This window comes from Anabas testudineus, chromosome 9, assembly GCF_900324465.2.
Source record: "Anabas testudineus chromosome 9, fAnaTes1.2, whole genome shotgun sequence".
Classification (NCBI taxonomy): domain Eukaryota; kingdom Metazoa; phylum Chordata; class Actinopteri; order Anabantiformes; family Anabantidae; genus Anabas; species Anabas testudineus.
Window position 1 is genome coordinate 12,308,206 of NC_046618.1, and position 451,761 is coordinate 12,759,966.

The window sequence follows — 451,761 nt, forward strand, 5'->3', positions numbered from 1 at the left end:
TCCAATGTGAGAAAGACTTTACATTCATGTCAGGAGTCAACATGTGTCAGCATGTTGCCACTGACTTTCACTCACTTCCAGGTTATCGAATGGAACATCTCACATGACAAAAATCAAAACATGGCCGACCTTTCTCATCTCCCACTGAGATACTGTTGACTGTGTTAGTTCCTTGTGTCAGTCAGCTGATTATCACGTCATGTTTATTGATCAGCTATGTGATTTATTATCTGCCCGCTAGCCACCTTCCCACGGGACAAATCAGTGACTCTCAATGGGATCGACGATGGAATCTCCCTCGCTTGACACATTTAAGAAAAGGCGTGTGTTTTGTTTTTTCTGCAATGCAGTTATAATTTCTAACCTTACAGTTCCTTTCTGGAATAGTTCATATTGATTCGACACAGGAATAGCACAATCAATAAGTGTAGTTGCACTGCACTCTGTTTGACCTTTAAACCAATAAACACTTGCTTCCTACTCTGCAGGCAGCTTTTGGCAACGAAAGTTACAATTACATAAGTTTGAGCATTTTTAACATGTTACATCAATGTGACCTAAAGACATTCATGAACATTTTGGAAGCATCTTTAGCTTCTATTGGAAAGAAACAACTTCTCTACAACCACCAAACGTGCACAGCTCATTAACTCAACTTAAGCATATTATGATCTTATAGTGAAATTAAAAACACCACTTTCCTCTGACAGTGAGGGAGAATTGTGACTGCAGTTCTTCACCATCACCTCAGTGTTTCCACCTCAAGGGTTAAGACACAGAGTACAGAACAATAAAATGCTGCTCCAACTCCTAGATTGTGTTATGAATGGTTTTAAAGTGACATTATCATTGCAAAGTCGCACAAATCATAAACACCTGCTGCTTCTGCTAAGGACGGTCTTCTTATGACTGTATGCTCACTAATACCAACTGTTCCACTATCCTCTCTTCATTCAGTGTGACATGATGACTCCAGATATATAGACATCGAGTGGCTTCCTGTGATGATTATAAATAGCACTTCAGTCAGGCTGTACCCACACAAACATAGTTTCACTTGTCACCAAGTCAGTAAACAAGTAGCCATCTGCAGCACTACATACTACATACCGGAGGTCATACATCACTGTCAGTCATATGGTGCTGACACACACTTATTTTCTGTCAAACTGTGCGGTCCAGGGCTTTATCATTTGTCGTAACTTTATTAGCACAAATAACAACATCCTGATCAAATGACTGTATTTACAGCTCAGAAGAACGTAGACTGAATATTTTTGCACATTAACCTATAGTTGCACTATGCAGCACTGTGAAACCTTATTAGGTCGATGTAGTACACAAGAGTGTAAAAGAAAGAAAGTTGTGAGCTGTCTGTTATTCATAAAGTCAAAAAAAGGCAGCAGATGAGGCTGAATTTCTTGAGGAGGCAGTCCTCATCTCTTAGGTGATGACATTAATAATTCAACAGTCTCACTAAAAACTAGTCAAAAAATAGATGTTGCATTATTTAAAGGAAGCACTGAATTAATTAGAAATATGAATTAATGATGAGGTTATCCTAAGTGTTTAATTTATCTCTGGCAGTGGCACTGTAGCAATCAACAGACAAATCACTTGTTACTATAGGTTTTCTCTCTCTCACACACACACACACACATATATATATATCAAAACTTCAGCTTCAAGGACTGTGAGGTTGTGAAATCAACTGTGCTCTGCAATTGCTATTCAGGAAGCATCTCAATGACGTTGTTGCAGCTTTGGGTATGTCAGTATTTTCCTGGGGTAGCCTGTACAGTATTACTGGAGATACACAACTTTTAAACTTTAAAAAATAATGATTATTTCTCTGAGTTTCATTTGATCCTTTTGCCTCTGCTGCCTGTCATATCTCATTACAAACATTGAGGCTGACACAGTTTGTGATGTTTTTACCTCTAGTCTAGTTTACTCGACTGTGCTGTCAGTGTCATCCACAGTTCTTAAGCTTCACCCCAGTTATTCCTAAGAAAATACATGCTTATATTTTTTCATAGTTTTTTTTTGTCAGGTGATTTTAAACTTCTTGCTTGGCTGTAAACATCTATATTCAGTAAAGATGTGTTTGTTATATTAAAGGTTCTAATTTCACATTCCTGTCGTCTGTTGACGGGTATTCAGGTTAATAACTGTTAAAAGAGCACAAGTGTGAACTAGGGAAAAACAGCAGAGATTTATAAATGACTACGACACATACTTTCAAGAGGTTGTGTTGCACTTTCTCATGTGGGCCAAAGTTTCTGAAAGCGTCACCTCGTCTCTTATGTCTGTGCTGATGGTTATCTTGTGTTATAAATGTCTGCAGTGAGATGAGTGAGAACAAAGACTGAGAAGAGTTGTAGAGATTGGTATTAGTTTGTGTGTGTGTGTGTGTGAGAGAGAGAGAGAGAGAGAGGGATACAGCTGAGGATTCATTAAGCGGATGCCCTCAAGAAATGTTACAGCTTAAATTACAGACTGCTGTGAGTCTCACTGTTCAGTAAATGAGTTGAACATGCTTAGGTTCCCACGCTTTGAGGAATTTGTCTGAGTGTGTTTGGTGTTACTGGATAAAATCCAGTGTTAAACTACTTCCTGAATTTCCCCAGGGGATAGCAAGTACTAATAAACTGCTTCCAATACCAGTTCAAATACAGCTGACCTAAGATAGGCACACTCACTGACATTTTAAAATAAACATTTTAAAATTAAGTCACCTTCTCTCTAAGTGAAGCTGAGCAATACTGTAACTGTTACAAAACGCTGCAGCAACACTAACCCTGCCTGAGAAAAAATAATGAGGTTAGAAAATTCTGATTATGTTTTGTGAAGACTACTCGTGATTATATTTCTGGAGCCAAAGCCAAGTTATTGATTTTAACTCCAGATCTTTACAGAGGATTTTCTTTCTGTGCTCACTGAAGTATTTGTTTTTGAATGTTGTGTAGCAAAAACCCATTCTGGTAATTGGGGTTTGTGTCTCTCCAGGAAATTGCAGGTTGTCCAATTGTTTAGCCACGCACCACCTCTCTACCAATAATTATACATCGCTGAAAAACTTTCAAACACACACACACACACACACACACACACACACACACACACACACACACACACACACACACACACACGACCAATCTGAAGCCAGTGCACACAACATGGTGTTTGGTGTCCAGTAACCAACATTTAATTTGTTACAATCAATTGTTAAATTAGATTTTGCTGTCTGACAAAACTTTGTACTTATTGTTCGCAATTGTGCCACGATCATCCATCAATTCACTTCATGGTGCAATTCGTCGCTGTTACATCCTCCTTTAGTTTTCTCTTCTCCTGCCACTAACATGAATGGGTTAAAATAAGTTTATTTCTGTGTTTCTTTCTCAGTGTCAAGACCATAGAGCTGACTTATACTCAGTTCTTTTAGACACCTGCACAGGTGTTGAATGGACTGGCTGCATCGCTCAAATTTAGCACAGAGTTGATTTTTAATTTGATGGTCTTTAGTCATTTCTTTCTCCAGGACTCAAATTGAGAGAGTGGAGCTGAGCTTGAGTTCAACCTTTATTAACTCTTCGAAGTGCAGCTCAGAGAATCTCTTTTCACAACAAATGTTACAATTTATAAATGGAGAAAAGAAAATTACATTTTAGTTTAGTTGCAATGTGACTATACCAATAATCTTAATGACATACCCATATTATGGGAATCCCCAGAAATGGGGTAGATAAGATTATTGGCATAGGCCCTATACTATAGGGGAATGGGGAAGATACTGGTTCCTTTCATGTCTTTGTTTCTCTCTCTCTCTCTTTTTTCCAATATATGTGTTAGGGGAAGTGACTGACAAAGCTGTGAGAGGGACATCAGACACAAAGCTCCTTTTCACAGCACCAACTGTCTGAATGAAAGATATACAGTGACTTATTTGGAGGTCTAAGGGGAATTTTGTGTTGGTTTCAACTTTAGTGATATTTTGGACTGACTGAGATTTTGAGATTCTGTGTAATGATTTTGCTTTTCAACTAGCCATGCTTCTCTGCAGAAAGTAGTTGAGTGGTGATTGACTCCTGTGCTCGGGTAAAAGGCTAATTAGAAACCTGGTTGCATGTTTACATGTCTATATATATATATATATATATATATATATATATATATATATATATATATATATGGCATATTAGCCATCCTTTGATAGCTTGTAGAGAGGCAGACAGGAAACATTGTGGTCACATGACATTTACCGATTAAGACACCACTGTGAACCAAATATTTATACTTTTACAATAATACTATATAAAAAAAATCAACAGGACACAGTGTTCACATTGCCATCCTAGAGGCTTCAGTTAACCCCCAAAGGATTAACGTTGCTTATACCTTGACTTTAGATGCTGCATCACTTGAAGCATGCTTGATTTGTAAAGACCCATGCAGACCAGCTATCTGCATGATCCTATAACAGGCCCTGTGGTGTGTGAGGTTCAGCAGTAGCAGATGATGCTTATGTTCAGAGTGAGCAGAGACACTGAGAAATTGGTATGAGGTTACAAGCTTACAGTTGATATACACATCATGTTAATCTTATTCCTCCAGTACTAGTATACTGGATTACTGACAAAGATCACTTGAGCAGTGCAGTGGGTAAGGTAGCATTTTTTACTGTAACACCTTCCAAACTAGGGCACTATCAGCATCAGAGAAAAACAAAAAACAAGACAGGCTGAACTAGAACACTGGTTTACAAAGGCTGGTGTCTAATACACTAGTACAATAACATCTATCCTCTTTCAAAATACAATGACATTCTTCATAGGAAGTTTCTTTGAGTGAATAGAAACACGACAGCTTTTTTTTTTTCTCCATGATGCACAAAGGAAGACATCGTTCTGATCTGCAAGGTCCATGCATCTGAAAAAACATACAGATCATTTTGTTTGTTTGTACCTTCAAATAAATTACATAAATAAGAATCAGACTTTGCTTTTGATTTGTTATTAAACTGAATATTTTAAGTAATGAAACAAACAAAAATGGCCTGTACAAATGTATTGGTGTCCCTAGAAAAATAAAAAAAAATATTAATATTACACAAATACATATTAATTTGGATTATAGCAATAATTCTAACTGTACACTACAGTTGCAAATATTATTAAGAAGTTTGAGTTTAAGGTCCATGGGGCTGTAAAGACCTAGATGTCTTTACAATAAAAAATCCCCTGCAGATTAATCAGAATGATAGCAAAATATTATGTTATGGGTTCCGTCACTTTAATTTCTGATATTTTCATTTGTTGCATTATTTTTGCATAGTTTTGTTGATTAAAGAACAATGGCAAAGTCTATTTTTTTCTTGTACTACTTTTGTTAGTTTCAAGTTATTTTAGAGAAAACGGTGTGTTCTACTTTTTTCACATAGGGGTCAATTTGGGGACACTGGGTAAAACTGGATTATTTGCCAGAAAGTGATATGAACACATGTCCCTGAAAAGAAAACCACCTCTCTGTAAGTGTATAATAGTAGTTCATGTTTGGGACTTGTGGCTTTATTACCAGCTGGAGGTGAACTCCATTTAGGGACAGACTTGTTATGTATGCACATCCCCAACAGTCTGAAAGAAAGCTCCAGAAAATCCTCATTAAACAAAGGCAACTGTGCAGCAGGGGCACACTGTAGCATCCGAGCCTCGAAAGCTCTTATCTGCATATGAATAGTTGGCAAGATACTCATTAGCATTTTAATGGGTTGAAATAGGAAACATAAATAAACAAATATGCTTCTTCAGATATACTGGACAAATCCTGTATGCATTAAATATAAAGTCTGCCATGTTAAATCTCTGAATAAATGCTGAAAATGCGTGGGAATCCAACCAGCCATGGAAATTCAAACCTTTGAACTTTAGTTTTTTATGCTGGCTACACAACCGCGCTATAGGTTACTGCAACCACACACTACCCAGCGGTATCAGTTGTGCCTGAAGATGGCACAGCTAAATGCTCATCAGACTAACCTAAAAAAAAAGCACAGCTATAATGAGGACTGCAGGTGCAGTGAAGAAGTCTATCTCTGCAAAGAGAGCACATGCTTCATGCAAGTCAGCAACCACAAGGAAACAAAGTAAACTGAACACGTATAAGAGAAGTGAAATCTCAGTACACTGGTGTTAACTGAAACCAGCTTCGCCTACGGCATCTGATCGAAGCCTCAGATGATTGGTTATGTACATTCCACTTCTTAAAAAAGTGACTAACTACTACAGAGGTCACAGGATGACAGGGTTTACAGCTTCAGTTTTTTGTTGTGGTATTTTTTGAAGTACAAACGGTTTAGTACAAATGACACAGTTGATCACCAGCTTCTATTAAACACTGAGGGAACACGTTCGACTGTCTGGATCTGATATTAACTGGTTTGCTTTGTTGAAACCAATAAAATGTATTCAAAACCATTGGACCAATTAATGTTCTCTGATGACACAGAAACAACAGAAACCTCTGACTCATATGTGACTCAGAATGGAGATTTAAGGCTTATGTGGGGTTTGTCACCAATGTGTTTTTTATCTTTTTCTAAAATATTGCCAAGGTATGGCCATTTCACTCTCAACACAGAGAGACTATTGTACTCCTTTTAATTCAGGATACTGAGAACTGGACTATTGGGATACTGAAAACTGCATTACTATTGCAGTAATGCTCCTATCTGGTCTTTCCAGCTTAATCAGTTACAGTCCAAGTTCTGACCAGAATCAGGAGAGAACACGTTACCAATCATTACACTAGTTGCCTGTGAGTCTCTCCCTCTAAATAAAGTTTACATACACATTTACAAATATCTATCATTACAGTGATGATCAGCTGCACCAGTGGATTTCCCACTCAACTGCAAAATTTAATTCTACTTAAAGGTCAGAGAGGATCTGAAACAGCTCCATTATGAGGCTGGTTTAACTCTTTGCCTGGCACAGATGAATGTCTTCACACCCCACAACAAGAGTTAGACAGTGACCCATCTCCCCCTTCACTGCCTATTCAGGCTCACAAACACTTCCCCTCTGCCACTATACCCATTAATTTACTGCCCTTAAGGCTTGACTGTCTATGGCTATTGATCAAACAGACCTCCCGGTGCTAATTTACTGCCCATGATACGTTCTGTCATGAGGGAAGTAGGAAAGGAGTATTGATTAACGGACAGTTCTGCTAAGGGTGCTGCTGCAGTACGACAGGGGTCTAATTAACTTCCAAACCTCTTAGAGCACTGCATTCAGATCTGCTCTCCTTTGCTTCAAGTGTTTCTGCCGCTCCGTGCGTTAACCAAAGAGCCACTAACACCAAGTGATGTGGTTTAGATCCCAGTGAGTTTAAATCATCCATGAAAATACTCACTACACATGATGGGCCTGTTTCAAAACAAACAACCCAATTCCACCCTGATACATATATGTCCTTGCATAATAATACAAAAATCATATAGTACATTATTGAAAAAGTTTTTTTCTATATTAGTAAACACATTAGAAAATCATATTTTACCATCAGTATCAGTCTCGCCAATGCATTTATAAGCAAGGACAATATGGGTAGTGTTGCTCTATCAAATACATTCACAAAGTTGTATTCAGCGCTGTATAGATTCATCTTAGGTGAAGGTTAAGTCCTGATGACAGACTCCCTGACTATCTACTCCCAAGTCTTGGGATCTAACTGCATCCACTTTGCATTCACTGCTGCTGTGCTGCCACCCAGTGAGTCTCTGAGGTAGTAATCCAGATAAGTTATTCACTGACAGCAGAGCAAAAAGAGGGGGCTTTTTTATTTAGCATTGGAGTCTTCTATGTACACAAAAGTCCCACAGGGTTCTGTGCCGATTCTTTTCACTCTATATGATCCCCTTATTGTGTAATATTATTACGAAACAGATGACACCCAGACATATTTATCTATTAAACCAGAAGAAACTAACAAGCATGCCTAAAAGACATAAAGGTCTGTCCTCTAAATTTTTTACTGCTAAATTCAGACAAGTTTATTTTGTTTGGTCCTAAAAACTTCAGAGACATAATGTCTAATCATATTCTTACCCTAACCCTGACCGTTACACATTTAGTAATAAACGTTTTATGTTACATATAGATATGATATAACAAATGTGTGTGTTATTTTTCAATGTGCACCATCACTGATGTTCACAGTCCTAAGTGGGGCTAATTTTGCCTCCAGCGTTATCATGAGGAAGCCTGTTTTAAAGGGACTAGACCCTGTTAGATGTTAGGTTTGCTCTCTGAATTTTTTTGAATATTAAAAGTAATCTATCACTTGAATTTATATTTCTGCCCTGAAATTTATTCAAATGTATGCATTTGTTCCTAAAGTGCACATTTCCACCACTTGTTCTAAGAACAACAATTCCAGGAATGACCTTTTTCACAATTTCCTCTCAAAAGAGAATAGATTATATTAATTAATGAATAAGTTAAAGACATAATTGATTCATCACTACTATATGGGATAATAATTAATTAGAATTTTAACATCTAAAACCTGGTCTCCATGGTTTGGTACCAATGTGTAACCAACTTCCTAAGGACTAGCAGGACTAGCCAAATATTTGCTGTTGCTCATTCACCTTCACTTCAAACTGTTTGCTCCAGACAGATAAATAAAATAGAGGATACAATTCTATGCTCCAGAAAGATGCACATTATTAATGAGCAGAGCAAAAGGAAAGAAGTACGAAAATACAGCAGTGAAATACACAACCTGTGTGACATAGTGGTGAAAAGCAGAAATTGACCAGTGTTTGTTGTGTGAGGTGAAGTAACAACAACTGAGCTACGGTGAACTTTCAGTGAGGATGGGACATTGAATAATTCAGGGAGAGTGTTTTACTGTAGGACCTACACATGACTATTTTCTGTATGTTTCATTGTGTGATGTCCTGATTGTAAGAAAACTGAGCAAAGGCCGTTTCCAATTATCATGTGTATCACACTCAGTTAAATCACTTTACTTCCTGAGCATGCAACAAACGTATCTAAATGTATGTGCAAAATAAATAACACATAATGGACAATATGGTGTATAAATAGTGTATAAAAGACATTCTTCAAAGAAATTACTTAGGCTAGACCATAGGCTGTATAAACTATATTCCAGTACTCAGCACTTTGTCTTTGTGTATGACATTTCTTAATTACAACATATGTCAGAGGACAATAAGCTTCCAAAAAAAGATTACATTAAAAATGGGACCAGCACATAGCATTAATCATGCATAAACGCATACGATTTTCTACCTTGCCCGTAGATTTGACTCTACTGACTCTACTGACTTTAAATATGCATAAATACACAATGCAATGCAATGAGCAACAAGGAGATACCCAAAGAGCTTCCAGCAAATGTCACCAGGGTTCTCAACGCCACTGGTTTTCTCCAGAACCCTGTAACTCAGAAAATTAAGAAGAGATAAAAAAAAAAAAAAAAGTATGACAAAAGTTACAGTTTCAAGTTTTTGTAAAAGAAAAAACATTCAGATCAAAGTTTAGAGCAGTGAAAAGAGTAAAGAAAGAATAAGAAATTCAGATATTTCTCATATGAAATCACCAGTACTTTGGCAAAAATTGTGTGTTTATGTAACCTTTGATTTGGTTTGATTTGACACGGTACAGTATATTTATACAGATTGCAGGTGAATTGCCAGGGAAACCACTGGAACAGTGTTGTCAGGTGTTGTTGCAGGAAGTCCAGGGTAGCATCCCTCTGAATGAGTTGAATAGCTAAGCGTCCAGCTCATGAGCACATTGTAGTGCGTGGAACACACAAACGAGATAACAACAGTCACCAAAGTCCTCCAACAAATGCAAACTATTCAGTGTATGGTTCATGTCTGTGTGTCAGGGTTCAGGTTTATTACGTATGTTTAAGTATGACATTTAAAAAAATCAAATCAATCAAACCAAAAAGGTTAAACTACTGACACTGTATTTTTGTAAGAATGACAGGTTTGTTATAAGCTGAATTACAGTAACAATTTGTCTGTCTGCCACATGTATTGTAATGTTTTTGTATATCACTACAAAAATCATCTTCATTACTAAATAACATCTGATTGTAATAATTTTATTCTATTCTTTTCTAAGGAAAGACCCTAAAACAAATGTTAGTGACATCAGCAACAACCTCCAGAGGGCAGCAATGACAGGATCACAATCTAATGTTCACAGAGGACTTCATGAACAGAAGTACAGAGGCCACTTGTTAGAAAGGCCAATGCCACTTGGACTATTCTGCCACCGATCAGCATACATATTTTACATATTTTGTTTCTGTTATTGATATTATGGCCCATTATTGTCTGCTTGCCTGTTTCTGCTAAATAGGACCAACTAAGGGTAAATGATCATTGGTAGCACCAGCCTGCAAATGTTTGAGACAGCATTTTATATCACTGGGTTCGATACATATTTTCCAAATGTATCTGTATTGTTAAGTTGTGGTTTGTACAACTATTTACAAGAGTGATTTTGTATTGGCTCAGCAGACTTACTAGGAAGAGCATTTTAATAGGGCTCCATCGTGTGGCAGTGTTATGTATAGCGTGGAAATGGTATATTCAGTTATGAAGAATGTTATGCCTGCTGGTTTAGCACAGGTAGGGAAATTTCCAGACATTGCCCATTACCACCGCAGGCAGGATGAAGTCCAGCCGTCCACTCCATGATTTTACCTGCTAGGAGGAGTAACCACCAAACACACCACAACAACAACTGAAAAAGTCTGCAGTGAAAGTCTGGAGAAGCATTACAAAAGAGGAATGCAATAGTTTAGTGTGGTCAATGGCTCCTAGGCTTGATGCAGTTATTGCAAGCACTGGATTTGCAACTAAATATTAAGTCTAAATCACTTCTCATTTTAATCTATTTCAAGTCTACATTTTCCAATACTTTTGTTCATATCTGAGGGTCTCTGAGCTTTTGCACACGTTGTCCTATCCGAGCTCTTTATGCAATGTAAGAGTCTGATGAAAAGTCGATTTCATCAGATTATATATTTTTATACCTATGGTAGCTGTCGGTTTTCAGCTGGGTTTGTATCCATCAGCTACATTAATCAACAGCCATTTCTGATGAATTGAAGGTTTCTAACAATACCTCAGTATTCAACCTTTTTAATTAAGGAATTTTTTCACGTTTTAATTACATTTCACTTTGCTCTGGTCTCTCTAAAGTATTAATAAACATCTATTATATTTAAACTAATAAGACCTTGGTTTAGAAGTTTCCTCAAACGGAGCCAGAATTAACAACACACTTTGTGGGCCGCACGGTCATATAGCAATTGGTTATAGTGTAATACTAATTTCACTCACCACTTTAACTTCTTCGTTTGTAAAAACACCCAACTATTATTGTGTCAGCGTTTTATCTCAGCCTACTTGTGCTTTTAATCTTCCTTCAAATCCACCGTTACTTTCTTCTTCTACTTTTTTTTCTACTTTTTTCTTCTTCTTCTACTTCTTCTTCTTCTTCTTCTCTTCCTCCTCTGCTCATCTACGGTTCCGGAGTGTGGAGCGTCGTGTTTTTTTTTTAAGGCCCTGCTCAACTCCTAAACAAGTCATGTGGACCTGTCATTCACGTTAACTTTAAGAATTTAATGCAAAACACCAAACGTCTTAGGGGAAAGACAAATTACTTTTCTATGGAGGACGCGGAACCAATCAAAGCTTTCTTGTAATATTTTAATTGGAAATTGGCGGAATGCAAATTGGTCAACACCCTCATCTGGGGCCGTGTCAATCAATTGGACTCCATTGAAAGAAATTAAAGATCAACTTCTTTTTACGTTTCATCAAGATGTTTTGAACGAATAACACATCAAACATTACATGCGCTATTGTCTGCGTTTGGCTCCAAACCTACAGTCATTTATCCAAAGCTACCCTTTTGGACTCTTTTTCATTTCTGGTTTTGCTTTACACTGCACTACACAAAATGCCCACGTTTAAAATGTCCTACACTGTGGTAACAGAATAATGAACAGCCTTGAAATACTATCATACTTGTATGTGAGATAATGTCAAATACAACTTGATGAGCACAAGCTTAGCTAAAAATGCAAATCTTTAAAATCACTCAATCCATCACAAAGGCATCAAATAATAACTACACAAGACAAAACTTCAACCAATTTGCTCCATATACATTCGGCGTGTGATGATGGGCAGCACTCATGCACAAGTCCATGGTAGAGGAGGCATTGAAATCCTTTGGCAAAACCTGCTTTAGTTCATGAAGGTGTCTCAACTCATTTACTGTGTGGAAGTACACCGTCGGGACACCGTAGCCACACCTCTTCTTCTCAAGACATGGGACGGCTAAGGTTTTCAGTCTTTCCACTGGACAATCTTGTACTGCACTAACACCTTCACGTTGTATCTCCTGGACCTATGGGTGGAGGAAATCAAAGGGAACAGACAGTGTACGGCAGGGGTCAGCAACCTTTCACACCCAAAGTTTCCCGTTTCCACGGAAAAGAAAACACTGGGAACCGCAAATACTTTTTGACATCTAAAATCAAGATAATACCTAATGTTTTTTCAATCTTTACGCTTTGTATTAACAACTATAGTGTGTTCCTTATAAAATGCATGATGTGCTACAGAGAAAAGGACATTTCATTCATGTATAATAAACACATTTTAAACTCTCAAAAAACAAAAAATGGAAAAAAATAAAATAAAAACACAACTAGTTGAAGGTCTCTACATTTAGTCATTTAGCTTTTATCCAAATCGACGTACAAGGCTACGACAGTGTGAGCACAGGAAGAGGTCTTGCCTAACGACCCAGCTGGGATTCGAACCCTGGTCTCCCACGTGGGAGGTGGTGATCTTACCACTACACTAACTAGCCACAAGCGGTTTGTGTCGAATGAATCACAAGCATTCACTTCAATTATCCATCTGGCAAACACAAGATGCCGGAGGCCGTCATCCTTATATCGCCTTTGGGCTTTCGGGGCTGTGTATCGGAGCCTTAACCTGATTTTCAAAAATAAATTCCAAAGAAAAGCATATGTCACTAAACAACGATAAATAAATATTTGCAAAACTGGTGTAAGGGATCCGAGAACAAAAGTCACATTACACAGTAGGTCTTTTGGTTCCTCTGGAGAGCACAGGCACATGTTTGAGACGCGTGTGGACTCAAAATCAACACGTTAATATCACTACAAGTTGCACAACTCACACGAGACGAACATTTTTAAACGTATCTCTCAATATCCTATTTGAAAAGTGCCAATGTCTTTTAAAACATCATGTACGATGCACAAATAACACAAACTGAATCATCCCATTGTCTATTTGACTGTGACTTGGTGCCATTAGCCTTTAGAGCCTGATAGGAGATGATTATTACAGATTATTACCTGGGGGAGAAATAAAAAAAAAAAAAAAAAAAAAAACCGCTAACTAACTTAAACACAATGGGAGTGAGAAAACATGAAGCGGCGCATGCGGTTTGGATATTGCCCGTTCCTACTCTACCACAGACACTGTCTGTCTCTATATGCTGGGGATCAAGGCCCCACTCATATTCTTCCAGCACATGGTCTGCGGCCCTTTTTTCTTTCTCGACTGCAGTCAGATCGTCGGGCTTCGACATCTGCCACAGGAGGTCTCGAACACGGGATTCAGTATGAACGGGCATCGATCCTACCGCTGCTCTACCCGGCCGCCAATACACACAAATATCATTCTTCTATATAAATCTAGAATTTTCCCATTAGGCTCTTTAACATTGAGCTACACGGGTGTTTACACTCCCTGTACTCTTGGACTTTTTAACACCTTAGTTTAGCGCAAACACACCTCTGGTGCTGCTTCATGAGGAGAAACTACTTCCTTCTGATAATCCACTATTTGACTGGACACATTTTCCAACCCTCTTTCATAAGGTCGCAAAGATCAAATCACTTCAATTACGTTTCACTCAAGTTTACTAGCGGATTAGCTCACAGTGCTAACGTTAGCCGATAAGCTAACAAGCTACGCCAGATAGCTCTTGCTTTTTCACCGTTTTCTCAAACGGAGCCAGAATTAACAACACACTTTGTGGGCCGCACGGTCATATAGCAATTGGTTATAGTGTAATACTAATTTCACTCACCACTTTAACTTCTTCGTTTGTAAAAACACCCAACTATTATTGTGTCAGCGTTTTATCTCAGCCTACTTGTGCTTTTAATCTTCCTTCAAATCCACCGTTACTTTCTTCTTCTACTTTTTTTTCTTCTACTTCTTCTTCTTCTTCTCTTCCTCCTCTGCTCATCTACGGTTCCGGAGTGTGGAGCGTCGTGTGTTTTTTTTTTTTAAGGCCCTGCTCAACTCCTAAACAAGTCATGTGGACCTGTCATTCACGTTAACTTTAAGAATTTAATGCAAAACACCAAACGTCTTAGGGGAAAGACAAATTACTTTTCTATGGAGGACGCGGAACCAATCAAAGCTTTCTTGTAATATTTTAATTGGAAATTGGCGGAATGCAAATTGGTCAACACCCTCATCTGGGGCCGTGTCAATCAATTGGACTCCATTGAAAGAAATTAAAGATCAACTTCTTTTTACGTTTCATCAAGATGTTTTGAACGAATAACACATCAAACATTACATGCGCTGTTTGGCTCCAAACCTACAGTCATTTATCCAAAGCTACCCTTTTGGACTCTTTTTCATTTCTGGTTTTGCTTTACACTGCACTACACAAAATGCCCACGTTTAAAATGTCCTACACTGTGGTAACAGAATAATGAACAGCCTTGAAATACTATCATACTTGTATGTGAGATAATGTCAAATACAACTTGATTAGCACAAGCTTAGCTAAAAATACAAATCTTTAAAATCACTCAATCCATCACAAAGGCATCAAATAATAACTACACAAGACAAAACTTCAACCAATTTGCTCCATATACATTCGGCGTGTGATGATGGGCAGCACTCATGCACAAGTCCACGGTAGAGGAGGCATTGAAATCCTTTGGCAAAACCTGCTTTAGTTCATGAAGGTGTCTCAACTCATTTACTGTGTGGAAGTACACCGTCGGGACACCGTAGCCACACCTCTTCTTCTCAAGACATGGGACGGCTAAGGTTTTCAGTCTTTCCACTGGACAATCTTGTACTGCACTAACACCTTCACGTTGTATCTCCTGGACCTATGGGTGGAGGAAATCAAAGGGAACAGACAGTGTACGGCAGGGGTCAGCAACCTTTCACACCCAAAGTTTCCCGTTTCCACGGAAAAGAAAACACTGGGAACCGCAAATACTTTTTGACATCTAAAATCAAGATAATACCTAATGTTTTTTCAATCTTTACGCTTTGTATTAACAACTATAGTGTGTTCCTTATAAAATGCATGATGTGCTACAGAGAAAAGGAAATTTCATTCATGTATAATAAACACATTTTAAACTCTCAAAAAACAAAAAATGGAAAAAAAAAAATAAAAACACAACTAGTTGAAGGTCTCTACATTTAGTCATTCAGCTTTTATCCAAAGCGACGTACAAGGGTACGACAGTGTGAGCACAGGAAGAGGTCTTGCCTAACGACCCAGCTGGGATTCGAACCCTGGTCTCCCACGTGGGAGGTGGTGATCTTACCACTACACTAACTAGCCACAAGCGGTTTGTGTCGAATGAATCACAAGCATTCACTTCAATCATCCATCTGGCAAACACAAGATGCCGGAGGCCGTCATCCTTATATCGCCTTTGGGCTTTCGGGGCTGTGTATCGGAGCCTTAACCTGATTTTCAAAAATAAATTCCAAAGAAAAGCATATGTCACTAAACAACGATAAATAAATATTTGCAAAACTGGTGTAAGGGATCCGAGAACAAAAGTCACATTACACAGTAGGTCTTTTGGTTCCTCTGGAGAGCACAGGCACATGTTTGAGACGAGTGTGGACTCAAAATCAACACGTTAATATCACTACAAGTTGCACAACTCACACGAGACGAACATTTTTAAACGTATCTCTCAATATCCTATTTGAAAAGTGCCAATGTCTTTTAAAACATCATGTACGATGCACAAATAACACAAACTGAATCATCCCATTGTCTATTTGACTGTGACTTGGTGCCATTAGCCTTTAGAGCCTGATAGGAGATGATTATTACAGATTATTACCTGGGGGAGAAATAAAAAAAAAAAAAAAAAAAAAAAACCGCTAACTAACTTAAACACAATGGGAGTGAGAAAACATGAAGCGGCGCATGCGGTTTGGATATTGCCCGTTCCTACTCTACCACAGACACTGTCTGTCTCTATATGCTGGGGATCAAGGCCCCACTCATATTCTTCCAGCACATGGTCTGCGGCCCTTTTTTCTTTCTCGACTGCAGTCAGATCGTCGGGCTTCGACATCTGCCACAGGAGGTCTCGAACACGGGATTCAGTATGAACGGGCATCGATCCTACCGCTGCTCTACCCGGCCGCCAATACACACAAATATCATTCTTCTATATAAATCTAGAATTTTCCCATTAGGCTCTTTAACATTGAGCTACACGGGTGTTTACACTCCCTGTACTCTTGGACTTTTTAACACCTTAGTTTAGCGCAAACACACCTCTGGTGCTGCTTCATGAGGAGAAACTACTTCCTTCTGATAATCCACTATTTGACTGGACACATTTTCCAACCCTCTTTCATAAGGTCGCAAAGATCAAATCACTTCAATTACGTTTCACTCAAGTTTACTAGCGGATTAGCTCACAGTGCTAACGTTAGCCGATAAGCTAACAAGCTACGCCAGATAGCTCTTGCTTTTTCACCGTTTTCTCAAACGGAGCCAGAATTAACAACACACTTTGTGGGCCGCACGGTCATATAGCAATTGGTTATAGTGTAATACTAATTTCACTCACCACTTTAACTTCTTCGTTTGTAAAAACACCCAACTATTATTGTGTCACCGTTTTATCTCAGCCTACTTGTGCTTTTAATCTTCCTTCAAATCCACCGTTACTTTCTTCTTCTACTTTTTTTTCTACTTTTTTCTTCTTCTTCTACTTCTTCTTCTTCTTCTTCTCTTCCTCCTCTGCTCATCTACGGTTCCGGAGTGTGGAGCGTCGTGTTTTTTTTTTTAAGGCCCTGCTCAACTCCTAAACAAGTCATGTGGACCTGTCATTCACGTTAACATTAAGAATTTAATGCAAAACACCAAACGTCTTAGGGGAAAGACAAATTACTTTTCTATGGAGGACGCGGAACCAATCAAAGCTTTCTTGTAATATTTTAATTGGAAATTGGCGGAATGCAAATTGGTCAACACCCTCATCTGGGGCCGTGTCAATCAATTGGACTCCATTGAAAGAAATTAAAGATCAACTTCTTTTTACGTTTCATCAAGATGTTTTGAACGAATAACACATCAAACATTACATGCGCTATTGTCTGCGTTTGGCTCCAAACCTACAGTCATTTATCCAAAGCTACCCTTTTGGACTCTTTTTCATTTCTGGTTTTGCTTTACACTGCACTACACAAAATGCCCACGTTTAAAATGTCCTACACTGTGGTAACAGAATAATGAACAGCCTTGAAATACTATCATACTTGTATGTGAGATAATGTCAAATACAACTTGATGAGCACAAGCTTAGCTAAAAATACAAATCTTTAAAATCACTCAATCCATCACAAAGGCATCAAATAATAACTACACAAGACAAAACTTCAACCAATTTGCTCCATATACATTCGGCGTGTGATGATGGGCAGCACTCATGCACAAGTCCATGGTAGAGGAGGCATTGAAATCCTTTGGCAAAACCTGCTTTAGTTCATGAAGGTGTCTCAACTCATTTACTGTGTGGAAGTACACCGTCGGGACACCGTAGCCACACCTCTTCTTCTCAAGACATGGGACGGCTAAGGTTTTCAGTCTTTCCACTGGACAATCTTGTACTGCACTAACACCTTCACGTTGTATCTCCTGGACCTATGGGTGGAGGAAATCAAAGGGAACAGACAGTGTACGGCAGGGGTCAGCAACCTTTCACACCCAAAGTTTCCCGTTTCCACGGAAAAGAAAACACTGGGAACCGCAAATACTTTTTGACATCTAAAATCAAGATAATACCTAATGTTTTTTCAATCTTTACGCTTTGTATTAACAACTATAGTGTGTTCCTTATAAAATGCATGATGTGCTACAGAGAAAAGGAAATTTCATTCATGTATAATAAAAACATTTTAAACTCTCAAAAAACAAAAAATGGAAAAAAAAAAATAAAAACACAACTAGTTGAAGGTCTCTACATTTAGTCATTCAGCTTTTATCCAAAGCGACGTACAAGGGTACGACAGTGTGAGCACAGGAAGAGGTCTTGCCTAACGACCCAGCTGGGATTCGAACCCTGGTCTCCCACGTGGGAGGTGGTGATCTTACCACTACACTAACTAGCCACAAGCGGTTTGTGTCGAATGAATCACAAGCATTCACTTCAATCATCCATCTGGCAAACACAAGATGCCGGAGGCCGTCATCCTTATATCGCCTTTGGGCTTTCGGGGCTGTGTATCGGAGCCTTAACCTGATTTTCAAAAATAAATTCCAAAGAAAAGCATATGTCACTAAACAACGATAAATAAATATTTGCAAAACTGGTGTAAGGGATCCGAGAACAAAAGTCACATTACACAGTAGGTCTTTTGGTTCCTCTGGAGAGCACAGGCACATGTTTGAGACGAGTGTGGACTCAAAATCAACACGTTAATATCACTACAAGTTGCACAACTCACACGAGACGAACATTTTTAAACGTATCTCTCAATATCCTATTTGAAAAGTGCCAATGTCTTTTAAAACATCATGTACGATGCACAAATAACACAAACTGAATCATCCCATTGTCTATTTGACTGTGACTTGGTGCCATTAGCCTTTAGAGCCTGATAGGAGATGATTATTACAGATTATTACCTGGGGGAGAAATTAAAAAAAAAAAAAAAAAAAAAAAACCGCTAACTAACTTAAACACAATGGGAGTGAGAAAACATGAAGCGGCGCATGCGGTTTGGATATTGCCCGTTCCTACTCTACCACAGACACTGTCTGTCTCTATATGCTGGGGATCAAGGCCCCACTCATATTCTTCCAGCACATGGTCTGCGGCCCTTTTTTCTTTCTCGACTGCAGTCAGATCGTCGGGCTTCGACATCTGCCACAGGAGGTCTCGAACACGGGATTCAGTATGAACGGGCATCGATCCTACCGCTGCTCTACCCGGCCGCCAATACACACAAATATCATTCTTCTATATAAATCTAGAATTTTCCCATTAGGCTCTTTAACATTGAGCTACACGGGTGTTTACACTCCCTGTACTCTTGGACTTTTTAACACCTTAGTTTAGCGCAAACACACCTCTGGTGCTGCTTCATGAGGAGAAACTACTTCCTTCTGATAATCCACTATTTGACTGGACACATTTTCCAACCCTCTTTCATAAGGTCGCAAAGATCAAATCACTTCAATTACGTTTCACTCAAGTTTACTAGCGGATTAGCTCACAGTGCTAACGTTAGCCGATAAGCTAACAAGCTACGCCAGATAGCTCTTGCTTTTTCACCGTTTTCTCAAACGGAGCCAGAATTAACAACACACTTTGTGGGCCGCACGGTCATATAGCAATTGGTTATAGTGTAATACTAATTTCACTCACCACTTTAACTTCTTCGTTTGTAAAAACACCCAACTATTATTGTGTCAGCGTTTTATCTCAGCCTACTTGTGCTTTTAATCTTCCTTCAAATCCACCGTTACTTTCTTCTTCTACTTTTTTTTCTACTTTTTTCTTCTTCTTCTACTTCTTCTTCTTCTTCTTCTCTTCCTCCTCTGCTCATCTACGGTTCCGGAGTGTGGAGCGTCGTGTTTTTTTTTTAAGGCCCTGCTCAACTCCTAAACAAGTCATGTGGACCTGTCATTCACGTTAACATTAAGAATTTAATGCAAAACACCAAACGTCTTAGGGGAAAGACAAATTACTTTTCTATGGAGGACGCGGAACCAATCAAAGCTTTCTTGTAATATTTTAATTGGAAATTGGCGGAATGCAAATTGGTCAACACCCTCATCTGGGGCCGTGTCAATCAATTGGACTCCATTGAAAGAAATTAAAGATCAACTTCTTTTTACGTTTCATCAAGATGTTTTGAACGAATAACACATCAAACATTACATGCGCTATTGTCCTACACTGTGGTAACAGAATAATGAACAGACTTGAAATACTATCATACTTGTATGTGAGATAATGTCAAATACAACTTGATTAGCACAAGCTTGCCATTTTTTCTTTGAGAATGTTGATGGAAAAGTACAGTTGCTCTGGAAAGAAGAGGCATGAAGGTCAGTCGTAGTAAGACAGAATACATGTGTCTAAACGAGAGGGATCAAGGTAGAAGCGTTAGGTTACATGGGGCTGAGGTGAAGAAGGTGCAGGAGTTAAAGTACTTGGGGTCAACAGTTCAGTGTGATGGGGAGTGTGGAAAAGAAGTGAAGAGGCGAGTGCAGGCAGTTTGGAGTGGATGGAGGAAAGTGTCAGGAGTGTTGTGTGACAGAAGAGTGTCAGCAAGACTCAAAGGAAAGGTGTACAATCTGCACTAACACCTTCACGTTGTATCTCCTGGACCTATGGGTGGAGGAATCAAAGGGAACAGACAGTTACGGCAGGGGTCCAGCAACCTTTCACACCCAAAGTTTCCCGTTTCCACGGAAAAGAAAACACTGGGACCGCAAATAACTTTTTGACATCTAAATCAAGATAATACCTAATGTTTTTCAATCTTTACGCTTTGTATTAACAACTATAGTGTGTTCCTTATAAAATGCATGATGTGCTACAGAGAAAAGGAAATTTCATTCATGTATAATAAACACATTTTAAACTCTCAAAAAACAAAAAATGGAAAAAAATAAAATAAAACACAACTAGTTGAAGGTCTCTACATTTAGTCATTTAGCTTTTATCCAAAGCGACGTACAAGGGTACGACAGTGTGGAGCACAGGAAGAGGTCTTGCCTAACGACCCAGCTGGGATTCGAACCCTGGTCTCCCACGTGGGAGGTGGTGATCTTACCACTACGCCAAAGATAGACAATAATATGTTATTTGTTCTTGATGAAGTTGATCTTTAATTTCTTTCAACAGAGTCCAGTTGATTGACACAGCACCAGATGACGGTGTTGACCAATTTGCATTCCTCTAATTTGAAATTGAGAGAAATGTCTTAAATTCTTTATCTTAATTTCAATGACAAATCAATGTCATGTAAGTATTAACCATATATTTAATCTGTAGCTGAATGCACTCATTAAACCACTCTGAATAATAACAATATTTGTGAACTTTATAACGTGTGTCTGTGTGTAGTATTTACTTTAAATAATCCCTTTTTTTTCACCTGTTTCTTTGAGATTAAATAGATTTGAAGTGAACGATGACTCACTGAGGCAGTGAGGGCTTGCGGTCGTTAGGTGGCGCCACAGGTCTTGTTGCTCCGTCCTCAGCCGGACCTCAGTCTCGTCCTGCTTCCAGGTGCTGCTGTTGCGCCCTTCCGCTCTCCGTACAGGAATTTGTAGACGGGATTACGTCAGTTGTCCTGCCTGCGTTAAAAAAAAAAAAAAAGCAATTCTGTCTGCGAGGGGCACGATCCTTATTTCTTTGAGGACTAGAGGGGATTTGCATGCTTTCCTGTCGTATTCAGAGTTTGGAGTTTGGCAGTTCGCGTTGGACAACGAGGAGGAATTTAACTTCTTCAGTATGAAAAGTTTGTAAAAGGACCTGGAAATCGACGACGCTCTCTCAAAGTAGATGGAGGAACAAGAAGGTAAAAAATAGTTTCAGGTTGTAACTTTGAGCTGGGGAGAGGTCACATGGTTTCCGAGCTGCTGGACTCTACTATCTGTATTATCCACTCTCCTTCTACACGGCGACTTAATTCAATGTTGCAATGTTAAACTTGAGTTTGTGCAAGTTCAGTCTAACGACGAAAATACCTGTTGTTTACTCTCATTCGGCTCCTCCGTTATATTTACCTACTATAGCCGGAATTTTCCTCTAAATTAACTCCATTTTAATCCGATACTGTGATTTCTTGCAGGTACAGATAACTGTTATTGTGTGGGCTGTGGAGGCAAAATTCAAGACTCGTTTCACATCAAAGTTCTCCAGGACACCTGGCACAACGCCTGCTTTCAGTAAGTGGTCCACTTCAGGGGTTTTTAAACACGCTTGCAAGTAGCCTCTGTTCTGTAATGAGGTCAGATTTGTCAGCCACAGTCTGATAAGTGAAGGCTTTGTTTTTTGATAAAATGAGGAGGGCAGCAGATTGTATTGACATGTGTACAGTTGTTTTTCTGTTTGGGTGTGCTCACAAACGGCCTTGTGGATAATCCCAGAAGCTTCTGTCCTGTAGCCTAAACATTTTTCACAGTGCACGGTTGTTTGCCAGCCTCTCTGCACAAAGTGCACATGTAGGATGTCATTATTGCCAGGGTCACGGTTGACCGGTCTGTGCAGAAGGACAGCCCAGGTTCCTGAACATACTGTAAATTGTGGAGCGAAACGATCACACTCTCCCACTGAGGAGTTTGCCCTCTGCTCAGAGGTTTAATGATTTCCACACTTGGTGCTGATGTGAGCTCTTTGGTTTCCACAGGTCACTGCCCGCAGTGAGATATCTCTGTGTGCTGCAGTGACCCTGTGCCTGAATGCCAACATGATGTAACTCTAACAGGGGTTTCCTTCATGTTTAACTGTATTTTTAGTTATCTCTGTTTTGAGATAAGATGGCTCAGATTTAAAAACACTTCTTGATCTGACAGACAAAATTGTCGTGTGTGTTTTGAACTGACCTCAGGATCCTTTCTGTACCTTTAGTGCATCCTTTCCTCTAACTATTACTCCACACCAATATGATCAAACACACGTAAGAACTGGTTTAGCTATGGAGCACAGCTTTTCATGAGAGGCTACATGCTCTACAGTATATCCAAACATGTTTTGGTTTTTTATAACTGGAGTCTGTCTCTGGGGGTCTTCTGGCATGTCCAGAAATCAAAGTAAAGAACAAATCTATTGCTGACTGTGTGGTCTGTTTCTGTCAACTGAAATAGCTCTGTAGTAGCTCTGAGCCAGTATCAAGCACTGTGCTTACATAACCTTTCACTTTGTCCAAATGCTGAGTCTTTAATAACACATACAGCTCCTTTTATCATCACACAGGCAAAGTTCCTGATACAGCTGTGTTACTCACCATTGATCACCCAGCCACCCCGCTCCCCCATTCCTCTGTCCTTTTATACTCCCTTACATTTCTTGGCAAACTTCTTCATACTGTAGCAGCATCATTGTATGAAACATCTGCAGTCATATTTGAAGTACTGTCATTTATCTAAATGTCCTGCATTTGTCCTTATGAACCTTTGGGATATTATAGGTAATTTATCACTACTCGCAACCAATTATTTGGTTTAAAGTGTTTAATCTCTGAAGTCTTGAAGGACGTAGTACTGCAAACATAAAGATGTTTGCAGTACTACCCCCCGTGTGGTGTTCATATTGTCTATTGTCCATAAGCTGCCACTCTGCCGTCCATGTACTTTCACCTTGTGCTGCATTCTTACAAGCTGAGGTCACTCTTGTTCCAGTAAACCTGGCACTCTTACTGAGGCCTATAGGTAACGGCACATTCGACTCTGCTGTGTTCTGCATTCCTAGACAGCGATTCAGACGTGTGAGTCTGCTCCCTCAGACGCAGACTAGTCTTTTTTATTTTTTTTAACTTTCAAAGAGAGATATTTCCTATGTTGTACTTTACTGGGAGTGCAACGAGCTGCAGATATTAACACCATACTACGTCATAAAAACAAGTATTATATGTCCTCTTGTTTAAAATACAGGATGAGGATACTTCACTGATCTTGATCTACCCTCGTTTAAATATCTGCAGTAACACATGACAGTGAATTCTATATTAATTAATTAGTTTGAACACACATAGGCAGTGTATGTACACATACATGTTTGTTATATATATTGTTTATTCTAGTTTGGTAGGGGTAAAAGGAATGTACAAATGTACACTCGCAAATAATACTCACCAACATCTACTGAGTCTACCATATAAAAATCACCCTGTGTGGGCCCTTAATTACATAAAGAAAATTATAAATAAGCAAGATAAAAAAAAAAAGAAAATTAAGGATACAACTGAGAACATCATCATATATATGCTTTATAAAACATAAAATTTCCTTTTACTTCTCGGTGACAGATTCAACCAGTGTATTGGAAACCATGCATGCAGAGCTGAAATAATAAGGTTGCAGACAAGTCATAAAGAAATAACAGCAGTTGTGTGATGAACAAAATTATAATTATAAAAAACATGTAGTTACTTTCTGGCAATTAAAAATCAAATATTTAGTCACTGAAATAATAAATATTTGTAGCCCTAATTGTAGTGGAAGAGATCTGTAATATAAATTAATTGAAATTAAGGGTATATTTTGGTATGTCTTCTGAAACTGATTTCCTTAACTATACAGACTGTCCCTGTTATGTGAATGCAGAAAAACTGTCACTCTTCTCTTAGAAAGAATTTATTGTGCAGGGCACTGGAAACCAGCAGTCACACACCCTGTGATAAAGTCTTACTAAAAGTGTAACACTCCCTCCATAGTTGTTCAACGCCCATATTAAAGTTCCCACTCTCTGACTGTCTCTGCTCCAAACTTCAACAAAGGAATACATTCCAGCAAGAATGTGGATTTAAGGAAATGAGTAATGTTTATTTTGTAGTGTTTGTGCAGGCAGGACCGTGGCATTGTTCATTGCAGAACCACCTGAGTTTAGTGCAGACATGACACACACACACGCGCGCGCGCATACACACACACACACACACGCACCGACGGAAGTCAGGTGTTTTGATAAGCAGCCTTACATCACCTTATCTTGATATATTACAGGGGCATAATAGTAAGTATAGTTTATGAGCTGGTTTTGCTTAGAAATGCGTTTTTTGAAGAGCAAGGTAGATCAGGTGAAAGAATTAGTTTTTTCCTCCTACACCTGGAAAAATCTTGAAAGTCCCACATATCGACTGAAGTACTGCACTTCTTTTCTTCCTTGTCCATACTTATCTTTTATCTGATCAGACCATGTCTAGATAGACTGATAGTGATACAGATCCTACCAGCACCAGTAGCTTGGTGGATTTATGAGACTTATAGTCATGCCACTGACTCTTTTAGAGTTCATCTTTTTACTCTAATTAAAAATTGTGACCAATGTTTGTAAGGAATTTGATTTGCAGTTAAAAATAGACTTGTTAGTTCTTTCTGATAGACAGACTGTATAATGATAACACTGTTGGCATTTCTGCAATGTGTATTCTCGTAAAGATTTGATTTACAAGTTATTCTGTAGAATTTTAAAACTGTATTTTCAGCGATTAGAGTCCTCTGAAAATCGTTTCATAAACAGTGACTAGATTCTGCCGTCAGACTGTGGGATATATTTCACATATAAACATTTGATCAAATGTGTGGCCTGTAGTGCAGCTGTGGCCACAGCACCACCATTGCTCATGCAATCATTATCCCAGCAAACTTTCTGCTCTGCTTCCCCTCATTATGCCACAGTGTGACGAATCAGACTCAGTCATTATTACACCGACCTCCTGAGGCAGTGGCTGTCACTTGATGTTAAAGACTGAAACGTCTCCCCTGCCTCAGAACCAGTGTCACCCCACTCTCCACTTCTATCTTCACAAAAGACAAAAACATGTGGTGTTCCCTCTGTACGATAACTGCTTAAGTAAGTCCCTGGAGTCTTTGCCAATATCAGTAAGCCTGGATCAGTTTTATCAGCAGTGCAGAGAGCAACATGATGCATGACGCTCAGATGAAAAGACATTTTTTCTTGCATACTTTTACGTTTGCATGTTTCTTAGATATGATATTCCTGATATTATTAACATGTGAACATACAGAGAGCATTTTCCAAAAGGGCAAAAGCATCAGCAGATCTTTCCCAGCCATGCCGAGTCCTTGAATTAGAAATAGTTGTTAATCAGGAAGTCATTACAGTGTCAGTTGAATGTGTGTTTGTTATTGTAGTCATTCCAGAAAGCAACCTGTGTTTTGTGTCACACCTTCTGGCTTGATCGTGTTTTTAAATCTGAAGTTTTAGGAGAAAATTGTCCTCTCCACTAAATCCACTATCCAAAACATGCCAACACGTGTATTTTGTTGTGATTAATTTGTTTGTTTCAGTAGCCTGTTCTCAAATTACTGAGAAATTGAGTCAAAAACAAGATGATTTTAGAAGCTGTTTAGATACTGTGAGTATTTCAGAAGTTCTAATGGCAACAATAGCAATAAAAAAACATTAAAGAGATTTCAGAAACCCAATCTCAGACAGATTGGTTTATCCTTGATTGTATTGTGGCAGTCAAACCTGCTGCCACCATTTTGCATAACCAGTGCAGCTTGTTCGAGCTCCAAGCCTGCAGGTGCTTCCCAGATTGCTTTCAACTTTAGCATTCCTTTTACTCTGAACATTTTGTCCTGAAGTCACAACCATTATTGTCCCTTTTAATTTATGTCTTCTCAAAGTACATCTTGGATTATTTTTATTATTTTGTATTATGGAAAACAATTAAGCGCAACAAGTTATTAGTATTCACTTTTTAAAATGTTCTATTGCATTTGTATTGTTGAAGCAGTCCACCTTAACTAGACTGCTGACAGAAAAATGTGGGAGAAAGAGGAGAATACCTGGTGAAACCAGGATATAGGTTATGTGGTTTGCATATTGCCATAAATCTAACAGGATTTCTTTTTATTGTTTACATTGACCTTTTTATGTTATATTTAAGTAACTGCAAGAAAAACCTGAACAATGAGCAACCAGATGTTTTTTGTAAAATAACTGGATCCTATTAAGGTGCTGGAAATAAGATTTTGGCAGTATCATTGGTAGTGTGCAGAGGCTATTAACCAAATGTTCCCTCAATCCACCATCTGCGAAGACCTGGCACATTCTCCTTTCTCAAAAGTGTAGCAACTCTTGGTACCGTCTGTTTTTTCTTACATTGTAACACACAGTAACACCACACGTGCAAGACCCAGCACATCTTGTGAGTTAGGTATTTACTGTGCCCTACACTTAGTAAACAAAAAGAAAAGTACATGTTGTTGTCAGGAACATGCCCACAGCTAATGTTTCTGTCCTCTCCAAACCTAGAGCTGAAGTGGTTTCAATGCCATTCCTCTTTTATTATCTAACATTGACTTGATTGTAATGTATGTGAAATGAGAGATGATTTAACACGTTAGGCGATGGTTGGAAGTGTATTCTCCGTTAACTCTTAACAGACTGCAGGTGGCCCTCTGGTTTTTTCTCAGTGCTGAAACAATCTAAATGAATCATTCAAACCGTTAAATAAACTTTCTAACTGTCATTAAAGTGATTATAAACAACAGCTTATGCTTTTGGATCATTAAAGTCAAGTAAAATACTTAACATTTTGTGGTCACAGCTTTCCCCATGTGATAATTTGCTGTTTTTCAGTGATTTATTGCATCGACACTACAATGTAACATACTGTAGGCATTGCTGTTGCACTCTGTCCACTGGTGATGAGATATAAGATGTATTTTTTATAAACTAAAAGATTATATGAAGAATTAAAAACCACAGCTGATACAAAATTTTTAACCAACAATTAACAGTTTTCTTTCCACTATATCATTGCTTTAAAGGCAGATAGATCACCCTAACCTTTACAAGACAGAGAGGCACTCAGTGTTTGACACAGACTGATCACAAGAGTCAGTGATCCATGATCATCGTTAAAACATAATTTTGATATTTTACGTTGTCAAGGCCCTCACCTCTTCAACCTTCCCTTTTTATTGTTTTTGTTTTGTGCAGATATAACCAGGAGTGTTTTTTTTTTTTTTTTTTTTTTGTCCTTGCAGTTGTTCTGTGTGCTGTGACCACCTCACTAACTGGTACTATGAGAAGGATGGTAAGCTGTACTGTCGTAAACACTACTGGGAGAAGTTTGGAGAGCTCTGTCATGGCTGCTCTCTGCTCATGACTGGACCGGCCATGGTAAGTCTGCTCCTCTCAACACATCTGACTGGGGGAAAGAGATGTTTGTGCAGTGTTGGTCTGTCGGTCCAGGACACGAGACAGCTGGATGAATTGTCCTTTAAGATTCAAAGGGGACTCTACTGTTTTAATTAAAATCAAATCTTTAGAGAGTTGTGTTTGTAATAGAAAGCAACAAACTACACAGGGTGGGGCATGTGAAAAATGTGTTTTCCAGGGTGCATATGAAAAAAGGGAATCGTGCATTATGAAAGATTATCAAGGGAAATGTAGGAGCCATGTTTTTTAAAGCCTTAAAATAGCCTAAAAGTCAGGCTGACCTATTCAACTAGCTTCTCATTATGTTTTGTTTTTATATTTAATATTTTGCTGGTGTGAATATATTGTTTCATGTGTACTCTTTTCTTTTGCTTTTCTGTTTGTGTGAGGCTTCAGTCTAACAAATCTAAAAGCATCAGTAAGAAGAAGTTAGACCACTGTTTCTACATGTGAATGCCAGGCTTTCAAAGCCTGCCTTGCCATGAATCATGTAACAACAATTGCCAACAATTTCCCCCTCTACTTAAATAATACCAGAATGCCCACAGAGCGTGTCAGTGCCCTCTGTGTTCCCGATTCTCCCCACTGCTCCAGATTCTTACTAACATGCACTAAAAGGCAGGGGGCTGTTTTTGTGGCGATTACATTACATACTTTATGTTGGCTGCTGCCGATCATAGCAGATTGAACCATAGACCTCACTTGTGAATTAGTTTCACCCCTTGAGGCCCCAGTTTTGTTCCCTCTCTGTACAGCAGTCCTCCACAGTTCACTTCCTCAAGGACACAGAATATTTAGTGGGAAGACGCTAGAACACGAGGTGGTTTTGGAGCCCATCTTGTGGAGTCCTCTGTGGTGAAGTGGCTCTGCAGACATTATCCACAGTCTATCATTCCTGTTATAAGCAATATTATGTAACTTTTCAAAGGAGACATTGCACATTCTTCCTTCTACAAATTTAAAGTTTGATCAGTGAGCAATAAAATACAATTACTGTCAACTGTCAGGAGCAATAGTTACTGGTTATATCATAAGGGCTCTGGAATACTTATCAGGCTGTGTCAAAGTGTGATACATCCTATGTACCTTGATGCAAAACCTACTGCTCATCTATAAGGAAAATCGAAGGCTATTTACTATTCAGATTTTATTGATGAATAATACAGACAATGAATAACATTTTCAAAATGAGCTTCAGTAGATGGCATTTGGTGTGTTACCCCTGAGAAATGGCTGCATGTTGAATTGAATCCATATGTGAGTCAGATTTGATGGAGTTCCCATGATGAAACATGAAATTCAGGTGGCAGTAACAAATACTGATCACAACTGGGGTCACTTGTCACCACCATGGAGCCAGAGTAAATGTTTTTTCTTTTTGCCACCGAGCAACACACATAATGGACTCTTCTATTTAGTATTGGCATCCTGCTTCATCAACCAGTGAAGCCAAGAGTTTTTGGCAGAGCTGAATTGGCTCTGTCGTCTCTCGGCCAGAAAGAGAGTCATTGTGGTCCATCGACAGAGGAGGGTCACGCAGAGCTGCTGCTCCTTTGTTACACATTCAAGTCCAGAACACTATTGTTTTTGTCCTGGGTTTAATTATTTGTTTGTGTTCTACATTATAAGGCTCTGTTCTTGATTATGATTTTATGTAATTCATTTGATTCACAATTCACCTACTCTTGCTCGTCAGTTTGACATTTTCCTCCTCTTCGGAATAACTTTGAACTGTTCTACACGTTGATCTCGTTTTGTTTACAGCTCTGTCGTATAGTCTAAGCCCCTGGGCAGGTTGTGACTGCAGCCAGTGATGGATCTGTTCTTGGCTTCAAGGCAGGGAGTTACAGACAGACTCCTGACATGTCACAATGATTTGGATGACATCACTTTAATCTCTCTGGAGCTGAGGGAAATCCTTTCCCTGCGCTGACTTGTTGACTCAAAGACTTGGTTGAAGAGTTACATACAGAAATAAGCTTAAATAGTGGTTAACTAAACTGTTCCCAAATCTGTTTTTAATATGTTGTGTAATCACATGAAATGTAACTGTATTAAGTAAACTGAAGAGTAACAACAAAAAAAAAACGTTTTTTCAGTGAGCTATTAATGGACGTTATTCACCCATAATGCAATGTACCAAGGAAATTCTCACGGCTGGAGAACAGCTGGTGAAATAGCGTCAGTCAATTTTTTTTATTTTTTTTATTATGTTCTTATTATTATTTACTGTTTTTGCTCTAGTATGTGCTCGGTTACGTTACCTGCTTTCTGAAAACTGGACACAGACAGTAGATATACAAATAAAATGGGAGCCATAAATTTCAGAAAGGAAAATCTGTCAGCGATGTACAACCAATGTTTATGAGAGAGAACGCACGGGACAAATTGTGAGTTGGTTTCAGTGGACTGAACGCAGGAACGTCAGCGAGACGAGCAGCTCAGACCTGCAGGGGGAGGTGATATCATAGCAGATTCCAGACAGACTGAGAGTGAAGCAGGTGTTACTACTGTGTCACTGCTAAAACTGCAGGAGGAGGGCAGAAGGCAGCACGCAGAACAACACGCTCCCCTCTGACGAGAACAGCACAGTAGAGCAGGACGGCAGCCTCGCTGTCAACACGTTACTTCTTTCTTATTCGCGCTGTAGTGATTAGCTGGTTTGTTGGTGGTTCCAGGTGGCTGGAGAACACAAGTATCACCCCGAGTGCTTCGTGTGTCTGAGGTGCAAGGTGGTGATTGAGGACAGGGATACTTATGCCTTAGTCGAGAGATCGAAACTCTACTGGTAAGTGACCTACACAGAACATCTGTGAAGTAATTTGTAATATTGACAGTTTAGTTTAAAGGAGTCCCATGCAGCTGGAAGTTTCTGTATTAGCTCATTTTGCAGCATTTTGAATAATTTTTTTTTAAATGGATTTGAAGAACAGCAAGCATTCATGTCCTCAAGTTAATGTTCAGCCATTAGTCATTATTCGTTACCTGTTATTCTTTAGTTCCTTCAATTTTGCGTCCTTTGAACAGCACAGGGACAACAAGCACATGATCCCACACGCACTATGTTAATCGCTCTTCTTTGCGTTTACAGTGGAAAGTGCTACAAGCAGGCAGTCCTTACACCAATGTTGGAAAAGCGATCACATGACTCAATCCTAGACTCCCTGCCACACACAGTGACACTCATCTCGATGCCATCTGCAGCCAATGGCAAAAGGGGCTTCTCTGTCTCTGTGTTGAGGGACGTCAACGGCTCAGCAAGTGTACAAGTCAAAGAGTGAGTAGCAGCTCTTCATATGTGGGAACAGGTTGAGTAATACTTTATGTAATGCTGATTATAGGGTTGTTAAACAGCAGTGCAATGATGTGTGTTCAAGGGGTGGGTATTGACATGTTCATATCATGTAATAATGTGTCATTCATTCATGTCCTCTCAGTCCCTGTTTACTGGTTCATACCTGGTCAGAACTAATTAGTGTCTCAGTACATTCCTTCTGTCCTGCTAAATACTCACACAGTAGTGTTGGTGCTGTGTTGTTCCAGAGTCAGAGGGATGCTTATTAGTCCCGAGGTACGAAATGCCATCCATGTTGGTGATAGGATCCTGGAGATCAATGGACTTCCAGTGGGGACACTGATGGAGGAAGAGGTAGGTTTGTACCTCTTGTTTGTCTATACAAGAGGTGACATAGGTGCAAAATTTCCAATTTGAAGTGTGTGCTCTAAATAAAGTCCAAAATTCAAGTAGTCCACAAAGAAAACAGTGTACAGTATGCACTACTACAGCAGGTACTAAACGTTAAATGTACTGACAGTGGCTCATCACTAACAATATATTCATCTATTCTAAGGATCTACATCTGAAATGCAGTAAAGGTTCAAGATTTCCACAGAATTGTCTTAGGGTAAACAGGACACTGCAGTAAAGTAACCTACACAACCTTAGAACGGCACTTTACTTGATTATATAATACTTAGTTACCTGAACTTCTTCAAATGCATCTAAGCAATGTCTTTTATAAGAACAAGAACATTCCTTGAGTTTAATTTGCAATGCTATGCTTTCATTATACAACCACTACACGTGTGATTTTCAGCATTCCTCGCATTCCTCCATCATTTATACATACTTCAGGTGGGAGAGGACAGCGTGTGGAATGACTGCAGACTTATTCCCACAACCTCACCCTCACAAAATGTCATGCATTTCAATACAGTCTTTAGTTACTGTTTTCATGTTTTTGTTTCTAACTTCCTACCTCTCCTGTTTTCACTGTAACACATTTCAATATCTCATCTGAGAGGCTGAGTACATTACATCATTTAAATATCATCAATTCATCCATTTTAATTGGGTTTAACTTTTAACTTGATCCACTTTTTTATGCAGTCAAATCCTGCTTACTAATCAAACTCTCCTCAGGCTCTATGTAGTAAAAGGATGTAAGATATAAGAGACTTGAGCCTCTCTTGCAAAAGGGTACCTCATGTTTCTCTTTGAGATTCCACAGGTTGTGACAGAGCATCAGATTGATTCTACAGCTAGTCTGATTTAATTAGAAAAACCTTTGGCTGTTCTTTGTTGGATATCTAGGGAATACCGGGAAGAATCTGAAATATTCCTTGAAAGCTGATTATTTTCAATTCATGGGAAATGTTCTAACTGGAAATCATTGTTTATTTAGGTGGACAACCTTATCCATCACACCAGTCACACGTTACAGCTGCTTATAGAGTACGATCCTGTCAGGCACCGCTTGGATCAGCTCAGACTGGGATCACCCAGGAATCATCTGGGAATACCAGCCACTTCCCGCATGCGTCTGTCCTCACCTTCTGATGCAGTCTTGGAGAGAACGGATGTGGTTGATGACAACACACTAAAGAGGAGGTCTTTAAGGTATGTTCAGGCAAACCAGAACTGCACAGCTTACATGTTGTGGGTCTTTATTTGACAGGAGAGTTTTTTTTGTAATTTTTCATTTTAATAATTTTCTCTCTACTTCAGGCGCAGTAACAGCATATGTAAGTCACCTGGGCCAAATTCTCCCAAAGAGCCGGCTTTTATTACACGAGACATTGGGCGGTCAGAATCTTTGAGATCCTCCAGTAGCTGCTCTCATCGCATTTTCCGACCATGCGACCTAAGCCATGGAGAGATCTTAGGAAAAGGTTTCTTCGGACAAGCCATCAAGGTCAGCCTCCCACTGACAGTTCATTAACACTGCGATGCTTCAGCTAATATATATTTAATATGTTACTTTTGTTCCACCATCAGGTGACTCACAAAGCCACAGGAGAGGTGATGGTGATGAAGGAGCTAATCCGTTGTGATGAGGAGACCCAGAAAACTTTCCTACAGGAGGTTAGTAATCTTCTGCACTTCTTCCCATCAACCTGTGATTTATTATACTCGTAGATGAAAATAAGCCACATCCTCCACCAATTACTTCTGTGTTATTTTGAGTTTTTTGCCTTATTCCTGTGGGAATTGTGTTATATGTAATGCTCATTTATATATATTATAAGTTGTACTGTTAGGAACTTGTTTGTTTGTGTCTAATATTCAGGTTAAAGTAATGAGAAGTCTTGATCACCCCCACGTTTTGAGGTTCATCGGTGTGCTGTACAAGGATAAGAGGCTCAATTTGATAACAGAGTTTATTGAGGGAGGCACCCTGAAGGATTTCATCAGAGACACGGTAAGTTATACAAGTTGATTCACATCACTCTCTGTCTCCTTTCTTCCACCACAGAGCAGAACAAAAATCCTACAGTTGCCACTGAAAGAGACGTTTGCAGCTCAGGCTGCGTGGGAGGTGGCTGTCCTGAAGTAAACTCTGGACTGATAGACGGGCTCTAGGCTCCATATTGGACTGTCCAGCATGCCAGCTAGTCAAGACATGAAATCAGAACAGTTGTAGAAAGTGTTTTTAGGTGATACCTAAAGATCTGTCACTAATTTCTGAGGAGCAGTTCATATATTAGCACATGGCACTAATTTTATTCAGGGATGGGCAATGTTGATTTTTTTTTTTTATAATTTTATTTTCTGCTGTTGTTTATTTGGAGCTGGTGCAAAATCAAATTTTGTTCAGCCCTGTTGTGCAATAAGGTCTCGGGAAGCTTTATTCATTTTCTCTTCTGTGTTTATTTATTTTATTATTTTTTTTCTTTACTCTGGACTAACAGGACCCGTTTCCATGGGAGCAAAGAGTGAGCTTTGCAAAGAGCATCGCTTCTGGCATGGTGAGTTGACCTCTTGCAGCCATTAGTGGAGTTTTTTGCTGCTCTTTTCAGCTACTTAAATGTGTGTTACGAGAATTTGGTCACACATTCTACCTCACAAAGGGAAAGGATTAAAGATGGCTCCAGTCATGTGGATAGTGTTAAATCATACCCACCCTCCTCCTCTTTCCTTATTTTTGCAGGCATACCTTCACTCAATGAGCATCATACACAGAGACCTCAACTCTCACAACTGCCTGGTTAAACTGGTAGGTGCCATAAGTTTTTTTTTTTTTTAAACATTTCATGTGGACTTAAGACAATATTGCATTATATAAGTACATGCTAATAGAGCCCCTAAAAGCATTTCATGTATTAATGCTTCCTCAGCCATGAATAACTAAAACACCCCCCAGCTTTAACCCAATACCTTTTTCCCAGTTCTATTGTATATACAAAACTGTTTTATGCTAAGTTCAGAGTGAACCCTTAAAAGTGCCATTTTTCAACAGGACAACACTGTGGTTGTTGCTGACTTTGGACTTTCACGACTTGTAGTAGAGGAAAAAGTTAAGCCTCCACCTGAAAAACCTTCCACTAAGAAGAGGGTGTTCAGGCGTAGTGATAGAAAGAAGCGGTACACTGTAGTGGGAAACCCTTACTGGATGGCTCCAGAGATGCTCAATGGTGAGCTGCAGACAGAAAAATGAACTTAACTTATAGAAAATAATTATTTTAGTGGGTCAAAGAAAGTATAATATTTATTTATGCGTTGTCATTTCAGGTAAACGTTATGACGAGAATGTGGATATTTTCTCATTTGGAATTGTACTATGTGAGGTAAGAGCATACTTTCAGATCTGATTCTCTGATAACACAGCTTGTGATGGTAATGCTTTTGGTCCATAGGCTATTCCAAAATCCTGGATGTGGAAACGTCTAGTAAAATCTCAACCATAACTTATCTGTATTATCAGCGGAGTGCAAAGCAAGTTTCAAGACTACAGATCAAAAATGTAGTTTTATACTTTTATACTTACACAAAATACAAAGAGGAAACACTGTAAACCACCTTGGGTTCTATGCTTAATTATTCCTCCTGAAATTTCTAAAGAGCTTGTCTCCATCCTTTACTGATTGTCCTCCTCCTCTGTCTTGATCTTGATGATCCAGATCACTGGAAAAGTTTACGCAGACCCTGAGTGCCTCCCCAGGACACTGGACTATGGCCTGAATGTTGGCAAGTTCATAGAGAAATTCCTTCCTGAAGACTGTCCACCAGCCTTCTTTTCACTAGCTGTAGCCTGCTGTGACCTCACACCAGACACCCGGTGAGTACCTGCTGTTATTCTAATGGTTCATCATTTACTCTTTATTGTTTATTGTTTATTTTTGGCACAATTGCAGTGGTAAAATAAATACTGATTATTATGAACTTGAATAAGGCAAAATAAAGAGAGATCACCCCCTTGTGTGGCAGACTGTGTGCTGCTAGTTATTTAAACACGAGTCTGTAGAAGCAGTGGAGGAAAAAATAACCACTTTCAGATGCCGTCTTGACCCGCCTGCTCAGGGACACGCCTCTACTGGCAAATTGCTTCCTCGTGTTTTCTCTGTACCTTGTCAATCTGTTTTTAACCTTAAACCCCTCTCCCTACTAATTTCTCCCCCCTCAGCCCACCTTTCCAGAAACTAGAGGACTGGTTTGAAGCTCTGTCCCTCAACCAGGAGTTGGGGATCCCCCTGCCAGCTGAACTGGATGAACTGCATCACAGTCTTAGTCAACTCCACTGGCCTAAAGATGGCTCACTGGCCCAGAGCACATCAGCTCTTTCATCTCCAACAGCAGCTTCACCAGACTGTTCCAGTGTGACAGACAATGGCACCTAGGAGCTGTGCCTCCCTTTGTTTGGCCCCTCTGAACTGCTGCACTATCACTGTGGGTGAGACAAAGGAAAACCTGGATTGAACCCGAGCCATATTAGAACTGGATATCCTGAGGTAGCTGGATCCATCTCCCCGTGTGGGATCTTAACTCTGAGAGTGCCAGTTAACTGCAATGTGAGAGAAAAGACACATTTCAAAAAGCTGAGTATTAGTTTTTACCTTACTTAGCCTCTTGTCGACACACACAGTGTTGTACTAATGTTTACTGTGTACAAAATGCTACTTCCTGTGGTCCTTTAGCTGAAAGTGGACGAGCATCTTTATAAGGTGGAAAATCTCAATGAGTCCACACATGACAGAAGTTTTGCTTTTCTGGCTTTAAAATTGTTTGTCTTGTGTGGATTGCACATATCAGTCCTTGCCCAGAAGAGGACTCACTTCACTACAGCAGAATATAAATATGCTCAACAGTCTAGCTGACACGTCTAAGTAAACAAAGGGCAGGGCGTCAAGAAAACAGGAGTGATTTAAGGCTGCAGTAAAAGCAAAACAAACACTGAAAAGTTTAATCACTATCTCGCCCTATCTATCTACTCTATATCTTCTCAATCGTGTACACAAAGCAATATTCTTTTTGTTTTTTCATCTGAGCACCACTGATATCATATTTGTCAAGATGGTTATAAATATGGCCTGCTAATAGATTTAAATTCATTTCTTACAAATGGACATGGTTTCGATTTTTTCCCACATATTTTGTTTAAAGTTCTTAAAAACAGGACAGACACTGTTTTTTTTTTTTTAATGCATATCTCCTTCTACACAGTTCTCCTTAGAAAGACAATTCGTTATAATGGGAAACAATGAGATAGGACTCATTCAAATGTACTGGGTGTGACATTGCAATACTTTTGGAGGGGACTGTGGAGACAGATGATCATTCAAACACACGACTAAGGGCAATTCAGAGTCACCATAATCACAGAGTAACATAGTCCCAGTTGAAGCACATTTTTCTCACCTATCCAGATTTTTAACTTTGGTTACTATGGGGTATTATGTTGATAGTGAGAGAACTGACCTCACACAGAGTCTCATGTAAAAATCTTTATTCTTTTCATCTACTTGTCACTTTTTACCAGCCACAAGAACAATGTAACCCCACTACAGTTTCTTCAGAAATTGTGTTTTGTAGTTAATTGTCAAACATTATCATGGAAAAACTTGACCATAACAAGTTGCCTTGTACAGAAGACTTTAATTTTTTACTTAAGCAACGTGTATAAATATGTGCATATTATGCCTCAAATAGAATGTTTTGGTTTTTTTTTTTCTGGTGACAATACTAGATTTGTAGATTTTTATACATTTCGTTACCAATGGACGTTTGCCTTTTTTGCTATCATTATGCAAGGTACTGACGACCAGTTGTAACCACTATTATTTATATGACCATAGCGTTTCTTAAATAAACCTTCTGAAAGTTGGCTTTTTATTGTCTGTCAATTGTGATTGTCAGGAGTGTTGTTAATATTTAGCTGTTCTGTTACAGTTCAGTTTTGTTAGTGTTTTTTCATAACACAATTTTACATTTTAACTTAAAGCAGATCTGTAACTTTACTTTTCACTTATGCACATTTGTCATCTTCACATTTTATAGATTATATAATCGGTTTGATGACAAAATATGTATTTTATATAATTACAGCCTTAAATATTTCAGCACCTAGAAACAGCTGTGTTTTATTAAATAATCAGCCATAGTATCAATCAAAATAATCCAGTGTGTCACTATCAAAACATGTGTCCAACAGAAGTTTGCTTTTACAAGCCTCCTCATATCTCTTTGTTCCCCTTATTTTAACCTGATTGCTGGTATAACTTCAGTGACCTCAATGATGCATTTAAGAATTGCCAACAGAGGGAGCTGGTACAAAAAGTTCCTACTGACCAAACCTTGAAAAACAGGACTAGCCGTAGCAACCTGATTTGTGTTGTGGTTGTACATTGTATACAGACAACATCATATCGTGTTTAATGCTTTATTTCAGTCTCGGCAGTGAAAATCTGCATTCATACAAATACTCAATTTACAATAGTTTGACCACTGTGCTTATATGAAGAAAGAAAATAATAATTACAGGCTGCACACAGACACTGAAAATAATGGAGCAGCAAAAACCAAAGATCACCAGTGATGTGGATCCAGCAGTTCTCACAAAATAAAATAATCAGGAGTGATAGCAAACAAACTGGTAAAACACTGAGAAGTAATTGTGCATCATGTGTAACAAACGCTAATCTTCAGTGAATGATTACTGCTGTTTTCAGGCATGTCTTTTCTAAATGTCTTATTCAATGCGTTTAAAGATGCAAACACAGCAGATAACCATGGACATGCATTCATGTTCTTGAATAAACAACGCTAAACTTTGGACCATCTCTATGCCACTTCGTTTACTGGCTCTACACTAAAGAATCAAAGACACATGTCCAATATCTGACTCTAATCTAGCCTCCAGGTTTCTTTAGCTGAATGCCCACACTGTGCTGCTCTGCAGAGACACGTTCAGGGCCCTCCCTTTGTCTAGTCTCATCTGTTTTGTGTTGTGGCAGTGCTGTTTTGTCCTTAGGACTAACTACTGTCTCCCAGGATTCCTGAGAGCACTCTGTATATTTCCTGTCACTCCTTAACCTGTGGAAGAAAAGGGTAAGTCGCCTGTCATGTCTGCCAGTGACCACTGTCATGCTTCGTAACCACAGTCACATCAGTTGAGTGCAAATAAAAAAATAATAATCCAGGAAAAGCCAAATACATTCGGAAGTATCATGCTAAGGCAATTTCTGACCTGAGGCCTTCCCTTGTCGGCAGTGTTGTACTGCATGCTCCTTCTTCCTGTCTCAGAAGATGACTATTTTTGGACACCCATATGTGTGTCACCAGTGCATCTAAAAGACAAGGTAAGCTGTCTACATCCCACTTGTCCCAGCCATTGGGTCAGTACAACAACCAAATAGTCATCATGTCACCACAACGAAACATACTAAAGTAAAAAGTAAAAGAATGTATCAAATTGGATTATTAAAAAAAAAAACGTCAGTACATAGCTTTACCAACAACAGACTCGCCTTAATGGCTTCTAGTTGTTAGGTATGGTGTCCACTGCGTGTCAGCATGTCTATTTTCTGCTGTAGATTCATAGAAACCAAAGAAAAGGGGACAGAGGACACAGCATTCTGCTCAAGTCTTTGGAGCGAGCACTCTTCCCTTACTCCTTTTAAAACAGAGGTACCCAGGGAGATGGGAGTGTTTTGGTCCACAAAAACAGAACATAGTCCAGTTTGCAGGACTATCGGCCTCACTCAGGCTCCAGGGGTACCAGCTTGCTGGCCCATGAGAGGGTCCTGACCCCCCATGCCTTCCTGGACAGGGGTCGTCTCGTGCTCTGTGGTGATCACGATGGTGTTCTCATCTACCAGCTCACAGGTGGGGTTGGAGAAAGCTGACAGGGGCAGGGTGATCCTCTGCATCTCACGCTCATACACTCGCTGCTCATGCTGTTTCTTTAAGTCCCGAGCCCTAAACACAAACACACAACAGAGATTTGTTATGCTGTTACACAGCTGAAAGGAGCCAAAATAATCTCTAGAGATGAGGGGGACAGCGGAATCAGGTCTCTTCAGGTTCATTAATACAAGCAACTCATATCACACACAAGTAGCTGTAATATAGTGATGAGAGCTACTTTATTTCTGAGATAAAGATTAAAATTAGTAAAAAGTGGAAAGTTTCTTATTTTGCTGTTGCTACAAGTGGTCTTGTAGCCGATAGTATGTGTGGCACTATTTTGGAGGAGGCCACCCAAGCTAAATATTAATGATAAGGCTCTTCAGATAACATACTATAATATAGATAATGGAGCCTGTTATAACAAGAGCTAGTCTGTACCAGAAACAAGGGACAGATGGTGAACAGGAACAGGGAACAAACAATTTGCCAAGAATCTAGAGCAACACAGTGATAAAACGCAGCACGAGTCTGTTTTCTGCTGATCTGAAGCCATAATATACCATTCAAGTCCTGTCTGCTTCAGTGATCCGAAAAACACCTATCGTCCTGACACAAGGGGGAGGTTTATTTTAGTTTAGGCGTATGTGCAGTGTTTTAACACCTTTGCTTTTTTTTTTTTTTTTTTTACATTTTCCAGAGATTTTTTTGCTTTCTTGTTGAAATTAAGTTGAGAATATTAACATCACTATCTTTATGAATGAAAACAGCACAGTCCAAAAGTAACACAATCTAGTTTTCAGCATCTTTAAAGCTCAACAACACTGACAACAACAACTTGCCCTTTACTGATCACGACTACTTCTTGGCAGGGAAAACTTCCTGGAGCTAGCTGCTATGTTAAGCTAACTATCTGCTGTCTACACATTTAACAGAAATGACAGTGGTATTAATCTCCTCATCTAACTCTTGTCAAGTTCATTTAAACAATAATTACAGGCTGTTACGAAGACTTAACTTTATATTGCATGAAATGCTGCTGCATGAGTTGATGAGATGGCAATAAAAAGCAATCGAACCCTTTGGGATAATGGTTTTCTGCATTAACTATTCATAATATGCGATTTGATCTTCTCGGTCAGAAACACAGACAAACAAAATGGGCTGAAGATAATAAGACATAAATAATTGTATGTGTCATTATTGAATACACCCATTAAACAAGCTTGTAAGCGGCTGAATCCTTGGATTTCAGTAAAGCTTCTTCAGCAGCAGTAACACTGTACAATTAGCGACGGTGTAAACCCTCTGACATAATATGCTGCTCCTCCTTATTAATAATCACCTCCTAATAATAGAAAACAAAGACAGGAGCACTGCTAATGAGATCTGACAGCCAAACGCAGATCACTAAGGACATTTTGTGCTGTTCCAAAGCAAACCAGTGTCCCCCCCTTTTCTCAACAATGGGGCCACCACTTTGCATGTTACATAACATAGACTGCAGTTATTTCATCCTGTGCCATGTTTAATTGTGGTTAACAACATCCAAGTGGAACAACACAGCATTGTAGGAGAATGTGAACAACAGCTGATGCACTGAACCCAAGAGACCATTAACATGAACGCTGTTCACCAACCACCAACACGTCTCCTGCACATCTCAAAGCAGCACTATGTGTGCCAGCGAAAACAGGAAGATGCCAGGAGGCTCTGCAGCTTCTGTCTGTAGTTGAATACAATGTGATAGTGACATCTTCTAAAAAATATCTCTAAAGATGGGTCTCTTTCTTTCATCTAATACAAAACCAAACTGGAGACTGGTGCTCCTGCTGTGATTTCATACTGACCTCTTATAGAAGTAGCCTAATGTGATGCCTACTCCAAGCATGATTATAATTGCCATCATGAGGATGCCGAGGACGTAGCCTGAAAAAACAAAGAAGAAAATAATCAGCTAAAAACTTAACATACAAATACATTGAAGACATTTTATGTAGCAGTGCATAACTCACAACTAAGACTAATTCAAACTGCATGCTAACGAGTCCCACCAACATCATATATGTTTTCAAAGTAATAACAACGACATACCAAGCACTCCAAGGTCCTTCTTCTTTTTGGGTCCAGTGTGCACTCGCTGGCTGATTCCCATCACTGGCTGCACGGCAGCAACTTCTCCCTGAGCAGGTCCCGACTTTACAGGCTGGAAGCTCTCTGTGGAGGGAATGGCTGCTGTTGGTTTGACAGATTCGGCCTCGGCTCGCACCATTGACGCTTGGTCTGAAGATACAATAAAAACAAAGCCCGTGTTAAATGGCTTGTGGTTGGAGGTGCTTTCAGTTCTCCTATTTTCTGCCATTTAAATTATAGCAAACACAACATGTGCAAACATGTAATACAGATCACAGTCATATGGTTTCCTTGTTTGATCTTAAACCGTTACCAGAGCCACTTTCATTTTTCATTTCTCAATCTCACACCTAACATATCATTTAAAATGTATTGTTACTTGTTACAGTACTGGAAAAAAACAAAAATATAAAATATACTATAGTTCAGCATAAATGTGTACACCATCAGACATTCCTGTGCCACAGTGTTATACTGTCTGATTTAATGTTGTACATTAAATTGCTTTGACTATCTGGACCATACTGCTGGTTCAGTAACATGACACTGAACCACAGACACAGGCTGAAAGCACTGACTCTGCTCTGTGAAGTTGCTGGAGCATAAATCTAAACTACAGAGCACATGATTTTTTTTGTTTGTTTTCCATATGTGCCAGACATAAACTGGCTTAGCACGTTCAACGCTCTATCAGGAGCGCAGATGTTTCGGCACAGGATATCTACATCTGCTCTACTTTCTTGTTTACAAACTCTGCTGGAGTTAAAGGGCTTCAGGTCATATTTTCAAGCAGCCAATTACTTTCTGTCTCCAAGGCCCGACTGCTCCTCTCTGCCAATGAGCTCAGTTCTGGGGTGGGGCCAAGGCCTTTCTTAAAACTTTCTGACATGTGACTGTGGTCTTTGTTGTTGAGAGACTTGAGTGAGAAGGAAACAAAGGGCAGGGTGCTACACACTTGCCAGATCAGACTTTTACACCCAGTATTTCGGCTGTATTTCTACAGATCTCTTCATTCACCTACCTTTGCATGTGTCAATTGCACAGAATTGTCTCTGGATCGTCCCATCTGGGCCAGCAATGTAGCACCAAGGTCTCCGAGAGGAGTCTGGGTTTCGGCAGTGATTGTGATCTCCAACACCTAAAAACAGCACATTTGTAACTGATTTCTCGTGGAAACACAGGCCTGTCTGTGTCTGTGTGTGTCGGCTGTAACCACTGGATTCATTAATCATTCATTTACACTACTGTATCACACTGCAACAAACAGGCTGCCACGAAAACAAAGAAAGGAAATGGCAGCTGCTGTTTAAAGGGAAGCCATTTGGCACCATCAATACAAAAAATGAGTGGCATAATCTTAAGAGTAACAATCATAAACATGTACATATCATGTGTTTATTGCTCTGCATGTTTGTTTGATTATTTGTATACTGTGTTATTGCACTGTATAAAAATCTGAACAAACATCAACTTATTCGTTTCTCCTGAAACAACAGACACTGTTTCATCTGTCTACATCAGTGGCAGCTCACATCGTCACTGTCTTCCGTGTTCAGCATGACTCTAATTTCATCTTCATTTAATGCCACATTCACTAATCTCTGCATGAAAATATCTACAAGGTGAAGCTGTTTACCTGTCTGTGTATCGGGATGGATGTTAACGTCATAGTCTCTGGTAGTATTGGTCCAGTTTAGGCAGATCAGACCTGAGGATGAGCTGTCTTGTTCTCCTCTGTACTCTGCACCATTGGACGTCACGCAGCCTGAGAATAACAACAAAATGACATGAGCACGAAACGTACACATGAGTAAATGTGCAATCAGTAACACAAGACAAGAAATGCTACAAAAATAAAATGTCTGCATGTAGTTTGAACTGCATTTGGCTACACTGCGGACAGCTTTTACAACAAATGAGACATTAAATATAAAGTAATAGTGCACGATGCATCATTTTACCTTCTTCGTTTCCATTTGATGCGCTGCTCTGCACGAACACCACACTCAGCAAAACCAAGTGCAAAGAAAAGGACATTTTGCAGCGTCGTCGGGTTGGATTACACGACACACACACACACACACAAAAATAAAACACGTTTTAAAGGGTGTAGAGCCTGTGCTGGATGTCTCTCAGACACACTGCTCCTCTTGCTGGAGTCCCAGCCCTTGTTTTTGTCAGAGGAGCTCAGCTTTCTTCATAAACAGCCTTCAGTGGGAGGAGGAGCTGCGCTTTGCAGTACAAACCTCAAGGTCCTAAAGCCTCACCAGCTTCTCACACACACACACACACACACACACACACACACACACAGAGAGAGAGGAAGAGAAGAGCGTTGAAAGAAAAACAGCCTGCTAAGTTATCATGGCATGCAGCCTTGTGAGAATAAGCGCGTCGTCAAAACAGCAATGAAAGGAAGGAAATGGAAACAACAGGAAAACATGCTTACGATTATTCCTATAATTCATTCTCTATCGTCTTTCTTGTCACTTGCCATGCGCATTAGACTTCATGTGCTTATAAGTAAATAGCTGCTCTGCTTCACATCTTCATTTTCAAATCACTGACTCAGTACTTTCCATTTTTAATCATCGTCCAGCTGAACTCTAATCTGGCTCCCAGTGCTTGGTGCATCTGTCCAAATCCAGCCTTCCTGTTTCCCAGGCTTCCTCTCCACCCCATAAGCCCTGTGTTTTTGTGTTTTTGTCCCCGCTGGCCTTGTTCTGAAGTTGACTCTGCAGAGGCTGATGAAGGACAGTTGCCAACAGTGTCTGCCTCAGTCTGCTGGTGAGCAGGGAAGTGCAGTCAAAACAGAGAGCGCCTGTGTTTTGGTGGCCGATTGGTAACGAGAGCAGCCAACACACCTTTCAGACACTTTTCAGATAGCTGCGTACACAGTTTGCAGGCAATTACTAGAGCAAACACACAGCATCTGTCTGGCACTCTCCACCCCACTCTGCACAGTCAGGGTCATTACACAGGGCAGGAGCCTCACCCAGCATGAAACCCTGATGTCAATACATTTGACACTGAAAGCCAGTTTTCACAAAGAGGTTTTCATGGTAGACTTAAAATCCTCATAAGTAGGTCACAGTTATTATAATTATTAAAAATACAAAATTCTTCATAATAGCACAAACCAGCACTACAGCCATCCGTATAAGCAGATCATTAAGAGTACTATTTCAACTGAGCAATGTTTGTAAAGAGTGTGGTACAACGTTTGCAGTGCGACTTACTGGAGATTTCAATCTTTGCAAAGGTTTTGGCGAATGAATCTATGTAGCACTGATCAAAAGAAAAGCAAACATTTCCAGCAACATCCAGAATAACTATAGTTCACTTTATTACACTGAGCAGAAACAGTTTTTTGTTTTTTTACACTTACAAAACTCTTCTTTAAAATGTTTTTATTCATTACATTTATACTGTAATTCCATTTGTAGAATAAAAAAAATCTGATTTTAGGATCCAGCAGTGGAAAAACACTTCTGTATGCACATGCACACATAAAATGGAGTTTGCCTTGTTCCCTGTTGCCATAGTTAATAATTTAATTAGCAGGGCACAAGCTTACTGAGAGTCCACTCAGCACAACCAGTAACTAAGACCAAGTCTTTTATTAAACCAAAGGATTTTACTGTTTCACCATTCTGATTTCCATCTTTGTTCAACTTCCAGAGAAGACCCACTATGCAAGAACATTTTTGTATTCTTGCCAAAATGTCTTCTCTGAGGCTTGTTTTGTTTGTGTCTGGTAACAGTCAGCAGCTTCAATAAATATATGCAGTCATTAAGTGTGGCACAATTCAAACTTTATGATAAAATGATTCAAGACTTGTGCAATAGTTTGGTCCTTTTATTATTTAGCGTTGCCTTGTTTACCCACTGTGTGTCATGTCCTCGACAAAAACTAGCACTGAAGCACAAATTAATCTCAGAGCTCTACACACCAGGCGTGAACTCAGGTGTGGGTTGTAGGTAAATACACTGCGTATGCTTTATGTATTAATACAGTTGGATGTTATACTGTAGTCACTGCATAATCTAGATGTTCTCAAGCATAAACGCACTTTGTAAACTGAAGTAAATTTAGCTAAAACTTCACCTGTATTGGTTTACAGACACATGTTGATTTCTAACAATAAAAACCTCCATGAACATTTCAGTAATAGCCTAATATGGCCATATGTAGCTTATGCAATCACTTTCATGCTAGTGTTTGTCTAATACTGAGAGCCACCCATCTCAAACAAAAGCAGTGGGCTATCTGGTGATGTAAGACTGTTCTAGTGTGCGATTTGTTGCAGAGCAACCGCCAACTCATCTCGCGCTATATCAGATCTAGTCAATCATCTTCAGCCCTCATGTGGTTGGAAAATGGACACTTATCCAGGCAAGGCCTCTAATGGAGCATTAAATCATACAATGTATTTCCCTGCTGGGCACCAAGCGGCTAATATGAACAGATGCTACTGCATTACATCACTGCATCAGTCTGAGCTCTGCTACTGCTGAGATACAGCAAACAACACAGACCAGAAGACAAGAGATGATGTAGGATAGGAGCATGATGGTGACCATAAAGACACATCTAGGGCTATTCTGGTGACAGTGACCTCTGCATAAAAAATGCTTTGTTCTGAAAAAATGAATCAAGCTTCAGAAAAAAGTAATGTTAATAACTCTGTATGCATCGTCTCAAAAACTGCCCTGGAAGTTATGAGGAACAACTGTTTTGGTACACTGACCTCCTCATGTGTACATGGTAATATAATGATGTCTATCAGTAACTACAGCCACTGAGCTCTTGCACAATTTAGAGAGCCTGCCAAGTTCTGGTGTACTGCAGCATCAGCATTTACGATACTTGTTGAAAACTAAACTGCAGGTATACATGTCATCATTGATATCTCCACAGGTAGGAAAAGACATAAAGGTTTTCAGTCTAGCTCCTCTGTTCCATTAAAGTGGCAGCTCTCCAGCCACAGCAGCCGTTAAAGCAGGAGGAAAGTGGACACCATTCTTATGGAGCAAAGTACAAAGTTCCTGTAAATCCACATGCAGGGATGACGGATCACAGAGGTGTCCCACATCTTCCAATGTTTTCAGCAGTTGAAGGAGGAAGGCAGCCCTGGTGAACAGGCCACAGAGAGTGCTGTGGAAACTAGGGGCCATGAGAAGAGCCAGCCAGGTCGGGGTCAATGCTTCAGCTTAAGGGAGAATAAATAATCACAATCAAACACAGAATCTTTGAAATATAACACAGCTCACCACTCAAACACACACTTATGGTCATACTGACTAGCTAATGTGATACCTGGAAAGATTTCTTTGCAGACTGCGATGCCCTGCAGCACCTGTACAGCACTCTGCTCTGCCCAAGCGCTCAGGGTCTGTGCCAAAGCAGAGGATTCAGAGGATTTTTCAACCATCCGTAGCAAATAAGGCAGCACATGTGCAGACATCACAGAGGGCTCTGCAAACACATTGGCCTCATCCTGCTCATAAAGACTGGAACACCTGAATAAGAGAACAATGAAAACAGTTAAGCACTCAATGATTGTTGCTCTATTTTTAATTGTGTATTCAGTCAGATAGCATACCGCATCTCTGCACACGCCTCTCTCAGCACAGATTTGAGGTCAGGCTGAGGCAGATGACATAGCAGCACCTCCAGTGTGCCTGGGATATCCCAGCATTCTTCCAGCAGCAGGTTCAATAGGACCAGCAGAGCCTGGTTGACCTGCATAAAGTAGACCCTGCTCTTTCTTTCACTTCTTCTTGCATGGTGTAGCATGGAAGTAAAACAGGCCGCTCTCATCCTCACCTGCTGGCTTTGGTCCTGCAGCAAGTAAAGGCCTGTGTTGATCAACCTTAAAGAGACAAATCAGTATTTTTCATGTCTATTCATCATAAGCTGTTGCAGATTTGTGAACGTCTGGGTGACATTAGGTTCAGTACATTCGCACCTAGAGAAATAGTCGGTTTAATTTTGGGGGTTCGCTGTGAGGATCATGCAGGGGCAGCGACATGACACAAAAAGTGCACCATGGAAATCAGTTGTGTGTGGTTAACAGTGCATCAGTAGAACAAGTCACACGATTAGGAACAAGGTTCCCGTTACCAGAAGGACAGAAGCGCGATCCAACAACAGAAAGCTGATTTTCAACTCCTACACTTTCTAGTGTTGTCCTGAGTGAACTGGCTGAACTGAGGCATTATGCAGACTTTGTACTAGGGGGGCTCAAAGGACAAAGTCTAGGAAATCTCAGAGCTGAATAACTTGAATATTTGAGTTCTCACATGCAGCTCACCCGGGTAAAGTCCGGTCATGTTCATGTGTGACAGCAGCTATAGTGTATCAGTTAGATAGACAACACTATTTGGCTTCAGTCATACCTGATCGTGATTGCAGACAGGATGCTGTGTTTCCTGTGGCTGTGGCTCATTAGTGGAACTCCAGCCACACACAGAGTTTCAGCACACGCCATTCTGAGCACTTCAGGGGCCTCTGGGGAACGGTGGCACTCCAGGATGCTGCACAAGCGCTGGAACATGGATATCTTTAGCCTGTTTTGCACAAAGTGTGAATAAAGTCAGAGCTGCAGGTAGTGTTGTTCTATTTGGCACTGACTCTTTAATGAAGTGTAAAAGCAAAAGAGCACATAAAAACCTGGAGTCTGGCCACCGGGAAAGTAGCAAACCAGCAGAACACAGAGCCTGGGACAGAAATTCTGGCCCGCCTTGCTGGTCCTCCAAGTTTCCAAGCAACAAACTGAGACACTCAGGCAGAACTGGCTCCTCCACAGGGGCCAACTGAGGAAGATGATGGGATGAACTACAATCAACTCCAGCCATTACTGCTATCATGGCTGTGAGGTAGGTCCTGCGATACTCCACGCTGTGGCTCAACAACGCCTCCATCAGGTTTGACTAAGGATAAAGAACAGCACAGCCATTTACTCTGCAACTTCATATCTGTCATTATTATGGTAAACCTATATCAAAAAACATGCAAACAGGGTGCTCTAGCCCAACTAAATGATGTAATAAGGGTGAACAAATACTTTCAACTATCTTTAAATCTTTAAATTACCTTGTGTCACATCTTATCATGCTTATTTTAAAGAGAGTCCATGAAACAATAAACAGGATATACATGAAAAGGCACAACTGGGTGGTCTAGATAATAAAACATGCTGGAGAGTTTATCTCAATGACCTACATGAACTTAAACACAGCATATAAAAATGGCAGCTACGCTCAGCTCGGCTGTACTTAAGCATCCCTAATTACAGAATATAATAGCTTTTAGGCACACCCTTTCTTCTGCAGAAGGAAAAACGAGATCTCCAAACAGATTTCAGCTTCAGATGGCATTATACTTTAGCCTATCTTTGCTTCCCCAGTTTCCTCACATTGTGGTCTAAGAAGGTCGTTATACTGAAAGCTGTTCGACAGGTTTTTGGAAAGGTTGTTTTGTTCGTACTGTAGTCTAGGGAGCAAATCATATCTCACCTGCAACACCCTCTGGATCACCTCATTTAAGCTGCTCGGCTGTGAACCCTGCCCATCCACCACCCACGTACATAATGTTACTTTAATATCAGAGCTTGCTGCAGGGAAGTTATCCCAGATTTGACATGCCCACTTCAGATCTGCACATAGAAAGTAGATGGCTTGTTGATGGAAGGATGACAGTCCAACCTGTGGAGACGACACAAGTATCCTGGTTAAAAGCCAGATCCCACATGAATGCACACAGAGATTAATAAAAATGGCACTCTAACTCTAATGTCTTATTTTATTGTTGGTTATGTCAGTATGTGTGACACCCACCTGAAGCCCCTGTTGAGGGGACTGGAGGTCATGCATCAAAGTGTTACTAAGCTCTGAAATGTAGGTCTCACTGCAGAATCCTCTCAGTGATTCTGCAACACTGAGGTACGCTGCTCTCACTAGGGGGCAACGTTGAGCTTTAGTCACCAACCAGAGCGAGGCACTGACCCTGTTTAGGACCTCAGACAGGTCTGCTAAAGAAACACTGGAAAAAGAAATGCAGCAGGATATCAAAGCCCTAAAATGTGTGATGAATAAATCAGTAGCTCTTTCAAGTCTCACCTGTCTGTACAAAGAGCTCTCTGCAGAATAGCTTTGATCTGCAGCAGCTGTCCATGAAGCCGGTTGTGACAGCAGCACTCCTTTGGACGGGGAAGTTGGCCTGTGAGTTTGATGAGGATGTTCATGTACTCTGAGGGGGGAGTCATGGCAACCAAAGCCTTAGAGGCCATCACCCTCACACTGTAAATGGGATTGGCGGACAGCAGCAGCAAAGGAGGCAGGAAGTCAGACAAAGTTCTGAAAAGAAGGAAGCCCAGAAAAGACAAATAAAACTCTGTATGGAGATTCATACATTTATAAAACTCTACAATGCTTGGTATCAATACATCATAAAATGCAAACTCATTAAACAAAGCCCCATAACTTTCCAGGGAGACAGGCTAGCTATCTTTCCAGACTAAGTTTGACTCAAATTCTGTGCATTTTAATAGTGCAAACATGAAAGTAGTGTCAATCTTTTTATCTTACTCTTGACAAGAAATTGATGAAAGTGTATTTATGTATATTTAAGTAAACAGTAATCACTCTGAGTCTTGGACTCCAGGCTGGAGCTGGGCTAACAGAGTGAGGATGGGGTAGAGTGAAGGATGGAGGTGTAGCTTGGCCTCGTTAGGTGAACCCAGGTGGTCTTGCGCTGCCCCTCTAAGCTCGCCCAGCAGAAAGGGCTGGAGCGCAGGATAGTGGAAGAAAAAGGCAGCGGGGGACATGCCATGCTGAGTAGGACCACCTTCTTCACTACTGGGCCGCTGGCCAAGCATTCGTGAGCACAGAGAACCTGGAAACGAGATCTGAATTAATACAGTATCAGGATTAGAGCTGAACCAAACGGATTATCACAATCCTTCATATTACAAATACAGCTGAACATAAAACCCTTAATGTGCCCACGTCTTACTGTAAAGTTGCAGAGCAGCATTCCTCATGGCCCAGCAGGGAGAACTGAGAAGAGTAAGTGACAAAATGGCAACAACAGGGGCAAACTGAAGGACAGCTAATCCTAGACCTGAGCCACGCACCAGGGCCTGCAGAGTGTGAACCGCGCACACCTGAGAGGGGAAAGAACAATTATGTGACCAAATCTGTCTTTGTGGTTAAAAAGACTAAGCTCCTCATTCTTGTTAAGCCTACAGACCTGTGGCAGGTCCAGTGTTTGGTCCCAGTTGTCAGATAGACGGGTTTGAGCTGTGTCTAATAAGGTTTGTATGCTGTCTGCTAACAGTGGCCTCGTCTTACTGGTCTCCTCTGCTGACACAACACACAGGATAAGCATAGGCAATCCTGCTGCACGTCTGGTTATAGATGTAGAACTTGGGGATTGCACAACCTGCAATCCCTACAAAGACACATGAGAGGAAATATAAATGTCAGTCGAGCATCTTCATTTTAATAAAATAATACAAGCATGCGTCACAACTCACTTGTTTCAGCATGTGAGCTGGGATATCCCTAAGCTCCGGATTGCTGCTGCTCAACAAAGATGCACAAAACTTAGTGAAGCCTATACAGCATCCTTCTACTGCCCCCTGGTGAAGAGAAACATCTTTTTTAAAAAGGAACACAAGAACAAGGTGCTTCTGACTTAATTTCTCTAAATGGATTAATTGAACTTACCCAGTGACGGCACTTGAGAAGGATATTCTTGAATACTTTCGATGCTCTTTTTAGATCTTCTTTTGATAGAAAACTATTGCTGGGGTTAGACTCAGTGATAATTTTCTCTACTAGCAAACCTAAAAAGATTCCTATCTCCTGAAAAAGAAAAAGGAAATGCCATTAAGGAAAAAACATTTTTTAAACTGAACTGTAAAAATATCCATCTATTTCTGTCTAACCTTGAGGGACACCCAGCAGCAGGTGAGAACAAGGCTGTGCTCTTCGGACAGCAGGACACACTCGTCTCCATCGCCTTGACCTTGTCCAGAAGCTTGAGCTATCAGAGAGCTGATGGCATTGCCCATGTCACAAAAAGAAGGTGGGGCATCTAAGACAGAAGAGTGTAATTTTCTGTGTGGTTTCATAAATAACTATGAGATATGAGTGATGCTTCATATTTGTCTATCTCTGTAGATTTCTCTGTTACCTTTTTCAGTGGCACAAGCATCTCTGTCTCCATACAGAACAGCAAGCAGCAGCAAAGAGATATTCTCCAGCAGTTCCAGCACCTCAGTGATCAGATTGTGGTCAAGTGTGTCATAGACACTGCTGGGTCCCTCAAGCAAACACCGCTGAAGAGCACTTAGAACACCTGGAACATTTTTCACATCAGGATTTAAAGGACAAAAATGTAGGTTGTAGTATTCTCAACATCATTTAAAATAAATCAGCACTGCAGATCTTAAGTTTCACCATGTATAGGCTTGGATCTGGCAGCAAGCATCATATCATCTTTGGCTGTCAAATAGTGCCCCTCCAGCTCCTTCACCAGGAATCTGATCATGCAGGAGGCCTCTGAGTTACTTCCACTGCTGACAATAATGTTACTGTCCACCCTCCAGTCTTCTGGCAGGTGTCGTGATCTACAAAATCAACAAGTGATAAAATCCTTCCCATCTGAAACAGGGATAATTCTGAAGCAGGTTATGTAGAAGGCTTACTTCTGAAGAAGGACCTTCATCATCAGCGCTCCCATCTGAGCCTCCTGCACTCGGGGACTGCACAGAAGCTGTTTGGTTCGTGTGAACAGAACTGCAGAAATATCATCTGGAAAACTGGGTGGGAAAAATTTCAACAATAGCCCCACTGAGAGCTCCCGAATCTGTAGAGAAAACAAAATCTATTTATCTCTTCTCGAAAATATAACATCTTCAACCTGAATCCTTCCCATGAACTGTAAAAAATAAACATGAGGTAAGTTACTGCAGCTCTACCTCATTTGTAGAATCTTCTAAACAGCTGATGAGGACGAGTTGTTTGGTCCTGCAGAAGAAGTCCCACTGTCCTTTTTGCCTGGCATAGTTAATGAGGGGGCCCATATTTGCTGCAAAAATAATTTCATGAAACATATTATAATTCCAAGCTAAGTTATATAAACCTTTTTTTGCATTTGCTTGCTGTCCTAACTGACCTGGAGGTTGCCCCTTCTTTTTGTCTGGGTTCCAGGTGTCCGTGCAAGTCTCCAGAACTGCAGAGAGCAACAACAACGCTGTCTTCTTTCTCTGATAACTGTGTCCTGATGCCAGATAGCCATATGGAAATTGACTCAACCATTCTACAAAACCTACATTATATACAAAAGGACAAAAGAACAATTTACTGACAAAGGTAGGACAAACAAAGCAACAAAGGCATTTAATATTAACGGAGTACAAAATATGATAAAATATCAGTTTGTACAGTAGATAAGCCTTTTGTTGTGAATATAAAAACAGCTGTCAATTGTCTCACCTACTCCCTGCTCCAGAATATCTTGTGTCCTCTCAGAAAGTCCAGCCTCTCCTTTCTTTTTGCCCTTGTTTCCTCTGACATGAGCCAAACAGCTGTCCCTGATACGAACCAGAAACCTCTTCACTCCAGCCTGAAAATGTTGACGAAAAGGTGAGGACTCACAATTTAGGTTCTGAGGTATAAACATCTTCATCATTGAGATTTCCTCAGCGGTTGGAGTGTCTTTGGTCTTTGGGCTGCAGCAGAGAAGGTTGAGAGCAGCTAGACGGACTTTGTCATCAGCAGATCCTAAGGCTAGCTGGAGGGTTTCAAGCGTTGAACTACCCTGCAGAGCCCAAGGAGAGGCTCCTGTTGTGGCCCGATAGGAGCTCATGATGCAGGCCCAGGCATAGAGGTGGCCTTGAGCAGCTGGATCCAATGTGGCCAGAAGCTGCTCCACAGCTTTGGGTAAGACTTTAAAGGTGTAGGGCAGTAAGTAGGTTGAGCTGTTGTTCTGTAAAAGAGTTACATCAGACGTCAGTGCCTCATGAAGGATGGGCCGCCACCGCCTCGCCCAATGATTAGCCAGATCCAAATCAGTATGTGAAGCAGACTTTTGTGAGCCATCACACAGCTCCTGCATCTGCTGCTGGATCAGACACTTATAAAGCTCTGAGCCACATGGTGACATGTGATTGGTTGACAAGCACTTGAGGAGATGATGAGGTAGTTCAGCATACTGATGCAGCACCTGAGTGATTGAAGAAATAAAGTCATCATGGCCACTACAGACTACATAATAACATTATTAACACTGTAAAAAAAACATTGTCCTTACCCTGTCAGTTCCCAAATACGGCAGAAGATCACAAAGGCGATGATATTTAGCTTTGGCTTCCCAGGGCATTTTGCTTATTCGCTCAAGTAATGTACAATAAAGAGTCTTCTTTGTGTCACCAAACTGCTCACAGTCCATCTTATAGATATCCAACAACAGGCAAAAGGCACTGCGCACACATTCTGACACACCTTCAATCTAAGAAAGTAAGAAAGAAGTCCAGGAACAATTCAGTCAGTATTAAGTCTTTAAATCATTTATAAAGCTATTGTGAGATCCATTATGTGACACTGTTTCTTCCAGAACACTTGTATTAGTATCAGATGATGTACAACCAATGAACAACAACTGTATTGTGGTTACTTAGTAATGTTATGTGGTTAAATTAATAATATTAACTGATAATATATCAAAGTTAACTGACTCACTGGGCTTTCTGCGTTGGTCCAGATAATGTGAATGAGCTGTTGCTGCAAGCTGCTGTTGTCAGGCAGGAGACGAATTCCAGTCATGTTCCAGATATCAGGCAGACACACTTTAACCTTTTTTAGCCATAGTGTTAACACTGCAACAACATATGATATTTAAACAGATGGTACTGCCCTTGATCACACAAACGGATAACCTGAACGTTATTTACCTTCAAAGGCGAAGTGAGAATCCAGCTTCTCTTCGCACAAAGAATAGACCAGTGGAAATAAACCCTTCAGCAGTAAACACATCTGAAAGAAGGGTGATTATGGATTTGTTGACAACAGCAAGCAAAAAAAAATTTACATGTATTTTTGATATGAGCTTTAAGTAGATTTACTTCTGTGCAATGTGAGCTGAGCAAGATGCGAGGTCGACAGCAGGTCAGGAGGCCTCTGCTCACAGCCAGCCTGTCCACTCCATCCTTCCCTTTAGGGTGACAGTGTGCCTGGAGAGCACCAACCGTCAGCAGCCAGGGCTCTGAGAAACAACAGGAATTACTATTCTTTTTAAAAATGAAAGGAACATATAACATATAACATACAAAAATTGTTTTTATGTTTTGATGGATATAGTACAACAAAAACTAGCTCTGTTTACATTTAACCCATACCGTACATGTGCTAAACGTCAAACTCTGATTTGCTCATGTTATATGTTGAGCAGTGTAGGTGGTTAGCTACCTAACTGAGACACCTGTAGCAGACTCCAGGCAGCCGCCCCTCCAGCTCTGCTCTCTGATGCAGTGTTGATCAGCATGGCCAAAGCAGTGCCGGCCAAAAGACGAGTGTCCCTGTTCAAGCACTGGAAGACACGACATTCACTGATCAGATGAAATAAAAGTAAATGAACTGATATTTACCTTTTGAATAATTGATTCTTCAATAGTGAATTAATAAGAAACCTGTCCAAGTATTATGTCCATAAGAGCCTGTAGGATCTTCTGCACTGCTGGAGCTGCCTGTTCCTTGTCCCACACTAGAGGAGCCACTTCTTTGGACAACAGCTGAAATATCTGCAAACACACCTGCAGAGATCACAGTCCCCAGGTCAGTAAAAAGAATCACACTACAAATCATATATGCAACGTATTAATTCCTTGACTGTACCTTGACAGCACTGTAACACAGTGGTCCATCTCTCAGGGATTCTTGTTGAAGTATAACCGGGAACAGCTCAGACACTTTATTCAGCCATGACATGTGAGACTCACGCCACACTTCACGACCAACGCTGCTGTCCTCCAGGAACATACAGGCTAAAAATGGTAAAATTAAACAAGCTGACACAAACTTGCCATGGGAAAACAGTAATAAACTGTAATAATACATGATCATTTTACCAACCTCTCTGTAGATCCTCAAAACACAACATCTGAAAGAAGAAGACATGGTCAAAGTTATGTGCAGTGACTCTGTACAGATGTATGACAAACACAAGGGAAGAATGAGCTCTGTACCTGATCAGCACTGACTATAGAGTGCAAACAGCGATGGGTCTCTCTGAAAACCACCTGATGATCCACCTCTGCCAAATGTTGCAACATCTGTCAAGCAAATACAAGACCTTAACAAGATCCTATGTCCCTTAAAGCGTCGTACAGTGAGACAAACTGCAGCACTGACCTGGTCCACTTTACGACAGGCTGTGGAGATGTTGACCATCTGCAGCTGCATGGAGAGCAGAAGTCTGACAAAGAGCAGGAACTGACTCTCCCCTAAACCACGAAGCTGTGCCTCTGAAATTTGCCTCAGCAGCTGGATCGCCTCCTCTAAAAAGCGCTCCTTAGATCTTTTGACGCTACTCCTATTGAATCACAACAAACACATCATTTTAAAGGCGTTTACATCTACTGACGGGGTTGAATTTAAAGTTAAAGTTTGCCCACATGCTGAAGTGAGGTACCAACCTGGAGGATTCAGACAGTTTATCGAAAAAGAGCCTGAGTAGCTGGCTGCCATTTTCAGGGACTTGATCCTCGGAGATCACACAGTCTTGCAGACTTGTCATCAGGTCCTCAAACGACAACATAGTTCTGTTCACACCGCTGTACAGATGTTTCCAAACACATTGGCAGCACGCTGATGGCTGATACAGCTCATCACGTGACACAACTCTACTTCTGCTCTTTTAAACCAGAGCTCATCCACGACCACCAGCTGTATGCTGCCCCCTACAGGTTCGCCTGTTCAGGGAGCAATGTCCTGCAGCATTGTGAGTAAAGGACACGAGTGATTCTTGTTCTTTTCACTTTAACCAATGCCACAGACCGGCCACTGTCAGATAAAAGTCCGTGCATGTAGCCTCAGATAAAACCGCCTTTGAACCCTGTGGCCCTTTGCAGAGGGACCTGACTCCGTGTGTTTCTACCTCCAGGACACAGCAGGTCGCTGTGGTTCGTCTCACTTCATTTTGTTTTCCAGAACAAGACGTTACCAAGACACCGACAGTTTACAAATATGTCCACTACATAATCTGACGTGAACCCAATGGCTAATATCTCGTTTTTACTGTTCACTTCACGCTATTTCGTGTGTGTTTTACTGCTCTTTTCCGTGGCTCAGACTCAAAACACTGTCGGTAAGACTCCGTTGGAAGCTAACGTTACCTTAGCAAACCTAGCTTACTAGTAGAGAAGAGAGCTACATCGTGCTAACACCTATTACATGCTCGTTTTAATTAAGTTATGTATGAAGTGCTGTGAACACAAGTATTTCCATTTTATTCAACAGTTTTCCAGCCGTCATATCTCACCGCGACTGGCCCAACGATATCTGCTCTTTTACTTGGAAACACGTCGGACATCTCTCTGTTTCTGAAGACAGTGTCTCCATCCAATACAACAGGTCAGTGTGACATTTAATAAGACTTATTAAACCTTATAACTGAATAAAATGTCCATTTGTATGTTTTTTTATTTTTAACATAGAAAATATATATTTAGATAATCAGGTTCAAAACTGACCTGCATGTTTCAAACATACATAAACTAAGTATTTATGTATTTGTAAATGACTGTAACTTTACATAAAATGACACACACACTGAGTCAGAGCTGGAAATCCAATATCACACCTGCTCTTAGTTCAGTCATGACAATTTGTTTGACTTAACCCTACAACATTGTGATCAAGAGAGAGGTTTGAGCTGATAGGGACCAGAGCTCACAAGGATACTTGAGATGGGTTCAACACATCTTTGAATCTAAATTGAAACTTAGCTCCCCCAGCCTCCCACAAGGGCTGTGCAGATGAGACGTTGGAGAAGTTCTGGATCTTCTGTAAAAACTATAAAGATGTCCTGGTTGTCTGATTTATTCTGGTTGTATGGGTCATGTTTTTTAGCACATGGTTTTCTTTTACAGGAAGGGTTGGTTCTCCATCATGTTCGACTGAGGTAACACGGTGGGTGCTCACAAGGGAGCAAGTGGAAAAGGTAAGAAGCCAGATTTACAAAGTATGTAATGAACTTATACATATTTTAACACAGACTGCTGCAACACTGCAAAAGTAAGAAGACATTAGACTGAAAACTAAATAAAAAATAAAAATCTTCCACAGTTGAGGTAATAAAGTGGATGTTAATTCTTCTGCATCTTTGTTTCATTTGCTGTGCTAGACTGCTGTTCGAGTTCAGCTGAGACTGGATAAAAGTCTGCGTCTGTGTGGGAAGAATGAGACCGCTACAGACTGCTGTCCTAAACCACTGTGTGTCCTGGAGACCCTTCAGGTGTCTGCTTGTGTGGGAAACACACCTCAGGCATCACTGCTGGTCCAGGTCAAGATAAATGCCCTATTAGTTTCTGCCACTGCTGGATCTGGTAATTCGTTAATCTTGTATTTGTTGTAATGGGCCTTCGTACTGAGAATCAATGCACTTTTTTATTAAATAGATGTGTCCTTTGTGTTTCAGATAATAAAACAGTCATTCCAAACCAAGCATACCAACCACTGGGCTCCTGTCCCTGCGATCTCACATTCAGAGCATGTGATGTTCGCTGCTGCTGTGACAAGGTGAGATGTGAGAAATCTATTTCAGGCTAATGTATTTTGTTTCTGCATTAATCAACAATAACTTATTTGTCTTTCACTTCATCAGGACTGTTCAACTGAAGAGTTGAAGCTCTTTGCCTCCCAGTGTCTCCCAGGGCCCTTTGGTGGACAGGTCTCCCCTGCTCCAGAGTACCAGTGCTCTGTGCAGTCTTCTAAAAACTCCCCAGACTGGTCTCCATTTTTATGTGTCAATTCTCCACCAGATAACAACCCATACCTTGGTCTTTTTTACCAGGGAGACACAATGTGAGAATTTTTTTTTATCAAATATTTTTTATTAATTTGTTAGTTTTTGTGTCATGTTCTAATTTGTTCACAACCTTTAACTTGTGTAGTACAGCTAAACCTGGTCCATCCTTCCAAAGGCCTGTTTTGTCAGCTCCAGTGCCAGTTAATGTTTATATTCAAGGAAGTCCCATTCTGACCCTGAATGACCAGTACTTCACAGTTCCCCAGGTTAGTTGACTTTAATTTGCAATATTTTGTTTTATAAGATGTTTTTTGTTTTTTTATGAATATGATGTTGAATTATATGTGTTGGCAAAGCTAACATAATGCTTTGTATGTTTCTCTTCCACAGAAGGTGCTTGGGCAGTGTGTAAACAGTGCCCCTGTGGCATTTTTGAAAAATTTTAAAGTCACATGTAGAAATTTGCTACGCTTCTGTCCAACTGAATCTCCCTTACATACACTACCAGCCGATTTGAGGGTTAGTGTGAAGAATGGACAAGGAGGTATGTCTTACTTTATCTGGGCTGTAGCAGTGCTTTCATGTGTTGCAAAACTCTTTAAATCTAAATTTAAATGTGTCTTAATATATTTCTGTGTATTACAGATGGTGTTATAGTGGATGTAATAAATGAAGTGGCTGTTGACTTAAGTCCATTCATTTCAAGCACAGATGTTGTTGCTTCTTCAGGTATGAAGATTTCAACATATTATTGCTTAAATAACATAAATTAAACTGAAAGTTAATCCTAATATTGAAATCTTAATATTTCTCTGAAGGTGAAATGCTGGTATGTGAGAATGTGACCTTAGCGCTAGATTACAAATTCTACTGGAAGGGAAACGCCATCACAAATATCACATTGACCCGCACAGTTGGGACCATCACTTCAAATAGTAGTGGTAGGTGCCCAGAACACTTGCCTGTGATTTGGCATGATTTAGCAGAGTTCATTGAGTCGAATTGATCGATGTAATTTGGGCTAATGTTTGTTATTCTGTGTTCTGTCACAGTGCAGTTAACTACAACGTATTCTGCTGTGTTTTTAAATGGAAAATATACGGGTGAGCCCAACTCAGGGAACCCAGGTGAGAGGAATATAAATTACTTTGTCCTTAAAGTGGTTGAGAGAAGGTGTTCTGCAGAATAGTTATATATTATTATATTTACACTGAATAACACACAAACATTTCAAATGGCAGGTTATCAAGTGGGAAAACCTGTTATCAGTGGAATATTACTGGACACTTTTGACAACTATACAGGTTCAATACAGCGAACATCAATCAGTCTTTGGAAACCAGGTAAACCTCTTCAGGATGTAGTACAATAGTTATTGCACACATTTCAGTAAAACAAGTTGGCTAAGAGATCATATTTGGATCTGTCTAATAGTGAGTGATGGACTCTGTTACACTGCTCAGAAGAAACCAATCCTCTTTGGGGAGAATTCAACATCAGGATGTCTGCTACCTATCAGCAGACAGAATCTGACACGGTGTGATCTCCTGAGGTCAGATGCTGAGAACAGGTTCATGTTCAAACTGCGTATCCTTATATTGTCCTTATATTTCTGTGTAAAATTAATTATTGTGGTTCTTTTCCTTCAGAGAGACTGTTACTTCTCTCCAAGCAGCTTTGGTAACAGCTACATATGTGGCGAAGATTGGAAACCCAGATCCTCTAACTATTACAGACTGGGTAAACATAAGCTGTAAGTCAATCATGCAAAAAAAATCATGTTTGTGTAATGTGATCATGCATTTAGTGATAACCATAGATTTGTTTTTTTCTACACTAAAAAAAGCATTCCGTCAAATAATTATTTTTCGTACACACAACATATGAATTCTAGTTGTGACACTAAACTCAAGCACAAGGATGGAGGACACCACAAGTTCATGCTATGGGATCCCATCTCACCAGCATATCCATGTTTGGAGTTTCATCACTGGCATGGTGCAGGGTGTACCTCAAAGGGATGTCCATGCTTTACAAGTCAGGTGTGTATCCAGATGTATAAGCGCTGCAGTATGCAGCGTGAATTATCTTCTTACTTCAGGAGGATCTGTTAGTCATTGCACGTCACCATATATACTAATTCCAAAGCTTTATAAGTGAGTGTAAATTAAGAATCCTGTTTTATTTTGGTTGTGTTTAGCTACAGTCTGACTACCTGGGCATTGGATTGTGGAGGCGGTGCTGCCTCCCCATGTATGGACCCTATGGAGACTCAGTTGTTTCCCATCACCTCCTCAGTCACTTTTATTGACATTCCTGTCAGTACAGGACCACCAAAAACAAGGTACTTCATCAAACAGTGAAACTGTTTTAATATAGAGAGATGTTAACATTGCTGTGTATGAACAAGCTGCCTGAGGGAGCTTAACTAGAGCGTTTTGCTTTGTTTACATTTTTCTTTTCTCAAGATTTCAGATCAACTTCACAGAATATGACTGTAACAGGAATGATGTGTGTTGGCCTGAGCTTGTCTTTCCCATCACCAAGTATTACACAGGTGAGATTTTATTTAGTCCCAGGAAATCTGTCCAGTATTTTAACGTTCGCTTTAGGAGATCATTCAGTAAATTGTAATTGTATCTGTAACTATGTTACCTTTATCATCTCCAGGGGAGCCATACTCTCAGTCACTGGCTAAGGGCCTTATCTTGGTTTTTTTCTTTATCACTGCCTCTATTCTTGGGACTCCATGGAGACAAATCCGACAGGCATGGAGGAGTGCTGCTTTCTAATACTGTGGAAGAAATGTAGAGAAGACGCGAAGATGGCAGCATAAAGAAAGAGTGAAAGACTTAGCAAAACCCAAATCAGTGAAATTTAATTACGCCAACTTTACGTGCTGTTCATAAAAATCTACTGTTTTTACATGTTTGTTATGTTTGTGGAAATGTAAATAGTTGTGTTGGTGCACCAATTTGTAATAAAATATTTTCCTATTACCTCTCTTACTTTTATTCTTTGTTATCTCAAGCCCTCAACATATGTTTAAACACAACCTTGAGTTTGATGTCGGTTCCACCTGACGATTCTTACAGAGTGCCACAGATCTTGATTCTGGGTTTTATTTGTTCCTATAAGTGGTCATCATCATCCACATCCACAGTATTGTTTCGATGTTATGCACCTATCACAAATATAACATAGCTGCTGCTTGTTATGATTCTAAACCTCTTCGTTTGTCCTCAGTGGATGGTTAATCCATCTGAATGAGAGGTTCTAGGTGTTGTTCCAAAAGAACAGGGAAAACAAATGTGACTGCATTTATCTTGCCTTCTTGTTTCTCCATCTCCTCCGCAGCTCGTATTTCCATAACTTGGATCTTTCTATTTTTGCTTTGGGCCATGCTAACAGGTTAATCCAGCCATGATAAGTTATTATTCTCGTAGAGTAAAAGTACTATTTACAGAATAAACATTGCATAGTTGGTGGCAATGTTTCACAGAGACACTGCTCACATGTGAACAGGTATAGATACAGCATAAGGCAGCAGATGTTCTGTTAAACTCAGACAGTCTGCTTCATATTGAGTTTGTCTGTGTGTTAATATAGAAATGAAAATAAAGTGTAGTTGCATGAAATCCCTGGGAAAGTTACATAATATGTTGAGTTTTGAAACAGATGATCAAAAAGATGGTGTGGGCTCCTTTTTTCTCCCGCTTTTTCCTGTGGATCACCTATCTGGTGATAATTTCTCTGTTTTTTATGTTCATGAAATGTAACAGCCAATAATATTTAAAGAAGGCTATTTTAAATACCTGAGAGTGCCTCAGTTTCTAAGTCAGGCCTCTTCTAGCTGTTAGTCCCAGTTTAAGGCAAAATGCAATCAGGATTTTTCCCCTCAACTTTGTAACTCTACTTAAAGACTAGGGGTTGCAGAATCATTTTATAATCATTGTAGCGTCTTAGCTGCAGTTTATAAGTTGTACTTTGTTTTCTTGTTGCCATTACTTTGCATTTGGGACATTTTTTATTACATTTTATTACCTTTTTTATTTGCCCCATTTTTTAGGGGTGATGTGGATTATAATAAAACACGTGTTCTTCTTTTTATTGTTAGTTTCTGTTTCCTTTTTATTTAATCAGAAGTGGTCCCATTGAGATTCCAAATGTAATTTCCAAGAGAGACCTGGTGAACTCGCCTTCAGACAGCGCTGAGGGTCTAAACACAAGTTAACCAGTTAGCGCGCAGTGCGCAGACTCCAAGAGGAAGTTGAAGTGCAGTGACGTGGAGTACTACGGACATGAGCGGTGGACGTCAGCTAAAACTTCGTAAACAATGAGAAGAGTTATGTCAACAACTTTTTAGAATAAACGGCGTTAATATCCATTATCTCACATTTTTAGGTTCAACTTTGTTGAAACAAGTTTTTCCACCCAGGAGACAACACGGCACTCCCCGGATAACAGTTAGCAGTTCACTAGCTAGCTAACAGGAACCGCCTCTGCTGTAACAAAACTAGTTGTACTTACTTGTTACCATCTAACGTTAAAATCCACAGGATGCGTGGAAAACGTTGTATTATCAGCGGTACCAAAACATGAAGAGACTAAGAAGTACATGACTGGCTGCTGTTGAGGTTTAGTCTACAGAAACCGCTCTAACGTGAGTTAGCGTGCTAATATTAGCTCGTCGGTCGAGCAGTGGGAGATAACGAACTGTCAAAATGTGCTCCATGCTCCGAGGTGAAGAGATGTGTCTGGCCCAGCTGTTTCTACAGTCCGGGTCGGCATACGACTGCATCAGTGAACTCGGAGAACTGGGGCTTGTGGAGTTCAGAGACGTAAGTCCCGAAATAGATCAATTTAAACCTCTTGAAACATAGTAGGTGAAGTGCTTACTTTGGATATTGCTGAGTTTGCTAACATTGGACAAGCATCTTAACTCTGGTATTTTATATTTATGTTATATAACGTTACACAAATTGATCTTCAACAACATGTCACGGACCTTAACCATGACTGTATATCGAAAAAGACCATTTGGATATTTGTAACTCACAGACGGAAGTCATTGCTGTTTCATAAGTCACAGCTGTTGTAAAATGCTACTGTAAAGTGGCCTGTACCGATCATTACAGGGTGTTTTTATGATGAGTTTATCTTGAAGATATTTGTAAGAGAAATTTGGCTTGTCAATCATTTAATCTTTGGCTGAATATGTGAATTCTTCCTCGTTTCAGCTCAATCCCAGTGTCAACGCATTCCAGCGAAAACATGTAAATGAGATAAAAAAATGTGAAGAGATGGAGAGGATACTTGGTAAGCATATATGGATCTTGAGTGAACAATTTGGCAATGAAGATCTGTTCATTGTGTTGTAGTTGTACTTGTAGTCAAGTCTTGGGCAGGACATAACATAATTTGACCCTTATCAGGATTAAGTCAAAGATATGATCAGGCTGAAGAAACAAAACAGTGATATGTGACACCACAGAAGAACATCTCACTAAACTGAATTTACTCTCCCTACAGTCACGAGAAACGTCAGCTCGTTGATTCAATGAAATGCCATGCTTGCTTGAATAAACTCTTTATTATTAGATTAAGAGGAGATAAACTGTTGAACTTTGCTTTAATGCTTGTGGTTTTCAAAGGCAGTTTTTTATTGTATTTTTGTGTTTTAGAAAAGGTTGTACTTTATTTTTAACAGGATATCTTCTGAGAGAGATCAAGAAAGCAGACATTTCACTGCCAGAAGGGGATGTGAACCCTGTGGCTCCCTTACCCAAACACATCATGGCTATAATGGTTTGTTACTTGCTTGTGTGTCTTTATCTATTAGTTTTGAATTGAATGTTAATTAGAGTATTCTTTTAAAAAGTATTAGTATAACCTTAAATAAAACTAGTACTGGAGAATTTTTACTATGTTCTTCTTGATGGTAAAATAAATAGCACATTTTTCCAAACACATTAATTATTATTATTAATACTTGCTGTTATGCCTTCTGCTCACTTTCACAGGAGCAGCTGCAGAGACTAGAAGTGGAGTTAGGTGAAGTCAGCAGGAATAAAGACAAGCTGCAGAAGAATCTGCTTGAACTGAAAGAGTACACACACATGCTGCGTATCACTCGCAACTTTGTACAGAGAACTACTGAAGTTAGTCTGTTGCTTCTCTTGAGTCCTTATGTCTACATTTTTCAAGGAAACAATTTTCTTGTAAATTTTTAATCAAATAGAATCAACTGTTCTGTGTGATTATAATTTTCATCTTTATACTCTGGCATTTTGTCTTTACTTTTAGCGAGAGTCCCTACAAGTACAGTATGAGGAGTTTCCTTTCTTGGAAAAAGACCCCAGGATGGACTACAGCAGCCTGCAGAGGCTTGGAGCCAAACTCGGGTGAGGGATTAAATTGTGTTTCATATTAGCACTATGTGTATGTTAATGTTTAGACTTTGAGTTTGACTTATTGTAGAGGTGGCAGTAGGTTCTATGTCTGGCATGGTTCACCAGTTTACCCAATTGTGACATTTTAAAAGTGAAATGGTAATACACCACAGAGAAAAAAGGAAAATGTTGCACAATTGCTATTAATATTTTACCATAAATTTCAAATAGATATACAGGTTTAATTTTTTTCATCAGTTTTGTGTGTCCTCTCTGTCTCCCATTACTCTTCTGTCTTAGTAGACAAACAGTTTATACATTGTTTACACATAACAGACAAGGAAATAACAAGTTATAATAACTGAAATGCAGCTCTGGCTGTGCCAACAAGGTGATGATCACATAAAACCCTATTTTTAGATTTTATACTCCTCAAAACAAGTTGAGCCAGTGTTGTAGGAATACATTGGACTCTCTATGAAGTACATAGATTTAGTTGAATTTTTGTTTGTTTGTTTGCTCTTTGTGGATGTTGAGTAACATCCACAAAGAGCCTCGAGGGAAAGTCAATAGTGTAAGTTTTAACAAATGCATACCCATAGTTTCCCTCATCCCTGTCTTTCTCCTTATTGTCTTGCAGTTTCATCTCTGGGCTTATTCATAGGGTTAAGATTGAGGCCTTTGAGCGGATGCTGTGGAGAGTATGTAAAGGCTACACCATCCTCAGCTATACTGAGGTTGAGGAATACCTTGATGATCCTGACACGGTAGGTTAATCTAAGCAAAAAAACGCCCACAATAAGGTTTCAAAACGTTTATGTCTTCCCAGCGTTACAGCGCGAGATTACAAATTATAAAACAGAGTCTGGAAAAAAATGACCAAATGTTAAGTAATGGAAAAAAATCTAAACAGACACTGATGAAGCTGTTTTGAAGTCTGTTCTCATCCTCCTTCCTTTTTCTGCAGAACACAAGGCCCGTGATCTTATCTGTTCATATTGAGTAACAAGACTAATCCACTTATCCATTTTCCGTGCTTGACCAGAAGGCAGGCATGTAGAGCTGCGACTGATTACTAGTGGAATGTCAGGACATACTTTCCCAGAAAATGTCCAGGCAATGTTAACACGTATTAGTTAATGGCATGAAAAAAGTTTAAGTCTCAAGTTTTCTTTTGGTGAACAGCTTGATTCAAAAACACATGTGTGCATAATTAAAAAATGTAGTTTTCATTCTCTGTGACCCCAGAGACACTATTTTTTGCCTTTATTATTATAATGTTATGTTTGGGATATACACCACTTCTTCTTTTTAATCTGCAGGGTGAACCTACCAAAAGTGTGGTGTTCCTCATTTCTTACTGGGGAGACCAAATTGGGCAGAAAGTGAAGAAAATCTGTGACTGGTAATTATTTTACAATGCTTTATCCTGACTACAGTATAAAAGCTGAAAAACAGCTGATATCTGTCAATGTATTACTATTAGTAGTACTATTATTAATATGTTTGCCTTTTGTGTGAGTTGTGAATAACATACTTTTCTGCTCCATAGCTACCACTGCCACTTGTATCCCTATCCCAGTAGCAATGAGGAGAGGAATGATGTTGTGGAAGGGCTAAGAACTCGCATTCAGGACTTGCACACAGTATGTTTTACATTTTATTAGTATCTAATTACCAGATGTTTTGTTAGTGGCAGACAAGCAGTTATTATTATATATTTATCATTCACAAGGTTTAAGAAAGTGATATGTAAAATATGAGCTCTCCAAGTGTAGTTGTTTTTTTTAAAAGAGGAATAGAACCTCTTATGCTAAGTGAAAACCATTACATCCAGTACAACAATGATCCAAACAACACAGTTAAATGGCTGATTTTTGTCAGTCATTCTCGGTAAAGGTACAGTTAATTTTCTGTCCGGGGCATTGAACAGTTAATCATTGGTAGCTTTAACCCACTGTTACTGAATAATAGAGTTGCTCTCACTTCCTGTAGCACATGATCAACATGAGGCTTCAGCTAAAAGTTGAACAGTTCTCTTATCTTTGTTTTTTTTTTCTCATCCTCTTCTCTTTGCACACTGCTTCTCTCTTCTGCCTTATTTGTTTGTTTCTCTTAATATCAAACACATTTACAAATGCTTGATGTTTAAAGTATAAATGTAATTCTTATGTAATCACAGTCTCAGATGTCAGGTTTTTATACTTTGCCCTTTTTTGAAAGTCTTGAATGTCTTTTAATGTACTGTGTCATACTGTTTGTGTCTTCCTATGTGCAGGTACTTTGTAGGACAGAAGACTACCTGAAACAGGTCTTGATAAAGGCTTCAGAATCTGTCTACACCTGGGTTATCCAGGTCAAGAAGATGAAGGCTATCTACTACATTTTGAACCAGTGTAGTTTTGATGTTACTAACAAGTGTCTGATTGCTGAAGTGTGGTGTCCTGTTAATGACATTCCCACCCTGCGAAGGTCACTAGAAGAAGGATCGGTGAGGAAACTCTTAACTCCAGACTTGCCTGTCTGTCTTTCTCTGTTTATTCAACCAGGGCAGTTGCTTCATGAATAAGGATATTATGTTATCATAAAAGAAGGCGCTTTGTGAGCCATTACTTATTGTAAGAAGCAAATATTTTACATGACTTGGCAAGGGTACTGAAAGGCCATTGTTTACTAGCTGAGAAAGACCGACTGTATTTGAAATTAAAGACAAGAGAGAGTTATTCATCATTTTCCCACAGCTGGTTGTCCAAGGATAGTGTTATGTAGAAACGGCTGAACTACAATGGGACTTTATACCCACTGTCTTTTTTTAGTTGGTTTGCATGTACTTTCTGCTTTTTGCAATGCTTATGAAATTTTAGAGATTATGGTGAAATCAGTTTATGCTAACATGCTGAAATGTTGATTTGAAAACAATATTTCAGAGAAAAAGTGGGGCAACAGTTCCTTCCTTTGTCAATCGTATCCCCACCAACGAAACTCCCCCCACACTCATAAGGACCAACAAATTTACGTCTGGCTTCCAGAATATTGTGGATGCCTATGGAGTGGGCAGTTACAGGGAGATAAACCCTGGTGAGTGACTGATGTATTAATTGTTTTTTATGCTGTATGTATGTGCAAACATGCATCATGGAGTGAGGTTAAAAATAAAATCAACTGAAATTCCAAGTCAGCATTATATGTGTTATATGTCCTTTTACACATATATATTTATAGTTATATTTAATATATTTTTTTTATTTTACTAGTGCAGCAGTGTAGAAAAATTTGACTTTTTATTTCTTCCACTTATTTTTAGCTCCTTTCACAATCATCACTTTCCCGTTCCTGTTTGCTGTGATGTTTGGGGACCTGGGTCATGGAGTTATCATGGCCCTGTTTGCTTTATGGATGGTGCTGTTCGAGAACAACCGCAAACTTAAAAACACCAGGAATGAGGTAGCTTTAAAGCAATTTTTTAAGCCTCTGTCTCATTTGAAAGCTATGTTAAGTAATCTTAGCAGTGCTGGTGTGTGACATGCAGTGTGTCTGAAGTGTAACTGAGTGATTTGATGTGTAGATCTGGAACATATTCTTCGAAGGGCGTTACATCATCCTGTTGATGGGCCTGTTCTCAGTCTACACTGGACTGATATACAACGACTGTTTCTCAAAGTCCCTTAACATCTTTGGTTCTGGATGGAACGTGAAGGCCATGTTCAGTGCGAAAGTGTGGAGGTGAGTACTTCATGACAAGAAACACTCTAACAGCTAAACAGACTTACGTATTTGAAGATGTTTCATGATGAAATTTTTTAAACACACTGTTTATTTGTGTCTAACAGCGCTACAAATATCAGTGAGAACAGATTTCTTTCTCTGGATCCAAATGTTACAGGAGTTTTCAAGGGACCGTATCCCCTGGGAATTGACCCTGTGAGTAGAAAATAAGAGTCCTCGTGGGTGACTTTAGGCATCATGTAATACCTCATACATATATTTTATCATTGTCTTTTTACACAGCCTACATCATACTCACTGTTTGAACTTGGTTTCTATAAATTTATGGAAATGTTCAGAAATACATTCGCCAGACCACATGTTGGTGAAGATTCTCATTCTCTTCTTATCTAATAGAGTTTTAGTGATACTGATTACAGAGTATTTTCTTTTACCAATTACAAATATGGTACAGAGCAGTACACAGTCTTGGCATAACATAAGGATGTGTAACAAAACACAGCTAGCTGTTCTTCATAGGAGTTAAATGAATGAAGTTAAAGTTAAAGTTAACTAACTTTTGTAGAATAAATTATATCTCTTTTTTTTTCTTCTGTAAAGATTTGGAACTTTGCAAACAACCGCCTTACCTTTCTGAACTCCTATAAGATGAAGATGTCTGTGATACTGGGCATCATACACATGAGCTTTGGGGTCATCCTGAGCGCCTATAATCACCTGTAAGTACAAAATTGTTGTTTGTTAAACTTTGAAAAGCCTTTATTCTTAAATGTTATAGTTGAAATAGCTTTTCTTACTTTTGTCAACAAAAACAGGCACTTCAGGAAGAAGTACAACCTGTACCTGGTATTCATCCCTGAGCTCCTGTTCCTGCTGTGTCTGTTTGGCTACCTGGTGTTTATGATTTTATACAAGTGGCTGTCTTTCACTGCTAAGCACTCCAGTGAGGCCCCAAGCATCCTCATCCACTTCATAAACATGTTCCTCATGCAGGGTGATTTAAAGCAGGCCCTCTACCCAGGACAGGTGAGAAGCTGATGTAAATCTTAATTTCTGCAAAACATATGAACAGATTAAATTTAACGTGCATTACAGTTTTTACTGAGACTGGTCATAATAATGTACTGCACTGTTGCTATGCATTTTCCAGGCTGGTCTACAGATTTTTCTGGTGATTGTTGCAGTTCTCTCTGTGCCTGTCTTACTCCTGGGAAAACCTGTCTACCTTTATTGGCTTAAAAATGGAAACCAACGCCTTGGAATGTATAGGGTGAGGTTTGAAATACATGTGTAAACATCGTTTTACAGCAGATCTAAATATGGATGTCTTATTAGTTTCCCTCTGTGTTCTCAGGGATATGAGCGTGTGAGGCGTAACAGTGATGAGGAGCTCTACCTGTTGAGGGCTCATGACATGGAAGAGGGCAGCAGTCACAGCGATTTTTCTACTAGTGGAGAACACGAGACAGAGGAGGTGAGCACAGAAAAACGGATACATGCAGCAACCAACCTAGATAATGTTAAATTTAAATTCTGTTTTGTTGTTTTAATAGTTTGACTTGGCAGATGAGTTCCTGCATCAAGCTATCCACACCATAGAGTATTGTTTGGGTTGCATCTCCAACACAGCCTCCTATCTAAGGCTCTGGGCTTTGAGCCTGGCACATGCCCGTGAGTATGACAGTTTGCAGTACAAATCCCTCTGTCGTGTCAAGTAAAGCCAATTTCATTTGCATAGGACTTTTTATAAATAATGGCAATTTTTGGTGCTTTACATCAGCATAAAACCAAATTTATATTAAAAACAAAACAAAGTAATGATGGTAAACATGACCTTTATGTGACGAAAACGCCCAAAAAAATCCCTTTAACTGGAACAAAATGAAGCAAACATCAGGAATGGTAACAGAGCCTCTTCCAGGACAGAGCCCAATATATACCAGCATTTACAGACCCAGTGTGCAACCAATTGGTTTTTGCACGGTATTTGACGGTTTAACTTTAGATACAATTACATATTAAATAGATTTTAGGAATGACTTCAGAAGGTAAAACGAAGAGGATATTCAATAGCTCTTGTGTAAATAACCTTGGGTGTGTGTGCACTGTAGCTATTCTGTTAAGATGGCTACAGATTCTGATCAGATTAGTGCTGTGACAAATGTCTTTATCAAATCAAATTTGACCCTTAAATAATTAATCAATAATTAATTAATTGTTATTAATCAATAACAATTGAACCAAACCTATTCAAACTGTTATGCAGCCTTGGTCATGACAAAGATGTTGCAGGAGTCTAGGACAGAGCGATAATAAGTGGATCAGTGACATACTAGAGATCAGACTTAATATTAGTAATTGACATACTCCCTTTGTCTGTTCACATGCTTTTTTCCTGTTTTCACAGAGCTATCAGAGGTGCTGTGGACCATGGTGATGCGAGTAGGACTTAGAGTGAACAGTGGCCTTGGAGTTTTATTCCTAGTACCTGTGTTTGGTCTGTTTGCCATTCTCACAGTGTCCATCCTTCTGATAATGGAGGGTTTGTCTGCATTCCTTCATGCCCTCAGGCTACACTGGTAAGATGATAAATAACTTGGAAATTATGTGTTACTGACAAGGCCAAAGTGCAGAGTTATTTCAGTGACTTAGTGACATAGCAACTGTTTGTTTCTTTCACAGGGTGGAGTTTCAGAATAAATTCTACAGTGGGGCTGGAGTCAAGTTTTCCCCCTTTTCCTTCTCTCTTCTTCCCTCCAGCTTATTGGGTGATGGTTTACTGTGAAATGACTATCTACTAAAACTGTTAGGTGGTTAACAGAGTCAAAACAAGCCAGCAAAGTTCTGTGCTTACTGTAGCTTATTGCAGACATGTTATTAGGTGATTTATGTGTTTTTTTTTCCTCCATCTTTTAACATTTTGTCATATAAAGAAATCATACATTGAACTTCAGCTTTAGATTGAAACTGGTTTGCACAGCTGAGCAAAATTTCTTAGTGCAGGTTCATAAAACACTGGATTTTGTACGGGGACCAGTGAGGCTCAAATTTAAGATCTAGCTCATATACATACATTCATCAGCTTTCTTATTAATAACAGTTGTTAAAGACACTTGTATGGAGAACCACACTTACCAATCTTAGGACACATAAGAAAAAAGATACAATATTTTAGTATAATGTGACCGAAAAGGAATAAGGAAATGTTTAGCACCAAGATTTAACTAAACACAAGGTCTAATTAGGGAAAATGTGTTGCTTGTGTTGGTCTTTTTATGGAAGTTGCTGATTAAATAAGGTATTTTTTTTAAATCATTAGTTCATTCATATTTTCTTGTGTATCCAGTTATTTAATACTGCAATTAGTTGAACTTTTTTCACTGAATTCCAGTGTTGGCCGATCTGTTTCCAGACAGTATGTAACGCACCACCTTTCAGTTGCACACGTTTTACTCAACTTGTTATTGCACTGACTGCCTTACAGAATAACAACCAAACGACAGCATGCTGTACTGTATTTCTTCAGTTTTCCCTGTATTCCTACTTTGTGGTACCAAAACACTGCAAAGGGTTTTTGACATTCTGTATTGATAAGTGCTCAGACAGGTGTTTATGATGAAATGTAAATACTTTCAGAGAACTATTTTTTAATTTATTGTATTTTTAAATGTTGTCTTAGAATTAAAAATGAATGTTAATGGGATTTAAATTTTACTTTTATGCATTCACAGTGTTGCCTGTGCATCTGCTGCTTCATGTACAATTTATCATCTGTATTTGGCACAGGTGGAGTAAGCTATATTTGTAAACTGTTAGTATTATGTGCAAGTCAAATAGATTTTTTTTTCTTTACGATTCAATTGTCATAATCATTACTTTATAGAGATCTGCACTTTTTCACTAGCAACACATCATGCTACAGTAACATACTGCCACACAGTTATGAAAGTCAGTTGTTGTGTTTTTATAATTGAACTAGTTTGACCAAGTACTTGCCTTAATTAACATTGAATTGTGATTCATGGGTTGCTTGAAGGACTGTTGTTATTGTTTTCTATTTCAGCCCTAATCGTGCAGCTTGTTTTATTGTTTAAGAACTGTTTTTTTTGTCATTAACAAAAACTCAACACTCCGATTCCTTTGAGAAAACCCTCTGTTCCTCATCATCTTTATAATAAATTGAATTTGTATGGGTTGGGGGTCTTTTCCCTTAGACTCGATAACTACATTTTTTTGTTGTGGGTTTAGACAAGCTTTACCTTTTAAATATTGGGCCATGGGCCCAAAATGATTTAACCCTCTTACAAAGTTCAACATGCAATCCCTTCCAAAGGTAACTTTTGCGCTTTTTTTTTTTTAATTTTATTTTTTAGATTTGTATAAAACATACACGCTCACACTACACATGAAAATGTTGTAGTAGCATAATAAAGAAGACTGGGTAGAAAATATATATTTTGTTATTTTTTATAAAATCTGTTATCTTAAATTAGTTTGTACAGTTCTGTATATTTAAATTTGAGTATCATATTTTGAATATTCTTAAATGAATTACTGAAATAATACAGTAACTGGATTTATTGCCTAAGGTTATTGACATTAGTTTTGTTTTACCAACACTTCCAGCTATAGAAGTAAGCCTATATTTAGTTGGATTATTTTGATTAATGGCTTGAATGTGCATCCACACTTCCTTCATGGCATTTAAAACCATGGATTTAGGATTGATAATGTGTGTTGTAAAATGGTTTTCACCCATTTAATAACGCAGTGCTCTGTAACAAAGGGTAAAGAGGTGCCTGGCAGTGATGCAGTGATGCAGTGATGCAGTGATGCAGTGATGCAGTGAGCAGGCCGCTGCCTTTCAGTCAAAACTATGGGAACAAACTTCCCCCAAGTCTCTCTCCCTGCGCGAGACGTTTGACGTTGCCAAGGCAACTAGAGCGCCTCACAACACATTGCTAGCTGCTAAAGCTAACTACTGACAACACGGCAATATGACAAAGTTTGTCTTGACGGCAAGTTTGTTGAAAAGAAAGTAGTCAAGTCATTCTCTGAATGTTAACTAGTGACCACTGAAAACAAATGGTTCACGACGACTTACGAGTGGAGTGGATCCGACGGGCGGTATGTGCCGGTTTCAATCTGTCACCTTGTCCCAACTGTTTCGACGAACTACTCAGTCGGAGAGATGGAGAGGAAGAGCAGAAAGTTCTCCGTTTTTTAAATGCTGTCTCTGAGGAAGATTCACCATCCTGTCTCCTGTTTTTCAAAACTATTAGAGAGGAAGAAATTGAAGTTGAAATTCCAGTTGGTAAGTTGGCTGAGGAGGAGGATGGGTTAGCATTTGGGTCACAGAATAACGTTAAAGGCAAATCGTGAATATTAAATTTACTTAATATAACAATGTTGTAAGTATTTATAATCACGCATTCATTGATTAAACATGTTTCCATAGCTTGAGTAACTTGCTGTGTTTTGAATTTTGTTAATATCTGGAAATCCATCACCTTTTATAACCTCAGAAGTGAGAGGAGATGGAGACTCCTCCGATCTTGATGACATGTCCTGGCCTAAAAGTGCAACAGAGATCAGCTCACACTCAAGGAAGACCAAGGAGCCAAGTCCCAGCTATGTGAGATCAAAAAAATTATTTAAGCCATCTTGTCTTAATTACTTTGTAATTGTGAGTGTGTTTGAAAATATTCATCAGTGTATAATTGATGGAGGTGATAGAGACATTAAAAATACTTACACCATTTCTGGTTTTCAGAGGACGGAGGTTCAACTGGTCTATCGCACTGAACTTCATGTGGCTGTAAACGAATACCCAGAGAAATTTTTGAAATCCTGTGTCTTCTACTTTCTGAGGAACGCAAAGGGTGAAATTACTCTTACAGTAAAGTATCTTTAGACCCCTACAGCACATTAAAGCCAGAAATAACCAATTATTTTTTTGTGCTACAGATACCATTGTTGAACCACTGGACATAAATGAGGCCAATATCCTGATGCCAAGGCTGTTTGACATTGGCATGCACAGTGGAGACCCTCTTCGTGTGCTGCAGAACAAGCTTGCCAATGTAAAATGTCAAAACAATTGACAAACAAAAGCAATCAGTCAGTCAGAAACATAACTTTACGTAAAAACATCAGTAGAAGCAGCTAAATTATGAACCATCAGCCACGTGTCTTACAACTTTCATTTTTTTAATAAAATATACAGGAGGCATATTTCTGTTGTCTGTCTTGTCAGGTGTATATACCCCTGCTTACTGCCCACCAAATAAATGTAACTGGTGGAGGTTATCGAGGAGAGGATGTTTCTCCCCAGGAGGCAACTAATGAAGAGGGTGAAGAAACGAGTCAAGCAAAGTCAAGTGAGCAATTCATGGTTCGTGATGAGTTGCTCAACATGACTTACAAATTTCTGGGACTAATCAACACAACCCTCCAGCAACTTCAGATTCAAGGTCTGTTCTAAACCTATTTTTAGGCATATTATTTGTATTACTACTACTGCTACTACCACTATTCATATGTTATTGTTGAACCACTGCATGGCAACATACATTAAAAAGGGTTCATTCTTTCTTCAGTTATATGATGAGCAATCAAATTAAAATTAAATTATCAGCTTTCCCTGTTTCTCCTCTCACTTTCAAAGCTGATTCTCCTGCAAGAAGACTTTTCTCACTATAAAATATTATCTCACTATGTGTGAGCATCAGTTCAGTTTATGCTATAAAAACTGGTAAATGAGAAAAAGCTAGTTTAATACAATATTCATTCCGATATTTTTAACTTTATTTTTATAAAGCAGACAGACAAATAGAATATGGGTCACTGATGCTTATTTTAATGCTTATTTCATAGCATTTCTTAATAAACAGTATAATCTAAATGTCACTGTCATCATTGCAGATGAGATTGTGCTGCACATCCCTGAGCTAGATCTGGAGCCAGAGGTGAATGTGCTGCTTTCTAATCCAAAGATAGTGGAGGAGTTGGAGCAATGTCTGATGAACTGGCAGACTCAGATTACTGTTGTTATTGAGGAGCAGCAAAACAAAAAGCCACAGGTTTGCGAGTTTCCTTATAGTCTAATCCCTGTCAACTTAAAAAGGAATTATTAAACAGAACAAAACATACATTTGTACATATCAATGTCAAACATTTACTTTTTTATCTACTTATTTTTCTGCAGGCTCCTGGCCCTATGGCTGAGATAACTTTTTGGCAGGAGCGTGCATCTGTCTTCAATGCTATGGGTGAACAGCTGAAACAACCTGTGGTAAACAAGATCTTGGAGGTGATGACCAAAGCCGATTCAAGCATAGTTCAGACCCTAGAAGGAACAGTTGCTGAACTTTCTAAATATCGTGCAGAGTCAGATGATAATGCGCGTTATCTCAGGACACTAGAAAGATACTTCATGGTGAGCTGCACTTTTAAAAACTGTGTAAATGCCTAATCTTCTTACATTGATTATTAATAATAGTTTTTAATCAAAATAGTACAGAATTGTTCAGCTTATTTTCACTTCTTTTTTCTAATAAGAATCTGGCTACTGGAGCAAATTTTGGTGTGATCCTGGAGACCATACCCCCTCTGATGACCAGTTTGCAAATTATGTGGATTATCTCTTGCCACTATAACACAAATGAGCGTATGGTCCCGCTAATGGAGCGCATTGCTTGGCAGCTCTGTGAACGTGTGTCTCAAGTAATTGATGTCCACGCATTATTTAAGTATGTATGAATACACTGAAATTCTACATTTGAGTTTCAAATTTTAGACACTTTGAAATTAATTTATTAATTAATTTATTAATTAATTTATATTTTGCAATGTCAGTATCATCCAGTAACCATTCAGAATCATTCATTCAAATAGGTTGTTCTGTAATTTCAGTACAACTAAACAATAATTGTGCCTTGGACAGAGATAAGAGGGAAGTGGCGAAATCCAAGGTGCATGATGCCAAGCAGGTTCTGGACCAGTGGAAGTCCAGCTACTTCAAGGTGCGTGCTGAAATTGAAGAATCGGGACGGGAGCCACGCTGGGAATTTGACCGCAAGAGGCTGTTTGAGATGACTGATTACATGGCTTCTGTCTGCCAGGACCTGTACAATGTTTTGCAGGTCAGCGTATACAGTATGTACTTGATAAATACTGCTGTCTCACTCAATATCTAAATACTTGAATACATTTAAAGCTTGTGTATTTGCATCATGCAGATAATGGAGGAGTTCTATAACATCTTTGGTCCAGAGCTAAAAGCTGTGACTGGTGACCCAAAATGCATTGATGAGATACTGTGCAAAGTAGATGGTCTGGTTTTACCTATTGAAGAAGTTCGCTTTAATCCTTTCAACATCTGTAAGATCAGTAGCTGGAAGATGGTCATGCAAAACTTTGACTCTACAGTTCAGGTGAGTTTAAGAGTTTAAGCAGTTAATGTGTAACGGTGTGTGTTCTATACCAACTTAATTTAATCAAGCATAGTAGTATCAATGTACGAGGGTCATTCAATAAATAAGGTGAATTTTTCGGTATAAGTACTTCTAATACAGATAGACGCTTACTTACTGGGAAGCTTACTTTTCTCTTCAAAGTCCTTGCAATGTCATCCACTGTCACCCTTCTGTCAGACTGAATGAGGTCATTGACTGATTTGATCACCTCAGGAGACCACACTTCTGTAGGTCTCCCAGGCCTGCATTCATCCTCAACACTGCTCCGTCCTTCTTTAAACAATTTAGCCCACTTGTAGACATTTTTTTGGCTGAAACATGTGGCACCATACACAGTTGACATTCTCCTATGAATTTCAACGGGTTTGCACCCTTCAGCAACCAAAAACTTGATAACTGGCCGCTGTTCAATCCTGGAGCATGCTTCTTGGTCGCCCATTTTTGTTAATCGCCAAAACTCTCAAGGTTTTTTTTAATCTGCAAAAGAAATTAAATCCATGTGAAAAAGAAGTAAAACAAAATTTTAAAAAAGTAAGCTTCTATCTGTATTAGAAGTCCTTATACCGAAAAATTCACCTTATTTATTGAATGACCCTCATATTTGTCATTTTGCTACAAGATAGTTGCCTAATTTTAAGAACTGTAATTGCACTGAACCTTATCAAAACTATTCATTTTTTATGTTTGTCTTCACAGGCTATTGAAGGAGAGGCCATCAACTTAATTGATCAGTCTTTTAGGACCCTGCGCTCTTCAACTGCTGCATTCAAAATGCTCCTGAAATTCAAACACATCTGCTCCAGAAAAGCTATCAACAACCATTTGATGAGAAAGTTTAATGACATCCTGGTCCAGTTTTGCAAAGAGGTACTGTACTTTGAGATGAAGTATTGAAATCAAGTGCTGGCTGATATTTGACTTTGCAGTTAAATATATTATTATTTTAAACATTTGTTAGATTAATACAAAGCTTAAACTCTGATACATTAAGGTTTAGTTTAACCAGTTAAAATTGATTAGAAAGACATCAAAGAATGCTTTATGTTGTGTTGCTGCCAGTTTATTAAATTTAGAAATTTGAATAAGGTTAGGTTTTTGGAATACTTAAGTCTTGCCTTTTTTATAGGTGGATATTATAAATGACATTTTCGAGGCAAAGAAGGATAAACCACCGCTAAATAAGAATGAGCCTCCTGTGGCGGGATCCATCAGATGGGTTCGCTCTCTTGTTTACCGTATTAAAAACACCATCCTTCCCTTTCTGGATGTGCCAGAGATAATGGATGGTGAACAGTGCAAAGAGGTGAGATATCTCATTGTTGCACAGCTATATGTGTCAGCATAAATATTCTGTAATTTGTGTATATATCAAAATCAGATGATATTTAAAACCTTTACATGACTTTTGCGGCATCCTTTTCAGGCCAAGGACAAGTATGTGGAGATAGCAATACGGATCCGAGAATATGAGATGAAGAAGTATGAGCAATGGTTGACTGAGACAGAACGCAACTTGCCATTGCTAATGAAAAAACCCCTGTTGGTCACTAATGAAAGCCTACTACAGACAGAACTGGTATGTATATTCTGCTGTTTCCTTACTTGTAAGTGTCACTCAATAATCTGCAAAATACATGCACTCCCAAATTAAAAATGTCTTTGTTTTGGTGTTTTCCTTTTAAAGGATGCTTTACCAGCAGAAGGCAGCTTAAAAAAGGGTGTGCGGTACATTGTCAACTTTGCTCCAGAGATAAAAGAAATAATTTCTGAGACAACCAACCTTGTGTCACTGGGCTATTCTGTGTCTTCTTTGGCTCAAAATGCTGCTCTACAGGAGCACACATTCATTAGGTAAAGGTACTCACCAGTCAAGAACCAAGTCTGCTGATTAATATAATATTTGGTTTGACCTGTTTCAACCTTGGTTTTAGGTATGTTGGTGACTTGAACAATCTTGTCAACTGCTACCACTCTGTGTTGGACAGCCTGAGTGAGGCCCAATTCATGATGCTGGATCAAAAGATCAAAGTAGTCAACAAAGAGATTCAGTTTGGATGCAAAAGACTCAACTGGAATTCCTTGGGTATGGTGCATCTGGATGCTAAAATTTCTGTGTAACATGATTTTATACACAACCTGATGAGATTAATATTGTTTGTAAAATTAAATATGAGTAACGAATCTTTGGTTTTAGGTATCCTTGATTTCATCAACCGAGGCACTCAGGTTGTATCTAAGCTTGAAACAACTGTCAATCAGATTCAAAAGAATGAGAGAGATATCGACTCCAGACTGCAATCTATAGCAATGGCCAACTTACTTAAATTTCCAGTCCCAGAAAAACCGAACGACTTACCAGGTAGAATTAATCAAATATAATTTGGACATAGTAATTATGTTCCAGTGGAGGAATTTCCAGCTTAATTGTGGGTGTTTTTTAAGGTGTCAAGGAGTTCTGTGAACACATTGAACGAGAGCGGGCCAAGACTGTGAATTTGCTGAGTAGGAAGTATGCTGACATTGGACCCCTCATCACTAAGACAGAACATTTGATTATGGAAACCAGCAGTGGCAAAGCCAAATGTATGGCAGACTATTACCAGTACTGGGAACACAAGGTGCTAGACTCCCTTATAAAGATGGTGCTTAGGTAATTACAGTACATAATGCATTAATATTGTAGTAATCGACATGAATGAATAGTCATAATCACAGTTGTTACCTTGTTGCTCACTTTCACATTTAGGAGTATTCAGGCCTTCGACATGGCACTAATGGGAAATACTGCACTTTTCCAAATTGATGCCATCCTTTCTGCTCCTAAGATTGTGCTTCAACCCCAAAGCAATGAGATCTATTGGCTGATCATGCAGTGTATCAGAGACTGTGTAGAGAGCACCAAGGTGGGATCATCCTGCTTTTCTTATGTATAACTGTAGTTTTGCTAATATTAATACAGTATTAATGACACCGTAACACAGATGACTTGACTCTGCCCATATTTTTGCATTTCAGCAATTTGTGCGTTGGATGCGTGGGACCTGTATCGAGTGCCCTCCACAACGTGTGAGTGGCGAAGATGAGTTAGTGACATTTAACTTCTGTAGTGATATATGGCAGCATCCTCAGATAAATGAGAGCGCCATGACAATATCGCAGAACATTAAGCAGCTACTTTATTCGGTGGAACGGTACCTTAACCACTGGAAACGATACCGCCCTCTCTGGGAAAGGAACAAAACTATTGTAAATGAAAAGTTTGCTGCAAGAAAGCCATCCTGTGTCATGTATGATGATAAGCTGCAGTTCCTTGCACGTATCCATCAGGAGGTGATGCTGGAACCTCTCGTTAAGAATGACCACATCATTCATCTAAATCTTGCACCTCTGGCTCACACAGTGCAGGACATTGCTGAGTCCTGGATCAGTTCACTGGGTAGCCTGCTCAACAAGCCTGTCAAAGAAGATCTCTTCAACTTAAGAGATGAACTCATGGTACAGAATGATTCTACACTGGTTTATTAATATATATTCTTTGAGTTATATGTGGCATTTATCTTTGTGTTTATTGTATACAACAGCAACTCTCTACAAAGCTGCGACAGAGCCCTGACTCATTTGATAATTTAAAGTCTGTCCTTGGCACAATTTCAAGCATCAGGGACATGTCTCTAGATGTGGAAATAAGATTCACTGATATCAAGGAAAGATACAGAACGCTGGCCATGTACAAAATCAAGGTAGTGTGTTTTTAAAATTCCCTGGAATGCATAGCATACTTCTTTGCCTTAAACTACTCTGTTTTCTATGTGTAGGTTGAAGAAGAGGAAATAGAGCTGGTGGCCAAAATTGACCAGATGTGGAGTGACCTTTTTGTGGAGTCTAGACAAGTAGATCGAAGTCTGACAGACGTAAAAAAATCATTTACTCAGGTAAAACATTAAATTTATAGAATGTTCTTACACAGAAAACAGAAAGTGCAAATTTTGGAATTATACATTTACAATTGTACTCCTGATCTCCTTTCATTACACTCGAAGATTACAGAGGAGAAGATTGAAGAGTTCAAGCAGGAGTTGTCAGTCTTTGCTGAAAGCTTCAATATGCATGGCCCTGGAGCAGTAGGAGATGATTTAGATAAAGGTACACATGACCCCTCTTTTTGTTATTATACAGTATTTAAAACAATAATATCTAATGATAAATATGAATTATTGTTGGAAGAACTAGTCACTTCTTTTTGGCAGGACTCTCCATCATGGGCTCATATGAGTCAGACCTGGCTAAGATAGTTGCAGGACGACAGGAGCTTGCTAATGCTGAGAAGCTGTTGGACCTACCGGTCACCATGTACCCAGAGGTTATCAGAATGCAGAAGGACATGCAGGGCTTGAGACAGATATATGACATATATAAAGCTCAAAAGGTGAGATTTGGTAGCTGTCAGTTAAAAACTTTGATCTCAAACAAATAGACATATAATTCTACTGAACACATTTTATATTTTTGTACTTGTATCTTTCAGGATGCTAAGGCAGAGTGGTCTCAGACCTTGTGGGTGGATTTAAACATTCAGGTGCTACAGGAGGGAGTTGAGGGTTTCATTAAAAGGTTGAGGCAGCTGCCCAAAGATGTAAGGGCATTGCCAGTGGCCTTTTTTCTTGAAGGGCGTATGAAGGAATTCAAAGAGTCTCTGCCTCTTCTGCTGGACTTAAAAAATGAAGCCCTCAGAGACAGGTTAGTCTGTAATTTGACACCAGAACCTAACTAAAAATGTAACACTTTAACACATCAAAATGACACTTAATAAGGAAGTAGAGGGTGTTGAAAAAGTATGTAGACATGATATACTGTGAATACATCAAATGAAGTACTAAATAAAGATGAATGTGTTTTTATATTTTGCAGACACTGGAAGGAACTGATGGATAGGACTAACACTAGCTTTGAGATGAACCCTGATAGCTTCACGTTGGAGAATATGTTTGCTATGGAGTTGCACAAATATGCAAATGTCATTGGTGACATTGTCACCTCAGCTGTAAAGGAGCTCAGTATTGAAAAGGCAAGCTATCTATTGTGAATGATCTCAATCTGGAATCAGTTATTTTATTTTAACATAGTCATAAATCTCATAAAACATGTTTTACCTGTGTATGAATTTGTGTGTGTGTGCTTTTAGGGAGTAAAAGAGGTAGTGGAGACCTGGGAAAATATGAAGTTTATTGTGCAGCCATATTTTAAAGGCACCCAGGAACGTGGTTATGTTCTGGGTGCAGTGGATGAGATCCTGCTGAATGTGGACAACGATGCCATGAACTTGCAGAGCATGGCAGGCAGCCGTTTTGTTGGACCTTTTCTTGCTACTATACAACAATGGGAAAAAGACCTGTCACTTATCAGTGAGACCATAGAGGTTAGTGAGAGCCAGCAAATCTCCCATTACACTTCAGCTGATCCATAAAACCCCTCCTGAATAATATTTCTTGAACAGGTATGGCTACTGGTACAACGAAAATGGATGTATCTCGAGAGCATATTCATTGGAGGAGACATTCGCTCTCAGTTACCCGAGGAAGCCAAAAAATTCGATAATATTGATAAAAAGTTTAAAGAGGTGAGTTAGGCTGTAGCATCTGATGAAAGGGAATTACTCTGTGTCTGGGTTGGCAGGTCAAATTGCTCTTATGTTTTCTGTCACTTGCATGTAACTTTGGTTCAAAGTGTTTCCAAATGATTAAACTTTTTTTGTGTAGATAATTAGTGACACAGTGAAGGGCCCAAACATTAAGCGATGCTGCCTGATTCCTAACCGGCTAACAGACCTGCAGGCCCTGAGTGATGGTTTAGAGAGGTGTCAGAAGAGTCTTAATGACTACCTGGACTCCAAGAGGAATGCTTTTCCTCGTTTCTTCTTCATCTCTGATGATGAACTGCTTAGCATCTTGGGGAGTAGTGATCCTGCCTGTGTCCAGGAGCACATGATCAAGGTAACAAGGAGGAAGGAAAAGACCTAAGGCATTATATTTGAAAGCACAAATGAGGAGGATTACAAATTGTGTGAATCACTTTGCTTGATATGTTTATTGTCTTTCTTCCACAAGATGTATGACAACATTGCATCTCTGAGGTTTGATGTAGAAAGCAATGGGGAGACAGTAGCTGGAGCTATGGTGTCTGCTGAGGGAGAAGTGATGGAGCTAAGGAAGCCCATCCCAGTAGAGGGGAAAGTGGAGGAGTGGATGACAGGAGTATTACTGGAGATGAGGAGCACTAATAGACTCATCACCAAGGAAGCAATCTTCCACTACTGTGAAGACAGGAGCAGGTGTGTAGATATTTCATGTGCATATGTGATTTTACCAATTTCACTTTAAATGTGTCACATTAGATTTATCCTTCCTGTGTCTCCAAGGGTGGACTGGATGTTGCTGTACCAGGGCATGGTGGTACTGGCTGCAAATCAAGTGTGGTGGACCTGGGAGGTAGAGGATGTCTTTAAAAATGTGAAAAAGGGAGAAAAGCATGCACTAAAGAACTATGCTAAGAAAATGCACCAACAGATTGATGAACTGGTGACACGCATTACACAACCTATGAAAAAAAACGACAGGCGAAAGATCAACACTGTGCTTATCATTGATGTCCATGCAAGAGACATTGTTGACAGCTTTGTACTAAACAGGTAAATGTAAACTATGCCAGATTTTTCTTTATCTGACATAACTACCAGAAAATAAACCAAAAAATAAAAATTTCATTCTATTTCCAGTATAATGGATGCACAAGAGTTTGAGTGGGAAAGCCAGTTAAGATTCTACTGGGTTCGGGAACATGACAACCTATTTGTGCGTCAGTGCAGTGCTTCATTCTCATATGGATATGAATACATGGGGTTGAATGGTCGATTGGTTATAACCCCCCTAACAGACCGCATCTACCTCACCCTCACACAGGTTTGCAAATTTATTTCAACAAAATGTAATAATAAAAATCCCAAGCATACACATGCAAATTGTTTTGTCAGCTTGTTTTGAATGCAAGATGTCTGTGTATTTGTGATGCAGGCCCTCTCCATGTACCTTGGTGGAGCTCCTGCTGGACCTGCTGGTACAGGCAAGACAGAGTCCACCAAAGATCTGGCCAAGGCTTTAGGCCTGCTGTGTGTTGTCACTAACTGTGGTGAGGGCATGGACTACATGGTAAGAAAGCTTCAAGTTAACACTGAAGCAGCTCCTGAATTTATAAAAACAAATGTATTTAGAATAAGATTAGTTGGTACATCACAGTGTATGACGTATTAAAAAAATGCATCCTTACCTCTTGAATAATGCGTAATAATGAGTGTCTGAAATCATCAAGAATGTGTGGATTTGGTATGTTCATGCTCTTCTGTGCAGGTGCTGGATAAATAATAATAATACTACACCACTAAAAACACACAAATACTAGCTTTTTACCTTAAGTTCATTTCTTCTTTGTGCACAGGCTGTGGGAAAGATCTTCTCTGGCCTTGCTCAGTGTGGAGCTTGGGGCTGCTTTGACGAGTTTAATCGTATTGACGCTTCAGTGTTGTCAGTAATCTCCTCCCAAATTCAGACTATCCGCAATGCTCTCATTCTGCATGTTAAAAGGTTTCAAGTAAGTATGTTATGGTTATTCTGAATTAAGATGCCTGAATAGTTTTTTTGTTTTGTTTTTATTTCATAAATATATAAGTTCAGATGATGACTTGTCTTTTAACCTAAACATGGCACACATTATTCCCCCTGAACCATCTCTTTCTCACTATGCATATCAGTTTGAAGGGCAAGAGATCAGCCTGGATGACCGCATGGGCATTTTCATCACCATGAACCCAGGTTATGCTGGACGCACAGAGCTGCCAGAATCAGTAAAAGCTCTCTTCAGGCCTGTGGTTGTCATTGTGCCTGATCTGCAGCAGATTTGTGAAATAATGCTTTTCTCTGAGGGCTTCCTAATGGCCAAGGCGAGGATCCACACACAGACTAAATATTACATAGTCACTATTGAGCAGATGCTTTCATATATATATTAGTGAAGTAATGTATTAGTGTTCTCAAACAGGTAGTATTGATAATACATTCATTTGAACATCATTATATGTATGTATGTAATGTTATTAGTATTTATAATTAGACATTTTTTTATACTAAAAATGTGTAACTCTACTGACTACTGTCTGCTTACCTATGCATCCTATACATTAAGTTCTTAATGAGTATTTTTACACTTCTCCCTTGTTTAATTCAGGTGTTGGCAAAGAAGATGACAGTGCTGTATAAATTGGCCCGTGAGCAGCTGTCCAAGCAGTCTCATTATGACTTTGGACTGCGTGCTCTAAAGTCTGTCCTAGTGATGGCAGGAGAGCTGAAGAGGGGCTCACCAGACCTCAATGAGGTAGAGACCAAAGAACATTTATCATGTGTCACTTTAATACAATGTATAGAAAACATTTTGTTTAAGTTAGTATTGAACTTCGCAATAACTGATAATCCCTCAGGTATACACTGAAGTTCAGTTGCTCAACTGTGCTTCCTGTGTTACAGAAAAAAATGTTGGGAATGTGTTTTTTAGATGAGATTTAATAATAGTATTGTTCCTTGTTTTTTCCATCTTTCCTTTTTTCAGGATGTGGTGTTGATGCGTGCGCTCAGGGACATGAATCTGCCAAAGTTTGTGTTTGAGGATGTGCCTCTTTTCCTCGGGCTGATATCTGACTTGTTTCCTGGCCTGGATTGTCCTCGTGTTCGCTATCCCAACTTCAATGATGCTGTGGAACAGATACTGCAAGAGAACAAATATGTCATACTGCCTAACCAGGTGTCTAGTTTAGGTCTATTTTGAAATACAAACTTTTCTACCCAAATTAAACACTGCTGCTTAGAGACAACTGAGTTTCAGTGGAAAATGTTTAGTTTCAGCATGTGAGGGTTTAGGATTTTTATTTCTTTCTTTCTATAATTTCAGGTGGATAAAGTGGTGCAGATGTATGAGACAATGATGACCAGACACACTACTATGATTGTAGGTCCAACTGGTGGAGGAAAATCAGTGGTGATCAGCACATTATGTCAAGCTCAGACCAAGTCAGTGTCAGTTTACATCACATTTACACCACCTTACTGATCTTTTGTGTGAACAACCTTAGCCTTTATTTTATTTCCTCATCAGATTGGGATTATACACCAAGATGTATCCCCTGAATCCTAAGGCCATGAGTGTTATTGAGCTTTATGGTATTCTGGACCCTGACACTCGAGACTGGACTGATGGGATCTTATCCAACATCTTCCGTGACATCAACAAGCCTACTGACAAACAAGAGCGAAGGTCAAAAAACTTAAAGGAGACATATTATTATTCAGTTTAATAACTTTTATGCCAGAAATGTCAATTCATTTTAAATTAACTGTTGAAAGAATATGTCAATACCACATAAAGGTATGTAGTTTGACACACAGGTACATCCTGTTTGATGGGGATGTGGATGCTCTCTGGGTCGAAAATATGAACTCGGTGATGGATGATAATAAACTCCTCACTCTAGCCAATGGAGAACGGATCCGTTTACAGAGTCACTGTGCCCTACTGTTCGAGGTTTGTCTCCATGTGAAGGATTGTAGTCAGCTAAACACATATTGCAACTTTTACTGCATATTCTAATAAAACTTAACTGTCACAGGTTGGAGATCTACAGTATGCCTCCCCTGCTACTGTTTCACGCTGTGGTATGGTTTTCGTTGACCCCAAAAACCTGCGATACACCCCTTACTGGCAGAGATGGGTGAACAATAGACCTGACACGGTAAAAGAAAAAATCCAACTTTTACACAATGTAGTAATTGTATTTGTATATAATTCGATTATATCTCAACACTGCCTCAACACTTATTTTTTAACAGGAACAAAAAGTGCTCAACAAACTGTTTGATAAATATGTGCACAGCTCTATTGACATGATTGTTGAGGGGATTGTTGATGGCAAACAGGGCCAAAAACTTAAAACGGTTGTCCCTCAGACAGATCTGAACATGGTACGTTAACTTTGTTTTGCACACATGTACTCTATTGCCTGTACTGTTGTATTTCTGCATGGAGAAATGAATGAAGATTAGTCTACTCCCATATTCAGACTACTTAATTGTGCATGCGTTTGTCTGTTCAGGTGACTCAGCTGTGTTTGACACTGGATGCACTTCTTGAGAGAGAGATCAGCGGTGCTGATGTCATGGAGTGTTACTTCCTAGAGGCGCTGTACTGTTCACTAGGGGCTACACTGTTGGACAGTGGCAGGATCAAATTTGATGAGTTCATCAAAAGGCTGTCTTGCTTAAACACAGTGCATGATGAGAAAGCCCTGGCAGGACCTGGTGAAATTCCAGGTAACAAGCAAGAATTTGTTATATATTATACCATATATTTTTTCAAAACAGTTTTATAAAGCACAGGATTTTGAGACAAATTGCTTCATTGTGTTACATTGAATAAATCATGATGAAAAGACTATTTATTAGTCTTTTCATCATTTCCTACCTTATTATTGATAACAAAGTTTCTGCATCCATACAGGATACCTCCCAACTCTGTATGATTTCCATTTTGATGGAACTCAAGAAAAATGGGTTCCCTGGAGTTCCCTAGTTACCAAATACATCCACAATCCTGAAATGAAGTTTGCTGATATTCTAGGTAAAGGTTGATTCTGTAAAGCAAAAAAATCAAGCATACATATGTATTGATTAAAATTTTTTTGTCATCCCAGTGTCCCTCTTTGACTTTGATTTCCTCATCCTTTGCTGTAGTACCAACTATTGACACCACAAGAACCAACTGGATCCTGGAACAGATGGTGAAGATTAACAGGCCAGTGCTATTGGTTGGAGAGTCTGGCACTTCCAAAACTGCAACCATTCATAACTTCCTGAAGAGCCTCAATACAGATACAACAGTGAGTTTACCATCTAACCGTATTGTCCAACATTTTGCCATTTTAGCTAAAATAATTTCTTCTCTTCTGTTTCTAGATTACTCTGATCATCAACTTCTCATCCAGAACCACTTCAATGGACCTTCAGAGGAACCTGGAGGCCAGTGTGGAGAAAAGGACCAAAGAGATCTATGGGCCTCCTATGGGAAAGAGGCTACTGGTCTTTATGGATGACATGAACATGCCAAAGGTACCTGATGCAACCTCTGAACCAAGTGTCTTATCTCCTTTACTCTGGAAATGGCAGCTTTTGTATGTTCAACATTATTGTAATATACTGTATACACTTCCAGGTGGATAGTTACGGCACACAACAACCTATTGCACTTCTAAAGCTGTTGTTAGACAGAGGAGGCCTATATGACAGAGCAAAGGAGCTTAACTACAAAAACCTAAAAGATCTTGGCTTTATGGCTGCGATGGGGAAGGCAGGAGGTGGGAGAAATGAGGTGGATCCCCGATTCACTTCACTATTCAGTGTCTTCAGCATCCCCTTCCCTTCACTGGAGTCCCTCCATCTTATCTATGCCTCCATTCTAAAAGGCCACACCAGAGTTAGTATTTATTTGTCACATAAATTGCATACATTTGCAAATGTTAATGATTCATATTGCTCAGAGTTAATAAATATGATGAACTATTTTAGCTATTTGAAGATGCCATACAGAAGATTTGTGATAAAGTCACCTTCTGCACTTTGGGGCTGTACAACACCATCATCAAAGAAATGCCACCCACTCCCTCCAAGTTTCACTATATCTTCAATCTAAGAGATCTGTCGAGAGTCTACAATGGACTGATCCTCACCAAACCTGACAGGTTTGAACCAGCACATTCCCAACATATTTACAAATATGTTGCAGGTAGAAGTGTGTTTTTTAATCTCTTTGTTTTACCTGATGTCTCCCTACCAGGTTTTTGACTGTCACCCAATTTGTGCGTGTCTGGAGAAATGAGTGCCTGAGAATCTTCCATGACAGACTCATTGATGAAACTGACAAAGCCCTGGTAATAATTATTAATAATAATAGTAGAGAGTCACTCTTTATTCTTATGTGTATTGACTACTGGGACAAGTACAACATGATATTGTTTAGTAATTGTGTTCAAATTTACTGTATACCAAATGGTTTTGTGGCGTTTTTGCCGTTTTTAAATGAACCCAATTCGTTTTTTTGCCTTTAGGTCCAAGGCCACATAAGGAACTTGACAGAAGAGCATTTCAAATCAGACATGGAGGCAGTTATGAGGGACCCCATTCTTTTTGGAGACTACAGGACAGCCCTCAGTGAGACTGAACCAAGGGTCTATGAAGACATACAGGATTATGATGCTTCAAAAGCCTTGTTTCAGGTATTGTCAAGTTATTATGTGGGCTTTAAATGATGGCCTCAGTCTAATGCTGTATATGACAAACATATATTCATTTATATTCTGTACTTAAAAATACTGAACTATATTAAGTATATTATTTTGCATTCTGCAGGAGATTTTAGAGGAATATAATGAGAACATGTCGAGGATGAACCTAGTACTGTTTGATGATGCTCTGGAACATCTGACCCGGCTGCACCGCATTATCCGTATTGATCGAGGCCATGCATTGCTTGTTGGGGTGGGAGGCTCCGGCAAGCAGTCGCTCACAAAGCTTGCTGCCTTCACTGCTGACTGTGAGGTTGTAAAAAACACTTGTTCCAAACAAATGCTTTAATTTCTCAGGCTTATGTAAAAAGCTAATATGCAAACAATTATAAACAATTAAATGTGTTATGTCAAGTAGGGGGAAATGTGTACACAAGATGCTACATTTAATACCATTAGGATATCATGTCTTGAATTTGAATATTTTTTTATCAGTACATTAATCTTTTAGTCTGGTAATGGAATGTGTCTTTCCCAGGTATTTGTTGTAACATTAAGCAGAGGTTACAATGAATCAAATTTCCGTGATGACCTAAAAACACTGTATATGAAGCTTGGCATTGAAAATAAGAAGACAGTGTTCCTCTTTACTGATGCCCATGTTGCTGAGGAAGGTTTCTTGGAACTCATTAACAACATGCTCACCTCAGGTTGGAAATCAGGCTGCAAGCTCTGAGCTCACACCACATTTGTCTTTCTAAAAAAGCTACAGAAGTAGTTCTCTGATCATGCTCCCTTTCTTGTAGGTATTGTTCCTGCCTTGTTCCCCGATGATGAGAAGGAGTCCATCCTCAACCAGCTTCGTGATGAGGCTCTTAAAATGGGAGCAGGTCCTTCTAAAGAGAGTGTGTGGCAGTACTTTGTCAACAAGAGTGCCAACAATCTACACATTGTTTTAGGCATGTCTCCAGTGGGAGACACCCTGAGGACACGCTGCAGGAACTTCCCAGGTGAAATACACTGTCAGGCTTTAGTTTTTTTAAGGCTTAAGTTTAATATCATTTTTGATTTTGTTTTGCTAAGTGTTTGTTTTTCTCAGGACTGATGAACAACACTGTGATAGACTGGTTCCTGCCATGGCCTCCACAGGCATTACTTGCAGTGGCTCAGTCTTTCCTTGGTGTGTAATACATTTCATATTCGTTAAGGAGGCATTTGTTTTCAGATAGTTATTTAAGGGTGTTCATTACTTTATTTAGCTGTAATGAAACCAGGAATATTATCTCTACATCTAGCTAATGTTTTAGGAATTGAAAGTTTTGTTTGTTTATTTTTTTCTTCTGAAAGGTGAAAATCCAATGATTCCTGAGGCACACTCTGCTGAAGTAATAGCTCATGTATGCATGGTCCATAGCTCTGTGGATGAATACAGCAAGCTATTCCAACAGAAACTCAGACGTAGTAACTTTGTTACACCAAAGAACTACTTAGACTTCATTAATACCTATTCTAACCTCTTGGAGGAAAAGGACCAATTTATCCTAGGTGAGAACATGTTACAAAACCCAGTGCTTCTACCACACAGCTTCTGTGAATTAACAGGTTTGTAAAAATTTGAGAGTTGACATTACTTTGTTAGTGTGTTGTTTCCTGTTCCAGCTCAGTGTAAACGTCTGGAAGGAGGTTTAGATAAACTGAAGGAAGCCAGTGAACAGCTGGCTGAGCTGAACGTCAAGCTAGCAGAGCAGAAGGTGGTCCTTGCTGAAAAGTCCAAAGCTTGCGAGGCCCTGTTGGATGAGATTGCCACTAACACAACTGTAGGTCAGTATGCATCCACATCTCTTAATTTAGGGTTCAAATAAACAACTACACAAGTGTTCTGTAGGCTTCTTAAAGTCAGCACAGCTGACACAAACTGCATATCACAACCCTTTTCTTTTAGCTGAGGAGAAGAAGGCCCTGGCAGAAGAAAAAGCAAAAGAGATTGAAGAGCAGAACAAAGTGATTGCTGTTGAGAAAAAAGAAGCAGAAAGTTCCTTGGCTGAGGCTCTGCCAGCATTAGAGGCAGCCCGCAATGCCCTGCAAGACCTGGAAAAATCTGATGTCACAGAGATCCGGTAAATCTGACTAACTAGGAGCGTCATTTCATTCTGTTGTTGAAGAAGCTAGCATTCTGTATTCATCAGGATGAATGAAGAGATAGACAATACCATACTAAACAAAGACAGATAGACCAATACTAAATCTCTGTATCGAAAAACGAATGACAACCCAAAAGGTACTCTATAGGATGTTGTTAATATTTTAGAATGTCTACTTTTAAATTATGCAACTGACTCGAGCTTAACCTGTTTATCTAACCTTTTCCTGCCTTTTTTCCTCTGTCTGCCATTGTGCAGATCCTTTGCAAAGCCACCTAAACAGGTGCAGGTGGTTTGTGAGTGCATCTTGGTGCTACGTGGCTACAAGGAGATCAGTTGGCAGTCAGCCAAAGGGATGATGTCTGAGGCCAACTTCCTGCGTTCACTGATGGAGATGGACTGTGATTCCATAAATAACAACCAGGTCAGGACTGTCAGAGGTAAGTCAGCTTGATGATCGGTGGAAATCCATAAAAATAATTATACCCGTGTATCAAATAGTGACATTTACATTTCTCACGTGTGCTTCAGTTGTTTTCTTTTCTCTCCCCTGGCTAGGCTTCCTAAAGAATTTGCAGACAAGCTTTGAAGAGATGCAGGCCATCAGTAAAGCTGGGTCAGGAATGCTCAAGTATGTTGAGGCTATCATGGGTTATTGTGACGTTGCCAGGGAGATAAAACCCAAGAGAGAGAAGGTAATGTAGGGTTTGTGTTCTATGACATGATGGCTCTACAAGAAGAAACCCAGATAAAACTGCCATATTTTTTATTTTAGGTCGCACGTCTAGAGAAGAACTTCTTTCAGAGTAAACGGGAGCTGGAGCGCATTCAGAGTGAGCTTAGTAATATCCAGAGAGAGTTGCAGGCTCTTGGAGAGAAGTACCAATCAGCTATCGAGGAGAAACACCTGCTACAGGAGGAGGCTGAGCTCATGGAGAGGAGACTTATAGCTGCTGACAAACTCATCTCTGGCCTGAGTTCTGAGAATGAGCGGTGAGGCTGTAAGGGTTGGTTGGAGAATACCAACCAAACCTGCTAATATTTTCTTAAATGTTTTTTGTAATCTCATTTTTTATGCTTTTGCGTCTCTACCTATTGCTCTACTATTGCCTCTTTTCAACTCTCCCTACACAGGTGGACACAAGATTTAGAGGAGTTGAAGCAGCGACGGGTGCGTCTCTTGGGTGACTGCCTTATCTCTGCAGCTTTCCTGAGCTATGAAGGGGCCTTCAGCTGGGACTTCAGGAATGTAATGGTATACCAAGTATGGGTTAAGAATGTGCAAGAGAGAGGGATCCCCTTAAGCCACCCTTTCAAAGTGGAAAACCTTCTTACTGATGAAGTAGAAATCAGCAGGTGAGAAGTGTGTGCTCACGGCAAATAACTAATTACTGACTACAAGGATTATTAGGTTAGTTATCTTAGTTAGTGTGTCAAATAAACACTGTGTGATAATACAGGTGGGGCTCAGAAGGCTTGCCTCCAGATGAGCTGTCAGTACAGAATGGAATCCTCACAACCAGAGGGAGCCGATTTCCATTGTGTATTGACCCTCAACAGCAAGCCCTCAACTGGATTAAGAAGAAGGAAGAAAATAATAACCTCAAGGTACAAAGCCTTTCATACTAGAGGTTTATCATTACTACTCACATTTCCCAGACATGACAGATACATCAGACATCTACCCAGCAGCAAATGACATACAGTCTGATCATCTTTTTTTCCCCAGATCTCATCTTTCAATGATCCAGACTTCCTGAAGCAACTAGAGATGGCCATCAAATATGGCTTTCCTTTCCTTTTTCCAAGATGTTGATGAGTACATAGACCCTGTAATTGATAATGTCCTGGAAAAGAATGTAAAAGGAGCGGAGGGCAGACAGGTTATCATGCTGGGTGACAAAGAGGTGGACTATGATCCAAACTTTAAACTATATCTCAATACCAAACTGGCTAATCCAAAATATTCTCCATCTGTTTTTGGAAAAGCCATGGTCATTAACTATACTGGTAAGATACTTTGAACTGGAACTATAGTTTGCATCTGTGACATTTTAACAGCATGTAATAAATAATTTCTCCGTTCCTGTCCATGCATTGTATGTATGTGACATTTAGTGACGCTTAAGGGTCTAGAAGACCAGCTGCTGAGTGTTATCATGGGCTTTGAAAAGAAAGAGTTGGAGGAGCAGCGTGAACATTTGATCCAAGAGACAAGCAACAACAAGAAGCTACTAAAGAACCTTGGGGACTCTCTGCTCAGAGAGCTGGCCACATCTACAGGCAACATGTTGGATAACACAGAGCTGGTTCACACATTGGAGGAAACAAAGTTGAAAGCCAGTGAGGTCAGTTTGCATACAGCAAGTGTCAGTGAACCCATGGAATAGTTTCACTGTAGTAATAAATCCTAGTGTTTTCCTTTTTTCATGTTGTCATCATCAGGTATTTGAGAAACTAAAGTTGGCTGAAAAGACATCTATGGACATTGATAAACTCAGAGATGGCTACCGACCTGCAGCCAAACGAGGTGCTATTCTGTTCTTTGTACTGACAGAAATGGCTCTAGTAAACAGCATGTATCAGTACTCTCTAACCTCCTACCTGGAAGTGTTTGACCTTTCACTGCGCAAATCCCTGCCTGACTCTGTCCTGCACCAAAGACTGAAGAACATCATGAACACTCTGACGTACAGTGTTTATAACTATGGCTGCACAGGTAAAAATTGAATATGTTGAAAACAACTGTATTTATGTTTAGTTTGTTGATTTTAGGGTCTTAACTGATTGTATATCCCCAGGTCTGTTTGAGAGACACAAGCTGCTCTTTTCCTTTAACATGACCATCAAGATTGAGCAGGCAGAAGGGAGGGCGCCTCAGGAAGAGCTGGAGTTCTTCATCAAAGGTGAGATATTCAGAGAAGTTTAACTCCTCTAAAACACTGAAGTATATTAAATGTGTATGGGCACAGTGTTAAAAGCTAATTCTCATGTTCATGTGCAAAGGTAATCTATCTTTGGAAAAAAGCAAGCGTAAAAAACCTGGTGACTGGCTTTCAGACCAGGGCTGGGAGGACATAGTGAAACTTGCAGAACTCTTCCCTGAACCGTTTGGCTCCCTGCCTGATGATGTGGAGAAAAATTCCACTGACTGGAAGTCTGTAAGTGACCTCAGTGACAGGAATTACTGTATGCATATTACTTAATTGATTGAGAGTTTAACCCTCTTTTTTATCAGTGGTATGACTTAGATGAACTGGAACAGGCTCCCTTCCCCATGAAATACAAGGAGAACCTGTCAGCCTTTCAGAAACTGCTGTTGCTGCGCTGCTTCCGTGTTGATAGAGTCTACAGAGCTGTGACTGAATATGTCACTGTCACCATGGGCGAGAAGTGAGATATTCTCTATATGTGCTCTATATAGTGTATGTAAAGTGTTTCTACTGTACAATAGATAGAGAACGAGTTTTTTGGAGTCCTTTTCCTTTCTTTTGAGCACAAAGCTGCTTTAAGAAGCAAAACAAAAAATGAATTTCCTTCTTAATAAAGTTCTTTGAGTAATGCAACTTAAATGTCTAGTCACATGTTTTCTTGTATTTGTACTCAGATATGTACAGCCCCCTGTGATCAGCATAGATGCAATTTATGAGCAGAGCACACCTTCCTCCCCCATTGTCTTCATCCTGAGCCCTGGCTCTGACCCAGCCAGTGACCTCATGAAACTTGCAGAGAAGTCAGGCTTTGGTGGCAAGTTCAAGTTCCTTGCTATGGGCCAAGGACAAGAGAAGGTACTGATTTTCCATATCACAGACATTAAGCTTTAGGTGATATGACTATAGTTAGTATATAGACTAAGTAATTACAAAACAGTGAAGAAGATGAGTGTAATAATATTTGTATTTTTGATAAAGTTGGCACTGCAGTTGCTGGAGATGGCGGTCTCCCGTGGTCAGTGGTTGATGTTACAGAACTGTCACCTGCTGGTGAAGTGGCTAAAGGAGCTGGAGAAGTCCTTAGAGAGAATCACCAAACCCAACCCCAACTTCCGTTTGTGGGTCACCACCAACCCCATTAAGAATTTCCCTATTGGCATCCTGCAAAAGTCTCTAAAGGTGGAACATGTTTCATCTGTAATTTGAGCAGCGTTCTCTTTAAATTGTTTGTAGAGGATAACCTTGTAATTTAGACCATGTCTTATCTTATTGTCATATGGCTTGTTAAAACTTTGTTACTGAAAAACTACAACAATACTTTTAAAAATATCATTGTCATCACGATAATTATTTTGAAGTTGTCATTATGGTTTTATTATTCTGTACAGGTGGTGACTGAACCCCCCAATGGTCTCAAGCTCAACATGAGAGCCACATACTCTAAAATCTCCCATGACACCTTGACTGCTTGTCCACATCCTGCTTTCCGCAGCCTGGTATATGTGCTGGCCTTCTTCCATGCAGTAGTGCAAGAGAGACGCAAATATGGGAAGATAGGTTGGAATGTCCCCTATGACTTCAACGAGTCTGACTTCTTTGTAAGTGGCACAGGAGTAATATCTCTGTGTTAAATCAGTTATATTTTATCTATTTTTCTTTGCTTTAAACTATATAACCAAACTTCACAGGTGTGTATGGAGATCCTGAATACCTACTTGACCAAAGCTCACAAACAGGGAGACAGCAATATTCCCTGGGGAAGTCTCAGATATCTTATTGGGGAGGTTAGGCTAAATTCATAGTGTTTTAATAAACTAAAGTATCTATTCTGTCAACTGACTCTTGTTTAAAATGAATATTTAATGTTTTGCAGGTGATGTATGGTGGTCGAGCCATAGACAGCTTTGACCGCAGGATCCTGACTGTCTACATGGAAGAATACTTTGGAGACTTCCTCTTTTACACCTTTCGGTGCTTCTACTTCTTCAGTAACAAGGATGTAGATTACAAGATTCCTCCTAACGGGCCCAAGAAAATATATGTTGGTCCGTACTTCACAGTGTCTTAATGTAAGAAAAATAAATTATCTGCCATGGCACACTAACTTTACAGTGTTATGTGTTACAGATGAGATTGAGAAAATGCCGCTGGCAAACACACCAGAGGTAATGGGCCTCCATTCTAATGCAGGCATAGGATATTACACACAGGCAGCTAAAGACATGTGGACTCATCTAATAGACCTGCAGCCTCAGACAGGTATGGTTTAGCATTTCCATCTCTTTAAAGATATGAAACCTCACCTTCATATTCACTTCACCTCTAGGAGTAATAACTCTTTTTCAGAAGTAGCCAATACACTGTTAAGTGTTTCCTCTCCTATAGCCTTCACACACACTCTTATGCCTCAGGTGAATCTGGTGGAAGCATCAGTAGGGATGAATACATCAGCCAGGTGGCACAGGACATTCAGAACAAGCTGCCCAAGTTATTCGACATGGATGTGATCCGTAAAAAGTTTGGGATGGACATTTCTCCAACTTCAGTGGTGCTGCTACAAGAGCTAGAACGCTTCAATAAACTAGTGGTCCGTATGCAGCGTTCTCTGGCTGAGCTGCAGAGGGTGAGGAATAGTAGTACACATCAAGGTACTGGGAAAATAAACAGAGAGGTTTAGATTTGTTCTGATTCTATTGTGTCTCTTAGGCCTTGGCTGGTGAAGTCGGTATGAGCAGCGAGTTGGATGAGGTTGCTTGGGCACTTTTCAATGGTCACATTCCTGCCATTTGGAAAAAGTTGGCACCTGACACTCTTAAGTCCCTCGGCAACTGGATGAGTCATTTCAAGAGGCGTTATGAACAGTATAGCTGCTGGGTGAGGACAGACACACAGTATCACAGAATACCACTTTTATGTAGGCTCTTATTTTATTCTGGCATAACACAACTGTTAACAAGCAACCTGAGTACATGTGCTACGTCTTGTGTATCTTGTGTCCAACAGGTGGACGAGGGAGAGCCAAAGGTTATGTGGTTATCAGGTCTCCACATCCCTGAGTCCTACCTCACTGCTCTGGTTCAAGCTGCATGCAGAAAAAATGGTTGGCCCCTGGATCGTTCCACACTGTACACACAGGTGACCCAGTACCACAGTGAAGAAGAAGTCAGTGACAGACCTGGACAGGGTAATGACACGAAACTCCCCTTGTGCAGCATGATTTGTGATGAGTTATAAAGACTCACTGTGTTTTTTTTCTTCAGGCTGCTATGTGTCTGGCCTGTATCTGGAGGGAGCAGACTGGGATGTGGAGAAGGGCTGCCTAGTGAGGAGTAAACCAAAGGTTTTGGTTGTTGAACTGCCCATTCTCAAAGTTATCCCCACTGAAGCACACCGCCTCCGGCTGCAGGTGTGAACCACAGGCACCACAAAAGTTCTGCACCAGACTTTAGGTCACTGTTTTCATTGTTTCTCCTAACTCGTGTGTATTTTTGTGTGTTTGTACCACAGAATACACTGCGGACACCAGTGTACACAACATCCTTGAGAAGAAATGCAATGGGTGTGGGCTTGGTGTTTGAGGCAGATCTGTTCACCACTATGCACTACTCCCACTGGGTGCTCCAGGGGGTCTGTTTATGCCTGAATGCTGACTAAAGACAGCCATCTGCCACACATATATGGTTAGCTCATACAGTCTGTTCCAACGTGTTAATTAATACCTGATGTCTACTTTCTGACTTTTCTTGACTGTCAAATACAAATAAGAAGAAACTGATAGACTCATTGGGTTTTCTTAAATCAATAGTTTTCAATATTTTCTCACTAGATGGCAGCAGTTAACAGTGCTGTGCTTCTCACTCTGGACAGTAGCTCCAAGAATTTCTCTTTGCAGCAGCAGTGTCAGTAGGCTAAAGTGGGTCAGGATCTTTCCAACCTCAAGATCAACTTCTGTTAATTAATAAATAAATGTTTATAATTCAGTCGAGTCATTTTTCTCTTTCTTAAATAAAATATCTCAGTATTCAGTCCGTTCCTGAGACAGTAGAGGCTGAATATATCTGCTGAGTTTGTAAGGGGAACAGCTGCTGGTGGAAAATGTAACAATGACCAAAGGTTGATAAAGTTTTACACTTTACCCAAGTAACTTTTTAGCTTTTCTCAGCAGTATGGGTAGCTGTGCACGCTTTATTTTAACAGTTGAGAAAAGTGGCTGCTGAGGCCACCATGCCAAAGCAGGTGAAGTTTACTCCAAGAATCAGACACCCCGAGGTTCTGGCAGCTGGTGGGGCAGTGAGGTCAGAGAAACAGAATAAAACCACAACAGTTCTGAAGCGAAACACGTGCAGCATTCATCATGTAGCCTCAGTTGTGAAGGTGCAGCTGTAATAAATACAATATTGGATATGTTAGTTAGACTAAAGATGGAATTCATCATAACCCAAACAACCAACAGCATGAAAGTCTGCTACATTAAGTTGGATCTCTCTCCTTAAAAGTCTCTTCCCTCATGTGAGATCATTGTCATGCTACTCATTGTGTTGCCTGCAGTAAAAAGCCCCTTCTGAATGGCTGAGGATAACAGGCTGCCTCTTCTCAGGACATGTTTACGACCAAACACAGGAGGGGAGGTATTTTGTTCCTGTGTTTAACAGAGGGAGAGAATGGTGTGTTGTTTAATGAACCTGCAGTTCATTTGAGTGAGTAGATTCTCAGTAAATGCTCATCCTCACAGACAATAGCTAATACTGCTCATTCTGTTTGCATAGTAAAGAGGAAGGAAATTATGGAAGCAGGAGAGTAACTACTCACAAAATGAGAGATAAGAAAAAAAGGCCTCTCAATAGAACAGAGCCATGTGTCTCTCCTCAGAGGTCAAAATTATTTTCAGCTGTCCGTGACTGGAGGGATTTACAATAACCCTAAATTCCGCCTTTGCGCCACTGCCTCCGTCGAGTGGCCTTGTAAAATGCCAAAGGTGCCCTGAAACAAAAAACTCACATCATTTTATAACACCCATCGCTCTAATTCCAAACTGTTTCCATTTGTTGTGATAAGGAGTATGTGGAGGTCCACTCATCTGTTTGCTGTTTTCTTCCAGGAGTAAGTAGTAGTGGTTAGTGCCAGTCTGAAGTGTGTTAACACCATCTCTCATTAGCTGAGAACACCAGAGCTACAGTTTACTAGCCGGGTGCAGAAGTACTCCTTGCACTCTCTGGCACTTTCTGCAGCTCAGCACATGGGGCTCGAGAGGTGTAGTCACCCCCAACCACAGATACACATCTTGCGCCCCAGTTTTCAGTTGCACTGCCAGGTGTTTAGATTGGAGCAGGACCACAGCTCTGTGGTTACTGACTGCCTGCACTGTAAACCCACATGTCCCACATCCATGAGCACAGGGAGGTAACAGAAACATGGACTGTTCTCCTGTTCTGGATGGATAGATAGATCTAAAATCAGCCTCTAGATTAATGCTGAGCTTTTGTGCCTCTAAATGTTACTCTTTCAATCCATTGGGGCCGCTGCTAAGTAAATATTTCTTTTATATTCACTTGTGTCCATCAAAAAACAATCAGTTACTCCTCACCCTCACAGTTCAAGTGATTACAGAGGAACCTCGGAGGAGCAGCAGCCCCCCCCCCAGTTCATTGAGAACAAACACAATGCGTAACGTAACGCGCCGTCGCCGTGCGCATGCATCGCGCTCTGTGAGAGGAGAGAGGTTGAAACGAGGCTGCGCTTTCAAAAGAGCCGAGGAGAGTATAAAACTGGTTTCATGCCCACAGACAGGAGGTAGGCAGAGCACAGAGAGAGAGAGAGAGAGAGAGAGAGAGAGAGAGGGGGACGACACACAGTTTGAACAACACTCACACACAGGATTCAAGGTTTAATTTCAGTCATAGGTAGAGAAACGACAAGCGGCACTTTTCCTTAACTCACTTGGGATTTTAAGAAAAGGCTGTTGTACAGATCAGAGAGGCCGTTTTCCTAACAGTTGTTTACAGAAGTGCATGTTTGCTTGTTTACTGAGTAGGATGCGCGTCTTCTCCGGCAGAGCCAGAGCCGTTTGACACACTTCTCTCCAGAGCTGGATTCACTGAGCGCTCTGTTTTCTAACCGGGGGGAAACTTGGGCTCATTAAAACTTTTCCTGGCTGCACCTTTTGATGCCAAGGAAATGGGACCGCGCCAACGGGAAAGCGTGTCCGCGCTGTGCAGACAAAGTTTGCTCTGGACTGTGCTGATACTCTGGCTGACCACGTTTGTTGACGGGACCTGGAAGACGGGACTTTACAAAACCTACTCAGCCGGGACGCAGCAGAGCAGAGACCAGGCAGGAGCCTCGCACACCTCGATCTATCAGAAAAGGTAAGAGGAGCATCCACTTTATGTTGTGTGTGTCAGTTGTTGCACACATAACCTTTTTTTGTCTCCACAGTGTCTATTTAAACCTCGCAGTCTCCCTTTTTGGATCATCTTGTCAGTGCATGACTCTGCAGAGTTACTCCCATCTCCATCCATCCATCAGGTCTTATTGTCCTCCTGGCAGCTGGTTTCCTTTTTCCTGTGCTGGCAGCACTCAGTGCTCTGCTGACACCCATCCTCGTTGTTGTTGTCCCCGCTCACCCACCTTCACTGTGTGTCTGTCTGTGTGGCTCCTGTGACCACTTCCACTGTCTCTGCATGTCTGCGCTTCGTTCCTGCAGCACCAGAAACAGCTCCATCATCTGCTCTTTCTCAGCTGTCCACATACAGCCCCACGCTCCAATGTGTCATAGAGGACAGGACGGATCCTCAATGCGTTTAATAGGCAGTGAACGAGGGGCCAATTATTTATAAGACATAGATTCAGCTTGATAGAGTGATAGAAAAGTCACTGAATGGAGAGGTGGGTGTTAGAGGATTTCATGAAATGATTCGTCCTCTGTGAGTTGTTGATGAGGGTGTTTCTCAATCAGACTCACTAGACTAAACATATGTAAGAGTGCTAACCTGCTTCTCTCTGCTCCTGGACGGGGCCAGTGTTTAGCTCGGAGACTCGCCAGTGCTTAATGAGGAGAGAACGTTTCCCATCTTACAAATATTTATGCTGTCAGGTTGTGGGTGCGTGCCGTTTACAGTGTGCGGGCTGAATGTGGCCTGAGGCTCAGACCCCTGTTTTCTCTGAAGAGGTCTTTTCCTCAGGGGCCTGTTCAGGTGGCTTTCAGCTCTCCCTCGGCCTCGCTCCACTGGCTCACCTCTCTGTTCTGCTACCCTGTCACTCATGGCCAGAGGTTTGCAGACATGTTTACTAAACACAAGCAGCTGGGACTTCACTGCATCTGGGCTTGTTTTAGGAAAGGGAGATGAGTTCACAGTCAGTTTACTGTTTGTTTGCAAGTGGCAGTGGAGGAAAGGACAGGATAGACGGAGAGGAAGCTGTTGCTGGTGTGAGTCAGCCGTCGTCTTCAGAGGCGGAGAGGTCAGAGAGTTTGAGGTGACACTAGAGGAGCTGAAATTCTGAGTTCACCTGCTGTCTGGCTTAATCTGTAAAAAAAAAAAAAACAGTTTATGATGTGTCAACACAGACAAACGGTTACAGGGGGACTTGAGAGAGCAGACGTCTCTCTGGTGGGCTCAAGCAACTTGACATTCAGTGATGAAAATGTGTCATAGTGATTCAGGTACTTGAAAAGAAATAAATATTCATTTTAGCGGACTAGAAAAAGATTCTGTCACAGGAAAATCCCACACCAGCCCTGTCTTCACACAGTGATTACCCAAATCAAAGAGGATTAACAGCCACTGAGTAATTTCTTGACTGGTGCGGTCGCTCTGGTGAGAAGCTGATAAAGTGCTTGTTCACCCTCATAGTTCTTAACTGTATAAGCTCGGGACACTGAGGAGTTACAGAGGTAGCTGCTTCTTTATTTCTCATCTTGCCCACTGCTTTATCCTCCCTCGGAGGACTTGTCATGGTCTGACAGGCAGTCTGAGCCCTGTGGCCTCCCTCATTCCTCACCCATCTTAACCATATCCAAGTTTTCTTTAAGCATGGGAATTAAGATGACAGAGATTCCAGGAGGCTGAGCCCTGTCTGGCTTAAAGCAGAGTGGCTTTAGATTGGACCTTTCAAAGAACTTCAAACTATGTATATTTTTCTTGAATATTATAAAGCAGTCACCAATTGTACGAATCTATTAACACCAGTGGCTGATTTATCCAGTGCAGCTGTGCAGTAGCTGCAACAACAGTAGATGAATTTTTTATCTATGAAAAATTCATATGTAGATAATTAATTTTTAATTTTTACTCAAATGTGATGGTTTGGTTTTCTCCAGTGTGGTGATTTGATGATTCTTCTGTGTATTAGAGTATTATAAATGGATTATTAAAGATAAATAATCAGCAGATTCTTTTAATTATAAAAATAATCATTAGTTGCAACATTAATTAAGAAAAACAAAAGCTGAAATAATCTGGACCTAACTTCTGAATGTGCTTATTTCCTTAGTTTTGCACGATTGTAAACATGATTATTAAAACTTTGAACCATGGTTCCATAATCTTTAGCTGAGTGTATGTTTGTAATTTAATTTTTAGGTTTAGCCACAAACACTTAAAGATGCACATATCCGTTACTCACAGACACTCAAAACTCAGGTGTTCAGGCCTGAAAGCTCAAAACAGACAAAGACAAGTGATAGTTTTACTCTCCAAGGCTGCTATACACAGTCACTTAGCTCTGTCCTTCAGGGTCTGTGTGAGTTGCTTTGATGATCTTTATTGTCCTCCAGACATGGACGACACACAGCAGCTGTGAACTTGCAATATGATAGCCCACCAGCCCTAATATTCTCTGGTATCATTTCATTTAATTATTTTTCAGGTGCTGTGCTCCGGTTTATATTTTACGTATCTATTTCTTGTTTTATAATATTCTAGTTCTTTCTGATTTTCTGACTCCAGGAATGCTGTATCCGTCTCTCTCCACTAATTTCACTGGGTCTGTAGTCTCCACTTCTCTCTTTGTCATTTGTTGTGCACCACATTTATCTTACGCCTCTTCTTCGACCCGTGGGGCCAACAGTGCTTCATAATTGTCTTTCCTTCCACTTCCCTGTTCTCATCAGAAGCTCCCTTGTGTGACCCCTATGATGAAATGACCTTTGTGTCCTCTCCTCTCCTCTCCTCTCCTCTCCTCTCCTCTCCTCTCCTCTCCTCTCCTCTCCTCTCCTCTCCTCTCCTCTCCTCTCCTCTCCTCTGGCCATTTGCCACATCTGTCTTTTGTCTTTTGTTCTCTCTAAGTATTTTTCCCACAGACAGAAATCTAGAGAAATTCCTTCAGATTTTTATCCGTGCTGCATTTCAAACATGTTCAGCCCTCCTCCTCCCACAGTATGTGAATGGACGGCTGGATGGAAAGCGAATTACTCAGACTGTTTTCACCAGTCTCACCAGTGTTTTGCCCTCATCAATCCTTTTGTCAGTTCACACGGCTTAACTCCCAGCGTCTTCCTCCCCACACAGTCTGCTGCTCAGAGTGCACTAACTCAGTAGTGTGATCATGAAAGATGCAGACTGCACTGCATACAAGGCAAAATGAGGGCATACACGGTATCAAGAATACACCATAAAAGCTTTTTTGACAAGTTCACAAGCTCTCTCTCAGCATTTGCATTCACTTACGGTTCAGCACGTTGTTTCCCTCCAGTGTTTTACTGTCTTGGCATCTCTAGTGTTGAGGAACAGATGGGCCAAAGCTGTGATTTTCCGTCCCTTTAAAAATTGTGGATTTCTTTCTTAACTGTTGGCTGTGTGTGACTGTGGGAGATCGTTGATGATTTATTTAGCTTGGGTCCTGCAAACAGAGTGTGCCATGTGTGCTTAGAGATTGGATACTCACTGAGGGTCTGCCTGGTGCATTTGCCAGTGAAACAGCACGGTGCTGGTGGGTTTCACACTTCATAACACAAGGTTGACTCCACTAAGAGGAAGGTGTTGACTATGAAGTATTTTAGACTGAGTGCACCAAGCACCTGTGTCTCTTTTATGAATAAAACATGCCAAAATTCAGTGGACCATTGTATGACAGGTCTGATGAAGGGCTTGTAGATTTTTAATCATTTACATTACTTGTGCACATTTAATAGAATTATCTTTGGACAAAGACATTATATTTCTCCACATGCTTTGCAGGGGAAAAAAGGACTTTCTGCCTTGTACATGTTCAGCAATTTTGTGCTGTGTAAACCAGTTTTAGCAGGTTACGCTGGTACTTTATGTTGTGGGAAATTACAAACTCTCCATCTGATTTTATTATTTCATTCACCTTAGCAGCAGAAGTTGGCATTTCCTCTTTGGTAATTGCATAAGTGCAAGACAAAAAGAGAGAGGGAGACCATAAAACCCACCCCACTTCCCTCCTCATACCCCCTGGTGACAATTTCTTAGCTTTTCCCAGGTGAACCCTCCTCTTAGCCTGGGAAACTCAGATGTTTATCTGTTGGGTCTGGAGGATTGCAAGTGCTGGGAAGGAGATGGGGTTGATACCATCCCTCCTTTTACTTCTAGCTCTACCTGACCACAGTTACCTACACCGCCAGAAAAATTCCAGATGATTACAGCGGTTTTTTCTGGACAAGACATAGTAATCACAAGATCATATAGATCCACATTCATTACATAAAAATAAAAACATGTGCAGCAGGTGATTTCTGTATTTGTTTGAATTGAGAAGCTTATGGTTAATTCCAAAACCTTTTAATAGTTCCGTGCATTTATTTTATATTTGTAACTTAATCCGACCTTTTAAAAAATTCAGCTATAAATGTAAATTGCCCTTATTCCACTGGCTAAATAATCTTTATATGATTTGAAAAAACGAAACAACGAATAATACATATGAAAACAATATAGGAGAGACACCAGAGATATTTCAAAGAGAAATGTCTTTGGAGTGCTGAAGTAATACAAAGAGATTTCTCAGAGGTGCTCAGCTCTGTGTGTGCGGCCACCACAACATGTGGGGATTGTTAATGGGAGCTTGTTCAGGGCTGCTTCACATCCTCTGCCTTTGGCAGTTTTTTTTTTTTTTGTGTGTAAACGCTCTCTTGCACATACAAACATATGGTCTCACATATTGACAAACAGACTTTGGTGGGAACACACTCCCACTCTTGTGAACACATTGGCAGCAGAACACACAAAGTGGAGTTTTGTGCTACGAGCCACACAGTGTCCTTTGTGGTTTCTTCATAGAGCCTCTTTCTATACATCTTTTGATAGTGTAAACACTGGCTGTAGTAATTGTTTTCCTTCCAGCTATATCCATATGAATGTAATCAGGCTATTTGTACCTTTCATTGTTAATATTATAATAGTAACATATGGTAGCTCAAACAGACTGAGTGTGTTTTCCATAGATTAAAACCAGCTAATGACCCCTCGGTGTCCTGATTTCATTAGTGGAGAGATGTGATGAAACTCTTTTGTACTCTCATGCTGAACAGGGGCAGTTCTCATTGCCTCTGTGCTGTCAGGACCAGATAACTACTGCCCTTAAGAGGATTGAGCTCTTAATTCTATAATATTAATAACATATAATAATAATATTCCCTTTAAATAGTATCGCAGTGTTGATGAAGGTGGCATCATGGTCTTTAATTGGACCTTTTTACTGAGTCAAAATATTTAATTTTGCTGAGACCCATAAAACAAGTCTTAGGAGAATATAGGTGAGTGCACTTGACTGGCCTTGGACTAATGTCTTCTGAAGCCTTTCTGGAAGTGAAGTGGACTCATGACCCAGCATTAACCCGTGCTGAAAACCTCTGTAAGGGACCCTAGGGATGGTGCCCCAGATGAAAACAGCTGTGTATTGATAGAGGAGAGACTGCAGTGTAAATACAGGCCGCAGTGCACTCCTTCAAATCTCGTGGCTTATTAAACATCATAAAGGATTTTCAAAACAAAAGGGTGGGGGAAGGGGGTGAAGAATTCAAACCTACAGGAAGACAACAGCGTATTGAGTGTGACTACACGGCTAATTTCCTTTTGTGAGCCTTCTACTGTGTGAATGCATTTATTTGAAGGCCTCCAGAAAATATACAATGTTCCACTTCGAATTATTTACTGAATCTGACTCTGTATCTGGAAATAACAAATTGAGGCAATTCTGTTGTTTTATTCTTCTCTCTGCATTTCTATGTTCAGGAACTGGTGTCCTCATACGGTCACAAAGACAGTGACATGCCAGGTGCAGAATGGGACAGTCCTCCAACGGGTCTACCAGACATGCCGTTGGCCACAGGGATGCACAGGAGGCAGGTGAGAAGGTGTAGGGACCTCAGCACAGCTGCTACTACTGTACCAGTAGGACTGTTACCCACTAAAACATCTACTGTGGAAGCACAGACACAAAACAAATAATCTATTTAAAATATAAAGACATTAAAGCACAAAATATATCTGAGAAACGTTTTATACACAAACAGCTACTGTGGGGTGATGGCTTTAGATTGTGTGTGTGTGTGTTTTCCAGCTATAGGACTGTGGTGAGACCTTCCTATAAAGTGGTGTACCGCACAGTGACCTCTCTGGAGTGGAAATGCTGTCCAGGATTCAGCGGCACAGCCTGTGAAGAAGGTAAGTCAAGACAGCAGGAGCATTTTTAGGGACTCACAGATGCTGTGCATATTAGTTATACAGCAGCTAGTAGAAAGGAACGACCGTCATGGCACTTGGAAGGAGATAATGTCGCAATTTAGGGCAGAGGAATCGTTTGAAGACACATGTTCCCTTTCCTTTATCACTTCAAGCGTACTCATTTACAACAGTTTGCATCCTTCTGCCTTCTAATACACGTGTACCAGTATTACTTACTCACTGTAAAACAGGAGTGATTTCCATTAGGCTTACATAAGGCTGCTTCTGTCTTCTAAATGAAGTTTGGAAATAAGATCCCTCAGTCTCTTCAGGGTGAGTCGATGCCTCCACTTTATTAATCAGGTTTAATATGTTGGATCTAAGAGTCGTCGTGCGACGTAATGGTTGAATCTTTTGTGTGGTTTTTTAGTTTTATGCTCTAGCTAAAGTCCTCATGCTCTTAAAGTGTCACACTAGCCCTGCTGTTTTCATTTTTCTGCTACAGTAGCTGTCCACCATACGCACTCACACACACACACACACACACACACACACATACACACACACACTCACCCAGTGTATGTTGACTTCCCCTGGCACTGGCCCCCATGTCTCTGCAGTATGGAGAGAAGGGTGGAACGGCTGTTTATACTAGGACCCAGGGCTTGATTGGGTGTAACATAAATCTTTGGGCTTTGTGACACAAGGACAATAAATGTTTACAGTGGTTTAAGTGCTCGTTTTTTGTGATCCTGATTTTTGTGATTCTTTTATGCTCCCACTCCCAGGTGAATTAAGAGCAACTCTCGGCCTGTAGTCTGCAACAGTGAGGCTACAACACGAGAAATGTCTCCACTGTTTGTGCTTGTTTACTTATGGCACACATCAAAACTGCCTCTACTTGTTTTAGACCTTCAAAGTCAAAAAACACTTTCACGGTCACACAACACAGACTTTACTTAACAAAAGCAGAGGAACACCCAATCCAACAGGGAGGAAATTATCCAATTAAGTTGTAGCTGGAGGAGATTCCCCTCTGGTTGTCATGGCAGTAGGGGGCTGTCGACCCAGCAGGGATGCTGGGATTAACCACTTATCTGAGCGTCGTTCCGGGTGGCTCAGATCACAGGCGGAGCTGAGTGGAAGTGACAGTTCCCATTCACAGGGCCTTTACTCTCCGGCACTATGGATGCAATCCAGGGCCACCGGTGCTTTGTTCTGCTCCTGCCGCGTGAGCAGAACCTCTTGCCAGCACAGAACCCGATATCCCGCTGCTGTCTGCCTCATTCGCCGCTTTAAGGAGAAATAAAAGCTTGCCACACGGGCAAAGCTGGAGACCGGATTTTGTATAAATCTGTTGCCATAACGTTGCCAAGTGAAGTTAAAACTGTACTTGTAATTCAGTCGGTACAAGTTTCGAGTCATGGCTTTTAATACCTGTGTGTGTGTGTGTGTGTGTGTGTGCGCGTACCTCCATCTGCAAATCTCCACACGTCCCTCTGCAGATTTCCAGATGGACTGACCTTGAGTTAGGATGAATTAAATGACTCTGTAAATGATGGAGAACTGTTATATAAAAAACTATTAGACTTTTTGAAATCCAACGTCTAGGGCAGACATTAAAAACATATTCCTTTCTATATCTCATAAATCTCATAAACAGCTAATAGCACGTACATACATCTCTAAAGAGCTCTTTTGGACTTCCGGTGTTGGTTATATCCTTTTGTTCCCATCATCGCTTTCCCTCTTTCTGTCTGCTTTTCACAGACTGTGGAAAATGTTTATGATCCGCTCATTTACTCTTGCTAGCCTGCTCTTACCTCCACTGTTCTCTCACCAGGCCACCCTAAAAGCCCCTGGCCATGTCTGACTCCCAAGGCCAGCCCCGCATTACCGCAGTTCTCAACACTGTTTTAAATGGAGATGAGAGACTTGTTTTCTCTTGTGTCCCTCCGTTCTCACCCCGTCGCTTGCCAACTTACTGGTCGACATACATAAATGAACAGGTCCCGTCTGAGGGAAAGATATGGCGTTTCCATTTAAAACGGGACCACAGCGTGCAGAGTATAGAGATAAATGAGAGAACATTATGGGAAGAGATCACGCCATGCTGTCGTTCGGTCATACACGGGCTTGTGAGATATTTTGGCCTATCACATTTAAACCGAGAGCTCCAAAAGCAAAACATTACATCACGTCCAGGCTGATAAACAAACTTACTCCATCAGAGTCAAAGCACAGTAAGATAACATTGCATCAGACAGGCACCTTTCACATTCACTCTCTTTTTCTTCCTCCCTCACCCCAACCTCAGGACTTGGCTAGAATTCCAGGCCAGTGCTGTAATTACTGGGTCCTAATTGTTTTCTATGAGGTTTGGGAGATATTGTCTTACTTTTGGACCTGGAACACAATGGTCTTTATCTCTGATTGAGCCTGAAAAAAAAAAAGGCTAAGTATTTGCAGATGGAGGCACTTTCATAGCCTGCCAGAAGAAGGGATTTAATGTATGCCTGGTTGACTTTGGCATTCCAAGTAAGTAAATGCTTGTTTTCAGATGGGATTTCCCAACTTATGCTACATCAAACACAAATATCAAAATTATACCTCATTTGGAGGCAATTTTCTGATACAAGAATATCAAATGTAACCCGTAAAAGCAATATTATTGTATTAGAGCTGGCACCTAAAGACTCTACTCCATACATGTTGCCTCAGTGTCAACATACAGTTCAGTGTTGATGCGTGATTGCACATTCAGCAGCAAGGAAGTCATAGACATTTTGGACTTTTGCCCTCTGTTAATTTTGATGGAGTCCTAAAAGTGTGAAGATGACATTTAGAGACTGCATTATGATGTCTATCTATTGATTTGATTTATGCAGAAAAGCACTCAAAAGAAATATGACTGCTGCTTATCATAGGAGGGGGCCACCACGCAGCAAAACATATGGGGGAATGTAGACTTGAATTAGCATGGCTGTCAAAGCTCTACCGCAGGGGTCCCCATCAAGCTGTATCTCACAGCCAAGCGGAGGCTGCGGTTTTTGGGTGGCAATTATGGTGTGGCCGGGAGGCAGAGGCGCGCTGTCTGTAATAAGCCGCAGAAATGTAATCTGTGTTTTCACAGCTCGGCGCGGCTTATCACAGGCCTACACGCTAAACCCTGCGCTTTAAACATCAGTCGGCTGCAGCTTGCCATTAGCGAAGGAAAAGTGGGAGTGAATGCTGGTGTATGTGTCTGACTGCCAGAGTGAATGTGTGGGTGGGAGAATGAGGTGTAGAGGATTTGTACACTAAGGGATGCAGCTGTTCAGTGTGATTAGCTGATTTAATGGCAGCAGGCTTTAGTTGTTGTGAGTGGAGGCTCCCGAGCCTAAGGTCAAAAAGCAGCGAGCGGAACAGGTGACCTCTACTCCCACTCCTCTTAGACCACCCAGAGCAGCTATCATAGTCATTGCACTGACAAAACATTTATTCACCTTTTCATTCAGTCCTCCTCTTCTCTTTCTTTTACATTCTTGGATTCCCTTGTGTTTGCATTAGCAGGTGTAATATATTTTATTCTTTCTTGTCTAGTTCATTCACAAAAAAACGAATTTGATGTTAGATTTAGCAGCATTCAGAGTGTTTATGTATTCATGAGCTTTACTAAGACACATAAATTCAATACATAAAAGGAGGCAGGCTGCAGCCAGCGTGCAGAAAAGGCCGTAGCAGCTGATTTTCATGGTTATGTAAATGGCTAGTGCAGCACAAGTGCTGAGCCCAAATTGGAAGCAGCTGAAGTTAAGGGAACTTGGCTGAGGGCCCCAGATGAGATTAGACATGGGAGCGTCCAGCCCTTTTAGCCCTTGCAGCTCTACTCAGGGGAATTGTCATTATAGTCATTAATTAATAAATAACATTACCAACCGGCCCACCCTGAAATTAATAAAATGAAACAGTGGAGAGAAGTTTTTTTTCTCTACTCCTATCTGCCTCTCTTTCCATTCTTGTATGAACCAGATTTATGAAATATACCAAAATTATACTTTGTAGACGATGTCAGGTTTTTAAAATAGAATGCTATGTTAATAATTTGATATCATTTTAAACCTCCCGTGCAAACTACATGAAGAGCACACACTGCACAGCACAATTAGATGGAGTCATAGGAATTGTAATTATTGTATTACTTTATTTATGTATATTTGTTTGTGTTATTAGAAGCAAAAGATGAAGTGTAGTATGATGTATTTAGACTTATAAGAGATATGATTATAACTCTTATTAATTAACTAATTTATTTAGGTGACATCTATTGATGAAGAACCACATTTGATTTACTGCTTCACGCTCACATTTGTTGTCCCTCTTCTTTAGCCTTAGTCTAAAATAAATGGCAGAGACCATGAAGAAATACAGATGCACAATTCTTTAACCGAAGTTTCAAACATATTTAGCCTTGAATCTAAGTTAAGTTTTATGTATCTGGCTCCTGGACTGGAAATGCCTCTTCTGCTTGCTGATTTATTTATTATTTCCCAAGACTCCCCCCGGGAGTGCATTGAAAACAGTTTTGCCTGCAGTCAGAAAGAAATAAAGTGGGTCAAGTCAGCAGTGCAAAAAAACTTTTAGGGATGAAAATAGATGCACACACACCCTCCCACACACACACACACCCACACGTGCCACAGCAGCTGGACTATTCTTCTGTCCCTAATAAAGCTGAAGCATTTCTCTGCACTTGGTAGTTTAAGTGGACTGGTGTGCTGACTAAGTGACCCATCACGCAATCAGAGCAGAGAGAAGAAAGACACACTCTTCCAGCCAAGTGAACTGATAACAAAGTTTTGTGGTGTAGAAAGATAAAGAAAAGAAAAACCTTTTAAAATCCTCCTCATGAGGGGAGGTGTGGACTCTCTCTTTTCTCTGTTCCCACTCAGAGACTGATGTCATTAAAATTGCATTAACCCCGACTGCTCTCTGCCTGTCAACATATCACCATCTCACAGTTTGCAGGTATAGAGTGGCATGATATAGGTAATGTATAACACAGCGCTGCTTCTGTCTTTAGGTAGCCTCTGAGAAGGTAATGAAGCATATTTGGCATTTTTTTACATCTATCCTGGGACAATGGCGGCATTGAGGATGCTTGGGGTACGTTCCATTAAGCTGTGATGAGTTCAAAGCACCCAATTGCTTGTAATCATTTTCACAATCCTGGACTTATTGCAAATCATTTCTCGACTAAGCTGTCAGAATTCAAGTTACCTCCCCACTTTGATTCTCCCTTCTCGCCTATAATCTTCATTCTCCCTCTTTATTTAGCTCCCAAGTATATATAATGAGTTTTTACCTTCTCATCGCTGTAGTAAGGTATAAAGTTAGAGATTTGTTTTTTATTTGTAGTCTGATAACAGTGTTTGTGATTAACTGATTGGTTGAATGTATTTGAGGATTAATATGACAGAATATTGGGACAGTTAAAGTCTTCAGCATTAAAACACTATAAAGCCTAGAGTCTTAGTTTTATTGTCCTCTAGTGTACGACAAACAACACCACAAAACATAAAACTTTAATGCCAGTTGAGACTCAACATACTTACAGTGGCAGTGTGGCATGTCCTGGTTCTTCCAAGTTCTTTCTGTAATATAAATCACGCTGCAAGTTAGTGAAACACCATCCTATTAAGACGATAAACTCAGATATACGCTGCAATGTACTGTAACATTTGCTTTTAGTTTAAATATTCTCTCTTTCTCTGCACCACACTGTACTTTTGTAAACTCCCAGTAGTCGTGGTGATTTAGCTGCTCATTTGTCATTGTTATGAGTTCATAAATATATACAACACCACATAAGAGAGGCTCAAGTGTTGTGAGTCGGCGGGTGGAGATTTTATGAAGCCGACCTTCAAACCTCCTCCACTCCCTTTGCTGTGGTAAACTGTGGTGACATCATTTATGGCCTGTTGTATCACAGACCTCCCAGACACCCAACTCCCAGTTCAGTCTCAGTTTCCCAACCCCTAAATGCTACACGTTTAGATAAGGTGTAGAGCATTAAAGTCACTGCCCCTGTATGACTTTAGAGCTTTGCATATATTTCCATTTTCTCATATGGTCGATACGGTGCTCAGCCCCACTGAGAAGATGAGAAGAGTGGTGCTGATGGCTGTGATTACTCCTGGACAGAAAACAAGTGCAGAGGAAGTTTGAATGAACTGCACCAGCAGTCAGTCTAATTAGAGATGTGCTTGGCTGGTTTTCAGAACTCATACCCTGACACAGGAGCAGGCATTGCGCTCGAGGAGCCAATCAGCTTGACCAAAGAGACGTTGCCTCGGTTGATTGGTTAGGAGAGGAAAGGGTAGATGAAAATAGATTTTTCCTCTAGAGATCAAATATCTAATATATGAAGACTGAACAGCAAACTGCAGTGGTTTTACAGTCAAAGATGAAAAACTACTACAGAAGTGCACTAGCAAATGTTTTACTTGTATGTTGAGGCAGGATAGTGTTGCCAAGTGCCACAAACCAAAATTGACTCCAGAGTCATCATAACTCACTTTTGCTTTAAGTTTAAATATTATAAATTCAAATCCACTCTTTTGTAATAAGCACATTGCAGATAACCTGTACCAGACAAATGTAGTGAAATCTGTCCAATAGAGTTAACAGAACGTTGTGAGGGGTCAGTGGATATCATATAAGCAGAAATGTTATTAGCTTCTGTAACTCATTGCAGTTCCAGGGTCCATTATATGTGTTTTACAATAAACTTGCCTTGCCACACATTTGTGTGTCATTTATACATGTAGAGTGCTATCTACCGTGCTCCAACATATAAGACATGCGTCATTTAGGAAAGAGCTTGTATCTTTTTTGCTGACGTGCATCTTTGGAGTCGTGTCTCACGAGCTAAATAACCACTTATGTATGGGCCTGTGCATCACTCTACAGCACAGTACAGACCAGTTCAACCTGGCACAGCGCTTCCTTTTACCAGCCTCTAGTTTACGTGGAGACACATCTTGTCGGGATCATCTTAGAGGCACAGAATGATGTGCACGTTGTTCAGGAAGTGTTGTCTGCTCCAGTGCTCTAGCTCTTAGTCTTTGTGGCCAGAGCAAGAGGTTGCGGCAGAGCCGGTGTGGCTGCTGAGGCAGTGTGGGGGGCTCAGAGCCAGAGAGGCCCAGTGGGGTGAGCTCATTAACAACAGGACGTACCCCTGAACCTCTAAACCGAGGCCTGCATTTTGTCCGCTCCGCCGCCCCCTGGGACTCATCCGAGGGGGGCTTTAACAGCCCCGGTGTTTTGGTTGGACCCTCGCCACAGCCAGAGCTGAGCTGTGCATGACGACTCCACCACCTCCCCTCCTCCCGCCTCATTCATTACCATAAATACAGTCCAGAGAGGGTGTCTGTGTGTTCCTGCTTCCTCAGGTGTTTATTGCTCTCTTACTCATTCATGCTGGGCTCACAGTCAGAGCCTGGCAGCAAACAAACATTCACTGTCACACACATGCAGACATGCTTACGGCAATAAAATCACCTGTTCTCACAAACACAGATGCAGATAAATATCGTATCTAAATGTATGGAAAGTCATAGAACTGTTCACCACAAATGACTCAGCTAACACAGAAATGATAAAAAGGCAGCGGGCTGAACTTGCTGAGTTGCTGTAATCGATATACTTGATACGGGACACAGACACACGCTCGCTGTTGCTCTGTTACTGCACGCACACATGCTCTATATCAGTTGCATGTGTGTCTTATGACAGATAGGTTGACGGGGCAGTAAATCACTGCTACTGTGCCAAAGTTAGAACTCTATCTGCTCTGTCTGCCGCTGTTATTGACTGTGTGTTGAGGGACCGAGGATGATGTCATGGCCTTTTTATTTCTGTTGGCTGCCCTCCATGTTGTCCTCCTAAAGGGCTCCATCTTACCTGATGGGGACCACATGTAGCCCCATGAGACAATGTCTGGTCAGCTCTGTGGAGACACCAGGTCTGGCAGCCAGATAGAACAATCATCAAATCAGTCAAAGTATCTAAATACACAACTGCCTAAATGTCTATACGCTGTAAATATCGATTCAGGAATTCCCTATCCGAGGATTTGCAGTTTTTTGTTTTTTTTAGGTGTAAGTTGCCTTTAAACAGTTTCTATTGCTGTGTGATTTTACTCTTTGTAGCAAACAGTAGTTAAACAGTGAACAATAAATTAGGCTTTATAAGTTCAAGCCTTACTGAGGAAGCTAATGCTGAAATGTGCCTCGGTGCCCTCCCAAGTCTGTAAGGTAGTTAAATTTCATTTAAAAATAAAAACATCAATATAAATAGAACAAAAGAGAACGAGGAGGACATGTTTAGATTGAAGATCTATAGAGCATTCAAAGTTGTTATATATTTGTAGTTTTTCTCATTTGTGTATATTTCCTGAATATAACACCAGTATCTGTCTAAACTGAGTTCAGTTCTGATACTGTTATGTCAGAAACCACAGCTGTACAATTCGGAGGATTTGGTACTGAACCACTGTCTGCACACAAATTGGCCTCCCTCAGCCTTTTCAAGATGGTTACGCTCTTTGGACATCCCCCATCATTACATCCTATTTACAAAAGACCAAAAGGATTATTCTCAGTTAATGCGTTTTATATGAACCCTTCACTTTGCCTGTGTAAACCTAGCTACTCGAGTAAACAGAGCCCTATTGAAGCAGAGTTACTAAATCTGTGGCCAGATGGGTTTTCGACCCCGAGACAAAGTGGAGAATTACAGTTTGTCCTGAAAGTCTGAGCTCAGCTCTCGCTCCCTTTCTTCCCTCTGGCCTCCCTTGGAGGGGGAGGGATAATCTATTCTCTCTCTTTTAGATGGAGACAGAAATGGGTGTATGAGACCAAAAAAAAATGGCTGCACTAGTGAAAGGGTGGCACGACTCCAGTGGGACACGTTTCCCAAAGTGCTGCCAGGTTGAAAAAGGCAACAAGAGCGAGAACGGAAGAGAGGATGTGCTTTTTCTTCTTGTTGTCATAAGCTGACACTCACAAAGAAATGAGATGGCATTGTTGTTTTAAGCCAGATAAAGGACAACTATTACGAAAGAGGGGAGGGTGGAAGAATTTTCCAAACTGAAAAGATCTGTTCATGTTACTGTTAAAAGGACAAAGAACAGACTGAAGTAATAACCATGATGAGCATCATTCATACTTTCTCTACGAGCCATAACCACAATGTTCCTTTGAGGTAATTTATCTTTTCATAATGTAACTGAACTTTAGAAGTAAATTAGATTTGAGGCTCCCTTGTCTCTCTATGCTTTGTCTGACCCTCTCACAGTCCTTGCACCACCACCCCCTGGGTGTGGGTAGTCAAAGGGACGCCAGTGGGGTGAAAGGGCAGAGAACTGAGGAGTGAAGCATTTGTGTTTTCCTGCAGAATAATGGCAAGTATTGTTCCTAAAGTGGCAGTACTGTATCAAAACTATCTTCGAAAATTACTCGATTGCATTTATTAGTGTCACTCTTAAATGTCGCTGTGCGTCGTGAGCTGGTCACGCAAACGAGTACAATGTGTCCCCTTTAGCGCCTGATTATCAGTAAATCAAAAGAATGATTAAAGCCAAAGGAAAGTGCCTCAGCTTTTAGGAAGATGACGAAGATATCCTCGAAGAGTGGAGTTTCCTGTGTTTTACTGTCCACTGTGGCAAGTGGATACCTATCAGAGATACAGACCCTTCAGAGGTTATTATGAGTGACACTTAAGTCTCAGCCTCAGATTTGTAATAGCGATTTGCCTCACACACTCCCTGATCCACTGGGAGATGAATTAAAAACACTGCTCGCAATCATTCATCCATCAGAGGAGCTCTTTGCGCCATCCTGGAGTTCCTTTTCCCTGGCTGCACTTGACAGTGCAGAAACCTTAGCCTGAGCTAGCGCCAGTTCACTTTTTGTTCCAAGAGTGCAGCTGAGTTTGCTGGAGCTTTTCAGGAGGTTCTCAGTCAAGACCAAGGCAGGTCCTGTCAGCAGGAAGCAGCCTCCCTCTCTGGAAGTGCCTGAAGAATCAATCTGCAAAGCTGTGCAGGCGGTTGGATGGCTATCATCTTCTTCTGCTACTGTCGTTTGAACGTTTGTGTAGAAATGTTGATGAAAAGTGTGGATGCAAAAAAGGGAATTACATAATGTGGTACAGTTTAATGTGCAGAGGGTATGGAAAGAGGGACATCGGCCAAGGGAGGTGCGGCCAACTTAGAGGACCAGCTTCATGCCGCGGGCTGAATGTTTTTTCTTCCAGATTCCAAGTTGAAAAGTCCCCAGAGACGCTGCTAAATGTTGAGTTCTGAGGAGCACCAGGAAATTATGCTTGACACCTGTTTGAGAAATTGTTGAGCACAAAGTTTGTATTTGTATGTGTCATCTCTTTTGCCAAATGTTTTCATATCCCACAGACGGTTCAGGAATTGTATGCCAGACTTCACTACTTCAAAATTTACCAGCGGTCTACTGTTTCAGTGCAGCAAAATGGGAATTAACCTGATCTCATGGATGGACGGGGCAACACAGCCTGTGACTTTGACATGGGAGACTTTTGTGTACATCTTGTTTTCTAGCAACAGTCAACACGTAACGATGACCGCAATCGTTCCCTGATCTTAGGCTGTGTTTTTTTTTTGTGCAGCTAATTGTAATTGTTTTGGAGGCTCAGAGAAACAGTATTGTCCTGACATCAGTTTAGAAAATGTTCAAATTGTTTCTGTTGGAAGATAAAGACAAATGAACCCTATCTTCAGAACGTCCACCATGTGAGTAGGGCCACAAAACTCTGCAAGACACAAAGGTTTAGAGTCAGTCATCGCACAGATAGAGGAATTATCACTGAACTCTGACACTAAATTAGCCCCGAGGCTCAACGGCTGAGTTACTATAACTCTTTGCAGTCTTTAAATTGTCACCGTCATAACCACACAGACATAGGGAGGAGGACTGAAAGCTGAAAGGTTCTAAAATTACTTTCATTTTCCACTTATGTTGAGCCTTATCTCACCCCCGAGTGATGTCATGTAACTTTTAAGCTTTCATAAAGCTTTAATCTTTTTTTTTATATATAGCGGTCTGGTGTATAGTTTTATATAAATGGGTGTATAATGAGTTTTAAAGACTGGGTTGCCCAAAATTGTCATTTGTGATTTTTACAGCTTTTATAAGTAGTTTAACACTCTGCACTTAAAACTGAAACAGCCCACTAAGTCAGCACAATTAGCCTTTATGTTTCGTGTGTAGATGGTGAAGTCTGTCAGTAGTAGCTTTTATGAATTAATCAAAAACACAATAAATAGCAGCAGATTGAGGACAGAGGGTGAGTAAGAGGATTAAGAGCTCGTAAGAGGTGTCGTTGATGGTTTAGGTCGACTGCTTCATCTTGAAGCAGCCGACGCATGTGCACTTTAGCCTCCGTCTGTGTTCTACTACTGTGAGAATAGGGGATGAGGACAGAGTACTTGTTTTGCTCACACACACTCTCTCCATATCTTGTCCACAGTTAGACAAACCTCAGACATTTAGGGGCTTGGAGTTAGACGGTAGGACACATCCATCCATTTTTACTTCAGCCAAGACCTCCAGGTCTGCTGCAAACTTACACTGTCAGATATCAGTGATGAAGAGGGGAGAATAGAGAAGATACACACATCATGTCCAGACTCCACACACACACGCACACACACGCACACCCTGGATAGACAGACAGTGCAAACATACACACGGGAGACATTATTAAGTTCAGACAGGCCAGATGTTTTAACTCAGTATGTATGTGTCAGAGCGCTCTGCTCCCACTGATTGAGGAGTTTTAATCTCTGGAGCTGGGAGCTCGGCACGTCACCACGTCTGCTGTGAAAAGCACCTCTTTGATAAATTATATCACAAAGGCCATTGATGCGTCTCACCTGTACATGATTAGATGTGAAAACCCACAGAAGATCCTTCACAGAAACAAGACTCGAGTGCAATTTCTGTCTTGTGACTCTTGAAACTGTATCTCTACCACACTGACTGTCTCAATATGATCACTCCTCCCTAAATGAATTATATAATGGTGTAATGATCATATAATTACTGAACTAATAAAATATGATGATTAATATTGTGCTGCTGTTTACTTTATATGATTAAAATGTCAAACAGTATAAAATTAAATTAATCATAATCAAATTAATAACTTTATTCACTCTAGTTGAGTCATGCCTTCAACATCTAAACATCCTTTTAGCTCTACTCTGTTTTTTAGGTGCGTCACTACATGAAACTGAGCTGGTTTATGACAGTGTAATTTTGGATTTGTGACCTGCATATGCTCACTCAGATCCCAAAATAGCTATAAGACACATTTCAAATCTACAACAACCACTATCCTACATATGCATCATTTTGCTTGTGCTCAATTAAAACATTCTTAGAAGCACTTCCTGTTATGGGCCCATATGTTTTTCTTGTAAACTACTCCAACAAGCAATTTTAATTTGATTACATATTTAACTGGAAGAGGAAAACATTTCAGTCTCTGGTTACAGCTTTTAAATGTGAGGATTTACTGCTTTTCTTTCTTTTGATAAACCAAATATCTTTGAGATTTTGACTATTTGAAAAACTATTGTGAGTTTTTTTTCTCTATTTTGTTGCCATAGACTACATTGGTTAATGCAAATTAAATCTACTACTTTCAGTTCTAGTTTTATTATTAAATGAATCGATAATCAATGGGATTCCTCAGGCATTTTTCATAATAATATTGTAGTATATTGTTTTATAGATAACAATTAAGTGACAAATGATAATGAAAATTGTGTTTTTGCACCCCAAGTTTGAGAGCTATACTGTTACTGTACATACTGGTGTTGCTAAAGCATTTACTGTGAAGTTGGTCTTGAAGATTTTCTTTTCCGCGCTCAGCACTTTCTCACAGTGTGGCTGTGAGGGAGTGGAGGGAAGGTTGTTGAATAAGGAGTTTGAGGGGGAGCTTGTGTTCCTTTGTAATGCGGTGCTGAGATAAGAGCTGCATCCACAACGTCAGCCCCTGCTGGAGCCCTGCGGGGGCAACCCTTGTTGACCTGAAACTGTGATCACGCACTCTGTTGCAGCAGATTGATGGCTCGGCATTGTTCACTATTCGTTAGGTCAGTTGTTTCTCTCTGCTGTAAAGACAGTGATAGTCCTGCTACGTTTTGATCTGCGTGCTCCCCCGATCCTGTAATCTACTTCCACTCCCCTGCATGGCGGCCTCTCCTTTGACTGTATGTGCTTTCATCCTTGTGTGCATGTCTTCACACAGTCAGCCCTATCTGTGGGCATGTTGTGTTGAAGTGCTTTCAGAGATAAGACCCTCATTCTAGTGGGATGAAGGGAGTGAAATGACTGAATAGACGCATCCCATCTTCTTCCCTATATCTCTTTTTTTTCTTCTCCTCTCTTATCTTTTGTCCTTTTTCATTTTTACCAGCAGTTTTCTTGTTTCTCTCCCTGAGTGATCTGTAGCAGACGGAGTAAACTGCAGTGCACTTGTGAACTGTGGGAGAGTTTCTGGGTCTACATCACAGTCTTCAGTCTGAGAGTGACAGAGAGTGGATGTCACATTAACACTGGAGCACTCCATCACCTAGCAGCATCTCTGTCTAAGTTTGCCAACAAAGAGAAAGTTTGGGCTATAAAATAACTTTGAAGGAGGAATATGCACTATTCTTCCAGAGAGCTTTTCCTAGACAGATTCATCCAGCGGCCTCCAGTGGTGCGTCTTAGCCAAAAAGTGAGCAAAAAACCTAAATCCCTACATCTGCTCTACAACTTGGAGCACTCACTCTGCAGTTAATAAATCTGTCTTTAAAGCATAAAATAACCTCAAGTAAAACACTGCTGATTTTAATGTTTGGGCTCATTTCTTTCCCCCAAACTAATTCGTACATTATCCATTGCTGCTGTACTTATTTCAGGGTAGTTTTTGAGTTAGACTTCTTATTACGATTTATGAAAGCTTGGTGATGAAGGCTGTTTGAACAATGAGTATTTCGTTCATACGAACCCTTTCAAAATTGCAGCTGTGATTGTATTTAAAATAATGGTTGCTAATGTAATTTACGTTTATCCTGTCTTAAATTTCTCGCTGACACAAAATTCCAGCAACACTTGAGGTATATAAACATTTATCTTCAGAGACTATATGAACAGTATAGCAGTCTGTATAGTGTGTTCGTCACATGCCATGTTTAAGGCACGTATACCAGCTGGGTTACCTCTCTATAGATGCACTTAATCTGTTTATGGTGTCACTGATATCCATGACTTGACAAACCTTGTACCTCTGTACCAGTTTAGGAATATATGCAAATGTCCTATTGTATGTGCTGTTATATTTATTTACCTTTTTAATTCTCATCCTGTTTAAATGTTGATTGCAGTTTGTATGTGATACTTGCTAAAGGCCACAAGACAACATGGGTCTGACATTGAGGCCTTTCTTTGCTCCCATGCCCTCATCTGAAGCATGATCCTCACTATTCTCTGTGTCTGTATTTCTGTCCTCTGCTCTCTCAGTCTCAGGCTTCTCCCCTTTAGCTTATCATCCCTTTGTAGATCACACAGAGCATGCATACTTATCTCCAATGGTGCAAAACACAAACAAACTGCAGCCCCTGCGTGCATGAGGGCCCACTTTATTTCCATCTGTCAAAGGAAGCAGACATGAGGCAGAACCACATGTTGGAGTAACACTGCCCAGACCTGAAGTGTCGTCACTGGGTTTGAGTAGGTGTGGGGTGTTGCTGTTACTCCAGACAGATCAGAGAACGAGCATGAAGATGCAAAAAGACACCTGTGCAGAGGACACATAAGGCACATGAAGGGCTTTCATAGGCCCTCATCCTTCATCTGTATTGATGAGACAAAGAGCAGGAACACAGCATCAAGATAACCCACTGCAGATTAAGTGGTGTGTGCACACAGTTATCACTGCTGTTGTTTGCCAGACAGTGCTTGTCATGATTATGTTTATCTGCACAGTGCTAAAATCCTCTAAAGGTCATTTTGTTAGCTTCGTACAGAGTTGAGTGTTTGTCATCAGGACTGAGATGATACAGAAACCTTTGGCTATACAAAGATACACATAATCTTTGAAAATCCTGTATTTGTATATGTCATCAACTGCATGAACTCATGCTATCTATCCACTATTGGTTTGAATTTTCTCCCTAAATACTGCACACACTAACACACACACACGCACACTAATTTCCCCTTTAGTATATTTGAGAAAATCCTCAGTTTATTTTCAGTGTGTCCAGGGGATCTTGCCATGTTAGCCTTGTTAATCTTGCTGTTCTATCTCTGACAGAAGAACAGAACTCTGAGCTCTTTGCCATCTCGGTGTATTTGTTTTGCTGCGGGCTATTTTGGTTATTCCAATACTTTGCACAATGTAGTGTTACAATAAAGACTTCCTCCACTTCCTCCTGTGTTGTTTTAAATGGATTAAAGTAAACCTCCTGTTGGCTGGGGTAAAGGTCAGATGTTGTATGGATCTATTGAGGTGTTTTGAGGTCACTGCAGTTTAGTCATCATGTTTGTTTTGTCTGTCTTCTGTCTTACTGGATGTCTGTTTAGCCAGTGTAAACCCTGCAGTGCTGCATGAGTGATCAGGAGAATTAAGTCCACATTGCTGCACAGCGTGTCATATACATTTCATTTACGTTTTCTTCATGAAAGCCTCCTTGTACTGTGTAAACTGTAGGTATGACAGAGGAAAACCATGATTAAAATCTTCATCATTTGTGATATGTGTTTGTCTAACCCCAGTGAGCAGAGATCCAACATACCTGCATTATTGCTGGAGTTAAAGCCTTAACTCCTGCAGGCCGACCATCAATCAGCACAGTGCCAGTTAGCGCTGCAGTGGATTAGCGCAGGTTTGACCCCCACCAGGTGTGTGTAACCTGTGTTGCAGTTTCATGATTTTGGCCGAGGTGTCATGTTCCCCTTTGCCTCCCTGTGAGTCTATCTGAGCACAGGCTCACTGTTCCGCACACTATCACCCTGAACCCAAAAAGTCCAATCAGCTTTGATCCCACCCTGCGGCCTCTAGAGGTAAGTGGGGTCTAATCCCCAGAAAGCTTTAGAAAGACACAGAGGAATGCCTGGCACACAGCACACCATTCACCCAGGGATTAGACTGAGAGGAACTCAGCTTCACACAGTCATTTACTCCACTCACCCTGTGTGGTTATATACAGATTTGTGGTGTGTGACTGCATGTATACATCTACATATACTTTGACTCATATGCATCCAGGTTAAACAAAGTAATTACAAAAACTGGAGAAGACTTCCAGAAAGCCAGGTCATATTAGGTTAAATTATAATTACCACCATTTGTTAGTAATAATAGTGGTTTGGCAAACAGCTCTTTGGTTCTTTAGGCCTATGTGAGTTTTTAAAGCAGCAGGAGCTCCAAACAGGCCAAAAGCTGAGGGTTCACTGGTCCAGAAAAAACAAAACAGCGCAAGTGAAACCTGTTTCTAATATATTAAAGAAGTCAATATATAAGATGTTATTAACTTAATATATATTAGTCAATCAGTATACAGCTGATCCCAACACTTGTTTTTCATCCATCTGTATCTCACAGTGTGGAAAGTTACACATTAAATAATCAAATAAATGTTCAGCAGGTTTGACCCTGATGTTTCATTACATCAGAAAAGAACATGTAAAACAACGTCAAGTTACTTATTTGTTTAGTGTATAAGTCAGAATCATTCATTTGTATGTACAAGTCAGAATTTTGAAAACGATAACACAGTATGTTTATACCGTCACGGTATGAGTCCACTGAAAGCTGATAAACCAAATTATTGTATTAGAGCCCAGTGCTAATACAATGCTGACAGTAAAGCCAAATATTACAGCGAAGAACAATTACATTATGGAAATTTTGGCCAGATGCATTTAGCTAGAAATTTGGCTTAATACTTTATTAATTCTCGAAGGAAAGGCTGGGAGCTGAAAACCTGATCCTGCTGCCTTTAATTATAGTTTCCTTTTCTGCAACAGCAGGATTATGTGCGTCTACAACGAACACTGAGCGTAGAGGCAATGTCTGTCAGCACGTCGAGAGGAGGGACGGTAGTATCAGGTGGAAGACTGTGTTATTCAAAGTCACGTCACAGATGCACTGTGTGTGTTTTAACAGGTGCACAGTTACAAAGAAACGTATAATGATGTAAAGACCGATGCTCACATTTGGCTTTACGCTGGTGGTGAAGACATTGAGGCTGTGGTGTGCAGCAGACGCTTCAATCTTATGCTGCACCTCGAGTGTGGAGTGAGTGGTGTTGATCCTGGCGCTCTGCCACTGCTTTGAGAGCTTACCCATATGTAAGTGTTTGTGTGTAAAAGAGTGATGGAGCATCAGTATGTGGATTTCATGTGATCTATTAGAAGACATGTGTGTCTGATGTCACTTCAGTTTATGATTTCTCCTACTCTCCTTTCTGGGAGGATTGTTTGTAAATTGCTCTTCCCTGTGGTTTTCTGAGATGGTGTTGTTTTTCTGACTCAGAGTGTTGTTTTTTAATTAAAGAGAGAATATGAGGTGTCTGAGACCGTGCTCTAGAGTCTACAGTAATATGTATGTGAGCCAGATCCGCAACAAAGGACTTCTTCAGACATGCAGCATGTCGGACGCACAGACACAGCCGGCCTTGCTTTTATCAGCCAGACTTCCACGTCTGCTTTCCTTTCATGCGTGAGCGTATCTGCTATCAGCAAACTTATTACAGTGCTGTGCAGGTATGGTGCAGTATCTTTGTTGTAATACATAGCCAGAGGCTATGAACCCTGAAGAGTTCGGGATGTGTAAAACAAACCAGTTGCTACAACGTGTCATTCAAACACATCTGTAGACAAAAGCATTTTTGGTCATTAAAATAATGCACATATGCATAAGTATCTACTTGAAACAATGTTAACTGGTATATCTTCAGCATATTTACATATACTATATGCTACAGTGAATGCATCAGGATGCTTATAAAAGAAATACAACAAACAAAACAAAACACTCACGGTCAGAAACTACACAGGGTTTCTTTAAACATCTTGCTTTTCAAACCAAGCACTTGATGTGTTGGCATTTATTTTTGATAGTTTTATGAATGTGTATTTTGTTGCTTGTTAGTTGGAATAATCGTATTATTATAATTATTAATATTATTTTGTATTTTGAGTTTGTGAAACTATTTCAGCTATTTGTCATTGCATGACAAATATAATTCCTTCATTGTAATAGTTAGAAAGGACAATGACCTGTTGAAACTGCGACACTCAGATAGAGGAGTTTTTATTCCACAGTTTATGTTTCTACATCATGTTTTTATTGGCAGTCAAGTATATTTACAATGTAGGGGGGAATATCTGATGAGGAGCAGTTGCAAATAAAATTTCTTTTCACAGCCTTTTCTGTCTCAGCCCCATTTAAACAGTGGTCTTTAGCTATTTCAGCCTGTTACATGTTGCATTTTTCACCCTGACAACCCTCTAAGCATAGCCGAATACCTCCACAGTAAAATGATCCAAGCTTATGAAGTCAAGATGGAGATTAGGGTGTTATATGAGATGTCCCAAAGGAAACTGACAAATCAAATGATTTGTTATGCTGGAGGAAACGGACAATGCTCTCTGCGAGAAGCTGAATCATGGGGAAAATTGAAACAATAGTGGAGAAAGTTTTGGCCTGCTTCTTACCACACATGTCTGCTGCTCTCGGTTCATTTATAGCCCTCCAGAGTGAGGCAGGTTTAGGATTTGCTATTGAAGCAGAATATCATCCTAAAGGGAGCTGGAATGCTTGAAGTCTGGCATTTGTGTCTTGGCTCTGCATGGACGAGTCACTATCACTCAGTTATTGTGTTTGAAAGGAGCTTTTGTGTTTGGTTGTCATGGATTCTGGTGCATGGTTGTCAGAGGGGACGCCATTGTTTTTATTGTTTACATGGGTGGTTAAGGAAAAATACCGGTTATTGAAATCCTTCTCTTGCTCTCATGTGTACTCACACACAAATCACACCACAGGAGGGAAATTAAATGTGGCTGGTGTGGCATTAGTCCTCTGAGCATTCAAACCAGCTCTGGACAAATAAACTGTGTGCTGAACTGGATGTGTCCTTCAAACACAGAGGGTGAAGGATTTACTTCCCCAGCATGAAATATAGCAGAGAACACGGTTGAGGATGTTTAGCTGAAGGTTTGTGGATTGGCCTCGGCGCTGTTTGGCTGCAGCTGTGGGCAAAAAGCTGGAGCGCTTGTCAACCTCTGGATGGTAATGAACAGGGTCGGAGTAAAGGGCCTGCTGGAATTCAGCAGCATGTTTTTGCAGAGAGCAGCAGTGTGTAAACTCTATTTCTCCACTGCTGTTCATAGTGTAATTTGATGTTATTCTATTGTTTTGCAGTTAGTGTTTGGATATAATAAACAAGTGGAAAAATTACAATGTAATAACTTATTTTTGTAGATTTGGTCCTCATTGTTTTTGTTGTTATTGTTTATTCAGGACTTATTCATTTAATAGGACTGTATCATAAAAAACACAAGCACATAATCACACAAACCTATTTGGAAGAGAAAAACAAAAAGGGAACAGTAAAATTATTTCACAACTCCTCCATCACCTTTTATAGACTGACTCAAGGTTCACCTACGACCTACTGTACTCACTGCTTTTACCTCCTTCTAAATGAGTTTAGGTAGTCTGAATAAAGTGTCAGTTTGTTAACAACCTGTCTACACCCTTATTGTGTTACTGCCTGTGGTCGATGCTTCATTGGACTTTATTGTTGCTGTGTTCTCAGATCTCGAATCTTTGTTGAGCGCTGTGATGTCACAACGGAGAGAAACGTTGGCCAAGCGTATGAAAATAACATCCAAAATGTAATAAAGTAGAATTATGCTTCAAAAGAAACCAACTGCACTTAATGTTGGTGGGGTTTGGTATTTGTGTCACAAAGCCTTTTAAAGAGCAAACTGTTAACGGCTCACTGCAGCATGCATGATATTTATAGCTGCAGTCAATAGAAATAACTTGCAGTTAATATGTTATAGAACATGCGTGTGTAGACGTCTCGTTCTGGTCCCGGTTGGTTTTAGAGCTCTCGTTTTTTGGCCACATGCGGCAGTGCGATGGGTGAGAAGAGTGTGGTTTAACAACTGTGGTTTGTGTGGAGTTTTTAACAAGGAGAGGTCACAGACGAGAAGGACCCATCCCCACCACATGAAAGCTGCAAAAGAAGACTGTGTGGTTTTATCCAGTCTGTCCTGGTGTGCAGTTGTGCTGTCCTGTTTCAACTCATTTCTCCTGGTGACTGTAGGAGAGACAGAGATTGAGAGACAAGAGGGATAAAGGTTGCACATCACTGGATAAGATGCCAACTGAGTTCATTGAAAAGGACAGTGACGCCAAGGAAAAGTTTACAAAGCAGCTTTTATTCGGGTCAACCAGGGCCGTGAGGCAGGAGCTGGGTTTCATCTGGCTCCTGCGTTATTGTGTCTCTCTTAATAAAACTGAAGGGTGTGAGCTGGATCATCAGCCTCTGCCAAATGCTTTTATTAGACATCTGCTGCTTTCAAGTGGAGGAAATGTTGAAAGGCTGCTGGGTGGATTTGACCACAAACTATCTCAAATCAACACGCTGCAATTTGACAGATGTGACCAGCACTAATTTTAGCTACTTTACACAGACCACAACGTTGTTTGCTTTCATAACACAGAGACAATTGCTTCCTATTTTCATATTCTTAAATTATTTGTACCACTTGGACAGCAACAGACTACAGTTATTTAAATTTTAAAAGTTTTTTATTCTCTCCAGAAAGATTTTCATTGTGTTTTATGACTCTCAGCAGCTAGATGTTCACAGAAAACACCTCACTCCTACACCCCAAAACAAGCAGTTAACAAACAGTGGAGGCAGACCTGTTCCGCTCAGTAATTAGAGGCTGAGGTGGTGAGTGATTGTGAAACAAAGCTCAATTTTCCTGTAATTAGTATCTATGATTGCCTTGCAGGTATTCTCCGCAGTCTGGACCAAGACACTGTGTGGTTGATAGTTATGGGTCTCTCATGATGAAACCTTCTGGAAAATACAATTAGTAGGAAGGGGGGGTGGAGGAAGGGGAGGTTATGGAAGGTGAGTGGTGCCTCCTGTGCAGAGAGGTCTGCCCCACAGCTGTCTGTGCCCAGAGAGGCCAGTCTCCTGTCCCAGAATGCCGAAAAGGAGCACATGTCTTTAAACCAGACAAACACCTCTGTCAGCAGACCACAGTCACCCCACCAGTCAGACCATTCAGCCTGGTGCTGCTCTGTAATTACACACCACTGCCTGCTGGGGAAGGGGCAGGAGGGGCCAGACGGAGATGCAGACCCCGTCACTGCCATCAGCATCACTACAGGCATGTGCTGGAAAAACAGAGAGAGTGAGACAGATAGGGAGAGTGAGTGAGAGAGAAGGTGAGGTAAAGACAGACCTGTCTGGGACAAGGAGGCGGGAGGAGAGGCAGGACACCCTCCTTCTTCCTGTGAAAGATTAGAGGCTGTGTGTGAGCACATCTGGACAGACTGTAGGAGCTGAAAGGACTGATGTGAGAATCTGCAGAGCCAGAGCCAAACTTAAGAAGATCAGTGAAGTAACACTGCTGAGCGCAATTGCAAAAATATTGATACACATATTCTTTTTAGTAATTGTATATTTAACTTTTTTAAACTTGGCGATTGAAACATAAACAAACCCAAATGAAGAGCTCATGGATCGAATCAAATCAAAGGCTAGAATAAACTAAAATATACCACTGGCACACGTACAATAAAGTATTAAAAATTCCCAGAGTGATGCACAACTTTGTTCATGTCAATAGTCCCCATAGTGTCTGTAATTAAATGCATATGCAGGGTTGTTCATGGCACTATGGGGATTACCAGCAAATATGCATTGGTAAAGAGAAAGAAGTATTTCAAATGAAACATTAGGCCACACTCCCAAGTATACTCACAAATTCACACATTTAAAAAAACTTTACTTAAATACTTTTCTGTCACTTATTCTTTATAAATGTGACATTAAAACTGAATCTTTCATCTTTCTCTCTCTTACATGTGCCTGCTATTTATGACCGCTCAACCTAGTTTGGTAAAGTAGTCAAACTAGTTAAAGATAGCTAACTGGAAAGGATGCAAAGAAAAGTGAGAGAGGTGACAGTAATAATTCTACTATGTACTATTTCAATAACAATTTAAATAAAAGTATAATAACTAACTGACAAGTAAAACACACATACGCTTCCTGAGGTGCAGAATCGAGACTAAATCTTTCTTCCCCATTGCTAGTGAGTGCTGGAGGTCTAGCTCTGGAGGGTGTGTACTACCTTACACTGCCTTGGCTTAAGTGTATGTGCTGATTGATGAGGTGAGATGTGTGTGCATGAGGTGAGAACCTCTCTGACCCTGCATGCTCTCACCTCCTAGAGGCTGTAACATGGTTTCACATGCAGCAGGTCTTTCCAACACCTCACCTAGACTTGTAAACCAGAGCAGATGTAGACTGGCTGCCTCACTGCACTTGTTTTCAACTTAACAGTGAGGATTCAGTCGCGCTTAGCTGACCTTTTCCTTGGGGATCAATTATCTGACCAATTGCTACAGCAAGGCTGCACTTCCTTCTCACCTGTAATTGCAGTTGAACCTGTCCAGTGTGTGGGCTGCTCCGCTCTCAGACTGAGAGGTGAGGAGGCTGAGTGCCTATTCCAAAGGAAGGAAATGATGAAGTGTTTCCCACCCTATACGTCAGTCACCTAATAAAAGAAACCTGTGATGCTGGGAAAGCACAGTAAACACTGGGGTTCAGAGGGAGGTTTGGACTGGGCACAACATAGTACTGATGACCAGACTGAGACCTGTCAGCTGAATGGGAGGTGGAAGCTGCTGATGGGTCTGCTTTAATACTCTACTCTGGCCCACCAGTCTGTCTAGAAGAGAGCTAAACACTATCTGTTTCCTCTCCTGGTATCAGTTGAAATACCTCAGTGCAGGCATGGTATATGTTGCATAACGCTGATCTGATAAGTAATGTGCTCCTCTTCCTAAATAGAAACAATTAGATTCTTAGTGTGAATGGTTATCATGTTAATGTCTACATTTGTTTTTACTTAATACAGAAGATGTGCATTGAATAACTATTTTTTGTTGCTTTATAAAACAATGTACAGAAAACATGGCCTACATCTGTGGCCTACATCCAGTAGAGGTCCTTAGGCAAGAACTGCTGGCACTTTCCATGCCTGCCTTTGTACCTTGTCGCTATGGATAGAAGCGTCTTCCAAATGACTAAATGTAAATGTAAATTTGAAAGTACAGTATACAATAACTTAGTTTAGCACCGTTGGTGAGCTGACAAAGAGCAGAATGAAACCCATCACCTCAGTTCGTCTCTTTTGGATTCAGACAAAAGAACCCACTCGCTCAGCAAACATATGTTCTGAGTAGCCTTGTTCAGTCTGACTTGGCTTTTGTTTGAAGAGTAAAGTGTTATCTACGTATATGTGCTTTTATCTGAAGGCAGCCGTCTTCAGTCTGTCTGAGGCAGTGCAGAGACAGAGACAAACGCCTCCCCTGGCTCGTTGTCAGCCTTTGGTCACTAATGATGCTGCAGCGCTGAGCTCAGCTAATTGACCAGACAAAGATGGATCAGGACCATCTTACACTATGCTGCGTCTGCTCGCTGCAGCGTTTGTGTGTTTTGTTGTTTTGATGTTTTCGTTCACAGCTGCTCTCAGACTCTGTACTGTATCTTTCCACAGGAACTTCACTCTTGGACATAACACAGTTAGACTCGAGAAAACACAGACAAAGCTTGAGAGGGAGTGAACCCCCTCTCTCGAAGCTGTCTGCATATATTCAACCCCTCTCTTCTGCATGCATGTATGAGAGGACAACAAATGTTTTGTTAAAGTCTTGCTGCAGAGGCAGAGCACAAATGACCAGCAACTGATGAGCTTCAAGGATCCGACAGTTAGTGCAGCTGAATGTGAGATGTGTGTTTGAAGGCTCTGGTTGGCAGCACTAACTGGGCTCTTAGCTTGAGGGCTCTGGTTTATTTTAACTGGGAGAAAATCTCTGTGAGAATGACCTTGGCCCATTAATAATAGAACCAGTGTGTGTGTGTTTGTCACAAGTGTATTTTCTCTCTCACACACACACACACACATATTGATTTAATAGTAAAATTATGAATTTTGAATGCTTTTGTGGAATCCATTTTGAAAGTGTTGCTCTCTGCTAAACGCGGTCAGTTTCAGGTTTGCACCCTTCGCTTCTGTTCACACTCTGCAATAAAAGTGTCTGGCGTTGGCTCACGTTCACTCTGTTTCTGACTGATGTGTCTGTTGTGTCTGTGCTGCAAAAGAACATGATATAATCTTCTGTGTGCGGGGAAATTAAATGAGACCACATGTAATCACTCAAATCACTGTAAATGCCCATAAAGGCCCATTTATCACCATATGTGAACTGCATTTGGACATGGGCACTGTTTTGATACAGATATGAAGTCTGCTTCAGCTAGTTGGCATCATATATAGAATGAACATTTAAAATATATTAACAAACCTTTATCTGTTTTACTTGAATTATACTGACAAGTCAATGTGTTCTTTTAATATGACAGGCTGTAATGGTCACCCTCAATGTTTGTCTGTAATCTAGCAGTGAATGATGTGAAGCAAAGGAAACACTAGAGAGAAAGTCCTGCCAGTGTTTGTTCTGACGTCCACATGGACAAATGTGTGGCTTGGCAAACATGTTTTCTATATTTTGGCAGGCAGCTTCATAGGTCTGTCTGCTACATGTTTAGAAAGAATGTATGTTGTAAGATCTCCCCTCGATTTCTATCCGTAAAAAACTTTAATTTTGATAAGTTCAGTCTGAAATACGTAACTGTTCTTCGAAATCTGATTTGCTTTTTATTCCTTCAAGATTCAAAAATCTTTATTCAACCCAAGGGGAAATTTCTTAAGAGTCCTCATATTATCATCTTATATGTCGTCATGAGGGTCATCTTTCACGCACACACTCTCATTACAAAATAGAAAAAGATAACCTTCTCTCCATGACCTTTGCTCATATCTTTCTGCTTTTTCTATGAGATAGAGAGAGAGAGAAGCAGAACGAGAGAGAGCTGATGTCAGGATGGGCACTAGCCCCTATGAACTCTCTGCAGGGGTATTTCTCTAATGAAGAGCTCTGACTCAGTCGCTGATTAGGGCCCAGTGCAACATGGGGCCAAGGGGTCAAATACATTCACACATTTCTTTGACCCCCCAACTGGGGCAATTAGCCAACTGAGAAAAAAGAGTGGTGACAATGAACCGTGTCCACTGGGAGCATTCATTTACTCTGCTGATGTTTTTATTGGATGAGTTGGTGATAGATCACACTTTAAGCATCCAACTCAGCCTCTTTCTTCTGGGCTCAACCTGCATGCACACATCACAGGAGTGTGTAGTGGACAGACACTATTAGAGGAGGAGATACAGACCAAAGCCCTGCAGGATTTGAAATGTGTTGTTTCAATACAGGAGCAGTGCGTGTGTGTGTGTGTGTGTGTGTGTGTAGGACAGTTGTCCATGTGCCAAAGCCAGCTTATGCTTCATACAATAGCTTGAGTGTAGGTGAGGGGATATCTTGGCGCTTGAAAGTTCTTTACTCTACTTGGATAAAGCTTGCTGTTGGGAGGGGTGAGAGCTAGATTTCCTATCCATAACCCCCTTTGAAACTAAATGCGGCCATGTACATAAGCCAAGCTCTAGAGAAAATGTCCTTGGTGTGTACATGTACACACACCTCTCTTTGTCTCCACAGTCTTCCCTATATAAAATCAAGTGAGGTATAGACACGCAAAAAACGTGCATAGATTTTATTTTGTTATTAAATTAAGTTTCTGCAGTCCAGAGCATCCTGCCATGACATTTCAGTCTCAGGTCTTACATGGTTTAAATCCATCTACACTTGTAATCCTCTGAGAAAAACCCAGAAATCATGAGCACAGAGGTTGAAGAAGGATAATTATTGGAGCAGTCTCAATTTACCCTAAACCATGTGTTCTGTGTAGGTTTCATACTCTCACTCTCCTCCCTCATTGGGTAATCGCTCTACCCGTTATGCTTTCCTGTCTTAAGTTCCCAAACGTTTATTTTACTTCATGACAATAAGCTCCCCGTTTTTTCTTTCTGGGGTCTGCAGTGGATAGAGACAGATCATGACGTCTGATGTTACAATAATTGAGGCTGTTGAGAAAGAATATCGTTCTCCTGCTCCAGCACGGTGCTGCAGGTGCTGTTTCATGGCTTCTTTTAGTATAGCACTTGGCGTTGACTGTTGCTGTTGGCCACCGAATGGAAAGACGTGCTTCCTGATGGCTAATGAGGTGCTGAACCCAGCCTCTTGTTTGTATCAGGAGCACCTGGGCCAACCCCAGCCAGACCAGGCCAGACAAAGCAGCCAGTCTAGCCACAAAGGGCTGCCCATTCAAAACATCCACAAATCCAGGGACACAAACACCCACACTTCATAAAATGAAGGCAAGACAGAATGAGAGCTGAGACTGTTCTCTCTGCACAAGGAAACCATTGTTTGTCTTTACACACCCTCTCACTCAGGATTTGTGATTTTATATTCCATAAAGAAACAAAGTGAAACAAAAGCAACTTGGCCAAGATACTTGCTGCTTGTCTCTTGAAAATGTAACAGACAGAAACACTAACTTGTGATTTCTGCATTGGTCTGTTGTGTCATCTTGTAATGCTAAGACGCCCACGTGGAAGATAGCACAGACAGAAACAACATAGGAATGATTTTGTGTTGTCTTTGATTAGTGAGTCATTTGTTTTTCTTACATCAGAAAATGTTCAAATTACATCTTACTCAAAGATATTAGGTTTGTGCCAATTCTTGGTGGGGATTTCCACTATTTGACTCCCATCCTGTGTATTAGTAGTAGAAAAACTTCCAAATCTAAAGCTCAATCTAAATATTACCTTTCACAGGTGAAGAAATCACTATGACCTGAAATTTGAAACATCACGCCACAGTAATTACATTTATTTGTCTTCTGTTACAGATGCAGGGAACCAGCTTGCTGCTCAGGAGGCAATAAGGAAACCATCAACGCTACGCCGGCCACCTGCACGCACAGGAGAGCCCATCTCCAGTAATACCCGTGAACTGTTACTAATTGAACTACAACACAATGGCAGCGGTATACCACACGCTTAAGTGTCTGTTTCCTGAAGATAAGATGTTCTCATTTTCAGATTGTCTCAACTGCAGCCGAATCACAGCTTTGAGTGACAGGCTGAATTTACTGGAGGCGAAGGTACGGCCTATGTCTGAGTCTCTACCAAATGTGATAGACACAAATTAAACAAGCATATTTTTTAATTGCCCAGAGTTCTTTTATTTCTTCCTGTGCCAGGTCCAGTCACTCACTGCCCCAGCCTCCACATCACATCGCCACCTTCAGGTTAAAGGAGGAACTGTCCCAGAGGCCTCATTACTGAAGGGGGCCATGCCTGCCCAGGGAGCTCCTGGTGAGCAGGGACCTGCAGGTAGGTATATCACACTGTCAGGTATAAACTCACAAAATACTGCTCATTTCTATTAAGTAGTGTCAAGGCTCTTGTGTTTTGCTAATTGCGTTAGAAATCATGCCTTGGGTTAGGGTTTTTCCTGACCCCTACCTGCTCACTCCAACTCACATCCTATTTCCTCCACTGCGCATACACTCATTTCCTTTAGCAAAAGTAATGGACCAGTTGTGCTGCTTATTGTCAGTGCTTTGTGGCTGTGTGAAAAGCAAACACTTGAGAGAATTAAAGTTATTTTATTCACTGGAATTGAGCCCAGGACAGCTAAAAACCTAGAGTTCACTTACCCTGCTGCACTGTCAGGAGAAATTTCATAAGTGTTGTTGGAAGTTTGGACATTTCCACTGAAAAGAGACGCATTCTCCCATTCACTACTACATCTATAATAAGCATTCAGTTCACAATAGTGGGAATTAACTTGAGACATTTATCTAGCTTTGTTTTCCCTCATAGCTGACAGGTGCAGAGACCCAGTATTGGACCAATTATACACTGCATTGTGGGTTTGTTAAGAGGTGTACAGGACATGACATGCTAGTTCTTTTCTGTCTATTGTGTAATTTTCAAGACACTATATTATGGATAGGGCTTATATCTGCACACACCAATCGAGATTTAAAAGACTGTCACACTCACAGCAATACTGCAAGGTTATGAAATAGGAAAAATAGGAAAAGAGAAAAAAGACTGAATAAAATGTTGCAATATGCAAAAGGAAATGCTCAGATTCAGCCTGCGTGTTGCATCTGTATAGCGTGTGTGTAGCGTCTGTTTTGCTTTGCCACTGGGGGGAGACAAAATCTGAAATTTCCTGTACTCGTACAGTCGTACACAAGTAGAACTCCCAGAGGCCTGAAAAAGTAAATGTGGTGTAAAATTGGTGGAGTTTTTCTTTATTTGTTGGACAGAAAGTAGAACAGCACTCACTCTGTGCCATTTATCTTATTTATTATTATTCGTAAAACATTCAATTATATCATCTTTGAACTTTTATTACAGGTCCTCGGGGTGAAAAGGGCAGAGATGGACTCCCTGGCAGAGATGGTAAATTGCAATTACACCTGCTTTTAGAGCATAAAAACCTATTTATTATGTTAATTGGTTAAGGCTTTGTGATTACTCACACCTGTTTCCTTCCCTTAGGGAAGCCAGGGTCTCACGGGCTGCCAGGTCCTAGTGGGCCTCGGGGGGAGGCTGGGGTAAGGGGACCATCTGGAGCTCCTGGATCTAAAGGATCCCCAGGACCAGCAGGTAAGAGAGGACTAGAAGTAGAAATACACACAGTTCACTCTTAGCAGACTGAATCTAAGTTGCCTAAGATGATGACACAGTTGGTCAACATGTTGTAAAAGTGCGTGTGTGTCATTGAATGCGATGGAGGGTATAGCTGGATTTTATAGTACGGGACAGTATTGATTGAAGACGTGTTAAAAGAAGAAGAAAGAAAAATCTGTGATAAGAGATTCACCTATAACGTTAGGCTCCACAGTGTTTGTCTTTCTCTTGAATCACTCGGTCAACCCACTGTGTTTAGGCATTCAGTTGGTTGGCTATTAAAATCTAATTTCTGCATTTCTACTACTACATATAAACTCCCCAACATGTGCTGCTGCTTATGGTCACCGTCCAGAACTAAAACAGAGGCATAAATCAGTTTTATATATTCAGAGCTCACTGCCTATGTACAAATAATAAATGACCTGTTGGATAAAAGTAAATCCACAGGCAACTGTGACCTGAATGATAATAAAGTAAATGGTAGTGTACGTTTTTCACAACATCTGCTCTCACTACAGGCTGTTATTCCTCTGCTCTCTGGATCATGAAGGGAGTGCCTCTCCTTTCAGTCTAACATATGACCCCTGCTCTGTGCCTGCTGCTGGGTAAAGACGAGATTTAGAGCTAAAGTTAAACTACAAACCCACTTTCCAAGAAGCGCCATGTGACTTCAATCTGAAATGAACATGATCTATATATACACAAATCCCAGGTCCTTATGATTTCCATATGCCCGTAGTGTTATTGTTTTTTCTATCTCCATTACTTCATAAGTACCCTAAACCAGGCATACGTCTTGCATTTAAAGCTAAGTTTTCCTTATTGTGCTGATTTTTCCAGTTTAAAGTGAAAGATAAACACAGGACTAGAATGTGTCCAGTGTAATAAAAAATATTGGCAGCTGTTTTTTTAAGACAGAGGTTATGGGAAAGATAGGAAAAAAGTGAACTTTTGATATTAGAAGAAGTGACACAGGACATTACGATGAGTCGTGATAAGTTACTGGAGAGTTGTAGTAAAAACTGTGACTCATATTTTGACAGGTCCCTGCTCTAGGGAGCCATTATCCTGTACGGAAAAAAAAAACAATTACCCAACAATGTCACATTGCATTTAAAAGGCCACATTGACTGGCCATTTGAACCAGTGTGTCGCAGGTTACAGTCTTCCTGAAGCAGTCAAAACACAGCCGGTTGCGCTGCAGTGTTTACCAAGTCTAAGTGAAAGCGGCCTGCAGAGGTGTCAAATCAAAGCTGTAATAACATTACCCAGCAAAGCAATAATTAGTGGACTTCTATCGTCAGGTGCATCAGTACATAAACAGAGAGGTCATGAGTCTTGGTCTGTCGGAGGGCAAGAGGTGGCGATTAGAGCATCATTACCTCAGGAGAGTCCAAACACGGAGGTCACATGTGGTTGTGTGGGTGCTTTTTTTTTCACCTTCAAAAAATGTCTGAAAGAGGAGGAGGGACGCTTTAACTTATCAGCCCATATAGACCAACTGCAGGCTGTTACTGAGACGCACATGTACAAAAGCTAGGTGAGTTTAATTTAGTACGAACCTGTGCCAGTAACACTTTGCAGACTTTAATGGTGTTTATTTGAGTTTTCCCATGCCCCTGAGTGCATTCCCAGTACTGGGTCATTAAAGACCCTCCTGACAGAAACAAAGTTGACCAGTTCATACACTCCTCTATTGGCCAGCTGCTGATTTTACATGCAATTACATGGATATAAAGGAACACACAGTCACCCTGCACCATTGTGTACTTGATTTAATGTATTTCACCTCTGGCCTTTGTCATAGATTTTCCTCCTCTCATAACCCACAGACATTTTACATTACCAGTCTGCCGTAGAGAGTTTCTGTTTTGCTATAACATGTTTCTGAAGTACAGTATATCTGTCACCACAGTGATGTTTCTGTCCTCCCTCCTCTTAGGCCCCCGTGGACCACCAGGAATCCCAGGAGAGAGGGGCCTACCAGGACCACCTGGTCCTCCAGGTCCCCCAGCGCCAGCCAGTGCCCACATCCCAGAACCAGACCACAGTAAGACAGACGTTAAAAGTTGAAAGTATTAATTGTATTTGTTATGCATGCAGGTTTCAAAAGAGAACTCCATCAACTTGCATTGCACTATTTTTTGCCAGACTCTGAATGAACTTGAAAAAGGTTAATCCACACATTACTCTTCCCTGTCATAACCAGGCAGCTGTGTTATTCACAGTGCAGTTGTGTCTGGATAATGTTGGTAGCCTTGAGCTGCAAACCTCAAGTAAAGATGAGGAGTGGGCTACAATAATCTGGTAAACCCACTGTTCTAGCTCCATATTTCCAGATTTGTCACACAGCTCTGAGCTACAAAACACTTTTATACAATGTTTTCATATGTTACTTTACCGTAATGTCGTGCAAAACCTCTAAACAGACCTTAATGTATAAATCCCCTTGGTTTGCTATACATTATATTTTTTTGGGTTTATAAAAATTGAACAACCGCTATGGTGCAGCTCATGAATTCTCACACCTGGTTTTTATGGACCTGGAACTCTCTCAAAGGTCAGAAATCCAGATGCAGAGTACATCCATGTCAGACAACCACTTCACCACCTCCACTTTGCAGGAAGAGGTTTCTTTCGGGGCCGTATCAGACACTGTGACCTCATGTTCAAACAACATCAGGTTGCCTTGAACCCAGCATACTTACATGTGCTCAAACTCAATCCAAGCTTTTGTTTTCTGTTAGCATGAAGTAGGTATTACAGATGTCCTGCTTGATACTTCAAACTGGATATTCGTGTTTCTTTAGCTGTCTCACGGACATGTTCTCTCCTGCTGCGCGTGAGCTCTCAAGTTTTAGGACTAATGATAAACAAAAGAAACAGAGAGAATGAGAAACAGACAGGATGACGGTAATCCTTTCACTGCTACTTGCTCGGTATTGTCTACCAGCCAAGTAGAACCGAATCAAAGAGTATTAAATGGAGGCAGAGAAGGCCTGAGATTGACACAGTCTTCACATGCTGGGATGAGAACCTGTCCACCACTGATGTCACTCAACAGCTTCCAGATGTAGGCCACTCAGACAGCTCAGAGGGAGTGTGAGAGACAGATGGGGCCTGCACCAACTTTTTCAAGGTCAATGCATCGGTGGATTTTTATATGTGGATTCAGTGGTAAAACAAAGTATGCAGCACACAGATTTGTAAGCTATGGGTTCCTGTGTGGAGAAAGCTGTGGGTAGGTTGAGGTTGGCGATGATGATGATTTCCGAGGTTGCGAGCCATTTCTTGCACATCAAAGTAACAGTAGGGAACATAAGGGCAGAGTGGAGGGTGTGGTGGGGGTGGTGGGGTTGGGGGGTTCTGTGCTGAGTTTCCTTTGGAAAACACTAGCTTATTTGGCTTTTGCGTCTGCATCAGGAGTTTGGAATTCCCTTTTCCAGAACAGGAGAGTTCCTAAACTGGCTGCAGCCAAAGCGTTTAGAAGTAGAGGATGGCTCAGTCGTTTGAAAGTATGATCTCAGTATTTGTGAGTGGTCCCACACCGCATCGTGTCACGCTAAGCCACATTTCCCAGTGTGTACTACTGAAAAGAGCGTGTAGTAATAGACACAGACAGAGATGAGCGATCCCGTTTTGGATGTCGTCTCTGATCCTGATCTATTGGTGGTGCGCAGCGATCTGGCAGCTGGAGGATGTTTCTGGCTGTCAGGCCTCCTTCACCTCCTCCGCCCTGCATCTCCTGACGTCTCATGCTGTGACTGGATCTGTGTTTCCTGTCAGTATAAAATTGCCACACACTTCCTCTATAACTCACACGTTCACCACCCTCTTCCTCACCGTCCCTGTAGACTCAATCAACATCCAGTTGGCGTTGTTACACAGTGACATTTCTTTTGCAATATTATATCACTTTTAATGTATCTGAAACTTAGATTTACTGCTGACAATGTCTGGGCACATTTCTAGTGTAGTTTACTCCCTGCTGAAGTCATTAGGTGAAGTTTGAGTTTGTTGGAAGACACTGCCCTCTACAGGTAACTGCAATTTGACAGGGAGCTAAGTAAAGCATCACACGGCTGACGTTAGTGTGCGAGAAGTTCATATTTACAGGTCCCTCACTACTGGGAGAGAATCATTTAATTGATGGAGCTTGTGGATCTTTCAGTCTCAGTGATGTATGAAGACACATCAAATCACCAATAACTGATAAAATATTGCATACAGTACATAACACATTAAAAGACAGATTGTTGTAATTAAGTTGTAATTTGAATTTGTGTCAGACATGTAAATATTGCATTACTTACTATTACTATTAATATAAAGGTATGACAGACTTAGTTGTTGTCACTGAGAGTAGCTTCTACATTCCATTAAACATAAACATTTTATTTCAACTCCAGATCGTGGAAAAGACCCCTTATTTACCAACACTTTCCATGACTCACGGGGGTTACCTGTTCCTGGACCTCAGGGTCCACCCGGGCCCATCGGTGAGTGTTTCTCAGTTTTTATCCTCGACAGCACACAGGGTGTTTGAAATGTTTGTCCGTACACTCAAAGATCCTAAAATTGTATGCGCACAGTTTTTGGGAGATAGTTTTCGAACACACGTTAGTGAATTCAAATTTTCCACGCACTGACAACTAGTGTTAAACTAGTCATAAACCTCAATGGGTACTGTGCACATGTCTTGCTGACTTTTTCAGTTAAATACCAGCTCCACTCAGACAGTGCAGATGCTTCTAACATGTATTTCTTTATCTGATACACAGGTCCACCAGGTCCTAAAGGCCCGGCAGGACCTTCTGGCCCACCAGGACAGACTGTAAGTTTGCTGTTTAGCATCACTGTTTATGTCTGACTTGCTCCACCAATATATCTTTGTCATTTTTAATTTCCTTTCTGACTCAAAACAGGGGAAACCTGGAGCTCCTGGAACACAGGGCCCTGTGGGGCCAAAGGGGGAACGTGGAGAGAGAGTGAGTACACTCAGAGCTTGAAAATCAACTAAATACGCTTAAACAAAACTCTCTGAAATATGTCTTTGGTTTTTCAGGGTCCTTTAGGTTACCCAGGAGAGAGAGGCTTCAGAGGCGAGCCGGTAAGCCACGTCCACCCTGGTGCCATGAGGTTTGTGGCATGAGTGAATGAGCGTACAGAGGGAAACATCAACACATGTCACAGCTGGTTATGTTACTGTAAACTACACTAACCAGCACCCCGACAAACCTCACTGACCAGTGACAACACAAACTCAGACAGAATAAGCGCTTTCTGCTGGAGTAAACTCCTGCACTGTTCTTGTAAATGTTTTGAATTCAGATTCATTTTCTCCTGTTGTTAATGTTTCTTCACAGGGAGCACCAGGACCCAAAGGAGAGCCAGGGGAGAAGGGCTTACCGGTAAGGAAGTAGCTGGTGTTAGTGCACAGTTTGCATGGTTACACAGGGTCTGGAAGGGGCAGGGGGTTGTGTTTGGTTGTAAGATTTAAAAAAGTTTAAGATTCATTCGTTGAGCATTTTAATGTTTCACGTGTCTGTCTAACCCTTACTCTTACTTTTCTTTTACTTTTCTTTTTTCTTTTCTTAGAGCAATCTAAATGTAAGACATTTTTATTTATGCCACCATGTGTTCACTTTTCAATAAATCTATTCAGTTACCTAAAATACCTCTTAACCATCATCTACATCTCAGGTTATGGTTATGATATTTTTACAATCACCATGTTTAAAGCTGTGTTTGGCCACAGAGTTGTATTCAATTGCACATCTTCTCTCTGTTGATGCCTGTCAAAGTGTCTGTTTTTTTTCTATGTTTGAATACATATGATTTACCTGTTGATCTGATGGGTTTTGTGTGTGAAACCTTTTGGTTTTTCGCTGTTGTTGTTTTTGTTGGTCCTTGGGGTGTGCTCTGGACTGCTGTCCCCTGTCACAACACTGTCCTCTTGACCCTAGAGCTATCTGACTCCCTCTGCAAGCTACTGTCATCATGGCTACCTCTCACAGTCATCTTTTCAGCATCTGACTTTGGCATATACATAGAAATACGATAAACAGTGTCAATCTTGGAACAATGCCATGCACCAGCTTGAGATATAACAAAATTATTTTAGCAATTAATTATAATTTTAACTATTTTTTAACACAGCTACATCTAATCATGATATTTCAATGAATATTTCTACTTTTTATTGAATCACAAGGAAAATGAATAAGATGTGTATGCCAAATCCCTCCATATGTGTAAGTGAGGGCTTAGAGTTGTTGTGCTCTGATGAGAGTGGAGTGGATACAGCTATCCTCTTTCATCTGACAATGCATGATTTTGTCTGCACCATAGTTGGAAAGTACAACTAAAGAATGTCTCTAATAAGTAGAATAACACATTGCCACTAAAACAGAAACAAGGCAAAGTAGTTTCAAGTTATTTATCTGTTAGGTCTTACCAACATGAACATCTGTATCGAATCTATAGACTATCCAACCGATTGTTGTCAAGATATTTCACTGAAAACCAAAAGTGTCAACGTCTTTGTTGTACTACATCAGTGTCAGTCAGGCTCATAGTCTTTGCAGCGTGAGTGTCTGCATCATGGCTATCACATCAGTAGTCAATGACATATTTCAGTGTTGGACCAACTAGTAAACTGACATTGTAATACTGCTAGCGCGGCTAAAATTAAAATGTAGTCATCAGTCGTATGACTTGATAAAACTTTGCCTTTTTTCTTCAAACATAGCGTCCCTGGCTTGTCTTCCTAATCACATCATTTGATAGTGGGAATCACTCACCTGGGCACCAACAGCTTCAGCTACTCTCTGCATGCCTTCAGTTGAAATGGTATTGCTTTCAGCTGTCTCTCTCTCTGCTTCTCTTCATCTAATACTTGTTTTAGACGTGATTCATGAAGCCACTGCATTATACGTCAACAAAATACAAATCCAATTTCAGTGTAGCTTTATACTGGCTTCATTCTGTCAGATATTGATAGGTAACTTCTGTGGCCGCAGCGACAAGAATGAGCGCTGTGGTGCTGAAAATATTTGCCTGGCTTGTCTGCTACTGAACAAAAGAAGTGTAATAGGCATGATCAAATCTGAATCCTGGGAAAGTGTAATTCAGCTGTGTAATGTCACCGACATGACTGGTCTGTAATGTGCATGCTGATGTAGCCCAGCCCAGCATGGCAGAAACTGACTTCATGTAGCAGCATGACCAGAGAATGAGGGAGAAACGGAGAAATACTGGGAACAGAGAATGTCTGAGAGTGCTGGGCAGATATGTGGACTGTTTTAACCTTCTAACTGCTAAACTGTATTGAGAAAAATGACTTGCATCTTGGCGAACAGTTCTGTGGCTTGTGCTCTTTACCTTGACGGCTGTATCTATCTTCACAGGGGGACGGAATACATCAGATCAGAGAGGCGCTGAAGATCTTAGCCGAGAGGGTTTTAATCCTTGAGACTATGATCGGTATTCATGGTGAGTAGGAGGCCTGAGGCAGGGTCAGCTTTAGGCAGGGGTCAAAGCTTGGGGGGCTCAAAACTCCCATCATACCTCAGTCCTGGGACAGGGAGTGGGAACAGTTGTGAGCAGCCCCAGGACCCGTGCTGGCTTTTCCACCCCCCTCACACAGTGCCCCTGTCACTGCTCTCTGATAGGACGTTAGCTTGCAGATGTTCCACGACTTGCAGGCAGACCTTGAGCTTCTGGCTCGCAGGGTGACCTTGCTGGAGGCTATCATCTGGCCAGGTAACACTGAGACATCCTCACCCACTGCTCTGCTGGCCCTCACTGACCGTTTTACCAACATCTAGGAAATGTTGATTAGGCATCACTTGTTAATTAAGTGCTGAATATTGAACTAGTTTTTAGAAATGTGTTCTTATGTATGAATTATTTTGGTTGTGGCGATTCTAAAGTAGGATGGCAGCACACTTTCCTAAAAGAACCTAAAATCCTATTTACTCAGTTTCTCACCATGAGAGATGTGTTTCTCATATAATGGGCGATAAGGTTTTAACACTTATACACTGATATTCTACATGGGAGATTTCTCTATTTGTGCATTTTCTTTGCTTTTCCAATGGGCTTGAAATGGATGGAGCAAAGACAGAAAAGATATTATCACATACTTTCAAGATTCAGCCGTATTCAAATCTAAACACCAGACTATTTGTTTTAATCAAATCTGATTAAACACACACAGACCTGCTCCAGCACAATAGCAGAGCATGTTGATGTTAAACTCCAAATAAACATAACTCTTTTTATTTATTTTTATTTTCTTTTTATTGTTTTTAACCTTAACTTTGTTATTTAGCCATGAATGTTACAAAGAAACCAAGTTCTAGTTTTCAGGGGCTTTAATCTTATACACTGGTTGTGCTTTGCAGATTGCTGTTTATCTGCAGATGCATGTTAGTCTAGCAAGTAGTGCTGCAATAATTAGTTGGGAAAATAATTAATCAAATGAAAATTTGATCACTGATTGTTTAAGTCATTTATCAAACAATTATGCCAAACTGTCGTCTTATTAAATACTTTGTTTGTGCCAGTAAGTTGTGTTTTTTTTACAGCTAAGACAATTAATCTATTGTACATGTACTGAAAATGATTGTTGCAGCCCTACTAGCTAGACACACTTTCTTTAGAGCAGGATCAAACAAAGAAGGCACTGAGAAGTCCTTTGAACATCCTCAGTTTATTAATAATTTCAATGTTAAAAGTAAGCAACAGGTGTCTCCGATCGAAAAAACATCCCACTTATTACACAGTCATGTGAATTAGGGTTACAGAGTCCACACACAATGATGGACAGGGAGGCTTCGTTCCAACTGCTGTCTTTCTTCAACAGAGCCTGATCTAGGGTCTGGGGATGGACCATTTGGCACAGCCTCCCCTAGTTTCTACAGAGATAAGCGAGCAGGTGCACTTCCATATCGACTTGCTTCTCCTCTGCCCTCCGACACCAAGGTTCGAGGGAAGTAGCCTCCCCACTCACCCTGAGGATCACAGGCTGGGTTGACTCCCCCTTCTATAGGTCTCTTCGGCACTCAACAGATTTAGACCCTATCTATACCCTCACTGGGCTTTACTGTCAGATTTAGGATGGGGGACGCCTCAGGGAACTCCACTGATACTCCATAATGTCCTCCTCCACCGGGAACCTGAGAACTAGTATGACCCCTACCCCTTGCCATAACCAAACACTTATCTTTACATACCACACCCAGCAGCTCTTTCTGTATCTCAGTTCTTTGGTTGCAGAACTAAAGCCTCAGAATAAAGATGTTCATGCTTGAAAAAGGAAAACCTGAATCTTCTATGGTGCTTATCAAGCTGCAACCAGTTGTCGACAATAAGGGTCATTTAGAGTAATCAATTGAAGGAGAAATCAGATGTGAGTAAAGAGAATTTTGAGTGTGTATTGCTTTCACAGTGTAACTGCAGTCTGAAAAGATTTCATTATTTAAGTATATTGAGCATGTACAGTTTTAGGATACAATTACAAATAAACCTCTTCTTTTAGTATTAATTCGTTATACTTCTATCATATGGTTTAACTCAATGTTATGTAGTGCACTAAACAGATGAAGTCATTGCTACTCTAAATCAGATGTGTTCCTAACAGTTAATTGTAGTTTTCTTGTGTGAGTGTTTCTCTCCCTTCAAGTACACACTGATAAAGTGATTTAATATGCAATAGTATATTGACATTTAATGTGTACAAAAGAAAATGCACAAACATTTGTATTTTGGTTCGGCTCCATATTAGCAAAATAAAAGTCATAAATAATATTGCATTCTGGAAACAAAACAACTCTTTGCAAACGTGTCTGAACCATTTCATTAACACACACAGAAGAAATAGCAAAACTGTTAACAGAACTTGAACGTGTTTTACCACTGTTGGTAAACTGCTTAAAACTGTTCTGATGAAAAGACTTGATCATTGTTTTTTTCATCGTATATGTCAACCTTATTGTGAATCTATTTAAAATGATCAGTTGCAGTTTATTTTGTATGCTTATGTGTAACCATTTCATATTGAACTCTTTTTCTCGCAAATGTGTTATTGTGTTAAGATAATCCTGTCTAAATGATCGGTGTAATAAAATAATGTTCATTGTTTTTTTTAACATGTCACCTGTCTTCATTTGTGTTACAACAGTGTTTATTAAACATCACTATAAATAAATGACATCCACAATCTCTAATGTACATTTATGTGCACATACAGAAAGTATCATGTCTCAAATAGTAAAGTTTGTGCTCACACATAATTAGAACAAATAAGTCTTTCCTCACCTTTTATTCTGATCATCAAAACAAGTAGCCCACAGGGAAAATTTAATATGGAAGCTCAGCAAAACCCAAGCATAATGTTTGTCTTTGTTTGTTTAGTGCAAACACAGTTTCAGACTGAATCCATGAAGTGTGAGGTGGTCTAGGTGCTCGGTGAGGGAAGAGGGTTCTTTCCCTTAGATACCACTACAGCTTGTTCCCCAACGCTGTCATCAATAAGCAAGGAGATGGCGCCATCTAGCTGTTTTGATGCTGCTAATGCCACTACAGCTTTTTCTGTGGGGAAGCCCATCTTCTCCAGCTGCTGGAGTCTAAGGGGAAACACTGGTCTTTTAGTAAACTTCAAATCACATGAATAAAACTGTATTTGGGAGATTGTGTGTGGTTTCAAATTCAGTAATGTCACTGATACCCTTTTTTAATTTTTTTTTTTAATATATATAAATTGGAATTAATACCAACCGCAAAGAGGAAACTGATGATTTGGGCACCTCCACTTTTGCATCAGGGTCATCAGGAGCATCCTGTAATGAGGCTAGTATACCGGCCCTTAACATCTGCTCATCCAAAACCTCTGTGTCAGACATTGCAGAGGACTCCTCCATCATCCAGGCAGGCAATGGCTCAATCCATGAATGGTGGTTCGAAACAGGATGATCCCTCAGTGGGAGAACAGCTGCCTGATTTACAGGCATCATTTGAGAATGTGATCTGTGGTGATAACATTTAAATAATGAAATCTGCCATTGTGAACATTCAGTAAAAATTCTGCTGAGAATAATATAAATCACACCTAGTGGTAGTGTAAGTGGGCAATCTGAACCTGGTTGAAGTGGGAACATATGCCCAATTAGGAATTAGCTCCAAGACTCTGACCTCCTCCAGCTCTTGTAACATCCCAATGAATGACTGATGATCTGAGAGGTATATTAAGATCACCACATTGTTTTTATCTAGAGACAGATACCAAATCTTTAGTAAGAAATGACTGGCTAACACAATCTTATATATTTCAATATAATTTCATGACCAGGCTTGAAACAGAAGTGACACAAAAGGGCGTACAGAAATAAAAATCATCTAGGAAATGATTTTGGTTAAATACATCAACAAAAAAAAAAAGAAAAAATCTGATGAAATGAATGAAAACCTGTGTGGTTATACTATGGGTGAGTAGGGACATATTGCAGAATATGGACAAACATCAAGTGAAAGGATACAGTTGTGTCCAATGCATATTGCACAGAAGTGAAGCAGGGCAGGGGTCCCTGGCAGCAGCAACAGACCAATCAGCAAAAAAAGCCAGGGCAGAAACCAGACTGGCAAACACCTCCCCAGCCTCCTCTGTGTTACCTGACGACACTGTGTTGTAAACAGAGCCAACAGGATGGCAGAGTAACCACAGATGCGACTGGCCTCACTCCCACCAACAAAGAGGACCAGGGTGTAAAGAAGAGGTAATATGGTCATTGTGAGAATAGAGAGGGCGAGGAAGGCCACTGTTCCCCAGCGTCGTTCCTGACATGGTCCAAGCAACAGCAGAAGAACAACACTGACCAGCAGAGATGGAAGCTCATCATGACTGAGAGCATACAGGAACACATCTGAGAAAAACAGGAGTTAATAAAGAAACTGTGTTACATGACTTGAACACTTAAAGTTTCAGATATGCATGTAAACTCCAGATTACAAAACACAGTTACCTTTGAGCTTTGGGAAGTCACCATCTGGACCTAAGCTGAGACTTGCCTGGATTCCTCCAGCATACATCAGCAGCATGAGTGTTATCAGTAAAGATGTTCCCATAAAGAAACCTTGGCGATTTGATCCAAACCAAAACCAAACTGACAATATACGACCAATCATTGTTTTCAATCAGCTGCAGTTTCTCCACTCACTAATCAGTCAACGGCATAATTGTGGTTCACAAGTCTTGCAAACATGGAAAGGGTAAAAATTGAAGAATCGTATTTATTCCATGCGACATATGTTAACTCTTGCGATATATTTACTAATTTCACTGGATTTCTAAAATTACCAGAGTGTTAAAAGGTGAATAATAAAAATATTTAAGTAAACTCTTAGAAAACCTTAACAGTGTTAAGTAGAATCTTACTTCCGTACTACGTCACGTCGTCTTCTTCTCTTGTGGTTATGTGTGTGTAAATGTGTGTTTACCACCACCTACTGGACACACTGCCGAACTGTTTATGTAACCACAGGAGACTAATAATTTGTAAAGCAAAAAATTGGAAACATTCGCCATCTGTAGGTTTTGAATTGTTCACTCAATTGGAAGATGCATTTTCAATAAAAACGTTAGTGTTTTAGTAAAGCAAGTCATTATTTACATTTTGAGTACTTTGATCTTGAGCAAAGAATTTGCTGTGGTGCTTCTATTTGCATTGGAGCATTTTTTATAGGCAAGTATTTTATTTAACTCATTTTTTGCATTCCCCTGTTCCTGATTAAACTTTTAGTCCTATGGACAAACTGTCAGTCTAATTTTACCACTACTCTAAATTATTTGACATTTTTTGTCTGAAGGAACCTCAAGGAAAACAAGGAAACAAATTGATGCACCATTACCTGAACAATAAACTATTCCCAATTAGAGAAATAGAAATAGAAACTCCATAATTGGACTGTTTAAAGATTGAGATGTCAAGAAATTGAGAACTATGTATATTAGGCAACTTAGGCAATGATAAGCCCTAAGACAAAAGATATCCTCTTTAAAATTCTCAATATTTATCCATCCAATGAATCATGAAGACAGAGATTTAACATTGATCACAATAATTGCAACTTTTGTGAGATGAAATACTACAAAACTACCCAGAAGTATTTAGGTAGATGTTATATTTTCGGTATCACTTTGAAGGACAAGAGATATGATATGGTACTAAACAACCTGCTATTATTGGCAACATTTTTCATCATCATGTCAAAATGGAGTTAAAATAAACCAGTTCTCTGTTTTTAAAAGGGCAGTGTTGACAGTCACATTTAGAGGTTTGAGACTTTTTAATAAGCTATAGATCCCTATTTGCACTTGTGTGTTTTATTTATTTCATTTTAATTGGTATTATTGTTGTTGCTATTGTAGCCAATTTCTTGACTCACTGTACACATATGACTGCGAAGCCACCTCAGACTCTAATATGATCATAAAGTTTGCTGATGACACCGTGGTAGTGGGACTGATCTCCCACAACAACAAGGCAGCCTATAGGAGGGAGGTCTCCCACCTGGAAGATTGGAGCCGGGAGAATCACCTCCTGCTGAACATCAGCAAAACAAAGGAACTGATTGTGGACTTTAGCAGGAAACAGCAGAGGGTCTTCCACCCACTAATCATAAATGGCTTTGAAGTGGAGAGAGTAGACTCTTTCAAATACCTGGGAGTGTCTATTTCTCAAGACCTGTCTTGGACACATCACATAAACATCATGGTGAAAAAGGCCAGACAGTGTTTGTACCTCCTCTGAAGATAAAGAGACTTTAAGCTCCTCCTCAAGGTACTCAAAAACTTGCACCATCAAGAGCATCTTGTGTGGAAGTATAATCACTTGGATGGGAAATTGTACAAAGCAGGACCTCTTAGTCCTCATCAGAACCACCCTCCCTAACCCACAGGACATTTACATCAAACGCTGCAGGTCGAAGGCTAAGAAGATTCTTAATCAACCCTCACACCCTGGTCACTCTCTCTTCTAACTTCTCCCATCAGAGCGGCGTTTCCGCTGCCTGAGGTCCAGGACTGTGAGGATGAAAAACAGTTTCTTTCCCCAAGCTATCCGCCTGCTCAACTCAGATCCATAAAACAAACAATCTGGTTCAATCAAAACTCTGTATACTCTGTAATATCTATATTGCTGGTATGTTGTGGTGTATCTATGAGTACATAGGTAAATGATTATGCATGTGTATATACAAGGTTATGTATATGTGTAAAGACATCAAAATATTTATATGTACAAATCGACAGATGCAATTGCATAGATGCCTGTGGTTATAGATATCTGAGGGTATATATTTATATGTTTATATATTTATGACTGTATACGTGTATGTATATAAGTATGTATATACACATAGAGTACGTGCAGATGTTAACACGGGTATGCACAGGTTTGCACATTTATCCTGTATATTTTTATCTGTGACTTCTGACTTCTGTTCTTCATATCTACTTGTTCTGTCTCTCTATGTAAAAGAAATCAGGTACATCAACACATTTCATTGTACACTGTACTATGTACTTTTGTGCATATGACAAATAAACTATCTTGTCTATCTATCTATCTATCTATCTATCTATCTATCTATCTATCTATCTATCTATCTATCTATTTATCTATCTATCTATCTATCTATCTATCTATCTATCTATCTATCTGTCTACCATATTTAAGTTTTGTTCACAATATGTAATTATCTTTTGATTCCCCATCCAGTGTGCCTTATATATAAAGAGCCATATATTTAATGTTATTTCTTCATGTTTGCATTTCTCCATGTGTGTTTTCTAATTACTATAAGAAATCCGCCTCTGATCATGGTCTGTGGCTGTGACGCAGTTCAAATGATCTACATCTCGCGAGATTTCGCGGTTCCTAAGGAGAGAAGAGAAGTGCGTTTCTTCAGCAGTCAGCTTTGTCCAGTCTTGCACAGGCACATCAAAATGGCGTCTGCTCCCGGTGAGTAAAAAGAAAAAATGTTGGCTTTTAATTCTAAACACATTGTATGGTTTAGTGTACGTGATTAGGTGTGTCGAGAAATATAGGTGGTATAGTTCGCCTTTTTGATCTAAATTCAGTCAAATGTCGTTAGATGAGCGTTGGCTACCTCACAAGGCCTATTGTTAGCAGCTAGCGGGTGTTAGCATTTCGAGTGGTTACGGTATTTTACTGTTACTAGACCTTTTCTGCCTATTGAAGTTGGAATTGGCGCCATATTAACTACTTGTGTCAGGAATAAGGCCTATGGGTGTGTATTTATCATGTATGTGGCAGTAATATCCAGACTTCTAAGCTAACGTTAGCAGCTAAGTGTCGTATTGTTTAGCGCGGAGGTTGCCGGGCTGTAGTCGAATGGCGTAGCGTGCTCCTGGCGCGCAAACACCGTTCACCAGTGAGTGAACGTGAAATAACAACAGCTTGAACTGTTCTCCCACAGATTACAGCTCCTACAACCAGACCAGTGCTCAGCAGGGGTAAGACTGCTCAATTACCTCACCTGAATAAATAAATGAATGAATGAATGAAGGTTTTTGTAGTTGGTAACACTTTTCAAATACTTTACATTCTTTGCCATTTTGTATTTACAGTATTTGACATTGTTATATTGTGAGATAAATGCCATCATTAAAGAGTGCCCTTTTCTCAGGTATGCCTCTTATGCTGCCCAGCCCTCACAAAGTTATGGAACGTCTGCACAGGTGAGGTTATTGTGGATTGCTGGCTCAGTGATTCAGGGTTCTTCATAGTAGACTGGATTACAAATTGGCTAGAAGAAAATTTTGAGTTTAACAAAACTGTTTACCAACTCCATTTATTGTGCTTGACTAACTAAAATGCGCTCTTTCCTTTCAGCAGAGCTATGGCCAACAGAATTATGGATCATATGCCCAGCCTGCTGCTGCTGACAGCAGTTATACTCAGACGGCACCTGCAGCTGGAGGCTACCCTCAGCAACAACAACAACAGTATGGGTCCTCCTATGGGCAGCCAGCCTCAGGTTAGTAATTAAAATAATAATGTTGGCCTGATTTTGATGTGGTTCTTCTTGGAGATGCATGCAGTGGGCTGGTTTGGGCAAAACAAAATTGAGCTTTCTGTTTTTTTCTGTTGTCTGAACAAAGGTTCAGAGCTTTTGGGCCATCAAACAAGACATTTTAGTGGCATCAAGTGGCTAACAGACTGAGACATAAGCACAACTAACTTAGAATAAAGAGGAAATATTCACCCCACATTTTTTTTTTCCATTTTGTCCCGCACCACAGCTGGCTATCCTGCTGCCCAATCTACCACACATAGCTACTCACAGTCAGCCCAGAGTTATGGTGCCAGTGGTTATGACAGTACCCCTGCTGCTGCTGCTCCAGCTGCTTCCCAGTCTTACAGCTCTCAGCCAGGGTATACTGCCCAGTCTGCCTACCCTGGTTATGGCCAGCAGGCTGCTCCTACTGCACCACAGAGGTATGTAGTCCTTGCATATAAACCAAGTAATAAGTAAATTTCACATGTACACTTCATTCTTACAGGTTTTATATTACTTCTTTACCTGGTTAACTTGCTTTCGGTCTTGCTTTGTTCCAATCAGTTACAATGCTAGCAGCCAGCCGGCTAGTTACAACCAAAATAGCTACTCCCAGCCAGCAGGATATGGCCAGCAGCAGCCTGGTTACCAAGCCCAGCAGCCCAGTTATGGTCAGCAGCAGGGATACCAGCAGCAGACCCAACAGCAGCAACAGGCTCCTCCTGCTTACCCTCCACAGGCTGCTGGTTCCTATGGGCAGCCTCCAGCAAATCAGTATGGCCAGCAAGGTGGACCACCCAGTTACAACCAATCCAACCATTACAGTAAGCATTTCATTTGTCTGAAATGCATCTTCTGAATCTTTGTGCATGTTAAGTTTCATGTCACTGCCAACACTCTTTTTATGGCTATAAGATACATCTGTGTTCTTATTTTAAAGATAATTACAGACAGGATGGACAGGGAGGCGGTTCTGGTTACTCTGGTTCTGAGCCGTCAAGGTACCAAGGGGCAGGCGATAACAGGGGGCCTGGCAGGGATGGCTTTGATCGAGGTGGAATGATGCATCGTGGGCGCGGGGGCATGGGCCGTGGTATGGGGTAAGTGTCTTTCCTTAGCACTTAATGTCACATGCATTTTCACTTTACAGGTAGTGTGGCCACTTGAGACAGGCCTGGGACAAACCTCTTTCAGAAATAATTCTGTAAACCTGTCAGTTTTGCAACTCTACTAATTCAGAAAAGGCTGAGATTTATCCGTGGTAAATGTGGATAAATTCTGGGCCTCTCCTATAAACCTAAAATTCATGATGGCATATGTAATACAAGTCAACATTGTAGCAATTGTAGTAGTTTTGTACAGTTTCTCCCAACCCTGTGTCTCTTATGGCCAAAGGTAAGACAAGTTTTCCCCTTTTTTTTAAATATAAGTTGACTTGCATCAGAGACCTGTGCATAAACATTTAGGTTAAACAGCTTATATGTTAGAACATCAGTTGATTGTGAGCCAACAACAAAGGATAATTGAGAAAGGGATTTGGTCAGGGAATGTGATTAAAAAAAAAAAACATACTAAAATATTTTCTTCATATTGCCTCAACTATAGTGGGTTTTCAAAAAAGGTACAAGAAGTGTCTTGCTCTCTTGGCAACAACCTTTTAAATTATTTGCTCATTGTGGTGCACCATTCACTGTAGGATGTTACACTTTAAATTGGTTAAAGAATAATGCAATCAGATCACATATATTTGGGATATTGGCGTTCTTAACTAGAATTTAATGTGTAGTGCCAGACCTCATAGACACTGGCCTCATGCAGTATATTCTGTTGCATTTCAAATACACATGCTTACTCACGTGATATATTTGGGTCAGTACATCTCCCTTTTGACATGGTTTTTCCCTTTTTACTTACAAATACAATCACTGGTGTTTGAGTTCGTGGTTGGAACTTGCAAGGCTATCACAGGCAACATGTATTTGCTTTTTTACTAGTCTGAGGTTGTAAATGTAAGAACAAAACGTGCTAAAAATACCACAGTCGGGTATACAAATGGTGATATAAGGCCTCAGTAGCATCAATTTCAGAGAGACAAAGAAATTGAGGAACTGTGAAGTTTCTCATCTGTTCATCAGTTTCCACTTGTAGTTCCACTATCGACTTTAAAGATTATCAGAAGTGAAACACTTCATACCATTTATTTTAACAAAAGATGTTTCTGAATGTTGTGGTCATTGTTTCTGTCAGTCTATGCTAAAATCCATCAGTGAAATGTATATAAACTTGGGTAAAGGGGGGAAAACACATTTAGAGCTAATTTGATTTTAAAATGACCCATAATCACTGAAGGTTTTTTTTTTTTTTTTTTTAACCCAGTCATGTACTGGCAGTTTCTTTTGTCACACCTCCTGACAAAGGACAAACACAGGTCTAGTACTGTTACAAGAAATGAGTAAAACACTGAGTTTAATAAGACTGTGCACAGATATACTACATGTGTTCACTAGAATGATACTTAAGGAGTATTCCAGGGATTGTTTTAATGTGGATACTTTTGGTCCAGTGATTTTAGTGTAGTGTCATCCTTATATCAGGCTGGCTGCAAAAACAGACTTTACGCTGTTTTGTGTTGTACTATTTGTCCTCTGTAGATGTGTCTCACATTGCTATTCTTTAACACGTTTACTCTGGTACCCTCATCAAAATTTCCCTTTTAATGGATATTGGGCATTTGAAAAGTGTTTACTGTTCGCCCACACACTGTACTGTTCTTTGGGAAATTGGGAACAGAAATTGTAATTGTTACAAATAGAGGCCAGGGATATTAAGGCCAGCAAAGTTTCATCTGTTTGTTTTTGGGTTCAGATTGCTTATTACTGATGTAAAACTAAAATCTGAAGCAATTGAAAAACAGTAATTGAATAAGCATGTGTGGTTTCTTTACTAATTACTACAGAGGCTTATCAGTACAAATTTTTATGACATGAGGTTTTTGATTTGGTATTGGGGAGAAAGCTTTTTTTAAAAAAAATCCTAATCTTAAAACATCATCTTTGGGTCAGAGATGGCACATGAACCAACGGCTCTTATTTCAGGTTTTGTTTTTAAGATGTGTAGTTTTTTTTCCCCATACCAGTTTCATCTCCACTGGTTGACACATGAGTTTACTCTACTGGATTACCCATGTAAAGCACTTCAAATAAGAGTTTTGCATGACTTGTTCCTTCTGGCTTTTGGTGCAAAAGATGGCTACACACAGAAACAACAAGTTTAGTTTGACACAGCAGCACAATTCATCAGCATTGCCTAATTTTTGGTAAAAAGGATTACATTACAAAACTACCAGCATAAATAGGAATACCTAAATTCTTAATAAATTTAGACTTAAGTGCAGATATTTATGTAGTTATTAATGTAGTTTAACCTTCATTAGATATAATTTCAGCTTTGCACAGGTATTAGTGTGTTCTGGGGGCATGTGGGGATTTGTCACTTTGAAATGTTTTAAATTGTTTTTGTGGTTTGGAATACAAATGTTTGATCACATTCTTTTGAGCTTTTTTAACATGCTTTGTCACATTTATACCGCACAGGTAACAGTGAGAGCCATTTTAAACCATCTATTCTCTAAAAAGTATCTGTACTCAGTACAGAGCCGCCAGCTTAAGCAGCAGGAGGGAGCTTAAACAAAGATTCGGGGTCTGCCTTTTATCAAGAACTGAGGATGGTGGTTTTTTTATAAGCATGATGCGTATATTACCTGACCACATCTTTGTTTTTAGTTTATCATAACCTTCTTGGACACTGTAAAATTCTTTTTTTGGTGTTGATTTTGTCTTGAACAATGTATAATTGTTTTTTTCTTTATTTTATAACATGGTGAATGTGACCACCTAATCATGTTGTTAAATTTCAGATGCATTGTCTTATTTTTTGTTTGTTCTAGATGTAGTTTTTGTTAGAACAAATGTTAGTAGGTTGCCTGTTTTTGGGTACAACTATGTAAGCCATCAATGCATCTGAAATCTTTCTACCTGTGTGAAGATATTTGGGTTTTATCACATATTCAAAGACAGTGGAATTATGTTAAGTCATTAATATCTTTATAAATGTATCCATTCCTGAAAACTGTCACTGAAGTTGTACTCAGCTAGCTAAGTAATGGGTCATAGTTAATACACAGATACCCTGGATTAGATTGTGTATACTTTTAATTTTGGGGAATTTTATTTTATTAGTTGCTGTTAGGTTAGTTAGAATGTTTTGATTACTCCCTGAATCAAGCCACTTTGCTCGAGCCATGGAAGTGGCTGTAAAAGGAAAATCGCCTTCATATCTCCATTTATTCCCCCATAGCGGCGCTGGAGACAGAGGTGGCTTCAGTAAGCCTGGTGGTAAGTTAACGAGTATTACACTGGTTAGTCCTTTTAAAAGCCTTAAACGTTTAGAGCAAATACGCTTCGAGTATTAATGTGTCATACATTGTGAAATACAAAATTTATTTTCATGAACACATCTGAAAATATTGGGATTTTTTTTTTCAATGCCTGATACCATTTTCTCTGGGGTACTTGGTATAATTCAGTCACTGCTTATGGTTTGACAAAGTGTTTTTGAAGGGTTAATGACAAATTTACACCGAAACGTCTTACTGTTTTAAAAAAAACCTCATGAGCTGAATTCCTGGGTTTTTGGAAATATTTTACTGCTCTTAAAGAGTTCTCATATGACACACAATTATTTACCAAAGGGTCCGAGGTGTTCTATTTTCAATTCAGTATATCACTTGTGGGAATTGTGGTGTGCCATAAAGTGCCATTTTCAACTTCCCAGTATGACTGACTGTGTCTATAAGGGAGTGTCTGGATTATGTGATGTAGTACTCCTCAGGTGTTGTGCACTCAACTTCAGTTGCAAACACTGACTTTTTTTTCACTCTGTTCCCCCCACCCCTTGAACTGATTGGCTTTAGGACCTATGGGCGGTGATGATCGCGAGATGGGTGAGTTAATTGTCATCAATCTTTTTTCTGATTGATAATTGTTGTTTATATACTGTTGTTGAAGTGATATCAGGATGTCAGGCTGAATTTTGCTGGATATTTTTTATTTGTTGTAGGACGACCTGAGGAGCAGGATGACTCTGAGAACAGCACGATTTACATTACAGGTTTGACCGAGAAGGCTAACCTAGAGGAAATGGCTGAATTCTTTAAACATGTTGGCCCAATTAGGGTAAGAATAGCTCCCAAGTCTGAATCTTAGCAAAGTTACATTATGTGATTACTAAACAAATGAACAAAAATGGTGGTGGCTAATCAAAATTAATCTTTGTGTCAAGATGAACCGCAGACTTGGCCAACCTGCCATTAACATATACACCGACAAGGACACAGGAAAGCCTAAGGGAGATGCAACTCTGTCCTATGAGGAGCCAGTCTGTGCCAAAGCAGCTGTGGAGCATTTTGATGGTATGTTTTGATTGTGCACATCAAAAACAAAATCTGAGAAATTGATTGTTGGATGAATTAATGATTAATTAAGAGAGCAACTGTTAAAATATATAAATTGTTAATGGTTGCTTATATTTTCTTTAATTACAGGAAAGGAGTTCCAAGGCAGAAGGCTTAAGGTGTCCATGGCACGCCGAAAGCCCATGATGGGTGGAATGAGAGGTGGCATGCCAATGCGAGATGGCATGATGGGTCGTGGAGGTAAATGTCCACAGTGTGATAGTACTATGTGGTTTGTTTTGTTTTTTTTCACCAGGGCTTGTTCACACTCTGATTACATTTAGACATTTTAGTTAATTAAGTAATTTAGAGCTTCTTACTACAGTCTAAATGACATGTCTACCTTTTTGCTTCATAAGACCCCTCTAAAAGTAGGTCTTTGCACACCTGGGTTAGGGAAGTCTCTAGTGCCTGCTGCTGAAAAGCAGAATATTGTACTTGACTTTCTATTTTCACCAATACTGAATCTTGTAATACATATGTTCACTTAAATACATTAGTTAGTAGATTAGGTTTGTGTAGTATCAGCTATTCTCATTTTTAATTACCTAATAGTGCATAAAACTAACTGTAAAGAGTCCAGAAACACAATAATCTCAATGTTAAAGCATTTTGAGTCCTCAGATTCAAAAACTGAAGGATTCTGAAATATATTGAAGCTGTCCTGCAGTGATCTACATAGTAGTTAGTGATGACATGGGTGAACAGTCGTATGATTGAATCTTTTCTGTCTCATGAGGTATGATGGGCCGTGGAGGAGACCGTGGTGGTTTCGGTCCACGGGGTGGTCCACGTGGTATGGGCAGAGGTGGACCCACAGGAGGCAACATGCAACAAAGAGCTGGGGACTGGGAATGTCCTAACCCGTATGTATTACTTTTAAAGGGCATTGTTTTCTTGGATGCATTTTGTATTTTATGTATTTATAGATTAACTCAATGGTCTGTTTTCACAGGGGTTGTGGCAACCAGAACTTTGCCTGGAGGATGGAGTGTAATCAATGCAAAGCTCCCAAACCAGAAGGGTTAGGTGGTGGCCCTCCATTTCCCTCTGGAGGTGACCGTGGTAGGGGTGGAATGGGAATGCGTGGAGGCAGAGGTATGGACCGTGGTGGCCCAGCAGGAGTTGGAGGCCCAGGTGGCCCTGGAGGTTTCCGTGGAGGTTGGGGAGGCGACCGTGGATTCAGGGGACGTGGTGGAATGGATAGAGGAGGGTTCCGTGGGGCTGGGCGTGGAGGACCACCTATGGATCGAATGGGTGGCAGAGGTGGAAGAGGCATGGGTCCACCAGGTGGAAAGATGGATATGAGGTGTGTTTAAGACTCCTTAAACTGTTTATGTAACTGAGGGGCCAAAACATTAGAAACACCCTAATAAAATGCACTCCAGTATGACCCCACCGATCACTAAGATCTTCATAACAAACATGTAGTAGAACTATCACCTTTCTGACAGTTTCAACAAAAACTGAAACATAACCTTGTTTAAGTAGAATTCATGGAGGAGGTGCTCTACTGGATTACATTAGATTGGACAGGTGTAATAAAGTGGCCACTGAGTGTACTTTGATGCCAATGTAAAAACCCGGTCCTTGACTACTTTCTTTTTCTTGGTTTTTAAAGGGACCATCGCCAGGAGCGCAGAGACAGACCCTACTGAAGTACAGATTGATGGTTCCTGTTGTGGAATTTGATTTTTAAAATGAGAAGTTTTAATTTATGATTCCATATTTCAATATAGAACTGCTGTCTAACATCTTGTGCAGTCTCGATCAACTCATGTTTCCTTATTTTTTTTATTTTAGTTTACCCATGCTATGCTGCATCTTGTATTTTGCATGTTTGTTTTTGTTTATTGTTGCTTTTTTAAATATGCTGATTAGGTTTGACATTGTATTGTAAAATGCCATATTATTCATTTGTTAACATAATTGCCCCCCACTTCCCATAACTGACATTTGTATGATGACAAATTTGGGAAATAAAATTTTACCGATTCAACGTCCAGCTGTGGGATTCACTCTTGGAGGATGCAGTTATACAGGACAGTTGGGGGCAACTGTGGCGCAGTTGGCACAGAAGCTGTTTACAAACCTCAGGGTTGTTGTACAACTCCAGATTGGCCACAAAGTGTCTCTGGACAAGACACTGAAGCCAGTACGTGGTGCGTCAAATGTTACATGTTCCCAAGAATTTTTCTGAGAGGATTAGTATATATTAGAAACACATTAGTGAAACAAGCTCTCAGTATTCTGTATACAAGTGTTTAATAAAGGAAATATCAGGAATAAATAAGACAAGGACGTTCAGCAAAATGTATATTGGTATAATCTAATATTTACAGTATGTTTGCCGTCTGAAGCCCAAGTGATTGAAGAGTGTAAATACTTTATAGTTACTGTGTAGAAGCTGTGGTTTCATAGGTTGCACATCATAGTTTTTAATTTGTAGCAATAATGATGGTGTTCACATTCACATCATTGTTAGTTGGAAACTTGTTCTGCAGATGCAGGTGATTGAGTTTGCTAAAGTGTGACACACATTTTGCAATAGAACAGCACAGTGTGGATTACCAGCTGCTGCCTTTACTTCTCCTTCCAATAGGTGGTGGAGGTTGACACCGAAACCTCTGGTGCTGCAGCTCTGAGTCTGTTGATACTGGCTGTGCTGGAGTTTTGCATCAATGACTGTACTTGTTCACACAAGACTGAAGAGACTCACTTGACAGTAGCACACAAGGCTTTAAGTCTTATGAATGATTTGGAATAATTGTTTAACAGTACAGTCTTACAGTTGTGAGTAGAGTCTTAGATTTAACAGACTGGCTGCTGCTTGTTGTCTAGATCCTGTGACTTACTGTTGCCAGGCACAGCAATAAAACTGTAACCAGAGAATAAACAATATGCTGCCATCAAGTCGGAGCCAGAGAAAAGTACCTCCGTTATTTAGTACACGTTTCTCCTTATTTTTTAGTTTTCAGTTTTAATAGCATTTGAGCTCAGGTCTCAATCGGGTTGAATTAAACCTTAACACAGATGTGAAGCACTTTTTACTGTTAACATCTGTCAAACATGTGATGAACATAGTTTTTTTTTTTTTTCGTGCACCTATTAGCTACGTAATTGAGCCCATAGAGTTGTCTGATGTGGTGAAACTATGTCATGATCCTTGCTGTCAGCCTCCACTTTGCTGGTGCCTCAATAAGTCCCCTGTATACCTCTGACATTGGGAATTCAGCAGCTGGCTTTATTTTAAACCACTAAAAAAAATGGGTTTAAGAGCACGACACAAAATCTTTTCCAACACCAGCAGTGCTGTGCTGTTTCTGATCTTGACCTCCAGCCTTCTGAAACACACTAGCAGCTCACAGTCTTGCTGTTTATCATAAGCGGCAATCGAGGTTTATGCCTGTGTGTTTTTGCAACTCAAGTTCTCCCTCTGGGAAACCTGGCCTCAGCTGACATCTTGAAGTGCTTCTCATTTGCTGTGACCATGTGTTCGTGTGGATTAATAGAGTACCGAATCCTCTCACTCCCTCTCTCTCTCTCTCTCTCTCTCTCTCTCTCTTTACTGACAGAAAAGCTGATTCATCCAGGCCCAAAAAGTGATCTCATCAACCCCCACCTTCTCCCTCTTTTTCTCTCCATCTATCTCTCTTCCGCCCCCTCCCTTCCTTCCTTTCTTGCTCTCTCTCTCTTTCTTAAACGGGCACATCCCTCTTTTTAAAGGAAAACAAGACGTCCTTCTTGGCTCTGGGCTTTGCTTAAATTCAAACAATCACACGCTGGGAGAGCCCATGAGCTGCTCCAACAGAGGAGGGACAGGAGATTGTTAAAGGGGAAACTAGATAGTGGAAAAGATTTTTAAAGATACAGTCAGATGGTTCTGAACATTTTAACTTCTGTTAAAAACTTCTGTTCACTTTTGCTTCTCAAAACCTTCCAGAGTAGGAACAGGAGGAGCATTACAATTACAGGCTGACCTCCAGCAGGCTACTGGTGTGCATGTTTCTTACCAGACCATCAGAAACAGAGTCCAAACCAACACCACTGTCGCCCTGTCCTCGTCACAGGTGTGAGCAGGTTCACACTGAGCACATGTGACAGGTGTTAAAGACTCTGGAGAGGCTGTGATTAACATTACGCTGTGATGAATTTCACACAATTTGGATGAGCGTGGGATTTTTTACACTTTTATTTTCAGTGTGATTTTGAATACAGTCCTCCAGGGCGAGATGATTTTGGTTTCCGTTAACTGTTGCTATGTCATTTTGTTTTTATACAGTGTTAAATCAGTAAAGATTTTCAACTTGAATACTTTGTTCATCAAGATCCAGTGTGTGATTTAAGTGTTGCTTATTTTTTTCACAGCTTCTGTCCTCACAGTGGTGTCTCCAACAAACCAAGGTTAACACATTTAACACAGTCAAAACAAAACCTTAATGTCCACAAAAAGTTTTGTACCGCTGAGCTCAGCTTAACTAACATAGTTTCTCATTTCCCTCCAGATTATACAGCTGGAGGGAAAAGAGTGGCTGTCTCATGATACTGAGAGCCAGACTTGAACTTTAAGAAGGCCCTCATCATTTAAGGCTGCTTGGCTATGACGTCACACAAAGACTTCATTATAGTGAGAATATGAAACCAGTTTTAACCTAAATGTAAAAATCATAAAAGTCATTTTCTTGTTTTCTCACAGGGTGGATAGAACAGCATGAATACCAAATGTCATCAATCCAACCAACAGTACTGTGGACTGGAATTGAATAAAACAGATACTGGATCAGATGTGCCTGAAGTACTACAATTAAATCTTTTGTACTGTACTTTACACTTTACATCTTATGAGAACTCACACATTACATCATGATTACGTCATTTTCCGTCACCTGTTACAACTTTTCTTTTTTTTTTAAACAGACAAACAAATAGACTACCATGATCTTATTATGGATCACACACTCCAGCATCAGTAATTACAACCTGTAGGCAGCATTAAGCCTCTAGTTAAATTAAAAAGATCTCATTATTTGTCATTAAAATGTAGAGACTTATTCTTTTAGGTACACTCTGATTTTGATAACTGTGCCTCTATTAATATGTAGCAGTATATATAAGAATATGAATGATGTGCCGGTAAACATGGGGTTAAGTCTTCTGTGCTCAGCGTTTATCCCTCATAATGGGATGTGCCACCGAGTCGCTCTGCTGCTCTAAGCTACAGCGGGTCAATGTATTCAGTGCGAGAGGCGGCGCAACATGGGCTGAGCCTAAAGGAGATGAGCTGTGGACTCACTGTTGCTCACTGGCCGTGATTTCATCTCTGAGAAACTCCATCAACTGACCGCCACAGACACACAGACATGGTGACACGTGGATTTTAGTGGGGGGGGGACAGGACCCGGCGGTCCTCGGATGGATTAGCTGCTTGTCGCAGGGGTGTGTGTGTGTGTGTGTGTGTGTGTCGGCGTCCCGGGCTGCTCCGTTTTCCTTTTCACTCCGGGATGCGCTCTTTAAAGGAAACGGGTTTCGCCGAGACATCCGGAAAACGCATCCATGCGCCACTCCGCATCCCGGTATGCTTGTGACAACACAAAGCCTCGCTTCAAGGAGCTCCACACACACAAAACCACACATGCAAATCGGCATGGGTGCGTCAACGCGGCTATTTCTCTCTATGTTTCGGTTGCGGCTCTGGAGCGCTGTTGTGCAATGAGACAATCGGGAATTATCAAGTAGACTTTATTGATACACGATCCGACAATATGGCTGATCAGAGTAACATCCAGTCCGCCGCCTCAAAGAGTATTCGGCCTTTTAAATCCAGCGAGGAGTACCTGTATGCCATGAAGGAGGATCTGGCTGAATGGCTGAACACCCTGTATGACCTAGATATCAGTGCGGACACCTTCATGGAGGGGCTGGAGACGGGCTGTGCCCTCTGTCGGCACGCCAACAACGTGAACCGCGCGGCGCAGGACTTCCAGCTGGAGTACCCGGCGGCTGCACAGTCCCTGAAGATGCCATCGAAGGACGTCGTCTTCCAGTCGCGCAATGTCGTCCCCGGCTCATTCGTGGCTCGGGATAATGTGTCCAATTTCATCACATGGTGCAGGCAGGAGCTGTGGATCAAGGACGTCCTCATGTTCGAGACCAACGACCTGGTGGAGAGGTGCAACGAGAAGAATTTTGTTCTGTGCCTCCTTGAGGTGGCGCGGCGTGGCTCCAAGTTTGGCATGTTGGCCCCCATGCTGATCCAGCTGGAGGAGGAGATCGAAGAGGAGATCCGGGACCAGGAGAGCCTGCGGATCGATGCAGGGGAACCGGCTGAGCAGAGCCCGCCCAGCAGGCGTTTTAGTCGGAAGGAGAGCACTAAGAGTATGGAGGATGAAGATGAACCTGATCCAGAGCCGTTCATCTGGCAGCAGAAGAGAGTTTTATGTGACATGCGAAATCTGGATGAGTTGGTAAGTTGATGATGAAAGGATAAAAACAGGAGCTTGACTGAACCCATAGAAATCCAAAGGGTGTCATAACTGTATTATGATTGGTGTTTATGACCTTACAACTCAACTGTTTCCCTGCCAGGATCTCACAAGCTCCTGCAGGATAAACATGAGTCCTGTCTCCCACAGGCTTCTATAGGCAGTGTGTGTGTTGATGAAGCCTTACTGTTACATCTACAGTCAAACACAGTGTGTGAAAATGTGTCAGAAATGAAGCTCCCTCTCTGAAAATATCACGTTAGTATGATGAAGAATCCAGGCGTCTTATGGATTCCCTGTGGGGTGGGTGTGTGCATGGATCTGTGCATACCTCTGGTTAAGCTGATAAATTCCAGCTCACCTGAAGGGTCAGTGTTGGTTTGACCTCCAGATTCTTGCATACACAGGGGAAAAGTCAGTGACAATTCATCCTCAGCCTCTTTCATCTAACACGTCCATCAACTATAATCAATACAAAGTCCTCCAGGCAAGGAAAAGTCTTAATTGTGTGCAAGCTCCTGCATGGTTTAAATGCATTTGCTGCTGTGTGGCATTCAAACCATCAGATCTTGTCCTTTTGCCCGTTGAACTGGTTGACCTGCTAGACATGCGCACACAAGAGAGGCAAAGATCTTTGTCTGGGTAAAGTTCATGAGCCGACAATCAGGTCTGACAGAGAACATGCTTGAGTTGAGAACGGGAGGGAAGTTAGTGTTTTCATGTAGATGAGAGAAAAACAATGTCCCACAGAGACGCGAGGGGACAGTCACACTGGACGTGCTCCGGCAGCAGAGCAGAGCGCTTCCAGTGTGACCTCTGTGGATGAAACAGGAGAGCATGTGGAGGAAGATGTACACTGTTTGTATTCAGATTGGGTGGGCACACTCTCGCTCATATGACTCGAGTCCTGAGGATTATACAAGCTGACTAGATATCAGGACAAAAGCATTACAGGAAACCTACAGAGCGGATGCCTGCGTGCCCTTTTCTGTCACTCATGGTGACACATCCCACAGCGCACATTGTATACAGTGTCATCTGTACTCGACTGAGTCACCATGTGTCTGGTGAATTAAATCTTCTCCGTCAACCCTCAGAAAATAGCTTCTATGCACTCTGCAGAAATCAGTCCACACCAGCACCATGATGCTCAGTGATGGTAGAGTGGAGACCACAATATTAAAATAGGATTGTCAAGGGTATTTTACCGCGTTAATTAAGTTGTAAATACATCCTGTCTAATGACGTCAGCTGTTTTTTGGGCCGTGTCTCATTTTGTGTTTCAGACATTGTTTGAGGCATACTTCCACTGAATCCCTTTTCATTTTCTGCATCCTACAGAACATTTTAAACTTTAAATAGCCAGATCAATATCTGCTAAATAAGCTGTCCATTCAGTTTGTGATACAAAACATTAGGCCTCCATTTAATTTCATCCTGCAGGATACTTGTGCACTTTTTTGTATTTCCATGTGATGTGGTGGCCTTACAAGAGATTAGTGTCTTGTAATTACTGGAAACCTTGTCACTGGTAGATGAGTATCTGCCTGGGAGGGAGTGAACCAAAGTTAAAGGGCTTAGTTTCATTTGCCCACAGCTGTGACACCAGACTGTGTGTTTGCTTTCGTGAGGCGACTTTCCTGCTTCATCTGAGATGGACTGAGTTTCACAAGATGGTTTTTCAATGACTAGTGTTTTCATTTTATTGTGTTTTCTAAGGAAATGTGTTGCAATGTGTGCATTCACAATTAACTAATTCTGAGGCTGTCTTTTAAGAAATACATAATGTATTAAGCTATTTATTAACTGCCCACTGCCCAATGATGAAATGTCATGATTTAATTTATTACCAGGCCATTAACTCCCGCAGACATGTGCACAGCAGACTCAAATGGTTTACAAAGTGAAATGCCACAGATGTTTTTTGTATTTATAAATACCTTCATATGAGCCAGCAGAGGGTGGATGATGACATCTACCTATGATCACTGTTTATACATATTTGCCCCCATATTGTTCAGATACAGTCAAAACCTCTGTAGGAATGTGACCCCTCCGCTAGACATTGTAAAACATTCTATCGCGCAAATATATATTTATATTTACTTATGTTTTTAATTAGTAAAGGCATTCAGGATCACACATTAAGAGAAAAATGTAAAGATTTGGTATTTATTTTTATTGCACAGACGCCTTCACGTAAATACTCACCCTCACTGTGTCTCCCACTGATTCGACACCACGCACGATCTTACTCATCTCACAGTGCGACAGTGTTCTACTATAAAGTTGAGGAAGTGGTCGGCAGCTCATTTGTAAAACTTCCTTTTTCTCATTCATAGAGATGCCTTTTCTCAGGAGTGATACAGACAGCAGCTAGTTCACATGCCATTGTCCACAAATACAATATTTCTTCATAAAATATATTAGTGGCATTGGGGGATTTCCTGTTATTATTACACTATTGCACAGTGCTGCCAGAGAGGGATTATGACAGCAATTTTGATTGATTCTGTATTTTCTTATATGTTACATTAAGCCAAAGGCAAAAAAAACATGATCATCTACTGGCAAAAATGACTTTATGTGGATTTTTAAGGTCTTGCAGTTATTTTCTGGGTTTAGTTATAACATCACAATAAACATCAATCAACAACAATCATATATTTAATATAAAACCACACTTAGTGCCCTTATTTCACACTGCCCTCCTCCTTTCATCTTCTTATTCCTTCTTTCTGCTCACTCATTAAAGCTGGCTCATGTCTCGTGTCACCTCAGGCTTCAAAATTCAGCCCTTGTTTAGTTCATACATGTGCGTATGTGTGAGCCCTCGTTCCCATCCCCCAACCGTGTCTCCGCTGCAGATGATAAAGCAACGAGCAGAACAATATGTCTTGTTGGTGGCATGGAAGAGAAGAAATTAATAGCCTGTTGACAGCAAGGTAATCAAAGACTGACATCTCAGTCTTTGAAGGGAAACGCCAGCAGGGCAGAAGGGGCTGCTGATAAAGAGATGTGTGTACTATGTCTGTATGACCACTGTGCTCCACTAACCTTATGGTTCAATTCATGCATTCAGGGAATAATAAAAAAGGGAAGTAGATGACAGATAGAGAGCCTAGAGTGACTTTACTGTACACTCTGTTAAACCTGACAGCAATGGATGTTAGTCTGAGAGGGAAAGCTACAGTAGAGGGTGAACGGAGAAAGTAGGTCATCATGCTTCGCATTGGGTCACACTTGTACGCTTTGCTGAGAGAGCGTGGCATCCTTCAGTGTTCCTCCCTCTTGTGCCACATGCACTCATGTTCTGAGGGGGTTTAGTGTTTAAAGGTTATTTTCCCTCTTTGCACAGGAACAGTACAGACCAGATCCCGCGCAGTTCCTCACTGTTTGCCCGGCAGCAGGGTGTATATGAAAACAACTGACTCTGCACTTTGGATGTTGCATGCTTTATGCTTTTATTGACGCGTTTGATGCAAACAGCTTTATTGAGCATCTATGTGAGCAGGTGTTTTTTTTTTCTGCACCTGCCTCAGGCCTCTTCAGGCTGGTATCAGGTGGAGGCTGTCAGAATGAGGAGAGAGACAGTCCTCAGAAGGACATTAATTCCCCCAACCTCATCTATCCAAAGGCTAGTGCAGCTAGTGTTGCTAAGTGACAGATGACTAAGATGCTGATGTGATATTTAACTTTCTGCACTGAGTGATTACATTGCTGTTTGACTCAAGCAGATGAATAATGGAGTTATCCACCTTACAGCATTTGATGTCCATTAGAGTCTTATATCCTCCCAGCCCCCGATGGGCTGTTTGTCATGTAGCCAGAAGACAGGCATTGATTTTCAGAGAATGATTTTCTTGCATCAGTGGATGATGTCTGCACCGTATGATTACAGTTTTCAAGCTGATCAAACACACAAAGTTCCTAAAGGAGTAATCAATGAGATGACAGTTAAACATTAGTGCAACATTTTGGGAAATGCACTTTTTAAAACTGCTCTCATAGTTGTAAGGTAGACATTTGTCTGGAGCCAGAAACCGGTTAGCTTGAAGACTAGAAACAGACCAAATCAGTCCAGCAGCATCTCTAAAGCTCGGTAATATAAACACTAGATCTTGTTCATATGAAGTTTAAGTTTAAACTCACTGTAAAGCTTTGAGTTGTAATGTTTACACTTCAGTTCTTGTGTGGTTGAAGATTGTGAGTTGTGATAAATAATCCTGTGTATTCTCTCTATGGAACATTAACTGTCGTATCTGACCCTGAGGCGTTTAGCTTTGTTTTTCCAGCCTGCCTCTGCACGTCGGACCTGTTGGATGAGCATTTTAACAATCTCTAAATGTTTGTATTTCCCTATCCGTCCAATTAATGCTCACATAATTAGCGTTTATTCAGTAGCTTGTTCCCTTCACCGCTCAGGTTGTTTAAAGAGAGAGTAATTTGTGCAACGAAGGCGGCTCCGTGTATGTAAGATGTAGCTTGTTTGTCCACAGAAGAATGGTTTAAACAGTTAGTCAGACTGTAATTTTAATAGGATAGACTTTGATGTCTTACTGTTTTCAGTGAACATTCATAGGCTCTAGGAAGTCGTACTTGTGGGTGGAGCAGCAATAACCCCTGAAGTTCTTAAACTCTCTATCCTGCCAAGCAGGCACCCCCTGTGGCCTAGTTTTCTTCTCTCTCTGTGCTTATCTGATGGTGAGATTGTTTTATCTTGGGAAGTTTCCAGTCATGACAGATCTCCAGGGCACACAGATAAACTACAGTAAGGGAAGAGTTGTATTCTGTTGTTCAAAAATTCACTTTTAATGTACCACATGTGCTGACCCATAAAATCTTTTATTCTTCACAGTTTGAAAACACCATGTATTCTGTCATTAACTCCTTCCACTCTGCAATTTTCAGATTGTAAATTCCTGGAAACACCCTTATGTAAATTCCTATGGCGTGTGTAATGTTCAGCTTTTATTGTTTGAATTTCGCAATAATTATCCTTCTCAAAGCAATTAAAAGGAACCAGTTACAGCAGGCCAGCACACCTAGGTTTTATGAAAGCACTAAAGCAAACTGCATGATTGTACACAGCTTGCTGACTCATGAGGAGAACAGACAAATATTTGAATGGATGTAGGGCTCGTCAGAGTACATTTATCACGTTTGGATCCCCATCTGTAAACCCGATCCACAAAGCAAAAACAATATTTTGTGTATTTATTTAACAAGAAACCAATACATTCAAATCCCACAATAGCAAATCCACTTGTTGTAGTAGAATAAAATTGGCAGTGTTGTACATTCCTTAGTTATGATACCATTAGATTTAGCTGCAGTACTCCCTCTTAGTGTAGTGTAGCATGGTTATCCACATTATACATCAGTACGGGACATTGGGAATAAAACCTAAACATCTTTATCTCTCCCCCTCCCATTTCCACTCTTCTTCCCCAGGGTTTTTTGTTTTTACCCCTCGGCCTCGTCACATCCTTGCGGGTCAGGAAGGAAAGGAATGAAGAGATTGTTTACTCACACAGACCAGATATGCTGTGGTCTGGGCAATGAGATAATTGAAAAGCATGTGATCCGATCTTTACATTAAACTAGCTGCTCATTCCAAAGGGGATGTCACAGCAGTCCCTTAATAATAAAACACTTCTCTTTCAGTTCTTGCAAAAAGCATCTCTGCATTCCTATCTTAAGATAGCTGCAGCAGATTCCCAGTGTAGGGGCGTGCTGTGGATTGTTCCATTGCTGTGCTGTTTTTTTCCCGCTCCTTCTCAGACATCTGCAGCTCTTGCTGAAAGCGTCTCTCATGTGACCAGCACGCATCCATAATTCATCCTTCAGTTTTTAGCTGTGTTCCAGCCCTACTTCCGCATGTTTCCTGCGTGACCTTGCCTCATCCTCGTCCCAGTCTGCAGCATGTGTGACAGCGTGTGTGTTTTGGTCTGTATCCATTGTTGACTCAGTGTAGAGATGGGATAGTGCACACATTTCATGTCAAAGGCTCCATAGAGTAAATACTTCAAACGCCATGGCTACTATTGATTAGGTTGTTATTAAAACCCTGTGTGTCCTGTTCAGTGTTTCATATGAGACTGTATGTGTGTCCTTCACATTCCCTCAGGAGAAAAACGTATGACCTCAGCTGAACAGTTCTAGGAGAGGTTTTGGGGCAAAAGAAAGGCTTTACTATAACAAGAATAAAAAAATACGAAGGCAAACTTTACAGCTATACGGGGAATTGTAAGGCTGTGTATGTGTGTGTGTGTCTGTTGCCATAGCAATCTTTCCATTAACTCACTGGCTTGGGTTTTTCCAAACAGGGCTCGTCCACCCACTAAGAGAATGAAAGACAGAGTGACGGAGTGTAGAGAAAGAGAGGAAGTACATGTAGAAACGTAAGCAAAACAAAGAAGGGCAAATTTAAGACTAGTCAGCTAGTGTACGAGCTAAAAATAAAGCTGCTAGAAAACAAAGCAGATGAGAGAGAAAAGGAAGAGAGGAGGATCAAGAGAGACAGCTGAGAGGGAGAACAGAGGGCCAGGTGAGATGCCGAGGCTCAGCACTGATTCCTCGCTGTGTAATTAGCATAGGATAGAGAGAAGGGTGTAATTTTAAGAAAATAACAAGGTGCCTTCTTAATCTTCTGAATATACCATAATGTAGGTGTTGTAACCAAAGGACACACACACACATATACACATATATGTTCACAGCATGTAAGGTACTCTGAATTGCTAAAGGCTGGGAGCTCACAGCCTGAAATTTTCCTGTAACATGCCCTTATCGCTTTTGATAATATCAGTAAAATACAAGCACACTCTTTGTAATGGCTGCCCTCACACACACACACACACACACACACACACACACACACACACACACACACACACACACACACACACACACACACACACACACACACTGTTATGAAGCAGTTATTCTTCCTGTCCTCCTGTGCTTTCCTCTGTCCACTTTGCTGCCTTACTTTCTCTCCCTCCCGGTCGACAAGTGCACACACGTCTTTGTCTGAGAGAGATGCCAAGAAAAACATCCAAGTTGTCCAATCATGTGAGAGCCCCAGCCTGTGCAGCACAGGCAGATCTCGCTCCACCCTGCAGTTGTTTCTGACTCCAGTTGCCTAATAAGCACCCCCGACCACAGCAAGGGCACCGACTCTAGATTTTAAACCCAGCTGGCCTGCTGACATCATTACCACCATTCTGGTTTCTGAGCTCTTTCCCTCCTCAGTTTTAAATGTCACAGACAGAAATGTTGTCATATAAAGAGAGAGCGAGGGTTTCATTTGTGTGGCCACATTTATATATTTTTTTTTTGCTTTTGTTAACTAAATAGAGCTTTTAATGTGGGAAAAGGGCTGGACAGGGCGCTTCAACACCCAGTAGGTGCTTTGAGAGAAAAGTTGACAGGAAGATGATGCACACATACTCCAACACCCTTGTACACTGTTGGCAGCCGAGACTGCTCAAGTCTTCCACAGTCATTTGGTTGTTGACACACAGTGCTCAGGTCACAGTTACAGATATGTGACTAAACATGATCTCATATCTTGGCCCTGACCTGAAGAATAGGAAGGAATCACTGGTTCCTCTCGGATGTGTGTGTCATGTTTGTGTGTGCTGACTGTTAAAATGCTCTGTTTTGTTCTCCTCAGGTGCGTGAGATCCTGGGACGGTGTTCCTGTCCAGCTCAGTTTCCTATGATCAAGGTGTCGGAGGGAAAATACAAAGTCGGAGACTCCAGTGCTTTGATCTTCATAAGGGTGAGTCTTGACTAACTGAGGAGTCATGTCGGCCAGAAAACTAAACACTAAAAATGGCAATCACAGTTTTCTGAAGCAAAAGATGATGTCATCAGATTTCTTGTTTAATCTGACTAACAAACTAAAACCCAACAGCACTCAATTTTATACGGTGTAAAACTAAATCTGAAACATGTAAACCATGAAGTTCGTGACATTTGTCACTGCTAACCAATTAATCCGTTATGAAAAAACTTAATTCATTTTTAATCTGCTCACCTATGGATTGACTAATTATTGCAAGTTTAATGTTTATATATGAAGGTCCCATTATAGATATTAAGGTAATATATTGTCAATATTATATTAGAATAAAGATGTTTTGCATACAAGTACTACTATTAATAATAAGGATAATACGTTTAGCCAATAACTAGATTCTTTCTCTTGTTATATCAGAAATGTAACTTCACAAATATCCCAGTGTAATGTCAAAGGCATTACCTGTAGTGACAAACTCACGGAGAATCTCCTTATTGCTCATTGTTTTGGTTGTTCAGTCCACAGCTTTACTTTTTATTGTGGTTCAATGCTGCTCATGCTGGGTGGAAGTGTAAATAAACACATGGTCACCATATTAACTTTATGAGGTAGCGATATGTTGTGTTTGTTGTTTGCTTGTTGTGCATTCCTCAAGTGGATAAATTAGCTAAACACCAGTGTTTTAGATAAGACTTTACCAATAATTTTTGCACGATTATCAAAACAACCTGAATAAAGGCTCTGCACATTGTCAGGGAACCTGCAATTAAAGAGTCATTGAACTCCAGCACAAAAAGCAGTTTTTCTCGCACTCTGTGGTTGACATTTTAAAGCCTGCTTTGCCTCCGGTTTGGGTGTGGTTGGGTGTAATCAGAAATATACTCAGATGTGCATTTAACCACACCCAGAAGTACTATCACAAGTCCTTGACATGTCCCTGCAGCAAGGTCAGAAGTTAAACCACTGGAGGTCAATGAAGACAAGATTTACATGGGGTGTTAAGTTACTGCCAGCTTATTTGTAGAAGTGTAAATATTGCCCAGTTAAAGTATTATTAATTTCAAAAGTTGTTTACTTTATCTTGCTAAATTGTTTGGTAACCGTTTGTTTCTTGCCCCCTACTGTGTCCCCACAACTACTAATGTAGTTTGAGTTAAACATCGTCATAGCCATGGAAACAGACCTACTGTGATAAACCATAATTTTACTTTAATTTTATTCAATGTGTTTTTCTACCTGTATGTACAATAAGCTACCTCGGCTCACTGCACAGAAAACTGAGGCGTTCGTTGATTGCTTGGAACCATACGGTGGTGGCATATGGTGTCGTATGTTGTAACAACAAGGTTATGTACAGTAGCAACAAATGAACCAGTTTATTAGGCTATGGCTGCATCAAAGCCTAATGAACACTATATTGTGTGCAGCAGCATTGTGATTTCTTTCTTTCATGCGAGTGTTTACAAATTGCCTCCAACTGGTCCACTCCCAGGGCCCTACTGTTCTCCAATGAGACACAAATAGAACTTTAGCTCATTTCCTGAACTGGTTCTTATCTTGGTTGTAGCCTGGTTCTGCTAGACTGTTTGTCTGAGTTTCAGTTTAAGAGCTGCCACTGTACCCGCATCAGGCCTCAGAGGGCTGGGCAGGAAGGCTTGTTGATACCAGGGATCGATTTGGTCTCACTTACCTAAACTGTATGGCAGCCAGATTAATGCACTCTTTGGATTCCTTTCCCAGATCCCTATTTACAGGACTGAGCTGCCTGAGTATCAGTAATGTCAATATTTCTTCAGTTTGAGCGGCACCACTTTGTCCAGACATGGAGATGTGATACGACTTGCTAAAATGTAAATTGTAATAGTTTTACATGTGGTAGGGACTCATTTACACCACTTTTTGCCTTTTTTCACTAAATCTAATCTAAGCTATAAAATACTAGTACACGAGTGCACATTAAAGATAGAATCAAGCATTTTTTTATTATTTGTGGCAGGAAAATAAAGATTATTTTTTAGCCACTAAATCCACATATACTTTCTGTTATGACTTAAGTGATAAGCAAGTTTAGAAAACATTGTGCTTAATATGTCAAAACACACATGACACCCTAATGTAAACCGAAACCATCATTAACAGCTCTTAAAAAGTGATCCTGCAAAGGTAGGCTGGAATGTACAATTGAGGTGAAAAAATGAAGGAATAAACAAAGGAATAAAAGTCCACTCACTGCTCTCTTACAAAAATATCTTTCCCAATAGATAAAATAAAAATAGTCATTCCATTTGGGAGTTCACCACTACCTCTTTCAATTTATAGACTTCACTTTTGAGCAGCCAACTTTAATGTAACAGATAAATTTAAATGTGCATGCTGCAGTCTCCGCCCTCTCCCGATTCCTCACTGGGGATGACACTGATTATGCCTAGGCCCAGGCAGCTACAAGTGCCCCCAACACATTTCTTTTATTCATCTAAAGGCAGGATGCAGGCAGCTCCTTTCAAAGCCGGCAAACCACTATTCCGCTGCCAAAGCTGTGACAAGGATGTTGGGCTGCATGAGGGGATGAAGTGGAGACAGCAAATGGTCCACATGAACACACAGGCAGTTAAAAGGCATCTTTGTCCCCAGGGAGGTTGCTCCTTGAAGGGAGGAGAAGACTTTAGTTGTGGGGAACAACAGCTGAAGTGAACCATGAGCTTAATTTTTGAAGAAATTGTTCTAACATTCACCCACAATGATGATGAGAGGTCTTTCTTTGCCTTGTTGCCATGGAAACAGGGATTGGATTTCTCTACACTGGTGAAGACTGTGATACCCCCTCAGTGATCGGAAAATTAGCAGCTGAGCCACAGATCTAAGTGGAACATGGTCCCAAAACATCTTTTCGGGCTCAGAAGAGTCCCCAGTGGTGCTGCAGCATTATGTTTAAAACACGAAATGCAAAAGGGGCTTCACGGATATAACAAGTGATACAGAAGGCAATAACACAAAGATTTAAAGGTTTATACCATCTATTATTATATGCTAAGATTAGATGCAGAAATAAGATGAGCGTGGCAGCTTTGCAATGTGTAATATTTATGTTGCTTATTTTGTTTTTATATCTCACAAAAGACAATTATAATGTTATATTGTTAGACGACTGCAGGGAACTGAATGATTTCCCACTCTCTAAATTATACTGTGCAAATAGCACTTAGTGACCCTTGATAATTCTCTTTCAAATCATGCAATTATAATTCTGCAAATAGACATGTTTGTTTATTGGGATTCCCAGTGGCAACTACTCCTCCACAGTCAAAATCAATCAGCATTGATTAGATTATTATTATTGTGATTATATAGCGTGTTAAGACTGATACAGATATGAATCTATGTCTCTTTATGGCACAACAGTATCTCTGTTGTAATTTACTATTGTTTAAGACAAATATGTCTACTGTGTTGAAAAGTGTTATCTCTCCTGTTCCTCCCCTTAAAACAGTCCTTTGTGATCTTCTTATTGTGGATGTTATCTCAAGTTATAATCACAGTAATGCTAAAAATATGCACATGAAGCTGGTCTTTGCTGCTCATGATGCCATGCGGCATCACAAAATCAGTAAACCTGTTACTGACATAAGACCAGAGCGGTGGGGAGTGAGCAGTTTATACTCTCAGGTCTGACAGAGATAAGCAGATCAGCTGTTTTGACAGATTTTCTGTAGCAGGCGAGCAAGCCGATGAAAAAGACGTGTAGTGGATTGGCAGGGATTGTGTTAGGGAGAAGGTCGGGTCAGACTTTGGTGATGCTGAATCTGTGGCCTCTCTCTGGCAGTGATCAGGGACCCGGAGATGAGATGCCATGCCACATGTGATTTTGTAGAAATAAACAGTGTGCCAGCCCACGCATATGTATCATTATGGCTTTGCCTTGCCTGCCCACGGAGACACCTTTAAAACATGTGGCTGGCAGACTCTGTTATGCAACCCAAGGCAGCGCTCCTTCTATCCATCCATGGGGCTGTCACATCAGGCTAAGTGTGCTGCTCAGTGAAGGCAGCTTCTGCCTGGAGGGTCTTGGGTCTGATCTCCTGGATTAGTGTGCCTCAAAGAACTGAGGACAGTAGGAAGTGACATATCCACCAACCCCCCTCTGTTATGACTATTGAGGCCCCTACTCCTCTCCTTAAAATCTCAGCTGAGAAGCAGAGAGGATAGTGGGGGTGAGTTGTTACCATGTTAATTCACCCTGCTGCCCTCCGAAAACACGGGGAAGCCAGCTGAGAGGCACGAGAGAGAGAGAGAGGAGCACAAAAAGACTCTTTCACAGCACTTCTACTCTTCACTCTTTAACTGTGAGTTGGTATGGCAATGAACAGTCTTCATAATGGCAGCAGCTGGGGGTGATGTGGGAGAAAGAGCAGTTGTAGAGGAAAGAGAGGTAGGGGGCACAGGTAGGGGTGCATCCAGATGTAGATGTTATGTAACACAGGGACCAGCTAGCCTCCAGCAAGCTGCCCCACTTGTGAAATTTGAATATCTATTGACTTTTGGTGTGTGGTGCTGCAGCATTTCAAAAGGATCAGAGGGTTGATTTGTATGTAAAATTGTGAGTTACTTTCTGTTTACTTATTGAAGCACTGGTTTCTCTTTTCCTCCCTTAGGTCCTTCGTACTCATGTCATGGTGCGTGTAGGAGGGGGCTGGGACACATTAGAGCACTATTTGGACAAGCACGACCCATGTCGCTGTGCTGCTTTTGGTGAGGTCACTTCCTGTTCTCCCTCAGCCTCTTACAAAACTTCATTATTGTGTCTTGATGTTACATAATCCACAATACATGTAAGAATAAAAACAAATGATTCACATCTGATGTTCTATGTTCAGACTAAGAGCAGACTCTGTAAAGCTCAGCTGTGTTGAAATAGTGTTAGTCATTCAGTCCTAGCAGTGTTGCAACAATTTATGTAATTCTAAATGATGCCATTTTCCTTTTTTATATCTTTTGTTATATCACCCAGCGACATTCACATATATGACACTGACCAATAATCACATCCAGCTACTAAATATAGCCCTGGGAAATTCTGCTGGTTTATAATGGAAAATGTTTGGTCAATCTGATGCCATAATTCATCTTCCACTATGTATCTATCTGTATAGCAGCTCTTGTCAACACAAACACTGTTCTTGCTTATAAACACCTGTCCTACTTATTTAATATTTACACTCACTTTCATTTACAACATGGTGATACATGTCCATAAATATGCTGGGTGAGACTTCCCCTCTCTTTCCGAACCACCGTTGAAGTGGTGATGGTGCTGAAGGGCCTGACTGTCTGGACAGCTGACACTAGCTGAAACCATAATAGGTGTTGCATTTTTAACTACAAGAAGGTCATGCTGATGATCAAACACTATTAAGTGATTATAGAAACATGCTAAACGGTGGGATCGTCAGCATACAAGTAAGGGTTCGTCTCTGGGGCTCAGAGAAACAGAAACAGTATTTGTATCTGCTGTTACTGTCCAGTAGCTATGATGTATTTCTGGACCTCTTTATCCTTGCTGATTTTCTATCTGTGTCTATAGCCCACCGCTACCACCAGGCTAAAGCCAGTGGCCAAGGAGCCCAGAGCAAGTCCTCAAGTGCACACTCCTCCCGTTCCACTAGTCCAGGTCCACACTGGCGAAATGATGGCATCGCACCTTATAAACCTGACAGGCGTTCCCTGGAGCCCCCCACTGCTCCATGTGCCAGTTCCTCCTCCACACAGCCTGGCCGGTCTCAGAACCCTTCTGTCCCTGCTGAACTCGACTCTGGCGCAGTACGTACTCTACTCCCACGGCCGCCACGAGACCGCTCAGAACCCCGCCACTTTAATCCTCTTAGGTGAGTGTGTGTATATCGGTGCAAGTGTGCAAAATATAGTATAATTCCAAATAATTATCAAGTTATCTGGCAGGGCATGCTCTGTTGCTCTTTTTTTTTTGCACATGGTCAGGCAAGCAGACAGGCATACACACACAGCACAACCACAAAGACAGGGATATAAACACAACAAATACACATGGCAGGGAGCCACAGATTAGGCCCGAGCAGATTTATCTAATCTTAGGTGACATTGCCCTGTTACATTTGTGTCTCATAACCTTTCTACAGCACCTCCTAGTGGCTGCAAGATAGATACCATACCTCTTCTGTCTTCATTGAGTTAACTAGGCAATCAACTGCCTATCTATGACTGGGAATCTGTGTGAGCTGTTGCTCAAGCGTTTCTTCTCTTGCCATGGCAAACAGATGGTCTGAATCAGTATGAAGCCAGTGACTAATGAAACCACATGTCAGTCTTCTCTGATGTGTTTCTGAAGTTGCATATCAGTGATGGGTTAGGTTGGTGGAATCAGAGCCGTAGTAGAGGCATGTTAAGACCATTATACATGGTTCTTTCTGTGGAATATAAAGATAATAAGATGTGCTTATGCTATTCATGAAGCTGTCAACGGGCTTAGTTGGTCACTTATCTTCCCTGTATGTTAGAATGTGTAGGTGTCATTGTTAACATAATTAAGAGCTGAATGGCTGTTTACTTTGGCTTCCAGCCAACATGTGGCTCATTTCTTTATTCGAGCGATGGCTCAGACCAGTTCGTTCAAATTAACCCTGTTTGGGTGGGGCATTCTTTTTCAAGTATGTTAATCTAGATGAAGTCTAAGCTGACAACTATGCCTAGACAACTGTTCACAGCTAACTGGGGAAATAGGTCAACAGGTGGGTCCTTCAGGCTAGTGGACATAAAAGAAAATGTACAAATCAAATTTCTGACTTTGAAACTTTAGATGTCTGGTTTAATAAACTTCTCACTGAATGAACAACCATAAAACATCATGTCAAAGCTGTATCATCACCACAAAAATGGAAAACACAGAACAGGAGTGTGCTGTCATTCTTAAATTGATTGATGGTTCTTTTAATACTTGGACTCTAGACAACAACTTAAACCGTTTTATAATGTTTCAAAAATAAGTGGATCAACATTTCTTATTCTATTTACAAATACTGTACAACTGACTATCACCATTACTCTATTGGTCTGTGTTCATCAAATCTATCTAGGTTCTTCTGTGAGTGTTCATCCTGTAAGTGAACTCTATGAGCTGATTATACAGGTTAACCTGGGGATTCTGATGCGTGACAGTGGAGTGATTGAGAAACCACTGTGAAGTGTTGGGTTAGAGACCTTTAATCCTTCCTCCACTTGTGCTCATCTTCCCTGTAATCCCCCTGTCCCTGCACACAGTTCCAAGTAACACCAAGTCTGTGTGAAGCAGTGGCGGGTTGGGAGACAGTCACAAATCTTGAGTATTGTGCATTACAAGATATTGTGATAATAATATATACCATAAATATGGTTGCTGCTCTGAGAGCTGAATCTGAGGCAATATGTTGCTTCATCACCTGTGTACCAAAAAGAATAATGCACACTGGGATAGACACATTCTGGGCGATTTCTTTAAAGTATTTCATATTACTATAAATAAAAATGACTCTTTGTATCCTCTTTATATTTTAGGAATAAGGAGACAAAGTTGCCTGTGACAAGACGTCTGTCTGGAGACAGTGACTCTTCTACAGCCTCCTCTAAAGGAGGAGGAGGAGGAGGAGGAGGAGGTGGAGGGGGACGGTACTCTCTTGGTGGTCCCTCACGACGCTCTGGTGAAGAGGTGGTCCTTCTTGTCAATCGCAAGGAGGGGAAGCATATGGTTGAGAGGCCTGGAGCTGGAAATCAGACCCCATCCCTGCATGGGCGTCCCTCACTACCCCGTGCACGCAGCCAATCTCGGGAACGTGCTGCACTTGCTCCGATACTAAAACCCAATCCACCACAAGGATCCTCTGATACAACACGGATTTCCCGCACAGAGAGGGGGCGCTCCGTCGCAAATGAGGGCACGAGGAGGCTCCATGGTCCACGGTCCCACAGTCAGAGTAAGTTAGGCAGCCGCACACGATCCAGCGATGCCAGTCCAGGACCTTCTTCCTGCTACAAAGAACCTCTTCCTTCAACTTCGGATAGACGAGAAGAATTTCGGGCCAAACAAATACCCCCATCCTCTCCTAGACTAGGCTGCGCGTTCACCAAGAGGCAGTCATCCTCATGCTCTAACTCACCTATTAAAGGGGTTCAGAGCAGCAACAGTGGCCCCAGTAAGAAGATTATTGCTACTCCCAGACCTCCTGCCCCTCGCTCACCTTCTGTAGGAAAAGGCAAATTGCTACCACCGGTGAACTCAGGAGGTCGACGTTCACCACACTCATCACCCCGCAATTCCCCTCATCACACTGCTCGCTCCCCTCGGACCTCACAGGGCCCTCGCTCTGCTGGGCGAGGCCACCAAAGGAACTGGTGTGGCCTGGAGCATCAGGAGCCTGAAGATGAAGGACTGGACTTTGGCTTTCAGATGCTGCCCACACTAGATCCCCAGAGGGAGCAGGACCTGTATCGCAGCTTTGAGGCTGAGTTTTTGGCCAATACACAGCAGGCTAAAGGGGTGTTGTGTAAAGCTCCTGGAAGAGGCACCCTGCAGGGAGCTGGGACACATCCAGTGCCAACACTCACTGATCCTAATGTCACTGATTCTGCCTATTCCTCTTCTAACTCCTCCTCCTCCTCCCTGAATGTGGGGGCAAAGATAGGAGCTCTGCCTGACCTCAGGGAATCTAAGAGAACTAACCCTCGTCACTTACCCCCGGATGACCCTTTAAATTTACTCTATGGACACAATTTTGGTGTACTAAACAACGTAGGACAAGGAGAGCCTGTAAATTGGGGGGAGCGTGGAGGCGGTCTCAAGAAGCTTCCAGCCATCTCTAGCTCCATAGAAGAGAGGGAACTTCCCCCTTCTCGGTCTGACACAGACAATCTAATAAATCAGTTCCCCAAACAACCTGCTTTCCACTGTAGGAATATGAATGGAGACCATGGAGGTTGTCCTACAGAGGAGCTTACAGGGCAGCTGGGGTGGGGTACAGGACCTGAAGGAGATGTTCCTCTAGGGAATCACCAGCCAAACTTACCTTATGACCTGGAAAACAGTGATGAGAGTGATGACCTTCCACCCCCTGAGGCTTGTCCATCGCCTGTGCCCCTTCCCCTCTCTGAGGACTGCTCCTTCCAGGATTCCTCCAGTGAAAACTCTTCTATGTGCTTGAGCTTGAGTGAATCCCGCTCTGATTCCCCCCCACCATCATCACCACTGGCTAATGGGGACACTGATGGAGAAGTGCTGCAGACTAAGAAAGTGCAAAAGAAAGCAGACATGGAAGTCCCTATCTCTAAGCATAAGATGAAAGCCAGGATCAGGCCTCGCGTTGACAACAGGCCAGAAAACAGCCCTTCACGTATCCCTACCCCGGTCAGTTACAGAGATCTGCAGGCTCACAACAGTCTTTCCCCATGTCACACCCCACCTCTATCCCCTCAGAGCTCCCGTTCTGGTCGTTCAGCTACATGTAAGAGCCTGCACCAGGCCTTCACAGATATGATCCACCCTCAGTCACGTTCCCCAGCCATGGGCAACAAAGACTGCTCCTACCCTGGACAGTCAGGGAGCTTAGACACTGAAGCTTGGATGTAGCACAAAACTGGTTGGTATGGCACAAGGGGGTGTTGTCATGAACTTTGACTACTGTGTAAAAAAAGGACTTATGACTGGGTTATAGACTGCTTCCATTGCATGTCAAACACTCCTTTTTTTCTCTTAGTTTCTACCCCGGCAGGTTTCACATTGCTTTTATTTTGCACTTAAGCCAAATTATTTATTACCAAAGGAATGGATTTTATTATTACTTTTACTGTAATTTTAATGTGTGCATGGGGATGCTTTTGCCAATCATATGGTGTTTTTTGCAAGACTCATGGTTGATACAGAGAGAGAGAGAGAGCGTATGGCTGCCATGTGCCCCACTAAGGGGCATGGTAAAGTGCCAGGGATATAAAGCTGTAACTCTGTAAACAGTAAACACTAAACCTTTAGTCAGTTGAATTGGCTCCCTCTTGTGGTTTGCCGTAACAGCTCCGCTTGCCTTGATAGTCAAGATACTGGTATGATAACTGTGATATTATCATTCTCTCCACATAAGTCGTCTTCATATATTATACTCATATTTACAATATACTAACAGACTACATAGGTGAAGGTACCCCAACATTCGTATGACTATATGAACGCTACATGCATTATCAACCTCTGTACAGTTGACTTTAATCTGCATTTCACAATCATATGATGTAGTCAACATAGATAATATGTTTTTTTCTTCAAATGCTTAATGTGCAACAGGTTTTTAAGATTATGTTTGATGCAGTAAAAATATAACTTCTACTTTTAAGTGGATTAAGTGTACACATTTGAGGAGGGATCAAGGTTATATCACTTTGTGTCACTGTCACTGAAAAAGAAATGTTCTTCTTCCAACCAAACTGTACTCTGGAAGACAACACTAAATATATATGTGCAGAAACTAAGCGTGTAGGAGAATGAATGTGTAAATACGTGTTGATGTGCTCACTAAGAGACTGTATATAAAAAGGCATTGAAGTTTAATGTACATAATCAGTGTATTATGTTCTGAGTTGCCTTAGCTATGCAATATTGGTGTTGGAAATGCCTTGACAATTCCCTTTGCCTTAAAATTTCGTCGCAAGTTAGGTTTTGAATGTTTTGTTCAATATCACTACGATCTTTTTTGGTAACACTGCATTGCCATGATCATAAACATTGGAGAGTTTGGGTGTGAATGTGTAAAAAAGTGATGAACATTGCCAATTTTAATTAGAAATTATACTTGATGTAGGTGTACAAATCACGATATAATTTATTGCCTCTGAATTCAGCTACACCTGATAACCTATTTAGGAGATTGATTTCCAAGACATGGCACAACGTGTGGTGACATCTAGTGGCTAAATAAAGAGTTGTTTTATTCGCAGTAAATTCATATTTACTGTGGAAAAAAATGTGTATTTCCATGACACAGAAGCCTTTATTCCATACTTTTGGAATAACGTGTGCTCAGTAGAGACAACAGAGCCAATAACAATGGTATGATAAGGTGAAATCGGAGGGTTGAAGAATGACTTTGAGCTATGTGTGCAACAGTGCATGAATAATAGATTCTGTAACTAGATATCAAGGTTCTCTTGTGAAGCAGTACTCTTGCACAGTTGCCATCGGTATAAGAGGCCAGACACTAGCTACAGTGCATCTGTTTTTGCTATTTGACTGGTGTGGATTCATTGAAAGTAGTAAAGTGGGAATTGTAGTGTCACTGCCCTGCAAAAACCCAGTTTTATAGTGGTTTTGATAAAAACTGTATTTGAGGCTGGGGAAACAATAAAAACAAATAAAGAACATTTTTGCAGGACAGTGGCAGTGAATGAACTAAAGAAAAGCGTGTGCATATTGTGAATATAAACTGTATGAGAATATATACAGAGCTGGAGGAAAGAGGGAAGTGTTGTTAGTCTAATTTATTTATTTATGAAATCAGGTCTCAGTGAGTTCAAGTTACATCTGTGTACTGTGAGTGAATATGTCTGTAGGGAAATTCAAATGAGGCAGAGCATTTCAAGATTTACTCCATTTCATTTTCTCCATAGTGAACTACATAAGAGACACAAGTTGTTAGCGAAAATGTTAGTTTAAAAATTGAAATGATCCTACAGACAAACTAAAACTAAAGCTACATCGGTTTCAACTGCATAAACCTTTTTTTTTCTTGTTTTCTAATTGCTTAAATCAAAGTTTAAGGTTGTTTAGCACATTTGAAGACATTTACATTTTGATCAACCGGTGCTTAAAATCTACCAGTTATGTGAACTCTGCATGGAAACATGCCATTACATTTCATTATCATTCCCAAAACAGTAATCTGCTCATTGTCCTGCACCATTTCATGCAACTCTCTCTCCTTCTCTCTATTCCCAATCAGAGCAGAATCTGAATGTTCACGACTATTTCTTGTTTGCTAATGTTATTTCCACTAAAACTTCGTGTACAGATTGCTCGACATTGTGGGATTTGTATGTACGAAAGGGCAATACAGCAAGATGTCACTGCTGGGGTTTTTTTAAACTGAAAAATCTGTCAAGTTGTTCTTGTAATAAATATTTTCCTCTGAAGAAAATTACAGTTTGTGATGGTCTTGAATATTTGGTATGGGTGGTTCTAAATATTTAGTACAGCCCCATTGTTTAGATTGATGTTACAAAGCATAATAAAAACCTCTTAGTGTAATTTTCATGGCATGGACTAAACTGTAGAAACTGTCTCAGAACAACAATTCAGTTAGCTTTAAAAAGTTTATTCTTTCAGTAACTGTTAGACTTTTTAAACTATATAATAACAGCTACAGTAAATATTTTGTAAACTACTCTTTATGTTACTTGTGCAGTCATGCATCCAAAGTGGACTAATCTTAAGAAGCTGCCAACAGTTTCTGCACAGAGATCAGGAGAACATAATGTTGACAGAGCTCATTGCAGCTCCCAACATGAGGTCCAACCCTGTCTGAGTCCTTCAAAGAGGCCTGATCATCATGTCACCATCCAGTGATCCGAGGCTGACGCTGCTCGTCTGTTTGCAAACGTTATTTTGTGGAAAGGCGGAAGTAAATCAAGTGGGAGGGGACGAAGGCCATCACAGCTCGTACTACGCCTGTCACGGTAAGATGTTTGTGGAGATTTTCTCTCCAATCTAATTTTAACTCCAGAAGGTACGCTAATTCGTGGGGTAAGGTTTAAACTAGGCCGATAGATTAAAAGCTTAACTATCCAGACAAAAGCTTTTTTTAAGCCTCTACTTAGAAGGTCATGCCTCGGTTGTGCTAGCTGGAGAAGTGGTCTGGCGCTAGCTGACACTGACGGGCTCACTGCACCAGCAGCTAGCATTTAGCACCAGTTTCATTCATCTGACAGCAACGTTAACAGCGGCAAACATGCAGGAATGGGCGAATCAGTTATGCGTGAGTGATCGATCGAGTAGCGACAATCATTGAGGAACTTTCTATACTGAGTTACCAAACCTCTATTTGTAACATTAGTCGAACTGGCTATGCTAACGTGGACGTTTGTGTGTTTTAGTGCTAACCAGCTAGCCAATCTTTCCTCTACTTTGTGGCTAAGTTAGTTGTTTAAGTCGAAGTCGGCCAGTGTGACTGCTGATATATTCAGTTTGTTGCTTATTTAGGATTACAGCATTATCTCAGTGTCGATATGACAAGATAGCAACACGAATTAATATTGTAAAAACGTACGGACAACAGCTAGCTAACTATTTTTGGTTCATAGCTAGTGTTAGCTCACTCAGCGGCTGTTAACTCATCATATTTTACTAACTAACTTGTTAACAGCCTGTCTGATGTTGACAGCTCAGCTAATGTTACCTGAAGTTCAATAAATCATGAAACTGATCTGTTAAAGTAATGAAACTGCCTTTCGACACAGTTTGTTGACGCTGTTAGCCTGCAGGCCTCAGCCTAAAACACTTATTTGATGTTACCTATTTTGATATCAAAAACTAAACTTCACTGTTAACGTTATATGTTAGCATTATTATTCCTGGATGCTGGTTAAACTGTATTAGACGTTATTTAAAATGCATTTACCCGATATAATATTTTACTGACAGTGTGCATTCATTAATTCAGACCATGAAACACTGATCTATGTGTGTTGTACAGAGATATGGATTTTGGTCCTTATCCTGTCTGAGACCTGACCACAGCACTGTCCTGTTAAATATTGAGTCAGTCAATGAAAGCTTATAAAATGTAATTGGTAACATCAGTTTATTTCAGTAAAGGCATCTGCCATTTACTTTTAGTTTTGTGTTTTATGTGCTACAACTAGGGATCACTTAACTTAATGGCAATAAGCTGTCAGATTTTGTTCTCAATTTATCAAACATTAGAAAACAGGTAAAATGTCTGTATTCTGATGGAAAGGCAACATAATATGAAGTTTTGATTGTGTGCTCAGTCCATATGTTTCTTTAAATAAGAAATATATGTTGAATAGTTCATGAATAAATTTAATTTTTACTTTTCTCAATAGCAGGAGGTACTCCTGTGTTTAATCAGTATTTCTGTTCTCTTCCTTTGGATTAAACTGAGCAGCATTTCCATCAGCTTAAAAACTATCACTCCAATTGCATTTATTATTATTGTTGTTGTTGTTGTTGTTGTTGTTGTTGTATAAATAGGATACAATCTTTGCAGAGAAGGGCTGGTTTAAGAGTAGTTATCAATAGGAAACACACCCACTTCAGAAAACCTTTAAAACTGACTCAGGAAAAGATATATTGTTGGCTACGCATATGCTGACTAAGAAGATTCGATTGTTTTCTCTTTTGATAGGTCACATCCATTTGCTGAAGAGAAGACAGGAATTCCTTTAATTTTCCTGTGCTTGCACTTCTAGTATTTCCTGTTGCTCCAAGTTGTTGGTTCAAGTTTCCATTCAGGAAATTATTTCGCAAATATCTTTCTCATCCTCTGACTTTTGTAGGAGAATCGACAATTCGGATCTAAGATGACGGACTCCAAGTATTTCACCACCACGAAGAAAGGTATGATAGCTTGCTAAATGTTAATTCAATACATAAATTATTTAAAGCTCTTAAGCAACTGTAATTAAATTTAACATATTCCCATATTCTGGTTATTGTAAATCAAATTAGACATACTGAGCCTTAGCTCTCAAAGATTCATCTGTTCTTTTGTGCCTCCTCTTGTACTTGTGGGGCTTTCCTCACATATCCCAGAACTGTCCATGTTTCCACATACACGGCTGAGAAAATGTAAACACATGCTTATGAGTATTAGTGTTCAGACTCTTTATGTTTGCTAATTATTGCCTATATAGACATAAGAGCATGTTTCTCTTAGTATCTGTTTATTCTGTGGATCTGTCTGATAGCATGTGTAGTTTGTTGTCAACATCTCTTCTGGAAGTAATGAACATTTGATACCTGGGAAACTCTAAGTAGGTAGCTTTATAGTTAAGCCCAAAATTAATAGTGTACGAACAGCGTATGCTGCCAGAGTTGAGTCTCTTTCAGGTTAGTACAAAGCAACACAGGAAAAAAGAAAAAAAAAAAGAAACTCCTTTGTCATCCTTCATTAGAGGCTCACATGATTAAATTTGAGTAAATGTCATTTGTAAATAAAATCTATTAACTATTTACTGTAATACCTTTCAGTTTTAAATTGATTATAAGCAAAATCTGCAGTTTTTTGAAACAACTCTTTGTACTTTTGTCAGATTAATAAAGGTTTGAGTGAATGTTGTTGTTGTTTGAGTTTTTATAGAAGTCCCAACTTTTCTATAAAAAAAAAAAATTCTAATTAATTTATTTGTTCTGTGTGAAATAGGTCAATTCTACACATGATTCCTTTCTATAATCTAAACAGATTACATAGTGATGTATTCCCTTTTGATCTCATGTGTGCAGGGGAGATCTTTGAGCTCAAGGCAGAGCTGAACAGTGATAAGAAAGAAAAGAAGAAGGAGGCTGTGAAGAAGGTCATTGCATCTATGACAGTTGGCAAAGATGTCAGGTGAGCCAGGGGAAATGGGTTAAGAAAACGGAAGTGGAATAATGTACTATAACACATCATCTGACCTATAGTCTCCTTTCTCTTTCAGCGCTCTATTCCCGGATGTTGTGAACTGTATGCAGACAGACAATCTGGAACTGAAAAAGCTTGTCTACCTCTATCTGATGAACTATGCCAAGAGTCAGCCAGACATGGCTATCATGGCTGTTAACACCTTTGTGAAGGTAAAACATTTAGTCATAAATGATCTATAAATAAGATGTGTGAAATCATCAGAACAGACTTTTTTAGTTTTTACTGGAAATTTATCAGAAACAAGTTTATCTGAATTTCACAATTAGGACCAATTTTTGGTAACAAGAAGTTAACTTAGAACTTACACCTTGCGTAAAACCCCAGGATGTATGTTTAGGTAAAAAACAGCCATCCCTGGTCTTTGAATTAATTTACTGTTATCAGACTACAACTGCAGTGACAGTTTAATATTTTTTTTATAGAATGCAAACCCAAACAAATGGTGTATTAAATTAAAACTTCTCTCAGATCATGTAAGATAATGTAGGAATAATTTAAAATATGTGACAAAGCTTATAGCCTCTCTAAACCACCCATCTAGGACTGTGAAGACCCCAACCCTCTCATCCGGGCTCTAGCTGTTCGTACAATGGGCTGCATCAGAGTGGACAAGATCACCGAGTACCTCTGTGAACCACTCAGAAAATGTCTGAAGGATGAAGATCCATATGTGAGAAAGACTGCCGCTGTTTGTGTAGCAAAGCTCCATGATATCAACGCCCAGTTGGTTGAGGATCAAGGCTTCTTGGACACCCTTAAAGACCTCATCTCTGACTCCAACCCTATGGTATTACACCATCTATTGTCTTGTCTTTAGCTGTAGGTTGTAGTAATTGCAGTGGCAGTGCAGTCTGAGATAGCAGTGTCTCAGCATGACACAGGTGCTTAGAAGCCCTAACACCTTTCACTGATGAAGGCACTATTATTATTGCCCAGTGTTTGGTGATTTGGTTTGTGACACATGTTCAGCATGTTGCAGAAATGGTTTTAGTACAATGACCTCTCTTTAATATTTTATTATAGCTGTTGGCTGCTGTTTGTCTATTAGCACTTATCTGTTGACCTCTTCCACTGTAGGTTGTCGCAAATGCAGTAGCAGCGCTGTCTGAGATAGCAGAGTCTCACCCCAACAGTAATCTACTGGACCTAAACCCTCAAACCATCAACAAGTTACTGACTGCTTTAAATGAGTGTACAGAATGGGGACAGATATTTATTCTTGACTGTCTGGCCAATTACACACCTCGCGATGATCGTGAATCCCAAAGGTAAGAGCGCTCTACTGAACATTTTCTTCTCTTGCATATTAGTTTGCACATGTACCCAGTAATTTATTACATATTTCTTTCCTCTCCTAGCATCTGTGAGCGTGTGACCCCACGTCTGTCCCATGCCAACTCGGCAGTGGTGTTGTCAGCAGTAAAGGTTTTAATGAAGTTCATGGAGATGTTGCCCAAAGACCTGGACTATTATGGCACCCTGCTCAAGAAGCTCGCCCCTCCACTGGTTACTCTCCTCTCTGCTGAGCCTGAGTTGCAATATGTGGCTCTTAGAAACATCAACCTCATTGTACAGAGACGGTAAGTCCATAGCTGTGGCCTGGGGAAGGTCTTCTTAATATTTATTATCCTGTAGAAATAGCAGGCTCTGATAAGTTACAGTTCAGTTTAATTTATTTTACATTATGTCGTGTTTTTTTACAAATGATAAGAAATAATGATTTCCATTTTAGCCCAGAGATCCTGAAGCACGAGATGAAGGTTTTCTTTGTCAAGTACAATGACCCAATCTATGTCAAACTGGAGAAGCTGGACATTATGATTCGCCTAGCATCTCAAGCCAACATTGCACAGGTAATACACCCACAGCTACAATACATCACTATCTTTGGCCTAGCAAGAAAATCTGATTGACAGGAATGCTTGTCTGTTTTTGTTTCTGTAGGTGCTGGCTGAGCTGAAGGAGTACGCCACTGAGGTGGATGTGGACTTTGTTCGTAAAGCGGTCAGGGCCATTGGCCGCTGTGCCATCAAAGTAGAGGTGAGTGGAAATAATGCAACACTGATCTAATACTGCTGTTTAGATCTTTGTATCAGTTCAGTAGTTCAAGGACAATGCAACATTTTATAAAATTGTTCTTGTTTACTAGTCTTTAAGCTCAAACATATCAGAATACTCAGTTATAAAAAACAACAGCTTTATAGTGTTTCTGTGATGAACTCTAGGTGGCTCTGTTGTTATGTGATTTTACTGTGTAAATACATGGCAACACTGTGGTATACTGGTTTTTGTTTTTTGATATTTGTGAGCATGAATCATGTTACTTAACTTTATTCTCATAAGAAGAAAGAATACAGGTATGTTTACAGTTAAATCCAATATTTAAGTGGCTTATTAGTCTGTCAGTTTCTTTTATATTTGTACTGTTACTGTGTATTGTCCACGCCAATAATGACAAATTAATTTCTCTCTCCATTCCTTAGCAATCAGCGGAGCGCTGTGTCAGCACTCTGCTAGATCTTATCCAGACCAAGGTCAACTACGTGGTGCAGGAGGCCATTGTGGTAATCAAGGACATCTTCCGCAAGTACCCCAACAAGTAGGTTCCCCCTTAGGCATCAGTATAGTCATTATTAATTTACATTTCTTAGGCTTGTGCTGATTTGCAATCAGATGGAATATAGACAACTGAAGACACCAGCTCTGGTTGGTACTTTCAGTAGGTGATCTCCATTAATCAGCAGACGTGAGCCTGCTCACTAAAATTCAATTATCCTGTTTTCACTCCTTTTTCTATCTGACACACCTGACTAGTGAAATCTGGCAAAACATCGTATCTCCATTCTCCACATGCCTGCTGCTGCTTGATTTTTAGCCAGGGTGTCCATTTACCATTTGTGGCTGCATCTCTTTTCTCCACCTCACTATTTCTGAGTGATGTTTGATTCTGCTCTACAGGCTTGTGTTTTTAGCTGAACTCTAAAATATGCATATTTTACTTAAAATATTATTCGGTTAAGGACTGCAGAAATGGTTATTAGAGGGAAAAAGCAGGATGAAGGGAGAAATCTCCATTAGAACCAAGTTTTTGCTTTATATAAACTTTAGATAGACTTCATCTATATAATTTTTGGCTGACAGAGAAAGTTATTCCACAACACTGCTGCAGGCTATCAGATTATGGATAATGACAAATAAAGATATTACAACACAGATGATTATTCAACCCTAACACCTTCACATAATTAGTCAGACTCTCACCGTGCCACAAAATGCTGAATATTAAACAGTGTGTAATTATGTATGTGTAAAGTAAAACAGAATTGAAAGCTTATTTTGTGTCCAAAATGTATCATGCCCTTTACCTTTATCAAATTGTCTAAGCGTTCATTTTATAGACTAGCAATTCAAACTTAGACATTATTACACTTTTCACTGTATTTAGATGACATTGTCTGACCTATTAAATGCTTTTGCATTGTTGTCTGATGTCGACATTCAGTACCTACTCATGCATGCTGAGATACCCCAGCTGTTCCTCTTCACTGACTCTCAGATTATGTCCTCCTGGTCTTTAAATGAGCAAAGTGAAAGCTCATTACAGAGAGAAAAGGGGTTTACATATTGACATTTATTTCAGAAGACATGCAAAAGAGTTTTCATTCAGTTAATTTATTCCCAGTAACACAGGGAGTGTTTGTAGTAGACAGCACTTAACACTGTATCTTAATTGAACTTGGTCAAAGGTCAGGCTGGTCCGGCTGTTACTTCTGCAGTGGATCTAAATGTGCCAGACAGAAATTTCTCCCACACAGCAGTAGACCATCACCCTGGAGCCGTGAGCCTCCAAGGGAGCAGCTTTCCAAAGGTTGCAGCTCGGCATGGCTCAGGCCGTTAGCTATATGAGTCACTGCCAAGTCAGAACTTCTCCCTGCTTCATTAACTACACATTAAGTAAATGTTTCTGTCTTTGCATATCTATTAAGAAAAGCATTATATAAAAGAAATTATTGTTTAGGCAGAAATGCCTCAACCAGAGGAATTCATCAGCCACTGCAGAAACATTGACTAGAATGGTATCTAGCAAGTGATAGACCCAAAGACCAATCCAGGATAATGAATGGTGAATCGTGATTTACATTTGTCAGACTGCCAGAAAACACAATTCCAGTGAAATGCTAATGCTGCTTGTCTGCTTGATGTCAATGTGGCCATTAGTTTTCTATCATGTTTTATGAGTGATGTGTTGGCTGATCTATCAGCTTGTTTCAGTTTTGTCTATCTCTGGTGGCCCAAAAATATATTAATGCCGATAAAGATTTGTAGTTACTGATTGTTTATGTCTCCTGATACATTTGCAACATTTGGCTGCATATTATTTTTTGCGACTGTTTCCAGGTATGAGAGCGTGATTGCCACTCTCTGTGAAAATCTGGACTCATTGGATGAGCCAGAGGCACGTGCTGCTATGATCTGGATTGTGGGAGAGTATGCTGAACGCATTGACAACGCTGATGAGCTGCTTGAAAGCTTTTTGGAAGGTTTCCACGATGAAAGCACTCAGGTATGTTTAGGAGTGTGTGAAGAGTTTATTATTTCAAACATGTGAAGTCTGTATTTAATGGTAGCAGCGTAATAATTTGCCATCAGTGCTGACAATGAGTGGCACACCTTGTTTACCGTAGCTGGAAATAATTAAAGCCAGGTTATTGGCTGCACAGCGCTAAAAAAGGAGGTGACAAGCTAAATGTTGAAGCATTACAGAGGACTAATCTTATTTAACTATTTGACAAAATCTGTGATTGACTATTAGATACATTTATTAGACTAGTATATTTACTGTTTCACAGGGCATGCATTCATGGGTCACCTGGACTCCTAGTTCTTCATGTGTTTAATGTGATTCAATGCAGGGCATTTTAATGAGGCACTTAGCCACTGGCAAAAGGCAAAAATTGCACTCTTTGCATTTAGAAGTAGTATGTGAGCAGTTGTACTGCAATGTACAGTTTGTGTTTTACTTTGTCCTCTAGGTGCAGTTGCAGCTACTGACAGCAATTGTGAAGTTGTTCCTGAAAAAGCCAACAGAGACCCAGGAGCTGGTGCAGCAGGTGCTAAGTCTGGCCACACAGGTGAGAAAAACGCACACAGAAACATGCATTTTATGTTTCTGTTGTCATCATTTCTGTGTGCAGATAATTGCAGATTGTTTCACTTTGCTCTCTCCAACTCTGAACTCTTCATCCAGGTATTCCTCTTTTTATTCTCATGAAAAGTGGATCCCTGCTTTTGTATTTTTTTTTTGTTATATTTTTCTATAGTTTTCTAGTAATTACTCGAGTGTTGTGATGGTTTTACTGATCTGATCTTGTAACTCGCCCTAGCAAACCATAAATATAAATATAAAGTTGCAGTGAATTACATAACAAAACATATACAATCGAAACGTTCACTGTTGTGAATTAACCTACTTTTAGAAACTAGTCTGCTTGTCCCATACAATCTACAAGGGAAACTTTTTTTTTTCTTCACCCTTTATGTCTAGAATATGACAGCATACAGGAAACATTGCATCATAATCCAGTTAAATACAATACCACTGACAAATATCTGGTCTTATAAATGACGGTAGACTAGAGGCAAGGTTTCTCTGATAGAACATGAACAGAAACTGCATTGAACAGCATTGAATTGGACAAACATTTTGTACATGCGCAGAAAGTAACTTGAAATAATTTTATAATTAAATATTAATCAGTTCTTAAAGCTCTATTATGTAGTTGTTACATTTAAACAATACTGCATAGACAAATACAAGTTATCATTTTATAGCTGATTTAGTTGAAAACCTGGGACCGTTTTACTTTTTCCACATTATTAAATATGCAGTGTCAGGTTGCCTCATACATTATCCAAATCCGAGGACCCCAAGGCTGACTCAGAATTTGATATCTTTGAATCACTGCTACGTCTCTTTTATTGCAGTCATGACAGAAAAGAGTTTTACATTAACTATTTATTAAAGATATCCCAGAAATAATAATCCCTCATCTTAATGCCTCTATCTGTTTCTGCAGGACTCTGATAACCCAGACCTCAGGGATCGTGGCTACATCTACTGGCGCCTTCTATCCACAGACCCTGTGGCTGCCAAGGAGGTTGTTCTGGCTGAGAAGCCTCTGATCTCTGAGGAGACTGATCTGATTGAGCCCACACTGTTAGAGGAACTCATCTGCCACATTGGTACTCTGGCCTCTGTATATCACAAGCCACCGAGTGCCTTTGTTGAGGGCAGCCGCGGTGTTCAGCACAAGAGACTCCCTGGCAGTGCTGGATCGTGAGTCATGCACTTGATTTAAAAAAAATATATAATTCTGACTGTACTATTGTGTTTTCTGCTGATTAACACATTTTCCAGGAGTGTAGGGTTAAGGTTATCAAATACAAGTCACTCGATCTTGTTATTGTTCTCGCTGCTCTAGATGGAGTTACATCAACAGTAATTTATATTTAACAAATAATAAAATAAATAAACATATGAAATGAAACATAAATTTGATTACATAACCTACATTAATGTTATTTTCTTTTTGTTTTATGTGTACTAGTGGGGAGAGCGTTGAGAGCCCAGACACAGGGTCTACTGCTGCGGCAGTTTCTGAAGCGCCCCCTGCTGTCATTCCATCCCAGGGAGACCTCCTGGGGGATCTGCTCAATCTGGACCTGACGCCACCTACTACCACTGGACCAATACCACCCCCCTCTTCTGGCATGCAGATGGGTGCTATGGACCTTCTTGGAGGTGGATTGGACAGCCTGGTAGGTCTGGACACTACTGTTTGAGTGTAGCTGTTGGATTCTGAAAGGCTGAATTTCAGTAACAGGTTTGATGTCAATGGGACACAGAGATGATAGCACATCTTTGTATTTTGTCTTTGTGTCTACCTTTTGGTGCTTTTTCTTTTCTTCTTTTGACCCTTTTGTGCTTTCCCTTTTTTGTTCAATGCTGCACCTGCAGATGGGGGATGAGTCTGAGCCGGTAATTACATCAAGGGAGAGGGCAGAACATTTATAAACCATGTCAGGCCATTTTAGAAGATTAATTTAGTCACTGCTGTTTTACTGTAGTTCTCATGCATCAGTTTGACATTGTCTTTCATCATATATCATCAGTTCTTATCGTCATACATGCAGTGAGCATGCTGTCCTCCAAATCCTCCAATCCTCCATTTCTTTTCTTCTCTCTGGGCTCTGCAACTGTGTTTCATCTTTCAATCAGCCGCCCATTCCCCTGCGGATGAACACTCCTCAGTCACCTCAGCTCCCACATCAGTCCCCGTCGCCCCCAGATTACAGCCCCACAGAGGTTTGTCCAGGGGACTACGCTGGTCCAGTAAAGGCCAGCACCAGCTTAGAACCCTTTCTTATCCCCTGTTGTACCACTGTCCTCAAAGTAGTCCACCCCAGCTGTTGATGTGACTGTTTGCACGTTTATTACATTGTTTGTTATTCACTCCATGTAAGTGAGATTTTAGCTGATTTTGCCAATTTCTTTTTCTTGTCCTTGCCCTGTAGCTGAGCATTGTCAGTGTTTGAAGTTGCAGTATGTTTTTTTGCACCACCAGTGTTGTTCACTGTACCCCAACCTTTTCATCAATACGCATTTAGTGAGTAGCATTTCAACAAACCCTACTGGATTTGGACTTGTGTGAACAGTTAAAGGTCAGCTACGTAAAATGAGAAGAAATCGACTCTATTCGCATCTCTTTGTTGCTGTTACTATGAAAACCCTTTGCTGTATTCACAGACTTTTTATACCCTCACACCCCACATCAATCCTCCTCAAACATCCCAGATTTCCTGTGTTTAATGTTGCTGCAACAGAATGTAAAAGTTTTCTTTTCTTGTTCCTTTTACTCAGCTTGGGGGAGACCTTGGAGGAAGTCCTGCTGTAAGTCATATTGTGTTGAGTTTTTGTTCGGCTTTGATTGTTCAACACAGGACACCAAATGTGTTAGGGTAACGTGTTGCTTTGAAACCCTTAGATGGGGACTGGTTTTGGTGTTCCCCCAGCTGCGATGCCTGCCTCTTTCAGTGCCCCTGTTAGCAGCGGGTTGGATGACTTGTTTGATCTTGGAGGTGGGGTTGGTATGCCTATGGGAGCCTACAGCCCTCCTAAAACAGTGAGTGTTGAAAAACAGGAATAAGTTTTTCAGCAGAGTAATGCATGTCCCACAGTTGAATCGTTAATAAAATAAAATGATCTCGTCTTTGCTCAGGTTTGGCTTCCAGCTATGAAGGCCAAGGGTCTGGAGATATCAGGCACTTTTGCTCGTCGTGCCGGAGTCATCCAAATGGAGATGACCCTCACTAATAAAGCTATGAGTGTCATGACTGATTTTGCCATCCAGTTTAACAGAAACAGGTAAGATCAGCTGTTAGACAATAGATGCAGATATTTCTATATCTTTGCACATTTTGTGACACTTTCTTCCACTCTCTCCCCCCTCAGCTTTGGCCTTGCTCCAGCTGGTCCACTTCAGGTTCTCACTCCTCTTAGTCCAAACCAGAGTATTGAAGTGACCCTTCCTCTCAATACAGTGGGACCTGTCATGAAGATGGAGCCTCTCAATAACCTGCAGGTAACATAAGGGTCCTCTTTTAATGTTGTGGTAATGTGCTGATTTAAAATTTGAATGAACTGGAACTTTCTTCTGGTGTTTTTCCTTCTATTTTGAAACATTAATCCTAATTTCCAACTCAAATTGACAGTGACATGACTTGACAGGTGTCAAGTACAGAGTAGAAGCACAATTTTACAGATGTCAACTTCATTTTTTTTCAATACTGGCCTTGTCAGGACAATGATGCCTCAAGTTTACTGTCATAACATGGCTTCCTACAGAACCCAGGGCCACACGGCACACTGTCCACAATGTAAATGTGAACATTTACCAGACATGACATGGCTGTCTGTAAATTTTTGAGCAAAGTAAAATCATCAAACTGCTTTGTCATTGAGATATTCACAAACCACAGTTTTATCATGAAAATGTGACCATACGTCTTCACCGATTAGTAACCCATCCTTTCCGTTATTCAGCTATACTATATAATTCCCATGCTGTGAATAAAATTGAATAAAACATAATTAAAATATAAAAAAGCCTTCAAAACAGTTGTGATAAATTGTAAATAAAGAGCGCCAGAGGCGGGCATGTTTTTGATCAGGGTGGTTCTTTTAACTGGGCAGAATTTTAGACGGGTGTTATATGCAGCTGGAGAGAGAAGATAAGAGTGTCGAGGTGGGAGCGGTAATTGGCTGTCCCACAACACGTGGCTCCTTTGTTTCTCCTGGCTACAACAGCACTGCTAACCTTTCTACTCTGCTGCCTCTAGGCCCTGCTTTGATTAGTACTACTGTCGGTTCTGACATATTCTCAGATATTTTATTTTGAGAGGTGCATTTATTTTGCCTTGATGGAAGATTATGTGCTATAAAGTTCCTTCTGCAGGGAGCCAGAGTTTAATTTAAAGACATCAAAGCTTTGTCAGATTTGCTGGTTACAGTATTGGGCTTATACTGTACAATATGTTTATTTAGTGGAAAAGCAATTCTAAAACACAGTCAAGTCTGCAAACTAGGGAAGATTGAATACAATATTTGATACCACAACAAACATGTTGAAAGGGCACACACACTGAGCGGAATCATCTGACAGATTGTCTAATCTCTTCATCAGTTTAGTGACTAGGTGGCATTAGTAATAGTTGTCTCATTAATTTAATGGCTTTGGTTGCATAGTGCAAGTTCTTTTGATTATTGTCTAGTTGATTATATTTAAAGAATATCATAATCTAGAGCTGTTTTAGTTTACAAACATTCAGGATGAAGATTTTGGTGGTTTATGAATATTTACAGACACACCTGCATTGCACCCAGGAATAATATGCCTTAATGAATTATTCATTAGTCATTCTTGTGCCTCCTCTGGCCAAGCTCACTGTCCTTCTCTGAGTACTTCTTTGTAGCGCAGCCTGATCAATATCACTGCTTGCTGCTTGTTCTTGCAGTGCTCCTGTTATAACCACACTTGTTTTCGTGCTTCATTGTCTAGTACTTTTGCCACTAGGGTCTAAAGACTGTAAGTACTGTACTCATGTTTTTTTTTTTTTTTTTTTTTTTTTTTTTTTTTATAAATATAGACCTGCTGTTAGGTGCTAATTTTGTTGTCTGGTGCTCGTCAGTCCTACCTTTTATTTTTAACCACTGTCTGCTAATCTTATCTCCTTTTATTCTAATTTGCTTTTTATATCTTTTTTTAATTCTGTATCCTTTTTTTTACTAACTATAAAAAAGCACATTCTGAAGACAGTTTTAGAAACTTCTATTTTTTATATATTTAGCTTGATAGTGTTTGCTCATTTTGCAAATAGAAGCGTTGTGCTTACTGTGAGATACACTTCACATGTATATCAGTGATAGTGTAGGATATAGTGTTGCATGTACAAGTGAGATTACTGAAGAAGCGTATCCCTCCAGTAAACGACACGCATAAACCCATAATGTTCATCCTTGAAGTGCACTTGAAAAGTAATTAGCCATGTACTGCTTTTTGTTACTCCTCTTCTCTCCCCTCTACCCCCTCCTTGGATGTAATCGCTCTCGCAGGTGGCTGTTAAGAACAACATTGACGTATTCTACTTCAGCTGCCAGTACCCCATCAGCATGTTGTTTGTAGAGGATGGGAAGATGGGTGAGTGTATCTTGGCTAAATCTCTTCATGCAAAACCCCAATGACGTCAGTGACATACAAATGTCAGCCTTTCACTGAGAGCACATTATTGTGACTGTTCTGAGCATGTGAAGACGTTTGTGACGCAGGTGTGCTTGTGCGTGACTGTCCACCTGCCTGAACCAATTCACATCTTGCGCCCGCACAGTTGCTTCTAGATCCTACACCAGTGCCTTTTGTGGACCTTATTCTACCTTTGTGTTTTTAGTTGCTCTTCGATTCATTTGGTACAAATATGTTGGCATTTCTCCCTGCGGAGCCTGATGATGGGGCTAGCAGCAGGATTGCTGTCAGAAGCTCCAGACTAATGCTCTGAAGCCCAGGCTGCAGCAGGAAATCTTGCGTCTAGTGTGGCTTTAAATGACTCGCACACTGTTTTGACATTTGTTTTCATTACCGAGTGTACATGTACTTTTGCAATCATAAATTCTATTATTCCTCTCATACTGCATAGGCTTCATTGTGCACTCTGTCTTTGGACTCATAGAGTGATTGTGTCTTCATCCACAGAGCGACAGGTGTTCCTCGCCACATGGAAAGACATTCCTAATGAAAATGAGTCCCAGTTTCAGATCAAAGACTGCCATCTCAATTCAGGTGAGATAAAGAGACAGAGAAGGTGAATGTGCATTAGCTGAACAACATGTCACTGTGCAGCCACATCCAGTAGTTCTTAATATGTGACCATAGCCCAGCAAAACAGTGGCATTCTCTAATTCAGATCCACACTAACGAAGCAAATTGTATTTGATGAGAGCTCATCAGCTGCAGTTACTATTTATGTGTGACAACTTAGTTCTGCACAAGCTTGAGAGCATTTGAACTGGAGAAGAATTCCTAATAACAGCTTAATGGAGATTTCCCCCCACTGATTAAATTTCTTCTTCATGAACAAAGGGAGAGGGTCTCACATCCTACTTAGGCGCAGCAGCAGCAGTGAGGCTGAGGAGAAAAGTTAATTCCGAATTAGTGACTGTATCTGTGCTGCACAGATACCCTGGAGTAAAATTTTAGGGGATGAGGAGTGAAAAAGAAACCATGCAGCGCCTGGTACATTTAATGACTATTTCAACAGACAACCATAGAGCAAGGCTGGTGTGAGTGACATTTTAAACAGTTTATTAACAGGAACTGAGCAGCTTGTTCGGATAAGATCATGTAGGTTCAGTTGAAGGGTTATCTGTATTATATTGTTTTTTGTTCTGATGATTGTCCTTCAACAGATGCAGCCTCCAACAAACTTCAGGGTAGCAACATCTTCACCATAGCCAAGCGTACAGTGGAGGGTCAGGACATGCTCTATCAGTCCATGAAACTGACCAATGGTATCTGGGTGCTTGCTGAGCTGAGGGTGCAGACAGGAAATCCAAACTACACGGTGAGAACTGCAGTAATTTTATTGGATAATATTTTATTCTATTCAGGAGTTTGAGTCATAACACTGTTGTAGGGGTGGCGCTGTATTCATTTATTACTATTAGTAATTATTTAAATTAAATTATTATTATATTAAATTACTGGTGAACACTTTTTAGTGTTTTATTAAGAGTCATCATTTTTGTACTGATACATACAGACTACTGTCCGAATGAAGTAAAGAGAGTCAACTGGGAGAGAGATTTGAAATGGCCATGTATGCTGTATGTGTGTATGAATATTCATACTACTAAAATATGGAATACCCTGAGGTGACATTTAAATGTTGTTGGATAATGCCAGTGTTTGCCATCTTTACCCTTAGCAAAAAGAATTAGCCCGACTTATGTTTAGTTCATTTGTTTCTAGACATGTGAGTTAAAAGATCAGTATGCTCTACATAGTGCCTTTGAGTCTTGCAGGAGTAGACAATATTATAGGACAAGGTGTGGCAAAAAGAAAATGGTTAAAAGGTTCTTACAAGTGCTTGAAATTTAATCAAGCACTGCATTGATTTTGGTTCGTCTAAAAGGTCAAAGGAAGAAATCTCATCTTCCAGACTAGCTTTGAATTCACTGTGCATCAACTCGTTATCTGCTTTATCTGCACTACTAAACATGGATCAGGAATCAAAGGGATTACTAAACCAAAGCCTTCACTCATGACATACCTTTGGTCCAGCATAGTGTACTGTTGTTTTCATGGAGTGTGTGAATGTCCCCACTTCTGTTTTGAATTGTGTCAGAATAAACAAAATAATTTCATTGCTTTCTGTAATAGACAGAGGCAAATTACACAGCGGTAGGTGATATGAATAAGCAGAGACATGATGGAGATTGATGTGCAGTAATGAGTGGTGAGCGTGCAGAAGGGCTGGCTGATTGTGCAGTGATTGGAGTGGGGTATTGGTGTAGTGCGTGCATGTGTATGTGTGCGCTAGTGTGTACATGCGTTTGTTGTGTCCTCCATTGTGATGTTGCATGTCTCTGTTTTGTTTGCGTGCCGCAGTCTCTGCTCTTGATGGATTGTGTTTGGCTTAAAAATTCTGCATGACTAGTCCAGAACAATGACCTTGGTGTGACTCTCCTCCCCCCTCATCACTCTGCTTTCAGATCAGGTTTTTATTTATGAGGTGGCATTAACTCTTTGTTTTTCCCTGTCTAGACCAGTCACTTTTTAGACATCTGTCATTAAATCTTTTGACTTTTAAATTGCTTCACACCTTCCTCGGTTTGGTCACTTAAGTCGTAACATTGCCTGAGGTGAAATAAGAGATTTTAAACAATATGAGCAAAGCAATTCCTTGAGTGAAGCGAGGGCTGATTTCTACTTAATGATCATTAGTAGTTTTTGTTTTTTGCCTTTTTCATTTAGTTGATTTGCTGTATTTTTATTTCCCCTGTGAATCCATCTGTGGTTTAATGTTAATTAATTATTTTTGTTGTCATCCACATTCAGCTGTTCTGTGCGCCTTCTGTCTTTTTGATTTCATGTTCATTTTAGGTCCAATTCATTCTTTACTGTGGCTAGAAAGTGTTCCCTACTTATTGCAGTTGGATCATAAATTGTTTAGCGAGGAGAGGAGTAAACTTCCGAACTAACAGTGCAGCACGTACAGTGTGTGGGTTCCGCTGCCGCTCGCTCCGAGCTGCTGCATGACCACTCTTTGCACTCTTTTGGCACGGCACATTAAAGCCAAGCCAAGCTTTTGTCGGCTGCTATTTTTAGACTTTAGACTATTTTTTTAGCCCTGCCCAGTGCATGTTGTCTGGGTTTGATTGTGTTTCTGAACACAATATATAACGGTATTAAAATGATTATTGGTAGTAGTAGTATTAGTATTATTACCATTAGAAAAGATGCAAGTTTGTTGAGTTGCTGAGTTGAGATAAAATGTAGCTTGGCCTATTTTCTGATATCTCAAAACTTGATTGGATTCCGCTCTCCCATGATGCCTCGCTACTTATATGAGAGGATGGCTGTGTCCCAGTTCCACACTTCATACTGTTTCTCACTGAATTCGACCCGTGTAGTGTATTCACAACACAAAAAGTGAGGAACTAAGAATGTTAAACGTTAGCGTCAGTATAAATGTTACTGAACGCCATCATGCCACACTTCATTGTACAATGTAAATGGAGGAGCTTTAAGTTGGGGAAAATTTACTTATTTAGCTGTTTTTTGTTTATCAGCTCCTGAGGGTAATATCCGGTCCTTTAGCTCTTTAATGCTTCACCGTGTTCACCAGATAATATCCAACCGTGTCTGTGAGATGTTTAATGCTGAGCAGGTTGCCTACAGTAGGTCTTTGGAGCATTTTTGTTTGTTTGGAAATGTCTGCCTGTCGTGGTGAAAAACAACATAATGGCAGCAGTCAGAGTGAACCAGAGACGTACATTTGTGGGTATGTCAAACTTTAAACACTGAACTGAAACTCTGTTAAGCTCCATACAGCTGACGTAGCAGCAAACTCAAATGTCACTTTGAGTGACCCCTTTTTACATTACTTTGTTTACACATTGTCATTTTATACACGTTAAATTATGAACTATAACTGATTTTAAGCTTCCAAAAATGGAAATGTCAGAAGCTCCCAAGTTTCGTTTGACTGCGTTCCCTTAGCTCATGTATACTTGATAGTATTTATAGTGGATAACTGGGACACTGCTTATCTTTTTGACATGAAACATGGTGTTCTCATCTGCCATCTCCTGTCCCCATGGCAACTATGTGACCAGTAATGTTGGCAGATTTTTTCTTTCTGGAGGATTTCGGTAAAAGTGAGTTTCAACACAGAAATGGACACCACAGTGCTAGTCCACACACAAATATATCTGCCATCCCTCCACACAGGCGTGATGTCACTAGATGACCCAGCAGACAGACAAATGCCTGGTTATTTTGTCCCTAAAAAGTTTTTAATTGTTGTGTAATTGATTTGATAAAATTTATCAACAATTTAGCTAGAGGATTTCAAACATGTAGCCCACCTATAGTTAAATATGAAAGAATTTAGTAGTTTTTAAGACAATTTATTGCAAAGGTGTGATTACACTTACTCTTTCATTGCTGCAGTTCCCTGTTCCCTCTGTTTCTGTTATTTCTCTACCATTGTACCTCAACATATATTACTGTACATTACCAATATTTTAGCAGCATGTCTTAAGCTGAATGCTACAGTTGCTAATAACAGATTCTACACAGTAGCTAGAGCATCTGCAGTTCCTCACATCTTACGCCATGCTGACAGGATCGCCACTGCCTAAATGTTGCCAGCAGCATGCATTAGTAAAAAGCCCTGAGTGTACTGAGGCAACACATGAAGAGCTGTGCAATATTAGCACTTTATTCCACTGCACCACAACATACTCCATCACCTTTGTTCGATCTGAGCATTGAGTGATTCAAAGAGGGGCCTGGTGTGAAATTCATGTTAGTGATTCACCAAATCACTGGTAAACAGCTGAATACTGTCATTTTTTCTAATGATGCCAGTCTCAGAGTGAAACCACCATGGTGTTCTCATAATACTGTGACATCAACTGCACATTGAAGAATACTGATATAAGATTAAATTGTCTGTACCACAGCGGAAGAAACAGACAGTTAGGGCCTAAAAGTTAAAACAGACAAGCATGAGTGGAAAAAAGATCTTGTTTTCTAGTGGGAAAAGAATAATGGTGGAGAAATCTTAAATTTAACAAAATAATTCAGTTAATATGCTTTTCTTCACCTTTACAGACAGTGCTGTCCAGTAATAGGCAAGCTAGAAGAACTGCTCTGTAAAGATTTAGTGCCTTTTCTTGCTGTGTTTTGTTTGTTTTCATCACTCAAGTCATGGAGGGCCTGTAGTTATTGACCTTTAGCAAACTAACAGTGACACCCAAAACTATTTTCCAGTGGAACAAATGTAACTCTAAGAAATGACAGTGATGAAAGCTGAAAGGAAAAACCCTAAGAGAGAGAGCTGCTCAGTGTGTGTGTGTCTTTGCGTGGCTATTATTGTGAGGACCAGCATGAATTTTTAACCTTTGAAGTGAGGACATTTTTTTACAGAGTGAGGACATTTTTTTACAAAGTGAGGACATTTTATTACAAAGTGAGGACATTTTTTTACAGAGTGAGGACATTTTAGTCAGGGGGGGACAAGGATAATAGCTGAGGTTGTTTTCCATGTCACATTTGGGTTATTTAGGTGATTTGGACTATACAGCATTTAAATGTGGGGATTTTGAAATGTTCATAATCATTGAATAATGAAACACCGTGACTGTATCTCTTCTGATACGGTTAATTGAGAAAGCTGAGATGCTTTTTGGTCTCCTGTGAAGAGTGTTTCTGAATCGAAGGAAGTAACATCTGGAGCATGATTGCAGTATAATAGGGGGAAAACTGACTTTGTGAGGCTATATCAAATCATAAACCTACTCCCAGCTGAGCCTAACATCAAAGAGTGGAGAGGCTGCCTCTATTTTCTCTAGTGTGTTTATGTATCTACAGTATATTTATTTGTTTGACTGACTGATTTAAAGAAGGTATTAATCCAAAGCTCCTTTTTTTTTTTTTTCCTCATCTTAATCATCATAATACATTCTTCAGATTGATTTTTCAGACATCAGAAAAGAAGATATTTACAAAGACAGTGAGGTTATTCTGATTAGTTAAAATGGTTCCATTTAAAAACCCATACTCTCCTAAAGCTCTGGAAATATTAACGATCCTCATTTCTGACATTTGCATCATCATAATGTATCATTACGTCATGTTTTACTTCAGATTTATGAGACTTGCTTCCTCTGGTAACTTGTTCTGTTTATACAGGTTAGTAGAGAAAGTCGATCAACTTGATGTCTTTCTAAACCTTGCACTTTGAGTGAGCGGTTTATAAGCCTGATCATACTGAAAGCTGCTCGACTTGTCTCACCCTCAGGTCTCTCTGAAGTGCAGAGCTCCGGAAGTTTCCCAGTGTGTGTTCCAGGGCTACGAGGCAGTGTTCAAGAACTGAAAAACAACCCTCTGACGATTCGGCCGCTGCCCTCACAGACTCCTGGCACCTCCTCCTGCGCTCTCTCGCCCGACCCACAGACCATATTAAATCCTCACACATTGCAGCAGCCGCTTCCTGCTGTGTTGAATCTGGAGACTAGACTCTGTATGTCATGCAGCTGTTTAATTAGGATGGTTAATGATTTATTGAACCAATTTGAACCATCACCGTTTTGCTTTTTTGTATTTCCACAAAGTTTTGTGGTTCAATTTCTTGGCCAACCATATCCTGTCCCCTCTTTTTTTTGTGTGTTTGCTCCTGTTTCAGGACATTATCTAATTATAAATTATCTCAATGAACACTCAGACTGAGCAGGTCCTCTACTTTTCCCTGCCTGAGCATCCCTGTGACAACCTTTTACCCGTTTGGGGACAGACGGCTGTATGAATTGCATTCCCGTGACTCTGCATGAGGCTTTTTAATCATTATCTAGCCCTACTTCTCTGCAAATTGGTGTCTATTTTTAGCACCTGCAATCAGCAGGTGAATCATCACTGTCGGCATATTTATTTAGGATATGTTCAATTAAAATGCAACAGAACAAGGATTTACTTCTGCTCACCTCTCTGCCTGTGTGTAGTGGAATGTGGCCGTCTGGGCCTTTGAAGACACAAATACTTAAACTACATTACTGTTGTTTTTGTCATTTATTACGTTTTCTTTAGTGTCTGTGTTGAGCAGTGGGTGTGGATCCTCTGCTGTCCCTGAGAGCAGGATGCCTGATGTTTGGCGTGTGCATGGAATCTGTTGGTGTGCGTTTACTTTTTTAATTTTTACATCACTATCTGGACTTTTATAGACTAGCAGCAGTTGTCTACCAACTGCTCTCTTACTTAGTCATTCCATGGTTTAATTTTTGTTTGTAGTCTTGTTAGTGTGCATGTAGCAAACTGGGAGAGAGCCTCAGGTGTTTTGTATTTGCTGCTTCCCCTGCGTCACTGACAGCCAGGCGGGCACTCTCTGCCACTTTGCTCCCTCTGTAATCTCATTGCAGCTTTTTGAGTACGACGGCCACCTGGGATGAAGGCTCAGGTGGGATAATGCTAAACTCATGATGTCATGGTTTTTGTACCATTTGTGAGTAGTAAGTGCACATGTAGGTAGCACATTCTGTCTTAGCTCAGACAAGACTAGAACAATATCCAGTTTCTCTGTTTTACCCACCGACTCACTGCAGAATAATGGGATTTTTACTCTGAGTCATTACTCTGAAGGCTTTTTCATCAGCTCTACAGGATGTATGCACCTACGCTAACACTTAACAGGTTACAACAGAACAACAGAGGTGGCCGTGTATTCAGAGTGTGTGTGTCTTTGTGTGGTGACGGCTGATTCATATGAACTGCTGGAAAAAAAAAAGTTTAATCAGATGTTTTTGATTGACATTATTTGTGTGTACATCATTTGAAAAATAACTATTAAAAGTCTTGATAAATTCAAGTTGTTTTGTTTTTTCCTCTGCTGTGATGAGATGTAAAATGTTTTCAATTTTATTTGGCAAAGTCCACATTCCCAGTGCCCCTGGAGGCCAAACTGCATTGTTTTCACACACACCATACTTTATAATCACTGATGACCTTTAAGGTGTTCACGTCTCTGCTCTCATGGGCCGCTCAGCTCTTCCCCAGTGTTACACACTGCACAGCCTTCGCAGCTCTGCTTATAAAGTCGACTGCTTCTCGGGGTCGTTCAACCTTGAGCCCTGAGTGCAGACTGAGGTTTATCCACAGCCGAGGGCATCTTCAAGGCAGAACAGCGACTGAGTTCCTAAAGTCTGAGCTGCTTGGGGAAGCTTGACCTGGATTTTAGCTGCATGACCTAATGGGGAAAACATCTCGCCTCCAATCTGTTTCTCTGAGAATGATAAAGGATGTGTTCAGTTGCAGATTCACTGACCAGAGAAGTATGGTTCACTCCTAACAGTGAATGAGCTGCAATATTGATCTGAATCATTCCAATAGGGGGAGCCTCAACTGTGCAGTTTGGTAAAGGCTCAGTCTGCATTTAGGAACAGCTGCTACCTTACAAACCACTAACAATACCAAGATAGTACCTGCAGTATTTTTACAATGTAAGATTTACTGTAGTGTTGCCATGAACAGTTTGTTTTTGTTTTTATTTAGTTGACGCAAAAGGAAAATTATTCACTGTTACACTTTGCTGTAAATGCTCCTGTGTAGCATTTACCAATTGTTTATTATGCACTAAAATATAATTAACAGGTGTTTTTTATTTTTGTCATTTCAATTCTAATAACACAATATGTCCCCAACAGTAAAAGTTACAGTTAACAAAACTAATACATTAATAAAAACGTTAAAATGTCATATTTTCTTGCCCTGACACATAAAGATGTTTGTCACATGCTGCCAGTGCAAACATTTGTAGAGCTCTCAACATTAATCAGTCTTTTTGACTGATGTTTCTTTTTGTCCTCCAATGTGTGGAAGCTATGAATGTTTATTAATAAATGATGTTTACTGAATAACTGCTTTATTACAGATACAAAGGATTAACTCGGGTGTGCTGTGCTGCCCCATCACTTGCCTGCTTTATGTTTTCTTTGTAGTGGTTTGTGATGAAACGAGCCAACGCGTTTAAAAAGTATTTACCACTAACATCAGCTGGAATAATAGTGCCACTGTCACACAGACTTGTGCTATAAACCATTAGTCAAAGACCAGTCATGAAGTTATTATAGAAAAGTTGGAACACCTTTTTTAAACGTTGTCCTATGAGACAGTGAAAATCATCAGACTGTCCCGAGGTTACAAGCTCATCTCCAGTTATTCTGAGGGAGCGTAAAACGTCTAATGTTTATTCCTTAAGGTCATGGCTGAAGTGGATTGTGGCCTTCCAGCAGTGATTGATGGGACACATCGCCCCCTGACCTCTGCCCTAAGACCCTCTCCAATAATAAGACGTGTCCTCTGGAGGTATGATGCTCAGTTCTGTGCTGCTTCTCCATGATCCTCACACTGAGATGATAAATAGTGCGGGGCCTGTTCCTTTGCCATTCATTTGCGACGTATGGGAGCGCAAAGCCTTCACACGCCTTGCGCACGACAGGATCCTATTGGATGAGCAGTGCAGGGGATGCTGCAAGTGATGAGAGAGAGAGAGAGAGAGAGAGAGAGAGAGAGCAGTCTTCACCAGCTCATGTGTCTCAGACACTCTCGTTAACAGGATCCAGATGCCTTTACAGAAAACGCACGTCTGCAGACTGTGTAGATCGCATCCTCTCTCTTTAATCACATAGATTTTATTTTTGTGACATCGAACGATAGAGGATTATGGGTTTGTATCAGATTTCTAAACACGTGGAAAGCTTATTTGCGAGGCTGGCGGCTGTGCGTCCGACCTCCCTGTGATGGAGGAGCGCGGTGGTGGTGCATCGGTGGAAATGTGTTAGAGGTGCAGAGGAGATAATCAGCGGATACACCGAGGGCTCCTGTGTGTTTGGGCAAGGTCAGAGTCTCGCCTGGATGAGATTATGTCCATGTGGAGACAACAAGGACGGACTTTTACGCTTCCTCTCGGGGGAAGAGGTCGCCTGGGGATGTCCCCAGAAAACCAAGAGTTCCTCTCTGTGTGTTGCTTTGCAGAGGCAGCGAAAATCCCTCCATCTGCATGATCATGGTTGAGATTTCTTTGTGATCATTCCTGAGCTGCATGGCTTCGTTCACTCTCCGTCTGGAGATAAAGTTCCTTCGCTCTGCTCGACGGGTGGATGATTTATTCGGCCGCCAGGTCGTTTAATTGCGCGCAGTTGGACCCAGTTACGGAGGTTTAGAGACTCGCTGGTTGAAGGGTGAAGGCTGGTTTTAAACTCCATCACAGCAGCAACACGACAGCGGCGACCAGCTGTGTTTTCTGGACGGTCACATCTGTCGGTGTTTACGTCGCTGTCCATGGTGCTGAACCAGTGCTCCAGGAATGGTGGAGACGCTGAGTATCGCAGTCATCGGTGCTCCCGGAGTGGGGAAAACTTCTATAATCCGCCAGTTCATCTATAACGATTTCTCGGAGGTGTACACGCCGACCAGGACCAGATATGTGTACAGACCCTCCGTCATACTGAACGGGAACATGTACGAGCTGAAGATTTTGGACGTCCCGCCAATCTCCTCTTTCCCATCCAGCTCCAGCCAGGTACCATGTCTGTGTATCGGGACGTAGAGGGCGCTTCTTCCCAGAGATTTAACTTTATTGCAGAGGGTTTAATTCAAGCGTTAAAGGTCCATTGTGAGCTGGCCTGAATCCGCATCTCGTTTATTGAATCTCTGTTTCATTGAACAAGTGCGGATCTGTTCAGAGCCTGTTTCATTCCTCAACGACTAATCCAACACATTTTATTTATTCTTCCATCACTATCAGATGTTACTAGTCTACTAGTTGCTATGGAGACCCGGCTGGCTTAAAGCCTTGGAGAGCCTCACTTTGACGATGTAAACTCTCTCCCTGCATGAAGAAGGAATGCCAGCTTGCATATTTGTGTTTATTAATCATAGACTCCCAAAAAAGAGGAGTCTTTGGTGTCACATATATACAGAGAGGCCGATGACACCATGCTGCATGTGCTTACATGTGGCTTATATAAAGAAAAACAGAAGAAGAAGAAGAAGAGAAAAAACAATAGCAGGATTGTGCTGCAGGCCATAGCCACCTGGTTAAACTCCCAGGTTAAAAATAGCACAGCCTGCCCTTTTATTCATGGACACAGGTCACATGCCACACCTCATTAGGTGGATCTGGCGCATCTGATTGCAGGATCATAAAAAAATGCAGCATATCTCCAAACGCCTCAAGGATTTTAGTCTCGCAGATCTGTAGCTTCTGTTTTTGCCAAGAAGAGAGGATTGTGAAGAATGATCTCAGACTGCCTTGTAAACCTTCTTCTCTTATAGTTTCTTTCTCCGTAGGACAGGCTCACATTTTAAGTAAAGTGTGTTCATAATGAAGGTATTACAAGATATAATTGTTTGTCCTGCCCACACTAGCCCCAGAGGGATCCATTCTTAACACAAATCCAATGTAAGAGATGACTGACAAGAGATTAACCACCAGTGTGAGTTTGTCTGACAGTCGGGGTTAGTCTAATCCGGGTATTTATAGAAGTTGCAGTCTTTGTGTCACTATTCCTCCACCGGAAACACAACGAACCAAAAATGAAACTTTGGAAGAAATTAATTTGTTTAGAAGCAGAAGCCTCGCGTCAGCTTCAAATCAACTTTGAAATGTAATCAGGTACAGTAGACTGAAAGTATCCAGCACCCAGAGTGTGTGAAGATTGTTTCAAGACTTTTGGTAAATTTCTCTTTAGCTCCTTAAAAAAAGTACAAGTATAGATTTGTGTGTGTGAGAGAGAGAGGGAGTGTGAAAGGTCGTTTTGCACTGACTTAAAGTGTGTGTCTGACTCTTGTCCATTGCAGCCTCAGTGGAGAGGTTGTGATGTTTTCAAGATAGAAATCTACAAGGTCACCGCACCAATCAGACGGCTCCTGCTGCTGCTGCTGCTGCTGCTGCACATTTCCCTATTACTGTCCCGTCACACGTAGGCCTCCCAACAACAGCTGCGGTTATCTACACAGACGAGATGCCACTGAGAAAACGAGATCAGGCCACATAGGAGACAAAATAACGTAGGAGAAAAAAAAAAGAAGAAGAGCAGCTTGAATGAGAGGCCTCCCAAAGTGTTGGTTTGCTGTGTGCTCACAAAGCTCAGCTTTAACGCAGAAAACATCTGACGGGCAGGCTGAGCAGCCTGAACCAGCATCCTGCCAGCCTGCTGCAGAATTACATGTAGTTGTTCTTCCAAATTTAACGTTTTGTTGGGCTGTGTGAAGAAGACTGCAGCGTGACTTGTTGTTTCATGCCAGCAGAGACCTGCTGTAAAGGTGCTGCTGCTAAGTATGAGCAGAAATCAGTAATAAGGCAGGATGAGTGTCATGAGGATACATGTGGGAGTGTGTCCCAAAGGGTGAGTGGCATGAAAAAGCTCACACAGCCTCTGTCATGTGACATCGTGTTGTATCATGTTGGGTGAACATTTCATGTTTACTTGGAGTGGTAAGCAGTGAGAAGGTGTCTGTCTGCCAGGGCCTTGCTGTGAGGAACACAAGCAGAGAAAACCATTAGCTGAGTGCTGCCACTACATTTCTCCCAGACAGATTTATGGTTACTCGTTTGCGGAGGAATGACCCTCTAAGGCCCGCTGTACTTTTTCTTCTCTGCTCCTGTCATGTACTGCTTGTTGTGCTTGTTGTGAAGGCCGCTATCTTGTTTTGCCTGTTGACATCCTGCATTCACAGCGAGAGCGGTCGTGAGAAATGGGGCTTTTTTTGATTCACTGCCCTTCATTTACCCCGTGGCCAGAAAAATGTGACCAGAGGCAGGGGCAAGAGACACAGCGAGCGGCTGGTAGCGCTACCACGAAAAGACTTTATTGAAATATACTTGCAGAACAGATTGAATTAAAGCACAGTTGCCTGTTTGAATACAGCTGGGAATAGAAGACCAACAGAGCAGACAGTTAGAATTTGCTGCAGTCAATTAGAGAGGTTGCACAGGGTTTAATGGACACTGTTGAAGTAAGGGTAACCAAATGAGGTTTTATATTGTCCTCTGAAATTTGTGATGAATAAGCTGCAGAATCGAGTGAGTCACTACGCCTCCATGCTTATGCAGCGTGGCAATTTCTCATCAGTTCAGATTATATTGCAAAGAAGACCTGCTATTTTCTGGCAGGCTACTTGTGACCTGATTTCAACCACTGACAGCCATTTTTATCCTTCCCAGAGCTGGCGACAGGCAAGATTTCTATTATTTTACTCTGAGGCTGTGATGGTGTAATGATTTGTTTGCTTTGCAGTATGTCTGTCTGTTGCTGATAGCATTGCACTTAGAGCGCATCTGTCACAGTGTGTCAGTAGGATGTGATGGCAGATGGATTTAAGCCTGACAGCGGATTCAGCAGTGATTTCTCTTGTTCTTTTACTGTTTTTTTTTTTTTTTTTTTTTTTTGTCATGATATATCGCTATGACTTCCTCCCACACAAAATGCACTCTCTCTCCCTGTCCTGCTCTCTCTGGACTTGTTTCTCAGTTATCTCTGTTGATGCTATCTGTAATAACATGGTGGAAATTATTGCTATTCATGTCACATATTGTTGACTCTTACAGATGCAGTAGAAATATGAGGTTTTAGACAACTTAAGTTGAAAGTTCTGCTGGCGACTTATACATATTACAGGAGAAGTATGACTTTATCATCGTGTCTAAGTAAAAGCAATACATTTACACTGGCTTCTTTATTGTTTGCCAAGAATTATGCAAGATAATTGATACTACTTTAACAATTGTAATATGGTGCAAGCAACTTTTAGCTTAGCTTAGCATAAACACTGAAAAAAAAAAAAAAAACAACTACACGTAACACATTTAATGGTTTTCTTTGTGTTGGCCATCTTCACCTCCAGGGATGTGTAATAGATTTTAATTACAATTCAGCCAGCAGGGCCTATGTGCGGCGTTTCTCTAAACGCTTGGCACCCTTCACCCACCAGGTTGCACTGGCCTCCCTCGTGTCCTTGAGTATTGATCCATCACAACCGCTCGTCACCATTAAGCTGCCTCCTCTAATGCCAGGAGACACAACGCTTTGTCATAGCCTGTTGAAAACTGACCACGGCCTGCGGTTGTCAGGGAAACGTGTTCTGTTTGGCTCTTGGGGAGCGAAGAATGAGATGCTCTTTTTCTGCGCCGTGTTAAGAAGACCGACTGGAGGATAGAGACAGTGGCACCACACTTCACATTCACGCTCCCACAAGCACACTATCACATCCTGCAAGCGCACACAAATAAACATGCCCACACATGCATTTGAAATTTCTTTAATTTCAGTTTATCAGCCACGTTTTGCCGCACTATCTTATCCTCCCAGGCCCAGTGTTGTTATTTGTTTTGCCTGCATTGCTTGTTTGGGTTTTAGAGAAGTAGTATTGCTGTTTCTAGCCCTCCTCCACATTTAAAAACAGGATTCAGATGACAAAGAGACATGAGATGAGAGCACAAGCTGCTATTTTTAGTCCCGTGCAGGCTTCATTTGAAGTCACTGTGTGCATCTCACGTTGCCAAATTGCCTCAATTACAAGAAAAGGGTGAGCTGTGATGATATGCATCTTCATTATGGATACAGATAGATTTGTTTGGCAAAAACAGGTAAATGTTTTCTGAGGTGTCCAACATGACTTAAATAGTATTGGACAATCTACAATAGAAAACAAAAACAGTCAAAATCATACCACCTACAGTATGTTTTTCCCTCTCACTGAAAACTGATGCAACCTGAAGAGGAGACAGTGAAAATAAACACACGTTCCACCAGTTTTCACCACACACTGCTTCCCCTCCTCCGCCTTCTCTTTCACTTTTGATGGCAGCAACGTGCCACATGTTTGTCTCAGTTTCTAATGATCATCATTATTTTTCTGCTGATGTGCAAAGCTGTTTCTTCCTCAAAATTACCTACGAAGCAATGAACGCCCCAATCTGAACAAAGGTGAATAATTTCTCACTGATGCAGGTGTGTTAGTTGGATTTGAAAAGCATAAAACCAACCTTTACACTGTAAAGGTCAAGAGTATTAACAACATATAATGTGCCTAATTACATTAATAACACATTATATTTGTTACTACTCTTAACTTCGATGAAGATCAGATCACATTTTATGACAAATTAATGCAGAAAACCACTTTTTTTTTTGCCACGATATTTCCAGTGTTTATGCTAAGCTAAGATAACCAGCTGCAGTGTAAGAAGGAGTGTTGTCAGTCTTCTTCAGGCAGTGTGGACTAGAGGTTAGAAACGTATACACGATTTCAGCTGCTGACAGTCTCCGGACCGTTCAGCAGCTGTGTGTGGGGACACCACCGCTGATCTGCTGCCTTTTTCATCTTTTCAACATTCTCTCAGGGCCGTGGTTTTTCTCATGTCCCTCCCTCTACAGATCTTCTTCTCCCTACCCCCTGAACTTCCTCTATTTCGCTCTCACGGTTTTATCTGATCAAATGCTTACTAAAGTCATTGCATGCTGTTAGAGGCGGCGAGGGTGGTGGGTGAAAATTTAGGGAACCACAGCATGAGTAGAAGAACGGGTCACCATGTTTCTATTGAAGCCACTGTCCCACAGTAGGTGTAAATGTACCCATTTGTATTTTAATTACAGCCTGAAGCTCTTTACCATCAAAAAATGCTGCTGTTTGCCCCGCTGCACATGCACCGCATCACCAGGTTTAGGCAGTATCAAAAGTTAAACTGTGGCATGAGTCTCTTTCTTCTCCTGCCAGAAGGCAGCCGCTGCCGTCCTTGGAGCGTGTGTAGCTAGGACACTGTGCAGTGCTTTCTGCTGGGCAGTCACTGTGCTTTATGACTTTGTTCTAAGCCACAAGACATGCTACATCGAGGACTTCACTGACTCTGCAGTTTCGCACAAAGCAATGGAAGCAGGGAAACTGACACTGAGCCAAAGCGCTTTAGAATAATTACATATATACATGCCACATGTTGTTTGCCTGCTCTGCACTTTGCCACTGTTACTGTATTCTGTGAGTGGGTGTAATATATGCTCGGGGCCTTGTAAGGCTGTACTTAGACAGAGTGGTGCTTTAAGCTAAATGCCAACATCACCATGTTAACATGTTGATGTTTAACATTTACAATGCTTACCATTTTCATTGATGGTGTCTAACACTTGTTCTCAGCACACATAAGGGCTCATTAGCTTTATAGGTATTGTGTCATAAACCGTAGTACTAGATAAACAAACTAAATGATGAACTTATTATAATGTATCCTGTTGGGGAATATGAGTAACTGCACCCCCAAATAAAGGTAAAAATGTCAGAGCATCTCTAGAGTCATTAGACATGACTTGAATGTTTGTACAACAACCTAACTATCTGATGTCAAGATAGTTCACTGAATAAATAAAAATGACTTGCTGCTTGTTTCAGGTTGGAACAAAATAGTGAGGTGATGCCATTCCTAAAACTAAAGTCCTTGTTAATTTATTTATGTTTTATCTCGTGTGTATGTCCTTTAGGAGTGGCTGGATTTACGCTGCAGAGGTGTCCGCAATGCCAACGCCTACATCCTGGTGTATGACATCTGCTGTGTGGAGAGCTTTGAATATGTCAAAATGATCAGACAGCAGATAGTGGAGCACAGGTACGGTCAACCACACACTCCCAGATGCCGAGACACGTAGCGAACAAGCAGCTTGTTAATCCTCATTGGTCATTTTTAATGACATCATCACTGCGTCATCCGTCTACAAACAGAATGCAATATCAAAGTCCTGCCACAAAAGCGTTAAAATTACACATTGGTGACAGTGTGACAGTGATAGATAGTCTGCTTATGGGGATTTCTTTTAATTCAGAACACTCCTTGCTGCATACTGACAGTTTAACAGTGACATTTGATTCTGGCATTGCTGCATGAGAGCAGCCTGAGATGTCACCAATGATTTATAGGTTGTTTTTATAATATTTTGATACTGGATAACATACAGCAGCAAGTGCCAGGGGGCTTGAAGACCAGATGGAGATAACAGGCTGAAGACAAAAGCCAAAAAGACAGAACACTAGTGGGGTATGAAAACCATGAAAAGGCATCACCTGGTCTGTCATCCTACCTGTTGGTAGACCTGAATATACAGTGCCCGTCCAGAAAAAAAGTCACCACTTGAAAAAATGGTGACTGAGAAAATAGGTAAGAGCTTCCCATTGGATGATTACTGAATGGATGATTTTGTTACAGCTGGCAACACGTTATTTAACCCTAACTGATGCAGTGAGGAGCTTCTCATTTCTCAAACAACCATGTCAGAAGACACATCCTGTGGTCATAGAAAAGATGTTAATCTGGGTTAAGAACTGTTTAATGGAAGAAGATCATGTGGTCTGATGAGTCCAGATTTACCCTGTTCCAGAGTGATGGTGCATCAGGGTAAGAAGAGAGGAGGGTGAAATGATGCACCCATCATGTCTAGTGCCTACTGTACAAGCCTGTGGGGGCAGTGCTATGATCTGGGGTTGCTGCAGTTGGTCAGGTCAAAGTTCAGCAACGTTATGTAACCAAATATTGAGGTCAGCTGACGACCTGAATATACTAAATGACCAGGTTATTACATCAATGCATTTTTCTTGTTATATTCAGGGATGACAATGTCAGGATTCATTGGGCTCAAATTGTGAAAGAGTGGTTCAGGGAAGCATGACTCATCAAGGATTGGCCACCGCAGAGTCCAGACCTTAACCCCATTGAGAATCTTTGGCATGTACTGGAGAAGACTGCACAGCAGTCCAACTCTCCCATTATCAATACAAGACCTTTGTGAAAAATGAACGCAACTCTGGACGGGAATAAATGTTGTGACATTGCAGAAGCTTAACAAAATGATGCCACGATCAATGTGTGCTGTAATCAAAGCTAAAGGTGGTTCAACAAAAGTGTGAGACTTTTATCCTACTATCCTGTAGCACCAAACATATTACCATGAACGTTTATGGCCCATGACAGAAAACCATTACCACCAACAGCTGGGGAAGGAAGAGTGAATGCAAGACAAGTGGAAAATAGGAGAAATTAGTAATCACAGGAAAAAGCTCTGAGGCTGGACTGGAGGAGGAAATAAAGAGAGCTGAGAAAGGACAGATACTTTATATAATTTGAAATCATGAATAATTCAGGTTGTTGCAACACAGGGTGTCTCTACCGTAGATTACAGCCATAAAGAATGAGGGGTTTACTTTACTTTAAAATATGTGCTTTAAATACCTGAAATTTAATTATAGGTCTTACTGACAAAATCCATTCAATCCCCAGATGCTAAACCTTATTTCTTTCTTTCTTTCTTTCTTTCTTTTCTTTTAGCTGTCCTGCATGAAGCCCAAATTCACTTCAGCATGTGACAGTATATGGCAGTGTAGTGTCCCTGCATCACTTCTGTATGGTTTTCCCCAACAGATGCACACACTCTCACACATACAGTACATCTCGTTCTTCTATTCAGGCTAGATCAGATGAGCTTGGAGATATTTTTAAGTCTGTTATGTTAGCGCAACCCCTGAAAGGGAGAAAAGTGAGATGATTATGAGTGATGTGTTTTTCAGCTCCACATCTTTAGGAACTTTGCCTCAGGGCTTGAAAATTGTTCTGTGTCTTTGTCTCGCTCTCCGTCAAGCTATCTGCCCATCTGTCGAAGCAGACTTGCAAATATGCATATGTATGAAAGTCCTTGTCAGAAGATGAGACGCGATGAAACAAGAAGAAACACGATAAATTGTTAACGCAGCAGCTTTAACAATTTATCCCTCAGCTGACACTGCGCTTAGCAAGTCAGCAGATATCTTGTACCCACCGCTCCATCCAGTTTCATAATGAACTTAATTTAATTTCATTGAACTCAACTTGACCCACTATAGTGTGTTTAATATTATTCATATGCTCATGTCATTATTAAATAAATGTAATAGTTAATTAATAACAATAATTAGTTAATCATATTTTAAAAGAGTAAAGCTCCCAGTTCCAGGTTTACTATAAACTGTAGAAATTAATCTCATTGTTCTTATTGTCTTGATCCTATTTATATATCATTCTTTCCTTTATAGTTTTTGTTTTCAGTTCAGTTCAGGAATTACCCTGCTCTTTCTGCAGTGCCATAGTAAACTATCATTTATCATTTTCTTTTTAAGCAGAGCATTGTTGGATTTCCAGTCCACCACCAACTGTATATTACTGAAAATGGTTAGACTTCATGACATCCTTTAAATGTTGATGTTTTTCATTAGCACTATAGAAGATAAAGCACCACAAACACAAATCTTATGTCACTAATTTATGCCTACCTCTGGCTTGCCATATATTTCACACTTTATAATGCTGTAAACCACCCGCTGCTGAGTGTGGTGGGAGGCCCCTTGAGCCTGTGAGCTCTAATCCTCCAGTCCACCCCCGCACCTCCAAAAGGAAGAAAAAACTGCACGCAGACATCTTGCACACACCCAGCCAGCTACTAAAAATCAAGATAATAACCGCTTTTTCAAATGAACCTCTCTGTGTTTTTTTTTGTTACCTCTGCAGGGAAGGCAGCAGCAGTGAGGTGCCAATCCTGGTTGTAGGCAACAAGAGAGATCTCCAGCGACAGCGCTTCATGCCTCGCAGGGCAGTGTCAGTGTTGGTGAAAAAGACCTGGAAGTGTGGTTATGTGGAGTGCTCTGCCAAGTTTAACTGGCACGTAGTCCTACTCTTCAAGGAGCTGCTGGGCATCGCTGTGGCACGTGGCTTGCGCCAGAACCACACCTCCATTCGTCTTCAGGGGGCCCTACAAAGGAATCGCTGCACTATCATGTGACAGTGAGAGTTCCCTCCACCCCTCGTACCCAGGAGTGGAGTGGCAGTGGAGAAACAGACTTTTTATCTCAATGGCTGGAAAAATACCCTGTGGCCTCCTGCTTTACTGAGCTGATTTTTCATAATGAGGTTTATTAGTCTTGTGCGCTGTAAAAGACATTAAATTTCCCGCATGATCATCTAACCATTTCCTAGTTGAATTCTGCCAAATGTGTAGATGCTAGGATGGAGGTAGAAGAGGATTCAGGTGAAAACCAAAAGTATTAGCATAGCACAGCTAATTTTTCACATTAACTACACAGCTAGGATCAGGTTTTTATTGAGGGTTTTCTTGTGGAAGCTGTGAGACTCAAAATGGACAGACAGCAATAGCATTGAGTCTTCCTTTTAAATTTATCATATTTAACAGCAGATGCTCATAACTGACATATTTGAAGTTCAGTAGTTTAGGGTCAGGAGGGCACTGAAGATGAACAAGACAGAATAATAAAGAGCAAAAGATAAAAATACTTAAAAAGATTTCCTGGTGAGAAATGTACAGAAATGATTAGTTGGTGTTTACCTTAGAATTTGACAAGTAGATATTTTCCCCATTCCCGTTATAGTCTTGGTCCATGGTAAAACTTGTTTTGTCAGTCGAAGGGTGTTTTAAGGTTGTCCTGCGGCAGAAAATACTGCAGTCCCTTATCATGATAGGACTGCAAGACCAATTCTAACTTTCCAAGACAGTAGGGCTTTAATCTGCTCCCTCCCCTTACTCACCGCCTGTTTCTGATGAATACATTAAATCCAGGTAACTGGGAGCCTGCAGGAGGCTGTAGAGCCTAAAATGAGAACCTGTACTTGTAATGTGTGTGTGAGAGTGTGTGTGTGTGTGAGTGTGAGTGTGTGTGTGACAGGCAGCGAAGAAGGCAGAGGGAGTAAGTGAGGGAGACAGAGAGCTGACATTCTGGCAAGCAAAGGACAGAAACAGTAAGATAACAGGCAGATGTTGAAGCTTTGGATTACGAAGGAGCAATAAAATCCCACAGGGACGTCCTGGCTGATTATACGTACCACGTCATATTAAAATGCCTCACATGCAGTAGATGTAATCCACTTGCGCTCAAATATCCTAAAGAAATAAGGAAGCAGAGCTCAATGACTTTCACAAAACACCCAGTGAGTGCATCAAAGACACACAGGGAACCTTATAAAGCTTTCATATCAGTATCAGAATAGTATGTAATTGGTAATGTTGTGAGATTAACAGTTGCTTTTTCATTTGATTAGGCCTGGCTAGATACTTTGTGAATGTGGCTGCACTGAAAGTCTGCAGGCCTATTGTACATAGGAGTGATTCATAGACTAATTGACTTGCATGCTTTTGTTGGTAGAGCCAACAGGTCAGGGTTTAATTGCACTGATGTGAAAATGTGATATTGTGTTTAATTTTTGTAATACATGGTTTTCTGACACTGTAATGACCAGCTGAGTGGAGTGAATGTCGTTGTTTTTCACTGGCATGTGAGAGCACAAGCTCATGATTCTCTCTAAGACGTAGTGTTGATCCCTTCAATCAGGGCAGATGGCTGTGTTAGTTTTTTTCTAGTAAAAAAAGAAATATGTAGCAGAGATACACTAGAAAGCAACTGCGTGTAGCATGAGTTCTCATCAGTTTGACTGTATGTGCATTTCCAAATAAAAAGGGCTACAGTTTTTTATCAGAAACATTACTTGTATTTATTTTTACTGTGTTAGTACTGTGAGTATTTTTTTTTTGACTTATGGTGAACAATTAAATGCATTTGAGAACAGTTTACTCTGGTCAAAATTATGTTGGACAATTACACCATTAAGATTTAGGTTTTGACAACATCTCCACCTTGTGGTAAAGCAGCGTTATCAGGAGCCAAATCAGAAGAAGACAAAGGATCTGGCATCACATACACTGGACCACTTCCAGTTATTAGATTTTTAAATATAGGCCTCATATAGGTTGATTGTGTGGAGGCAGTGTGATAATGACAATAGACAGTATAATTGGTACAATTATCTCATATCTACTGGTTACTGAGGGAGGGTAAAGAAAACATGATGACTCTCTGAGTCATGTCCCCCCAGTGTTCCCTGTAGGAACACTTCTGCATTTACTTGTTATGAAGCCCAGGTGCAAAAGTGTATTTTCGCCCACATTTCACACACGAGTATGAGTGAATTTGTGTGCTTTGCGACAATGACAATTGTCAAAAGCGCAATAAAAATAAAAATAAAAATAAATTGAAATTGAATTGGTGCATTTTAATAGATGCACTATGTCAGCACAATAACAATTTAAATAATGTCATTCTGATAAGACACCATCTACTGGAGCCTTCAGAATAAACAAAACTGCAGGAATGAAAAGTCAATCAGTGGGTCAGTGGCCCTGGGTCATTTACAGGTTTTTGTTGGGGGTATTTTAGACCTTGACCCCGCTGACATCTGACCCCTAATGTGTGCCCAGGTTCTAATGAATTCGTGCTTCCTTGCACTGGATGATAAGATGACCTGATGACTTGTTGGTGCACTGTTGCGTGTGTTTGTTGCATGTAGCCACATTCAAGAGCTCATCCCGCGTCTGTCTACACACCTGACTGCTATCAGGTTTGAAATCAGCGGGCAGGCCGCATGTCAGATGTTTAGGAATGTTTAGATAACAACATCACATGGTGCAGCTCTCGATCATAGATCTGACTTCATAGAAGCGTCGCTCCCATTCAAACATGTGCTCCGTGAATGGTCGTGTTACCAGCCGCTCCCTCCGAGGATCACGGCCGTGTTGTTTGTCCCCGTCGTCATGGTAATCCCTGTCGGTGTGATGATGGTCTGTTCAGATTAGACGGAGCCAAAGTGAGACACGTCCTTTCTATCGGGTCCCGCTCTGTGCTCTGAATCCGCTGCAGTCTGCATCAGCAAAGTGTCTTGGCATCACTTCTCGTCCTTTCTCCGGTGTCCATTCCGCCGTCATGTGAAGGGGGTTCACGGTGGTTTCTGTCCCTGTAGACCGGAGCCTCCTTCGTCGAGCGCACTCGTCGGTGCCGACGTCCTCGCCCCGATCGTCCCCGGGGGGGTAGTGTCTCTCTCCCCGCTGTCCCCGGTTCATCCTGCAGCCTTCGGCGTGCGGCGGAGCGGAGGATGAGCGAGCAAGGGAAGGGCTCGGCATCCGCCTCTGCCGCGGCCCCGGCACCAGGGTCGGACACTTACAAAGGCTGGCTTTTTAAATGGACCAACTATTTGAAAGGGTATCAGCGGCGATGGTTTGTCCTCAGCAATGGCCTGCTGTCATATTACAGGTAAATGTTACTGACGCAGTGTGCAACATTTGTCCGAATAAGCGCGAACTGGGCGCCCGGAGACTCTTCTGTGTGTACGGGCGCATCTGGACAGCTGGCTGCCTCAGCTGGCTAGCAGCAGGCTAAAGCTAGCTGTCAGTGGACAGAGTCAGCTGTTTGTTTACTTCAAGATAACACTGACGAAACGTTTTGCTTTTACTGACTGTGGGTTACGGAAAGATGCACACACACACACACACAAACAGCAGCATCAACAGGAAGGCTTTTAGCCGAGTAAAGTGACACAAATGTGGCTACAGTAAGTATCGATAGTAGCTAACAACTGCTAGCCGCTAGCCTCAATCGGTGGGCTCATGACATCTGAAGACCCAGCTGTCACCCTCCTCAGTCAGACTACGACAACATGCAGTCGTCTTTCATAGTACATTTAATAAACCAGAACCCTACGGTATTACTGGTGCTTTTTACGATAATGTCACCGTTTCAGTTCGTTTTCTGTTATATAAACGTGCTGTCAGCTTGAATTCATTCATTCATTCATTGGATCAGCTGTGATCACATTTCAACATGTCACCTCCGTCAGGATCCTCCTGCCTCACTACACATCACACAGTGTGTGTCTGTGAGCTAACATTAGCCATACACCAGCCTAACACCTGTGGCTCAGGTGCTTCATGCGTGGGGGGGGGGGGGGGGTCATGTTTCTACAGTGTTTGTGTGTGTATACCTACAGGCAGAGCATGGAAACAAAGACTGGACCATGAAGCATGTCATGTCGTTAGGTGACACATATATTTTGCCTTCCGACAGTGCTTCAAACAAATCTTCCCCCTAAAACATCCTGTTTATTGCTACTCAGATCTTAATGCAACCTTATTATTAGGTAAATTAACTGCCACAGTGTCTACTCTGATCATGTCAATTATTCACCTTAGGAAAAGCAAAAAATATCCTTCTTTGACAAAATAAGCTCTCGGCTACACTTTCTAGCATTTGCAGAGCTTTAGTCTGAGCCAGCCTCATTGCTGATGAACACCATAAGATGTGGCTCCACAAGTGGAGTCTTGAGTTGTGATTATTTTGCCACACAAATACTACAGGCTTCGTTGCTTTAATTAGTCGGCTCTTTCATGTTTAACCGGCTTGCCTGCTACTACTTGGCTGCTTTTGTAAACACTGAAATACTGCCGTATCACCACCTAGGTCACACTGCCCTTGAAGCACTTGGAAGGTTTTACAAATTTAAACTTATTATTGATTTTCATTATGTTTATTATCAAACTGCTTGCATTGCCTGAAATGTCAGTTAATGAATACATCAAACATTTGAACCTGTGCAATTATGGAAGAGTTGTGATGAAGTGATTATTGATTCAACACCAGGAAGCTATTCACCGCCTGTGTGTACACATGGTCGACCTGCAGTAACAGGAGAGATGGAAAACGTGTCGCAACAGTTGTCGCAACACACCCTTTTTGACCCAGATGTCCTAGTTAAATGGTTTACAGCAGAATGAAGCTAACCTTCCTTTCCTGGCAGTGCTATGAGTCAAAGCTGTGACTGTGAAGTTTAAATGTCTTCACAAATTAAAATTGATTAAAAAGCCTTCCAGCTTAATGTGTTAATTGAAAATATAATTGCTTGCAGTAATAAAAATAATTAACGTGACACTAAGATGATCCCTTTAGGGTAGTTTTCTTTTCAAATGTTATCCTTCACTGCCAGGTTAAAGTGCAGAAAACGGTAATGAGGCAGGAAGAGACTCCTTGCTAAAGGTTATTCTGTTAGGTGAATTTTGTCAATATGGAGCTTTGAATGTGGATCTTAGGACTGCAAGCCAGAATTTTCCCTCAAAATGCATCTGTGCAGCTCCAGCTATCATAAATCTAATCTTTAAAAATATTAATTTCCACTTTTAATGGGGAACGTTCTCATGCTTCAAGAAAATTCAGATCAAATTTAAAGCCTTAATTCTCCCATGCTGCTGACTGCCACAACACCCTAGTGGCACCTTGTCAAGCAGCATGACTGCCTTTTGTTGTCAGCAAAGTGTTATTTGACACATATGTATTGTAGCTAGAGCCCTACTCCTGACTGCACTTGTGGTGAAAGGAAAGATGCCTGTTGCCTCTGCCCTCCATTAATAGTCCATTATGTTGTAAGGTGACTGCTGTCCGTGAAGTAAAGGTAGCCCGTCGACATCTGAGCACAGCGAAGGCAGCGAAGCGCACAAGTTGTCCCCTCCACAGTTGTCTTCCTGGCAGACCATATTATGTGTATCTGACTTCAGGCTTTGTGTGCCTCTGCGTGCGCCTTCTCTGGCCGTCTATCAGTGCTTCTATTGTGAGTGAAGTAAAAAGGAAGCAGTCAGACAAATGTGATAACATGTTAATTAATGTGTCTTGGTTGTATGTGTTGCATCTCAGATGTACACTTTCCGTTATCCTACAAGAGGATAGAAGATAAAGAAATACATGAGTTGTAAACATAGCAGCACTCCATTTTAATAATACTTTAGTTTCCTGTTGCTAGTCTTATTGCCAGTGACTTTAGGGTCTTTGAAGTTGGAGAATTTTTAATCTACATGTATCTTCTTTTAAGACAGATCAGCGTATGATATGAATTCAAGAAAAGACGTCTCATAACCGATTAAACTCTATTATTAGAAAAAAACACTTGTGTTATGTGTTCAGTATTTGTATGTTTTTAAAAAACGGTTATATTTCCGATAAATCAGTAGTGACCTGCTGCCAATTAGGAAGTAGCCAATAACTTGAGAGATAACTTCTCCTCACTAGGGCTGTTGTTTTCAAGACAAAGGCTTAGTTCTCTGACTTGAAGAAGCCAAAGGGTAACAGAGGACCATAATCAATGTTTTGCCTCAGTGGATGGACTAACACACTCAGCAGTTGTGCCTGTTAGAACGTAATGAGTTTTACAGAGATTCAACATCGCAGTTGTTATTGATTTCTTTTGGTTCTTACACTGCAAGACTGATTGTCTTCTTCTTACATCAGCTAATTGACAAAAAAAGCCTGAATCTTCTGTTCTCACAGGGACGCATGACAAGATCTTTATCCTCCTCCTCTCACTTCCCACTTCATTTTTAATTTCTTAATTGACTTTTGCTTCCAGTTTTAATACTGTTACTACTTGCTCACCTCTTAAAGTAAATCCGGCTTGGTGCTTTAGGGAAGATTACAGGGCATTAAAGCTTTGAGTGCTATTGGAGCTGCCATATGAGTGAATCTGGTATCGTCTTTCGTATTAGACTAGGCCTGACAGATTTGCTTTGCAGCTGCAGGAGAGTAACTCAGTAGAATCAATTGAAGTACTCAGTGGGGGGTTTTTGTCCCTTTGGACAGCCAAGTCATGACGTTCCTTTTGGCGCACTCAGCTCTTGGGTGCAGGGAGGTGGTGATTGGTGAGCTATCCAACCTTGAGCCCAGCTGCAGGGTAAAGCTTGAATCATGTTTACTAGTCTGGCACATCAGCAGAGTGACTGGACCAAGAGATGTGGCTGCTGTGATCTAATCTTGTTAATGGGCTCCATTGGTCTTAGCAGCAAGCCACTCTTTGTGTGTGTGTGTGTCTGTGCATAGAAATGTCTGTGTTCCTGCCTGTCCAGGTGGCTTCCTTGTTTTTATGTGAAGGTGAGAGCAGCAGAGTGACATGAAAGCGGTCAGGGAGTCTGGCCACATTCTCACCTCAACATCTCATTGTTTCAGTCTTTCAGCAGGTCATGTAACACTGACCATGTTGGAGTGTTATTGCTTTGCTTCTCTTGTGCGAGGCCTCCTTTGAGTTTTTAGTGCAGCATGTTCCTCTGCATTTCTCCGGCTCTCTCCTTACATGTCTTGTGATATTACAGCCCCCAGCCACAACAGAACATAGCTACATGCTCATGCTCTGGGTATTATGTTCTATTTCTTCTGCTTGTTATTGTATGTCTCCTCATGCTTATGGCTGTCTGTTCTGTGTTGTTCACTAGTTGTTGTTCTGTCATTACATGCTCCAGATCGGTGGATTTGTGTTTTATGAGGATGTGTGCACAGGGGACTGACAGGTAAAGCACTGCAATTCTCTCCTGGCTCAGTGCAACATGCTCTTTCATGCCCTCAGCTGCCCCCACTCACCATTGCACCCTCTTATACTAGTGCCTTAATGCCCCTGTAATCGTTATCTCTCTTTCCCAGCTTTTGTAGTTTCATGGCCTTTGCATGGCCTCACCTCCCTGCAGGGCAGAAGCGATCAGCGTGGATCTCATCTTGCTCAACAGCAGCACATTCAGTTTGTTTGACCCACTTACAGCCAAGACTCTGCAGCTGAGCCTGGCTTGGTGAGGCTAGAAACTGGGCTGTTCAGGATCTCTGCCCGCCTTCTGCACAGCTTCGCATGGCCCCAATGCAGTCTTGTCTGCTCAACTTATGTGAACCGAGCGCCAGCAGAAGAGCGGTACACTGAAGCTCTTGTTCTGGATTGGCACCATAACAAGACTTGACTTCAGCCTGTAGAAGCAGTGTGAGGGAAGTCACTGCATGGCAGAACGTATGAATGCACTTCAACCACTGACTTAATAAGGTGGTAGCCACCTTGCCAGTGTCAAGTGAAACTGGAGCCAATGTAGAGCTTAGTGCTGCTGAGAGGCAGCTGCTCATGGCAGCAAGGGCTCACAGAGGATGGATGAATGGATGTTATCACCCATAGACAAATCCACATGATTGCATGACTGCATGCTTCAAAGTGGCTGTTCCCAAGGGTATGGATGGGCAGTCTTGTGACAGGGAGAGCTGAGGGTATGTTTGTTTAATTTGAAACACTGACCGCAGCATGTGATTTTGCTGATTAGCTGCAGCTTTCCGGTTGAGGTTGTTAATCAGCAAAATCAGCTGTCTGTGGTTGGACTGAAAACCTGCATACACTCAGCTCTCTGAGGGAGATGATGGTCCATCCCTGCCCCACAGCTTAGCTTGTTTAACTGAGTATCAGACAGCCTACTTCTACTACAGTACTACAAACTGAAATGTTTCTCTTGCAATTTCTCTTTTTCAGCATTCAAATTAGTCATAGTAATGCAATTCTAACACATTGACAGGGATTTACAGAAATAACTAATAGGAACATATACTGTATGTAGTGTACAGTACATACCCATGAGTTTAAGACCTACTAAAAGCATGTACTATCCACAGACACGTATTAACACTCTTCTGCCCCTGCTCTTTGTTCTAATCTCTTACCCTGCTGGTTTGGCTCCGTCTCCCCTGCTATCGCTCTCTCTCTGCTTTTACCACCTCTCACACTCTGTTCTTTCTTTGTTTCTTTGTTTGGTTTTGTTCACTACAGAGCCTCAGAGCCAGACAATGGCCTTGTTATCTAGATTACTGCGGCCTGCTGAATGTTCAACAGTTGAATTTTGTGGTGGCTACACAGAATACCCACAATCCTGCACAACAGGCCACACTGAGTGAATTGTAAGATTACATATGTTCTACATTGTTTATTGCAGATTTAGGTTTCATGAATGAATTTGATTGAGCTTTTGTGTGGTTTTAGTGATATAACCTGGTACTTCCACTGGTGCATCTACTGATTGGGTATCTGAGTGACTTCTGACATGGTCACTGTGGCAGTCCTCTGTTCCCTCTTGCCTCCCTGCTTGTGCTTATTGGCTGTAGGAATGCCAGTTGCTCTATCTCACCTACAACCTTTTTGACCTGGAGTCTTGTATTAATGAATGTCTGCTTGTCTTTCTCTGTCTCTCTTTCTGTCTGGTATTTTGTTGCAGGACGCAGGCAGAGATGGCCCACACGTGTCGTGGAACAATTAACTTGGCCACAGCACATATTGACACAGAGGATGCTTGCAATATTGTCCTGAGCAGTGGCGGTCGCACTTACCACCTGAAAGCTAGCACAGAAGTGGAGCGTCAGAGATGGGTCACGGCACTGGAGTTGGCCAAAGCTAAAGCTATTCGCATGATGAACGATCAGTCTGGTAAGGACAGCTGATACAGACAAAGATATGTGGAAAATTCAAATTGCAGGACATACTTTTTATTTTGCAAGTGAAAGCTGCAAGAGCATATTGCACCTATGCACTGTTGCTAGGTGTTAATGGTCAGAATGTAATCTTGATAGATAAATAATAAACGCTGGGCGGATACAGTTAGGGTTAACATACCAGAGTGTGCTTATCTCGTGATTCATATCAGTCATTTTGACTTAAGGTGAAAGGTGTGTTCACTACTGACTCAACATTTTTAGCATGGTTCTCAAATGAGCCTACATATTTGTATGAACACTCTTCTGTTCACTGGGCCACTGTGCACAGTGTCCAATGGGTTTTGATATTCAGCACAGCTGATTCTTCAGCTTCTTTCATGTAATTCAGATTCCAGTTTACACCAGAAGAGGGCAGCGTTTTCTGCCAATTTCAGTTAGGAAAAAAAACAAAACTGGAGTATGCTAATGGTACCGTGAGAACTGAGCTTCCATTCAGTCGTCTCCTGACAACAGGAGACTCTGTTGCAAGGGAACTTATTCTTATGGGGTTGTCTTAGGTGTTGCTGGTCAAAGGCTGTGGGAAAAGCCTGGGAGAACTGTTTTTTTTTGTTTGTTTTGTTTTTTTACGGTTCAGGCTGGCATCATCCCAAAGCCTCTCTGCCCTAGTATTTTGCCGACAGAGTCTACAGAGAATGAGACAGGCTATATATTCCTCTGGCCTCCATTTGAAACTTAGAGCACTAAATATAGACTGGGAGAGAATGTGAGTGCCTTTTAGCGTGCTACTTCCAGTCACCAGGAGAGGAATGCTGATATATGGGAATATGCTTGGAAATCCTTTTGAAAGAAAATAGTGAGTCTGTTTGAAAAGTAATTGGAGGGCAAGCTTTGCTGGCATACTCTTCACATCGAAGGGTGTTATGAAGCATGTTTCAAACCTAGCTAGATATTGGGTTACAGGAGAACATATTACTCTTTGTAGATAGAATAACTTGAAGATACAACTGTTATATAATCATTAAATAGAGGAGGCCAAGATGACAGTGACAGCAGTACTACAAAATATTTCATATCTTAATTCTCAAACTGTTAGCAGGTATTTGCCTTTTAGCTTATTGGTCAAATAGAATTGAAATAGGTTTGTCTGTGGCAAAAGATCAGGAGAAGGACTCACAAGTGACCGATTTAAAAAAAGCTTATGATATTCGGACTTTTAGTCGATAGCGTGTTATCAAGCTCTAAAAATCCTACAATTCCCATGATACAATATTTCATCTGACCCTCCATCCCTCCTTAATGCTTGATTTCACCCCCATATCAGTCACACATCTTATGTAAATCATTTGCTAGAAACACAAAGCTTGACATAGTATTTACTCTATTAGTGCTATAATTGATTGCCATGCAATAGACTTTTAGTTTATGCAGCAGTAAATTATATGCAAATTGTCAAGGTTTTGATCTTAAATCAGTAACTGATATAAAGCTTAGTGAAAGACTGTGCATCTTTAGTCCATCTAAAGAAAATTAAGTATCTGCTAATACAGCTGAGAGAAAGCTTTAATACCTCCGTAAGAAATTATTTATGTGTCACAGCTTATCAAAATTCCATAATTTTCAAATCCATAATTTTTAGACAAATGTGTCGATGTGACAGGGTGCCTTCATTCATTAACCTCCCCTCACTGCTCTGTCAGTGGGACAAAGAGCTCCTATTGATCTCCTGAGAAAATCACAATGTAAATTCAGCACAGAAACCCTGCTCACGTCATTTGTGGGGATGGAGTCTAAAGTTATGACTTGGTTACTAATTACCACCTTAGGTTGTGCTTTTACATTTTACCTTTGGCCTCTAGGCAGTGTAATTTAAAAAAAAAAGTATATTTAATTGTGTGCACTTAATTTCCTGTATTGACTTGACTCGAGAATCTGTCTTTGTCTGTTAGCCATGAGAATACATGTTTGTAGAACTGACCAGAGCACTGAATCAGTTGAATTTCAATTAGTACTGATGTCACATCTGTAGCCTTTCCATTTATTAACCTTCTATTGTAAATTGCCTGTCCTCCCATGTGTGAATCTTGTTTTAATTTAGGTTTAGATTGGATTTCTAACAGCTTTCTCGCTGTAGGTTTAGGTCTGTGCATTCAGCAGATGGCAGTGTTTCTCCTCACTTGAGCATGCCCTCTGATTTGTTTTTTTTTGTTTTTGCTATTTCATGTAAAACTGGGTTTACAGCTGACAAATCACTTGTTCCACTGGCAGATTAAACATGCAAGCCTGACGTGCACTTGTCTTTAAATTTAACAGTACATTTGCTTAGTGAATTTTAGTGGGAACAGAAATGCTATAGTGGATTAGAAATGGCATGTCCTATATGCTGGAATCAGTTGATTGATCATTGGTTTCTTTGGCTTTAGGCAGCTACATCTGAGCTAAGCAGCACTTGACCCTGATGTGCACAGCATGCAAACTGATGTGTATCTTGAGCTCTCAATAAAAGTGGATTGACATGCCTTAGCATGGGTCATTAGGTCATTCTGACAGTGTCTGGATGTGGTTTTACTTGCACCGATTCTGGGTAGGGTTGAGTAATCTGGTACTCACATGATTTGCTTGATGCGGTTCACTAACTACAGATATTTGCACATTTTTTCCATTATTCATATATTGTAACATCCCAGCTGATGTTCCACCTTTACAGTAAATGATAGTTCTCAGTTCTTGGTCCTAAATATAATAGAGGACGATGTGAGTATAGATTACATGCCTCTTTAATCACCATTCTTTTGTTATTTTATCCAGCCCTCCTTCTCTTGTGGTCCTGACTGTCTCCCAGTTTTTCCCCCCTCTGCATTCGCTCCGGCATTTACTCTTCACTCTCTCTTCCAGTCACCCTTTCATTCGCTGTCTGGTTTTCCCGCCCCCTCCCTCTTTTTCTTTTTCTTTCCCCTTCTGTCTGTGCGCTGTTTACTCTGCTTTTCTTCTAGTGGATTTTTAGTTCTGAATGGAATGACCTTCTGCTTTCTCCACATGTCCCTCTTCATCTGTTTGTTTCACTTAAAACCTCGCTATTGTCCTACAAGTCTGGGGGAAAAAATAGAAACAGGATACGGCGTCTTTTTCTTGTAAGTATGCGGCTTTTTCTCAGGGATACATGTGTGTATCTGTGCATGTATGTGTATCTGGTTAGATGTTGCTGATATGGTACCGTGTATTAGTGTATAGTGGCTGATTTACAATGGATAAATCAAGGGCACCTGTACTTTGTGTTACACAGAGGCTATATATAGTAGACATCTGATGCCAAACTGCAAATTGAAAAGAAAAAACTACTCCAAATGGAACAGCTATTAGGGAAATGTGGAAGAAATGTAAACAACATTTATCCACCAGCAGTAAATAGAAAATACTGAGTATGAATTGATTTAGTGCTGTGTTATTGCTTTACTCGTTCTTATATATTTTGCACTCTGAGAGGGTGATTGAACATCTCTGAGCAGAGCAGGAGACTCAGATTAGATAAATCATGTGTGTTAGTTTTAATACTTGAGTCTAAATGACAATAAATTAATGACTCATGCAATTATTTTTGATGTTTTACCAATAAAGTGAAAAATGTCTTGTATCTTTCGCATAAGCAGTGACCTAAATTACTTTATTTTTTTGTTAAAAATGTCTAAAAACGTTAATAATGTGCAGCTGCTTCAATCACAGGTAGTAGAATCCAGTCTGTGTTTCATGAAAGGATGTTATGAAATGGCATATGGCATGCTCATAATCCTTATCAATTAGCTCTGCAGCGATGAGTTTGTCCTTGTTTGTCTTGGATGTAAATGCGTGTGCTAGCCGAGGTCGATTTGCTAGATCAGCTCAGTCCCCGGTGACAGTCGAGAAGGAGAACAAACAGATTAGAGTCATATTCAGTCTTGTAACATAACAAACATCACTGGCAGATGAAGCCAAGCTCTTCACACATCACAAACACTGTGCCTGTCCAAGTAATTAACCAGCCAAAAAAATGACGATTCTGTCTCTTTTCTTTTGTTTTAATCATATTTTCAGACATATTTATCGTCTCTCTGTCTTTGGAAGAATCAGAGGCAGTTCGGTAAATGTAGCAGAACATTGTTACTGTAAAATCAAACTTTTACTGTCTCATAATGAATTTGTACTGTATGGACTCACACTTTCTTCTTGAACTAAACACACCACCCACCCATCGATCTGGGTCACCTGCTTCCTCTCACACTGGCCTGACTTGTTCTTTGAATCTCTGTTGTGTTTAAATAACTGAAACTAATCAAACATTTTGTCCTCCTCTTGTCCTGTTTTCATGTCTGATATAATTTGTTGGACACAGATTTGGCATTCTTGTCTACTTGAAAAGTTCATGGATGAACTGATAAGAATATAAGTCTTGACAGACATACATGTAAACTGAAAATTAACTGGTTGGTAATGTGGTGATACTGGTTCATGTAAAGTTCCTTAGTGTTTCTAGATCTGATAAGTCCAGATTTACCCCGTTCCAGAGTGATGGGCACATCAGGGTAAGACGAGAGGTGGGTGAAGTGATCCACCCATCATACCTAGTGCCTACTGTACAAGCCTGTGGGGGCAGTGCTATGATCTGGGGTGGCTGAAGCTGGTCAGGTCTAGCTTCAGCAATGTTATGTATCCAAAGAATGAGGTCAGCTGACTACCTGAATATACTGAATGACCAGGTTATTCCATCAATGGATTTTTTCATCTCTGATGTCACAGGCATATTCCACGATGCCATTGTCATCACTGTAAATTTCAGTTTTGTATTCAAATACAATACAAATATTTCTGCACATTAAACATTAAAAATGTGTTAATTGTGACAAGTGAAGTAAAATATGTAATGGTCTGTGGTTGTGTGTGCTACATAATTAGGTTTTTCTATTCTGTGCTTGTCTTGTCTTTTTTATTGATTTTTTTTTTTTGTTTGTTTTTGTATTTGATCATTGTTAACTCAGTTTAATGGATCTATAAATTATGTTAGCTGTGACTCCATACAATCAGAGGTCAGTGCTATTAAAGAACTTCATTCTTCCTCTACACACTACATTACTGGTCTTATTGTGCTGCCCTTTGTTATGCTGGGATTTATCTGCTCTATATGGTTTGGTTGTGTACAGTGATGTGCCATATAGTGCATGAAACTCAAATTTATTATTGAGCTCACATTGTTTCAGTAGACGCACGTTTCTTCTCTGTCACTCCGTCTATAGATTTTCTGCTTTGTCAGCAGCAAGGACAAGTTGAGAAATTGAGAATGCTGATACAGGCAGGTCATTAAAATATAAATTAGTTAATCATTGTTCAATGTGGTTGAGTAGGTAGGACAACAGTGTTTCAGTATTCTCGTTCAGTTTTCTTTTTCAGTCAGGTGAAGTTCTCCTACAGCTGGTTAAGAGTGTTTTTCTCACACAGCGGATTTTAGATGGTTTTGTTGTTTCTCACTGTTGGAATCTCAGTTCACATTATGACTGTAAACTTGTACATATAAAATCCGAAATCTTTATTTTGGTTTAACATGATGACAGCATCTTTGAGCTTAACATTAGAGGCTAGTGAACTCTGTGAATTTTAATATCTTCATTTTTGTTTCTACTCATTTCAATGAATGGTCTGGTCTGGTGCCCATATTGTGTGCAATTAACGGACAGGACAGAGACAATGTTGATAGCAGCATGAAGCAAGTTTTCTGTCACTACTGCTGCTCACACAGGTTTCATGTTACTTCTATAATAGGCACTGGAGAAAGTGAAGAAATGCTGTTAAATGTGGGTGACAGAGCAGGATTTCAGGAGGTCCAGGATTTCCACTTTCACTCTCCTGAGAACAGGAGATGTGAAGTGATTTTAAACGTATGAATTATAAAAAAAAAAAAAAGTCATCTTGGTTCTACTATAAAATTATCAAAAGGCACATGCATCTCAACAATTACATAGATGTAACAGCTTACAATTAGTGACAATAAATGCACAAATCAGATAAATGTGTTTTGGGACTATGCTGGCTCAGTGTCTGGACAGCTTCCACCAACTGATGAAATTGTGATGATTTTGTGAGATTCTGCAGGGAAATATAAATGTACAGTATCTGAATCTTAGAGAGGTCAGGTCACACAATGTGATAATAATTCACACCAGCACAGAAATACGCCTTCAGCAGCAGGTTTCAACAGCTTATATTTTGCTATTAGCAAATCCAGATTCCTGACCTTAAGCCTATTAAACTATAAATGCAAGACATTCTGCAAGTATCACTGAACTGAAACTATTTTTTAATGAGCAGTGCTGCTCATTCTGCAGCTCTATGGAAACAGTTGGCTTAGGTTACGTAGAAGAGCATATAAAGTACTCTTTATCTGCTTCTTATGTTTTACACTTTGTTTTTATTTTTACAAATTATGCAATATATAACCAACTTTCTTGTATTGGCTTCCCTCTTTTATGTTTAGAATAATAATGGATCTTTTAAGAAAAAGTATGTGAACCTTTTGGAATTTCTGGTTTTTGGTTTACTGTGTGTGCCTAAAATAATAACAAAAAAATTCTGATCTTTCATATATTTATCGAGAAAAGGTGCTTCCTGTAGCTGTGGATTAGACCTGCACATTGTTCAGGAGGAATTTTAACCCATTCTTCCTGCAGAACTGCTTTAACTCTTAGTTGAAGATCAGATCACATTTTATTACAAATAATGTAAAACTCATGAAATTCCAAAAGGTTCAAATGCTTTTTCTTGCTACTGAACACCTCAAAGAGGTGTGTGCAGTGTTGAAAACAGCACCTGCTACACAAAGACGTTACATGGACCTATGGTTTATCTCTCAGTGGAGACTAAGTGCGCACGTGGCTGCATGATTCATTGCCCCAGTGTATCGACAGTCAGTAATTTCACTCTGCTGCGTGGGGTGTTCATATGAAATGATGTGTCTGTTTGTGTTTACTAAAGCATCAGGTTGATGCATTGTCCTCTTATTATGGTAGCACAGGCTGACACAGGAAGCAATTAGTCTTTTCTCTTACACTAGTGGTTTATCAAGAATCTTCTTTAAGACGTCCTTTGGCGCAATGGGTTATTGTTGCCACAGGAGGAGCGTCAGTCCATTAGGTGACCTCACTTTGGGCTTGTGTTTCGCTGCAGTCGATTTTTGTTTTTCTGGTGCTTCAATGCAAGTATTGACAGCTAGGCAGCACACTGTGGTCTTTTGCTGTGGATCAATAACATCTATTTGACTACAGATGCTGGAGTTGACACTGCCTAATGTTTGAAACGGTCTCAAACTCAGACTTCTGAAATGTCATCTGTCCTGTCCAAATTAGTAATTTCCCATGATGAAACAGTTTCCTGTCTTAAACTGAGCTGTGTGACTGGTTTTAATGAGCTCACCGCTTGTGCGCTCAGGCTGTGGGGACTCTGGATTCCTGGATCCTAGTGCAGTAATTGGCTTAATGAGACTGGAATTGGGCTCTTTGAACACCATTTTTCTTTCTGATGCTTTGCTAATCACCTCTCTCTTCTCCAGGAAAAGAAAAATGCTGCTTAACTTTGCGATCTCGAATAATTATTATGTGATATTTGTAGCAACTTAAATGTCAATCTGGAGTCTAGAGCTTTTTGTAAACTCTTATGGAGATTTTATTGTGTGGAAGAGGTAAGAGTTCTTATTTGTTCAGATTTCCAACTTTTAAAATGAAAATAGTATGTAAATAAATGATAAATAAATATTTAGATATTAAGGCAGTTTCTGTATGTATACGATGCACAGATTAATGGTCATTTTGAACTATGTCTTCTCAAGTCAAACATACAAACACAAACACACTAGCATAAAATTTCAAAAACCTATGCTTGGTTGCTGCTATTCCTAAGCTGATATGCTCACATTAGTAAGTATCTTCATTTCAAGAACAAGTGATGTGGAGAGGAATGTGGAGATAACAGAGAAGTAGAAAAGGTATACAGTGGCCTTAAATGTATACACAAATGACTGAATTTATTTTCCTCTGCAGAGTGTTCCAAGTGTCTGGAGCAGAAAATGGAAAAGCAAATGTGTTTTGTGATTTAAGATTAGGATTTAGGGATGTGGTATGTGTAATCAGTTTGCAAAGAGATGTGGGGAGTTTATGCGGAATTGTTTTTAGATTGCAATAAACCAGTGACTAAAACAACACATATTATGTTATGTGTAAAACTATTTTGTGTAAATATTGAGTTATTTACATATATTTAGTTGTTAGCAGTTGTTAACATCTAATATCAGCTTATAAATATTTGTTCTTTGAACATGCCATTCAGCAACACTAGGATTTAGACACCTTCAACTGTAGTTTCAATTATCCCAGTTTAATCTATAGATGGTAAGTAAAACAGTAGACTTTTCATATGGGATGCACAGAATGCACCTCAAACTGTTACAGTACAGTGAGAGTACTGTTTAAACATCTTGAAGATACATATCTTGGTAAAATGAGCAGCTACATCACAGAAAGCCTGCTGGCTTTCACCAGCACGATTCAGCTCTCTTTGCATGGTTTAACTTGCTGTAAAGGGGAAAGGAAATGATGAAGGTCAAGTATGAAATTACCTGAGGTTTCATGCTTCATTGCCCCTTCGACCGTGCCCCGGGACATTTATACGACATTCTGTATTTACAGTCCACCAATCTTTCCCCGTCAGCACTTCTCTCACTTAGAGTCAACAGCAGATCTCCCTGTTACCTGTTTGTGCCGTTATCAGATATTTTACAGAATCAATTCAGAGGAATTAAGGGAATAATTCAGTTTATTTTTGGTCTAATTTGCCCAGCTGTTATGTATACTATTTATAATATCCACTATAGAAATCATTGGTGTTACACTATGAAACAGTCATAAACGTTTCTTTTATTTTATTCATGATCCATAGATTTATAGCATTACTGATATACTTTACGTAAACTGTAACCTGTCACCTGTCACCTGTTATAAAAGACAAATGGCAATAACTGCGGCGGCAGTAGCTCAGGTAGTGGAGAAGTCGCCTGCAGACTCCAGGGTCACTGGTTCAATTCCCGGTTCCTCCTGGCTACTAGCTGAGGTGTCCTTGGACAAGACACCGAAACCCCGTCATAGCGCCGACTCAGTCTGGCAGCTGTCCAAAACGAATTTCCCCAAGGGGATCAATAAAGTAAACATTATTATTATTATTAACAATACGTAACAATAGCAGTTGTTTATGCCAATAATAGCAAAACATATTTAATACATTAGTACGAACCATTTCTCATACCGAATTTCTGTATAGGAGTATTAGTAGAATAGTAGTAGTAGAATAGACTAGTCTGAATATGTAGTAGAGGAGTAACAGGGTTAGATGCATTAAGGTAAATCTACAAAAATGCATGTAATCATTTTCAGATTCATTCTGTTTAAGTAATACGTTTGTACTATAGGGTTCAAGAAATCTTGTTGTTGGGAATGTTCAGGTGACCAAGGTGACCTTGAGTTACAGCATTTTGTGATACATACACTGGCAGTAACATTGGAATGAAAACCTTCACAGGAAGGAGTAAGGTTTATTATTGCAGCCAATGACCACTGTATGAACTGTACGGTATTAGTACATTTACACTGACCTGTGTGTGGGAGGTCACATTTGAAGGAGTCTGTCAGTGGCAAGTAATCTGCACTAGAGACATTCTGACAGAGGACAACGGTGAAAAGATATGTCAACCAGTAGAAGAGGAAATAGAAATTTTATTGAAGGATGTTTTATGTGACCTTTTATCTTTGGTCTAGTGGCACACTGAGTTATTATGTCATGACTTAAGCTCCTTGTGGTTTTTTTTTAAGCAATGCAGCTTTAACCTTATTTACTTAATACCTTCTCTGTCGCTTAACTCGTGAACTAAAATAGTTGATTTTTGCTGTCAAACCACGACAGCAGCAAGATGACTGCTGGCTGCTGAGTCCTGTCTTCTCTCTGCTTCACTCTCGTCCTCTCTCCCTCCCTCCCTCCCTCCCTCCCTCCCTCCCTCTACAATCTGCACTGCACTGACATGGCATGTGGAGGAGAATTGTAAATGTGCCGAGTATTGTGAATGTGTGTATGCCAAGTGTGTGTGTGTGTGTGTGTATTTCCGCAAGAAAGAAAATCGGTAGAAGGGAGCGGACAGGGTTTGTGCGAGGGAGTGCCTGCATCACTCCTCACATCACTGTATGTGTACTATAAGTATGCATGTACGTGTGTGCACGCTGCAATGCTGAACAGAGTAAGTCGCTGCCTCTGCCCCCCCCCCCTCTGGGATTATGTAGCAGCCCAGGGGCAGAGTTGTGTCTCAGGGAGCGTGGAGTGGGATCAGGCCTGAAGAGAGTGAGATGAAGGGCCGGAGCTGCTGGGAGCCAGGGACGGTCCGCTCCCTCTGTAACTCGGGCTGCCTGAGTAAACTCAACCAGGGTCAGTACAGCTATGGCTAATAGCTGTAGCACAGGAGCACAGAGCTGTCACACTCTTCTCCATCTGTCCAGCGACAAAACCTTTCTCATCCTGCCATCTCCTCCTAATCGTCTGTCTGAGAGGTAGCTGTCATTCCTTCATCCATCTTCCTTTCTGTGGCACTTTTCTTCTGTCACCATGAACGAATGTTTCTGCAGCCTCCTCTAACAATGCAGTGCCTCATGCTGAAAAAAGAGGAGTCTCTCTTCTCTCCTACACTCTTCGCTGCATGCAGTCCTCTCCCTTTGCCTTTCTTTCCCCTGTGCTGTTCTCACTCAGTCTCATTTCCTATCTCTTCTTTGCGCCTGCTCCACCTCACATTTGCATATGGATGAGTCTGAGCCTGCCAGGCCTATGTGTTATGTTGGCAATGTACGTACATCTACTGTATGTTTGTATTTCATATGTGGAGAGTTTATTGAACCACCAAAAGCTGTAAAATGTGACATGCCGTATATACCAAGGTCCTGTTTTGGAGACAGTTTAATTTGTTCATATAGTGGAGTGGTGAGGACAGGAACTAAAAATAACAGATTAATAGGAATTATTGCTGTTATTGCTCACACAGGTTAATAGCATGATATACAGTGTATTATGTGTGCGTGTGTGTGTGTGTGGACGTGTTCTCACTGTCTCTGCACATCATATTTTGTCTTTCCACTGCTCTCACTTCATCTATCATTTTCTTGCCTATAGCAGAGTTGGACAGTGTTGTGTTGAACTGCTGCTTAAGCCCTGGGTTCCTTGTCTCTTCGCTTTGCGTGTTTATTCACTGAAATTAGTTTGTACAGGATGTATAGGTCATATTCATGGCTGCCTTCAGCATGCTGTCCTTAACTAAGCAGCACAAAGACCAGAACCACTACATCACAAATCTAAATGTTGATCCAGTAACCAGAACAAATGTTATACTATCGCAACATGTGACAGATCAGTACTGGAAATAATTGTAAATCAGCATAAACCTTTTCAGATGAACCATCTTGTGGGTCCTGATTTTAAAATTCACAAGAATTTCCTATACAGTATGTATAATTGTAGTTGGAAGTTTAAGATGTTTTTTTTTTTTTTTCAGCTGATGCTGATTAGAGATCCGTGTTTTGATTGGTATGTGAATAAAGGTAAGACATAAATAGCCCTCAATAGACATTTAGTAACAGTGGATCTCTGTAAAAAATACTTACTATATACATATAAATACATACTGTTTCCTTACTGGAAATATGCTTTAAAACTTATTTTAATGTCGAGAGGTACTGTTAACACCACATAGGCGTAGGCGTGAGGCCCGCTCTTCTAACCAATCAGAAAATTTATATATATATTTATATAATCTCTGCTTTACTACTATGTTTTGGAGCACCCTTATCTATAAGTTCATAATGATGACTATCTGAAGCACTGGACAGAGAGGGGCACAGTGTGACAGAGTAGTAAAGCACAGCAGAGCAGTGAGTCAGTGATAATCATTGTCATTTGTAGTTGGACAGTAAAATCTTCTCTTACCCAGTGGAAAGACCCTGCAGTATTTAGGCTGCTATGATGAACAGAATTTAAATTCTTTGTTGACATGTTAATTCTCTTTTGGAGCTGCACTAACATGTGAGATTCTGCATCAGTTTGGTAATAAGTTCTTCATCTGTGTTTCTGCTCTGTGACTGTTGAAGAAGAGAGAAAGCACAGGGATATTTTACTTATATCCCTCCCTAGTTGCAAATACACAAAGTTTAAACATATGCTGTATGAATATTTTAAGTTGGGTCAGAGAGCAGGGTCAGCCCCTGGATCCCCTGCTATGCACTCATCAACATAACTTAAAGGTACTTTAGAGGCTCATTATCTTGGCTCGCAGGCATCTGGACAATTAGCATGATGGATCACAACCCTGCCACAACCTAGGATTACTGACTCATGGATTCTGCTAAGGTTTAGCTAAATCTGTCTACATTATCAGGAGGAGACAGTAACAGTAGTGAATTCTTTTTAATAGCATACATGCCTTGTCAAAACACTTGTTTATCCTGTTAATGGCTTAATTAGTTTTGTTGAGCTGACGGTTGATGAGCTGATATTCATAGACCCTCATATACGTGATCATGCATTTATTATTCATGTATGTTCACTGGTTTTGCATACATTGACTTTAATTAAACCCCTGGCCTTTCAATCATAATACTGTTTGTTAAATATAGTGTACATACAGTAAGACAATGAATATTTCAGATGCTTAACACTTTACATTTTTGCTTATGGCCCATTGTCTTTCTACAGCAACAGGTTTTATTACTGCAGTGATATTGTGGAAATCCTGTCACAGTAAAGATGAGCTGAGTTTGTATTCTGAGGTTGGAGGGTAATTAATGACCTCAGTCTTCACACTGTAGGAGTAATGCAGTAAGCAAGAGCCATTTTCCTCTCACAGCTTTGACATTCCAGCTGGAAATGCATATAAATTAATTCAGCATACCATGTTATAAGTCTCCTTTTTAGTAGTCAGCTGACTGATCATATTTTCCTCTGGTCTATCCCAGCACATTATAAAATGTTACTGAATTAAAAGTCATTGTTAGTTGCTGCAGTTTGCACTTAATGTTTTCTTCTGTTGTTCGATGCCTCCTGAGACCGTTCGATTGGATACACTGCCAGAGCAGTACTGCAGAGCCTTGGGGACAGTGATGAGTTGCACTGCACAGTTTCTCATTTTCCTGTGGAGAGCTAAGCTCCGTGTTACTGAGTTTAACCTCCTGTCTCCTCTGTTTGTCTCCTTATGATGTATCTCAGGGGAGGTATGGAACCAGTTAGCAATTACTGACCAAGATTACACTCCTACCCCCCGGGACACATCTTCCTCTCCTCTATTTGTGACATATTGTGCATTCGAACTCACAGGATGGGTGACTTGCATATGTGTAAAGGTACCTTTGACACTGAGGCATATATTAGGATTATAGAGAGACATATGTTGCCATCAAGGCAGCAAATCTTTTCCTTAGAAGTGAGTGAATGTTTCAGCAGGGAAATGGCTCAAAGGCTTGATTATGTAATGTTACCACAGCATGGCTTTATAGATACTGTGTGCATGTGGTTGACTGGCCTGTCTGAAGGTGTCATCTGGATCTTATTAAAAATGAATCATTGACAATCAGACAATGGTGACCACGGACCTTTGAGTAGCGGAAGTTTTGTATTTGTACCTTAGTTCCCAAATTAAAAAAAATGTAATTAAAAGGAAAAGTGATGTAACATAGTGGTAAACATGTCTGTTTACCACTATCTCACCTTTTGTGAGTATGTTCAGACATCAAACTCCAACTTTGCGTACATTTAAAAATACAGTTAAGTTGATCAGTGATAACATCATTGTAAACAATAATATATCAGCTATATTCTACTACTACAGTATAAACATGTTACTGACTCATGGTTGTGCTTTTTAATTCAATTCAATTTTCATGTCAATTTTATTTGTATAGCGCCAGTTCACAACAGAAGTTATCTCAAGGCACTTTACAGTGTAAGGTTTAAGACGTTACAGTATAGTATAATTATACAAAAAATTATATAGAAAACCCAACAATCCCATTTGTGCAAGCTTTAGGCAACAGTGGAGAGGAAAAACTCCCTTTAGAGGAAGAAACCTCCAGCAGAACCAGGTCCATCTGCCTCGACCGGTTGGGCTGAGTGAAAAGAGGTGAGAGGAAAGAACAGCAGGCAACAAAAACAACAACAAGGAGCAAGAACATTGGGCAGATCAACTGGATGCTGGAGATATACAACTCGAGGGCAAGGATACTTGCAGAAAAGTATATAGAGAGAGGGAGACAGAGAGGAGGAAACACAACTACAGGAGAGAGAAGACAGAAAGTTAATTACATGCAATGGTGGCATTTGAATGGATATAGGAGAAAGGAGAGAGGAGAGGAGCTCAGTGTATCAGTAGAGGTCCCCCAGCAGAGGAACCTATATCAGCATAACTAAGAGATGGTTCAGAGTCACCTGATCTGTCTCTAACTATAAGCTTTATAAAAAAGGAAAGTTTTAAGTCTAGTCTTAAATGTGGAGAGGGTGTCTGCCTCCCGAACCTGAACTGGGAGCTGGTTCCACAGGAGAGGGGCTTGATGGCTGAAGACTCTGCCCTTCATTCTACATTTGGAAACTCTAGGAACAACAAGTAAACCTGCAGTCTGAGAACGGAGAGTTCTGCTTGGAAAATATGGTAGTATGAGGTCTTTAAGATAAGATGGAGCCTGATTATTGAGTGCTTTAGTGAGGAGAAGAATTTTAAATTCAATTCTGGATTTTACAGGGAGCCAATGGAGAGAAGCTAAGGTAAGGTTTTGGCATATTAATTTTCAGAATAATGGTATCTGACCTGTAGGAACCTAAACAGGTATAACTCTGGCACTTGTTTCCCTTCTGATTTCACCTGTTGTTGTCACATGTTTAAATACCATCTGTAATCCAGAGCGACTGTATATTTCTCTCTTAGCCAGAGGGTGATGCCTTGTCAGCCAGAGGCCTGGCTCCACTGATATAACAGTCTGTCCTTGGGGACTAGCGCAGACACAAGCCCTGACAGTGGGATAGCAGAGTGCTGCTGTCCCAATTACATTCTCCCACTGCCTATTCTTTCTCTCATTCCCTTGCTCCTTTGTGCTCAACACTGAGAAGGACACTAAAAAACGAGCTGAAGGCAAACAATCTGTGCAGATGCTTAGGAGGAAGATCGACGTGTATTTATGTTTAATATTTGTATGTTTTCTTGCTTCAGACACAGATGGCCTATTTTCTGAAATTACATAATTTGGAGGGTCCAATATAGACATAGTGGGAGCTTAGCTTTGTGTCTGTGCAGGGTGTTTTCAGAGGTGGTAGACTGTGGGTGTATGGGGGAGGGGGGTAGTACGCCCTTGAGGCATGACTGGAGTGGTAATGGTCTCTTGGCTGTTCCTCATGGTGTCAGCTTTGCTTTGGAGATTCATCTATCCATATCTGAAGATGTGAGAGTATGGGTTGGAGCGAGCTAGACAGTACAGGTAGGCAATTTAATGGCAGGTTGGCAAGGCTTAGACAAGGTTTAGTGTAACACCATTTTTCATAGAAGGTGTAACTGTAAGGGGCCATATTATGCTAAATTTAGTTGTATATTTTATTCTGGGAATACACAAGATTATATTTTTTTCAAGTTGAAAAAGTCCAAATACATGTTATAATGTCTCTTTGTACAATAGTTAATCTGGCCTTGAGATTAAAAGGGCTCATTTTTACCCCCCATCCTAGTATATTCTGATCGGCTGGCCTGTTGACTGAACTTTGCCTAAAACAGTAGTTTTTGCACCACCGTCATCTTTGGGCAGCTCCAGATGCCATTGCAATAAACTGTAGCAGTATAATATCACACAAATGAATTGATTTTAATTTTAAATGTCAACTTTTGAAATCCAGCCATAAACATTTGAGATGAAAATCTGACCCTGAAAATGACAGTGGAGAAGATGGTGACGGAAACAACAATAAACAACTGAGTTATCTATTTATCTAATTTATCATCACATGAGACAGCGGTGTCTTTGTATTATATCTTACACACACAAATCTCTCCTTCACAAAAATGAGTAACCTAGAGAAATACTCTTTGTTATCTGTTAGTTTTGTAACTTTCATGTGCTGCAATTCAAATGGGCCAGTTTAAAATATTATAAATTAAATAATTAAACTACATATATATATATATATATATATATATATATATATATATATATATATAAACGAATATACCATGGTACACATGAGAGTTTATTTTAAGTGTCATTGCTTAGAGCTGATGACCTCACTGCAGAACTACGAATGTCTTCACTATACATCATATAGGAAAAATTACTAGCTTGACCCAATTTAGCAGTCTTTAAATGTTCCACGTGTTTGGTCTCCTCTACTACGTTTTTTTCCTCGCTACTGAAATGTCTAAATACCACCCAGTGTCACTGTTAATATACTGCATATTATCCTAATATTATCCATTCTGTAATTTCACACTCTCAAATGTGGACGTGAGGCAGAGCACTGGGATTGAGTTACTGCAGTTCACTCAGTGGTTACTTTGCCACTGAGACAACTTGGTTTTACATTAGATAAGAAGAGAGACTCAGATGTGTGTTTGATTTCCTGAAAGAGTTACTATGGGTCAGTCTTCAATTACATGTCGGCTCACACATATTTCACCTATGCAGTAGTTTTTTGGTTTCATGATCATTGACTTGTCACTAGTAGTTACCTACCTGTGCAACTATATTGCAGCAACGATTATGTTTTTGTAGTGAACTATTTGTTGTGTAGCTACCTATTTGTTGATTGAATCCAACCATAAAAAAATTAAATAATGAAGGAGTTACAAAACTAGATGCTGTACTTTTGTGGAAAAGAAAACTGGATGTTGTACAGCAGATATTTTGGCAAAAATAGCCTACGTTGTCCGTATCAAACATATGGTATGGTAATAGATAATGGTTTCTCCACAAAAACATATTTGTGAGTGCAGTTAAGATGTATAGAAACATAATTTTTAGGTGACAGGGTTACATAATTAATACAAAATATTTGTCATCACTTTTACTGTCTGTAGAAGCTATGTGCATTTATCAATTCAAATATGTTTTGGGACAGACTTATGGCCTCATGGTAAGAAGTTCAAACTATACCAACTTGCTCACTGACTTGCTCACAGTCACATTTTACCAATTGAGGGTTTATTTTATTAACCTCTCCAAAATTTTTCTGACCTTGGTCTTTGGCTTCCTCACTTACTTCTTTTATGGTTTGCTGTTTCCTTTGCACTACAGCTCCCTATCTCACTAAAAACACTTTAGTCAATTTTCTTACTTTTTTAGCCTTTTCACATTATTTACCTGCCTTTATCAGCAGTGACTGTGCTGAAATATATTGAAACCATGTGGCGTCATTTGTTCCAGGTTCCCTTTAGCATTTGTTGGCACTGGCTGCTGGGTTGACTTTTGCCTGGATTGTTTTGTTTGTGTCTCCTCTAATGGCCAGACGGTTGTGTCTCTCTGAAAGCCTATTCACCATGTACTGTACACAAAGTATCTCTGGGGCTAGAGCTCAGTGGCCTGTGTGTGTGTGTGCTGCTTTTTCCTGGCTGAACTTTGGTTACCTTTGGGCAAAAAATGATGTTCAGGAATACAAATGAGGTGAGGTTTTTTTTTCTTCCCCTCTCTTTCTGTCACCTTTTACCCCTGGGTCTCTGGCTCCCCTCCAGTCTTTCCCAACTTTTGTTGGTTCTCCTTCCCTGTCAGGACTCCCCCCCAATCTGCAGTGTATATGGTGAGTAAAAAATACAATAGACCCGATCTCCTGATCCGAACTGACCAATATAGAAAATTACTATTGGCCAGTGTGTAACTTTTTTTCAGAGACTTTGATGTATAGAAAGTGACACTTTCTGTACAGAGTGTTTTACCAGAATGGGAAACACCTGTGTAATTGTTCACAGCTTGAGCCTTTGTCCTGTGTAGATCTGTGGATGCAATGAGATCACTGCAGAGGATGTTTACACCTGCAACATTGCGGAAATTGACATTTTCCCTACTGCCTTTCAAGGGGGGCAAGGGGAACAGTGTCTCACCCAGTAAAGTTCTGAAATGTGGACGTCTCCCACTCTTGTCCATGTTTAAATACTGTTTTGAGAAGTCAAACCCTGCCAATCTGTTTACTAACCACTATTTCATCACCACTCTCACAACTGGCTGACTGTGGGCTCTTCTGCTGACCCTGCTTTTGCCGAATTTTAGACGTTGCATGTGATACATAATCAACCTTTGCCATAGACTAATAACCTCCTCTTTTTATTATTAAATTATTATTTAAATTATTTCTCTTGGAGAATGTGCTTTTCTCACGGACATTCACCTCTCCTTCTTGCATCATATATCTAACTGTATCAAATGTTCACCAGGCAGAGCTTGGTGCTTGTTCTGTTAAACCATGACACAACCCTGTGCCATATTTCAAAAATATCCCTGCAGTGCCATATTCATCTTCATACTTTGTAGTGGCATCAGTATGCAGTGTAATGTTTGATAGCAGCTTCTGAGAGTAGAGTATCTTACACATGCTGCAGTACCATGTGTCAAATTTCTAATACCTTATACTGGTTCGTGGCAGCCTGACTATGTGGGAACGAGCAAGCCTCTCCTAATATGACCTTTACTACATCTTTGTTGCCACTTACTCATCTGTTTGTGACCAAATCCATGTGCACTTTTGTAACATCTGAGTAGTTTCCATGCACAGAGGTGGCAATGTGAGTCTGACCCTGTACAAGCCAGTTTAGTTTGTCTTGAACTCGACCATGCTCTTCATTTTTTCTAAGTCTTTACAGAGATCATCAACTCCCTCTTCTAGATCTATATTGTGACATCTGGGCTCTTCAGTCTGTTGCTTCACTTTTACTGACTTGCTCTCCCTGTGTTTCAACTTTTTTGTTTAATTCTTTGGGATGCTGTTTCTAATGTTTCTTATGGCAAGTCTGAAATCCTGATTCTTGTGACATGCAGTTGTTTATTTGTGGATTCGTTTTTTCTGAATCTGACTTAAACCTCACACTCTCTGTCTAAAGCCTCTGTCTTCTTTTGCAGTCTGCAGCTCCCTGTTGAAATCCTCAATAATTCTAGCAGCATCCATAACAGCCCCCCAAGCTCTCATGGACAAAATCTTATCTGTGTCTATGCTCCAACTTTCTCATTTTTGAGTGAGCCCTGACCTAACACCCTGAAGACATGTGTGTTCTGCAGGGATAGCATTGCAAATATATTGCAAATAATTAGGACAGGGCCTGTCAATGTAAATAAGTTAATTTGAATGGTGCTCTGTGCTTTGTAAAACAACAACAAAAAAAAAAAACCATGAGGCTGTTGGACCTTAAAATGATGAGACCACAGCACAAGTATTTATAACATCACAGCTTTCTGGTGCAATTACAAGTTGTAATCAGATTGTTTATGCACAGGCCTATAAGATTAAACAATATTGATTCCCATTGATGCTGTGCTGTACAATGGTTTAAGGAACTTAAAAAAAAAAGAAAATTGTACAAGCACATTTCTTCTTACAATCAGAACTAGCATTTGCGTTCGCAGCCTCTCGGGTGATAAATGCACCAGCTTTTCTCTCAGAAGTTAGGATTTCTATTTATTGGTAAGTGAGAAATAAACTAATCAAAAATAATAATAATAATAATAATAAATTCAATTTAAAAGGGTCATTTAGATGCAGTCCTACAAATATTCTCAGTTGTACTCTGTTCATAGTTGTCCATATCCATCTTTTTAACATTAAGTATTAACAGTATTTTTCTATCTCAAACATAACTTTTTGTTTGTTTAAGTAAATTTTCACTGTTCAAGTTTATACCAGTTTTCCCAACCTTCTCATCTTACTGAAGCTCAATTTGTGTTTTCTTCTTAGGTGTCAAGCAAGAAACACATTTTTAAAAACACCAGGAGAGCAGGCATTAGCATTTGATTGGTTGATATCTTTAATAGAAAAAATCAAAGAAGCAGCACATAACACGTAATTCTCAGCTGGTAGTGACCTTTTTCCAAATGAATTATGGCATTAATAATGATTTTGCAGAAAAACAGTAGCATTTCAGTGGTGGTTCATAGTACCATGACTGTATTTGAGTTTTAAACCTTGCACAATGCTGAACAGGATTTCAGGTGTGTGCTGCCTGCAGATTTAGAAAATAAATTCCTACCACACAGCTTTGTTTGTGAAAATCTTATTGTCTGTGGGGAATTTGGCGGTGCAGCCTTTTCAGTATTCAGTATTTATTTCCCACAGTGTATGATTGGACAACAAAGAAGGGCCACAGTGATGTTGAGACAGGGATTTGTTATTTGAGAATTTTGGTAAAGCAATGGAGAACCCTTCAAGTTATTTGGGGCAGGGCATTTCATTTTCTGGTAGGTTATAGTCCAAAAATCTATTTAAGGGGATTTTAATATTTAAAAAAAGTATATATAAAAAAATATTATTATGATGTTGTATTGAGGGTACAAAATAAGTTAAAATCTTCTAGATGTTTATTTTGCATTAGTAATAATGCTGTTCACTGAGAAGAACTTGTTCATGTGCTGTCTGCATAAAAAAAAAAAACTCTACGCAAGGATCAATCCCCTGGGAATACTGTGCTGCATGTTTCTGGATGTTTCTGGTCCTGGTCAAATCTGACCTCTGAATGTTGCTCTTACATGATGTAGTCCTGAGCCTTCGAGGCTACCAGCATCCCACAGGCAGTTATCAGTGTTACACTTGCATGGTGTAAATAGGCTTGACAGAGGTGATTGTCTCTTCCTCTGTGAGGTCACAGCCAGCTGCTAAGTTCTTATGAGAAAGTGTTGCTGTAGTGCTTCCTTTCTGAGAATGTGATATTACCTCCTATCAGTGTGGCATAGCATCCGCTGCATACTGGCATGAAGAAGACTGCAGAGCAGCACTTTCTAGACATTAGAGCATTAGAGGGTCAGTGGGGTGGATTAGAGGGTGGAGAGAAATTCTCTCTGCCTTTAACATCACTGTCACAAAAATATATTTTGCATTTTCCTTCTTTTTTTCATGCTCTTCTTCTTGTTAGTTTTTTGCATCACTCTTCTGCAGTGGTTGTTGGGATGTTGCTGCTTTTTTACGCAATTGTATATATCAAGGCCAGTCACAACGGCTTGTTTTGTTAGCTTGATTTTATTTACAACAGAGCAGCACAAATACAGGTGAATTTGATGTTTTGATTTACACAATTCTTTGAAACTGGGAATTATCCTGTGTATTCATATATGTCTTTGTGTAATATAGAGCTGACACTGCAACACTCTTCTCGTTTGTTCTGTTTAACTTTGAGTAACCTCTCCTTAGTGATATCCTGCACAAGGGCAGCTGCTAACCAGCAAAGGCTGATGGATATGGACAAACCATCCATATTCAATCTCCTGATCTTCTAAGGGTATTTGCAGCTAGTGCAGCCATACGTGTACTTAAATAGGTGTAAAAGCACATTTGTAAAATCACACTCATGCCTGTTTCTGTCTTTTTATACCTAATATCATTTAATGAACACTTCACCAAAAACCATAAATGGTTAAAATTTTCACTGCGATCACTGCAACTTCCATTTCAGTTGATGCAACATTCTTGTTTACCAGTGGAGGTAACTGAGCAGTGGGGGAGCTCGGTATTTATTTACCATGTTGGAAGGCAAATGAATGCATCTCTAAGGAGATTTACAAATAAATATACACATTTATAATATATTCATACATTTTTTAAAACATTATATTTTAGATTTCAGCAGTTTGGAAAAGTCAAGAAATCTCCCAGTTTTGATTTTTAATCAAGGCAGTTTGTCTGACCTTTAACCTTTCCTTTCTAGATGACTCAGGGGATGAGGAGCCCACATCCCAGTCAGATCGCAGTGAGATTCAGGGCACCCTGAAGATTCTTGTCAGTAAACTTGATGACCTCAGCACATGTAATGACCTGATTGCCAAGCACGGGGCGGCCTTGCAGCGTTCCCTGAGTGAACTCGAGGGTCTGAAAGTCCCTGTAGAAGGAGGAGAGAAGATAAAGGCAGTCAATGAGCGAGCCACCCTCTTCCGCATCACCTCCAATGCTATGATCAATGTAAGTATCTGGGACAGACCAGGCTACAAGATGCAGCAGCAGATGATAGTGAATGAGCACAATGTTAGGAAGTAATGCTTGATGTCCACGTGTTGGATCTGATTACTAGCATAGTAATAAGAAATACTCTACTGAATGTGGCCATGTTCCATTCTCCTCAATGATAAATACCATTTACTTTACAGTACGTTCGTAATGCATAAGAGTTTGGGAGGGTTGGGATCCTGAAGGAGTGATACTAGATATGATAGTGGGAGGGGGGGACAGGAATAGCCCATGTCCCTCCCTCCGTCAAACCCTCGACCCTCCCTGCACGGTGAGGAATGTCAGAGCCTTCTAGACTTCAGATAGACAGCCAGACAAACTTGTCCTGACCAAAACCAGACATTCATACAAGGTTTGTTTTTCTTCAAGCTTATGCCAGTGGCTTTGAATTGTTAATAGCTTTCTTGAGTCACAAAATGTTTAGTTTTGCTTGTAATATACAGTATGCCTAACTGAGTGGTCTCTTGCATGTCAAGCTGAGTGTAAAATAATTTAGTCAGACTTACACTGCTCCTTTTTGCCTTGAAAATTACTTTGAGATCATTATTGAAATAAGAGATTATTATTCCTAATAAGATTGAATTTGTGCTCATTTTGTCTGAGCCTCGGTGTTATTGTTATTAAAAAAAAACTCTTAATGTAGATTGCACTAAATTATGTGAAAGGTCATTACTCAAAATAAGCCCACTGTTTCTTCTTGTCATCCAATTCTTTTTATTAATTGGTTTGGGAAATTTAAAGTTACTGGACAAGCAATAAAATGGACCCTCTTGGATTGCCTAACCCATTAAAATGCCATTAAGTTTGCCAAGAATGTACTTCTAATGAGAAAGAAGTGCTGCCACAAAGTCCCTGTAGTAATGCTTGGGATTGTAATGGGTCTCCTTAAGGAGGGACTAGCACAGGATATGGGTATTTGGATTTCTGCGGCCGTGGATTGAGACATTGTAAATGCATGTACATAACTCTAAAATATAAACTGTGTTTTCTTTTTGTGCTTCTCTAAAAAAATTGTACATGTATCAAGGGGTTGAGGAAAGAAGGAGGCCATAATGGTGAGACACAACAGCATGCTCTTAGTGGTCTCTGGCCTGAGGATAGGGTTATACTTGAGTTCATTTAGTGGTAATGTTAAATCCCAGCTCCTTCTAGTTCTGAAAGCACTCACACATTTATCACTTTAAGTTTGTGTGGTCTAATCACATGCTGCTTGTTTTATTCTTCTCTACATCATGCTCACTCTGCAGACTTTTAATTTTACACTGACATCTGTTAATGCAACTTGTTAACTACATGTCCACTCCTGCATGCCCATTCATTTCTTTTAGCCTTTATCAACCCTGTCTTCCCCCACCGGATGTCACGTGCAGTCTGCATTTGTATTGGAGACTCAGCATAAAAAAAACTGGAACTATCATACTTCCTTAAGTGGGTGTTGAGTTTCATATCATATGTCTGAGGAAGTGGACCACAGTGTCACATGCACACATAAGATTTAAACTGAGACTCAGACATTGATGTTTAGACACTTCATACAAGACAGCTGGAGGTAAGAAACTGAACATGAATCTAAGATGTTTTCAATATTTTTGATGGTCCATACAGTGTTTCAGAGATTTTCTACGCTAAAACACAGAGCTATTAAACTCTTACCTTCATAAAAGGTGAGAATGGATATGAATCTATTACTAAAAATATAATTACATCATTATGAAAGATGTCATTTTAAAATAGGGTGTTATAAGCATACTTATAAGTACTTAAATAAGTAGCAGTACCACAGAATATCTCAGGCTTTTTCATTTTTGCTCATTATGTTATAAAAACATTTTATTGAACTATATCTGGGCTTACTTTTGCTAATAAGGCTAAAATGCACCAGAAATAATTTCTCGTCCATGTAATGCCAATATATATACATATTTTAAATTCAATAAATCCATATTGATATTAAAAATTTAAAATTGAAAAAGATTTGTCTCATATATTTTACACACAAAGAAAGAGAGAGAAAAGCCGTTTTTCACCATATATATGCTGTAGATATCCTGTTTTCTGGAGACTGATGAAGGAGAGTCGGGGGTTACCGCATCCTTGTTTCTCTTCCTGTTGTCTAAAGGTGATTTTGTACATCCTGACTGCTCACTCACAGAGAACAAAGGTTATTTAGACCATGTGACACATTTCTCCAACTTTATGCCAACACCCACAAGTTTATAGAAGTGGTTGACGCTAAGTCTCAACAGCCTCTCTGACTCTATAATAACAAGACATTTTTTGCAAATGAGTGTAATCATGTTCTCTTCCAGTCATGTGTCAAGTACAATAACTGTGGCTCAAACAGCAGAAAAATACTTGACACTGTAGGAGTATAGCAGCTTTATATGTATTTTTATTCAAAAGCACTTGAACAGTCACATGACATTTTCATCATGTATATAGTCAAATGTGAGGTGTTACATAGGTTCATTGACCTTTGAGTTCACTCTGAGGCAAAGTTGTCAGGCATATGATGCCGTGCCAACAAATGCTGACATATGTGTTTGATCTGAAGTAACCTCTTTGTCTCAACCGTGAAGTGAAAGTAGCGACAATGATGCCCCCTTTTGACTGAACTGTAGTGTGCAATGCAATCAACTCATCACTCTGATGTGTTTACAGTTTGCTCTGAGGTGCATTTGACACAGCAGGGGCACATTGTAAATGCTCCTCAGACAATAATTAACATATTGATGATTGTTGGAAACCGCAGTGATGAATAATGTTGATTACAATGATTGACACAAATATCTTTTATCCTTTTATCCTTCTTGTTGTCAGCTGCAAAAGAAGTCTCTATCTTTTCAAAATGCTCATGATGTGACTGTATTGTAGGATGAGAACAATTATTTGAAAACACTGTAGCATTTGTAATGCAAACTGTTAGTGATTTAGTTGCTTGTATATTGTTAAGTATTATGAGCAGCATATGGTATTGCAGGATGAAAATACATTTTTTCACCCTGTATATTAAAGTAATAAAATGTTCATTGCTGTCTGTGTTTGTGTACTTTTGTCCATGTGTTTCTCCAGGCGTGTCGAGACTTCTTGGACCTAGCAGAGACTCACAGTAGGAGATGGCAGCGGGCGCTGCAGTATGAGCGAGAGCAACGCACCCACCTAGAGGAGACCATTGAGCAGCTAGCCAAACAGCATAACAGCCTGGAGCGTGCGTGGAGAGAAGCACCCACACTTGTTTCCAGCACACCCAGTGCCCCTACCACCAACAAGGGTGAGACTGACTGACTGTGTGTCACTTGTGGGTTTCAGTGCGACCTCACTTTCCTGACTAAAAACCATATGTGACCTGAGGATCAATATTACAAACATCTCTTATGAAGAGGAAGCAAATTTTAAGTTGTGTATCAAGGTTTGGGATCGGATGTTAGTTAAGTTAGAGATGGTAAATAACTACTTGCACCGACTACTTGCACCAAGGTTTGTATTTTAGGTCCCGTGCTTTCAAATCTCCTGTCACTTCTCCTGACATAGAAATCTTTACTAAATACACATTTATAGTATTCAAGATTCAAAAAACTTTATTAATCCCAGAGGGAAATTGTTTTGCCTTATTACAGTTGTTCTCAACACAGACAGAAAGAAAGGAAACCACGACCAGGAAAGATATTACCATAAATTACCATTAACAGCTTCAAACAGGTTGTAGTTTATCCTCCCCTTTTTGAATAGAATAACTTTTAATAATAAAGCACTACAATCACCTCATGTAAGGATTTGTGATTTCCTGGTGGAATATTACGTTTAGACATGTAACAAATCACAGAACATACTGAATAGAAAATATGAGAAGCACGTCTTTGGGAACTTTATTCAGATTTGTCATCCAGCAGTTAAATTTGCAATTTCTCTAAGCTGATTATTCCTTGATTAATCTCTATGGGTATGTGATTATGTGTTGCTCTCTCCTGAACTCTGCTGAATACAAACTCACCACCATGTGATGGTTCTGCTGGGTCTGCATGCTGCCTGTATGGACTCACAATATATGTGTATGTGTCCCAAATAAAGGGAGTGAAAGGGCGCCAAAAGAAGAGGCAAGTGATGAAGATGAGGATACTGAGTACTTTGATGCCATGGAGGATTCCCCTGCATTTATCACAGTGACTGCCAGTGAGAACACACAGCACAGGTCAGTCTCACACAGGGATGCATGTGGTCTATGCTCTTTTCTATTAGTTTTTTATGTATTTATTGCATTAATGTTATTATTATTGGGTTTCAGCAATAATTTGTCATAAAATGTGACCTGATCTTCCTCTAAGTCAAGAACATAACATATTTAATATGCCTAAAATAATAACACAAAAATATTCTGGTCTTTCATGTGTGTGTTTATTGAGAATACTCATAGTGCTTGTGTAAAAAGTATATGAACCCTTTGAATTAAATAACTCAAAAAAATTAATTAGTTTGTAGGTGCGGACTAGAGCTACTTTGATGGACAAAAAAACACTTTTGAGTTTGCTCCGCACACAATACATATACATATACTTATACATATATCTACAATCAATGATTATTGATTTACATAAAGCTGGAAAGTGTTTAAAGTCATGTCCAACACCTAAAAAACTCACAAGTCTACAGTTAGACAAACAATCTACAAATCGAGACACTTTGTTAAAAATCTTGACTTAGATGAAGATCAGATCACATTTTATGACAATTGAATGCAGAAAACCATGAAATTCCAAAATGTTAACATACTTTTTCTTGCCACTGTAGATGAGAGGGCGGCTGCCTTAGTGAAAAGCTTTTCCGAGTAGCCACTATTAGTTACTTTGACTCTGGTTGACAGCTAAACAATGCTGTGATGATGGCACCTTCTGTAATAATTTAACCTACACACACACAAGTTATATCGTAGTGCCTCATTCGCTCCTGGATTGTGTGATATATCATGTAACATGTTTAAAAGTGTCTGCTTTCCTGCAGTGAAGTAAACATATTTTAATTTTCTGTCTCTCTTTCTTTACTTTAAAAAAATGTTTTGGTCTTTAGTGTTCCTCATCATCCTTATGGCTCATCACTTGCAACGTATCCCTCAATTTCAGTAGCACCATTAAAAAGAATTAAAATTCATTTGTAATACCCAGTAATTGCTTTGCTTCTTTTTGTGTATTTGTGTATTGGGCATGTGTGCAAGTGGTAAAGGATAGATGGAGAAATAGATAATGAGTCTGTGCATGTGTTCAGTGCCCACTGAAGACAATATTGTCATTCTTGCTCCAGGCGATCTCAGAGTAATTTGAGCGGAGCGAGTGGAGGCCAACCTAACGACTGGAACCAGGACGACCATGTAAGTGTCTGTTCTGCCAACGAGTCTCACTTATAAAAATGACATTTGTGGAAGATGCTTGCTTTTGTAATCTCTATGTAGATTAATTTGTGTGGCTGGAGGTCTCATGGTTTTTTTGCACAACCCTCTTCACTTCTGTTCTCCATTCCTACCCTACAGCCATCCGATGCTCACACATGCAGCTTTTGTCTGTGTTTCCTGTAGTCTTGTTGTCATTCCTGTGGTGCCATACATGCACAGATGCATCATTCTAGTGAATCTTAATTACCAGTATAACATCTGTTCTGCTCTCGTTTGCTGCTCATTCTCTCTTATGCACATTCATGTCTTCTGTTCCCTCTTCTTCTGTCTTTCACTTTATCTGTCGCTGTGTCTGGTTATATGCTGTTAATTTGACCTTGACGTATTTCTCAAACTTGTGTATATTGAAGATTTGTTTGCACAAAGTACTGTATAACATACTCATTCACACCTTGACTACCCTACCTCATCCCAGATGTCTCCAGGCTGTAATGATGTGTCTGGAAGGGAGCTGCAGCCCTGCAGACAGAGGCGAACTCATATCCCAGACAAGCCCAACTACTCCCTTAATTTATGGAGCATCATGAAGAACTGCATTGGCAAGGAGCTCTCTAAAATCCCCATGCCTGTAAGTGTATGAGAGGTGGTCCTCCTTCCTCGGTGACACCTTAGCATGCTGATAGTTTGTGTAAATTATGTTTCACTCTCACTTATGTTTCACTCCTACTTTATCGTCTCTTCAGGTAAACTTCAATGAGCCTCTTTCAATGCTGCAGCGTCTCACTGAGGATCTAGAATACCATGAGCTTCTGGACAAAGCAGCACGTTGTGAGTCCTCCCTGGAGCAGATGTGCCTGGTTGCTGCCTTCTCTGTTTCCTCCTACTCCACCACAGTTCACCGGACAGCCAAGCCCTTCAACCCCCTGCTGGGTGAGACCTATGAGCTTGATCGACTGGAGGAGTTTGGCTACCGCTCACTGTGTGAGCAGGTAATGCCACAGCCACAGGGAGTTTTTATATTCAGTCTCTCTGTGGTGCACGAACACACGACACAAACTGACATCAAGCTGGATTCTCTAAACAGTTTAAGGGATTGAACATTTTTTCTACATCCTTCTTTATCGTTATGTCTATATTTCATCTAAGGTGAGCCATCACCCCCCTGCAGCTGCACATCATGTGATTTCCCAACGAGGCTGGACCCTGTGGCAGGAAATCACCATCGCCAGCAAGTTCCGTGGCAAATACCTCTCCATAATGCCTCTTGGTAAGACATTTTTTATTCAGTTGGGAAACTGACAGATAATATTTATACTGTAAATAAAGGTTCAGCCATCCAAAATAAACAGCCTCCACCTAGAGTTATGGTGGGAAGGCCTCCCCATCCCACTTGAAAGAATTAGACTACTGATCTGCCTCCCACACAATATAAAGCTGGAGGAATGGATGTGAGAATAAATGAGGAGGGTTTTATGACCCCTCTGACACATACATAAAGTATGGGTATAAAGGGAGCTCTGTATTGCACTGGGACGGTAGAGAGCAGGGGTCTGTTGGTGCAGATAAATGAGGGATTTAATAGATCCAGCCAAGGGATGCCGTGGTATTTATCTGACTTCTCTCAGGTCTTGTTATGTGCCTGCTGTGAGGTGCCATCTAAAGGAAATTCTTAGGGGAAGATGTTTATGGTGAAATACATGTTATCAATCATTCAGAGATAGGTCACACTGACAAAAAGGTGTAAAAACATTGCCTGTACAGGAAATATATGTGTTAGCAATGACAAAATCTACCACATCACTCTTAGGTCTGCAATTGCAGACTCTGAACAAATCAGCTGTAATATATATTTTTGAAATTCTTTTAACCGTTTTTTGCTGTCCCTCCCCAGGTGCCATTCACCTGCAGTTCCACTCCAGCGGGAATCACTATGTGTGGAGAAAGGTCACCTCCACAGTGCACAACATCATTGTGGGCAAGCTGTGGATTGACCAGGTCAGTTTACAAGCATGTCTCATTGGTAACCACTCATCCAGATCTCCTGAAGAAGGGAATCAGAGTAAAGCCTTAGCACACAAATAACAAGCTTCACAATCTCTAGGGATTTATCTTCAGCTTTGATCTCTAATAACACCCTGAAATAACAGCCTCTATTTTTTGTGAGATGGCCCACTTATATACAAGGAGGTGGGAGGGGCAGGTTTCACATCCGCCTGTCTGTTTCAGAAGTGTGAATGTTGTTTTTCACTACATCTTTATATAGTTCTTTTTTCAGATATGACACTATAACACTCATGCTGTGGATCAAATAAGCCTCTGTGAAGGTGTGTCCTTGTGTTTCTGTGTGATATCGACGAGTAAACAGAAAGAATTAATGGTTTCTCAAAAGCACACATTGGTGTGTGCATTAAGTAGATGTCGTGGCTACAGAGTTCAGCTCAAGATTCATATGTCAAAAACCCAACAAGTATTTGGCAATATTAAATCAACTGCAAAAAAAATAAAAAATTGTGTACTACCGTATATTGTATAGTAATGACAATAGTTTGTCATTAAGCTTTTTTTCTAGAAAAAGGCCTCATGAATTTAAACGAAAAGCCTATACCAAACTTAGGAAACAATTTTGCTTTTGCCTTTCCCACAGCTAGACAGAGACACAGCAGAAACTGAACCCATGAACACAGAAACTAAACTCAGTACTGTTAGCTGAGTAGCTTTGACATAGGATAAGTTTTAAATGAATACTTAAATTAACTACATTAGCTAGATGTAAAATACAAAGCACTGTCACGGGTTGAGCAGAGCACATGCTGTTAGAACACATATAGAACAGGGACTTCGCAGTGACTCTGCAGTACCACAAGTAGTCAAAGACTCCTTTGACTATTGGTCAAATTGGTATTAGTATTACTTAATATATTTACAATACGTACTCATACACTGCTCATACAAAAAAAAAAAATCACACACTTTATTGTTAGACCGTCTTTAGCTTTGATTACAGCACACATTTGCCAGGGCATCCTTTTGCTAAGCTTCTGCAATGTCACAACATTTATTCACATCCAGAGTTGCATTAATTTCTCTCCAACATTTTGTACTGATGATGGAAGAGTCGGACCGCCACACAAAGGCTTCTCTAGCACATCCCAAAGATTCTCAATGGGGTTAAGGTCTGGACAATCCAAGTTGAACCTGAACCACTCTCTCACAATTTGAGTCCAATGAATCCTATCATTTAACTGTTTATAAGCACATCTCCCCATAGTTAGTTTAGTTCAGGATTTTCCTCTGCTGCAAACACACTATGTGTCAAATATGTCAAATTTACAAGCCCAGGATTCTGTGTGATTGTCTCTCTCACTCTGTGTCTACGTATGTGTAGTCGGGGGATATTGAGATTGTGAATCACAGAACCAAGGAGACCTGCCAACTCAAGTTCTCTCCCTACAGTTATTTCTCCAGGGACGTCCCACGCAAGGTAAATTCTTTTTAATACACACTTTACTAACACCTGACCTTGGAATGGTGTCATATAGTGCAGAGTTTATATGTGAGATGCTGCCTCCTGCTGCTCAGTAACAGCAAGAATATTAGAACTTACAGTACAGTAGTGTAACGTAGATGTAGCTCATTGAATCTGGACTTGCTTGAAGTTCTTGACATTTTACGAAGAGCTTCATCAGAGGTTAATCGTCTTTAAAACATCAGACAAGAGATGCTTTAGTTTCTTCATTCCCTATGGTATCTATGTAATACGTTTTCATTTTCTTATTTCCCTATGGTGTTTTCAGGTGACAGGTGTAGTGGCAGACGGTGGAGGCCAAGCTCACTACATCCTCTCTGGTACATGGGATGATAAGATGGAGAGTGCCAAGATCATTCAGAGCAGTCGAGGGGGCAGTGGATCAGAGGGCAAGCAGAAGACTGTCTATCAGACTTTGTCTCCTAAACTGCTGTGGAAGAAATACCCCCTCCCGTAAGTGCTCCCTCATAGGGAAGAGCCCTACAACAAATGAGTCATAGTTGTTGTGTAACATCTGCAATGTTTAATCATTAACAATGATTTTAGGATATTACACTATGTAACCCCATTCAATTTCCTCATGCTCTCAGGGAGAATGCAGAGAACATGTACTACTTCTCTGCACTAGCGCTGACCCTGAATGAGACAGAGGAGGGAGTAGGACTGACTGACAGCCGTCTGAGACCGGATCAGAGGCTGATGGAGGAAGGGCGCTGGGATGAAGCCAATTCAGAAAAACAGAGGCTAGAGGAGAAACAAAGAGCTGTAAGAAGGAGGAGGGAAGCAGAGGCCTCAGATGCTCTGGATGAAGGTATGAAAAGGAGAGCGGGAACTGTGATGCATGTATGTGTGAATCATCAATACCATAGGAAGCAAGCTGAAAATCAGTCACCCTTCGGTTGTGTGAAGTCACCCTTTGAAACTATGTTGGGTGCACCATGTAGAAACATGCAGAAAAAGATTATCCCTTAAACCTGTTCACATTCTGTATGTGCCTCATTTGATAGTGTGACAGAGGAGAGGCAGACATGAAACACGGAGAGAGAGAGAGAGAGAGAGGATGTGACATGCGACAAAAGTCCCCAGCCAGAAAACTGCAGTTACATAACATGCACAATCATAGAGCAATATTTTGTTCTTTTGCTGTCAATTCCAATTAAGCATTTTGGATTTCCGTAAGTCCTAGTTTGAGCCTTTAAATGGCTTACTTAGCTAACTTAGTTTTATAGTACTTAGTCATTCACCATAGCAAAATGCCAAAAATATGTATGTAAAGTTAAAAAAAACGTAAAATAATTAAAAGTGATCCTCTGATATCAGAAAACTCTAAAAGGGGAATTAATAGGTGATAAAAATATTTCAGAATGAGATTTGCCTCCTCCCGTTAACATTCAGTTATTACTGGGACAAACGGCCAAGGCAGATCTCAAACCAAAGATATGTATGTAAGAATTACTATGTGGCAGCTATGAGTTAGAAAATGATTTACTTTACCCTTATAGATTTCTTAATGTCTCTTTATCTTAATGCTTATGATTTAAGAAGTGGTACTTGCAGTTAGTAATTCCAGTAAGTACTAGAGATATTCCAGGTGGGAAAGCAGGGCTTAACAGAAAAGAGCTAGGAGGTCTGAACTTAATGGAGAACTCTTCATCCTGATGCCGTTCCTGTGTGTGCGTGTGTGAAGGTTAGATTGTATTTGATGTACCCATGACTTGTCTTTCTTTTCCTCCCTCTATTGGTGGTCAGAGTGTGATTATGACTCTGGTGAGTGGGGGTTGCCTTGTGCCCCTCTGTTGTGCATCACTCCCACACACACATACACACACACTCCTCATCCTCTGTGTGTCCTCTGTGTGGTCTGCCTCAGTGTGGGAATTGCATGATACTCCTCTCATGTCTCCAGATAATGGCTCAGGAAAAAAATGACTTTTTCCTGCATACATGTGACATTTTCATTTAGAAGTGACCTTACAAATATCTTACATTAATAATTGAATTTTTAAATCTACTAGTATTATGAGTGTGCTGTGGTGAAGCCATATTAGCAAGTGATTAATTTGCACTGCGTTGTTGTTCTGTCCATTTGACCACTCTGACCTGTTGAATTTAAAGTACATTCACATTATGTTTTTATGAAAGACAGTTGTAACAGCATTAAAAGACGTTTGCTACAAATAACCAATACATTTCTGTAACTGTTCACAAATCAAACACCTATGATTTCCACATTGACTGGGTTTGTGTTTTAAGAATCGCATCAACTCTCACAAAACTGTGGTTATAGATTATAATATATAATAGATATGGGTTATGGATTTATCCTCCACTATGATTGATGCAGACTGTTGCACTGCACATGTCATGCTCATTTGTATTTAATTGAAGCTTTTGAATTAAACTTGTTCACCATTAAAATAGAGATTAGAGACAGAGATTTCCCAAAAGCTGTGCACAGCGAGTAATTGCTTCCTGTAAATGCATATGTAAGAAGGTGGATTGATTGTTCATTGAATTGCCTGCAAGTGTGGCTTCTCCACTATATTGCAAATAAATGATGGTGACTGAGTAACACGTGTGCTTCCTCCTGCAGGTAGAGAATATGAAGGCTACCAGCCACTGTGGTTTCACCAGAGGAGGGACTCTGTCACTGGAGAAACAAACTATGTGTACAAGGGAGGTTACTGGGAGGCGAAGGAGAGACAGGACTGGGGCATGTGTCCTGACATCTTCTAACCCAGGAACTGACAGCAGGTCAAACCTCATCTCTTCAGACAGGGAACTGCTCTGCCTCTGGCCTTTAAGCAATGGGGCATAGCTGGCTTATGAGCAGTGGATCTTTGTGAGCATGAGAATGTGTATGTTCCACACACTCTCGGATTACACTGTACCTCCAAATGTACACTCTCACTCTGTTTGTACTATGGCTAAAAGAAGTGGCGTTCACTAAGTAGTCCTCTTAAACACTATACTGAAACACCAGTGAGGTTAATGTCTGGATATGAGTTATCACCACACAGTTAAGACACCTGCACACTCCTGAAATCAGGTGCTCTGTAAATGCTACCCACAATGCACTTTTCTTTAATCACCCCATTTTACAAAACACATAGAAACCCATATTAAAGCAGCTGTGTTTATCCACCTAAAGTCACAGGTACAAAAGTCAAACTGAAACACAGTCTTGAACACATACTGTTATTTCTGTGGTTAGAACAAAGGTGTCCCCATGCGCTGTTTTATTCAGCACAATTTAGATTTTGCTTGCTTCAGAAATTTTTAATTAGCTCCAGCTTGGCCTACCAGAAATTATTTTTCTGCCCATTTTGATTGCTTTAGAAATATGGAGGGATTTTATTACACAAAGTCCAAAGTGTTCGGAACTAATAAATAAACAAGATATTATCATATAAATAACTACAGACAGAATATGTAATATCATCATAAAATTGTGAAATAATCTGGTACATTTTTTACAACTTAGCTTTTATAAAATATTATTTCATGCTGCTCATTTTCATCCTAGTAGTTTACTGCAGTTTTATTTCACTCAACAGTCACAGGGATAAAAGATGTAAAATGTATCTAAACTAATGAGAAATGCAGGAGTTTGAAAAAGTATTTTATTTAGTGTGAATGTTGGGGATTCTCCACAGATACATGCAGTTAGTCTGTGTAGAGATAATATAGCTGCTTATTCGTTTTATACTTTTCAAAGTGAATTGCCTCAATGCGTCAGTGCATTTCATTCATCAAGATATGCTTCAGACTTTTTCGATTTGTGATTATGATTAGTAGAAGTCTCCGGTAGTCAGTCCTTTAGCTGTAACACAATAGTGCAAATGCAACAGTACAACATCAAACTTCGAAGGATTCATATCACTCCAATAGAAATTTCAAGCAAAGACCTGATTAAGCACTGTTCACTGTGGTTGACTTCAGATTAGTACACATCTCTGTGTTGATGTTAAGTAAATGTCACTCTGTACATGTACTTTACCTTGTCCTCTGGTGCTCTCCCACCGCAACACATACCATATCCTTGCTGTCTAATTTTGAGCAGCATCGTTGTCATTACTGTTGCAAAGTATTAAGTCTGCACCAAATCACTGAGACAGTCAGTAATTACCACCCATAGTACATCTAGGATTGCTTGGGTTTCTTTAGTACACGTTGCACTAACTCCATGGTCTCCATCAGTTGCTAATTTGTAGTTTAGGTGTTTCCAGCAGGACTACAGTATGTAACACTCTGAGGAGAGTGGCTTCAGCTGACTGGAGGTCAAAGGTTATGGAAGCAGACAGGGCTGGTTCCTGTAGCACACTACTGTGCTGTCAGTTTTAGCTGCAGACGACTGTCACAGCCATCGCTCCAGGCTCACCACACCTCACACGTGTAGTCCTTTCCCTCAGTGTTGTGGGCATGCTGATCTGGGATTGGCTCATGAAGATACCCTCAGTCCTTTGCCTTTAATTGACTGAACAAAGGAAAGAGTCCCCAGGCCTGTGCACTACATGTCTACAGTGACAAGAGTTTTGACAAACTGTTAATATTTTTTGGTAATTATTGTTAGGAATGTAGAATTCAAGACTTGGGGTATTGTATCTATTGTCTATTTGTGTGAATATTTTGTGATTAATGAGATTGTAAAATGAAGAATAATTAAACAAATCAGTATCTATCAAATCTGAAAAATTGAATGAATGAGCCTGAAGGATTTGCTGTAATTGTAACTTTTAATCTGAAATGATTCTGCATAAGATGGAAGGCACTCACAACTTGGCTGCAGATTTACCTTTTATATATCCAACAACTGTCTTATCACACACTGAAAATAATTATTTTATTGAGTCCTCTATGCTAACACATAATGTTTTATTTTTTTTTATTTGCAGGCCTACAAAGATGTAATAAATGCACTGGAAAAGAAATGAATTCACATTAAAATACTCCTACTTACTGAGTTTGGCTGATACAGGGATTTTCAGTATGAAAAAGCACTCCTGTAAATTCATTTCAAATTGTGTTTGAGAGTTATTACCAGTTAATTAATAATAAGGAAATAATTAGTGTTCATTCTTGAACAAAAGATGCTTCTTTTACTTACATAAAAGGGTGAAATGCATTTTAACACAGTTTGAGCAGAACTTTAATCTCTTGTCAAGAACAACTTCATTCATGGAATAATGATATTTTGTTTGTTGGTATGTTTTGTTTGTTATTTTTGGGTTGTTTGGGTTTTTTTTTTTTTTTTTTTTTTTTTTTGCCAAAATAGATTATACCTCCTTGATATTTGTGAAGTAAATATGAACCTAAAACCACCAGCTAGTTAGCTTAGCTTAGCACAAAGACTGGAAAAAGTCTAAGCTAAGCTAACATCTACTACTGTAGCTTTAGCTCTAGCACATGTTGATCAGACAAACACAAAGTGTGGTATTAATCTTCTCATCAACCTTTTGGCAAAAAAAAAAAAAAAAAACAAAACAAAACAAAAAAAGCAAATAAGTGTATTTTCCAAAATGTAGAACAGTTTTACTTTACCGCTTGAGATTACTGCTTACTGCTCGGGTCTTCATATTGTTTTCGTGCACACACACACAACCTATCGATCAAAATTGTCTACACATCAAATCATATCGAGGGTGTCGCATACATAGACGGGCACTACAACAGAAGTCCAATTCGTTCTTTCTCTTTTTGAAAAGCATCAACCTGCAGTTAAATTAGTCACAGACAGTCGTGTCATCTGAAAGATCACAGGTCGTTGCTGACTGTTGGTGAAGACATTGTACAAATAGAGTTTGTGATTTCCTTTCTCAGCGATCAATATGGGGTTCACTAGAGAGTTACTTTAATATATTGTGTTTGAGATGATTTTATATTTGAGAATACATTCTATATTTTGAATGAGAATGGAGAGCTCATGAAACATTTTAATCAATATATTTCCAAATAACATGACCTCAATATGTGATGGTGGCCTGCCTATTGGAGTTGCACCCTGAGGGCCTGTACAGCATCAGATAGCTGTAGCAATAACGCAGTCAGGTGTGGATTTGTGAGTTAATGGCTGTTGTTGCTTCAAATAAAACAGTTGTCTGCCTCATGCAGAAGGGACAAAACAACCAAAGTGTATGTGGAGAGTGTACTGTAGACTAAAACACCTCTTCATCTGCCTTCCCTTTCTTAGAGGGTTCAAATGTAAACCCCCTCTTATTGTTTCTCACAGGTCATCTCACCCAACTCTTAGTGTGACTTTTAGCTTTAATTTTTGTGTTTTATTTTCTGTTTTGATTCCTATGTTCTAATGGGTGCCATTTTTTTTATTGTTGGTGTTTTCATGCTGTTTGTCTGCATAATGAGCTTGATTGTGTGTGTGTGTGTGTGTGTGTGTGTGTGTGTGTGTGTGTGTGTGTGTGTGTGGCACACATTTCCTTCTCATTTGATGCTGCTCAGTTTTGAGGTGGAAGTAAACTAATAAAGATGGGGAGATTTTTCTTGCCTTGTCTACAATGAACCCCGCTTCTGCTTGGACTGTGACTCATGGCTGTGACATGATGGTGATGTGAAAAACAATGTGTTAATGAAGGTTATGAGACACATTACAAAAGCGGCTTGGTACAGGAGGTCAAACTTGATCGACCTGCCTTGACTACTACTCTTACTCCCCCAAATTATACGTAGGTGTATTCAGGTGTAACTGCAGATTCAACTGAGGTTTTGCTTCTTTTTTTTAAATTGTGTATTTTCTCCCTTAATTTATACTTGTATAACATGGTCTTTAAACAACAAAGACACAATAATGAAAAAGGTGATAATAAAGTTGTTATTGTTGACACTGACTGTCTGTTTTATTGTATCTCACGGGTAGTTGGTAGATTATTTAGGTGGCATCTGTGAGACTGTAAGCCCGTTTTGTTTGAAAAACTGTCTCTCACTTCATCAGTGAAGTGATTCTGAACAGTCCTTATAAAAATAGTACGAGCACTACAGAATAACTGTTGTAGAATTACTACTTCCAACAGGCTACATTTTAGTGGGAGTACAAAATAACAAAAACACACTAGTAAAGCTCTGCCTTAAAGGTTTTAAATAGATCTGAATGTGATTTTGGAGGCTTTAGAATTTGTAGGCATGTTGAGTTCTTTTTGTTGACGTAGAAGGGAGAAGGACAGAAAACTTTTAACTAAATATACAAAAGCCTCTAGTGTACTGCTGTTTTTAAAAAGAAATTGTGACATCTGTCAAATGAAACAAATAGAGAAGCAGCTTCTCTCATTATAGCCGTGTATTATAATTTAAATAAACATCTTAAAGACTGATCCAACGTCTGCTCAAAGGTCAAAAAACAAAAATAGAAACGAATGGACATGTTTTTTTTTATTTATTTGGTACACTGTACTCTATTTTCATTTCATGTTCCTTCACTTATATTGGCTACTTCTACTACATTTCAGGGGGACATATTATTTTACCACAAAAATATATACAAAATATATTTGCTTTATTGCTGCTAACAAATCAGTTGATTTCTACATAGAAGAAATATAACGAATGTTGGATGACTTTTCAAATTTAATCGTCAGAAATATGTTTTTTGCACTTGTTCTCTCTTTGAATCTTTACATTAATTAAACCTATGACCTAAACATTTAGATGTCTGCAGAAACATTATGTTTGAGGTCGGCCTACATGTTGGAAAATAAATATACTAAACCATCAGGTTATGAACAGCATCAACTTCAACAGTGCTAAAAACACATCCTTTTTTAAATAGTTAAATCAAAACCAGAGAGATCTAGTGGAGTTATTAGTACTAGCCTACGGTTCACCTGTTTCCATGAATATACTGAAAAGCACATTTAGATCAATCTCCATCTGGTGGTTTGTGCTCAACATTTCCATGAAGTGCTCTGGCTGCTCATGACTTCTGTTTGCCAGCTGTTTCCCTTTGGCGCTGATTTTGCCGCTGTGCGTGCGTCACTCCGCGCTCCGTTCTGCGCAGGTCACAACTAGCTGGTTGGTTTCCGTGGCAACCGAGGGACGCTCCTGTCAATGAGGGCTGAACAGCAGCGGCGGAGTTCCTGAGATCAGCACCGAAAAGAGTCAAGTTCAGCATCCACTTAAAGTCTGCACGTTTGTCCTCTCAGAGTAAGTTATGAATGATGATATGATGATGTGGTGCAGTGTTGGAATAAACAGAAAAATGTAATTTATGGGTTGTGTTCATATAGCCTCACTGCTAGCTAAGCTACATATGTAACATCGTTTCAGGAGGAATAGTTTCTTTGTTTATTAAGGCTAACCTTTAGCGCTTTAGTGAGCATGTTAAAGGGAAAACTAACAAAAAAAAAAGTCACGTTTATTAGAAGTACTTTTACTAAAAATACAGAAAAAAAGTAAAAACATAGATTTGTTTATTACTTTACTTAGATTTATTTTAGGCATTTCATTCATGGCTTATTGTTAGCACTTAGCTGAACATTTCGGCGTGCACTTCTTGTGTTACATTGCTACGGTAAATTTAACTGTTATAGTGTTAATTTTGGGGAGTGGCAGAGAGTGAAAGAGAGGAATTTATAGTCTCTTTAGTGAAAAGGAGAAAGTTTGACTTGGTTCTTGGTTTCCTGGACAACTGAGCAACATTAACCCCCACCCACTGTTTTAAACTGCCCTGTCAGCCCTAACCACTGATAGTTACTGGGTGTGTTTTGCCTATATGGTGCAGCTGAATGTTTGCATGTTTGTCTCTAGCAATAGGAAATGGGAGACAGAAGCCATGATGGAGCAGAGGGAGATACAGAGGACACAGATGAGCTTCTTTACACTGGTCTGAGGTTTTATAGACACTACATCTATACCATGTATACATTTATACACATCAAAGTCTAAATTTGCACCCATTCTTGACATACTTTGTCTTGGGCCTCTCAGACCTCAATCACAAAGACGGTGTGTTTGGACTGGACAATTCACCTCTCAAACGAGATCACTGTGATCTTCTCCTAGATGCCATTGATGCTCAACTTGGTCAGCTGCAGGTCTCTAATTTTTATTCAGTCTCTTTATAAAGTATGCGTATGCATAAACAGGAATACATTTTTAAGAAGTAAGTTAGCTTATTTATTAGCTCTTGTTAACAGTAAAACATGATTATTTTAATTAGACGGAACAGTGTAATTGTGTGTGATGATTGTTTAATTAATATACACTGCCCAAAAAAACGTCCTTAGCTAAGGCCTCTTAATGATTACCCTAACTTTGCTTTGTACCTTGTTAGTCGCTTCGGATAAAAGTATCTGCCAAATGACTAAACTTTTGTCAGTTTCAAGTTATTTCACTGACCATTGTGGATTTTTCTTTCTTTAATGAAAGGGTACCAACAATTTTCTCCATGCCTGTATGTACTGTGTATATGTCATTTCTTCACAGTTTAAAGTTGCAAAAACAATTGTTATCTCTTTAAGATTTTCTGATTAACAAAGTTTAACTAACTAAAATCTAAGTGTGATTAATGTATCCAGGTCCAGGTGCAGACACGGAAACAGTTAATTTCCGGGGAACGTGACTGTAGTGTTGCAGGTAATTCATGTCATAACCCACACCTAATACCAAATTTGGTAAACAATCTTTTCCAAGTCATAATCTGTGATTTTATTTTTTTTTCTAGGTCCTCTTATGTGGAGTCATTCTCTGAGCAAAGACACAGGTCTTGGGAGCACATCTCAAACAAATGACACCCCAATGTCTTGTCTTGATTTAATACACACACCAACAGTGGAGCACACATCAGGTTATATTTCAATAATAATATTATTACATGAAAAACTGAATTTGTGGTTACTCAAATTACTCTTGAAACCTGCCAATATTCAATTGAATGTGTGCTTGAGTTTGTATAGATGATAGCACTAAGTGAAATCAGTAAGATGCATACATTCTTTAGTAACCTGTTTACCCTCCATCTCTCTTCTGGTTTACTCCAGAGAGGAGCACAAGCTGCCAGGAAGGTCATGTTGTGAACAAGAAAACCAAAAAGATGTTAGATAGAGAAACAACAGACAAAGGGGAGACAGAGTCTCAGAGGGAGCAGGTCATTTGGAGACTAGAGAAGCTGCTTGGTGACAACTGTAAGGAGAATGGGATGACAAGAGAGATGCAGCCTTCTTCAGACAGTATCTGCACTGAGGACTTTGTCAGACGCTTCAGAGAAGAGATGGTAGAACTGGCACTTTCTGAGAGTAATATGCAGCAGCTAGATACAGAAGAAGAGGTCGAGAGGATAGAGATCTCTGACAGTGACACCCAGGTTGAACAAAAAGCACAAAGTGTTCATAATTGTGGGAGAAGAAAATCAGCAGCCACTGGGAAAAGCAGTAAATCCACAAGGAGTGCTCATTATTCCCAACTGAATAAGCCACATCAAACAAAGGAACTGGATAAAGGTCTTTCTGTCAGCTATGGAGTAAACATATCACATGAGAAAGCTGGAACTGGAGAGAGCTATAAACCACTACAGAGGGTTGATGATAACAGCAGTAGTAAGTACAACCCTTATCTGCCCTAAAACTTTCGGGTTAATGACATTGAAATGTGTGGTACATATACATGCTTATGAATGACCCCCTGTTCTGAATGGCCACCTGAGGCATAGACGTTTTTTTTTTTATCCCAAAGTAAGTCACCAGAATATTGTTTATTCCACTACTCTGTAACTAATGTTGCAGCCTTTTAGGCCTGCTGACTTTGTTCTAATTCCTGATAATTTCGCAGCCCTGTCACACCTTTTGATTATCTTCCACTTCTCTTTCAGTTTTTCACAAAACAGGAGATGTACCTGAACATCTGCAGCAAAACAACACCTGTTCTCCCAAGATCAGGTGCTTGGCAGGTAGTGTATCACAAACCACTTGCGCTGCATCTGCAACTTTATTGATTTTCAGCTTGCTTTCTATGTTCTTAGTTTGAGTACAGGCACTATGACCTGTATCAAGCATCATTCTGCCTTCCCTGTATTAAAATAACTCTGTATTTTTAGCTGAAAAAAATGACATCATGTTGAAGAGTTTTTTAGTTCAGGTTATGTCATTTGGAGTAATTTAGAAAAAGCAGGTTGACGGAGACATTGAAAATCATGAACTAAAACTTGAACTAATCCTCCTAGAGATCTGCTTACTGCAAACCATTACAATGTTGCTTGTTTCTTTTCTAGGAGTGCCAGTGAGGAATTTTGACACTGTTTCGATTGACAGTGACCTTGACTCAGTCTGTACAGAGCAGGTCAGGCAGCATATTCACAGGCAGCCAGGTAAAGGACTGCAGAAAATGCAGAGAAACGCGACCTTTGTTTTAAAATGACAAAGGATGTTTATACTGTATTTGAAATATCACCATTTCAAATAATGCCACTAACAAATGGTAATGAATTGGAAAATGCTTAAAACAGAGCATTTTAATGTAGAAAATATGGTCAGGGTTAGGAAATACAAAATGAAATACAATAAAACGTGTGGAGTCATGGTCAACAAAATTTGTATGACCCCCACAGGATCGCGCAGTCTCTGCCAATCTGTCACAGGCATAGATGACTACTGTGTCAACCAGAGTGACTATGACACAACCCCTCAGGAAGAAAGTAACCCTCTATCTACATCAGGTAAAGCAAGTGTTTCTTTTTTTGAATTAATAATGATAAAAGATGAATTCACCCCTTAAATGTCCCAGAATTTTGCCTTTCTTCAAAGCCCAGAGATCCATTCATGGGGATGCACAAAACACAACTCCTTCTGTCCATAAAGCTCAGCGTAGTAGGAGAGAAACATCCAGGTAAACCAAATGGAACAATTTTAAAAAACGTGCTGAGCATTTTTGTCTTATTTGTAGTCTTTTATTGATTTAAAAAATTGTTTTATCATTTTACAGACTTACATACTATGCTTTTTTGTGTATCCCAGGTATGTGTGTTATTTTGGTGACAATGACACAGATGAGGAAATTGACCACTGGAGCAGGGGGTGCAGGACTGATTTGGTGAAGATGAAAGAACGACTTTCTAACCTCCGAAAAGTATGAATGAACTGCCGAGTATATTTTAGTATATTATTCAGTATAATTTGAGAAATGCTATTAGATTTAAATGCCAGACATCACTTACCTGGTTTGTATATGTGTGTGTGTGCGTTTGGTTTAGAAATGTGAAAAAGAGGAGGAAACACTGAGATTGAAGACAAATCAGTTAAAAGACTTTGAGCTCTGCCTTTCTGAACTTCAGCAGAGAAAACAGGTAAATACAGCATCTTGTGTAAAAAAGCGTGTATAGACCACCAATATTCACGGTTTATGGTGTATTCCCCAGCATGCTTTGCAGGAATTACAGCGACTGGCTGCGGACACAGCACAGATGGAAAAGGAGAAGAGGACTCTTGAGTGTGTTCTGATTAACAGCAGGTTAGAGATGGACTCAATTAGGTATAAAATCAAACTTAACACACACACACACATACACACAACTAATGTAAGGATTGTTCTGTTATACATTAATAAATATAATATAGTTCTCAGCTGCAGAAGTTGAAGAATCAGAGAGAGTCCTTTGTGCTAGAGGTTAAAGAAGAAGAACTTGTACCTACACCTGAACAGACTCTAACAGATGGATCCTGCATGGAGAGGGTAATGACAACTGAATATATTTTTCCACTCTTGGTTGTGCTCAGTTATTCACATTTTAACTGCATTTTTTTCTTAATACCTTCTTTTTCCTCACTGGCCCACCATACCATAAGCAGAAGAGGATCATCATGTCTGTGCTAGAGAGGGAGGAGATGGAAAGACAGCTGGATAGTGCAAAAACAGAATTGTTTGCTGAACAGCGACGTGCAAGAGAGAAGCTTGAGTCAATGCAAGAGGTACAGTATTAAGGCCTATTTACAGTATAACTATAAAATGTATCCATAACATTTATAAACTACACTGGTCAAATAATAATGATTTCAATTATTCAGAAAACAGTATGTTGTTATGTTAGTCAGTGCTTACTTATATATATTTTTTGTAATGACCTTTGATTTAGGTAATTGAATGCGCCTTAAACACAATTATACCTTCTCTTTTTGTGAATGTGTTCTGTTATGGTTATGGTTTAGATGTAAATACCTTCAAGGTATTTGCTTTTTTGTGTGTTTTTAAATACTTTGATATATATGTTATATATATAATCTTGAAACAGAAGTTGGAGGAGACTTGTGAGGCACTCCAGAGGGCTACAGAGGCAGAAATCTCACTAAGGGACAAGTATGTTTGTCTGGAAGAAAAACAGACGCAGAAAAAGGAGCAGAGTGAGGTGACATCATCTGTCATTGTATCAGTTTCTAATACAGTGAAATAGAAATTAATCTGTCAAACTAATTACACAATCTCAGCATCCACTTTTCTGTTTTATTCTATTTATTGCTGTCTTTCGTTCACTTAGGCACTGGAGGCTCGAGTAAGTGAGCTGCAGGCTGAACTAGGAGAATGTAAGATCAGGTTGACTAGTCTGGAGAAGATGTTGGCTCAGAAGGAACTACAGCTTATAGATTTCCAGGAACTACATGGGTCATTACAAGCAGAAAGAGATGGACTGAAGGTGGAGCTACAACACCTGAAAACAAAGTACTACAAAATGCTGAAGGAAGCACAGGAGCAAGCCCATAGAATAATGGTAAATGCTGAGGCAAAATTTTCAGACTCTACAATTTTGTTACTAATATTTCATAACATTATTGTACTTTTCATTTGGGAAGCAGTATGAAATCAAGAGAGGAAATACCTGGCTTTGGTTTACAAGTTAAAAATCCAAGTGCTGAAAAATGGAAATATTGATTCCTCTAACTCCAATTCAGGTTGATCAGCAGGCTGAAGAGAGGAATGTAAGTGATTTGAAAGAACAGACATCATCTCTCATACAACGTATTGAGTCTATGCAAAGTTCCATTCAGGTCAGTGTGTTACCATCAACATTTAAACCCATTGCTACAGTACCTCAATATAAATCTGCTGAACTGCCATGAATGCATATTTTGGATGTTGGGTATGGGTATAAAAACATAAGTTACAGGGTTACCTTTTAAAGAAGTGATCCTCTACCACCCTGGCAGCTAAAAGAGGAAGAAGCCGTGCAGCTAAGGAGATCTTTAGAACAGGAGAGGAAACAGGCAAAGAATCGTGAAGAGCAGTTGCACGAAGCCCTGGAAAAGGTATTCTGATAGTCCTTTGCCTAAAATATGCAATATGTTTCTACACACTTGAATGATAAGCACAGCATGCTGCCATTCAGGTGCACAAAGGAGTAGATGAGGAAAGGAGGAAGTGGGAGGCAGAAAAAATGGAAGCTGTGCAGGTGCACTTTAGAATCCTGGAAGAGCAGAACAGAAAGAGCTTGGAAAACACGAGGAGTGAGATGCAGCGAGAGAAGAGTAAAGCACTGGCTCTTCAACATAAAGTGTTGGAACTAAAAACAGTAAGGTGATTCATAACTATGACAATATTATGTTACCACTTTAAATAATAAAATTGTATTAAAGCTTCATTTGAATCCTTTTCTTTGTATCTGTAAGAAAGTGCATGAGTTGGAGAGTGAACACTCTGCACAACACAGAGAGCAGGAATCTTTGCTAGTTGTTATTTGTAAATCACTGAAAGAGGACCACCAGGCTGAACTGCAGAGGCTGCAGAAACAGATGGCACAGGTGTGAGAAAATTGCTGAAAGCAATAATTTGCAGAAAAATAAAAGGGTGTAGTGTTGTAGAAAGCTGACATGGTGTGGTCTGTGGTCATAGGAGAATCAGAGGACAGCGCTTCATCTTGAACAGGCTGTCCAGCTAGCAGAGAAAGAGGCCGACAGGCTCCGGGTGACGCTTGAAGAGAGAGAGAGCAGCCATAAACAAATCACAGCTGAGCTGGACCAGCAGCTCAGGACCTGGGCGCAGGAGCTGGGAGCGGAGTGCCAGCATCTCTACCTTTTAGTGGAACAGTGTGGAGCCAAACAAAATGCCTTACATTTACCTCCCAGGTGTGATTTCCTGCTCTGGCCTGCATGCATATGTGGTTTATGAAGAAGTCAATATTTGTAGACAGAATGGTGTGTCTGATGATTGTCTTCTGACTCTGGTGCCTTTGTATTTTGCAGTGCTAGTGTAACTGAGGCTCTTACAAACCTGAGGACACTGAGAGAACAGTTGAAGCACTTGATTAGCCACTTACACCAGGAGCTTAATTCACAGAAACAAACCAGTCAGCAGCTGAGAAAAGACAAGGTATAGTCGGGTCTTCAGAGACTGCACAGTGCCTTGTATTTGGAAATGCAGCACAATAAATGTATACATGTCTCCAAAATTCATATTCTGTCAGGAGCGGGAACTGAGCATCCAGAGACAACAGTTGAGATTGGAGAGAGATCAAGCTTTGGATTTTCTAAAGGAGCGTCTTATCCAGGTATAAACATAGACTGTTTGTAAAGCTCATGTTTGAGTAAACAGACAAAACACATTGATTATACCATTATCATGATATTTGTGCAGGAGCATATTGAGGAGTTAAGCAGTCTGAAATGGGCTCATATGGGTGGTGAAGCAGCTGATGGAGGAGGAGTGGCAGAATCTCTATACAAGCAGCTAAAGACCAAAGACCTGGAGCTCAGGCAGGTTCAAAGGAGCATGGGTCAGTGGAAGGAAAAGACTGCAGCTCGGCTGCCATGCAACTTTGAAGAAGAGCTGACAGCTGAACTTGAAAGGTAAAACTGGACCCTCAAAAAAAAAATGTTTTTTTATTCTGAGCATGAAGTAGTAATTTAATTTAAATAACTGCTCTTTATTATGGCCTAGAATCATCTAGCCAATAGAAATCTAATATCCTGCTGTTTTTAAAAGGTGTATTTAAGTTTTGCTCACCCACAGGTGCAAGGCAAAGTTACTAAGAGTCAGGTGACTGTTTCAGTGCCTGTGAAAAATTACGACATACTACGCAGCTGTCTGTCCTTACAAGAGCATAATCTCATAACAACTCACAGTGTTATAGGTCCAGGATTAAGTAGACATTAACCTCCTTCATGCATGCTTATCATTCACACCCTTTCAAATGTAGGCCTGTTTATTTTCCAGAAAAGCATCAGATATTCAATGGCAAAGGAAGTCTGAGGGCATGCTCAGTGCAAAGGTAAATGTTTCAATGCTCCTTAAAGAACATTAACATCAACATATGTACAGTATCTAACACCTTAAGGTGTAGATGCTTAGTGTTCATGTATTTATTTGAATAAAACCTTTCTCCCATCAGGAAGATCAGAACTCATTTTGTTCTCCCTTCCTTCATTCTGTGGGCTCTGCTGCCTCCTACAGCCCTTCAGATGTGGCTTCACTTAAGCTTCTCTGTTACCTCAAGAGCAGGGTGAAGCAGCTCCGTGTAGAAAACCAGGCCTACACCTGCAGCCCAACTCCTCCAGATAAAATCCCTTTAGATTTGTCTGAATCACATCTTACAGCAGTGAGTATATTCTTTTGATTGCCCACTCTGTCAGTGCTGCATTTACAGCAACAGCAACATACATTACTTCAAGGCCAGATAGCCATCTCTAAGAAGCGTTTATGGTTGGCTTTACTGCATTATTTACATCTTTAAATGACAACTAGCTGCGTCCGAAGCATGGAACGCTAGACAAATGCCACTGTAAATTGAACAGTATCATAAACACTTTTTATAATAACTATGTTCGTTTCTTCATCATATCTCACAGATCACTCAAGGTCAAGACAGTGCTGGGATTTAGAGCCAGTCATCAATGAGGGCATTGTCAAGTTTAGGGGATATGAAACCTTACTCCATGTGTGTGATACTCAGAGAGAGAGAGAGAGAAGTGAGAGAGAGAGTGTAAGTACACTATTGACATAATGTTCTTTTACAATCTGAGTCTCAAGCATTTCAAGCAGTTTTTGTCGAGCACAGAAATTAATCATTTACTGTCACATGTGCTTGCAACAGCAGATTAACAAACAGTGACAAATGATGCAGCTGAAGATTTGGTCATTAAGCTCACATTCCTCACTGTGAACTTAATGACCAACAGTCAAATTTATGACTTAAGGTTGCAGTCAACTGTGAATCAGTGATGAAGTGACATTTCACAGGAGGCTGCAGATCATGTGAGTTATGTCAAATAACCTCATAAAGCCGACTGTTCTTTGTGAGACTCCCTCGTGTAATTGTAAATGTTACATAATGTTCAAATGTACAACAAAAAGGTTCTGTGGATGTCAGCCAATGTTATGCCATTAGCACTTATTATGCCTTTAACTTAGTGATATGTGTCTTAATGTTATGTTAATGTACAAACCCAAAGCAATTCAAGCAGGCTGGAGTAGTATTGTCCATTCTTGTCCAGCCTTGTCAAATCTGTTCACTGGATCTATTCTTTTTAACAACTATGTCTGAGCTGATCATAGTCTTTACTGATCCCAAAGGAAGAAAATGACATGCTGGTAATTCTTAAGATCTTAAAATAGCTTGACATATTAAAACTTTTTTTGTGTGTGACAAACTAGAGGGTATTCCAATCAATACTTTAATAGTTAATTGGTTAAAATCGGATCACAGTGTTCACCTAAGCAGCTTTCACTATATTTAAAGACAAATTTCATCCTACCAATCCACACATAATCTCTACTTGGACAATGTAAGCGTTTATTGAAAAACAAATATAAAGTAGTAACACTCAATGGCTGACTGCAATTCTGGTAATGTACAATAAATACAGAAAATACAAACAAAACATACAAAGTTGAATTTCTGTGATTTCTTTACAGTGCCACACACTGATGTTTAACAAAAATGTTAATATTTACAGTACACCTGTGTGCTGTTGGCTAGGCTTTGGCAAAAAAGTGTCTCTAAGGCCAAAGAGTGTTTTTATTTTAAGTAAGAATGTCTACAGATCTGTATAAATCATTTAGATCATGACACTTGCCTTGGAGTTTAAATGAGTAAATCAGGTTAGGGTTGCTGTTAAATTTTACATGCAGTTGCCTGGGATTATAGTCACAAAGCATAAACTAAATGACTATAGAGCAAAAGATGTGCTGCACAAACTGTTCAAAACAGCACAATGTTCATGTAAAGCTAACATAACTTGCCAAACTGACCTCTTCAAGTAGTTCTGAGCTCTCTGTAGTCTTTTCTGTGACTACATACCCAGTCTTTTACTTTGTTGAATCTTTAAGGGTAATTAAGCACAATCACATTTCCATGTCCTCCTCTGCAGAGCTGTGGGCCACAGGAAAGCAATACAGAGGAGAGTGTGTATCTGTAGGTGGACTGGAGGGGCTGAGTGGACTGTGAGGGTTGGGAGATGGACAGGGAGTTGGGGACTGACGAGATATTGTCTGTTGTTTACGTTGTTTCTGTAATGAGCCCTTTAGCCTCCGACAGAAGGGATCATCTGGTGGTCGCCACAATACTAACTCCATGCAGGAATGGCTCCTAAAAGTATGAGGAAGAAGCAGGTTGAGAAAAGTAAAAATTTGAAGGAAAAATTTGCTTTTGGAGGAGGAAACCCTGTCAGGGATACACAAATCATACTATTTTAAGTAAAGTTAAGTAAAGTCACATCATTACTTAACAATCAACGTTGTAGTTGGGTCCAAAACCGGTCCCTACTCGTAATTTTCTGCTCACCACTGAGTGGCCTACTGGATGTGCATTATATATGGAGTAGTGAATGAGTGAATATAGAGTGATTTTAGTCATAGTATACAGTAAATGTTCCAGTAGAAAAATAAGAACATACACAGACTGGGCTACTGTGTGGGGCAGGATGTCACTGATGCCACGCTGTAGACCCTCCTTCAAACTGTCAGAGATCACCAGCACTGGTCGTCTTGGTGCTGGCTCTACATCCAAATCTTCATCCTCACTGTCATCTTCCAGTGTTATTCTATGATACATCAACATGACATTATTCACTTTAATTTAAAGCTACAACACACAACTTTGGGCCATCAAGTTAATGGTAGCATCAGGGTCAAAATCAATCTGTTCCACACAGCCCGCCCTCTCACCACCTCTGCCCCACGATTCGGATATTACTCCAACAAAATTACAATAAGCATGCCATAAAGAAAATGTTGACCTTCTCTGCTTGGTTAAAAGAGGAAACATCTCTGAAACCATTATAAATCATCAATCAAGTATTTAAAAAAATGCTCTCAAACAATTTTCACAAATTTGATGATGCACAGGAGAAAAAGGGTAAGAGTATTGCTATACGTTGCTTGTCTTCTTTTTAGCCTTCTGTGACAACTTCTTATGCATCCTATCAAACACAATGTACACAACAGCACTTAAACATTTTAGCAGTGTGTTCAATGTTTATCTTTTCATTTAAATTCATGACAGCTACTGCTATGACTGCCACTCATTTTCAGAGGTTTTTGTTAATACTGGATAAAAGGTCTGGAACTGGCGAGACAAGTAACATGTATCTATCCAGTCCAGAATCCAGGATGGCTTTTTGGAGGCAGGTTTTTTGATAACAAGTTGTCAGCCTGAAGAATAATATATTCCTAGGCTGTTAGTTAGATGCTGCTTTTTGCAGCTTTTCACACATGCTGCATTCTTCATACCTGTCTTCAATCTCCCGTAGTTTCCTTTGAGCTGCCTCTATTTCCATGCAGGAGCTCTCTATGTCACTTTGGGACAAGGCAGAGGTTTGTGGCAAAGTCAAGGACTGAGGCACTGGGCATGGCTGTGGAAGTGCAGGACTGGCTTGTTGTGCAGACAGAAAAGTGCAGCTGTTTGCTGTAGGCCAGTTATTATGGGCTCTAGGGTTTGAGTTTTCTGAAATTTCCCCTTCTGTCTCAATCCTCCTCCTCTTGGCACTGCTTGCCCTAAGAAAATATATTTACTATAACATTTTATTTTACTGTTCTTGCATCTTATGTTAAAGTATGCTTTAACCATTTTTTCTTTGCATCCCTCACTTACTCGTCGTCAACTCTCCTCCTGTGCTTTCTGAGGCACCGTGTCTCCCAGCTGCTGTGGAATAAAAACACAGACAGATGTGTGAAAATATACAAACAAAATGTGGCAGGCTATGATTGAAAATAGACTGAAGATCAGCTAAAACCTTAATACTATCTATTGGTTTTATTGTTCTGTTGGACAGGGGTCAGCATGAACGTTAACCCAGCTCAATGTGTAGCATGCAGTGATACAATGTGTTCTGACACCAGTTGATTATGGCCAACTTTACATTTGTTTCTTATGATGACAACTGTCCACCACAATAAAATCAGCATGTGCTTTTAATGTTGTGCCTGATAATCGGTGTATATTTCGAATGTTTCCAAAGTACAATCAATGGCCATTTTATTGGGTACAATCTAAAGCAAAAATAGGCCTGCCATGACTCTACTTTTACAAGTTTAAAATTAACCAGATTTTGTTGAAAATTGTCAGAAAGGTGATAATTCTACTAGGCCAAAACATAACCTTGTAAAAGCAGAATTCATAGCAGAGCTGCTGTACTGGATTAAATTATTTTGTACATAGAAACCTAATTAAATGGCAAGTGTAAAGAGGAATTTTGGTACTTACTGATCACAGGCTGTAGTTCTCTGTAGGTGGCCAGGCGGTATTGGGGGTCCAAGGTCAAACTCAGGAAGGCTTGTGGGACCTGAAAATGAATACATGGCTGGCAGAAACCTCTGTTTACTGCTTGCGGGAGCAGAGCGATGCATGGTGGTCCACTCGGTAAAATGGTTTGAACATACACACGGGTAGGTAACTACAACCGGATCTATCTGAAAGATCAGCATTGATACCAATCAGATAAGCTGATAAAGGTATTTTCTCCAACCTACATGACGCACAAGTTATAGCATTAGCTACATCTGTTTGAACTGGGTCAGCTGGCTGGTTATCGTCGTTAGCTAGTTACAGCATTATTGTTGTGCTTTACCGTTACATGACAATACGGAGAAAACTATTACTATAACGCGACACGGTAAGTTGATATACCGTGACAACTTAATTCCTACACATAATTAAAGCTTTATAAGAGAAGCAGAAACATACTGAGTAAGCATAACAAGCCGACCTGTGCAGCTATCCAGCCCCTATGATGTTTATTGTTGATGTCAATATTTTGCTAGCTAGCTTCGCTCCCTTCACAGCGTTTTCCGTTGGGACACTCCCATTTAGCACATAACAACAGACTACATGCTCAAGTTTCACTAACCTAATATTGTGATGCTAGCGACGAACAGAAAAATCGCCCAAATCAACGCCCCTTATGGTGGAAACAACTCAGCAGATGCAGCTGTTGTTAGCTAACGTTAGTTACACTACACACGCGAGTCGCGCTAGAAGGTGCGTCGACGTTCTAGAAAACGCGTATGTGACGTTCGGTGAATTATGGGTAGTGTAGTTCCGGTGCATTAACAACAAAATCCTTGTTGACGTTAAAACATGGTTAAACACACAAGTCAACAAGGTGAGTTTTGTTGTTGTGTTGACACAGACAGCTCCAATAAGAACACAGAGCCTTTAAGAATATAGTACATTACACAAGCTAGCATCTATCTCTGATAAAAAGTTATAATGCAACAAGTAAAAAGTGACAAACATGGGGTATTGCACAAAACCACGATGAAGAATTAAACCGTTTTCCCCCAGTTTTCCTAGATTTCTTATTTCTACTGCAATAACCAACACTCGCCCGCTTACGGTGTAATATGTATGTAGCTAGTGTAGAGATCATGCCTTTTTTTCTTAAGTATTAGTTAAAAAAAGTAAACGGATTTTATTAAACAACCTCCTCTAACATCATCACGACGTACAGGGACGGCCCATAAATGTCCACAGTCACACTGGACCTGCCTTAACTACACTAATGACATGCACAGTAACATCTAGTGGAAAAGCATAAAGCATTTATAGATTTAATAATAACACACTTAGGCCGCTTCAAGCCACCAGATGTCGCATTAGAGAACAAAGGCAGCAACAGGAACATGTGTAAAATGAGATAGACATCTACCTCTTTTTGTCGTCTGGTTTTTACCAAAGACTATTTATCTGAACAAGATAGTTATCCTGAACTTCCTGTCTGTAGACTAACCCACAGCTGAGCTTTAGAGCTAGTTTGAAAAGGCCCTGTCGTTTACCGTCTCTTCGTCATCTCAAATGACGAGTCATATGACCTTAGGATACTAGAAGCAGTTGTTTGAGCCTGTTTCTACACACTGGAGTGTCTCTCTGAAGGTAAGACAGCTGTTTACCGCAGCATTTGAACAGCGAATCGTCACTGAACTGCTGTGAACTAACCTAATATCAGTGAATAAACTGTTAGGTAGGCTATCTAATCTTATCATGTCCATTAGCTCATAAATTACGGTTTACTGTTTGATATGCAGCTTCTCTTTATAAACACAAGTTGACGATTTTACAACATATCTGTGTTATTGTGTAATGTTTTTGGTGAATGTTTAGATTCATTTCTAGGGTTTCTTTTATCCAGCAGGTTCTACAAAATGCTGCATTTGATCATAATAAGCCTCATAGCTTTTGTGTCTGGCAAACCATGTGGTGAGTATGTTTTTTAAATCCACCTTCAACAATGCTAAATCTGTCTGGGACTGATTCACTCAACACTCACTGATTTTGTAATTATGTGCTTCACAATCTGGAATGGCCTTCATATGGGTTGACACAATGGACAAAAACTGTCAAATTAAGAAAGTTGGTACCCTTGTGATCGGTGCTGGATGGTAAAATAGGATATTTGCAACTTGAACACAAAAGAGCTTCCAGTATCTTTGTTTCCTCTGGTGACTGCTGATGCTGCAGTTTTGCTTTTGCAATGATTCAAAAGTTCATATTGATGTCAGCGAGTTACTTTTTAGGTTTGTTTTTTATGTCTGTGATCAGAATTTCTGACGCTCGTCTTTACCTTTTATATATTTCAAACCAGACACTGAAGGATCCAACAATGAGCTGCTCCTGACACTCAATAAGAATCTCCTTCGCTCTTTGGAGACACAGGAGGGTCTCCCCAACCCCAGCGTGCACTTGGCCTTACGACTTTCGAACTACCACAACCTTGCCAAGGAGAGTGAACACCTGAACAAACTGAAAAATCATTTGCACAGCGACATACAAAAGTAATCCACTGTTGACAGGTGTCATCCTATTTTAAGTCTGATGTGTAATGTTTTTCTTTGATGTTCCCATCTTACCTTTATTCTCCTGTGTCTGTCTTAGCTCCCTCTCTAACAGCCAGTCTGTAGTTGGCCTCTTGGCTCTATACACTCTGGCTTTAAAATCTTCGTGCTATGATCTCAACTCAGTGACCTTCACTGTCAGTGAGAACAATGAGAATCTGCTGACACACTTGAAAAAGCAAATGGAACAAGAAAAGGAGCATATTGCCAGTAGGTTTTCCTTTACCCTTTTAAAAGTTGTCATAAAAACTGCTCACCATACTGTTTTACACTGTGCTACAATATGAGGTAAAAGGTTATTCAGTGTAGCCATTTTTCTCAATAGAAATCAAAAGAAAATGTACTTTTAGATCTCCACAAAAAGGATGCGGTTATTATTATTATTAGCTACTGCCTAAAGGATCTATTTTAGTTTAATGATTCTGACTTTGAGTATGAAATCTTGGTTTAAGAGTAGTGTAGACTAACTGAAATAAAATTTGTAATGAAAGAAAGTAATATTGTTGTAATATTGAAGAAATTAATATTTTTTATGTTCTTGAACCTTGTTCTGTGGTCATGTTTTACTATAATTTTGTTTCTGTTTTTTACAGTTAACCACCGCCCTTTGACCAACTATTACCAGTACTCTCTGGGTGTGCTTGCTCTTTGCATTAGTGGCGTCAGGGTCAACAACCATGTCAGCAACAAGATCATCAAGGCAGTAGAACATGAGCACTTCAAACATGGAGATGCTGAGAGTACTGGTGAATAAAACCTGCCTAAATGTTTCTTAACTATTAAAGTATATTAATCAATTAAATATGCAGCCATGCGTGCATCTCAAATCCTATGATAAAAGTGATTAATAAATTATGGAAATGTAAAAACCATAACATAACAATACTAACTAACTAATTCAGTCAATTCAGGATAAATTACTACACCCAAAACACAAAAAGTAATTTTTGTTTTACACTCACACAAAGGATAGACAGTAAATTTGAGTAAAACTACTGTAAGGTTTTGTGAGCTGTATTTCACTTGTCACTCATTTCACACAAACTTGCCACAGTGAGGGTCCAGGGTAGGAACATGTAGTCCTTATGGTATTGGTTCTCTTGAAACCATCACATTTGTATTGTAGATGACTCCAGTAGTCTCACTCGTGCTTGTTGTTCTCTAATCAAACTCTTCCTCTGTCCGCCAAATCTTCATATGTTGTCCTCCTCTCTCTGCTTAGATACCTATGCTATGGCTGGAATGGCGCTCCAGTGTGTGAAGGACGCAGGTTCTCATGTTCACGGTGCTGATGAGCTTCAAACCGCCCTCAGCAAGATCAAACAGAAAATTCTAGCTGCTCAGAGGACTGACGGACATATTGGCAATGAGTTCAGCACTGGCCTTGCAGTTCAAGTAAGAATCTCTCTTTTTTTTCAGCTCCCATTGTCTATTTTACTGTGTTACATAACAAAATCGTTGCAGCTTACCTGTAATTATTTGTTGTGATCAAGGCCTTATTGGCAATGGGCAGCCAGGTTGATGAGTGTGCTGCCTCAATGGAGGCCATGAGGGCAGATGCCAGAAGCAACACATACCACAACCCCATGGCTATATCTCAGACTCTGCCAGCTCTCCAGCAGAAATCCTACCTGACAGTTAAGAACAAGAACTGCCTTCACGAGGATGGTATGTGTAACATTATTTCTACCCTCTAGGTCACTGTGATATGTCTGTAATGTCACTGTTTTCATCTTCATGTTCGCCTTTCTACAGACACTCTGGTGCTGGAGCCCATAGATCCTGTGGTGGTTACACCGAGTGAGACTAACGTGGCTCTGACAGTGGAAGTGGTGACGTCCAGTGGGGCAGCTGCTGTTTACTCTTTGGATGTGCCAAAGGGCAGCTCTCTGTTGGAGGCTCTTCAACTTCTCAAGGGGAAAAATGTTGGCTTCACGTGAGTTCATATAATTCCTGTGTGCCTTTCAGATTTTTTTTAAAAAGTCCTATATGAATGCCTATGTTGAGTAATATTTGATGGTGTTATACAGGTTTGAGACAGAGTCCAGCATGTGGGGACCTTTCTTAAGTTTGGTGAATGGAGAGCAGGCCAGACAGAGCGACCGCAGATACTGGCACCTCTCCTCAAATAGCACTGCACTCAGTGAGGGTGAGGACACACACATATTACATTGTTACTTATTAATAGAGCAGCATATTTAGGTAATTGATCTACTGCCTCAACTACACTTTGTTAAAAAAACTAAATCCAAATGATTATTTCCTTCCTCAGGTGTCAGTGATTTCAAGATTGAAGCGGCCCAAAAGATCATCATCACAAACAAAAGCTACTGAGACACAGTCACTGCTGACAGAGTGAAAAGGATCGAAGACTTCAGTCATTCCTACGTTTTTCTGTTGTTTCTATTAACCAATGATTTTACTTTCAAGTAGGTTATGGGAATATTCTGAAATTACTATGTCAATTAAAAAGGTTTTTGACAATGAGCTGTTAAATGACATTATAGAATGTGATTCTACTTTTTTTAAAACAAATAAAAAGTTGTAATGGAATGAATGAAAAGTTTCTTAAGGTTTGCATTTTTGTGAATTTCGAGTGACATTTTATTATTAGATCACAGATTTATTTTGTTAGTTCTTTGAGATCCTTGAGATAGAACCTCTGATGTCAACAAAATATTAATTCTATTTTATTTATCAGTAATAAATATCACTGATAATAATATATATTATAAAGTGGGAATATGTGTAGCACATATTTCCTTAAACACATGGGGGGAATTAAAATTATTATGTTGTGAATGTGAATTTGTTGTTTGCCTCAAATTGTCGCTCAGGGATTTTAAAAGGCTTTTATTGCGAAAGTACAAAGCACGTGCACCGGAAGAGCTCTTGTTGCTAATATTTGTAGCATCGTAGCACACTTTTCTTTATTTAAGTAATTTCATGTCCCGGGACCAGCTATTCAAAACGCGAAAGTGTGACAGCGACGAGAACAATTCGGCCACTTTTATTAATATAGTAACAGTTACTTATAAACTAATTATTCATTGAGGAGATGAGGAGCTAGCTACACGAGGGTAACTCAGTGGTGATGTCTTTTCTAATCTGCTTACTAAGGTTAGCAAGCACCAAGTGACACACAGATAAATGTGAAAACCCATCTGTAGTTATTCTCATACCTGTCATGATGTTAACTCTATATCGACGCGTGAACCCTGTTAACAAAATTAAAAAACTAACAGGTTTGACTCGGGTCATCGGGTTTGGGCACAATGAGCCTCCTGCTCAGGGGGAAGCAGGTAACACGACCATAACACAGGCAGCACATGAGTTTAGTACTATGGCTAATGAGGCAGACTCCATCAGTCGGTCATCTTCAAGGTGTCTGTCAAGTAACACGTCAACTCCAGATGGAAATCCTCGAGTGAAGAGAGTTTCTATCGAAGGCAACATTGGTAAGATCAAAGTGTCTCCAGTTTGTATCAGACTGACTCTAATCACATTCACTGCTGTGGTCTTTAGTGTTATAAGCTCTCTAAGATCCGTGTGTTATGTGTCTTGAATTTCAGCTGTTGGAAAGTCAACTTTTGCGAGACTCCTGCAGTCAGCTAGTCCAGACTGGGAGGTGGTGGCAGAACCTGTCAGCAAGTGGCAGAACATTGAGAGTGGGACAATGAAGGTTTGTTGATTCCCTGACCTCGAAATCATTTTCCAACAAAATAAATAGAGCTAATCAGTTCTAGCACCCCTGCTTGTGTCTTTGACAGGGGACATGTGCATCGTCCCAGACAGCAGTCAGCAACCTGCTGCAGATGATGTACCAGGACGCTCAGCGCTGGTCGTACACATTTCAGACATATTCATGTATGAGCCGGCTGCGAACACAGCTGCAGCCTCCTCCAGCTCGCCTGCTCAGCTCAGAGGGAACACCTGTCCAGGTGTATGAGCGCTCGGTCTACAGTGACAGGTGAGGGAGCCGGGGCAGGGCAGGAAAGTGACAAGGAAATCAGCTCAGGAGAACTCCAGTTTTGCATATTTTAATTAGCCATAATCACCCCATATGGAGGAAGTGTTGTTATTTTTGCTCTACTTGATTATCCACAAATCAGCGGTTATTGTTATTGGTTTTGGTGTTGTTATTATCACAGTTATTCTCAGGCTCAGAATAAAAGAAATTGAAATGGGTCATTAAGTGAACGAATGCTAAACTTGACTTTTTACTGTTAGATACATCTTTGCTCTCAACATGTTTGAGCTGGGTTGCATCAACTCTACAGAGTGGGCCATCTACCAGGACTGGCACTCTCTCCTGATGGAGCAGTTTGGACACCAGGTGGAGCTGGAAGGCATCATCTACCTCAGAGCCCTGCCACAGGTTTGCACATGAAATATTTCATGTTCCCAATTCCAGACAATACAATGTTAAAGAAAAAAACAGACCGTTCTTGCACTGTTTTATCTTGTGGTAACTTATATAGCATTACATAATTGACAAATACTCTGTTTCCTAATTAAACAGTACAGAGACATTGTTCATTTGTGTATCTTGCAGAAATGTATGGAGCGTTTGCAGCGTCGGGGAAGGTCAGAGGAGAAGGGAGTGAAACTGGATTATCTAAATAAGCTGCACATTCAGCATGAGAGGTGGCTTGTTGAGAAGAGCACAGAGTGAGTGAAATGAATAACACCAGAAGTGGGGCAACCATTGTATTACAGGATGTGCTGCTCAGATTCTTTTATGACATTCACCATTTAAAGCACCTCTCTTTTTCAGATTACATTTCGAGAAATTGAAACACGTGCCTGTTTTACAACTTGATGCCAGTGTGGAGTTTCAGAGTGATCCAGATGTGCGGGAACAATTTGTCACAAAGGTATGACTTAATGTACAAAACGTATGTAATAATAACCACACAGGGGTGCTGTTCTGATATTTGAGACTTTTTTGTCTTCCTTACAGTTTAATCTTTGTTCTAATGAGAAGTCATTGCACAGGCATATTTGTGTTTCTCTGATCTGATGTTTGATGTGTTTCTTATCCACTGTGATTCTAAAATATCTTTTTACGCACAGGTTACGAACTTCTTTAACAATTTATAAGAAGAAACAACAAACAACAAACATAAAGTCACCAGTCAAACCTCATTCTGTCGAGTGTGTTCACTGACATAGAACTACGTTTCATCTAAGGAAACATAGAGTAAAAGATTTTCTCTTTTTAATGCTGCTGCTTTAAAAGCTGCTGTGGCCATGGGATCATACTACATGAAACTGAGTTTTGTCAGTATTCAAACGTGTTGTCTTGAGATTGTTGAATCTTTTTTTTCTGATTGTTTTAGAATCACTAGATAGTTAATGTTACTTTGCTGTTTGTTCAACTTGAATTACAAAGTACTGTTTGTCTTATAGTTCATATATATTCACATGTTTCAACACTGGTCAGTTACTGTTTTTCTATTTTGTGGAAGTCATAAACTAAATCTCTGTCTCTACTATGACCATTTGGAACCACTGTGTACTGAACATTATACAGTTGTGTGCATGTCACTGTTTTATACGTTCCTGGCTGGCTGGAATAAGGAAATAAAAGTTATTGTACTTGTTCTTTGTTAATAAATGCAAACTTATTTATTAATTTTTGTGGTGTGTTTTCTGTTGTATGATTTAAGACTTTTTTACTCCTAGTTTCTGTTTTTCTAGAAACACACTTCACTACTGCCACTGTTACTGACAAGAAAGGTGCTAATGACTGTACGACATGTTAGTTGTTAGTGGATTTCTACATTTCAAAAGGATTAGGCTCCTGAATGAATATTAAAAGCCAGAGTAGTTTGACCGGGACAATGACCTTGGCTAAATGTTTTCTTTTTCCTGTCCCTCTGATCTTCTCTGATGATACAAGGGGCTGTTCAGATGCCTGGAGTGGTCAGGGGTCATCAAAGGGCAGCTGTCCACTATAAAGGAGCCTGTCTGGAGCTCTGTCTGCACATAGCATCATTTCAGCTCAAGAGCCGCTTGAGGAAGGAAGGAGATCTTTGCCTCTCTTATTTTTGTTTTGTGAACATTTAGTGAGATACAGTTTAAAATGGAAGCTAGAGCCCTGACAGTTTTCTGCATGCTTTGCTCTTTTGGAGTTGTTTTTTGTACTAATAGATTTCAAACAGGCCTTGAGGCCAGTTTAGCATTCAGAAATATCTCAATTAATCATCGCAGCAGATACCCTCTGTACATGATGCAGCTGTACCGCTCCTTCAGGTCTGCTGATTCCTCATCGATAGCTGTCAGCACCGTTACACGAGGCGAGAACCCATCAGCACACAGTTCTGACTCAGTTGTAAGTCTGACGGCAAGAGGTGAGTACACAGTCTAATAATGGCTTTTGAGTGCTTATATATGTGTCATTAAAACCTTGCTTCATACTGTATGCTCTTGTCTCCTCAGTGTACTCTATCCTTTACCAGTCTGTGTTATCGGACCCCCCCCACCCCCTTTTTTTTTTACAACCCAGCAAGTGTCAAAATGCTTATTCCACTTTAAAGGCTTTCTCTGTTTTATGTGAGAGAGTGTGTATATTAGCCCTCAGACGTCCTTGCATCAGGGGGGTGGGGGTGGTTTCAATACACATCCTGTGCTGTTCACCCTCCCACCCCAGTGTATTGACATTTGTCCGGGGATCTGGTTTTCCCAGAATCATCCAGACTCCTGTGTGTGAATTAAGAGTTATTAGTTACATGTTTTCTTTCATTTTTAGGTTGCCACCAAGTGGGTGAAAGATGGACAGTCATATTTGACATGTCATCCCTCTCTACTAGTGAGCTGGTCCAGCTGGCAGAACTGCGGATCAGACTACCAGCTTTCTCTGCTTCTAAAAATGCCACCGTGGATTTATATCACTCCCAGAAACACAGTTGTGATCCAGAAAGTGCATCATGCCAGGACGAGTACCTTTTCTTGGGGAGTTTACACACATCACCCAGCAGCACAAAGTCTTCCTGGAAGGTTATTAATGTGACTGCCCTGTTAAAATACTGGCTGTACCAGGGAGATGGAGTACTGAGTCAAGAGGCCTCAGGACAGTCTGAAGCAGACCATGGGAGTGGTGCTGAAGAAGAAGAAGGGGACGCAGCTGGCAAGTCCTTCAAGAATTTGAGACAGAGGCAAAGAAAAATAGACCATTCTACCACAAACCGGGTCACGATGGTTATCTTCTCCAAACATAACCCTCCCCAGGAAGGCCACGCAACTTACAGTCTCATTCATACTGTGGAGAACTCCAAGTATGTGACTGTAGAGAGAGACCTCAGCGAAAGCCAGAGTCGACGTCACAAAAGAAATCGAATGGAGAGGCTGAGAGGGACTGGTGGAGCAGCACCTTCTGCTGCTCCGGCAGCAGAGCCGGTCCAGAGGCCTCTGTGTAGGAGGGTAGACATGTGGGTAGACTTTGACCACATCGGCTGGGATGAGTGGATTGTACACCCTAAGCGCTACAATGCATATCGCTGTGAGGGGGAATGTCCTATACCACTGGATGAGACCTTCCATCCCACCAATCATGCTTACATGCAGGTAAGATGACAATTGGATTTTAAATCCCATGTAACCCTTCAGAATCTTAATCAATCACATTTTTTCAGTAGTTGCCAGTCTATTAATGTGAGTTATATATATTTCAGAGCCTCTTACTGCATCACCACCCTGGAAGAGTGTCTTGTCCGTCCTGCGTGCCAACACGCCTCAGCCCACTTTCCATGCTGTACTACGAGAATGATGATTTGGCCCTGCGGCATCACGAGGACATGATTGTTGAAGAGTGTGGCTGTCACTGAAAGCATCATGGACAAACACAGGAGCAACCATTACCAGAATATTATCTTAGATTTTAATATAATTGTCTCTTTATTGTCTTTATGTAAACATAAATGTAAATATTAAAGTTCCCAGTCATGGCCTGTTAAGATGTGACTAGTTTCAACCGTTAAAGTTGAACGACTCAAAATCTATTTCATCCACACTGGGTGGTAAACAATATTATTTTCTTTAATGATTGAGGTCCAATATGCAAATGTTAAATGTTTGATCTATTTATACACGATCATGTATATTTTGTACATAAAATATGAAAAATATATTAAAACATTATATTTTAGTAGCACGTGTGAGTGTGATGTTTTAAATTCACTATTGAAATTGAGAAATTAAAAAATTATGTACTTTCAATCTGAATTTGTGAAACATGAAAATAAATGTACTAGAATATAGACATTTAGGAAACCTGTTATAATATAAATTTCAACCTAAAATATTTAAGTGCTATAAATTAAGTGGTATTTATGTTTCAACTTAAATTGAAAAGCTTTTGTTTGCTTGTAAGGTTTAAAACTTTAAGGCTGAAGATTTGCAGTTGTTTGAAAAGTACAGAAAAACCAGTATTGATAAAATTTACACGTTATTATACAGAATTCCATTGGATTAACAAAAACCACAGCTCAGAGGTTGAACCTGCTCATAGATACTCGTCTTCATGCTAATCCCATTCTTCTCTGACCTCTCTGACCAGCTAATAGTTTAGTGTATTTGCTTTCCTCACCTCCAATCCACATCTTTGCCTGTGACTGTGCAGCCATCATCAGAGATCATTAATGTCTTCTCTGGCCTTTTTTGTTGATTGCGGTCAAACAGACACGCCGAGCGAAACAACATAAAAAGCATGTTGATGGATGGATCAGTGGGGGAGAGAAAAGCAGTGGCACTTCATTTTGTTTATTTTGTTGAGTGGGGGTGTCAGGAAGCAGAGGTGACAAGTGGAGGTTTAGACTCAAAATACTTGAGCATGTAGGGAATGGGGGAGAGTCAACACCTGAACTCTGAAGCTACAGCAGGACAGGGTGGACAGGAACTGTCAGCTGAAACTGTTCAATCCACACTTTCAGAAGACAAGCCCAGACTGAGGTCTCTCGTAATTTTCAGTTTAGTCAACTAATGTTATTATGCTCAAATAAACAACAAAGACACATTCTTGGACATCCTTTTTATATCACAGTAAACAGAATATCTGGACTGTCTATCAAACAAAACAAGTCATCTGACTGAGAAACATTTTTACTAACCCACCATTTAAATAGTGGACAAAATTATTTCTTTTATTTATTTCATAATGAAAACAGTTGCAGGCCTAATGACCAAATTAAGTGAGAGGTCATTTGCAATATAGAAGGTGTGGTACAACCTTGACACTGTTGGTACAGAAAACACAACACACGGCAGCAGCAGCTTGGTGTCATCACATTCATGTGTCACTTCTTACAGTTTGTACATCCTGAACAAACCAGAACCTGTTGGTCAGGCCATTGTATGGTCTCGATCTACCAGAAATAACTCTGAGTTAATAATGCTCAGCCACATTTAAAAAATGCTATTATGATCATTTCAACACTGATTTTAGTTTGGCTCGTATTTGTGAACATTCAAGACATTTTGATTAATTTATACCTGTTTAACCTTAATCAAGGTCACAGAAAGCTGAAGCCTCGAGCAGCTTGCATCTGTAAAAAGCAGGGAGAGACACTATAAAAGTTCCATTGCAGGCTGAATACAACTCATTGATAAATGTTGATCATTTTTTGTCCAGTCTACCTGTCTATCTATCTATCATCTTTGGAAAATGGAAATACACACAGGCACAGTGACCAACGGTGCTGCCAAATATTATTCTTTTGGGATGTCCTGGCATATCCATTTCATTAATGTGCAGTCTTCAAAGGGTGAAGCCTGGTAAATCACTTTGCAATAAACGCATTGAAATTAAAAGAATGTCGAGCATAGAGAAACAAGGTTTCAGCAACTAAAGTGGAAATGTTCAATGGAGGGACAGACTTTCTCCAAGCTACGTACAGTTGTATATTGACCTCCTTTGAAACAGCCCACTGACAGAGGTTATCAGCTGCCAGCGAGCACCTTGAGGAATTCCTCTGATATGAAATGTGCTGAATCTACAGGGCCGAGAAGTGTTACAGGCTGCGACTGAGATGTCAAAGATTTATCACTTCATAATGTTTATTAGGTTTTCACCTATTTTTATATTTGAACTGCAAAGAACTACATTGTCTTCATTGTAATAAAGAATATGGGGCTATAAGTTCTTAGATTACTGTAAAAAAAAAATCCGCAGACAGGATAACAAAAAATCAAGGCACACAGAGAAATATGTGACAGAACAAAGGTGTTGTTTGCTCTCATGATATTTGCTTTAATGCATTTTGGTCACTGTACAAACAGTGTGAAAATCTGTTTCAAAATTAAATCAACAAAATTGTTTTACATTCACTGAATGACACTTCAGGTGAGAAGAACTTGTTTTAAAGAGCATGATCGCCAAATTATACAGTATCTCGAACATTTCAAGGCAATATCTGGAGAGTGGTGTCAGGAAATGTGTAAAATAAAAGCTCGTCAAGTGACAGGAATGGTTAAAAATTCAGAAAGTGATCTTTATTTTCATTGTTTCCACTCAGTACTGAGGGATGAGGCTTTGTTGGTGTAATACGTATCAGTGTTAATTTTAAACTTGTAGCCACTATAGGAAGGCACACTTTGTCACACATAAATCAGGTTTAAGCATTGAGGCAGACAGAAAAGGATTTGTTCTGGGCAAAACAAGCAAACAGAACTGACAAGGACAGAAAAATACTAAAACACTGTGGATCCTACAGGAATGAATAGTGGAAAAAGAGAAGGTGCTCCTCTCTTCACAGCATCTTGTTGGTTAATGTTAATAATTGCTCCAGCTCCGCCTAGATGTCCATTTCGAACTGTGCGTCATCACCTTAAAAAGACAAACAAACATATATCATGAGGAATTTTTAACTCATTCTATAATAACTTACAACAATATAAATAGGACTTAAAAATAACAAAAATGCAACTGAAATGAATGTAACTAGATTTAAGATGAATACATTTACAATGCTTTACATCTAATATAATAAGATTATATATAAGCTCTATATATAAGTTCTTATGTACTTCATGTCGCCTGGGCTGCAGCATATAAATCAATACCTCAGTAGCACTACTGTTAGATGGTACTTGTCTGTCTACTTTTGCATTGCACTGCTCTTCACTGGTGTTGTGATGCAGGTTCAGCTGAGACTGATCAGTTGCAGCATTCAAACACTAACAGACTTTCCGACTTCTGAAAAGTCGTGTGTCCTCTCACACAGCCCTTTGGAGATCCCTCCTTGCCTTTTTTAACAAAACACATGGCACAACCTTTTAGCATCCCTCAAAGACAGGAATATTACATCAAAGTAAAAACTTTTATAATTTTAGCTAACTGTAAACATAACATATGATTTATCAGAGTCTAATCAGTGTGTTTAATGGCAACATAAATTTAAGTTCAAATCTTGAATCTTAAAATAATAAGGAAATATTTCACTCCAAACCATGAGTGAGGATGTAAGTCATGCCCCTGTGATGCGTGTCAGAGATGTCAACATACCGGTGTTGTTGCTATCAGGTTCAGTGGTGTTGTTATTGTTCAGTAGTTCTCCATTATGAGCCTTTTCGCCGATGTCTTTGGAGGGGGGACTGGTCACCCCTGGAATGTTGGGCAGACCTCGCGGAGGAGTCTTGGCCACCGGAGACCTGCGACACTCCAGCAGGAACTTTCGGTCGTAGATGATCCGGGTACCTTTTTTGTAAAGGAGGTGGGAAATAAGGGAAAAGAGAGGGCCATCTGAAATACAGCACTGCTACAGTGAAAAACTGAGCACTAGAAACTGTGACAAATAAAATAACAGAATTTGACTGAATAGATAAATAAGTAGTGTTCAAACATAAGGGACACCATGCAATTTTTAACATCGGACCTTCTTATACTGTGGCAAGAGCCTGAACAGTGTGGTTGACATTTAAAGAATTACCAGTACAGGAGAAGTAGTAAAGACTTTAACATACATCAACACACACAATCCACTCGGGGGACGCTAACATAACAATTTGAGCAATGACAGCCAGTCCAAACATGGCAAGGACTTACTGTTTATAACTAATATTTATGATGTCATGATTACGACTTGACGAGCTACAGATGCAACAATTAACACTGCGGAAAATGAATCCCGGTGACGTCACAACGAAAACCACCAATCACAGCTGTGGTTGTCGGTGACGTAGCGTGGACAGTCGATGTCGCTAAGGTTTAAACAAAGATCAGCTGATACGATCCTCCACGAAAAACAGAAAACAGATCCCTTTAAAAAGAGAAAGCAGCGGTATAAACAATTCGCAGCTCACACGGCCATGTTCACATTTACATTACTGCCTAACAGTCGGTTATTATTTTCGTCTCTTCTCTCTTATCTGCCAAACGCTTACCAGCTAGCGTTAGCATTTAGCCTGGTGACGGCTAGCAGATGGTTCCCCTCGGTAGCGTTTGACAGCAGCTGACCCCACGGGGCTAGAGCTGAGCCCCCTCTACGCGCACGTATAAACCAGCGTTTTACTGCATATAAGTATACATTTGTGTGACCGTAGCATGACATATTTTCGGCATGTAAACAGTACGCACCACCCGGGGTCGTGCTGAAGAGGGTTCCTCCGGGAGTCGTGGAGTAGTCATGGGGCATGTGATCCGCGTCGTTGACAGTCACCGTCCTGGTCGACGGGATGGCCTTGGCAGTGGCTTTCTGGCAGTCAGTAGACATCTTCTCTCAACTCTAAAAAACTAAAACTAGCTATCTAAAAATAACATGAAACAGGCAGGAAAAAAGTCTCGGTTTGACCAAACAACAAAGCCACGCCGTGTCTGTTTCAGATATTGCTTTGGCTCAACAGGATGGCTACTTTCGGATAAATAAAAATGAAGACACCTTTTTCATAAGTGCAAATGATGAAAGGTTGTATCTAAATTCGTCATATTACAACACGCAGTGTCCAGGTTCTTTGTGAAAAGGACCTGAGCACACGTTCCTCCGCTTCTCTGCATGCACGCAAAACAACACACGGACAGACAGACAGACAGACAGCTGGGGAACAGTTCACAGAGGTGGACACAACGGACGTCTTCCGCCCCCTACTGGCACTGAATATCAGTGCAATGACTGTACAGAGCAATGCTTCAATTACATCAACTTTTCGTTTGCAATTTGCAAGAAACCAAATTATCCTTACCAGTCGAGTTATTGCCTTAATCTCTGGTAAACACAAAGCTACTGGTTTGCTCACTTGTCATTTGCAGAGTGCTCTGCCTGAGCACATGTTAAACATTTGTTACATGAAAGTCTAGTAGGATGTAGATTAATCATTTTCATAGGCTTACTAAGCAGTATGCACAGCACAATGACGCAGCACATTTACCATTTGTTCAGAGCTACAGTATAATCATCAGTAGCTGAGTGCAGATTTTAATTAAGTATTTAAGTGCCACACACAGAAGTATACACACCATACACAAAGACATTTCATTTCTTTATTAATTTTGTAAATGTTGAGCTGGTGTACAGAGTAAATTGTCAATAGATGTCCTCAGATCTGATTGGATTAAAAGGCTTTTACACGTAAATTTTAAATTCATGTTCAACTCTCCATAACAATAAAAAAAAAGCAAACAAAACCAGTTAAAATACCCACTAGACCCCCATTTATCCCCAGGTTGCAGGCATTACCCAGAACTCAACAGTCTCTTGGTAGCTACAGCTGTATGATGCTAAAGGTACATCCATAACATAACTAGAATCCCAGTTGACAAGTAAGGGTGCATAGCATTCTAAGTAAATATATATATATATTTTTTATATATTTTATATATATATATATATATATATAGCCTTTTATGTTAAAAACATTTTCTGTGCATGTGCGCAGTTGCATTCCTTAGTATTGAGTAATATGCTATTGCGTTAATAATGTCTTCAATCCATTCTAAAGGAATATACATGTGTTCTCTAGTTTTTGCAACAGTAATATTTTTGCATGAACTTGGTGCATGGCATCAACAGTAGTCCCTCAGTGCAGGGCTTTCTATTGTTCATTTTTGTGCCCCCTCCGCTTTCACTTATTTGGACTCCTTTCAAGCCACGTTCTGTCACCATGTGGAAGCCTTAGAATTGGCTCAGTCTTTTATTTGGTAAGGGGGAAGAAATAGCTCTGGGGTGGGCTGTGTTGAGGAAAAATGCTTGTCATCTTGAAAGACTAGCCAACCGAAGCCACCAAGCTTCCCCATAATTCCATCTTTTTTGTCTTTTGATCAGACCCCCATCAGCTCTAACCCTGACATCAGCAGTGAATTTAGAAAATGGCATCTGCATCACAAATCTACCAAAGCATACCATTATTATGAGCCCTTAGAGCACAAACTGTATGCTATGACATAAGGGGTAACACACCATTACACTGCTGTGCCATTTTTATTGACAACATTTTTGAGATTATCAAAAAAAGATAGTAAAATAGATATACAGAATAATATCTGATGAAGGGCTGTTATTTACGTCGCCAAAACACACTTGAGGCTTCTGTCTTTACATCCCACCTCTTACATGATTTGTTTGTAATGAAATGAGAATGGATCAACAGCAGATACTGAGCTGAACAATAGAGTGAATAGTGTGTTATCTACAGAACCATCACAGATTTCTACGTGATAACAGGACTTACAGCACACCAAGACTTTACATTCATCATCTCTGGCTGTAAAGCCATACTGAACACGTACTGATGGGTGCTTATTGCAACGTTGTTGTGACTTACATACCAAGTCATTACTAACATAATAACGTATTTGATGTCTGACTTAGTGATTGAAAAAACGGATGTAGGTAATTGATATTGAGTGAGATGGCACGCTTATTGAGGTAAATCAACTAAACAAATTAAATTTACATGTATAATCTGAGAGCCTCTGCTCTTCATCCAGTTGTAATACTCTGACATGTCCCAATATCCAGGACTGAATATGTGATATTAAAATCACACGCACTCTCTCACACAAACACACACACTTGGTAGGATTTCTTTCAAGGTGCATATGAATATTATTAGGATTTAAAAACTATGATTGAACACACCTACATTCCCTAATGTGTACGCTATAACAAAGGAAGATACTGGGCACCTTAATAACTGAATACCTTTCTCCTTTAAAGAGGCAAAGTGAAAAAATGTGGGATATGTACTGACATCATTTCTGTGTGAAATAGCATAAAGCACCCAAGCTTAGATAGAACATGAACTATGACCCTAAAATCCTCTCTCTCAGTCATACTCAGACATATTCACACAAGCAATCCTTTTCTTTTGTAAGCAGTTATTGCTTCAGTACAGTTAAGACAATAAATCATGAATAAAAGACATGACAGTAAAAGAAAGGAGTGAAACAAGAGACACACTTTAGGAAGGGTCCGGCTCACAGTTGCGGGTCAGTATTACAGTTTCTCATCACAGTGATTGGTGACTGACTGTCTTTGCTACACTCCAAAGAATTATCAAGGAGACAAACATCTAAGCTCAACACACCCTAGACCCTCAACATCACACTCCAGCGGACTCTTCGTCTTTTACCCAGTCAAAGCAGTGCTACGTTATTACCAGAATTTCAGCTACTCTATCCTCATAAACTGACATCTTCTGGTGGTGGTTCTGGGTGATGAGGTGCAACAGATGCTGCTACAAGCTGAAAGTGGGATCCTGCCCCCTGCTGGAGGTGGACAGGACTGCTACATCTACTGACTGGAGGGGTGAGGGATGAGAGGTGGAGGTAGGACGGTAAGGGCAAGATTGAGGGTGAATATTGGCTCAGACAGACGTCTGATTAACACAAACATCACAAGGATACAACACAGTGTAAGGCGGACAAGTGGGATGGTAGAGCAGGTTGATCTTTCATGATAATCTGTCACTCGCCATAAACCTCATTGTATCTCTCTCTACAAGCAAACCACTGTGAGGCAAGGTCAGGGAGGAAGGTTCAGTGCAGAAACCTGCATCCCAAAGCTCAAATCCCCACAGTACAGCAAACGCCTTACACTATGTCTTCCCTCTACATTTTGACACGTCAAAAGCAAAGGGTGGAAGCACATGAAAAGCACAAAGAAACAAACAACCCGACACACAAAAATCTGACGTTTAAAACAGGCAGCGCAACACAACATTTGTATGTTCTCGTACCCACAAAGATCTCAAGATATATAGAATAATATATGGGTTCAGACCAAACAAACTGAACGAGAAAAACAGGGAGGAATTTCTTAAGTACCTGAAACAGCAGCATCAGTGGCATTGCACAGGGATCCTATAACATAATCAACACATGTAACACACAGTCACGTAGAGCATTTTAGTGCATACGATATTATGTACAACACCGATATCCTTGGGTGATAATTGTAGCTTTACTGGACTTTGAGAAGACTGGGACAGATTTAAAACTAGTCTGTGGTGTTCATAGCTGGAAGAGTGTAGCAAACAAGATGTAATTATGTAATTCTCATTATTTTAGTCTCCCCTTGTTTTTAAGTTTGACTGATACATCTTGCCTGTTGTTTAGAAAACAGGCCAACAATTTACCATACCCTACATTGCATGCCTGTCCCATACAGCAGTGTCTCCTCCCCATTCATCCCCACCCTTTTACCCACCCCTGTATTCCCTCAGTATTTGTAGTTATAGACAGGCCATGCGGCAGCAGTCACTCATGCTCATACAGATAACAGGAAGCACGTTTTGGTTGCTAGTTTTTTTGTTTGTGTTTGGTTTTTGTTTTATATGAAATCATGCTTCTAGCCTAGTAGTAGATTTGTGTTTCCCCATGGTTTCTTTTAAAAAAAGTTAATAAAAACTACAATTAAATTCACTTCTTTCTCTTCTGGTGCGTGCTGATAGTCGGCATAGCCGCCGTGGTTGTCATTGAGTTAGTGTCTATTGCCATTCGTTTCTGTGTGTCTCTCTCTTTTTATGATGATCTTCCTTCTGTCAGCTGCTGCTGGTCATGTGTCCATGTAGGATGGTTTTGGTGAAGGGGTTGAATTCTGTGGAGAGAGAGAAATGCAGTGATTTAGGAAGAGCTACACGTTTGTCTTGCTGCTGTACAACAGTTTGGAACAAAAGACATTTTTAGAGCAAGTGACATGCAAGCTGCAATTATATTCATAAACAAATATGAGTATGTATTATGCCACTGTATATGTAGTCTTTAAAATAGCCCTGGCTAAAATATCCATCTTTGAACAACCCTTCAATTAATCTCTATACAGTACATCACCCAGATCCTTCTAAAGCAAAATGTATTAGTTCTGCACAAGCATCCAAGCAAAAATGGTTGGCAAACATGGGTTCACTTGGAATATCTCAGGAATGTCATGACCTTTACAATTAAAAGGGCAAGTCACAGACAAACACATACACATGTTTGTCTTGCTATACTTGTGAGGACACTTACTGACATAATGCTGTCTAAACCCTTAAACCTAAACAAAACCCAATTCCAAACCTAATGTTGCTCATTGAACTTGTGAGGACCAGCTAAAATGTTCTCATAAGAATACTATTTGAACAACATTTGTCCACAATGGGAAATAAAGACATGCTGTGAGCAAACACACTCTCTCTCTCTCTCTCTCTCTCACACACACACACACACACACATGCCACTGTGGCTCCATATAGCAATTCACTGAACAACAACTGGTCTTGCAGTTGACCAGCTTTACCAAATGATTTTTGGCTGATTTGCACAGTGAACATTGTGCCAACTGTTCGAACTTGTCACCACATGCAGAAAAAACAAACAGTTGGTCTGAAATAATTTATTGCAAAACATTAATGATCTATTTGCATCTACCGTCCATCTGTATGGAATTATATCTGTGTCTCATTTCTGAGTATACTGGGACATTTTGAACACAGAAAAAGTTTTTTCTGCACACAGAGAACAGTGTGTTGCAGAGATATTACTCATCACACAAAGAATGATCAAATTTGAGCAAACAGTCACATGACAAATATAAGTCCATACATACTCTCTGTAAGTAAACAGATTGAACTTCAATGAATCGAGGGTGCAAAAGATAATTATGTTTGTAAAAACTGGAAAGTAGGATGATGAGGTAAAAAGAAACCCTCTGGAGCATTAAGGACCATCACAAGTTCCTACTGATTAATACTGACGGAAACACTTCCATCATCAATTTATCAAAAAACTCTTCTATATACAAGTCAAAATGTTTGCCATGGGTTAGCAGGTTCCTTTTCCTGATGATAGTGTGCCTACTGTTATTGTAATTTGCTCTAAAACCTAAACTTTTGTCCTTTCCTATTTGTGTTTCAAGACTTAGGTGTCATTTTGCTGTGCCAGCATCATATTACGTATCATTAGTATTGAATTAAAGGTACATTGAGATGCATTTAACCCAGAGAGACTGGATTAAATGGCCTAGCCCACAGGTCAAACGAAGCACCGTGGGTCAGTCCCATACCTGCAGGTATGCAGCACCCAGTCTGCCTCACTGCTTAACTCTCCGCAGACTGGCACATTTCACTATCTGAGCACCTTTCTTCACATCCACAGTATCGGGCTACATTGGGGAGGAAGGGGTTGGAGGAAGAAAAGGTGCAAGGATGGAGAAGATGTGGAATGACAGGAGAACATCAAGATGTGAAGGGAATGTTAGTAAGGGAGAGAACAATAAAGAAGGGACAAAGACAGAAAGATCAGAAAGCAGAAACAGAACAGCAGAGGAAGAAGTAGTGTGAGATACAAATAGGTGAAGGGAGAGGAAAGAAGGGGAAAAAGAAAGACATTTTGTCAAGCAAGGACAAAAGTGATGGATGGTGGTCGGCAAGACAGTTAAAAATAAGATGGCATCAGACACATTTACAGTATTTGGGATACTAAGTAGCGTCAAACAACATTTGTAAATACACTTTTAATTAGTTTCCTCAACTTCTAAGTAGATGAGGTTACGCCAAAAAAACACTAATTTCCAGAAGGTTTAGATAATTGGAGCAACATTTTAATGGACATGCTGCTTTCCTAAATTATTTTGTGTGTGAACATTTTGGAACTTCATGGTTTTCTGCATTAATTTGTCATAAAATGTCATTTGATTTTCATCGAAGTCAAGAGTATTAACAAATATAATCTGACTAAAATGATTACACCAAAGAAATTCTGGTCTTTTATGTCTTTATTGAGATCAACCATAAAAACCTCACAGTATGTACATACAAAAGTATGTGAACCCTTTGAATAATGACCTCAAAAAAGCTAATTGTAGCATTGTAGCATAAGTTAAGTTACCGGTACTTAACTTTCAAATTACTTTGGAGGTGTAGACTAGAGCAACTTGTTATTACGTTAAGCACATTATATTTGTTAATACTCTTAACTTAGATGAAGATCAGATCACATTTTATGACAAATTAATGCAGAAAACCATGAAATTCCAAAAGGTTCACATACTTTTTCTTGCCACTGTATGTGTCAAACCCCAATCCTCTGCTCTTTACTGCAGATATAAGTTTATAAAACACAGAATGACTGTAAATAACATTGGATCTGGCTCTGATTCATATAGTCTTGTATGTTTGAGTGATACAGCACACAGTCACAGTTGAGGGACTATAAACTTTAATGAAAGCAACAAGACAGAAGAATTACTCATTGAGCTAACCAGTGGGGTGAGAATGAAAACTATAATCAATGCAATGAGCCACAATCGGTTCACTTAGTCAGAAATGTGAAATAAATACAAATGTAAACTGTAGGTGCACTTAAGTGATTACTAAAATGATGACAACCAGAGTGGGCTGACGAACTGTGAGCACCTTAACCAAAGTGGACTAATTTGTTCCTCTTGCATGCAGAAGATGAACGTGAGGGAGGGATATTTGGGTGGAGATTAATGTTACAACAACTAACCAAACACACTTGCCACTCTATCTCACAAGAGATAGATCACAAACTGTGCTCTCAGCCTGTCGGTACTTTTATTGAGGCTTATCCAAGATAAGATATTGTGAGGAGATGCCTGGTAAATCACAATGAGACTTTCAAGCTTACTGCAGCAAACAGTCTGATCTTGATTGTAAAGTAGCTACAGCACCACAATGATTTACATCAAACAAAGTTGGTGTTCAGCTGCATTGTCTGATTTCACTGAGTTATTTCAGTCCATTTGGGCCCTAAGTGCTCCCTGCACATCTTACTAAAGCTAGAAATTGGAGCCTCAGGTGTTGCAAAGCCTTGTGGCCAACAGAGAGCTGTCTGCAGATCAGAAGCCCACCTTGCTGCTGTCCCGGCCCAGGATCGCGTAGCTCATGAACTGCTCAGCATCAACCTCCAACTCATTGGCATCCTGCAGAGACCCCTCCACGCTGACCTCCTGAACCCCTTCCTCACCTGAACCTTTCCCTCTGCGCACAATCTTACGCACAATCTATCACATACAAACGTATACACAGTCACACACAGGAGGGTGGGTGAGAGTGATGGGTGAAAGCAGAGTGCGTATAAGGCAGTCAAGATACAAAAATGTTGATGAAGAAAAAAAAAAACATGGAGTATATCCATAGTGTAATATGATATTTGATGAATGCTGATAAACTTTGTAATGATTTTAATTTAATAATGATTCTGTGTGTGAGATACAATATAAGGGAAACAATAACTTAACTTCTGTTTAAAAACAAATGATAAAAAACATATTGAAGTGGCTGACCTTTTTTGTGACAATGTTTCCATGTTCATCTGTGAACTGTTCTTCGCTTACGTGCTCCCCAGGAAGATCTTCAACCTCATCACCCTGTGGACAGAAAAGTATTTGTGCCATTAAAACACTTAACTTAAGAAAGCCTAACTTCCATTTTCTTCTTCTTAGTAGAAAGGAAAATAAACATCCAGTAAATTATAGACGTAAAGGCCATTTTGAGATAGCTGTCGCTGCAGCGTATTTATGTGCATGATATAAATCCCTGCACCAACTGACAACGCAGAGAAGCAGATGAGCGACAGATGGGTGAGGCGTTTGAGGGTTGTTTGCGGAAGCATGTAAATTCAACATTTGGGATCCTCTGAAGTAATGTTCCTTAGTGGCACTTGTAATTACAGTTCATGAAGTTCATGACCTTACTGGTACAGCCCCTAATAATGTGCAGGGTGTCTACACAGCTATTTATGAGCTGAAAGAATTTCTTGCAGCCAGACAAGTGAGCAGAGAACAAGGGTCACTAAACCCTGTGCATACATAGGCATACATACATAGGAATGTGAATAAAACTCTAAAAATCACAACCACACTCATACTTTGTGGTGGCATTGCGAGAGTTTAACATACACTGGGAACAAATTGCACAGACACCACGAGAACAAATATGTTGAGCCAACAACATCTATTTACATCTATAACAGAAGACACATCTAGCCATACTCGTGCCATGATTTGATATTAACATAACACAATTAATGTAGTATAAACTCAATCTTTTTATCGATTTAGTACCTAGTTTTTCTACACACAGTGTTAATCCTTGCATTAAGCCCACTCCAGTTGAAAGCAGCAAACCCTGTCAAAACCCTTGTTACCATTAGCATATCCTGTACCCCCAGCATAACCTGTCATTGCTATGTTCTTGCCAGTAAATCCTTCCTCCAAATATTCTGCTTGACTCTCCTCTGTCTCTTTATCTGTACCTTGAGGATGACTCTACGCCGGACCACTCTCGTAGTGACGTTCTCTTCTTCATCAGCCACTCCCTCGACCTCACCGAGCTCACGGTCCAGGTGAGTGTGTATGTAGGTAAGAACGGACCGCACTGAACCGCTGGCTATGTGAAGGACATTCTGACAGCTGATTACCAGGAAAGCCAGCAGCACAAAACTGAAGAGCAGCTCGGTCACTAGTGCCCACATTGCCCCACTTAGATCACCAATAATTCAACACTGCACACAACTTCACTCCCCTCTGCCTTCAGCGACGCCTGTTTCCCACACAACTCTTCTCTCAGCTGAGAGAGAAGGTAACAGCTGCAGCCTGCTGCCTTTTGTCACTGGTTTAGTCAAACAGGTTTGTTTTTTTCAGTTCATATCTGTCCTCCATTAGCTGGGGCAGTGGGCCCTTCCTCCAGGTCTGTATTTCTTCTCCTTCCCACTGTCAAGTGAGGAGTCCCCAGTCAATGACAAATCCAGGCAAAAGCAACCTTGGGAGGCTTCAATTCCCTCCTCTCTCTATTTCTGACCACATGATCTATGGGCTTTAAATATCACTAGGTACTCCAGCCAGGCTCTGTATCCTGTAGTGAAAGCAATAAGAAACCTTTCCCAGACTTTTCTTACAAACTTCTTACTCTCCCAATTAAAAAATGTAATTCCCTATTATCCACATTGCCTGGTAGACACATGTCTTCAAAAACAATTTCTCACTATGCAGATATTATCATGCAAATTGGGTCAAAATGCATTCTTTAATTACCAGGGTGAACCAGTATAAAGCCAGTATCAAGCCCAGAAAGGCCTTAAACACAACACTCTATTTTTGCTGCCACACAGTTTCATGGCTGAGATTGTCCATTGCAGTGGGATATGTTTGTGTTGTGCCAGAAAGTTAACACATGGGAACTCCAGTGGGATCATATAACAGTGAGAATGCTTGCTATATTTGGCTGGACATGCTGTTGGTGCCCATTTTGGGCTGTCGACCCTGTGTGTAGCCTAAATGTGTGCGTGTCTGTTTGTGTATACTTACTGTATGTTTCTAAGATCTACCACAAATTATCTACTGTTGATCTGAACTTCAGGCATCACTGATAAAATACAGCAGACCTCTAAATGTTGTCTAATCAACATGGTGCCAAAAAAACATATTTTACTATACTTCACAGCACTCAAAAAAACCCCAAGAAACTCTGAACTAAAGTGGTGATGATAATAAATGTACTGTTAGCATATTACCAATGGCACTGTGAGCATTTTAACCTCACAGATGTGGTTGACACACAGGTCCTAAGCCAAAAAGAACTATTCAGTAAAAGGATACCAAAAATATGCAAAGGCGCTGTCATGTTAATGTGGTTTGTAGTTAAAGCTGGGTCATATTAACATTTATGGAAACTTAGTGTGCGGCACGCTTACCTGGCCCTTCAGGCGCATGTCGTCCCAGGCCCTCAGCTCTGGTACCCTGTGTGGGAAGCCCAAACCCTTCTCAAATGGCTGGGTACCTCTGAAGTGCCCCCTTAAGATCTCTGAGTGGCCCATGTCCCTCACAGGCTGAAGCAAGGCCTCCTGGGACACATGGGACTGGTCTCCATCCAGAGCGTTACGTACTGAGGACATCATGGTATCCATGGTCTGCCTGGGTTTAGGCTGACTGCCCACCCAGGCCTGAGTAGGATCAGTGGCAGGGATCCACCCTGGGCCTGTCTGTTCCTGCAGGTAGGAAAGGAAAGAACCTCCACCACCTCCATTTCCACCATTACCTGACCTGGAAGGAGAGAATGGATGGAGGTGGTACATTAACTACACATGCTGTTAAGAAAGTAAAATATATTTCATAAGTCCTTGGTCACTTCCTCCACTTGGAATTTTCTAAACAACTCCAGCTCACCACATTTGACACTTGCTGACATGCAATAAAGTTAAATAGGAGGTAATACGGTTGTGACTTTGCTCTGTCACCTGAGAGGCAGACAGAGGTCGAACTCACCTGTCTCCATTTCGATCTGCAACACAGCTCAGACCAGGTGACTCACTCAGCCGAGCATACACCCTTTGCTGTCCTGCAACAAGAGAAAGCCCTTCCTCTGAGCCTGTCCCTCCCCCTCTTCCTCCTCCTCCTCCTCCAGCTCCATCTCCACCGGTCGTACTGGTGACTGCTGATGCCTCAGAACTTGCCTCTGACCCCTGACAATTGTTCAGCCCGTTAAGATTGATCCCAGCGATGGTGCCCCCAAGCGACGCTGGCGTGGCAGTGCTGAGTGAGTCAACACCCATCTCTGAATCATCTTCAGGTAGCTCAATGGAGCCACTCAGCACCCCACCCCCTCCACTGGCTGCGCTGGCCTGACTAGCCGGCCGTCCCAGACTTCCATATGGCAGCCCAAGCAGGCCTTCAGAATCATCAGCATTGCTGCACTCCAGCGAGGAGTCCTCCACAGGAACTAGGGAGGGGCTGTTGCCTGAGGGCCACACCTGCACATCAGACATCTCCATGAGGGTGTCTTCTTCTGTGGTGGCAATAGGTGCACAGTCTAAACTGGAGACTTCCTGCCAGTAAGGCTCAGCACCCAGCGGAGAGGGCAAGCTGTACTGCATGGAGGCTGGTGAGAGAAGCTCTTCCTGCGCGAGCCCATAACCTGGAGCGAGACAGAGAGAGGCACACTGACACCCAGCCCCCTGCCTCGCTCCACACCTCACCCCCCACAGCACCGGGACCCAAGGAGGGGGTAAGTGCCCCTGGCCAGGAGCTGGGCATCTAGGGGAGGAGTAGAGGAGGCTGAAGGGACAAATGGGAGGTGAGTGGAAAGGGAGAGAGAGGAGGGCCAAGACAATAGGAGCTAGAATAAAGGTGCAAGGAGCTTAGGACAAGAGAGCAAAGGCTGGTTTTAAGAAGAGGGATTGTCAAGCTTGATCAGCCAGCACTGATGGTGAGAGCAGCAGCGGCAGCAGCAGCAGACACGGCCGGATGGACAGAGAAACTAGAGACTGAGAAGTTTGAGCCCAGCAGTGGCTGATGCTGCTCTGCTGGCTGCCACCTGCAGGGAGACAGACAGGAATTACTGCCTCTACACTGAACCTGGGGCTGGGACACACACCTGTCCAGAGGTGACAGTCACTGTCACGCATACACATGCCATAAAGACACTCTATCACTCTCTGTCTCATACTATCACACACATGCACTCATATTCGCATGCTTTCAAATCCTCTCAAAAACAGGCAGGTTAATATTGTCGTCAGGCTGGATAGCATGCACGCAGGCAGTCTCATTCTCTCCTCAGATACAACACATCGGCTCACTCAACACACCTGCTTGCTGTTTGGTATCTGTTATAATGCATTTAATGTAGCTATACAAACAATTATGTTATAGCATTGCTAATATTTATCTAAACACATAGACAGTGCAGTAGACTTTATTTGTCTACTATTGTGAAAGTCACATGGTTGCTGCCTCAAACATACATTTTAATTAATATGCAAGTGCAGTTAAATAAATGAGTAAAACTGCACATTGTGCTGTGGACTCAGGTCACTCCTACATCTGTTCATTGAACATTGTTTGCAACAATATAATATTTTTATATAGCAGTCCTGGCATGATAGTGTACAATGTCACATTATATTTTGTCACTTTATATTTCACATCAATATATTTGAGGGAGTTAATAACTGAATATAGCACATCCAGTTGACAACTACGAAGAGTGCATTTTGCAAATTGACCAGCTACCCTGTAAACGGGTTGAATAGTTTATGTAAAAATGTGATGAATGGCAATGTAGTTAAAGCAGTTAATTGATACTATGACTCTAATGAGACATATTGCTAAGAAGTATAGTAATAGACAACGAAGTACAGATGTGGAAAGACATGGTACCAGGCGTACAGTATGTAGATACTGTAAGAGCAAGAAGAGGAGGTGAGTAGTAGAGAGAGAGGCTGACTGTATGTGTATACTGTACAGTGACGAGAAAACTGCAGAGTGCTGGGTGTAACTCGAATCACAGTTGGCAGGGCTACTGTTGGAAATTGCTGAGTGCGCAAGAGATATTTGTGATGCCAAGCAGCCAAAAAGACCTCTTGTCCTACTTTCTGTTCTCTCCTTCAGATCCTCAACTGCTATCAGATGTATACAGAAACTACAGATCAACAAAAAATCTGCTAAAAAAAATAGCAATAACAATGAGTGCTTATACAGTTCTGTTACTGACTCTTCTGATCTTCATTGCTGATAAAATCCACATATTCACATTGACGTTTCAGATATCTGCCTTGTCACCTTCCTTAAACGTTTAGGGGTCCCAATCACAAATGCTTGATTTTAAGTGCTGAATTACTTTATCTGTCAGTGTTACTGGAACACTAAATGACATACGTTTCAACAAATATAGTAACAGTGAACATTTAATTTTTACAGTTTCTCAATTCTACTGAAATCACCCTGTTTTCTGTTTACATTCCTGTGTATTAAGGATCATTTACAGCTTCAAAATGTCATTTGTCACTGTGGATGAATGCGTTTGTCAGTCCTCTCTCCTCATGTCAGTAGGTAACACAATGGGAACACAGTGAAATAAAGATATTTGTTAAATAAAGAAATTCATGGAATGAGAAAGTATAAGAGATCTGTAACGTGGTTGTGACTTTCTGACCCCCAACTGAAAGACACAAGCAAATATAGTTTGCTCACTTTGCCCAGACACTGAAATAGTGATAAACTGGACACATGGAAGACAAAACACTTACATCATCTAACTTTAACACACATAAAGATGCTCACACTGGTATGCACACACAGACAGACTGATGAATTCACATTAAACAATAAACACATTTTGAGTAAAGGGGGTACAATATCAAATTGACCCTCAGACAACACTCAAAAACATTAGAAACACATTATTCACGCAAAATAATTTATGAGATGGACACTTTTCATAGAATCGGTAACTTACAAAACAACCACAACATTCATACATGAAGAGAGCAGACAGAAATCACAGTTCACAAAAAAAGGTCTGTGGCCTTTTTTTAAAACCCCACATAGGACAGATGACTGAGGACAAACAGAGACAGACAGTAGAGTCATGCTCAGTAAACAGGCCATGCACAAACACTTTGTCTGTTGGTCAAGCAGCGCTAGGTGTTGAGGCAATGTTTGTGGTATCATCTCTACCAAGCAAGTGTTACTTCTGCCCCCAATCCCAGTGTCTCCATGCAAGCACAGGGGGAGATGAGTAATGGAAGTCAGCCTCATGCACATGCAGACATTCAAGGAAAAAAGGGATGGCAAAAGAGGGAAAAGACAGAGTGGGGAAAAAGACAAAAGAAGGGCCACAAGAGAGAAAGTGGGATATAAAATAAAGTGATGAGCACAGACAGATAGAGTGAGAGAGTGAGGGACACCTCCCCCATCCCCGTTGGTGCTGAGTACACAGTCTGTGTGAAGGGTATCAGTCACAGAGTGGACACTTAAAAAGGTGGGTTTTCAAGAGCACACAAAGAAAATGCACAACTGGTCGCAAAAAAAAAAAAAAAAAAAAAAAATGCGGGTCAGAGGTCAACATGAGGTCAGCATGAGGTCAGAGTTCGGAGAGGAGTGAGAAGGAGGAAGAGTAGGGCGGCTAGGCTGCAGATGACATGTCCAGAGAAACACACAGAGAGGGACAGAGTCACAGGGAATGAAAACAGGGCTCCCAGAAGGACATTCAGTGCACCAACATTAGCCCTGTAGAGTCTCAAACTAAGCCCCATGCAACCACAAGCAGGCAGCATTTAAATATCCACCTAAGGTCCGTCATGAACTACAGTATTGTTTACTTTGTAACTTGGAAATGATCTCGTATAAACCTCAGAAATCTGCTTACCTACAATAGTGGTGCACAAAAAAAAACTGAAGAACTAAAACGAATTTAGTAAGATAGGAGAAAGACAGACGAGAGGCTGCTGTTTAACTGATTTTCCTCCATTTACCAATTATTTTAATGCTTTTTCTATATAGTGTCTTTAGTAAACGTTATTTTACTCAATATAACAAAATAAGTTATTTTGTGTGGTGGACTGGCCATTCTTTTTTAATCAATACAAAAGTTAGTGTTAGAGTAACATGTTAGAGTAACAGGACTTATTTTCTGGACTATTTCGTGATATGGGAACTTTTAGCAAGTAAATCCGTGGCGCTTCTGGGAAGGTACAACTGGCCAAAAATAGCACAAACAGCATCACGCCAGCAGCTTTCTCTTGTTTATACTAAGTAAAGATACAGATAGAACCAGTCATCTGTGGTTTTATATTTGATAAGAGGCATACAACTTGTATCATATAACCTCTCATTTAACTTTCTGCAAAGCAAAATAGTTTTATAGATTTTTATTCATGTATTTAATTATTGCTCAGTGGATCTGATCAATATGTTCATTGACTAATGTTACTGATTTAAAAAGTCTTTTACGTATTTACTATGTCTTTAATCAAGTCATAAACCTCTTGAAACTTATTAGTATTCAGGGTTTCAGAGTGTAACCACATTTTTACACAGAAACGTCAAATCAGGAATGGCCTTCGGGAGACACGTAGCCAGACACATAAACGAGACAGATACATGGTTTTCAGATTCACTGCAGCTGTGATCTGAATGTCTCCCTTTCCACACCTTGACCCTCATGCATTGTTACATCTCTGATTATTGCTCCAGTTTTCACAGAGAGGACCTGTCACCTGTTGGGCTGATCTGTTGCTCTGGTACAGGGGAGATCATACCAGCCCACAGGTGAAAATGGAGTCAATAAGATGTAGAGTATGCATGTGTGACGGAAACCATGAGGAAAAGGAGTAAGGAGGCCTGATAATTGATACAAAGGCCAGTTATGTTATATGTTATACTTATGATCTGTATGGATTAATGAAATATGACGCGCAGTGCTTTTGTAGATAGCATATACCAAGCTAATCTGGAATCCATCTACAATAATCAAAAAAATATTATCTTCTTTGGGTAACAGTTTATTCATTTCTATGTCTAATAACAAGACAGGCTGTGTTTTGCTCCATGGTTTTTTAAAGAAAAGGACTTTTGTAAACTCATAAAATCTCTGACCCCCTAACAGTGTACTTAAAATCATCACTTTTTGTATACCTTACTGAATTAATCTATTACTATCAATTACAGTAAATGACTAGAGTTTAAAATATATAACGAAAGACAGTAGAGAGGTTGTAGTACTGTAGGAGTGTCCTGAGTCACTGTTGTTGGAATAAAGTCCTGCAATAGTTTGATGCGTGTGGCAGCTTTCAAACACAAAGCATCACAGGGTATAAATAGGAAAGACATGGGGACAACGGAGAGAATTCATAGGGAAACAAAACTTCATTTTGGTGTCTGGAGATTTTTTGGAAAGAGGATGATTGTTCTTTAAAAAGTGGCTCAGGGTCAAATCAAAAGGGACATGAAGAAGGAGATGCATTGTGGAATCTGGGTAGGGAACTTACCATTGGTCATACCAGGTGACAGGTGATCTCTCTCATTGTGTCGGCGTCTGCTGAGATCACGGGAGCCTTGTCTCGCAGATTGAGGTGGCTGACCCTCCAACATGTTCACAATGTCCATACGGTCAATACTCTTCAGAGCTGTGTACAAACTCTCCACTGCGGTAAAGACACATGATGGACAGACACAAGCAGAGAAGGAAAAAGAGAAACAGGGGAGGGTTTCCCGGGAAAAACAACAATGGCGTTACAGCAGCAATTTGACTTTGGCTGGATTAATTATGCAAAAACACAATGAAGGGATTAGAGAAATTCCCATTTCACTCATGTACTCACTCTTGGCCCTTTTGCCCTCACGTGTGGCCCATAAGTTAAGCAGTGCAGAGCTCTGCTCCAACAGAGAGTTTGGATTCTCCACACGGATCTTGTTGATGTCATCCACACTAAGCTGAAGCTCACGTGCCAACTCTGTTAGAAAATTGTTAGAAAAAGAGAGAAGATCAAATGAGCAAGGGGAAAATATTTACATCATTCAGTCTCTAAATTACTGGAACATACAGTCTTGTTCTTGAAATGGTACACGGCCTCACAGTAGCTGTGAGCAGAAGAGACATAATCAGTTTGTAGGATAGCTCTGGCTTTTGGCAGTGAAGTGAAAATAATTAATTTCATTGGCTGGTTGCCATGTTGTAACTTTGTTTAGTCACTAGCGGGCTAGGCAAGCTTGTCAGACATAGGGTAAACATGGATGGTTTACAGCACATAAAAACAGACTGAGCTGTTCACGTTCACTCACCAGCCCAGCTCAATCCCAACTGTTCTGCAATAACAGCCATCTTCAGCTCTGTCCTCTCCATGGCAGTCATTGATGCTGCAAACAGCAGAGCGCAACTGAAACTCTAACATCTAGGTTTGTTAATTTTACCACGTCATCACTGGAAAATATACAGGTGTAATCATTTACAAGTGAGAGCCTCATACCCATAGCAGGTTCATTCAGGGCACTGTATCTTTCTCTCAAAGCCAGCGGGGTCAGAGTTCGTCTCCGATCTTCACTCCCAACAATCTGCAAGGTATAAGAAAACACCACTGACATCTAACATATAGGCAACACCATTTAAAACAGTAGAGTACTAACTAGACTAGAGTAACTAACTTTAGGAGGCCTACCTTGATACACGGAGGCATGGTAATGTTGAGGTTACACAGCACATGTTGGTTGTCCTCATACTTGGTGGACTTTCGCAGGAAAGACAGAAATCCAGTGGGCTCTTTACTACTGTCTCTGACCTTAGACACAGACACAACAAAAGCAATGTACACGCTTCATGTAGAGTGGAGATGTAAAGATTTGTAACACAAAGCTGAATGTTAATACCTTAACAGAGACAGGGAGTCTGTTATCTCTGAACGCCTGGAAGCTGAAGCAACGAGGCTGCTGTGTGGCCTTCCTCACCGGTACAAGATTCCCTGAACACTCCAGGTGAAGTGGCATTCCCTCCATCACCTGCAAGATGTGACATTGGCCAAGGTGGAAAGAACATATATTACAAAAATATGGCCCCAGTGGGACCTGTTCCTTATGATCATATTCAACAGACGACACCCAAAAACACTACAATTCGACCACATCAGTATGATGAACTGACCTCTATGTCTCTGCTGCGAGCCACCTCTGTGAAGTTCTCATGTTGTTCCAGGGTTTTATCCATCTTATCGTCGGTCATGCAGTAGCAGCGCAGACGGCCCTCGCGCAGCTCATTCATCTTTGCAAACACCACAAACTTGGCCATGTAGGGTACAGCTGACAACTCTCTATAGAGCAGGTTGGCAAAGGAGACGGCCTCGGCTGTCCGAGGACAGTCTGCGAGCCAGAATCTGATGGAAGACAATGCCACGTAATCACAGCATTAGTCTGTCTGTTCTTTGTTTTTTTAAATCACAGGTCAACTTCTTGCCACAATGATTTGACGTGGCAGACTTGCATTGAACTGCCAGCTGAACGTACCGTGCTGAAACGTTGGTTGTGAAACTGGCACAATCATTAGCATACATAAGCTTGGTGGTGCCAGTAATGTCCTCCCATTGGGCTGGGGCTGTGCCACCTAGGAATCATACAGGATGAGTGAGGGCCATCTGGATAATTTGGCCTTAGCAATAGTTATAAAGAAGAAGTATAATGGTGATAGTGTTTGAACCAAATAAAAACACAAACTCTGTTTTTATCCAGCTAGGCATCTCTCATCTCTGCAAATCATCTCTGCAAATCTTTTCATGCCAGGGAAGGTAACAGCTCCCATCAACACAAACACACACGTGTCATGGCATGCAGTACCTATGACAGAGCAAAGCAGACGTAGACTGGTGGTGTCACCCTCCCCAGTGTCTCGGGGGCTCTCCCTCCAGGATGGGGGCAGAGGTATGCGCAGGCCGATGGGTCTATGGAATTTGCGTCGCCGAGGCTCCACAGTGACCACAGGACTAAAGTTTGCCTGGTTACCGAGCAGCTTTGCAACCAGCTCATCCGGAACTGGCTGAGCCTGACGTTTAGGTAAATGATATAGAGACGGGGTACGTAACATGGGCACAGGTTTGATGATGTGGTAGAAAAATGGATATCATACAAAAAAGTAAAAAACGTGTACAGGCAATGAAGATTTTAAATAAGATGTTGGGAGAATTAGTAGAATGAGATAATAGGATGTTGATGATTGGGAATTAGACAAAGCAAAGGGGTAAAAGTGAGGACAAACGAGCAGGGCAAAATTAAAGATGAAGAGAAAGAGAGAAAAAAGTCCACAGTGAATAAAATACCTCATTGTTCAATCAATCCATTTGGAAAGACAATAGCAACGCAAACAGGTTCTAGGACTTAAAAACTTTTTATTGTGAAACATAACAATATGTGTTAACATGAAGCTTTTACAATTATTATTACAAAATGGATATCAAAGAAAAATGTACTAATTACATGATTACTACAACAAACTTTAGGTTAATAGATATGTTCCTAAACATTATGATATAATTAAAACAAAAGTGCAAGGAAATATTGAAAATAATTACCATGTCTATTTTACTTTCAGTTACATAACTATTCTCATTAAGGCATGTGTGGTAACATGTTAGTTAAAAGACATGGTTAGCTTATCATAACTTCACTCATGTGTCTAAAGGACAGCTGCCAAACCAAAGCATGCAGTAGAAGGTCAATTTATACTGTATCTATATTTAAATGTAATTTACTGAAATACATGCTGACATTGGAATTACAGGTTTTCATTTTGTAGTCTTGAGTCAGAGTATGTTAGGAATTAATGTAATCAGAGTGTTGAACTGGAAACAGTGGGTCTATTGATGCAAACAGAACTGTAGGATAGAAAATCTGAGAAAACTGTATATTTATGAAGGAACATAACAATTAATTTAAATTCCCGCAACTACAAATATTCAAATATTTGAATACCAAATATTTGTTTGCTTTTTTTTTATTGAAATACGAATTAATGTTTCCTTTTAAAACAGGATAAAGGGTCAGGGCATTCGACAGGGCCAAGTTATAATTTAGTGCTTGTAAAGAAAGCTGCTTCGATTTGATAGAACAGGCTGAACTATGAGCTTTGTACTGAAAAGTATTCCTTTCATAGGATCCTTATAAATATGTCCTCCTTTAAAGATTGCTCCATAAATGACTGCACTAAAAAAACTCTCATCTTTGGTACGTATGTTTGTGAAAACTTGAAGAAAATCTGTAGCCTTACAAACAAAAGGAGGCTGAACTGTGATATTTCACAGATTAAAATGTTTAAAGACCAAGCAATGTTTAGCCTACTCTACTTTTCTTAAATTAGTGTGTTAAATAAACTAAATACAGGGATTTGCCTGGGGCATACATACATTAGTCAGAAATCATCACTAAAAATAAAATAAACAGTTGCATATCAGCACTAAACAAGCAGTCCGTAGTTGTATAAAGGTGCCAAGTGCATGCAATATGTGAAATAAAAGGCAAAAAGGTCAAATAAACAACAGAAAACTGATATGATCCGGTCATTCCAGGATCAATCAAAGTACATCCAACATGCTTTATTTTTCAGGCAACACAGGCATTAACGATTTTGGCTTTCTTCTCCTTCCTTCTCATCATCCCATCTCACCTGCAACCCCAGGCGGACTTGTTTGGTGACAGCTGTCTCAGGAAACGTGGCCTGCACCATCGGCACCAGTTTACTTGTCAATGAACCTCCCTCTGGGCCAATTAGGTTGCTCTCTTGCTGGATTCGTGATACAACAGCAAAGTAAAGGGGGAAGTCGGTGGAGATGATGCGGCGGATTCTCTTCTTCCCGAGCTCCTCTTGACTTTCTAAATCTGCAAAGAGAAGACAAGGTTACGTTTAAGAAGTGATACCGAGTGAATGTTTGAACAGTCTGAGAGTCAGCGCGACACGCTGAAACTCTTACCCTCATCCATCCCGTTGAGGATTGTTTCTAGCACCTCATCACCATAGCGATTGCGATGCTCTTTCCAGACAGAGCCGTTCTCACTCCTCAGCACCACGAGCTCCCGGTCACCACGACCCAGAGCAGCAAAGTGGGGAATCTCCACTATCACTGGTCTGCAAAACAACACAAATGGAATTAGGCATGAATTCAAAATTTGAAAATAATTGTAAAAAAACAGTTATAAAACAGTTAATATTTTATTAGTTTCGACATTAAATTAATTCAGTTTTCAACTATTTCAGATGCATAAAGAGAGAAATTAATTTGCGTCCTCACCCCAGGAACTGCATGCCTGCTGGACCCAGAGAGATGATTCTGCTGGCCAGCCCCTCTCCCTCCACCAGGGGAGGGGGGCTTGTCAGCTTCTGTGGCTTCACCAGGCGGCAGGTGATGCGGGTTGGGGCTGCACAGGTCCGCGGAGGTATAATGACACGCAGACCATTATGTCTGCTGCCTCGCATTGAGCCACCTCTGGCATCCACCATAAAACTGACTAAGAACCTGGTATGGGACAAAGACTGTGTCACTTAGCTGCCAGATCAGACATTAAATAGAGATTAAGTGAAATAATATTTAATGTTCATATTACTGCTCTTCTGACCCCGTGTGTATGGGACTAGCGACTGGGCTGACATTGTCTGACGTCTCAGTTGCTGGGCTGCTGGGAATCAGTGAGTCCTCGTCGTATTCTTTGGGCAGTGGAAGTGGAGTGTGTTGCTAGACAGATAGAAAGACAAGCTGGTCATGACATTCTCAAATGAACACTATTTAGCATAGTGTTGAATCAAATGGTGTGTTACTTCCACTATCATTTGCTTAATAGGGATATGAAGAGGACTATGATTAAAGATTATGCCTCTGTACCGGATTTTAAATACTATTTTTGCAGTGAATAGGGAGAAGAGACATCATTAACCTTTAAAAGACCATTGAAGAGGAATTCTCATTGCCTTTTAAAACTAACATAATTGCATCATGTTATATGCTTTCAAAGAAAGTCACCTGAAGTGTTATTTTTAACAAACCATGACATGTTGACAAAACCTATAAAGAAGAGATTAGTGAGTGTGAACAGGGCACTTGAGTCGCACTATGAGAAATTTAGGATTCAGTGTTTTTGGATATTGGCTCATACTGCAGAGTAAAAGTGTTCATCTTGGTCTCTTACAAGTCACTGTTATAGAAGAACAATACTACTGCAGCTCTGTACCTGGTCTATCTCGTGCTCTTTCAGCATGACGGTCTCTGGAGAGACACGGGGGATCCTGGGAATGGCTGGTGAGTAATTTCTATTGTGTGAAAAGAGAAAAACATGTCAGATTTAAGAAATTTCTCTACAGCTCACCTCCTCCCAAGTGCTCCTGCTGGTGTTTAGTAAGTGTCTATGGTGCATCCCCTTCTGTCTATCCACCAATGAGCTTGTGGCTATCATCTTGGCTCTCTCCCCTACTTCCCAAGCCCAGCCCCCCTTACGCTGTTCCCAGCCCTCTCTCGTACTCCAGTGATTTCTTGGGGGAGAGGAAATCGTCATCATGGTCTTTCATGTCATCCATCTTCATGTACCTGGCCCCTTCTGTCCCCAAGAACTCCTCTCCTTCAGAGAACAACATGCCAAACAGAGCGAACAGACCGTGGTCAGGTTGGTGAAATACCACAAGAGAAAGAGAAAAAGAAAAGAAAAAGATTGATTAATGAGTGGTTATAAGGGTTAGAAGGGACAACATGATGACCCAGGATTTAGGTGATGGCTCTGTGATTTAGAGGGCAAGACCGGTGAGATGAGACATCAATGATAAAAGTCTGCTCACTGACCTTCCTACTGCTTGAACAGCAAAAACACTTAAAATATAGGGTATGAGAACAGGAACAATACAGCAGGTCACTTGAAAGAGCTGTTACCTCAGGAAGCTGAGTTCGACACTTTTGATTCAGAATACCCAAACAACATTAAAATAAGAGAGGACACCTTATAAATGCACTCAGTGAGTGAGCTCAGTTAGAGGCAACAACATTCATATCTGTGCATAGTGCATGGGAGCATGCATTAGCACAATTTCATTCGAAACGTGTTATCTGGTGAATAAAGTCCTCCACTTCAGTGGATGATTTACGAATCAGCTCTCTCTGAGAGTGAAGTGTAAGGATATTTTTGCTCTAAGACACAAAAAAGCAAACACAGACAGATTCAGAAAGGCATCAGTCCACTTAAACACACACAATGACATAAGTACAAACTCTTCTCAACTCCACTTGGAGCATACAGTGCAATAACCTGATGTGAGCAGGGATGGGTTTTGAGTACTTACCCTCCAAAACAAGCAGAAACGTTCAAGAATTCACCAGGAACAAAGTTTCCCTGCGTGTATGAGCATACCCTGTGTGAGTGGATGTCTGTCTGCAGACCAGAGCCCTATCTAGTAGGTGTTATTACACTATGTTTGACTCTTCCAACAGGTTTATATCAGAGAGCTCATGTCCAAAATATTCTAGTCTTGTGGAGCCTACCTTGCATGTATGCCAGTATCATTTTACCACCCTGAATTTAAAACAGCAGCTCAGCTACTTTCTATATTTAGAGCAACAGTGAAAATCTGTCAGTTAAATTATCAAGGGACTAAATATCAAGACGTGTCCTCCGACATCGTTGTGGTGTCCAGGAACTAAACGTTACCTTCATTAAGTGATTTTTTGGCCACTTGGAGGCGGCAGAAACAGGCTGTGTGCTGTGAGCTGGTATCAGTTTTAAGTTGATGTTGCTAACTTTTTAGCAAACAGTTTATGAACTGTTGAGGACGCGATCTGACTTCATCATGTTAAGCTGGTTGTGTCAGCTAACTTTGCATGCTGGTAAATCAAAACAATGTGTTAAAAGCTTGAATTCATCACTACGAGCAACGTCTTTAAGATATGTAGTAAGTAAGTATTCATCTGAGCCCCTGTTAATACAAAAGTGTTGATTATTGCCACTCTAAACATTTTATTAAACCATCGTTACCCTTTAACCAACCCAACAAACTCCTGGCCACAGTTGGCATTGCAGGAACACAAGATGCACAATATACTGCTTCAGACACATACACACAAATAATGAGTTCAGATGCTAACAAAGCTCCACAACAAATTTTTGTTTTTAAGCAAAAATTCTGTTAATTCCATTTGATAACAACAATGAATCAAAGTGTTATAGGAATGGTCTGTACTGTATGTACTGTATTGGCCATAGCTATAACTGCTGTCATAACATGGAGACACCCGGAGAGTTAGAGAATGGGGGTGTTATAGCAGGGACATATAAAGGTCACAGACATGGGTGCTATGGGTGCATGCCAATGAGAAATTAGAACCATCATCATGGTGAGCACCACTACAGAGGGACGGTGAGAGAGAGCAACAGGGAGATAAAAATGAAGAGAATGAGCTTGAAATGGAGCCACAGACTTTATTACAACGATCTATGAATGCCGCACAAAGAAAGAAAGAGACATTCATACCTAATGTTAGCTGTGCAATTCCTAAAAAAGGGCAAAAGGCAAAAAAGTAATTGGAAAAAATGAATATTTATGTGACCAGTTCAGACATAAGAAAATCATCCTCGTAAACAGTAGGTAATATTTTGCTTCAGTGCAACAGTCTGTTTCATATGGTTTAGAGTAACAGTATTGTACCTTCATCCTCAGACACATCCAGGATCTCATCCACTGTCTCTGGGAAACTCATGCGATGTTTGTCTGTGGTTGTCTGCAGAGACAGAGGAGGGGATTATTATGGGCACATGACACCAGCGCTGTGTCTGGCAGGTAGCAGGTCTTAATCTTACAAAGTAGTTCCTTGAAATGATTGCTGTTGTTATTTGGTGCTATATAAATAAACAATAAAATAGAAAATAGTATTTCTAAACTTCTCACCATGGAGACTGTCTCCTCAGTGACAAGCTTAAGGACGTCAATCACAGATATGTAACCCAACCTCTTAGCAATGGCCAGTGCTGAAGTACCACTCTAAGAGACAATCACAAGCAGATTGGTCATATCAACAACAACAAAACAAACTTTTTAATGGGTTTAACGGGAGACAAGGTTCGCATTTATGCTTACTGTGGTAGTCTCGTTGGGCTGGGCTCCATGCTTTAGTAATAATGTCACAATGTCTGTGTGCCCTTGTTGGGCCGCCTGGTGCAGAGGAGTGTAACCAAGCTGGAACAGAGACAAAAGACGGGACATAAAAAATAATTTACAAGTGTCAACTCTGGCTCTGAAGCATCAAGAAAACAGCTTATTCTAAGTGTTAGTTATAGCCCTACGTCTGACCTTATGATCCTGTTTACACCTGGTATTAAGATGCAATAGCTGAGACACTTGCTCCCAGATTTCATTACTGCTGTGTCATTTCCACAAAGGCTATACAACTGTATTTAGCTATACCCTCATAAACAGCCAGTCACAGTAGCAACATAATCAAGTGTCCATTGGACATATTCCTCTGCCCAAAAGGAAAAGAGGTATTTTGTTTCACTGGCACTCCAACCATGCATGTCAGTTTTTACCTGCATGCTTCTTTCATTATTTCTTGTTTTAGTTTGGAGCCTTGGAGCATATGTTCTGCACTGATTACTTATTATCCTGTAACGTCATTGTCAGGGATGCACGAGGATACTTCAGCATTTAAAGCAAAGTAGCATTTAAGCTACAGAAGAGATCTGGTCAAATGAGACCCAGACCACCTCGGCAGGTGGTTTGGTTGAGCTGATCCCAATCTGTTTTGGTGACTTTTTACACCTGTATTTAGCTCTGTCTACTTCAGATTGCCCCAGATGCATCTTAATACCAGGTGTGAGTTTTTCACTCAGTCAGCTTTTCTGTAATAAACCATCTCTCTAGTTACAACACTGCAAATGTGCAAAATATCTACACAACACATTTACACATATTTATAAAGTAAATACATTCAGTCTTTGCCAAATGCTTTGCATTTTGCATTTGATTTTAAAGACAAACTTTTCTAGTTTCAATAAATCATAAATAAAATGGCTGGTGATAACAACCAGTGCTTTGAGCTCTGTGACTTGTAGTGGTTTTCTCAGAGGGAGACACTCACCCTTGTTTTGCTGTTGACATTGGCCTGTTGCTGTTGTAGGAACTTCACCATCTTGATGTTGCCATAGTGACACGCTACATGGAGAGGAGTGTAACCCATCTGAAAGTAGACAGAACAGTAGTAAAAAGTCGAAATCACACCAGTCGCATAATTTTAGTATTCTGACCTTTAAATGTGAATAGATATATATGTCTACTGGCAATAATAACACCACTATTGACACCCTCACATTATAATCAACATTGTAACAAATTCCTCGCCTAAATACCTTGAGATCATCAGGATATTTATGCACTTTGACACTACCTGCTACTGCAGATATGCCATTTAGACCTGCAAAAACATCTTACACGTGTGGCAGCATAGACTGAGGCTCCCTGCTTCACCAGGATATCAGCAATGCCAACATGTCCTTCTTGTGCCACCAAATGGAGTGGGGTTAATCCACTCTGTAGGCAACAAAGGTCAAAGGACAAATGTCAAATATGTCACACACAGTACACATCACAGTCATACCTAATTGAACTGCACAGTATAATTATTTTATTGTTTATGTAGTTCTTGCCTTGTTTCCTAGGTTGACGTTGGCCTGTTTGGAGATGAGCAGAGACACCATGTCAGGCCTTCCTTCCTGCGAGGCCAGGTGGAGTGGTGTGACTCCCTGCAGTGACTCGGCATTGGCTGAAGCGCCATACTGCAGCAGGCTGTTGGCTACCTCCACTTGGTTCTGCTTGGATGCTATGTGGAGGGCAGTGTAGCCATTCTGAAAGATGAAGAGTAGTGGTCAGAAAAACTAAACGTCTTTCACTGAATAGTTTATTGAGGATTCAATGTGTGGATTTGTGCTTTTTCTTTTACCCTGGCTGCACTATGCGGTGACCCTCCCTTGCTGACGAGCAAGTTAACAACATCCAGGTTGTTGTGATGTACAGCAACATGCAGCGGAGTCAGGCCATTCTGCAAACACAGACACAAAACGTCATCAGCATGTGGTATTTCTTACATAATTTTCTTTCGTATACTGTATGAAATTCATTTATGTTTTTCTTACTTTGCCTGCTGCATTAGGGTTGGCTCCCCTTTCCAACAACAACTCTGCTACATCCACTTTGCCATACTTGGAGGCCACATGCAGTGGAGTGAAGCCTTTCTGTAGAGGCACCGACAGCAATTGGAAGATGGTATTAGGGTAATTGAGGCTCAAATCCATATTAGGTTAATGTTGTTTGGGTATGAGATGGGTTAGAATATGCAAAATTGATGCCCTACCTTGGTCATCTTTGTCTGCTGAGCATCCATATCTAGTAGGATGCGAATGGTTTGTACATGTCCTTCCCGAGCAGCAATATGTAGAGGCGTGTGACCTGCTGTGGTGGTGGAGTTGGGGTTTGCTTTGTGCTCCAGCAGCAGCTTCACAAGCTCCTTGTGACCCATTCGAGCAGCACAATGAAGAGGTGTTTGGTCATCCTGGTCAAGAGGAGAGAGTATTTTTGAAACATGAAACACCACATGTAATATGAACTAAAACTGAAGTTCTCCTGTACAACCTCCAGTACCAGCTGAGGATGATAATTTTTTATTCACTATGTACTGTAGTTACAAAGTTTACCCACTTCTTCAGCCGGAAAATGTATTTCTTAAATAAATGCATATGTCTTTGAGGAATCTTTTGATTCAATACATGCAAATCCTTAATGTGTAAAGTCTCTACCTTAGCCTTAGTGTCCACCGGTGCTGCATTCTGCAATAAAAACTCTGCCACCTCATAATGTCCTGCACGAGACGCCATATGCAGAGGAGTCTCAACTTTCTGCTCAAACACAAACGACACAAAGTACACGATCAGATTCATTGCTTTAACAACAGCAACATCATTATCACTGTACAGGTGATTAAGGTGAAGATTTTTGATGAGAACTCACAACATTGGAGGCACTGGGGGAAGCTCCTTTCTGCAGCAGGATCTTCACAATGTTGAGGTGACCCATAAATGATGCCACATGTAACGGGGTCAGGCCAGACTGATTACAAGGAGGCCAGGATTAGACAAATTAGGAATTGACTTGACTTGTTAATCCATTTTTAGATGAGTGATTTAAGTTTATTTTATTTCTTCCTCTTCCCTTACCTCAGTCACAGCCTCTAAAGATGCCGCATGTTTGAGCAGGAGATCCATCACACGCATGTGGTTCTTTTTACAAGCGATATGCAAAGGAGTGAAGCCATTCTGTAGAAAAAAACAAAGAAACAATTATCTTCACTATGAAGGTAAAAAACTACTTTGCATTTTTTTAAATAACAAAACGTGCACTTGTAACTTACGAGTGCCCTAGAGTTTGGTTTGGCCCCTTTGTCCAGCAGTAGTTTGGCCATGCGGTGATTACCACAGTGCGCTGCCACATGCAGAGGGGTAAGGTGGTCCAGTGTGATGTCATCAATCTCAGCATTGTACTGCAGAAGCTGCTTGACACAGTCCATGTGGTCCCCCTGCGCTGCCATGTGGATTGGAGACAGGCCATTCTGAAAAGAAAAAAAAAACCTCTCTCATCTAATGGAAGCGAGTGGCAAGGCAGCAGCAATGGTGATTTATATGGGAATATCTGTTTGTCTAGTTGATCAAAATGTCTCACTGTCACTTAACTTAATTAAGACTAAAACATAAATAATAATAAATAGTGTACTGTTCATTTTTATGGGAAGTATAGAATTTTCTTTTGGTGTCTCTTACCTTGGTCTTTGCCTGGATGGGGGCTCCATGGTCCAGCAGGATCTCTATAATCCTGACATGACCGTTTCTGGCTGCACAGTGCAGAGGAGTCAGCTCATCCTGCAGAGGGATGAACAGTGATTTAGTTATCGATGTGTTCAACTAGAAACAAAGACAGTAAAGGAAAGAAACATTAAATGTGTGCTTCACCTTGGTCTTGGCATCAATCTGCGCCCCTCTGTCCAGCAGGAGTCGGACCATGATCACATTCCCCCGTCTAGATGCAATGTGCAGAGGAGTGATGCCGTTCTGTAAAAAGACAAAGATTGCACCGATACAGACACACAAAGGACAGAGAGCAAGGACTAAAGATCAGCCTTTAATTAGTAGGGATGACTAATTAAAGGTTAAGGTAGTAATTACCTACCTTTGGGGTGAAGTTGACATTGGCTCCTCTGTTAAGCAGAAGTTGAGCTACATTCAAGTTTTCATAGTGTGCAGCAATGTGGAGGGGTGTGAATCCAGTCTGCAGGGACACATAAGGGTGAGTACTTCTCATTACCTGAGCCTTTCAGAAAACACAAAAACAAACCAAGCAACAACAACATATACATTCCTAGTGGACATGTACTGTACATGCTACAATCTCATATACAGCAGCCATCCACACAAAAAGTCCCACATACCTTGCTAAGTACATCAGGATTGGGGTCGTTCTGCAGAAGCACCGCAGCTGTGCGTGTATCATCATTGCGTGCTGCAATGTGTAGTGCAGGGAGGCGGACCTTTCCCTTGGTGCCATAGTTGATGAGCAGGGCTACAACATTTTCATGTCCTTGCTGAAGAGCCACGGCGAGAGGAGTAAATCCATCCTGCAGCACACAGAAGACAGTCAGAAGATGAGAAGTGTCAAGAAAATGAGAGAGACCTAAAGAGAGAGGCTTATGAAAACAAAGAATGGCAACACAGCGAGTGTGGATCAGCAGGGATGGGATTGAAAAATTTAGGCGATTACTCTGAAAACTTTTCGCAGTTCTTTGGTACCTCAGTTGGAATGCTCTGATTGGCTCCGTTCTCCAGAAGAAACTTCACAACCTCTAGATGGTTTTCTTGTGCAGCCATGTAGAGTGGAGTGAAACCCTTCTGTCTCAGAAACACGCACGACAGACGCACACGAGCAGCGGCAGAGGAGACAAAAGCACAGCAAGATAGGAAGACAGTCACAGATGCACACACAAGGATGTACACAGAGAGGAAACACCAACACACAAATATAGGAACAAGACCCATGTTAACAGATGGATTTGCAATAGCTGCTACAATGGTTTCACTCTAACGTTCACATAGTTAAGAACTGCAGAGCAGCGTCAGTGTGTCATGTGATCACCGCTGTGAGAGCAGCACTGAATCTCACCTGGGACTGAGCATTGACATTGGCCCCATAGTTAACCAGCTCGGTGACCACCTGCTCCTGTCCTGCAAGGGCCGCAATGTGCAGGGCTGTGTTCCCTTTCTGTTTAAACACAGATGCACAGATATTTAAATACACATATGCATCAACAAAGATTGTCAGTTAAATCCCACATGTATATACCCACATGTATAGGATTGAAATAATTCTCCTATACAATGTGAAGCTATGATACAGCCAGCAGCTGGTTAGCTTAGCATATAGACTAAAAACAAATTTAATCTTTTTCATTCCAAAAGGAACAAAATCTGCCTGACGCTCTTTAGTTTACATTTGTTTAATTTGTTAAAAAAACTGAGCTGTTAAAAATGTAGTCAGTTGTTATGGTCAAGATCTACATGAGTGTTTCTTGGCTGGGAATGATAACTTCGACCTCACAAGTCTCAAAGAAGCAAGAATGTCTCATATCACATGCAGAAACTTCCTGAAATGCTCGGCCATTCCTATTAATGTTAAATTACATTTGTGAAAACCTAAATAAGAATTCAAATTAGATATGGTTAAGTTTTAGTTAAGTGATTTGTGGGTGGAATTAAGATCGAATGACTTTCTGCAGGCGGTTTTACCTTTGTGGTCGTCTCCAGTATGATTCCATTGTGGAGTAGCTCAAGCACCATTTTGACGTGGCCTTCTTTGGAGGCCAGATGCAGCCCATTGAGCCCATTCTGAGTGAGACAGCAGAACAGACTTCATACTGAATGGTCCTACACTAGGAACATAAATATTCCCTAATCTAAAAGGACTAACCACACATGTACACACAAACACATGTAGACCATGCCAAGTCAAAAAACAAGAAAAAAAACTGGGGTTGTTATCACAGTGACTGAAGCACTCACAAACATAAGCAGGCAAATACTTACACTGGACAGGTATGCATGCAGAATTGTCATATTCAAAGTAGTCATTAGCAAAAACAATGTCTACAGGGGTCAAAATCAGGACGTGAACATTTCATTTGATTCATGGAGGTGAGAGAAGAGGAGGAGGAATAAGAGGAAGACGGGAGGGGGATGGCAGGCCGCTGGTCTCGTGGCTGGGAAGAATACGAGCCGTGTGGGATAGGTCTGACCTCACACAGCCTTCCTTCAGCCGCACAGGACATGTGAGGTTGGACCTTTCCCACACCACTGATATTATTCCTCTGAGTGGGGAGACCACAGCACACCATCACTCTACTGCAGACAGAGGAGAGCAGGAGGGAGGGGAGGCAATGAGGGAAAAGCAAGAAAATAAATAGAACTTGAGCTAGAAAACAGAACACCAACGGAAGGAGAGAGGGTGGTGGAGTTGTTACACTGAGAGGGATAAAAGTGGAGGGAAAACATAATAAAGGGAGGGCGTGAGTGAGGCAGTGTGTTTGTGAGTGAGCCATGGCAGAGGTACACACAGTCAAGCCTCCACCTGGCCAAATGTCCATCAGGCCAACACATCAGACTGCACATCCAGCATTACTCACACAATCAGAACAAGAATCTCACTGAGTTAAAGTGATGCTTTAAAACATAAATATCATCTTTCTACACCACCAAATCTGTGCACATATCTGTGGTTAAGTTGTGTTGAAAACTGAAAATATGTCAACAACTATTTTCACAATATTGAATTATTAAGCAGAAATGAACAATGATTAGTTCTATCTTGAAGATTTCTTTGTGTCCTTTGAAAATTAAACTAAATGCTTGTGTTTTGGATTAAGGAACATTAAAGCCACTACGAGTAGAGTCCGAAAATTCCCAAAATTGGAGCCATCTGGAGGCAGAATAAAAATAGATACAAGCAACACACACAGTACTGCACCAATATTAAGACACTGTGTGTGTGCAAAGAGCTAGAATGCTGTAAATCACCACTTTAACTCAAACACAAAAAACACCAGTGAAAACACAATTTCATATCAACAATTTCAACATAACAAACAACTAAATAGTTTTGCAAGAGTTTATTTTGCAAGACAAAAAGTTTTTGTATATCTGAATGTAATTATGTTTTTAATCCATGAGGTGTCTCCCTTCATCATGATGAGTTTGCCAATAATAACCACTGTACAGAGTTACAGTACATGAATAAATCTGTTATGTTGGGTTGTGAAAAGGCCTCATAGAAATCCTGACAGATGCATTACTAGCAATTAGAAAATGTTGAGGACAGCACAAGTGAATCGAAGGGAACCCATGACTAAGGTAGATTAATGAACAGGAGGAATCTCTCTCACACACATTTACAGTTTTGGCCACGTCTCAGTAGCCTGAGGGCAGCAGAGCCTACTAGCACTGCCTCTCCCTGGACACTCAGGGAACAACCGTCAGAGAAAAGGAGACAGGATTGACGACACTGTGCAAAGTAGAAACTCTTGCCCCATTTATCACTGTCCCCAGAGACCCTGTAAACGCTACCTGTCACCTCCAGCCACTGATTAACAGTGAACCTGAGCATGCACATACAGTACAGTGAATGACTGAGTGCACAGGCAGATGAATGTGTACAGTGGTTAGCTCAGACACATCATGCACATAGGACACACTTATATACAGTAGAAATAACCATACAACAAATGGTAGTACACAGTGACAATCTGAGGGCAGAACATAATTCAAAACCAAATGACTAATCATTTCACTGTTTGTAAATGCCATTAACCAAACTGCTCTTTCCATTCACATGTTGCTGTTCTTGTTTTGAATAAGAAGTGGCAAACCCACCCACGTGCTAAGTTGGTATTTAATTAGTTGGAAAGCAGATAGACATAGCAGAAGACTATACCCTTACAGGATTCAATGGTGAGTAAATAAGTACTTATAAATACTCAACTATCTCTGCTTCCTGTACACTATTATGCATTACAACTAAAAGAATCTGTTTGGCAGATAAGCAAAATTATCTGATGTGAATAAAAAGACAAATAGAAAAGATAAAAAAATAGAAACTACTGGCTGATAGATGAACTTGCTGTTCAGACGCTATAACAGCAACCAGTCACATATGGAGAATGTGCAGCTCTCACCTGATTGGCTGTATTTATATCGATGCCATTTTTAATATGTTCCAGGGCCTTGTCCAGGTTGCCGGAACGGGCCGCACGGAGAAAACTGTTGCCAGCATCTGCCTACAAGTGAAAAGCAAAGAAGGAACGAGAAGGGGATAAAGTGTATAGGAGAAAGTGAGAGACATATAAAGTGGAGGAATAGAGAAGGAAAATGGACAGGGAGACAGAGCTTGGTTATTATTTTTGCATTTCACATATTCAAAACGTTTAGTAGCGGTAGATTCAGTTTCCCTCTCAATTCAATCCTCCATTGGGATTTTGGTCAGTGCAGTTTAAACAGCTTGAAATTGCACCTTGACACAAAAGTAAAGTCTGCTTTGTACTCAGGTGATAAGGCAAGTGTGATAATAGCGGCTGTTAGTCCCGTTGTGCCAAGCAAACTGCTGGATCTTTGTCGAGACTGAATTTGTGTGCGTATGAATGAAAGAGTTAGAAAGAGACACAAGGTGAATGGAGAAATCATAGAGACAATGAGAGTTTGCCGAGTGCTGGCTCATGGGCCTGCACACGGCACGTCCAGTGTGTCTGTCTGTGTTTTGTTTGTGTCTGAGGCCTTCATGCCTCTCCAGACAGGCAGGGGTGCTGCTGAAACAGGATCACTCATGCGGCACAGGGGGAGAGGAGAGGAGGAGAAGTGCGAGGGAGAACCACAGGGATAAAAATCGGCTGCGGCAATCCCTGCACCTTTTCATTTTCATCAATCTCCACTCTCACCCTACTACACTCATTCTCATCTCTCTAACCAGTTATTTCAACTCGCTGGTCATTTACTGTCTGTCAAGCACAGACAGTAAATGAACAAACCTCTCATTATGTGTTCCAAAAAACAAACACAAAATGTTACCATCACACCCACGAATAAAAATGCTTTTCTCAAATATTTTACACTGTATTTTAAGCTGTGTTGTTTATTGTTGTGATAAGATTATTGGTCCTCGTTTGACAGGGAGTGAGTCTGAGTAAAAAAGAGAAAGGAACCACATGCCTGAAGTTGAAGCATAGCAACAAATGACACAACACACCCTCAGTATGACACCAATGGCACAGCGCTGTGCAAAGACAGAGGTCACTTTGAAAAAAAAAGGTAGGGGCAATGGCAGGGAAACAGAAAACTTTGAAAGGAAAAGTTGCTTCCAGCTGACTGGGACTGCAAAAACCGTTGCAATTGCAGACTCCTGTTCCTCATACCTGTTATTTGGAGCTAAAGTTAACACAGTGGCCAGGTTTTCACTTTGAACGTCACACAGGAAGCAGCATCCTATGTGTAAAGTAATAAATCCAGGGCTTTTGTGCCAGTACACCAACTCACAATAAATGTTTTTGGCTGTTGCTCACAGACAAGGCTCAATATTGTGCAGTACAAATCCTCTGAATATACATTCCCACATGAACACTTTTATATTTTATACTATACTTCAAACAGCACATACTATTAAAGTTTCTGAGTTCAGTTAACTGGTTAATTTACTTACGGTTACCAAGCTGTCCTGGGAGGCCATGTTCTCCCTATTCCTGCTTTTAAGACTTTCTCATTCACTTTCAGTTTGCAGAAGAAGATAACCCTCAAGCCTCCTCCTTCAGGGCTGCTGCAGAGCAACTGACCCAAGAACACAGAGCTGTCACACTAGTTTTAGTACAGGAGTATAGGATACTCCGCAAAAAAAAAAAATCTTTTTGAGCATGTTTAACTTAACAGTACATGTCTGTGTGTGTGTGTATAACAATGAGAATCCATTGAGAATCCATTTACTATAAGGGAGGATCCATATGAAAACATTTAGATTTGCACAGGATTTGGTGGATAAATTATGCTTTTGCAAAAATACTCACTTTATTCTATTTTATAAAATAATTATATGCTTCACAATTAAAAGAAAAAACACTAATAATCTTGTATTGGGGGTGCTGTGTGTGTAAAAACTAAATAAGCCTATACAATGTAGCAGGGTGATTGTCTTGGTGCCGTGTTTGTAGACTTTGCCATGGAGACACAAGAAAAATCCTTTCTTCAAAAGTAGAATCAAACACAGCTGATGCAGTGTCACCCACAACCTAACAATATAAATGGTCTCACAGCAAATGGTAGCATGGTAACACCATGGTGATCCTGACTGAGGCCCCTCTACAGGCATCCCACTCACCCTTGTCAGATCACTCTCCCCCAGAAGCTGCAGTGTAAACTTGCTGAAGTTTACAAGATGAGAGAGGCTCACGTGAGAATCCAGCAGAAAGATGTCACAAGTCAGTGGTCAGCATGTTTCTGTATGAAACTGCTCACGTCAACAAGTGAGTGTGTGGTGTGATGAGATAAAAATGCAGGGGAACCACACCCATCCACTAACTCAGACATAAACAGTTACGAGGCACATGTACACAGCATTTACTAGTGAAAACACACAATCTAAAAGTGTTCAGTGGTAATTCCTGTGCTACGTTTTGCTGAACTCTGGTATGATTTAGATGAATGAGTCCCTCTCCGGTTATTCCCAGAGAGCGTGGACAAGCTTCAGGCTCTGGGCAGTGCAGAAATGAACAGGCACATTAATCATGTTGTTTGCAGCAAGAGAAACAGACGATCACCCTCTGAGCAGTTCTATGGTTAACATTGGCAATATAAACACGCACATGCAGACAGCAGAGACTCCTCATAATGAAGATCAAAATTACCAAGTAAAATTATTCCCACATCTCATCACTGAAAACCATCTCCCCCGAACTACCAGCTCCTCGTCTTTATCTCAGTTTTTCTTTCCTGCACTGTCTCTGTCCCCCCGCTTCGTGCAAACCGCCCTCTCCCCCCTCACTTGCCTCCTCTGCTGGTGCTGCAGCAGACAGAATGACATCACCCCCTTGTCGGTGGACTGCAGTGTCGTGAAAACTCGGTGTGTACGCATGTGTGTGTGTATGTATACACAAGGAGGCAGGCTTGAAATCAACATCCTGACCATGAAGCTCCACTGCATTGGACAACTAGCCCTGAAGAATCAGCATTTTCACAAGAGACAGATCACGTGTGTTTTTTTCATTTCTGAATGGAATCGGCCTGAATTTGTGTGAAGGGGCGAAATAAGACATGAAGCATGAATGGGAAAGAGAGAAATTGCAAAGATCAAGATTTGAGAACAGGCTGTTTTGTGTCCACACTGAGCTTGAAAACAGCTGTGAAGACTTTGTGCACACTAACTTTCCATCTGCATCAAATCTTCATGTAAACTGTTCCCTATTCAATCTATTTGCAGAAGCTGGGTGAACACTATTGCAGGATTACCAACACTGTGTGGCTGCACTGTAATCTCAGTAGCCTGTCACTATGTCAGAAACAGGGAAGCAGGGAGCTCCAGAGATGGGGAACACCCTGAAAAAGTGTGTTTACAGCGGTCCTGTCTGAGGATGTGAGGCTCTGACCTATAGTGGAGAAATAGCTCAGCAATGCAGCTAGGAATTAGACCATGAATTGCTTTAAAGGTAATTAGTAAAATCTCAAAATCAACACCAAAGCTCATTGGTGACCACTGAAGAGAAGCTAAAACAGTGGTAACATGAAGCTGATGATGTGCAATCATCTGCTTCATGATGTTCTTAAGATCAGAATTTAACAAAAAACGCAATCTTCAGGATGCTGCTCGGTTGATAAAAACATTCAACACTGAATGTCTTTTCTAACTTGTTTTCCAAATGTGAGGTCTGTGTCATATATGAGAGTTTTTTTAACATCTGTGTGGACTTTAGAGGAACAAATATGATTTTTTGTAACATTAATATGTGAAAATCAAAAAAAAAAAAAAATCCCAAACCTATTTTGTGTGACAGAAATGCTTTTTACCTTGGGAACCACTGGTTTAAATCAACATGCTGCTCCTGTCAGTCTAGACAGATTAGTCAACGTGTCAGTGCTTGAGAAAGAACAGCCAGCACTATTTCACCAGGTGCAATCAAGAGGCAAATCCTCGGACCCTTCATCCAAATGTCAGTGGGAGAATCTCTCTGCCCAAGATCACGGTGATCTGTGGGACATGGAACTATTATATGCTTCTCAATATTTCAATTAAAATGAACATAAAGTAGCATTCACTAGGCACACAGACCAACACCCTATCTCTCTCTCTCTCTTACATACACATACACATACACACAAATACAGACACCAACATGAATTTGCAGATGCAGCACCAGGTGCAAATCATAAATATTTTAAGTGCCACCACAGCTATTTGTACACCCAGCAAAAAGGTGAAAATAAGGCATGGATATAAGTTCAGATAGTCAAAGTCTTGCTTTACTTGCAACAATTTCTTAAACTTTAAACAACATGTGTGCAAACACACCAAACTCTTTCTGCTGCTTTTCCCTGCTAATCTCAGTATATTAGTGTATTTATCAGTGTGATTGAGTGGTTTCTATACATTTTTGAAGAACACTGAACACTCATATGGAAATTCCTGCAGAGTGCTTAAACAGCTACTTCATCACACTTTTTCTGCTGACTGGCATTAGTTCTAGAAATTGATTTTCTTTGCTGTCTTTTTTTCCACAGGCCTCCACTGCTGCATTCATCTCTCAGGCTGCTTGGAGAGATTGCGCAGGCAGCAGGCTGTTTCCGGCTACAGACATGTAGTAGTGTAGAGTGTGAGACCCATGGGACTGCTCAGCTATGGACACATTTACAGGAAGTAAGTGAGCAGGTCACTAGGATGAAGCTGTAACATTCTCCCTCCCATTGCTGTCTGTCTGTATGTAAAACTGTCTGTCTGTTCGACCATTCGTCTGCCAGCTTCTATTCCCTGGATGTAGTGAAGCGTCTTATCCCATTTTTACTATTTACTTTCTCACACTCCCAGGCTCCCCCTCTCTGTATCCCACTGTTTGTCTCTGGCGTACACAGTGATTGTCTCTTTATATCTGGCTCTGCTGCAGCCTCTGCACTAGTAGATGAGATTGTCATGGTTATTGTGATCTTTTAAGAGGATAACAAAGAGGGTGAAAGCCATAGGCTGGAGATAGGGTTTGGAACCTATGGAGGGCAGGATCAAGAAATGGTAAACATCCTGTATGTGATTGGAGGGACAGAGAGAACATATATTAAATAAGAATAACTTCAATTTGAACCTGCAAACAATGCTTACCTTAATATGCTTCACCATATTTACAGTGGCAAAAACGTATGTGTATGCCTATTTATTTTGAGGGTGTTGACTAGAGCTACTTTGACTGACAAAAAACACTCAAACTTAATGAGCTTGAGCCACACAAGCACGTTAAACATTGAACTATTAGGTCTATGGCAGAACACCAAAATGGAAGCTGCTGCTTACTAAAGTAAACATTGTGCACATCTGAAGTTTGCCAAAGAGCACATTGATACTCTACAGCAGTATTAGCAAAATATTTTGTGGACTGATGAAATATATTGAACTATTTAGAAAGAACACACAGCACTAAATTTGGCGTAAAAAGGTAACAGCATATTATCACGAAAACATCATCCCAACTGTAAAGTATGGTGGAGGAAACATAATGATTTGGGCCTGCTTTGCTGCATCAGAGCCTCAGAGCTTGCAGTGACTGGGAGAAAGATTAATTCCCAAGTGTATCAAAAAGTTCTTCAGAATGATGTGAGAATGTCTGTACGTCAGCTGAAACTCTATAGAAGTTAAGTGATGCTAGACAACAATGATCTTTTTTTTTTGAAAGATAAAAATTTTGTGTTATCATTTTAAGCACAATATAAGATGAAAATTAGATCACATTTTATAAGAAATTACTGCAGAAAACCATCAAATAGCGGCAGTAGCTCAGGATGGAGAGCATCTTCTATGAACTTAGTGGTTAGTGGTTCAATTCCTAGTCCCTCCTAGCTACTTGTCGAGGTGTCCTTGGACATGACACTGAACCCCAAACCCTTGGCCCCTCAAAGGGGCAGCCTGTCCACAATGCGGTTTCCCGTTACTGTGGGACTAATCTGAGTACCTCTTCTGCCACTGCTAACGCTTTTCTTGGTTATATATAGCAGCTCTAGCTATTAAAATTAACCACTGGAAATTCTCTCCACTTGGCCAGTGGCGTTCAGTTAGCTAGTTAATCACTTTATTTGCAAATATGTCTTTTTGTAGAAACCACACAATACAGTGATGAAATACTGCACAATATACATACATAATACTAGATATACTATAAAGGATACAGAACCGTAATATTGAGATATTAAGTAAACTACAGACGGCATCATAATATTGACTGCAGTTCATCCTCAGATCAACTATAAACAAAACAGGCACAACTTTCCTCGCGTTTCATCATCTAAAGTAAAACCTCACAACTACTGCTGCCTCCGTTACCCCAGACAAACTGGCAGACACAACGCGAGCACTCATAGACATCCATGGAACAGTGCCTTGCAATTGTGTGTCCTGTGTAGTCATTATCTCTGCTGGCTCAGTAGATTAAATAGTCTATAGTCTTTTGTAAGGCCATGCTAAGAGTTCCAATAATTGACCCACTAATCAGTTTACTGACCTCTAGTTTACTTACCACAGCTAATCCTGGCTGACATCATACAATCTGAACATCAAACAGAGGAACAACTGAAGTCAAAAACAAGATTAAGAAGGAAAACAGAACATCATACACACCCACATAAATACGCACTTACACTAATCTTGGATGCACATGCATCACAACTCTCGAAGATACTCCCAAGCCATAAAGCTCCCTCCCACGTTACCACGGGAGGCTCTGTCCGACCAGTTTAATCAGAATTATTATCTTTGGGTCTGTAAACGATGTCTCTCTATATGTTTTAATGCTAAAGCATAAGAGTTCATAAACATGAGAACAGATTACTTTCTTATAAGCAGTACCCATGTTTACAGCTTCATGACACTCTCTTTCCCTGTCTCTTTTATTTTTCTTTGTCAGTGTCGATCTAAAAGATAAGGACAGAAAAATAAGAAAAAAGCAGAGAGAACAAAGCCATAGTGATGTTTCCAAAACAGTGGACAAGAAGGGACAGAAAACAAGAAAACTACTTAGCAAACAGAGCAAACACAGAAATACATGTGTTGAATAAAAAATGAGCTTGGACAAAATGGACAAAGAGTAAATAGCAATACATCAATATCCTCATTCAAGTGTGAAAAGTAAATTAGAAAGAAATTGATTTAAAAATGGGAACATTGTGAAAATATTGGCTCATCAGTGTCTGATGGGAAAAGAAGCAGGTGCATTACATGTGGGAAAATTAAACCAAAAACTTCCAAGCAAAACAAAACACTGCGACAGAAACAGGAATAAAATAAGAGTGGTAGAGATGGATAGAGGTAGACAGAGACAGTATGACGAGACCGAGACAATGACAGGAAAAAGAGAAGAAGCGAGTGTATAGAAGGAGGAAGGTGAAGAGGAGACAGCGAACAGCAGAATTTGTGGTACTCACTCCAAAAGTGAAGGTCTTGACTGGCATGCCTGTTGGCCCTCCACTCTCTCTTTCTTATGTTTTCTGTTTCTCTCAAACACACAGCTGTCTTTTCGGTTGCCCCCCGAAAGTGCTGCAGTACAGGGCACGCAGACCCCAATCCAACGTAAACACGAATGCACACCCACACACACATAGACACACACATGCCCAGACACACACACACACACACACACTTGAGTAAGCATGGTGGGTGGAGAGACTGGGGAGGGTGGGGGTTAAGGGGATGGGGGCCCAGGGGTTTATCTCTGGAGGAATGTTGCCTGTATCTAAAGACACACATTTCACACGCAGCCAAAAACAAATGGGTATCAGACGCTCTCACCATAAGCTACTTGTTTCCAGTCTAACTAGCTTAGTCTCAATCACTTTTTGACCCAAACTTCAATTTTTTTCTCATTCATCTCCATCTTTTTCTGTGTTCTGATCTCCACCTCATCTAACCTCTCCACCCTTCTGGTTTTGTTGCTCCCCTGCACTCTCTCACCTTAACTTTATCCCTCTTTTCTCCTGTCCCTTCTTCCCCACGTCACGCCCATCTCTCTGTCTCCTGTATGTTTAGTGACAGCCAGACAATCTTTTTTTTCACGGACCCGGCAACACCAGAATAGTATAGTTACTGTGGAGAAAGGGTGTGTTTTTTCGGAGCTGGTCTGTGAGGTGACTTACAGTGACAAAGCACCCGGTGGGGGGGTTGGTGCCACCGCCCCGTGACAATGGGCCAGACACACGGGGTGGGGGGAGAACGGAGGGGCCAGCCTCTCAAAAGGCCCTGCCTCTTTTAATAAAGCGTCCATCATTCCCTGCTTGAAAAGACCTCTTTTTCTCTACCTCTCCCCTCCTCTCTCCCTCTCCTGGCTAAATGCTGGGAAAAGCACATCGCTGCCAAAACCATGCAGAGAGATAAATGCTTGTAGGAGAGGGGAAGGAGGGGGCAATGTAGAAAGAAGGCTACACACCACTCAGTGCCACTGGACCGTGACCTGGGCAAAAACATCACGTGGGACATCTCTCCTGTCCAAATTACTGAGCTTGGACAGTGATGAGGGCTGTGCCACTGAATATGGGTTTGGGGACTATGGACACTAATGTCCATGAAAACATGACAAATTATCCTGTGGTCTTCCATGAAAAGGGACGGCAAGTGACATAAACCACATTTGGCTCAGCCTGCAGAAAGTAACACATCTGAGGAGAAGAAGGATAACTTAGGGTCTTACTGATAGGATCTTCATAAGCTGTTGCAGAATCAAATGAATAATAATCAAGGTTTTCTCTGGTGTTTACCAAGTGCTAGTGACGTAAAATGCTCAAAAACATATTTTGCTTTTAGTTACAGCACATTCAGTTGAGCAGAATTTAATACTAGAAGGCTGTTTTTACCTTCATCTCCCCAAGGAGCAAAGTGGCCACATCAGTGTGTTTAAAATGTGATGTACAAGCACAATTTTGAGAATTCACAAAAGGTTAAATGTGGTTCAGTGTGTGAATGGTGCTATATATTGTGCAGCACATGCTCAGAAATAAGTACACTTAAAAACACTCAAAAGTTTGGGGGTCACTTAGACATTTTCTTTTCTTGAAGCTTTCATTTTCCATGAAAACATAATTTTGATAAAGGTTTTCAAATGACCAATTAGTTTTTTAAATTGATAATTGCATTGGCAAACAACATGCTGATGGAGCACCAACACAGGACTAATGGTATCTGTAGATGAAAAAAACATCAGTTTCCAGTGACAAACATTTTGGTGAGAAAAAAGGCACAATACATATATTAAAAGTCTGAAAACATGGCGGATTATTAAGTTCTGACATTTGAAAAGGATACTGTATGTTGCTTTTGTGGGGCATCAGGCCTGCATGTGATGCAGGACTCTCACTGGCTGAGCCGCTCAGTGTGGTGTCAGGACAATATAAAGTGTAGGCCAGACTCCTGTTTTGTAACAGGGTTGATTTAAGTTTGAAGCAGACGTGCCCTCTGCACCCTGTGTCGAGCCCCTCTTGTTGGCAGGATAAAGGGCTACAGCTGTCCACGTGTGCTGCTTGTGGTGGTTTATTGCCCATGTCATGATGTCTCAGAGAACAGAGACTAGAGTTGAAAAAGTGGGGGAGGAATCAACAGAAACACTGGTAGTCTGTCAGCTGTCTTTCTTTAAACTGTCACACTCTTTGCCTTTGTCTTGCTCCTGATCCAAGTGCCTCTCACACACACTTGCACCACACAAATTAAACACGAAATGTTAGGTTCAAAAATACAGGGTACCTTTGGATGACAAAAGCCAAATTATATTTCTATGTGAGGTTAAATACATTTAACATAATGGCCCTCTGGCGGCAGGCTGACGCTCTGCAGTATTGGTTTCCAGAAGCTTCAAAGGGAGAAAGAGCTGGTTTGAGCTGATTAGTGCAGCCCTGGAAAAACTCACACACACACACACACACGTACAAACAAACACACACACACTCTTCAAATTCCTTACCCCCAGCTTTACTTTGACAAACGACATTAAGCTTGCTTGGCCTGTGAACTGACAGAGGAGCAGTTTAACTGCTTTAACATTAACAGCAGCAGGTGTTAAAACTGCCTTCACTCTGCAGGCAGATTACATAGCTCTTGTCAGAGTGCGTGTACTGGGTCTGCACGTGTACACTCTGCAGGAATCAAAAAAATCACATGCACCTCAACATGACTAAACCAGACTGACCTGTGGAAGGACAAAAAAGGAGTTAGAAATACTTAGATGTGCAACTGAAAAGATGAAAGCAATACAGAACAATGACAGGCGATATGTCAGCACAAGGCCAGGCTCCCATTAATCTTCATAAGTGGAGACAGAGATGGGGAAATACAGAGTGAACATGTGCAAGAGGAAAGAGAATCACAGTGGAGAGTCTTGACAATTCTCTATATCTCCCTCTCTTGTATGTGGGGCGTATAAGCACTGGCTGAGGACTCCATAAATTAAAACAACAGACCCTAACCATCAGTCACAACTGCGCTTGAGTCAGCATCAGACAGGATCTGAGCAGCCAGACAATAATTCAATAAGTCTGGTTAATAGATGCAGAGCTGAAGTAGACAAAGTTTTCAGACTCTATTCAGACCTAATGCTGTCCTGAAACTACAATATATAAATCCCACAAGGACTTTGAGTTCACCCACCACTGTCAACATGACTCTGTTAAAGTGGGACATCATGCAATTTAATTATAGGACTCCTGAGAGTATTAATGGCACTGTATCCTACACTAAAGAAGTGAAGCAAGAAGAAAAATGTCAGCCTATTGTCATTGTCATCTCTCTGTGTAACGTCAATACCATTTTTCCATCATTTGGCAGGTGCTTTTTCCCTAAAGCAACTTACAATTATGCATATCAAGGAGCAACTCTGAGTTCAGTGATTAGGACACATGGACATGTGGACTGGAGGAGTCAGAGATCAAACTGCCAACCCAACTTGGGCAACTGCCATTGTAATACTAGCAAGGTATTCAAGAAGGCTGGCAGATTTTCTAGAAAAGTCCATACCCAGCGTCTTGAATGATCACTGACATTATTAGGAAAATATACTACTAATTTATAAATCTAAAGATGCACCAAGTAAACAACTCAAGATACATCCTGTGGTTGTGAAAAAGATGTTAATCTGATTCAGAAGGGTGAAATTTTTGACATGAATTAAGTAAAGAAAACATCTAAGGAGTTGATGAAACTACTAAAACTGGGAAGAAATCAGATTTGGGACCAAACAGCTGTGAAGCCTTAACAACCACTTGTCAGCTGAGCAAAAGGCTTCCATTTGCTAGGGAGCATAAAGATTGGACTCTGGAGAAGTGGAAGAAGGTCATGTGGTCTTATGAGTCCAGATTTACCCTGTTCCAGAGTGATGGCACATCAAGGTAAGAAGAGAGGAAGGTGAAATGATGCACCCACAATACCTAGTGCCTACTGTACAAGCGGGGGCAGTGCTATGATCTGGGGTTGCTGCAGTTGGTCAGGTTCAGCAACGTTATGTGTCCAAAGAATGAGGTCAGCTGACTACCTGAATATACTGAATGACCAGGTTATTACATCAATGGATTTTTTCTTCCCTGAAGACATGGGCATATTCCAAGTTGACAATACCAGGATTCATGGGGCTCAGGTTGTGAAAGAGTGGTTCAGGGAGCATGACACATCATTTTCACACATGAATTGGCCACCACAGAGTCCAGACCTTAACCCCATTGAGAATCTCTGAAATGTGCTGGAAACTGGAGAAAAATTAATGCAACTCTGCATGGGAATAAAGGTTGTGACATTGCAGAAGCTTATTGAAACGATGCCACAGCGAATACAGGCCGTAATCAAAGCTAAAGGTGGTCCAACGAAAGGTTAGAGTATGTGGGTTTTATTTTGGATGGGCAGTGTAGGTCAATTAGTTCAGACTACAAAATGAGTGCATTAAAGAATGTTTCGGTTAAACAAACTTTGTGGGAGACATTACACTGGAACCACGAGTCCTTTGCCTTTCTGCGTTGTACTCTCCTCAGTGCACCAGGTTTTAAATCTTCTGTCTATATGTTGGCTTACAGCGTGTCATTACCATTTGTACGGGGTCGGTGCCATTTCCAAACATTTGTTTCAGCTTGACTCGATGCAGCACCAGCCTCATTTCTCACCATAAAACACAGAAGTGGCAAGGAAACAGGCTGGGAATGTAAAGATGAAACAAGAGATGGATGAAAAGAGCAAGAGGTACACAGCACAGAGGAAAGACGGGAGGATGTCTCGGGCACTGTGGCAACTGTGATGATAAATAAATCCGCCCGGGGAGCTGAGACTGAGTGTTTGCCTCAGTGGATATGTGAACAGCATCTTCATCCAGTCTACTTGACAGGATGATGGCATCTTCATCGGCACAGCTTTGCTGAGTCAGACCCGGATTTCTCTCCATCACCCTCCCACCCCCTTGCCTTCCATCATCATGCTACCTATAATGTAGCAGCTCTACAAGTGGCTGCTGCAGAGTCTTCAGCGTATGGAAACCTTAGCAAATAAAGACAAAGCTACCACACTGCTATCAACAGTTAATATCCCATTTCCCATGCCGATCCGCCTGCTGCACGTGAGATCAGTGTGGTAATAAATATTGAATATAAGCAATTATAGGAGCTGCTATAATGAATCAGAACAGGGTCAAAGGTATCATTATAACACTGATGTCAATTACTCAACTGCCTTTGTTAAACTAATTTAATATCTGCACACATCCAAGCACACACACCGATACAGACATACTCATGTTTACATCAACACACCCACACACACACACCTACAGTTTAGTACATGCAGGTGCATAAAACTCCCTCACATTCAACACACACATTTGCATCTCACAGCAATCTTCCATATGCAGGCATACAGTTCAGGCAGTGGTATACTCAAACTGAACAAGGCCACGCAATGTATCATCTGACCGTGTGCATTTAAAATGTGTCAGACTGATTGTCAAAGCAAAGTGGTTAAATTAGAAACCGGAGGTAGAGGAGGTAAAGCTCAGCCCAAGGTAGTAACCTATTTGGGCAAAGCTTATTTTTCTATGTGTAGTAACAACATAACATAAAAACTGTATTCTGTTCATTGGAATAAGTCAAATTTAATATTATTCTACTATCCACGATCTGTAACTTCAGGTCTCAACATATTTTATTTGAAAATATGCAGTTCTTGTCACATTTAACTTTGTCTTTAAAGGACCTTGTTAAGCGCTGCCCTTAAATCAGTATGTGACTTGCAGTACATCAAAACAGTAGCTAGACATCTGTGTTAATCAATGTACTGTGAGTTACTGAGGTTTAATGGTGTAATAAAATGTTTTTATGTCATATTAAAGTGCTCTTAGATGGTCTGAAGAGTTTTGTTAAAAACACAAGAGAAAATTGGATATGACCAGTAAAATTAGAGTTTGTGTAAATGGTAATATGATCTTCTGAAGTGTCAATACCATATAAAAAGCTACAGATAAGCCGTCAGAATTTATATCTGTATATCTGTATCTATAACTGTTGCAAATAATCAAAATAAAACATTAAAACTGACAAAATATTCTAGATATAGGGAGAATAGTAGATAATCATCTTTCTTGCTCTGAGTCACAAACTTTTTTTTGGAAGTCTGATCTGTCTGGGTCATTGTTCTTTTTAGTTTTCTTTTTCTTGATTTAGTTTTGTTTATCTGTCTCTGCTCTCAGACAGCCAGGTCTTCATCTCTGCTAACATGTAGCGTGCAAGCAGGACTTTAGGAAACTCAGTGGGGGAACATTTTTACACCTACTACTGTCTATATCCGACCATTTGACGAAATCCTACAGCTTCCTGATTTTCCACCCAGCCCTTCTTTTGGAGTATACTTCCACCTTTACCATGCACTCTGCACATTCACCTAAAACACATGCACATGCACTCATGCATGCGCATTGCTCAGTTTTTTTTGTTCTTTCATTCTCTTTTTTGTCATTTAAACAAATGCACAAAAAACTAAAGTTGAACCTAAGGTCCCATAGGGTTTCAATAGGACGAGCAAATCAAATGTTGCTAAAAACTTAGAAGTTAGAAGTTTAAAATTTCACAGATGAAACGCAAGTGATGAGGGAAAATAATGCCAAATTAAATTAATACAAATATGATACAAATTTGTGAGTAAGATGAATTTTAGAAAAGAAATCACATAGTAAAAATAATATATATATATATAAACTGGAAAAGTGAGAAAGAAGATGGCTTCCTTAACTCCTCCTGTGTTGCTGTGTGCAGACCCTGACTGGAAAGTTCAATCTACATGAGCCTCACAGTTTTCATGACAAAACTACTTTTTATGATACCAAAACAGATTTATGTGATGTTACTAGTCAGTCTGAACACATTACAAAACTGTTCAGTAGACAAAAGTATCTTAAGTGTTTGTTCTGTTTCCATGTGAAAAGATCAGGTTTAAACATCTTTCCTCTACTAATTAATTCCAGTTATCTAATACAGTTCACACCACTTGACATCACTGTGTTCACTTTTAAATATTTATGATAAAATATGTTAAAACCACTACAGTGATGAGTTACCAAAGGTTTACATGATGTGTATTTGTAAGGCTATAGTTACTGGATGGCTCCAATGAAAGTATTCTTTGTATGCCAGATTGTTCCCATGAGGCGTTTCACTGTTGCACAAAGCAAGAAATTATCAGTTCCTAATGGTTCAGCCGGATGAGGAGAATCCTGCTCTCCTGTCTTCTTGCTGAATTTGGTATCTGGCCAACTGAGACATTATTACATGACTTCTGCAGTTTTGCACAATGGCAGTATAGCCCCCCTCTACCTTTAATCTCAACTCTGTGAAGCTGGTATCAATGACCCTGGGACAAAAAGAGAGTTACAATATTTGAATACGCTGTGCCCTTTCACATGTAAATGAAACTCTGTCCCCCTAGCCGAAACAAATTACAGCCAACTGCTGGTGGCTGGACATGAATGGGCTTCGTAATGTAGTCTGCATCTACAGTGGGCTGGGGAGCAGCTGGAACAGAGAAACTGAGATGGGGAGAATTCATGTGACAGTGCAGAGTGTGACAGTTTGTTTTTTTTTCATATTGAGCCTGCCATGCAGCCGTACTGTGACGAATGAGGCTTGGCTCCCTGAGCATCTGTCTCTAAGGACTCACTGAGGGGTAATTAGAGCTGTGGGATGATAAGGAATATTCTCCAGGCCCACTTTCTATTAATGGTGGCAAAAGGGAGAGGGCCTTTACACAGACCTTTGACATCTCACAATTCTGTGTTACAGGAGGGGGCAGGAGGCGTATGATGAAGCGTTAGATTTTTGTGTAAATTAAGTCAGCCCTCAGGGAAAGACTCGCGCTTTGTGCATCCATTTGGAGGTTTGGGGAAACTTTTATATCACTAAGCTGCTTTAGCACTTAACCCTTCTGACAGCTGAGGACAATAAAATAAAGCTGGTGTGAACTGATGGAGTATCACAACTTAGCTTTTTATTTTTAATGGTCTGGGTATTTGGATAAACTAGTTATGTTTCCGATGTTTCCAGTGGCAGATAGAAATATAAATTAAACAATTTAGTTTAAAAACAAAATTCACTATCCAGAATTTCTGTTGTAAACATCATCGTAAGTTACCACCAATGCATTCTCCAGGGCAAACTGAAAGTAAGGCTGACTCACAGTGCTGTATCCAGCCACTGTGCCAAATCCCTAGTTTGTTTGCAGCCTGTATGATCATCTCGTTGGCCACTTACAGAATGTTTGCAATCACATTATATTAATCCTACGATCTCATAAATTACTTGACTCAATTTTTATCTACAGCTGTAAACATTTTTAAAAATAGTAAGAAACTGTAGTTTTCTTTAAAGATGGAGGTCTGGTGCAGCAAAGTAAGAATGAGAGCTGAAGAGTAGTTGGGGAAGCAGACACCCTGTTGCAGGGATTTGGTTCATGCTACTGTTGTTTTCCACTGCTTTGTTGGCTAAATGCCAGTGAGGGGGATTGGTCTCTTCAAGGCGATCTATCACTACAGCACACTGTTTTCTGTCTCTGCACACTGCAGCAACAAGATACAGGACCAACTTACTCTATATTCTACTCATTTGCTGCTGCGTATTACTGTATGTTACTGGTAACTCTCTGTGGGCTTTATCAGATAAGTACTGTTAGAAAACCTGAAGTACCCTATAAACTGGATCTATAGTCCTAACTGGATAAGTGCTACAGTTAAAACAGGATGATATGTATAGTCCTAAAGAATGCACACACAAAAAGGTAAAAAGAAATTTAAGAAAAAAATGAAAAACACATTTCCCAGTGCATACACATTCGAGAGCATCACCGAGGGAAAGACAATACTCCATATTGTTTGTGTTGGGCCAACAGCCAGGGGAAACTGCTACTGGTGATAGTTTACATCCTTATCCACTTGCCTTCTATGTGGTACCTTCATTCTACAACTTTTTTGGCCTTTTGTTGTCTCTGCACGTCCAAATGGTTTTACTTTGTCAGCTTAACTGAGGTTAACCCAATTATGCTCCAGAGAGTTTGGGAGCAATATGGAGATCGGGAGAGTAGGTTTAGGAATTTAACAAGAGAGCAAGGAGGGGGGATAGGATTTGAGGGGAAATCATCAGCGGCAAGAGACGTCTGGGACAAGTTTCCCAGCAGCCTTATTGCACTTAGATGATCTCTCCTCCACCGAGTGCGAATGAATTCAAGATCATCTGTTAGATAGGTGCAATAAAACCTTTGGCAAACGTGTCCCAGACTGTTAAAACAGATAAAACCAGACAAAAGACAGGCACAGCACATGACAGGAAATACACAACAGCCACAATACACAACAAAAGGCACAGGCAGGCACGACCACAACATCTACAGCACCGTGGGAAATACACAAATACACAGACTGAAGGATACACACAACACTGATGGACATTCAAATAGCACTGGATACTAGTACACAGATTGAAGCCATGCAAAGACGGAAAAGCATGCAAATACAAACCCCCGAGAATCTCATACACACACCCACACACAATTTCTCACTTTCACATCCACACACACCCACACCAAAACACACCTTGATTTAATTCTAAACACAAACACAGTGGTACAAATGAAAGAAGCATATTTATAAATCAGAAGAACCCACAGGAAAAATAATTGGAATGTCGTCTGTTATCATTACTGTAAACCCGTGTTGTAAGCAGTAAAAGCAGACTATGAAAATATATGGAAGCTATATTTTGCCCGTGGACTCTTGCCTTGTAATATGCTGTTGGTTAACATCAATTCCAGAAAAAAATCAGACACTGATATGTTTATATATATAAATATATATAGATAGATATATACACACACACACAGATACACACACATGTTGTATAACTGTGACACTACAAGAAAACGACGCAAAACAAAAATAAAAAATAAAAAAAGTTAGTACAAAATTTCAAGCAAGGACAGGAACAAAGTAAAAGCTCCAGCGTGATCCCACGACACCTGACTGTATCAGCTCACATCACAACAGCAACACTAGAAAGTCAAAAGAACCAGAACTACAATACCATAAGCAACACGCAACAAAAACAAGAGATGAGGATAAAAACAACAACAACAGCAGAGCAACAACAGTGACACAAAATTTAGGTGACAGATACAAGATCATAAATACAGAATATATAGATATACATATAGATAAACAGAAATAGGAAAAGCCAGATATACGTGTTGCAGATATTTACTTCATCATCATAGTGCCATACTCCTTGGCCATCCGGCATCTCAGAGCTCACACTACTGTCCTGATCGATTAGCCAGCGATGCACGGCGTGGGCCTAAAAGGACATACGACATAAAGACAGTTAATCGTAACAGTCAGAAGCAGGAAGATGGAGAGAAGAAGAAGGAGGAGAAGAAGAAAAGAAGAAGAACAAGAAGGCAGGAAAGGAGAGCAGCAGAGCAGAGAGAAGGAAATGTGAAGGAACTGAGGGGGAACAGGTGAACATTATACGGAGACACAGGTAGAAAACAAGATGGAGAAGAGAGGAAAAGGATCCACCCCACCCTGCCCCACCCTGTCCCACTCCACCCTGCTCATCAACCACCCCCCAGCCACAAAAACTCTCCCTGTGGGAAACAGGTCAGGTTAGGTTGAGTGATGGAAGCACGATGTGGCACGAAAAAAGAGCATCACACATACAGTGGTGAGCGCCGGGCAGCGCCACACTGATGGCGGTGCAGGAGGATCTGGTGTTGATGGTTTGTGGTTCACAGATGGATCAGCTGCGTTGCTGTGGAAAGCTGCAACAGCATTTCTTTATATCACACCTGTGCAGGTGACACCAAATGTAGTGTACTTACCCAGAATTCACATGCGACATGCGCAAACACATATGTGCAATACAAAACATAAAGGTATCTTACAACACAGAAGAAAATACAGTAATGGCAAATCTGGCTTCTGACTGAGAGGCACACAAGTGGTGGATGGGCTACAATACCTCAGACAAACACTGATAATATATACAGGATGTGCAGTGAGAAAACTGCAAAAACAATAGTAATTTATTAAAAGAGCACAAAAATCTGGGAGTTTATTTGTTTGTTTGTTTTTTCCTTTACCAGAAAGACACAACTGTCTGCTCAGGAAATCAGACAGACAGTAAAACAGAGAGAGGAACTGTTACAGATCTGGTTCGACTCCTTCAGCAGAGATTCAGATCAAACACACACTGTAGCCAGCTTTAATCGCGGTCACCCTGAAACACACAAACACACACACACACCAAACCCCATCTGTTACTCTTGACTTGTTGTGTCAGCACCAAAAACAACCGAACACAGCTCCTTTTGTGACGCCTGCTGCCCTTTTGCGGCAGAAATACTTTTCAAGATTTGCACCGGGGTGAAATTGCAGAATCCAAGGATTAATTACTCTGTCATTGCTGCAACTGCACATTTACCATTTGCTTTATGCCAGCAGTTTTTATGGCTACTTGTGTTATGTTTTTAAGATGCAGTGATGCAGGCCGTCATACCTGGACACAGCAGAGTAACATTTATTTTTACACCGACGGACCACTTAGCCTGAACTGTTGAATGACACAAACAAACAAACAGTTTGTGTAAAATACCTACTTTAACACATAATATAACAAGGAAAGTGAGGATTTTATATATGATGCATAAAACCATCAACACACATGTATATGCTGTACCGTACCTGAAAGATTGGTTTCTGTTAAATTAGAACAAATATTTATCTGAAAGACCAGAGGAACAGGGAAAAATGGCATCTGAGGATTTTAATCATATTTTAATGCTTGTGAGAATATTTATAAGGACAGAAATACAAGAAACACACACACAAAGAGGAATAGGACACGGTGTGAGGTCATGTGGTGTGAGGACAGATGCATTAGCTGGGAAACACAGCAGGGAAGTGGAGGTCGACACACAAAAACAGAATCACCTCAAGGGTCATCTGAAAACGGACAAAATACGCAGAAGGCAGCGACTACCATGGACAACTTGGAAGCACTGTAGTGTATGTAGAACATTTGACTCTTTTTTTAAACTTTCTAAGCATAAATTTACACTTTGCATGACCTTCACCCATGAGAAATATTTGCAGTAACAGTTCAGTAGCACTGTCTGTGGAGGTGTTTTGTGTACAAAGGTGTGTGTGTGTATATTGATGTGTATGCGATGCACAGGGGCGTCATCCTTAGAGTTTGTTGAGAGTTACAGAGCGTGTCAGCTTAAAAGAATAATTGGATTAAGTAGCAGACAGCTAGTGATGACAGGCAGAGTGGGGTGTAGGGATGGAGGAAAAAGAAGGGGGGGGGGGGTAGAGAGTGAGTCAGAGAGGGAGAGAGGTGGTGATAAGAGTAACAGGCCATTTGCTGCGGAGCCTCAGGGCAGCAAACAGACACGCTGAGGGAACTCAAACCGTTACGCTGTAGATTAGAGGGATAAAGGGATAACACCCTAGACAACTAACTAGCAGCCTCTTGCCTATTTAGCTGTACTATACCACCACTATCCAACATCAAGACAAGCATAAGACAACCAATATGAGTTGTGCACAGCAGAAAAGGAAAAAGAACAACCTTCCTCATGACCTTCGGAGTATAGCTATACCATTCATGAAGCTGTTACTTCTCCAGATTTACAGCTTATCCTTCACAGTGTCAGCTGCAGAGGCAGTGCTGAGCATGAAAGAGAGGACAGAAGTTGAAAGAGACACATGAACGCAAGTGAAAGAAAGTCTCAAATTAAAGAGTGAGGAACTCGAGCAAGAGAAATGAAGGAGACAAGTGGAAGAATCATTAGAGCTTAACCCCCTCAGAACAGGACACAACAAAGATGAACAAGGGAACTGGTGTTTCATCATTTGTAGCATGCCGACACCTGGAGTACAGGAACACATGGTTCTACACAATGAAAATGTAAAGAGGCAAAAATAACTATAAATTGGTTTGTGCATTAAAGGTGCAATAAAACTATTATTTACTAATTGTATACTACTAACTACATATTTCTGCTCCTTTACATAAACTACAATTTTTGGTGCATGGCTGTAAGACTTACAGGTTTCCCTGCAATGTAATAAATGTCATGATTACTATATGAACACAAAATTAGGGACATATAACATGAACATGAAACATTTGTTTTACAGCATGGAGGTTTTTAACATTTATAAACTTCCTAATTCATCATTTATCTATAAAATAATTTGAAAAGTTACAAAAAAAGCCATTTAGGAAATCAGTAAAAAGATATTGTTCAAGAACAAACACTGCATGATTAGTGCATATGAAATGTTATGTCACTATCATCCAGTGGATGAGCTGCTGGGTTTCACTAAAATGAGAAGTGATGTGCACAAAGCTCACTCAGTGGACCTGCACCATCACAATAACTCACGCTCCATCTGTGAGAACAGCGATGACTATAATGCACAGAGAAGTGATGATATACAAATGTCTGTAGCGTTATGAACTAAGCACCTTTCTCAAAACACCTATTCATCAGTCCAGTTTGTTTCAGTCCAGCAGTGCGTCAGCTTCTCTCTCGATCTTCTATCTTCCCGTCCATTATCGTCCACTGCTGGATAAACATCAAGTAATCAAGCTCTAATGCCATGAGTCAAACTAGGCCAGTGCCGGGCTAGTTCTTTGTGAAAGGCTGACACAGTATCTAAACTAAAAGGCCCCCTACTAAATTATTCAACCCAAGTGGAGTTATAACAAGACAGCATATTCACATCACTGGGGTGCTGGACCACAGAGAGCTCTTCTCTGTAATCCCAAAGGACATCTGATGTATCTGGTCTCCAGTCTCCAGTTCTTATTTCAACTTGACTTAACTGAACACATCAGGAAATCACAGAGGATGTGCTGGTAATGTGATAAACTACAAAGGTGATTAAACAAGAGAAATTAGTGTGTAATGTTCACTGGACCTCAGTGAACATTAGTTAGGGGTCTGTTAGTTAGACAGGACCTTTGAAAATTAGTAGTATCTACCTGTTTGTGCACTGGCACAGGTACTGCTGCATGTATGTTTTCATACTGCTGGTGTCAAAACAGATGACTTTCAGCCTTCACAACAAAACAATGTCTCTGTAAATTTAGTAAATTTTTAAATGATGTGTATGGCTGTAGAAGAACTTTAAATAAAATTGTTGGTAAAACTTTAAATAGTGGTAAATAAAAACCATCTGATCAAGTTTTTAAACTTGCTGCTACAGACCTTTTGGTACCACGAGATTAGTGAGGTTCTAGTCCTTACTGGCAGCGTTTCAGTAAGAAATGTAAAAATAAAAAATGTCATTCATATTTCATCAGGATTCATGCCGTGTCACAGATCATTTAATCTATGATAGCGTCAATCTACCTGTTCTTTAAGGAGCCATATTATGCTTTTCATGGTCTCAAATCTTTTTTGGTGCTGGGTGCCCATGAGGCCCGGACAGATCGACCGCTGCACGAACACGTAAACCAGAACTAACCACTTCGCCTGCAGCAGCCACAGCAGCACTAGCACTGGCAGCTCATGGCAGCTGTGAGCAGAGAAGCCAGCACCAGCCAGAGTCCTGGTGCAGAGGTCAACATGTGTAGCAAGAAATCATTAGGTTTCCTTATATGTTCCTCTAGACGTATACTCCTACAAAATCCCTCCTATATGCCGTGACCTTGTCATAGGAACTCTCAATGCATAGAAGAGACAAAAACACTTTGCCATAACAGAAATAAATCTGAGAACATCCTGCCATCCACCCTGTCCCTTCAAGGACCCTAAAAGACAAATAAATAAAACATCACAGCTTGAAATGGGTGAGAGGATTTATATGTACACAGGTATAAATAAGTGCAGTAATGGAAGACGACATTGTGACTATATCACCTCTATGTCCAACTTTCCATCTGGACTCACATTCACTTTGACTGCTCAGTACAAGCATATGCAGAGTCACCTTCTTCATCACCTTTACTTTTTATCACTTTATATGCATCTGTACACTTCTCATGTTGCTAGAAGAAATAATGAGTTGCTAAGTAAATGTGCCGATTAAGTGGCCATAATATGTCACTGTTGTGTTTACATTAATATGCTTGTATTAGAAAACAGGAGAAGATCCTCTGCATTACATTACATAGTGAGGTGTTTCTGTCATTTTGCCCTTCCCTGTTCGTTTCTTCTGTCCCTGCCATCTGCTCTGAGCCTGTGGAGGTCAGAGGTCCTTCAAGCAAAGATGAACATCACAACAAACACAGAACCACCCACTTTGATGTTCTCTGCAGTGGTGAGAGAGTTCAACCTCTTCTGATTTTCAGTATCTTTTTTCGTCTTCCTCAGAGAATGGTTATTGGAGGATTGTCGAGGCGGCGAGTGGAGGAGTATGTTTCAACAAAAGGATCTTGTGAGATCCTGGGTATGAGTGCCTACTCACACCAGTAAACCTAAATATTTACAGGGTTGCAGTAAAGATAGTATGAGTCATTTTATGTCATTTTTATTGAGCAATGAAAGATTGATGAAAATAAGACGAGGAGATAAAGAAGAAGAGAGGAAAGTCAAATAAACCAGGATAATTTGATTCCAGGCAGCTACAATGAAATTTCAGTGTTCACTATAGCGGGAGCGTTTTGAAGTTAAACTGTGACACGACACATATTAAAAAATGTTTTCATGTTTTGTGTGTGCCCTTGGGACATTTGGACTGAAGCTTTGTAAAAGAGAAAAGAGAAAAAAAGAGAAGTATACACTGAAATGGACAATTTAAGGAAGAGAGAGGCCAGGTTCAATATCTTTAAGTGTTTTATCGATGACGTGTAGCTGCACCCCACGCCCCTCCTTCCCATTTTTCTCCTCTTTCCATTCAAAACCGTTGCAGACTATTTTTATCCAACATTTCATTACCATAATAAAACACACGCATGAACAAAAGATAAACTCAAAGAGACAGCGCAGCCAAAAACCTGGATTTGAGAGGCTTATTTTCATCTTTCTTTCTTGTCTTCTATTCTTTTATGCTGCTCCTTTCTTTTTGCTTGGAAAAATTGAAAGAGACATGCCTTTTCTTTCAGCCTGTGCCTCATTATGGCGCTTTTCAGGTCTGCTCCTTTGTATGAGGCCAGCCCAGAGCCATGCACAGGCATAGCAGAGCAGCCGGTGGATTACCCAGATTCACGTCAACACTTCAACAGAACCACCAACCACTCCAGCAAGCGCCCCAGCCAAGTGTACCATGAACGTTACATGCTTTAATAAGTGTAGCCAAAGAGCCATGCCAAGATAAACCAACAGGAACAGCTGCTGTACTGTGCAGACATCAGTGTGGACAATACATCTAGTTCTTTAAACCAAGTCATGGCTATCATAATACTGGACAAAATGTATTGCTGTCCACTGATAATAAGCATGAAGTGTGGAGTCTAGTCACACAGAGCATCACATGTCAACCTCAGCACCAACACAATTAGAATTTCAGAATACAAAAGTAATTTTTTGTCACTGAGAAGCCTGAGGTCATTGTCTGCTTTGTAAACAGAAAGAGTGCAGCGTCACTCAGCCTACCCATATTAGACCCGTAATAATATATTTTCAGATACTTAATATATGTTAATACAACAAGTCTGCATCCATTGTCAAGAATATAAAAGGATTCAGATTAATGCTGAACAAACAAATATAGTAAAGACTGTAAAAAGTCCTAAAAAACATATAACACTGCCAATTTGTGTGTTATAAAATTAATATTATAAGTTAAACAGAAACTATGTCAATAACGGTTTATTAAGTAGAGACAAAGACAAGAGAGCATATCACACAAACAGCTCCTAACTAAATCTAGTCTAGTCACCACTTTATATTAATAATATTTGAACCAACTACACACAGCTGGCACCAAATAGCAAAAAGACAATCTATCTCACCTAATACAGATTTAATATATATGTATAATAAAATCACACACACACATATGTTAAAGATGTCCTAGCCTGCATGTTACATGTTTGTGTGGTGTTCACATGTGAATATACCTGCACTGTTTACACATTTCATGGCATAGAGCTGGAGGTTCTGGTGGTCATCTATCATCGCTGTTTCCTCATATTCTCTAGCTCCCTCCTGGGACAGTAAGACAGATGCTCACTCTGTTTCTGCGACATGTAGAACTCATTAAGGCCTTTTGCTGTGGTAAGTCAGTTTCTCCCACACACAACTGGATGCAATTGTTTTTGCACACACTAATCACACACACTACATGGAGACGAGCACCTCTGCACATGGTTTAACCCTAATCCACACAGGCAGAAGGTACACATACACAACACATACAGGGCATATAAACACAGTTGTTCTAAAATAAGCTTAGGAGTTTAACTATGTCAAGCACTGTAGTTAGACTCACACCCTTAACAAATATGCAATTTTTAATGCATGTACTATCCCTTGTCAAAACATGCTTTCTACCCACAATGCAACCTGACCGCTAACTTTCCTGTCAGAGATTAAGGTGTATGTACCCCGAAGTCACACGTGTAGTATTAGCTCACTTCTTTCTGACTCTTCCTTTCCAGATATTTTATTTCAAGTTTCATGCAGCTCGCCCTGCAGTCACAAAAGGGTTTATTTACAAATGCACTCAGACTTTCAAAAATCTATAATCAGGCATTCAGCTTCCCTTTAAACATACATGATGTGAAGCCTTCTGAATTTTCTAGGCAATTTGACAACTATTCAAACTGTGGTGTCAGCACACATTGTAGTGCCATAATGTGGACAGGCAATAAAATTTCATAGATGGCTGCTGCATAGCTCTTAGGATGAAACTTAAGTGCAAGCACCTTTGATTAGATTCACAGTGAGGAAACTCATTCTGGGGACAGAAACTGAGAAAAGTGGTCTTCGATGGCGTGAAAGAAAAAATGTTTTCCTACACTTTAAATTGCACAATACCTCCAGAGAGTCTCAGATGGGATTTAACATCAGGGAACTCAGAAAAGAGAAAAAGAAAATGATAATCAAGCTTTATGGTAATGTTTATAATACACTGCTCGTCCAAAAAAACCCACCTGGATTTAACTAAGCAAATATTTAAGAGCCTCACATTGGATAATTACTGAATGGATGATTATTTTTCAGCTGCCAATAAGTTATTAACTGATGCAGGGAGGAGCTTCTAATTTCTTTAACAACCATGTCGGAAGACACAGCCCGTGGTTGTGGAAAAGATGTTTTTCCATGTTTCAGAAAGTCTGTGGGGGCAGTGCTATGATCTGGGGTTGCTGCAGTTGGTCAGGTCTTGGTTCAGCAACGTTATGTGTCCAAAGAATGAGATCAGCTGACTACCTGAATATACTGAATGACCAGGTTATTACATCAATGGACTTGTTCTTCCCTGATAACAGGAGCATATTCCAAGATACCATTGTCAGGATTCATTGAGGCTCAAATTGTGAGAGAGTGGTTCAGGGAGCATGACACACATTTTCACACATGGACCATCCACTACAGAGTCCAGACATTAATCCCATTGAGAATCTTTGGGATGTGCTGGAAAAGACTTTGAGCAGCAGTCCAACTCGCCCACCATCAATACAAGATCTTGGTGAAATATGAATGCTACTCTGGACGGGAATAAATGTTGTGACATTGCAGAAGCTTAACGAAACAATGCTTTGATCGAAGCTAAAGGCGGTCTAATGAAATATTTGAGTTTTTGGACGGGCAGTGCACAGGATAATTGAATACAGTTGATGTATCTGGTGATACCAAACCATCACAAACAGACCTGCTGGCAGCATTAGTCCATTTATGCTGTAGTTATAGACTATGGTGAAGGCACGATAGTATCTACTGTTAGTGTTAGCATGTTTGTACGGAATAAGAGATGGCAAAGGTGTGAGCCAGCTGTCATGCCATAAAGGACACACAGACAGAAATGGGACAACATAACATAATATAGCTCATATATGCCATTTAGCTAACCAGGAAAGCCAATTTAGTTTTTATCAAGAGCCAGAGATACAATTTCTCCCTCATCCAGGTTTCCATTGCTCTTCCATCTTCTCTTTCTGTTCCCTCCTGTTGTTGCTGACTCAGCTTTCTGGGAGACTCCTCCATGAAGTCAGCCCCGGCTGGAGCACTGATGGTGATGGTAAAGCGGTGAGTGTGTGTGAGAGAGAGAGAATATGCACTACACAAAAGTGCATTACATGTACCACTATATAATTACTTGTCAAATGAACTCACACATGTACATCAGATGCTTAATCTGATCTAGCTGGAATGCAGAAAATAATTCATGTAGGAAGCAAAGACAACAAGGATGATGGTGATAATGTAGATAAAGTATATTCTTTTCTATGTACTAAAACATATGATATTTAAACATTTACAAATCTACACCATGTTAGCTTTCTTCCACACACACGCAGCCCTGCAGTCATTTTAGACTTCCTATCTGCAATACCGTCAACTACTACCTGCAGTATTGACACACGCACACACACACACACACACACACACACACACGGCTGTTAAAAAGCCATTTTCTATATGTTCACGTTGAGGTCCTCACTGCAGCTCTTCCCCGATTCTGTAGTCAGCATTAAGTGGCACGTGGCTTAAACCTCCACCCATGTGCACACAAGTAAGGGGAGCTAAGATACACACTTTCTCACACACACACCACTACCTTTACACACTATTACGTATACCTTTGTATTAACACAGCTCTACACATGCCTTCACATTTAACCAAAACACACGATGAGGTTCAACTAAAGAGACGCTCACTTGCTCATACAGTCATACACAGCAGGCAAGCTGAATGCCTCTAAAAATAGCATCCCATTGGCACCCCACTGTAATTATTACTGCTTTCATCGTCCTTATCAGCAGTGTGGGGCTCATTCAGTTGGTGGACCATCAAGCCGCTTTCATGGAGCTTTCCTCGCCTCCCCATCGACACTTACATCACCATACCCTCCTCATACCCTCTTTTCAATTCTTGTCCTCCATCTCTCCTCTCTGATATTTCTCTCCCTCTCGTCGTCCTCCTCCTCATTCTCTCTCTGCCTACTTACAGTGGAAAACACTGTTGAGTGACACACACCAGAGTGGGGAGAGAAAGAGATGAAGGAGGACAGGAGGGCACATCCCCAATGAGAACCTTTATCTTGGCAGAGTAGACACGCTCATACAGAACATGTAATGACATCAACCATACTTTACAACAGATGAAATGACAAGAAATAGAATATGAAATGGTGGAGTCAAATGGCGAAACAATAGAGCGAAGAACAAAAGACTAAATAAGCAAAGGGTAAAAGATCTGTTCATCTGATCTTTTTAACATTGCAGTCAAAACTTCTGTCGTAGTCATTAAACATAAAACAAGTAACAGTGTCGTTTCCCTATTTCTGAAGAGTAGTTTATTCTGCCATAGTGTCACAGATTCATATGTAGACTGAGTCAGAGCATACATCACCCATTACACAGCTTCTGCTTTGACCTCTTCACTGCTTTATAAATTTCTGAAGGGTCCATGTCCTTAAAATGGTGGTACTGAAGGAAAAAAACTACAAACCTTCAGCACCCTACACGGATTCAACATCTAAATTTACTTTGCTCTTGTATTATTTGACAAAGAGGAGATACACAATAGGAACTGCACACCTGTAGCTTGAGAAAAACATACTTGTGTTCGCACAAAGCATGTATCCCCCCTCCAAATGAGACACATACCAACCACAGAAAATACCAAACCCTCAGCGAAGGCTCTGAAACAGGAACAGAGCACTTGAGTCTGGGTTTGATGGGTGAGAGTAGCTCGAGGGGGTTGTCAAAGCTGAGAACATATAAAGAAGCACACATGAAGAGGCTGGGGTCATTTTAAGGACTAAAGAAAAAGAAAAGCAGACGAGAGTAAAAAATGTGAACGTCTTGACAACTAGAGAGCTGGACAGAAACAGAGAAAAGAAGTACAAAGCAGAGAGGAGAGGAGAGAGTGGAAAGGTTTGGATGTGATGAGAGTGTACATTGTAACTGAAGCTGTACACAATGAGGGCGGTCAAGAGGGAGGAAGAAAAGCAGGAAGTGAAAAGGTGATACACTGTTGGCCTACTGAGGGAACATGTTTATGCTGGGAGTTACAATGTGTGGGAAAAGACTGAAAAATTAAGAATAAATTATCATCAGTGAGAGGAGGCCCACAACAACTACACTGGATCAAAGCACAAAGGACTCACACATCAACAATTTGTTCCATAATATGAAGAGAGAGAGGACACAGCACGCCCTGGTAAAAAAGCACAAGCACCTCTCAGCAACACCTAAGACAAAGAAAAAAGAAAATCACAGGAGTGTCAAATTAAACAGTGGGGTCAGCAACTAAAATACAAATGCAACCTCAAACACTTTTTAGTGTACATGTCCTCACCCCTCTAAACAGCATAGTGCCATGAAGGACACCCTATTGTGTAAAATGTTTACTGCACTATTCTTACCACAAAGGACAATAGGACACACACACAGCTTCGAGAGTGCTGGATGTTTATAGGAGCCACAAAAAATGGCATTATCAGCAAGAAAAAAAAAACAAAATCTACAACCAGATGCAGTGTCTCAAAATTGTTTCAACCTTAGACAGCACATTGGCTCCCATTTTGACTAAATGGAGCATGAAAGAGGGATGTACAGCCAAGTGGGTGCCAAGGTAGGTACCCAGTAGCCTCCTCAATCTGCTCCCTCCACACACACACTAACACACGCACCTTTCCCCCTCCCGCCATCTCTTGTTTCCTCTTATTCAAATGCCTGCTCTGCTTTGCTCAGTATTATTAATCTCTGTCAAACTTGTCCTTCTGCCAGTGATGCTGGACATGTGTTCTCTGACACGCTCTGACAAAGATAGTCTTCGTTTTTCGTGTACCGAAGAAGTGACAAAAATGCATACACACAGTTATTAACAGTAGAAATAGATATGTATATTGAATGTACATATTTATATTTACAGGTAATATTTGTCTTATATGTATAAATGTATCTTAATGTAAACAAATGCCACAAAAAGATCAATTAATCAATGTCACTATCAGGTTACATGTGTAGCCAAGGTCTGACACATGTTATTCCTGTGTGACACACAGCTCCAAACATCCAAACATTATTTAAAATATGTAAGCAACACACACCAATGCACTTGGTGACATGTCACTTAATTACCATACACAAGGGCACTGTAGTTTATTTTGAGCCACATCGTCCTGCTGCTTTTGCTGCTGCTGCAGAGACTCGGTAGTGAAATATGTATTAATCCCCGTTTGAAAATATTCCCCAGCAAATTTACTCCTGATTGACTAATGCTTGCCATAATCCACACGCTCAGCTGTCTTAACACTGTATTGTAATTAAAAAGGAAAAGAAATGCGATTCAGATTCCAGCTATGTGTTTAAATATCTCACTTATGGCTAAATCGTAATTATCTTGTGGGAGCATGATTGCCTTTGCAGGTTGGAAGCTTTTGCATCTGCATTTGAAGGCATGTATGAGTTCAAGAAAATATAGAGTAATAATATTCTCACATATAGAATGTGCAGTTTTGTACTGTAAAAAAATCTCCTCCTCCTCTTCATTTTAACCTTACATAAGTCTACACTAAAAGTGTGCAACAAAAAGACAAAAAGACCATAGGAGTCTCTCACTTTTGATAAACTGCGGCACAATGCAGCAGCTTTCCTGTGTTCAAAGTTACAGGTAAATACAAACATACATCATGATTAACATAAGTGAAAGAAATCCAATTTATTTAGAATATCAATACAACAATTAGTATGGTCATGAAAATGAATCACTTCACAGGGTCATAAATGCCTTTGTGCATCCTGAGTGCAGGAAGACAGAGCTCACCTCTGCCATTAAATCATTCATGACCCTGCAGTGCTGTGGACCACACAGTGCCAGACCTGCCTCCACCAATCTATGTCTCCACTCTGACAGCAAACACACACACACACACACACACACACACACACACACACACACACACCACTAGACTCACTGTTTTAAGCCCTGCACTAAAAGCAGCCTTCACAGACAGCAATTACAAATGCTCATCCCAGCAGGCACACACATTCACAAAGAGTCAGTCAGTCCATATTTATTTGTGTCTCCCCGTTCCTGCTCCATTCACCTGTATCCTATGCTACACTCAGTGCCAGCATCAATCCGTAACATTTGTCTAAAGCTCCTCCTTGCTCTACTAGTCTTTTTATCTGCACTCCCAGCTCAGGTTTGTGTCCATATTCACGAGCTCAGCAGAAAATCTGACAGGAGACGCTGGATACCAATCCTGGCAAAAAAGGATCCTAAGACATTGTCCTCTCCTGTCAGGTTGTCCACTCCTGACCAATGAAACTTCAGGCGAATATGTCTTCAAATATAAGCCTGGTGACTTCTTTTTAATTTTGTCCTTGAACAAGGAGCAGCCAGCTTTGAATCAGGAAACTCTCCCAGTAAATTAACTTAATAAAACTATTGCTCCTGTTACTCTTATATGATAAACTATGCAGTTCTTTAGCCATTATAACCTCAACCTACTGTCCAGAGAAGATGAAGCCATGTGCTTTGTTTATAAGGAAGGTGTAGGAAGGTACTTATGTTTCTTAAGGCAGAGGGACATTTGTTTCCCACAGGATCAGACATTGCACCATCTATTTAACAACAAAACTGAAACTGGTTCTGTAGGCTAATATTCCTACAAGCAATCACATCATAAATACTGATTTTTACAGGGGAACTGAAAAAATATCAGCTTCATTGATTGTTTTAGGAATATTTTATGAGTTTTTAACCTCTTCACCCTTGACTTCTATCTCTATGTCTATCAATCCCATGACTGAACAAGTGCTGAAATCCTTCATGAATAATTGATGACTCTGCGTAACAGTATTGCAGAACAGTGTTGAATTGCTGCACTGGATCAGAGGGAGAGGCGGGTGTGAACACAGCTTGTGTGTGTACTGCTCGCTCGGCTGGTATCTGGGGCAATGTGCGTTGGATATAGTTCGAGACCTCCAGGCGTCTCACACAACACAACACAACCAGTTCCTTGTAAAGGCAAAGCCATGTTTTCCCCATTTCCTCTCCTCGCTCATGTGACAGTCATCAGTGCGCTTCCATGTCCGGTTAGTGATGAACCACCTATCGGCCTACAGACTGCATCATGTCATGCACACAATGACCAAGCCACAGTAAAGTTCAATGAAAAAGAGATTTGACCCTGCACCGACCAGCAGAGGGAGCTAAAGCTAGCTCTTCTTCTCTTTCATCATTTTCCCCCTGTTAGCATCTATCAGGAATTTAGTACATTTTCTTGGTAATACAAAAACCCTTCAGACACACGTTTCAAATTAATCTTTTAGATTGGATTAGCCAGTCACTCACATTCACTACAAAATGTGAACATTCACCACATTTTACTCCATCTCCACACACTTTTCTTTCCTACTTCTATTGTTCTCTGTCCATCTTGCTGTTATTACATATACATACACATACACATCCAAGTGAGATGGGCTGTAAAATCACATTCATCTGAGAGAGAACAAGCAGCACCAGCTTCAGTTAAACCTCATGTAATTTCTATAACTATGTTCAAAGACAAAAACAAGTTCAGCGGAGAGGCTCAAAGTGACACATCCAGCCATGTGTGAACTAACCAACTTGCTACTCTTACGGCCAAATTGAAAGGATTTGCTTATCTGAACCAACGAGCCAGATTTCCACACTTACACATACACCTCTGTTGAGTATGAGGATATTCTGAGCATGTTACATAACAAGGTCCTGTGTGTAAAAACAGCCATGTGAAACATTAAAACAACTGAAAGACCACTAATCGACGTGTTAGAGAAAAACAAAACTAGTCCAATAAAACTTACAAATACATTAAATAAAATGAAAATCGATGTTAAAAATCGGTATAAAAGCTGAATGAGTACATAACTTTTAACTTAAAATGTGTGTGGTCTTCACATTTTTAACATACAAGTATAGTACAATAATAACCCAACCCTAACATAGTTAAATCAATATGTTACAATATCCTACTGCTAAACATGATCCAGCTAATGATGAAGATGACTTCAACAGCTGAAGACGGACAAAGTGAGCATGAGGGATCGAAGGAGTGGGAATAAAACAAAGCGAGTAAGTGTTGACATGGATTCAGTTTCATCGACTCAGCAGGAAGCTGAAATGCAAAAACAACGAGAATGGAGCAATGGCAAGGGAGTGTGGTGAGAAAACTGATGAATGATGGGAAAGCAGCAGTCTTTGAAGGAAGTTGCATTACAGCAACCTTCACCCTCTTGACCAAGGACAAACAACCCCCCCACTCTTGAGGAGATGGGGAAAAAACAAGCTGTCAACATGGACGGTACTGTTCTTATGTTTTAAAGTGTGTTTACTGGAGAAAGTAACATGGCTGAGCTTAGGTGGACCAGAACATTTAAAATATGGGTAAGTGGGATAAGTGTTAGCAAGGCTGAAACTAAGGATGATTTTCTTTATCCATTAACCTCCAGATGATTGTCTTGATTAATGTTTAGGTCTAAAAAATGTCATCTATTTAGTTTTTTATGACAAGGTGATTTCTTGTGTCTTCTTCAACCAACAAAATCTCTTTTTCAGGATTAATTAATTTATTAAGAAACTTAACGATCCTGATCAAGTGTGCATTGATAAAAATACGCCCTTACAAATGACTTTAGATATATCGGACAAGCAATTCAGATACATATGATGCAAATCTTTAAGATTTTACATGTGCAGGATGAACAATATCAGCAAATCTGTCATAGATTTCTTTTAAATGAAGAGAAAAGGGACACAAGCAAAATATTGATCCAAGAGTTATTTTAGTCACACACGTGGAACAGTCCAGATGGCCACACAAAGAGGATACCACATTGAGCACACATATGCAATACGGATCCACTCACACACACAATTTGCATCACATGCAGACGCATTCCACCAGTGTGTAGGCAATTAAAGGTCTGCGCCTAAGGGGGTGCTGAGGCCAAAGTCACAGTGCTCTATGCTCTGACAAACATTTTCTCCATTACCAGCAGAGTAACTGTCCTGCACCGCCTGAAGCTCCACTATATATTCGCCTTCAATTACTCAGCGGGGAGGCAGTAGGGGAATGGGTGGCCCCACACAGAGTTAGGGGAAAAGGGTGGTTATATGGGTAGGCTAGGAAAGGAGCAGAAAAATAAAGGAGAACATGATAAGTGTAGCCAAATGCAGAGTACTCAGGATCTAACTCCAGCCATCAATAAAGATGAATAATTTACCAATAACCTCTCAGAGACTCTCAGTCTCCCCATGTCCCACTGACCAGACTGGGTTAAAAAAGACAAACAGTGCTCAGCGACAGTGAACTCGTTCATTGGATGAGATGGTTTTACAGGAAATTCAATATCAATGCATGTTAAAGGGGACATACTGTTTGTGTGTAGGCTCCACTGAAAGGAGGGCATTTGTGTTTGTCTTAGGGAGATGATTAAAGCTGACATTGGGCAAGCTGTTGGTGCTCTTTAGGGTCAGGATGGTGCGTATGCACACATCCACTCACAGATACACACAGTGGCAAAGGAATCGAGGGCAAACCGCTGGAGAATAATGTACAAAGACACCCATCTATGTTCGTATTTTTAAAGGTTATTATTGAAAAAGGTATGTTTAGAAATCAACATGCAGAAAAAAACTTTATGTGGGAGTATAGAAATCAGAGTATTTGGCTAAAGGAGAGGAAAGAAGAGATGATGTCAGTGAAGTCACGATTTTACACTCTGCTGTGTAAACACTAGGTGGCAACATCTAACTCTCTCACAGAGAAGCCAGCTCTGTGCTGAGTAAGTGCTGGCTGATGGTGAGATGTGTGTGTGCCAAGTCTACATACATGTGTGCTTACATGTGATCAAGTACAAGGTGTCTTTGACCTTGTAAAGCTGCTGCATAACTGCAGAATTTCCTTCATCCTGAGCTGATACTACTATAGTCCGCCAGGTCTGACCTCCTCCTGTTCAATTCAAACTGACTTAATACGTAGATGGGAAATGCAACTAAAGTATTATCTAAACAACTGTCTGTTTACTACACTATGTTTTTTTAAATTTGTGTGGAAGAAGTTGATTATTTAATATCTACCATATCTCCTGTACACAGCACTCCCATTTTCTTTCCTGCCTATAGCAAAAACATTAGGCTGTAACTGTAAAAATGACTGATGCTCCATCCTCGCTCCTGCTCCTGCCTCTCTGTTGCTCACTTAATCTCTCTTGCCTCTCTCTCTCCCTCTAAATGTGGATCCATTGTGTTTAGTGCAAAATCAGAGGCTGAGAGTGAGGGAGGTGTTAAGAATCAGAAGTATGATTTTGCAGTGTTGCAATGTGCAGCAAGTAACTGAAACAGAGAGAGTCTACACTCATCGGCCATATATTTAGGTACTGATTGCATCCAGTCAGTACAAGTGCATAATACGAGGGGTTTCTAATGTTTTGGCCACTTTATTTACATTAACAAGGGGCGCTCCAGTACAACTACACCACCAACTATGAGCTCATTAATAAACATATAGAATTATCACAGTTTCAACAAAAACTGAGAAATTATAACCTTGTAAAAATACAATTCATGGCAGAGCTGCTGTAAAAGATTGCATTAGACTGTACAGGTGTGCCAAAGTGAGTTTATATTGAAGCAGAAAATTGATTATGGGACGGATAGAAGAATGTATTCTTGCAGGGAGGGAGAAAGAGAAGGGGGGGTGGGAGGGGGGGGTACCTGGCTCTGCATCTCTTTGAGAAAAATCTCTGGGGGCTGCCAATTAGAGGCTGGGTGACACCACTATTCTCTCAGCTAGCTAGTAAATCTTACGCCACAAGACAACCCACATTCCTCTGTTCAATAAACATGTGAGCTCACACACACACGCACGCACACACACACACACACACACACACACACACACACTAGTGTTCAGATTGCTAAGCAAAACATGGACAATGAAGTACTTGAGTGTCCAGGGTAACCTACTTGATGCCAGATTCAAATGTTGATTTTTGTGTTTTAAGTTATCATTCAGTCATCACTGCAATCAGTGACACACATCACAACTAAAGCAGGCTCATGCCTTGGACAGCTTTCAAACTTTGACAGCTACCCAAATCTGCCCAAACCTGCCTGACCTCTATGGATCACTGGAACACTATGGACCTTGGGGGCTGCTGACCTGCATGTTTCCAAACTATCCCACTGCTGATTACCTGGATCAGTTCAGTCAGTCAGAAGCCAGCTTCTGATTAACTGAACAGGTCTGATCCAAGAAAAAGCATATTAGAAAAAAAAGACCAATGAAAAAGGACAGTCCATACAGCATATACTATTATATTTTATTATGCTGTGTTCTGATCTGCATCTGTGCAGTTTCTGCCTCTATACAGACATAATGTATTGGAGATTTTTAATTGTAACTTCCCATTGAATTAATCTTGAGGTGATTTTTTTAGTTGCTTTCTAAGTCCCTTTCCTTACTTTCTGAGAAAGTAGCTCCAAACATTGCAGTTCATTGCTAAGTTTGTGAATTATCCAGCATAACAAGGACATCGTTTATATGAATGAAATGTAATTTCTAATACTATCAGCACCACAAATTAAATCTCATGTACTTATGCACATTGTACTGAACTGGAGTTAGAAATTTCAGATAGACGTTAGCTTCCAAGGTCAAAAAAGAAAGTTATGCAAAATAAGTACAAAGAGTGAGGAGATAAAAGATGCAATAAGATATCTGTGAGATTGAGCGGTTTATAAATCTCGAGCGTTTTGCAAATTCATTTCCAAAATAGCCAACCCAATTTGAAAAAAACAAAACAAAACATAAGCCTCATCAACTACAACCAGTTTATACATTTAACACACCAACAAACCATTACCACAGTTTGACACTTGAGACTAATTAATGACCATGTCTCTACACTGGCAACTAAAACAATTGTTACATAATGTATAGATTTTACAAAGAAATAACACAATTTTTTAAAATAACTGAATAAAGTTTACACAAAAATATAGGAGTAGCACATTCATTCATATGAACAGATGAATGAATAAAGGTCCTGTTATGTGTTGTGTCGTGTTTTATCCTCTAACTTATCTACATTTTATTGGATACGTTCCTGGAGCGGAGAGCAGAGCATCGCTGTGCATGCTGGATGGGATGAGAAGTGAAGAGGATCAAATCAAAGTGACACTTTCTATTCCTCCAGGGGAGTCAGATGAAAGGGTTTACAAATGGCTAAGCTTTTAATCACAGGTCTATGACGCTACAACACTGTGATGACACTTGACACAAGGATTAGATGAATCTGTACTCTACTAAGTAAGATTTGTCATCAGGGAGCACAGAGTGATACTGCAAGGCACCAACAAGGCCACATTTCTGGTCTTGTAATGTCATTACCTGTAACTCAAACACACTGCCGTACTCATAGAGTAACTAACTTCTTTAAAAGCTCCAAGCCTCTGTAATATATACCGTATACTGCATTTCTGAATGCTACTTTCAACTATGTAGGTTTAATTTAGTCAGGAAACTCAGAATCCAATCACAAACTCAATCTTCTCCTGCCCATCACATTAAATAAATCAGACAGACTTTCTCTATTGTCTACACTCAGAACTGAAATTGAGAATTACAGACGGGAAGCTGAGCTGCTGTAATGACCTTCTGTGCTGCTGAGTTTTCAATTGAATTATTTGTCTTCCCTGCAGTACACAGAAAAAAACAGCAATCATTATATGAATCAGGTAAATAAGATACCTGTCATATTTATCATAAAAAGGGAAAGGGTGCAGAGTCATTCTGGGATCACCCACACATCCCAGATATTTCACTCACTTTTGCTTCTCTCTCCTCTCCTACCTCTCTTCCTCTGGGCTGTATTGCTTCAATCTGAATGTACGTCTTCACACCAAACACACAGAATCAACACAAAAGGTGCTTCCCACACATATAAAAATGGGATGTAAAATATGAAGAATGAATGCGTTAGCAGCCTTTTACATGTGTTCAATTAGTCAGTCTTTGAGTGAACAAACGTAGTCAGTGTTGTTTACGTGCACTACATTTAACATGAACAGAAGAAAACAAAGGATAGCATTGTCTGAGGACATAAGAAATACAATATACAAGCATGTTAAAGGTAGAGGCTTTACGAACATTTTCAAGTGCTCTGATGTCCCTGTGAATAAAGTTTCCAAATTTAATAAGACTCTAACTGTAACCAACCTTCCTGCATGTGGCCGCAAGAAGAATACTGAGCTCAGATTAAACAATGATAGTGGAAATGGCAGACAAAGAGCCAAGAACAACTTCCCTGGAAATACAAGTCCTACACAGAGGTACATCAGTGTCTCATCACAACATAGGCTGCGATTTGAGCAACAGCGGGCGCCACTGTTGAAATAAAGACTTTTTAAAAGGCCTGGAATTTGCTTAAATGTGTACTGACAAGTCACAATCCTGGGACAATGTCTTTTGAACAGCTAGACTAAAGTGAAGCTTTTTGGCAGACAAACACTGTAGCTACTGTGAAACACTGAGGAGGCTCGGTTATGTTTTGGGGTTGCTGCATCTGATACTGGGTGCCTTGAATCTCTGCAGGGCATAATGAATGACTATGAAGGAATTCTGGAGCAAAATGTACTGCCCAGTGTCAGAAAGATATTAAAGTTACAGTTAAAAGTAAGAACTAAACAAATTAGCTATCTATCTGATGTGGATTTCTATGAAACCTGACCTGAATCCTATGCTGTGGGCCAAACTACCTGTCAGCAGGTGCAGAAGCCGATTACAGTGATTATCACTAAAGGCCATGTTACAGCTTCGAGAGACAATGCTAACATGCTGATGCCAAGCAGATGTAAAGTTCCATGAATATGTAAAATGTTGACTAGTTTAGATGTTCTGCTTAAATGTTAACATGCGGTGGACGAGTAGCAATCAGGGGATCACCAAAATCAGCAGGATTCTGGGTCAAAGTGGTGGTCCAAGGTCAATCAAAGAACAGCAACAGTCTCTTCTAATTCACAGCTAATAAGAAAAAGGTCACTAAAAGGTCAATGGGGGTATAAAATACATCAGGCTGTAACAAACACCTCGTTTTATGCCAAATTGTTTAAAACTGAACACACAGGACAAATAAAATATTCTTTCTACAAAGCAAAGTATAGCAGATCAATACACTAAATTGTGCATGGCATATAGCAGAGCTACCTACAGTAGCTATTCTACCCATCTGTCTAAGAGATGCTGCAGAGTGTGAGGATATCAAGGCAGAACTCAGAGTACCTGGACATCAAGCTGCACTAAGCTCCCTATCCCACCTCCTGTCCTTTCCTCTCTCCTCTCTCATCAGCGGCAAGGAGCTTAAAGGGAAAGAGCTCAGGTTGAGTAACAGACACCAAAAGCTTTCCTTTATTCACAACAAGCTGTCCAGCAATGACCTATCAAATTCCTCTAAGAAGATATCACCTCACTCTTTCTCCTTCTCTCGCTTCTATTTGGGCATGATGAGGCTCCATTTCAATAACACTGATCTCTCAATTCTTGTTTCAGCGAGTTACGTAACAGCTGCACTATCAGAATAACAATTGGGAGGAGAGATTAGCGCAATCAGCCAAGGAGGATGAAGGGAAGGAGGGAGGCACTAGGAGGAGAATCTAGGAAGCCCCTCTCAATATGACACATCATTTCACGTGCCGGTTCACAACTGAATACATTTAACTGTGCAGTGGGAAGACAAGTACAGACAGATGCTGCTGCTGTTAGTATTTTGTGAAGGTCTGTGCAAACCTAGGTTGAAGACTAATGCTTTCCTGGAATCACTGCAGTCCTACGTGTCAGTTCAGCTTCATTTACAATCATGAGCTAGGAAAACCACAAATAAATGATCTGTGTCTGTCAGGCTTATGAGGATTATCACACTCATACATCATGCCCTCTTTTATTACAGAGAAAACAGTAGGAAATAAGCAGGTGCAGATGCTTGTGGATCCAGCCTTAAATGAATGAATAAAGAATGAATCATTGCGTCTTCGGCAATTTAAAAATATCCTCAGGCTTTGGAGTTTCGGGGAAGCCGAGCCCCTGCAGAGAAGGCGCACCTGCTGCATGCTGGATGTTATTTTGCTTGTTTATTTAATTGTTTTTTTGGGGGGGGGTTTCTATTTTAACGAAGAATGAGGAAACTCTTACAGCAGGAGGGGAGTCTCTCTTAACAACCAGCATAAATAAGTGGTGAGGTATATGCTTTGAAAATCACTCAGTCTCTGCTAGCTCATAAATAAAGACCTGCTGAGGCTCTGGTAAAGGGAGGAGTGGGGAGTAGAGGTGGTGACTGGTGAATTGGCCTCACGTGTGTTCTCCACTCCTGCTTTAATTAAAGTGGAGTAGGCTGCAGCTCTTAGCCAAGCCAACCTGCCCCAGCAACACTAACTGTAAAGCTAAGGAACTGGACACACTGAGACTCATTCCCAGGTTTCATCAACATGACTGAGAGCCTCAGCCGGGCCTGCTGAGTCATTTTCCTGAGGGGTTCCACTGGGCCACCTGGCCTGCCGCCCCACAAACGCACACACGCGCGCACACAATCCAATATCCAGCTTCATCGACAACATGGATAACATTTATGCACAAACGTTTAGAAGTTTAGAGCAGTTTGACATTTTGGAAATATATTTTGACACTTACAGGTTAGCTAAGTTATCCAGCAGTGGAAATGGGGGGTGAGCAGCTTAACTGGCCCTGACCAATAACAAAAGCAATGTTTTAATGGAAACTTATTTAAAAATCTGAAATGTGTTTATGTTGACTGTTTGCATAATGGCAGTAGATGGAAACATGTATGTATCTGCAAATTCTTCTTCAACCCACTAAGAGCAAAGTTTATTTTGTAAGTGTTACTTAGTTTTAAAGAGGGCTCAAACAGACAAATGTCAGGAGCATTGGAAGTGCCTTGAATGACAGGTGTCGCAGGCCATCACACAGTCACATTGTTTCAGCTGTCAAAATTAGATTCTTCTAACATCTGACAACAAAGCAATGAAACTTAGAGCTGAACTTGTGTGTATTCTTAGAATATGGACAACACTTAGCCACTGAAAGTCCGGACACGGGGTGAAATGACCAGTCACTAAATTGATTAGTCAGACAGAAAAGCTGTTGTCAGCATCTAAAAAGCAATGTGTGATTTTCTCATATTTCATAGCTTAACATTAGAATAAGGAACCTTATCATCTGTTAAATGGATAATAAACATTATAGGTAGTTGCAAGCTTAGCTGACAGACCACGTCAATATCAAACTAATGACACAAAGAAGAAGTGAAGGTAAGGGGTCAATATTCATTTGTCTTGAGCCTGAAACTCATTATTGACTGAAGTCAAGTTCTAGATAAAAAGATAGAAGAGACAAAGACAGCCACCAATAAAAACTTGAACTACTCACATGTTGCAGCAGCCAATTATGACACTGAATAACATCTGTCAATACTTTGATCTGAAGAACGGTTCATTTAAGATTGATCACAGTAGCCAGTGAAGGAACAGTTAGTCAGCCAAACGTAGCTGATCAGGTGCTAGAGATGGCAACATTAGCTCCTGTACAGCACCACAGGACCAATTTGTATCAGACACCCACACATTAACCTCAGAAAAGGCTCTGCATCCTGTTCAGGCAGGGTAGGTAAGAGATTTTTGGAGGTCAGACGGAGACGAAGCTGGAATGCTGATCCACTGCTGCCACCTCTGCTTCATCTGAAGATGAACAAATCACTTTGATTGTATTTTCACCATTTAACTGTTTGCAGCCATATTAGCTGCATAGCCCTGTGCCATGGCTGCTGTTAGAAACCCAAGAGTCCATGCAGCTGGTTATTTCCTTTAAGATGCCTGATGGGCTGTGATATACATCTGCTGCCAACACCTCTGAGGGCCAGATAACTTACAGCAACACAGGAGCAATAGCACATCCTGACCAGACTTATTGTATTGATGAGTCTGAGCAGCAGCACCACTAATGGGTCAGTCTACCAAAACACTATTTCTCTGCACTTCACCACCTTGAAAATAACAGGCTGACAAGCTGAACCATTAATGTAAGCACTAATGATGACCACACCAAACACAAATTACTATGGTTTGGAGATACTGTATTTAGCTACACCAATAAATCTCTGTTCAATTAACAACCATTTTGACAAAGATTAATAAGTCAGGACAGGAAATGTCCAGAAAATTAAATGATAATTTGGTTAAAAAAATATATATTTCACCAGATTTAACCAAAATGTAGATAATTGTATAATAACTATAACAGGAAAGTCAATTAATCCAAAAGTTGTTAAATCAGAAACATAAATCTGCAATTTATCATTAATATAGCAATATCTTTAATAATGATTACTTTTCCTTTTTAAAGCAAAGTGCTTAATTAAAATAACATAATTTAAAATATCAGCAGGTGTAACTAATCTTCTGTGGTTGTAACTAAACAGACTAACAAATATATTATAAGAGATGTACACATGAATTTTATCTGTAACCACAGCTAAAGTTCATAGATTACAGATTATCTGTAACCAAACATTGTCCCCAGATTAATGCTCACTGAAAGTCAAAACTCATACAAGGCAAACGACACCAGAGCAAGAACAGACATCCTGAACAGGACTACTGGATTTGTTAAACAACCACGGGACTTACTAAATAATTATCTCATACAGTGGCAGTAAAACAATTGGTAACAGGAGGAAACAGATCTCTAAATGGTTATAAAGAGTCTAGCTGAAAGATTTTATGGCTTTTAATACTGACTCACAAGATGAATTTAGTGTATTGTTTTATTAGAACCTGACATATTTACTATTGAAGAAAAAAAAAACAGCTAAAAGCAATCCACTTCTGAATTGTTGAATAAATAATTTTATTCAATATCGAGAAAGAAAAAAAACTGTTGGATTATATCATGAAAGATTTGGCCCTGCTTTCTGTTCATAGTGCCGCTAAATTCGATACAAAGCAGGTCATCATAATGGAGGAAAATAAAGCAACACTAAAAAGACAAAATAAGTGTTATAAATATGCAAAGCACTACTTCATGCTACAGGACCACTGTCGCCAGGTAAACCACTTCACATTAAAGTAGCTTTAGATGTAGACATAAACATACAGAATGAGGTGAATATGGGTGTCGACTGGGACAATAGGTCTTTGTTCACATCCTGACAATGCTCATTTTTCAAGACAAGCAAACTCATCAATAAAAGTAATTTGAGAACAAAATTATCCACTGCTCAGCAACTGACCTGTGCCATATTATACCATGAAGGCAATTAAAATGGCACGTTCACCCTTTCATGACAAATTGTTGTTTTCTTTATGACTCTGAACATTGAACATAAACATTCATTCAAATCCCACAGAGGTGGATACATCATGTAAAACGACAACAGACATTTATCACGAACAGTAGATTGAATGGCTTAAAACCATAAAAAAGTGAATAGACAAGTCAATTAATGGCTCTAAATGTTCCAAATGGAAATATATTACTAAGAAAATATAAAAGGACACTAACCTAAGTAATTAGCTGACTGAATGACTGCAGCTCTTGTAACTGTATAAGTTAAACAATTCTTTACATGTACAACAATTGATGGTTACATAATTATGTTATAACATAAGCCCGGTTTGCCGGTAACAGCGTGGTACAGAAAAAAGCTAGTGTATACATGTAATGTAATATGTTGATTAAAAAAGACTGTCACAGAGAAAGTGTTGACCTTGCCTCCACCAAGCAGGATACGGATGCTCCTGATGAACAGACACAAGACAGCTGATAGAACAGCTACTGAAAAACAGGTGTTGAGTAGCAAACATGGAAAACTGTCAAATGGTGTTTTTTATGAACCACCGCAGAAAATAAGGAAACGCAGTCAGTCAACCTGTGATATACAGACTGCTGAATTTGGGTACATGGTTGCAGGCATCACAGAGGAAACAAAGAGAGCACTGGAGAGAAAGAGAGATAAAGAGAGAGAATTCCCCTAGTATTAACATCTGCTCCAGAAACCAGGAATGGCTATAAGCCGGTGTTAAAAAAAGGAAGAAAGGTTGGGAGGGGGAGCTGGAGGGGAGTCAGGAGGCTTATTTGAAAGACTTAAGCTGCATGGTTACGTAAGTGATATGGGATCCTCTGAAACCAAACACTTTCAGTCAAAGTTGAGCTGCATTAGTATCCTCAGCAGAAATCCTTTCCCATCCATACCGCTAGATCTGTAGGCTTTTCTTACTCCAATCTCTTCTTGCCATATTTTGACGTATCTCACACACGTACAGGCATCATAGACAGAGGTATGTGAGAGTGTGTGTGAGAGGGTTTCACAACAAGAGCTTGATAAAACCTGTGTCTTACAAAGGATAGAAATGAACCATATGGACAAACGGTACCTCGGGAATCATAGGCTCAGGTCACAAATTGCAGACAGAGTGGTGGCATGTGTGTATCTGTGATGAAAGGATTGGAGGAAAAAAATCAGATGAGGAGCAAATCCCGAACAAGAGACACCCATCCCAGGTGCGTCTGAGTCATACCACCTTCCTTTTTTTTCCCCCCTTTACCTCCCTTCCCTTGATATCACTCAAACACACCCTCTAACCTCTTGTAACTTTAGTTTGTTCAAACATACCAGAAAGAAAGATCTTATCCCTGTATCGGCCGTTGAGCCCTGCCTCCCTTCTGTGGCAAAGTGGAAGCTGTACCGTCTATACCACTGTCTCTACTGCATCAGCATCAGATTGGTTTACAGCCAGCCTGGCACAGTGCAGACTCACAGGGAGACTGAACTCATACATAGTTGCTGAGGACCGATATGCCACCAGTACACATCAGCACAATCTGCAGATGACTCATTGTCATTAATGAGTTTGAATGAAATGCGACGAACGGCCAGAGTAATAAACTAGAGTCTGCAGCTTGACGATTTGTCCCTGCAGTGGGTGACTGGCGGAGCAGAGATTTATTGTTTACAACGAACCCTGGCAGTCGCTCACGCTCTGCCTGGGACTTCTCTATCACACATAAAAAAAGCCTGCAGGTACTGCGCCACGGTCATTACAATACGACATAGAGGAAAAGCTGAGATGAGAAGAGGATGGACTGTTGTGAAGACTGGCAAGCTCACGATCCTCGCAGAAGATTAGTGCTGTAGTGAAATTTTGCTCACTGACACCGCTCCACAGTGAGAAACAAAGAAAGAGAGGAGACAGAGAGAGGGAACAAGACAGAGACGTGAAGAGGGACAGAGACAGTGAGAGGTAGAGTGCTACACTACCATATCAGACGAGTTAGACAGGACAGTCAATAAAGCAAATATAAAGCAGTCGAGAGGAGTAGGAAGGCATGCAGTGTGTTGTAGCGTTTCCCTGTGTCTGTATGCGGAGGACATACATGTGCGCCAGGGAGACTGTGTACACACAGTAGAAACACGCTCATGACTGGGTTTCCATGTGTGCCCCGGCACCCTTTACCACAGCTTCTCTGACAGAGAAAGAAGGTGGGGGGGGGGACGTTTCAACCTTCCTGTCCCCCTCTCCAGCCACCCCTCCCTCCCCACCTTACCCCCCCATCACCCCACCCTGACTACCCCACCTGTGAATAGTCCCAGTACCTTGCGCTTTTTATCCCGTGAGCGACTCCTCTTTTTGATGGTCTCCTCCTCTTTCTCTTTGCGCTCCTGCTCTAACTGGGCTTCTAAATCCTTGTTCTTGCGGAGATGTTTGGCCGCTTGTGCCATGGTGTTTGTGCTGGGGGTCTGGGCGGTGTCGGCGTCTCCGGATCCAACGGTGGCGGTCTGCGCGACGATGGGGCTGGGACTTCTACCTGGTGCGGGCCAACACTAGCACTGCCACTGTGTGTTCCTCTATGGCCCTGCAGAGTCTGCAAGCATGCCCACCCTCTGCCTCCTCCTCCTCTCTTCAGCAGTGCAGTCACACACACACACTGGCAGTCCTCAGCTGTCTGGTGTGGGATGCTACTGCAGCGCAGCTCTCTCTCCCTCTCTCTCTCTCTGATGCTTGCACACGCTCCCTCTCTCTCAGTTGCTCACATTCACTTCCATCGTTCAATTTTTTTCCACCGTGTTCTCCCTGCTCTTCTGTACTGTGGTGCAGGAACGCACAGGTTTGTCTTGTTTATCTTTCTGAGTTCTTTATCTTCTCTATTTCACTCTTCCCTTCACTGCTTTAACATGCCGTAAAACTGCTTTGCCCACCCCACTCCCCATCGTCAAGGCTTAAAAAGGGATGAACTGACAGTCAGCTGAGGAACAGCCTGAGCAGCTTTAAGTTGCTCAGCTCTCACTCCTCACATTGCATTGATTTTGTTTCCTTTCCCTGTATATAATTTCTTAGTATCTCACAGTCCTGCTGTGTGTCCATCTGTGGAGTATCGCTAGGCTGCACAGGGAACCCGTCATCACCACAGCCAATCACGCCATCACTCACACACACCCCACAGGGATGCCAGAGGAAAGAAAAAATCTAAAACATGCATGAGAAAAAACTGTCTCTTACTTGTTTATTCTCTCTCTCTGACTCTGCTCCCTCCTCCCTCTCTACTGTTCAGGCGCTGCAGCAGACAGGATTGGTACCCATGCAAAGATGTTGGTGCATTGTGTTTGTACACATTAGAATGAGGCTGTGAGGGATAAAAGGAGATTCCACATCATTTCATGACAACCTATTGTAAAGTGTGATATAGTAACACCATCACAAGCTTTGCTTAACCAACTTCTTTTTCTGGTTTCCTGTCTTTCTCCTCTTTTCCTCATCTCCTCTTATAGGATTGCAAAGCAAAAAAAGTCAAAGGCAGCACAGATATGTATTGTTGCCAATGGCTTCATATACAATGTACATGTGAGAGAGACAAAGCAGTGCATAGAAGAAAGGTGCTGATAGAGCCAGCACTTGTTTAATGGTATTGCTCTCCTGTATCCCTTTCTTCCCCCCTCCCTTTCCCGTCCTCCCCTCCCTCCTCCTCCCTGAGATGCTGCTGACGCAGGCAAAAAAGATCCTAACATCTCTTTTAGCCCAGCTCACTATACATCACACGTACAGTTCACAGAGATACTGTACACTCACACACATATAGGCCAAATATATTGCAACACACGTGCTTCAGTGCGCACACACATACACACACACGCACACACACAGACACACCAAAAACAGAAAGGACTCTAAGTTTCTAAACTATTGTCTAAATCTATGTTCCCCTGTTCTATTTTTACAGTACTTATCAAGTATTTTCCAACAGCAGTTAAATGACTGACATCAGGTCCAATCAGAATGAAATGTGCTTTTCTGGGAATTAAATTAAAGTGATTCTAGCCAACAGTTACTTTATTATTTAATAGCAAAATTATGTTAAAAGATTAAGATTGCTGCCATCTTTTTCCTCACACATTTGACTCATTATCTGCTGCTCCTTCCTGTCCACATCTCTGTCTCTCTGTTTTTCTTCTGTTCTCCTGCCAAGGCTTCCCCTCATCTGATAGCAGCTCTCTCTCTATACTGCAGCATACTAATGAATAAGAGGTGATACTACCTTCTGTCTGCAATGCTACTATACAAAGTACTTGGTCATGTGGTCTATCTATGACACAAACAAACAAAGATATTGAGCCAGTGCCCAGACATCCATCACCACATCAAGCTCTTGGGGAATGTGCCTAAATGATTCACTGGTGACTGCACCTATAACAAGGAGGTTTTTGCTGAACCAACTGGATTGATCTTGTTAAGCCATACTATGGTTTTACTAATGGAGGAGCAGCTTTGCATTGGATCTTAACACACCCAGTGGGACCACTTATTGTAACAAGATCACATGGGGTTGAATCTGGAGAGACCCAGAAGAGGGTGTCAAAGCTAAAATCTGTGTTTCTTCAACTTGATTGAACCTTTATCTGGCACATGAAAAGAATTTAGAATTTCAGGTTTTACTGGACAACCTTATTGTACGTCCTGCAAAACATCCAAAAGGACAGGGCTGAAATAAAATAATGCTCAAAAGGTTATACAATATTAAATTAACATGATTCTGGATTACTTCAAAATTCACAGGTTAGCTAGTAACTGTGATCATGACTGAGGAAAGAGAATATAAAGGGAGCATCCACCAAAGACTCTTTGGAAGGAGAGACTGACTTCATGAGAGCATTGTCAATGAGTTTAAATATTTCGCTATCTACAACACATACAATTGTGCACAAACTTAAGGACTCCCTGAAAATCTTGGTGCATAAAAGCCAAAGGCTTAAAACCACTGCTGAATGTGTGTGACCTTCAAACCCTCAGGCGGAGGCGTATACTGATGTTTTACAGAGACATATGCTGCTAACAAGGCAGCGTCATTTCCTGAGAAGTCAAAAGATGTTTCAGCAGGATTATGCCAGGGCTCATTCTGCACTACAGCAACATGGGTTCGTAGACAGAGTGCGTGTGAGTTGTGCAGTGTTCAAACTTCACTTTGACGAAATGAGGCCCAGGAGCCTCATATCACATAATCTGACAAATAGCTAATATGCAAACAAGCAGCATGTGATATGATGTCAAACAGCATTATCATGAGATTCTTTTCACAACTGTAATAAATAAATACATTAAAATTATTAACAATGTGCAAATATAGTGAAACTGACCCTTAAACCACATATACGACTGCTTTTATGTTTTAGAGTGCACCCAGTGCATGTCGTCCGTCCCTGGGGTGGTCCTGCCTGGGACACAAAGGGACAGGTTGTGTGAACCTGGGGGGAGAAAGAAACACACAGCTACTGCCTGAGCTCTCTTCAGTGTGACGGCCAGCACCCGCCAGCATATTACCCGCTCCACTGCTCCTCTAAAAACAGTGGAGAGCCACACACACACACACACACTCAACACACCGGAAAGAAACAGGAGCGACAGCCTATTCAACACATGAAAGTATACTGTATGTAACCTCGCCATCAAATCCAGCCCCCTTAGGACTGTAACGCAGACACTCAGTCATGTAACTGTTCAAGTGGAGCCAGATTCACTGACATATCCCAGCTTGAAACTGAAACAGAAATGGTTTGCTTGAAGCAGCTGACTAGTTTCCACATCTTTAAATGCCACATACTGCAGGTCAAGAGTGTGTTAACAAGTGGGAAGTGCGCAGGCCTTAGAATGGACTGCTGTACCAGCCGTTCTTAAAAATAAATGTCAGTTTTACACTCATTTACAGCCACACCTAAAGTGAAACTAGTGGAACAATTCTCTCATTTCCTGCTCTAATTTAGTCATCTTCCCCTTCAGGGACGGATCACATGGGTGCACAGGTCGGGAGAATATTTCTCAAACACAAACTTCATTAGACCAGAGTCAGTCATAATGACAGGAAAGCTAATAATGCAGCTTATTGCTTTGCATCCGTCATATTCACACATCAGCAGCACCGGTAGCTCATGCACAGAGACAACCAACAGTGCTGGTTTTTACTATGCTGCTCATGTTGAATCCACCTCAACATTTCCAATACACAGTCTCCAGTGTGTTTGCTGGCAGAGGTCCACGGCCTACAGTGGGATACAGTATTCTGCATGCCTGTGCCATCCTCTGCATCAACTGTGGTTTAAAGCAGAGTTATTATAGCAGCAGTGTTAGTCACTATCAGCCAAAATAAAATGATGGAATAAACAAAAGCCCTTGCAGTATTTGGGCTACTACAGTATGGATGAACACTGTGAACCATGTTAGGATTTCAAGTGGATCAAAGGATCATTTTACTGCCCTTTTAACCACGTGAAAGAGATTATGGTTGGTCATCAAAGAAGATCAATTGGAAAGGAGAAATAGACATAAATAGAGATCAGACATCGCCCTCTATTGAAGAACACGGAGTATTACAAGAAAAAGACTCAACATTTGATACATGAATGTACAGTCCGAGAAAAAGGCTCATGGTAAAAACCTGTTAATATTTGTTCATTTAGCAATGTTTAATCAGGCAACACATAGTAAAACTGAACTGTTACCAAAACCAGCGTCAGGGAAATCTGAAGCTGACTAGGCAGAATCAAGATTAATCTATAATACTGATTACACCATGGATCACAGCGCCACTGTAGGTGACACTCACTACGCCGATAGTGAACATACACACACACAGCAGACCTCTAAACACTGCACTGCAGCACACAGCCAACTCAGAGCCACACCACAGGTCTGTGCAGCTCTAATTACAGAAAACACTGGTATGTACTCTTCCTCTCCATGAAAACTGATTTACAACAATTCTGTTAAGCATTTAATCACGCAAGAATAAATAACAAACATCCCTTGGTACCCGTGTGTCATATATATGTATTTATTTGTTATATCTAATTTATAGATGGATCAATAATGAGTTTTGGACTGCTGATAAAAGCTTACTGTCAAACACACACCTTAACAGGAGGCGAGCATTTTAACCACAAACACTGAAGTCGAGTAATCTGGTGGACATTTACTCTCCCCCATTCCCCACCTAATATTTGGCTAACTGAACATAAAAGGAGGGTCTAGCAGGTTCCCTCAGAGACCTGAAAAATTTCCTTTAGAACGACTTCTCCCTCTCTCTATGTCCTTATGTGTCTCTCTCCTGCTCTCTGCTGGTGCAGTGCCAGCAGAGAGAGTACTGATTGGGAAAGCCATATGGCAGGTAACAAACCAAGGGCAGGCTTCATGTCCACACTGTGCCATGGTGCAGGCATCCTGCCACCTCATCTAAAGGGCTCCTCTGATTTGGCTCTGTATTCTAGGGAAGTATGTAGACCAGAGACCAAGTATTACAGACACTTCACCATCACCAGCTCAGTGGTGTGAACAGGAGTTCAGAGTAGTCTCATAGCTATAGTGAATTTCTCTGTCACACCAACAGGGAACTGACATTGTGCTTGGGCTGACTGACATTCACTGCTGCTTCATACAGTGGCACTGTGGCACACAACACACCAGAGTGCAGGCAAAGCAAGAACTTTGTTCTCAGTTGGTAGTTAATAGGAGATTATCTAGTGTGCAGAACAATTACATAACTGCCACTATCTTTTTACAGTGGTGGAGAGCTGTGCGATGAGTCTGATGAAATGTGCTGCATTTCTTAATTGGAATTTTAAAAATAGCTCAGACTCAAATCCCTTTTAGTAAAGCATTTGAATCAGTATCTGACCACCAATAATCCAACAATATAGGTAAACTGTCACAGAGAACCAGTCTATGCAGAGAACACAGACAACCCTCACCTCTGATTAAAAACCTCTGCAGACAGTTCTACAAAGAGAAAAACCGACTGTGTGTAATGTCCAAAATACTGCATTTACTGTGTGGCACAATACCTTCACCACTGTCAGCAGAATGAATGGACAGTCTGAAGATGAAGATAACGAGGAAGCTAAAGTATGTTTGGTCTTTTGACTGATGAAGCTGAGGGAAATTTAGCCAGTTCTCTTCTGCCATCTAGTGGTGTCACAATGCACAAGACATTTAAAGGTTCTCAGTGATACTGTCTCACCTCTGTGTCATATGGTTGATGTGTTGATGTGTGACTGTATTTTCTTGTCAGTAGTTGTTTATCTACTGTTTATCAAAAAGAAAAGCTGGTGTCAAATTCCCTGACTGAATGCAAGTGTCACAGGTAAGCTGAAAAGCTTTATGACTCAGTCTTGTTTATTCTTTGAGAAAGGTCATTGATTATGATCGTTGATTATTAATTTGTTAATTTTTTTAATCTTCAAGGTCTGTTGTATATATCTGACATCTCTCTCATCACATTTTCTCTATTTTTTGTTTCATTGCTTCTAATTTTATTCTACTTGTATGTGCAAATGACTAAAGCAACTTAAAGTAATGATGTAAAACGTTTTCTGATCAATCATGGGCAGTTTTATATGTGTTCGAGAGCCAGTGTTAATGATAAATCACTGTCAAAAATTGCAAAATGCATTTTCACAACCTTTTCCCAAAGCCTATCAGATTTTCCAGTATTGTCTTTCCTTCCAGACAGATACACATTAGCTAACGCTACGTAACTTCAGATGTCTACAACCACATAAAGGCACCAACCATACAGATGTCTTAGAAACCATATGTGCCTGTAACCACTTTTCTAAACCTAACTTTGGCAATGAATAAATGTAATACTGATTCAACATTCTGCATTCATATGTAAATTCAATGTTGACCCCAATGAAGAAAAAAGGTAAGATGTTATAAAAGAGAGAGAGGAAGCAGGTGACCAACCAAAACCAAAACCTGATTACATTGTCCCCCTGTAGTCAAAACTTATTGGTATTAATTTGTCACACAATCCACAATATCCACTATTAAAGAAGGATCATGAGGAGTAGGCAGAGGTGACAAGGAAACAATATCAAATAAGTTCTAAGTATAACCAGCTTTATACTTAAAGGTGTAAAACACAGCAGCACCTATTATCAACTATTTGATTCAGTTTGTTTACATTAAAGCCAAATACAAGAAATCAAACAGAATACTGTGGACTGGTGAAGTAATTACTGAGTATTTTTTACAAGGTGTAAATGGAGGCAAATCACACTCCTCGTGACACCCAGCGACTCCTCACTTTGTCCCAATCTGTTGCTTTAGATGTGCAGCCCGCCTCCTTCCACCTGTCCCCTATTCTTCCTTTCAAATCAGGCGTCCCTGCCAATCAATCAGATTGCCATGACAACATTTTGCATCACCACTGCCACCACCCACGCCTATAAACAAAAACAAAACATACACACATACACAAAAACGAAGCTAAATACCGACAGCTCAGGATTGATGAAGGGGAGTCCTGTCAAAGGCCAAAGATTAGATTAGGACTGAAACACACACACACACACACACAGCTCAGAGGCAGCAGGTGCTTTTGGTTAAACATTAATTACATGATCTCTGATTTCTCTAATTGATATGGTAATGACTATGTAATTAATGCAAAACCAGAAATACCAGCAGCTCTCTTAATGAATGGATTTATTTGATTAGATATCCTCCTGCATATTTATGCTCGCTGCAGAGGACAGTGAGACATATAAAACAGTTGTTTGTGCTTGGCATCACTCTGCTGCTAGCATGCCACAGCTACCACGCTGTGACCACGTTTAACATACAGTTCCGTACATATACATGAATAAAGCTGCTTGGAACAAATCATGGAAAAACTGCAGATACTGTGCATTTGCTGCTTCTTGCAAACCTTCACAGGTAGGTGGCGCTATGGGGCTGTCTTACACACACAGGAGCCACAGTTTGCATAAATAATGATGACAACCTCCAAAAGACACACACACACACACAAGCAGCTACACAGCTGTAACTTCATCACTGGCAAAGGGTCAACAGTGACAACTAAACGTGACCCAACTGCAATTACTCTCTCCCTCTGCAGCACACACAAGGGCAGATATTTGGGGAGACACTCCACGTGAGAAGTCACCTTCTGGGGATGAGAAATCATCTCTCCTCTTACATCGAAACATCCCCCCAGCTTGCTAACTTTAATATATGTCTCCATATGTCTTCTCTCCTTCTCTTGTGAAATATATGTGGGGTTGTGGGGTTGAAAGCACATGTGGGCCATGACCACATGTGAAGAGCAGAGATCTTAGGCCTCTCCATCTTCTCACTTTGCCAACACCACACCACCCACATACTGCTCTGACAGCTGATCTGGACACCCCTGTACCTCAGTCTTCATGTAGCCGAAGACAGAAATATAGACGCAAGTATGGCTGCATAAACAGAATTAAAGTGTTTATCTGCCACATTTGTAAGATAGATTTTTATTAGAATATATTTTATTGCAGTTTGTCTAAAAGATCGATGGCACATCAGCCTCCTCTCATGACAAGAATCGTGGAAATATGAACTTAAGGACAAATGCTTTATTCCACCACCTCAGGGAAGAAACAAGGCCTTCCCAGCTGTCCAGGCTGTTCCAGAAACGTGGTTAGATTTTAGCTGAATTATCAAATCGAGACACTTTAATGATTTGAATCATTGTTTAGCTGATTTTTGCTGTTTACTTTCTGTGTAGCCGTTTTAGAGCTATTCAACGCCAAAAGGAGTCTAACTTGTACAAAATATTTATCAGAAACACCGAGTGAAACTTCCCACACGCATGGATTTGGATAAATTGCGCACTAATCCGATTTGGGGACGCGCACATTTCAGGAAGTGCTGGCTCGCAGAGACAGACAGGAGAAGAGCTGATATCATTAATGAACGGTGGAGCGCTAGGTGCTTAACTAACTTACCTCTGAATAATGTGTTTCTTACGGGGCCACTCGGGCCACACTTGATGGATGGCCTTACAGAAGCCGGGTCAATTAGCCAGGGTGGATTTCCCTCCGTGCAGGCTGCAGAAAGCAGTGGCAGAGCTCCCACCTCTGTCACACGGCCTGGCTGTAATTAATCACCAGTGTGGGGCCTTCTCACCTCACACCGCAGCGCGTACAAACAGCCAATATGTGCGTTTGGACCAAATTACATCTCCACTCCTCTAATCTGGCTAATTGTCAATATTATACCCAGAGGAGGAAAAGGATCGTGACACAGTCTTCCATACCAACAAAGAGATCTATCTTACAGTGTAGTCAGGCTGCATACTGTTCATTTTACAAGGGGGGGTGTTTGGCAAATCTGCTAATGAGACAGACGTGACAAATAGATAAAAAGGTGAAACCATAAAATGCAGGTAAGGCAAGTTGTAATCGTACAATAGGCTTCCCCTAATTGTCTTTTTATTTAGTTTTTATGTTAAACATCTTCAGCTGGTTAGTTGGCTGAAAGCACAAATATAAACAGAATAGCCCCCTCATCCAGGGTTTGGATGTTGTTATCACCAGGAAGTAATCTAGTCATTTTAAATCAGGATGAACTCTAAACTAACTTTGTTTTCTTCTTTTGTTTGTAACTTAATAATGTTTTCTAGTGTTTTTTTTTTCTTCAGTTATCTTTATTGGTGTGCTATAATACACCAAAACATTAAACATTCGTACTTTTACCTTTGGCATGGGCAACACATGGCATAACTTAGCAGGTGTGATAAAGTTCTTCTTGGGACATCAGGAAAAGTATGTGAGCTTCATGGAGAACATATAATGACTTTTGAAATATAACGTCTCTCAGAGGTGTTATTCTCATCGCACCTCTCACCCCATGACGCTGTTACTGTGCATCTCTCTCTCTCTCTCTCTCCCGCACACACAAACGCCCAGGTACGCAGAGCACAGATTGAGTAACGGGGACAGAGATGTCACTCTGTGTTCACAGAACGTACTCCTGTCGTCTGGACAAAAGCAGCAGATGAGGTTTGCGTCTGGGGGCAGGGAGCTATGTGTTGCTGCTGCTGCTGCTGCTGCTGTGCTGTGTGTGTGCGTGTCCATGCACATGGTGTGTTGTTCTTATGCATATGTGCATGCATGCATGTCTGAGTGAGTGAGTGTGTGTGTGTGTGTGTGTGTGCACCTATATGTGAATGTTCATGTGTGTGTTTGTGTGTGTATTTTGTTGGGGGGGGTGGTCTCATGGGGCGGCTCTGTGTCTGTCCCATCTGCCACCCCACTCTACTGACACCCAAGGGAATGGCAGAAGGGTTGGGGGATTCATTTTGGAAAAAGGAATCAGGGTCCAGTGGTCTAATGGGCAACAATGCAGGTTTTACTAAGGCAAAGGACACCGACTGGGTATGTGGAAGCCAATCTACCAATCTATTTGACAAAACAGTGGGCTGCCCCTGTCAAGCGCTGTCTCAGTCTGCCTAATAAGGCACGTACACCCCTAAAATTATGCCTCAAATAAGAAAGGGGTGAACTGTATTTTACACACACACAGACGTTACATACACCTGGGGCTAATGTTAGCCTAATGCATGTCCATGCTGTGGCCGGAGGGCTAATTGGGTATATAAACACAAACATATCCCTTGAGAGAGAAGAGGGGAAGGGTGCATTTTGTGCTATATGCTCCCTCTATTGTACAGAAGACAATACTGTATCTTAAATATGGAGGCATATCAGTACTTTAGCAGTTCTGATAATGAATGATGACATGGGTTTTGCTCTCATATGCCCAGCAGCTAGATGCTCTTTTGTAGCTGTGCACGCAGTGTGATGTGGAACAACTTAGTGGCAGGTGGCATCTCATCCTGTCTTTATCCAAACTGTGATCAGAAGACGGTAAATGGCGCTGCTGCAGCCACAACAACAAAACAGTCATGTGTAAGAGGAGCATATGGCTCCTGCACCACTGGGCAGAAGGAGCACTCAGCAAGATGAATGCTGAGGTGCCAACAACAAAGCTGACTTTAACTTGTCAAATTAACAGCATATCAAGAGAGAGAGGAGGAGGAAGAGGCAGCAGCAGCCTGAGCTTTTTTGACAAGTGCTTCTTGATGGTGACAAAGACAACACAGACAGAAACAGTGACTTGCAATTGAGGTCATATTACAGGCAGTGTCAGATGTTTGAAGTCTGTGTCTCTCACTGTCACTGAGCAGAGCTGTCGATGTTCTGTTTGCCCATACATGTATCACAAAAACACACACTCACACACAGAGACATACATCCACTGGGTGCTACCCTGCCCCCTCACTGCTTTGAGCGCTATGTTAATGGAACAGTTGCTGTTTCCTGGCATAACATTAATTACCCGATCAAAACAGAGTGAGTAATTAACTGCCCTTCTTTACCAGTGCTAATTACATTAGCAGAGAAGGGCCATTTTGTGCAGCGAAAAAAGAGGCGAGAAAGAACGATGGGATGAAGTGGTACCAAACAAAGAATAGAAAACAAGGCAGTGGTGAGGCACATGCCAACACGTGTGTGTGTGTGTGTGTGTGTGTGTGTGTATATGTGTGTATGTGTATCTGTGTGTGTGTGTGTGTGTTGTAAGAGAGAGAAAAAGACAGAGAGGAGGAGGCCACGTTGGAGGGAGACTCATGTGGTTCTCACTCAGGCCCCAAGAGGCTTGGTCCTCAGAGAAAAGCAGGCTTATTGGAGAGGAGAAAGATGGAGGGGGTGTTGTTTATCTTGACATGCTCTACTCAGTCTTTAACGCTCGCATCACAATTAAGATGCTGCGGCTCATCAGCTATGTATACAAAACAGTGTAGCAAGCTGCACAAGCGCACAGGTGATGAGCACAGTCAAAATTAGATCCAGCACAATCTTGGTATGTGGAGTATTATAAGAAAATCCTAATGTCCAGGAAACTGTTAAATACTTTGTGAAAATACGTACCGTGCCGCTACATGTGGAAAGAAACTTCACAGTTTAATCCAATATAAGAACCACAATAACTTAAAACATTGTTTTCTTTTTCTTATGTGTTTTTATTTGGAGCACAAAATATAATTACACCTTGAGATATACAAATCACATTTGCACCATTTTTTGTACCGTTTCAAAGAAAGATGGCTTCAGAAAACATAATATAAAATTGCTAATAATTTTTCAATAAATAAAATTAACCAAACTCTAAAAGAACAAATTTTAACTACTCTTTGTGTTCTTTATTTTCATGTCCTGAGAATGAAGTTCTTGTTGTGATGACAAAAATAAACAAAGAAGTGTGGCATGACATTGATTAATGAACACCTAATACACCCTGTTCTTTCCCATTGAGCAGTTGTGCTTTCATTTGCTGTACTGCATAGTGACTAGAGACCTGTAGTGGGTTGAAAAATGTCAAATGATTTAAAAGTTATAGTCATATTAATTCAAACTTGCTATTTGGAATGAAATAATTTCAGGGCATCGGTGAGACAAAGCATGCAATATGAGGAAAATTAAAAAGGATAAGGCTAACTAACATTTTTCCTTTACACAAAGACAATAACCTTATTTAACTGTGGGCATAACATTAAGAAGTTATGCAAAAACCTGCAAACTGGGGACATTTCAATGTTTTTTGGTAAAGTTTCTCCACCAAAAAAAAAATCAATTCCCACTGATCATTTAGCAAATTAATTCGCAATTGTTGCAATAACTTCATTTCAGTAACAGCTGCAAAAAGGGCCACTTTATAAAAACATGTTTATATTATTCCCTAGACTAACTATAATAAGTTAAATTGCTTGTTCTTAAATAAATCAATATATGAATTCCTTTAGTAATAACCCTTGAGACAAAGAGTTTTCCCTTGTAAAACCATAGACATCAGAACAAAAAATAAAGAGTCTATTTTTCTGGAATGTTAATTGTCTTCAAAAGTCAACTACAAAAAAACCTCTCGCTAACTCACAGACAGTGTACACACATGTCATTTAAGGTGTCCGCACACAGACAAAATAGCGTCCTTTGTTTTTAGAGCTGCAACGTTATATCAGAGTTGTCCGTCATCCAACGCTCTCACAATGCATCGTGCACATCTCTGACTACGTTTTGGGCAGGTGTTGAAAATATTGAATACTGCATGTGATACTGGGCCAGAGATCAGTGCAGATGCTGTTGAAGCTAGATGTGAAATTAGGACCAGTTTTCCTCAGATCCTTCATTACCCACACAGCAGTGTATGTTCAGTCTGGTGCTGTTAGCAAAGGAGCATGGTCTGTCTATAGGTGTACCGGAGTAATCTCCTCCACCAATGGAGCAGATGGCTGTTCTTTGGACATTTTCATAGTCCGTCCTGTACATCCACCTGGATGAAAAAGGGACTAAGTAATCGCAGGACGCTCAGGGAGAAAAGATTTACATGGTCACTAGTGATCACATTTCCATTCTCCCTGCCCTCTCAGTGCCAAAAAGAGGGGCTAAGTGAAGCAGTGATCTGGGGTAGATTAGGATTGGTGCTTTGCTACATCGGGGGAACAACCAGGCCCGTCATCGCTGGAGAGAAAAAAATATACAAAATCTATGATTCTAATCAATCAGGTCTTGCATTATTGTACATCCAGCTTTCTGTCTTGTTCAGTCATAGCTTTCGAGTGGTTAGTATTAGGGGTTAGACTGCATTCGTAAGTTCAGAGAGGGGGGTCAGATAATGAGTTGGGTGGCTACCTCTGAAGCTGTTCCCCCCTGAGGCAGGGCAGGCAGGAGAGGGAGAGCCCTGGGGCCTGAGGACAGGAGCAAAAGCACTCTTCTGTTTAGCGGCAGACGGGAAGGAGGAGAAGGGCAGTAGAGATGAGGAGGAGCTGGAGCTCCCTGGTATAGTGGGACTGGAGGGCATTACTGTGGAACAGAGAGCAGCAGTCAGTCTCGAGTCAGATTAGGCACTGGCAAAATAATTAACACATTAATTTATTGCCAAGTCCTTAAGATCTTACTGTAGGGGGAGCTTGTTGGGGAGGCACTGCTAAAACCAGGAGAACCAGGAACTCCCAGGCTGGTCATGGGAACTGTCCCATACCCTCCAGTCATCCCGCCGCTGCCGCCATAGCTTGATTGCTGAGGAGTGGAGGCTGACGGGTATCCTCTTGGAGACAAACTGCTTGAGTTTCTAATGTAACCTGGAGGGAAATAAAAATATTGGGTGAGATCTGAAATTCATTAGAGATTGAAGCAGGGCCACTGAAAAATGTATGGCTTGATCTTCTAACCTTGGCTGCTCTGTCCTGGCTCCCCAATGCTAACGCCGAGCTGAGAGGGGTAAGAGCCCAGGCCCATGACACTGCCATGGGCTGGTGAGCTGGGCAGCGCCTGCAACTGACTGTGAGGACGGGGAACACTGTAGAGTGCCTCGGCAATGTCAGCTGCACGTTTTAGGAGCATGTCCTATGAAAACAAGAGTCAGCAATTGGTCAGTCTCACAGATCCAGAAAGAAAAGCTCCTAAGATGTTACCAGTATTAACTCACATATAATTAATTAAAAGGTGCACCCAGTAAGCAGGAAGTCATGCATACTATCACTGTACTACTGACAATTTTCTTTCTTATGCTGATGCATTCAAGGATTTACTGTAAACACCAACATCTGAGAACTGAACATGTGTAAAACACACTGTTGTGTTGAAGCTTTTTCAGACACGTTTACACTGGAAAGTTTTTCAGAAGCGTACACTATGAATACGTAATCGGCAACAATGTGCACTGGTTTAGTCTTTTAAATATCTCCGTGTTCTGTGTAAACAATGTCTTTTTTTATACACCTGGGATGCTGTATTAAACATTGCTGTGTTTACCTGATTACTGTGAGGATTTCCATACAGAGCCTCCACAAGATCGGCTGCCCTTTTCAGGAGGATTTCCTGCAAACAACAGAATTCATTTTATTCTCCTACATTTGTTGCTACAACGTCTGAATAATGTTGTTGCATGCAAAGTTTCTGCAAAATGATCATGAGCATAGAAAGGTCATTTATTATTTGAGTCTCTTACCTTGGCTAGTTTTTCTGGGTCCCCAGGATGTCGAGGAATGACCTTCTGAAGACGCTGGAAACCATAATCTATAGTTGGCTCGTTAAGGGCTAAAAAAAATGTAAAAGAAACGTATCAAACCTGAATCACAGTTCATCAAATGATCATATTTAAACTCTTTAAGCTGATTATTATAGCTAAGGAGAACTCAGTACCTGTGTATATGAAGCGCCCAGGTGCTCCTTTGCAGAACTGTTTAGATTTATAAGACAGTGTGACCTCCACAACCCCAGGGATGTGTCGAGGAGGTGTCTGGACGCGTATAGCGTGTGGTGTGATCAGCTGAGGATACAGGACAGAAATCACATCAGAACAAAACCAAAAACAGCAGAAAAATATTCCTCTGAGTCATTCAAACAATATATACATTATTTCAAATATACTTTTGACTCTACAGTCATTAGTGAGATGTTATAAAGACAATTCCTACCTCACTCCACACCAGCATGCTGCCAAACACGACCTGCAACCCGTCAAAGAAATTCTCCCCAATGACAATGACCATGGCCCCACCGGTGGTCCAGCCCTCACTGGGACTTATGGCTTTGATACACGGGGTAGCTAGACAGGTGAGCAAAGCAAGATTAGCACTTAAGTACAGTTCATAGTAAATTTACTCAGTTACTTTCCACCAGGTAGATGTTATTGGATGACACACTTCTATTACATTTTGTTTTACATGCTTGAAGATGTGCATTTAAGACAAAACATTAGTACCACCTATGTTTTATGTGAGGACCAGAGTTTAATTAATGCATTAATTACCTCAGTTAATGGCATATGTTTGATATATCACGGTGATTATGAATGGACACTAGGCAACTCAAGCAACTCAAGTAGCTGCTGGAGTGCTTTGAATAAATATATTCTGTGTTTCTAGTGTGAATGATGAAGTAGATATGTAAGGAAATTTAAAAAAAGATAAATGGTGTGTGTCATTTTAGCGTTGTAGTGTCTGTGTCTTACCGTATTCCATGGTATTCTCGACAGACTCGCCTGGCTCCAGCCTGCGGGCCCTCCGACCATGTTTTGAGTTGTTGTGGACGAACATGTTGTCAGACACTGCTAAGACGTGGCCGTCTACACTCACAGTGCTGGACAAGACCACCTGAAAGAGATGACAAGAGCCAAGAGGAAGATACATGAGTATGGATGCATGACTTGGACAGCACGCTGCGAGTCTCAGTCTCTGGTTACAATAGCAAAATCCCCGAGCAACAATTTGTTTCGGCATACAGGTGATAGTAATATTTCTTAATAGGTAATGTGACATCTCGGGGATCTTCATAATATGTTTGCATTCTAGTGATGACACTGCTCGTACACCCCTCCACTCCTCCATCAGGTCTCCATATGGCCTCACTGCCTCTTGCCTAACTTTTTGATTCATGCAGCATGCAGCAGGCACATCGTTGTCTCCTCCTGATCCTTCAATGACACCAAGCATATGGACTAAATCTCCAATTTTAGCCGGCTGTTAAAGTAGTGCATGATATATAGTGGCCCTAATTTGATTTTCTGGCCACAGCATGTGTGTGTCCCTTCCCACATCTGTCTCACGTAGATGACACACATATAATTAATGGAAGGGTACATGTAGGTTTTCCTCTTTAGATATTTATAGGGTCTATAGTTTATACAATTTTGAGTCTGGGTTTGCGTGTATATTTAAATGGACAGGATTTTGACAGTTTAACAGGCAAAGGAATCAATCGAGAAAAAGTCAGATTTATCTGATTTCTATTTAATTCAAATAGTAAATTAATTAGCATTTTTAAATATACTTTTTTTAAAAATCATACTGCAAAAATAAAACCATGCACTACCTTTTGAAATAAACACATGGCAGTAATTTTGCAGGTGAAAGAACATAAGAAAGAAAAGGAGGAAAAGCATATGTGCAATAGGTGGTGGACGGGGAGGGGAACCTAAAGGAAAATAACTGTAAATTATCGATCAAGCAGCAGACTCCTGTCCAGCTCCAATCACCTTTTAACCCAGAGATGAGAGTCTTGGAGCGCCTGTGTGCTCATAACTTCTCAGCATGTGTCACATCGCAGGAGTTAAAGCAAACAAGGTAGAAGACAGAGAGAGCACGAAGAAGAGGAAAGGACAGAGAGTTTGAGAGGGAGAAAGAAAATGCCAGACAAGGGCTGCTGGTGCTGAAAGACGGCAGAGGAAGTGAGGCGGGAGTGTCCCTTGTGACCACTTCCTGGGTCACGGAGCATGACCTTCTCCATCTGGAGCCAATCAGTCAATTCTTGACAACTTCCTGAAACACCTCAACCTATTTCCTGCACTCCAGCACCCCAAAAACCAAGTCTCCCACATATCTAGCTTCTTTCGTTTGTCTTTCCAGCTGTCTGAATCCTTATTGATTTTTAACTTTCACCCTTAACTCCCTCCTCTATGTCTGCCAATGGAAAAACTTTTGTTACAGCTTGTAAAATAAACTTTAGAATGGACAAACATTAACTATTAAATTATTCTACTTGGATGAAAGGACATAAAGGGAGTATTTTTTGCATGACTATAACATATTTTCTCAAAACTAACTTGGTTCCCATATTCAGTCCCACCTCTCGTCTTTCGACTCACACACAAGCACACGTAGGCATTTTCTTGCTATTTTTTTGTACCTGAAATCTCCTCATATCCCTCGGGTTTCCTGCTGTCTTCAGACAATTCTGGTTGCATTTTAGGAAAAACTTCAAGAAAAACCTGCAAAGGTAAAAAGGACACATGTTTATACATCATCAACTGAGAAATCACATGAAAGAATCATGTATATAATTGTTTGCAGCTAGCAGTCAAAGGAGACTAATTATTTTTCAGAGACAGGCCACGTGGATGGTGTGTGCATGTTTGTGAACATCAGCATGATTACAGCTCTGACATCAATCCCAGCTGTTTAGCATAGCATTAAAGTCTGTGTTGTTACACTTTAAATCAAGTGATGAGAATATGAAGCACAGTCCGGTGAAAGACACTGCTGTGTTTCAAAGTAAACTGAAGACAGTGATGTATGCCAGAGGACTCAGGGGACTGTGGTATCCCGCAATGCTGTATTTGAACCCCCACATGGGAATGGAGAGGGAAACGAAGTAGAGACAACTACAGAGAAAGTGAAATGAGGAGGTGGAAAGAGGAAGGTAGTGACAGAGGCACAGGCGCTGGTATGGACATGAATTTTGTTTTCAAGTATATGTGTCTCATTATGTATGTGAGCTTACTTTTGAGTGTGACTGTGGAGACAGAGAGAAGGAGACAGAGAGAGGGGTGCTGATAGCCTCTGCTACACCAAAGAAAACCTGAGAGAAAGGTGGAATAAATAGCAGAGAGAAAGACTACGGAGAGAGACTCCAAATCCCAGGTGTACACAGTTCGGCAACATAGCTCGCTGCCATGGCAACGCAGCTCTGCCGCAATCCCAAAGTCCCCATGCTGAGAGGCAAAGACACCGATGGGAAAGAGAAGGCAACAACAAGAACACATTCCATCACTGAAATACAGCGAGAAGGGAGGAGAGACACTTGGCAAGGTGAGATGCAGGAAAGTGTATAAAGAGGGCAGGTGCAGGCGAGACTGAGAAGATCCATAACGTTCGCGGAGAAAAGAAATTAGGCAGAAACAATGTGTTAAAACAAAAAAAAAAAAGAAAAACAAGCCCTTGAGCCAGATGTCCACTTCTTTTCACAGGGAACACAACTCTGTCTTCCCTGTGAAAAATACATCCATTAATGTTCCAGTTAAACAAACAACAACAGCGCAGAAGAAAAATGCTGCAGAGGGAGGCAGCGGTTTTAGGCTATACAGTATGGGTAGCTTCAATCCCACCCACACTGTGCTCTCTGCAAATATAAGTCATCTTAATAGAGAGCAGTTGTTTGGAGAGGAACTTCATATTGGCCCCACAGCCCTGAACCCTCCCATCGAATACTAATCTCTCCTTCATTCTGTCAACTTTTACTCGCTATTCTTCCATCACTCGCTCCAGCTTCCTCCCTTGCGAACAGGACCTGGCTTGCAACTGGCTCTCAGTTCCACCAGGGTGTCCAATATTTCTTGTTTCATCGGAGGACAATCAATATTGTTGTTGGCAGAGGGTGGTTATAATTTATCAGCTCGGACCTCCAACCTCAAAGCTGCACTAGACCTCAGTTTAGGGTGGAAACATGTAACAGGAACATCTGCAACTCCCCCACTTCCTCCTTCCATCTCTTTACTCATCGATGTCTGACTGTGTCACCTTTTCTTACATCTGCCTGCTGGATACAATGACAGAACTTTAAGTGTTGTTTAAGTGTTTTATTTTACTGCCTCCTTTGTGGATCATACATTATGTGATTGATTCTTGCATTTGGGCTGATCTTACAGGCTATAATAATCATATGTAAGAGCGTAAATCATAACACATTTCTGGTTTAATACCACAACCATGTCCTTGGACGGGTTAAAGTTCATCTGACCAGCAGTCATCACTCATTTGACTGACTGACGTGCTAAATCTATGTGATGCCACTTGCAGATTGCTAAATTACAACCCTAATTGAGAGATTGTCTACAACCATCTCAGGCTTTGTGCATTTTCTGAGGGTTCTTGACCTTGTTTGTTGACTTCTTCTCATCATTGTCTGTTTGTATGACACCAGATGCCTCAAACACACACACACACACACACACACACACACACACATGTTCACATGCATGCATGCACACTCTAATACACTGACACCCCCACCTTTGCCTCCCTCCCAAAAACCCATTGAGTCAACTTTTCACCCCCCTCAGTTCGGACGCACACAGCTGCAAATGCTGAAATTAAAGCGAGACATTGACGCATATATTAGCATGCATTAGCCGCTTCCCCCTGCCCACTTAACATGCAAATCTCCCAGTCCCGTCGCCTCGCACCTTCTGCCACACATTCATTTGCTGAATTATAATTAGACTAATCTTGCATAATTAATAAGAAGTTGAGGACCCTCTGTTTTTTATCCCCCTCTCTATTGTGGTTGCAAAAGTTTAATATTGCTGTTGTTTGTTTTTGTTTTGCTAATGTAATACACCCACACACCTCCCCATCTTCAGGGAAGAGATGTGGAGAACATGCAAAGAATTGGAGGTGATCTTCATGTCACAGAGAAAATTCACAGAAATGCTATTTTTAAAGAACTCCATTAGCTTTAACATGTTAATGTTTAATGTGTACTTTATATCATCATCATTATATTATCATATATATTTACAGAATGCACCATCAAGCAGGTGTCAAATGGTGAGCGTTGATTAAAACACTGTCACGTGCGTAGCGTAGAGCAAATCAATCTAAACTGCATGTTTCAGGTTTGAAAATGCCATTTATGTCTATAGTAAGAGGGAATTTTGTTCTGAAATAGTAACAAGGACATTTTGTAAAGCATTATTCTCCTATTAGAGAAAAAATATTCCATGTCATTAGACGTCTTATAATTATGATACCATCATTTGTTTTGCTGTTGTTCCATTACTAACTTTAAGTAATTTTCAGGCGGTCAGCAATGGAAACCAAGTTTTATCTTCTGCAACATCTACCCTCTGAAGACACACTTAAAACAGGAAACACAAACAAACGTAGACCTAAGCCTTAAACCTTGGGATCATTTTCCATGGTGGCACCACAGGGAGTCCGTTTTTTCTTTTCTGTCTTCACTTCTGAATCTCTGTCAAGACCTCCAATACCTTTTGACTGCATCTGCTGCAGTTCCCAAGACTAAACACAGACCACTGCAAGAGGTGGCCATCCCAATGGTGACAACGGGCTGAACTAAAATTAGTCTGAACAACCCACAAGTCATGCCACAAATAATAATAATAATAATAATAATAATAATAATAATAATAATTATTATTATTATTATTATTATTATTATTATTATTATTATTATTATTATTATTATTATTATTATTATTATTATTATTATTATTATTATTATTATTATTATTATTATAAGGATGCATGCAGGTTTTTTTTACATTTTTTAAAACTGGATGCTCAGCTTCACATTTCTCAGTCCACGAAGCATCTGTTACACATAGGTGCTACTCATTATGCTTTACATATGGACTTAATCATGTAATGAGCACCCAAGTAGCACGGGACCTCTAACAAAAATTTTCATAGGCATTCATCAGTACTAATCACTGTTGACATAAACTGCCTTTTCACACAGACACAAAACACGTCGCCCTATGTGCTCATTGTAAATGAAGGTTTACTGGTGGCAGCGGCTCTTGTGTTTTCAGGTTAGTCAGCAGTAGAGCTATAATCCTACTTTTGGGTTAATGCCCCAAAAATGATACATTTATGCTTTGATGCAAGAGCACATGAGGAGAGAATTCAAGGAAATTAATGAAAAGCAGGAAATTTTTATCGCTTTTGTTCAGCAGACTGACTGAGAGTGAAAAGATGGAGACAGAAAAAATAGTTGATTTTTGTTATCCTTGTCATACATGTAAACCCTAATCCACTCCATAATGCGTAATAGATATAGGGTGTAGAAAGTACAAAGAGATTGCACAGAGACTGAGAAGAGACAGAGGAAGAGAGGGAGACTGTTGACGTCCTGTATTCTGGGCCATCACTCATCAGACATCCCCTCCATCACCCCACCACCACCCTGAAAAAACAAAACAGTGTCCTGACATCACGGTGGAGGGTAGCCGAGGGGAGGGCAGGGGGGAGAGGAAAATTAGGAAACCAGATGTGAAGCATTAAAACATACTGACATGCTGAGGGCCTTCCTCTGCCACACTCACATACTGAGAGCACTAACTCATACAGCAGGCCCAGATACACACATGTATGCATGCCTATGTAACACATAGGCTGTACAAACCACACACACACATGCATGAGTTCACAGAAAAATACACAAAGATAAATACTGACATGCAACCATGTGTGCACAATCAATTCTGCTTCAAAAACAAATGTTTAGAAGTCACATGCAAGTGCTAGCTGATTTTTAATAAAGCATGTAAGTAATAGGCCACATACATGCTGTAGCTCATGCCTGTGGGCTAGGATTTTGATAAACCAGTGTTGACCTAAGAATGTTTCACGCCAAGGCACATATCAACAGATGGGTTGTCATACATCAGTGTATGGATATGCATCCAATTAGTACATGTACCCAGGCGGAGGAATGGCTGGGCTGGAGGGATGGAGGTGTTTTGTTTTCCTCTGTAGGGAGAGCTCTGTTTGGGGGATGGAGCAGGGAGGTAAGGGTAGTAATAAATACCCCTGGACCCAGGTCCCCTGGCAGACTGGAAGCTAGACTGGTCACCAGGGTTAACACCCGGGGCACATGACCTTTGACACTGCTAATGGGGCACAGAAAACCCTCCACGAACTGATACCCCCTCTGTCGCATACCACCACAGGACCTTTCACACCAGTCTTCTCAGTCCAGCACCTCACCCCCAAACCAAACGTCACAAAGTGAAAATGTTCCACGGCAGCATTTTCTCCCATTTTATAATGAATTAATACAATTTTGTCGTCAATCAAAAAAGCAGCTGGAGTTTTTGAGTGATAGCTTGTTGATTTGTGAAAGATCACAAGATCTAATCACAGTTAGCAAATGACGCTGATGTCTAATGGCCTCCAGCAAAAGCCGTACCCATGTATAAGCAGAAGCCCTACATTCAAACTTCTACTTCTACTTCTACTAAATTAATACAGTAATGCAGCACAATAGATTAAAAAGCACTATTTTGCTCTGAAATGGAAGATTAGAAATACTCATATTGAGATAATTATAAAATAGCAGAATTGACCTGTAAACTAATAAAAGTTGGAACTGAATGCTGGGTCAGATTCATATCAAATAATTTAAATTGTAATTTTATCTACTTTAAAATAGACTATATTCAGAAAATGATGTCTGTTAGATTCTGTGTGCACAAAATCTATTATCTCAAGATTGGTATCTTTTGTTTTCTATCAAAAAGTTAAAATATCCTATTTTATCAATCAGTAGTGAGACAATCAGTAAGTAAATCATATCCAGGTTGTCTCAGGCAGATTTCAAGCACGTGAACTCTTTCTCTTGTTATAAATCGGCCTGTTGAATTGGCTGTGCCCCGTTTGGTCCCTTCTGCTTTGCCTCCCAGGCTGGCTTCACCCCTGCAACCTCAGCCCAGGCCTACCCCGCCTCTAAACTTGAGAACTGTGACAAAGCCAAACATTTAAACCACTAGTGCTGATTTATAGAGCTTGGTAGTGCTGTAAAACTCTTCAGGTTTGCCACTGCAGAAGTGACTGAGGCAGGCCGGAGATGAGAGGGAAAGAGGTGCTGGAAGGAAGAAAGTAGAATGATGGAAAGGGTACACAAGAGGCACTTGAGTGTTTCAGCGAGGTTTCTCCTGGGTGCTAAAGTGTTTTACTGCCTAACCTCTCTCTAAGTGCTAAATGTGGATTTCAACTATTTTAGATGAATTAATGTTTCCGTCTCCCAAGCTTAGCCAAAGCATAGATTGCATACAAAGCATGGCCACCTGGGAGTGCAGCCAGCCTGCCAAATAGATGGATATGGATAGATATTCAGAGTCTAGAGAACATGAATTCACAACCAGAACAGGGAATAGAAGTCCCATCAGCGGCCTGACCTCTCCCAGTATGCTTGCTGTGTCCTGAGGGACGAGAATTCAAAATATACTCTCATAACTGTCAGATGCAGACGTGGAGCACCCTCTCCAGCTGAATAGATTTCAAACACGCCAGAAGGTCATCGGAAAAACAACACTAATCTTGCTTTTTCAATAGCTTTTCAATCAATCAGTAATCAGATTTACCAATAACAAGCACATATCAAAGCTCGACCTGAACCTTTCTCAGAGAAGAACAATGAATCTGGGATGGAAGCCACTGAGAGAGAGAGGAGAGGAAAGAGAAGCAACAACAGAAGGAGAAGAGATGTCTTCTTAATTAGCCAGTAATGATAAGATCTGACAAACAACATCTGTTTCCAGAAAGAGAGAGGAGAGGGGGGAACTAAAGAGGGAGAGGGAAGGATAGGGCGGGAGAGGAGGATAGGAAGGAGGATGAGAAAAAGAGAGAGAGAGAAGTGGCTGAGAAACCTGTGAAGCCTAGACAACAGGGACCTGCTTGTAAAAAAGTAAAGGGGGAGTGGAGGGGCTGTGTAAGGGAGGGAACGCTGTGTAGCGTGACACAATAGAAGAACGGAGGATGAGAAGTATAACAGAAGTGAGAGAAAGACAGACAGGGGAGAGAAATCTGACAGGGTTGAGGGAGTCGAAGAGCCAGGACGAATATGACAGACAGGGGGAAGAAAACAGATCAAAATGAGAGAAAAGGAGGGAGATAGACAGACGCTGAGAAGGTGAGCTGGGTAATTGTGCTGGAAGGAGAGAAGAGGAACGTGCGAAGAGATGGGAATGGAATCGCTCAGGGGTCCAGGGTGTTGTAATTTACTGTCCGTGGCTAATACACAGCAAATGTGAGGAGCCAAGAACTGGGAAAGGAGAACGGGAGCTGGGTTGTTGGGAGGGCTGGAGTGAGGGCATGCAGACTGTTGGGTCTCTCAGCATGCATGCTGGGAGCCTGTCAGCAGTCACATCACCCCCTGCCCTCAGCCCTGACAGATTCATCAGGACCATTACACACACACTCACAGACTGATACACACACGCACATGCACACATCAAAAAAAATTACAGTGACATTGCAATTGTCAAAATGCTGTTCCTCTTTTCCCTTTGGCTGATGTGCTCCTTCATGACAAGAAAAACACAACATCTGTTGCATAAATGATTCAGGCAGCAAAAGACAATTTCAACAAAGGTTTCTGCTTCTTTCTTCAAGTTGCACTGCAACTCACGGCACACATCAATTCTCCTTAACATACTCTTCTGTTTGCATACTGTGTGCAGCTATAATGAAATTAAGCTATTCCATATCCTAGCCAGGTTGCTTTATTTGTGAACTACAGGCAGAGTAACCTCAAGTATGAGCAAATAGAGATTCTTAATCAAATATTATTCAAGAATTGCTGCTGATATGTAAACATTAGCGTTAGGAAATGTTTTCAAGAAGTGAAATGTGGGAAGATTTAGAGAAATCTAACTCCTGGGAGAAATGCTCCATAGGATTTCCAGATTCCAGATAAACAGACAAACAAACAAACACTGTGGCTTGCGGGGCCAGCCCAGCACCAGGGGGCATTGTTAAGTCATTAGTGAAATTTAAGACCTTAACAGCAGAGGATGACCAAACCCAGCTCCACCCACAGAGACAGCATCCAGCCAAAGAAAACAGCCCTTGTTCCTAAATACCACTGCTAACTGGCCTCTGACTCCACACCCTCCCACACACACACACACACACACACACACACATAAATACAAGATTCTGATTCTGATTACACCGATAATAAATCCCCTCACAAAATAAATGGCAAAAGCAGGACTTTCACATGAAAAATAAACCCACAGGCAAGAAAACCCAAACACTCACACATAACCACTCCCCACTCACTTGCTTATGATGTGGAGTACCTCTTAATCACACTAATCTGCCCCCTTCTGATCTTCTGAGTGCCCCTACTTAATCTCTACACTGCTCAACCAAAGGTGAACCTTATTAGTGGCCAGACAAATGGGAAGGTTTGCCCCAGCTACTCTTGGAGTACAAGGCCTTTCAGAGTGCCATTGAGCTGCAACTCACAACTTGTATTTTCCCCCATCCTCTCAGCATCCCACCCACTCTTAAGCCCCCCCGCTGTTCCTCCACATTAGCCCACTGGTAGTCCATTCCCATTTCCTGTCAAAACATTTCTGTGCAGTTCTCTGTTTCCGACCTCCCCCTCTGTAGGTTCTCAAAGAAAACAAACCAGGCCTACTCCTTGTGTCAGGGTTCAAGCCACGACAGCCAACACTGGCCAAAGCAGAGCAAAGGTGACCAAACACAAACTCGGCTCATAACCTACCACTCATTATACACTTCCTGTGCACACTGGAGTCCAGCGCTGTCCCACTTCACATGAGACCACATCTCAGAATGCTTGAGCCTACACCAAAGGTCTCTGAACTCATTTTCACAAGTATAACTCTGAGTGAGGCTTTCACTGTTTGAAGCAGTACCTGTCAGAGAATTTGATATTCTGGACACTGCATCAGCTCTCCCTGTCTATCTCTGTGTCATTCTCCCTCTTGTATTGCCCCAAGGGAAGCGCCATCCCTACGGTCCTGTGCCAGCTGCTCAGTGGTCCAGCCTGTGTGCTGCTCTGCAGTGTGAGGCGGTGTGCACTGGAGCCTCAGGGCCCTGTCGCCACGCTGCCTAGCCCCCTGTCTGAGGGGCTCGTTGACAGGGGGTCTGAAGGGACTGGACAATGCTAGTCCACCAGGGAAAGACCTGTGACAGTAGACTGTGGGGACCAGTGTGTCTGTCTGTTGTGCATGTAGGTATGTGTGACACACAGATAATTTATGCACACATACAACAATCTCTGCATCAGTGTGTTGTAGATGCTGATCAGTAGTTTCAAAACTGGGTTGGCAGTTTAGCGAATTCATGCAGTAAATATAAAAATTAGTTTACTTGTATCAATATAACATTTTTAAAAGTTTCTGACTGACTTGAAGAGAGTTATTTCTTTAATCATGCTTGGTGTGCAGGCTATATTAAACTGATTACCATAGTAACATGTTTCATTCTCTTGTAAGACTTTATGACAACTGGTCCAACTTATGCACAATAAACTAAAGTGCACATAGGTGTCAGGAAGTGGATGCTGACTCAGTATGCGGCAGAATAAATCTTTATATCCACCTCATCCATTATGGCATTGCATTGAGACCGATCAGAATTCATTATTGTCTTGTCAGTTTATTTGGGGTAAATTAAAATGACACGTTGTTAGGACATGAAACATATTATTCTTATCTACATAAAAACCTGGAGTCGGACACTTTGGAGGCTGAATTAGAAACTATGGTTTCTCCATGAATGCTTATGCATCCTGTCATAAATCTTTGTCAGGCATCTAATTCACAGTCTTTCTACTACAGCATACAGCAGCATCCAGAGAGGGGATAGATCACAAACTATAAAAAAAACAATGAAACCTACAAACATCGATCTTTGAGGAATTTGATTTCCAATAAAATGGAAACATAGCTTTTGTAGCGTAACAGTCTAACTCATCCCACTGATTAAACACGCTGACCATGACTAGCAGCACCAGTGCATAGTGTGCAGCGTACAGAAGGCAGGTCTGTATCTGTTTGCAATAACTTTGCCAACATCATCTGTGGCTCCTTCTGCAGTCAAAGGCTTAAAATGAGGAAAAATGCACCTCCTCCACATCCTCTGTAAGTTGGATGATAAAGGAGAGGAGTGATCTGCAATTCATATTGTCAGAGATCATTTTCCAACTAGTTACCTCTGATGTCTCACTTCCAGTTGTTACTGATCTTTTTTTTCAAGAATGAAATATACTAAAATATAGTATAAATTCAAGCTATTTGACCTGATATTTAACTGTCTAACTGTCTTGGCAAGAAGATTGTTATCGATGACAATAGAAAAGCTTAATTGAATTGAGCTTTCGAAATTGTGTAATTCAGAAAACATTTAGAAACCATTTTAAAACACATAAACCAAAAGGTAATGGCAGTACAGCATGCTAGAATAAACATACATAAACTATAAACTGTAGTAAAGGAGAAGCCTATAGTGGGAGTATGAGAACAATCCTCTAAAATGACATTGTTGTCTCACACATAAAACTCTCAAGTGTATATATGATGACCTAACAGGGCGACTTGGCGGCAGAACTTAAGTATGCATCTGGGAAAGGAGAGGAATTCGACCCCTGACATGATCCAAAAAATGTTGCTGCATTTATTCTTTGGCTGATAGTTTAATGTTCTTTTCCCAAAGACTCACAGTTTCTATTTTCTTTTTGGTTGACACTGAAGAATGAGGAGGCTGGTGTTCCCCACCATTAGCAGTAAGGAGGGATTAAAAAAAAAACACTGACTGCCCTGCTGTAAGAACAGGTACGCAGCAGAGAAAAATGCCATTCAGCAAAGGGGGGAAGTGACTCGCATCATCACATATTGTTATTCCAAAAAAAATCAGTTTAAGATGTACAGGCACAAGCAGATGGATGGACCAACATTGAAACAGATGGTCTCATTGCGTCTTTGAGACACCATAGTAGCTGAGAGCTGACATTTAAATACAGCAACAAATGATTTCTAAATAGTTCATTGTCAAACTGTCTAAATAGTTTAAATCATGATGGCTATAAAAAAAACAACAACACAGAATTAACATCTGATTAAGGAACAACTAAAAACTGTAATAATAAACATTTAACTGGTCAATTTTGTAATTGAGCTGAAACTGAGGCAATCTGCTATACAGTGATTAGCCTCTGAAAAAAAGCACCGCCCTGAATAGTTGAAAACAAACCTATGGTACATGCACATAACTGGAACCACGACTACAAACAGATCAATACAACCCACAACCTAAGATTAAGAGTAATGGATTCCTCTTGGAGCTGAGCATCACAAGTCAAGCCATTGCCCAGGACAACTAATCATTGTTTAAACAGGAGAAGGATGAACTCACAAAGCAAAATCAACTGTTTCCAATAAAAAATAAGAAGAACTGCGTTATTTTTGCATTCCATCGCATTTTTATCGTCATTATTGAACAATTAAAGTCGGATCTTCACAAGTATGTGTGTCCCTATGAGTTCTTTTTGCGTCTGGGGGAGGGAAGAGCCATATTGACAACATTGGAAAATTCCCATTGATTATTCTTCTTTTCTCTGAGCACCGGCTTGTTAAAAAAGACCCCTCTTGGAAACACGATCAATTAGTGAGATAGTGCTTGCCATTGATCACCCTGCTCCACCTCACAAGGTTCTTGCCTTACGATGGATCCTTCTTCAGCGCACTCCTTATGACCATCTATTGATCTCAGCTTCTTAGCCAAATATAAAAGCACGCACTCACAGTGACAGCTGACCCCTCCCACCCAAACCACAAAGTCTAATACTAATACTGACATCTGCTTGTCTCCATTGTAAACCTGTGGTTCACTCATAAATACAGAGGCCAGCTTTGGCCCAGAACCAATATAATTTCTCAAAGGTCAGAGGTCAGCATGGCAATAATGCCACTATTAGCATTTCTGCCTCAGTTAATACAGAGAACGTCTCAGAGCAAAGCTCTGCACATTGCAAACAGGAAGGATTGATCAAAAACAAGCATATTTTTTTGGATTGATTGACTGAGTTGATTATTTTGTTGATTATTGATTAAACTCAGAGATGCAAATTTTCACTTATAACAAGCTGGTACAATTTTTTTTAATTAATCCCAAAATCAATTCATTATTACATTTTCTGAGTAAATTTTCTGACATTTAACTAACCAATCAATCCACTAAGTTTTTAAAAATAATTGCCACATAGTTTAAAAATCCTGTGTCCAAATATAACAGAACGCAGAATTTAATTTAAAATGTATGATTAAAAAAAGTAGTAAAAACATTCGGAGCAGGAGTTTGAAGAGTTAGTGAAGATTTATGGTGATGAGTCAGAGGAATCAATCAATCGTTTAACCAATGAGTGAACAAGTCAGTCCATCAGTCAAAGTTAAGTGACATTCTCCAAATAGAGAAGTCACATCACGACATTAGTGAGTATCGCAGTTCACCAATGTTAAGATTAGACTATTGTAAAACTATTAGACACAGCAGGCAGCAGGGCATTAGATAATTTTCTCCCATATGCAATGTAAGAGTCATCTCTTTGTCAACGACTGCCCTTGGCCTCTTCATCCCTTGGTCCCTCCACCCTCTATCCCTTTACCCCTCCCTAAGGATCAGCTGTGATCTCCTCTCTCCCTTTTCACTCAAATCAGGATTAGGAAGAAGGAGAGGTGGAGGAGGGTATACAGCAGCAGGAGAAGGGGGAGAAAAAACTGAAACAATATGGAAAGGAGATTAGAAAAGAGGGGGTTTGGGCCGTTTGGGGAATTGCAAACTCCCTTGTGCTTGGGTAGGTGTCCTAATGACACCGCCTAATTATGGCAAAATTAGACAGGCCAAAGGGGGAGCTGTGGTGGAGGAGATGGTAACGTGAAGGAAAAAGAAGCAAGGGAATTAAGCGGTAGGAAGAGAAGAAGTAAGTGCACAGTAGGCACATGTGAGGACGAGGGAAAAGAGCAAGAAGGCTGTGCATGAAGTCATTTACAAGCCAAGGTGGAGAAGAAGGGAGCGAGAAAAGGAGTAAAGGAGGAAGAAAAAGGGTAAAAAGCAGTGGCTTTGCGACAGGAGTGAGGGGGCCCCAGCACACTGCATGTTAATTGGAGAACAGGTGTTAGGGCTGTGAGCAGGAGGCTGATTACTAGAGCCACAGAAACACACCATCTCCTCCACACATAAACAGACACTGCTCTCACACGTAGGCTCCACACAACACACACAGGCATACATACACCCATGAATAATTTAAGACCCAAGCAGTGACTAGGGAAAAAGGTCAGCGTAGGGGTCACAGAGACTCATAGACAATCGCACATACATCCATAATAAACGATAATCTCTCACACACATATACACACAAATAAATACATCTGTTTGTATGCACAAAAACAGCAAATGCATGCTCAGAACATACACACGCACATCTGGTCCTGTCAAGCGCTGTACTTTGTTTTTCCAGTGTGTGGTGCACATATATGCACTTCAACGAGAAAGTGTACGCAGGGTGGGATAAGAGGGCGTAGGGCCATGCTAAATTCCACTGGCTTATCAGAAATTAGCTGGCTGCTAATAGGATGCTCCCCAAGGAGAGGATTTTGCAGGCCAGTCAAGTGGGAGAAGCCCCTATCAGGATGGGATATGCCCAGTGAGATTAGAGATTACAGTAGGTCAATGATTCAGTTTAAATCAGTCCTCACAGCTGCACATCAGCCGGCACACACACACACACACACACACACACACACAGACATATAGATTGCTCTTTCCTCACCACCATGTTGCAGAGTTTTAACCATGTTTGAAGGAAGTTACAAAAAGGGTGAGAAAGGGGTTATTGGAAGAGTAATGTGCAGCAGCAAATGAGAAAAGCAGCTGCTCCAAGGTATTCTGGGAAAATTCAAAAGACAACAACCAGATTTTTCCGTTATATGAAAACTATCTTCAGCAGAGATCCTTTGAGACACACTGTCAACAGTCAGCCAGCTTGAACTGAAGAGGGGGAAGAAAAGGGTCCTAGACGTATATGAAGTGAGTGTTATCTAGAAAGACAATGGTAAGGAAGAGAGAAGAAAGGAGAGAGGAGGGATGGAAGGAGGGAGAGGTGATGAAAGTTGTGTCTATGACATCACAGTGAAAGTATTTCACATGCGGTCTGCTTATGAGCATTCATCAAACTGGTTAATGCCAGGCAGATAGTGCGAGACCGTCTGAATCCTTCAGACGTGAAGACCGTCACACACGCTGATTACGGCGGTGGTCATCTGCCTTAAAGCATGATAACTGGCTGTCAGGGTGAACATTTACTACATGTGTGAGCCTGTCTGGTGGTATGAAAGACCTGCATGCTTCTGATAAAAGGAAATCTACACTTTAGGGAGGTTTCAGGTGCAACATCGGCTGTTGAACATAATGAGTGACCAAACTGAAACAGATCCCAGCAGGCTGAAGATAGATCAACAGAAACAAACAGAGAGATGAAGACAGAGAAACACATGTGAAACAGACATCGACACAGGGGCTCTGTACTGTATGTTACAGCCAGTGTAAACTCATATGGTGAGCTGCTCACTCCCGTCAACACTTGCTGTAAACCACTATGTAGTAAATATAATTCTTTATGAGATGTGATGCATGTATGAACAACTCCATATTTACATGAGAAACGGACACACAAATATTCACACTGCAGTAAAAATGTATATGGCCCATGTCCATGCATGTAAATATATATTATAGTAATGTACTCATCCTGTGATTTGTTTCCCATTGCTGTCACTACTTGTATGTTTGTTAATTTTAATGGCTGATTGGTGAGATCTCTGCTCAAGTATCGTTACACTAAACTGTGATTTTTCTTTGTCACTGAATGTGTGTGAATGTGTAGGTGCAAATACACAAGGGGCAAAGTGAGCATTCAATGTGAAGAGATGCTTGTTTGGGATAGTGTTGATCTCATTACCTGTCAATGATGACTGGGTCAGAGGGTGTCTCATTTCGGTTGCCACAACTTTTCTTCTCACAACAGCGGCTGAGTGGACAGTTAAGGAGACAGAAAACAGAAAAAAAGTCAATGTAGGAAAAAAAAACAAATTAAACAGGGGGAGCTATTATTTGTCTGGCCCATCCCTATCCACAGGCCCAGACTACTCTGCCCCGCAATCGGCCAAGATCCAAGAGCACACAAAGAAGGCATGAGAGGGGAGGGGAAGAATAGACAAAAGAATAAAAGAGAGGAAGAAAAGGTACAACAACACACCCTACAAACAGTGAGAGACCATTCAAAAGTGAAAAGCCAGCCAGGCAATCTGTCACATTGATTTCAAAATCAAACTCAACCCCCACGCAGCCTCATTGCACACACACCGGCCCACGACATCCTACCATTCGTCAGCAGTCCTGTCCGAGGAGCCTGCTGGCTACCGCCCCCCTCCCCAAAGTCCCCTTCACTGCATAACAAAAGTGCCCCCACCCCTTACCATCTGCCACCCCTACACCTCGCCTCACCCCTCTCGTGTCCCAGCTTGGCCCTGCCCTGCCCCCCTCCGCCCCCCTGTCAGACAGCCTCACTCCCCAGCTGTGACGCTTGCCCTCTGCTTCTTCAGCTCTGTTATTAGCCAGCTGTGAGTCACATTTGGGCATCTGCTGGCTACACAATGGCAAAGCCCACTCCGTCTTAGTCCCTCTCTCCATGTCCTAGCCCCCTATCCTTCCCACTGCTGCCCTGGGAATCCTGGGTCACTCGGACATCCAGACCACTCACTTCAGCTTTTCTCCATCCATAACCCTGGGTGCACCTATTTCCGTTATTCACCCAGTATTAACTAGAACACTACAGAACTCCAGGCTGAAGAAAATTGAACTCAAGGAAGAAACTATAGTTGGTCGGGAACATGCTGAATTACAGCAGAGAGCAGTAGTTACCACTGCAACAAGGACGATGACAGAAGGGCTAGACTTGCAGCTCAACCACAGTCTACTTTCCAACTAAAACAGAGCCCCAGGCATCGTCCCAAAACCACGTTTCAAACTGATTGAGACAAAGCAGAGTTATGAAAAGTAAAGGATATATGAATTTCATCCCTGTGGATGAAGGTTACAATGAGAATGTGTGTTTGTGTCTGTGTGTAACACTCACCTGCACATAACCTCGTGTGTGAGCAGAACTCTGCACATTTCTGGATTCTTGTTTTGTCCTTCATAGGATATGGGCTTAGTGGAGAAAATGAAGAGCAATGCGACAGTTTTAGTTTCATGAAGAATCAATCAAACCCCTGATTATATACACTGCTCATAAAAATCAAGGGAACACTTAATCATCACAGTAAAAGAGCAAGACAGTTAAACTTTGGGGAAATCAAACTGCCCTTTTATAGGAAACGCAAGTGATTCTGAATCCGTTTCACCTTCTTTTTTGTAAATGAAAGTGACAACAGGTGCAATGAAGAGGTAAAAGCAGGACCACAGAAAATGGTTTTGCATGCGGTGGCCACAGACAAATGCTCTCTCCTTATCCTTCCTGACTGATACTTCTCAAATGTGGTGTTTCTGTTCACCACTGGCTGCTCAGGCAGTCTGGTTACTTCGAGAGGGCACATCCATACATGTAGTCACAAGACCGATTTCTGGGACTCCAAAGCACAGTTTTAAGAGCATGGAGGAGTTTCCAGGGGACCAGCCATTACTCCAGGAGAGCTGGACAGGGGAACAAGGGAAACAACCTAGCAGCAGGACTGGTATCTAGTCCTGTGTGCAAGGAGGATCATGAGGAGCATTGCACAGCTCTACCTCCAGCAGGCTACTGTTCACGTTTCTAACATCTCTGTCAGAAAAAGACTCCATAAGGGTGGCGGAAGGACCCAATATCATCTTTCCCAGCACTGTGCAGAGCAATTCAGAGAAATCTTCAGAGTGACCATCAGACCTTACGCTGGCGTAGTGGGCCCTGGGTTCCTCCTGGTGCAGGACAACACCCGATCTAATGTGTGTGTGTAGGCAGTTCCTGGGTGACAAAGGCATTGATGCCACTAACAGGCCCTCATGTTCCCCTGATTTAAATCCAACTGTACACCTGGGACATTGGACATGGGACATTATATATCAGTGCCTCTGACACCACCACAGTCTGTTCAGGATCTCACTGATCCCCTGATCCAGGTCTGTGAGGAGATCCCCAGGACTCCGTCTGTTGACTCATCAAAACCATGTCCAGAGGTTGTTAGGAGAGCAGCTATGTGTGCAGGGGCCATGCATACTTCTGAGTCACATTATGAGTTGTTGGGATAAAATTTATGCAACTTGGATGAGTCTGGTTTTTAAATTTTTTACTTAGATTTTCGCTCTGAACAAATTTTCCAAAGCAAATTAGGAAAACAGTCTATTTGAATAATTTATTTATCAATATTTCATGTTTAAGTGTTCCCTAAATATTTTGAACAGTATAGATGAAGGTTACCAACCTGTTTAGTGACAGAGTCTATAAGTCGTGCATAAAGATCTTGCTCTGTGCGAACCCCTGCAAAAAGAAAACAGAAATGTGTTAGTAATAATTTAAAAAAACTTCTAGAGGTATGAGCAGTTGAGAAGTATGGTTCACATTAAAGTGAAGCAAAGTTTCCAAAGAAACAGAATCTCTTGGCTCAGCTGTTTAATTAAATGGAAACTGGGAGTAGAGGAAAGATGAAGCAAAATAGACACTTTTAGAGAGCAGATAACCTCCCTATCACTGAACAATTGTAAATTAGGGCAGATTATTCTAATAAAACCTGCTACTGCACAACCCACTGAATAACCTGCTCTAACAAGTTGATAAAAAAAAAGGACACTGAGCACTGTGGCACACTAAGTAAAAAAGTACAGTGTGGATTCTCAAAATAAAATGGAAAGATTTATGATATATTTCTCCTCCAAACTCTGAACAGGCTCTCAGAAAAAAAAACATTGAACTCTGTCCAGACAACATGGAGGAAAAAGATTGGCATGCAGTTTATATTTTCTCTCTGATGGTTTCTAAGGGGATTGAGAGTTATTTGATGTTTGATGATTATTAGTCATGTGCAATGAGGTCAAAATTTACAACCAGATTCTCATGATTTGTCAAGCTGTTTTTCTTTGTGGTTATTTCTCGGTTAACTTTTGATTTATCCCCAAAATTAGTTGACGGACGGGAGATTAATCACGTACCAGCGGATTTGTTTGTTTCAGGGGTTTACCTGAAGAGCAAACACCCTTAAACAGTACTGGTTTCTATGTAAGATTTCCAGAAACACCTGAACCCCTGGATGATTCCAAACCTCGGATGTAAATCGCATTAGAGAGGGAAACAACATGTAATGAACTGCTTCTTGAGAGAAGAGCACAAGGATTTTTTATGGAGACTTTTGGAGAGTGTTGCTTTTAAAATGTATTCCTGTCATCAAAGTCTCAATTGAGATGCCTTTGATATTGCCTGGGGGAAGGGGATGAGAAGAGGGGATGTAGCGGAAATGCTTTTGGTGTGTTTGCATGTACATGTGTGTGTGTGTCTGTGTCTGTGCGTGGAGGGTGTATGAGGGGGTTGCTCTGGAAGATGTCTTTCATCTTCTCTCCCATGGGTGCCACTGCAATGGCAGAGTAGGGGCATCAGTGGCTCATGGGAACCAAATTTCCCTCTCTCTATCCACCATTGGGGGATGGAGAAGTTTGGAGGATGAGGCAGAGGAGGGGAGTTGGGGGGGGGGGGACATGTACCTCATTTCCCCATACTTGAGCCTAGAAGAAGCTGGACTGAATAAACTCGTGATTAGACAATGAACGGATGGTAATTTACGAGCTCAGAGAGAAGAGGCAAGGTAAGACGAGGGAGAATGTGGAGTAAGATTTCTTAAGTGTGTCATCTCCGTGCCCTGGTGTCACCGGTAACCTTTTACTACTCCTGTTCTATGCAGGGCTTAGTGTTGTTTAAATGATCAGATTAGACACAAGGGTAAAAGAATCAACCAGAGAACGCATGTCTGACTCTACTCACCGTTGCTGTAGAGAAGCTGGAGCTTGTAGTGAGTGCCGTTGTTGGTCTTTTCTCCTGTCTGCTCCTTGGAAAGAGTGGAAAGACAGACAAATGCATGCATGCAGTTAGGCACATTTGGTAAACAGATAAGTGCAGCTGAGCATCCCCGTGCAGTATTAAGCACAGTGAGTCTCTCCTAATCCTGCAGCTCACCCTTCCCTTGGAGCAGCATCAAGATCAGAAGGTTGTAGGCTCAAAGCCCATATGGGGTCCTGTGTTGTGCTCATAAGCTGAGTGCTTAACCTTCAGTTGGATGTTCTTTGTTGAGGTTGAACTCATATCATGTCTGATTTAAACTCCTAAAGCCTTGAAAACAGATACAGTGGTCCTCCTGGCAACAAGGTACAGGCATGGTTATATATGTGTGCAAAGTGTGTTCCAGTGGAAAGTATTGTATGTGAGACTGAGCAGCAGTCGACCTTGACAGAAAAACTTCTTTTCCGCTACCCCTCCTTCCCCTAGGCTCCCCACTAGCCTCTCACTTCTTCCTTCTCTCCCGGTTTGTGTCTCTTGTTCCCCCTCTTTCTTTCTCTTCCTCTACCTCTACTGGTCTTTCTAAGTGGTCTCAGAGGAATGCTCTCTGGTCCAATAACCCAGGAGGCTGGCATCACAGAGACAAGAGCGAGAGAGGAGGAGGTTGGGGGAGTAAAGAAGGTGGGAAAAGGAGACAGTTGTAAGGAGCAAAAGAAGAAGTGGGGGAATTAGGGTGCATAAAGTAAAGTTGGAGAGTAACAGAGCCCAAACTTAACATCAGAAATGAGGTGGAGATCCATCAGGAGTTTGATGGATTCCTGGCACCATAAGTTTTGTAAATATACACAGAGGAACATTTATTTCACCATGCCATCACTCTACCTCCACATAATTACAAAGCAAAAACAGATGCCAGGGTAACCATGCAGAAAATGAACTCCGCTGCCATCACATTACTCTGCACTGGCCTGTGTGGCACAAAGGGGAGCACGCTGACAGCTTTCACTTCTGGCATTAGCACTGCTGCCTGCCCTCCCTATACCCATGAAATTCATATTAAACCAATGTTTGAACTTCAGCTGACAGGCCAGTGTCCTCTTGCCTTTCTCACAGGGGAGAATTGTTACCAGTTTAGGAAATTCTTGCTGCACTCGCCACAAGGCAAATACATCAATCAGCACTGGGCATAAGGCCTCCAGGCAGTCTCCCCTCTCTAGTCACCTTCTAACTCTGTCTCCACACGGCACCCTTCCTTTTTTTGGTCGTGTCCAACCTGAGGAATCCAGCTCCCCCCACAGCAGAATTCAGAGTATGGAAGAGGGGGGGGGGCATGAAGGAAAAGAGACTTTGATGATTAGTTCACTGTATAACTTAACAGGAGCAAGCATAATTTGCATTTTAAAAAGTAGTGATGTCCTCCTAATGAGGCAAGCTGCTAATTAGTCATTAGATATTCCTTTTCAATCCCACATCAGCTCATTGAGGGTAAAGCTTGTGTAAACATGTAGCCGTCAGCTGTTCGATATGCTTGGCTTTACAGGGGATGGGGAAGATCCAGTTGAGCACCTGGTTACAGCTGAAATACAGTGTTTATTACTAAGGTTTTTCTGTGGCTGTTTCACAGTTTTTAGCAAACATTGCTCTAGATTTACATACGTTTCTCTTCACAGAGCTGTAAAGGCAGTGACTTTAGGACATCCTCAAATAATCATTCAGATAGAAAGGTGTTCACCTTTTCATGCTCAACGAAGTCCACAAAAGCAGTCCTCTCCACCTCCACAGGTTGGCCGTGTCTGTCATAAAGCGCCAGGACAAAGTGGAAGAAGTTGGACTTGCGGAGATTGGAGGGCGGCTGCTTCTCGAAATGAGCTCTGGACAGAGCTACTCCACTGAAGACACAACAGGAAGACACAGTCGATTTGTAAGATCAGTTGTTGGCTGAGACTTTCGCTTAAAGAAAACTAAATGAAACAAATGATAACTTAACTTTTCTCTGAAATGAATCATAAAAACTAAATTAATATTAATATCAAATATGTATTTTCCCTCTAAAAACAATAAACAATTGTTAAACACTGATTTTTACATGTCCCAATTGGTAAATTGGGACAATGATTATAAAATTTGCACAAAAAAAAACCAAACAAACTTATAATTTGTCCTAATAATTTTTCCTAATTATTTGAAGAATCATTTTACATGTCTGTTAGGTTCTAACATGATCTGGGAATGTGCAGAAAAATCAAGGCAAAATAGAAACAAGCAAAAACTTCTTAAAACAACAGAATCAGCACTGACTGATTGAGAGGCTAAATAAATTTAATAAATAAATAAAAAGGACCAAGTCCCTCTAAACTAATTCTCGGGGAATTAGATCATATCAAACTAAAAACATATCTGCAGGTCTGCACATCAACGAGCCTACATCGTTATTTGCTCATTTAGTTTGGGTTTAAAATGATCCATTCTCTTTTTAAATGACTCATTGATCATTATCGTCTCGTGACAACCGTAAACCTGTCTTCTGAAATAAAACCAAGAAAAAAATAATAATACACTAGAAAAATTAGGCTACTTTTATTGATAAAATGCTACAACTTACACTAAATTACATTTTTAATAAAATACTTCATTTCAAAAAATCAAACAACCTAAATAAAGCATGCATCACTTTCTAATTTCTAAATTACTTTATGCATTTTAAGAAATGCCTTAAAGTAAAGAAGCTGTTGACCTGTATTGTTGAAAGCACTTTCTCACTTTTACGATTCCTTATGTTGATTTGTAAACTTTGGACACAGTGCGCTCGAAACGTGCACAATGACATGCGTCTGCTGGTAAAATAAAGAAATTAAAATATAATATGAGGAGAATAACTGAGCATGTGGGGGAAAGTGGGATAAACGATAGTAAAGATTAATACCTGGAAGAGGCCGTTATACTGATGAGTGTGTGTGTGAGTGAATAAAAATGTTTGAGCTGCCAGATGAAAAACATCAGTTGCATAAGTTTTAAATATATATTTAGCGTTGTCAAATATAGGTTTTGCAGAAATCTCATATTTAATTTATTAAACTTAAAGGTTTTGCTCAGAAAAAATTATCTAATCAAAAGTTTCCTGTGTTTGAATTTAAAACTCTAACAGATCTGAGGATGGATTTCACGTTTAGATACACAGGCCTACTTTCTTTTTTTGCACACAACTTGGACTTCCCTTGTTTTGCTTGAAAACCGTGTTTATGTGAGGTGCTGTTCTTTCTTCATGTGAAGGACTCGTGTCATCTTTTGCAACAAGTAGTTTGCAGTTGTTTGCTGAGAGAACGCGGGTTCTTATGTTGAACAGTCACATATCATAAACTGTGATATGAATGAAAATAAACGAGGCCTGTGTCACGTCGCTAACAACCCTGAACTGAGCTGATGAAGAGACTTGGTGTGAGAAGGTAACGTCAGTAAATCAGTAAATCAGCTGGGTGTGTACTGTACCTTTGCGCCGCGACGTTCGCATCCACAACCCCAACATTACGCACCCACGACCGAACTGGATCCATCTCCTCTCCGAGGCTTCTTTCTTTTGATCCGTTCACTTCTCGTACCAGATGCTCCTGGATCCCGAACATTTAAGCCCTCTCCTGATTGCGTGGGGCACTTTTTGAACTGCAAAATAAAGCCGAATTTGAGAACTAAAGCACTTCGGCAAACAACAAAAGGTCCAACCCAAGGCGCTGCTCTCCTCCAGAGCGCCGCAAGGAAAACAGAGCTTTCACAGAGCTTTGAGGACTGAATAGCCGGTGCCGTGTGATGTTCTCACAGACTTTCTTTTAAGGCTCAAGCGATAATAATAAATATATTCCCCCACTGACTGCAAGCATTGTCCAAGCGCAAATCTCCAGTGTCAGTTCGAGCGCAAGTGATCACCTGCTGGCTGGGCTCAACTCCTCACACAGTTCAGAGCGAGTCCGTTTCAGAATAGTCTTAAATGTCTGGGTGCAGAAAGTCTGCCTTTGTCACGAGGGCAGATCGGATCAAAACAGTAGATCCGAGGGCCACGAAGCTTGCAGTGAACCACTGTCTTGTAGCATGAATGAGACCCTCTGCCGGGATAGAGCGTGGAGGAGGGGCCTTAGTGCCATATGGGGGACCGATTGTTGAAATGGATGCTCTCATTGGTGTAAAGTGCATCCCTTGTTTGGACTTCTGCCAGATTCAGCATCCAACCAGTGACTCTCTTCAGCAAACTTTTCACACACTAAGTTCAACCGAGCCAATAAAACAGTGAAAACAGTGTTTTACACATGTTAAAGCAGAGACTACTCTCACCAGTGACGTTTAAAAAACAGAAATATATTATTACGGGGTAGATTAAATGAAATATCCTCTCTGTGTGTGTCTATTGGAGCCAGTATTATCCATACTAAACAAACGAAATGAAAACTATTGAATGTTTTTTTTTAATCCACTTGTTCAAGTGTTATTTTAAATCTTGCTCTGTTCTGGATTACCACCGCCCTGAACAGTCTGGACAGAAACATCTGTTTGGTTGATTCATTCAAGTCACATTTGAACACAAGTGCGCTCTCACATTCAGCAGCTCGACCGTCTGCTCCTTTGAACGCAGTGATTTCGCTGAGGAGGCATCGCATCAGTGTCAACTGCAACAATGGCCGTCTGGTTGGTCCATCAATCTCCGCCAGCACAAGACGGGGCTGCGCTCTGATTGGCGTTTGGACCGCTGCCTGACAGTGGCCCAAAATTAGTTCTTAATCAATACAGCAGACTGTTTTATCAAAACCCAAAGCTGATCATGAAATGAGCTGCAAAAAAATCTGATTCGAGTTTTATTTGTCAAGTGATTCACTTTAGGATTTTTCGTGTGAAGTGGAATATAAAGGTAATAATTTTGGATAAAGTTAGACAAAGTTTATTTCGCTACTTGTTTGGATCATTTAATTGCTTAAAGTGTTAAAAACAGACGAGCATTTCATCTGTTGTTGTTGTCAACAATATCCTATAAATTGACGAACTCTTCGTTTTATATTAAGATGTTTCTTTAAATTGGTTAGAGTGAGTAACGTGTTTTGGGTTTCCAACCAAACAAAACACAATAAGGCACTTTTTTTTTTTTTTTTTTTTTTTTGTATTTTTGCAAACTAAAAAAATAATTTCCCGTTCGTCTGCTTTGAAAAGGAAAGTTTTTTTTCCAACCTTGGTTCTTTGCCCCTCACGGAGACTATTGTCTCAGTGTGGAGTTTATGCGCCCGGACAATGAATGTAAATCTCCCCCCTTGGATCCCGCCTCAACCCACCATCTGCCAACGCGGGACAAAGTCAGATGTTCTCCCAATTATGAGAACAGTCTTGGGGAATCCTGCTGCCGAGTCTCCGCCCTGTCGCCGTGTCCCTCACACACTTCTCCTCACATGATTGACAGCTCTACTTAACCATGAAAAATCTATATATGATGACACACTTTAATAAAATTCCTCCACTCCTTTCAGTACTTCCAGTAAACACTTTGAAATCCTTGTTTACAATCGTTAGTTCTTTTGTTGTTTTACTGTCTTGTTTAAGAAAAAGCGTCACATGGATTTTGCAGCTGGTGCAGACGGGAGATTGAAATTTCAGCGGCTTCTTAAAAAAAAAACTAAAATACCTGAGTTGAATATGTGCAGCAAAGCAAAAGCTCACAACGTTTTAACAAAAAAAAAAAAAAACAGAAACAACTAATTCAAAACTTAGGTTTGACCTTTCTGAACTAAGTGGACTAGTAAAGCGTTTAGTTCCAGCTGCTGGCACTTGGTCAGGCACAAGTTTGGCACAGGCGACTTATTGGATGCGCATGAATAGTCTGGGTCAACAAACTGGTTATGATCAGCTGAGAATCCATGGGATAGATTACAAATATTAACTAATATTAACTAAATATTAATATTTACTGTGAGCTAATATTTCAACAACAACAAAAAGAAAACACTGGTTGAGTTTCACAAGTCGTCTAATATCTAACAATCGTCTCCTCCCTGTGTCGCCCTCTGTCCACTGATGCCATGTCAGTCTTGTACAACTGTGTTGCTGACAGATGCTGTATTTATTTCTACATATAACAGAGAAACAGATCGTGTGGTCATTATGTCTGTTTGGTGTGTTGTTCTCTTCCCACTTGTGTCTCCACAGGTGCGACAGGCTCGGTCGTGATTATCACGACCCGCAGGACTGACCGTCTAATGTGTGGCTTTTCTAAATTGGTGAAGCGGAGAGCCGGGGCGAAAATGGGGGATTAGTCGAGCCACAAACGTCTTTCTAATCAATTTAACCCGCTGAGACGGTCAGCCCGTGTGTTTTAGAGAGGAGGCGAGTGGAAGGGAGGGAGGGGGGGGGGATCAGTGACTGCTAAACCAAACAATGGGGTATCGTGTGCCGCTCGTCCTCTCCTGCATTCCCCTGCTCCCATGGGACATCCAGAGCCACTCTCTGTGGATGGGACGGTGTCCACAGAGGTCAGGAGGGGCGTGGTGTGTGCCTGCGTGCGTGTGCGCTATGTGTGTGTGTGTGTGAGTGTGTGTGTGTGTATAAGGGGGTGTTGGAGACGCAGCAGCTGGTTCCCGTCCCTCCTCTCCTCTGTGTAGAAAACAACAGAGCTAATGCGACCCACCACGTCTCCTATCGATCTCTATATATTGCGCAGTTTTTTTTGTTCGGGTCCTACTTATTTAGGCAAAGATGCAGATGCCCTGGGGAGTGTCGGCATCCGCAATTAAAGCGAGTGGCGGCCTTTGGCTCAATTTTTAATATAACTCTCAATATATGAAATCTGTTAAACTTGACTGATTTTTTTTTATTGTGATTTGGTGTCCAATAACAATAATATAGCCAAAGAAAAAAAATCTAACATAACCAGTTTTAGAAGGGTACAGCAGCAGCTACTAAAATCTGTATAGTCGGAAAACCTGTATTCAAAAGTTATAAATGCCACAAAGAAATCCACCAGAGCTGCTGATTTATAATCAAACAACATTTATTAATTGCTCAGCATCATTCTAATTTAAGTGTCACAGTATAAAGACTTGTGTATGAGATTTACAGTGTTTCAGAGTTGTATAATTTATGACGTCAGTCTGCATCTGAGCAAACAGTTTTTTTTTTTGTTTGTTTATTTTAATACCTCACACCCAAGTAAAAGTTAGCGTGAGTTCAACATTTTCTTTCCCTGGGTTCATACCGACATCAGACTGTAAACAGTTTGTATTGTAAACACTTGATGACCGGTTTTCACTTCGACTTTGATTTGAGACTCTGGATGTTGTTTAACCTTCCTCCTGAACTCACTAAAGAAGTCCAACAATATGAAGAGGTTTAGGGGAAAGTAAACTGCATGAAGATATTTTAAATACAATCTAAATAAAAATGCCTTTTGAATATGTGTATCTCAGTTTTTGTTTTTAAGCGATTAATTTGTTTCAGTCATTTATTTAGCTTTGATCAAAACTATCACAAAGTTGAAGGCTGCTTGTGTTTACAGCAAATATTCAGCTTTGTGATTTATTAATGATTACCAGGACCATTCACAGCACCATAAAATGAACCATTCAGCTTTCGAACCAGCATTTTACCTCCTGTATGCAACACTCAATTACAGACCCACAGGTTGTCCGTGTGGCTGCCTTTTCTGGCCTTGAAACATCGCATGAATTGTGTGTCAGTGCCATCTACTGGTTCACTTAAGAACATCAGCAGCAGAGAACTTCTGAGTCAGATCATAAACTTCATTCAGAGGCAAGATAATCAGCACAAAAATCATTTATTCATGTCACACTTGAAATTATTATTCAAAGTCACTCACATTTACAGTATGTGTCCAAAAAGTCTCAGCTTAAAATCATTTTCTAAACAGGTGTAAAAAAAAAAAAAAAACTTACTGTGCGTCTTCTAACTGGTAATTAAGTGTACAATGGTTAAAGATAATAATTGTAAAGGAATGTAAAAGTAATTTAAACAGAGAGTGTCTGTTTTGCCCTATAGTTTACATTACATATGCAGCTATCAGCACATTATGAATATATTTTTCATTAAGTGACAAGATTTTAAACTGTTTAAACAATGTGCTTCCTTCAGTGTAAAATTGTCACTTTAATGATGAATAATGAATGTTATTTTGTCTTTAATTGCATTAGAGTCTTCACATCTATTCGAATCATTCATATTAGTATTTGGCACACTCGCATAGCTCTGCTAAACAGGTAAAAAAAACTATCTAGGCCATAATTGTTAAACTGGACAGAACAGATTTTTTGTATGTGGTTAAGAAGCTGTATCAAGAGCAATCTTCTACTCAGTGAACAGCAGATGCCCTGAGAAGATGCTATCCCTAGTCATGGCGTTGCCACCCTCATTGGCCATCAGCCAAACCCTGTCTCCCCTGGCAAGTCTAACATACACGTTGCCAGAGGCTGTGATGTAACCATTCTGCCGGGTGGTGAATGAGTGCACAATGGACCTTGAGTTAAGCAGCAGATCCACATTGGCATTATTCTGGAAGATTGTACAGAAGAACTCAAACTCATAAACACCTGGGACATTACAGGTAAAGATACCTGTGTTGGTGTTATAACTGTTCTGTCCGTTGTAGACGACGTCATTGAAGGTGAGTGGAACTCCATTTCTGGGTGAAGCTAAGCCCAGACGCACAGAGAAGGCCACTTTCCCTACAGTGCCAGGAGGCCCAGGGGGACCAGGTGGTCCAGTGGGTCCTGTGTGAAAAAAACAATGATAATATATATTTATATCATATTTAGAACCATTTAACACAAAACTATACCATTTACAGCATTTCTGGAAGATGGTCGTAACTTTACCTGGTGGTCCTGGGGGTCCTTGTGGTCCTTGTGGTCCTTGTGGTCCTTGTGGTCCTTGTGGTCCTGGTATTCCTGGAAATGATTTGCTGTCTAAATAAAAAAGCAAACAATTAATATTTACAAAATGTATTTATTATCAGTACTGGCACTGATTCGTCTTGATTAACCAAGTCAGAGAGGAATTGAGAACATTAACTATTTACCGTCTTCCTTCCATGGACTGAGGTCAAAGGCAGGGATGCTGACACATGGGGTGTAACCAGCACCTCGAGGCCGGTACAGGAAGGGGTTTCTTGGTACTTCTGTGATGCCAGTGTTGTCGCAGAAGATGCGGGCAAATGATGTTCGACTGAGGGATTGTCTCTGCTTAGCAGTGAAGACTCCATTATTCTCCCACCAAAATCTGAAATTGAAAGGTTTGTTAATAGTTTATTATCAGAAGTGCAGCTGACGCAGGTCTCCTCCTTCGATCCATTATCTACCTGTCTCCCTGGCGGATCTTCTGGAACTGAGTAGCAATCATGCAGCCAAACAGTGGCCCCACTTTTCCTCCAGGTACAAGCGGCTCAGCCACTCCTCCAACCCACACATCGATGTTGTCGGGTGTACCATAGAGCTCCAGGAGATTTCTGGCCAAATCAGCGTTGTTCATAACTACAGTAAGTTCTGCTAGATTCTGAGGCTGTGACAGTCCACAGAACCGGCGCCATTTGTTGTAGCCTAAAAAGTATTAATACAAAACAGAAAGAGGAGATATCATAAATCTAGTTAGTGCACAGGTTTCCTCATCGTCTTTGTCATTTATAGCAAATAAAACAATATGTAGATGTAGCCTATATGTGTTTTTCCTTTAGTTTATATTACAGATATCAGCTTTTCTGGTATAGGGTCAGTGCAAAACCCTAACCCTAGCCCTAACCCTAACCCAGTATGCAAAAGTGTCTATTTGCATACATTATTTTGTCCTTAATTGATTAGAAAATAAAGTTTTCCCCACTTCTACTCTTTTCAGTAGGCCTAAGTTTGGTAACTTCACCAAAAGTTCAATGCGTAAACCTGAAAAAAGATAGGGTCAGAATAATTTAGACAAAATAATTCTAGTATTAAGTACAAAAATCTATAGGACTAAATACCGGGGATTCCGTGGTCTCTTCCTCTCTGCATGTTGAGAGAGGCCAGGTCCGACGCCAGAGTAGCGGAGAATTTAAACAGTCTTTCCCTGAGCTCATCGTTCATTATGCTGCTCTGTGTGTTCAGCTTGGCCGGTCGACCCGCCAGCCCTCTCAGAAGGGGGTCCACACCACCTGAGGAGAACAAGGGATAATATTATTTTGATCACCTGCGTTAACTTTTGGGTTTGCTCAGGATGAGGAAGTTTAGAAATACTGGCAGTGACCTTCGAACACGACCCTCCATGATGCAAAGAAGGTTAAGTGCAGAAAGGGGCCTGGGAAATTAGGGTGATCATTGTACTGCTCGTTCAGTCGAAATATGAATGGCTGAACCATCGTGTGACCAAATCGGAAGGCAGCAGTGGCGAACACATTGGCGATGCTGGGGTCCACGTTTTGGTCATAACCAGGGTAGTTGGACAGCTGCCTGGAAACAAGCTCTGGGCCAAGAATCTGGGGCAAGTAGTCTCTGAAAGTGATAACCTGCCAGATAAAAAAAGAGTTAACTGCAGCCCCGTGGGACACAACACCCCATCCCTCCATTGTGCAATTCACTCCCTCCTCCGACCTGTAGGTATGCCCCCATGATCTTGCGCGCCTCCTGGTAGAGTCTCTCTCCGTCCCAGGTGGGGTTGAGTTGGGCGAGGGCCCGCGCCAGACGGTTGTGTTCACGCAACATGAGGGTGTGCAGTGAGGTCAGAGCGATGTTCTCATTGGAGCGGCCGTCACCTGCACGATCACATGAAATGAAACGCTGTCAGGGGATGAATCCAACACTTTTAAAGAGTGTATGTCTGCGTTTTGCTGCCACTCACCCGCCTGAAAGCACGGCACCTCCTGTGCCTGGGGATTGTTAGTCATGCGAGCTCGGTTGGCACAAAAGTTGGTACTTGAGTTGACGAAGGGCAGGAGTTCACGGCCATTGTCATTGAACTGTGTGTTGACCCTTAAAAGGCCCCTGTTAGAGGTGAGGTCGCGCAGGGAGCGAGCTGTGCCCTCGTCTGAACCGTACACCTGACCAGCATCAATGAAGGAGGTGAGAGAGTTCAGCTGCTGACGGGCAGTGGTTGTGCCAAAGGTTTGTCCAGAGCCACAAGTAGCTGCTGAGCGGACGAACGGGATGCACTGTTGGGAGTTGATGCCAAAGCGGGGGTCCATAGATGGGATCTGATGAGATGAAAACGAAACAAAACAACAAAACAGATAAGATTCAGTAGGTGTGTGTTTGCGCTTCAGATGTGTTCATGTTCTGTTGTGTGAAGTATTAACACTGACCCTGATGGGGAAACAGGGCTCTATGTTGGAGCAGGTCTGGTCACAGTTGGTAGGGCCACCGTATGTGGTGATGATAGGTGAGGTAGGAGTGAAGGTCAGGTCGTGATCGGTAAACTGGCCGAAGATCGTCACCAGGTGACTGTACTGGGGGTCGTTATTGATGTTAATAGCGTTCACAATGCGGTTGGACACCGCCCGTACCTGCAGATGGAAGATGATGAATACCTTGGTGAAAACATGCTTGTTTGTGGTGCAGCCAGACAAGATGATCTTGTGAAGAGTATTACCAAGGGAAGAATCTGATTGTTGATTGGTTGCTGAGGGCTCCAGCCTCTGGGCAGAGAGGTGCCGTCCTGATACTCAGCTGGGAGCCAGCGAGCGAAAGGTGTGTTGGAGGATCCCCAGCGGGTGTTTTGCCTATTGTGGAGAGAAATTAATCCTTTACAGTACTATGATTATCCTCTGTTTGTAAGATTAATTGTGGCATCATGCATTTTTTTATTTATTTTTATGTATTTTTTATTTTTATTTATTTTTTTGTTACTAAGGAAAGATGAAATACAGAAAGACGTTTTTCATTAGTTTATTAAATTGTCCCAATTCGGTCTCACCTGTTGTTGCAGATGCTGTTTGCACTTCGAAACGTATCTATATTGGGAACTGCAGAGCAGTTAGTGGGACGCTGTTGGATGGAGCAACCTGTCAAAGCAGAAACGCTCTGCAAAACCTGGAGGGTGGCCAGATCTAATCAAAAGAAACAACGAAGAAACAACTCAGCATCACTTGCACATGTCTCTTTATGAAGGGTCCGAGCAATCTGTAAGGACCACGTACCAGTCTCATTGATGGAGCGTTTATGGCGCGCTTCCAGAGATCTCTTGATCAGTTTCACGGCATGATCCATGTAGTCAGCAGCACGCACGGCATTACGCGTTTGTCCAGCAGGCTGTTTCAGCAGCCGGATGACGTCTGAAGGATTTGCAGCGTTTCTCTTCACACGGTCAATGCACCTGAGACACGGAGAGAGGTCACATTTACTAATGTCTTCATTCTTCTGCACATCAATCAGCGCAGGACTGTGACGCATCAGTTCACTTTGTACAGGCTACTCACTCTCTCCTGGAGTACACATAAGCGCTGTCCACAGTGGCCTTGGCTTCAATCACAGCCTTTTCAATGTCAGCGCTGCTCAGCCCTAGATCTGACACAGAAACATCACGAAACATTTCGTTTCATTTATTTTCGGTTTCATCCAACACTGACCAGCGTATTTCTGACATGATCATGTTTAGTTTCATTAATGACACACAAAGTTAGTTTTTTTTTTTGTTACTGGCAAACTGGCATAACGATCTGTCAAGATTAATACAAAATAAAAATAAAAATCTGAATAAAATTATTGATTTTTTTGAATTGAATTAAACAATAAATACATCTAAAATGAAGTAAGGTAATAGAGGCAGTTCTTACCAGCGGTCACCTGGCGTTGCGAGCACAGGTAAAGACCTGCAGCCAGCAGGCACAGAAAAAGGTTCATCTCTGCAAAAAAGAGTCATTTATCAATTACTCAAAAATAAATAAAAAAAATCTTAATGTAGCCTACCCTAAATAGCAGCCTAATGCCCTTGTAATGAAAATAAAAAGCGCAACGTACAAAATAAATTGAATAATATTCACTGCAGCATATGAATTGTGTCTATTGTGTAAAAATGAAGAAGATACCTGTGGAAAAGGTGAAGGTCGTGTCTCTAAATGTCCTGCAGCATCCAACTCGAACTTCCAGCTGCAGTCAAGACAACATCGCTCAGCGCAGCATCACAGCTTTTTATAGGCGAGGAGCCGCCACTTAGCATGTGATGGGATTTCAGGAATTTGGTTCAGACAATGAGTGCATAATCTTTTCCTTGTTCCTTTACTGTAAAATCCCTGATGAGGAACATGTCACAAGCATGTTGATTGCAGTGTTGAAGCCAGTGAAACTCGATGCTCGAAGTTATTAATAAGAGAAACAAACGCTTTTAAATATTTCTTTTTTAGTTTGATTTATTTGCAGTCTATAAAGTACATTCTGAATTTCTGTATAAACATGTATTAAAATGACATTGGGTTAATTGACATATTCATATCTGTTGGGTTGTTTATTTTTTAAAATAGTCGAAAATGTTTTATCACATCAAAGACTTTACATCTTGGCTTGTTTTTGCAAGGTACAATATTAACATAGCACGTTTCATCGTTGTATGTTAATAAAGTGAAGCTCAGCAATGCCAGATATGAAGAGATCCCCACAACTTCCTGGAGCAGAAACACTTTTTAAATGATCTGATAAGCTGCACAATGGGCTGAAACTGTTTCCGTGAGTAACTTAAAGATGATTTTCTGCAGTTCCAGTGGAGCACTGACACTCTTTCCCCTGTAGCATGTAGATCTTTAGCTATACATGTGGTGTATGCGTAATCATTTAAATCAACAGGCTACTGATGTATATATTATATACATGTACATAAATATTTAAAAAGATCACAGCTTTTTTAATCAACGAAATACAAGGTCGTTTATTTTATTTGATAATGAACGAACATGGAGTTTCTGTTGAAATAAAAAAACAGTAAAACATACAAGAACTAACAGCTAATTAACTTTGTCTATGTCATCACACTTTATGAGTTTGTAATGAGCAGCTTTTGTCTTCTGTACCAAAAGTGAAACAATCTCATTTCATTATTAATTTGTCCCCGTAACGATTTGGGTGGTGCGAGGATCTCCTCTCACTTTGACACCAGCACCTGAGCCTAATAATAGTTTAACGACTGTGAAAAACCCCTACGTCAGTGTGGTAAACAAATGAAATGTGTTAACTGTATCGAGAGTTTAAATTCAAACCTAAACGCAGAAGGTTCCTGTAATTGTTTTCATTGTTCTCATCACTCCCCGCCACCTTTCACTAGAAAGCACCTTCCGTCTGCTCCTTCAAACAATGTTTGCTCTCCACCTACGTTGTGGTTACAGAGATTTTTTTTTTTTTACATAATGAATAGTTGTGTTTTGTTCCGTGTCTCAATCTGATTTGAAAGAAATTCAACTTTAAAGTAAAAATAAGAAAAGCTCCACAACATGGATAGCTGTTGACTACTATATACTATTAAATCTCTATTTGTAGACAGTATGCTGGGATTCATTTCTACATCTATTATGTCAAAGTAGAAAAAAAAAACATTGCAGATGTGATTAAATGTTTGGTTTGTTACCGTCTTGCATTTTGTTCTATGCTCTTCTTTCTTTACATTTAAGGATGGCTGCTCTTATTTCATCATCATATTTTCTCACCATTTGTAGAGTATCTTAGTTATATCTTATAGAATAGATTATCTCTTATAGAAAGTATCTGTTGATCTTCTGCTTCGGGTCCCAGCCTCATAGGCTGTGAGACATTATAGTGAGATCCAGTAGAAAGGCCACATGTGAAGAAGGTGGTGTCCCCACCTTCCCCACTGAATGCTTTTAATAGACAGAATATAAATCAAGATTAAAAACGGCCCTAGGGCAGAGTGTTAAGCTGTGGCAGTGTTTGTATCCTGTTCTGTTCCTCGTTGATCAAGAATCCTTATTGTTGCTACTGGGTTCATTAACATTTTTTCAGGCACTAGCCTCACATGTAGTTGACGATGGTGTTTGCAAAGCAAAACTTGTGAAAACTGGGTGAGCAGGCTGTCAGACCATCTATCAACTGCAGGGCCTTTTTCATTTCCTCTTTTATTCAGCCAGTACTAAACTACACTGATCAGCCACAATATTTAAGCCATCAGGGAGTTTTAATGTTGTGGATGGAGCTTAGCATGCACACTTTCTCAGCCCCACACGCAGCAAATTGTGATGCACTGTGTGTTCTGACACCTCTCAGTCATGGCCATTATTACAGTTTTCTCATGCTGAGCCCTGTCCACCACAACATTAAAACCACCAAGTGGCTCTAATGTTGTTGTGGCTGATGTCATTCTGTAAAGTCTTACAATGTAAAGCACTTTGAGATGATTAAGCTGTGATTTGTTGCAATATAAATAAACTGGGCTCCTCCCATTTACTCATTTTCATTTAGGTTTTATGTTTCAGCCTTAACATACTTTCGAATCAAAGTGTATGTAGAGCATTTCCTGCTCTGCAAGTGTTTTTCTTTATCTACTTGCCTTTAAATTGAAAACAATCACTATAACACTGGGGTTGGTTCAAGCATGTGACCTTTCTGCTTTGATTAATGGCCCTGACCTACATAACAGCGTGTTTATGTGACTCAAAACAATGTAATGTTACTGTTAGGTAGGAAAATTATATCAAATGATTTTTGCAAAAAGTGAACCTCAACATTGCTATAATAGTACAACACTGATGTTTGGAGGATCTAATAATATCTAATATATATTTTAATTATTCGTCATTTCTTCTGTTTATTTTATTTAAATACCTTTCTAGGATGTTCCAAAATGCTGTCAGCTTTTGTTTTTGTTGTGTATCTTCTTACAGTAATTGGTGAAGGTGAAAAGGTGTGGTTTCCTTGACCCGGGCTGTCATTAAGACAGTCATAATATGTGTGTTCTTTCCCAGAGGGAAATAACACTGCTACTAATAATTAACTATGTAATGATGAAAGACTTCTAGCTCTGTACACAACATGTTGTATGGAATCATATTTTCAGTGGAAAATATGACTCACTCATAACATTTTCTGCCTTGTTTGCTAATACACTTGACTTAAAGTGATATGATCTTGTTAGACTCCCCCACCATGTTGATGGAGTTAGTTAGTTAGCTAGTTAATCTAAAAAAAAAAAATCTAAAAGTGTGAAATGTCTTGCCTTCCATTTAAATTTTTAAGAAAGGTAGCAGTGTCCCATATTCATGCATGTGTGTGTGCAGGTGTGTTTGTTTAAGTGACTTACAAGAAAGGTGTTTTTGACTTTCTCTTTGACACAACACAAATAAGATCTCTATAGAAGATAGTTTTGACTTGGCTGGTATTCATCAAGCGCTGTTGGTCACATAGCACATAACATGGCACTTTTCAACAGGGACCCAATACCTGCGCAAGCTCAGTCTGAACACCACCCAAGACAACCTTGGCTGAAAACTCACGTCTACCATTGTTTTTCCTGGCTACAACAGACTCACATTTACATGTAAGTCTAGTAATTTGGCAGACGCCTTCCTTCAAAGCGACTTACAAGTGACATACAAAGCAAGCTAATATCTAAGCAAAGCAGAGAAACTTTAAAATAAAGTGCACTAGAAAGAGTTGTGTCAGTTTCTTGGGGTTTTAGGCTGTGCAGAGAAAGATTTAAGTGCAGAGAAAGGTTCGGAAAAAAAGATCTGTTTTACAGCAAGTTTTTAAAAATTGAGAGTGAGGCAGCTAAGTGTGGTGAGGTCGGTAGGTTATTTCACCATCTTTGAACCGCAGAGCTGAAAAGTTTTCCCTGGGATCTTTTGAGGTGAGATGAGGGGACGTAGTTTATTTGTAGAGTGCAGTGAGCGCAAGGGATTATAGACCAGGAGGAGGGAGTTCAGGTTTAGGTCTCTGCTATTTTCTACATCTTCTATTTTGACTTTGATTCATGCAGAGTGGCATAAAAAGATATGAGTGAAGGCTTACCCTTTATAAGTGTTGCTTCTGGTCATGTTTTTTTAAGTCACCATTTAATACTTCAGTTGTTGTGATGACTTGATTGTTTATATCTTTTTGATTTGTTCATATAGTTTCTAATGTCTTTACTTAGATGAATGGCTGAAATAAATTAAGCTAACTATCCTATCATTTTTCTGTCATCACGGAATAATATTACTGAGTTGTTGTACATAAAGTTACAATAATTTCCAGTATACAATGTACTGCAAACATCGTGAACACCACTAGCACATCCAAATGAAAATTAGTTAATGCTGTAAGTTGATGTGAACTCCAAAGTCATTATGAAACTTTGATCATGTATAACTTTTGCACACTACAATGTCAATACAGTCAGTGAGTCATAAAATGTGATCTGATCTTCATCTAATTCAAGAGTATTAAAAGATAAACATAATCACACAAAAAAATTCAGGTCTTTCATGTCTTTACTGACAACAACCATATAAACCCCATAGGGCTAGAGGGAAAAATATGTAAACCCTTGGAATTAATTACTGGTGGACCCCCTTTGGCAGCTGCAACCTCAACCAGGCGCTTCCTGTAGCTATGAATGAGACCTGCACATTGTTCAGGAAGAATTTTAGCCTCTGCTTTAGCGCTGTCATATTCTTCGGATGTCTCGTGTGTGGCTCTCTTCAAGTCGTTCCATAGCGTCTCTTTTGGGTTGACGTCGGGGCAGATTTTGTTTTTTTTTTTGAAGCCATTTTGGGCCATTGTCCTGTACCATCACCCAGCTTCTACAGAGTTTCAGCTGACGTACAGACATTGTTTCTTTACCTCATTAATGAATGTTTGTTGTGCTGTTGGGGTCATTTTGACTGGCCGCCCACTTCTTGGTAGTGTAGCCACAGTCCCAAAGTGTCTCCATTGGTAGATTGTTTGTCTAACTGTAGACTTTTCAAAAGTCTTTGACATCACTTTGTAACCCTTTCCAGCTTCATGTAAATCATCAATTCTTGATCGTAGATCCTTTGAAAGCTCCTTTTGGCAAGGCGAGTGTTTTTTGTCAGTCGAAGTAGCTCTAGTTTACACCTACAAACTAATTGTCTTAACTTATGTTAACACCTGACTCCAATTAGCTTTTTTGAGGTAATTATTCAAAGGGTTCACATATTTTTGACACTCACACTATGAGGTTTTTAAAATCATATTACTTTAGATTCATTTGATTTATTTTGTTTTATTTTGGGGGCTCTAAAAAGCAAGCTTGGTGTTTGTATGAGCATGTCTTCTCATTTATGGCTGTATTACACTGACTTTTGTTTTGTTTTGTTTTAGTTTAGGATTGTTTTGATTACTCCTATATGTTATTCTACGCTAACACTGCTCAGGTCTGACTTTTTAATGTTTTAAAGTTTCCATGGTGATGATACACAAGGGAAACAATAGACTTTCCGACTACAGTCAAAGAAGTATGCAGTGTCTTCTTGCAAATAAAAACATTTAGAGTATGAGATCAGGGTTTCCCTGGAAACATCTGTCATGAGTCTGTTAAGAGAAAAGAGTTGAAAGTGAACAGGTACGAAAAAAACTACAGGAAAATATATCAACTAAAATGTAGCATATATAAATGTATTCTCATTCTCATTCTAATTGGGACATTGTGGACATTTTAGACAGTTTTCTCAATGTTCAATAGATCCATCCAACAAGAACCAGAAAAAGGAGAGCTGCACATGTTCAGTAACAAAGTGGCTTCCAGTCAATTGACCTTCATCAGGGCAAAAGCGCAACTGTTGATCTGAAGCTCCATAGATACAATTTATCACTGAGGTTAATGGAGATACACAAGACATACATATCAGATAATTCACTGAGGAACAACTCCAACCTCCTTAAGACGTTGACACAGAAACAATAGATCAGCTCACCAACAATGTTCTACATGGCAGCAGTGACTGACAGGTCACTAAGGCCCAACCTCTAATTGTCAGAAAAGGTGTATATGTGTTTAGTAGAAATCATGATTAATTGTTTGTGTGTTATTAGTCAGAACATTGCATTGTTACTGTTTAGATTTTATTCTGCTCCCAATCAGACATTGAGAATGTAAAGATATGTTGGCAGACCCTCATCAAGTTCTTTTTACAGGTAAGAAAAAATAAATGCCTGTTTTCACTGCATCTGCGCCAGGTACAGCATAACCCAGTTTTTGAGACATTACTAACATAGGACGGGACACCTGTCCAACTATCCATTACCCATATGGCAACATTAAAAAAGCTGTCAGCAAGGAACTGCAGAGAGGCTGTTCCAATGGTTGCAAAACAGGATTTGTTGCATTCCTCCCAGCACATTTAATGTTCCCATGTTGTGTGGATGTATTTAATCTTAATTCAAAATGTCTTAAGTAACGTTGTGTCAATCTCAGAAGAAAATCAGAGGTTCAAAGATTACTCACTCTATTCTGGAGCACTCAAAAGCACTGTTCACATCTGCCCTGGATATGATCCCGGCCTTTCACAGACACCTGTGCTATAATGTTTTTAAGAAGCAATGATTTCTGAGAAGTTAACTTGAACTTGTGGAGCAGTTCGGTTAGTTAGTACTCTTCTCTGGAATATTTGAGGACCAAGCTACAATGCAAGCTCAAAGTGCTTCACACCCTTGTGTATACCAGTGGCAGGAAACCTTTTGGAATTTCATGGTTTCTGCATTTTTTTTTTTTTTATTATTATCATTTGTCATGAAACATGATCTGATCTTCATCTAAATCAGTATTAACAAATATAATGTTCCTAAAGTAACACACAATAAATTTTGATCTTTCATTTCTATATTGAGAACAACCATAAAAACCTCACAATGCAGGTTTAAAGTGAACCCTTTGAATAGTGAACTCAAAATCGCTAATTAAGAAAGCTGGCAAGAGTTACAAAGTCCTTCAAATACTTGAAATTCACCAGTCTACAGTTAGACAAATAATCTACAAATGAAGACACTTTGAGACTGTGGTTACTCTACCAAGAAGTGGGTGGCCAGTCAAAATGTTGATCACAACAAACACTCATTAATTAGGTATAGAAACAACTCAAAGTGGCAGCCAAAGATTTGAAGGCATCATTGGAACTGGCTAACATCTGTGTTCATGAGTCTACAGTAGGTAAAACATTGAACAAGCAGGCTGTCTATGGCAGGACACCACGAAGGAAGCTGCTACTTATTAAAAAGATCATTGCTGCACACCTGAAGTTTGCCAAAGAGCACATGTACACTCCACAGCAGTATTGGCTAAATATTTTGTGGACTAATGAAACTATATTGAACTTTTTGGAAAGAACACACAACACTACATTTGGCGTAAAAAGGTCACAGCATATCATCATGAAAACATCATCCCAAACTTAAAATATGGTGAAGGACATGATTTGGGCCTGCTCTGCTGTATCGGCCTGGCCAGCTTTCAGTGATTGGAGGGGAAGATGAATTCAAGTGTATCAACTCTTCAGGATAATGTGTGTCAACCAGTAATTAATTCCAAGGGTTCACATACTTTTTCCACAAGCACTATGGGGTTTTTATGGTTGTTCTAAATAAAGACATAAAAGATCTGAAAGTTTTATTAGTGTTATTATTTTAGGCACATTATATCTTGTTAAGACATCTTGACTTAGCTGAAGATCAGGACATGTTTTATGAGAAATTAATGCAGCAAACCACATACTTTTTCTTGCCACTTGTACACTGCTCAAAAACACTTGCCAAATTTCAATGGGGAAAAAAATCATGCATCACTAAGCTTGCAGAAACTCTGAGGTGCAACCTGGCAGCGTCGGAGGGACTGAAACATAATGTCCCAGAGGTGTTCTATGGATTCTAGTGGCGAGCAATCCCTTCATCATGCAGGACCTGTCTGTATACCCGCTTCACATGAGGCCGGGCATTGTCCTGCTCCAGGAAGAACGCAGGCCTCCACCTGTAAAACCAATCCTGTTTTGGGGGTCTGTTCATTGTTGCCCCTCTAGTTCACCTGTTGTTAATTTCATTAGCATCAAAGCAGCTGAAGTCGATCAACAACCCCCTCTGCTACTTAACAGACCAGATCAATATCACAGAAGTTTACTTTACTTAATGCTTCACTCTGATTAAAAAGTGTTCCTTTAATTTTATGAGCAGTGTATGTTATACTATAGACAATTTAAGTTACAATAACATTGGTACTAACTAACAAACAGAATGCAAATCACTCAAAAGGGAATTATATTTGGGCTTGGGTTACAGTAAGATAAGATGGTTTCTCCGACTTACTCTTAACTAGGGAAAGATCACAAACAATGAGTAGCCTGCACTTTTTTTTCTTTTCTTTTAAAAACATTTGTACTTAATGTCTGTGAAGATTCTCTGTCATCGAGGTCATGTTATCCCAAAAAATTGTGTTCAGTAGCAATTGGACTTTGAGTTGTTGAAAATGTTTCACCTTCCATCCAGAAGGCTTCTTCAGTTCTGACTGACTGGCTGGAAAAGCCGGCTTATGCTATGTGGGAGGTTGATCCACCTGTTTTTATGTGTGACACAGATACAAGCAATTGATTGTATGTGCTTTGGTACTGTTGAAAAAAATGCATTGTTAGTTGGTGACAGATTATGTCTTAGGCCACCTCCTCTGTTTAATGATGGTTGCTCAGTCTTGCATTAAACAGCTTCCTTCACATCTTTTTTGAACCAGTTGTAAAGACTAGGAACTTTACTATCTTCAGGAGTAGCCCATGTCTTTCAGGTGCTGATGGTCTGCTGAGTCCTCCAAATGTGAACTACATCTGCAACAGACCACACTACCTGTGAAGTCCTGCGGGTTCCTGTTTGATCTTCCAGCTTCAGTCAGGATTTGATATATTTTACAATAGCGTGCTATCTATATACATATATGGTTTCAACACACCACAAACCCAACACTGTCACCATTAATTAATATGACATAATCCAATTAAAATGTGACTATTAAATTGTACAGCCAGACAACATGTAAAACCGGCTCCTTATAATACAGTTTCATTTCAGAACCAGCTTGTAAACAATGCTGCCTCTCTGGCCAACATCCATGCCATGTAACCATGTTTGTCAGTGTGACTGTCTTGGTCGGTGCCTTACAATTTAATATCATAATACATCACATGTGTGTTCAGGTCTGCAGTACACTGTAATGTAACATAAATTTGTTTAGTTGGAAAAAAGTGAGTTTACAAAAGTGCAACAAAAGCACACATTACAAACAGAACATTTTTTCATACGCATTGTTTGAAACATGCCATCATCAAAAGAATAAATTATAGTGTTAGCTAGTGTTAATTAGTACGTCTTTTCGTCGTTTATTTCGTATGTTTCAATTGTATGTCGTACATTAAGCAGATTAAATTGTTTTCTTATAAAGATCCTTAAATCAGATTAGCCACTGAAATACAGTGGAAATGTATTTCCTGCTCTGCATTTACTTTTTATTTTACATTATTAGGTTTCCTCACAGCCAAACTTTTAATTTAGTAGTACACTTGGCAGACATTCAAGCATGTGTTCTCGCCATGCAGTTAGTGACAGTAAACCTACCGATAAAATCTGTCTACTTATGTATGAATAACTTCAGGAAGAAGTTAACAAACTTGTGTAACAGCAACTTTAAAACTTTAAAAAAAAAACTCTTGCCCTTGCACCTCATGAAATGGAAACATTTCTTCCTATTTACACTTTTTGCTTGCCTTGTACCTCCCTTGTATGCCATTCTGGATAAAGCGTCTGCCAAATGACTAAATGTAAATATGTTTATGTAAATGCATTTTACAGCTGTCCAAACTGAAGTAAAATGTTAGTATTACAGTGATTGATTTGGTAACATGTATGATGTGGTTTTTGAAAACTACTGACAGTGATTAGTGAAGCAGGATCAAGGAAAGAAATGCCACACCTGTCTAGCTGTGATTTAAAACAAGTTCTCATTATGGTTTACCCAAGTTACGAGAAACATGGGAGTGTTGTGTGTTTATATGGGCCATAATTGTCTTCATGGTATGAATTGTATAATTGCAAAGACAAACTTACGCTGTTGTTGTGGCATTTTGATCAGTCGTCATGATGCCAAAGGGCTTTTTCAGGGATAAGACTTGGTTTGAGGGTTAAACCTTTGAGCCCTAAAGTCCCCCAATTGAGGGACCCTGAGAAGCATTTCACAAACACAGTGTGAAACAATATACTAATGACTAGGTGTGTTCTTAAAACTTTTAATTTATGCTGTGCATCTTTATTTACTCTTTACCAGTAACTTATTGATATTTAGACACTAGTAATCTCACTAGTTTTTTTCCTTTACTGTGACACTAAAAGCATTCAAATAGAGCTTGTGATTGCAGAGCTATACGATGATACGGTGATACGTTTAATGATGTACTTTTTTTAAGCCCTTGGAGGGTAAGCTCAGCATCTAGTATTTGTGTGTGTGTGTCCAGGTTGAGCTAAAAAATTATAAAGTAATAATGTTGTGGTCAAGATTGTTAGAAGTGGTATTTTCCTGTGGACACAACTTCAATCTATGTAATAATAACCCAGAAATATAATGTTGTTATTGATGGCAAATAAATGCTGTTATCTTCTCAGACCTGGACAGGTCACTAGTCCATCACCGAGCCAACATACAGAGACAAACAACCATTCTCACTTTGGGCAATTTGGAGCCACCACTTAACCTAATGGTGGAGAACGTGCAGACTCCACACAGAAAGGTCCGGCAACCTGTCCAGGGTGTACCCTAACAATGCTAAACACTTAATCACCATGCCACCCCATGTGTTTACATCCTTAATCTATCTCCTTGAGTGTTGCAGTGACACCAACTTCAAAGGGTTTTATGAGAGTTAATCAGGTCTAACAAAAAAGAATAATTGTCATAACAGTTCACATGTTACTGAAAGTATACATTCATTACACACTTGGTTGGTTGTTCTCAATAAAGACATCAGAATATTTAAAACTTTTGAATTAGATGAACATCAGATCACACTTTATGGCAAATTAATCTAAAAAAACATGAAATTCCACAAGATTTACAAACTTTTTCTTGCCACTGTGTACATATATACTTCATTGACATGAAGACTGAGCAGCATGTTGTTAGTTTGGCCAGTGTTTATTGAATAGTCCCTTTTTACTTTGCATGAAACACTCCTTAGTACCAGCAGGCCTGCCAAAAAAGCATATCTCCCCTTTTTTAGTTATGTGGAGGAGCAAAGTGAAGCGTTTACGCTTTATAGTTGCAATAACACACCAGAATTTCTGAACAATGTGCAGTGCAGAGCCACTGCCCAATCAACTCTCAGACCAGGTAAAGCAAACACATGTAAATCTGCAACTGCACCTATTCAATAAACATGTGCATCATCTCATACTGTAGTCACTTTGTTATGTTTCAAAACAGGTCAATGCAGCCTAGACTATTGTAGATGGTTTGAACATTCACAAGCATTTACAGTTTGTTTAGCCTGATAAACTATTAACAGCCTTCACCATTGACTACAACAGCATAGAAACTAGGTTCTCCTAAAATGATCATGCCACAGGGAATTAAATAATGGTCATATTTTTGCACAGGCCTGAATTTTGCATAATATTTCCGAGGATAATCCACCTGTGTGTTTTCTGTTTTCACAATATTATTTCATTGACTGGCTGCTACAACAATCCTCTCTCATGCTCCTAAATACATTCTGCTTTAGTGTTGTGGAAAGCATACTAGCACGGGTCATGACTACCTAGTATCTGCACTAGATTCTCTTTCAGGGATTTTGTGAAAACACTATGCTTTAATTAACTTACCCTAAATATCCATGTTTTATATTTTCAAGTTTATTCAATGTAAAATGTATTTTTTTTTTGTTGTCAGAACATATAAACATAAATTGTTCAGACTTGATGTCTTTTAACTTAAAATGATAAGTTAAGCTGTCAAAATACAAAACATACTAGCACATTAGCAGACTTCCCAGCATGCATTGTTTGAGTTGATGCTCTCAAAATATTTTTCTTTTTAGTCGTTTAAAGTAAATAGTAATGGAACTTGCTGTTTGTCTTTTATACGTACATACATTAGGTCATGGTTGTCTATTTTTACACCAGTAAAAACTATGTGAACCACCATAAAAGTTGGTCCTAGCTTAATGTTTCAAGTTTTATTGGCTGATTTTTCTAGGAAGCTCCCCCTGACTGGATCCTGTCTTTTGCTTGTTATTGTCTAGTATTCTTTTCAATGTATGGTTCCTGAGGTAGATGACAGCCCATCCTGAGCCTGGTTCTGCTGGAGATCTCTTCAGAAAACAGGAAGTTAGACTGAGATGATTTAGCAGGTAACAATATGGCAAAGGTGGAGGTGATTTCAACTCTTAACTATATACTGACAGCTACTCATCAGCATTTATAACTTATTATTAGTTGGTTGAATTTGTATTAAGAATCTGAAAAATAACTAAAGCTGTTAAATAATTTAGCAGATTAATAGCAACATAAAATGGCAATACTAAAGTAGAGTGTAAGTACTTCTAATTTGGACTTAAGAAGAGCTACAGTATTTAGGTAAATGTACAAGTGAATTTTTTCGGGTACTGTCCTGTGCTGTTGTGTCAAATTTCACTCCATAGCTAAAGAAATGCAAAGTGAAAATAGAAACACAGTTTAAAACAAAGTGAGGTGAACAGCAATGAATAGCAGATACTTACAATTTATAATTAAATTGCATAAATTACAATTTTAACAATGATAAAATTACAAAAAGATAAAAAAGTGGGCATGTATGTGATTGTTTTGGTGGGGCTGGACTGAGCCAAAACTCCTAGTCTCATTTCTAGCCCCACTCTGGGCCCTGGCCACACGTAAAACCTTGAATCTAAAAGCCCTTGTTTTTTTGTTTTGTTTTTTTCAAGGTTATCCTGAAGAGGTCGGAGGAGTGTGAGCACAGTTTATTTCCTTTGCTGTGCTGCCATCCCCTGGTCACTTTATACCAGACACTACATGTAGTCTATTGTCCAAACAAAGTAAAACACCCACGTAAGGTTGAATAAATGTAAACATGTGCTCTAAGTACACGTATACATAAATGTATAAATTTGTACATGTGCATGTCTGAATGCATAATGTTTAAATTTTAAACACTTAGTTTAATATAAATAATGTAATCCTTAGACCAGAGACACGTGGTTATTTTATAGCCATTTCTTTAATGCTGCAGAGGAAGTAAAGAGTTTTGTAGCGTTTTATAGCTATTAATAACCTAATTATTAATATATTTTTTATTCTAATTGCTCTATAGCGCATGCGCTTAACAGCTGCCATTCTGATTGGATGACACGGTGAACCGAGATTTCCGGTGCATCCCTGTCAGTAGCGCTGTTGTTATATTTAACAAAACATCAACGCTTTGTATCAAACTATGCTCCTTCGCATCATGTCAGCGTTTGGATTAATGCTGGTGGTCCTGGCGATGTCTCTGTGTCCCGGTAAGACGAGGATTTACTGACACCAGATAGATCGCCATTATGTCGTTAGACATTAGGTTGTTATTGTAGCATTGTGGCGACTTATAATTACTGCCAGGGGTTAGTGAAGGATTTGGGCTTTTGCTGGTCTTTAGCAAAATTCATGTGTCCTCTTTGTTTATTGTGTGTGTTTGTCTCACACTCGCCTGAACGGTTTCTCTTTCTGTCTGGGTGTTGTCACTGAAGGAGAGGCCAGGTTCATCATAGACCCCTTGTCATTGGTCAAACAAAAATCTCTGGTGAGTCTTTATGGTGCTATATTATTAGTTTAAAAATCACACACACACATAAGCATTTTGTACCGATTTATGTTCAAAACATATATAAAATAAAATTAAAAGTTCCTGTCTCCTGCAAACGTGAGGAATGTCCTTTTATTGAATTTGAAGTGCTCACAATGAGTTACATATTAACACAATACAGGAAAACAGTGATGAGTCTTGGTCTGTGTTTAAGTTAAACCATGTTGACCTATCTGTTTTCGGGCCTAAATAGTGATCTCACTGTGGCTTTTGCCTATTAGACACTGGACGTTTGTTCAGAATGCAGCCAGTTCATCCAGCTGTCTGCCAACATGATTTCCAGCAGAGACACCAAGGTAAGGCAAAGTTTCACTTCTTTCACTCCACTGGCTGCACAAGCTAAGTTTTGGGAAGTTAATCAGGATATTGCCACAGTCAGAAGCTGGGATTTGTGCAGTGTTTTAAAACATTTTAATGTGTGTGTATGGTGAGAGACTTGCCATCATCAGCACAGATTCAGCTGGAGACGTTCTAATATTTAAAGGTTAGGGCATTGACGCAACATCAGATCAGTTAGTAGAGCAGGTTCTTCGCGGCCACATGTGAAGACACTGAAACCCCACAGTAGAACCATCGTATATATGCAAATGTACAACGACAATTTTATGTAAGTGATTATTATTATTGAATTGCAGCTTTTATCACAAACAAACATTTCGGTTTGTCAAGTTGTGCGTTGTGGGAGAAAAAAACATATTTGACTCTTTTCATGACCTTCTGGATTTCTACCAGATAGAATTAGACAACGCACTAACTGCTCTGATTTCGCAGGAGATTGTGTATGAAACCTTGCATGCCCTGTGCCAGCACCTCCCAGGAGAACAGGCATTAGAGTGTGATTCACAAGTAAAGACTTATTTGCCAAAGATCCTGCAGCAAACTCCTGGTCACCTGGTGAGTTTAGTTTTCTATTTATCTATACGTCTATTATTTAGGCCTCATTTTAGACCCATAGAAAACAACACACTGTGGCCTTAAGAGATAACATTCATTGTAATTTGTGTTTTTGTAGAAACCGGCTGAGACCTGCATGGTATTGGGCCTCTGTGCAGAGCACAAGAACGAAGGGCTGCTGACGCTCCCCAACCATGACACCAATAAAGATATATCCAGCGCTGCACATGGCACAACCATCAGTACCCATGTTAGTATGAGAAAGCAGAAGTGGAACGTACAAATAGAAATGGAAGTGAAATTATTTGCATTACACAAATAGCCCTCTTAGTAGCTAATGCGCTCTCTCCAGGTGCAGTTCAACCCAGTTTGCACCCTGTGTTTGTTTATTATCAAGAAATTGGAGACGCTGTTGCCCAAAAATATGACTGAGGTGAGGTTGTTTTTTTCCATATCAAACATGGGGATATATCATATTTCATAAATGTAAATATCACTATGGTCTCTTCCTTGCCCTACAGGATGCTCTAATGAAGATCATGGGAGAGGTCTGTGACCTCATGCCTCAGAGCTATAAGGATCAGTGTAATGACTTTGTTGAAAAATATGGAGTACAGATAGTGGAGTTCCTGTTATCGTCTGCCGCACCTCACACAATCTGTACTCTTTTACACGTCTGTTTGTTCGATGAGAAGCCAGTTCCAGGTCAGTCACATGTTTATCATAAACACATTTGGCCATAATGTGTTTATAAGTCAGGCCTGAATCTAACACTGCCTCAGTCTCACTGAGTTAACAATGATTTCCCAGAGGTGTTGCCAGACTTCCCCTCGGACTGCGAGTCGTGCCGCATACTGGCTCTGCTGAGCCGACTGCACCTGGGTTTCAACTCCACTGAACCTCAGACTTCCTCTTTCCTGCAGTCTGTGTGTGTCAGTCATCCCAATGCAATCCCTAAGGTCTGATCCTCTGTGCCATCTAATGCTAAATATACTTTAGTGTGGTAACAAAGTCCTTCTCATATAAAAATAAATGTGCCACCAAAGAGATTTTGTGTACTAACTATTCAGGACATGTCCTTTTGTATGTTTTTATATATCACATGCTTTCTGTTTATCACCTTAATGAAAGTTTTCAGTTATGTCTTAATGTTGAGTAAGAGAAGAAAATCATTGTGACTTTGCATGAACAATTATTTAACTCTCCTGCTCTTTTTTTAGTGTGAGGTTTTCACCAAAATCTATGGCTCCAGACTGCAGAAGGAGCTGGGAAACCAGATGGATGCTCCACATGCTTGTGAAGTACGAAAAAGTTTTAAAATAAGTTAACTGTACTCTACATTTTGATCCACATAAGAGCTTCACAGAGTATTATAGAAGCAGAATAGGACTTGTCTGCAATACGTAGTCATGTTGTCTCTGGTTCTGATGCTAAAAATCAGGAGAAACCTTTGCTAGGTTTGAAATTTGTAAATTCTGAGCCATGTGATGCTTTACTAAAATCTATAAGCAGTTACTTTACAATTTACAACTAAACCACATGACAATAAAGTGTAACCATTTATATAAACACAAATTATTCCCTTACTAATTATTTCTGGATCTTTTGGTTCCCTGTGTCCTGCAGAGAGCTGAACTGTGCGTTGCCTCGAAGAAGTTGGAGCCGCTGGGAAAGAATCATTGTACCTGGGGACCAAGCTACTGGTGCAAAGACATTGAAACTGCTCAGAAGTGTGGTGTAAGTCAATTCAGTACAATACATTATTACTACAGGGCACAGGTCACACATCTAAATATTGCAGTGTGCAACATTAACATTATTTTTTTTTATAAAAAATGTTCCTGTTAGCTGCAGCAGAGATCTACAGTAATTTATGCCTTTCTACAGGTATTTCACAACCAAACCTGACTCAGACTTTACTCGTCTCTAAGAAAACATTTAGATTTTTATACAGTCAACCTTATTTATATTAACCAAGCAAAACATTCAATAATATCAAAGTCTACTTGAAAGAGTGAAAATACACTCACTGGTTCAAAATTAACAATACAGGTTACATGTTTATATTTTAAAAAGTAGAAAAGTTTAGGATGCACAAAAAAATGTATTTCCTTGAAGCAAAAATTATCCTACCCACAAGTTGAGCACAAATGGGTCTCTGCATAATAATATTTGAAATATCTTGGCAATATCTTCACTGAGGCCATTTCTGTTCTTTTTTTTATCTGCAGAATCAGGCCTTCTGTGAGAAATTTATGTGGAAGAAGAATGAGTGAACCAACCTTCAGCTCAGTCAATAAGTGCAAAGAACTACTGATTTTTTTTTTTTTTTTAAACAAGATGTTAAATGTTTTATAAATACAAGGCACTGATCCAACTATTGTTCACTTCTTGGGAGAATGATTAATCCCATGCTTTTTCAGTCAATCAGTTATACTTTTCCATTTGCATGAAGTGTCACAGACTGAAGCTGGGATTCTGTCTTTCTGCTGTCCTACAGCAGTTCAGTTTTGTGAACAGTGTTATTCTGTACATTATTATCATGTATGTGATTGTAAAGGTGAAAAGTAGTAAATACTTTGTCAGCCACAAGAAAAATCAAACATCTACCATTAAACTCCAATATACAAACAGACATATATACTGGAGCTTGTTTATTCAGAAACTTCCACATAGTAAAAACATAACACATGACGACATTTACATTTGTTTGTTTTTTGTAGCTATAAAAGAAAAGTCCTGACACTCTCTACAGTGTTCTGCTGTTGTCTTGAATCATTTGAATACACTTCTGGCCATTCACAGAGAAGGAAATCCAGCCTCACTCACACCCTTGTGTGGTTGTTTGTGTCATTGTCACTCTTGTCTCTTCCAGATCTAGAGTAGAAACAATAATTACTAAAAACCACTATACAAATCTACAAAACGCATTTGGCAACTGTATTTTATATAAACCATGCTTAAATTGCAATCCAATGAAAGATTATTTTATATCACTTCATGTTTTCATAGCAAAGTTTTAAACCAGGACTTTACAACATTTACATTTTCCAACACAACACAGACTGAGTGAGAGAACTTGCCTGAATGTAGGCTTCTGAAAGTGTGATCATCTGGGGAAGAATGTCAGTCACCTGTAGGTCTTGCATCTCATACCACTTCCCAGTTCCCTGATTAAACACAAATAGATATTACAGATGATGATCAGTGACATGCTTTGAACATAATCTAATATATTTGTGAGGCTGTGGTTCATGCTGCAACCTACATGGTGCAGAACATGTATTCTGTATGCTCCTTCAGTGGGTTTTCCATCATGCACTACGTTGGCGACAAGGTCATACGTTGTGCACTTCTCTGTAGCTTGAGCTTCTTCTGTCAAGTATTCACGAAGGTCTACATTTCTAATGACATACGCAAACACAAAGTGACAACATGAACGATTACATATTTATACAGAGGAGAGTGCTATGTCTTTTGCTTTATGGCATATGAACATCACTCACGTGATAGGAAAGTTGACAATTGTGGGGTTCTTTTCCACAAAGAAGTTATTCTTTGTGAATCTTTTGATGCAAAAGATGAGATACGGAGGCAGCTTGGTCAACTGGAACCTTTTGAGAAAATTCTCCTTGTAGGTTTTGTATTCCTGAATGTAAAGGAGACAGGAAAATGTGCAGCATATTGTATTTATATTAATACCATGTCAATTTAGCATCTGAAGAATTTAGTACCTTCTCCGTGTTGCCGTTGAATTTGCCCAGAATGTTAAACAGAGGGACTTGCGGGATTATAAGTTGCTCCTTCTCATCCTTGTACAGTGGAGCTGTTGGTAGGTCAAGTGTGAGAAACAGGAATGTGGATTCAGACATCTGTTCCTGGTACTCCTCTGTCACAAGCAATGCTTCTTTCTCCTCTGGTGGCTGGCAAATTAAGAAAAAATAAAAACAGAGCATTTAGCCTGTCAAAAAAGTCATATCACGTTTTCATAATGATTAAAAAAAGTAGCATACAAACATATATTGACTAAGGTATCGTTTAAGGAAGGGGTAAAATTGTTAATCAAAAATATGACTTCATAATTTGTTATATGATTCATATGGTTCATATGTTACAAGTTTCCAGTAGGTGACAAGCATCAAACTCACTAAATCTGGATGTGGAAGTTTCTTGGAGAAGATCCGCATTGAGCCTTGAAACGCTTTCGTAAGGATAGCTAGAAAAGGAAGAAAGAAAGCAACAAAAATGAAATATCACTCATATTTAATATAAAACTATATTCAACTTTTTCCTAGTACATTTTAATTTTACTATTAACATTTGAAATACCCATTTTGTGTACATTATGATCAGAATCAGAATCAGAATCATTTATTACCAGGTGCGATAAAAGCCATTTTACAGCACTAGGAACTATTAAGAATACAACTTATTTGTTCACCCTCCTACTCACATGGCTTTTTCTTTGTGCCCCCAAGTGCCCCATGCAGAGCATTCAGGAACCATGTCATGAAGTCCACAGCATCTCCTGCAGAACAAAAGCCAAACAATCAGGACCACAATCTAGAGAATTCTCCATGAGACAGCATATTTGTGAATACTTTGTGATGACAATCATCTATTCTTGCACTGAAATATGTGTTGACACAAATGTTACCTTGCTTGGTAATCTGGAAGTTCTTCTTGCTGCAAAGCACAACAGCCTGCAACATCTCATGGGGAGACACATGGGCCTTGAAGTTTCTCGGATTCCAAAGCTTGCGCATCAGTTCACCAAACCTTTGCACCAAGAGGAACATGATATCTCCTGGTGGCCTGCGGATTCCTCTATAGTTTTCCTCCTCCAGGAAATAATTACGCAAAGGTGGGACATTTGAAAATGCCTAGAAAGAGGATGAATATTTAAAATAGTTAATATGTTATGAATGAGTAAAACTAAAACCCACTTGTGGCAGTAATTCCTACCTGTAGCACCACATTGGCGTAGTCATTGGCCTTGATGTTGTTAAGCCCTACAATACCTGGCAGGTAAGTTGTACCATCATAAGCTCGATACAGTTTACCCTGCTTATCCAGCCCGGCAATGTGCTGCTTGGTAAATGTTGGTTTCAGCACATACTGTAAAAAAAGAGTGTCAACAAATCACTAAAAGAACATATAACTAGCAATGCTACTTCCAACAGTTTGAAAATACTGATAAATAACACTCCGAACTTTGAGTAACTTAATAGTGTTAATATAATATATATGCTGGAGCTTTAAAATGATCAAGTTACCTTAATATAACTGATTTTACTTACAGTAATGTCTTCTAGTGAGGAGTCAATGATCTCGTAGTTGTCTGGCAGACAGTAAAACTTGAGAGTGTGCAGATTGAGAAACACATGATGGGTAAACTGTACACTGTGAGTGTAAGCATGGGACTTCAGACCTCTACCTACAAGACAGCACACATGAGTAAATCGGCCCAAGCACAGCAATCTGTGGTCCCTGGTTAATGTAACAAACTATTTATCCTACCTTGAAAGTATTTCCCACATATAAGGCAGGCATATACATTGATGTGGGAGAGAGAGATGGAGCAGAGCTTCTCAAAGTCAAAGTCCAACACACTCCTGGTGGATTAACAGACAAAACAGTGAATCAGCTGCAGAGGAGGAGACGGCTAACTAGCATTTAGCACTAACATTAGCTATGCACATTCAACTTTATCCTTGCCTGTTTATGGTGTCAAGATATGGGCAGTGGCGGCTTCTCCGGTCTTCTACTACACGTCCTCGTCCTATTTTAATTGGCACTGCAACATAAAGTGAAACATTGTAAACAAAGTAAATCCAGTTTGTTTTCAACTGGCTGATTGTAAGCTAGCTAAAATTATAGCATTTAGGTTGTCAGGGGACGATCGTTTTGATACACAGGTCGTGCTAGATGGTCGGTACATTCGCTACTACACAGTAATAGTAACTTGTTGTCCTAAAGGTGTTTGACCGGACAGCCCCGTGAACAAAACCGAACACACTTTCATGCTAGTAACATAGCTAGCAGCTAACCAAACGTAGGGCTTACGTTAGAGGTAAATAAACTTACCACGGTCTTCGTTGTCATCATCATCCACCTCAGCCTCCCTTTCTCGCTTCAAAGAAACCATCACAGCAGGTCGCTAGTCAGCAAAATATCAACACAACACAGAGGTTACAACTTAATTTGGAGGAGATGAATGGGTCGAGACCGTGCGCGTCGAAACTCGCGGTGCATCGCAGTTAGCGAATAGTAGACCAAAACCTATTCCGGAGTTTGATTGAGTTGCTCAGTCAGTGGAAAACTAAAATAAAGCAGTAGTTAGCAGCAAAACAGGATGTTGTAACGGATGTTTCCTAATCTAAAGTTATTCTTAATTTGGTGTGCGTCGCGTTTTTCTCTTTAAAACAATGATTATTTTTAGCTCTTGTTATTATTGCTTTATAAACTCCGGAAATGTTACAGTTGAACAACAACTTATCATTAGCTAGCGTTTAGCTTTTTGTCAGTGCTCAGTATTCTGATTGAAAGTCGTTGCAACTATTAGCATAATTCGTTCATAGTTACTATCACTTATTTGAAGTATTTGTTAGGATGGATATCTTAAGAGATGATCAAGTCCAAGAGCTTAAATACAAACCTGGGGGCCGTTTGGATATGAGCCACGGCTTCCTGCACCATATCCGGAGGAACCAGATTGCTAGGTGATTTCTTCAACCACCGTTAGCTAATGCTAGCAGCTAATAGCATACATCCAGCCTCAAAATGTAGTTAGAGTTGAGGAGATAGTTTTAATACGAGTTGATCCTATGGTGTTAATACGAGTTAATTATTAGCGCTGCTAATTATTAATGCTCGTGCTTTTACGCTCAAAGTAAAAATATGACGAAAGGTCGCACATGCCTATTGACCAAAGTTATTCTGGAGACAGGACACTGAAAGTCTTCCACTTTTGTTAATCATAACGTTACTGATTTTTAGGAGTAGGACTATTAATACAATATTTATCTTTATTGCTCACCAATGACACGGCATGGCTCTTTTATGGGCAAATTCGAAATTCAAATGAATTTCAGTGAGTGAAACATTTGGAGAAAAAATGCTAATCGAAATAATTTTACAGTTTATTTTCTGAGACAGAATAAAGGAAGAAAAGAATTCCTGTGAAAAAGCATGTTCTTCAGCTAATGTAATTTGGTAAACAGTTTGTTTGTCAGTATCACAGCTTGGTTATTTTGTGCAAATCAGTAGAAAAGATGAAAAACAAGAGTAGGCTCTTGCTTAACTAACCACATTAGAGATTATGTTTTGCAGTATTTGATTCACTCTGTCTCTTCCAGAGATGATTATGATAAAGAGGTGAAGCAAGCCAAAGAGCTTCAGCGGCGGAGGCACACTACAACCCCAAGGCGGCCCCGTCGACCTGACATCCAAGTGTACCATCCTCGACGAAGACGTAAGAATGATGTGTCTTTTACTTTGACTTCTGCTGATGACCACACATCCACTAAATAGAGTAAAGAAAATGTGCACATGCTGGTTTTCCAGACGGATCAGAACCAGGGGCCGGTGCTGAGGCTGAAGAGTCTGAGAGTGAATCAAGCACAGAGGTCGAGACCCATGGGACAGAACTTTTCTGGCTTGATTATCAAGCGGACTCTGGTATCATTACATCATTCCTAGTGCACAAGGTTAACACTTTTTTTGGTTGTTTGATATTTATATTGTGCTTTGGTCTACTTTAGTTTTGTTTGGGTTTAATTTACCAGTGCTCTTTCTGTTTCTAAAGGAGGATAAACCTGAGAAGATAGTGGAACGTGTTGCAGAAAAGAACATCTTGGATGCAGCCATGAGGGCAGCTCTAGAGGCTCGGATTCGAAAGGAAATGGACAAACGACGAGACAAAAGTTGAGCGATCTCACAAACAAATGAATGTGATGACAAAGGAGCTGCAGGGAAAAAAATCTGTGGAGCAGTATTTCATTACTACTGTTCACAGTGTTGGAGTCATAAAGAGGAATTGGATCCTGTACAGCGACTGTTAACAGAGGTCCTTGTTCCACAGTCAGGTCTGTTAGTAAGGGATAAGGAACAACTCGTATTATAGGCAGAATGGTCGGGAGTTTACCGTCACGTTTACTACATTTTACTTGCCTTAGACTGTTACCTCATGCCCTGATTTATCTCTGTAGGGACTTGTAGTTGAATGGACCTCTATTGTTGCTTTCTAAGAGTAAAATTCAGAAAGGAAACTCTCCTTGTACTGTTAACCATCTTCCTCCACCAAGCACGTTTTGTGTTTCTTGTGTTTACAAAAAAAAAACAAGTTTTTATGAACAAGATTTAAAGGTTTTTGGTATCATGATTTATGTTTAGAAATGTGAAAGTTTTGTTGTTTGATTTAGAGAGTTTATTGGATGTATCTTTGATAAAGTGTTTTTGTGGCAACCATGTTTTATTGTTTTCTTATTTATTTTGGGTTGCTTAAAGACTTTTATTTTTGATATTGCAATATTTTTAAATGATGCCATGTAAAATGACATATAACATTTATTGCTGTCCAAATGTGTCTTGTGCACTAATGGAATTAAAACAGCCATTAAATATGAATGTTTTTCTGAGTGTCTTGATGAAGTATGAGAAAGGAATTCATCATCTTTTCAGCAGATGGCAGTGTTCATCAGTCTTTCAACTCTACATGTCTCCTCCTTTTTCTGTGTGGCTCAACTGATGTTATTTCACATATTTTGTAACTGAGGAAAGTTTTACTGTACATTTTTTGACAGTTGTAATTTTTATTTAAAAAACAAGAAATTGGTACTACAGTCAGATTAGGACTCCTTGTTTTATGTCAGTCCCCTTCTCTCCCTTTATTGTCTGTTTAATAGAGGCATATTATTATTATTATTCCCCTCCAGAATTGATTTCAGAGATGCCCAATAGCTGCAGTGAAAATAAGAACACTCACAAAGTAGGCACATAGCTTTTACTCAAGAAAAAACTAAAATTTGCCATATGACATATAGCTTAGCATTTAATGTGGGGTATTTGATTTGACATCTCGGTTTTTCTGTTGATCGTAGCCTGCTTTTCATAGCTATTGCTTCTTTTTCCTTAACCACCCTCTAACCTGGAGGACTAGTTTGCTGTTCACTGCCTGTTCCACCACTTGAAATTAACGCAGCAAGTTAGAACTAGCCGAGTCACGTAAAAACCTTCCAGTCAGATTACTGAACACACCTGCCTGTTAAGTACAAAAAGGTTGATGTGAAGGAGAGGGTTGTGTACCTAGATCACCAACACTAACTGAATAGACAGACAAAAAAAGATAAGAAGCAGATTCGAAGCAGATGGTTTAATGAAATACAAAGTTTTCCAATTCTACTCTATAAAGTAGAAATGGAAAGTTCCACTTCCTGGCTACACAAAAAAGCTAAGTTGACTTGACATGTGAACAGACAAGCTGTTGATCTACTCCATAGTAGGAGATTAAGGCAATGTTTTCATTAATGCATGAAAATATGCAAACTTCATCCTAAAACCACGTGGCGGGCCAAGTCTCCACAGTGTTACGCAAAGCCTTGTCAAGGAAGATTGCCTCCACCATGCTATTGGCGGAAAACAGACACTCCCCTCAAGATTGTCAACGCCCTTCTCTAGCTCACTTTTCATTGCTCAGTCAACATGTGACTGAATTCATGAGGAGGGAAACATATTCCCATGTCACCTAGGTTGCTGCTCACCAGATGATCTCCTGTTTCACCATGTCTCAATTGGCTGTCACAGCTCACACCCTCAAACTTTCAGCCCTCAGTTCAGCTTTACAGTAAGAAATTACATAAGCGTCGCCTCTTGTTTTATGATTCATATGCAGGAAACGCCTGTTAAACGTTAAGGGAACGTCTTTCCTAACGTATTTAGGAAGGAACCTGTTGGGACAGACCTGTTGGGAGCTCTGTGTTTGACAACATTTAGATATTGCTTAATCTGTTACATGACATATGACATGACACAACACATTTACGTTCACATTTTTCTGACCAACAAGATTATATGAAAGAATAAGCTTTTATTCAGTCTAAACTCCACACAGTGTTCAGTTCTGCTCCCTCAAAATCTCTTCTTCAACAGCAGATACTTAGCCTCATGACACACATTACATTGTTAGTTTTAATTTATTATTCAGGCACTAAACATTTGAACAGTTATGCAAATATTGTAAACAAAGCTCCATGGTTAAATACAAAAGTACACAATATCAGCAAACTTTCTCTGTTTGTCCATCATTTTTATGCGTTTCTCGTTACTTTGTGGACTCGATGTGTGTATTTACATCCTGTTTCTTTTCTCTCCTGTTTGTTTATGTTAGATAAAATGTTGGAAGACTCCAGGCTTCCTGCGTCATCTCTCTCTCTTAGTTTCACTCTAGTTTTGGGTTTTGCAACAAAATTTTGCAATGCAGTTTAACTGGAATACACTACAGTACTTTAATATGCTTAACCTTTCCCAGCCAATAAAGTAAGCTCAGAGACGGATGTTACATAACATACAATAGAAGGTAGTCAGGGTTCGGTACAATGGCAAACTGAATCTAAAAACACTTTAGTCATTCTTTAAGATATGATTTGGAGTTTATCCAGCACTACTGTAAACACAGTTGCATAACTGTTGTGTTGATATCAACCCCGGGTGATTCAAAGGTATTTGTGCACCTTCATATTCGTCACGACTGAGGGAGTTTATCATGATGACATTGTGTTTTTCAATTTAACAGCACCAAACAACACACACTATTCACACAATTATGACTCAGCGCTAAACTAAGGATATATCCTTCATACTTGATGTAAATTATTACATGTGTCTACATTTGTGCTCTAATGTTAATAAACTAGGAAATTAAGAATGTGAATCGTTTATCACAAGAGTACATGGCTAATGAAGGAATGGGGTACTTTGCTTTGCAAAAGTACAGTAGGGAAACAGTAACCTCTTAAAAAATACTGTATCAGCTGTCACCCAATCCTTCCAAGAAACCCCACTGAACTCCAGCTAACAGCTGACCTGCCTCTGCTCGTCTCACTGTGGCAACTCTCCCTGCAATTGCTGTGAGAAAATTTAAGAATCCACAAAACCTTATCTTTCAATCCACAGAGATGTTTGGTCTTGATGACACTTTGTGTTTAGGTGTTCATAGTTCTGTGTTTGGTCTCATGTGTGAGCTAAGCACAGGTCAAGTCCACAGAGCATTGTGTTATGAGAACAATTCTCTGTTTCCTTTTTTTTTTACAGAGAAACAAAAACATCCAGTGAAAATTAGTGTAGTACAATGCTTTTGAGGAACCGTTTCACAGACTTGGATTATCAAACCGTAGTGCATTTCAGCTGAAAGAGCCTCTGTTTGTACTGTGGTGAGTGATTTTGCCCATTCAAGGCTGTGAAGTGCAACCCCAGCACAACCCCCCACTGTCCAGTTAAATATAGACACTTGAATGAGCAAAGGTTGTAGTGGAAATGCTCAGCTGCTGTAGTTGAACTGCAGACAAGAAACTCATGAGCACTCATACTAGTCATAGCTTCATATACTGTAACTAGTGGTGTACTTTGTAAAATGAGCTGAACCATCTTTCAGAGACATGGAGTTCTGCTAAAGGTGCTATTTAAAGACATAAAAAGTCAACTGTTCAGTGCATTTACTGTTTTTTTTTCTCTTTGCAGTTTAATAGTTGGAAATCTGAAAACTTTACCAAAAAATCCCATGACAGAGTATTTGGGGAAGGTTCTTCATCAATACATTTATAGTTTGTAAGTCAACCTCTGAAAACATGTTTACTACACCATTTTACTTTTGCTTATGTACGAAAATAAAACATTACTAAAAATGAGTTTGTATAAATCAAATGAAAATATTAGATGGACTGAGTAAAAATGTACAGTCTTCAATATCATTTCACACTCAAAACCAAAGCTATTTCTCATCCTGTTTGAGTCTTGCCACATGATATTCCCAGGAGAGGTAAAAATACTTGAACTGCAAGTATGCAGGACTATATGGCTCATGCTGAGTGTAGTTGCCGCATGTGCAGTCCATAAAAACTTACTTATTACTTTACAAGGTTGACAGGATTTGTGTGGCACAGAATAGAGCAAATTATAGTGAAGAAAGCTCTTTGGGTTATTGGTTTAGCACTGACAAGACTCTTGACTCAGGTTGAGAGGTTAAGGTTATTCATTTGTTGGTACCAGGAACTACACAGATTACATATTCTGCGCTGGTGTTATATTAGTTTATACTTTAACATTTCCTCCAATTGCATTTACCTTTAGTCTTGTCTGTAGGCATATTTTTACACAACACTACAACATAGTAATTATTTGGTAACATCTCCTCGAGGCACTTAGAGCACTGCCCAAGCATGTCTTAGTAGTTATCCCACCTGTTTCTGACATTTGGCTTGAATAAGCACTTTATTTTTTTTTTATTTTTTTTTTTCAATCATCACAATTCAGCAAAATATCTCTGTGGCCTTTGTGACCATACAAGCAAAGTGATCTTTCTGTGTCCTTCTACGGTACAAAGCATCAAAGCATAGATTAGACAAGTCTTTGCTTTTGTTGCCCTTGAGTTTATCAGTGGTTTGACTTCAGACCTCTTCAAACTTCAGACAAACTTTGGCAACCTTTTCCACACAGATACAGGATTTGTGAATTTAAATAAAAACATTATTACAAGACAAAGAGTCTTGATTCAAATAATGGAACTTCTACACATTTCAGTAAATCAAATACAAAGTACTACATGTTGTAGTGATACTCTCTTTGTTTACTTTTTCTATCTTTACACTCATTAGTCTCTATCATAATACTATCACTCACCCAGTATCATGAGCTGTCTCTGCTTTTATGGTTCAGTTCTATTTCATTCCATGTACATTATTATGTATTCATAGTTCAAGATTCAAAGAACCATTAATCCCCTGGTAATGATTGCAACATAAATACAAAACACTTCAACGTATGTTAATAAGAATAAAAAATGTAAAGGTGAACAAAAGAAGCTTTACAATAAACAGGGGTGATGTGCAGTGCAAGTAGTGGTAATTGATGGAACGATATTATGATGATGGACAAACATTGGATGGAAAGATAATGATCTGCAGGAAAAATAAATGTGTGTTAGTGTGTTACACATGGATGCTGTATGGATATGGTAAACACAATTGTAGATTGTGAGGAGTGCTTTTGTGTATCATTATGTTACACACAGATACAAAATGTTTCTTCAACTACTTGGATCAGGGATGTCAAAGTGTCAACCTCAGTAGGGATGTCATACATCCAGCATGTAATCTTATCAGGTTTTATTGATAGTGGAAGTCATTCAGTGGTTACACAGTAGTTGAGGTGTAATTGCTGAGTAATGTAGTAGGGCACGTCTAATGTTCTGGTAGTCCAGTCTGAATTTCTAGATCAGAATATCACAGGTATCATCTGCCATGAATATGGTGTAGCATTAATAGTTTCTGTTACATTAACGCTTGCTCACACTGTGACCTGCAACATCCCTTTGTGCTACTTTCTCAATGTCAACATGGAGTGGAAAACGTGTTGGATGAACTGCTTGCATATGGCCACAGTTACAAGGTAAGCATTTGTGCTCTGTTGCGTCTAACCTCTGCTATCAATACAAAGTTCACTTTGACACGTGTGAATACCTCTGTTAAAGGAGGTAAAGGTCACTCAAATCCAGCTGTTCCTGTCTTCATTACTAACATAGTACAGTGAATGTGAAGAGTGTTGGAAAGTCTAAATAATTAACTACACACTTGAAGACACGTGAAGGCTATTGATCAATCAGGTCTTTCCGTATCATCTGCAGTTGCATCTTGGCTTATGTAGTCAGC

At 40.4% G+C, this 451,761-nt stretch overlaps 26 protein-coding genes across 38 annotated transcripts; 17 read left to right on the forward strand and 9 right to left on the reverse strand.

Moving 5' to 3' along the window:
* The first annotated feature begins 21,718 nt into the window (after window positions 1-21,718).
* limk2 (LIM domain kinase 2) lies at window positions 21,719-37,887 on the forward strand. Its single transcript, XM_026343457.1, has 16 exons — window positions 21,719-21,946; window positions 22,220-22,316; window positions 28,110-28,245; window positions 30,963-31,072; window positions 31,376-31,561; window positions 31,828-31,933; window positions 32,970-33,184; window positions 33,293-33,479; window positions 33,563-33,649; window positions 33,855-33,986; window positions 34,477-34,533; window positions 34,716-34,781; window positions 35,025-35,199; window positions 35,297-35,352; window positions 35,686-35,843; window positions 36,189-37,887. Exons 1-16 carry the CDS (start codon window positions 21,931-21,933, stop codon window positions 36,400-36,402), a joined length of 1,998 nt encoding a protein of 665 aa, XP_026199242.1. The 5' UTR covers window positions 21,719-21,930; the 3' UTR covers window positions 36,403-37,887.
* Window positions 37,888-38,427: 540 nt separating this feature from the next.
* Window positions 38,428-44,228, reverse strand: pik3ip1 (phosphoinositide-3-kinase interacting protein 1). The gene is made up of 6 exons (XM_026344022.1): window positions 44,002-44,228; window positions 43,677-43,805; window positions 43,062-43,178; window positions 42,002-42,190; window positions 41,758-41,836; window positions 38,428-39,979 (listed from the first exon to the last, which is right to left on the reverse strand). The coding sequence occupies exons 1-6, from the start codon at window positions 44,075-44,077 to the stop codon at window positions 39,763-39,765; spliced, it is 807 nt and encodes a 268-aa protein (XP_026199807.1). The 5' UTR covers window positions 44,078-44,228; the 3' UTR covers window positions 38,428-39,762.
* Window positions 44,229-45,393: 1,165 nt separating this feature from the next.
* Window positions 45,394-56,935, reverse strand: si:ch211-225b11.4 (thyroid adenoma-associated protein homolog). Of its 2 annotated transcripts, XM_026343846.1 has the most exons (31): window positions 56,746-56,935; window positions 56,462-56,642; window positions 56,296-56,382; window positions 56,183-56,210; window positions 55,946-56,094; window positions 55,741-55,863; window positions 55,520-55,640; window positions 55,177-55,316; window positions 55,006-55,087; window positions 54,794-54,930; window positions 54,366-54,563; window positions 53,549-54,278; window positions 53,229-53,381; window positions 53,032-53,141; window positions 52,759-52,919; window positions 52,511-52,680; window positions 52,245-52,409; window positions 51,997-52,145; window positions 51,776-51,913; window positions 51,583-51,687; window positions 51,297-51,497; window positions 51,060-51,210; window positions 50,690-50,939; window positions 50,165-50,401; window positions 49,883-50,087; window positions 49,562-49,750; window positions 48,717-48,976; window positions 48,443-48,613; window positions 47,647-47,916; window positions 47,361-47,563; window positions 45,394-47,253 (listed from the first exon to the last, which is right to left on the reverse strand). In XM_026343846.1, exons 1-31 carry the CDS (start codon window positions 56,865-56,867, stop codon window positions 47,006-47,008), a joined length of 5,634 nt encoding a protein of 1,877 aa, XP_026199631.1. In that variant the 5' UTR covers window positions 56,868-56,935; the 3' UTR covers window positions 45,394-47,005. The 2 variants fall into 2 exon arrangements, with proteins under 2 accessions (XP_026199631.1, XP_026199632.1); XM_026343847.1 differs by lacking the exons at window positions 45,394-47,253; window positions 47,361-47,563 and having other exon boundaries at window positions 47,774-47,885.
* Window positions 56,936-57,272: 337 nt separating this feature from the next.
* Window positions 57,273-62,066, forward strand: tctn2 (tectonic family member 2). Its single transcript, XM_026342553.1, has 18 exons — window positions 57,273-57,416; window positions 57,569-57,682; window positions 58,201-58,271; window positions 58,455-58,656; window positions 58,749-58,849; window positions 58,935-59,134; window positions 59,224-59,344; window positions 59,469-59,622; window positions 59,724-59,807; window positions 59,897-60,019; window positions 60,131-60,205; window positions 60,320-60,421; window positions 60,513-60,630; window positions 60,728-60,831; window positions 60,973-61,120; window positions 61,279-61,422; window positions 61,547-61,635; window positions 61,749-62,066. The coding sequence occupies exons 1-18, from the start codon at window positions 57,326-57,328 to the stop codon at window positions 61,868-61,870; spliced, it is 2,163 nt and encodes a 720-aa protein (XP_026198338.1). The 5' UTR covers window positions 57,273-57,325; the 3' UTR covers window positions 61,871-62,066.
* Window positions 62,067-63,349: 1,283 nt separating this feature from the next.
* atp6v0a2b (ATPase H+ transporting V0 subunit a2b) lies at window positions 63,350-73,635 on the forward strand. Its single transcript, XM_026342801.1, has 20 exons — window positions 63,350-63,919; window positions 64,319-64,397; window positions 64,789-64,886; window positions 65,102-65,239; window positions 65,385-65,482; window positions 66,111-66,237; window positions 66,793-66,875; window positions 67,023-67,116; window positions 67,749-67,961; window positions 68,398-68,548; window positions 68,775-68,914; window positions 69,036-69,193; window positions 69,301-69,391; window positions 69,797-69,915; window positions 70,012-70,222; window positions 70,347-70,466; window positions 70,551-70,670; window positions 70,750-70,867; window positions 71,604-71,775; window positions 71,879-73,635. Exons 1-20 carry the CDS (start codon window positions 63,803-63,805, stop codon window positions 71,979-71,981), a joined length of 2,550 nt encoding a protein of 849 aa, XP_026198586.1. The 5' UTR covers window positions 63,350-63,802; the 3' UTR covers window positions 71,982-73,635.
* A 552-nt stretch (window positions 73,636-74,187) lies between these two features.
* Window positions 74,188-99,051, forward strand: dnah10 (dynein axonemal heavy chain 10). The gene is given in 79 exon segments (XM_026342800.1): window positions 74,188-74,510; window positions 74,722-74,831; window positions 74,970-75,078; window positions 75,164-75,279; window positions 75,453-75,669; window positions 76,121-76,278; window positions 76,404-76,634; window positions 76,757-76,947; window positions 77,142-77,340; window positions 77,437-77,631; window positions 78,370-78,540; window positions 78,800-78,976; window positions 79,097-79,249; window positions 79,358-79,524; window positions 79,605-79,756; window positions 79,868-80,032; window positions 80,116-80,323; window positions 80,420-80,576; window positions 80,689-81,168; window positions 81,255-81,413; window positions 81,489-81,605; window positions 81,714-81,816; window positions 81,921-82,099; window positions 82,199-82,410; window positions 82,582-82,738; window positions 82,856-83,089; window positions 83,168-83,290; window positions 83,430-83,663; window positions 83,778-84,001; window positions 84,089-84,358; window positions 84,446-84,629; window positions 84,741-84,875; window positions 85,162-85,314; window positions 85,475-85,663; window positions 85,948-86,094; window positions 86,326-86,517; window positions 86,665-86,783; window positions 86,869-87,027; window positions 87,159-87,294; window positions 87,380-87,502; window positions 87,600-87,731; window positions 87,863-88,079; window positions 88,267-88,386; window positions 88,500-88,645; window positions 88,722-88,874; window positions 88,978-89,238; window positions 89,331-89,503; window positions 89,599-89,692; window positions 89,870-90,037; window positions 90,171-90,359; window positions 90,585-90,756; window positions 90,853-91,056; window positions 91,146-91,226; window positions 91,394-91,591; window positions 91,706-91,867; window positions 91,989-92,163; window positions 92,446-92,627; window positions 92,746-92,882; window positions 92,963-93,180; window positions 93,322-93,543; window positions 93,648-93,795; window positions 93,917-93,988; window positions 93,990-94,197; window positions 94,306-94,535; window positions 94,633-94,906; window positions 94,989-95,093; window positions 95,194-95,348; window positions 95,426-95,580; window positions 95,795-95,975; window positions 96,099-96,299; window positions 96,509-96,718; window positions 96,809-96,904; window positions 96,994-97,165; window positions 97,248-97,379; window positions 97,532-97,743; window positions 97,827-97,994; window positions 98,124-98,304; window positions 98,381-98,526; window positions 98,628-99,051. Coding segments are annotated over 79 exon segments (13,731 nt in total). The 5' UTR covers window positions 74,188-74,281; the 3' UTR covers window positions 98,775-99,051.
* A 1,798-nt stretch (window positions 99,052-100,849) lies between these two features.
* Window positions 100,850-146,331, forward strand: emid1 (EMI domain containing 1). 2 transcript variants are annotated; one of them, XM_026343925.1, is made up of 16 exons: window positions 100,850-101,485; window positions 107,312-107,425; window positions 107,640-107,743; window positions 134,949-135,038; window positions 135,142-135,203; window positions 135,303-135,435; window positions 136,474-136,518; window positions 136,618-136,725; window positions 138,695-138,802; window positions 141,162-141,251; window positions 141,534-141,586; window positions 141,678-141,740; window positions 141,818-141,862; window positions 142,119-142,163; window positions 144,162-144,246; window positions 145,622-146,331. In XM_026343925.1, exons 1-16 carry the CDS (start codon window positions 101,295-101,297, stop codon window positions 145,753-145,755), a joined length of 1,470 nt encoding a protein of 489 aa, XP_026199710.1. In that variant the 5' UTR covers window positions 100,850-101,294; the 3' UTR covers window positions 145,756-146,331. The 2 variants fall into 2 exon arrangements, with proteins under 2 accessions (XP_026199710.1, XP_026199709.1); XM_026343924.1 differs by lacking the exon at window positions 144,162-144,246 and adding an exon at window positions 144,426-144,516.
* Window positions 146,332-146,458: 127 nt separating this feature from the next.
* On the reverse strand, window positions 146,459-149,205 carry rhbdd3 (rhomboid domain containing 3). Its single transcript, XM_026343927.1, has 5 exons — window positions 148,776-149,205; window positions 148,293-148,676; window positions 147,866-147,989; window positions 147,535-147,783; window positions 146,459-147,383 (listed from the first exon to the last, which is right to left on the reverse strand). The coding sequence occupies exons 1-5, from the start codon at window positions 148,936-148,938 to the stop codon at window positions 147,215-147,217; spliced, it is 1,089 nt and encodes a 362-aa protein (XP_026199712.1). The 5' UTR covers window positions 148,939-149,205; the 3' UTR covers window positions 146,459-147,214.
* A 2,503-nt stretch (window positions 149,206-151,708) lies between these two features.
* On the forward strand, window positions 151,709-160,352 carry ewsr1b (EWS RNA-binding protein 1b). 2 transcript variants are annotated; one of them, XM_026342857.1, is made up of 15 exons: window positions 151,709-151,775; window positions 152,254-152,290; window positions 152,464-152,515; window positions 152,670-152,814; window positions 153,080-153,275; window positions 153,400-153,659; window positions 153,776-153,935; window positions 157,192-157,229; window positions 157,808-157,837; window positions 157,954-158,069; window positions 158,176-158,305; window positions 158,438-158,548; window positions 159,087-159,213; window positions 159,303-159,656; window positions 159,969-160,352. In XM_026342857.1, the coding sequence occupies exons 1-15, from the start codon at window positions 151,760-151,762 to the stop codon at window positions 160,003-160,005; spliced, it is 1,809 nt and encodes a 602-aa protein (XP_026198642.1). In that variant the 5' UTR covers window positions 151,709-151,759; the 3' UTR covers window positions 160,006-160,352. The 2 variants fall into 2 exon arrangements, with proteins under 2 accessions (XP_026198642.1, XP_026198643.1); XM_026342858.1 differs by having other exon boundaries at window positions 152,673-152,814.
* A 3,214-nt stretch (window positions 160,353-163,566) lies between these two features.
* gas2l1 (growth arrest-specific 2 like 1) lies at window positions 163,567-184,818 on the forward strand. Its single transcript, XM_026343763.2, has 5 exons — window positions 163,567-164,811; window positions 172,511-172,618; window positions 177,289-177,385; window positions 178,218-178,518; window positions 180,200-184,818. The coding sequence occupies exons 1-5, from the start codon at window positions 164,110-164,112 to the stop codon at window positions 182,262-182,264; spliced, it is 3,273 nt and encodes a 1,090-aa protein (XP_026199548.1). The 5' UTR covers window positions 163,567-164,109; the 3' UTR covers window positions 182,265-184,818.
* A 422-nt stretch (window positions 184,819-185,240) lies between these two features.
* On the forward strand, window positions 185,241-207,021 carry ap1b1 (adaptor related protein complex 1 subunit beta 1). Of its 2 annotated transcripts, XM_026342840.1 has the most exons (23): window positions 187,201-187,256; window positions 188,142-188,247; window positions 188,336-188,471; window positions 188,864-189,109; window positions 189,400-189,590; window positions 189,681-189,902; window positions 190,055-190,175; window positions 190,267-190,362; window positions 190,806-190,921; window positions 192,721-192,886; window positions 193,356-193,454; window positions 194,400-194,659; window positions 194,931-195,141; window positions 195,341-195,361; window positions 195,602-195,688; window positions 196,244-196,273; window positions 196,368-196,505; window positions 196,602-196,747; window positions 196,835-196,964; window positions 198,995-199,079; window positions 199,629-199,715; window positions 200,342-200,496; window positions 205,465-207,021. In XM_026342840.1, exons 1-23 carry the CDS (start codon window positions 187,220-187,222, stop codon window positions 205,537-205,539), a joined length of 2,961 nt encoding a protein of 986 aa, XP_026198625.1. In that variant the 5' UTR covers window positions 187,201-187,219; the 3' UTR covers window positions 205,540-207,021. The 2 variants fall into 2 exon arrangements, with proteins under 2 accessions (XP_026198624.1, XP_026198625.1); XM_026342839.1 differs by lacking the exons at window positions 195,341-195,361; window positions 195,602-195,688 and adding an exon at window positions 185,241-185,353 and having other exon boundaries at window positions 187,196-187,256.
* Window positions 207,022-209,517: 2,496 nt separating this feature from the next.
* rasl10a (RAS-like, family 10, member A) lies at window positions 209,518-220,687 on the forward strand. The gene is made up of 3 exons (XM_026343806.1): window positions 209,518-209,733; window positions 215,687-215,816; window positions 218,739-220,687. The coding sequence occupies exons 1-3, from the start codon at window positions 209,518-209,520 to the stop codon at window positions 219,002-219,004; spliced, it is 612 nt and encodes a 203-aa protein (XP_026199591.1). The 3' UTR covers window positions 219,005-220,687.
* Window positions 220,688-221,752: 1,065 nt separating this feature from the next.
* On the forward strand, window positions 221,753-264,962 carry si:ch211-106a19.1 (PH_OSBP_ORP4 and Oxysterol_BP domain-containing protein). 2 transcript variants are annotated; one of them, XM_026343260.1, is made up of 14 exons: window positions 221,753-222,317; window positions 228,107-228,315; window positions 250,282-250,532; window positions 253,650-253,848; window positions 254,646-254,766; window positions 255,870-255,936; window positions 256,433-256,585; window positions 256,701-256,946; window positions 257,104-257,224; window positions 257,849-257,952; window positions 259,343-259,438; window positions 259,752-259,936; window positions 260,074-260,294; window positions 262,077-264,962. In XM_026343260.1, the coding sequence occupies exons 1-14, from the start codon at window positions 222,160-222,162 to the stop codon at window positions 262,217-262,219; spliced, it is 2,274 nt and encodes a 757-aa protein (XP_026199045.1). In that variant the 5' UTR covers window positions 221,753-222,159; the 3' UTR covers window positions 262,220-264,962. The 2 variants fall into 2 exon arrangements, with proteins under 2 accessions (XP_026199045.1, XP_026199046.1); XM_026343261.1 differs by lacking the exons at window positions 221,753-222,317; window positions 228,107-228,315; window positions 250,282-250,532 and adding an exon at window positions 252,618-252,696.
* Window positions 264,963-268,246: 3,284 nt separating this feature from the next.
* LOC113150464 lies at window positions 268,247-270,050 on the forward strand. The gene is made up of 5 exons (XM_026343013.1): window positions 268,247-268,313; window positions 268,418-268,524; window positions 269,008-269,065; window positions 269,154-269,276; window positions 269,470-270,050. The coding sequence occupies exons 1-5, from the start codon at window positions 268,247-268,249 to the stop codon at window positions 270,048-270,050; spliced, it is 936 nt and encodes a 311-aa protein (XP_026198798.1).
* A 1,200-nt stretch (window positions 270,051-271,250) lies between these two features.
* Window positions 271,251-276,515, forward strand: LOC113150466 (trichohyalin-like). Its single transcript, XM_026343019.1, has 19 exons — window positions 271,251-271,309; window positions 271,438-271,549; window positions 271,674-271,766; window positions 271,839-271,951; window positions 272,038-272,152; window positions 272,269-272,388; window positions 272,709-272,822; window positions 272,952-273,182; window positions 273,364-273,459; window positions 273,619-273,717; window positions 273,798-273,980; window positions 274,078-274,209; window positions 274,301-274,533; window positions 274,651-274,777; window positions 274,872-274,955; window positions 275,042-275,253; window positions 275,621-275,675; window positions 275,796-276,002; window positions 276,253-276,515. The coding sequence occupies exons 2-19, from the start codon at window positions 271,520-271,522 to the stop codon at window positions 276,283-276,285; spliced, it is 2,277 nt and encodes a 758-aa protein (XP_026198804.1). The 5' UTR covers window positions 271,251-271,309; window positions 271,438-271,519; the 3' UTR covers window positions 276,286-276,515.
* A 659-nt stretch (window positions 276,516-277,174) lies between these two features.
* Window positions 277,175-280,915, reverse strand: ccdc117 (coiled-coil domain containing 117). 3 transcript variants are annotated; one of them, XM_026343443.2, is made up of 6 exons: window positions 280,750-280,907; window positions 280,107-280,312; window positions 279,495-279,545; window positions 279,134-279,397; window positions 278,299-278,445; window positions 277,175-277,991 (listed from the first exon to the last, which is right to left on the reverse strand). In XM_026343443.2, the coding sequence occupies exons 2-6, from the start codon at window positions 280,247-280,249 to the stop codon at window positions 277,748-277,750; spliced, it is 849 nt and encodes a 282-aa protein (XP_026199228.1). In that variant the 5' UTR covers window positions 280,250-280,312; window positions 280,750-280,907; the 3' UTR covers window positions 277,175-277,747. The 3 variants fall into 3 exon arrangements, with proteins under 3 accessions (XP_026199228.1, XP_026199227.1, XP_026199226.1); XM_026343442.2 differs by having other exon boundaries at window positions 279,495-279,542; window positions 280,107-280,915; XM_026343441.2 differs by having other exon boundaries at window positions 280,107-280,906.
* Window positions 280,916-281,615: 700 nt separating this feature from the next.
* Window positions 281,616-285,300, forward strand: tcn2 (transcobalamin II). 2 transcript variants are annotated; one of them, XM_026343440.1, is made up of 10 exons: window positions 281,616-281,774; window positions 282,034-282,098; window positions 282,484-282,673; window positions 282,774-282,943; window positions 283,327-283,479; window positions 283,956-284,128; window positions 284,227-284,401; window positions 284,489-284,669; window positions 284,764-284,882; window positions 285,006-285,300. In XM_026343440.1, the coding sequence occupies exons 2-10, from the start codon at window positions 282,044-282,046 to the stop codon at window positions 285,065-285,067; spliced, it is 1,278 nt and encodes a 425-aa protein (XP_026199225.1). In that variant the 5' UTR covers window positions 281,616-281,774; window positions 282,034-282,043; the 3' UTR covers window positions 285,068-285,300. The 2 variants fall into 2 exon arrangements, with proteins under 2 accessions (XP_026199225.1, XP_026199224.1); XM_026343439.1 differs by having other exon boundaries at window positions 281,618-281,774; window positions 282,031-282,098.
* A 319-nt stretch (window positions 285,301-285,619) lies between these two features.
* On the forward strand, window positions 285,620-288,353 carry dguok (deoxyguanosine kinase). Its single transcript, XM_026342566.1, has 8 exons — window positions 285,620-286,025; window positions 286,068-286,191; window positions 286,306-286,415; window positions 286,504-286,703; window positions 286,964-287,111; window positions 287,289-287,404; window positions 287,511-287,610; window positions 287,810-288,353. The coding sequence occupies exons 1-8, from the start codon at window positions 285,921-285,923 to the stop codon at window positions 287,834-287,836; spliced, it is 930 nt and encodes a 309-aa protein (XP_026198351.1). The 5' UTR covers window positions 285,620-285,920; the 3' UTR covers window positions 287,837-288,353.
* Window positions 288,354-288,821: 468 nt separating this feature from the next.
* spaw (southpaw) lies at window positions 288,822-290,562 on the forward strand. The gene is made up of 3 exons (XM_026343921.1): window positions 288,822-289,089; window positions 289,488-290,302; window positions 290,410-290,562. Exons 1-3 carry the CDS (start codon window positions 288,822-288,824, stop codon window positions 290,560-290,562), a joined length of 1,236 nt encoding a protein of 411 aa, XP_026199706.1.
* Window positions 290,563-292,956: 2,394 nt separating this feature from the next.
* Window positions 292,957-295,757, reverse strand: LOC113151353 (eukaryotic translation initiation factor 4E-binding protein 1-like). The gene is made up of 3 exons (XM_026344302.1): window positions 295,308-295,757; window positions 294,237-294,428; window positions 292,957-293,558 (listed from the first exon to the last, which is right to left on the reverse strand). The coding sequence occupies exons 1-3, from the start codon at window positions 295,441-295,443 to the stop codon at window positions 293,527-293,529; spliced, it is 360 nt and encodes a 119-aa protein (XP_026200087.1). The 5' UTR covers window positions 295,444-295,757; the 3' UTR covers window positions 292,957-293,526.
* A 3,627-nt stretch (window positions 295,758-299,384) lies between these two features.
* Window positions 299,385-336,374, reverse strand: ank1a (ankyrin 1, erythrocytic a). Its single transcript, XM_026343020.1, has 45 exons — window positions 336,187-336,374; window positions 328,713-328,814; window positions 326,275-326,373; window positions 325,652-325,750; window positions 325,282-325,380; window positions 324,924-325,109; window positions 324,665-324,763; window positions 324,448-324,546; window positions 324,259-324,357; window positions 323,853-324,050; window positions 323,659-323,757; window positions 323,453-323,551; window positions 323,242-323,340; window positions 322,800-322,997; window positions 322,582-322,680; window positions 322,389-322,487; window positions 322,096-322,293; window positions 321,881-321,979; window positions 321,531-321,629; window positions 320,531-320,629; window positions 320,342-320,434; window positions 320,102-320,174; window positions 319,928-319,948; window positions 317,910-318,030; window positions 317,647-317,725; window positions 317,038-317,153; window positions 316,713-316,937; window positions 316,395-316,549; window positions 316,091-316,302; window positions 314,269-314,473; window positions 313,942-314,038; window positions 313,583-313,811; window positions 313,312-313,440; window positions 313,104-313,223; window positions 312,915-312,999; window positions 312,730-312,804; window positions 312,270-312,401; window positions 311,937-312,092; window positions 306,433-307,081; window positions 305,862-306,210; window positions 304,425-304,664; window positions 303,454-303,537; window positions 303,019-303,171; window positions 301,210-301,308; window positions 299,385-299,763 (listed from the first exon to the last, which is right to left on the reverse strand). Exons 1-44 carry the CDS (start codon window positions 336,211-336,213, stop codon window positions 301,237-301,239), a joined length of 6,165 nt encoding a protein of 2,054 aa, XP_026198805.1. The 5' UTR covers window positions 336,214-336,374; the 3' UTR covers window positions 299,385-299,763; window positions 301,210-301,236.
* A 49,514-nt stretch (window positions 336,375-385,888) lies between these two features.
* Window positions 385,889-414,215, reverse strand: ebf2 (EBF transcription factor 2). 4 transcript variants are annotated; one of them, XM_026343425.1, is made up of 16 exons: window positions 413,645-414,215; window positions 411,891-412,047; window positions 410,147-410,204; window positions 408,600-408,655; window positions 407,279-407,352; window positions 406,103-406,171; window positions 391,493-391,574; window positions 389,820-389,961; window positions 389,284-389,414; window positions 389,009-389,135; window positions 388,815-388,903; window positions 388,619-388,684; window positions 388,036-388,210; window positions 387,763-387,945; window positions 387,497-387,667; window positions 385,889-387,325 (listed from the first exon to the last, which is right to left on the reverse strand). In XM_026343425.1, exons 1-16 carry the CDS (start codon window positions 413,776-413,778, stop codon window positions 387,294-387,296), a joined length of 1,746 nt encoding a protein of 581 aa, XP_026199210.1. In that variant the 5' UTR covers window positions 413,779-414,215; the 3' UTR covers window positions 385,889-387,293. The 4 variants fall into 4 exon arrangements, with proteins under 4 accessions (XP_026199210.1, XP_026199209.1, XP_026199208.1 ...); XM_026343424.1 differs by having other exon boundaries at window positions 410,147-410,210; XM_026343423.1 differs by having other exon boundaries at window positions 385,889-387,667.
* Window positions 414,216-417,937: 3,722 nt separating this feature from the next.
* On the reverse strand, window positions 417,938-423,270 carry LOC113150747 (eosinophil peroxidase-like). Its single transcript, XM_026343421.1, has 15 exons — window positions 423,180-423,270; window positions 422,928-422,996; window positions 422,571-422,658; window positions 422,292-422,467; window positions 422,069-422,201; window positions 421,745-421,874; window positions 421,458-421,658; window positions 420,998-421,349; window positions 420,751-420,911; window positions 420,407-420,665; window positions 420,144-420,314; window positions 419,493-419,730; window positions 419,214-419,413; window positions 419,011-419,100; window positions 417,938-418,905 (listed from the first exon to the last, which is right to left on the reverse strand). Exons 2-15 carry the CDS (start codon window positions 422,992-422,994, stop codon window positions 418,484-418,486), a joined length of 2,688 nt encoding a protein of 895 aa, XP_026199206.1. The 5' UTR covers window positions 422,995-422,996; window positions 423,180-423,270; the 3' UTR covers window positions 417,938-418,483.
* Window positions 423,271-436,453: 13,183 nt separating this feature from the next.
* sftpbb (surfactant protein Bb) lies at window positions 436,454-440,474 on the forward strand. The gene is made up of 11 exons (XM_026343509.1): window positions 436,454-436,604; window positions 436,830-436,882; window positions 437,167-437,241; window positions 437,717-437,839; window positions 437,958-438,089; window positions 438,192-438,272; window positions 438,361-438,544; window positions 438,650-438,798; window positions 439,060-439,140; window positions 439,466-439,576; window positions 440,071-440,474. Exons 1-11 carry the CDS (start codon window positions 436,538-436,540, stop codon window positions 440,113-440,115), a joined length of 1,101 nt encoding a protein of 366 aa, XP_026199294.1. The 5' UTR covers window positions 436,454-436,537; the 3' UTR covers window positions 440,116-440,474.
* usp39 (ubiquitin specific peptidase 39) lies at window positions 440,438-444,571 on the reverse strand. Of its 2 annotated transcripts, XM_026343508.1 has the most exons (14): window positions 444,498-444,571; window positions 443,927-443,999; window positions 443,558-443,636; window positions 443,360-443,454; window positions 443,140-443,276; window positions 442,805-442,957; window positions 442,497-442,722; window positions 442,293-442,367; window positions 441,988-442,055; window positions 441,574-441,762; window positions 441,346-441,488; window positions 441,108-441,243; window positions 440,923-441,009; window positions 440,438-440,716 (listed from the first exon to the last, which is right to left on the reverse strand). In XM_026343508.1, the coding sequence occupies exons 2-14, from the start codon at window positions 443,985-443,987 to the stop codon at window positions 440,696-440,698; spliced, it is 1,470 nt and encodes a 489-aa protein (XP_026199293.1). In that variant the 5' UTR covers window positions 443,988-443,999; window positions 444,498-444,571; the 3' UTR covers window positions 440,438-440,695. The 2 variants fall into 2 exon arrangements, with proteins under 2 accessions (XP_026199293.1, XP_026199292.1); XM_026343507.1 differs by lacking the exon at window positions 444,498-444,571 and having other exon boundaries at window positions 443,927-444,104.
* Window positions 444,177-446,610, forward strand: c9h2orf68 (chromosome 9 C2orf68 homolog). The gene is made up of 4 exons (XM_026343510.1): window positions 444,177-444,561; window positions 445,198-445,313; window positions 445,406-445,548; window positions 445,647-446,610. The coding sequence occupies exons 1-4, from the start codon at window positions 444,452-444,454 to the stop codon at window positions 445,767-445,769; spliced, it is 492 nt and encodes a 163-aa protein (XP_026199295.1). The 5' UTR covers window positions 444,177-444,451; the 3' UTR covers window positions 445,770-446,610.
* Window positions 446,611-451,761: the final 5,151 nt, after the last annotated feature.

Coding starts and splice junctions, on each gene's coding strand:
- LOC113150747 (XM_026343421.1), bottom strand. CDS start 422,994: ATGAACCTTTTTCTGTGCCTGCTGGCTGCAGGTCTTTACCTGTGCTCG. Junction 420,912..420,997: donor GGTGCCGTGCTTTCAGGCGG/GTGAGTGGCAGC, acceptor GTGATCGTGCAG/GTGACGGCCGCTCCAATGAG. Junction 420,666..420,750: donor TCATGGGGGCATACCTACAG/GTCGGAGGAGGG, acceptor TTTATCTGGCAG/GTTATCACTTTCAGAGACTA.
- ebf2 (XM_026343422.1), bottom strand. CDS start 413,778: ATGTTCGGGATCCAGGAGCATCTGGTACGAGAAGTGAACGGATCAAAA. Junction 410,211..411,890: donor ACTTCGTTGAGCATGAAAAG/GTGAACACCTTT, acceptor ACTCTTTCCAAG/GAGCAGACAGGAGAAAAGAC. Junction 387,668..387,762: donor CCCAACAAGCTCCCCCTACA/GTAAGATCTTAA, acceptor TCTGTTCCACAG/TAATGCCCTCCAGTCCCACT.
- si:ch211-106a19.1 (XM_026343260.1), top strand. CDS start 222,160: ATGAGCGAGCAAGGGAAGGGCTCGGCATCCGCCTCTGCCGCGGCCCCG. Junction 228,316..250,281: donor CATGATGAACGATCAGTCTG/GTAAGGACAGCT, acceptor TTTCCTTTCTAG/ATGACTCAGGGGATGAGGAG. Junction 256,947..257,103: donor ACCGCTCACTGTGTGAGCAG/GTAATGCCACAG, acceptor ATTTCATCTAAG/GTGAGCCATCACCCCCCTGC.
- usp39 (XM_026343508.1), bottom strand. CDS start 443,987: ATGGTTTCTTTGAAGCGAGAAAGGGAGGCTGAGGTGGATGATGATGAC. Junction 443,455..443,557: donor TATCTTGACACCATAAACAG/GCAAGGATAAAG, acceptor TTAATCCACCAG/GAGTGTGTTGGACTTTGACT. Junction 442,958..443,139: donor CCTCACTAGAAGACATTACT/GTAAGTAAAATC, acceptor CTTTTTTTACAG/TATGTGCTGAAACCAACATT.
- spaw (XM_026343921.1), top strand. CDS start 288,822: ATGGAAGCTAGAGCCCTGACAGTTTTCTGCATGCTTTGCTCTTTTGGA. Junction 289,090..289,487: donor TGTAAGTCTGACGGCAAGAG/GTGAGTACACAG, acceptor TTTCATTTTTAG/GTTGCCACCAAGTGGGTGAA. Junction 290,303..290,409: donor CCAATCATGCTTACATGCAG/GTAAGATGACAA, acceptor TATATATTTCAG/AGCCTCTTACTGCATCACCA.
- pik3ip1 (XM_026344022.1), bottom strand. CDS start 44,077: ATGTCCTTTTCTTTGCACTTGGTTTTGCTGAGTGTGGTGTTCGTGCAG. Junction 43,806..44,001: donor ATCAAATGGAAACGAAGAAG/GTAAAATGATGC, acceptor TGTTATTCTCAG/GCTGCGTGACGTCCAATGGT. Junction 43,179..43,676: donor CCATCCCGATACACAGACAG/GTAAACAGCTTC, acceptor TGCTGTTTTTAG/GTGTTGGAGATCACAATCAC.
- LOC113151353 (XM_026344302.1), bottom strand. CDS start 295,443: ATGTCTACTGACTGCCAGAAAGCCACTGCCAAGGCCATCCCGTCGACC. Junction 294,429..295,307: donor CTTCAGCACGACCCCGGGTG/GTGCGTACTGTT, acceptor TTTACAAAAAAG/GTACCCGGATCATCTACGAC. Junction 293,559..294,236: donor ACCTGATAGCAACAACACCG/GTATGTTGACAT, acceptor TGTCTTTTTAAG/GTGATGACGCACAGTTCGAA.
- tcn2 (XM_026343440.1), top strand. CDS start 282,044: ATGCTGCATTTGATCATAATAAGCCTCATAGCTTTTGTGTCTGGCAAA. Junction 283,480..283,955: donor TGGAGATGCTGAGAGTACTG/GTGAATAAAACC, acceptor CTCTCTGCTTAG/ATACCTATGCTATGGCTGGA. Junction 284,670..284,763: donor GGGAAAAATGTTGGCTTCAC/GTGAGTTCATAT, acceptor GGTGTTATACAG/GTTTGAGACAGAGTCCAGCA.
- ap1b1 (XM_026342840.1), top strand. CDS start 187,220: ATGACGGACTCCAAGTATTTCACCACCACGAAGAAAG. Junction 187,257..188,141: donor TTTCACCACCACGAAGAAAG/GTATGATAGCTT, acceptor TCATGTGTGCAG/GGGAGATCTTTGAGCTCAAG. Junction 192,887..193,355: donor TCCACGATGAAAGCACTCAG/GTATGTTTAGGA, acceptor TTTGTCCTCTAG/GTGCAGTTGCAGCTACTGAC.
- rhbdd3 (XM_026343927.1), bottom strand. CDS start 148,938: ATGATTGGTCGTATATTGTCAGTTTGGTTTTGGTTTGGATCAAATCGC. Junction 147,990..148,292: donor AATATGCATTGGACACAACT/GTATCCTTTCAC, acceptor TATACCTCTCAG/ATCATCAGTCATTCATTGGG. Junction 147,384..147,534: donor TCATCAGTTTCCTCTTTGCG/GTTGGTATTAAT, acceptor GTTTCCCCTTAG/ACTCCAGCAGCTGGAGAAGA.
- si:ch211-225b11.4 (XM_026343846.1), bottom strand. CDS start 56,867: ATGTTGTCGTTTGAGGACCTGATGACAAGTCTGCAAGACTGTGTGATC. Junction 56,211..56,295: donor CTATAGTCAGTGCTGATCAG/GTACAGAGCTCA, acceptor TTCTTCTTTCAG/ATGTTGTGTTTTGAGGATCT. Junction 51,498..51,582: donor CAGCTCACATGCTGAAACAA/GTGAGTTGTGAC, acceptor GTGTCTTTGTAG/GGATTGCAGGTTGTGCAATC.
- atp6v0a2b (XM_026342801.1), top strand. CDS start 63,803: ATGTGCTCCATGCTCCGAGGTGAAGAGATGTGTCTGGCCCAGCTGTTT. Junction 65,240..65,384: donor TTGTACAGAGAACTACTGAA/GTTAGTCTGTTG, acceptor CTTTACTTTTAG/CGAGAGTCCCTACAAGTACA. Junction 69,392..69,796: donor ATCCCCTGGGAATTGACCCT/GTGAGTAGAAAA, acceptor TCTTCTGTAAAG/ATTTGGAACTTTGCAAACAA.
- c9h2orf68 (XM_026343510.1), top strand. CDS start 444,452: ATGGATATCTTAAGAGATGATCAAGTCCAAGAGCTTAAATACAAACCT. Junction 444,562..445,197: donor CGGAGGAACCAGATTGCTAG/GTGATTTCTTCA, acceptor TGTCTCTTCCAG/AGATGATTATGATAAAGAGG. Junction 445,314..445,405: donor GTACCATCCTCGACGAAGAC/GTAAGAATGATG, acceptor CTGGTTTTCCAG/ACGGATCAGAACCAGGGGCC.
- LOC113150464 (XM_026343013.1), top strand. CDS start 268,247: ATGGGAGACAGAAGCCATGATGGAGCAGAGGGAGATACAGAGGACACA. Junction 268,314..268,417: donor AGATGAGCTTCTTTACACTG/GTCTGAGGTTTT, acceptor TGGGCCTCTCAG/ACCTCAATCACAAAGACGGT. Junction 269,277..269,469: donor AACAGTGGAGCACACATCAG/GTTATATTTCAA, acceptor GGTTTACTCCAG/AGAGGAGCACAAGCTGCCAG.
- LOC113150466 (XM_026343019.1), top strand. CDS start 271,520: ATGAAAGAACGACTTTCTAACCTCCGAAAA. Junction 271,767..271,838: donor AACTTCAGCAGAGAAAACAG/GTAAATACAGCA, acceptor TGTATTCCCCAG/CATGCTTTGCAGGAATTACA. Junction 272,389..272,708: donor AGCTTGAGTCAATGCAAGAG/GTACAGTATTAA, acceptor ATCTTGAAACAG/AAGTTGGAGGAGACTTGTGA.
- gas2l1 (XM_026343763.2), top strand. CDS start 164,110: ATGGCTGATCAGAGTAACATCCAGTCCGCCGCCTCAAAGAGTATTCGG. Junction 177,386..178,217: donor ATGTCGCTGTGCTGCTTTTG/GTGAGGTCACTT, acceptor CTGTGTCTATAG/CCCACCGCTACCACCAGGCT. Junction 178,519..180,199: donor CGCCACTTTAATCCTCTTAG/GTGAGTGTGTGT, acceptor TTTATATTTTAG/GAATAAGGAGACAAAGTTGC.
- emid1 (XM_026343924.1), top strand. CDS start 101,295: ATGGGACCGCGCCAACGGGAAAGCGTGTCCGCGCTGTGCAGACAAAGT. Junction 107,426..107,639: donor CAGGGATGCACAGGAGGCAG/GTGAGAAGGTGT, acceptor TGTGTTTTCCAG/CTATAGGACTGTGGTGAGAC. Junction 144,517..145,621: donor GGAGGCTATCATCTGGCCAG/GTAACACTGAGA, acceptor TTTCTTCAACAG/AGCCTGATCTAGGGTCTGGG.
- ank1a (XM_026343020.1), bottom strand. CDS start 336,213: ATGCCAGTCAAGACCTTCACTTTTGGA. Junction 324,051..324,258: donor CCATCCAGGCAAAGACCAAG/GTAAGAGACACC, acceptor TTTTCTTTTCAG/AATGGCCTGTCTCCAATCCA. Junction 323,758..323,852: donor AACCAAACTCTAGGGCACTC/GTAAGTTACAAG, acceptor TTTTTTCTACAG/AATGGCTTCACTCCTTTGCA.
- rasl10a (XM_026343806.1), top strand. CDS start 209,518: ATGGTGGAGACGCTGAGTATCGCAGTCATCGGTGCTCCCGGAGTGGGG. Junction 209,734..215,686: donor TCCCATCCAGCTCCAGCCAG/GTACCATGTCTG, acceptor TATGTCCTTTAG/GAGTGGCTGGATTTACGCTG. Junction 215,817..218,738: donor GATAGTGGAGCACAGGTACG/GTCAACCACACA, acceptor TCTGCAGGGAAG/GCAGCAGCAGTGAGGTGCCA.
- tctn2 (XM_026342553.1), top strand. CDS start 57,326: ATGGCTAATATCTCGTTTTTACTGTTCACTTCACGCTATTTCGTGTGT. Junction 58,657..58,748: donor TTCTGCCACTGCTGGATCTG/GTAATTCGTTAA, acceptor TTTGTGTTTCAG/ATAATAAAACAGTCATTCCA. Junction 58,850..58,934: donor TTCGCTGCTGCTGTGACAAG/GTGAGATGTGAG, acceptor TCACTTCATCAG/GACTGTTCAACTGAAGAGTT.
- dguok (XM_026342566.1), top strand. CDS start 285,921: ATGATGTTAACTCTATATCGACGCGTGAACCCTGTTAACAAAATTAAA. Junction 286,026..286,067: donor ACAATGAGCCTCCTGCTCAG/GGGGAAGCAGGT, acceptor GCAGCACATGAG/TTTAGTACTATGGCTAATGA. Junction 286,416..286,503: donor TTGAGAGTGGGACAATGAAG/GTTTGTTGATTC, acceptor TGTCTTTGACAG/GGGACATGTGCATCGTCCCA.
- ccdc117 (XM_026343441.2), bottom strand. CDS start 280,327: ATGCTGATCTTTCAGATAGATCCGGTTGTAGTTACCTACCCGTGTGTA. Junction 279,546..280,106: donor AGAACTACAGCCTGTGATCA/GTAAGTACCAAA, acceptor TTTATTCCACAG/CAGCTGGGAGACACGGTGCC. Junction 278,446..279,133: donor CTACGGGAGATTGAAGACAG/GTATGAAGAATG, acceptor GATGTATCATAG/AATAACACTGGAAGATGACA.
- sftpbb (XM_026343509.1), top strand. CDS start 436,538: ATGCTCCTTCGCATCATGTCAGCGTTTGGATTAATGCTGGTGGTCCTG. Junction 438,273..438,360: donor TGCCCAAAAATATGACTGAG/GTGAGGTTGTTT, acceptor CTTGCCCTACAG/GATGCTCTAATGAAGATCAT. Junction 438,545..438,649: donor CGATGAGAAGCCAGTTCCAG/GTCAGTCACATG, acceptor ATGATTTCCCAG/AGGTGTTGCCAGACTTCCCC.
- limk2 (XM_026343457.1), top strand. Junction 33,480..33,562: donor TCTTCGGACAAGCCATCAAG/GTCAGCCTCCCA, acceptor TTCCACCATCAG/GTGACTCACAAAGCCACAGG. Junction 35,844..36,188: donor GACCTCACACCAGACACCCG/GTGAGTACCTGC, acceptor CTCCCCCCTCAG/CCCACCTTTCCAGAAACTAG.
- ewsr1b (XM_026342857.1), top strand. Junction 152,516..152,669: donor GTTATGGAACGTCTGCACAG/GTGAGGTTATTG, acceptor CTTTCCTTTCAG/CAGAGCTATGGCCAACAGAA. Junction 157,838..157,953: donor CGGTGATGATCGCGAGATGG/GTGAGTTAATTG, acceptor TATTTGTTGTAG/GACGACCTGAGGAGCAGGAT.